Here is a 576,716-nt window from a genome sequence, read left to right as displayed (position 1 = left end):
GAGAGAGTCCCAGTGTGAGCCAAAATCTGTTGATGTAAATATTCATAATCCAGGTAAAACAAAGAAGTAACTAGGCATATGTGGAGTCTTCACCAGGTGTTTCCTCTGCTCTGTATAATTATCTAGTCCAGCTGCTCTAGGACCAGTAGTCTGACCCATTCATTTCTGATCTACATGATGGGCATTTCTTCTACCATCCCAGCTGGCAGGTGTGGTCCAGGTCCTCAGCAGTTCTGGAAGTGCTGAAGGATCCTATGAAACTGAAATACAGACTGAGGCTGCTTTGTAAGTCTGCCCATGGCACAACAAATTGAAGGAATTGCAAGGTATAGGCAATGCTTTAAAAATTGATGCAGTACTTTGCTGTCTAATTTTGTGTGCTTCTGCTATCCCCCATTCTTAAACAGAGAATTCACTCTCTGTAAGAGAGGCACTGTGATAATCCCAAGGTAATTATACAGCAAAGAAACTAATTTGCTGTTACAGTTTGGAATAGTAGATTGGTTACTGCAGGTGTTAGAAAAAGCTTGTAAATGGCGAGAACCCCAACCTGTAGTATATGATGTCTGTTCCTCATTTCCAAAGATTGCTAAATTAAGTCTTCAACATTCCTTGATTTTCTCTCTTTAGGGGCACTGCATTTTTCCTTTGAGCTTTGGCCATCTATTTGTCCCTTTTCTGTGGCCATCTTGTGCTCTTTCCTCACCCTTGCACACCTTTCTGGAGGCCCATAGGGAAAAAAATATGAATGTCAGGTATTTTCCAATTTGGAAAATGCTAAACAAACTGGAGCCTTATAGGCTTGTTACCCTATGAAGACAGCCTATCCTTTACATATGTAAACGTAGAACAAAATGATAATGGAATTGTGTAGGTTTGGCTCATGTGATTCATTAGTTTGGAGGCATATATTCTGGAAGCATACTATAGTTTCAGTGTCATCAGACATGAAATGACAGCGTGCTTAGAACTAATGCATTAGATTGGTACAGTGATAGAAAATCAGCTGAACACAACAAATGTAAAACAGAAGATGGGGGATCCACTAAATGAGAAGACATGAGATCCACTAATAGCCATCTGACACAGGGAGCCATGTGGATTGTCTTTCAGTGGAAACTGAACAGTGCCCTTTGTGTTGCTACAGTGTCCGGCTCTCTATTTCCTCACCTTTCTGTCATCCTTCTAGTCATCACTGCAATAAGTTTAGCTAGGGAGGACATTTCATATCTTCTTCTTAGTTGTGGTGATGGCTGGGACCTAATATTTAGCAGGATATATGAGCAAATATCTACCACACAGTCTATAACAGCACAAAGTGTATCTTAAGCAGAGACATCTCACGCATTTTACATGATCAATCAGCAGCATATAAACACCAGTATATAAATTCTATCTTATATACTTGAATGTATTGCCAAAAGCTGGCTTTAAAACTATTATTGTAATGCAAGTTTGGGTCCTAGTCCTGCAGCCTGATCATGGTACCCAGGAGTCTTGCATCTGTTCATGGTTGTATTCTTTTTTCTCAGTCACAGCAGCAGTTCAGTGGTCCACCTACACGGACCAGAATGTAAGACTGGGGCCCAAATTTATGCACCATCTGCCCTTGGTCATGCATGCCAACTTTTATAAAAATCAGTCACTTTTTCTTTCTGAAGAGCTCCCACATTAAAAATGCCCCCATTTAAGTTTGGAACTTACAATGCAGCATTTTTTTTTAAAATGATCTGTTTTTACAGGTTTTTGGGTTTTTTTTGCTTGTACTAATATTCAGTTTGACATTATTTTGGGTGGAAGATGGCAACTCAGCCTGAGGCATGACAAAATAGACAGAAACACACCACCTGCTGTGCTCTGTTGCTTTAATATTGTACTGTTTAATAAGAAAATGACCCCAAGTGCTTGGATGACAACTCCAAAATGGACCATAAATATTCTGTACATAAGGAAAAGCTGAAAGCTAAAGTACACTGCATAATATTGCTATGGTGCAAAAGGGAATAGGAATACATTCAATTTGCCTAAGTATCTAGTAGTGACAGCCACTAACATTTGTTTAGGAGAAACACCAAGTGGATGTCTGTTTGTTAATAAATGAATGAAAAGAAATATGGATTACTGTGCAAATGGACATTAGAGGAGCACAGATTTTGGTTTGATGTATAAGACACATAAAGAACCCAATTCTGGGCGCTGCTAAGTGATTCTTGCAAAATGCTGAGCCCCTGCTAATTTCAGTAGGAGTTGAGCAAACTCAGCACCTGGCAAGGATGGGTCTATCTATATTTAAATATGGAATGAACACTCATCCAAGTGGATTCGCTTATGATAAACTGATGCAGCCTAGAAATTACATGTTTGGTTAAATTGGGGTAATCACAAAGAGGGAGACGCTCAAATAAGCCGTGATAATTGGTACAACAATGTCTGTTTCCTCCTTCTGATCTTGGATCCTCCCTGAGGATTCTCTCCTAGCCTGCATTAATTAAGAGAAAGCATGTGACTTTTCTTGCAGCCTCTGACACCAGGATGACCTTTCCCTAGGTTGCTCGTGAACTCCTGCTACATCAAACATGCATTTTACTGTACAGGACCCTTTATCCACCAGACATGCATAAACAACACTGAATAATATTCCTAACCAATTATTAAAATGCACAAAAAAAAAGTTATGCTGTTATGACAGATGACTGAATAGTTCATAGGGAACAATTTGTCTGATGAACAGGAGCTTTTATTTTGGTGATCCAAACACTTTTTAAAAAAAGTACTCCTCCCTTGAAATTATGTGTTCATTTGCTGCAAATAAGGATTGGTTGTTAGGTTGTTCTCAAGGCTTCTGTCATGAGCGTGTGGCATTTAAACCTGCTGGACAGAAGGGCCAGGGGTCCTGGTTTTGCCTCCTGAGTGTATATGTGTAACTCTTTTGAATCTAGCTCATCATGTAAAAGTTGGTTCATTTTACTGTTCCTTCATACTTCCTAAGACTTTTAAAAAACGTTAAAAATAATAATTTCAGGCTCTGTTATGCTGTTAGGGAGCTTGTCTCCTAGAATATGAGAAGAAATTAAATACAGAAAGAGCACAGATGTAGTCAAGACAGATGGAACATTTATCTTTTTTCACAAGTATCTACAGAGCAGTTTCTGATGTGTTCACCTCTGTTTAATCAGTCACGTTCTCAACATTTTATTACTCCAAGAGTTTGAAACAGCATGATGTTGCACATCAGGAGATATTCCCAGAACTTTAAACCTCCACCAAAATTACAAGGGGAATTTCCATTATTTGACAAAAAAAACCCTCCAGCAGCTGACCAAAAGCAAGTATGTATGTAACTGCATACCTGAGTACTGCCTCTGTGTAGCCAGCAAACACGAGGTACTGGCATCTGCTGTGGGAACATGAGGTCTTAGCTTGGGCAAATTGGAACGGACCACGTGAGGCCGAAGTCCATGTTGCTTGTGCTGGTGACTCTCTGTGAGACACCTTGACTCCAGGTTATCTCTGAAAGGTACACATGCTGTTTGGCACATGTTCCCAGTATGCCAGAGATTAAAAAATAAAGTGTGGTGAGAGATGCATGAGAGAGACAACATTAAGCTACACTCAAGTATATCCTCTTTGCAAATATATGTTTTCTGGCTCTATGTAGAAAATGTCCTGCCCGGTAATGAGTGGCATCACAGACAGAAGCAACACTAAATATCTGTTGATAAAATAGGAATGAAAGCTGTCAGTTAAGACATTGCCACTTCTGCTTGACTTTGCTTTTCATTCTGTGCATGCTGGCCCCTGCAACAAACAGATTTCCATAAACTCTGGTTTATCCTGATGAAACTCCTCCTTACAGTGATTTGCAGTGCATTTGCAGGGCAATTATCCTTCCCAGTCATTCTTGTTAGTGCTAGCTGAGTGTGTGAAGCCAGTTTTAAGAACAGAGAGGAACATGGATAAGGCTGGGGTCAGCTCCAGTTCACAGGGATATTTCCTATATCCTCTGAGCTCTGCCTTGGAGCTGTCCTCAGTGTGGTTTCTGCAACGCTGTGGCACAGAGAGTCATTGTAAGACAACTTCATGCTATGCCATTGCAGGGAGGCGTAGGTACATTACAACTCTGCACAAATATGCAACTGTAGGAACATCCTGCTGTCAAAGGACAGAGGTCCCAGCTGTGACATGAGGTAGCCCTGTATCAGTGTGGACTCTTGCCCTCACAAGTAGTGCTGCTGAGGAAGGTGCATGAGTCTGTGTAGCTGTGGGGCCCCGGCTAGAGCAAGGGCATCCAAAACACCTACAGAAAATATCCCTTGTCATCAGTTCTACATGTGTTTGTTTAGTTTTTTTCCATGCCAGTATCTTTTCTAAAATCTTTTCCTGTTCACATTCTCTGATATTCGATTTTACATTGGTGGTACTGTAAATACTTTCTGGCATATCAGTTAGGCTGTTTGGGTGAGTCACTGTAACAAAATGGCTATGTTGCAGGGAACTGGATATCCCTCCTGCAGTGCCCTGCTGTTCCAGTGAATGCACCAGCAGCAGAAATTTGTGTGGGTGGTATCTGCATCGCCCTTTTACCTCTGTTTTCTCCTCTGTGGGCTTTGCTCCTGATCCACAGCATTCCAGATGTGGGCATCATTCTTCTGCATGTCTGCTTGCTTGAATGTAGCTGCTTTATTTTAGCATCATTTGTATGTACTTTTCCTTGCTTCCCATTCAGCTTGCCTTTAACTATTCCAATACCTGCAAACTCTTCTGTGTTGGTGCCTTTCATCCCAAACAACTCCACCTTCTTGTTTGTTGGTTTGTTTTTGGTTTGCTGGGGCTTTTTTCTCTCTTAGCAGGACATGGCAGTTCACTTGTGTTAGGGGAGAACTCCTCTACTTCCATCACTACACAGCATAAAGCCTGTTCAACAAGCCCTTTCTAGATTCGAACATTGATAGCTGGTATCGCCGTCTTTGCTGGAAATCAACTGACACAAACAAATTTTCAAAGGAAGATGTTAATGAGATTTGAGCTGAAAGGCTCTTCTATGGGCCTATGCACGTTTGTGGGTATGTATTGTCACAAAAGCTGTATGGTCACAAAGAGCCATTGATGAGCTTGGTACAGCCATTTGAGCACCTATTTTATTATTATCTTCACTCTCAGGGATTAAAAAAAAACATTGTCTTTGTCATTTTAAAATTACACAAGCACAAAAAAGTATATGCTGAGTGGTTTAAAAGCATTCTTTTTAAATCATATATAAATTAAAAGCTGCTTAATTTAAAAATGTATTTTTGGCTGAGGTACTTAACGTTGAAAAGTGGTTACTCAGCATGTAAAGTACCATAAGTACATTTCATAAGAATTTTTATGACATAACAAATTTTTTAAAACGGTTATTTACACAATAGTTCCTGATGGCTTGCCATTAGAGTTTATCAGATCAATAATCAATGTTCTTAAAAGTCACTTCATTCAAATTTATGTAATCTACACTATAAAAAGATCAGGTAATGTATATTTACATCAGAAAGCATAATAGCTCCATTAAAAGTGTTAAGGTCCTCTATTTGAAGTCTTGAGCGCTTCTGTGAAGGATTTTTCCATTATTTTAATCACTTAAGGCCCAAACAAATTAATGCCACCAAACTTCACTGAGGTAGTGACAGTCATCTCTGATGATAAGCACCTTTGGCAAGTTTTTGAATGGCGGAGGGGGCAGGGTGTGGCACAGATTTACCTTTAAGAATATGTCAGATTGAAAGATGTGGCTTTACAGCTTTTTTGGTTTCCTCTAACTCCTCTGGACTGGAATGATGGGTCACAGTGGCCGGGTTTTCTGTTGTATGGTTTCATGGATTGTGCTATGTTCGTCAATTGTATTTTAATTAATGGCAAGAATGCCTACTGCCCAGATAGGTATTCTTTGAAGTTTTAAATTAAAATACCTTAGATATTTGGCTTAATAACCGTTTAGTGCCTTAAAATTACATTCATGTTTATTCTACAAGCTCTGTCATGCTACAATTGAATATGCCCATTAGCATGAACGGAGCAGGATCTGACTTCAGGAGAGATTCTTTTCACACTAAGGGCTTGATCCTGAAATCTGCAGTCATGAGAGAGCAATCCCGTTTTATTTTAGTGGGTTTGAGTAGGTGACTAATGGTACTTGTGGGGACACTGAAGGGCCAGGTCTTGTTTTGGTTGCTGTTTAAATGTCAGCACTTGTCAACAGTTATCGCAGCAGGGACCTGTACTTCTTTTTCCTTACAAGAAGGATACTGTATATTACACAGGACGATGGTTAGCAAATGTTGACTTCTGCTCTATCCTTTGAAATGTTTATTGAGGTCTAAGACTGTAGGCACCTAACAGTTCATTTAAATGTGCAGCAGTCACAGCTGTGCCAATCTGATGTTTGCTAACATTGTGCTGTTGAATTTTTAAATGTACAAAAATGAAGAAGGAAAACCAGAAGAAAAGCACGATTTATTTTTCCCAGTAGCAACTGTAATTGCCACTGTGGACAAGTCTATAGTGAAGATGTTCGGGCATATACTGAGAAGCAGATCTTACACAGCCTCAGCATGGTTTTCTGTTCAATTTAAGTTGAAGCCAGCCATGCAGAAAGAGGAAGAGTTGCTTTGTGTCAGCCCAGGCCCTGTGTCCCCACAGTTCATGTGGCTCTAGGAATGCTTCAGCCACAAAATGAGTTTGATCAGCTGATCTGACTGCAAACTGATTATGGAAAGAGATGTGTGCAAATGGTGAGAGAAGGCAAAATTGGGAAACGCTTTTGTAACAGAGATGCCCCATTTGCGGACTGCTGAGAAAATGGAAGCAAGTTGTAAGAGCAGAGAGGACAGAAGAAAAAGAGAAGGGAACAGACACTGCTCGATCTATAGAGGAAGCTGAGTATAAGAAAGAGACCTTAACTTGCTGTTGATTCAAGTTCAAGGATTACTTCAGCAGAATTAAGAAATTTTATTGATAATGTGTACAAGTGCCTTATTTTTTATGTGTTTGTATGTTTCTTGAGTCAATTAAGGCAAACTGATGTAAGATACAATTGGAGTTTAGAACCCTTCAAAGGTCATACTTCTGTTTGTTTCTGTTGCCACATGTCCCAGAAGAATGGACTATAATCCTAGTTTACCCTGGGTAAATACAGTTGTGGAGGCTAAAAATATATGAGCTCTGTAGTCCAGTTCTTCTGCAGATGTTATAGGTCCTTACTAAGAATCACACCAAGGAAGTGAGGGTGAAAGAGAGTGAGGATGTAAAGAGAGGGTGAAAGAGAATGATGCCACCAAATCAGTTTAAAACTAGAGATAATCTGAATCCCTTGCTCTGAGAGCATAGGTGGGGGGTACCCCCCAGGGGAAATCTTTCCAGGAAAGTGACTGGAGCTTTAAGAGACAAAAAGAAAAAAAAATCCCTGGCGTCAGGAAAGCTGTCTCCAAGTAGTGTTCGACACTGCTTGGATCCCACACTCTATACAGAGCAACTGTTTCCCCATAGTAATTTATATAATTATAACCTTGCTTCTCCCTTCACCTTAAGAGTGGGAGGTTTTGTAATTTTTGCTAATTTCAGACAGATCTCCCACTGTTTCATGAGGAAAACTTTATATAACACAAGTATTTCTGTGTGGTTAATGTTTTTAAAGCTGTGTTTGAATTTTTCATGTATGATAGGTTATTTTCTTTCCTTCAGTGGTTGAAATTAAACCAACGAATTTGTGCTGCTCACAGTTTAAAAATTTGGCCATTTCAGGCAGCAGATGTGACAGGGTCTGGGTCTAGTGGGAACTTTACTGGTGGCTTTGTTTAAGTTGACATTGGCTGGGTGGTCAGTCCTCGAACCAGTGAATTATTAAGCAGACCTGAGTTCCAGCAAAGATAGTGGGACCTGAGGCAGGCACAGTGCATGCAGTGGTATGCAGCAGTTTAGTATAGTGATATCCAGGCTAGTTCAGATACCAGGAAAGTACAAGTGAATCAGCATGCTCCCCTGATTTTTCTGGGGTAATGCTCAGCTAAGATGCAAGAGGTGTCCACAGTACCTCAGGTATCTCTATGGACTGCATCATATAAACTTACCCTCAGGTTCAAGCAGGACCTGCTCAGCAAAGTCAGGTCATATGTGCGTATGTATGCTTTCACTGTAAAAACAAAGCAATAAGTGCCGATAGTCGCCCAGTTTTACTTCTTCATTACAGGCTGTGGTTTCTTGTCTAGTTCTTTCCTTCTCAAGCAACGCTTTAAATCTTTTGTTTGTCTTCCCTGCTTTGGCTGCACTTTATCAGTGTTTGAATGAGGATGACATCCAGGAAATCCTCCTCTTGTACTGCCAGTTTGCCAGGAGCTGAAACCAGCTGAAACCCAACCAGATATCAATAAAACCTGTAATTGGAGAAAAAGTACTGAAAATGACATTTATACACTTTGTGAACAAAAAAAGATATAAAGAGGTAGGCAGAAAATAGTCAAGTGCTCTATGAATCACTGCAGGGGTGCAAACAAAATTCCTTAATGACAGAGTTCTCACTGACAAATTCTGTTTGATTTTGCCTCTAGAGTTGTCTCTGCTAATGACAAGCAACTCTGCTTGGAACTTATTTGCCTGAAGTATTATACAGTGCACACTATGTATGAGTGGATGAGAGAAAGAAAGTGAGGCCACGCTGAGACTGCATCCCCACGACAACCCCATTTAATGAATTACTAAGAACGGAGAGAATATTGAACAAAATGTACCTTCCGGTAAAAGCTAGTGGAGCAGCAGTGTGGACATTGTCATGTGGCACTACTACAGTCAGCAGGGAAAAAAGATTTGAAGACAGACCCATGGACGGGTTTAGTCTGATTAGATGTAGTTACTTACCTCCAAGTTAATCAACTTTGGCTACACTTAGCAGTGGGAAAAACATGAGTCTTCATTTGGTCAGATGAAATTGCCATTAAAGAAAATTATAAGGGGAGCCTTTAGTAGTTGGTTCACATTTAAACATTTAGACTAGAGATACCTAAAGTAAGGCGAGATAAATGCCATCTTAGTCCCCACTGTATATTCTCCGCTATATTGGAAAAATAACTACCCAAAAATTCAAAGACAAAAAAAGCTGTTTTGAACAAAAACAGGTACAAAAAAGTGTCATATCATGTCAGTGGAATTGCTACACTAAAGCAGGTCCTCCTTTCCCTCAGACTGCTTGAAACCTAAGTGAGAAAAGTTCCACCACTGGAAAACATTGCATGTGAAGGTCCAGAAAATGGGCATATCTGTTTCTTTTTTACTAATTGGCTTGTCACTGATTAACAACCATCTGTGAATTGAGATGTATTTATTTAATGGCTTGATCATTTTATTCATTAATTTTACTTTATATTAGAAATCCAATTCAACATCCATGTTACACTTCAAACTCAGAAGTAACTGGCTGCAATGTTTTGTTCTAACACTTGTCAGGTCAGATTCCTCAAGACGTTTGTACAAGTAGCTCTATTGAGGCAGATGGGACTGCTGAAAATATTAGAAGCAAAGCTGGGCTTGGTATGTAGTTATTTAAATGACACTCGGTTGCTTAATGGATTGGTAGACTATGTCTAAACTGTGAGATGTGGAGCTCGCATCTTGCCATGTCTGGACTCCACATCAGGATGAAATCCAGGCATGCACCTTTCTCAGTCTGAATGGCAGCCTGGTGTCTGTTGGAAGAGGAGAGGGGAAGGAAGAAGCTGCGATGCTCTCTGACAGGTCCCTGGTATAAATTTCTTGGGATGGGGACAGAAAGATGCATCACCTTGCATATTTTATAGAGTTGTAGGAATCATACCTGTCGTGTTCAGTGTCCATTCATGGTCATGTGTTAATAATTAAGTTGTTTTCATTTGATATCTAAATATGTAAAAGTGGTTAGATTTAAAGTTGTGGGGTTTTTTTTCTCGGATAGGCTAGCATCTGTAGCACATGCATATACAAACAGATCACTGCAGCAACAGCATCTGAGAAGAGATGCAAGTATTTCATGAGTGATGAGTATTAATTTATCCTATAGACATGCCCTGTTTGGTCTGGAGAAGACTTGGAGTGCAGGAAGGGAGAAACTAAAGAAAAGTTTGTGCTGCTTGTGTGTTGCATGTTTAAAGGAAGCATCTTAGTATTCAGGACTCTCGAGCAGCCAGTTCCCTTAAATGCTAAGTTAATAAGAAAAGGTTTTTACTTTCTTTTTTAAAAGAGTAATATAAGCCAGTAAATTGCAGGGCAATAATTGGTCCACAATCAGCAGAATTTTTCAGTTGTACTAAATCTCTATCAGCATAAATCAAAACAAGTAACCATAAGCGTAATGCAAAGATTCCCCAACCTGGAGTTCATCCAGCATCTGCAAATGGAGTTCTGCATTTCCAGACCCCTCTTCCTTCAGTCCATCCAGTACCCCATCTTACAAGAGAGCTTGTCCCCTAAGCACCCATGTTGAGAGAGGGGAAAATGAAACTGGTATTAACCCCTCATATTCAAGGGATCAGGCAGTTTGTTCCTGTGCAACTAGTCTGGAAGCTATCATGCTGAAATACTGTTTATGAACTCTAAAGGAACTTATTTCAGTTGGATAAGGGTTAATTTACAGCCAGAGCTTAAAAGGGCAGAAGAAGAGAGCAGAACAATTGGGTTCAGTGCATGATGGGGAAAAATAAATATCTCACAGAAAGAGATATCTGAAATTCAGATCACATTGAGATGCAAAGAAAGATGTGAAAAGCAGTAGAAGAGTGATTGTATTCCAATTAGATTTCTTCTGCTCATATAAAACAGTCTTGGACTGAAAGTTAATCATCTGATTTATGGATCTTGGGAGCAGTGAAACCCTATGAGCTCCTGAACAATGAGAGGCAAATGAGGCAGAGGGGAAGAAAAATAGAATATTTCTGAGGCTGCGCTTCTGGGGAAAAATAAAGACAATGAAGACTAAACACGCTCTTGCCTTAAAAGTTTAGCTTAGTTATATTCTTTTAAACTTGTGTTCGTGCCATACAAACAAGTTGTCTTTCTTGGCCAAAGCAGTCAAAAGCAACTCGAGAGTCTGTGTGTCACAATGTTTTGGGCACTTGATAAATATATTTCTACAAGGTTTCTGCAAGACCTTCTGCAGTTGTGTTGCCATGGTGGGTTAGTTCATTTATATGATTGGTCATAAGCAATCTGACATCTGATCTGGTCTTGTAAAAGTGTATGTAAAAGCATATGTAAAAGCGTATCCGTTCCTTAGCTGAATCCTTTTAAAAGCATTCCATGCGCTAGTTATACAAAAATTGCTGTCAGCCAAAAGGGAACAGCAGGATTCAACAGCCCTGCTCAGTGACAGGGTTTGAAGCACTGTCAGGTCAGAGACAGGAGGACTGCCTGGCACCAGCTAGGACCCACTTATATACTCTTATTTTTCCTTCAATTAATCCATCAGTAGCTAGTCCTCAGAAATGCAACACCAGGGCATTTGTGGAATGACCAACAGAACAGATATAATGAATCATAGATGCCATTTCTTTCTGCCATTCTTGAGTTTCAGCCATCTGCCCAGACCTGCTGCTGGGACTGTTGCAGCAAAGCTGAGTGCAGGCAGGACAGAGGTAATATCAGTAGACAGAGGACAGTACTCTCAAAAATTTTCTTTTAGATGAAGACACATACCTACAACTGGTAAGTCATATCCATAGTTAGGCCGTTTATGTAAAAGTATCTACAGTAGTATTTTCTACCAAGTTAGGCAAAATACTTTTCTTCATCAGATTACACTAATTCTTCTATTTCAACCCAAAGCCAGGCTAGATTTTCTATCTCTAATCTAAACCCAGAGCCCCCTTTCCACTGCACTGCAGTCCCGTAGGTGTCAGCCTGATCATTTAATGCATTAGTTAGCTGGGTTACAACTCAGGATGAATGTCTGGCCTGAAGGCCCAGATGTTCAGGTCAAACCTCAAAGTTTGCAAGTTGATGCCTGGGCATCATTTATTAATACCTTTTACACCTTTAGTGGATGTGTTCCAACATGAAGTTTTTTACAGACTCCAGGTGGTGGGAAATGCTTTCTCTTTACCAGTGAAGGCTGCTTCTAGGACTTTTCCCCTAGTTTCTGTATTAGTTTACACAGGGTACTGAGACAAGGTCAAAATCTTGATCCTGATTTTCAATACATTTCCTGGTCTGCATACCAAAGAGCTGTTGACAATCTTCCATCTTAACCTTCAGACCCAGTGCAGCTTCCCACCTTTCAGTGGGAAAGGGCTTGCTATCTCTTTCACAGCCAGAAACACACACTGACATATGCGGTAACATTTTCTTCTGCTGCTCTGCTCCTGTGCAACAAGAAGCAGAGCTTAGTCCCTAATTGATTATTTCTATATTCTTAATAGGGACTATTTATAGTCAGAAATTGTCTTTAACAGCCATCTGTTCCTTATGCTGCTCCATACATGCCCTCATCCCTGACCTGAAGTAACCATCCTTTCTTCAAGGAAAGGAGATTTAAATATTCATGCTGCCTAGGTCTTGAATAAACTCTTAATTGGTATCACAATCTCCCACACAAAAGTGGTTTGTTCCTCCTTTAGACTTTCAGCATTTGAAATATTTACTACAGTCAATGAGGGCATGTCTCATCTCACAGGAGATAAAATCTACTTCTTGAAAAAAATTTCATGCGTTCAGGCTTGCATTTCTGAAGAACACTGAAACCTCCACCATTTGAAATGCAGAAAGTGACTTACCCAAGAAAGCGCTCTTAGCATGCTAGACTAATACTGCATTTCTTGTAACTGTGACTGTTTACATTGTGGTCACAACAGGGAAGGTTTAGTAATATCTTGGTGATGGGAAAGCTACAGTCACTCCTGTTTGGAATTCCTAAGGTTACTTAGTCATCCATTCTTTCAGATGACTGAGAACTGACAACTTGAATCAATAGCTCATGCACTGGCTTCCTGTACCATTTGAGATGCCCTAAGATAGGTATCCAGCCCGGGATTCAGCTGCCACTCTGTAAGACCACAAGTCTTTGGCCATATCTGCCAGCCTTACGAAGATGCTCCCAACACTCAAACTGAACTGAACCGTGAACCCTGAACCCTCCTCCCCCAGCTGCACCACCTCATCTCCCACTCCTTAAATGAAGCAACAGACACAAAGAGCTAAAATGTTGGTGCAATTCATGAGCTTCCTTCTTCAAAAGAAATTGTACACCCCACCACCTAGTCATAGCAATCTGCTGAACAAGCACCTAGTGTAGACCAATAAACGAAAGGAAACTGAGAGGTCAGTACAGGTCATTATTTTCACATACCTTTGAATAATGAGGGCATCACATGTCAGCCAGAGGAGAACAAAATGTCACATTCTCTAGCTAAAGGTCATCATCGGTCATAGGTCACAGAAGGGAGGCCAGGAAATAACCTATGAGGTTAGGATGAGTGCACAAAGAAAGGGCAACAAATGTCAATGAAAGCATGCAGCTGTTGTGAGATGAAACAACTGAGGCACCCTTTTGTGCTGACACAGGCTTAAAAAATGTCTTTGCTGACATTTTTTTTTAGTTGGCACTTTTATAGGACATTGACATTAATGTACCCAACCCTGAATTAGCCTTTTCTGAAAGCAACAGTTTGGAAGTTAAGTGCTGCATTTTCCAAAGAATCATAAGCATGACATTTTTATTTCAAGTGATTGATGTTACAGTGGACTTCTAGCACCAAATTGAAGTTTCATTCTCAATCATTGCATCTGTGCTGTGTGATAGCAATCAGAAACAAATGGAGGTGGCAGTCTGCATTGCAGTAGGGTCTGTTGCAAATTCTTCTCGCCTTTACCAACAGTCAGTTGTGTCATTTCATGTTTAATACACAGCATTGTATTTATCTGATTGTTTGTTTTAATTCATGGATTTCAGAAAGGTTGATTTCAGGGCTGCCCCTGCAGTGATGACAAGCACTTGCAGGGCAATCATACAGCAAAATGATAAAGAACAGTTTAGGAATATGTGGAAATATATCCAAACTGAGAGACACCTGCAATTTCTGATGAGTGAGCTGTGTACTTGACTTGTCTGTCTTTTGCTTTCTCTCCTGAACAGCAGAACAATACCATTTTCTCTTGTCAGGTATAAACCTGACAGTCTTACTTCATGGAATAACATGATGATGCCAGGAATGCTCCTTAGATGAACGACTGCTACATCTCCCCCACCTATCTTACTGGGCAACATGTACAAAGAGACTTTTAAAAAAAAAACCAAAAAAGCTTTGTGCTGATATCTGTGTGTGGTTGGGCAGCGTTGCAGGATGAAAGCTATCAAAAATGGCTTAACTCATGCTGAAATGACCATTGTGAAAGTATTGTATACCTACGTTACATTGCAGAAAACAGAAAGACTGTGATCCAGAGGTGGGAGAATGGTAAACTGGAATACAGGATTGTTCCCTCTTATTTTAAACTTTTCCAGTTGGTTATCATATGACATAAGGCTGAGATGAAGACCTTCTCTGTGCTTCAGTTCATCTTCCTGAACAAAGAACACTGACATCTGGTATGGACTGTTTGGGAATTCTCAGGTGATACTAACTTCCAAATTATTCCTGTTGCTGACTTGGCAGCCAAGTTTTTTTCAGAGATGATACGTGAATAATCAGTTGCCCAGTTCACTTTATGTACAAGAAATTGGTTAGAAATAAACAAGAAAACACCCAAGCTCAAGGGTTACAAGAAAGAACTAATTTTCTTCTTTTTACTCATCATTGGCTGCATATTTCTAATCTGAATTCCACCCCCATACTCCCTTTTTTTCTGGTAACTTTCCAAAAACTGTGGGGTTTTGTTGTTTTTTCCTATGAGATTGGCTTTAGTTTTGCAAAGGTGCAAACACCAGCTCAGATTTGCACACCCCTAATAGTCCTAGTGAAACCATAGATCCATATTGATGTACTCTTTCCAAAATCCTGAGGTCAATGTTTTTGTCTCTGTCTGTAGCAGGACAGGATTTTATCCTGTAAATTTCAGCAGAAGTAGAGTGCGTAAGAACCAAGCATCTCTGCAAAGCATAAGATGGGGCACAGGCTGCATAATCATTTCATCAGACCATATTCTGACTGGGCTTATTTACAAGCTGTATTTATTTTAATTATGTTTTCTATCAATTCACTTTTCCTTATTTTGGGTGTGTAACTGGCCACCTAAGAAAGACACCATTCTTTTGGCTGCCAGCTTGACTGCCTCATTTATAAGCAGGGAAAACACTTCTCAGGCAGGTTTGAAGTGTGTTTGCAAAAGTATTTGAGTTTAGAATACCCTTTCTCCAACATTCTTTTAAACAAAAGCCACTCTGATTAATGTTAGCGGAAAAGAGGCTGAAACCTGTTCGAATGTGGCTGAATTGGCATTTCAGAGTTCACAAACGCTCCCACAAAGAATTTTCCCATTACTCCTTCCATCTACGTGTATTTCTACTCTCAGTAAGCTCAAAGGTTCTAGGGATTTTTTATTCTGTTTATGTGCAAAGCAATGTCCAAGAAGTCTCCTTTCCCATCACAGTTCTGTGTTTTTGCTACTCTGTTTAAACAGGTCAGTTACATTACAAGAAAAATGAACTGGCTTTAGGGTTTTTGAATTAATAGTCTATGCATCAAAGATTTACATTTTTTCATTACTTAAGACCAAAATATATTAATTTTGGTTAGAAATGCTTTAGAAAAATATTCTTCAAATTCCAGAGAGTTCTTAATTCCTTTTTTTGGGGGGGAATAGGCTTTACAAAGCCTCATTCTGATTCAGCAGAATCAATAAATAAATAAGATTGCCTCTAAGTTGCAGAAAACTGCGATCAGCGTGCTGCTGTGACCCATCGAACAACCAAAGGGCACTGGCCAAGTCAGTCCCATTTCATTGTCATTACTGGTATTATGGTGACTCTGGGCGAAACCCAAGGAAGGTGAGTCAGAATTCTACAATAAATATTGTAGATCAAATGCTGAAGAGGCTTTGCCCTTACAAGTACATTATACAATACTAAACACATATACGCAAGTGCTGAGTTAAAAAGAAGTCAGTGACTTTAACATGCCGTATCTATATGGAGGTCATTGCACCTCCTTTGAAAAGTCATTTTTTTCTAATGCCATCTGCTTTTCTCATGATTTTTGCCCCCCTCAACCCATATAAAATGGATGTGTATTCAATCTTGAACTAAGCATGCTTGCAATGATTGAGAAATGTCTAAGGTCAGAGCTTACAAAAAATTCATAAGGGAAGCAGCAGGCATAAAAGAGAGAGGTTTTTTTTAACAGAGGGTTCATGAGCCTCTGTATGAATTGGGCATGACATATTCATGTTGCTGACTTCATTTATTTAATGTGGCTCCAAATAATTGATACCAGTACAGTGATAAAAGTACAGAGACTTCACTGCCGGAATTGCGATAATGAAGAGCCTCCCTGCTGATTTCATTCATGGGGCTGTTAGTCTGCTGGGAAAGACCTCTGATGAAAACTGGGCTGCAACAAATGCCATAAAATAATCAAAGGCACAAAGACCTTTACCTGAGGGGAGCGTGGTTAGGGAGTGATTCAGGGCGGCAGAGGGAAAAGAGGGAAAATTGCATTAGCTGAAAAGCCAGGTACAGCTTTTAAAAAAATCTGATCCAAACTGCAAGGACTGTGTTACATACAGAAATCTGCTGCATCTTTGGAACCGGTTCCAATTATGTGGCTCCAACAGCTAGTTAACTGGTATATCAACTGAGCTTCTTACCTTGCTGAATGTAGTTCAAACTTACTTTATCCTCATCTACCAGCCATTTGTTCTCTCTGCCTTAGACTATGAGCTCTCAGGAACAGCAGCTGTCTTTGTATTATATGCTTAGCACATGGGCTCCCTGTTTGGGCTATGGAAAATGATCATGTAGGCTCAAGACAGACATACAGGTGCTGAAACGCAGTTGATGTCGAGAGGCCTAGAGAGGAACTGAATATTAATATGAATTTAAAATCCTTCCCAAGCAAAAATCCCATTTGTCAACTCTGCTCATTTGTTTCACTTCCTGTAAGTGTGTCAACAGTTGATTAAAATTCATAAATGTGCAGCAGAGTTAGTGGATAAACGTTGAGTTATTATTTACATATCAGAGTGCACTGAAGGCAGGCACCTAGATGTGGAAAATTGTGTCAAGAGTAAAGGACCATGATATGAGTTACTGGCAGGACAGACTCACCAAAAAATCCACAATGTCCCTGTGTAAACTCTGCTAGTGATTAATCACCTGTTACAAAACATTAAAATAAATAAATAAAAATGCCTCTTTCTTACATCCCACATTTACCTAGCTTCAGCTTCCAGTGACTGCATGTCTTGATGATTTTTTCTCTACTAGGTAAAAGAGTTTCTGCTGTCAGAAATCCATTCCTCGTGTGGGTCATTGTGAATTATGATCAGATCACCTTAATTCCCCTTGCTGTGCCTTCTCTTCACTACATCTATGTTACCAAGCTGTCTTTATTGCATTGGTACTTCAGATTCAAAACCTGGTTCATAGCGTTTTGCATCCTTCTTCCAGTCCTGAAGTTACTATGAAGCATTTAAGGATAACTCCATCCCATGTCTTCAGCTACTCTTCCAAAGCTGCAGTGTCAGCAGCTCTAGTCACAACTTGTTATGAATAACGTCTTATTCATCTTAAAACAAAATGCACTTTGAGTGAGTTCACAGGCACCTACAACTCCTTCTTCTGCAAATTGATTGTTAGGAGGTGCCTGAAGAAGGCAAGGTCACAGCTGTAGTGCACAGTTATGGGTCACACATGTGGAATTGGATGAGGAATTAGAAAAGGCATTCTGCTAGTGGAGTTTAACTGGGTTTTTTAATCAGATACATTTGTTATGTAGCATTCTTTAAATTGGACAGACGAGCAATTGCTGAATAGCACTGTATCTATGCTTGCAACGGAGTCTGAAAATGGTGTGAAAAGGAGTAGCTGCTGGGATGAAAGAGATGGAGCTATTGCAAAAGTGGCTCAGAAATGCCACTGTTCTCTGAGAAAAGGGTACAGAAAGAGCTGTTTACAGCGCTGAACACAAGAAAATCTTAGTATGGGACAGAAATAGTGCAGCAAATATGGAGACATCTTCCCACTGCTGAATGAGAACAAAAACATCAGCACAAATAGGCAACAGTGAACATTGTGTGCCAAACAAACATTGCCACTAACACTGTGCTGGCTGCCTTTCTGTTGACAGAGCTTTCTAGTACAGGCAAAGCAAATTTGGGGAATAAAGGCACAGTGCGATGTGCATGTAGTGATACAGCTGCCCTCATCTCTATTCTTTAAGAGAAAAGGAAGAAACTTAGACACTTCTTCCCACTAATTAAATTGTCACACTTCCTAAGAGCTGGGCCTTGCCCAGATTACAGGATTTATACTGCTGAGTAAAAGAGGAGCAGCTAGCCACTAGCGTCCAGACTGGTGACACAGCTGAACTGTTAGTTCGCATCTGGCTCTCTCTGGGACCTCTCCAACAAAGCTCTGCCTGAGGCACAGTTTGGATTTGTTTTGGGAGGCAGCTCACACCAGCGATCCTGGCTAACAGATGGCAAGGACCACACTGCACTGAGTTTGACTTCTTCCATCCTACACAGTCCTCTTTTGTACCTTTACACACTCCCATGCGACAACCATGTGGCATGCAAAGCACCCTCCCAGCTCCAAGCTCAAGACAGCACTCTGGTAGTCTGAAGCACTATATAATATGCTTTGAACTAGTATCCTCAACGCCAAGTAGTAATAGGCATGAGAAGTACCTCACAGGGCATGAGACAGGGGACCAAGCACTGTGTAGTGATGGAACAGCCAGTCTGCTCTAGCGGGAAAATAGCCCTAATGAGCTCAGGAGCGAGCCAGTTGGTGCCACTCAACTTTTTGTGCCAGGTATTGTCCCCTGGCTCTCCTTTACTTGGGTGTGCAGAAGCATCCAAACTGTTTGAAGGCCAAACTCAGAAGTCCACTGCTATTCAGTGAGAAGACTGGTGTTAAATGAGTACAACTGGGGTTAGGCACTCACCAGATAGCAAGAATAATTTTAAAGAGAAGAAAATAGTCGTGTAATAATAGTTATACCTATTCCTATTCCTAATTTAGCCAGTAGAACTGTAATGGTTAATTTACAGTGACGTTAGAATAGGTGGAAAGTTTTCATTAAAGCTATTTTACATTGGCAAATTTCATTATGATGAATTATTTGAATAAATAATAAAAAATAAATGATGTTACTTGAATAAATAACAGCAATATAATGGTAACAATAACAACTGAAAAGAAACAAAACACCATAGCAAAGCAATGCTTTGGCTTTGACTTATTACGCACAGAAAGTTTTGCTTTATTTAAAAATCAGCTGCTATTTGAAATAGAAAATAAAAGGATCCAAGGAAGGATCTAAATGTCAACAACACATTTGGATTTAACCATTTTGGGCAAACTATTTTCAGAATTTAATTTTGTACAATGTTTGGATTATTTTTTGGGTTTGTCCCCGCTTAATTTAATATGAATACTTAATATGATCTTTTATATGTCAAAATTTTTCAATCCTGACATTTTTAATGGAATGGAAAATCCATTTGACAATTGACTTTAATTTGTATGCTTTTGAATTGTTGTATCAGCTTTTGGCTTCGTGTTCATAATGTCACTTAGCGGTGGCACTCTTCGTTCTTGAAAGAACAACTATTACAAATACACAATACTTTTAAAATACCAAAAGATAGATAAGCGCTGTCGGTGTTCCCTTAGATAAACCATCTGCAGAAATAGGATACAGGGAAGAAGAAAAACACCGACTCGAAGGCTTCTCCGTGGCAAGCCCTTGTCCATTTGCACTTGCTCTGCTCAGTTCTTGAGTAGTATCAGTTGACAGAAGTCGGCCTCCCAGGAAATTACTATCAGTGTCAGGCTGGCTAACATCAAACCAGTACAATACAGATTAAGAGCCTGATGCAATTTCATCTTGAAAATGACTAAGTCAGGACTTGGAGTGATTGCTCTGGAAAGCAGAGGTTCAGCTAAAACTAGCTACAGTTGCCAGTAATGTATTGATTTAGTATGCCAGCTATAGCATCGATTATCCTCTGTCTGATTCAGCCCTCTGATTTCTGTCTACTGGAAGTGCAGAAAAGTCTCTCATAAAAAATATTTTGGCTCTTCTGCATCCTCCCACCAAATAAGCCCCCTACAAGTTTAAGGAATGCTTCACCATAGACAGAGCCACTTCAGATGACCAGAGTTTAATGTTTCTGAAATAAGGTTTCCAGCAAGGGCTGCACATATTAATAAGGTCAATTGAGGGCACACCTGCAAATGCAAGGGTATTGACTACAGGCAAGTTAACCTCTCCGGGCATGATCTAACCCATCTAATCCACTGCCCTTTTCCCCCTTAGTAATAAGGCAGCTGGACTCCTAAAGGAATCTGGTTTAATTTCTTTTGCATTATGGACTTTTACCTCCTGATGTTACTATATGTTAGATTTGCTAAACATGAGCGTAGCAGTTAGATAATTTTTAAAAGCTAATTGTATTTCTTGTGCTAATGAATTATTCATAGTATAATCATATAAATCCACTCTCCACATTGATGCTTTATTTTGCATACTAATCTGGACATTCTGCATTTTCCAGGTTTTGATCTAGAGGTGATCTTTGATATTGACCTATTCACTAATACAGGGTTTATGTTGCCCTCAGAGTTCTGGTTTTTTTTAATGCAGCCAACTAGTGCATACATTCCATTAATATATGAGAGACAGGCTTTGACTCATGACTTCTTCTCTAACAAACCCTCCAGTTGGAACTGATCAAGGGCCTCTCGGAGATTTTCTAGGAACCAGTGTAGGTATCTCTGTAGGCTAGCTGTGACACCTGTGTACCCAGATTTCACACCCTAAATCCTCCTCTGAGTTTTCTCTACTAATATCAGTTCTTTTTGCTTCAAGAGCCAGAGCAATGCATCCAGAAGTCCCAGGAAAGTCATAGAAAGGGAAGGATGTTACCTTGATCTAAAAACCCAAAGTATTGGCAGTTGTATAATGCTAGGTGCATAATGAACATTGTCGCTATATTAAGGCAATGCATGTAATCATTATGTCCAAGATCTGGCCTCTTTTTTGCCAGAAATACTTTATGTTTTCAAAGTTCTCATCGGCTTCAATCAGCAATGGTTTAAAATTGAAATGGTGAAAAAAACCCCTGTTGTTTTAACTTTTTAATTTTTTTTTGAGGACTTAATATTACATGAAAGAAAGTGTGTGGTTAAAGTTGTGTTGAGAGTGAAAGAGGGAAGTAATTCTGTAGAAATTGACAAGCCAATTGTAAGATGCGACAGTTTTGTTATTTGCAAACCTCAGTCACAGCAAGCTTTGTTCACATCCATGAGGAATCCTTCTGGAACAAGTTAACATTATCAAGCTCATTGTTAAAAGATGCTCAGAAAATTACACCATAGCTTATATATTTGCATCACAATCTCATACCTTGTTGAAAGAAGAATATTTCTCAGTAATATTAGGATAAGATTTTTTACTAAGAAAAATTAATCTTGAAGAATAGTGAGACTACAGTCTAACAAGGCCTTACTGAGGGATTGAGATTACCTAAAGGAAATTTTCCATCATCCTCAGAAGCTGAGATGTATATTATCAATGAGATGGAGAAACAGAAGGGAAGCCTTCCCTGAAGTAACCTGTGAAATTTTGGCCTGGTGTTGTTGATAAGAGGCTGTTACTGTAGTCTCAAAATGAAAACCCGATTCACAGAATCACAGAATCACAGGTTGGAAGGGACCCCAGGGATCATCCAGTCCAACCCCTCCAGGAAGAGCAGAGTCTAAACAAGACGTCCCAGCACCCTGTCCAGACGACTCTTGCTTGAAGGTGTCCAACGTGGCCGAGTCAACCACTTCCCTGGGGAGATTATTCCAATGGTTGACTGTCCTCAGTATGAAAAATTTCCCTCTGGTAAGTATATTCAGTATAGGATGACAGGTTTCCTTCTTATGAAAGCATAATTAGCCAGGAAGGTACAAATTTTCAGGTGAATGTGAAGATTTGACAGACTTTCAGTCCAGTCATTTGAGACCTGACCATTTTCATGTCCAGCACCGAAGTTTCCCATGCCTCAAAAACACCAGGAAAGATTGTGCAGAGGTATAAAATCACTGCTACACAGCTGGCTAAATGAATATCTGATGCAACTTCTGCTAACATGCATGGATTTTATGATCATGCCTGCAACCAGAGGACTGAGGAGAAATGTTAACTAATCTGAAGGAAAAAATATTGCCAGAGGCCAGCTGCTGTCTGAATTGCTAGAACAGCTCCAGCCAGCAAGACTACTCTTAGCAGTTTTATCTCCCAGGTGCCTCAGGAGTACTTCAACTGTGATCAGGGAAAAGTGCAATTCCAATAACAACTTTCCTGGTTAAGAGGGTGGCTAGAGTAAGGGTCTCTCTGCAATGTGATTGTAAACTGGCTTGGGGTGTAGGCTTTGTTTTAGTGTTGCTACGAACTGTGTGCTATTATTAGCAAATACCCTATGAACTTTTACAACGGTTTGCAATTCAGTCCCAAACCCTTATTCATCATCCCTAGAAATAACAGGTGTTTAAAGAGAAAAGAGGGGATGCAGTAATGACAATAAGGCCACACCTCTGTAATGTAGAGGTCTGTTTTGCTTAAAGAACAGCCTCTGCAGAAGGTGACGTCTGAGAAGAGCCTAGGCTGACTTTCAGGTCCCTTGGGAGTACTGCTGAAGACATATATCTTGTCAGTGCAGTTTGTCATCATCCAGGCTGTTAATATAGTTGCTTGATTGCAAGTTTGAGTGTTTTCTTTCAACAAAGAGTCCAGTTCTAATTCCTAAAATTTTTGTTGTTAATTCTGCCCTTTAAGCAGTTGTGTCATATGCAGCACTAAACAATTGACTCACTATTGTAATAATACGGTCTCTAATCACTGAAACAAATGAACCGCAGTAACTTTCAATTTAATTTTGATCCTTATCTTTCAGCTTGCTTAAACTTTCTAATCCTGTGCCTTTCCAGCATTAACAGCTCTGCCCCTAAAGGAACTAAATTTCATAGACATATCTGGATTGGAGGAGCTTATCTCCTTAACATAATACCTGTCATATTAGTAAGCCTAAAGTTCTATCTACTCAGCTGAGTATATATTTTTACAGGCAAATTTTAAAACATTTGAAAGTTAATCAAATAATATATTTTTCTGATAACTTATCCCCTAATCTTATATGATGAACTGTTGGAAAGGGCTAAATATGTGGTAATTAGTCTAATATCTAATCTAATAGTGCAGCATTATTTCAATATGTGACAAGAGTTGCATGCTAAATTTTCTTCAGGCATTTCAGAGGGGCTTGTTTATAGGATTTACAGAAGGAGAATGAAAGGCCATGTAATCAATGGCTTTGTAGCTGAGACAGAGTCACCACGAGGTCACTGTTCGACAGATAAATGATGAATTTTTAAGGGTGATGCTTTATTCTGTAACCTTTTGACTTTAGAATTGCCCTTGTAACAGCCAGCCACGAGCTTCAGCAAATAAGTGAAATGTGAAAAACAGAAAACAAGGCTTATTATTTGTCCTACTTGTTAGGAAAAGCTTCTTTTGTGTGCACAGTGAGCCTAAGTAAATCCTTGAATTGGGATTGTTGTTTTCTAACTAGCATCTGAAAATAAAGCTTGCATCATGTCAAACTCATCCTAATGACTCGGATTCTTCATGTTCGTGTAAAAGATGCACAGTTTGACCAGGACCATGAGGTAATGTACAGTAAATAGAGGATGATGTTAGCGAAAAGATCTTGCTGACAGGAATAATGTGATTCAGCCTCTAATGACTCAGGGTTTTAAGAAGTGTTTTGGAGTAGACTTCAATTTACAGTTCTCCTTTGAATTGCACTTGCTTATCATTAAACCCTGCCAGCTGAAAGCCTCTCTCTTACACCTCAGAAAAGGATAGCGTCTTGCCAGGAAGAAATGTGGATAATGTTTTGCTTAGAGTAATAAATATTCACACACATATAGTAAGTCCCCAAATGCCAGAGATGGCCTCTCTTTTGTAGTGCCTCAAGCAACCCTAGGCCACCCAAGGTGATGGCCAGCCCCTCCTCCTATAGTCCTGCCAGGTGCTGCACCCCTCACATCCCTGGGACCGGGGTCCCTCCGGCTTTCTTTTACAGTTTGTAAATTTTGGTCATTTTCAAAAAACAGCCCCTGCTTTCAGTGTGTCCCCATTTTTTCATGCCCAGATCTGAGGGTTACTCCATCTCGAGTCTCTCATCTAGAAACAGGGAAGGCTGATAGCTACAAGGGAGGCTAACAGGGCTTCCCTGCTTTTGTCTTCAGTTCTCCAAGTCTCAGCATTTATATTCCCAGTGCAGCCCTGGGTTCCCTCTGGCCTCTCAGACCTGTCTTTCACACCAGTGTTATGTACACCTGAGAAGTGAAATAGGAATTCCTAGTGATTTCACTTGGTATTTTTGGTGTCCAGCATTTTTGGTGTCCAGTATTTTCAGAAGTCAGTCATTGCCCAGAGAAAGAAAGCAGGGGAGCCAAGATCTCCCTAAAGGCTGAGCAGCAACAGGGAAGAGCACCCTGAAATGGAACATTTCTGTTCTGCAAAGCAATTCCAGTATTTCAAAATTCTTTGTCCATCACTGGAAAAAGCGCTACACATGCTGAACTCCCCTGCAGAAAATGTATTTCCACCCCCTACAAATAATTAAGAAAAACTGAAGTATATGTTTCCTAACTAGCTAACAAAGTATTTCTGAACAATTGTTTCCCTTGCTTCTTACTGAGCTGCTCTTAGAATACCAAAAGCCTATCAAATTTAAGCTGAGCCTTTTCATTCTTCTAGATGTTAGCTAAACGTCTCCAAGCTTCTGGAAACTGGAGAATTGAGATATTGAAAACCTTCTGCTACAGCCTGGGTTTCTGGGCTCCCACACATGCTGCAGGAACCTTAAAACTTTGTGGGCTGCTAAGTCTGTGATAATCCATACAGAGGGACCGCTACAGAAATCTCAGCCCTAGAAATCTGGGTTCCTGTAGGCAGGAGGCAAAGCAGTTTCCAGTGGCCTCCTTTTTTTCAGCAGAGGCTCATCTAAAGTCATATATTTCTGCAAAACATTCTGCTATTGACAATTTGACCCACTTAATGGAACAGGAAACCAAACCCAATTTTGTTTGGAAATTCCCAGACTTCTTTATACTTTGCCTAGCTCAGGATGGAAAACAACTACCAATGCCTGCAAAATAAGAGACCAATTTTTGAAGTCTTCCTCATTATAATAATGCCTCAGTTTCCCTATCTGTAAATTACGGGTAAACATTCTTAGATTAATATTGTCTCTCTCAATCTCATTAAGATCTGAGGAGCATTTAAGAGTCACTAGACATGCAAAGAATTTATCTTCTCATGCCTTCAATGGGTGATGTGTTGTTTGTGATGCTCTGTGAATCTCCAAACCTCACTTGTCTGACTTAAGACTGTAGCTGGGCACTTTGATGTCTTAGAGAGATAGCCTAAACTCCCCAAAGTAGAAAATCAAGTTGAAACTTATTTCTTTCATGTGGTGTCTTATGAATAGGTGCTGTGGGTGTTACATTTAAGTATACAAGGCTTGTACTTTTGGAAAATACCTTTAACACAGTCTGTGTGGGAGAATGATTTCCCTGCAATCTTTGATTCTCTTCTTTTTCTCAACCACTTACGTTCTTCTAAGAAGGGACTGTGTCAATGGGCATGTGTGAAAGTTGGGAAAACTTTCTGTTCTGTGCTCAAGACGGATGTGATTCCTTCTCTTCTGTCCTTAAGGGTTAAGTGGTTACTCAGATAACCCAGATTCTGCAGGAAAAGACCTCCATTGCAATCAGTTTCCCCTCCATCAAAAAGTAAAATTTGCTAATCTGTCAACTGTGTTGATTCAAAGATCATGGTTTGCTGCTAAACTGTGTGAAGACAAAGAAGGGGGAAAAGCAGCACTCCTGTAACACTTCTAGTTACCAAATTCTCTGCAAATTCTCCAGTCTGTTAATTTCTTTAAATGTGATAGGAACAAGCTCTTCCTCTCTGCCTGTCTGTATCTTCAGGTTGTAAATGCAAGTGAAGGATTACACTTTTTTCTTTTCTGCAACCTCAGCTCCCCCTCAGTCCCTTCTGATGGAGGTCTTTGGGCAATAAGATATATAAATATTTATTGCTCTGCCATAGAAAAGAGTTTATTTCTCTTCCCAGGGGCATTGGCCCCATGAAACATAATGAGTTCTGAATATTTTACTGCATGGTAACTCCAATACCAGTTCCACATCTCTTCATTATACAGCAGCTGAACATTACGTTCCTCCTCAGGGATGCTGAAGTTTTCTCATATTTTCCTAGAGCATGTTTCTCTGGAGTCACACGAACTTTTTTTTACCAACTGGAGGATATAAACACTGAAGTGCAAACAGACTAAATGCCAAGTATCTGAATTGGACCAAAGTGAGCAAACCATCTTAAAAATCTGTTGTAATGAAGTTTGTAGTTATGCAGAGCTCTGTTTCACTTTACACTCAACCAAGTCGAACAGACTTAAAACAGAGAGACTTTTGCTTCAAGAACCAAAGGCTGCTTTCTCACTAAAGAAGAACTTTCATATAGCTGTTGGAGCCTCTGAGACTATTGAATGGTTCCAATTTCTTCTGGGTAGGAGGCAGTGGTGCTATACTCACCTTTGCAAGCTTGGGACAGTTTTACTGCAAGGAGGGCAATGAATGCTGTAGTCCTTGCTGCAGACTTGCTCAGATTCTATGGCTTTAAATAAACTCGGCGGGCCACTGTTTTCTGGCATGCCTCATAAATCTGCCTATATAAGTCTCAGTACATTCTGCCATCTATTACTCATGTCCATATTAGAGATAAAGTAATTCTCTTTGAACTTCCACTGCTGCCAAAAAGCAGAACATCATAATGCAGAACAAATACTTCTTCATGTTATATCCCCTTTATTTCTGTGTTTGACCCTTACATTATGTGGTGGGAAAAAGTTTGCAACTTCTTCTCTTGTTTTTGGAATGGCTTCCGCAAACTTTTTGAACCCAGGTGGAAAGGGAAGCAACTGACTTTGCAATGCTTCCTGAAGTGACTAATATGATTAGAATAATGTTTTGGAACAAGTCTTGCTCTTTTGTTATAAACCCTGGAGCAAATGTGTGGCCGATTAAAATCAATTAGCTGCATTTGTGGGTGAATTGAAAAAATGTGCTTGCTTACACAAGCTTTAAATGAGGCTTTACATCTTTGATACAAAACCTGCACTTCTCTAGAGACTTTGGAATAACCTTCCCATGAAAGTTCTTGTCTGGAAAGTTTCTTGCATAACTTCAGATTTCCTTTATTCCTCGCAGTTTGAGGACACCTCTCCTTTTCTCCAAGTCCAGCAGCCTCCAGAGTCTGCAGATGGACATAAGAAAGGCAGGAAGTGCTATTCAGGTACTGAAATTTGAATCTATTCACTGTTGGGATCCATTTTAGAGGACTAGGCAAAGCTTCAGACATTTCCCTTGCTTGGGCCAGTGTACTTTCTCTAATTAGAGAGGTAGGTTAAGTTATCTTCTCATTGCGGCAATTAACACTTGCAGTGACTGCCAGACAATTTTGTAATGATTCAGGAAGAGCATCCAACTTCAGCGAAAGCTGTAGTGTTCCAGTACTTCTTTGTCAGAGATGAAAGTTCACATTTCAGCTAGGAACAAGCTGCTCCAGAATGCCATTAGACCATCCTTGCACATAGTGCATAGTGTGCTGTATATTAATGTTCTTGCTATAAATAAAACATTAAGTTTATCCCATACATCTGATTTTCACATCTAAGTATACCCTATACAGCCTTGGATAACAGTTGGGCGTGTAGACAAAAAGCATCATAGCAAAGGCAGACAGGAGACTACTCCACCTAATTCTGTGTAACTGAATCTTTCCTGTAGCAGTTTGCTGCAGTGAAATTCACCCATTTGGCTGCCCTATAAACACTGAGACTGCATGTAGCAATGCTAATGAACAGTTTCAGACACTTATTTACAGAACCTGACCGGAAAAAAAATGCTTGTACCACTGTCGGTTTTGTTCTATTTGAATGCTAGACAGCCTCCTGCCTCCTGTAGTCTCAGGAGTGACTCTCAGAGTCAAGTAATAGGAGCAGAGGTGCATTGCTTCGACACCCTGGCATGCACGTGGCTGATAATCTGTTTGGTGTTCCAAGTTACTCTTCCTTTCAAGAGATTTTGAGGATAATCATTTCAGATACAGATAAAAGTTCTCCTGCTTCTCTATGGATCACTTTTTTTAGCTTTTACCTTTACTCACTGTATGTCAGAGCATACTTCATCTCAAGTGCTTCAACTTTTAGGAGAGGTATGAGCCATAATTAGGTGTATGTGGCAGTAGCCTGCTGTTATGCTGTGTTTACACATTACACTTTCAAAAATGCAAAGATGTAGCATAAATTTTATACCAAGACAATAGGCTGCATCACTTTTTCTTTTCATTTGTTTCAGTGCGGTTTAAGACTACCAGGAATCAGCCTGAACTAAATAAAGTAAAGCATATTTTCAACTTAAATAAATGTTTACATACGTACTTGTATTGGTTTATCTGGATTGTTTAAAAGTCTTACAGCTCTCCATCATGGTCAAGGCTTCCATTAATCCTGTACAATCCCACTGAACTCTGTAGACATAAGTGAGAGCAGAGTGTGGCCTATGACATTGTATTGGCAAAAACATCTATTTGAGAAAAGGATTGTTTCAAATAAATCCTACTGAAACTGAAACAAGTCATCTTTTAGTAGACAGTAGTTCTGGAAAACATTAGCCCCCAAAGTGAAGAGTAAGTAAAGGCAGGATTGTAATGGAGTCATAACCAATGCTGCTGAAACTTGGCAAATATATAACATTTAATAATATAAAGTGACAGCAATCTTGAAATTCTAATGATTTAAAGCTATCCACATTCAGAAATAGGTTGAAAAATAACAGAGCGAATTGATAGGATTCATGTGAAAATTCTACTGGTCTGTCTTGAAAGAGTGTCCTGTTAAATTAAATATCATTAAAAGCCTCTAGGTGGGAAGAAGCCGAGTGATACCCAGTGTCTAACCACCTTTTAAAAATAAATCCCGTACTTAGAATGGAAGTCAATGAATGTTGCTAATTCATGACTGTTGCACTGCATATTCCTAAACAGCTAGATTGTGTCCCTAATGCAAACAGTGGAGGGCATACAGAAGAGCTGCAGTAGTCAAGTCAGACAAGCAAAATATGGATTAAAGTTTTAGCAAGTGGGCTAGAAAGAGCATAGGTCTCAGCCCAGCTAGATTCCAAAGACAGTAGTAAGACACTTTAATTATGTGATTGATGTGGGCTTCAAAAGAAAGCACCACATCCACAGTGACCCCAAGGTCACAAGCATTATCTGAAGGATAAAAGAACTACCACAAATGGAAACTACCACAGATGACACCTGAGACCCCTGCGCCAGTGAACTAATCAATAGCAACTCAGTTTTGTCTGTGTTAAGTTTAACAAAATTTGAAGTTACCCGTGATTAAATATCACAGAAGCAATTACACAAAACATCAAACTTCTTTGTAGGCTCTGCAGGGACGGAGAGGATATCCGAATATCGTCTGCATACAAATGACACAGCAAACAGGGCGGCTGAATAATGTTAACTAAGGGAAGTGTATAAACAGAAACCAAAATTGAAACCATAAGAGAATCACAGCCTTCCTAAAGAATGAATTCCCTCCAGCAGAAGGGAATTTTGTCAATACGTATAAAACAGCGAAGACAAACTAGACCAAGCTCCCAAATGGAATTAAAGAAAGGCCTGACAAATGGTCACTGGAAAGTCAACATCTAGTAAAATATATGAGCTGTTAAGTAATTTGAATATTGTATTCACCTTCATTAATACTTCTGGAAGCAGGAAGTCCCAGTGAAGTCAGTGGCTGTATTTCATTTAAAAGGAATAGCTTAAGCTATGTAGATGTATTAGTGATGTGCTTGGCCTTTCTCCATAGGTATCAGCAGTATTATTGAATGGCAATAACGCACTGATATGGGAAGACAATTGCCAATCAATGATATTGTCTCTTGAAAGGCAGTGCTGCAACAACTTCCAACATCTCATCTACCCCTGGAATTAGGAAAAGGCCAGGCGCAGACAGAAGTCGAGCTAGGTCATTGTTAAAGAAGTAAGAGTAACTTTGTGTGTACTTTCAAGCCAGTTGGAAGCTCAACTTGACAGGGAAAACATCAGGGCAGGAGTAAGAAGAACAATCAAAGGTCCGCGAGGGGAGAATTTCCAGGCAAACTGCAGCAATAGCCAAAAAAATCTAGGCCGTTTCCAAAAATTAACATGGGGATTAATAATGATTTATGGCTGTAAAACCGACATTAATTCAAGTATGTTTAGCAGTATCCTTATCATTTAGGTTTGATGCTATTACAGTAGCTGGAAAGACCATACAAATTACCCAGAAAAGGACTTTTATCTCACCTATGAAGTATTTTTCTCTATCACGTTCACATTTCTTGATGTGTTAGTGCAGGATCTGGTCCAAAAGCAACCACAATGGGATATGGGTAGAGGATGAAAACTTACTAAATCCTAGAAGGGTTGCAAGGAAGGACAGTAGCAGAGCTCAACAGAAGGCAATGTCAGAGACTACAGCTTAAAATGCTCTCTGAAGTAAAAAAATTCAGAATATCAGCTACCTAAATAGAAACTTTTATAAAGGTTTGCCGGTTTTTTTCTGTGGGTGTTTGTTTGTCTTAAGAGATCTAACTGATCACAACTACCAAATACAGCAAATATAAATGCAAAGACAGTTGTTCCTAAAATCAATTCTTGGTTTCTAATAAGTCAGGACAGGGAGGAGGGATTAACTATGGACCATATGTTCCCTCCGCCACCTTGATTTAGTGGCAAAAATTGACCTTTGCTCTTCGGTTCAAAAGTCCGGGCCTTCTGTGAGCTTACATAATTAGATGTCAGCTGTATGGCAATAACATAATGAAACTCAGGTGTGGGTTTAGCAGGACGGCCGAGGGGAATGTGACCTCCTTCTCTCCCCCAGTTCCCCCCTCTCTCCTGCTCCACTTTATGCACGCTGTCTGCCGGTGGTCTGAGGCCCATCCCCATGATAGCACCAGGAATGGGGGCACCTGCTACTGCATCCGTGGAGTCCTGCTATGAGTCCTGTAAGGAGGCAAGAGTGGCCCAGACTCTGCGGGAGCAGCCACGATCCAGGGCTTATCTCTCCTGTTTAGATCAGGTAGTGCCTGCCCTTGAAACAATGCTATCAGCTCCTGGTGTCTATGGGGTTCAGGACTGAGACTAGGTGCAGGAATGGGCTCAGAGCGCCTGGTGGGACTCAGAAATACTTCCCAGCTCCAGGCACTCATTGCAGCCATGTTCCAAGTATTGAGGGCAAATGTTAAGTGTTTGTTTGCCATCGCTGCTCCCATGGCCTGATGCCCATAGGAAAGGAAACTCCAGACGGTGCCCAGGCTACATGGGGGCTCAGCTTGCTTAGATCAGGTCCCAGATCTGGACAATTGGTGCCTGCAAGAGATTCAGTCATGGTGTGATCCCACTTGATTAACAACAAGAATGAGTAACTCAATCAAAAATTATCTACATTTTGCATGTAAAATGGAATGGCTTGGACAGTAAAATCTGAGAGAAAACCCTCTTAGAAACTCCTGCACAGAAGAAGAAGATCCTAGTTCTACTACCTTCTTGCAATGGAAGCTAAACCTGCATCACCTCTAGACTGGGGAATACCCTAACTGCATGTGTACATGGTTAGAAATATATCCTTATTATAACTACTGTAACTAGTTACAAGAATGAACACTGCTTCCTTTAGTTTTTTATAGAATTCTTCCTTTGTTTTTAGTTTTGGGTTTGGAAGATTTGGGTTGGGGTTTTTTTTGCTTTTGTGTTGGTTTGGGTGGTGTTTTTTTTGTTTGCTTGTTTGGGTTTTTTTGGTAACAATATCAGAAATGCAATTACAATATTTCTGTCTGGGTTTTTAAAAGTATAACTTGGCTAGAAATTAATAATTTTAGATCCACAAAAAACTTAAGAGGAAAATTACCATGAAGCAAACAAAACCTATCAACAATCCAGACAGCTCTGAGCACAAGCAACAAAAAAGAAATTCTCCTGTTCACCTTGGCAGGGATTTTCTTAACTCCTTTGATTTTTCTTAAGTCTTGAGAAAAATAAGTCCTTTCTTTAAGTCCCCTGCTGGCTATGTGACATACAAAAATAGCTCTTAACTCTTTCCTGAAAGCTTTGCCAGGTCACTAACTCTTTTATAGCATCTTAGGCTTTCTACAAGACATAATATGTAAAGCAGGGGTTAGTGTTTCACATTGCCTCCTTACCAACAGTATTACAAGGATAAAACGCGTCATGGCCCTAGAATACCCTGCTCTGTAGTGCTACTTGGTGTTGCCCTGCTTTATGGTTAAATATTATTTAGATCAGAAATAAGACATACAAGCACTGGTATCCATACAACACTTCTAAATTTTTTGCACACCACTTTCACATCTCTAATTTTGGAATTTCCAGATATTTAGGCTTCAGAAAGTTGAGAATTAAGCTGCTATGTTTTGTAAATCTGGAACATATAGCCTCTGCTTGTTTTCAGCAATATTAATATACTTATATCCCTATTAATAATCTACATGTGTACCTTTGATTCTATGGTCAGAATTGATGAGCTGATTACTCTTCAGTGGGAGCAGTTGATTTGGAGCAGTTCTTTTTTCTCTTTTTTCTAGGTTTTCATATTTATGGGAACAAATCCATGTAAGAGAATCCTTAAAAAACTGTATTGCTTGAGCAGAAGTCATAGAGGTGACCTCTGCCAGATCTAGGTGCAGTGGTCTGAGACATAGCAGCCCAGCTGCACCCCCAGCCTGCAGACAACTTATCACTGCTAGAAAAGGATGCAAAAGCAAATATTCACAAGTTCTTCATTGCAGCAGTTCACAGTCCAACATATGGGAGGCAAGTGGTGTTGAGCACTGACAGCTCAATGACAGCTATGGTCCCCGTAAGCTATAATTTCAGTTTTAGGTTTTCTACTACCATATTAAAAATACAATAAAAGAAAGGACTTATCTCATACAAACTCCTCCTGGCAGGACTGGTGTGCTGAAAAGGCACTGGCCTGCTACCTTTCTCTGGCAGCATTGCCACAACAAGGTTGTAAGCTTCTTATCCCCTCTACCCTTATTCATTTTTCACCCAAAATTCTTGCCTACTCTTCAGTGCAGGCTCCAGAGCCCTGTAGCATCTCTTTCTTTTTGGACACTGGCATCAGACCTTGGCCATTATATCTACACGCAGCAAGTACAGCAGATGCCATTTCAGTCTAGCCAGAACCAAGCCCCAGGCCAAAACCAGATGTAGTGGACACATATACACATCGGCTCTGGCTGGAAAAGCTTAACATTTCCCTTCCTTGCCTTGGAGAAGTTCTTGCAGAACACACCTGTGTGTGCTGCAGCTATTTTGTTGGTCCGTGCTTCCAATTCTCTGGCTCTTGTCTCCTTTCTTCTCTACGCGGTCCACGGTGAACAGAAAGCTGATGCCAAGCCTCGATGCAGCCACATCATTTGCCCAGTCCTGCTAGGCATGGCAAGGATGGATATACGCTGTTGCTGCTATTTCTGGTGCTCAAGGGAGAGGCAAAAATAGCGCATGGTACTTATAATGCCAAGATTCCTGGGGCATTTTGGCCTGCTAGTGGCATGGTATTTTTTATGAAGCTATTTCCTGGGTCACCAGTTGACCTTGGAAATGAAAGCTGGCCCCGTCTAAGTGAGCTACCCCAAAATATTCCTGCTGTGCAGCAGGGCTGGTGTCCTGGTATACACAGGGCAGACAAGGAGGGAGCTGTCTAGGATACCAGTGACACGTGCTGGCAGAAAATCACCACTGCATGCTTTTGCTAATTTGGCTATGCCTCGTACTGATTTCTAAACTGGCTTCAATCTGCCTTGCCTGGTGATCCAGCAGGTTAAGGCTCTGACACCCATATCATGGAGCCATGGCTGTTAAGGGCTGCTGCAAGAGCTTGCAGGGGTTTCTCCTCCCAGCAGAACTGACACCCTGAGTTTTAGAAGCTTTCAATATTTTTTTCATAAGTGTAATATGTATACTAGGCTGCTATTCTTTCGTCAAGTAATGCAGGTATCTTTCACAGGACTATTACAGAGAAACTGGTATCCTCCCTAGCAGTTAGGTTAGTTAATAGTCTCCATGATAAAGGATTCTTGTGATTTTTCCATTACGAATCTCTCACAGCTTCACTATTTGCTGTAAGGCTTTGATATATTACAAAAGAAGCACCCTCAAGCTTCAGAAGTATCTTCTTTCTCTAAAACTCTCCTTTGCTACAGCTGAGCAAAGACTATTAAAGAAGTTCTTTTCTTGCACATGTACATCATATATACAAATTATAATTAATTTTAACCTTACCTTAAAATATTCTTAAGAAATAACACATCCAAATTATATAATTTCACTATAATTAAAATTGAAGCTGCAAAATAAAGTACTCACAAGTTGGAAAATTACACAGTAAAGTTTAGCTGTGCAATCACAGTTTGCCTCTCCAGTGCATATGCGTTCTGGCACTATTTCAAAAAGCTGTTTGAAATTGTTGATCTTCTGACAGCAAGATCCCATGCACCAGGTAGCTTACACATGATTGCTTGGGAAATAGTGATTCTATCATCTTGTAATCTTCAAGTCTGGTTCTGTAGGATTGGAGGGGATGGGACATTAAGAGAAGTAAGTTTTGAATTTTTGTTTGTTTGTTTTATACGTAATATTAATTACTCTGCTGGGGGATAGAATAATATTGCTTTGAAACATGTCAGTGCTATGGACCAACAAATTCCAATCTCAGCCACACTGACTTGCCTGCCCACAGGCTGTAAGCTCTGTCTTGACAGCTGCATACCATCCTTCAGGCAAAATTTTAAACCAAAAACCCCCCCAAATTCTAACCCTCAAGCCCTGTTTTCCCTGATCTTGGAAACCACATAAAAGTTCATTAGAAATTTTCCTGTGATCATTGGCCAAAGCATATCATCTTTAGTCAATATTTTTCTACCACTGACTACATGTATTGGTTATTTTCATTTAAAAGATTTGTATGCACCTACCATCACGGTATTTGGACGCATGACAGTACTATTCTCAGCTAGAAAAGAATCCAAATAGGACCAAAGGGAATATGATGGAGCAGCCAAGACAAATTTCTGTGTTTTAAATTTGTTACATTTGTAGATTTTTTGTTAGGATGACGGTCTTTTAAGCCAGGCTTGCTGGCAAAACACACGATAGCCATACAGATTGTAAAGCCCAGCAAAAGTGCTTCCAAATCACAGAGTTTGAAATCGACAGAAAATAAATGTAGATCACATTCAGATCCTTAAAACAGCTGCAGTCACAGAAACTAACCTGGGCATACCTTAAATCATAAGACTATCATTCTCATTAAACATTAAGGACTATGATTGCTCATTAGAAGATAATGGTGTACTGAATGCATTCTGAATGGCTTGGATTCATTACACCCATCAGGCCAACGTGAGAAACAAATCCAGGCCTTGTCATGTTTTCAGAATGCAAAAAATGGGTACCTCTGTGTTGACAGTTTCAGGCATATGAAAATTAGCCCACAAATGACAGCTTTTCAGAAAAACATAATAAGGAATGTCTGCAGCAGCTAACTTGGGACCTGACAGCAACATGTGCATGTTTCTCAGTGTGAAACATTTGTACTTTCTGCACTCAACTGGATATGCTTGTGCCATGAATTTCAGGCACCCACGGGCTCTGATTCCCATGACCTACTAACAGTCATGCAAAGCAAAGAACTTGTACAGCACAACAAATTCCTGTCTTTGTATTTCCCCCCTGACAGCAGGGCCAGGGAGTTAGAGCTCTTGTGCTGCTTTCAGGGCTCCTCATGCAGGAGTTATTCTCAAGGGGCTGTTTCCATAAAGTTTAAGATCCTTTTAGATAGAAGAGCGGTTGAAAAAAAAAGCCTTAGCATAACTGAGAATCATGTTTGTTGTGTACCTTGCAGAATGCTAAGACACCAAAGTATTTAAGAATTAAAGGTGGGAACAAATTTATGTATTAGATTTTCAGCATGGCTTTGTTCCAGGAACGAAAAATAAGTATTGTCAGAGTGAAAATAAAGTAATGGCCAATTAATAAAAAAAGATCAGGATGTCTCAGAAATTCTTGGCCAAATGCAATGTAATATGGATGGCTTCATTATGACAGATGATATGCAAGAATGTTGAGAAAATCTGCTCATTAGTCCAAATAGGAAAACCTTTAGTGTTTTGTAATTGATATCAAATGTTACTTAGCATTTGAACCTCTTCACTTGGGTTTCCAACAGGCACCAAGACAATTTAATACTAACCACATCAATTAGTGTCAGCTACTGCTTTATAACAAAAAAAAAACCACACCCCAGAACTGGTGCTGATATTGTAACTGATTTTGCTATTTCTATGGGTATGAAAAAAGATTCTCTTAGGTTTATATGCCAAAAAAAAAGGCAAAAATTTCCTCTATGATGCAAACAGCTTATGGCAAGTATCTGACAACAGATAATGTAGAAAAGGCAAGAGAGAACAAGGAAATTGTGCTAAGCAGTGGTCATAGCATATTAATAATCTAATGACTATCAAGATAATATTAATGGCAAGAGAGAGCTTAGATACGGACATGAAGTACAACAGTGGATATTAAATAGACAAGAATTATAGAAGTAGTGTGGCTGGATTTAGGAATGTATTGGCTGCGGTACTTATGAATTCCTAACAAAGTATCTCATGTCAGCATGAAGTGTGATCGTATGGAGACAAATCTGGCAGAAAAAAACATTAAGTGGTAAATAACTATAGCCATAAAGATACTGAGCAAAGGAGTTGCCAGTTTTGATCAGATAGATCAACTTGGTTTACTGGTAATGAAGAAAAAATCAGAACTGCAACCCTCTAATTCATGCAAGACCACTCTCGAGGTTAAAGAGTTTGGCTTTCCAGCCTGTACACGACACATCTGAGGGGGTCTGACATCAGCTGGGACCCTGTGAAGCTGCATGCATGAACCCTGTGGTTCCCTCTGGCAAGAAAAAGGCACTTGGTCAACACTGGATTTGAAAAGTCAGAAATGTACATCTATAAAATATCAGCAGGAAAACAGATTTTTGTGGTTGGAGATTCTTGGAAAGCAATATACTGAGAAAGAACTGGAAAGAACAATGTGGGACAAAGATTTTTTCAGTATGTCTTCAACAGGCTTAAAGATTTAAACAGTTGCTAAGTAGAAGCTTATTCAAAATGCTAAATGAGCCCATAGCAAGTTCCAGTTTTTGAGTACCATTTGTACACTACTGACTGACCTACAGGTCCTGGCCTTTTTTTTGCTTCTGGCTGTATTAAGGACAGCAACCATTCACACACGGGTGGATCTGAATGCATCTCAGCCACTCGGAACTTGCACTGAGTTTCACTGCAGGCTCCAATTAGCAGGCATGGGGCAAAGCAGCCTGGTGATAGGATCATCCACATGCATCCTGCAAATCCAGAAATATGAGACACGCCCCCAAGGAAAAGGCCATTAATGGTGAATAACCCACTCATTTCTCCCTCAAGCTGGACAAGGCCAGTTATGGAAGGCAAGAAAGAAATGAGAGATTGTGTAGCTAGATGTCTATGATTTAGTTTCACATGTTGGACCGATGCGCTTTGAAGTTGTCTTTGACATCGGTGAAGCCCACTCTTTCCTTGCCTTCACAATGCACAGCTTCTCAGTACAGGTACCCTGCATGAGTAGAGTATCATGAAGTAGTGCTAAACTTAGGACTTCCCTTTCCCAAAACTCCAGCCACATGAGCAATTTGAGTTTGCATTAGCCTCTTTGTGGCTACCTAGCATTTAAAGCTCACAATGCAGCGGCCTTTCAAAAGAGATTCTAGACTGATTGTTCTTTTTTTAGTACCATGTGGGACAGACAATAAATCTGGATAAAATAATGCAGGTCATCTATGTATCCCCATGCCTCCATTTCCTCAGTTTCTGGAAAACTCTTTAGGCTGAGGCCCACATTTTCCAGGTTCTTTCCTTTCTTCTCTCCCTCTTGCATGTGGCTCTCCTACAGCCTGTAGAATCTCCTCTCGTTCAGGAAACCAGCTTGTTATTCTTTCTCCTTCAGCTCTCTAAAATGGCTTCTCTGACTTTCTTTGATGGCTGTCAGCCTCTTTTTTTGTATTGGTAGGTTGTCTCCTGATCAGTTTTGTCGTATAAACATAGCTCCCTAGAAACTGATCCACAGACTAATAGCAAGCTCCCCTGAATTATTTTTATGGGCCAACACTTTTAAGGTAGTATTTCATACAAAATGGACATCTTTGAGGGAGAAAAGATAGAGAAAAGAGATGAAAGAGCATGGGTGTAGGGATGGAATAGGGAGTACCTGGTGAGAAGTAATAAGAGCAAGAAAAAGAGGAAAAAAACCTAAAGAAAATAAACATTGCTTTCCATTTACTGCATTGCATTTATTTATGGTTTATGTTCTTACATTGGTATTTTGGAAGAGAATGGATCTATGTGTTGTGATTAAGAGCACATTGAGCTGAAGAATTAGCAGCATCCCCACTAAGCAGCATCCTGTTGTGAAGGCGTAAACATGATGATGACAACGCATTGTACCATACCACAGCCTGGGGCTCTTGAGAGCTCCGGGGACCAGAAGAGGCTCTGTGTCAAGGTTTATGGGGATACCAGCAGCAGGTTATGACACATTTATTGCAAGGAGATTGACGTACATTCAATGTGAGTAACTTTCTGCTGCAGAACGGGCATGGCTGTGACTAGCTGGTGAAGCCGTGGATTCTGAGCGTGGTCTTAGGAAAAGTGCTTGTAGAAAAGAGGGCAGAGGAGAATCAGAAGGGAGACGGCATTAATCAGTATTTCTGTTTGCACTGAGGGGCATCTCCAGACAGTTAAAAGCTGGAAAACCTAGTCCTCTGCACCTCTTTCTTTGAGGCTGCATACTCCTATTAGTTACTAATTACTCATGCTAATGAAAAGAACGAAGATATTCTTCCAAGTATGATTAGAAAATCAGTGCTTGGGAGCTAACTCCATGGACCTGCAATGACTTCCCTGACTTCTTAGTAGGAAACAGGACACCTCTTGTCACTTTTTTATGGTATGCTTCTCAAGAATTTATGGGAGGTGAAATGGAATAAAATATTAACCTCATAGAGAAAAAAATGTTAGGGTTAAACAATCATATGAAAGATTTGTATGAACTGCCTGCTTTTATGTGGAAGCTTATTTCTAGAACTTGTGTTTATCTAGAGGTTTTAACCGCAATGCCTTTTATTTGCTCTATGAATCCTGAATAATATTTACTTGTTCCTCCTCTAAATGCAAGGAAGTAACAGAAAAGCTAGGGAAAATAAACAAAAAACACATAACTTCAGGAAAAGTGGCTGCAACTTATACTATGTTTACTGTTTTTACCGTATCCGATTACTACAGCCATTTTCCTTACCTCTTGAGAGAGGTGCCTATGTTAGGGATTAACTGCTTGCCCAGTGTTTCTTCTGTAGTCAACATTTGCTGTCTAGGGATTTCCAAAGAGGAACTGAGAAGCTGGACTAACTGCATGGCAGGAAAAGACCCTACAAAGAAGTTTGCTGTTTTGCATGTAGAAAGCGCTCTCAGCTTTCAGCCAGGCATGTTTCATGTGTGTAGCTGAATGGTGGGATGGCCACAGCCTTTCTCAGTCTGGTAGCACCTGGTGCAGTTCTGGCCAGAGGAAGGCAGCAGAGGGAATTCTTACTCATCACATTGTTTGGTCTGGCGCCCATGAAGAGAGGACATCAGAAATGGTGAGGTACTTGCTTTTAATGCTTGGCTACAAACCACACTTTAGTTGTTGAGATCTTTTTCTCACCCTTTTCTCCCTTCTGCTGCTTTTTTTCTGTTAAGGCTCTTAGATCACAGCTCTGAGACACAGGCAATCAGTTACAGTATATCTCTGCAATGTCTAATACAATGATATTCTGGCTATAGCCTAATATTTCATTTACTGATGTATAAATTATACTACTGTAACAAATTTTGTGACTATAAAGAAACATCCATTATTTCTGTGTTATCTCAGCTAAAATTCTTGTGCTGCATTATACCACGTTTCTCATCCCTGTTATTTACAATAATTCACAACAATGTGATGTGAAACTTCAGAGAAATCCCAAGCAATGCATTTTATGTTGGCTGGCAGCAAAGAACGGCATTAATTTTAACATGCAAATAACATAATCTGCTCTTAGTGCCTGTAAAGCTCAAACAAATGCTCCTCTTCATACAATTAAAAAAAAGAAAAAAAAGAAAAGGAAAAAAAAGAAGGTGGCTAGATCTTTTATTTTAACATGAAGGAGGGCTTACTGATCTAAAAAACTTCAGTCTTAGCATGTCTATGTTAACCATTTGCCCTTCCTGTAGAAGCAGTTGAGCTTGCTCTTCAGCAACATGCAAAGAGGCAAGCCATCAGTGTCTCAGTACACTGCAACATGGAGATGCCCTCTGCATGGACCAGAAGGTATGGCCAAGGTGATTAGCTCGGTAGTCAATGGAAACATTCTCACATCTCAGCAAAGGTCTCAGAGACCTGGACTGCCTTACCTGGCCCTCTACTGGGTGCGTTGGCCAATGCGTATGTTACTTGAAGAATTCAAGCTCACCCTCCACCATTCAACTACTAAGGGAAACGAGAAAATCTTGTGCTTGGATCATCTCTTTACATTTTTATAGTACTTACAAATACACACAGTGGGGTAATCCTGTCAAAACTAGGTATCACCGATGCAGGAAGAACAAATAACTAGAGCTACAGAAGAGTTAAGATTGTGCGTTCCTGTGCTTCATTGAAGTAGATGAAGTGTGGGTATCTCATAAAATATGCTCGTGTACTTTGTTTTTTTCATCCTGCACTCACTCCTCTGCAATCTGCTTACCATGACAAAAGTCACCAGAGACGCAAAGTGCCGTGATAATGAGAGAACTGTAGGTAACTTCCAATCAGTCCCCTGGGGCATATTTGGAGTTTACTACCCATAGGATATAACGGTTTCTTCATGCAATTGCAGCTGACTCCACATTTCTCCTTCAGTAAATATATGCAACCATTGAAAAATAAAATTCAGGTTTACCTTAAGAGAGTGCTGAGCACATCTCTCCTTGTATGCCTCATGTTTATCCATCTACAATCTTGCAATCTTGGGAAATCAGAGTATTGGCTTTTGTTATAGTAATCTCACTGTTGGAAGCAACTACCATTTGGCTATTGTACGTTTTATGTAATTAGTAATTTATGGCCCCTAATTTTCTCAGACACTTTCAGCAGCTGAAGCTGCAAATTACATTATGCCAAACATTAAACCTCTGGAGGTAGTGTGTGTAGCCTTTCAAAGTCCAAATTACACCTCTTCAGGAGGCTTAGTCCCCTAACAAATGTTTATTAAAAAAGATCTCTTTGTATGTAAAGTGCTGGCATAGTTTACGATATAGGAAATTTAATAATTAATGAGACCTATTTTCATTATATTGTTTTGATCACCATTATACTTTCATCAAATAATGAATGTGTTACTGAAGTAATAGCTTTACTCCTCATAAGATATGCATCTGAAATGACTTCATGGGGTAAAGTACACATGTAATTCCTTTTAAAAGCTGTGTTACAAGTTTCTTTTTTCAGCTGTTACTTGGAATTTGCCCAGGTTACCTCCAGTAACACTCAATGCAAGACACAGAGACACGAAACCCTTTCAGCCATCTCATAACATTAGCATTAAATTATCGTTCCAGATTTCAAGAGAAAGAGGAATGTGTTTAACATTTCCTTTCATTTTGTTCTGCTTTTAAATATCCCTAACGCTGTGCCAGAATTAAAGTCAAAAGTTAACACCATACTAATGGGGTTAATGTGTGGTCAAAGTCTGCATTTTTTTCTGCCAGAAGAGCATTTGACATTATTCTTGTTGAATAAAGACAGTCAACAGTGATATGTTACAAGCTCGCAGCCCTGAAAATGAAAACCAGGCTGTTTACACAAAACTGGACTGCTGTAATTTTTTGTCCTAAGCAGGTCATGTGCGAAGAGGTGCGTTGTATTGCTGCTCACAAGTGTGATGCTGCTGCTTTGCAGTGCAAGGAGCGCTTTCGATGTGCAAGGGCCTCAAGTATAAATATAACAATGTGACCGTTTATTCTCTACGTTGATCCACTGTAGCTCTATTCCAGATTCATCCCAGCTGATCTCCATGGTGTTATATTGCCCTCAGCCTGGCAGCAGCGCGGTGGTGAATCAGGCATTCTTTTCTCCAGTTTCTAGTGCACAACAGTGAATTTTCTAGTCAGCCTATTCAGAGACCTCTTGTTCCTTTACACTGTGAGACAGTTGAGGATGAATAGGAGCCAAAAGGAAAGGTAAAACCTCGGAGAGCCATCTGCCCTCTCTTCACCTCCTCATGGAAGTCTCCTGGCAGTGACATTGTGTGCTCCAGACACGGCTAGAAAGGGTTAGCTGAGTTTAAGAAGGAAACATTTTGCCATGCACGGTTCCCTCCTAAGAACCCAGTAGAAAAGGGAGTCAAAACTGATGCTATTCCTCCAGTTTGCTTTCTATCCTGGCTTCTGCCCAGAGGGAGAATTGGGAGAGTTGAAGGTGCAGACGTGGCACTGGAGTCAAGGAGAGGATCGATGTCTTTGGCCTCAAGGACATAAGGGTGGGGAGTCAGGGTACCCCTGCAGCTCCTAGGAAGTACCTATGACTCTAGGAAGTCCTAAGGCCAAATGCTTGGATTTTTGTTGCCTTCCAAAGGCTGGCTGGCAAGTGTCATTTACAGAACCGCTCACTGTTTTCAGCATGTGCTGAGACGCCTTCACAGGTCCTGCAATCAGACTCTTTTGCCCATTTTTACAGCAAACATCATTCACAGGGAATATTAGCTATAGAAGGGGTTTGAAGAAGTTAATGTTGTGTGCTTCTTAGCGTGTCAGCCTCAGTTTGTCCTTAAAGCAAAATTGATTACCTCTCACTCTGTGGGAGGCTTTGCCCTGGGGCTGTGGAGCTGGATCAGGAGGCAGCACCAGGGCATCTGGGCAAGACTGGGGGCTGTGGGACCACCAGCGTGGTGTGATGCCCTCCCTCCCTGCCCAGCCCCATCCTGGAGACCCCAGCAAGGCAAGATGGGCCCGGCTGGGTGCAGTGGCTGGGTTCAGCTACAGCCCGGCTATCCCCAGGCACTGTGGGGCCCAGCCCAGCCAGGAAGGCAGCCCCTGGGATGGCATGGGGACAGGATGGGGATGGGGTCAGGACAGTGCCTGGCTCAGCAGGGTCCAGGGCCACACAAGGACAAGGCTGCAGCACCTGGTCTGCATATCAAATAAGTTCTCATTACAAAATGAAACAGTATGTTTTGGTTAATCCAGTGGAGAAGGGGTACTTAATTAATCTCTACAGAGGTCTGCTGGGAAATTCTTCTAAGGTCTGTTAATTCTTACTGAGATCTGATCAGCAGGAAGCAATGTACTGGTTTCACTCTGCCTTCACGACTCGCAGCCGCATTCTGCGAGAGCAGGGTAATGGTAAGAAATACCAGATTGCCTGCAGATAAGGTGAGGTCTGCGTAAAATGTGCTCATGAGCTAGATGAGAGACTGCTATTCGAGTAGCAGCATAGTACTTTATCCTCAGAGCTGTAAATTAAAGTTACAGGTGACAGCACAAGTAAAAATGAATGGCTTGCTCCACATTATAATTTTTCCAGCAGAAAAGCCAGCTTAACAGGTTCCTAATCTTCCCCTTGTCCCATACCTGCTATGTCAATGACCACCACAATTTACCAGCCCCTCAGCTGAGCTGCTGCAACTCTTTGTGGCGACACTCTCCAAACTCAATCAGTGAAAGAATCCTTTTTTATTAAATAAATAGGAAAAAAAAGGGGAAGAATTTCAAGTGTAGCTACATATGGAGCATAACAAAGCACTTAAAAACCTGTGGCTCAGGGGAAGCAGAACAGAGTGAACAGCTGGAAAACCCTTCCATGAGCCTCACTCTCAGAGCAGTCTAGCATGGAAACACCCAAATGACCACCGCTCCCAACAGAAATTCCTCCAGATCATTGGGTCACCGTGGGTGCCACACGCTTTCCATTATAAACCCCAATGTTGTGTTGTTTTTCAATATTGCCAAGCTTCCACCAAGCAGGACCAGAACTGTTGATGCTGAAAGTATGTCTCTTCTGAGAGGATTAACCTAAAATAAGGCAGGTGTCTCCAAACACAAGGGCATGGGGGCACAGCAATGCCTTGCTTTAATCCTGTAAAACTGCCCTAGCAACCCTGTGTTTGAGGAGGGTTTTAAAATCAAAAGTCCCCTCTCTTACACAACTCTGATTCATGCCTCGCTCAGGTACCAGGGGCCAAGAAATTTAGGCAGATACATATATAGACAGCCATAGTAAGGTTATATGGACAACATCGATTCTGGTATTTCCTAGTTTTTGCATTTGCTTTTCCCTGAGTGAACTTCATCTACTTTCATGTGGGCTGCTGGAGGATTTTTGGCAACTATATACCTAAATCACCTAGTCTTTTTTGCCTCCTTATAACTTTTCTAGCTATGCCTGCCTGTTACAGAAATATCTAAAACAAAGCTGGTCATGTGAAGAGAAAGCAACCGCTTTAACTGGAAGTAAACTTTCTCCGACCCCATACAAGATTATCTACATGTAAGTTACGCACAAGAACTGCAGTTATCAATACAGCTAGTGATAACTGATTACGCTGCCAGTTTGGTTTGGTTTGGTTGCTTTCTTACAGGAGCCAGCCAGGAGCTAAACTAATCCTGCTAACATTGCTTGTACTTTTAATCTCACGCAAAAGCTGAATTTCAGACTTTTAAAAGTGAAAAACTAGCATATATCTACCAATGATACTACCTAACTGGTCATACTTAGTTTCTGTGGAAATAATAGCAGACGATACATTTAATTTCTAAGGCCGAACGATCAAGAACCATTACAGGAATATGGAAGACACGAGTAAAGCAATTAAGATAAGTGGAATGTCTTTCGTTGCTTGTATCAAACAAGTGAACTATCCAGGAAGATGGGCCAAGTTGGCGAACTTGCTCAAAATAAATGACCGATGCAACTTTTCATGTGTGCTTACTGTAACTCATACACTATGTCAGCTGGGTTGGCTAATTGTCAATGTACTGATGCGGCATAACTCTCAGTTCCTGTTTAAATAAGAATATTACTTGTTTTAAGTGAAATTAAAGATAAATTGACTGTTACAAATGAAAAGTAAATTACTAAATTTTGTTTGTAGAGAAAGCTGAATACTTATATGCCCCTGAGTTTGCAAACATACAAGGAAGAAGTGGCTTCTGATCAGTGGGACTGCTCAAACGTGGAAGTCACTCATTTGCTTCAGTGTCCACAAGATCAGATCACAACATCCAGAAACTCAGCTGCTACACCCAGATTATTTTCCTACAGCACACAGTTCTTAGTCACTGCTCTCCAGGGAGAGCAGACAGCATAGAGCAGAAGTCACTGTGGTCAGTGTATGGCCTATTTAGTAAAAGAATTCATCTTGCTCATTTTCCATGATTCATATTTCAAGACTGCATTATTAATTTCTGTCAGCTATGGGCACTAGATTTATACTAAATGAAAAGCTGAAGAAAGGCTTGTCACTTGCTCTTTACTGTGAGAACCCCGACCTACCCTGATATACAGGGTAACACTTAATTTGGGATCAATAGTATTAAGTTTATTAATTTTCAAATGTTACAAATGATTTGGGGTAGCTTCATCATAGGTATTCCTTCAGGCAGTCTGTTAGTCAAAAAGCATGCCCTTCTGAAAAGCCAGTGCCTCCCTGAGACCTCTGAGGAGTGTCTCCTGAGACCCCTCACTGCTTTGGAACATCTTTGCAAATCATTTTAGCTATCCTGCAAAGAAAAGGACCCGCTTAACCTGCTGCTGTTTGATACTGCTCATATGGTGCCTGCAGTGCTGTAGTCCTTTCAGAAGAGTGTGATAATTACATGGTTAGCTGTCATAATGTTTATTTAACCAGTAGTTAACCTACTGGTTGTGGACATTCTTATGACCAATATTCACCCAATTCATGGGCCTGAAAGAGAAGTAAAAGGTAGCTGAGAAAAGCCTGCGTATGAAGTCCCAGCAGATGACTTCAGAGGGAGTGGTCTTTCTCCCTGCTCATCTTCATCCAGAGGACCTTCCTGAACCCCCAGGCTCCTGGTAAGAACTGAGGGGAGAAGCAGTTCCTGCAGCTTACAGGAGCCACTGGCTTTGCAGAAAAGTGATGAGCTAACTTCATTAAACAATGCAAAATTTACACTAAAAACACACCAGGACAGCTGTAGAAATAATGCAGTAACATTTTTTTTTAAATACCCTTGTCATTTCATTCAAAAAATATACATTGGCAGGAGGAGGGAAAGTAGTTTAATAATTTTAATGGCCAACACTTAAGAAAAGATTAAAGGTCTAATACATTAAAAAGAAACTCTGCTGATGGTAATCAGTTTTGCTGCTTTTATGCACCATTTTGTTTGGTGTTTGCGTATGAAATGAGGTGTGTGGGGGTGGGAGGAATATGAAGATTTAGGGAGACTACTGCTTTCACGAGAGAGTTTTATTGCACTTCGGCAGTTCTGGATTTAACCAGAAAATCCAATTGTGGAAAAAGGATGAAACAATCTGTTTTTCCTCTAATCAATCACAAGGTTGCAGGACACATTAAAATAAATTTGCAACCAACATTCTTCTTCTTTCCCACTGCTGTCATAGCAAATGATGATCCAAAGGCTGATTGACACTTCACATATCAGCTCTGATGCCTGCCTCCCTCCTCCTTTTACCAATTCTTATGATTACAAATGAATAACTTCAGAGCTGTTAGAAGAACATGGAGAAAAGCCTTTGGGTAGATGAAGCATTTTAATAGGCGCTAAACCTAAGATATTGGCAAAATTACAATCAGTCACATGAAATAGTATGAAGAGAGTAACAAATACTTTACTGTAAAGTACTCCTCCTAGCTTTTGCCTACAGTCGCCTCTTATTCCTAAGCTAGTTGTTATTTCAGATATAGCAACTAGTGACCAAAATCAAAGGTAATGTTTTCAAATCAATACAGATTGCAGAATCAGTCCCTGCCATCGCAACAAATAATGGTAGCTTAAGCCACGATACTCCTGCACAGGGGTAGAATTTTACCCCTCTAAGTGTTCAAATTCAGAATATCAGAAATGTGTATCACATGTAGACTACTGGCAGGCTGCTTATGCTACCCAAGCAAGCTTGTTTCTGTGACTGCCATGTAAATATACACCAATGCTGGGATATAACTCATCTTACATTGTTAAAGGTAAGCATCTAGCCTTAGTTAGTATATTAGGATATAAGGGAGTGTTAAAGGCACTATGTCCAGTGAGATGTGCCATTGCTGAGGGAACCTTCCTCTCTGCTGAGCCCAGGAATAGAATAGATGGTTGATTTTTAGACAGTTAAATTTAGATTCATTCCAGCCAACACTGACTTTCAGGTGAAGCGGTTATTAGGGGAAGCTACTACTGTGCCACTGATCCAAGGTGAGACCTTTGTAAGCACTGACGTTTACAGCCTCTCAGTTCTATTGTACTGAGGCAATTAACACCATCTTTGGGCTGTAATTTACCTTATTTTCCTAATTCCTTCAATTGGATCCCCCCTGCCCACCCCAGACAGATCCCTGAACCCATTCATAGCAACAAAGAAAGGACCTCCCGCACATATTTTTTGCTGGGAACTGTTCCCTGATTCTGCCAAAACCTGTGGACTTGAACTCACTGCAGCATCAGAGCCCAGATATCACATCTGCACCTGGGCTGGACAGCTGTGACATGAATGAAACAAAATCCTTTGAAGGACTCCAGTAATAAAGAAACCCAGCCAAGCATATAAACAGCACCCATAGTCCAAGGCTCCATCCTATGGCCTTTTATTGCGCAAGAAGTCATTAGGATTCGTGAGGGCTAGTATCTATGTTTGTGAGCATTGATATTAGATGATACTGAGTGAATTTTTTTTGCTAAAGTTGTCCAGCTAGCAGTTAATTGGGAACAGCCGTGAAAAAAGTGAAAGCATTAATAGATACGGAAAGAAATTGCTGTGTTAAGTTCTGTGTGGCATTTGTTTTTTGCCACATTTTCTAGAGCTGCTTCTCATTCCTCTTTTCTCCGGTGTCTTTCACAGTGTTAAAAGTGGTGAACAAAGGTTAAATATTAATATAGAGCCTCTCATGCTTCACTGAAAGTACTAGGATGTCACACTGCCATTGCGTACAGTGGTTGAAAAAAAATCAACATGGAAATCAAGCGTGCTGAAGTGTAAGAAGACAGTTAAGCAAAATACTACAGCTACTCTTCAAAACAAAAGCAGCAATGGTCAGGAACATTTTCCTGACTAACATTTTAGCAAAAGAGAGGAAGAGAAACTGAAAAAGGAGCAGCAGAAAATACAGAGACAGCTTAAAGAAGCCCTGGGAACATGCTCTGTGGCCTTGAGAAAAGTCTTCAGAGAGCTTTCTGGGCTGAGAACTCAGTAGTAGAGGGCTGAGAACATAAAGAAATATCACTTGTTTGAATCCCCCCACATGCAAATGTATGCATATGGTGCATTCTTTGTGTAAAATATAGAAATAATAAATTATCACCAAGATAATAACTATACTGACCATTTCTAGTTCTAATTAAATAAAGTCACATCCTTGAAAATTAACTAAATTTTCAAAGGGGTAACATTATGCTATTACCTTCTAATAAATATGGCTTTATATGGGACAAAATTGTTCTATTTTTAATTCACTACAATTTTGTGCTTGTTTGCATCCTGCATAAAAAATAATAAAGATATCCCAAGTTTTGATCACACGGATATATATGGTGAATATATGTTACTTCTAAAGTGCTGACCGCATAAATATTTATATCATACATATTTTTCTGTGCAAGAACTGCATTTAACTTCATCAATTCAATTTCATTTTAAAAAGACTAAGCCAGCATATTGAACTGATTTCTGGCACAACGATAAGACTTTTTTTCTTTACTGTCATTTTAATTCATTATATTACTGTGCTATTTTTAAAAGGTCCCATTTATATTACACATTGAAGTTCCATAGATTAACAGTTGGAAACTAAAGATTAATTTACAGGAAATGCAAGGAAAGAATCAAAGCGTAGTGACAGGAGTTATCTTAAGAGTTATTTCGGATAATATACCACAAGATCTTTACCATGGCATATTCTATGCAGTTTAGATTTAAATTTTTAAAGACAGGGGCTAACTATTCTTGATGCTTCTGTGAAATTACATAAGTATACCATGTCATATGCTAAATTACATCTTCATTCTATTTTAACAAATATCTCGCACGCTAAATTATGCTTACAGTTTAAAAGAGGGAAATGAATTGTTATAAAATATCAGTAATAAAGCTCAGAGTAGAACATTACAATATTTCAGTTACCTACAATTACAAAAGTGAACCCAGTGCAGATGAACAGCGGCTGAAATTTATCACCACCTGATGGCTGTTCAGTGGACCATGAGAAGGGAATTAACTTGTCTGTCCAGTTTGGAGCTGAAAACTCTCCGTATTACAGAAACTGCCTCCAAAACTGGCACCTTCATTGGCAGAGGCCAAGGGTTAGGTGGGTGCTGGAGAAACAAGTATTGCTGTGCTTTTAACTGCTGACAGACTAAGTGCAGGACTTCATTTGTCAGAGGTGATGGCAAAACCATTCGGAAGTTTCAAACAAAACCCAGAAAGAAATTCTCTCTCCCACTAGATGGTTACAGCATTTGAACAAAATTGCCCAGTTCTTGTTTACTTGCAGTCATGGGACTGGGCACTGAAAGAGTCTGTCTCTAAAAGAACTGCGTTCACACAAGCAGGAGTTATGGTCTTGGGACAGAAAGTAATGGGGGAGGTTCTCTGGCCTGTGTGATACAAAAGGTCAGACAAAATGATCATGATGGCCCCTCTGGCCTTTTAAATCCATGAATCTGTGATCAGTAAATGGAAATCAAATTGTCTCCAAAATCAGGAAATGTCTCTTTTCATCTGTTCTACACAGGGGCATGTGCCTTTGACATTTTATGCTGTAAAATATAGAGAGGTTAATATGATATTCTGCACGTGTGTGGGCATTTTCCATTCCCACGGCAAGCTTTCTGCATCACAGGCTTGATCACATAAGCCATTTTAGATATCCTTCCACCGTCAGTATGGCATACAGCGCTTTATCACCTGAGTAGTGCAAGTGCTAGAGAAAGCAACATGGATCCGTCAGTGCTCTGTGCATTCTAGGCTTGCGCTTGAGGAGTACGTGAGTAAAGGCAAGGTTATTCAGCACCCACTCTGATCTAAGCACAACTGGGCTCTTTGCATGACTGGTAGAAGTAATAAGCAATTTCCCCACCATGACTATACATGTGTACAGAACTAGCCATTTTCCAACCATCCTCAACACGGTTCTGTTAAGTTTTCCAGTCCTCCCGACTGTTCTGCTGGTCATGATGGAGTGGCATCAAAAAGTGACTGACAGATTTAACTTGGGGAGGCTAGATTTTCTTTTACTAAGGCTTCAATTTTTTCAGATGAGAAAATTCCATAAAAAAAGCCATAATACTGTCAGTTGGATAGAAGATGGCATTGCAAACACAAAGCGATAGACTGGCTATCCAAGTGAAGCATACAATTAGTTCTGAATACCTTTCTTTCAAAATTATACTGATAATTGGCAATCTTATTCACTTGAGTTTGCATTTGGCTAAATGACAGAGACTTCTATTAACTGATGCAGTTTTTTTAAAAAGTTCATTTGCAAATAGCAGGATTTACTGTTTGCGAAATGCCAGTTTTCTTTCTATTAAAAAAAGAAAATTATTAAAGCAGTTCTGAAGGCATGATTCCAATTCCCAACACACAACATTTATCACCAGATTTAGGATTATGGAATAGGTTTAGGAGTCATACACAAGCTATAGGACAGCAACACCTCCCTGCATTTTCTTAGCCGCTTTCTTTTCTCATAGTTCCTGCTTATTTCTGCCTTGTGCCACAGTGTTCTGCCTCCTCCCTGTGTGCCAGCACCACCATATGTGGGGCCATGTTGTGAAGGAGCCCTGAGGATTGATAGGGCTTTAAAAAAACCAACCCCCCTCCAAAAAACCCAAACCCTACCCCCAAAGAAAAAAGGGGGAGGTGGGCGGGGGGAGAGATTTCTTTCTAAAATTCATTTTCCAGGATCTGGTTGATGGAGCTGTTCTGTCACAGCTGAGCAAGGCACTATGTGGGGCAGGGTGGGCAGGACTCCTGTGATCTGCTCCAAGCATCGTGTCCTCCTGGAAACAGGGCAGTTGGGCTCTCTTTAGGTTTGTTGAGTGACATCTGTAAGGAGATAATTTCAGCCTCTCTAGTTTTGCATGCCAGGTATTCACCCTTCTCCACACCTCAGTAGCTATGTCATTTTCCATTCACCCTAGCTATCCCATGACAGCTTCCACGAATAGATTCAGAAATTGACTGTCAAGTTATTCTTTATAACATACTTTAGTGCCATATATGAAAACTGCATTGACTTTCCTCCAAAACAGGAGGAAAGATCTGCACTGTGCGCTTGATGCTACTTCATAGAATCATAGAATTTTTAAGGTTGGAAACGACCCTTAAGATCATCGAGTCCAACCACTAACCTCTCACTGCCAAGTCCACCACTAAACCATATCCTCAAGCACCACATCTACCCTTCTTTTAAATACCTCCAGGGATGGAGACTCCACCACCTCCCTGGGCAGCCTGTTCCAATGCTTGACAGCCCTTTCGGTGAAGAATTTTTTCCGAATATCCAAGCTAAAGTTCCCCTGGCGCAGCTTGAGGCCATTTCCTCTCGTCCTATCGCTTGTTACTAGGGAGAAGAGACCGACCCCCACCTCGCTACAACCTCCTTTCAGGTAGTTGTAGAGAGTGATAAGGTCACCCCTCAGCCTCCTCTTCTCCAGGGAAAACAACCCCAGTTCCCTCAGCCGCCCCTCATAACACTTGTTCTCCAGACCCTTCATCAGCTTTGTTGCCCTTCTCTGGACACGCTCCAGCACCTCGATGTCCTTCTTGTGCTGAGGGGCCCAAAACTGCACACAGTACTCCAGGTGCAGCCTCACCAGTGCCGAGTACAGGGGCACGATCACCTCCCTGCTCCTGCTGGCCTACTTGCAGTGAAGCAGAGAATAAAACCCCCAGTAGAGGGAAGGACTGCCTATTACCTCTCCAAGCTCAGTTCCTTGTCTTATGCCAGTCTGGAAGGGAACAGGATAATGGGAAGTTTTGGTCTCAGTAGGATAGCATCTCTGAGGAACACTTTTTGGTGTCAGAAGCTCGGCTTCTTTTTCCCCTCCTAGACCACAGTTGCTACATACTTTCTGGAGGGGTGGGGGAAAAAGTTTTAAATCCTATTTTAATCCTTCCCCTCGTTGGCACCTCGTTGTTTTAGACTTGTAATGATAAATGTGATAATGAGTAATGACATCTATTCATGGAACGTGTGAAGGCAGCTCTGAAATATCAGGATTTGGCGTGAGGAAAATGTGTCTCCAGCAAGGTCAGCTGCATTGACTTACTTTAACCCATCCCTCATTAAAACACAGGCTGAATCTCTCATAAGTCTGGTCAGAGTACATTCTCCGTCTCTCTGTCTCCATCCCCCTGCGCCTGCAGTTTTTTTAGATGGTGCTCAAAGGCCAAATTATGGGAATTTTCAAACTCATTGTTCCCCATTAAAATGCTAATTCTGCCTGTGATTCCTATTGTTTAATCCCTGGTGTGCTTTAGGACATGCAAGACAGAGTATACATTATCTGAAAGAGCGCTCACCCTGTATGTTTCTCTGTCCCATTGTCAACAGCGGGGCAGGACAAATGGTGCGGCTTGGCAAGCGGACAAGGTGCTTTAGCAAGGTGCAGCAAACAAGCTGTACGCAGTTGTTACACTGATTGTGCTTCTGATGTTACGCGTGATGTGCCTTTTCTATTCTCTTCCACATAGACTTTTATAATGCCCTCATCACCATAGTGCCTGAGTGCTTTCTAATAGTGCATTAACCAAAACAGCTAACATCTGTCACTTCTTTCTCCTTTCATCCTGTCCCCAGGGAGAGGAGCCTGTGTTAGACAAAAACCTTTGGTAGAGGGATTTTTTCATGAGAGCAAGATAGGGAAGGAGGATTGCTTTTAAAGCGTTTATTAGTGTATACGTTGTTGTAAATTTATATGGGGTGAGGGGGAATGGTCAAAGAAAAGTACTTGGAGCAGAAGGTGATGAAGGGTTAGGATGGTTCACAGACTCGGGAATTTCACTCGACGGGCTTGGTGTGCTTTTCTGGAGAGTTTTCCTCTGATTGCCATTCTGCCAGAGACTTGCGGCTGCCAAGCACAGGTATATCGCATTGTTGTTTACATATCATAAGCCAAGGCCTGGGATGGCTATCAATGAGAAAGACCAAGATTTTGAATCTGACACCCAAAATTCTACCAGAGGTCATCACCGACAGCACCAAGCCGGCCCTGTGTGAGTAACTACTGTTAGATGACATGTTTGTGCTTTTCCATTGTTTTTGATTTGACCTTAAGACAGGTGAAACTAGACCTTTGCTTAAAAAGGAAAATGAAGATTTGAAACTTTCACCTAGAAACTGGGACCTTTCCACTTACCATAATCAGGAAAGAACTTCATCTGCCACCTATGCACGTGCCCAGCAGAAAGATGCCTTCATTGCAAGAAGGAAGAAGAAAGGAGTCACAGATGATGAATTAAAATCTTCATTACTTTATTTTCTGCAGGAATGTGTATTCTCCTTTTCATTCTGAAACCTATGACTGTAGAAGACATTTTTGTTCTACTTTGCAATATTTTGCTAAAACTGGACCAGTGTTGTTTACAACCATGGTGATCTAAGGATACGAGAGAGTAAAGGGAGAGGACGTATCATTTATTAAGTCAGCTAATATACTGGGAAGAACATTATGCTTTTGGATTTGGCATTAGGGATGCCAAGTCCAAAAGCATACCCATTTTATCCAACTTCATTGCTTTGTGTAAGAAAATATGTACTTTCTTCCAAAATACTGCCATTAAGCTCTACTTATATTTTTTTGTGACTATATCTAGCTTCTGAGGTTCCTGTTAAACCACTGATGGTTCTTCCTGCTCCTCTGATTTCAGTCATTACTTTATAGTTGCGGAACCCTTTGGTTTCTGTTCCATTATAAAACTATCATCCATACCTGGCAGACTTTGCCTGAGAAGGCTCTGCAAAGCTGAGTATATGCTATCTAGCTAGTTTTACAGTGTATTTTGACAATACTGAACAGCCTGTTATGTCTTTATAGTCTGCTTTATATTAGTTCATTCTGATTATTGCTGCCTTAATTTAACACTCAGGAATTTTGACTATTTCCACCAGTAGCCCAGCTAAAGTTACCACAAGAATTGTTTTGATTGGAGGTTGGGTTTGGTTTGGTTTTTGTTTTTCAGAACTTTTCATCATGGGCTGAATAGACATTACCTATGGTTATTACCATGGCAAGGTATGAAGCTTCAAAGCTAGGTAAAGAATTATTAATTAAACTTTGCCTTGAGTCACATAGCAAGAATCGATTCCGACATATCCCTGTGGTGGGCCTGTATTAGCAGTACACCGTGATGCCTCCTCTCCTTGTATTAGCTGAGCCCACCAGCAAATGGAATTTTATAGCACGGGTTTCCCCCTCTCCTTTTTACCTCATGCAGCACCATGCAGCAGACAAACAATCCAGATTAAAGTTCATGAGAGCCATCTCAAGTGCATATAAAAGGGTTTCCACACCCTTGCATGGGAACACGGCCCATATGTAGTCGAGGTCCTTGAGAGGCCTGTCTTGAAAAGAAATGGAGAATGTTAGCTTTAGATAACACAACCACCTGCTCATACAAAGGTAAGTAGATAAAAGAATTGCGTTTTCTTACCTGTAGTTCTTAGGTTTTAACCTCAAAGAGCCTTGCAATTGGATCGCATTGTTCTGTGGAAGTGTGCACTCTTTTATTCTGTAACTTTGTAGAATTTATCCATACGAGCATCCCTTTCTAAGCTGTGCCTATCATTTAACCCATACATGTCATCCAGCATCAAGTAACTAACACTAAGGTAATCAGTCTACCTTTTTAGAATGAAAGATAGCCTCTTCTTAAGTCCATCAAGGAGAAAGGCAATGTACTTAATCAGCATAGTACAGTCTAGGTACTAGTTTGCATTCTCTGGGTTTAGGTCTGCCTACTGAAAGTCTGATTGCTTTTGATCAGTATGTTTTAAAAGCAAGTACAAAATGCTCGAAAATCATGTTTAGTTGTAAATATTTTACACATTTTATTACGCTACTGGAGGATTAAACATTTGTAAAGTTGTTGTATACTAATATATCACCCCTGACAGACAAAAAATATACAGAATGTTAAACCATCATTTTTTTTGTTGCTGTTTCATAAGTTTTATTTTAATAATTATCATTCCTCTCTTATTCATTTCAGTTAGGGCATGGTAACAAATCTGTTAGACACAGGAAAAACATCAAATCATCACACCATATTTATGTCTTCCACATGTACTCTTAGTGAGAGAGAATCTGGCTTTTAACAGAAATGTAACATGTATGTAAGAATTCAAGTTATAACTTGGATATGTATCGTATACTTTGTCCAAGGAAGTCTCTGTTCTATTCAATAAGCACTATAGAGACTGTTTGCACAAATGGATGGATTCACAATATACTGTCATCATTATTTTCAATGACTGCGTCCCCTGAGTACTATAGTTTGTACCGCCATAGAGAACAGCCATGTGACTATAATGTTCATGAGGAGGAATTAAAAAAAAAAGTAAACCCAAGTTTACTTCCACATCTTCTATTGGTCTAATTCTCTCAGGCCACCTGTTCTGTAGCTGCATAAAACTAAGCAGCTGCGAACCCAGTGAACTCCAGGAAAGTGCATGAATCTAATATTACAGATCAGAAGCCAAGATGTGACCTAATTTCAGTTTCAGAAACAAAACAAATGAAAACCAAAGTGGTGTTTGCATGACATTTTTAGTGGCCTGAAAATCTGCGGTATCGTGTTGCACCTAATCTGGTGCAACTGTAAACTGTTGCTGAAAGCAACTCCTGCTCCTGCCTTTCCCTCCCAGCCAGCCCTCTGCCAGTGTGCAGGACCTCCAGCTCCCTTGCAGAGGACCTAGTGCTCTGCCTCCCTTTGCCTATCTGACTATTTTGGTGGGTTTGCTTTCTGTTGAGCCAGCTGATTAATCCAGCTCACCTTGCAGTTGCACAATCGTCAGGTCTGCTAGGGGAAAGGCAGAGGGAACGCGCAGCCAGGTATAAGCAGATTGATGGAGGACATTAGCCCTTTCATTAGCATTTCCCCATTAAATGGGGTGAATTTAACATGAAAATGGACTCTAAGAAAAAGCAACAATTTATTTCCCTGGCATTTCAATAGTTTATCTGAAGCACTAACATATTCCCACACTCACTAAAGTCAAAATAAAACAATGTGTCCTGATCATGGCTGAGAACCATGTTTGATAAATTTTTTTGTGTGAATGATAGGAAAAGGTGAAGATATTTTTGAGAGTTCAACAGTATGTATAAAATATTACGCATGTGTCAAAACAGAGTGAGATTTTCGCTTCAGTTCGCTCTCACAGCTTGGTTAATTGATTTGGACGCTGGCTCAAAAATCTTTTTCCATTTTAAGCTAAAGGCTGATCATCTGAGAGTTCACACAAGTCCCTCAGCGTTGACCACATTCACACATTTTTATAAACTAAGCACTCCAATAGCTAGGACCAAAGGACATGGTCCTGTATTCCTCATCTGAGAGCTGAGCGTGCCATTTAAAAGAGGAGAGAGTCCTCTAGCGGAGAATTCCGAGCTTTACTCTTAATGCAACATTTGAAGGGATTTGACTTTTAACTGGTTTTGTAATGCAGAAATACCCCGGCTTACAAGCGTGTACTGAAAGTACAGTACAGTCAGCATCTTAAGTCCTCCAAGTTCATGCTCATTGTCAGCTTCTTTGACAAAATTTTTGGCTCTTTTTACTCCCGCTTTTTTTTTTTTTTTAAGGACATTACAGCTTTTTAGGAATGAACAAATATATACATGCTTCAGTAATCTTACTCTTCTGCTATTAAAAAAAAGTGTCGTCTGATCAAGAAGGAAAAGGAATCACTTGTTTTAAGTGACTCTTCTAACAACATGAACGATCAAAAGGAGCACCTGCGAATTGCTCAAAGACTCTTGCGAACAACAAATGTGCTTCCAGGAACAAGAATCGGTTCACAAATAATGTACCAGTAGCAGAAACTTAAATTAGCAATGAGTATCAGTCACAATGAAGCACTCGACCAGCTCTTGATGTGACACAACTTGAAGGGACACAATGTACTTTGAAAGGGCACTGATGTAATAGGATGAGACACGGTGACCTTTGTATGGTTGCCTTATTTGCTACACAGGCAGCAATCAAGCAACTTTAAACAGCCCTGAGATTTTGTTCCTGACCTCTCCTGAACATTTTTCATTTAATAACTTGTCAGTGGCTTTTACTTTCTCCCTTCCTGTTCGGACTGCACAGAGATGGAGAAAAGAGAGATCGAGACAGATGGCAAAAGCCTGATCTGGTGGAAGAAGGCTCTCCCCCTGTGAAAGCCCTCTGTGAGTTATAGGATTCAGGAGGCAGAACGCATGCTTGCATCAATAAAAGGAGCCAAAGCACTTCAGTTCATCTACTCCCTTATTTTTCTCAGACATATTTCATCTCGGTCTGATATTCCTGTTACCAGCCTTCTATCTATCTTACACCTGATAGGGAATTTCCTGTGCAGGATGCAGCCTTTATTGTGCCAGATGTACTGCCAACTTGCAACTTTATCCCAAGCCTTGCAATTTCTGGAAGTATTCATAGAGACCAGCTGCTGGACCATAAAATTTCCAAAGAATGTCAGCTTTCATTGAAGAAAAAAATAAGAAAGAAACAAAAATAAGAAAGAAAAAACAAAGTGAAGTCTCCAAATCCAAAGCGTAAATGCAAAAAATACAGACTGTATTACTCTAAGTACGTTTCATACTTTTAAAGCCCCATGGCACTCTTTTGAGGTCTGAGCTGTGATTTCCGAATGTCTGGAGCTGGCAGTTCTGTGCCTGTGAAAATTTCTCACGTGGAGAGTTTATTCTCCACCATGCAGCTTTGGCCACTTCTGAGTTACAGGGCACAAAGTGAATTTGGCAGACAGCAAGATCTGTCTGTGTGCGTCAATCACACTTACTAAAATGTCACTCCTTATTCATTACATTCAAATGCTTTGTGAGTAAACCAAGACTGAATTGCAGCGTGGAGGATGTTTTAGCGGTTGGAGGGCACAGCTTGGCTAGAAAAATGGCGTAGGAAGATGTAATCTTCACAGCACTCTCTTTTCCTCCTCACCTCCAATGCTGAAGTTCTAGGAGACATTATGTTCAACAGCATTCCTACGTGTTTGCTTTCTAGTATTATACCTGTGCTATCTTCCCTTCATTTTCTTCCAGGCTGGCTATTTGCAATTGCTCATCTGAGCAGAAGTATCTGAAAACCTGAAAATGCAAAGACAAAATAAGTGTAAAATGGAATTTTTTCTACTAAAGATTAGGATCATTAAATAACATCAAATATAAGACCATGAAGTTATAAATACACTTTCACATGATTTTCCTTCCACGATATTCCTAATATTTTGCATTCTTTTTTTCCCATATATTCTAGCAGATGGCATCTCTGGGTGGGTGTGCAGAGGCATGGGGCTCTGGCAGTAACCTGGGTTCAGTCTCATTTGTTGTCATGAAAACTCTCATTAGGGTTAAATCCATCCAATGAGAAAATGGAAAACTACCTTAAATTACATAAGTCTTCTCAAATAAATTTTTAGTTGGCAACAAAGTACATTACCATCCCCATGCCTTCTCACTGGGTTTTTGACTCATGAGTTTTCTGTCCCTCAAGCATTTCCATAAATATTTTCTTCACACTAGCAGGCCTCATCTCCCCATTCCAAGTAGGAATAACAGCAATTCTTCACTGTCCCATCATTAGCTTAATATACTAAGCTTATGCCCATCTTAATACTTCATTAGGAATGGAAGTTATACCTAACTTAGGTGGGCAGAGAGGAAAAAAAATCTCAAATGCTTCGAATAAATTGTAGGAAATGTATCTAGAAATTCTGGAAGCCTAGTGAGGAATAATTGTGCTGTGCTTCTAAGAGACTTTGAGATCTTTTCCCACAGATTCTCTGAAGACCTGACCACTAAAAGGAAGGTAAATTAGATTACAGTATGAAGCGGAGCCTGCATTTGTTGCTTTGGGACTGCTTGTTACGTGGTGCCAGAGGTTTCAAGAAGAGGGAGCAAGCCATGAATCCAGCATTGCCACAGACAGCATTAGAAACACAGCCGACAGAGTTATCCAGAGAGCAGCAAGCTGCTCTCTGGTCTCTTTTCCAGTTTGTTAGTAAGGTTTACCCCAGCTGAAGGATAACCACAATCCCAGCTTTGACTGCTGACGCCCGAGAGGCAACCAATTCAGAAACCATTCCCTTTCCCTCTGTTTTCATCCATCGAAATGCTCTCACTATCATCTCCTGGAATAACAGCTTTTCTACAAATGCTCCTAGACTGAGGCCCAGAAAGGGAAAAATCAGTTTTCAGTATCAAGGAGAACTGGTTGTGGGACTGAGCTCTGGTGGGAGATTTGCTGATGACACTTGTGTGCCTCTCATCACTCCTATCGCAGTTTGCTTTCTCCTCAGAAACAGGGCAGGCTAATGTTGTCATTACCTTCTCTCAGAAGTCACAGTACTAGCCCATGGACGAGCAACCACTGAACTTGGAGAAGAACAGTCTATGTTATGGATGCCATCAAGACCACACAGTCCAAGTTCCAGAGGGCTTTGGATCAGGCCTTCCAAGAGACATTACATGTTAGAAATTAACCATGTGGTGCTTATGACTGGAGCACCCTTCAGCTGTTATCATGTCCTAGATAATCCTCTCAGTTCACATGCAATGAATCCTCACGCTTCTGCTGAGTAGTTTTATGTAGTTTTATGACACGTGGGTGTCAGTTTTCTTCTCCCCCAACACTATAAATGATAGCAGGATAAGGAATTTATGATGGTGTAGAAGAATTTTTAATATGTCAACTGATAGTCCAGTTGGAAGTTTGGGCTATTTCCAAGCTTGGATTTTGGCCGCATGAGGAAAATCAGGTAAGAAACTGATTTTGTTAAATCACTGCAGCACCCTGATGTAGACATATATTTAAGGAGGTTTCATAATGACTCTGTTTAAACTGGTAAGGAATCAGCTTAAGTTAAATTAACCCCATGCACCCTTACACAAAACACCAGCAAATGGCATAATGACACTAATGGTACTACATGCAGAAAGGGTTGTGCTGGTCTATGAGGTGTATTTCTAATCCTATTTGATTGCACTGCCTTGCACAGATGATGCTTGGGTATATGAGTGTTTGTATGGGTGTTCTCTGAAGAACACAGAACATTAGCCTTCTGTATCCATGCATGCTGCGAAATTCCGAGTGCTGGCAAAATGGTGGGAAATCCAGAGGAGGGCCACGAAGTTGGTGAATGATTTAGAGGAGAAACTGTATGAGGAGTGGCTGAAGTCACTTGGTTTGTTCAGCCTGGAGAAGAGGAGACTGAGGGGAGACCTCATCACAGTCTACCGCTTCCTCACAAGAGGAGGAGGAGGGGCAGGCGCTGATCTCTTTCTCTGGTGACCAATGACAGGACCCAAGGGAACGGCAGGGAGATGTGCCGGGGAGGTTTAGGCTGGGTATTAGGAAAAGGTTCTTCACCCAGAGGGTGGTGGAGCCCTGGAGCAGGCTCCCCAGGGAGGCAGTCACGGTGCCAAGCCTGACGCTGTTCAAGAAGCACTTGGACAACGCCCTCAGACACATGGTGTGAATTTTGGGGTTGTCCTGTGCAGGGGCAGGAGTTGGACTCGATGATCCTTGCAGTAGTCCCTTCCAGCTCAGGACATTCTGTGATTCTGTGAAATCTTGTGGTTAGGACTGAGAAGTGAAGGATGTTCTCTTTCTCTATGGAAAGGGCACCGGACTTCACTACTTAGAAAATGAACTATGAGACTTAATGTATCATAGTTGCAAACAATTCATCAATTCATATTATTCTCTAAATGTTAGGCTTTCAAAAGTGAGAGCTGAAAATACCAAAAAGCCTGAAGAAGGAATTGTGGAAATGGTGTCATTAGTCAGTCTTTAAGATAATGCCGAAGTACATTTCTAAAACAGAAGTAATCTGCAGGAGGTTAACCTGTTCAGAACTGCTTCACACACATATTTTTCTCCAGCCTTTCTTTTTTTTTTTTAACTTTTGCAGATCCTTTAAGTATTTGATCTAATATGCAAGAGTTATTAAAACCATATTTATCCCAATAGACCCATAAACTCAGAAAAAATATGTAAGGCACATAAAACTTCACGCTTAATGTAATTCCTAAAACCATGTAGTGTTTTATATCACAGCATTTGCAAAAAATTATACAGTGATAAAAGTTATTTTATTAGTAAGGCAGATTCCTAAGTAACATGTACCACCTCTTTATTCAGATTGCCCCTTCGACCATGCTAAACAGTGTCTTTCCTTGACACTTGCAGCCTATAATTATATCTGTATACAAGTCATTTTTGGTCAGTCACGTAAGTTTTAGTTGTTTTTGATCTTTCCTCATAAGGCAGTTCTACTTCAGTTGCTTAGAGCAGGTGCAAAAAAATACTGAATGGCTTGAACATTTTCTTCCAGACTCTGTGCTGGGAGGACTTGCTTTCTGGGGATCCTCATCCAGTAATTTATGTCCTTCTAAAAAGGAGTGGGATTATTCCAAACCAAGGTAGGTAGAACTGGGAGTAATATGGAAGATTGTCCCCTGACAGGTCTTAACGCTTTTGACTTGCAGCCCCTGCTGAGAAGATCTATAAAGATTATAGTTACAGAACATTTTCCTCTAGCTTTTAAGAAGCAGCAGCATGAGGTTTTTTGCAAAATAAACAGTGAAATCTGTTTGGCCTGAAGCACCAGATCACTGGTAATCATGCTGACCAGCTTTGTGTTTGTTCTTTGCTCTTGTTAGTCTGACTGCTCAAAAATATTTATAATTTACTTTTTGTATGAGACTGGGGAAGGAAATGCTTTTGTTTTGGTTGTTTTCTCATTAAACTGAATTCCAGTCTTCATATACAACAGGCTCCTGACATAGTACGGTAGTATTATTAGCAAATAATTAGTTATGGCGATGATGAAGTATATACAATGAGAAAAAAGTTAATGCATCAGACAACTCTGACATTATCAGATCATAATGTACATCAGCCACTTGCAATATGTGACGAAAATGAGTGCTCTACGAATGGGTTTCTGAAGATGCATCAACAATAGTTTGATTACTCAATTATTTTGTAAAGACACCAGAATCACAATGTTCTAAGATCATTTGCTGACAACTGACGGAAACTCAAAGTTCAGTCTCTGGCAACAAATGAGGAAATGTATCCTGTCCCATCCATCTGCCCCTACCCCTCCAGGCCCCCAGTTGATGAAAATCAAACTTCTGCAGCAGGCAAGGTGAACTTAATCACCTTCTTTTCTGCCTAGATAGTCTTGCTTAGTCACAGGGATGTGGAAAACTTCAATGGTATGAGTGCTCTGGGCAAAATATAAAAGCTTTGTCTTAAAAAAAAAGCTTCAAGAAATGCATAGGTAAGGAATCTGGGCTTGAAAAGTCTCACTGCAAAATGTCATCGGTCTTAAAGGTTATGAGCTAGAAACTATAGAAGGTGAGGTGTTTACAAAGCAAATAACCTCAGATGATCCCGTATGCAGTCAGTGTACAGGGGGACTTTTTAATCAGTTCAAAGGTGGCTTGGTATTTTTACATAAATAACTCATTTTCATTTCCAGCTAGCTGAGTGCTCCTGCTGCTGGGCACTGAAGGAATCTCAGCAAGGGCACAGATGTTGAGAACTATGTTAAGGTAACTTCAAATGATTTAATGTCTGTACTGTAAGAGAAGTTAATTTATCATATGAGAATGAATTCAGAAAAGAACTTCTTATTTCTGTTAATAAAATATCTTCTTGCTAGAAACTTAGTTTAGGTTCTTTATGCAGGCAGCAATTTTTATTAATCTCTACTATTTGACTGACACACATTTCAATTTTCAGATGATTTTTCTACAGTGCTGGAATAGTATATTAGCTGAAAAATACACTCTGGAATGTAAGTGTAAAGTATGCATCCATTATGCAGAAGCATCAAGGCAGAATTAGACTGCACTTTGAGACAAGATATAGTATCTGTCGCTCCTGTGAATGAGTCTTGATTAAATTAAATTCCCTACAGGGACAAAGGTTCAAAAGTTCCTGGTTTAATAAGACATATGGCAGAAAATGTGGGAAATAGTGGAGTATGTGAAGCTTTAGCACTGTAAATGGATCTATTTCCCAAGTATGTGCATTTTCTCTGTACACAGCTATTCCTTGTCAAAATAATTTTTTTTTTTAGAATAACGCTGTGCTTGCACTGTTCACACGATGTGTGTGAAATATCCCGCAGTGGGTATAGGTATAGCTCTGTGTCCACTTTGAAAGAACAGAAATTCCAAGAAAACATACTGCAAACTAGAAACTTCAGGGACTTTCATTTAATTAAAATACATGAAAAAAAACCCTATATAATATTAGTTTTGCTCTTCAGTTCAACACGTTATAACTGTACTCACATTTTCAGCCTTTAGAGAGCTCTTCTATTCTCTCAAATCTTTCATAGATAATGTTTGGAAGAAAAGCTGAACAATTGGTAGCTTGGGAAGATGATGGGAGGCAATTGTCAGCCTATGAGTTCTGTATGAGCATTTAATAGTCCTGAGCAAATAAAAAACCAGTTGGTCTCGGAATATATGAAAAACATCGGGGATAACCTAATGCTCAGAGACAGTACTGACAATTCTCATGCTATAAGAGTTGGATGCGTAAACTGAGGGAGATGACAGAGGTCTGCGTTTTCAACCATCTTACCTGGAACTGCGGCCAATTGCAGTGCGTGTTGTGGCACCTTTCCTGATTTTCCCATACTGAAGACCCAAACTGTTTGATAATGTCTTCTGGGAAAAAAGCAATCTTTATACAATTGTTTTGGTAAAAGAAATAGTACTGCAAGCTATACACAGGTCTCATGGACTGCTTTTTGAACATGTTCATGTATCTGAATTTGGAGTAAAGTCGTTCAAACAGACAAAAACCCAGAACACCAACAACAATAAAGAAGAACCTTCCACAGGCTGATGCTGAGACAGAACACCAGCAAACCCAAGAACTGAGTGCATGATTTTATACATCTTTTTAAAGTACATTTTCACAATTCTTTTTCCTTTCCATGACTGTAAGAGTGCAACTTAAAAGGAAAGCATAAAACCAGCACATGCATCTCCCCCAGAAAACAAGAGTATAACTGATCACCATATCCATTGTGAATACTGTCAGGATGCTGTCAGCACTAATAGGACTTAATTGTCCTGACCAGCCTCACCTGGGACCCCCACCTTGATTTCCCCTGCCCTGGTTTTCTGACAGGGCATCCCAGGTGGAGCCTCAGGTTCACATTGTCGCCTTGTCTCCTGTCTCATCTTCTGCTGCCCCTGGATGCACCTGGCCCTGTTTCACCCCCTCTCTTGTGACTGGGGCTGCTGACAGATGCCATTACCAGCCCCTGGCTCTGCTGGCCCTGCTTACGTGCTGCGTGCGAGGCTGCACCCTGGCTGGTGAGGGCATTGCCTGTGCTGGAGTCACCCTTGGCTCCTGGCTCATCCTCCCTTGGGGAGCAGCCCCACAGGCACTCTTCCCTTACAAACAGGACACAAGTTTATTGAAATTGCAGCAAGATAGATTTAGGATAACCGTTAAGAGAACTTGCCAACTATAACCTGTTCTTAAGGTCCCTTCCAGTCCTAATTTCCGTGAACCTGTGAGATGCCTGCAACAGCCAATGGCTGAAGTTAAGTTCACTGGTTTTAAAGCTCAAATACTTTTTTTTCTCTCCTGTGTGGCTCCAGGGTATATTTGCATGGTTCTTCACAATTACAGCTGATACCTCCTCTTCAAAACTCAGAATTGCTGCTCTGTGACAGACCTGTAACTGATCTTATACTAAAATTTCAGTTAGATGTCAACCTTGGCACCACTGGTGGTTCCACTAACCCAGCAGCTTCTCATGCAGAAGGACAACTGGATCTGCAGACAATCTGCTTTTGATGCCAGTTAAGTGCATCTTGAGACTTTTCTATCTGCCATTAAGGTATTTTCTGACCATTTTCAGAAAAAGTAGACTAGATAAGCCCATATGGGGTTCTTAAAATATCTGTAACATTCCAGAGTAACAGATTTTGCTATTTTGCAAAATACCACTGCAAGCTTTCCTGTACAATACATTTTGTATGAGGCATGAATAAATTCCCTTGATGCTGAGATGCCCAGCTGGGGTGTCTCAGGCTGCAGCTTGTGTGACACAGCACCATGGCATCAATATGACGGCTGCCTCCGGACAAACATGTTAAATTAAAATAATCATGAGTGCAAACTGGAAAATAAATGAGTTAGCTTTGTATTTGCAATGGAAATCAACTAGGGTACACGAGAGCTTTTGCTTTGATGTTCTAACAGATTTGTATAATAGCTGTTTTGATGTTTGCCTGAGACGTGCCTCCAGATTCTTCCAGTCATGTATTAGGAAGGTGAATGCAAAGTGTAACGGCTGCCTCTTTCTTTCTCCTCCCTCACTTGACTGTTAAGTCTTTCATCATATATTAGCACACGGAAAGTGACCCAAAAGATATATTACTTCAATTAAAGAAGTCATGTACAGGCAATATGATGGAGTAGGGGATAAGGACGACGCGTACGGTCAGAGGAACTATTCTGGCTAGAGTCGAGCTGAATCGGTATTTTATTGACACTACCACCCCCACACACAGAGCTGCTTGTTCTCCCCTTTACCTGCTGCCTCTGCCAGAGCGCCCTGCCATTGGGCTTGGGTTTTCTTAGTTTGTTTCATTTTTAATAGGCTATGTCAGCTCTAAATCAGTTCTGAGAAGTATCCCAACTGAAAAACTGTCTTTAGAAGAAAAGAGTTGTTTCAAGCTGGCTCAATCTATAGCCTAGAGGTCAACCAGGAAAACAATTAAATAGTACTGAGAGATGAAATCTCTACTGGGCTTGTGGTGTGGGTGGAAGAAGACATTGCCCTGCATCTGCTGCCTGCAGCACAGCTCATGTCACCATTCCATATGGTAAAAAGCATTAGCTAAAATACAGAAATGAGAATGAGATTATATTTATGGCACCCTTATTAGGTGTCTTGTTCTCAAATGACTGAAAGGACTGATTAAATCAGTTTTAGGTCACTGTAAATAGATGGGAGGTCTCCTATTAATGTGGGGTTTTTTCCCATCCAGGAAGTTGAATCAGACTGTGGTTAAATGAAGTTTTTTATGAAGTTGCTTTAGATGATGTTTATTATCAGGAATTTGATAGCTCTTGGTTTAGCCTCCCCACTGCGTAGTGACATTCTAGTCTTTTATACTTGTCATGAAAAATCCTTCTCATTTAAAAAAAAATCTGAAGAACTAACCCATCTCTAAATGAGTTCTAGGCTCTTCATCCTACTGCCTGCCTTCCATGTCTTGCTTGAATGGTTTTTCTGTAGCGTTCATAAATAATTGAAACTGTTGATGATTTTTGTTAAAATATTACACCTATCAAGGAATGGCAAAGATAAATTAGCATAGTATAGTTTCTTATCCAGAGGAGAAATAAAAAATTCCAATTCCTGAAGAAGCATGCCCCCATGGATAGATTTTTTATTATTATCACCTTCTTTTGTCTGCCTTCCTGTGGTTTTTGGTTCTTTTTAAACAGCGCTCAGGCAAGATCATTCCTGCTTATAAGCAAGGCAACACTTGGATTCTCCAGCACATTTTATATTTTGGCATTTGGAGAAATATAAAGTGCTAGAAAGGCTTCTTGCTAAATTTTTGCCACTAAACTGAAAGGAAGAAAGAGGTGAATTCCTAGCCTATTTTCCTGTCAAAGCAGAAAACTCACTTTTGTAAGGCATGACTTTGGGCTTCGTAAAAATGGGCGTGATTCTTTTAAGTTCCTGTCCTGGTTTCAGCTGGGATAGAGTTCCTTTTCTTTGTAGTAGCTAGTATGGGACTATGTTTTGGATTTGTGCTGGAAACAGTGATAATAGGGAGATGTTTTAGTTGTTGCTAAGTCGCGCTTACACTGGTCAAGGACTTTTTCAGCTCCCTGTGCTCTGCCGGGTGCACGAGAAGCTGGGAGGGGGCACAGCCAGGACAGCTGACCCCAACTGACCAACGGGATATCCCACACCATATGGCGTCATGCTCAGTGTATAAAGCTGGGGGAAGAAGAAGGAAGGTGGGGATATTTGGAGTGATGGTGTTTGTCTTCCCAAGTAACTGTTATGCTTGATGGAGCCCTGCTTTCCTGGGAATGGCTGAACACCTGCCTGCCCACGGGAAGGAGTGAGCGAATTCCTTGCCTTGGTTTGCTTGCACACGCAGCTTTTGCTTTCCCTATTAAACTGTCTATATCTGAACCCATGAGGTTTTTTTTTGCTTTTACTGTTCTGATTCTCTCCCCCATCCCACCAGGGGGGAGTGAGCGAGCAGCTGCGTGGTGCTTTGTTGCTGACTGGGGCTAAACCATGACAGTTTCCCAGGGAGGACACTTTCTTACCATTGGCCTGCTACGTACACACATGTATACACAAATACATAGACTCACTTCCCATTTCATCGCATGAATACCCTGCTATTCCCCACTAGCTGGGTTTGTTGGGTTTTTTTGCAGGACAAAATATAAATATTTCTAGCTTGGCCCTTGAAGGCAGTCTATTTCCTAAATGGTGTTGCTTCTTTCTTTAGTTAGGATTATACTGAACTAAATCCTTTCTTGTGACTGAATGGATGTCTAAAAATGAGGAGCCAATCTGTGTTGGTCCCAACAAGAGCTACACTAGCTGGTAAGTTTCATCACACCAATTCCAGGCACCACACACTAAGGGAAGAGGACAAGAGTTACAAGATTTGAACATTCAACAAGCTCACTGTAGTCTTAGATTTACCAGGAAATTTAACCTGGTCAGACAAAGACTATGTAACTTTTTGAGATCACCAGCTTTGCTCGAAAAAGAAACAATCTTCTGCGAGGTGTTAATCCCAGACCTACACTATGATTTAACTTTCAAAAAAAAAAAAACCCCACTACCTCTAGTAGTTGCTACCATCTCAGGGAAGAAGAGGGTTAAGAAGTTATTAAAGAAGATTGGGCACACCTGCAAGCTGTCTGTAATACTTTAAGTTAGGAATAAAAACCTGAATTCAGGTGGAGAGAAGTATATGTAGGTCGATGTGAGAAAAAGGACCTGGACTTTCTATACCAAGACTACAGGTAAGGTTTTAGATGAAAGGGACCTCTTCTGGAGCTAAATAGGTCTAGCATTATGAAAGGCAATCTTTTTTTTCTGGTCAGAAAGCTGAAAATTGACAGACAGTATGATTGTCCTGTGAACAGACAGGCAACCTCACTCCACTGTCCTAAGAAAGAGATGTTACTCAGGAGGTGATGAGGGGGTTCTTGCCTGCTTGTTTTGTTTCATTTTCTCTGCACCAGTGGTGAGATCGCAGTCAAATGCTATGTCCAGTTCTGACATCAGTACTTCAAAAAGGTGCTGAAAAATTTGGAAAGGCCTCAGAGAAGAGCCCTGAGGATGACTGTGGATCTGGAAAGGTCCAAGAAAGAAATTAAAAATTGTATCAGTGACTACATGCTGAGCTTGCACAGAGAACACTTTGCTGAAGTTGCATACAGATAAATGAAAACAAAAGTTTGTTTTGCTTGTCTTCACAGGAAGAAAAGCAGCTTACTCAGGATTTCCCATACCAAGAAAAAATTCAGTCCTTTCTAGTACCTGATGTTACTGCAAATGGAAACTGTGGTTTGGTGAAGAAATAACTGGGGTGAGACCCAAAGGATCAAAGTCCAGGGCCGCACTGCGGTGTGAATGGGTGGCTTGCGGTAGGTCATGCAGTTCACTGACTGGGTACAGCAGGACACCCAGGGCTTGCCTCTGTGCTGCAGCCATGCTGAAGGCAGGACTCTGGTTCCTAACACGTGGTGCCTGGGCCACACGTGGACACGAGCATAGCGGGTGTCATTAGACTGCTCCAGCCACAAGAAAAGGTTTCAGCTCTGTCTTCATTGCCTTCTCCCTCACCCCTCCTTGCCCCGTTACTGGCCGTGCTTGTCCCCAGTTGCTGAGCTGGGAAGAAGCCGCAGCCCGGCGGGAGGGCCCTTAGTAATGGCGGCCCCGTGTCAGGGCAGCAGGGCACTGACTGATCTGTTGCTCCGTTCTTCCCCTCAGGTTCAGGACATTTTCACCTGAAACGAGCTAATCAACGGTCACTTCTGCCTTCATGATCTGTAAGGCTGGTTGTAAATCTTACTTGATTTATGAAAGCCTTAAATCTGTGGTAGGAGGTATTTCCTTCACCTCTGGAATAGGTGGATTGACTTAGTGGAATTGACTATAAACATATTTGAGCCTCAAGGGTCTCAGTAATTTCCTGGAAAATATTACAGGGGGTGGCAGGTAGGTGAATGCTTTCCAAAAAACCCCAGCCATACGCTGGGTTGGATCACCAGTGGATCTTCTCTGTATGGGAGCATCTTAAATTTTCCTGACCTGACTGGAAGTGTAAAGGTACCAACGCAACCAGCCATTTCCCCAAGTTGTCTCCCTACTATATGAAAAATGGTGTAACTCCACTCTAGTAACTTGGCTGTCCCGAGTGACTGGATTTCCTCGGTGTGCTTTCCTAAAAAGCACCTTGCTCTGTGTCCCTGCCCAAGCAGAGGGGGTGGATGAGGTGATACCCAGAGGTCCCTTCCAACCCCCACCATTCTGTGATTCTGTGAAAAACGGACATTTCCCATGGCTGTGACCCGCCAGCAGCCAGGCCTGCGCCCCGCCCCGAGCTGACAGGCCGGCCCGGCGGAGGCGGCGGCCAGGCGGGACGCCACGTCCTGGCGCGGGGCCGGGTTTCCCCGGCAGGAAGGAGCAGTAGGAGGGCGGCGGGGAAGCCCTTCCCTCGGCCAAGCGTGCCGGGGAGCCCGGCGGCAGACCCGGTACCCCACAGAAGCCAGAGCGGGGCGGCAGAGGAGACCCCGGCTCCGCCGGGGGAACGGCCCCCGCTGCGGGCGGTACCGCCCGCGGACCCGCCTCAGCTCGGCCCGGCCCCGCCCGTGGCGGGGCGGCGCCTCCTGCGCGCCCAGCAGGTGGCGCCTCCGTGCCGTGCCGCGGGGCTGGGCCGTGCCGGGCCGCGGGTGGGCGGTGGGGCGGGCGGAGCAGGGTTTGCCTGACAGGGTACGCGAGAGGGGCCAGAGTGGCGCGGTGGGGATAACGTCGCCCGTGGGGCCGCCTGGGCCGGTGTGGCCGCCGTTCCCCTCTCACGGCCGCGGTGGGCGGCAGGGCTGCGGCGGCAGCTCCCTCTCGCGGGTGGGTGCCGGGGTGCTGCCGGCCGGGGGGGCTGGGCGGTGGCACTGCCCGTCGTCGGTTAAGAACCACGCGTGGGAGGCGAAACCGGTCACGCTGTCACGTCTTGATGTGAACCTTGCGGAGTGTTACCGAGTGGGGAGCAAATGCGGCCCGTTGTGCCGCCCCTGCTCTGCCTTGGCTGCAAGGTAGCCAAGCGCGGCGATGGAGCGTGCAGTACAAATTGGGTGCAATTAAAAAAAAAAAATAGGTGTAATTAAGAGCACCTATTTTAGAGCCCTCAGCGTGATCCTGGAGGAGGCCCTGAAGAATTCTGAAGGCTACAGAGATCTCAAAGGGAGTTGGCAGAGAAGAAACTGCAAGTAGTCTTTTCAGAAATCCACCCAGCCCCAGCAACAAAAACAACCAACCTCAAACAGAATAAAACCCAAAACCACCGCCAACAACAACAAAATAAATCCACAACCCCTCCACCCCCCAACCCCAAAATGTAGTCGGTTTGCGGTGGCTGCAAAGCCCAAGGTTTGACCTGACTGGGAACAGAGCTGAACCCGGCCTGAGGTGGGGACCTGGCCTGGACGGTGTCTGCACTCTCAGGGAAGTAAATCAAACGCTGGGAGAGGGCGGTGAGGCCTGGAGTGGGGTGTAGGGAGGCAGGCGCACCGTTCGCTTCCTTTTCTGGAGGAGCTGCGATGTTTCATCCACGCTTTGCCTCTGGTAAGATAAACACCGCTGGGGGGGAGGCACCCCTCTGGCCGGGCACCGCTGCGGGCCTGCCTGGGAGAAGCAGAGCTGACAGGGTTGGCTCGTTCGTATCGCTGTGGTAAGGTTGAGGTCAGCGATGCTTTTACTGTCTGCGGAAAGAGAGCAGACTTTTGGCCTGCTCGTGAAGGAATTTGAATGAAGACTTGACCGTAAGAAATTACAAGGAAAATGGACCTTCTGGCATCTGGGTGGTCAACAAAGATGATGCAGCACTGTTCTGGCCAGATTATAATCTGTTGTCTTTTGGATATCTAAACTATAGAAATAAAGTCATGAAAATGTCGATGGAGATTGTTGTTCCAAGTCAAGCTTTGGTCAGGTGGTTATTGACCTATAATTATCCTTTCTTTTTTTTAAATTATTCAGAAGATTGAAGACATCAGATTTGTGAGGCAATGCCCTGGTAATGCCGCATACTCTTGTGCTGTGTTGCCATTAGAATACTGCCTCAGGGAGATGCAAATGGAGAGAGCTAGCCTGTGTAAATTCTTCATGTTAATGTATTTAGCTGGATTAGTTCCCTTAAACAAATCTCCTCAGGCTTGAGTTTTAAATTAAGACACTGAGCAGTCCCGCTGAAGTTGTGGAAATTGAAAACCTGGTGTGAAGTTTAACTCTGTTGAATCAGGACCAGCACATCTATTCAACCTCTTTGGAGCATTTGCTCTTTTGAATGTGGGTGGAAAACACCTATACCTCTTTTACCTTCTTTGGGTTTTCCTCAATTACAGGATGACTGGTCAGCCTGCCAAAGTGCATGAAGAAAATAGTAAACTGCTAGTATGAGTCACAGTTCTCCTTCAACTTGAATTTAGGCATCTGTTGGCTTTATCAAAGTTCTGCTGAATACAACTGAAGGCCTGAAAGGGACAGAAATATTAATAATTTATTATAAACCTGTTACTGATTGTGAGGAAAACAAGCAGTCTAAAAATGAAGGCAAGCCCTGGTTCTTGTCTCAAGGATTTTATTACTCAAGCTGAGATAACAACAAAGCACTTTGAAGGTTAATTATGGACCATATGATGACAGCAACAGGTGAGACAAGGTAATCATGTAATCACCATAGATGCTTTATAGACTTATATTTTCTAAGGTATGTATTTAAAAGATGAAGAGAGATACTGCAAAACCTATAAAGTGGTGAGAGAAAAACCATGAAGAAAAACTCACCTAATGAGCCGTTAGAAGTGACTCTTGAGTCAGTGAAATACTGTTTTGCTTGTCTAGCATAGGACATTTTGTTTTAGCATGTAAAGGAATTCAGGTGTCAGAACCAGTTTATGAAACACTGATTAAACCAAAGCATTCACACTTCCTGTTGTTAAGGAGAATGTATGCTGATTTTTAGTGATAATTAAAAATTATCATATGATTTTGATGGCCTATATACAATTCTAGCCCCTTGTTGCTGGCCACAAATGTGCATTCAGAAGGTAATTTTAAAGTCAGTTTTCCTATGATGAGGGAAGTCTTGTCAGATGTTAGATGGAGCCTGACTAATTAAGAAAGTGTTTCAGGCTCTGCTAGAAGATCAGCGATTATTCTTGATTTGCATCTTAATAAGAAGTCATTGATGGTGTAAAGAGTTCCTTTGATTATTAAATTTGACATGAATATTGAAACCTTTTACAGGTAAGGACATGTTGATATGGAAGTGTCACAGAGAGGAAAAAGTCATTATACATTTTTCTTTTTTTAGTGTTTCCATTTCATACTGTCTCAGCAAATCAAATTAAGGGACTCCAGCATTCTTATTAAATTCACCGGTCGGGAGCTGAGAAACATTATTACGTGCTTGCATTTGCTGCTTAAAATATGGCAAGAAGCACAGATGTGTAAGACAGCAGTGAAGAGCAATTTTAGGCCTGGTACTTTCAAGCTCACCTTTTTAGATACTGTTACATGCCATTCCTAGTCCCTCTTCAGGTTCTTATTGTCAGGTGAAGTAAACACATAGAGCACAGGCAGAGTGGAATAAATAATAAGAGGAATGAGACTCATCTGTAGGGGAAGGCAGAGTAATAGTGAAATTTTATATAATGTTCTTTATCTTGAGTACTTCTTAAAGCTGAAGTTAAGGGTAACTGTAAACTAGCTGCTGTTTCTTTCACTAGCTTAGAAATCACTAAACTGTAGCACTGTTAGTTGCCATCTAGAGTATGGTATAAAAAAAAAGAAAAAAAAATCTGTCACTGGGGCCCTATGCATGTATTTTGCACTGTAGGTAATGTTAGTAAGAGGTTAGTCATACCATGCTCTCACATGATGTAATTAATACAGAGTAAATGACTCCGAAATTTAACACCAGCCAGAGCGTAGTAATTGTGGAATTGTCCCAAATCTCAAAGAATGTGTGAGTGGATGGTGTTAATAGTCTGATTATGTAGCAGCAAGGGTTTAAATATAGATTTGAGGCATATAATTTGATTCCTCAAGGGGCAATTAATTTGACAGCAACCATCTTGTAGTGGAAGCTGATTTTTTGGAAGAGCTGTGGAACTGGCCAGGTTTTATTTCAGGGAGCATGAGACCTGTTGGATGCTGCAAGTATTCATGTCTTATCTGCAGTACGTATGCACCCTGATTCACCAGAATGTCTCTACTCCTGCTCTTGCTTTATTTTAGGGTTTAGTGTTTTAGGAGCAAGTGCTACCGTGTTTATACTACTACCATGTCTACAGCCTATAGCAAGATTTGTGCCAGATCTCGCAGAAATCTCAGGTACCCAAAGTTTATGTTTCTGAGGAATGGTAGGTACTCAGCACTGGCAAAAATCATATCCAAAAACTTCACTGACCTTATGTGAGGTATGTTAAATGACCTGGATTAGAATCGAAGAAGAGTAAGCAGCAGTTGCATGCTCAGTTTTAACTGCACAAGAAAAACCGCAGCTGTACCTGTACACACAAGGAGTCTCAGAAGATGATTCTTAAAGTTTTATGTTTGTTAAAATGTTCTTTTCCAGTTGTTGATAATGTCTGATTTGGAAGGTTGTCATTTTTTATAACATAATTTGTGTTCAATGGCACTGCCTCAACTCTTGTCAGAGATTCTCAGAGTACAGTTGTGCTTAATGCTATAGAAACAGAATGATGTGACGATTATTCTTTCAGAGAAAGTGCAGATTTAGTTGGGCTGGACAGCTGGAAAAAAATTTAGATATCCCATGACTTTCAAATGGTTCTGAGATTTTTAAAAAATGTATTATCTGATAGCTACACAATAAACGTAATTATTCTAACACCAGGAATCAATAGAGATAATTTAAAAATATAAGGAGGCTGTATATATGCAAATATTATATGAGAAATTTCATAATAATCCCTTCAAAAAATGTGAGTCGCAACTTGAAAGACTGAATAATCTGATTTTCTTATAAGTGTATTTCAGATGCTTCTTGATTTGCAGCAGTTGATATCTCCTAATTTGGGGGACATTTTCAAGTCTGGACTTATCCCCGTTTTCCTTTTAAAAAGAGAGAATGTGTAGGAGTTGTTGCTGTGAAGATGCATAACCATCTTACAAACTATTGTTAAAAATTATTTAGCAATAATAAACTGGAGTTATCAATACTTGAACTAGCTTTAATTTAGCCAGTGAGGTAGCAGAAGTGGCCATACAAGAGTTTGATATGGAGTAATTGACTCTCAGCAGGTAAACTGGTTAACACTCAGTTCCTTGATGCCATGGATAGCCTTCTAATATCAACTTCTAATACGTGACCAGCCAGCTTAAAATTAACTTGGCTATCCCTCTGCAGTACTGCACTTTGTGTGATAACGCCTGTGACTTGCTGGCCTAAAATGGTTTCTGAATCCTCTGTTTTTCCTTTCTCCCTCATTCCAAAATAATAGTAATGCATGCTCATTCATATAGCAAGAAGTATTTTTCTTTTAGGGGGGTAGAATTTAATTTCTGTAGGCCAAGTCCATCTTGTATAAAAGTTCAATCCCATAACTTAAACCCCCGCCTTCTTTTCAGCTGACTGGAAGAGAGATTCGGATGTTTCATCCTTGAGATCACCACCTTGAGCCTCAATGTTGAAGATATGTAAAGACAGCAGAAGGGTTTCTTACTGTAGCAGGTGAAGTAGAACATGTTAAGCGTGGTGCCAAGGTAGATAACCTGTTTTAAGACATTTTTCTTATGTCAAAGGACCTTTAACATTATATTCAAGTAATAGTCATTCCTCAATTATCACTGTCAAGAGTGTTACCATACTGCAGTATGTAGTGGTTGCCATTCCATATGCTTAGAAAATAGGTCCAAAGACAGACATTCACATGAAAAATGTCCAGATTTTTATTGCTATGCCATCTGTGCTGAATAATTCTGTAACTTCTGGCTTAATGTTGACAGCATCGTGAAAACTGATGACAAAGCGTGGGGAAATAATAACAGTCTCATTCAAAAACTATTCCTGCAATAGCTGAAATCTATAGATTTTTCAGACTATATATATTTAAGCATTTGGCTTAAGGAAAGTTAACATTTTGAGCAATGGTATGTATGGAAGGGCGGGCTACAGATCTGGCTGAGAAGTGAATGGACCAATCTTAACTGTACTGTTCAGGTAGTATGATACCTATAGTATTCCCTCAGTGCTCGTCCCTCCTGTTTTTACATTCTTCATACATAATTTTCCTTCTCCTTTCAGTAGGAGTGAGGAAAAAAAATGCATATACGTGTATTGTGTGTGTGGCTAGAACAGCTTGGTAGAAACCTTAATCAAAGACCTGAGATTTTAGTGGGAGATTTCTCCTGTCTTTTGAATGTGATGAGATTTATAGTCATATGTTCTTGCAGAAGAGGCTTCCAAAATATGAACCCAGTTCTTGAAAAAGTTGTGTTTCCTGTCATGATCCTTCCTGTAGGAATGAAGCCATAATATATTTGTAGCTTTCTCTGAATTCAGAAAAGAGTTTACAGATACAGAATTGCAGTTATTTATAAAGACCTAAAATAATTTTGTATAGTTTGGGAAGGAAAGGCTAGGTCTTAAATAGTGTACAACAATTACTTTCAGTTTCAGCAACATGGAAATAAGGAGTTGTGTAAGCCTTAATTATACCTATTAATTGTATTTCTCAAAATAAGTAATAAAATTGAATGGCTGTTTAAGAAATTCCTGTGGCAGTTTGAAATGTCTGCTGTTCTCTCTGCAGTATTTTTTCTATAGGTACGTTACAGCAGTGGAGAAATTCTAAAAAATCAGATTTTACTGGGAAATTCATATTTCATTCCACCAACATGTTTACTGAAGTACATACGACTGTATTCTGTTTGTTGAAGATGTTGGTTTAGGTCTCTGACCTGGCAGGTGCTGCCTGTGCTAACTATAACCCCACAGTCGTGATCCTGGCGAGTGGCATCCATCAGGGCAAGTCCTTGGAAATACGCTGCTAAGTCTCTTCCTCGAGCTGCATGCCAGGTGGGCTCTAACAGGAGCCAGGCTTGGTGTCGCCTGCAGGTACAGGATGTGTGTACGCTTATGGGACCAGTGCTGTGTAACCCGGGGTGGTAGTAGCCCAGCGCAGGGAGAAGAGATTCTTGCAGAGAGGCTGCCTGATGTTGTTTAACAACCTAGATAGGAATCTTGTTTGTTTGTTGGTCTTCTGCACTGAGAGGTGGGAATTTGGATTTCTGGGTTGTTAATGATAGTGCTAATTATACGATAATTATCTGTAGAATGCTAGGTTTCAGGTTTTCTGATGTTTTTATTTTTCCATAAATACTGAATGGCTATGATGTTATGTTGCTGAGAAACTAAGAGCATAAATTTAAATTTAAAGAAGAGTATAAATTACTATACACTGCTTTAAAGATGAACCTGAACTATCCAGGGATGAATTACCCAGGCTGAATTGTGTGAAGCCAGAACCTGCAAAATCTCTTTTTATGTTGAAGGCAGGTGCTAACCCCAGACAGTTCCAGACACCTGGTTCCAGTGCTGCAAACTAGACAGATAATCTCTCATAGTAAAGTGCTTAGTGCTCTGGACTAAAAAGACTAGTGCTCCTGCAGAAGTCTCTCTCTTGTCATTCTGTAGCAACAGCTTGCTGGCTAGATACCATTTCTGGAGCACGAATGATGTACACCCTTCCTAAGAAACCTTGACATAACTCCACAATTTAAAAAACAAGGAGAATGCGTTTATGAAAGCTTTCAAAACTCTTGCATTTGATATATTATTCTACGCTAAGCTGTATCTCGAAACAAAAACTTTACAAAGGTAAATACTGCCTTTCTCAGTTCTAACACCATGGTTATAGAGGAGCCGGTCAACCGATGTTCTCTGCCCTCTCTCCCGTTCTAATTTTGCAGATGCATTCATTTTGGGAGAGGGAGGGGACAGAGAGAAAACGTCAGAAGAGAGAAGACGTATCTGCAATGTCCGACTGCTGGGAAATAAATATATCCCATTTTTTTCTCTATATGCCTTATTTCAGCAAGAAAATAATGTTTTTTCAGATGACTACTTTTTTGCTGTGTAAAGTGTTAATTAAAAAAGTTGTTGTTATAGAGGCAGTGAAGGCCCAGCCTTGCTGCTCACAGGGGAGTTCATACAGGTGGCAGGATTAGACATGGCTGATCTCAAACCTGTCCTGTGGCAGCTCTGACTCGTAACATCACCACCAACTTCAGAGGACAATGTGTAGGACTAGTGAGTGTCGTTGGCTGACTTGGCCCATGAGAAAGCTCAAGTCCTTATCAGTGCGTCCAGTTCTGTTCTTCCTTGTTTCATTTGTATGGGCTTTCTCCACAGTCTTCTGTTATAACCTTGAATCTTGCCGCAGTATTTCAGAAAGCCGCAACATATACTCTATTTTTCATATGAAAATAGTTTCTTCTAATTACAATAGCTTCTTGTTTGCTGCCAAGAAAATACCATCATCAGTGAATTGGATTATACAGAATATTACAGAATAAAGACAACAACAGAAATAGACTGTTATTTTTCCATCCTTATATCCTGCCTGTGACAGGAATCCCTCCCCCTGCTAAGTTCATTGGTTAGCAATAAACAAAGCTGCTTTCAACAACTGTCTCACTACAGCCCCTGTGGAGTGTAATACAGTAGAGCCATGAGAGTATTAAAAAACTGGCTTACCATGATAGTTTTGATTTCTTAGTAAACTTTATTTGACTTATAACCTCTCCTAAACAGAGATTATATCCTTTTCTTGCATCTGCATAGAATGGGACATCTACAATCCCAGTAATAAAGAATAGCATAAATATATTTTTTTAACTAAGTGTTTTATTAACAGCAGCAGAGAAAAATGTTCACTGTGAGAGGTACAGTGTCACCACAAACACTCCAGAAGTGATGAGAAGTTGTAGTTTACTCAGCCTGGGGATTCTGGTTGTTTGTATCTTTCATTCCTGTTAACAGAAGTTTTTGTCGCTCAACATTTTTGGAAATGATATATTTGGTTGAATCTCAAACACTGATTTATCAGAAAACTTTTAAAACCTTAAAAATCTGTCTACTTTGCCCAAAGGAAATGCCTTCAGGTAAGGATAAGGACTTCATACTTCCTAGCTTTAGGTGACTAATTTTGGTCAACAAAAATAAGACTTTAATTTCCAATTTCTCTCTGTAGTCAACATAGAGAAAGAGGATCTTCCAGGGGATTCCTGACAGTAAGTATAACTCAGTTATTCTGTGCTACCCTTCAGAGAAAGCTTGTGAGAGACACAAGACGACTGCCATAGATACCCTTGGCAGTATGTGAGGTGTGGACTTGCACTGGTGGTCCCGTTTTTTCAGTGCTGGAAGCTGGCTGCCAGGTCTGGGGCTCTCCTGACAGGGTGCCATGCACAGATGCGGAAGAAGGTACCAGTTTTCACCTGCTGTCATGGCCTGTCTCTTCCAGAACTGCTGCAGAAAAGGTGGTGAGTTGGGACCATCTTGTGTGCCCAATACCTGACTTGTGGGCCACCTATTCTTAGGAATATCAGCCCATCCTCTCCTTTTCCTTACAGTTTCTCTGCCATAGCTGGCTTTTGTTTTTCAAGAATATTGTAGATTATGTATCTGGCATTCTGGGGCAAGGTCTTCTTGCTCATGCTTACACTAGGCAAATTATATGACATTGAGTTCTGACTAATGCTTTGTTCTACCTGTGGTTGTCAGCTGTGGGTGATAACATCTGTATTCAGAAAGCACTGCCTGTGCATTTGCACTTGAAGAGTGGTCTCAGGAACAGGCGCAAGCACTGCAGGCCCTCTGACCTGCCACTTGCTCTCCCCACAGCTGTGTCTCAGGGTGACCACAAGGAGCCTGTGCAGTTGTATCTATGAGACTGCAGTTGCTCAGGCATTTGAAGTTGTGGGTGCACCTTCGCCCATATCTGGGATTGTCTTTCCAGCTCCACCATTTTGGATCTACCCAGAACTTACTTCAGAAAGGTCACCAACAGATTCCAAAGATAATGTGTGCACTGACTGATTTACTTTAGACAGTCCTCTAGGTGGGCACTGACCTCCTGCATCTTTGTGCTGGTCACTCTCTGTTAAGAAGTCCTTGAACTTGGCTGTCCTCTTTTGCACTGCACTGCTAAATCCTCTTATTTAGTTAGTATTAAACTTCTACTCAAACAGAAAGCTTTAAGTATCTGGATCTTGAAATTTGTTGCCAAATTCTTTAGTATTCATCCTTCTCATCGGATAAAAGTGCTCAGCTCTCCTACAGCTATTAAGACATAAAAACCTGAAACTTTGGTGGGTACAAAAGTCTGAAGGCTACTGGCTCTTCTGAGCATAATGGCTGTGCTATTTTGTTTGCTGTTATCAGTGTTTCTTTGTATTAACAGATACTATGTTTTTTTTTCTCATTTAGCCTGGTAGCCTAGCGTTTAAAGTAGGTAAGAATCCAATTTTACTTGCAGAACATTTCACTTATTTAAGGCTATTTGAAATTACTTGTTTAATGAAAGTACTGCAACTTAGTCGATGACCTCATCTTCCTTCTGTGCAATTACAGTTCTGCATAACAAGGAGTGGGCCATAGGTATCCCAGGGAGACCGAATCACTTAAGCAGAAAAAAGTCTGTCAAAATACTACATAAATGCTGTACATGCACCCTTTTTAGCTGAACCTGGTAAATTGAGATATTTCCAGTGTATTCTGAAAGTTTAGTCCCTGGACCAAGTCAAAAAATGATCTGCCCCTCCTCAAGGTAAAATACAAGTCACAAATCAAACAACTAGTCTTTTTAAGGAACGGTGAATACGTGTAAATTGATGATCGTTTTAGAGCTCCTTGGTTCGACTCACCTCATGAATTTAGTTTATCAATTAAGAAATTTGCTGCATCAAGAACTTCACTGCCACCCTCCTCACAGAGGTGGAAGCTAATTTACTGAAGTATAGGCTGACGTAAAAAGGGTTTGAAGTTTACAGTGCTAATCAGAGGTGTGGCTGTATCCAAGAGTAGCTCTTACAGTGCATTTGGCCTAGCACATGCAAAAGACCTTCGATATTTCTATTTTGTAATGACAGCTTTAAAAACCTCCTCTCCCAGGGAAAAGACTTGGAGGGAGGGGAAAAGCCTTCTTCATGTAGTGATTCCTTTCAGTGGTTCACAGCTCTGCAATGGCTCTCTAAACTGCTATGGATTTTAACATTCCCTCGAGCACAGCGGGGTACTTTTTTCCCTGGCATTTTTCATTCAGATACGAATAGGTACTAGAGCAATATTTTAATATTTTAAAAGAAATAACCACTGAAGCCATAAAAAGGGTCTTGAACTAAGGTCTTCCAGAATGACTGCCATCATTTTTATGCTTCTCTTCTGGGTGCACATGAGGCTGTCTAGGAACTGTAAACTTAGTGAAAGAAATAGAAAGGTGTATGCCAAATAGAGTAGATGGGATCTTTAGTGTAGCTTGTTCAGAGATTCTTTTTCTTAATGCAGCATTATTTCTGTCAAAAACGAAATGCTTTAAAAAATATGCTAAGTTGATGTTAATCAGAAGAAAAGGAAAATTAATAAAGCACTAAAAAAAAAGTCCAGGAAAGAACATTTTGACCATTTTTAGAAAATTTTCAAGTGTGAATTGTTTTATTTAAAACAATTCAAAGAAATTTGAACTCTGTATGAAATTTATTGCAACTACAGAAAAACCAGAATTTATTAGGTTGAAACAGGGAAAAAATTGGCAGTATGAAGTCTCCTGTGAAATGGAAAATCCAGTTCCTGGCCAGGTCTGTTTAGTGACAGTTTCCTAAATCTGTAAATACTTTTGACTGATTGTTTTAAAGAGAGAGAGAAAATTCTTGAATGTTAGCTGACAAATGCAAGTGGATTAAAATCTCCCTGCTTACTGTAGTGGGGATGGCTTGCACCTAATGTGGAAACCCTGTTCCACATATTCCTCAGAAAGGTGACTCAGTACTGAAGCTAGTCGTGCCCTTCTGTGAAAACTGGTTGAAGATATTTTCCCAAGCTGTAGATATTAATGGTCTCAGACTAATTATGCTTTTGTAAAGCCTAAGACTCTCAATTACCCGAAGTGTAGGTTGCTGTTCATTTGCTGGCTGCTGACAACTTGTGAGTTCAAGTTGACCTCTGTATATTTTAAATTTGGTGTTACCTTTGAAACAAAAAGAACATGTCAGATGAACTGTTACCACATCTCTCATGTCATCACAGAATGCCATGCCATAGGTCTCACTGGGATCTGGACAGTGACGGTGGAACAAAGCTGGGAAATTGTATTATTTTAAAGAACACCTTCATAAGTGGAAAAAGTGTTTGTGGTGACAAAGTGTCAAGGAAGCAGAGCCCATTCATTAGCTCTTCTTTCTATGTGGGAAATTGAAGGATGAAGTAAAAAAGGACTGGTTGCACTGTGCAACTAGTTGCTGTGCAGTGAGCATAGCACTGCTCTGTGAATATAACAACCACTGAATATGACAAACATTTAGTGGCCAGATTTCTTTTTTCTCCAGAGATTTTGATCCATTTCCTGTAGAAGCAAATTTTTTGTGTCATATCCATGCATTTCCCATCACATTATAAGCTGAAGAAGAAATCCAGTCTGCCAAAGTAATTAACTAGAATTCTCCTGTGCAGGAGACCACGTAGACCTTAGAGGAGTGTTTGTCACCAAATGAATGTGGCTGCGCCAGTTCAAAATGCCCTTCTAGCTATATCTGAAATATTTCTCTGTTGAAATTAGTTACTCCTGCTTGTGGGTGGAATGAAGAATCCTGTCCTTCATCTTAATTTGTATACACTAGGTTCATGACAGAGTAACTGAGTCATCTAAAAGAATGCAGATATCACCTCCCTTCTACACCATGCAAAGCTGTTGTGAGCCAAGGAGTTGTACAGCTGACAGACTAGTAAAACCAGGCCTGTGCTCTCTACCAAAACAATCAGGTTGCAAACTCTGCACAGTCAAGTTAAAAATCTAATTTGGCCATTTGTATGGGTTCTTAATCATACATGTACAAGGTCACATTAAAGTTAGACTTAATTACATCTCTCCACTCATCCACCTAAATGAACAACGCTTTGCTGAATGTAGCTTTGTTGTTTGTAAATATCCTCCCATTATATAGCAACTGAATACTCCTATTTTACCTTGGCTTTTGTGTGTGGGAGAGGCACTCTGAAAACTAAATACATCCAGTATTAATTAAACTATGTATCTAGGAAGGACAGCAGGACAATTCTTCATTATAGTTTTATAATGAGATTTGTCTGTACGTGAGAAAAACTCAGCCATTCAACATTTTTACTTCAATTTTAGATCCATCTTTACATCTGCAAGAGTGACCAACAATTGTCTCCTATATTTTACAACCTGGCACATGTGAAAAATTAGCTTTTGTGAAACAGAGTTTTATAAATACTCAGAAAATGGGAAGAAACTACGCACAGGGGAAAAGGGGAACAAAACATGGAGAAAACGATACAGATTTTTGGCGTCTAATGAAAAGGGAGTGAGAAATGCCTACAAAATAGGAATCTGAACAGGAAAGTCTTGCTGAATCCTAAAAATGACGTGCAGTGTGTTAGATCACAATTTTCTGTCTCTGTTACATCTCTCACCCTATTAATTCCCCTACATATACCACATTTGATGTGTTCTCTTTGTGTTTATCTTCCTTCCTGATATCCCATATGAGCTAGCAAACTTACCATGGCTTCCCTTGAAGCCCATGAGGCTGGGGAATCTGTTTCCTGCCACGAGCAATTTGCGGACGGTTACCACCAGTCTAGCTAGCGCAGTGTGGTACGGCCCCCTCTTGGCACTCGCACTAGCCAGTGTGCCTGTCGGCACTGTGCTGTCCTGAGGCCGTGATGCTGCCTGCAGTTCCCAGGCCTCTCTGCGCTGTGTAAACATGCCCACCGTCTTTAATGATCTCAGCTGGTGGCTCTGATGCAGAACCACAAAACTCACAGGCCTTCTTTTGCTCTTGGCTGTCTGCAGTAGCCATGGAAAGGTTTTACCTCCAGCCTGGATTCAGCAGAAGGCCACCAAACCTGAACGTGTTGTGAACTAAGTGCTTTGAACAAAATGAACCAGAGTTTTCCCACTGAAGTCTTCTGCTTGGAAATGGGTCACAGGTTTCATTCATCCATCACGCAGGTCCCCTGTTACGCGTAACACTTGTGTTTATTCCTTGAACAAAGCAGTTTACCCACTCTTTCAGTCCAGAGAGGAGGACAGAGACAGCCTGGCAAATTGCGCTGAGGTTGTGCAAGGCACGAACCCTCCAGCTGTCTGTCCCATCCCTGCTGCAGCTGGCCTGGGAGGGTGGAGCACCTGCACGTGTCTCAGCGCAAAGTCTACTGTCTTAGCACAAACCAGCTTTCGTCAGCTCTTTAAAGAAAATTGCTGGACATTGCATCTAAGGCACGTACGCACAGCCGCAGCCGGCTGCTTTTCTGTGGGGATGTTTTCCCCTGGCAAACAACTGGTAACAAATTGTGGAGGGCCTAGGAGCAGAAGAAAGAAATAGTGCCTTAAACCACCGTGCTATTGCAGAAATCAGTCCTTAGCTCCATTTAAATAATTACAACAGAAGGCTATTACAAACACTCTCAATCAGAAGAAAAAATATGTGGTATGCAAGCAACGAAGATTACAAATAAACATTTTGCAAAACTGCCTGTAATTATGCAAAGTAAATTTTATGCAAGGAGCGGCGCCACCTAAATGGCAACATAACGTATGCACACGTTCAGAAAAAGAGTCTTTTCAAACAAACTATTGCCACCATTCTGGAATAGCTTGAGTCTTCAATTAAAAGTTAATCTACCCTAGTAAAATGAATTCTTTGATGTTGGGAGTCGTTCTTGTATTTTTTACTAGTAACTGCATTCTTTCTACTATTCAGTGTTGAAACAGTGAAGTGGAGGTTTAGGAGAAGGTAGAATTACTGCCAGTATGAACACCATGTGTAGCAACATGACAGCAGTTCTGCTCCAGATTTGCTCATTGCAAGGTAAGAAATCCAAAGTTAGATGTCTCTCATGTTACCAAAGCTGGCTTATAGCTAGACTTTGTTAATTTCTCACTTTAAATTCAGGCCCAAGCAGTAGGTCTTGTACTAGCAACAATTGCGATACTTACAGTTTTCTACCAATTACCCTCTTTTCTGTTTCCTGATTTGTAGACCTCGTCATGTGGCACTGGACTGCGATGCTTTGCTGCACACCCAGAGGAAATAGGGCACTTCCAGCCACAGCAGTTAGTATCTGCTGCCTGCTCCGGTGCCACGACACATGCTTTTCACACAGCCTCTCCAGGGAGCTCGACTGAAGTTATAGCACTGTGGCTGAGAGCGCAACTGCCTTGGAGAAGGGGAGGAGGATACGAGTTTATAGGTTGCAAACTCGAAGCTCCCTTACCTAGTTGGTGCAATGGGCCACCTTCTAACTGCCTGCATTTTAAAAGTTGCAGAAAGTCCATGAAAGGGATATCTGATGTGTTGACGCTGCTGCAGTATATAGCTGTGTCAGAACCAGAAGGTGTTGCAACTTCCTAAGCAGTAATAATAGATGGGCTGATACCATCTACTTCCGTAGTTTGTCTTTTCCTGCTTTGTCATACGGGTGTCTGCCCAGTAGGGCTAGAAAAGGGAAGACACTTAAGGTCTGAAAGATTTGCAATTGTAAGCAGCTGGGAAGGAAATGAGTACTAACTCTCGTTATAGGCAGACAACTACCCTGAAGGCTCTGCTGTGCAGTGGAGCAGGCTGAGTGACAAGCTGTGGGTCCAAGCTCCACTACAGAGAAGGGAGAGTAGTGAGCTTGGGGGCGAGGGGAGTTTGAAAGGTAAGAATCTCAGCTGGCTGTTAGTAATTCTCCTGGTCATCTATGACAGTCTCTCAGGCATGTGCCTGTCAATAGACGCATGTGCTTCATGAATCTAAGTTTAGGTCACTCTAAAAGCCATAGCAGGCTTTAAGAAAAAAATTTAAATGGACGAGAAGAAGCAGCAATGTCGATTCTGAGAGAAGAGAAGCCTTCATCTAGGACCTCTCCAGATGAGTCCTCAAATCCATGAGTGCTTGTTCCAAACTTTACAGTCCGTACTACCTGGTCTTTAAGTATGAACCCTAGAGCCAAAGTTTTCCTTCCACTGAATTCCCCTAGTGAAGATCCAAACTCTCGTCATTACGTGAATTAATAGATACACACTTTGAATCAGAGAACCTTACACAAAGATGTTTAATTTGTGTATTACATTGATCCCTGTGTCTTATCTGTGGAGACTGGAATCCCCTAGAATCCTCTTTTATAATATATATGTAAGAAAACAACAACAAAAAAACCCCCCACACTGCGTAAGATGTGTTTACCTGAACTTCTCACCTTATTACAGATATACATTTGGTGGGATGGGGAATTCTGTGTCTCTTGTCCTGTTTGTCTTGCTCTGTCACCTTGTGCATGGAACTCATGTTTCCTGTACAACATTGTGAGGTCCCTTTGACATGCCATGAAGGTGGAGACACCGTGACGTAGCCACCTCCCAGGCCACATGCTGGAGAACTTCCACGCCAGTCACCTGGCCTGGTGCAGAGGGCTGGTTGCCCTCATACTGTGGGGTTTTTTTTTCCCTACAGTCCCTCCTTGCTATTGAGTATGTCTGTCTACAGTTAACATTTCACCATCCCTTAGTACTGTTAAGCTGTACCATCTCCCAGCCTTGGTTAAAAAAAATTGAGCGAGCCCTCAGAATTAATAGCTCTGCCCCCATTTTCTAGATGGACCACTAAACCAAATGTATGAGACTTCACCTACCTGTAATGCTGACCAGCTACTGTTAAAAAACCTTCTTATCATCAGGCTTACATAATCAGTCCCTATCCTGTTCATGTGATGAATTATTTTATTGTCTTCATTTTGTCCATTTTTATAATAAATACTTCCCTTAGGTTTTTGCCTTTGCAGTTTTTTTTTTTCTTCATTGATTGTCTGGAATATTATGTTGAGCTTGTTTTAAATCGCCAAGTATACGCAAGTGTAGCGTATCTCAATAAAGTGTGGATGAACTGCTGTTCAGAGAAGCTCTCGTCAATTGGTACGCGATGTTTCTGATGAGACTGCTGCGCCCAGGTTCCCCCAAAGCATTGTCTAACGTCACCATCTCAGTCCTGTCTCCATTTTAAGTCACGGACTCTCCCTCCCCTCCCCCAGATTAACCACTGCTCTAACTGTGCAGCAGGGAGTCCTAGCGAGTGCAGCACTCCCCCCATCTGCACAGATGTTGAGTTTCATGCCAGCAGAGCTTGCCCTGAGAATGGTTTTCCGTGGTAACGTGTACCAAATGTGCAATAGTCTGACAAGTTGAATAACGTTTTACCAATGCAATTCTAAAGACCATCAACGAAAGTCCCCACCGAGAAGTAAGTGCCACTGGAGATCATTTCTCAAACAGTGTGACTAATGCAATTTATGACCCCATCTCATCCCATGAGCCTCCCGTTTATCTAATGTGTCACCCTTTAAGTCTTATGTTTCACCCCAGCTGTCCACGTTTTAACATTTAAAGGCTTTGCGTCTGCTGTGCCTGATACTGTAGTAGTGAAGGTCACTAAGCTGACTTCACTCTTAGGTGGGTTTCATTTTTATATACCAAACGTGATGAGGAAGAGTCATAGTGAAGTCTGTTGACAAGATCAGCTTTAAATGCTGCACATATTAAATGACTTTGCTTTTGGTTGGTTGTCTCAGCACAAGCAGGACTGGAAATCTCATTAGAATAAATAAAGTGACAGATTTTGTGGTGCCAGCTGTACTCCTGGAGCCCAATATTGTCCTTCATGTGAATACACAGAGAGTATAGTCGCATATTTATTTGGAGGTTGTCCTACAGCTGTGTCTAGAGCACCCACTGACAACAGCCACACGCTACCTGCACGCTTCTCTGAGTGGGTTAATGGCAATGAGGAGGTTTTTAAAGCGACATTTTGGATTGATTAAAAACTTTCTTTTCCTTTCTTTCTGGTAGGTAACCTCCCCAGTCTTGATTATTAAAATGTTAACTTTTTAATCACCCAAATGAACACTGGGCTTAGGTAAAACAAGTCAAATATGGCAGAGATGTGAAATGGTCTGCAACTGTCAGCGTTCTGTGAAATTTAAGTGAAGCAGGCCTGTTGGTTAAAACCATGACAAGAAAAGAAAACAAATACTTTTTTGTTTTCTCGGATGCCTTCCGATTTACAAAACTGCTATTGTTGCAGTCAGTAAGTGTGGTGAAACGCCACAGGTCATTAAAGTAACACGGAGAATATATTATCTTCTGCCAAAAATATTTTAGAAAGAAGCATTTTCTACATACAGGGAAAAAAATACAAGATGGCATGAGTCTGACCATGCACATATGTCAGTGATGTTTCACATCTACTTGAATTTTTACATATAATTTCTTAACTGTCAGTAATACGATACAAACAAACAGATGCTTATTCAAGAAAATGAAGGACATGTGGTCCCATAACTGGATATAAGAAAGGGAAAACCTCTCAGACAACATAAAATAAGCAAGCATGCAGTTGATGCTGAAGAAATTACTACACCTACTACTCAGTAGTTTTGTGTGATCTGGACTGAGAAGTATTAATTTTGAAAACCTTTGGGCTGAGGGCATGAAAACTTCATGCTATACAGATCCTACAAGATCCTATTAAAAACCTAAAGGTCTGTTTCGTCCTCTTTGGTTTTTTCCCTTCTTGGAAAAAAAAAGCTGTAATCAAGTCCTGCCGTGGAGGCCACAGTCCTTTGTAAGGGATCGTCCAGTCTTTCCTTGATGTTTCTAAAGGCTGACTACCACAAACTTTGTGCTAGCGCCCACAATGTTCTATAGGAAGCAACCTGTCTACAGCTGGGTTGACTGAAAATAGACATGTAAGAGGAAAAAAAAAAACCAAAAACAAAAGGCAAAGTCCCACCTAAATTTTTAGATGAACAAATTTTCATGAGTAAAGTTTCCGAAGTGCTGGGGAAGCTGTCTTTCTGTATGTGTGCCTCTACCCCACCAGGGCTGAGTGCCTAGAAACATTCCCTAAAAGGGAAGCGGTGGTATTCCCCAGCTCATCTTCCCTGAGACCTCTTGCTAGCTATGCTTTGAGCACGCTGACGGGAATGAATCAACATGACACACAGCAGCCTTGGGTGCTTACATTTAAAAATACAGCCAGCGAGGGAGGCGGTAATGATGTTTATTCCTTATTTAATCTCCCTGTGCTTAGAGTACTTTCCCAGGAGATGGAAGATTTGGGTGCTGTGTCCTCCTACACCGTCAGGGGTTTGGTGTCGACATTCCCTTCATTCCAGAGAGGCCAGACAAGGAGGCTGTAGGCCATGGATAATGAGATAAAAAGATAAGGAAGTGGTGTGGTTGGATGTGAGCAAGAATCATTAAGCTCCAGTAGTGAAACATGAATCCTTATCTAAAGCAGCTTCCCACCTGTTCAAAAGTAGCTTCCCAGTCCATAGTAGGGGTAGGATATCAGGCACATGCCTCTCTCAGCAATTTAGCAAGTCAGAGGTTGCTGGATGTTGTAGATCCCAGCTTGCAGCATCCAAGTCCCTCTTCCATACCTGGGGCAGGGAGCTTAGGTAACTAGCTGAGGTGTTTTGACATTACCCTAAGAACTGACTACCTGAAACCTACGTGAAATAATGCACTTCAGTGGTCCAGATCCTTTCCTTTCTCTGTCTTGGAGTAGCAGATTATGGGTGACTGGACAGACATCAAAAAATGACAGAAGCAAAAAATGTTAATTTTCTACTAGTCCCATCAGCTTTGCTTTCTAGTTTTATTGGTGGATTACAGGATCCTGACGGAGAGCAAACTTGTTTATCCACATAGACCATCAGATGTAAGGCCACTGGCTAACGAAGCAATGGTCTGTCATTAATTAAGCAAGAGTGCGTGTATGTACATGACTGCATGTATGGGAAAGCTGTCCAGGAGGTATGATCGGCTGTCACCATGGTCAATGAGCATTAGCTTGAAGAGAAAGCAAGAAATGACTGAGAAGAAGACGGGAAGACAAGAACGTGACTTTTCACTTTGCAGAAAGCTCTGCCATTTGAAAAAATGTATTCCAAGTAAAAAACAAAACACACGCACAAATAATTTTCTGCAGAACTGGCTTAATTACTTTGTAATCCAAAATAAGTTGTTTAGACCTTGGATATCTGAGTGTTATGTAGTTGTGATGCTAAAAATTTTAAATGTTTCAAAATAAGCATTGGGAAGAATCATTAGGTGAAGTTTAAAATGGGGTGGTGGTGGTGGTGTTTAATTATTATTTCACCTAGAGGAGATTAATTGGAGACAGTAACGTGTTGTGAAAGTATTTTGGGGAAAAGTTCTGAAACTTTCTACCGCTTGATAAAGGGTGAGTAATGCCTATTGGAAGGACTAGTATTTATTGCTGAGCAATAAATTACCTTCAGCCACATAGGAAAAAAACCTTAATTGCCTCTCAGGAAAGCCGTGGGAAATATATGATCAATGCACAAGTGTGGTCAAGAAAGTAAGTAAAATGTGAAGATGGCTAAGGTTAAATGTAAGGCACTTGAACGAGGCTCTTGAAGAATCCATAATTTCCATGGAGTTCAGCTGCGGCTACATGGACTCAGTACTTTAAATCTCAGATTTTTCATTTTGAATGTAGCATCTGACTTCTACAAGGTATATGAATAGGCATCTACTGTCGGGAGGCATCTGGAAGGTGAGAGACCTTTAATTTAAGATATCTAAGCCGTGGAATATGTAGCTGTGTTTTGTGCAGTAACAAAAACTACATTCACATCATTTTAGTTTTACTTTTAAATTTTCAAAGGGCTTTCAGATAACGATCGCCCTCTTTGCTGAGTTACAACATTGGTTAGTCTTTGCTTCGGTTCCCTTGAGGAATAACAAGCACAGGATTTTGCAAGCGCAGGAGCACTGTTTGACACAGAGAGTAATTGTCAAATTATGATTTGAAAGGTGTTGTGCTTAAAAAGCTGCTTGAGTCACGGTGGTTTTGTTTCAGGTGGCTGAACTATTTACTGCAAAGCAAAAAGAGCTAAGTGAAAGTGCTCCGAAATGGGTTTTGTAAATGCGAATCCGGAGAAACTCTTCTCTGGGGTTAATTACAGAAGCGGTGCGTTTGTGGCGCTTACAGCGCTTTTCACAGCAGTGCTTTCTCATGGCCCATATGGCGGGTTACACATTTGGGAAAAGAAAACCAAGAAGTCCTGACTTGTACTTCCCCGGCTGTAACCAATGCAGCCACAATATAATTAAAGCCCTAAATAAATGATGCACTTAATTAAAGACAAAAACAAGCCTATTGAAAATGGAGGGAAATAATGAGCTATTTCTTGTTGTACATGATCTTTGTATACAATAAAACATGTGCTGAAGTGTTTTGTGGTTGGCTGGCGTTGCGTTTGCTCTTTCTGAAAACGGGAAGGAACCTAGCAAGCAGGAACATGGGTTTGTATCCAAGAGGCTGCTGCAGATCAGAAAGGTGCGATCACTTGCTGATTTAAGAAATAGGTGAACCAAAGCTCAACGGGTATCATCGCTGCGCTTGTGTCAGCCTCTCTTTTGGGCCAGCACAGCTGTTCATACAACCAGTCAGTGAACCATTTTGGGGAACTGAGCTCGCCAAAAAAACCCCAACCGGTTTGGGGGGGAGGGGAGGCTGTGGTTGTACTTCAGGTGGATCTCTTCTCCGGCACTGCTGGTGGGGAGGACATGCAAACAGGGGGTAGCCCTGCTGAGGGGAGCAAGCAGCTGGAGGCAGAGGTTGTGCAACACGTTGCCAAACATTTAACAACACAACCCTGTAATAGTATTAACAGGTGAGGAGTAACTAAGTGGAAATATGATAAACTTCTGGGAAAATATGTATAGCTACCCCGTATACTATTTAAGGTATTAAAGGTACGTTAAGGCACATTGCAGAACTTGTAACCAACGACATAAGCAACAGGAAGGGATAAAAAAGGAGACACAAATTTCAGCTCTTGAGACTCATAAGCAAATGGGATCACCTCTCTTTCTGTGCAGTAGTATCATCAATAATACTAGCAAGAAAATGCTTGCAGCTCTGGGAGTGTAACAGCTAAACGATCGCTGCAGACTAGCAACAGGAGCCCAGAAATTTAAGACCGTGGGCTCTTTCTTAAGGTAGCATGTCTCAGAAACAACACTTTACAGGTGGGAGATGAGATGATATTACGTAAGTGAAAAAGCAAGTCTCCTATATCGTTCTTTTTGTGCTGTCCCAGTGTAGCCTTTGGACCTTCAGTTATCATGCCGGATTCTCAGCTAGGCTCACATAAAATCCATCTGGGTTCCAGTCAACACGATTTGAAGGCAGAAGAGGGAGGAGAGGTGAAACCAAGCAATCTGCTTTTTTAATTTCTTCTGAAACTGTACTTCCTTAATATATTGTAGACACTAAGGAATACTAATACCATCAAGTTGAGAGCTCTTTCTAAATTGTGGCCCTGACAAAGTCGTCGGTGTTTTCTGATGAGGTACGAATTCCAGTCGTGCACTCAGCGTGGTTCGTATAGAGCTTGTGCTACAGATGGAACACGAAACCCTGTTCTGTCTGGTTTCCAGCAACACCATATGTATGGCAGAATCCTCCTAATTTGCATGGCTATGGCTCACATTATGACAGTATTTCAGTGATAAATCCCCTTCTCCGGAGTGGATTGCTCAGCCTTTTCTATTTTAAAGATAGAGAGGCAGGGGAGGAGCCCTTAAAAGCGATAGTTTGGCTGGGAAGAAGGGAAGGAATTTAATGGAAGATGAGTCTTTGTCATCCTGTCCTGATTTGAGGCAAAGTGGACAAACAGTAAAATTCCTTCGCAACACTTTCTTTTCCAACACATTCTATCTGTCAGGGAAGCTTTTGCATTGAGTTAAATGAAACAGAGAGAAGACTTGAAAAAATTATGGCAGGGCAAATGTATTTTTTTCAAAAAATGGCTGCATCGAAGCAAATATTTTCAAATATAAACAAAGAATAGCTTTGTTGAAAGTTATCCGAACACAGGGGTGAAACACAGGGTGTGAAAGCTGTAAAACTGTATGAGAAAAAGCACGGCTATATATTGGAAGAGAAGAGATGAATTTGTCTAGCACTGCAGCACAGCAGTGCAACAGAAAACTTTTCTTAAAAAAAACCCAACTACTCTTATCTTTCTTACAAGTTGCCGTCAGCCCGAGCAGAGATAATTTCTGCCCTTAGCCCCAGAAAAGGTATTTGCACGCCATTTCTGATCTCGTTATCTACATAGTTTCTTGTCTTTTGCACAATGAATTCTTTGGGAACGTTAATTTTAAAAATCACCTTGTATATTGCAGCATAAAAGGCAAAAACATTAAAACTGATACAATCTATGAGCAGCAAACCTTACAACAGCAAATATTGACCAAATCGCAACATCTCCTGCACAGAAGCTACAGCGAGGTAAGGCAGCATTTGCAGGTTGTCACGACCTGTGCAAAGTTGGTTTTTACTTAAATTCCAAGATCTTGCACGGCTGTTATTACCTGATGATCTCGGCTTTAAAAAGATTCATGCTCTGCTGTGTGTGTACGTGGAGGCGATTGGATTACAGAGCCGTACATACTACGGCTCTGCGTTACAGACGAGCAGTAGCCACAAGTCATGTCGTTGCACTGGGCTCCCAGCTCGTGATTTTTAGGCGCTTGGGGCTATCAGAACCGCGCTGCTCTCCTCAGCTTTTCCTACAGAGCAACCTCCACCAGCTTGAGAAACCTCACCGGGATGCAGCGACCGGTTATTGTGCCGGCATCCAGAAAGCGGGTGCCTTCCTCCGCCGCCCTGCGCCAGCTCCCGCTCCGGCGCGTTTCGGAGGGCCCAGCGCGCCCGGCGCGCGGCAAGGCGGCCTTTCCCGCGCTTGTGCCGCAGCCCGGCGCCGGGTCCTTCCCCGCCCTTTCCTCGACCTCGCACAGCGGCGGGCAGCGGGACGAGCCCTTTCCTAACGCCGTTTATGCGCGGTGCCGCCGCGCCCTGTGGGTTTGCCGGGACCCGAAACCCTCCCCGCACTTTAACCAAGAGTGAAACAGTTAAAGGCGTTCCCGTTTAATTTGAAGGCTGAAAGCGACCGGCACCACACAGCTCACCCTCGGCGGGCACGGGAAGGCTGCAACTTTAAGTGCCGTTTGGCGCTAAGGTTTGCCGTCGGTTCGAGCGGCCGGCGCACGAATCGGGCGGAAATTTCATGCAAAACCCCTGGAAAGCGCCGTGTTCCTGCAGCCCAAACACGCCGAGAGCCGTCTGTCCGGCGGTGCAGGCCAGCCGTAGCTCCCGCGCCCCAGGAGAGGCCCGCGGCCATCCCCGCGGCCCCAGGGCGGCTGCCGCTCCCGGCGGGGCCCGGGCGCTCTCCGTTCCGCCCCTGCCGAGACCAGACCGCGGCTCCCCCGGGCGGCCGCTGCCGCGAGGCTGAGAGGAGCCCGCGCCCGGCGTGGCACGCGGGGCCCTGCCCGCCGCAGCGGCCCGGGGCACCCAGGGGCTCGGTGGGGCCCGGCGGCTCCCGCTGGGGGCCGGCCCGGCGCTGTCCCGCGGGAGCGGCCACCGCCAAGATGGAGGCGGGCGGTGTAAATTCCGCGGAGAAGGGGCAGGGCAGCGGAGGAGGCCTGCCGGCGGCGGCGGCCGTGGGGCGGGGGGATCCGCCCGGGGCAGGTGCGCGGGGCGGCGCCGCTGGGAGCCGCTGCCGGGCCGGGCCTGGCGGAGGGCGGGGCCGGCGGCGCGCTCGGCGCTCCGGGCACGCTGGGCGGCGGCGGCCGCGCTGGGAGTGACAGCGGGGCCTGAGCGGATCCGCGCTGCCCCATGGCGGCCGCCCGCCTCAGCGGCCCGCCCGCCTGGCGGTGACTCGGGCTCCCCCTCCCGCCCCTTCTCCTCCTCCGCCTCCTCCTCCTCCTCCTCCGCCGCCGCCTCCTGCTCCGCTCGCCCAGCCCGGGCCCGGCCCAGCCGCCGCCGCCCGCCGAGCCCGGGGCGCAGCCGGGAGCCGCGCGGGGGCCATGACGGTGGAGCAGAACGTGCTGCAGCCCGGCGGCGCCGCCAAGGTGAGACACCGGCACGGCCCTGCGCCCCTCCGCCCCGCCGCTCCGCGCCGCGGGGCCCGCCCGCTGCGCCAGGGCCCGGCCTCGGAGCCGGCTGCGCGCCCCTCGCCGCCTCCCTGCCCGCCAGCCTCCGCCGGCCCCGGGGCCGCTCCTCTCTGCCGCGGTCCCGCCGACTGCCCCCGCAGCCAGCCCCCGCCCCGCCGGCAACTTTTCCCCCTTGTGACGGGGGCGCAGCCTCCCGGCCCCGCGGCAAGTCTTCCCCAGGCGCGGGGGGGGGGGGGGCCCGGCCGGCTCTCCGCGGGCCGCGGCCTCTCCCTGTCCCCGTCGCTTCAGCCCCGGGCTGGGGCTGAGTCCGGGGGCGCGGCCGGGCAGCGGGGGTGCCGCCGGCAGCCCGGGTCAGCCCCCCTCGCCGGGCCGCGTCCTGCCCCTGGCGCCCCGCCGCTCGGGGGAGCTCCTGGGGCCGCCGGGCGGGCCTGTTGCACTTGCGGAGCAGCAGGCCGGTGAGCAAGCTGGGGGCGGCGGGGTCCTGCCCGAGCCCCCGGCGGGAGGGCAGGCAGGCGGGAGGGGGATGCTGCCGGAGGCAGGGCGTGATCCCGGCCGCCGCCCCCGCGGAAGGGGAGCGCTATTTCCAGCCTGTGACACACGGCTCGCCCTGGCTGGAGTCAAAAAAGTCCTGGGTTGAGGGACTCGTGTTAACGCGCATCGTGACACGGGGTTAAGCGAATGGCAGCACTTACGAGTCTTCTGCTGCGCACCAGGAGTTGCTGGAAAATGTTGCTTTGCTAAAAAAATGGACACCTCTTGAAGCTCTCCTTTGCTTGAACTGGCAAGAGAAAAAGAAGCCCAAAATTAAATCACAGTCCTTTTAAATTTTTTTCATTTTTATCTTTTAAAGGTAACTGTTGCCGGGTAATGCAGCTGTTGCGGCTAGCGATGTGACCACCTCCTCGTCCCTGATATATATTTTTTTTTTAATGCCATGTGATACTTTTATCAGAGGATGAAGGTGTATTTGCTTTGGAACAGTCAGTGTGGAAGTTAAATGGCTCCAGCCATAAGAGCAGACAGTGGCAAAGCGGTGATTAAGGTATAATTGGTTAAAGTGCTACAACTTAGAGTCAAGAAGCTCTTTTGGAGGGAGAGGCATGTCTCGCTATCGTAGTTGGAAGTGGCGAGTGCTGATTTTGGCTGCTTCAGTAGGAAGGCAAGGGCTGAACGGACTAATTTTATCTCCTTGTTCTTCAGTCAGTGGTGTTTTAAATCGAGGTGTGCAAGCAGGCTCATGTAGCGGAGTTTTGCTGCCAAGTCCGGTGCTGTGTGTGTTTTCTGTGTTTAGCGACTTTGCTTGTTGCTGCTGTGCACCTGACAACTTTTGTGAGCAAGGCTACCTTTTACAAAACCTTGTGTTTTTGGTTTACTTAAATATCCCTTAATTATTGTGTCAGATACCCTCTTACCTAATACCTGGCAGACCCTGGACAGAGCTGCCTGGTTGCACTTTCTGTCAGTAATACTAAAGAAGAAACGTTAACCGTTTTCAGCTAGACTACTGCTTGTAGGTCAGTAGTTCAGGATTGCTTTAATTTCAAATCGAGGATAAGTTTAAAGGGTGGTTGGAGGCTGATTGTGGTAGATCACCTGGTAATCCATACTGCAGTAAAAATGAAGTTAGCAATAGTTTTAAAGTTGTAAACGACATCTATGGATGATGATTACTTGTCTCAGTATCTAGAGAAACTGTATAAAATAGTAGATTTTTTTCATGGCAGGGATTTTCTTTCTTATTTCTGTTGAATGATCTGATTATTATATTACCTGAAACTCCTTGTTACCTACTTTATCCCTAACTGTGTGTGGGGTGGGGGGGCTAATCTTGAGACTATTATGCAAAAGATATTATTTGACTCCAAAGCGAGTATCTCATTGCTTAGTGAGATGAATTAATAGCTAATTGGATGACAAACTTTAATGTTGTTCAGCTTATCTGAGTGTAGGAAGAGAGGTTGTGAAAGTACAGTGGGCTGATGTATGGTTGAAAGGTGGAGAGGCTACCATACCACTAACTCATCGTCTTCCCTCAGAAAAAGAGAATCCCATGCTCCCTGAATAATGAGAGTTTGTTCTGGAGACCTCAGTGTTTGTCATGATTGTTTTCTGTTAGTGTGAAGAAACCACATACAAGCAGAAATATATTGGATTTCCAAGAGATGCTTGAGTCATCAGCATACCTTATTCAGAACTGTGGTTTCCAGTGTTGTTCATCAGATGTTTTCTTACTGTCATGCAGGAAGTATGTGTTGAACTTCAGCAGTACTTGGAGATGTAGGTTTGTATTAATAAATGCTCTAACTACAAACAGCCCATTTCCCACTGAGGCTACCTTTAGTTTATTGTGTAGTAAAGCATCTGGATCGGGTCAAAAGAATTTTTTTCTTTCATGTTTACTGGTCATCTTGACTCCTAGTTAAAACTTGTAATTTATCTCCTGAAGCAAATAATTAATCATGGTACCCTTGTTGCTCGCAGCTCTTGTGTGTACCTCTGTTGTTTGGTGTCTGGTGGGTACCAGTAACGTTAATACTGAGACTAAAATGTGTGAATAAAGGTAAATGGCCTGGGAAGTTGGGAAAAAAAAAAGTAACTTCTGGTTTTGTCCTGTCTGTATTTCCGTACAGTAAAATACTTTGTCAGGCATTTTGCTGCTGTAAGGCATGTGTACTGCAGGATTCCCTGGACTCCTGGCATTCCTGCACTGCTGCTGTGGGGGCCACTTGCGCTGGGGCATGTGTATGTCGTTTGGTGGTTTTTTTTTTTTATTTTTGTATTTTTTTCTTCCTCCCAGAGGAAGACCATCCCAGGCTGCCCCCCATGCTGTGCAGACCCTTCCCTCAGCCAGTGTCCTTTACATGGCAGGTTCAGTGATGGGGTGGGTGAATGGTGATTTTTCTAGTAATTGAAAAAAAAAAAATGATGTGGAGAAGTTATACATGTTTCAGCAGTGTGCCAGCTCTAACTAGTAATTATCATGATGATCATCTCGGAACAACAGATTGAAGAAACTGGATTTTAAAGGGTGATATTTAGCTGGCCTCTCAGCAATGTGTATTATCAAGTTCTGCTTCTGGAGAGAGACTGAGTGTTGGTTGATACATGGATTTAAAGTTCCTTTTATCTGTCCTTTGGCTTCCCACACCCATTGTTATTTCAGACCTGTGATTCAGCAGTATATTGGCAGGGTAATCACAGGAATAGTAGAATACAGTTAGGTGTGTCAGCCAAGCCTATTTTTTTTTTTTTTTTTTTGTATTAAAGAAGCACAAACCTACGAGGATATTTACCGCTTGAAATCAAGCACGGTGTTAAGTAAAGTCTCTACTACCTCAAAAAAGAGCAAAGGAGAGGAAGTAAGTAGTATAAGAAAAAATCATCCTAGCACGTGTGTGTGCGCTTCTGCGTTGCTCATCCCATGTATTTGATGTAAATATTATTGAAAGATATTAGCTAATAATATGGTACTGACTGCCTTTCTTTCCTGAAAGCAATAGCAGTAGCCACTAACTTCTTAATATTGTGGTAGTTCATACAGAATATAATAGTCATATGTCTCCAACAATCGAAATATTGTATGTTGATGGAGTCCTGAATGGCAGAAGGTGACCGTATAGAATATCCACTCAGCACTTGGTTCACAAGGGAGGTATTTTGGGAGTTGTGTGCAGGTTTGTGTTTTTTTTTTTTTTTTTTTTCCTCTTCCCCTCCGTCTTGATAGGTGACCACCTTCCAAGGATACAACCATTAGAGTTCTTGTGTTTTGATCAGTTCAGTTCAGGGTGGCCTGACCAACCATTTGCCCAGTGCATCCAAGAGGCTGCTGGCTCCTGCTCTCATCAGGCAGCTGGGGCCATTCTTGCAGGTGTCCTCCCTACTCTGAGAAATGCACCCTGGGTCATCTAATGGTGGTGGGTTACATATCTGACCCAAATGGAGGGGAGGGTTATACCTGCTACTCCTGGTATATAAAGCTTTATTACCTCTTTTGGTGAGGAAGAGCAGAATGACTGGTTTACTGAAAGTGTTTGCACCAACTGCTAAGTAATTGGCAAGAATTATTTGAGGTACTATAGAGTTACGCTTTTAGATACACACATCTTATTTTAAAAAAAAAGTTCATTAAGAAAGTTGATATTACATGTAGTTACACCTTCTACATAGACTCCTGTTTATATTTTCTGGAAGCTGGAGCAAGGTGCAAAGGTCAGTGATCCAAAGTAATTTGGAAAGCTCTTGTCAGACTGATGTGCTGAATGCCTTCTGCTTTTGTGAATATTCTGGTAGGTTTTAGTGTGGGAATGTGTGTGGTTAGGTTTGGTTTAAGGTGTGTTGTATTTTTTTTTTCTTGATAGCTATGCAATCCTGCTGAATCTTGGAATTTTTTATTGGCATAAGATGCTATGAATATGCACCTTTCTGAAATCATTAATAGGAGTTTAAAACCTGTTGCGTTCTAGAAGACCTTTCACAAAAGTTCAGAAATGATTTTGATTGTGGTAGTAGGAGTTTACAACTATAGTACTATCGTTAGCATTTGTCCAAAATAATGTCTTTAAATTTCTTCTGGTTCACACCTTGAAAGAAAAATACTGCTTCAGAACATGAAAACATAAGGTTTATATATTTTTCTGTTAACCTTTTGTAATATTATTTTAAAATATCTTTAGTACTCCCTAAAAAAATACACTTTTAGGATAACTATCTGCAACAACTAGGAGCCGCAGCTACAAAAGATGACAAAACCCATCAGCTTCTATGAAAAGGTCAAAAAGCAAATTACCCATGTCTCAAAATAGAAAAATGTTTCACATTTTTAGAAGTGCTTTGTAAAGATAAGTGGGAGGATAATTGAACAGTTGCTTTTCTTGCACTCTTATGCCTGAAAAGATACATTAAGGCAGGAAGTAGCATCTCTCAAGTCCATGAACACCAACTGAATTCACAGGATTAATCTAACTAAAGATGAATGAAAGATATAATTTATATGCTGCTTTCAGCTAAATCTTCTTTTATTTCGTGGCTGAAGAACCGGCTCGAGTGGTAACAGTCCGATTATTTGGTCTGCAAGAAGCTGGCTCCATAACTGCAGTGATGTGAATGGTTGGGCTGAGGGACACCCTGGATGCTGGGGACCGGTGCAGTGGCTGAGTTGTTCAATCGACCTGGTGCCGCAGCTGACTTGGCTGCCTTTTTGAGCTGGGCCAAGATCTTTGCAGAACTGGCTGGGAGGTATTTAATCCTCACATGTCACCTGTGCCAGGAATTGTTTGGGGTGCTGCATCAGTCACTCCCTTACAGCTGTTGCCGGCAGTGCCAGTGATAGGGGGATTATCCAGGCGCCCAGGGGTGCTTCCAGGGTTCCTTCATGTTCTACTGCTTTGATTTCTGTAGTGAAGGTGCTGATTTGCAGTTCCTAGCTGGTCATCTGGCAAAAGCTAAAAGCCAAACGTGACATTCCTGATATTCCTTGGCATAAGTAGTAAACAAAAAGCTTAGAGCTTTACGTACACATTTTCCTGTAGGAATAAATTATTTTAAAAGCATGACTTTTTGGTTTTGTTTGTTCACGTTTTTTTTCTTTTGTTATTGACTTCTTGTACTTATTATGGAACAGAGCTCTTAAAATTGTGGGGGGGTCGTGGTGGTATTGCCAGGACCTGGATGGAGAGAAGGAGGTCTTTTTTACTTTCACTAAGTAGGGAAAAGCCACATGTGTGGGAGCAGCTTCTCTGGGAAATGAAAGTACCCTGAGCACTTTCACTTTCTAGTTTTCTTGTGATAACCAGTGTGTTATCACTTATGTAAGGACAGGGAAGGTTGCATTGAGTCATAACAAAGGCTTATGTGTGTGTTTGGTTTTGTTTCATGGTTTTGTTTTTTTTTTTTTTGTTTTGGTGGTGGTTTTTTTTTAATTCTCTCCTGATGGAATTGTTTAACTTCCTCATCAAAACCCAGTGGCTAAGTTACCAGTGTGGTGGTCTTTAGTCAGCAAATATACACCTGTGATTTGTGAGGATTCTGCTTCTCACCAGGGGGCTGTTGACTCATGCCTGGGGTGAATTAGGTGAATAATGTAGGAAAGAGTGTTGAGACAACATATTTCAAACTGATTTTCTGAATTCAGGGTAGACTTCCCCATTAGGAAGTAGAGACCGCTTCTGTTCACTGATGATTTACACTTCATCAGTTGGGATGTTGTTAAAGAAGTCAGTATCTGCCAAGAGTAGAAAATGCTTGCCTGGAGTGAATGTTAGTTTAACCAGATTCAGTGAAACGAATGTAACTCGCATGTAACTTCTGCCAGAGAGCTAAGCACGCAGTAGGTGGGGCAGTAATTCCTTCTGTTCACTTTGGGACTGTGATACGGGCAAAGTTCTGGTTAGGGGGTGGTCAAGTATCATTAACAGGGAAAGGCTAGTACTGTGAATCACAACAGTTAGTTGCATGTAAAACTATGTAAAGGTGAAACTTTCCTGACAAATTCGTCATATTTTTCATTATTTAAATAACAGTTGTAAAAATTTAATTGAATTTTTAAATTATTTTTTAAAAAAGGGAGAATATATGGTGATGAAGTAATTTAAAGCTGTGAGGCTGAAGTAAAGATGAGGTGGTGAGATGCTTTACTGCTGAACAGGATAGCAGGGGCATGCCTTGCATAATGGTACAAACTCAGGCTTTATGCCAAGTAAAAGGAAATACTTTTTCCCCTTTCCTGCATCAGGTTGGCAAATGGCATCTCGTGCTATTTTTCAGTGAGCACTTACAACTTTTAATTTGGCAACAATCCATTCTGAACAGCACGTCAGATTTTTAGTGTTACCTTACATTAATGCTGTGCTGAATATAAATGATATCAGAAGCTGTATCGGGCCAACACACCTCAGCCAAACTTGCAGGTAGAATGGAGAGCAGCTGTAGCATGTGCTATGGTTGGCTACAACTGCCATCTAAAACGTTGCTTTCTTACAGCATTAAAATTTCCACTCTCGCATTGTGTTGCAGGCTTTAGATCCCTCTGTCACTAGATTTCTTTAGCTCTTCAACACTTGCAGTACACTAAGGGCTCTACAGACCATTAATGGAAAATTTTAATGAAACTTCGTCTTGAGTAATCCTGCCTGTACCACCTTTCTGCTCTCTGTTACCATCTGAGTTTTCAGAAGTGAATAAAAGGAATGTAGGTCTGTCTCTGCTGCAGCAGGTTACCTCCCTGCCTGGATATTGGGATGAGTCTGTGATCTGGAGCGGCAGAGGTGCTGTGCTGCCTTCTGCCGATAGCTGCAGGGCTGTAGCTTCTGGTAGAGGGGTGGTTTTAATGTACTGAACTACGTAGTGGTTTTCCTGGTGAATGAAGTGCAGACTCTGTGGTTTTAGGCTTTAACAGGAATGAGATGTTAAGCAACATTTTGAGTCAGTATTGAGATTCCCGTGAAGTGCTAAGAGGGAAGAATTGGGTCCTAAGATGATGTAAAGGACAGATTGACACAAAATGTCGTGAATAGGATGCTGTGATAACTTCAGTTGTCTGTGTCAGGCTTTGAGTTCCTGTCTATTGAATTACAGACTGGTTTTCCATGTATTTAGTGACATCACTAATTCCAAGCGTTGGAAAATCACAGTGAAAGTATTTGATCTATTTAGACATAGACTCTTGCAATTTAAGAGGTCACTAATGATTTTTTTCAGTTAGGGGGTCATAGTTTTCATTCTTTTGAAAATGCCATTAGCTATATACTTTTGCTTTTCTTTGCCATAATGGATGAGATTCAGGAGCATGTTGAAAGCTATCAGCATGAGGGTTTTCCTGAAACATGTTGTTTCCTGATGATGGGACTTTTACAGAAAGAGCACTGTTGTGAGAGGTGGCAACACTGAATGTCCACAGTGTTAATGTAGCTCTCTGAAGTAAGGATGTTGGAGAGGTGGAATCCAAAGAACATGTAGAGCAGCTTGAAGGCCGGAGTGCAACTAAGTTACCTTAGGAAACATCACCTAACACAGAATTATGCGTGTAGAACAATTCTTTCTTTTTCTAAAGGCAGCAGAAATATTGGCATGCAAATTTTCGTAGTTTTTATTGAGATGCATAGCTTTGACGTGATGCTTTTGTTTATAGTAGGTTTCTGAATTATTTTAACTGGTGAATTCTTGCTGAAAAAAAAATAACCTGTGCAACATTTCTTTTAAAATGTTTCTGTTATCAACTAATTGGTAACAGTCAAGCTTATCAAAGTTTAAGTGTAAAGGAAACGCAGATTGTACTGACAATGAAAGCTTTTTTTAAGCTGTCAGGTGAAAGCATGTCTTTAAGCTTTACAAAAAGCACATGTAGACAGAATAATATATTTAATAAAAGCTTTTCAGAGAGGCATCAGTGTTTTCAAGGCATGATCCATAGCTGTTTAAATTTATTTAACCCTCATATCTTACCTTGGTCTAGATGGAATTGTGGAAATTAATGCATGTGATAAAATGGCATTATATGTCTCTGTGGCTCATTCCTACCGATTGACGTGTCATCATTTCACTCGTGTTGTACCCCATAATCCAGAGGGCTCTCTAATTAAAACAGGATGTTTGCTTGACATTAGGATCTGAATCTGAGATGTAGTGCTATCTATTACTTTTGGTGAATAGTAAATGCTAGGCTTGAGTTCGCACGAGGTTTCTGTGGTAGCTGTTGTTCTCACAGCTGTATGACTTCAAGAAACTGAAAATTTCTATTCTTATTCTCAAGTCAGAAATTACTCTTATTGAAATTCAATAAAGTTTCGATTAAAAAATTTGAAAAGTTGAATTTAGCTGTGTTTTTACTGGGATTAAGCCAGAAAAAAAGTGCTACATGGAAGCTGAAAACAGTATTTATTTACATTCAGGTGTATGCTTTGGCAGTGCTTTCAAGCAAGCAGCTGGAAAAGGCTGGGTATGCACAGGCACGTGGTATTCCTCATTCTTTTCAGAAGAAGAGGAAATAGCGAGAACAGACTCCTACTCTCCTTTTGTGTTCAGTTTCATTTTATTCCTCTGAAAGATAGCTGCTTTGAAAAAGTAGTTTCTCCTGGGACCACAGCTGTTGGAAATGTACTTTTTAAAACACTTTCCAAAGTGCCTAGCTATAAATGGCATGGTTAGAGGACCATATATTTCATTGTATCCTAGAAAACTTATGTTAAGCCTGAGAAAGTGTTTCTGTATTTTCCTTTGTTTTGGTACAGAATCATGGGAAAATATATAAGAGAAAGTTTTTAAGCTTGTAAATTCTTTTTTTTCAAAAGCTAAATAGCCTTTGGACAGCTTGTTGCAGAATTACGTTTCCCTTCTTGGCATTACTTACTTGTCTGTTTGACAGCTTCTTTTCTTCAAATTCGGGTCGTGTCTCATATGTAATTTCTCACCTGTTTGAGGACAGTGGTCTCTTCCTTTAGAGACCTTCCCCTTACTGTTTTCTTATATTAGAACTTTATAGTTATTTGGTGGTAGTAATTAGCAAGCTTTTTTGATTCAGGCATTTAAGTTTATAACTTCTTTTATTTTTAATGGGGTACTAGAATTAAGTCTTTCTTTGTGTGTTATTCCTTTACTTGTTTGGAAATTAAAAAATAACCAACATCTTACTGGCAACTTTTAAAAGTTCCCTGTAGTTTTGCATGGGTTTTATGGGACTTGGTGCTGAAAGCCACAGAAGATCTCTTGTGACAGTCCTGACTGGACCATAATTGTTCCCTTGCCTGAAGCTGACTGGGCTGCTTTTTTTGGGTACAGTCTGCTGGGTAAGCTCTGGATTTATTGATGGCAAAGATGGACAGATTTCCCCATCATCACCCATTCCAGCTCTTGCTGACTTGGCACGTTGCCTTGAAGCTTTTTTCTGGCACTGAATTAAAGACGACTGGTAAATGTGCCACCTACTTCCTAGTGCTGAGTGTGGGTGTGTGTGCAGTGTGCAGGCTCTGCTGCGTTGTTGTGAGCTAGGGAAGGAGTTTGCAGCTGCCTGCTGTCCCCAGCAAAGGTGCCCGAGACTCTGTTGCTTTGTGACCTTACTGAGGAGAAAAGGGTTGAAAATTTTGCTGTTGGAGTGTTTTATCTCTGTTGTTCGATGGGGAGGGTATTGGTGTAGGAAGGCACCACAGAATTTTCATTTTTTATGTTTCAAATTATTTTAAAAAAATGTGAACTCTTTACAGGAGTCTTTTGTACTCCTTTTACTCAAGTCAGGCTGTGGAGTTTCAGCTAGGTTTGCGGTGATGAAGGATAGCAGGAAGTCTCACTATTGATGATATCGCCACAACACCACTGAGGCAGGGGAGACCAATAGGGCTAAATTATAACAAGTAGCAGCTGTAACCAAAGTTGTCGTAAGTTTCTTGAGACCATAGCCTCACATTACAATATACCATGTTCAGCTTTCTGTGGGAGCTGAGGCAAATGTGCATTTCAAAATCAGATGATTCAAAGTCCATTAAACCCACTCCCTCAAAGTTTCTCAAGATTGCCTTTTTTCTTTCTCCCTGAAAGAAAAGGGCCTAGAAAACTTCAGTTGCTCTCTGTGGAGTGCACTGCTGAATTTACTATCTCTTTAACTGTGAGGTGGTAATATTACATGCTGATCCTCACTACAAATCTCATCTCAACACATGTTTAAATACTGTAGTGTCTCTGTGTTTCAGGCTCATTTTAATTCTAATGTCATCTGCATCCGTTGAGGTTATTACCTAATGAAAATGAAAGCTGCTTGCTGACCTTCACAGGCTGACAGCGGGTGGTGTGGCAGTGGCCTTTCTGCAGGGAGGCAGCCTGTGCCAGCAGCTTCTCAGCACTTGACCCAGGCAAGGCTGTCTTGCTGGAGAAGCTGGAGCTGCTGTCAGAAACCCATCCCCTTGCAGGCAACCTCTTAAATACTGCCCTGGATTTTAGGTGACTTAATGTTATCTGTAGCCTCGTTCTTCTGCAGAGTTTATTTATTATGATAGGATTTCTTTTAAAATTATTAATAGGGGGCAGGATAAGCTATTAAATAATTTTACTGAGTGCTGCAAATAATGGTGCCTGACTTTTCTGATGGAATTTTGTCATGTAATGCACCCTTGGGTTAAAAGCTGGGGTGGGGAGGTCTGTTGAGGCTGCAGGATGAGTTCACCTCTGGAAGACCTCGCTGCAGTGGGGCAGAGATGCTCCCCTCTGCTCCTTTTCCCCAGCCCCCGTGGCATCTCACCTCATTTCTTTTGGCCTGGGAAGTGGGCAGCAGCAGGCAGCATGGTCGGGAGCTGCATGCTGGTTGGCCGAGCTTCCAGCTGCAGTCCCTGGGTTCCCTGAAGGCCAGGGGGTGCTGCCGAGGGTGTCGGGCAGCCCCGGGCTCGGACCAAGCTGCTGGAGGTGGCCTTGGGCTGCCAGGGCTGCTGCTCTCCAGAGACAGGAGGGCAGGTGTGCTTGGGTACATGTGCACTCTGTGATCACAAGGCCTATTTCTTTAGGAAATCAGGTTGGTAAGTTTTTTTTTTTTTTTAATTGGACTAAATGGTAAAGCATTTATTGAAAGGCTTTCTCTTAAGCTTTTTTTCTTCCTATGCAAACCAGGCAGCTGAGCTCTTTGCCCAAATGTGTCCCTGCTGTTGAATACCATGGGCTCTTTGTAATAGAGACCTGTCTTAAAAAGCGCAATTTACCTTTTATCTAGGATTTGCATGCTGTACTATTCTGAACTTTGTGTGGAAGAGTTGTTTGTGAAATCTTCCCTGGTATCGGTTACCTATGGCCCATAGTGGAGTTGTTTGAGGGGAGGTGGGATCTTTGATGCTTGTGCCATTAACAGTTGCAGAAAATGAGACCTTTCTGGGTGTGAACACCTAAACCCGGGAGCGGAGAGCAGCGTATGTGGTTTCAGCCCATGCAGGATTGGGCCTGGGTGTGTGCATTCACTTCAGTGGTGCGCAGCTCTGACCATCGTGGAACACCAGGAGCACCAGATTCCTGCAAGCGCGCTGTTGTTGTATGAATGTCACCTCTTGTTGGAGTAAGCTTTCTGCAATAGTGCCTAAGTAGGACGAGGACTGCAGGAGGCTTTTTTCTCGGTTTCTCTTACAGGATAAAAAAAGAGTAAAATAAACTCAGAGAGGGACAATTCAGTCTCATAAGGCTGCTGCTCCACAACAGTTTAATCCAGTGGAAATAGGCTCAGCCTTGGTCTCGTCCTCTCCCTTGCCCCACCCCTGGCTCTCACTAAGTCAGCAGGAAGTTAGTTAAAAGCAAAGAGTGGCTTTCTGATGGTTTATTGAGAGCCCTGGATGGCTCGCCAGAGGTTCAGGCAAGTGGCAGTGCTGGCTCAAAGGGAGGAGCAGCTTATGGCCAGAGCGGGTGGCATCTGGCAACACCAGCCTAGGCCGGCTGATGTGGGCAGGAGCTAAAACCAGAGAGAGACAGCTGACTGTCAGAAGCAGCTTGTGGTCTGACAGTCCCTTTAAACTTCATTGTTTGCAAGTGTCGTAGTGACTGGGATCCCTCCGATCTGGGGACTTGCAGCTTCCAGAGTTGATTTGTTTTTTCCTAGAGTAGTTGTCCTCCTTATGGTAAGGGCAGAGCAAGGATAATGAAGGGCCTAGCTTGACTTCGTTTTCTTGGGAGCTCTTATGTATTGTGCAGAGTAGGGTGAGATTATCATGATGGCTATTTGGTCCGGGCAGTGGAGGGGGGGAAGCCATAAAAAAGCTAAACGCTTGAATGGGCTAGCAGGACTGCCCTCTTGAGTTGAGAGGTAGGTCTTAGCCTTTCAGTGTCAGATAATAAATGGGTGATGAAAGGACTGTGAATAGCCTCAAACATGAGCCAGAACAGCTTGTGTTTGGCATGATGGGTTACACTGTAATTGGGTTGCAAAGGAAAAATATCTCAAAGCGGGAAGTTAAAATGTGGATCTTTGCCGAATTGTTTTAGACCTCAGAAGGACAAGATTTAATGAATTGTTTAAAAAAATTCAAAAGGACATTTTTAATAGCCGCTGCAGTAAAATTATGATACCCTGGGCAACAGTCTTTCCTGTGAGGAGAAAGCCTGTGTCTTGGTGATAATACGTGGGCAGACACTGTAAAATTAATGTTTAGGCTTGATGGTCAATGTCTATGAGCGGAAGGAAAAAATTATGGAGGAAACTTTTACAACAAAAAGTAGCCAAGAGTGATTGGAAAATGTGTGTGTTAATTCTTTATATACACGCACAGTTAGCTGTATATCTGTCATCTTCCAGCCTCTTTTTCCTTTCTATCTGTATAATGTCACCTATCATTGAGCCCACTGATCTTAATTTGCTGTGGCTTGTGCACGCTGTTGGCAGCTCTCTTGATGCTGGGGTCCGAACATGTTGAGGTAGAAATGGGATGTGAACTGATGCTGGAGCGTGCCACCTGGACGTGGCACTGCTCAGCTGTTGCCCACATGTGGGCTCGCGGAGGAATCCTTTTAAATTTTATACATAATTTACAGTTAATGTGTGCTGGTGCTTTGAAACACCAATAACTCTAATCACCCATCAGATTTGGATCAGAATAGAGATATTTTTGCTGATTGCTGTAAAAGTTATTGGAGTGGGTAAGAATCAAAAGTGATTTTTGTGAAGCAAAATTTCCCATAGCTGTTCTAGGGACTACAACCTGGAGTTTAACTTGCATCTAGTTAAATGAGACTAAAGATCTCATTGGTTTTACATTAGTTAATTGATTTTTAGATCTTTTGCCATTACTGGTAACAGCAGTGTGACAAGAAGTAAAGACCTAGCTTGACATTGCTTTATTGGGAAGCTCTCTCTATTGTGCTGAGCAGGGTGTGAGAAATCATGATGGTTTAAAACACACAGACCTCAAAACTCTCAATAACTTTGTATTTCTGGCACCTTTTATGTTTTCAGTATGTACTAAGGCTACTGTCTTTTCTTGATTTTAAGCCTGTCACTGAAGTTCATTTAGGAACAGTTATCAGTGAGAACTAGAAATGTGGAACTAAGCAATTCTTCACATGCTGCACCATTGAAGAAACAACGTTCATTCATAAATCGGTTCATAAACCAATTTTAAGACACAACTTCAGTTACATTTCTATTGTTTGTTCCTCTTTTAGTTGGAGGATTGGTTTTAAACCATGTCGCTTTGGTGGAAGTCACAACATTTTGGAGTCAGTTCACACTTTGGTTGTGGTAGATCACACCACGTATTATTGTGTTGTTGTAAGTTAGTTTAAACGGCTTTGCTTCCTTCCTAGTGTTTACTCTGCTTTGTCTTTATAATGATCACTCATATTGCCTTCAGCCACTGTTTTCTTCTGTGTTGCTGTTTTTGTTTTGTTTCTTTTTCACTGAGGAAAACCGAATCTCTTGATAAAATAAACTGAGCATGATTAGTCGTAATCCAGGCAATAGACCTCCAGTACTTCTGTAGCATGAGGGGAAGATGAGACAAAATCCACTAAAAATGTTCAAGGAAGTGTGTTTCTGTTGCTTTCTGAATGCTCTTTGTGTTATCATATCTATGTACTCAGTAGTGCCTCTTCCAGCTGTATTATTACTCCAACTCTTTAGCTCTCCAGATTTTTCCTAGGAAGACCTATATAGTAATAAGGTGACGTTTCCCCTTTGCTTTTCACTTCCTCCTCCTGAGCTGTGTAAGAAATCTGGCTTTAGGGTCTCATTCCTTCCCTGTGCTGTCTGTGTGAACGTGGAAGAAGGGATGTGAAGCCACTTTGGCCTACAGGTGGAATAGCTTGGAAAGTCACTGAACTGACAGGGTTTCCTGCTCATTGCAAGAGTATTCCCCATGTAGGTGATTTGGCTCACATTTAACTTCTGGGTTTTTGTAAATGTGTATAACTGTCTGAGGTGGGTTTACCTTATACTTAGTGTCAGTAAATACAAACCAAACTCCGCAAGCCTGTCTTTAAAATCTCGTTTAAAAAAGTTTAAATATTAGCTTGAATTAAAATAAATGTGTTATATATTGAGAGTAAATGGGACTTTTTTTTGGGAGGGATGCACATATATGAGGCTCAGAATAGTGAGTGTTTACCTGACTGCATGCTCTCATGTTGTATAGAATACTTAGTATCAAGTCTTGAAATTTATTGAAAAGTCACTTGTTAAAGCATTTTCAATGGAAGCAGTACAGCTTTGTACATGGAAACCATAGAAATGTGGTGAGAGTATTCTGAGTGTTGCCTTACGGTGAATGTAGGTTATATAATGCTATGATTAAGTAGGACCCTTCCCTTAATTTTTCAGGGGGGACTGTGTGCACATCAGTAATGCACTCAAGCCTCTTCCCCATTAAACTTTTCTTTGGTTGGCTGTGGGTTACTGCCACAGAGTGTGTCCTTTTGCTTCCTTGAGGTATGTTTGCTCTCAGTCCAGTTGCAGGTGGGTAATTACCCACTTTGCACAAGCTGCTGGTGTAACCGGCAGGTTTTGGTAGTCCACTGAGAGCAGTCCCGGACTGAAAATCTGCAGTCCTGTGCATGTCTTTTGCTCTGCACAGGTGATTTTGTCTGAGCCAAAGCTGAGATGCATTTTGCATTTGTGTGTATAAAAATATCTTTACCTACTTTCTTAGGGGATAAATGTCATGTAAGAGGTTTCTCTTTTCATGACTGAACAAAAGGAAACTCAGCAGATACCAGGCAAGGGAACGGTCGTGGTTTAACCCCAGCGGGCAACCAAGCACCACACAGCTGCTTGTTCACTCCTCCCCCTGGTGGGATGGGGGAGAGGATGGGAAGAGTAAAAGTGAGAAAACTTGTGGGTTGAGATAAAGACAGTTTGATAAGTAAAGCAGAAGCCGCACATACAATCAAAGCAAAAAAATGTGAATTCATTCACTGCTTCCCATGGACAGGCAGGTGTTCAGCCATCTCCAGGAAAGCAGGGCTCCATCGCGTGTAACCGTTACTTGGGAAGACAAAATACCATCACTCTGAATGTGTGTGCCCCCTTCCTTATTCTTCCCCCAGCTTTATATTGCTGAGCATGACGCCATATGGTGTGGGACATCCCTTTGGTCATTTGGGGTCAGCTGTCCTGGCTGTGCCCCATCCCAGCTTCTTGTGCATCCCCAGCCCACTCGCTGGTGGGGTGAGAGGCAGAAAAGGCCTTGACTCTGTGTAAGCGCTGCTCAGCAGTAATGAAAACATCCCTGTGTTATCAACACTGTTTTTAGCATAAATCCAAAACACAGCTCCATACTAGCTGCTGTGAAGAAAATTAATTCTATCCCAGCCAAAACCAGCACAGGAATGTAATTCCTCTATGCTTTAGGAGGCACTGTAAGAATGAACACCTCAAAGATAGTGCAGAGATTTAACTTTACCTTTGCACTAGCGAAATAGTGCTTTTAAAATATATAGGTATGCATATACTGACTTTTAAATCTACTTATTTACATATGTAAGTTTATTCTGCACAAGTACATGCAGAAAAATCTTGAGGACAGAGATGATAAGAGCAAAGACATGCAACAAAGCCTTCTGGAGTTGCCTGTGTGTTTTCCCTGTGTTTCAACTTAGTATGTTCATGGAAGGAGTTAGTTTTTATTTGCCTATTTGGAACTGGACCAACAGTTTATTTAGAAGATGGTCAATACGTCTGTGTTGCTGGAAGCTACAATGCTCAACAGTGTATGTAGGCCTTTTAACTGTTCCTGGGAGATATGATTAATGTGGCAGAAAATGACATTCAAAGCAGTAATTGAGCGTCTTTAGTACGCTCGTCTTTGTACGTTAACTATTTTTTATTTGTTTGTAGCAGAAACTTAAACCCTTTTTATAGAGGATTACATTCCTCTAATCTCAGTGTTGTTCTCATTACAGCAACATCATATGAGGAAACTAGCTTATTAGCTACTTGTCTGCAAATGTACCATTAGCAGGTCCTCTGCAGCTCTGGTTAGATTAGAATTGTCTTTAAAATATTTTGTGCAACGTTATTTGGGTTTTCCTCCAACAAATAGCTCTGACAAATTGGTGTTGCACCGGAAAGTAAAATAAAGTATAGGCAGGTTTGGTGTGGCGGGCTGAGTCTAGATTCTGTTCTCAGCATTTGCATTTTCACTCTCTTTTTGTTTCTAGTACAAGTATTCATCCCTTTAAGGGATTCCAACAGTTCATTCTCATTTAAATGAACTGCATAGTGAGGCAGTAGGCCTCACTGGTAATTCTCCTGGTAATAGTTGGACCATCTCATTTATTACTAAATGTATGACTTTTTCTGTGCTTGGAACCTGAAGAGGGTTGTTTTATATTCTAAGGTTGAAAGTGCTTGTGTTGCAAATACAAATATTTGGATGTTGCCATGAATAAAGCCAAAGCTTACATGTAGTGCTTCAGAAGCTAGAGGTGAGAAAATAAACAGATCAAAAGGTGGCTAATTTTTCCCCCCAAATTTATCTGCAGTATAATTCAGAATTTGTCAACTTATGAGATTTACCTTGTCCAAAAAAGCATTTGTGTAATTTAGCTTTTTGCTCTGACTTTCAGAAGTTATCAAAGTTCACATTACTGTCATGGAACTAATTTGGGCGCAGCATTTCCCTACGCAGATAATAGTGTAGATCCTTTCTGCTTCACTAGTGCCGGCACAGCTACTGAATATGCTATTGTGTGAGGTTATAAACCAGATAATCTTAATTGGGCATTTCCTGAGAGGAAGGGAGGGACGGCTGAAAAAGGAAAGAATTAGAAATAAGGGAATGCATTCCTAATATACAAATTTGGCTTCCATCCAGGAAAATGGGAGAATTTCCTGTTAGTTAGTCTTCCAAAAGCTGAGAGCCTGGAGATACATACCACATACCTTGGGGAGCCAGAGGAAGGGAGAAGGCTGGGAATAGTTCATGCATGAAAGCCCTAGGGAACCATTTCCTACGTGATGTGGTGGGACTGAGGCGTGTGAGCAGCTGGATCTTACGGCAGCTGTAGCATCAGCGGACCATCTCCTTCGCCTGGCCAGGCATTTGGGTTGCCCTGCGGCGCTTGCACCAGCAGATACTGGTGTCATAGGCCAAGTCCTGGAGCCTTTTTAGAATTGAGTCAAACGCAGTTCAAGCTACATGGATTATGTGTGTATATGCGTTACATGTATCTGTGCATGTATAATATAACACATTTGGTGGTACATGTACACTGCAGGTAGACATGGAGCATTGACTTACCAAACTGGAGGATCTGTGCTATAAACTACGGAATCTGTCATGTAAATTTGAGGGAAGGGTGGCAGGCAGAAGCGGGTACGGGCAAATAAGCTCTGAAAGAACTGAAGTGGGTTTCTTTGCACCAGTAGTTGCACCTGGTTCTGTTGGAATAATCTCTTTGGATCTGCATTTGAAGAGAGAGGTTGGTTATTAAATTGAAGTGCAGTAATTATAATTCAGAATTTGAACCTCTACTCCTGCAAGGCTGGAAAATATAGGGAATCAGGGAAGAGCTGTGTTGAAAAAAGAAACAACTTGTTTGTGTTGGGACTGCTACTTGTGTTCTGAATCTCCTTCACTGACCTGAGTTAATTAACATATATTAGTGTAGATGCTTCAGACGTTTGTAAATACTTGTAGGCCACCTTCTTTATTTTTTAGCTTTGCTTTAGCATAGTGTGAGCTTTTTTGGGTATTTTTGGTAAGCCTTTGAGTTATGGTCATGATTGTTTAGAATAGCTACTTCAGTGTTCGTGGATGTTTGAGGGTTTATATGCTACGGTCACTTCAAGATAGCCCAAGTTCCAGGAAGAGTAAAGCTTCCTGAGTAGATGTAATCAAGTGGAGCATTAATAGGAGTAAGGGTGACTCGCTTTATGTGCAGATGTGTGTCCTAGGTATTCTGTTAAATATCAATTACAGTACAGAAAAGACTTAACTGCTTAGCAGTGGCACTAGAAATTGACCTCTGGACTTCAGTCCTGGGTAATGGTAAAATAAAATCTTTTTAAAAAATCTTCCTATATGGCACAATAGCATGTACTAAAAGAATATAATTCAAAACAAATAAGCTTCGCCCATTTTGACTTTGGCAGTCTAGTGTAGATGCACCAAATTAAAGTTACATCAAGAATGAAGTAATCTCAGCTCTCTGAATACAAAAACAATTGTGTTTCTTAAATTTAAGTGAATAGAAAAAGAAATGAATGAGGAAAGGGCTTGGTAGTAACTCCCTGAATTGTCACTTGTACTGAAAAGAATTACCTGTTTTAATACAGTTTAATGGGTGATAATGTATTGTCACTTTAATAGTAAAGGAGAATAATGGCAAAGTTAAATGTGCAGTTGCAAGAAAGGTTTGTACACTGTAAAGATGGTGCAGTTATGTCAAATTTGAGAGGATGAGGGGAGTGTGGTGAATACTTGGAAGAGAAGGCCACCAGTGTAATGCCGCATGCAGTAAGGAGTTTTTAGCTGCCATGTGCAGTTTTGGGATTGTTTCTGAAGGCTGTTAGTCTATTAGCAGATATTAAGAGAACACACTGATCGGGTGGAAACAAGTTACGCTTTTTTTTGTTGCTTTGTTTTTAACCTTTGTTCTCCTCCTTCTAGGAAGGGAAGTATATTGTCATTCTTTAACTTCTGTATTTATTTGAAATAAGTTAATTAGGGGTCAACAGCAACTTGTACACATTTATCTGAAAAGCCAGTAATGTCTAAATTGGATGTTTGTGGCCCCAAAGCAGTTTAGCTCCGTTTGAGGTATTCAGGATAACCGTTCAGTTTCCTCTCAATTTCTGTCACTCATAACTAGGATACTTATGGATTCTTTGTGTTGTTCACTTAATTACCAGTTAGAAATTTTGGAGCTGAATGTCTTAAACTCTTGGCCTTAAAAAAGTATGTTTAGGTACTTAATCTCTCGATGAGAAAGGAGCATCTCTGGCCTGGTTTTGATCTGTCAAATGTGTGTGTCCTTGGGAAGGGGGCCTTGAACCACAGCTTTACACAGGAATACTGAAATCTGGATATAAACTAAAGATGTATAGGTTTATAAGTCGCAGCTGTGCTCATAAATTAACAGCCAATATTTTGAACTGCTAAGAGATTGTTTGTTGGTAAACTATGTCTCTTCTGTCTTTTCTCAATCTCTGTGAACAACGAATATCCTCCAGTCAGCATTTCCCAGTGTTGTGTATATTGTGGAAGACACAGAAATCTGTTACAACTTTGTTATAATAATTTATAGTGAAACAGTTTTTCATTTTACTAACTGTCGTGTTGGTAGCAAATAAAAAAAGAAATCCATTTTGCTGCCATGCACTGCCCTTTAATTGCTCCTACCGCTTTTAATGCTGTTGTAATTACTTTTCCCAAATACTCTATGTCTTTTCTTCTTGCCAGACCCAGGGGCAGGAGAGCAACTTTAGAGGGGAAACAAATCCTGCTTTTGTACAGTGTTAAGAAATGCACAGAGTAAACAAATGAGGGGTGAGGGATGGGGATAGAGTGGGAGTTTGTTTTCCTGCATCACTTCACTTGTCCTGTGCCAATAGCAGGGCTTTTAAAAAGAAAAAGTGGGGGTAGGGGGGTGGGGGGAAGGCAAATTAGATTGTTAGCAGTGTCCCTTAGGATCATAAATGAAGGGAAGATTGTGTATGTAATTCATAAACATCCTGAACTATACGCCTTCCATTTCAACTTATTAGGGCATGAAGTAGTGCCTGCCAGGTTAATTTCACACTGAGGAATTCAGCATTCATGCAGTGCTTAATTTCCTCTTCTATACAAAGCTGCGATAAGGAGAGAATAAGGGTATTTGAATATTTGATTCCAAATAATTAATTTTAAAGAAAAGTATTTTAAAAGTAGCCGCAAGACAATTATAGTTTGTTTTTTTCTTATTGAATTTGGAGAGTAACATGAGAACATTTATTTGCCACTGATAGAAAATATGCTTTTTGTCTAGCAAACAAAATGCTGTGCTTCACAAAAATCTTGTCTTTTATAGATGAAATTATTGTTTTGAGTTCAGGATGTGGTAGGCAAACAATATAAAGAAGAAACACTTGCAAATACCCCCAAGCTTTTCTCCTTTTCCCATCTGTCAAAGGAAGAATAGAATTTGTTGGTATGGAACAATGGTCTGTCCTCTGTTTTTTTCATGGTTTTAATGGTTAAGATGGTTTTAATGGCTAACTGGAGTTCAAGGATTGTTCCAGCCTAGTGACTGCTTTTTGCTTCTGTGGTGTGATATCTAAGCATGAGCAAAGGGAGTAATCTCTTGGGTCTAAACAGGAGTGGGACCAGATTTTTATTAAGACAAAAAAAAAAAAACAGGGCCTGAAAATTGATTTGAATTGAATATTTAAGAGACCGGGAACTTCTTTTCTAACTCCAAGCATTACTTGAAACTCAGTTGTAGATGCTGACTGAGGTTGTGATTTGGGAGAGTTGGATTCAACTGCTCTAGGAAGGCAGTCAAGATTGTTTCCTAAGGTTTTGCTTTAGTCTCAAGAAACTCTGTTTTGTGTGGATATTTTTATAGGACTTCTCTTGAAACACCTAAATGATCAGTAAGGATTAATTTCATAGTTTTGAGGTTGGAATGGCTGGGAATTGTGTATATTAAGGAAATAGTGGGTTTGAGAATAATTAGGAGTTGAAGATGTTGGTTTTGATGGGAGTTCAGCCAACTATTTCCCCTCCTGCCTTTGAAGATCAAGCTATGGAGTTTTATTTGTTTAGGAAGGGCAATTGCGGCTTTAGGTTTCTTAAACCCATGTTACATAAGCTCACCCATCATCTGTGTTTTTTTTTTTTTTTTTTTTTTTTAAAAAAACCAAACACACCGAAACCCAAACCCAATCGAACAAAAACATTACACTGGGGTAATAATAGTGCCCAAGTTGCAGAAGCAAAGGCAAACTCGAGTAACAAAGGCTCTAACCCTTTGTTGTGCATAAAGCTTATATGGAGATACTTTTAATGTTTGTAAGTAATTGGTTTTGCAGTTATTTGGCTTTTATCTTATTTTGATGATCTGTTTTTGTTTTTAGCACCAGCAAACATTTTTAAATCAGCTGAGGGAGATAACTGGTATCAATGACATCCAGGTACTACAACAGGCACTGAAGGTAAGATGGATGTGTCTGACTTGTAGCTGAATGTGTACATCTTAACTGCCTGTGAAAGCCATAAACTCCACCCTTCCTTTCTCTCATCTCCCCTTTCTTCCCTTCCATTCCCAGCTTGAATATTTCTTAGATTTATTTCAGGGGGGAAGAGCTAATAATGATGCTTATTCACTTTAGAAGGAATCTTGATCTGTTTGGGTACTGTCATAAAAATCAATCTGGTGTTCAAAACAGAAAAGACAGGAATGGTCTGACTTGACTTTGACCTTTGGCTAAAGTGTTTTGAGATATCTTGGTGCTACTACAGCTGGTCAGCTCCTAAGGAGTTAAGTGTTGTTTTCTTGTCAAGACGTAGTTGTTTTCTGTCATGGACAGGTCCTGCTCAGTATGTAGCCTGAAGAACTCTCCTTGAACCTGCCACCTGTTGCTAATTTGCTATAGTTTCACTGGTTTTTTTTTCTTTCCCCCAACCATTATAAATTCTTCCACAGCACGGAAGAGCTCTTTGATGCAAGTAAAGAGTGGCAGGTCTCTCTGTGTTCTGTTTTCCCAAATATATATATATCTATAAAAAAATTAAAAAATGCCTTGTCTCCCTCAAGCAGAGCTTTTTAGCCATTTATACACGGTAAATGAGGATTTAGTGAATTTAAATTATATATATATTTATATATATATTTATATATATATATAAATTGTTGCTTCAGATTCAGCATAAATCATGTGTACAACCTCCCCTTGAAAGTCAGTATTTCTGGCTTTAAAAATGAAATGGTAGATTTTTCAGAAGAATTCAGCTGACTGCTGTTGAAGTCTGAGACTGCTGATTCTGCTTGTTGAGGGGCTGACCTACACTACAAGACCTTTAAATTTTTTCTGAAATAAGTGGAATTCTACCAAAGCAAATTTTTATAAGATATTTTATCTTTTTTTGGTTAAAAATAGTGAATATGCAGAATTATGTAAAGTTTGGAAACTTTCTTACCTAGTCAATATTTCACCTGAAAATACAGTGTGTCACTAATCTCATAAGTTGCTTGTAATGTTGTCCTTTGCTGTTAAGAAAAACTGGAAAATGTTGAGAGGACACTCACGTCTTGTTTTGTTGATACTTAAAGGACAGCAACGGTAATCTGGAGTTGGCCGTGGCTTTCCTCACCGCGAAGAATGCCAAGGTTCCCCAGCTAGAGGAGGCAACTTACTATCAAACCGCCCTTCCTGGAAATGACAGATACATCAGTGTGGGCAGCCAGGCAGACACCAGTAGGTATTTTTTCTTTTCGTAAGTTTAGTTTAAAGGCAAGAAACTAAAAATTTGCCTGTGAGATGACTGTTAATCTGCTGATAATTCATAATTAACAATTTTTAGATTATGTATTCTCTTGTTCCTTATTTCAGTGTGTTTTTTTTTTTTTCATTTGAGCTATCCTTAAGCATTAGTTTACATGTGTGTATGATAGTGATCAGAGAGTGAATAGCTGGGTTGGCAATCTCTTTTTTCTCTCCCCGCCCATTATAGAATTTATTTTGGGGTCATGCATAAATAATTAAAGGCAAAAGCTGAGTCCTCTTCTGTCAAAATAAAATTAGAGAAGAGTCTGTGAATGTCTGTCTTAATATGCTAAAGCTTAATATGCTTAAGAGTAGCTTCTTCCTGGCAGGGATGATTTTCCCAAAGGGAGAAGCGAGAGATTAGGTATGCATTTTGGAGCAAAAGTGGGCATTTCAGATGTGAAATTAACATTAAATATACTTAATTTTAAACCATTTTATTTAGATGATGCAGGAGGCCCCACAACCTGTATTTCTGAGCCTTGCAGGGTTCTATTCCTTTGCTTATGTGCATAGTTATTTTTATGGGGACGTGGGGGGAATTGTGTTAAATGCTAAATGTGTTAAACATGCTAAATGTGTTTTGCAAATAAATATGGGAAATAACATGAGAGAAAAAGTCAAAGGAAGTTTTGTAGTGGGATTGATTTCTGTAAAATAGTTTATTGATACTGTATTTACATTCCAACATTCTAAACATAGATGTGGAATATCTTAAATATTGATCCTTTGATCATATATGTAGTACATCTATGTAGCTTTTAAGTAGTGAGTAGAATTATTTCAGCTTCACCCACAGTATGATTCTTTTCCTCTTCATTTCACTAATATTGGGGTTGCTACGGTGGCACCTTTATAAAGAAGTTTGTTAGATCTCCTTGTCAATTGTACAGTTGCCTTTTTGTCTTTGGCACCTTGACATAAACATCGTGGTGTGCTGCTTTTTTTTCTTTTTCCAGTTAGGGATGAGGTTATTCACAACATCTCAGATCTGAAAACTGCATTTCAATTGTTGGTATTACTAGCAATCCTGTATAAAATGCCCTGAGTGCATTATAGGTAGTTGTATTAACCCCCCACTAAGTTTTGGGGTTTGTTTGGTTTTTTTCTCCTTTTTCTTTTTGCTTTTCTTTTTCCCTCCTTTGGAAAGAAAACACACACAAAATCCCACACGTATTTAATTTTCAATATCAGAAAATTGATATTGAGGAAATGGAGACTACTTTCAACAAACTTACCACTGTCGTCATAGTCTCCAGTACTGAAGATCTATTATGGCAGTGGAATAGTAAGCTAGATTCTCTTGCAGTCTGCGTTTAATTAGATCTATTAGCAGTCCCATTAACAGAAGAGTTTAGTTTTGCTGTCGCTTACTGTGCTGTGCAACCATATTGAAGATATGAGGTGACACGGGATATGAGAAGGCAGAGTCAAGCCTGCGGAGTCCACATTCTGATGATTAATGGTGAATCTGAAGAGAGTAAGTCTTGAGTTGCACTTTCCAAGCTTAATTTCAGGATTCTCTTTTTTTCTGGAGGGTTGAAGGCAGACCCAGATTCCTTACAGTTATATAGCACTATGAGTCAGTAATCAAGAAGCACCAACTTCTGTGGTAAAAACAGGCAGACTTTTTTTTTTTTTTTTACATCTTTAGTGTCTGGTCAGTTCCTCACTGGCAACAAAGATGAGAGCCCTTTGCCAGCCTTTTTTCTTTTAGTTAGACTGAAAACATGTTATGAGATAAAGGCATCTTGGCCAACTTTTCTTTTTGGAGGGCTTGTGGGGCACGAACTAAACACCCAGAGCAGAACAAAAGTCTAAACCAATCTCTGACCATAGAGCCCTCCTATCTGTAGAGATCTAGTGAAAGCTTCTTGCAGAACCCTACAATTGTGTTTGTTGGGATCTGCTTGTCTGTAACTATTTTGATTATGAATTTTGAAGATGCTGGACAAGGTTCAGGGCCCTGCACTGGTAAGTACTGTCATGTAAGGGAGTATGGTGAAAGACATGGGATGACCTGGGAGAAGAGGATGGAAGGGTGGGCACAGTTGGAAAACATATTCAGCAATGATAGCTCCAACCATCAACATTCTCTTCTACAAAGAATGCTATTAGCACCTCTCACTAACTATGCTGAGTTGCTGACAGTATCTTGCCTTTCAAATTTGACTCCCTTTTACTATCCCACATAAGTATAATTACACGAAGATAATTATAACTCACCCTTTCTGTTCCTTACTGCTTAACTGCCTCTATGCATTTGGAAGTTACGATGTTGTGAGTCACCGAGCTTTGCGGTCCCACCAAGTTAAGTCATCCAGACTGGGGATGAGGAGGAGTTACAGATAAATACCAGAACTGTCTTTTATGCTGCAGAAAACCTCCAGCCACTTACAAAAGCTTTTGAATATATGCCTTGCATAAAGGTATATCAAACATATTCTGTGACCTTGACTGGCTATGTTTCTTTCGAAAGGTTACTTAGTTAAGGGGTAAAATAAAAATGTTTGTAAGAGGAAGTCATACCTTAACAGTCAGCTGTTAGCCTGGATTGTGCACTGGCTCTACCAAAAGTGACAGTGGTTGTTCAACTGAGTGTTGCATTCTGTATGTTAGGAGGTATAAGGAAACCTCATTTCTCTTATTAGCGAATGCAGCATTTCAGCAGCTACAGAAATATTAATGAGTTTGCATTAAAATTTACTCCATCTTTAAAAGCAAAGGCTGACTTGCACAGTGTTATTCACGATGCTTGTCTTTTTGTCTGTTCAAAATGGTATGTGCAGGCACCTGCAAGTGTAGCTTTTTCATGTCAAGAGTGATGCATGCTTTATCTGATGCCTTTGCAAAGGTGTTTTTTCCTTTCCTTCCTGCACTTTGTTAGAGAGCAGAAAGTGCAGAAGTATTAGGGTTGCAATGTACAAGTGAACGCCTTTTAATCTAAGATCACTTTCGTGTTCTGCTTAGTAGCATAAATCCTAGGCACTGCACTTAAAGCAAAATAAAAGTAGTTGTTTAGTAGTACTTTCCAATATTTTCACTTTATTGATTTCTCTAGAAACTTTTTTTTCCATTTGCAGTAATTCAGTGTATTTTCATCTATGGCTGCACAGTAGAACTACTGCATTGCTAAGCATTTATCCATTTCCTTATTGTGTGAGAAACTTGCAGAACCCAGACTTAAAGGAACTAGCAGAATGAAGAGAAGACATTTTAGAAGATGTATTGTCTTCAAATGAAATAGCTGTCAAGACAAATTCTCTCCCTCCCTTCTTTCGAAAGCTCAAAATTCTTTTTCACAAAAACTGAATTATTAGTCTTTGCAGTTGCACATTCCACAGCCAAGGCAAAAGATTTTGAGTCCTTTGATAAGGACATAATACAATGTGACTATAAAATACCATGCACACCAACTTGGGGGCTGTAGACTTCATTTCTTCTGGTAACCTGGCTTTCATATCTTCCTGTTCCTAGATTTGAGCCTTTGCATAGGTTCCAAAAGTTATTCAGTCAACCTGTTTCAATTAGGTCGACTTAACTGCACCTAAAATCCCCCTAAGTGATATTTATATAATGTTTTTTTTTCTAAAAAACGCTTTTGTTCTAGAGACTCTGAAAAGTTTATAGAGTAATTTGTTTTGGTGCTTCACTGTCTTTACTTTTAGACTCCTAATGTCTTGTCTAAATCACCCTTGCTTCAGGTTAAGTCTCTTATTGTTTGTGCTATCCCCTGTGGGGATTATAGTACCCTTCATTCCACTTGTCTTGGATGAAGTGTTGCGTGCTTGAAGACAGTGTATCATAATGTCCCCTCTGAGTTTTCTCAGATCTAAACTAAACAGCCCAAATTCCTTCCAAGTCTTTGGATGCATTTCCTATACCCCATTGTCAGTTTTTTTTGTCTCTCTTCTGGACCTTTTCTAATAGTTCTGCCTTTTTCATGAACTGTGGCACTCCACGACTTCAGCTGAGTTCTTAAGAAAAATGGGTGACTCTCCATAAATACCTATGTAGTACTCTGACAATATACCTCAGTATAACACTTCATATTTTCTTCAACGCTGTGATGATGTGAATTGCAGGTCGGACATGAATCAGCTGTAGCTCCTAGATCCTTCTTGGCACAAGTCCTAGTCCTCATTCTATAGCTGTGCGTTTTATTGTTTCTGTGAGTAGAATTGGACTCTAGCTTCTTCTGTCACCATACCTACCTCAGATATTGCTATGTGTCTTCATGACATTTCCTTCTAGTTCAAGGATTATTTATGTCGTCTCCATCCAGGTTCCTGTGAGTGTCTCCAGCTTGGTATGGCAGGGTCGCTGCTTCAAAATGTCTTGAGTCTTGTACCTTGAGGTCCTCCTTTCATCTTATAGAGTCACTTGTGCCTTTGTTCCATGACTGCCTCTGTCCTTCCCATCCCTGCCAGTGTGAGAATCATCAGTTTAATGTGTTGTCATCCTGGGACAGTGTAAATGCAGCTGCAATGAGGAAGTTCCTGTAAGACAGTGGGGGCTAACATTTGCTAGCTCTTTCAACAGAGCTGTTTGGGTTACCTAAGCAGTTGCTGGGATGCTGTGTATTCTTTCCCCATCCAGTTTTAACCAAAATTGGCATATACAGCCAATTAAATTCCTTTAAATCTTCATGTAGGAACCCAATACCATCATGGCATTTAACGTCACAGGGTAGACTGTAGAATATAAGATTTTAGCTCTGCTTGTAATAAACAAAACTGATATAGTCTCAACTTTTTTTTTTCTTTTTATATTTTTGGTGTGTTGAAATTGGAGTTTTGCTGCTGGATTTTCATACTTGGCACCTGTCCATTGAACCCATCAGGCTGCCCCTTCATTTTCCTCTCCCTGTGTCAATGGTTGCATCACTGTGGTTGTTTATTGCCTGTCCCTGGGTTCAATTGCTACTTCGGATCTGTCCCTCATGCTGAGTTTCCCAGCCTACTTAAGTTTGAAGTTCCTACTCTCTGCCTCCTCCTGGTTTAAGTAACAAGTCAATAACACAGTAATTATTTTAATGACCTAAGCAATTGCCAAATAAGGACCAAATGGTGACAGAAAGTTCCTAAGTAAACAGATTGATAAGAAGCTTTTTAGAAAAGAAAGAAGATATATGGGGATAGATTGATAGATATAGTGTGTGCATTTACTATATATACACTAGTATGTTTGTCACAAATTTCAATATACAATTAAAATTGCTTTGTTAGAATTATGAACGATGTCAAACTCTTACGTACCAGTAGCACACATTATTATATAACAACGTTGTAAACCAAAAATACCTTTCTTAGTAAAACAGTTGAATAATTCTGCATGTTAATTTTAGCTTAATAAACGTCGTGAATGCAGTAAACCAGACTGTTCTGGTGAGCAGTTTCTTCATTCATAAAGATTTTTTTCAGAAGCGAACTTTTTGTTTATTTAGCAGCCATGGCTTAGTTAAGAACGTTTGCATTTTCTAAGGCTGCGTGATATACAGCAAGAAGTACCTTTATGAGGATGAGGCAGTGAGAACTAAAGCACTCTGTGGCTTAAATGAGAGCAGTAGTACAGAGTCGGCATATATAAATTAAATGCTCAAGCAGGGGGGTTGGACAAGATGATCTCCAGAGGTCCCTTCCAATCCCTACCATTCTGTCCTTCTGTGACAGTCAGGTAACTATAAATTTGGAGAAGTGGCATTATTTTTAATACCTTTATGAAATGCATCCTTCGGCCTATCAGAGGGAACGCATGTGTCTGATAGGTACTTTGGATAAAAGTCAGCTTTTTTTTTTTCCCCCCTTCAAACTCAGATCTTGAACACACAAATCAGTTGGTCAGATAGGAAACTTCCTTAGATCAGTTTCATGAATGAATTGTTAATTGCTATTACACTACTAATTGCTATAAAATAAACAGTCATTAACACTGTAAAATTGAGGCAAAGTAACTTTAAAACTAGGTTAATGTTGAATTCATTAATGATTGTGAGAAGGCAAAGTGATCATACTTGTAGAATAACTGCTTGAAAATCGGACATCTTTCCACTAAAAATAAAAAAAGAAGGAATACCCATGTAAGAGTTTACAAAACATGAAGATATTTTGAAACAAAGCCAAAAAACCCTACATGAATTTCGTGTAATATATTTACATTTGTATAATCTATAACTAACTGACGGGAATGCAAACTGTGCAGACAAGCTGATTTTTTTTTTTTTGAGAGGAGTTTAATCTCAGGCTGTTCCCCTTGTTATGACTTCTATTGAGATCTCCTCTTTATAATCCTGTGATTTAGGATTCAAGTCATACGTGAGCTGTTGCAGCTTAATGAGTTACTGTGTCAGCCGAGATGCTGAAAAAGACCTTGGACCTTCTCCAAGTACAGCAAACATGAGCTAAAATACATCAGCTTAAACCTCCCAAACATTTTTATTTTACATTTGCTACAAACTGAAAACTTGCATTGAGTAGGTTGCCATGTGTCAGCTGATATTTAGAAATGTATTTTTCTGAAGTAAGTTATGCTAGGTAAACCCCCTGTGACATAAATTCATTGCACCACTCACATGTGGTGGTAGTATCTGGCAGCATGCCTTCACTGCATTGTCTTTTTTCATGCAGATCAAGAACAATGTATATGTGGAAAAAAAACAATTTCTCAAGAGAATCCTGTGTTGTCTGCTCCAAAACTCTTGCATGCCAAAGGAAACCATTGTGTTGATCCACTTGAAAGTGGAAGTCAAGGATTTGGGGTTTTTAACATTAAAGTGATGTGATCACTGGTAATATGAATGGTAATAAACTTCTGAACACATAGCGGGGTGGTATAGATTAATAAACATTAAGGAGCTAGGGAGTTGCAAAGAAGTTGAATAATTTAATGAAAGTGTGAGTTGGAGTTGACCTTGATAGATTTTTGTTGTTGTTGTGGTTTGGCTTGGTTTCTTTTTTGTTTGTATAGCAGTTTTATTAACAACATAATTTTCAGCTAGGTTTGAGTTCTTTTCTGGAAAATACTGCCCACATAAAGGCATTTACTTCTTAATCAAACTTTCTTTTTTTGTTGTTGTATAAGAATTTCATCACTCTTAGCTGACTAGAAACTAGTTAAAGGAATAATCCCCTCTGTAAATAAGTGATCAGTGTAATCCCATACATCTCCCTCAGCATGTGTGGCTGCTGGATTGAGTCTTACTCCATCTTCAGTGGTGACCACTATTACTACTTTCAGAAAAACACCTTGTCTCCAGTGGAGATGAGGTGCTTGTGTGTGACTGCCTGCAAATGGGCAGTCATACGCACCACATCTTAGAGCATAAGAGGTAGTGTGTGTGGTCACAGGATCTTCTCATCGCTGTCAACCTTTCTAGCCTTTTTTCTGCTCTCAGGCTGTAGAACAGAGCCATGCCTGTCTGTGACCCAGGCTCTGAGGTATTATTTTAGCCAGAATTATATTGTTCTCAGCATGGCAGCTCATATATCAAAACTACTATGGGTGAGACTTCTGCTGGTGGTTCTCGTAACTGCTTTAATACTTCTGAAGTAGAATTTCAGCCATCTGAGTTGAAGTATCCTTTTGATATGCTCGAATATCTGAGCTGACTATAAAAGACATAAGAATAAAATCATGGAATGCTGCTTTTGGGGTCATAGCATCTTTCCATACTTGCAGATCATGCCAAATTGCCTCGTTTACTTTGCAGGTAAGAGCGCTTCCTTTAAAGGCTCACTAAATAAAATAGAAATTCAGCTATCTTTATTTGGGGGAAACAGGGCTAAGTTGAAAACTAGTTTTTGAAAATGCTGTTATTAACACAAAAGTTTCTTTCACAACTTCTCTTCAGTTTCAGCTTTGTGAGGACAAGTCATCCCATTTTCTGTTCATCCCCAGCTATAGCAATGATTTTTATATCATAAGTTCAGTGTTTTATTTTGATCCAATGAGAAATACCAGACAAGTAAGCCCAGGGAAATAGGGGAAGCTGTCTCTACAGAGAGTCAGCCCATCCAGGAGAAAAGGCAGAAGCTAGACAGAGAAGCTCTTTGGGTATGAGTAATTGAACTGGCCTGTGAAAGGAAAAATGCAGACAAGCTGCTCATCTCTCTTTGTGAGCAATCATCAGGTCTGAATCTGTACCTCTTTCTCCCAGAGTCTTTTTAGCTTCTAACGCCCAAATTCCAGGCTGGAGAGGAGTCCCTTTCATAGCTCTTCGGGTAAACTGTGGCCTTGGAGGGAGATGGAAACCAGTCAACGCTCCATGTGTGTCTAATATTGCACATAAAAGTCTCTTTTGCACTTTTCTCTCTCTTTCTGTCTGGCTGACTTGCAAAATGAGACTTTTGGCCCTCGAAATCATGATAACCAGGGAATTTGGGTTTTCTGAAGCTCTTGTGCAGTTGATGGACATTCCTGTTGGCCCTGGCTGCTCTGAAAGCATGGCTGTGCCTGACAGGAGGATGATTGGTGTCATGGTGTGATGTGGGTAGCGAAATCCCTCCTCACTCAGGGTGGGGAGTGTGGTTCCTACCCTCAGGAAACAGAGAGGTTTATGGGGTATGTTAGTATCTGATACTTCAGCTAATGGGAGATGGAGAGGAAGGCAGAAGGAGGGTTGTTTTCATCTGCAGTAGCTGGCGAGTAACCCATCCAGCATTCCCCACATGTACAAGTATGGATCCTCATTTGACTTCAGTATTTGTTTCCTTAATTCTCCTGTTGAGATGGGATACTTCCAGTAGACAGAAATCGGATTTAAATATGTTCAGAAAAGGAATGCACAGACAGGATAGGAAAGAATTAGGTTAATTAAGTAACTCTCCCACATGTTATGAAACTGTGTGAAAGTATTTGGCTCACCATCGCATAGAAATACTTGTAGAATTTGGGGCTGTATTGGGAAAACTCTGCACACGTTCCTCCATGAGAAAGGAAAAACAACTATGCTCTGTTAAGGTTTCCTTTTTAAGAGAGGGTTGTCTTCATGATGTGTTCCCTGGAAGCAGCTGATTATGGTAGCTGAAGTAATACATTTAAGTGTATTGCTTTAAGAGGGCTTTCAGAAACCATGGACTCCTAAATTTGTCCCATAGTTTTGTGAAACTTAAGATCATTAGGAGGAAGGAAGACTATTGCGCATCCCATGTTAGCAAGAGCAAGCTGCCGAGTTTTTTATCTGGCTTGGAGGTGGAAGGGAGTCGTTAGCAGGGTTAGTGGTTGAAAGAGCATAGGGCACAGGAGGGATGGACTGGAATGGCGCTCAGCAATCCATGTGGGCTCTCTCTCCTCTACAGTAAGACTTGCCTTTCATTCTGTTTCACTTTTAATTTTGAGAAAGATAGTTTTGCTTTTCAGATGTGATTGATCTCACTGGAGATGATAAAGATGATCTTCAGAGGGCAATTGCCTTGAGTTTGGAGGAATCAAACAGGGCATTCAGGGAGACTGGAATAACAGATGAGGAACAAGCCATTAGCAGGTAAACGAACAACTTATATATAGCAGAAATTAAATTAAAGAGTTGGAGATTGGCCTGTATTGCTTTTTTTAACTTTTAATTTAACAGAATAACGTGTTTACTTTCACTTGTGCTGCTGATATGCCTGGCTTCAGGATGTTGCTTTAATGTATTGTATGTTCTACATTGGAAAATAGTCTATTATGTGTGGGCTAGGATTTAATAGTATGTTTCATGTTGATGTATTTGTTTAAATATCGAGGAAGTGGATGGAGATAGAGGATATATGGTCATATTTAAATAGGATCTAAAACTAAAAGTTTCTCCTATCAGGTAAAAAAGCAATGAAAACAAAATATAATTAAGAAGCTAAAAAATTCTTTGTCCTGTTTTTTGCAGTGTTCATTTTACAATAACATTTTCTTACCTCTGTGCTAAGGCTGAGACTGAGGGAGGGGGTAGTAATGCTATGACTGGAGTATACTAAAAGCAGCTGCTGTATTTTAGCTGATAAGTATGTTATTAACCTATTTAACAAATAGGATTTATAAGCTTTGAGTGAAATTAACTTCTGGGTTTAAAGTTTTATGAACTTAACTTTCTCAACTTGGGTGTGATAAGAGTCTGTAAGTTACTTTTTGATCAGATTTTACAATAACTTCTTGTACAATGTGTGTTTATATGTAAATACAGATAAAATCATTAATTATTTGGGACTTGAACTAAGCCTGGGTGTAGGGTTGTGTGGGAGGGTTGTTGGGTTTTTTTCGTCTGTGGCTGGTCTTGGGAGGGATGTTGGGTTTTTTCATCTTTGGCCTTGTTCTAGGGGAAAGCTTTGATTTGATCCTTGTGTTAGAATGTTAGGTACTGCCTCTTTGTAGAAGACTAATTTTATAAAAAATTGATTTAGGTGGGGGAGATACATCACAATAATTCTTTTCCTCAGTTTACTGTATCTGACAGACTAAATGGCTTATCAGAAAAGTCCAACTCTGAGAATATGCAGTGTTACTTTATCCACAGTAATTTTCCTTTTCCTTTTCAAAAATAAATGTACTAATTGTGAGAATAAAGATACACCCACGCCCCCCACCCCCCACCCCCATTTGTGATAAAAGCCATCTTGTTGTATGAGTTCGGAGAGAAAGGTGGGATGGGAGGGACTTATATTCTCATTAATAATTGGAGGAAGATTTTAAGCGATTGTTTTTTTCCAGAAACCTCAGTATGTGTATGTATACAAGATTATGTGGAAGTTCCGTCCAGTTCTGGTTCAGAAGTTCTGCTCTGCATGTTCCTTTTCTAAGGACAGAATTGTCATAATTACAGAGTTGTGTCTTAGGCAGACACTCAGAAAGATGGACCTATTTCTGGATATTTTTTTTTCTCCCTGCCCCAGGCTTTGATTCCTTCTGCTGTGTTCACTTCTTGGGAGCCTTGAAGCTTTAGTTTTTTTCCTGTAGACTTAGAAGTGAAAATCACAGACTAAAAAGCCCTTTTTGGTCTTACCTGCTTAGCCCATAACTAAGTGTTATAAATACATTTGACTTAAATTATGGTGTAGTTTTTTTCATTGTGGAAAAAAACGAAGCATGCCCTTCTTTCCTGTATATACAAAGGCATGTAGACAGTCTGTTCAGAGACTGTATACAGAGAAAAATGTTGGTCTTCTGATGAAACAGAGATGTATATTTGATGGTAAAATTACGCACAATAGTATGTGCCAAATTAAGATGTTGCTACCAAGGGGGTTATGGCCAGCACACTGTACCACATCTTCTATACTTGCTGTAGTATTCTTTGGAGCATTTGTTGCGTGAATTCATCTCCCAAAACCGTACAAAAATATTCACAAAAAGATCCAGAGTGTATCATGGCACAAGAAAGGGAAATAGGACTCTGCTTGCAAACATAGGCAGAGAAAAGTGAGAATCTTTGGGGTTTTGGCAGCATTAGGCTATTAAATCAACTTGGTTACATGCCAAGATACACCCTGAGTTGATGGAAAGTTATGTCAGAGTTGTACAAATACAAGAAGCTCAGAATTCTTGATCTGAACTGCTCAATCAGTTTCCTTAAAGACAGGACTTCAGACTGGTTTGGGTTGGGTGTTTTGTTGTGGTGTGTGTTGGGTTTTTTGTGTGTTTTTCTTTTTTTTTTTTAAATTTAAAAATCACTTTGTAGTTACCACCCCTAGGAAGAATGTTGACATTCCAATAAAAGCAGAGTATCTGCAGGACTTCTCAAAACAAAAAGTAGAACACTGGCTGTAAACAAGTCATGCTGTACCCATTTACTTTTGTTTTTCTAGGTTAAATAAGAAGTAGAAATCAAATAGGAAGTCAATAACAAGCAAATTAACTATGGAAATACTTCATTTTTAATAATGTAGGATATGTGCATACTTTTATCTTTGGCATGGAGGATTATTTTTTTTCCAAAGGTATTCATAGTAGTTTGGAACCTAATTTGCACTGATTTTGTTAGGGTTTCCAAGGCAGCATTAATGGAATTTCTTGACTTAATGTTGTAATGCACGTAGAATTTGTCTTCCTGAATGTAATTTCCTTGTGCTACTTAATGAGGACAGACCTTATTACTATGTAGGTGTTGAGAGGAGTGCAGCTGAAATGTCCAAGTGACCAAGTTGAACATCTTGTACATGGCACATACAAAGTTTTTTTACTATTCCCTCTTTAAACCTCCCAGGGAAATGTGCTTGATCAGTGTATTTCCTAATATGAAAATTTTTCTCCTATTTATACTGCTTATCATGGATTGGAGGATAATGAGGCTAGCCATATAGGGCTTCACTGGAGAAGCTAGTAAGATACAACTGGAAGGAGAAGTATGCTGGCCTGTGTTGTGCCTAGGGTAGTAGCCATAGTAAAATGAGAGCCCGTACTGTAGATGCGTAAGGATATGCACAACCCCATGGCACCTTTTTTTGTTTGTTTTTTGTTTTGGTAATATAGTCATTGAAACTGCTGGGGCCTCTGCACTGTGGTTATCCACTGTATAGATTAAAGGTGAAACTGGGGAGGGATGTAGGGTTGGGGGTATTCCTGGATGTCCAGCTGTAAGACAGTCACAGTATAAAGACCATCCCTTGTTCTTGTAGATGAGTAGCCTGCCGGAGTGGGCAACCAAACCATTCTGTGGCAGAGCTTTTGTGCTGTGGGCTTACTTTGCCTGAGGCTTGTTGCATTGTCTGGCTAGCCCCATGCAAGCAGCTCTGCAAAGCTGCTTGTCTGTGCCCAGCTTGTTATGGAGGAAAATAAAACACTGCTTTCAAGTCCTATGCCAAGCCTGGCATTAACTAACCCTCACTCCAGAGTTTCCCTCCAAACAAGATTCCAGCACTTAGAGGTGGGGAAGCCTTCGTGCAGGGTATGGCATGTCTCAGCCTCACGGGACCATAGCTTGTGGTTCTGCTGCTAGCGACTGCTGCTGTGGTCTCAGAGGGTTGCTAAGAGGGTGTTTCAGCTGTGTAATTGCTAAATCCCTGTACCAACTTTCTGGAAAGATGCTCATTTTGTTGAGAGCAATGTGTGAGTAAGATGCTTTGTAAAGGGAGTCCCCCAAATCAGGACTGTATGAATATAATATAGTGAACATTATCGTATAAAATGTATACTCACTATGCTGGTAAATACATTTATTCATGTAGTTTTTGAGCTGATTGTTAGGTTCCTTCTCACTGTGCTAACTTTTTATTTCAGTTTGCATCACAGCTATCATTATGGCTGACAATGTATTTGGCACATAGGGTGTGCAGCTATTGCATGTGCTTTCTGAAGACAGATAATGTTATGAGTAAAAATAAGGAAAAAATATAATGAAGCTTTGAGAATCAGATACTTTGGAAACAGATTTGAGGTGGAGCTAGAGATGAGGAAATCCATCACCTGCTAAAGAAATAAAAAAACAAATACAAGGAAGAAGTTTTAGTAGGTAATTAAGTTGGTAAATGGTAATAATCTTGTGGTCAGGGAACTATTTTAGTTACAGAATTTATATTTTTCTGGACTAGAATCTTGAAATATCTTGAAATATTCTTGAGCTCAGAGGGGGGTGGGGAAGTTGGATTGTTTCCTTGAAACAAAAGTGGTATGGAATAGGTATTGTAGTCCTGTTACAACATTATTCTAAATTTATTCCAGTCTGTCAGTGTCTTCCTGTCAGTTTTAGGGGTCTTTTCAATTTAGTTGAAAAAAGAGTTTAGGTAGTTCTACCTGAATGAGAAATTATTTGAAATATGTATGACACTTGTTTTGAATTAATTTTTAATGCCCCCATCAAATAGCCGTTACTCTCAAATCAAAGATACACTGATTGTCTAACACTTTTGAAGGATTGTATCTGTGAGAATGGAAATGAATTTGACTGTTTCTTTATATTTTGGTGTTTGTTTAGGGCATAACATTATCATTGCTAGTGAAAAGTCTTTTACCACTGAAAAACCAGGTTCCATCCCTATGCATTGTTTGAGGAGATGTCAGAGCAGAAAGTCTTAGAGGATTATACACCTGTCCTTTCAGCGTCTTTTGAAAAAAGATGTGCTGTTTACAAGGTTATATGTAAAAAATGACACATCAGAGATTGATTAATCCTTAGGAAATCATAAGTTTTAGGTTCTTCCCAAGATGTATTGATACAAAAGTGGTATTTATACAACATGGGCTCTCAAATTCTGAATGCTTGCGTTTTCAAAATATGTAGCAATAACGAATCAGTATGTCCCCCAAAGCAGTTGACTACAGTAAATTCGTATAATCTTTCATAGTTTGTGTATATCTTGTAAGATACCTTTTCTTACTTCGCCAAGATCATATCTTGAAACAAAACTTACAGTTAGGGAACTGAGGGATTATGTCACATGGTGTCGTGTCGTCCCCCCCTCCCTGTTTTTTTTTGAAGGTGTTCAAACTTTGTCCTTCAGTAACTGCATTTACAGAACAGCCTAGACCTGCTTCTCTCTGATGCTTAGTGAGTCCAGAACCGAAGGGGCAACCCTTCAGGCTGCACAGCCTACTTCGATGCTTGTCATGCAGCTCCTGAAATCCTGTGCTTGGCAAACGTAGTAGTTCAATAGCAGCTCAGTCTTTTGCGTGGTAGTTGGACTAGACGGTTGGGGGATAGTAACTGTGTCAGTAACGCACGCGCCAAATTACCTTTAAGGTGTTCTTTGTCACCAGGCTAAGGATATGTGCTGATTTAGAAATACCGTGTTGAGTGAAGCTTGAGTTTGGGAGCATGACACACATCAGTTCTTGCTGTCATGTGAAATATGGACATTCAGCATAAATCACGTAGGAACAGTTTCCTGCAAAGGCTGTGGTCATTAAAATGTACAACGAACTTGTTGGCTGGCATTTATAAAATTGCAGGGAGATGTCGTTCCATGGCTCATAAAGTAAATATTTGCTGTATAAAGTAACAAATACAGCTGCATAAGTTGCAAAAATGGAAACTAAAAAGTGTTGTCCATTTTTGAAAGTTGCCTAGCTAGCTTTGGTTTCTTGTCAGTAAAACAAATATTGGTGACTTTGTGCTTTGCGTACCAATAAAAGCATTTGTAGATGAAAGCACTACACTAATAGTGCTGCCTAAAATTTCTTGTTGTCTATTCTATTTGAATCTGGTTCTTAAATAATTGATGATTTGCAGACCTGGCTCTAGAGCTCTCACAGGAGATTCACTCACTGATACTGTTTTCAAAAAGATAATGGAACTACTGTAACATACCTAAAAGTAAAATAGCGTCTTACTTTTGAAGACATTATTGCATATAAATTTAAACCAAGTTGAGCAATAGTAAGTTAGCAAATGGTTGTTTACTATGGTTTTTTTGTTTTGTTTTTTTGTTTTCCTTTTCTCACATTTTCCCCTCCCTTCTGTTCCCGAAGAGTTCTAGAAGCCAGTATTGCAGAAAATAAAGCCAGTTTAAAGAGGACACATCCAGAGGTATGGAGTGACTCTCCAAACCCTTATGATCGAAAGCGGCAAGACAACTGTCCAGTAGGATTAAAGAATGTTGGCAACACGTGCTGGTTTAGTGCTGTCATTCAGGTAAGCACCGTCTTTGTTTAGCTGTGTATACTCTCATTGTATTTAATGTCAGGTGAGTTATCTTCTTTTAAGTGGGTAACCTAGGGTATCTGTTTTCCTGGGAAGTTTAGGCCACTGCATGAGGTGTTTTTGAGCATTACTTTTTTTATTGCATCTCTTAAACTGTTCATCCATAAGTTTGAAGTGTAGAAAGTACTGTAGCGTAACTAAGTGAAGCTTCAAAATGTTTGTTATTAAAAAGTGTTGAAGGCAAGGAGTTGTCTCTGAAGTTCTTGGGTGTCTGCAGCTTGTGCTGACATCAGTTAAAATTGTGCATGCCTAAAAACACGTGAAAATTGGATTATAGATGAGGAACAGACTTTTTGTATTAAAAGAAAGATAGAAATTACTGAAGGGGGGTGGCTGACCATGGAGGTAGGTAGAGTAAATAAGACACCCTCAATCATGGACTGCTTATTGGAATAGCTACAAGGAAACAGGTGGGTGAGTAGGGTAAAAAAAAAAAAAGGAATAACTGATAGAGAAGGAAACTTGGAGGAGGAAAGTGAGGGTCTGATGTGGGTGCAGTTGTGCCTGTTTTGGGTTATTTTGCCTAATACAGCCACTATATGTAGTGTTAGTCTGTTTTTGTGTATATATCGCTGAATTAAAAGCTACGTTTTCTTTTTCTTTATTTAAAGGTAAGTCCAATGAGGGAATGTGTACAGATACTGCAGCTTTTCTAGTGAAATCTAATGTTCTATATCAGTAATTCATTGTACATAAACTTTGAGTCCGTCTTTTTAAGAGATTTTTTTAAGAAGTGATTGATGTATGTGTTCATGTAAATAATCTGTAGATATATTCATAAGCGTCCAAACCCATAGAAAACTGTGGGTGAAATTGGAATACAATAAGGAGAAACTTATTTTTAGTGCACAAGAAGCAAATTCAGCATGTTGTAACTTCTCATAGCCTGACATTTTGGGAGGAAACAAAATATTTAATACCCGTTTTTAACAAATTACTGTCAGGCTGAAGCACTTCAGATAAACCAATAATGTTACTTTCATAGTGATGGCTGTTAATCAATGTTCTGCCTAGCAATTTCTGCAAATGGTTGCTAACAGGAGTACAAACAGTATGCATGATACTGCTCTGTAAAACACTCGCAAGCCTCCAATGACTTTCACCTTGGGATTTTGTTGATCCTTTGCAGTTTGTTTAGTTGGTAATCCCCTGTGGACCTCTCTTATGTACTTGTCTCCCTTGAACCTTGCAAACTTCTTGCACACATAGGGTCCTTTGGGTAGGAGTTCCATAGTTGTGCTCCCTATCACATGAGGAACCACCTCGTTTTTACTTGTTTTTTGAACCTGGCTCCCACTGGTTTTGTCTGGTGGCCCCCATGTCTCCTGGTGGACAAGACGGTTAAAAAATGGTTGGCATTACAGCTCTGTGGACTTCTTCATACTCTCTTTCAGCAGGTTGGTGGTATCTTTTTCCAAGCTGACTGCTGAGCTGTTACTTATACAGAATCTGTTCTAGCCTCAGATTCGCCTTGTAGCTGTTCTCCAGACCTTTTCTAGCTCTAGTAGCATTCTGGTTGGGGGACCAGGAGAGTTCTGAAGGTATGAGTGTGCTATGAATTTATGAGGCGGTACAACGGACAGATATAGGCTTTTCAGGAAAGGCAAGTAGGGGTGACGAGGAAGGGCATTGTCTTCTTTGTGAAGGAGCAGCTCAAATGTGTGTGGTACTTGTGTGGGACAAGATGGTAGTTTAAGATGAGAGTTTGTGGGTTAGCATAATAGGATAGGCTGGTAAAGGTACCACCCAGGTCAGTCTGTTACAGACCACCCTCCTCAGGATGAGGGTGTTGACAAAGCTCTCTTTTTCAAGGTAAAGATGTCTCTGGATCACAGTCTATGGTTCCCATGGGGGACTTCAGTAAACATCCTGACACCTGCTTGGAATCCCACACAGCAGGACATGAGCAAAACAGATTTCTGGAGGGTATCAGGGACATCTTTTTGATACAAGTATGGATGGGCCAACTAGGGATGATGCACAGCTGGCTCTGGTGTTGCCTTGCCTAAAATGGAAGAACTTGTTAGAGACACAGTAATGTGGGTACTCTAGAGTGCAGTGACCATGAAATAGTGGAGTTCAAGATCCTGATGGGAGTGAGGAAGGAGTAACAGGATATAGACCCATATGAGAGTGGACTTTGGCTTCTTCAGGAAGTTGGTATCTGGTATCCCACAGGAGGCAGCTGTGAAGGGCAGAGGAGCTCAGAAAAGCTGGCAGCATCCACTAATTGCAAGAAGGGTCTATTTGCTGCTCAGGGAACTCATGGCCAGGCTCCAGTGCAGGCAGGCGGTGTGCAGGATCTGGAAGCAGATATGGGCTAGTGAGGAGTATGGGAATGTTGCCGAGGCATGAAGGGATGGCGTTAGGAGAGTGAATGCTAACCTAGAGTTGATGCCTCAAGGGATGTCTAGGGTAACAAGAGGAGGTTTGGATGCTACACTAGTCATAAAAGGCTGAGCAAGGAGAACATGGTTCTGTTGCTGAATAGAACAGGTGATCTAGTGACAGCAGGCTTAAGTAAGGCTGAGGTACTCAGTGCCTTGCTTTGCCACAGTCTTCACTGATAAGGTCTCCCAGACCACTGTGCTTAGTTGGGGGAGAGGAGCTCTGAGCAGTGGTTAAGGGTTGAGTCAGAGATTACTCAAGGAAACTTCACCCCTGTAAGTCCACAGGACCCACTGAGCTACATCCAGTGGTGCTGAGAGAACAGGGGAAAGTCTTAGAAAGGCCATTCTCTGTCATCTTTGAAAGGTCATGGAGAATCAAAGAGGTTTCTGATTAACTGCAGACAGGCCAAAAAGTCAACCTGGGAAACTGTGGGATGGTCTGCATTAGCTGACGTTTGAGAAGATGGAGCCAGGCTTTTCACAGCAGTGCATATTTGGAGGATGAGAGGCAACAGGTGTAAGTTGAGGTGGGAGAGATTCAGCGTGGATATAAGAAGCATTTTTCCCCATGAGGACAGGCAGGCATTGGAGGTGGTCCAGAGAGGCTGTGTAGGCTCTGTCAAATCTTGAAGGCTTTTAAGATGTGCATGGAAAAAGCCCTGAGCAGCCTGGTCTGATCTCACAGGTGACCTCCTGCTTTGGGCAGGAGATTCAACAAGAGACTTCCATCGGTCCCTTCTGAGCTAAATTACCCTATGATTCTATAGTAATGTTTTCTGTTTCATTCGGTCTTCCTTTCTTAATTATTTTATTCTGCTTTTGACTACTTCATGTGTTGAACTGATACTTTCATGGAACTATCTGTCATAAATTAGAAGTTTTGAATAATACTGTTAGCTTGGTGCCCATCATATTTTTATATTTTTATAAATTTTAGGGTTGCTTTCCACCATGTACCTCACTGTCCACTTATCTGCTTTCTTACTACATAGTCAGTCAGTCCCATATGGTCCTTCTGCTGGTTCATCTTTTACAGCTCTTGTTTTTACTACACTGCATATCTCTGTACTGAGCAAACTTGGTCATCTTGCCACTTGCGATCTTTTCTAGATGACTTCTGAATTTTGCTTACCAGTACAGACTCCAGCACAGACTGTGAATTTACAGTAATATCCCTTCAGGCTGGAACACATGGTTTGTTTGTGCCCTCTTTTTTTCTTTTTGATTGCCTCTTTGTCTGTGCCTGGACCTTCCATCTTGCCTCATCGTAAAAGCGTAGGTAAGGCGTAGGTAAAAGCGTTTGAATGACTTCTTTAGAAATTACTCTGAAATCCCAGTAGACTACTGCAGTTATCCATATTCTTTTTGACTTAGTGTTGTGTGGGACTTTTTTGTTTCTGGTGGATTGTCTCTTTTTTTATGGGCAGGATTTACTTACCTGCAGGAAATATTTAGGTAACGCTGTAGATAATAAAATGGAAAGACTTTTTTTGTACTACCGCCTCCTTTCCCATCTAAAGTTTTTATGTTCTTAAGCCTCTTTCCTTTCAGGATCTAGTAATCTATCAGGTATTTGAATTTTCTGTTTTCCTGAAATCTTTTGGTGTTTCCCTTGTTCCTTCTCTCTTCCTTTCCTTGTTCCTTCACATGCTTAGCTCTTTTTCCAATAGTAAAAACATTGCCTTGGGGCTAATATAGAGAAACATTTTATTTCTGTAAAGCACTTAGTCAAGCTAATACGACTTGGTGTTTTATGTTCTCTGTTGTGTCATCAGATTTTGCATTCCATAGTAGTCCCGAATCTCAAGATGACTGATTTTATGTGCATATGCATTTCTGTAAAAGAAATATTTATACATAGGATACTTCAAATGTTTAAATGTTTTTAATGAAACCACAGAGATAAGAGCAGAAGCTAGGAAATGTCAAAACCTATGCTAGAGCTATGATCTCATGTTGTTTATACCCGATGTGCAACTTTATACCTTGAAAATGGATTATAAAGAGGGCTAGCTAGTACTTGTGGTCACTACCCATGTTATGTAAAAATTTGTGGCATTTGAAATTATAATGGTTTGATCCTAAAAGGTAGTTTTAACTTCTGTATTTAGGTTCATTGAATGTAATTCAAGTAAACCACTGAAGGATTTATAACTTCAGTTGGTTGAAAATTTAGGTTATTGATATTGTCTGCCAGCCAGGAAGACTTATGTTTCACGCAACCATCCCAGGAAATTTAATGCATGTTAATTTAGAGCATTAGCTAATACCATATTTATTTATCCACAGGTCAGATTGACTCCTTGGGTTGCATTGATTATGTAGAAGTATTTTCAAGCTTTCTTTAGGAGTCTCTTGAAACCTGACACACCACATAGGTCAACAATATCTAAATGTTAACTACTGTCAGTCACAATGATGTATTGTGTAATATAATCTAAAACTGAATTGCAAAGAAAGAAAAATCTGTTTCCTTCTATTTAAGGGGTGCTTGTTAAGGAAAAAAAGAGCTTTTGATGTTTTGGCAGTTTTCTTACGCAATGTATGTTGTCTTTTATAGCCACCAATTAGCTGACTTAGCCAAATACAATCATCAATGGTTTGTTGTATTTGTATCAAAACCATGAGATTCCTTAAGATACGTTTGCAGTGAGTGGTAGCAAACCCTAAAAAATTTCAAACATTGCTAGAAATACTGCCTTTTAATCTATATTTATTTCTGCTTTGGAGAAATACGCACATATAGAGGTCATCCTCCTCTGTAGGGGAAGAGGGGAGTCTCTCTTCAGATGAAAGCTAAACTTTGTTTTGGAGCTAACAGTTACATTCAGTATGATTAGAATAAGCAGTGATATTTTTTCCACAGTGTAACTTATAAAAATTTGTCCTGCTGTTGAAGACGTTTTACTTGATAACAACTTCAATTTAAAACTGAGTCCTGAAGAAAATATGTCAAAACAAAACTGTATTAAAGCATGTTTGCTTCTTTCTTACCTGCCAAGAAACAAATCAAGTCCCTTGATGATTTTCCCACCTCCTCTTGAACTTGTAATAAACCTACATTTTTGACCGGAGTTCACCCATACGTGCTTTTGCTACTGCTTAGTTAAATTAACTTTTCTAGAAGGATCCCTAAATGCTGAGGTTTTAGAATATTTCTAGAAGGTTGGTTGTGTGGATTTTTTTCGCTAATTCTCATTATTGTAACTGCATGTATCTGCTCTTGAAATAGAACTTAAGATATCAAGTTCTTTAAAGAAACAAAACACAAATATAGTGCTACATGGCTTTACTTCCTTTTTTGCAGTAGATTTCAGTTGCTCCATTGTAAAAAGGTAACTTCACAATTTGCCTTGGTTTTAAGAGTTTATAGTCTGAAAATGGCTTATAAATAATACATTTATTGAGCCTGTGAAGTGGCTTCTTTGTGTCATGCTGAGCACAAGTTGAGTGTTTGCAGGATACAAGACGTAGAAAGCAGGCAACTCTCAGGACATGGATGCGCTATTGGTATCGTGTCTGTTGACTTGCTGCCTCTGCAAGTTGTCTCCCAGGTGTTTTGCTTTAAGACATTGCATAAGACTGTCTTCTGGAGTTCCAAGTAGGGTTTCAGTCATGTGTGAGAATTAATGCCCTGGCAGTACTTGCCCCTTGAAAAAGGTGTCATGGGAGATACTGAGTAGTTGGTCCTTTAGTGAATATCATCTACTCAGTGCACTAAGGCAAATTTCTGATGGAAGGAAGAAAGTGTGTCAGGTATCACATGAAAATTGTACTGTAGATGCTGCTCTATTTCCTCTCCCTGCCCAGTCCCATACCTAAAGTACAAGGTGTGGCATTTTCCTGGGACTCGTGACTTCCCAAGGGCCTGTCCAGATTGTAGCTCCTCCCTTTACCAAATGAGTTATCCCAACAGGACAGCTTGAGTTTGGCATCTCCACATTTTTTTCTCTGGGAGTCTGTCAGAGTCTGGTTAGTCATTCAAAATGAGACTTTTTTTTTCCCCAAAAGTGCATAACTTGCAGAACAAAGAATTAGCAAGCTACCATCTTACACGCATAAACCTCCATAGCTGCCCTTCAGCTTTTTTTCTTCAGGGTCCCTAACACCACTTCCGGCATTTTACTCTGTTGCATTGTGTTTAAGAGCACCCTTCTTGCAATCCTGATGTCAGTATATTTGGGGTTAAGATCTCATTTGATCCTAAGCTTTTAGTTCTGGGAAGAAGGAAGCCAGCTTGGTGTGTGAGTCAAGCAAGTCTTTTCTTCCCAGTTGGTGGCTTGGCTATCGTTCTTAACATCCTTGAAGCAGCCTACCAGAAGTATCCAATTTTTGCGTCGTTTTGTTTGTCCTGTTTGTCATTTTAAATGGAAAGGATTGTGATGGATGATGTAGTGCATTAATGCAAAAAAGCCTAGTATTATGAGTTGCATATATATACGTTGTACAGGACTCCCTTGCTTCCCTGGGCATGCAGTGGAAGGTTGCACACTAAAAAACACTCAGTGCACAATCCCCGTTTGAGTTAAAATGGTCTTTGATGGAATATTTTCTTTCCACTGTTTTCTCTGCCTGGGACAGGGTCGGGGGAATATGATATAAACTGTTCTGTAGAGTTTCACAGGCAGAGGAATAGCAGTGTTGGAAATCTAGTTTCTTGCTTTCTTTTTGTCTGTCGCTCCCCTGTTGAGTAAAGATTGACCTGTCACTTCTGAGTTCAGTCATCCTATGATATGTGCTGAGAGGATATTCCTTTCCCTGCTTTTGTTCTTCTCTATGGGCTCCAGTTCCCTCAGGTTGCTTGTGTGATGTTTTCAAATTCTTACCTTATATTTACTGGTATATAATATTGTAAAATTTCTGTTGTGAAGGGTTGGAAAGCTTTAACAGATGATGGCTTTAACTTTGACTCATAAATAGTTGTTCATTTAATTAAAATAAAGGATACAGAATACATGTTGAGTTGTGATTCTATGTATAGTTCCTAGGTTTAGAAGGGCATAAAGCCATTGCATTGTTTAGGTGTGTTTAAAGTTATACCACAAACTTATTTCACGTTGTGCTTTTAGGAAAGAAGTTGAAAACTGTAACCATGTAAGGAAATGTTAGCTGTTATTTCATGTCCTAACAGATTTTTTTTCTTGCTTTGAACATGTAATAGAGGAGTGGTTCAATGACATTTTTTAGTATGTGCCAAGACACAAGTATAAAGTGAATTCTTCTAGACACATCTCATATCATACTTATGTCTTCTGAATTGCTGTAATGTTCTGAGTTTGTTGCTATGAACAAGTAAATGTTCTCTGAATGCAGGCTGGTAATACCATGGTGAGCTGTTTGTTTAAAATGTTGACTTAACCCAAGTCTGCTAGAGGTCTTAAGTTAGTTAGCTTTCATACTGTTTGATGTAGAAAGTCACTTTTCCATCTTCTTCTATGTTACACCTCAGACTTTTGGAAAAGCAGAACATGACAGCTTAAAATTGCATTTTTTACCTTGGTTTTTAGCAGTTTTGAATGCTGATTATGAATAAAATGCTGTTTTTTAAATAAAAATGTCCCTTTTGAGATACTTCACAAAGCTTTTAAGATCTGAGATTGAAAATGCTAAATGTTTTCCTGACTGCTACTGGTGTACGTTTGCGTTTGTTCTGCTGAAGTTCAGCCACAAGATAGTTTCATATCTGTCTGTAGGAGTTTTGTTTCAGAGAGGGAGAGAGGGGGGAAAAAAAACCAAACTACTCTTCCTATACATTCACAAGTATAGGAACAGGAACCTTCTCAGGTTCCAGCTTTGAAGCCGTTTTCCTTTCTTCCCTTCCCTCTTCCTTACATGCAATTTTCTAAAGAATGTGAGGATTTTCAGGAGAGCTTTTGACTGTGCCAAATCCTCAGTGTATGGAGAGAAGCAATATCAGGAATATATTTTGGGTAGCTTCCTCATTTTCTTAAGGTTTTGATTTGTTACCCCCCTGATAGAAGACAATACACAGGGCTACTGTGTGCTTAAGAGAAAATATGTTTAAAATTCTCTGTACTCTTGTTAAAATAATTTTCTACATCGTGAGTAAAATGTGTTTAAACTAATTTGCATATATGTATAGAAGACAGCTTCCTTTTATTTTAAGCATTATAGGAAGAATTCTTGTTATATTTATGCTTGCTGACCTTTACTGCTATGCAATGCATGCATAGGCTCAAAGGTAGGCCTGACAACCACATTTAATGCCCATCATTAGTCTCTACTCTGGAAACAGGATTTACTGCTTACATAAATAAGACATGCCCAAGTGGAGTAGGAGGCATCCCCTGTGTGAGGCATAAGGAGGTGCTGGGTAGACTGGAGCGTAGCACAGGAGCAGAGCGGCCTCTGAGTGGCAACAGACACTTTTTAATTTTTTTTTTCCAAAATTCAAGTTAGTCATTGTATTTTTCTCCGGTTAAATCTCAAGATTTGGCACTAATTTGGACAAATTCCTAGCCAGTATTTGCGGCTGACACACAGGTATCATTATGCACACCTACACTAGTTGTGGCATCCTTGCCTGTTGTTAATCCCCTTCACTTTGGTAAAAGGGAGCCTACAAACTGGCCTGCCACAAGAATAGAAACTTCACAATTTTTCTTGCGCTGCTCTAAGAGAAATCAATGATGACTGCATTTCATAGTAAGCCAGGGGTGTTCCAGCTGCCTGCCAGTAGGTATGCTGCTTCTTTTTTTTTTTTTTTTTCTTACTTACCACCTTAAGTGGTAAGGAGAAGTTTAGGAGAAGTTTAGGAGTTAGGAGAAGTTTAGGTTTTCTGCAGTCATTACAGCACTAGTCAAATGTATTCATTCTACCTAAGCGTGCTAGATGAGTTTCTGCCAAATGAGAATGTTTTTGGCATCTTGCTGACTGGTTTAGGTTGAGTAGCCCAAATCGCTTTATGGATGCGATTATTTGAAAGTCCTTCCTTCCAGGCTTAATCTTTATGAATTGAAGGGGAAGATGGCTGTGTTCATAGTATTACAAAATTATGGTTTTCGTGTAAACTTGTAGAAAGGTGATCAATATTAAAGTTTCCCCAGTTCTTGCACAATATTTTTTGCTTTTTTGTTCCCAACAGTGGAAACAAATACAAAATTGCTAGTCAAAGAAAACAGAAGGTTTTCATATATTTGCTACTGAAACAGCTGGTTTTAGTGCAATGTGCTTACAGAACTTGTAAGAATCCACCAGAGAAAGCCTGTCTAAAGCTCTGTGCAACAGCTTGATAGGTCATCTTTTATCTAGATGCAGAAGTACTGTTTTCCTGTTCTCCAAGTACTGTTGGTGTCAGTACCCTTACTACTTTAGGACTCTGCTGGCAGCTTTTAACGATCTGTGTTACATTCCAAGCTTTTTATGTATTTAATATGCTGACTAATTTATATTCTTGCAGTATTAATGTAGCATCACAGTTCCTGAATGTTGAGAATTAATCCTTTACTCGGGCAACCTAAATTCTGCCAAGGTCCTTATGTTTGATAATCTTAGACATTAAGGCAGGAAAAAGATAGGGAGGGTGTTTTCGGTAAAACAAAGGCAGCTTGTATTCTGAAACTGTATTTGGACTCTATATAATAACAGTAGGTGTTACTTAGGGAAGTGAGGGCTTTTGATATCTTACAGTCTAGAAGCTACAAATCTACCTAGCTCTTTCTGGTATGACAGAAAATACGTCTGCATCGTCACCACCTACAGGAGGGGAAAGCCACAGTATGCCTGCTGTCATTCAGCAAGTTAGTTTGAACACCCTAAACTGACGCTGGATTTTTGTTCTTGTTCATTCTCATTTTCATTTGTTCTCTTGTTCAGTCCCCAAACTGACATAACAGGGATCAGGTATTCTGAAAATCTGTTAATTTTCATTATAATTTCAGTTCTTGTAACTTAGCCTTAGCTTGGTGAAGTTTCCAGGTGACAGCTTTTTAAATAGGTTTAAGTATGTTTAAATACACCGGGGTGGGTGGGAACAACAAATGCAAAATGCAAAATCTTCACCTTTTAGAGAATTTTTCTCACGTGCATAAGTTTTGCATACTTTACATTGCTAAATTTTAAGTATATTTGATCAAGGCCAGTAGATATGAAGTAACCACTTTTTAGATCCAGCCTGTTTTCTTTCACTGGGACTCCTGGCACCTTTCCATAGCTAAAGCCAAGTGGGTGAGAGATGAAGTGCTGCACTGTGCAATGTGTTTGGAAGGCCAGTGCTTTGGCCTGGGGCCAGCGGGTGGCACTTGGGCCAGGACAGTCTCTGCTGTGTCTCTTTGGAGGCTGCAGAAGAACAGCTTCTCCTCTGTGGCATTGCCTACCATGGGTGTAGGAAGCCTAGTCAACAGATGGCTCAGCAAATTGGGAATTGTTTTGCCTAGCCCTTTCCTGAAGCACTGGGGTGGATGGCCATGGGAGGTCTCTGCTGCAGTGAGGGCTTAGGTGAGCTCGTTTGTTCCCTTATCTCAGGAAGAACTGTAGGCTCATCCTTGAGGAGCTTGGGGCACAAAAATTGGTTGGTCTCAGGCACACTTATTGTATGCTTGTTTACACTTGCACTGGGAAATTATCTGCTGTTTTTTGTGAAGATAGAAGTTTCCTGAAGTTGATTTAGCTCAGTATAGAAGAGCTACAACATGATACTTTCCTGTTAGCGTTAGTGGTGTTGGCAGTAGATTAAGTGTGAGAGTTCTGCTGCATTTCAGTACAACCACTCAGTGTAAACTGTTTTGGAAAAAAGTTTAATAACTAGATATCTTGCATAAGAAATTTGGACTAGAACAAAGCTAAAGAAGAAAAGAGCATATCAGACCATCCTCTTCATTATTCTCATCAGCTTGCAGAAATAGGTAAAGCATGGAGTTACATGTTCACAGATTAGAGTTCTGGATTAAAGAAATACAGTTTTTGTGAAAAACCTGTGGATTGAAAGACAGGCAAAAATTCTAAACTTCAGTACAGTTTTCTGTACTTAATTCATGTGTGTGTGTATTATGAAACCGGCCAGCTCAGCTGCTTGGCACTTTGATGGCACTTGGATTAGTCATGGAGAGAAATCAGTCTTTGGACATCATATTTCAGCAGCTGGTTTATTTTGTATGTAAGGCATTGCTATGTTTTGCTTGTTGAAGAGCTCACCAGTGGAATGATGTTACATCATGAGACACAACTTCAATTAGTATCAACTTCTAGAATGACACTTGAATTAAATATTAATGTTTTCTGTGCTTTGATTAAGTAAACAAAGGACTCTGTGTTTAATCTCCCTTCTCTGCAAGGACTGATAAAAGGGGAACCTGTATTTTGAACAGCAAAACAGAAGGAAAAAATAAAAGCTTGAATACTCAATTGTCTGTGTTGATTTAGCAAGGTCAGAAAAGTCTTTCTTGTTTGGTCTCTAATTTTTTCTAATTATTTTTAAACCTAAAAAATGTTAGGCCTAAAAACTTTAGCCTTTTCATTTTGCTGGAGATGCTGTATACTGTGGGGTGTGGGAAGAGGTTAAACTTGCTACAGGCTCTTTCATGAGTAGAGTTGGGAACATTGCAACTTTTCACAAACATATTTCCCCCCCCCGCCCCCTTCCAACGTGTTCTAAATTATTAGAGTAAATGCAGTGCCTCCTCACAATTTGAATTTCACTTTCATGCCACTGTGGGGTTGAAGTCCTATTAAACCTGCTGTGGTCTGTGACTTAAGTCTTTACCTGTGTAGGACAAGTTTCGGATCAAAGCCTATTGCTAGGGTAGGCAAGCTCTGCCTCTCAAAATAAATAACAATATGTGTTGGGGTGGTGGGGGGAAAGAGTTAATTACAGATTGTAAAACCAAAGGGATGAATAGGAGGGCAAATCTTTCCTGTGCTTCTCTGATATTTTAGACCTTTTCTGCTACCCTTTCTTCATTAAGTAAAGCTCACTTCATTACCACAGACTAGTATTTTAAAGAGCTTTCTGTGTGTGCAGAAAAGCAATGGTGCAGTTAAGCAAGTACTGAGGACTTCAGTTCTCAGCTACTGCTTTGGACTTTTAGTTTTGCAACATGGAGTCATCTTATTCTTGTACTCTTGGCTCCAGGCTCTGTGTTATGCTGAGGGGTTCTTTGTTGGTGTGCCTGTAGACACCTGTTTTCATGTCTTGTCCATAAAATAAGAATGTGATCAGTTCCTGACCTGAAAAGATGTACAAGCCAGTTTCCTTACTCTAATGTACAGTATTCAGATCCTATAATAACGGGAGGAGTGGGCAGAATGTAAACGAGATAATTGCAAGTGGATTTACATTGCATATTCAAAGATGTACTCTCTCTGCGCTGAGGAGGTAGATGATAAAGGGGCTACAAGATGAATTTTACATGGCTAAACAGGCTTTAATTTTGATTAGAAAACTGACAGTTACAGAATTAATAAATTTCTTGTTGTAAAAACTACCTAGCATCTAAAATTATTGTTCCATTTATGTGATTAACTGTAAAGAAGTTTTTTTGATTATGCTGTTTTCTCAGCAAAAATAATTGTCTTCTGTTGAAAATATGCTTAGCAAATACTACAGCTTCTGAAATTAAACTTAGCATTTCATATGTTTGACATTTCATTTAGTTCGCTAAGGAACATTTGGAAGAATTTTGTATTGTTTACAGAAATGCTTAAACGTTTTTTAATTTTTTTCCCCTTTTCAGTCATTATTTAACCTACTGGAGTTTCGAAGACTAGTTTTGAATTTCAATCCTCCTGCAAATGCTCAAGACTTGCCCCGAAACCAAAAGGTAAAATTAGAAGCGAACTTCCCCTAGTGGCTGATAAGGGCATTTCTCGCTTGTAATTGAATTTTGCACTGTTCTTCAGCTCAAATTAGCACGGTTTTTATAGGTGCCAATTAACATTTCTCTGAGCTTCCTATTACGGGTATTGCGTAAAATACGTTAGCTTCTGAGCAGAGGATGGGGCAGGATGTTGAGAGAGGCAGAGTTTGCTTGGTGCACTGCTGCTTAGGTTCAGTGGAAGGGCTTCGCTGATACAGCCGTAGCAGCGCTGCCACTAGCGAGTGGAGCTTGTGTTAACAAAGAGACCCCTCGCACTGTGCAGCCGTGGGCATGCTTTTTGGTTACCTGCATGGTTTTGATCTGTGTAGCTGTGCGAGCAGCATTGTTGGTGTTGGCCCGGCCACTTCGTTGTTTTTTTGGGGATGTCAGTTACTTGTAACTCATGACCTGAGATCAAGCTTTTGGTTATTAGCTTGTCTCTTCTGGCCTTTTCATGAGGTGATTGTAAGCATAGGTTTTCCCATGTTTATTCTGGTACTCATACGAGGCTGGGAAGGGGGGGCCTTGGCTCAGGTTTCTTGAGACCTCAGACTAGGGAGGGAGGGGGAATGGTCACGGACTGAGGGACAAACACACCAGTTTTTCTCCCTTCATGGATGCCCTCTGAGGAGAGATACATGAGGGCACCTTGGTTTCTATGTTATGAAATAGAAAGGAAGAAATGAGATGGGGAAGTGGCTGTATGAAGCATGAAGGCACTTGATGCCCTGATTTTTAGCAAGGGTTTACAGAGCAGTGAATTTTTGCATATCCAGAAATTAGACTATTGCCTTTTACCCCTTTCTTTTGGATTTTAAAAAGGGAGTGTGTTGTTGGCCTGTTCTTAGTTATTTGGCATTTCAGGCTTGACTGGAATGTTCGCTAGCAAAAGTAAGAGCTGCAATTAAAAAAGCAAAAGAAAACAGACATAGAGAAGATAGTGTCCATTTTCTAAACCTCTAGCTATGTACCATAAAAGGGAAGTTGCATGTTCAGTTAGAACTGTACAATTTCTTCCCTGCCTCCCACCCTATTGAAAGTTGTAACTTTTTTTTTTTATAGGAAAAAGTATTTGCATTAGGTCATGAGATGGTGTGCAAATACTACATGGGTAGCATTGGGAACATGTCGCAAGATGGGACAGTGCATTTTAGTAAGAAAGACAGGATAAAGTCATACTTTACCAGAGAGTTGTGCTGAAATATATTTTTTTGTAATTTTCAAAATTGACTTTCTAACTGGTATTTCATTATTCATCATATAATTTGTTTTAGTAATATCCTCCAGTACTCAGAGTTCTTTACCTTCATGTAAAAAGCAGTTGGCATCTAGGAGGTGATATGAAATAGATAATAGTTAGTAGCTGTCTTTGAAAAATGTCGTGCCCAAGCATTGACACTAGCAGCTGAATGCCTTTAGCAATTCCAAAGTGCTATTTTTTAGAAATACTGACCATGACAGACAATATTAAGGCTGTGTGAAATGGTGTGACACCAGGCAAGTATATGGATTTGTGCAGAACCCTTGCTTTCTGCAAGCCTGCTGCTAAGAATCTCTGGCAGTAGTTTGTATCCTCTCCTTTTGTTAACTTAAATTCCAGAATGAAAAAACATTCTTAATTGATGTACTCGTCTGTCTTATCTACAGCTGAAAAAGGCTTGTCTTAGTGTTGAAATATGTTTTGGGAGAATTTAGGCAAAGAGATCGTTCCAGTAGTTGGAACTTAGACAAATAGAAGAAATAGGCATGCATGCCCCCAAATGTGGTGCTTTTATTTCTTTATAAGGTGAAGGCAAGTAGAGGCAAATTGGTTTGAAGTTGTAGTATAAGCTATCAGTTGACAAAAAAAGCCCTGGAATTTACTTCCATCTGCTTACTTGTTCTAAAACTATCTTGACTTAGTTTTATTTTAAATTTTAACCTAGTATTAAGTACTGTGTGTGACTGACATTCCCTAGGATCAAGTTTCCTTGCTAATAAAGACCAAGCTTTAATAATCCCAGATTTTCAAGACTTTGGTTTACATCCTGTTGTTGTTTCTGTTGGTGGAAAGTAGAGTTTAATGCTAGGGTCATGACAATATCTTGATTTAGAATTAAAGCACGTGGTTGTACTTCAGGGAGTCTTGCACAGTGGGGTGTGTTTGTTCTTTCCGATCAATATATTGAATCCAAATGCTATTAATAATTTGGCATGTAAAACATGTAATCCAGAAGTAATTGGTAGTAACCTTGACTTTAAAAACAAACAAAACCAATAAAACCAAACCAAAAAACCCCAAAACCAACAAAAGAAAAACCCCAAACAAAAAAAACCCACCCTGTTTTCCTCAGCTAATTGGACTTTGTTTTTCTGGATTGTAAACCTGGACATACACTTAAAATCTCCAATCTGTTTTTGTTTTTTAATTTGAAATTCATGTCGCTTCCTCGGTGTGTTCCTCAGCTTTCTTCTGTAGAACAAATATGGTACTCTGTAGTTACTGCAGCCTCTTTGCTCTCCAGTTCACTTACCTCTTGCTGTCATGTGAACAGATATTTTTTGCTGTACACAGTGAGGCCAGCTATGTATTTGGCCTCAATGATATCTTCAGGAAACACTTTATTATTGGAGGAAGTAGGTTACTGTGCTCCAGGTTAGCACATCCTTCCCCGTTTCAGCCTTATCATTTTGCCAGTGTCCTGGCCCACTGATTGACAATAATGAATGTTTGCTGTGTGTTAAACATGTGGGTTGCTTTAGAAGCATTTCTTAATCTTAAATTTTTCCAACATCAGTGTATTAAGAAGTCATTTATGCAGGCAGGATAGGTGCTACAATAGAGAATGTTTTAGATTATGAACTTCCTGTACAGTTTACTTAAACTGTATGAAAAGATTATTTTAATTTTAAAGTTTATTTTAATCTTCGTGTTGTTGCATCTACAGTGTGCTTTAAAATTGAGAGCCGTATGCTGTCCTGTGATTACTTTATTAGTTCTTTTGTTTTAATGTGCAAGTCCTTTATGGAACTGTATAGCTTGTCCTGGGGACTGGCTCATATCCTTTTGAAGATTTTAGGCTTTGTTTAGTCATAGTCATTGTTTATTGTGGTAATGCCTGCATAATCCAGTCAAGAATCATCCCTAATGCATTAAATTGAGCTTTCTCAAAACAACAAGGATCTTTCTAGTTTTAGAGAACTTTCATAGGCTTTACAGAGATATTTGTTCTGAGTAGTCCTACTGATATCAGTAGCCAGTTGTTCAGCCTAAGGCTACAAGTATGCTTAAAACTCAGCCAAATTAGTAGTGTAAATCTGGGTAAATAATGCAATAATACTCACTCACTGCCTATGTACTTCAGATTTAACGGGAGGTAGGTTAGACCTAGAGTATTCTGTGGTCAGTCAACTGTATTATGCATATAAATTATCACTGGTATTGAAGCATCTTCGTAAGATGTATCTGTAGCTAAGCTTGAAATCCTATTCATTTTTAATAGATCACTTTATGAAAATAGTATGAAAAAAATCACTTTCACAATTTGTTTCACTGTTTTGTTGTTACAAAGTGCTTTGACTATGTAAATGGGAGACTGATTTTTATTCTTAGATTATGATGATTAATGGTGAATTAGGGTGGCATTTGATGCAAGTCAAACCTTTTCTGTGAACAGTGTTTATAATTAGCAGGTGTTTTGCAAGGTGGACTAGAAGAGCGAGTAAAACTTGGGAATTTACATGACTAGAAGTATTTTTTTAGGTATTATGCAGAACATATCCCAGTGCACCACACAGTTTTTAAAGCTGAAATAAAACAGACCTTATGTACAAAAAGCTTTATGCATACTGGATTGACATAGGAATAACTAAACAAGTCTGCTGTTTGATGGACATGTGAAATAGCTTGTCATGAAGTAATTCCAGTTTGACCGGCATCTGGCATCTGTGCTGCCTTTCAGTGATACTTTGTGCTAAACACAAATGGATGTTACATGGGTTTTAATTTTGCGAGTATTTGTCAACTACCTGCTCAGGAGTTTGAGTGATACCATGCTCCACAGCATTTGTAACCTGTGGTTTAATCCATGGTACGATGGATTTGTGTTTCAGTTTACTTGCTTTTCATTATACAGACAGAAAGTATTTCTTCTGCTTCTCTCCCGGAAACCAGAAAAAGAACTCCATATTGCCCATGAACTGTACTTTAAAAAATAGGTAGAAAGGAAAGATGGCTATTTCTCTTCCTTCTGTCAAGAGAAATAATAATTTGTGTACACCTTAAATTTAGTCTTCAGTAAAAAAAAGAAAAACTTAAAAAGGTACGAGGCAGTGTGTAGGTTCACAAGAAATTCTGCTAGACATATAGAGGAATACTAATTTCAGTAAAATCAATGCGTATTGCTGCAGTGCATTATTTAAGGCTTTGTAAGTCTCGGGAAAAACAGTTCTGTCTTAAACACAACTAGGCTTGTCCACTGGTCCATTCAGCCCCATTTCAAGTCAAACCAGTACATCTAGATGTGGTTTCAGGGAGCTTTCAATTTCTGAAATATAATTTTCTTCTCAGGGAACTACATTATTTTGTAAAACTGACAAGTAAAAGGCATGCAATGGTAGTACAAGAAGTAAGCTTATATATTATTATGATGATTGGCTGGATATACGCTTCGTTCATTGGGTGCTACTCTGTAAAGCAGATTTTTGTTACCACTTTGTTAACTACTTCTAATTCTTCTTCAAATACAGGAACACAGGAATCTGCCTTTCATGCGTGAATTGAGGTACCTGTTTGCACTTCTAGTTGGTTCGAAGAGGAAGTATGTTGACCCATCAAGAGCGGTGGAGATCCTGAAAGATGCTTTTAAATCAAATGATTCCCAACAGGTGATTTCTGTGTGTTTTTATTCAAGCTTACACATGTTTTCTTACTGTCATCTGGCAATAGGGAAATACTTAAAATGGACAACAACAATTCAAAATGTCCACAGAAAAGAAACTTCTAATTATCACAATCTTTGAGCTATTTCTTTAATATTATATGCTCTCTAGTAATTTTAAGTAAAAAAAAAAATAAATTAAAAAAATCTGGGCAGCATGACTGTTTTATTTGGTATACTCTCTTCCTGTTAATTTAGAAACTAAATAATAGTTCCGCATCCTTGCTTTTAGGGTTTAGTTATAGCTGTGGTTTTTGAAAGAGCTTTACTCTCATCTAACAGTACCTCCAGGGCTGGTAGAGTCCTAGTGTACTATTTGCCTGTGTAGATACTGCTTTGGAGGATCCTAATATTCATATTCAGGATACCTGTCTTAATCATAGTGGGTATATTTTGATTTTTTTGAAGAAACAAAATGTTTTCAGGATACTTTATTTTTCCCACATGAGGTTACGTGGCTAAGGTGTTTAATTGCAACAGCGTGCTGAATTTAGTGCTCGATGAAAGTAATATTAGTCACCACTTGTTAGATACCAAAGGGCTTGAACAATGGGATTCATAAGATGCCTTTGGACTAGCATAGTATGAAAGCTGAACCCAAGTAATAAGGATCACAGGACAGTGTAGTGGCTGAGGAACATCAGAGCCTTAGTGTGCTCTAAGAGCCACCCATAAAAACAAAGAAACAAACAAAAAAATTCCAAAAACCAATCATGGCACAGTCTTGAACACAGTGTAATTTTTGGAGCTTGTGTTGGGGGGAATACTGCTATACTGTTCTTGTAAGGTGGGACTTCATTGTATTATGTTACATATGTGAACATGTACTGATCATTTTATATTTTTCAACAGCAAGATGTTAGTGAATTTACACATAAATTATTAGATTGGCTAGAAGATGCCTTCCAAATTAAAGCTGAAGAAGAGAGGTAAGAATTTTTTTTTTTTCCCTTGCTCCGTATCCGGTTGGATCTTTTTCAGCCTTTCAGTGGGAAGTACATTTTTCGTGGTTTAGTTTGCTTTTTCCCATCAAAATGTTCAATATAGTTATCTTCTCAGAAGAAAATACTCATCATTTGTGTAAGTGAGCATCTGTAAACTGTCTTTTGAATACATAACTGTTTCTAGAGTGTTTCAGGAAATAGTTTTTACAAGGGTTTTGTACAATTTAACCATTCATGAATAAAATCTGATTTAATGAACAGTAACTGAGTAAAATAGGCAGCATTTCCACAATGAATGCAGAATGTTCTGCTCATAGTTTTATAAAAGTTTGTAGCTTTTGCACTAATTTTGATTTTTGCACTAACATGCTTTCTGTTTTCAGGGATGGAGAGAAACCAAAGAACCCAATGGTGGAGTTATTTTATGGGCGATTTCTAGCAGTAGGTGTACTTGAAGGTATGCACCTGAATTTACTTGGACTTCTGTGCTTGCATCTGTTCAGTGCTTGTCTAAGTACACAGGTGAATGATCCAGTTATAGCATTTTAGGTACTTCTGCAGAAGCACACTTGGAGGATACACATTCGGTCTGTGACAAAAGGTTTTTCATGAGAATGAGACTGAAGGTAAACGTAGTGAGCTGCAGTGGTCCAGAAAAACTGTTTTCATAACTTTCAGGAGCTGAGTGTATGTACCTAAGTGCAGCAGAAGTTAGAGTGAGAAGCTGAGCAAAAATGCTTGCAAGGAAGTATTATCAGGGCACTTTTGCCGCTCACTAAGGGTATATGGAAAGCTCAGTACTGCATTTTGTTGAGCTAGTCTCTTGCACTCTGTACTTCATTTAATGCAACTTAAAACACAATAACTGAAATTTTCTTCTGCACAGTTTCTGGTATGAATAACTCACCCTCTTAAAAGTACAGTTCACTGAAAACAAGTCAGTGGAAACCAGCTCAAGGGCAGTGTTGGAGAGTACTGAGGGGGAAGAGACTGTACAACAAGGTTCCCTTTATCTTATCTGCATATAGTGAGTAGATCAGCAGAAATGCAGCATTCTTTATTCCCAGGAGGCCAGCAGTTGTGAAAGTGATTTTAATGTTGGTGATTCTGTCTCCCATCCCGAGAGTGAATGACTCCTGAGATGCATTTGAAAGAAGCACCTATAATATTTAAAGTGGCTTCCAGGTTGTTCCTTGGCCTGAAACAGTGTATCCAATACTTCTGCAGATTCCTTGCTACAAGCTAGCATTCTTCCTCCTTTGCATTGGGGTACTTTCATCCCTCACTTTCTCATCTTAACTGAGGAGATGTAAAAACCAAACCAATGGAAAGAAACTGGCAGATGTAAGACGACTTGTTAGCGACTTAGGATGAAATACATTGAAAGTGTAAACTGAAATTGTTGTCACCCGTATCTCTCCTCATGTTTGAGCTTACATCTTTATACAGTATTACCAAATCATGATCTTGTTTTCAGCACAGAAATCATGAATATCCTCTTTTGTGGTTTATATTTGCAAAACATAGTTATACAAAGGGCTGTTTCATACCAGCAATTCCTCTGACTTTGCTGATACAATGTAGGGTTGTTGTAGTAGTGAGCTGCTTTTTGCAGGAGGAGGACTTTGATTTATATGTGTAAAGCTTCCCATACATCTGTGGTGCCGAGCCATTTTTGGTTTTGCTTATTACCAGTAGTTGCAAAAGCAATATAAAAATGGGCTGAAGAGGAAAAGACAGTAATTTTCAATATTATGTTCAAGCAATTTGTTTTGATACATGTAATTGAATTGTTCAATAACAAAATGTGGGTGTTGTTCAGTAGGCTAGGTCAGGTGATCCAGGATGGTTAGGTTTTTTAAAGGTAAATGTTTGTTCCTAAAACCTTAACTGTTTAATTTCTTATGTGAAGGTAAAAAATTTGAAAACACAGAAATGTTTGGCCAGTATCCACTCCAGGTTAATGGCTTCAAAGATCTGCATGAGTGCCTAGAAGCTGCAATGATTGAAGGGGAAATCGAATCTCTCCATTCAGAAAACTCTGCAAAGTCTGGCCAGGAGGTGAGTTAAGTGCTCCCCTGGGCTTCTCTCAGGGTGTTGTTGTAGTGCTCTTTATTTTTTCATTGGGGTTCACAGTTGATTTTTATGTGACCTGCTGCTGTGCATGTTCTCATGTTTGGTATAATTGGATTGTTAATTTGGCATTTGTATCTTTTTTGGAGTATCTGGAGTATCATCTTTTTGTATTTTTTTGTAAGATATTATGTTCATGCTTATGAAAAGCTGGCACAGTTAAGTGCCTGCAGTGATTTGGCACAGGCTGGTTCCCACCTGTTGCTGCTATTTGATCTCCAGGGAGCTCACGGGTATAATGTCCTGTGGTAGCCAACCACTGCACTGACTGACTTGCCTCCCTGTGCCATGCCGTAAACAACATGTGCAAGCTGTGCGTTTGGCTATTGCTTTAGTGCATTTTTGTTATTGCTCTGTGCCTCTATCTTGTAATTCCTCAGCACCCTAGTCATCTTCCCCTCTCCCCTTTTTACTCATGTTTCCCAGCATCCTCTTTGCCCTCTACAGTGGGCAGTTCACCTCTTTGCTCGTGGTGGTGGACAGATAGTAATTGCTCTGTGGGCTGCTGCGCCTCCCAGGAGAGCTCTTGCTAGAGCAGGAAGCTGCCAAACGTCAGAGCATGCTGGAGGCATGGGTGGAGGGATTCAGATGGAGCCCCACTAAGTGGGCTATGCAGTGTATGGTGTTGGGTCGAGGTGATGGACAACATTTCTTGTGCAGAAGTCACAGGTTAGGGAAAAGAGGTAGTTGGACCAATGGTGGTTGTAGAACCAAGAGGGTGTGCTCTGAAACGTCCCCTCTTATTGCTGACATGCATGTACATAGCCAGCATTTTTTCTATAGCAGAGCACTCAGTCGTAATCTGTGGGTTATTGATGTGGAAATACAGGAATCCCCATTGCCTGTAAAGCTGAGCTACTTTCTCTTTACAGTTGTTCATGTTTCATCTCAGTTATTTTAAAGATGTGAAATCTTAGGGGGTTTCTTCTGTGTAAGGAAGAAGTTCAGGTATAGTTTCTTCCTTGATGTCAATCTTTTGCAGTAATGAAATTTTGCTTCCTTTAGTCATATCAACGTACACACAGGGTTTAATTACTAAGCCCAGTGATACACACTGAAATCATCTTCCAGTCTGAAGTTGTATTTCAAATTTTGTGTTATCAACAAAGGTTTTATAGCTTCCCTTTTGCAGTCCCTTTTTCTGGTCAGCTATTGTTGATCAAATATTGATCAACCAAATCAGATGTTAACAAGCATTCTTAAATGTATTTACACATCTTACTGGATGTGGTGCTCTTTCACAGGACGTTTCAATTTTTTTTTCTTCCAGCACTTATAAAAATGGCTTCTTACAATGAGCATGTTTCCTGAAATCTAATTAGAAGAAAAGAAAAATAAATTCTCATAAATATCTTGGTACAATTCAAAGTTCAATTTCTTTATGCAAGGTGAAATCTTGTATGTACCTACTACAAGAGCATGATTGTCCATCTTATGGACTGAGGGTTGTCTTGCAGTTAAAACCTGTGCGCGTTCATGCATAAAATGTCAGTTTGGTTATAAATGCTTGACTAGATATGTCAGACCAGGTTTTTTGGGTTTTGTTTTTGAGGGTTAAAACCTGTAATGTCAGGAAACTATGGGGAACAGAAGGATAGTCATGAACAGGTCTAGAGTGTTAAGCTTTGAGTTCTGTGAAACTGTCAGGATTTTAATCAGCTTGGCTTCATAGCATGTGGAAATGGAAGTGAAATAGTCATATGACAGATTGACAACAGTACCAAACAAGAAAGGTAATGTGTTAAGTCCTAATCTAGAAGAATATTACTACATTATTATCACAGCCAAGTAAATTGGTTATATTTCCCTAAACTGAAGTAATTGATTTATACTGGTTGCTGCTTTTAGTAATTATGCTTAAACGTAATGCCTCAAAGATGTTGCAGTGCATTGGAAGGTTTGGAAGTACTGACGGAAGCTGAATTTCTTGTAGTTTTAACAAAGTCTGTCTCCACTGAACAAAGACTTTGAGTAGCATTTGTCCAAGCTGGTAGATATCAAAGCTTAAAAAGAATATTAACAACATGGTAGTCACATGTGTTGAAAGACCCATTTTATCCTGAAAGTAACATTCTATATTTTAAACCTTGTTCCCACCATTACCTCTAACAGGGTATTTAGCTTGTTCATTATTATTAGTAGTAGTAGTATCATGATGCCTAAAAGCTTCAGTCATGGAGTTAGGGTGTCAACAAGCGAGCTAACCTCAGCATTGAAATTTACTGCCGTGTGAAGTTGCTGCAAGAGAGAAGTCATGATTGTCTCCTTTTGAACTGAAAAGGTGGTTAGTGGAGGCTGACATAGGCAAGAAAAGGGAAGGCAGCTCATTTTGCATGTAAACAGAGTGATGCTGAAGGCAACGAACTGGAAAATTCAGCAACATCCTCGAAATCTGTTGGTGTGACAAGGCTATGAATGCTAAGGCTGGGCAAAGGGAGGAGAGAGGAGACACTGCACTGAGATGTGGAGCGAGGAGAACCTAAACCTGAATTCTAGCTATGAGTACAGGAAGAAAAGGCTGTCTTGGAGGTATTGTATGAAGAGATTATTCAAGACATTTGGCTGAATAGGAGAACTTGAAGTGAGCCCTGAGTCAAATGCCACGTCTGGGCTGTGGGCATTGACGTCAGAAATGTGTGGCAATGATATCCGCAGCGATCAGGGAAGCTTGAGCTGAAGGTTATACATCCAAAACATATTAAACGGATCAACTGTGGGTTTTATGTTGCAAAGTGGGGAGAAAAAGAGACTCTAATGTTGGAATTGGAGCTGTTTTGTAGTTGAGAAGTGAAGTATGTAAGGAAAGAATTGGACAGTAAGTTGACCATGAGCCAGCACTGTGCCCTTGTGGCCAAGAAGGCCAGCGATATTCTGGGGTGCATTAAAAGGAGTGTGGCCAGCAGGTCGAGAGAGGTTATCCTCCCCCTCTACTCTGCCCTAGTGAGACCACATCTGGAGTGCTGCATCCAGTTCTGGGTTCCCCAGTTCAAGAAAGACAGGGAATTGCTTGAGCAAGTCCAGCAGAGAGGTACAAAGGTGATCAGGGGACTGGAAGTTCTCTCTTATGAGGAAAGGCTGAGAGACCTGGGTTTGTTCAGCCTGGAGAAGGGAAGACTGAGGGGGGATCTTATCAATGTTTATGAATATCTGAAGGGCAGGTGTCCAGAGAATGGGGCCAGGATCTTTTCAGTGGTGCCCAATGACAGGCCAAGGGGCGATGGGCACGAGGTGGAACACAGGAAGTTCCACTTGAATATGAGGAAAAACTTCTTTCCTGTGAGGGTGCCAGAGCAGGGGCACAGGCTGCCCAGGGAGGTTGTGGATTCTCCTTCCCTGGAGACATTCAAAACCCTCCTGGATGCGTTCCTGTGCCCCCTGCTCTGGGTGTCCTGCTCAAGCAGGGGGGTTGGACAAGACTATCTCCAGAGGTCTCTTCTAACCCCTGCCGTTCTGTGAAATGAGGACTGAGGATAGACCTCTACTGAATACTCAAAGTTGGGATAAGGTGATGATAACATGGGTTGGACCATAGAGGGATTAGCAGTGATTAGATACGTGAGCAGAAACTTCAGCAGAGGTTGTTGATATGGAGGAGATTTCAAGAAAAAGTATCAGTTTTACAGCGCTGAGACAGCTTGCCCGATGCAGCCCAAAATACTCGTTGATCTTGCTTCAGAGGAGGTCATTAGAAACTTTGAGTGATACCAGCTGAATGAAAAGGTCAGAAACTTGAGTTTGAGGCAGTTGTTGGGAAGAGCACTTGATACAGTATAAACAACTCCTTCAGTGGCCTTCAAGAGTTAAAGGAGAACAGGGCAGTTGGCAAGGCAGGTAAGTTCAAGCGTAGGCCGCTTTTAGTACAAGCGAGACAAATGTGAAAGGAAAAAGCCTTCCTGCCTGCTCTGCTTTAATGCAGATAGCGATAGATGAGTTGAAAAGCTCTGATGTGGCGTGAGTGACAAATGGTCTGTGTTTACAGTGAAGGTGAAAGATGGAAACTTGAGAAAGCTTATGACCACCCTAAAAAACCAGTTTCTCCCATAGCTATGTCAGTCTGCAGGTATTGTAACATTATTACTATAGTTCTGCTATTGGAAAGCATTCATTGTGGCGTTTTCTGTTTTTCTTTTGTTCAGCACTGGTTCACTGAGCTTCCTCCTGTCTTAACTTTTGAGCTATCAAGATTTGAGTTTAATCAGGCTTTGGGGAGACCAGAGAAGATACACAACAAATTAGAATTTCCTCCAATTTTGTATCTGGACAGGTACAGTATAATATTGTCAACAAAGTCCTAGTATGAATATTAATTGAGTCTCATGAATTTGGTAAAGCTGCTGGTGCATCTTATACTCACATAAATCAGAGTAGATCTCTGTTCTAGCTGGACAAGTTATAATTTTCATGGGTTTAATCTGTTTAAGAAAATACACATAGATAATAATTTAAGATGTACTGCTACTTTGTGCCAAAACCTGCTTATGCTTCAGTCTTTAAGTTATTGCTAGGTAGTTGTATACACAGGGAAAATACTCTGGAAAAAATCCCACTGTTTGTGAGTCCATTTGGGAAAGAGGTGAGTAGTTAGATATGTCGTGATGTTCCAGATAGGCCGCATGGATTGAGGAGGATTCACAACATCAGCGCACGCTGTTTATATGTAAAGGTGAAATACTTGGCTTTCAGTTAGATGCTGAATGTTACTTGTGAGCCTAAACAATGAAGCAGGAGTATTGCTACCTGGTTTCTACACAAACCACTTAATTTAGAAGCTTTCTAGTATGTGTTTGTATACATTTTTAAGACACATCCATGGTGTGAACAGAGCTTTTGACACTGGGGATAAAGCATCTTCTGAAAGTTGTGGAAAGGGGGTCTTAAAGGGGTTACCATTTTCTTTTCAGTTCTGTTTCACCGCTTAACACGTAGGTAAAACAGGCTTGAGAGAGGGTTGGTTTTTCATAGCATTAACCAGCATGCCTGATCAGTACAGACCTCAGTTTCAGTGTTGGAATACTACTATGGCTGACACTTCTTTCTAACTTTCATCTTTTACAGGTATATGCACAAAAACAGAGAAATAACAAGAATTAAACGGGATGAAATCAAGAGACTCAAAGAGTACCTCACGGTTTTACAGCAGAGATTAGAACGGTACTATAGATAACTGTTCCCAGTGTAAATGCAAGTAATATCATGGGCTACACAGAATAACTCCTTTCAACTATGCCCTTTGTGTGTAGTTATTTGCTCTAAATTTCCCTGCTGTATCTCTTTTCTTTTACCGTTTTCCTTGGAAACAGTGTATAAGCATAGTGGTTCTGGTGCATGAAACATGCTAGGAAAGGCTTGCTTTATTTAATTGCAGTCAACCAGAAAGAAAAAATCTTTTTTTTTTCTTTTCTTTTTTTTTGTTGTATATGTGAGTCATGGCATTAATACGTTTTATGGTTAACAGATATTTAAGCTATGGTTCTGGTCCTAAACGATTCCCCTTGGTAGATGTCCTGCAGTATGCCTTGGAGTTCGCCTCCAGCAAGCCGGTGTGCACGTCTCCTGTCGATGACCTGGGTGCTAGTGCCCCTGCCAGCGGCACGCTGCCAGCCCAGACATCACCCAGGTAAGGGCTGCCTCCTGCTCTCCTAAGGTGAGAGGCCAGTCATCCCCTCAGTGCAAACCCGGCCGCTGAGGGGGTAAGAATTTCACTGGATTAATACAACTAGGCATATCCTAGGCAGTACAACGTAAAGCTTCTGCTCTCTTTCTAGGAGTATTTTTTGGCACGACAGACTTAAATAAAGAAACCAAAATGTTAATAGTTTGTGTTTGTCTCATGCGCTTGTAAAAATGTCTTTAGGTGGAGAATTACCATTTCCAAAAAAAGCACAATTCCACCTAGAGTTCCAAGTGGCACAGTATCTAGTGAGGTCACTGCTTCCCAAGTGTGTTGTTTAAGAATCTGAATTTGGGCAGCATGTGTGTTCTGTGCAGCTTCAAGGTTTCTCGTATACAATTTATCTGTTAATTTTTACCTGGATGTTAAGCTCCTTTTCTGCTTTGCTGCTTATGTTTCTGACTGAGGTTGTCAGGAACCTAACAATCTGATTACTTAAATACAGACTAGCCAAAGTAACAACATTATTGGACCTTTATCTCCCTGATGTTCCCATTATTGAAGCTAGTAGTAACTATTAGTAACAGTTAATAGAGTATAACTTAGGATAGGGTTTGGCTAGGTGGACACTAACAGTTTATAACAACTTTTTATACCGCAATTGGAAAGTAGGGTTCTAGGTTCTGGTCCAGTCAAGATGGTTAACTTTTTTTACTTCAGAGACATTAAGTACATCAGTGTAAAAATCCCTCAAAAGATTTCAAACGTCTTGCTGATAGAATGCCAATAGAAACCATGATGATTGACAAGAGAAGACAAATTTTTAAGATACCATTGTATGCATGAAATGCAATATCAGAAGTACTATTCTTTGAACAAAGTCCTACACAGGAAGTTTGTTCTGTAAAAATGTAAGTATTACGGCTTTTTTGTCAATCTGTAAAAAACACAGCAGAAAGTTATGTGGAGTGACATTGTCAGATCTTAATATTCTCGGAACTTTCTAAAACTGAAGAATCCTCAGGTTGTATGCTCAGGTTGTATAGAGGTTGTATACAACCTGTTCCTCAGGTTGTATCATGATGATGCACAAAGTGAAAAAACAGTGGCTTACTAGAACTTCAGATTCCTTTGTGTGTATGATTTTAGATAGAGACATATATATATGTTCTCTATGGGAGGAGAAAAGTCTGTAACAGATGTTTGTTTTTAGTAGTCTGCTTCTCTTGTAGAATTGTCCTAAGTTGCCCACTTTGCTGTTTGAGTTACAAGACTCATTCGGAACAAGTTTAGATGGCTTGGTGCTAAATTTCCAGGGTACATGAATATTAGAAGTCCTTTCTCTGTTGCTGTTCAGTTAAGGTATAGGTAGATGATTGGAAAAAGAAAGTCTGGTAGACATAAGACATGAAGAAGCTATTAAACACAGAACTTGTATTTACTGGATTTTGTGGTCAATGGGCCGTATGACAAGCTGCTGCAATTTTTCTCTCTGCAGTTTGGCAGTAGACATTTCAAACAACAGCAATTACTTCTCTGACGTTATTTGAATAGCATTTCAAGTAAAGCAAACTGGCTTGACTGATCCAATTCCTTTATTGTTGGTAATGGCAACCAGGATTGTTATTGTGCTAACATATAACGTATGACAAAGTTTTCAGAAGTTATAGTAATTCCATATTGATGCTGTAGGTACCTTTCCTGGATTGCACTATAGGAAATTACTATCTTTAGAACTTTTTGTTTTCAGATGAAAAAGCTTATTTTTATGGTGTAGCTTTTAGTTTGTATACGTGATGATCCAATTTTTGATTTCATGTTTGGAACAAATGCAGCACAATAGAGCAACAGGGGCCTTCATCTTCAGATGTTCCAAGCACATCTCCTGTACAAAGATCAGTAATACATAAACCATTCACGCAATCACGAATTCCTCCTGATCTGCCCATGCACCCGGCACCAAGGCACATCACCGAGGAAGAGCTGTCTGTCCTAGAAGGCTGTTTACATCGCTGGAGGACTGAAGTAGAGAACGACACTAGAGGTAATGCCACAAGCTGGAGAATGCATTTGCCACTGGAAAGGATTTGTAGAAGCGGGGAAAATCACCTTAATGTCCGTGTGTGCCAAGTTGCTTGTTTCATACTTCCAAACTTATCTCTAGCACATAGGAAGGGAAGCCAGTTAGAGACTGTAGTAGAGTGGCGGTATATAAAGAGAAAATGCAAGCTGGTCATTGAGTGAAGTGTACGCGGGTGTTTCGATGCAGTTTTCTGTGTGTGGTGTTGAGGAGAGTAGAGGGAAACAGAGGTGGGATCTCTGCAGATGTGTCTGAGATGTCAGTGTGATAGTGGCTGGACCAATGCTGTGACTGGGTGCGCTGCAGGGGAGATTAGGGTAGAGTGACCCCTTCCACAAGGGAAAAATTCAGCAGATTTCTGAGCAAAGGGTATTTAGAGAGGGTAGAGCTTATGGTCTGTTCTGTTGCTCTGAGGGAAACCAGGGAAGTAATCGCTCCAGCAGGGGTGGGCTTGGTTGAGCTCTAAGAAACTAGCAGCAGCGTGTAATGAATCACACTCTCTGCTTTATCATCTGAGAATATTTAGTGTTTGGCATGTAGGGAGATAAACAGATGCACTAAATATGAAATGTACCCTTGTTTGGCTTTTAATGAGATAAAAGAAAGATGTAGCCATGTGCAATTATGCAGCCTCATGGAAAAGAGATTTTTTTATTTTTCTTTTAGATTTACAAGAAAGTATAGCTAGAATACATCGGACAATTGAACTGATGTACTCTGACAAAACAATGGTCCAAGTAAGTACAACTTCTACATGAGATAATTAAAAATAGATCCTTAGTGTCACTTAATAAAAGTTCTTAGATGCTTGAAGATAGAGCAAGTATACAACAATTATATATAGTGGTTTGAGAAATTTCACTAGAAAGTCATAATGGGTTTTGCAAACCTTTCAATTACGCACAGTCAGAAATGAAAGACAGCGTTACGGTATTTTACAGGTGACATACTTAAGTTTACGCAACTTTGTGATGAAAAGCCCAAATATGTTCTGTCTCTGATCCGCTTTTTCTATTTGAGTGCAGAACTTCACTTTTTGTATAACTCAGTAAAATTTTCTCACCCTGATTTGACCATATTGTTAGGTGATCTTATGGCTTTAAGGTGGTAAAGCACTGGACACAAGAAACTACTGTATTTAGACTTTGCTTATTGCCATTGTGTATTGCAACTTCCAGACTAATACTTGGGAACTCAAGGCTCCTGATTTTAATTTGCGGTTGATAACGCCAGTGGGTTTTGTTGTTGTTATGTTTTTTGTTGGGTTTTTAAAAACTCTGTCTAGATTTAGTATCAGTCACAACCTTGACTATTAGTCTAAGCTGCCTTTTAGGGAGATTCTCAAGCTGTGTAATCTGAACAGCATTTTTAGAACGCTTTACTACAGAGTCGTGGCTCCTCTGGTATTTCTTATGTTCGCATACTCATGTTCACTCACTTGGACAGGTTTTAAGGTTAAGGATTACTTCCTCTGTTACTTTCTGTTAGTAAAAAGAACTATTTTGCTTCCAAGTGAGATCTGTTCAGCTTACAGTTTTCCTTGAGGTGTTTTCATTTTGTACATGGCTTGTAAGAGTTCCTGGCAGCTGAACTCTGATGCTAAGGATTTCAGGCAGACTTGCCTAGATGTTTTTTCTTTAAGCTTGCTACTGGCAGGCATTTTTTTTTCCTTAATACTTGTGTTATAACTGGAAGGCTACAGGCTACATGTCATCTAACAGTAAAATGAAGTAGTCTGGTGATCTCGCATCCACATAGCCTACCTGTTAGGTGTCTATTATAGGAGGGAATACCTCTGGATGGCAAAGATTTTGGTCAGCAATCATTACAATGGGAAAAAGGGGATGACTTAGTGAAACACTTTGTCCTAGTGCAGATTTGTATAGTGCAGGCTAGATTTTTGCTTTGTTTTGTAACAGAATTCCAGAAATGGAGGAGGATGAAGATGGTATATAGATTTGTAGAGGGGGTTCCTGTGCCATGCCTGAAAGTAGTGGTGTCTGTTCAGTGATTGTTAGGGAACAAGTAGGTACTAAACCCATCTGAAATCACAGGCTGGAAGCGAAGGCTGCCCTTCTGCAGCTCAGCTGGTTTTGTCCCTGTGGGTGTTTTGGCACAATAGGAAGGAGACAGGTGCATATCGCTTTCTACTTTCTCTCTGCCTGCCTATGCATCTGCGCAACTGGATGGCTTAGTGTGGCCCCATTCTCAGGGCGCAGTTTCACAGTATCGATCTTTTCTTCTGAATGATACAACTATAGCACTGAAAGCTTTTCTCTTGTGAGTAGATAAGGTCTGGGCACATAAAACTAGACTTCTTAAGGAAAGAGTACTATTTGCAGGATACTTTCTACTGTTTGTATGAACTATTTAAGAAGCTCTTAATCTTCTCCTTGTGTCCCCTTTGATTCTAAGGAAACTACAGTTGTCCGTAAAACCCTTGTCAAACCATCATATGAAACATATTCCTGAAATTCTTATTTTGTCTTGTCCTCCTGAATGAATAGATTTCATCAGCTGCTTATTTGAGTATTTCCCTCCTTCTGTGAACTTGCTGTGAGGAAATGACACACTTGTTTTTCCTGTGGGAATTCATCTTTGATATATCAGCTTTGATAAATCTGTTCTGTAGCTAAATGTGATGAGGGTGGCGAAGCTCCATTTCTGTTTCATGAGTAATAAGTGTAAGCTAAGAAACTTAATGCCAACTGTTTACTTGTATTGCCCTGTACTGTTAATTGCTGTTGATACAATGGCTTATCGCAAGAGGCACCTCCCAGCACTGAACTCGCCTGTTCCCCAGTCACAGACCTCTGGGGAACCTTCCTGGAAGCTCAGCATGGATGACTTGAGAGCTGGTCTCCCAGAGCTGGAGCAAAGGGTAGGGGCCCTCAAGCTGACCCAGTTAGCATGGTCTTAAGTAAATGATTTAAATACACCTGGGATTTTAATGCCCTATTTTAAGGTGAGGAAATTTTATTGTCAAAAGTGACATCTCTTTCGACTATCTTTTTTTTTTTTTTAAATCAGAATCTGCATATGTTTATGTGCATACACATGGGCTTGCAATCATTTTAAGAAGGGTTTCACACTGGTTTCATAACAGGTGTTAAAAACCACAGAGCATTCAGATCTAAGGACTCACTAGCATTTCTTCTGTGTATACTTCTTGTTTGGGAGACTTACAGTGCGGTTTGGTCTCTGGGATGGCAGTCTGTCTGATTCCAGCTGCTGTGCAGTCAGCCAGTGTTACAGCTCAAGGGGAGTTGCAAAATATCGAGCATTTGCACGTAGCCTGGAAGAGAATGATCAGGTTAAAAATAACTTCAAGGAGTTTCTCAGGTCATAGTTTCATATGTATTTATGAATAGCACTAGCTATTGTAGTGCTCAAATGATATTTGCAACAAATATTTAGTACACTTAATGTTAAATAGACCATTTATCTCAGTCCAGACTGACACCAGTAAGAGATGGTTTCAGTTTTTTCATCCTAGCTAAGCTGCTGTGGTTCAGACATACTGTGCATAGCACAGATGATCAGTTTTCCCTTTTAGGTTGCATGTGCTGTTTCAGCAGGTTAAAATGAGCCAATCACAAAGATGCTTTTAAGAGACTTCTAAGTAAGGAAGCAGTCATTCATTCTGCTTCTGTCTCCTTCAGATTTCTAACTACTTACATATAAACTAAGTTTCCCATTCTTTTTACTTGTCAGTGAACACGTTTAACCTGGGATACTTTTACATTGATCCTAGAAACTGCTATTTTCTTTCTCTGCCTCAGGAGGAAGAGAGGACCTCTTCATATGTTCCATCCTTCTCTTAGCAATGCCTTTACTGATATATCTAAAATACTGGAAAACAGTTGTATTCCTATTCTACTGTAAGAATTTTACCTTTGGGTAATGGAAGTACTCAACTCCCAGATATTCCTTTAAATAAACTCTCTTGCTGGCACATAGAAAGCACAGAGTTTCTTACCTTGAACTTGCATATGCCTTTCCAGACTTCAGGATACATTTACCAGGTCAGAACTGGAGCAAATCATAGACACTCGAGACTCATATGTTTGAGGGTTTTTTGTAGGTACAAGGAAAAAGGGGATATTAAGGAATTAAGGAAAGAGGGTGCCTGGCAGTAAAGGCAGCAGAGTAGACATTTATGCTATAGACTCACTAATGTTTTTAACATCTCTTGTAACTAGCAGTGGTAAGTAAAATAGTTCAAAGTCATTTTGTTTAGTGGGCTGCTATTTTTACCTTTTGTTTTTCCTCTGTGTCGTGTTTTGATCCTGTTTAACTTTTTTTGTTACTTTTGTTTAACATAGCTATTATTGCCGGCAGGTAGTAGGAACTAAATGCTGGCAAGGAGAGTTTGACATTTTGGGTTTTTTGTTTCTTTTTTTTTTTTTTTTTTTTTTTCCTTTTCCCCAAGGTTCCTTATAGGTTGCATGCTGTGCTAGTTCATGAAGGTCAAGCTAATGCAGGACACTACTGGGCATATATTTATGACCACCACCAGAACAGATGGATGAAATACAATGATATTTCTGTGACAAAGTCTACTTGGGAAGAGTTGGAACGGGACTCTTTTGGTGGTTACAGGAATGCCAGTGCATATTGTTTAATGTATATCAATGATAAGGAACAGTACTTGATACAAGGTAATATTATGGATATTTTTTCTGCATGATATAGAATAGCTGAATATATTGATAAAGCAAGCTTCTTTCAGATGAATTTCCAGATTTTTAAAATGTTGTTAATAATGATTGAAAGCTCTATTTATGCTTATAACTGTTAGATTGTTTTTCTGGGTGAAACAATTGCTCTTCAACTTTTAGATTAATAAAGATAATGCCAGTGTGTCAACATTATTAGAGAACAAAATAAACTAAGTTTGCTAATTTGTAAAAATTTGCCCGGGTTATCACATGTTCAGAATTTTGGAAATGTTATCTCACTGAAGATTAGAACAGAAATAGGGAAATACATAAATGACCCTCTTTACGTGAAAATTCTTGTGGTTTTGGGTTTTTTTTTTTTCAAAGCTTCAGAATTCTGAACTTTACTGGAGCGTGGAACCTTGAAGCTTTATGCAGTATACTGAACTGTGAATAACTTAGCCCTACCAACCACACATTAAACCGAAGTAATACATGAACTGGGAAAATTTTTTTCAGGTCATGTAGTAGTATGTAACTGTAAGGCTTGTACGGAAGTGTTTGGAGAGGGGGCCAGGATCGCTTTGCATGAGTTCTGTGGGGCCTGATAATGGCAGCTAGGGAGCTGACTGTGCAAATGGCCAGATTTTCAGTAACAGGTGGTGGAAAACTTTTGTGTTTCTGGCTTTTCATAGGGCAGAAACCTAGAGTGTGCATTTGTTCAGTTCTTAAATGAGAAGTGATATTAACCTTGACATTTCTAGATTGCCAGATTAGTAGTGAATTTGCAGCCACAGGGTTTACATGCCCTGTAGGGTGGCTGTGCCACTCTGATTATGTCTGAGGCCTCCTTGCTGGGGGACAGGTACAGCTGATTGATCCCCCAGGATCTGAGATACTCTTGCAGAGGCCATTCTTGAAGCAAAAAAGGTTACTTCATGTAGCTTGTGTTATCAGTTGACTTTCCAAATCCCTGTAGGCCCCCCCTCCTTCCCTTTTTCTGCTGGGAAGTTGAGTTGTGGCCAACTCCATGTGGCAGTAATGCAGTTGAGCTATTCCGTGTTTTTTGTTACTTTTTTTTCCTGAATGTTCACAGCCATAGGGTGCTCACAGCCCAAAAGGCTCATCTTTCAAAATGGCAGTGGTGGTCTTGGGCATCATCAGATAAAATCCAAAGATAGCAAGAGCAGAAGAGCAGTAGCCATGCATCTCAGTAGCAGAGTGCCTGACAGATGATAAAACCAGTTAAAAGTAATATACTTTTCGGGTTTTGGTGCTGTACTGTATTTTTCCAGTAATTCACTTGAGGAAATTTGTTGAACATGCTCTCTTCTCCCCTATTCGTTTTTTTTTCTGAAATTTCTATTTCATGTTACCACAGATGAGTTTAACAAAGAAACGGGACAGATCCTTGTTGGAATGGACACGCTGCCTTCTGATCTAAGGGATTATGTCAAGGAAGACAATAAACGTTTTGAAAAAGAACTTGAAGAATGGGATGCAGAACTTGCTCAGAAAGCACAGCAGGAGAAGCTGTTATCTCAGATACCCAGGGCACCAGCACCCTCACCTGCTCCAGGTAAGCTGCTTCTGCCTCTTTGTAAAACGAGTAGAACCAAAAATCACTGGGTTTTGTATGTATAGTTTTGCAGCTTAAGAAAGGAAGGAAAAGTTAATTTGTGTAATCTTGAATCATAAGTATTTACCTGGCCAAGGTAACTGCAGTTGAGGTTTAGTCTGTTGGGGTTTTTTTGCATTTTATTTTTTATTAAAAAAAAAAAAAAAAAATTTGTTCTTCCGCCTTTTCCCTTCCAGTTGTGGTTATTTTTTACTAAATTTTTTTCCATAGAAACTTTGGCCTTTTAAGGTAAGTAATTATTAACAGGTCTCACCAGTCTGTTTTGAGACTTTATTAGTCCATAAGTGATGTATATTCTTTTATGCAGAGTGCTTGACCAGAAGACCTACCTTCTCATTTTAAATTAGGACAGAATTTAGATCTGAAGTGAAGTATAATTTATTTAGTGTGATGTATTGAATAGAGTTAGCAATAGTATGGCCCACTTAAGAAGTCATTACGTAAAAACAAGGGTGTTAAAACTGCGGAAGAGGCTGTGAACAGTAACAGTGAGGCCAATGCTGTTGAGAACCCAGCTAATAAAGACCACTGGCAATCTGACTATAAAACATATGCCTGCTTAGACACAGAAAAAAACCTGTCAGGCTTTAGGTTACATCCACCTTTTGTTCCATTACAGACGGCTGTATGTACGTTGTGGGAAAGGTGACATGGATTTGTGCAGTGAGACTGCTGCCCGGATGTTACCATTGTTGTATTTGAGTCATTAAGACTAAGCATATATTCTCATAACTATCTATGACAACAAACTGAATGTAAGAAGTGCAGTCATTTAATGACATTTCTCTTTTTGCAAACTCTATTGAGAGTGACTTCATCTTCTATATGTTTTGGCTTCATGAACACTTCAAAACTAGTTTTAGTTCTTTTGTTAGTAACAGAAAGTACTAAATGAATGTTTTATTTCTCTGCCAAAATTTCCTTTCATCATGTAAGGAGTTTAAGACACTACTTATACTAATCAATTTTATTGTCCTCAAGTGGGGGAGACTTTGAGATTTCCCTTAAGTCAGAAGAATATAATATGTAGTTTATTTTGTGAAGTAAAAATACATCGGGCACCCCAGTGGCTGTAGGTCATTCCATATGTTGGGTCTGTATTCCACAGAAAGTCCAAGTAGAATCTCACCTTTGTTCTCAGTCATCCCGTGTATGGTTGATGAATACCCCTCACTTAAGAGCCTTAATGGGCCTACAGACAGGACTGCTGATCCTAATATAAAATCGTGGGTCAATTTATATGAAAGAGTTCAAAATGACCTGATACACAGACTGGTGTAATGTTGTATTTGTGAACGGTATGACCTACCCTGCATTTTCTGTGTGGGTTACCTTATCTATGCGACAGCGATCCAAATGAAACTAATCAATTCAGAACTCATGCTTATGTTAATGTTATGTTATTTTATTTCTGTCACTAAGTTCAAGCAGGAGAACCAGAATATTTAGAGCAGCCATCAAGAACTGATCTTTCAAAGCACTTAAAAGAAGATTCTGTACAAGCAATCAATAAAGCTTTAGCTGAACAAGAAGATAGATGTCCAGAAGCTATAATGGATACGGTGAGGATATTTTGAAGCTTGAAATACTTCTTTTGCTTTTATTTTGCAAGTGAAAATTATATAATAGATGATAAAAAGCGGGTGTGTATGGAAAGTTTGAGCTGAAAATTGCTGTTTCTTCAAGGACTGTCCAACACTAAAGTCCATCCAGAAAGTATGTACTACAGTAATGGGTGTAAGAGAAGAAAAATACTAAAATAGATGTTCTCTGTGATTAAAGTACTTGTTGAGAGCACAGCATATTGTTCAAATGACAGTCGTGTTTGTACTCACCATCTTTTCAAAATCTTAGGTGGTTCAATTTATTTTTGAGTAAACATTGACATTCCATGTAAAAAAACTTGAAAAATATTGATTTAAACATTCAGGTTTTTATCTGAGAAACACAAGACAGTAACTGAGTTCCCTTGAAAGACCTATGGAAATTAAAGTGGCTTGCAAAAACGAAGGAGCTTTCAAAAATTTGTTTTTCAACAGTATTCTGTAGCTTTAATGCAAATTCACAACTTGGTAAAAAATATTTTTTTGTGATTCATCAGATTTATATATTAACTTGAAACGGTTATAAGAATTAGTGTTGGGTGATTCTGTTTTCACTTCATACAACAAATACTGAGAGGAATTGGAAATTAACTACTTAATGAGTTATTAATGAAACTAGTATTTAACAGTTTCTTCTTCCAGCAAATATTTTTTTGCTTTCCTGTAAGTGTATAGATCAATATACTTGCCACAAAAGCAAGTGCCTTAGATGCATGTATTGCTTTAGTCTTGGAACCGTATCTGTAAGGATAAAATGTACAAAAAGTACAGCATAGCTTTCTTAGGTGCCCCTAGTAACTGCTAGAGGTACGAACAATTTAGATTTGTGCAAAATTTCAAGCATGCTTCCTGAGTTCAGGTATGAATCCTCATTAAACAGAAGCAGTCTAGCCCCAGTTATCTTTGGGGCAAACAGGAAAGTCCTTTTAAAGCCTTCGAAACTGACATGACAAATCGTTGATACTTACACCTGACGTATTTTTCATCCCTCTCTCCTGTGGTGTCAGGAGAGCAGAGAAGCACGCTTTCTCTGCTAAGCTGAAATTAAAGTCAACCGGGAAGCTAATCTAACCCTGGATGAAAAGATGCTCTACCACTAATGCTTTAGGCTAATGCATATCTGACTCTTCTGAGTTCTCAGAACACAGAACGGCTTAGGGGGAGCCTGTTTAATACGAGGTACCTCCAGCTGAAGGGGTAGCTATTGAAGATATCAAACTCTCAGTAAAATGCCTTGCATGATGCCATCTTCCTACTAGGGTCTGTGGGATTCCATCCTGGTCAGATGCAGAAGAATCTGACAGACTTGATTCCATGGATCAAACGTGTTAGTTTATGCTAATGACACTTTGCACAGTGATCAGCCTTAGGACTTGACGAGACTGTGGTTGAGGAACCACACACGGGGAACATAATGATAGGCTTAATGAGGCAGACGCAGGTCATCTTGTTCCAATATTTTCACTGCATTGTTCTGCAATGGGGTGGATGGCTTATTTTGAAAAAAATATAAACAAACCCCCCCAGACCATGCAAACTCTTTTATTTAGAAGGAAATGTATTTCAGGTGTTAGAATCTAAAGCCAATTTCTAGCTTATCTGAAGATACTCTGTTAACGTTTAAAAGCTGCTCTCTGTATACCCAAATTTAACTTAGGCAGAATTGTCCGTCCTTCCCACTGTATCAGCATGCTTTTTAATTATTCTGCTTCTACATGCATTCCGACATGCAGGCATATATTCCTTTCCTCTGCTTTTTGTTTGTCCATTTTAAATAGAAGGAAACACAACATCAGAATATGTAGTAGACAGGGCTGTATGTTAGTCACCACCTGATCACTTGTGTCCGTTTTCTGCGCTTTTGTCCTTTTTTAAATTTATTTTTTCCTCTACCCTCTGCATGGTCTTCCTTAATATTTATACAGTGCTGGATGTAAATAGATGCTATGTGTGTTTCTGGAATCTTTCTTAAAAAATGAGACTATTGTAATAGTTGCAGAACAAATGGCATGGCACTCTGCAATTCCTTAGATTAGAGTCAAAGTTTAAGTTCTGCAAATGTTGTCAGCTGGGTGCTATACAATGACAGACCGTAGGAGCTGAGATTTGTCTCCATTGTTGTTTAAAACTTCCTTTAACATAGCAAGAACTTCAGTGACTAACATAATCTTGCCCTGATTTTCTAATTACTCTTCTAAAAAAACCAAACCTATTGAATGCAATGCACCTTTAAATATTCTTTCAAATATCTTAACTGCTAGAGGCTTTTATGTGGTGGTTTTGTTTGGGTTTTTTTTTTCCTCACAGCATCAGGAAATGTTAGCCTTTGGCTTGTTACCGTCCCTTAGTATGAACTCATCAGATAGGTCAGTTGTATTTAGTAACTTTTCCTGTGGAAGGTACGAAGAGAAGTGGTGGTTCACAGACTCATCCTTTAACAACTACCTTAAGTTTGTAATGGATGTTAGAGTTGCAATAGTGGCATACTAGCCTGTAGAGATGTAATTAGTGAATAAAGGACAAATTAAATCGCTCTAATAATGATGGCTTAATTTTAAAACGTACTGCCTAAAAAATTAAGAAACTGTAATTGGAGAAAAGTGATATCTATAATTTTTTTTCAGAACTTTAGCAGTGCACATCACTTTATTTGATCAGCCTGTCAGTTTGCATGTCTCTGTAATTTTTTTTTCTGATTATTATTTCCCCCACATACATACTGATAATGATTTTCTTCTGCAGAGCTCTGGTAATGCCCCAGCTCAACCAGCTCCTAACCAGCGAGTTGTAGAGGTGGCGATTCCTGATGTAGGGACTTTTGTGATTGAGTCAGAGGAGGGGGGTTATGACGATGAGGTACATTTGATTGCAATTGTGTGCACCGCTCCTCCTCGGTGCTTTCTTGTGCTGCCTGACAAGAATTTTTGGCATGTTTGCACATCGTGACACCTAACAGATTTCTGCAAAACTAAATGCTTAGCGATTTGTAACCTTAACAATGTCTTAATTTGTAATGAAATATGAAAGGAAAGCACTAGCTACTCTAATTGGGCACGCTTTGCATGGTGCATTTACACTGGAGGTATATTTGTCTTTTTAGCTGTGGAAGTTGAATGTTTGTCTTAGGCCAGAAGGCCTCTGGAATGCTGGTGATAGACTGCAGGCTACTATTATTTAGAAAGTGACAGGATAGTGAGTGATGTTCTTAATGTTTGTGCTTTCTTGTCAGTCCAAGAAAGCTAATGTTCAAGTTCAATCCCTTATTTGCCAAGGTTAAAGTTTTCACACTTCAAGGATTAAGTTATCCATGGAAGTAACCTGAAAGTGATCTGGCTGGTGGAGCTGACTCTTCCAAAGCTTAAGGAAGTAAAAAGAAAAACAAAACAAAGCACACACTCCCCTCCCCCCAGCCCCCCCCCCCCCCCCCCCCCCAAAAAAAAAAAAAACACAACAAAAAAACCACCACCAAAACACAAAACCAAAACAAACCCAATTATAAACCAAAAATCCCAAAATTCTTTTTTATTGATTCAGACCCTGGGTGGTGCGTGTACCTGGTACTACTTGAGGAACAGATGAGGGGCCCACATTTCCTGAGACACGTGATTTTTACTGCTAAAACGGGGCAGCAGAAAATAAACACTGCCAGGTCATCAAACTGTCCTGCATTGACACTGCCTACTCCATATTTGTTTTGGTTGGGAATAGCGTTGGTGCAGCCCATACTCTCGGGTGTCTGGTTATGTGTTCTTGGTGGGCTATGGGGAGCTTTTGCTTCCCTAGGCAAATGGGTATTTCAGGTCATTCTGCCCTGTAATTGTGATCAATTGTAACTGGGAGTATGGGATGGGGAATAAAATTATTTAATTTGACATAATCACACTGAGTTTGGCTTCTGACAGATGTGTGGTCTCCTCCTTTAAAGGCACAAGGATTTAGCCTCACCTAATTAATGACCTGCTTTTTTGGGTTTTTTCTTTTTTTCACTGTTGTCCCCATGCCATTCTCTTTCTAAAGGATAACTTTCTTCCTGATTTCCCTGTCCCTTTCGTAAGTGTATTCACTTTTTTTTTTTTAATGTTGTTATGAGTGGGAAACTCTTCCAGCGAGTTTAGGGCTTTTCATCTTTTGTTACTGTGCCCTTTGCTGTGCCAGCTATACCTTGGGCAGGGAGAGAGGGAGTGTTTTTCTTTGCTCACAGGTAACAAAGGGGAAGGGCTTTTCTGAGCAAACTAGATGTATCAAATTGTTCGTGTATAACCAATGTGAATAGCTGTGACCTGTGTCTACGTTTGGCTTTGTGTTTGTTAAATGTTTTGGATTTGATTTTTAAGAATTGGTCTGCAGATGCTTCAGGGACCAATTGCATTTGCAGCAATGGGTCCCTTATTTTGATGTTAAAATACACACGAAAAACAGACAGTGTAGCTTACTGTGTTTTTAGTATAGCAGATAAAGTGTGACTGGGTGATTTTTCTACTTGAAACTTTTCGGTTTTTTAAATCCTGTGGTGGCCATGGGTAGCACTCATTCAGTATGCAGTTTCTGACGGATACTAATGCTGAACAATGCATGTTCCTTTCCTGGGGAGTTTTGACCATTTAACTTTTAAATAGTATTTGACACAGTTCTTCAACTTTTTTTGTAAGCTTCCTTTAATCATACGTTGTTACAGTAAAAATATGTACACATGCCATGACTGATTTGCAGAATACGCACACTAGATTTGTATTGAAATTTGCCGTTTCAATGTATGCATGCATTAAGTTGCTTTTTATCTTGCATGAGACTACAAGCATATTGAATTTGGTCATTAAAATATTAATCATTCAAAACTTTTACCTTAAATCCCTGTGGCAGGTCATGCTGACCCCGAACATGCAAGGTATTATCATGGCTATAGGTAAAGCCAGGAATGTTTATGACAGGTGTGGGCCAGAAGCAGGGTTCTTTAAGGTACAACTAACATTTTCAACTTTTCCTCCTCCGACTTCTCTTGTCAGATATGCCTCCTTCCTCCACCCTTTGATGCATATTAAGACTGTTCCAGTGTTTATACATACTCTTCTATGATATCAGTCCTCCATTTAGATATTTCTCCTCTGAAAAATAGAGAGATGTTTCCCTGTTGATTCAACTGTACGCTGCCTTAATATCAGTGTCTTATATACCTTTCTGCATTTTAACTTTCTAATAATAGTAGCAAGTAACATGAAACCTGGATGTGTAATCAATAAGAATATGGGAACATGGTTGGGGTCCTGCCCCCCGCCCCCCCCCCAGTTAGTAACAAAAACCATGCCTTTGCTAGACAGTTTGGGACATAGTTCTTTTCACTGGGGGACATCAGTGTTCAGTCATTTGCTGTTTATTTCAAAGAGGTGTTCTTGTTTGGTACTCCTTGAAAGATTTTTAGTAAGACTAAATTACTTTCTTTTGTGTAACTACATGGATGTCAATACTATTTATTTATACAGTGGTTTATTACTGGGAATTAGGTATTAGGCTTTTTGTGGTTATTACTCTTCACAATGATACCAGATTTAAAAATATGTTGTGTTAAATACACAAAGTTCTGAGAATTTTTAGCTCATAATCTTTTGAATTTTCAGGGTATTAGAAATGGAATTATTTTGGCATGATGTAAAATCCTCTCAAAAGTGATTTGGAGGGGGGAAGAAGTTTCTTGCTTTTAGTTGAGCAGCAGTCTAGCTTCTTAATTGTTATGGTGTAGTTGCAATAAGAGAAATTGTAAAAATAAAAAGAAACAAAAACCAGCAAACAAAAACCAACCAAACAAAAAATTCTCTAACCCCTTAGTTAGGATTAGGAGATTCCTCACCCTTGGCAAGGACATTGAAATCTTATGGGTTGGTTTGTCTCTTTGTGTGGATTTTTGTAATGGATACTTAAAGAAGTGTTATGACCATAACACTTGTTTTCAGGGCTGTGTCTGTCAACCGTGCCTGCCCTCAGGGAATGGAGGCACACCTGCCATAGCCTCCGTTTAGTGAAACTGGTTTTGTTTGGGATTCAGTGCTGGCATTTTTTGTTGAGGGTGTTTGTTGGTTTTGGTTTGTTTTTTTTTCTCCAAACTTATGACTTAATAAAAAAGATTTACATCTTTTTATTTTTTTAAGCTGAAAAAAGACCCTCATTTGATCAAATCAAACTCTTTATCAGAAAGTTTAATTACACTGAATTCTTTTTTAAATATGAAGTGTGTTTTAGTAATTTTAACACAAATGCAGTTCAGAATAAAATCCCATTTAGTGCTTCAGAGTTATCAAAATGGTGCTCAGCAGAACTGTTTTGTGGTCTTTAATTTTGAATGCTTTACCATTTTCACTTCACGGGGGACAGAATTTGTCTTTGAGTGAGAAAACGTTCTGACACTAAATTGTTGGAGAGTAGAAAAGTGTCCTCATTTTCTGCTGGATCATGTTTGCAGTAACTTAGACGAGGTAGAACATGTCTCAGTTTTGAGGAATACATTAGTATGAAAGTATGCAGATGAAGTGGTCCTTAGTAACGAGATCCGTGTTTTGAAACGTATCAGATGAAATCTTAGGTTACTTCATAAACTCATTGTACAAGCTTCTATGATATTTTTAATACTATTACATTCTGGGTTTCTTCATGTGTTTGTTATAAAATGAGTGTTTACAGAAAACTGTGGGTTTTTTTTCTATGATGTCTTTGTTTTAGTGTAACCCAGGTAAAACCCATTTGACCTGGGTCATTGTTCTGCTAAGGTTTCACTCCCCTTTTAGGTCTCAGGCTTGAGATGTGACTAATACAAACCCATTAAGATATTTCTTGATCGATGATCTTTTCTAATAATTCTTCTTTAAACTTCATAGACAATTCCTTGCAGAATGCTTGCCTTAAGACCTTTATATAACATTCTCAGTGAGAAAATGAAAAGCATGTCATACTTTTCTCTACTGTCCCTTTTTCCTGTACTCTGTCTAATGAAATAGTGTGATTTTTCATTGTACATGGGATTTCTGAACCTGTAGTACACCATTTTATTTTATATGTGTATAAAAATACAGGGTTTGTGTTGTGTTTTTTTCCTTATTAAGTAATTCTCTGAAAAATTAATTGTTGAGTAGCCATTGCTTTTTGGCCTGCCCCAACAAACAGGGTTTAATTGCGTAGTTACCTATGTTGGTTTTCTAGTGGTAGAACTTCCGATGTAATATAATAGAAACTCTGTTTGTGGCTTTTGATATTTATAATTGGTTCTCCCAAACTTCCTTTTTAATGATAATGAATATGATCAGCATTTAAAAATATTGATGCAGGACATTCTCTTACGTCCTAAAGTTCTCTACAGGCTCTGTGTTTAAGTCTCTGTGAATAGTATCCTACCCACGTGTTTAGCCCTGAAAGAAAATGTGTATTAGTGGAGAACGGGAGCCCAAATTTCTGGTAGTTAAATGTCAAGAAGTTACCTGCTACTGCCAGGTATTTCAACATAAAGGGATTTGAAATATTAAATAGGGCATTCTTCTGCCTGCTTTGGAGCTTTATTTTGTGCATATGTTGTATTCAGACTTTGCTAACATGTGAAGCTACTGTGTTAAGTCATTTGTTTCAAGTCGACACTTAGTGTTAGCAAACAATCTGATCACCTCCCTGCTTTGAGTGATAAATTATGGAACATTTTAATGTTTTTCACCATTTTTCTAATTATTTTTCTTGTTGCTCTTGTTCATGCTGTATAGTTTCAGTGAATAAAATACAATGAACATAACAGATGATGTTCATTAAAATCTAATGCACGGGCAAATCTGGAAAAGTAAACACTTCTGAAGACCTCTGAAGTCGATATAAACTACTTAGTATGGACCCTGTCCTGCCCTATAGGAGACTAATATTATTTGTACTGAAGTATTATTTTCTTTAGAAATCTTACAATTTGATTTTTGTTGAAAAACATTTTCCGTTCTCATTTAGTGGTTCCAAAATCATACATGTTTATTAATCTTTCTGTAGAATTTGGTTCATTCGTGTATTTGCTTTTTAACCAATGTATTAAAGGTAGCTTTTTTTACCTTATGAGATTTTAGAAGATTCCTTTAAGTAAAGTCTGAAATCTTATACTGCTTTTGGACTGTAAATGCTTAGAGAGGCCTCTCTAGGGACTGGATAAAGCTTCTTTAAGGGAGATGTAGCACTGGATTGGGACTGCTTTTGAAGTAAAGGTCTACCTGGGATTTCGGCCGGCTTAGCTGGGGAGAGACAGGAACAATTTTACCATTTGTCTGTTTGGGTTTTGTGTGTCGGTTTGTTTTTTTTGTTTTTTTTTTTTTTTTTTTTTTTAAATGTAGTTCAGACTTGTTAGAAGGGTGGAATATGGAGTTGTTAAAAAATTATTTTGTAGGCAAAAGGCCATGGGACATGAATTATCCTGTTAGTTTCTGTGATGTTTAAGAGTTAAAAGCCAGAAAGAATAATGTATATTTTTAAACTATTTAGGCAATTAAATTGGAATACACGCGTCTGCTAAAATTAGCCCAGGAAGATCCACCACCTGAATGCGATTACCGTTTGCGTCATGCAATTGTTTACTTCATCCAAAACCAGGCACCAAAGAAGATAATTGAGAGAACATTACTGGAACAGTTTGGAGATCACAATCTTAGCTTTGATGAAAGGTAATAAGATCTGCATGTCTCACTTCCTGTGCTCACAAACGTTCTCTGATGGGTGGAGACGCCCCTTCGTATTCAGATAGTGCGTCTAATAGAGGGCAGGCTAGTGTGTGTGTTTGGCTTTATCTTCTAGTTAATAGCCTGCAAGTATATTTTGTAAAAAAGTACCATCTTTATTAAAAAAAAAAATCTCTATAAAAAGAGTAAAGAAGTTGGGTTTCTATTCTTAAGAAATAAGAGGAAATACTCAATGTTGCTCATAATTTTGCACAAAGATTTTTGTATCTTCATTCAAAACAGTGTGTAAGGCTCTGTAGTTTGCATTCCTCACTGCCCTGAAAGCCAGCAGTAGCCAGCAAAGCCTTACAAGCTATGTGGGAAACTTACTTGAATGCAAGACAATGTCTCTCTCCTACTTGAAATTCCATATATTTACTTATTTAAAGAAATAAATAAGTTGAAAGGTAGAGACCATTAGTCTGATTTCTGCATAGGGAATAATTCTCTAATGTTACTTTTGCAAAGTGAATATCAAGGAGTTTCAAGCCACCCGAACTTCACATTAAAAAGAGACTGAGCGATGTGGCAATTTAGCAAAATAAACCAAGAACTAATTCTTAAATTGTACAGGCCTCCATCACATGTACTTCTAAAGTATGCCCTCTCCTGCTGATTATACCGTGCATAATAAAAAGCACATTTTCCAGTGTGTTCATACTGTTTTGCATAAGGCTGTAGCTTATACTTTTTGAGGCTGCTGTCTTTGTATGGATAATACCCTTTGCAAATTTCCAGTAATCTTCCGTGATTTCTTGTTGCTTTTTGTGAGGTGCCGTAACATAATGAAGGTTGCTCAAGCTAAACTTGAAATGATAAAGCCAGATGAAGTAAACATGGAGGAATATGAGGTCAGTACTTCTTGTGCTTTAAGTTAAACCGTAACATGAAATAGCTACCAGTAAGTTGAATTTTATCTTCACAAATATCATCTTGTCTTACACTAAGAAGTTAAAACTGGTTATTGAGAGACCATTCCTCTGTAGGAATGCTGCTCTGATCAGGTGATCTAAAGCTGGCTTTTCCACACCTGCAATTACAATGACTTGAGCCCTAAATAAATGTCAGGTATGAGTCTGTCCTTACTTCTTAGGGTGTCTCGACGTCACTAACAGTATTTCATAGCTTATCACCATATGAGCCAACTGGCTTTCTCTAGTCAGAAACTGCTAGCAGTGAAGGAGTGAGAGTGGTCTAAGCCCAGCCTGACACATCTCGAGAACTGGGTCACAGGCACCGTCACATTTGTGCTCTTCCTCCGGCTGTCTCTGCAGCCATTCCCATTTTCTTATGAGCACCATACTCTTTGGTTTGCCGAGACCATACATAACCAGTTTATACATTTAATTTTTCCTCCCGCACTATTTAGAAAAACTTGGAAAGAAGAGCAAATCTCGGACATTAAATAATCATGACTAATATTTGCCAAAATAATTGATCTCATAGCTAAAGCTAAGTCTGTAGCTGGTTTTACAACATCAGTTTCAACTCTGCGTAATATTGTTCATTAAGGTCTCTTAAGAGGGGATATCTATGTCCTAGGCAGATTCCAGTGCACCACTTAAACTTCGTTGTTATGCTTGCAGGTCCAGCAGCTTGTTCAGGAGGACTATGGGAGTAATCTTCCCCTCAGCAAACCAAATGAAAAATATTTACTTGTCATTTCTCATTACCACATTTAGGACCTACATTAGATGCCGGCTTATATCAGTGTGCTGTCCCTGGCCTGTGAGGGGAAGGGACTCTTATAGCGGGATTTCTGTTGCATTTTTTAGGCTGTGCAAGGCTCAGAATCTTACCATTTTCTGAATGGCGTTGCACAGGAAGAATAAACAATTCTGGACTTAGCTTTAAGAGTGAGGGAGTGGGATATCTTCTAGTCCCCTGCAGACACATGCTGCTTTTTTAGCTCATAAAGCAGAGAGTTGGTGGTTTCTCCAAGGATCGTATGAGTATTTGTCCTGGGTAGTGAGCTAGTATTTCATGGGCCCTTTCTCATGCTTTCTGTGTTGAATCTGTAAGTGGCTATGTATTGCGGTATGCTGTCCCCTGTTTCATTTTAATAAGCAATTGAAAGCTGGCTACTAACCAACTGCAGTAAAAGCACCTCTCTCACTTTGAGCATTTACCTGTAAAGTGTACCAGTAGTCACTTTGTATAAATGGTAAAGCAGCAAGGTAAATGTTTTGCTTCAGTATAAATATCACCAGAGTCTGAACTGCATTTGGTTTTGGTTTTTGTTTGGTTTTTTTGGGGTCTGTGGGTTTGTTTTTGTTTTGGGTCACTTGCCATGTAATGTGTTTAGGCTTTTTCTATGTCATTCTTATATTGAAAGTTAAGCTTAATGTTTAGTGTGTGCAAAAGCTTTCTAACACTTTCTGAGTAAATAACCGAGTGTAGTGTAGGGAAGAAAAAAAGGCTATTACCTTCTCAGCTCTTTTTGAGAAGAAAAAGGGGATCTCAGGTAATTCTGACTGTGATTGTCCAAAGATGCTTTGTGTTCCTTTCACATGGTAATGCATTTAGTAAAAATAATCTCATTTACAAATATTTAAGGTATTTAAGACTTTTTTTTTTTATTGGGGGGGTGTGGGGGGTGCAGACGGACTTTTCCCACATGGGAGCTTACTAGGAGTCCTTAGCGCTTACTGTGAGTATTCAGCACAAGTGTATAAAAAGCAAAAAATAAAAAAAATTGTATTTCATGCTTGTGGATGAAATTCTATATACCCTTTCTTATATGCAGAGATGGCATCAAGACTATAGAAATTTCAGGGAAACAACCATGTTTCTCATGGTAGGATTGGAGTTTTTCCAAAAAAAGAGGTAAGTGGTAGTATAGAACTCAAATGTGGTAGAGCAATTTGAAGGCAAAATGTAATTTTGATAAGTAAAGCTATTTTTAAAATTAATAATTGTTTAATGTGCTCTTCATTTTATTCAAGCATTTATTTGGCCCATTAATGTCTTCAGTCTTGCATCTATTCAAAGCTTCCTACTCTTAATCTCCATTTTTTTCTTTCCTTTTTCAAGCCATGTACTCTTTTCAGAGCACCCTCTTGCGGACCTGTATTCACCCTTCTCTCTGAATCTAAGTGCTCTGGGTATCCCTCAGACATAAAAATCTTTCCCCTCTGGCACCACATGTGCACATACATTTACCTGCTTTCATCAGCAATCACAATTAGTTAAGTCCCCGTCTCATCCGTCGTTTTTAGTGAGTCTTCCCACAGAACCAATTTTGCCTTCTGCATTTGTCTGAGCCAAAATTCCGCCTGTGATGAGCGGAAAGGTTAGGAAAAAAGAACATATCTGCAGAAAACTGTCATGTGTAACTCTCCTAGTTGTAGCTGATTCTTTTTAGTTCTGTGAGGCAATGGTGATTCATTCCCTTCTCTTTCCCAACTAAGTCAGGAATTGTGGCTGTATAAAATCAGTGACATTTATGTGCTTCATGCACTACAGCTAAAACTTACACTCAGATCTACTACGTACAAAAGGACAGTGATTACAGTATCAATGCCTCAAAGCACTCTGCAGAAGAGAGTCTTTGAAACAGAATTGTTCAAAACTGCCGCTTCCTCCCATGCCCAGCCAAAGGAACAAAATGATTAGCTGCAAAATATCCAATGGCTGACATCTGTTGTGTGAAAATCGAGCTGTCACACGATAGATTTTTGACTATGAAAACAATTCTGCAGTCAATCACTGATTTTTTTTTTTTAATTTTTCTTTTTTCCCCTGTAAAACCCAGTAGGTAGGGAATGATAGTGGGAATCAAACTTAATTTCTTGTGTGTATGTTGTGTAATAAATTGCTTCATATTTCTCTTTCATGTCTTGTTTGGGAGCATACAAGAGAGGCCCCAAACAAAACAGGAAAATTGACTGGAAAAGACACTACCTTGTCCTTGTGACAAGCTACATCTTTGTATGTAGTGGCTAAAGCAATGAGCCCATCGTCCTGTTTTGTCTTCTGGTTGCTAGTGCGTAATAAATAGTACATTTGTTAATTATCTGAATTGCAATATGCTACTTTGTCAGTCTGGAACAGCTTACGTACAAAGGTTGGTCAGAAGATTGCCTGGCTTATTTGAAAAATAAACGCTCTGGTATTGATCTCTTAAGGAGGCACAAACGTCATGGGTATCGGTATGGTATACAGGAACCCTCCTTGTTACCCCCGGACTTCATGTATGCTTTAAGCATGCAGGCAGGAACGGAAGATCTTCAGGTTCCTTGGCACTGGGGCTCCAGGATGGCACCTTCCATTGCAAAATGACAGTGTTTTCACTAATCCACTTCTTATCATAATATAGTCTCGTTGTGCTAGGGGGAGGGAGGGAAGCACAGGTTTCTGCTCTGTGCTGAACAGGGTTTTTTTTTTGTAGTTTTCCATCATTTACATTACATTACTTTGCAAAATTAGGGTGAGGCATTTGTTACCAAACATATTTGTAATTTAGAAAACCCTTTAATGACCAGTCTTATTTCTGACCAATATCAGAGTGTAAATGCAAAGAGTGGAGCATTCATTCCCTTTGGCAAGAAATGCAATTTCATAAATGCTTCAAGAGGTATTTAATACAAAGACAGTAAGACTAGAGTTAAGCATGCTTAGAGAATGGGTGAGGATCTGGGTGTCCATTGACCCACTCTTAAAGGCATCTGTTGCAATTACCCACGTTTCAGCCACAGGTTCCGAAAGGACTGAGATATTTACTGAGGATTGCACCTTGTACACTCTAGAGGGCAGTACTTCCATCCTTATTCTGAAAATGGGACTAAATTGGTGAACTCTTCCAATGCCCTTATTAACACTGAAACAATGAAAATGTAACTTTAAAAATATTTATTAAAACATAGCCTTCTATAATTGAAGTGTGACCTTCATTAGCAGGACTGTTTTGAGACTTTTTTTACAGAAACCTATCTCCCTCAGTCAACCAACTTCCTTAGTTCAGTAACACTATTTGGTACTTAGCAGCACTCAATCTCTAGATGGAGCCAAAAATTGGCCTTTATCCAGGTAATCTCAGATTTCCTTAAGTAATTGTGCTGTGTTGAACAAACACAAAATCAACAGTAAAGAAGCAGTTTGCTGTATCTTTTTCTCCTCTATGGAGCTTACTTTTATAGGTCTTGGTGCTGAGAGAGTGGAACATGCAAGACTGCATTTGAAGGTGCAAAGGAAACAAGTTTCTTAGGGCTACTGAAAATCACCTTATGCTGAGCACTGGGAAGTCACGCCTACTTTGTGTTCACACGTGATCCTGTATGGTGGTAGGCAAGGCCCTTTTTTCACTGCAGGCGGAGAACTAAAGGGTCTTTCAGGCATATCTCGTCTGACTGTACTGTAGAGTAGGAACTTGCTATGGGTGAGATGAACGCGGCCAGCTAATGAACCTTGGCAGGAGTTTCACCTGTAGCTTGCTCTTGTGGTAGTAACTGAAAAGTGAACAAACCGTAGACCTTAGTAGTTGCCTTTTAAATTTCTTGGAAAGCACATACAGTTTCTCAGTTTTGACTGAAATGCATTTTTCAAAGCAGTGATAAAATTTACCCAACCTCTGCTTTCTGCGTCTTTTCCAAAGCCTGTACCCAGTGAGCTCTGTAATTCTGTGAGCAGCTGCTGTGATTTTAGGCTTAGGCAACATAGGCTGGAGCTTGTCTGCACTTCAGGTGTGAAAAGGCAGAATCTGTTTGCTAATTTACATTGTAATTGTATTCCCTAGACTCTTAAGATATATAAGGACCCTGAGCTTAGATGTAGAGTAACGATGATTTAAAATAGCTTAGCTTGCTGTTAGATGGCAATACGGTTGTTTCAGGGAAGGGTCAAACAACTCAGGGATGGAGAAGGAAGAAAGGGACTGGGAATAAGGTCACTGCCAGCAGCAAGTTTTTAATTCGGATCTGCTGAGTTGTTGACACTAATTGCAACCTGCAGTTTCACGAATAACTGAACTAAGAAAGGAAAGCGATATAAATATAAGGTCGTGCTCCTCTGGGTTTATATCCAGCAATTCCAGTTCTTTGCAGTCATCATCTCCCCTTTCCTCCCACATTAAGTTTCCTGCTGTCTGGTCAGTTGTGTTGGTGATCACTGGTGTGAAGAGTTTTCATGGGCAGGAGAAATGGACTTGAGGAGCAGGTAATAGGACTTCTTTTAATTAAAGCATAGTTCTGTACTTTGAGGACAAAACGGTGGAGAACAGTGACTGTACTTGTGGTTTAGCCCCAGTCAGCAACAAAGCACCACGCAGCTGCTCGCTCACTCCCCCCTGGTGGGACGGGGGAGAGAATCAGAACAGTAAAAGCAAGAAAACTCATGGGTTCAGATAAAGACAGTTTAATAGGGAAAGCAAAAGCTGCGTGTGCAAGCAAACCAAGGCAAGGAATTCGCTCACTCCTTCCCGTGGGCAGGCAGGTGTTCAGCCATTCCCAGGAAAGCAGGGCTCCATCAAGCATAACAGTTACTTAAGAAGACAAATGCCATCACTCCAAATATCCCCGCCTTCCTTCTTCTTGCCCCAGCTTTATACACTGAGCATGACGCCATATGGTGTGGGATATGCCTTTGGTCAGTTGGAGTCAGCTGTCCTGGCTGTGCCCCCTCCCAGCTTCTCGTGCACCCGGCAGAGCACGGGGAGCTGAAAAAGTCCTTGACCAGTGTAAGCGCGACTTAGCAACAACTAAAACATCTCCCTATTATCACTGTTTCCAGCACAAATCCAAAACATAGCCCCATACTAGCTACTACAAAGAAAATTAACTCTATTTATTGCTGTCCTGGTTTCAACTGGGATATAATTGCAAGGGACTATGAGCAGATATCACGGTGGAAGAAATAGCTTCACAGTAAATTTTGAAATTATGGTGTTGGGCTTCATCTTGTTTTTCTAAACAGGGATATTAAAAGGTAAAGCTTTAAGGAACCATTGCTATTTCAAGTAGCCTTTTCTTTTTATACTGTCTCATTGGGAGGCATTACTCTAAGTCTTGAGTTTGTCTACTTTGGGAAATTCTAGTATGTTTTTTCAGGTATGCCCTGTGTGTGCTCACACATAATTTTTAGACATTTTTAGTAGTTTGGTGGTTTGGTTTTGGTAGTTTAAACCTTAACCATGACTTCCTGTTCTCACTAGGAGTGAGTGCATGCATAAAGTACTGTTCCTCTTACCACTCTGTTAGGAAATTTGTCTTCCTAGATTTTTCTGGTTTGAATAAAAATGAAATTTCTAAATGCTTGTTTTTAGGGTAGCTGCCTGAACTGCTTTCAGTGGCTGTCTGTCTTAACTGGGTTTCTGTAAGTCAGAGAATTAACATTTTCAGGTGTTTGCTGGAAATGGTATGCAGTAGTGTGAGGGGAGATTGTTAATCTGCATGTGAAGGGATCTCTGTTGATTATTAACTGTTAGGTTCTTAGGTCCTCTGTTACTTGCCCTTTACCCATTGGGCATGTATTTATCTTCTGCATTTAGGTTGAAGACAGAAACATCTACAGTCTAGCAGCAGTTCTGCTTTTGAAATGCTGTTGTGGATTCTTCATCGCTCTAGACTTCAGTAGTTTGGAAGAACTTGCAGTTAGTGAGGATAAAAAAATCATGGCTTATATTTTAGAAATAAAGTGACAGCTTTAAATCTTATTTGCTAAGGTGTGGAATGCTACCAAGATATATATGGCAACAGAAGATGAAACCTCATGTGACATAAATGCACGCAGGAAAAATTAAGTTTTCATGTATATTCAAGGCTAATCCAAAGCTGTTTCTGAAGCGAGTGAACAGATATCCATTGGTTTCAATGAGCTTTGGATCAGACTTCATGTGCAAGTGATCTAACCTGATACTAAAATAAATTTCTCTAATGTGCATACAAGATGAAGTTGTGCTGTGGAAAAAACATCATGAAGAGATTGGTGGGGAGGGGTGGCCTTCCAGTGGAACGAGCGAGTGAAGTTACCTGTCCTTTGAAGAGCACAGTAGTTAGCTTGGAACAGGTGGTACCTGGATGTTGCATCTAATGTTTTTTGTGTCTTTACTTTACTTCAGCTACATGGAAGCCTTGCTCTACCTTATCTATGCTTACCAGAATAACAAAGAACTCTTGTCCAAAGGCCCGTACAGAGGGCACGATGAAGAGCTGATATCTCACTACAGACGAGAATGTTTGCTAGTAAGTGAAGGGTGAAATATGTTTCAAAAAGTTGATCTTGCTGCACAGCTTTAACAGAAGTAATTACTAGAAAAGTGTTGCCATCATGTAAAACAAACCCAACCAAAAACCTCCTCTCATTAACAAGTTAATACTTAGACCTATGTAGGGGGGAGAAAAAGCAAAAGGAGGAAAACATTATCTCCCCTCCCCACCCCCCTTTTTTTTTTTTTTAACTTTTGAATAATCAGTCATCATCTTTGTGGTTTTAAATAGCATACCGACTGCTGTCATTTCTGGGCTAGGTAAGAACAACAGTTGACAGTGTTGGTGAGCAAGACTCGCCCTGTTGCCACAGTTTGACGGGGAGACAAATATTGGAAAAGGCATCAGCAGGAAGCAAGGGTTTTTTTTCCTTATGCCATTTTTAGCAATAGTGAGAAAACAAAAGCAGGTGGTAGGACCTCAGCCTTAAAAAGAACAGCTGCAAAGGTTGAGTTGGCAGGTGTCAAACAAGGCGGCTTGAGGAATAGCACATGATCAAGTAGGTTAATGGAGTATATGCGTCATTGCTGTAAACATTAAAGCGCAACTGTGGTTAATACAGATTACCAGGTAGCTTTGTAGGGAGGCTGTGCTTTAAAACAAACAGAAACTGATGCATGGTAGAATGTGAAATGCTGTGTACTTAAAGGCTTTCCTCTTTTGTGGTGGTTTATGAAGAAACTAAATGAACATGCTGCAGCACTGTTTGAATCGGGAGATGATCAGGAGGTAAATAATGGCCTGATCATTATGAATGAGCTTATTGTCCCGTGTTTGCCATTACTACTGGTGGATGAAATGGAAGAAAAAGATATTGTTGCTGTGGAAGATATGAGAAACCGTTGGTGTTCCTATCTTGGACAAGAAATGGAACGTAAGTCATTTATTCATTAAGGTAAAAAGCCCTTGCGCACCTTTTTTTATAAACGTGGTGTTTTCGGTGTCTTGAATTGAGCCTATATCTTTTGTGCCTTGGTGATGTATTCTGAGCTGCCCTGATTTTTAAATAATCCCATACACATTTAAATAAACAGTTTTTCTAGACATTGCATTGGGGTTATTAGGCCTTAAAGGAACCATGCTTTTTGAATGGAAAAACATTTGTGGTGTTAGACCATCTGAAGGGGCATTTATATTAACATCTTACTGGGACTTGGTATGTCCTAGTTATTGCTGGCAGACCTGAAGAAAGTGGATTATTCCAAGTGAAACTCCTCCTCTTCCCACCCACCAATTAAAAAAAAAAAATCAATGTTGGGCAGAAAAAGGAGAATTCCACATGCAGATATAAATGCTTATGTTTGTTTTTCTTGGTTTTTTTTTCAGCTAACTTGCAAGAAAAGCTGACAGATTTCCTGCCAAAACTGCTAGATTGTTCTACAGAGATTAAAGGTTTCAATGACCCGCCAAAGTTACCCTCCTACTCCACACATGAACTGTGTGAAAGATATGCCCGAATCATGTTGTCGCTCAGTCGAACTCCAGCCGATGGAAGATAAATTCTGCAACCTTCCTAAGCACATTGTATAAACTTTTTTAGTTCTTAAACCTTGCCTTCCTGTCACAGGGTTTGCTTGTTGCTGCTATAGTTTTTAACTTTTTTATTTTAATAACCGCAAAAGAGAAATGACTGTACAAACTCTAGCCAGACTGCAAACACTTAATGCTGAGAATCGCATGGCGCTCAGTCGTTTCAACCAGAATTGATTCAACATGCAAGTCTGATCATTACGGCAAAACTGCTTTTTTTGCCACGTATCTGTTACAGTATTACTTTGCTTTTATCTTAAGATCCTTTACTTTATCAACAGCTGTCTGGATCATTTTGTGACTGCAACTACTTTAAGTGTCCAGTGCTGTGTAAATACATGGTACTTGGTAGCTTGTAAATGAAATGAAAGAATAAAGTTTTATTTATGGCTACTTCTGTGTTTGCAAGCAGATACCTTGTATAACAGTGTAAAATACGGGTATTTTCAGAAGAGATACAGTATATTGATGGGACACTCAATTTTATAGGCAAGGTTCTTTAGGATTTACGGCCAGTTACAGGTAGTCGGAGATCACTGTATGTGAATATACTGAAAAACTGTCACAGTATTATACACTATGGTTTTTTGTATATTCTTTACTGATCTGTATTATACTGCACCTGAACACTTTCGTGTGTGTGAGCATGGGCGGCCATGCCAAGTCTTTTCTGGTAGTAGGGACTGGCTTCTGAAGCTAAACAATAACGGCACCTTCCTTATAATCTTGGAAAAAAATTAGAAAGAAATTAAAAGTATTTTCAGTAGAAATATATTACACACTCTGAGCAAAATTTCTAGAAATTGATTTAAGTAGAAGAAATAAAAGTTTTTTAAAAAAAAAAGAATTTGTGAAGTTTAAGAGTTAATCTATTTTTTTCAGTTGGTATTTTAGTCATGTAAGTGACCAGAAATAAAACCTTGTATTAATTCCCGACTTGAAATGGGTTGCTATTTTTGCAACAAAATATCTCAGAAGTCTTTTATCTGTCCTAATTAAATTTCTACCGGAAGTGAAAGAAAAGATCTATAGGGCTTGTTTTGTAGAAATGAAATACTGTCTGCTTTTAATGAAGAAACTTAATTATTTTGTGGAAAAAGAAATTTCATGCGTCCTTAGGTAATCCTGTTACCTGACACTATTTTGATTCCTACTCTATAGAGAACTGTTTGTGTTAGAATAGTAAAATATGTGCATATTTGTTTGTATGTTTTTATTGGAGCGGCACTCAACTTTTTCATTACAGGCTTTCAAGTGGTGTTTATTCGAGTATCTACTCGAATGGAGGGAAGGAGCAATTAAGTTTGGACCACATAGAAATGTAGTGGGCAAAAATGTAAGCATCTCATATGCAAGAAGAGGCAGAATTCAATCTTAGTACTTGTCAGTCTTGCAAGTCATTCATTCTTGTGAGAGTGGATCACCGTATGCAGTAAATAGAGCACGGCCTTTCATTCAAAATCTTCTTAGAGATGTTTTCTGTTTTCAACAGTGGAATGCTTCGTATTTTAAATGGATAGTTTGATATTTTATATTTTTTTTTAAAAAGAATACTGAACGTTCACAAGTGCAGTCCTACTCAGGAGCCTTTTTTAGGCCTGAACCTATTGATGTGTGAAGTATCACTTTTCAAGCAAAAACGATACGCATGTTATGAAAAGGGTGAAGATGCATTTTGAAAGATTCCACATTTTGCATCTGTTGCACTTTGATTTGAAACTCAAGTATGTGCTTACTTAGCACTGTGTGTTTTTAAACAATGTTTTCAACAGATTAGACTTCTCGTTTGCCTTTTTCAATGATGGTAAAACCAACTAAAAGTGAAAGAGCAATTTTAATTCTTTGCTAACAGGTTTTGAATTTGAATGTTTGTGAAAACTTTTAAGGAAAGCTCCCCTCTAATGCTGCAGGAGCCAGTTATGTTCATCATCTGTGTCGTCTTCCATGACAAACACAGGGGAGAAGGCACTCTTTCTAAGGTAAAAGATGAAGAAAGTATTTCATTTGGGAAGAATATCTAAGATATTTAAATTAAAAGGAAGCAAGCAAGGATGAGATTAGTTGTTCTTTTTGTTTCAGGTTTTTTCTGTTTCTTAAAGTATGGAAATAATCCACTATAGTTTGTAGTACTGAAGATAAACATATATTCATTTGCAATGACTTGAATGTTTGTGTTGAATTGAGGTCTGTCTAGTAGAGCAGAAATAAATATGTATCCATTTTACTATTTTAACATCTTTTCAATATCCTGTATGAAATTTAAACCTTCAGTTATATCATTAAGGTACTATTTAATCTTAACCTCTCTTTTTTCAGTGCAATAAGATAGCTGAGAGCTTGGATTCACAATGCCTAGCAGAAAACCTATACAGGTAACTGTGTAAGGTAGTAAAGCATATAGAGCTTGTTTGGTACCTAATAATTTGTGACTGAATTACGCAGTGGATATTTCTCTTCAGTATGGAAATTGTGAGATTTTTATCAGGCTTTTTTTCAGTTTATAGAACACAAAAGAAGATTAAGGGAATTTAACCCAAATTCAGTTACTAAATCACCTGCACCATGAATTAAATGCAATAGGTTTTTTTCCAGATGTGCTTCATACTGTCGAGGACCCTGAAGGCACTGCAGTCTTTCAGTAATGTACCCAATATTAAACAGTAGCACACAGGAAACACTCTGATACTGTCCAACAAACGTAAAGGTCCATAAAGAGAGACAATGGTGGCTGTTTATATTCTTCATTTTGTGCTGTTCCCTTTTCTCAAAACCCAGTGAGTCCAAATGTCTGTGGGAGGCCGTCTATAAACACAAGTTAAGAATGCTGATGGAAAAAACGCACCACTCTAAGTGTATAATTAATCACCTAATCTATGCAGCGTTTTCCAATGTACACATGTACATTAATTTTTAAAATAAAATAGATTCTGGTTTTGTTTTGTGTCTAGAAGGATGCAAGAAAAATGGGTATGAGTCATGGCATTGAGAGGAAAGTGGTTGCATCTTTCCATTACTTGCTTCTGGAGAGGATATTAGTACAGATACAAAAAAGCTCTTATCTGAAGAGGTCTTTTAGCAAAATGCAGTAGGTGGATTTCAGAAGAGGATTGATTCCTTCAGGTGAAACAGAATTCTTTTTTGTGTGATTGATATCCACTTTTCCTTTACGTATTGTGTCCTTGAAGATCTTTTGAAATCCTGGGCTTGATGGATAAGCTTTTAACTGAAAGCACTCTTAATTCCCAAGGAGCATCTTTCTTTGTCAGCAAACTAGAAGTACTAGTATTCCCCTAGCTGAGTTTCCATCAGCAGAACATTCCTGCTTAGGTCAGCTCTTCTATTTCAGTTTTGATCCTTACGGGAGCAAAGCCACAATGCATTTGCAGACACCTGTATTTCTTATAGCTCCAGCCATCGCTACCATACACACGTGTGCCCCAATTTTATTGTCATGCCCTTAAAATCTTGGACTTGGTTACGAACTTGTCCTCACAAGGAATTTCAGGTCTTCACTGTAAGTAGCAGAAAGGCTCACACTTCTCAAACAGCTTCTTGAGACAGTGCTTTGAAAGAACAGCTGGACTTGCTTTCTGGTGGTATGGATCAACCCAAATACCCTTCTCACAGGCTGGGATGCGTATAGTGAGAAAGGCTTAGTTTCAGAATGACATTCACTGGATGGGTTCCTCATGAGTGTTAAGGATATGGTCATCCTTCATCTATCCCTTCAGATCTTAACTGAAGCACCTCAAATAAAAGTTTGGACTCCATGGTTTGGACTTTATTTTTTATTCCCCACCTGCCCTGTTCCCCATTTAAGTCACTCGAGTATCCGCTTTCTAGGCTTTCTAGTTTGTTTAGTTTTTGCTTCACCTTCAGCTGGTCTAACCAATCATACCTTCACTACCAGGTAGTGCTAGTGCTACGGAACCAGGATTCTTCTGCTTCCACCTGATTAGTGTGGGTTTCAGTTTTCACTGTGTCACGATCCACTGTTGGGCTGAACGGTTTGGCAGAGGTTAAAACCCCTTGCTTTCCAACCGACCTCAGAATAATTCTGGGAGGTTGGGGGTGGCTGGTCTTAACTTCTGATTAACTCCAATGTGTTATTGTGACCAGGTTCCTTTTACATTCTTAGAAACAGAATTAAGACTCAAAACGGAGTCAAGTGCCAGGTCACTTTATTTGGCCAAAAATAGATACACAAAAGAAAAGCAAAGAAAGAGAGTAAAGGTGAAAAAGGGAATGAGAGGGAGGGAACGAGCACGAGTATTGCAATAGCTATCACCACGGATCTGTGGCAGTCCGGGGTGGGGGGATCTGGGCGTCCAATGTATCTTTGAAGCCAGTGGAGGGGTGCATGTTCCAGAACACTCCCTCTTTGTCTCTGCTGGTTCCCCTTTTATAAGGTTGCTCTCTTCCATAGTCAATAACTGTTCTGCATACCCACGCTTCCCACTCGGTGGTGGGGCGCATGCCCAGTACCCCAACACTAGAGGGTGATTGAAAGTTCTAGAGTGTCCGAGGCCCCCCATATGTTGTCAGTCAACCCTGGGCCTGGGCGCATTGTCAGGTCTGCCTTGGTGATTAAACTGTCCCACTCAGTTGCTGTGGTGATCAGGCTTTGGTAGTTAAACTTGCCTGCCAACAATGTTGAGACAAGTTTCTAGTCTCTGACACACCTCTACAGGCTCCTGAGTGCTTTTCTTGGAACCGCTCTGGGGTGTGTGCTTGTGCAGGATCTGTGGGTCAAGTAACACCATCTACACACATGCTGTCTGGCAACTTGGTGTTTGAGAGCCTGAAATAGGAAAGCTATGGGCAGTTAGTTCAAGCTGTATCGTGTCTTGGCACGTTAAGGAGAAGGAAAAAAAAAAGTGAATAATTTGTTAGAGACTGACTTAACTGAGCACTCTCTGAACTGAGCACTTCAGAAGCGTGAGGGGTGTCTTGTGTACTGCATCTTAGCACTATCTTTCCCAGTTTATGAAGGGCTGTAGAGGCTGTTCCTGATGTTGAATAATCTTCAGTTCACTCTCATCCTGGTGCTTTGTCCTGAATTACTAAAATGGCAGTAAAACATGAATTCTGGCAAAAAGCTGCTCACTACGTCTTGCTGTGCTGCTTTAAGTTGGTATCTGTGCAGTCCCTACCCATATCTGTGTTCTGTGTCTACGTACTTCCTATCACTCCGTGGGGTTGTTTCTTCTTCAAGTTCTCTGAACCCATTTGTATTTCATGGACATGCAGGCAACAGGGAGAGAGCAGTAATTCCTGTAGATTTGCTTCAAGAAACGGAACTTCTGTCTGTGACCTTAATCTGTAACTGAAAGTTTTAATTCAGCTGTGGACTAAGGACTTGGAAAACCTGTGAGTGTTTGGGGAGGGGTCGCTTTTTTTATTATAGATAATACAGAACCATAAAGTGGTGGGAATTACTACATAAAGATAGTACACCTTTATATGGATTAGGGAAAAAACTTTTGTTTTCAAGGAAGAAGTTTTAAGCAAGAGAAGGCAGCATTAAGTAATGCAGTTTGGACGAAAAAACTTCATGCTTTCTTAGGGAAGAGGTTGGAGAGCTCGGATTTTCAGAGAAACCTTGATCTATGGAACTGAAACTCCTGTAACTTTCAATGGCTCAAGGTAATACGTTCTTGTAATCTGTTTATGAAGCTCTTTTGTTTGGAAAGATTCTTTTAAGCTTTGCGTCTCATGAAGCAGATTCTTTAAAAAAAGCAGAACCAAAATACCACTCCCTACAAAATCAAGTAACAAAACCTCCATTCCTTGAGGGAGATAATACTGTCCTGAGAAGTCCAAGTTGAGTTTGGATGCTCAAAGGACTTCTTACCTCCTCCTTCTCATGCTCATGGTCTATTTTGGACAACTGCATTCTGTTTTGGAATACCTACAATTTCCTTTTGAATTTCTGAAGGAAAATTTGTTACTTCCGATACCTCTGAACATGAGATTAAGATCTGTCATTGTATTTGGCACAGATGCTTGTTCCACTCTCAGCTGATGGTGATTTTAGTTCTGTGGTTGTTGCAAGGTGCTTGAACAGATGATTTCTCACTTCAGCATCCATCTGTAGGATGGAGTCCTCAGTATACTTTGCATACAGAGGTTTATACTGCTGTGTTTTAAGAATCGACTCCCCTTCCCCTTTGTCTTGGTACAGTTTAATCCTCTTATTCAAATGCCTTGCACTGGGCAAGTAAAACAGTACTGATTTTGTTTGCCATCATTCTTGTCTTTTCCACTGAAGACGGTGACATCTCTGTGTTATCTGGGCTTCTTAAGAGAATTTTGTAGTGCTTTGTGCTCTGTTAAATTGTTTAACTGAAATGGAAAGTGATGGGAGTTAATTACCTGCTGGTTGTAGTTGACAGAGAAGAACTCTATTTTCTAATTAGTAAAAAAATAAGTAATTTCTCCCGTGACACAGTGCCCCACAAGATTAGGAAAGCTGAGTATCTTTTCTAAGAAAAGAGAAGCCACTAGGTAAAATCTGGCAAGTGTTAAAACTGACCATAATCCCCTAGGGAGGGCAGTTGAGTGGATAGCGTTTGTTCTCCTGTCTTTGTTCTTGGAGGACGCATACGGCTAAAAATGCTGACTCAGTAGTATTTATGATGGAATTTTTATCTGCTCTGTAGCAATTTTATGGGCATTTTGCTTTCTGTATGTTTGCTTTAAAGAGGCTCATTTTGTTAATGCAGAATCTCAATTTTTGGTGATAAAGTATGATGATTTCAGCTGGCTGGTTTTTTTTGTCACAAGTTTGGTGAGGTTATGAAAATTTGCACTTATCCTCAATTATCTCTATCCCAGTAGCTGGCTAATTCCCCCTCACCCCCAGTCAAAATACTTCTGAAACTAATCGGTGGACTCAGCGCAGACTACAATTTCCTCTTATTTTAGTAAGCTCTGGCTAAGAGGGGCTTGCAATATAGCCAGTTTTAAACTAATGTATTTTATGCATTATTTCTGCTATGAAGACTGAATAATTTGGCTTTAAGTGGTGTGCTAAGTGTTACAAATGCTATTTACAAGCCCTCTATAAAAAGGGGCGGTGCAAAGAATGTCTAAGGGGAAGTGCTGGACTATGAGTAAATGTTGAGGCCTTCTGAGTACTGTAGTCTAACGCCTCTTTCCAGAGTGGAAGTCTTGTGGGGTTTGATCCCAGGAGAGATCAGAAAAGACATGAGAGGAGTTACCAACTGCAGAAATGCTTGGGGTATGAATGGACAGAGATGTTCCTTCAGGATTTCTGCAGATCGGGAGAGTGAAGGCTGCTGTGTTCCTTCATCTTGCATTCGATCAGCCTCTGACTCTGCCCGGAGGGGACTTGGCGCTTCTCAGCACGGGGCTCCCTTCTGCTGTGAAAGAGGGAGAGGAAATAGGCGTGTTTTGGACAGGAGCCCTAGGGAGGAGCCAGGCGTGCCATTTTGGGAAGCAGGAAGGATGGCAACAGTTGAGAGAAGCCCCCTCTTCTCCATAGGAGTCACTGTCTGCACACTGGCCGCTGCCATCCTTCCCCTTGTCATAGACAGGTCTGCAACTCCAGGCTCGTGCATTGGCAGAGCAGGCCCAGAGCTGCCAAGTCTGCCTGCCAGCAGCCAGCTTTGTTGGCCAAGTGCCTGCTCTACTACTCCTGTTTAGTGTCACACCTGCAAGCTCATTTTTACTTCTTTTTAAGCCCCTTCTGAGCCTCTCCTTTCTAGGGTACTAGACCTGTTGATAAGTGATGTTCTTCCTGCCTAAATAGTGAAGCAGAGGATCCTATACTAAACCGGTACTCAACTGCATCCAGCTCACTGAGTAATCTCAGCTACACTGTAATTGACTGACTCATGGCAATGTATAGCCTTCCTTCAAATTTTACAGTATTTTCAGATTTCATCAGTTATTGCTTTTATTTCAGCTCACTGGTGAAGAGATCTTTGCAGGACCTTTACTAGTAATGCTTCCCCTGGAGATGAGTTCCCAGTAAAAGAAACCCGTAGGTCATGAGTCCACAAAAACTTCTTCAGAATAGAACATAAACTTTTGTTCCTGCAGCTGCCTCGGCAGCCTTAAGAGCCATGAGATTGTAATGGGATAGCTTCTCTGGTAGCCTGTGGTCTCTCCTGGTAGGGAATGATGGAGCTCCCTGTACCACTTGGTGGAGTTAGACTTGGCAGTAGACTTTGACACCAGCACAGTGCGCTGTCGGTAAATTGTTTTTCGTTGTTCTCCAGAGTAATAGCGAACGCCCCAACAGCATGTGCAGAGCGTTGTGCAGGAGATTGTCAGGTTGCCTATGGGAAGCTACTTCTACGTGTTAGGTCCCAGAGTTATGAATTTCAGCAGCAGGCTTCCTACACCAGAGGGAGATAAACACACAGGTTAAAATGACGTCAGAGTGCAAATGGACACAGATATGCTGAAACTGAAGTATCTGTTTTCTGAAAACTCTTATGTGGTGACAGCCTAACAATGAGGAATACAGTTAATATACTCGAAGCTTCCTATTTGTTCATTTTTGAACTGTATTACAGTATTTTAAGTTTATATTTCATATCTTAAATGGCCCATCTCCCTAAACTAGGAAGCTGGAAGTTTTCACTGGAGTGCTCAGTGCCACTTCATGTACCATTCTTTTTTTTAAACGTTCCTTTTGAACTTTTCAGCTGACCTACATAGGAAATAGTTTAACATTAATGCACTAATTTGGATGGCCTTTCTCCTTTAAGTTTATGAAACGTATGTATTATTGACAGTGCTTTCATACTGCAGATTCTGCAGTGCCCTGTGGGTTTTGTCTAGTCGGGCGTTGGTTTGCTTTTATGCCCATCATAGTCTTCATGTTTTCTAGAGAGCCCAGTGGTGTAAGCGATCGCTTCAGAGGCTCTGGGGTCGTTCTGCCTCAGGGCAGGGAGAGGCCTCGGTAAGGCCCGCCGCATACACCTGCCGCGCCGCACTAACGTCAGCAACGCTTTCTGCAGCGACGCGGGCAGCTGCTCACCGGGGAAGGCCGCGGGCGTATAATCTCCAGCGGAAAAGGGCTCTGAAATATTCTAAAATCGTTCTGCCTGTGCAGGTTTACCGCGAGGAACCCAGCCTGGCGCTGGGGGACGAGGAGGGGCAGGGCGGCAGCTGGCGGCCGCCGGCACCCAGGGCGCCCCCGGGCGCGAGGCGCCCAGACTCGGGCGGCGGCACAGCCCCCTTCCCGCGCTTGGAGGCAAACTCCTCCCCAGCGGCAGGAGGCGGCCTCCGGGACCGGCCACCGCCAGGGGCGGGCGGGCCGGCCGTCCGTCCGTCCCACCGGCGCTCCGCCCACCCCCCGTCCCCCCGCCCCGGCCGACTGAGGCAGCGCGTGGGCGCCGGGAGGAGCGGGAGCGCCCCCTGCCGGCCGGCGGCCGCCTCCGCCTCTGCGGCTGCCGTTTGTGCCCCTCCGTGAGGCGGGAAGAGGGCTTTGTGCGGCCCTGCGCCGTCCCGGAGCGGGCGTCGGCGCTGTCGGGGTCACCGAAAAGCTCAGGGCGTCTTAAAACCCGTTTGGTTTTTGGATTTGCGGGGCGGGAGGGCGCGCCGGGGCCGGGGTCCCCCGCGGCCCTTCGTGCCCGTGGCTGGCTGCGGCGGGGGAGAGCAGTTCTGTGGTGCCGCTGGTGCCTTCACGTGGGGCAGCACAGCGCCTTCCCCTCCTTGCGCTGGGAACTGGTGCAGGTGTTACCGCAGAAAGGCTGGAGCGATCACCCGTTTCGTTAGGGTAGGCAGCTTCTTCCAGCAGTTTGTTCTAATGGCTGTAGTTAGTGTTGCTGCTCATCCTAAACAGCTTTCTGTTTTTAAAATGGCTAGTGATCAGTAGTGCGACGTTTCTAGCAACTGAAACTTTTTTGCTCTTTTTTTTTTTTTTTTTTTTTTCCCTCCGAGACTCACATTTTGCTCTGAAATCCCCTTTTGGATTGGTACCAATCCCATGGCTTTGGCAGGAGAAACCAGCTCCCAGGAGGTGCTCCTAGGAAGGTGATGGGGCTCACCGAGACCCTGGGGGTCCCGGCGAACAAGAGAATCAAGGATAGTTTTTTTTAGAAGATGTTTTAAAACAATGTGAAAGGCATGTAGACGTGGCACTTCAGGGCGCGGTTTAGGAGGCATGGTGGTGTTGGGTTGATGGTTGGACTTGATGATCCTAGAGGTCTTTTCCAACCTTAGTGATGCTATGATTCTATGATTATTGTGAATTTAATCTTTCTACCTTGAGCTTCTGTGCTAATGACAGACTCAGGACATCCATATGCTGGAAGTTTTCAGGAGCTTTTGTTGGAGGTTTTTGGTTTGGGGTTGGGTTTTTTAGTTTGATATATAATCATTTTTTAGTTTCTAGGAAAATAGTTATTTTGGATATTTTTAATAAGAAAGAATACTCTGTGAAATGATGGAGTGGTATTTCATTGGATGCCTAGAGCCAGTTACTTAGTTACAAATCCACTGACTAGTTAGTAACTAACAGGTTTCTTGTCTGTTTGGAAATGGGTACGTGTGAAGAAGCAATAGTGAAAACAAGATGATCTAACTTGGTCTAAGTCACAATAGAAAAAGTCCACAGAAGTACTTAGGTGAAGAAATAAAATTGCTGTCTATAATTTTAGGCACCGTGTTTTAACTGCTAGTGTTCCTAGCACACCAGATAATTTTGACCCAGTGTGCCACGCTAGCTGCTCCAAATACGGCAGTTTTGTCTCTATTCTGGCATGTATGGCAGTGTCCCCTACCTGCTTGATCAGCATCACAATACTTCAGTTGCTGATACTGGTGCATAAAGTCAGTGGCTTGAGCTTTTCAGCAGTGTTTGCACTTGCTCTGAAGAAGGCATCATCGCAGCACCTACCTGAAAGCAGAGGTGATCAAGGTCTCCAGCATCCTATTTGGTGCTTAAGCAGAAACAAAGAAAGAATTAATCTTTATTGTGTTCACCTAGTTTGAGATTTAGTAGGCAGACCAAAGATTACTTTAGCTAATTAGACTCTCTAATTGGATTTAAGAAGTTATTAACCTTTTAAATAGGCTCTTCAGAGTGGTATGTCAGCATGTACTGAGCTAATTTTCAGCCAGCTATTGGTTCCACTTGCAGGGCTGATGAGTGGAGGGCAGGCAAGGGTCGGGTTGCTTCTTGGTGAAGGGGGGCAGGAAAACATCTGTGGCCCTGCTCTGCCATGACCAGGGGTGCAGGAGAGGAAGGTGGTGCTCTGGCAGTGGGCGCACAAGTGCAGGTTCTCAGCATGTAGCGCTGGGCAGGCTACGTGCCCAAATAGGTTCTGCCTTACCTTCTGCATCGCTTACTGCTAATAAAACTAGCTGGGGTTTTACCAGGAGGCTGAATGAAGAAAACTCTTCCCAGTGAGAGTTTTTCTGTCCTTTGACTCCATCTTGCCGTAGTGTTTGCCTTTCCTGTGGCGCATATTACAACATTTCTTCATCCCCCAGACAGTAAGGAGTTCCATATTACAGAAAACCCTGAGATGTACAGAGTACCAAAAATGACTGGCCAAAGTTGCAGTGGCGACAAAAGCTACAAAGCAGCATAATATTTGCTGGACATATTGGAAGGTACGATAAATCTTTTACAATTTTTGAACTGGGACTGTTCATGACTCTTTCATTCTTGATGTAGTTAAGTGGTGCTCAGTGTTTGCTCCTCTGTGCCACTCAGTCCCATGTTTGCAAGGCCAAAACAGCACTATATGAAAATGTCAGAGAGAACCTGAAATATTTAGGCATACTCATGACTAAAATTGTGAAGATGGATGAAATTTGAGTCTGCTGTAGCACATCTGCAAGACCTTTCCTGGAAGTATTTCTCCTCACCCGATGTGCTTTAGGACTTCTGAAATTTTCTTTCTGCTCTTAAGAGAGTCTAGTAGTGTATGAAGTCCTATAGGCAGGAAAGAAGATACACGTTTATTTATTCAGACTTGCTATATTAAATAGAACCCAAATTTAGAGTACGAGATGTCTCAGGTATTCAGTTTTCGTATATCAACAAGAAGTTTAAAAACCCCAACTCCCAAGATACATTGCATTTTTCTTTCTTGCTGTAATAATTTCCACTGCTTGTAAGTTATAGCACTCTGTAAGAGCTGGAGAGCTGAGGCCAACACTAGGCCACTTGTGATGTCCATGGTGTCCATGCTAAAGAGCTGCTATTGATGGGTTTCATTAATGCAGCAGCTGCTCTGTGCTTCCTGCTTTCCTTCCTGTTTTCTTGACCAAAGATGATGATCTACCTGCTACACAGAGCTGTCTTACTGTCCTGGCTGTGTCACACTGTGGATTGCTGGCAGCATGTCATACAGCCATCAGCCTGGTGACGATGGACTTCTGTCACTGTGCAAATGGAAAGCTCGAGGGCTGAGAGCAGTCCTCAGCTGCCAGCCTGCTCTATCAAAATCCTGGCACCGAATAGAAGGCAATATGTCATGCTTCTGGTGCTGAGCTTTTTCCGTACTTCCACTTCCAAATCCTTTTCTGAAAATTAGCAGTAACTTTCTTCAGTTACATATCAAGCTCATTGCAAAATATTCAGAGAGAAGATTTGCCAGAAGTCAAGGATGGAGTTAGTGCATGCAGTAATAACACTCAGTTCTTTCATCACATGGATCTTTGTTCTTTTTATGCGAGTTTGCTGGGTTCAGCCTGAGTGAGCAACCTGTAGCTCTGGACTGCTAGACTGAGATATAGGATTTTTTTAAATGGAGTACCTACGGTGGTAGGAGAAGTAAAATTAAAACAGCAATTGCTTGGGTTTTGGTTTTTTTATTTTGTTTATAAACTCCAAACAAACAATACTTTACCTGCCCGTACATTATTACCAGCTATATGTTGCAGAAGAAAATGCAGTGAATTGGTTTTTTTAGTCATTATAGTCTTTGTTTTTGCTGTTGTTAAACTTTCTCTAGACTGTACTGGGAGATTTCTGAACTGATTCACTGTCCTGTGTGTTAAAACTGACATAGTGCAGCACTATCCCCTCTTCATGTATCACAGCTTGTAAGTCTTTTGTGTTGTTCTTCCAGCAAAGTTTACGCTGTAATGGAAACGTTCAGTGGGAGTATGTAGTTGTAACCTGTACGGTCTGAAATGACACACACTTGGAAAAATCTTAATGTGATATGTTGTAATGAGGGGTTATAAAAGTATGAAAAATAGATTCCTGCCCTATTCCTCCTCTGAAAGATTGATTATACACTTCTGGGAAATGTGCTTTCAATTTTGGACAACCGAGTAATGTCTGTCGTGGTTTATGAGCAGGTATCCCTGAGCAAATACAGCCCTTTGGCAGTTGGACCTGACACTCACTTGAGGCAGAGGGAGGAACACAAAACTTGGAGATGTGTAGTCTCATCATCACCTTCTGGTTTGTGTTAGAGTATATTCTTGAAACCCCAGCTGAGAGAAAAGTTCTGCTGTTAGTGTACTAAAATAATTAACAGTAAGAGTGAATACTGTTCTTGAACATCTTTTAATTTTAAAAGACAGAGTGGAGAAAGATATGTCCTCCCCAGTGTATGGAAAGGAAGCTGAGCAGAAATAAAAGGAAAATAAGGTTAGGCCATGTGTTTGAGGACTGCATTTCTGATCTGGGTATGGAACCTTACTTCTACAACCACAAGCTACTAGAGAAACTGGTTGAATGCTCCCTTTTCCCCACCCAAGAAAGCCTAAAATATGTTACAAACAAGTCTTGATTATGTACCATCAAGCCAGTCGTCATCTGTTCCTCCTATAGATTAGACCGAACAGTTGCTGGCTGTAGCGTGGGATGGGCACAAATGGTTTTTTTTTTGTGTGTGTGTTTATATATGCATGTGTTTGTGTGTGTATTCTGATTCTTCCTCCACAAAGGAGAAAATGGAATATGCTCTATGTTCAGAAAAAAAAACCTTCAGACTCACATTTTAACAAGTTCTGGATGGCTGTAGGTTGCCATGTGAGCAGATTGTTTGCAAGGGCTCGGTGGTTCTGTCTTGAAAGCTGATAATATTTTTGTTCAAAGCTACACAGACCTCTGCAAATATGCAACTTTAAAAATGATTGAAATATTTTTTGGTTTGATTTTTGAAAAATTAATGATTTTAAAAATCACTTTCAAAAGTAATGGAGCATATAAAAATATAAAAGAAACTGAAAAATCTATAGAGATAATAGGTCAAATACAAGTATGCAGGTTTTGGAGGGCTATGTAGAACAAACACTCTTTTCAGAATGTTAGCCCTCTGTGTCTGATCTGTTCACACTCCAAGTCTAAGCTGTGTTTCTTCTCTTGAATAACATTGTCACTTTACAGGTAATATGAACGACAATGTTATTTACAATATAGGTGAAAGCAGAATAACACTCATTTTAGAATAACTGTAATGTCAAAGTCAATTAAAATTCAGTTTTATTATGCTGATATTAAAACTATTTGGAGTGTGTGCACCATAGGGAATTATTCAGCTATTAGCTATTTCTGTGCTAAATGGAATTTCAGTTAAGCTATTTTGGGGGGTAAATACTGAAGATAAAAGTGGGATCTAAAACTGTCATTTTCAGCTCTAGTTTGTACCTTTTTTCCCTCTGTTAAAGCCTTTGTGTCCTGAGTGAACTGTAAGATTCCAGAGATCAGAAGTGTTGTGTACATGGCTTTTTGCATGGCTACCATGGGTCACTGTTTGCATAAACAGCACCAGCAACTTGGATACCAATGCAAAACAACCTTGTTGAAATGACCATTTAGTGGCAACTGGTCCTAGGACCCAGCTTTTAGCCCTTATTTAGTTGTACTTTTCTCCTGAAGGTGGGGGGTGGGGGGTGGAGGAGGGTCGAGTTTGCTGTCATCACTCCTGTCTGAATTAGCTGCTTTCCAGTCCTCTCGGTTGTAGTAGATCAAACTTCTGTGCAAACTCCTCTTGGGAGTAGGTGGCATAAATGCACTTAGGCAACTCCCCTGTGATCCCTGAAAAATTTAGAGGAAAGAGGACTGAATCTAGAGGCACTGCTGCCTTACTGATGGTGTCACAGAAACCAGACAGGTTCACAGTTGTTGTTGTCACGCAGTTGATGCTTCCTTGCAAAAATCTTTGGCACTGGGCTGTGAAATTGCTAGGTAGCACCCTAAGCCCATTGCCTTACCAGCACTCCTGTTGCGGTACTGACGTATAAGGAAGATGAGGCTTAGCTGTCTTTAGTCCTGTTAGTTTCTGGTCCTAAGTGCTTTTGGTACTCTTTTAAATATAATAATAGTAATGATGATAACAACCTCTCTGTCAATATTTTGCTTTACAAACTGGTGCTGAATCTACCTCTGTGATTTCTTCCTCCAATTCTCATAGGTAAATTCCCTTCTTGTTTTGGAAGTGCAGGATATGTGTAGTTTCGAATTCCAGTTTTGGAAATCCTGTTTTCTCTATAATCAAGGAAGGCAGAGCGCAACATTAGACATATATAAAACACGATTTTCTTTTCCTTCCTCTACCGCAGTCCCAACTGCTTTTTCAAAACATCCTATTCAACAATTTGAGGAAAAATTTTAACAGCCAGAGCAATTCAAGTATGAGTTAAAAAGTGTTTATAAAAGGAGTGTCAAAACTAGGAAAACATGTAACAGCGGCAATATGAAGCTTTATATTGCTGCTGTGTTTTCCATAACTGATATTCTGATACTGGTGGCATGTTGTGTAAGTAGTAGTATAATTTATTTTAAGAAAACAGCATTAGAAAAGAAATACTGTTATCTTAACATCAGAAGTGAATGAAGCAGTGGAGTCTTTAAATTTCATTGCTGCAAAAGAATCTGGTCATGCTGGTTTTTTTTGGTGGTTGGTGGTAGGGTGTTTTGGGGGTGTGTGTGGTGGTGGGTTTTTTGTGTGTTTTTTTTTTTTCTTTAAGCTCATTGTGTCCCGTGAAGTTCTACATGATCAGGGTGCTTTTGTTTGGCTTAAGTTCTGTGGGAAAAAAATGGGGAAGCATGGTGCAAGAGGGGGTACTAATGATGACTGTGCCTATGTCTATGCCTTTTACATTTGCTTTTTAATTTAGGGTGAGCTTTCAAAAAAGACACAACTACAGTAAACACCTTAGTATCATTGACATTGGGGGACAACACTGAATTACCTTCTTTGAAAATCCAAATACTTTCTAGGAGATGAAGAAATGTTTAAGCAATAGGATATATGAAAGCTATCTACTCTTCCTTCAAGAACGTGAACTATAAATACGTTCACAAATCTATTCCTCTTATGTAGATCTGCAAGGTTTGATGATACCTAAGCAATGTGTATACACTGCTTTGCAGTAGTCGTGTGAATTTACCCATCTTTCTAGCAATAATGAAGTGCAGAAGGTGTTATTAAATATTGACTTTTCAGAGCTTCAGTCAGTCTTTTAAGACACTGAGGAATTTTATTGTGTAGGCTTGGGAAGCATTGTACCCTTAACGTGTCTGCAGTACTGCGTCTTACTGTTCAAAAATCTGATAATCATATTCCTTAAAAAAGGTTATTTTTCATTTATTTTTGTGTTTTCAGAGAACTAAGAGGACACTCTAGGAATAATGGAGCTGTTCTAATGGGGGATAACTTGCTCTTCTGATGCAAGTATTTTGCTCATCTCATATGAAATGAGGGTTTGTTGACAGTGTAAGCAGCCAACTTGTGTTCTCGTGTGCTTCAGGGGTTTATTTGCTAATAGGAGGTGGAAGTGGGCACTCCTTTCCTGCTCCTAAGTATCACAGTGTTTCTGTTTTCCTGAGGCATCTGAGCTTTCCTGCCTGCCTCATTCTGTGACATGAGTTTTGGTGGAGGGTCCTCCATCACACCTTGGGATCTGTCCAGAAGGGTTAGGATGGAAAGCCACCCTGCACCTCTGTGGCCATTTTCTGCTCATTTCTGCAAGAGCAGATGCAGCTGTGCTGTCTTTCATGCTGTTTGCTGACCCTGTATCAACAAGTGAAAAACATTCCCTGTAAGGTGCTTGGGTAGGGGAAGAATAGAAAGTAGTTAAATTGAGAACCTTCTTTAGCCAGCTGTGCTTTGTAGTGCCTCTCAGTAGAAGGCATTTGTTGTATTTCTCCTGTCTAAACCAAGGGTGAAATTTAATTTAAATGTCCTCTAGCCATGCAGTACCCCTGGGAATGAATCTTATAAACCAGTCTGTATCAGGCCTGTACAAATTATAGACCTGTTTAGTCTGAATGAGCTCTAACTTCATTATGTTAGTACTGAATAATTAGCGAAAACCAAAATGCAATTTTGTCTAAAGAATGGCAGTTCTGGGGCTTTACCTCACCTATAGTCTTGTAAGGCTTTTAGTGTCCTGACAAGCAATCTGTCAGAGCAGGAATGTTGAGTGCATTCATTTTTTACTTCGGTTCTTTTCTTACAGGAGCTCAAATGACTCAACTGAAACTCTGGCATTTATCACAGACAAAATTAGGTCAGAAGAGAGCGCAGAGGTACTGAACTGAAAAGAGATAAATTCATCCTTAGAAGAAAAAAAAAAAGTCTCAAGCTGCAAACTTGGGTTTATCTCCTCCACATAAGGTAAGACTTTTCCTGAGGGATTTTCCAGCCAAGCTTACAGTATCTTTGATACAAATGTACTTTCAAGTTCTATAGGAAAAATATTAAATATTTTTTGTTGAATGATGCAACTTAGATAACTAAAGAACAGGTTTTTCTCTAAATGTAACCAAAAGCAGCCTAGGAAAGAATCTGTCCCAGTTTGGTCTTATGGTTGGCATCCAGTCATGGAAACTGCTGAACATGTTTAGGAAGAAGCAAGAGTGGTGAGATTTATTTGTTGTCATTATTTTGCGGGACCCTAGTACTTGCATTCTGGTTACTACCAGTCTGATGATAAAGCTGATATATAAAAACTGAGTATGTGTATGACTGACTACTGGTGTGACATTTTGCAATGTGAAAAATTATAACTTTCTAACAGACATTTAAGAAAACAAATATTAGCATCTTTACTATAGAACATGTTCCTTAACTGCATAAGCTGTTATCGTTTAGATAAAGTTTTGAATTTTTCACTAGGCCCAACTGAATATGTACATACAGAAATAGCACACTCTTAGGAAATAGTCTCGTGAAGAAGATGCCTGTGGTTTTACCTAAATATCTTTCAGAATGCATTGGTGTGTTTGCCACTTGCTCTTCATCTCATGTAAATCTGGTATTACTCAGACCCTTTTTACAGGGGTTCTTCTCTTCTAAAAGCTTTTGTAAGCAATGCATTTTTCTGTTGAATTCACCACCCAAAGCTCCATCACTATTAACTCTAACAATAAACTGGATAAGTCTGGGTAACTACTCCAGATCAATTGGTTATTTTTGATTTAAAAAAAAAAATAATAATTATTGTAAGTATTGAAAACTTTCTTACAAACAGCCTACAACTTTCTGCAAGAGGGGAATTATCTGGTTCACACCGAATAGCACTATGTCTTAACATTTAGTAGTCCCAGTGAATCAAAGTCTTGTTCAGCAGAGAGGATGTGGGGAAGAATACGGGAAAGAGCAGGCAGGATACAGGAGATGGTTTCTGAATATTTTTCTAGTGGCAGTAATGGACTACATCATGTACTGTATGCTGGTCCTATTATTTACTTATGTGATGTGACTGAATTTCTCAAGGCTACTCACATGTGCAATCTTGAGCATAGGTGTGTTCGCAGGGTTGGTGCCTTAGTCCGCAGGATGTGTGATCTACAGAGAGTCTTCTAAGAAGGAATTGGTAGCTGGGTGCAGGCTTCTGCAAGTGGAAAGTGAAGGCAGAAGCTGTTCAGGTGTTTCCTAATCAGGAGAAAGAACTTGACAGAGCTCTGGCCACTAGGCTGCGACTCTGACAGCGAACAGCCGAGGTGACTAGTGACCCATAAAGTATTTAAATACAGCATGAAGCAAGTCAGCAAAACACATGTGGTTCCAGATGTTCTGTGGTGTGTCAGATCAAGGTTATGAATAGAGTCCAAGTAGTCCAAATGTAAAATATCTGAATAGAAGCACCTCCAAAATCTGACATCTGCACCCTAATACCGAATCCTCGTAGTTGAGGCTAGGTTCAGCAGCATTGAGGAAAAACCCAGTCCTATCTTGAATGTAGAATACATACTAGTTAAAAAAGAATAAATCTAGCTGAATGAATATCTTGTTTTCCCTCACCTCTTAAGAAAACGTCATGTGGGAGTACTGCAGCTACACAAAGTCTATTTCACAAAACTAGTAGGTGTTTGTTTAAGAGCATCTCTTCACCAAGTGATTTCTAAAAAGAGCTTAGCTTTTGATACTTCCGATATGACAACTTATTTTTATAGGTATTTTTTAACAAATTGTAATATATTTAAGTAAAAGCATTTAGTGTATTTGCAGCTGTATCTTGGGGAGTTAGACACTGACTTTTTTTAGGTAATTTGTTTTAAGACGTAAAATTCTAATTTAGCTAATCAGATTCTGAAAGGTAAGCACGGACTTTTTATAAGGTTGGTATATCAAAGCTATTCTATTAAGATCCTCCTGTTATTGCTAGAACATATAATTAACCATCTTCTAAAGAATCACCACATCTGCATATGGGAAGAATAAATCACTGAGGTAGAAAGAACAAGACCTTCTTAATGTCCTTGTAAATAACATGGAAAACCTGAAGATTTGCCTGGGAGCTGATGTAAAGAAAAATCTAGTTTAATGTGCTGACCTGATTCTGTTCCTCTTGGTAACCTTGCTATAAAGTTTTAAATCAGATGGAGCATATTTGAGAACCTAACAGAAAGCAGTATGGAAAATGAAGTGTTTTAAATCAAATGCAGAAAAATATTGGTAATTCTGTATTTGGGTTGGGTTTTGGTTTTGTGGTGGTTTTCTTTTTTGCTTTATTTTCTTTCAAATATATATGGCAAACGATTCTAGAGCATAAATATATGTACACCAAAGCGTGTTTGTTTTGACATGCTGTCATTTCAATTTAAAAAAAGAAAAATCTATGCCTGTGTACATTCACATACATATGTATGTGTGTACACACACACATTTCAGTGAGATGCAAGATAATGATTGTTTTCTTAAGGATAACAGACTACATTGTAACACAAGCTTTAGGAACTTAATGATATTTTCAGCTATTACTACGCCAAATGGCTGCAGCTATTACTGTCTTCAGGTTTGTTGAAAAGAAATATATTGAAACACCTTTTCTGCATCTTAAGTATCAGCCATGTTGGGCACCACAGCTTAAAAACAAGACTTTGAAAATGAAGCTGTGTGTCTTGCTAAGCAGTAGCACATTGGCAAAGAAGATGATAATGGGAATTACAGTAGCTCAGACTAACTGCTTTCTCCGATACCAAATGCTAGAGCATTTCTTTTTGAAATGCTCCCAAAGCTGCTGTTGCTCAAGGGCTTTAAGGGGCAACCATTTGAGACAAGGACAAGTCAAATGTCTCTTTTGAAGTGCCAAATTCTATTTTTTTTCAGCAGTGTTCTCAAAATGGGAGATAAAGTTCAGAGTCTTTTGCAAGAGAGCTTCAGTGCAATCTGCACTTTGGAGAAAAGTCACTGTGGTTTAAGTGTGAGTGATAAGGACTTTTGCTGTTGTAAATGAAAGTGCAGGACTTCAAAGTTCAGTGTTTGACTTGCAACAATCGCCAGCTTCTGATATCTAAACTCAGAAGTAAGGTTGATCTTTGCTCTCAAAATTGCTAATTTTGTCTCTCAGAGGTTGAAATTGTCAGGGAGAAACCAGACCTCCCTAAAGCTGAATTCTGGTTTTCATTTCAACCGAGTGCTTCTAGGTAGGAGTTGCCAGGATACCTGCACAGCTTTTCATTTGCCCCGAGCCTGCCTTGTATGAATGGAGCCGATTGGGAATTTTCTAGTTAAAGAAATCTGATCGAATTTCAGTTAATTAGAAATCTTCCTGACAATGCTTTGGGTAGGTGGAAGGGGGGGGTGGAGAGAGAGAGAGAGAGAGAGAGAGAGAGAGAGAAGGGTTCTGTTGTCAAATAGCAAGTATAACACCACTGTGGAAGCCTCTGCCAGGAAGCTGAGGTTCAGGCTGAGATCACTGTCTCTCCTGCATGACTGGAGGGTGTCCCCCAGCCACCATCTGTCCAGGCAGGGCCTCTCGCTCTGTTTATACAAAGTGGAATAGCTCCAGCAGAGCTGGTGGTACCAAAATAGCTGGTGATCAAGTTACAGCTTTGGGATCTTGGAGACCAAGGTTCAAACCGTCTTTCTGAATCACTGAGAAGAATTAACTTTTGGAACAACCTGAACACAAAGGTTTCTCTGCCACGTAGAATCCCACTTCAAGCAAATCGGACGTGTGTCTGTATCTTGGATGGGCATGAGGCATGCCCTCAGAGCTAGGGTATTCTGAAGTGAATCTGGGTCTGTAATTGTGACTGAATGGCAAATCTTGAAAGCCCTTGGTTTCTGTCCTGGTATGGCTGCTGTTGTTTAAATCTTCCACAGGATTTTTCTGTTAGTTTGTAGGGCAACTTGTAATAATACCATAAGGGTATTATTGACAGGGTCAAATGGGCATATGACCATATGCCTCTCCCTTACCTCTACTCCTTGCAGAATACTTGCTGAATGCCATGCATTGCTCAGGACACCTGCAAGGAATGAATTAGGGTTGTGCAGCAAGTTACGCTGTCTGTGGGATCCCAGCTCTCCAGTGGAAGGTGTGTAGATAATGAGGGAGGGAACTAGAAGAGGAGGGAAGTGCAAAAGGAGGCAATGAATTACAGACAAGTTAAATGATACCCCAGGCACAGTGCATTAAAAGTACACTCTTTTACAAAATAAGTGTAGTTTCCACTAAATGAGCTACAAAATGGTTAGCTAAGAAAAGGATGGCTGTCCAGTAGTGCATTTCTGTGAACTGATTCTTATTTCAGTGTTTTTCATTCTCTTCATGAATAGGAGCCACTGTCCTGTTCTAGATCAACCTGTTTGGAGACATCCATGTAACTTCAGCCTTGTTCTCTTGTCTTTCATCATTTCCTCCTTCTTGCTTTTTTTCCCCTCACTGTCCACCCCAGGCCTGTCATCAAACTGCTGCCACTTGCTCCTTGCCTCCCTGTCTGTCCTTCCCATGGTGCTGGCTGGGAAGCAGTGGGAGAATCACACTAAACAAGATTTGCCCATGCTGTGCCCAGATGAGTGTGTTCAGGGCATGCTTCAGAAGGGAAGCCAGTTACCGAATCAAAATTAAAAGCTAAAAAATGCATTTTGAATTGCAGAGAATTTATAGACCAGTCAGGGTTGCTTGCTTGCTAAGGTAGACTCATTTTGAAAAGTTACCTCTAAATGCTGTCAAAATACACAACTAGGTGAAAGCATGTCCCTTACACTTAGATGAGCATGTCTTCCAAAGCATATTGGAAAAAACCTGATATAATAAATACAGCTCTTTGACATGAGAATAAAGGAAGAAGTGTTAACTGCATGTGTAGTGTTTGTGACACCAGGACTGTAACCAGTCCCAGTATTATTAGCGTGGCCCTGTGGGGTTGTAACACAACTCCATGTAGCCTAGTGTTAAATCTCTGACAATTGTCAGCAGTGGGTGCTTAAGGACGAGTGTGTGATGTATCAGCACACATTGATACTTCCCAAGAATATTTTCCTAACCTCCAGCAATTTGTAGTTCAGGAACTTTATGAACCGGGGTAGTGACTTTTCAGTGAAAACTGAATAGCTACCCACTTACTATTTGTAAAGAGGGAGTGAATGCTCATTTAGCAAATGTTATATGAGTACATAAAGACTCTGTGTTCAGCCTGTGCATACGAGTGAGATGGGGAATTAATTTCCCCATTTCCTGCTTTATGAATGTTTCACTTAAGGACATTTATACTATTTTTTTAGTTAAGTTCTAAAAACAAGGGGAGAGTCCCATGGTAAGGAGTGATTTGATAGGGGAAATCAAATAGTGATATTTAAAACAACATTAAGTAATGTTTTGGATGTTGTCAACATCGTTTCTTATTCCCATTGCAACTCTAGTCTTTAAAGGTAAGCAAGTTATTTAAATGCTGTGGCCTTGTCATTCATTTGATAGGTGAATTATTTTAGCATTACCAGAACGTTTAATCCGTCCTGTAATTCTATCATATGAAAGTGAGGATGGCCAATTATTTATCTTTTATGTAATTTCACTGTAGGCACTGATATACATCTCTGGAGAATATGTTCAGGTAGCGTGAACAGCTGTTCATGTAAAGTTTCCTCACATTCTGTCCCTAAGAATCTTCTGGCAAATAGATATCTATTTTTAGACCATCACTGTTCAAATTTTTATGTAAAAATACTCAACATAGAACTATTCTTTTTTTGTTGTTATTGCAGAGATCCAATAAAAAGCAATTAGAAAAGATGGAGTTTGTTCATTTTGGAGAGGAGGATTTAGAAAATACATGTAGTTTAATTCCTAATGCAAATCTTTGTGTATATTACAGTACATGATTACTTTTGAGATCCAGTTTTAGACTCTGGTCCTGCAAATTCAACCATATAAGATCATGGCATAAGAAGATTCTGTGAATCTGGTGCCCCCAGCTCTGAACCAAACCCTGGAAATGTGACCATAGGAAGTCCATTCAGGAAATCTTTTCTAGGATGTCTGGAGATCTCCCCTACTTAGCTTATCTGGAATCTGGATCTTATCTAGCAGGAAGGAGGTTTTGTTCCAGGCCTCACCATGGTGACTACTTTTACATTAGTCTACTTCTAAAAAGTAGAAATAATATTGGAGTTGAAATGAGGAACCATCTTACCTTTCCTTCCTGCATGGGAATGGCAAAAGGCCAGGTCCTCAAGTTCCCTCCAGATCCGTCAGATTTCATCTCCTGATTGTATACTAGTGCAGGATGGAAAGTGCTCCTGGTGTGCAGGGTGCTCACCTGAATTGCGAGAATAGCAGGGGGGTCTAGAACCCAATTTTTTCAATGCCTGAGAAAATGGTCTAAACATTGTACCCTTTCCATAACAGAAAGTTGCTGTCAGCTTCCACTTGTCTGAGTTGCACGGGTAGAGATTCAGGTGTCGCTGCAGATTTGTTCCTGGGTCAGCCTTCTGAACTTGTGTGCCTAAATTCTAGTTCCTGAGTTTTTCCCACTTTAGGTACCTAAATTGTCAGTAGATTTGGTCTTCAGTCTGCTATCATAAATCTTGTTCATAGACATAATGACAAAGATCTCCTCCTATCAGACTTTGGTGTCATCATGTGGACTAGTGTAGATGTGACTGATTTATTTTTAGTTCATATGATTAATTTCCTATTGCCAGAACCTCTCATGGTTACGTTATTTGTGGCTATTCAGTTTCTGTCAAGGAAAAATTTTAGACTGAGAGAGGAAAGCTATAACACTTAAAGACTAGTAAGGTGATTTGGATGGTCTGAGGCTGTAGCATTCACATTGCCACAGTTACTTGCCAATCAACCATCTTCTCTAATTGGAGTATAACAACCCTGGCCATTTATCATTAAGCATTGTAACATCAGTCTCTGGCCTTTTCCTGAACTCTTAAGAATTGTGACTCTTCTTTGAACTCTCAGCTTTTAGTTCCACTGACCCTATTGCCCATTTATAACTGGTGTGCCATTTATCACTCTTGGGTTTAGAAATATGGTTGGGGGAAAAGACTCAAGTGCGATCATTCACACCTATGGTCTCTTTGTATTTGGACCTCACGATTTCTGTGTAGTGTAACTGATAGGGAGAGATCAGTTACAAGACTGTAATTCCATTGAAGGATTGTGATAATACCATACTATAAACTGTATGTGATGCTCAAGAGGTTTGACATCATTAGGGTTCTGAGATTAAGTTACAGTATCTACTGTTAGTCTCTGTCAGTATGTTTTAGAAGAGGGGTTTTGTGTAACCCCAGTGTAAAATACAGGTTATTTTGTAAGTTAGGAAACTTGCTGTTGCATTAATCCTCTCAGAGTTGTGTTCATGGCTGAAGTATAGCATGACATAAACCAGATTTGGTACAAAAAGACAGAGATACTTATATGCTACAGAGAAATTCTCTGTACTGACTACTGACAAGGTCTTGGCATATCAGACTGAACTGGGACTGCTTTGGCATTTTAACAGTTTTGCGTTCTGAAATAAAAAAAGAAAGCAGTGTGTAAACCTATCAGAAAGAGTTACTGGTGAGCCTAGAGTATCATTCCAGGAAAAAAATCAGTGTGTATTTTAAAAGCAAACCAAACCTATTCCTTTCTCTCTCTTGCATTTCCTTTTCTCCATATAGTTTCTGCTATTTACACACATACATACTTTTCTTGTGCCCCTAGGAAACTCTAGCTTTCCCTTCTTTAAGCTGGTATTCGCACCTTTCTTTTATCTCATTTTTCTTCATCTCACTCTCTCCTGCCTTTTCTTGTAAATTTTTCTGTCACTTAAGTGAGAAACAGTTGAGTACCTTGTACTTTAATGTAATTTTGGCCAAGGAATGCTTATTTTTAAAGTGATTTGCCCTTATGTAGAAGAAATAAGGAATTGCTTCAAAACTCCATCAGAGTATGATGATGTTAATATGGGCAAGAGATGTTTTCACAATTCATATGAGGGAGATTAGGTAAGGGAACAGTTCAGAAAGCTGAACAGCTCAAGCTAAGACTTATGGAAGAACTCTTTTCTAAGAATAATTCTCCTGTTATGAGAAAAATAGGTCAAAGCTTAGAATTTCATGCTATCGAAATAAAAAAATATTTTCTTTGAAATCAGAAAAGTTTGGGGGTGTTTGTTCACTACATTATGAACCACTCCGGAAAACAATGATTAGAATATTTCACTTGGCATTCTCTAGTCAAAAACTCCAGTTTTTATACAAGATTCAACAAGCTTATTTGCCAAGGTTTGTTCAGCCTTGAGAAAAGGAGGCTCAGAGGGGATCTCATCACCATGTACCAGTACTTAAGGGGTAGCTATAAAGAAGATGGAGACTCCCTTTTTACATGGAGTCACATGGAGAGGACAAGGGGGAATGGACACAAGTTGCTGTTGGGGAGATTCCGATTGGACACGAGAGGGACATTTTTCACACTGAGGACAGTCACCCATTGGAATAATCTCCCCGGGGAAGTGGCTGACTCGGCCACATGGGACAATTTCAAGAGTTGGCTGGACAGGGTGCTGGGCCCTCTTGTCTAGACTGTGCTCTTCCTAGAAAGGTTGGACTAGATGATCCCTGAGGTCCCTTCCAGCCTGTGATTCAGTGATTCTGTGATTCATTCTTCCTTATGCTTCTTTTTGCCTCTTGTGTCCAGGCTTCCTGGTTGGACAGTGTCTCCTCCCATCCCATACCTCCATGATCCTAGCATTCCCATGCTGCGTTATGATGTAGGACGGACAGCTGCAGAGGTGCCTGAGCCCTTTTCCTAATGTCTGCTTTCAGAGTGCTTTTTTTAAGGATAGAGAAATACTAGGTTCCTATGAAGAATCCAATTTTTGCCTGCTAACTAATAAAGCAATGTCTCAAATTTCACAGTAAACATGTGCCAAAGCTTCTGACAACTTTCATTGCATTTACAAAACCACCTTGCCCTTTACTGTGAAACACAGTCCCCTCTCTGGTGTTAACTTGTTGTTGGTGAAAATTTTATGAAAATTTACAAACTCATTAGAAAGAAAAAAGTGCGTGATAAGAGACTAGCTATCTTAAGGAGCAATTAGCCAGAAAATCTCAAGCCACAAGAAGACACTCAGACAGGAGAAGGTGTGGATGTAATTTTTTTCAGCTTTGGATCCCCAGTACATATAGGCATTTTCTGAAATTCTGATTAAAATGCCTAATGTCCAGGTGAGGCATAAGACTGGAGAGCTGGGTTTTTTTCCTTCATTCTCAACATTTCCTATTACCTAGCTCTAAATAGTTACATGCCAACATTCAAACTTTGCCTCCTCAGTAAGGTGGTTGTCTTGAATTGTATACTGAAGTGCCTAACACTGGTGAGAAAGCCTTGTCCCCTCACAAACAGACCTGAATTTCAAGTATTGTTTGTAGATCTAGCCTTATGTTATGTTTTGCAGTAATTACCATTCAGAATAAAGAAATGTTGTGGTATCCCAATACAGCCATTGGTTAGGGTGCAATACCACTTATATTTAATTAGTAGATAATTAGTCATTAGTAATTGCAAATGTTGTATATGCTGCAAGCCTTTGTGACTAGCATTATTGTGTTGAAAGGGCTTCAATTTTCATTCATTCAGGATAAGGTACTTAAGCCACTTTGTTTCTGTATTCAAAGTTAGTAATCAAATGAAGCCCTGTAAATGTATGTTCCCCTCAGAGAGGGGAAAATGTAAATGACATGAACCAGTCACCATTAGATCTTTTAATGCTGGCCTGTTCAAGATGATGTAGTTTAAACAGTGTTTCATAAATCAGGTGTGGTTTAGTGTCATTTAAAATACTCCATTTGATTTTAAAACCAAGGCTGTAACTGGGGCAGAGATATATAAGAAAGGGGTGGTTATTCTGGCTGAAATGTAGGCAAACTGGTTAATTGTTTGATTCTTGCATTTTTTACTGGAAGGTTCTCTGGCATTTCCTTGCTCCCTAAAGCGTTGCTCAGCAGTTTTTAGTTCATATTATTTTAAAGTACTATTTCACAAATATTAAGACAAGCATTTCTGTGCAAGCTTCAATAGATTTATTTTGGAGCTTTTGTATCATGAGTAAAACAGGTTTAGTATTACTCCTCTTTTCCACAGAAAAAGACACCTTGGCCTCTTGTAAAAATAAAAAAAAAGAAGAAAATGAAGATGCTACTTCTAGAGATTGGGAAAGGGATCTTAGTTTCTTTTTGTGGATGATTGAGGATCTGATTTAGTTACATAAAAGGTGGCTCTCCACAAAAGAACTGATTTCATAACTCTGCCTAAAAAGTATGTGCATATATTTTAGAGCTACCTGGGTGAAGTGAGTTTTATTTTTATCTTAACAATTCAGAGATCCTTGAGAAGCAGTCTGTGTCTTATAGGGATATAACATCATACTCTTAAGATAGCCTCCACACATGCTCTCCTGTTTGTGGTTAGCATTAGCTTTTTGTTCCTGAGACGGTAAACCCCAGGGAATTGCCCTCCTGAGTGTGCAGAAGGAAAAATTGGGACAATTAAGTTTCTTGTCTTTTTAGTTAATTTTTTTTCTCAGTGGGTTATGAAAAATTAAATAATTAAAATTGGACTATAAATAATGTACTGAACTTGCTCAGCTGAGAAGTGCAATGTTGTCCTTCTCAGTAGGAGGACAATTTATACTGTAAATAAAATGAGTTCATTCTGTTGTCCAGGGACCGAAGGGGCAAGTGGGAAAGGAGGGACTAGCGCAAGCTGCACAGCGGTAAGACCCAACTTTAATTTATCAAACCTAGCCTTGCTTCTGCGGCTCCACACAATCGAAATAAGACTTATCTCGGCATGTACATGTGAATTTTATTGCATAAACTCCCTATGTGGTGATATGGGGCTTTTTCATATGGTTTATGTGTTCTGTAATAGACACTCTTATGCCTTTCCCTCAGATTTGAAAAAAATTGTAGCAGCTGCTGATGCTGTTTTTTAATGTGCTTGTATTTTAGTGACAGCAAAATGCCTACAGCTTAGATTCTCTGAAAAAGTGAAAATGCTTTGTGACATGAATGCAATTTACCCTCTTAACATTCTCCATACAGTGCTCTCTGATCTGTTTGCTTCCCGTGTACTTTCAACCCCATTGAAAATGCCTTAAGGTCCCACTTGAAAACACTCGTGAGCCAAAGTGTGCTGAACCTCTGCAAGATGATCAGAATGGTCTGCAAATTGATGCAGCTGAGTGCTCAGAAAGGGCTGGGAAAGATCGCTTTCTTCTAGACTTGCTTATAATTTCAGTTCTGATGATAGTTTCACTGCATGGAATTATGTGTACATATTAAGGATACATTTTTGGCAGATCTCTCCTTCTGAGGATTACAGAATGTGCAAATTCGGTCATGGAAGTACATTTTGAAAGGTGGAGTCTTGATTGATTTTTCCTTGAGTAAAGTTACTGTAGGAGAGCAAAAGGAAGAATGATAATGATGAAGTAAAAATGAATGTGCTGCTTTTATGGGAATCATGTGGGAAGTTGTGACAAGAGGATACAGCTTTAAGGAATTAAAACCCCAAAACCCAGTAATGGTGCACCTGAAGGTTTTGGCTTGGGTTGGGTTTTTTTTTTTTTCCATAGTTGCATAACTTGAAGTAAGATATGACTATGATTTTGACATATGCTTTTCTATATTTTTATGGAGAGCTCTTAGAAAGGTTGGATAATTTTCCTTTAGTCAAGTTCTACAATTAGAACTACATTTCTGTAGAACTTCCCTGTCCTAACTCCTCCTGAGGAGAAACAGATGCTCTAAATACAATAGCACATGTGTAAATATAATACATCAGGGAAGAGTGGCTAGTATGTGTGTAACAGCATTATATAGAAATAATAGGCAAGTCTGTCCACTTAAAGCTGACAATGCTTACAGTTTCAAGTTGCCCACAGATTTGTTCTTAGGACCATTTTATGCTTACCTTGAATGTCCTTATAGCTAATTATAGGCTCTATCCTCTGATCTATAGTGAAGTTCACACTGATTTCATGATTGAACCTATTGACCTTGAGTGTTTAAATTAGAGCTACAAAAGTGATCTAAACCATCTTGCAAAGGCAATGGCTTTGAAAGCCTCACAGCATTTCAGACTAGCCCAAAATGTGTTACCAGGCTGGAGGTCTGTATTTGCTCATGTATACCCTTTGGCCAAGTAACACTGCAAGCTCAGAGGCTGTGTTTCTTCTAGTCTCAACAATGCTGACAGTCATTGATACGTGGCTTTTTGTCACTAAGTCATAATTGCCAAGGAGTATAACATTTGTAATTAACTCACGTTTCTTCTGGAAGATTATATAGCTGTATCTAGAAAGCCTTTTTCCCCCCTCTAAAATACAGTTAAATGTATGGAGAACATTTTTGTCTATAGCATATATTCTCTAACCAGTTTAGAATTATTCATCTTTTGTGCTGAGATTGAAACAATTTATCAATTTCCACTGTCAAACATTCTGTTTTGTTATAAGCCTTACACAATTTCCTTCATATCTAGTAACTGTCTGTTAAGAAAGAGTAATATATAGGAAGGACTGGAGGGTTATTTTTATTATAGTTGTTCTTAAAAGCTCCAGTCAGAATTGTGATTCTGCTGTCTCACTTCTGTATGTCTGAAAAGAGACAAAACTTGAGCCTCTTGCAATCTAATTACACAACACTTTAAGGAAAAGAAGTAGTATTGTTTGTTCTTGCAGAGAGAGTAAAGTGTAGTGGAAAAAAAATTAACAATCAAATTTTCATTACTTTGACACAAGGAGTTTAAATGTTTAAAAGTTTACAATTTCAGCTGCTGTACAAGCAGACCTTAAGTGTCCCCATGGCAGTAGGGTGCCTATGGATGTCTACTCTATTTCACTCACCAAATGGATGCTTAACACTTTTGAAGATATAGGCTGAGGATTTTGAGTTCTGGATGTTGGGAAATCTGCTCCTGATCGATTTAACAGAAATAACGTAAGAAATCTTTGGCAGAGGTGGGAAGAATTGCACTGACTTTCAGTGTGGAGTTTAAGGCCTCTCTTCTCTGTTTTCCCTAGATTTTACGTGTAGTTTAAATCAATAGCATGATCAGTGAATCATCGGAAAATATTTGTTAATCTTGGGAGTCCTACCAGTAGAGGACCACTCTAGGACATAACCCTCATCTTATTTTAGCAGCTAGTATATTAAGAACTGTGGTTTGGCTTCCAGCTTTGGGTCTCATTGTTTTAACTTGAAAGAAACTTTTCATATTTAAATATGATACGCTATTCTTTTTTTCAAAAGTACTTGTATTACTTGTATTTAAAGTATAAGTAGCGCCGTTTCATTAAGCTGATCTGGTTTAGAACATTTATCTATACCTTGCCCAAACCTTACCGTTACAAAGGAAAATAACCAAAAAGCAACAACAACAACAAAACCGCACACAAACCCCCACCCTTGGAAATAAAAGGTATGACTTTGAATAAAATGCATGTTAGGCCTCAAAAGTCTTTATATTAATCTTTTTGCCATTAAATATGCATTTTGGCACTATAGCGGAAACAATTTTCATGTCAACCATAATTAGTAGCAGGAATTTTATTGGGTTCTGTATAGAGGAAAAAAAAAATGCATTACCACCTAATAATCTTTTCTTTTCCTTGTATGTCCTTCACTTCTGTAGAATTTTTATCTTACAGACTGTGAGAATCTTTGCTTCGTAATACCCTTGTGTAAGCAAATTAGTTGCATCAGGCTTATAAACAGAGACTGATGAAGCACAGTCTCTGAGTCTCTTGAGCTTCTGTCTACTAATATGACCCTTGGCCATGATTTCTCTTCCTTCGTATCACTTGATGACTTCTAAAACATTCCCATCAGATTTGTAAATTTTCAGAAACAGAGTTAAGATAAATTTGAAAATAGTTTTGGGGGTAAGCAATTTTGAAGATTAGAATAGTTCTTAAAACAATAATCTTCTAAACTATAATGTATTTTTGTTGTCACTGCATGCTTTTCTCTCATCTTAAATATCAGTGGTCCAAAGTAAGTACGGATTGAATGTACTGTTGGTCAAGCACCTTTTAAACTACCAGTTAATTTTTAGCTTCTTATTGACAACACAAATTTTTAAATGTTGTGCCTCTAAGCAATAGCGATTTGCAAGAGAACTCAGTATTTACATCTTCTTTAGAAATCCTATTGCTCTTCTGCAGTGGAGAAATTGTTTCAGTTCAAGAGCTGCTGTTCCTATTTTTCTTCATTGTAGAAGACTGACATTTCTGCAGGCTTGTTAAACTTGTTAAAATGTCTCACATTATAATCTTGAAGAGGTAAAAAGAGTCAAAAGCAAAGATGTGAATAATGTGCTTACTTTACCTTTCTTTTCCTGTATTCCAAAGTCTCTTCTGATTTACTTAATAAAATCAGATACTGTAGCTCATGCTAGGACTTCTGAATCTAGATATGCAGCCATGCTTTCTCTCTACACCTGAATTATTAAATAGAATTTAGTTCAATGGAACTGACAACTGTTGAAACTCAAAATCTCCCCTTATTCTAACAGGTCACTTCTATTTTCTTTCACGGAGGTTTTGTGAAAATACATCATCTGCTTTCTAGATGATAGCTAAGGAGCTGAGTTCATACAGGTTGCAGCAAGGTCAAGGCCTTAGAAAAGTCTGAACCTTACCTCCTTTTCTATTCAGAAAATGTGACTGTGAAGTATCACTGAGTATAAAAATGAATTAAGAAAGGGGGAAAAGGTGGTTTATTTACCAAAATGTAAATACTACAAATTCAGTCTGAGACTTGAAAGTGAACCTTTTTTTTTCCTTTCTTCTCTTGTTGTGCTGCACGCAGTAAAATTTTACTGTGGGTAGATTCTTGAGGTTCTTCGGCTCGCAGAGCCTGAAAAAGCACATGGATGCTTTGCCATAAAAGGTGGTCCCTCCCTTTATGATGATACTGGAATGTCAATCATGTGGGTACTTGGATAGACTTCAACCAATAAAGTGTGAAAGGCACCACTATAAACATGCTTGTTATTAAAAACACATGTATTTAACACCTGCTTATACTCCATTAGCAATTTTGTGCCTCAGCATAACAGTTGTGTGGTTGACTCACACCATACATGCCTCCCAGATGTCCCACCTCCCCAGCTGCCAGGCGTGTTACCTAGCACATCACCACACAAGTCCTTTGAGAAAGTTACGTGATGCTCCAAGTCACCTTGCATTTAGCATAGGGTGAAAAGCCTCTCTTCTTGCCTGGATTGGCAGCGAGTTGAGAGAAGAGTGAGACTGAGCCAGTGCTTCTGTTTTTGCCTTGAGGCTTTCTTGCTTGTGGCGGCAGAGGCTGTGTGTGTACATACACACCGCAGGGACGGTGGCTGTGGGTCTGTGGATGCATATGAGCTGTACATCAGGTGTCTGTTACTAGAGCCTGCAGTGCGATGCACAGAGCTGCTCCCAGACGTATCCTCCTCCTCATGGCAGTAATACCTGTTCGTTGTGCCCTCTGGAACATCTTGTGGCTCCGTGGAGAACCAGACACAGTGTCTCTGCTGCTTCCCTCACAAGCAAATATTTGGCTTTGTCTGTTTCCCAATGGGTTCCTACAGGAGTTGCTCCCTCTGGAGCACAAGGGGGGAGAGGCATGCAGACTAAGCTGTATCCTCAGTGGTACTGGGCTGTCTGTGGGTGGCTGAGGGCATAATTTGATGTAAGAAATATCTGTTGTGGATGAAACTAACAGATATAGATGGAACCAAGGGTGATGGCTTTTTCCCGGTTGCTTACCATTTGCGGGGCTGTTGGGTTTTCTCCCATTGCTAAATAATGTGACAATCAGCGAAACAAGGGTCTCTGACCCTCCCTTTCTGATGTTCCTATAATAACCCTTCAAAACTGAAATTGTATTATTTTAATGTAATAACCACTTCATTTTTCTATTTCACATCTTTTCCTATTCTTTCTTTTCAATTAGATCTAAAATAATTTAGATTTAGATTACGGTCCTGTAGGGTAGGAGTTTATTAAATACAACACAGAAGGACCATATATATTCTCCTAAGGCCACTATGAGGTAATCAAATACTATAATCCCTGGTTATGTGATGGAGAAATGGAGTCACAGACTTGTCCAAAACTGTAAAGTATTTGGCATGCTACAGAGTTGGAACACAGAAGCTTTCTTGGCCCTATGCCCCAGCCAACAATAAACAGGGCTGCTTCTCATTAGAGCTTAAATATAACTTGAGCTTTTGATCTAGTACTGAGGAAGAATCCTGCCCTTGATTTAAAGATGCATTTAGTAAGCTTGTGTTCTTCCATAACTGATTGATGTCAAGCAGATTTATCACCTTATGTTATGTAAGAAGGAAGCGGGCATGTGAGGTGCTCCATAGCTTGCAATGGCAGGAAGGATATCCCTCCACCCCCCAGGTTCAGCCTTCCTAGTGCTAGATATGCCTTTGGCAGAAACTGCAGTGTTTGGGTATGCACCAATATGAGCTCTTCCAAGTGTGTGCCATTGATATATTAAGTTACATGCAGTCATTCTGTTCTTTTAAAGTAACGCTCTTTTGAATGCTATTCTTGCCAAATGCCCCTATTTAGAAAGGTTTCTTGCTCTCTGCTGAAGCTTTGGTTTCTTCAGTTTCATTGCAGTAGCCCAAATTCTAGTTTTTCTGTCAACTCTATGTGCTTCTTTATACCAAGACTTGGTGTTGTTGCATAGTCAGAATGGCTTCAGGTGACTTTGAATAATAGTATGGGGAATAAACACTTTGCTGCGTAGTTTGGGACACTGGTTTCAGCTCCTCAGTATGTGTTTCAGTCCTACTGAATCTTCCCTTTGCTGTTCTTCACTTTCATCTACCTTTGCCTGTGACAGGACAAAGATTTAAAGGGGCATATTGTCTGGGAGGCCACTGTAAGTGGCCCCAATAAGAGTAATGTCTTAAGCAACACTTACTAAATAAAGTTCCTTATTATTTTATCCAAAAATCTATGTGAAGTCAGCAGATGCAAAGATAGTTGCTAAATGCAAAACTGTAAGACCTAGACATAGAGGTGTTTAAGCCTTCTCATATGCGTCCCTGGAGCTATAGTGGTTTGCATCAGCTGAGATCTCACCTAGCATATACTGATTTTGCAAGGGAAGTCCCAGCTGGGATGGCAAGCTCTCGCTTTCCACATGTCTGATACAAGCCGAGTAGAACAATTCTAAATTTGGTTCATCTTTAGCAATTACTGTTGCAAACACCAAAATTGCTCAAAGCATAGAACAATTTTATGAGCCTCTCACAGGCTTATTGTATAACTTTTATGTATTGAGAAAAGTAGTGAGCCTAAATACAACCATTCTAGGAGGTTTGATGTCACTTTTAATGTGTTAGTAAATTATATGGTTGGGTTGAAGCACACAACTACAAATTTCAACTGCAGTTTCCAAGCTGTAAGTTTTCTAACCTCTTTCTGGATTTGCCATAGCTGAATTGTGCAGCATTTGTGATTTCTGGTACGAACCTGGAAGGGTTAATCATTCCTTTATAAATACCTGAGATTTTAGCAGGAGATAATTGTCTTGATTTTATCTGAATGTCACTTTGAATTTCAGATTAATCTTCTAAATGCTAAGGGCTTTAGGAGCTCATGATATGATGTAAATGTTTGCACTTATTGTGACTCTAATGCCTAGACCCTTATATTTCGATTACCTTAATGGACATGCAAAAATTAATATGGATAAATGATCAGATTAAAAGCCAGTGCATCTACTAAGGTCTATATATAGTTGTAGAAGACAAAACCCTATACACAGCTGTAGAAGTGAGCATGTTGGAACACTGCAAAATATTTTTTGTTATGTCCTCTTTAGTTGCTGGTAGTATTGCAGCTCTCCACTACTGTTCCCTGTAGTACCTCGTAATTAATGTTGAAGAGATGCTGGGAAATACTCGTTACTTATCTAAATGATGTGTTGCTCTGGGTTTACTCGTGTTCCACGATTTCAGCCTGCAAATACTTAGGGTTTCCAGTAGAGGTCAGGATGACATTGTCAGATATTTTGTAAACGTGTTGACCTGAATAGGAACCTTCCAACACTTTCCTTATTACCACAGACAAAACGTTTGGGTGGATTTTGTTTGTTTTACTTTCTAATATGCAGATAAGGCATTGTCTAATTATTTTTGTTTCCCCTGGATTTCATCAGCAACTTTGTAAAGTTTAGTGACAAATAGGTCGAATTTCTTGAGAAACTGTGAAGGTTGGGAATAGAGGAAAAACAGTGGGAAGGAGATGACCCTGAAGAATTAAGGCTGCTATTGAGGTAAAGGTCTGTTACACTGCATGTTAGGACTAGAGGGTCTGGGAAATCAATGTAGAAATCTTTTAATTCTTTATATCAAGTGTGTGTATTTAAGTGTACACATACATGCATGTATATATACATATATATGTATGCATAGTGCACATATATCTACACACAGACATACGTATATACATGTGCATGCATATATTTTTATCTAAGACTGTGCTGCACAGACACAACAGCAATACTCATGCAGCCTTTGCTTTGGCCACTCATTTCTGCTTTGTCATCGTAGCTGCTGTGTCTTGGCTTAAGTAAAAGAACAGCTCTAGCTGAAAAAATAACCTTACGCAAGCTGGGAAAAAAATTTTTGTTTTAATTATTTTTTTCCCCCCAGCCGCACCAATTACTTGGTCAGTTTTGCAGCATAACCATGTAAATAAGCATATCAACACAATGCCCTGGGCCGCTCAGGGGATAAGGACTACCTAAGCTGTCATGGTGATCAAAAAATGCTAGGGACCAGACTATGTATTTTTAAAAATTAAATCAGCTTCTAGACTCTGGAACATAGTTTTCTGACTGGGGTAGGCTTTTGTGGCAGATTCTATAACGCGGAACCACAAAGTACGTGTAGCTTCATGTGCTGATGCTCTCACCTAATGCTGTGCATTTGCTAGTGCACATATACAGACAGATCACAGAACAGCTCACTGCATTTATTTTGCGCAGTCCAGTGGTGGCTGGCACTGGACTATATGTTTCTATTTTCAAGCTTACTTTGCATTAAGATCTCAAATACACACACACACATGCTACACACTAGAAGTTTTCCGTGGTTTATTATGTGCCTTCTTGCCATTACAAAATTGTTGCATACAGGCTCCATGTTATTACTGGCATGCCATTTAGTGGCACATCAGCAATTTACATGTATGGACACACAAAACTCTTGCAACAACGTGTGTTGTTCTTCTCTGGATGTGTGTACAACTGAACACTTGCAACCAAGCTTTCAGTGGGCATCAACCACTGGCACACTCATGTAATCACGCTATTCAGAGCCACTTCAGCATCTGTGTTCAAAAAGAGCTAGAGCAGCCTGTTGTTTACTGACCCCTAGACTAGCTACAAAATGGCTTACTCTGCTTTCAGCAAGTACTGACTACAAAATGCATGTAAAATTCAGCCCCTAAAATGCAATTTGGTTACCTAAATGGAGGAGATAATGTTCACCATCTCTGAGCACATAAAACGTTGTGGAGGAAGATAAATAACTGAGGGTGAGATGCAATAAGATGAAAATGAAATAAAATCTACTTTTCCTGATGTCTGTTCTAAATTATCTTGACAATAAAGGTTTTATCAGACCATGGCGTACTTTCCAAGGGGAAGTGGTGAAAGTTCATATTTTCGGTGACATTAATAGCTAGAATGGAAAAACCACTTTGAATGCTTATAGGGGACGAATCAAAAAGTTCAGTGAGGCATATGAAGTAGCTCAGTTGGTCTTTTTTGATCTATTTATTGTGACAAAATAAAATTAAATATTATGCTTTAATCTCTCCTGTTTTAGGAATTATTTTATACTCACATAGATGTTTCATCTTTTTATTGGCAACAAAGATGCTATGAAATCAAGCAGTTCTGGACTGAGAAGGCTGCAAATGAAATAAAGCAATACTCTCTCACATTTTGTGCTCCATAATTCATCACAGTAGACGAGGATAGTTTACAAATGATAAGGTCACCTTGCATTTTAGGTTAGGTTTTCTTACCAAAAAGGGGGTCTCTTTCCTTATAGTGATTCTTATCATTTAAGAAGTCTGCCTAACTAGGTGATGAATACATACTTACTTTCATGGAAATACTGAGAGAAGTCAATTGATACACTGGGCATGAGAGACAATTATTGGGTAAAGAAGGGGGCGGTATTTCTCTCACACTGAGGAATGTTGAGCCCATTAAGATTGAGCTCCTTCTGAGCTGAGAACTGTCTGGGTCCTTGAAATTCAGGTTTGTCTTCACTAATGAACCATGAAGAAAGTAATTCTGTAGCAGAGGTACATGGCAGGCCTTATTTATTTATTTTACTTCAGTGCATTTTTAGGAGAAGAGGTATTATTGGTAGGCAGTGCAGTGGCACTTGGGTTACTTGGGCTTTATAGACAGTTCTACCTGAGACATCTTTGGTGCTTTTAGCCCAGTTCCTTTTTAGTTCTGCTCTGTCTCTGCCCGGCGTTTACACCTGGTGTAGGAATATGAAGTGTTCTCAGGTTCTGCCAGCTTTTATACTGTTGGATTTAAGCAAGCTGCGTTCCTGCAGCGGCCCCCCCAGAAGACAGTCTCACAACTTCCCTGCTTCTCCTGCTAGCTGTTTTCTTTACCGGCCCAACTTTAACTCACCTTTCCCATAAATGGCAGACTTCCAGATGGTCTTGCACAATTGTGCTCATCCTGCCTTACCACAGACCCAGCTGGCTGTGAGCAAGGCAACACTGATGGTTACCAGTACTGTCTCAAATTGGGTGCCAATATTTGAGTCCTCCTTACATTTATTTTCTTGACTAGCTGCCTTCTGCTATGCTAGAGCATGTAGCCGTTTGTCTAACTAGAAAGCTATCACCCAAGCTTCACCAGTTGAAGGTCTTGATCTCTTCTACTATTCCGACTGAAACATTTTCCATTGTCACTGACACGGTGCACATTTCTGCAGCACCTAGCAGACCAGTGAGGAGGATGGATATCTGTTTCAACTTTGCCAGCTTCTAATCTTGCTGGCCAAATTCTCCTCCCTTCCTGACTCTTATTACATCTCTTATGTCTGCTTTGTCAAATATATTGGAAAAGGCTGGTGGGTTTTTTTGGTCCTTTTGTGCTACTAGGTAGACAACAGCTCATTGTAGCTCATTGTTTGGAATGTGTAAAAAGGATAAAGTCAAAGCATATATCTTCCTTACTGGTCAAAGCACAAAGTTAACACAATTAACAGAGAAAATATTAAAAAAATAAATCACAAAAATATTTGTAAAAGTCTGCTACTTCATTCTGGAAAATAATACCCACTTATTTCCGCAATACATGAAGTACCTGTTTTCCAGGATAGTGTTTTAGGAATGTGCTGTCCTGAGAAAAAGACCTACCGTAACTATAGTCATTGTAGTTATTGCTAGGTAGTAACTCAGTACTGTCTGGCTTCCAATTTAAATGCAAATATCTGATTTACACTTTATTTTTATTGCATATGTTACTTTTTTCCCCAGGCTTACTTCACTTTTTCTGATTCCTTTGCAGAGAGGTAAGAAACTCCACATTCTTATTAGTAATAGTTTGTTGTCTGAAGTTTAAATTGAAAATGGCGCAGAGCATCAAGGGAACAGGCTAAGCTCCTATCCTGTTCTCCTTTTTGCTCAGATCTCTTATCTGTAATTTGGAACGTGACCTTTCGTATTTCAGATCCACAAAGTGCTCACCTTTTTGACCTCTGATATCCAAATAGCCTCCGCTGAAGTATTTCTAAAGGCAAGTTTTTCTCTGTTTCTGAAATAATGTAGTGAATATGTGAAACAGTAGTCTCTTCTTATGTGCAGCCTGCTTTCACATTTAATTAATTTAATACCTCAAATATTTAATAACCAGAAAGTTATAAGTAAGTGTCACCATTTTGATAACAAGAATAGAGTGTTGATCACTATTCTCAGATCCTAGTTTGGACAACAAATACATGCTGTTTCTCCTATATCTTGAATGTTTATCTGATAACGTTTTCGTGGGAAATCTTATGAGTATAAAGATTTAATTCTGTTGTGTTTAAATCTGTGTTGAGCTCTGTCCTGTTGTGTTTACTGTTGCCCCATTCCATATGCTCCTTATTTATGTGCACCTGCCTCCCAATTAAATCTTCATTAACATGCACATCTGCAGAAGCTCTACTTGCTTTCTCATCCCGCTTGAAGCATTAGATGTTTTACACCGTAGACATTTCTAGCTTACTTTTCTTCTGAACTTCCAAAAGAAGCAGAGAGAGGTGAAAAAAACCCAATGTTAACAAAACTTTGGGACACAAAAGTCTTGTTAATTTTTGCTCTGGCTTCTGTTCTGTTTGTATTCATTTCTCATTTCTTTGTATTCACTGCAAATGTAAAAGTGTATGACAATTTTCATTATGCAATTTGGGACTGACTGACTGTTGTCTGGAATAGTTTATGTTCTTCCGAGAAAGCTCTTATTTAGCAAGAGGACCTCTTCAAAAGTCTCCAAATTGTGGGACTGATTACAATGGGAAGCAAGCGATCCACTTCACTGCAGCGCTCAAGGAAAATAAATTTACCCCTGCTGCCATTAACACCTTAAGTAAATCATGTGCTGTGCATATGTTGTGTACATGTTCAAATGAACTTGTGTTGAAAATCTGACTGTGTAAGATTTAACAAATGCCCACTGGTATAATGATTGGTCTCTGTTCAGTACTAGAAGTGCAGAACTAATGCCTAGAATACAGAAGCTGAATTACTTGTTACTCCTAAGAAGAAAAAAAATGAAATATAACCATTACTTCAGGTCACCACTGAGGTCACTGACAGCACAGCATGGGGGACTCAAGTATAGCTGCATGACTGCAGCTAGCTCATGGCTGTGAAAGAAACCTTTAGTCCCCATTGCTGCTATATGCTGAAATCGGGAGAAGCAAGAATGCATTCTTTTTTTATTTATTTACTTTTTGAAAAAGAAAAGAAAAATAAAACTGTAAAAATTAAAGTTGAAAGGAATCCTTATAAATATACATTCCTGTCAGTCCTGCTGTATACTGTTCCGTGAAGATGAATGATGTCTGTTAAATTAGTCAAATCAAGGGTGAGTGGGGTGGTGGGGAGACCCCTCTGCAATGCATGCACTGCTTGCTGTAATAATTAGATATGGTCCTGTTGTCAAACTGTAGTCCAGCTTTTATCATTCTTGGCAGACAGAGCAGAACAACACTCTGGCACTTGACCTGCCCATAAAAACTTGGACAGGAAACAGCAATAAATAATCCACTCAAAAGGCCCTTGAGAAAAGCATTACACTTGATTCCTTATAGGAGTTGCATGCTACTCCAGGGGGAGAGCGCAGGCTCTTTCAAAACACGGGCTTTGTATTGTTAGCATTTTTTTTCTTTTTTACAATTCAGTGTCTCAATTGTAGCTTGAAAGATAATTGTTTTGTATATAGCAGAGCTGAGAGAGGCTTCAGAATCATTTCCAGTTTTATTCCTTTTAATCAACGTAGAAATGAACTTACAGTATACACGTACACACCCAAACAGTGTCTCAAACAAACCAACTAACCCGCCCTCATATTCCTCCAGAGCTGGTCCTGTCTTCTTTCAGATGGGGAGCCTGATTCTTCTTCTGCTTTACATAGAAACCTTCATCCTTCTGCAGTGAAATTTGAGTTTGACCCCATAATCCCTTACCTTGGTTGGAACATCCCTGCTAACCTGGTGCCTGGGCATTGAAATGGGCATGAGGTGAAAAAACTGCTCCAGTTTCCCTGGAAATTTCTTCCCTCAGTTTCTGAGGGAAGTGGAAGAGTATTTCAGTCCTCTTTCTAGCCTGAAAGAGTAGACAGATTCTGTTGTTATTTTTGCAACATATTTACAGGCTCTGGCAATGCAGTCGCTTCCACAGACCTTTGCTTTAATCTCTGGCTTTTCTCATGAAGTGAATTAGAGAATTAAGAGCATAATTTGTAGTGGTTTTAGTCACTCAGCAGAGTAAGTTGTCTTTTCATGTGTGCACAATAATTTAATTTTTCATGGTCATTTCAGTGCCCTAAATGAATCTATACTAACCTGTGAGGAAAAGGAAAATCCTTAATATTTACCAAGAATAGTTTGAGAGAAAAAAAGCTTATACAGGCTACTCTCACACTTCTCACCTTTAGTAAATTAAAATGATTAGTAGTTCAATGCAGTGGTTGGGGTTTTTTTAATTTTCACTCATACAGTCTTTCTTTCCAGCTCTGCTGGTCTCTAACTAGATTAAGAAATTTTGGAAAAAAAAAAAAAATCCTTTTTCTTTTTTTAAGGTTTATTTTCAATAAGATTAAACTTAACTCATTTTTTCCAGTTTTTAGAATCCAAACTCCTAGATTTTTGGCTGGTCAGACAAGTCAGTTTTACTGAAATTATTCTCTTGGCTTGCTGAAGATACATGTATTTAATATCAGGGCAGTGACTGCTCAAAGCCAGAAATTCTGTGAAATATTTTCCAATTTGACAGGAATGCTGTTTTTCAGAAATAAACAGTATGCTACATGAAAAGCAGATTGATAAAGTTCTTCCTAATAGGTCTTAGTCATCTTACAGCTGGTCTGAGTTCAAATGTTGCAAACCCGAATGCTGGCATGACTTGAACATGAATTTTGTCTTAGAGAGATACAGAAACTCCCTTTGGTTGCACTTTTTCCCATTTATTCCTGCACTTCAGCCTCCCAAAAAGCACATTGAATAACTAATGCGGAAAGGTACTTGGGACCAGGTTAACAGTGTAGCGGCTAGAAGTAGCTGGATAAGTTGATTCATTTAGTCATTGTTATGATTTCTTATATGGCACATATTAAAGATATATTGATGACAATGAGGCTCATGTTGTAATGAGCTTTGAACCATCTCAGGTCTTCAGCTGGCAATGTGGTCCATGTTCTGACCTGTCCTTGCAGACCAGCTGAAAACAGATGCTCATTACCACTTGCATGTATTTGCCTGTTTTGCATAGGGGTAAGAAAGTTACCAAATATAAGGTAATTTTCGGTTGCCACTTGCACCCCTTAATGAGCAGTCTTGTCCCAGCCACACTCCTGCTGAGGTTTGCTGGTAGGGCTATCTCAGTACACTGGAATATTGCATTTATGTGCGTTACTGCTTGTTCTTTCTGTTTTTTCATAAGCACAATATTGTGAACATCTTGAATGCCATAATATTTTGGTAATTTGTATAGTTTTCAACCAGATTGGAATGCATGAGTGACTTGGTAGCAAGGACAGGTAAAACCATTGGATTCTGCCTAGCATATAACTGTTAAGCTGTTAGTAGTGTCTATTTAATTTTTCAAATTTTCTATTAAATGTTCAAAAAGGTCAAGCTAGTATTGTGTGGCTTTTGCAGACATCCACCCTGCATGTATACCTAAGATATTTTGTTGAGAAGTTTATCCTTATATTACGTATTTATTTGCCTACATGGTATTCATAGGTTGGTGGAGAACTCATTTATTTATTTACTAATTTTCTTGCTTATTGACTATGCAAAAGTTTCCACTAATGAGAATTCTTCCCTATTGTGAATTGTTAATACATTAAGTACACTTCAAATTCCTGCAGTAATGATACAATGAGAATTGCTTAGCTGATTGAAATGACACAGATGTAGTACTAATTATACATCTTAAATTGGCAACAAACACAATTAATTTGCTGATTATCTAAAACAAAAGTAAACTTTTTTATTACTGTAATTTACTATAATTTATTACACAGCCATTTTCTTTGTATAATATTTATGCATTTGACAAACCTACAAAGAGAGATGTAATTAGACCTGTTTCATCCATCACTGGCTGCCTTTTAACCAGAGGTCTTACGTGAACAGCTTACAAAGACACTACCAGATTAACCAAATCATAATGGTGGCATCTTTTAAATCAACAAATGGATTTTTTTCTAGTAATTTCTGTGGATTATTAAAATTGAATGGTTTTAATTTAACTTGCATTACTTGAAGGTATTTTACAGGGCTATTGTTGGACAGTGGCTTGATTGTCTGTAGTTTACCAGATCTGTCTGTGTATAGATTGCAAATTATCTGGGAAAATTTTTTTAAAAAAATATCATTTTTGAAGGGAAAAAAACCCCAAACAAAACCCAAGAAAATAAAGCTTCCCACCCTCAACCAGCAACAACCCCCTCTAAATGCTTTGTGCTCAGGGAAGTTTAGAATGATTTGTCCTGGATTCAGGAAATCAGTGTGAGGCCATTATAATATTTCATGTTCATTGAAGGCTAGATATTGGGTATTAAAAATCTGCAAGTGTCCGTATCAAGCCCGGTTACCAGGTCATTTATTTGCCTATTAAATACTGGCTTTAGAGAGTTTTATACTGGTGCCCATAGTGTCACTGAAATTTTCCAGATGTGCGGCATCATTAAACTAGTCTTCGAAGTCCATTTTAACACAGAATAGACAGGCACATCATGTAAGAGATTCTAATTATTGGCTCCAGTATAATTCTTTAAACTGACCATACCAGCAGAAATAAAAAAAAAAAAAAAATCAAGCCACAACCCAGCCTCTCCCTTCCCAGCCCCACCCCGAACCCCAAAACAACCAAAAACCCCCTCCCTCAGATGCTTATTCCATATTTTCAATGTCACTCGCACTTCCACAGGAAGCATGCATATTAATCATGTTTTCACAGATTAAAAGGCCTTTCAGTTTATTTAGAAACTATGTTCATTTTCAGTTAGTGGCACTGTTGTAGCCCCTATCGGCTAGGGAAGCAGATTTTGTCAGAACATGTAATTCCTTTGATCTGTGCCTTCCTCAAGCTTGAGGTTTCTCATTCTAGTTAAAAACTCAGTTTTGTTCTCCATTAAATGCTTCTAAGTCAGAAATATGGGCTCTCGCTTTTCCTAGGTCTATGCATGATGGGTGCAATAGGTATGCGATCTGAGTTGAAAAACGAAAAATCCTAGTCATCACGATTTTTTCTGCACTGGAAATTATTATTAATTCCCAAGAAATAATAATACAACTATGTGGAGAATGGGAACTTGTAAAGAGAATCCAGAATTTCATTTCCTTTGGCACTGTCAATAGCAGTGCCAGTGATGATGGGTACCAGTAGCAGAGTACTGGTCCTAGGGGATCACAGGTGCATTTGAAGGAGATGCACCTCCATTCCCACTTCTAGCATGTTCATTTCCCCTCATTGTCTCTCTGCAGCTAGAATGACAGCCAGATGCCAAGAACCACTCTTCCATCTGTGATCCCAAACCCCCAAAATGTTCTTTAAAAAACCCCCCCAAAACCCAACCCAAACTTGTATTATATTTCTTACAAGGAATTGCCTACTTATAAAACAAAAGCATTTTTTTCCGTTTTATAAAATCTTGCTGTTTTTTCTCTCTAATTTTCATTTGGTTTTCCTTCCTTATTTTTTACAGGGGGGAAGATGGCTAGTAGTGAGTGTGCAGGTATGGACATGCAGTTATTTGGGAACAATTAAGATTTCCTTTTAAAAGTAGAAAATAGCAATTTCATTATGTAATGTATTTTTAGTGTATTGTACCTTTAAAAAGAAATATGCAGTTGTTCTTGAACTATTAAACTATATGTGTCACCGATTTATCCTGTTACCAAAAGGATCTCATGTGTCACTTGGCAGAATGACAGCTTTTTTTCCAAGTCTATTGTATAATTGTGTTTTGTTAGCTGTTTTTGTTTTATAAATACTGTACTGAAGGGATCTCTGAAGATCAAGATTTTTGATGCAGTATTTTTCTTCGCTGTTCTTTGATGTTGACCTTCCCCCACGCCCATCACAGCAACAAGCACAGTATTTTGTTCTCAAAAAGTTACCAATACTATGTCAGGAAAAAAAGCGTTTATTTTTCATGTCAGAGATTTTGCAAGCAGGCTGACTCCATTCCAGCAGCTTTCTCACTGAAACTCTTCTGAGACAATTTTCCCGGGAAGACTAGGTTTGTGAAAATTTTTCTTTATTTGAAAATCTGCAAAGACACTCCAGTGCTATCATTCTTCATGTGTTTAACTATGGGAGCTTGCAGTACTAGCATTGCTATATGTTCTCTTTCCTTCTGACAATTTCCCCTTATAGCAGCAGCAGTGACACGGGCTCTCTCCTTGCCTGTACATGTAGAGTGAGAAGCTTCTCCTGCAATATTTAATTGAAATCCCTCTTATTGAAAAATAATTGAATAAGTTCTTATACTCTCTCTTGGTAGTTATAGAGAGAAATTATTTGTTGCCTGCTTTGGAACAAGTTCTACATATTAGAAGTCTGTTTTTAAGCCTGTCCTCCTGCTTAATGTTCTCTTCTTTTTACTAAACAAATGCAGTTCCTTTAACCTTTCTTCCCAGATCATGTTTGTGGAACATCTTGTCAGTCTTAAGGTTTCCCTTAGGGTTCTCTGCAGTTTCTCTGCCTTTCTCAAGGAGAAATGACCCAACTGAATAGGCTATTCCAGCTGAGTCTTCTCATTGCCAGGAGAGTGGAAAACTTACCTCCCGTGTCTTTTGCATGACACCTTAAAAAATATTTTTCAGATTGACATTTACCAGTTTTGCAACAGTGTTATCTTTTCAGCTTCTATACAGTTTGAGCTATTATAAAACATCAACTCTGCTTTAACTACTGCTGCTTAGCCAGGTAGCTCTCATTTTATATTGTGTTTTCTTTTAACATTTATTGAAGTGAAATATTTGATTTTTGCCTTCATCAGATTGAATCCTGTTGGTATTGTAACACTGCTACAATTTTTGAAATGAGTACGAAATCTAATCCTGCTCTCGAGGGTGCCTGCAACCCCTCCCAGCTCAGTGATAGCCATAAATGTTATAACTTATTTGCTATCCAGGTTGTTAATGAAAATATTTAAAACTTACCCGATTTTTGCCAAGACTTTGCATGATACAGCCCTCCAGTTTGACAGTGAACTTTTTCTTTGGGAACTGTTCTTCAGACTGTGATGGAAGATGTAACTGTTCTATTTGCTTAAAATTAAATGCATGTATATTCTACACTGTATTTCTTAAAAAGAGGTGCACCTGAGCAGCAGGGAGGAGGGCTTGGCTCCTGCCCATTAGGTGAGGTGCAAGCCTTGAAAGGGGGAGATGACGGCTGCTCTGGCAGTGCCTGAGCATGCTTAGCTGGAGGAAACTTCTGGAGTGTAGGGTTAAACAGGCAGGCAGCCTACAGCTTGAATGAGAGGGCGATCTCTGTGGAGCTCAGGAAGCAAGCACATAACAGTGCCTCAGAGGCTTATTATAGCAAGCCATTGTGTCCTTGCAGGAGAGACCATATTCTCCAGTCCTGTTTTCCAGTGTGACAACTTGCTGTGGTTTCGTGGGTTGCAAAAAAGTTTCTACCTGGGTCCCTAGGAAAGTGGCAGCTGGTGGGCTGGAGGTTGTCAGTGCTGACTATTGCTAATAGTTTGATTGTTGTACTTATACACCAAGATGAGCGGTAGTGAGTTTTAGAAATCAGATATATCGTAGAGAATGAAGTTGGTTTTTTGAGATTTTTTTTTTTTAAATGTGTCTGGCTATGTAAACCCTATATGTAGTCTTCTATTGAGAGATTCTCCAAAACTTGGATCAGCACCAGAGCCTGGTGTGGGATATAAAGTAGTGCGGAGTTAGGGGGAAACCGTTCCACAAAATTACTGCAGCCTGAAAGCATGCTCTGCATTGTATCATCCTGACTAGGCAAAGAGTCAGGAACGGAGCTGGAGAAGCAGTCATCATTCTCCAGCCTTCTTGCTTAGTGGAGACCAGTGGATGGCTTTGTCAGTCAGGAGGATTTTCTGTTATTGAGTTAATGTTTATACTATCTTTTAAGACATTGATGGTGAATCAGAATGTGAAATTATATTCTAATTACATTCTGCAAACACATGCAGCTGTCCCGGGGTCTTCAAGTTTATGACATTGGTCTCAAAGCACTCAATCAAAAATGCTTGACCTGGGGAGGGTTTATATGTTCTCTTAAATGAGCTATGATATATACAAGAATATCTTCTCTGTACATTTGAAAAATTAAAAAATCAAAACTTTCTAAGCATAGGAAATTTCTAGGCTGGCTCAGCTGTCACCTTCTGACATCTGGGTTCGCAACCTGATAGATTTTATAGCTCGGCCGACTAGCTGGTATAATGACATGGCCTTTTAGAATTGCCAGCTGAAAAACTAATTTTGGCAGGAGGAGCAGCCAGATGTACTCTTCACTGTCCTCGGTCTGAACTGGGTTAGCAGGGACTATAAAGAGCTTCATAAATATATATACTGTGTCTACATTTTGGTCTTGATATAAAAGATTGGCGGATAGACTGTTCAGATTCCTCGTGAGTAATAGCAAACAGGGTGAATAAAAAAATTACCCTTACTATAAATAAGTCAGTTTCCTCATACTTCTGTAACATCTCCTTTTTTTGGCTGACCAATGCTTGGTAGTATCAGCATCCCTCTCTTCTTCGTGTAGAGGCTGCTGCTGAAACAACGGCCACAAAGAAATGGCAGTTGCTGTTGACTTCAGCCAAGAAAAGACCTTTATCATGAGTGATTTTCTTGTCCATGTGGCTTTAACTTAAGAAGGAGGTGAACTACAGAAGTAGAGATGTTCAAACAAAACGGGAGTATTTTGCATTTGTTTCTTTTTATCTGCTGTTCTTATCAGGGACCTCTGTCCCACATTTAAATGCTAACTTTCAGCTGAAGATAGATGTGTCTATGTTCTCAATCCAAGTGCCTCCACCTATCTTTATTGACATTAATTTATTTATTAAACTTTGACACGTTGTCACCCAAGCTTATTCAATGTGTGCCACTTAACTTTATCTCAAAGGGTGTTATATAGCACCCTATATGGCCAGAAGTGAGACGAATCACAGCTTGGCTTTTGAATTTACGGTGGTTGAAGCCAGGATGTCTTTTCCCCCCAGTATTTAAGGAAGAAAATAGGGAAAAAAAAAAAAAAACAGCACACAAACAAATCTCCTTTTAATTCTGAATATTGATCCCATTTCCTTTTCTTTTTTTTTTTATTCTTTCAGAGAAGGCTAGCTTTCTCATGCTCATATGTATTTGTTTTAGGGAAATATAAGAGGTATTTTAATGCATTGTCACTAGAAAAATCTGCAGCAATGTGTGATACAGATCTCCTCATCTAAGTTTTGGCTATAGCAAACCTCAGCAGCATATACTCCTTTGACAAATTAGCAAAGCTTTATGCTAATTTTGAGGGTTTATTTTAGTAAAGAGAGCTTAAGCATGTTCTTAATATGTAATGAATGGGAAAATGCTCATCTATCAAATCCAGTCCTTAAGTTCCAATGTGCAGCTGTCTGTCCTTGTTATTGTTCAGAGCAAAGATGGGATCCATGGCAAGTACAGGCCACAAAATCTGATTTTATTTCATTCAAGTAATCATTTGGCTGTCCGATGTCTATAATCAGATGGATTAGTTTGGCTTGGCTTTGCTTCTTGAACTTGATAGAAAGCAAAGTCGTCTTGTTAAATAGATTCCTTGCCTGCTCTGTAATTCTTAGAGAAAGCCAAAACCCAGACAATTCTCTGCTTTCCCTCCCCACAGACTGCACTGGCACATATCAATCACAGGTGTGACGCTGGGACAAAAGTTATCCCACTTTTGTAACCTGTTTGAATGTCTTTGTTATGTGTTAAAAGCACTATCTTCCAGTAAAAACTATTGAGGGGGAGAGAGAGAGAAAGCATTTTGGGTCATGTTCGGTGAAACAGCTTACATACCATCGATGAATTGGAACCCTCCATAGTTTCTTATTTGAGTTTTTGTAGTTTCACTTGTTACAGATAATTGAGTTTCAAAGTAGGAACACCCAATATCCAGGGGCCTCTGATGGATGCCTTATACAGCTGAGTAGTAAATGTATTAAATTTTTAACTCTGTATGCATATGTTTTTCTTTCGAGCACTGTGATCAGGATTTCAAATGAAGGAAAATCCAACTTCTAAATTTCTTAGGGAAAATAAGATCTATATGGTTTTCTTTTTTAAAGACAGCCTTTTGTCACTCAGACCTGATTTTCTTTATGCTAGTTATTTTTCTTAATATTATGCCACTGAAGGAGGCTGATATCTTTGAACATAGCTGAACTAATCATGGAAAATAATACAGAATAATTACAAAAGTTTCACATCACTGAAAGTGAGTATTACCCTTTTTTGATAATCAGTCAACTAAAATATGTTGGTTAAAGCTTACTGTTTAAAAGCTTTGTTTTTCAGATTTGAGTAGTCTACCTTGAAGTGAACAGTGAAAAGAAATAAGACAGACACAGGTGTGGTTTTTGGTGCCTCATGTTGGTACAGGGGGCAATCACTTCAAGACCAACAGCAGGTATTAGACTGGAGATCATATGGATATTTCTTCTGTCAGGTTGCACTGGGAATAGGAGTGAAGAAGATGCTGTGATGGTCTGGAAGGTGTGTATCTGAATGTTTAGGTATTAAAGGTGTCTTAAAATTGGTTGGATCAGATATATACACATAAGAGAGGCAAATCTCCTGAAAGTACCTCTGAAGATTGCTTTGTTGGTTGGAAGCAGTGCCGTTTAAACTGTTTATTCCACCACTTCTGGGGCAATTCATGCGGTTGGGGGTGGAGAAGGAGGTTAAAGGATTTTTGCAGATGTCTTGTCTCAAACCTATGTTCTGTCAAACAATAGCTGAAACTTCTTTGCTGTTTTCCGTTGTTAAAAAGAGGCAAAGGGCTCTCTAACTGAGCAAGCTAAGCTTCATCTTCACAATGTCAGAGCTCAAAGTATACTAACTCTCATAGTTGTCTCCAAATATGTGCCAAGTGTCTCGGATGATAGAACTAAAGCAACAGATCTAGGCCTGCAATTTTTTCCCTCAAAAAATTTAAGTAGACCACAACATATATTTTGTACACACTGGAAAAATATATTTGTTTCATATAGGTTGATCTATGCACTGTTATCTCAAAGACAAACTCATCAGCTATCAAGAAACAGACCAATGTGTGTCTTACACTGTGATGACTGTTAGGTAGAGGAATAGGAGTGTCATGGTTTTAGCTGGGATAGAGTTAATTTTCTTCACTCTAGCTGGTATAGTGCTGTGCTTTGAAATTAGCATGGAAAAAAAACCCGTTGAGATAACACACAGATGTTTTGGGCTGTTGCTGGGCAGTGCTTGTACTAGTCAAGGACATTTCTAGCTTCCCATGCTCTGCCGGGTACACAAGAAGCCGGGAGGGGAGGGGGCCCAGCTAAGAGAGCGGATTCAAACTGGCCAAAGGGATATTCCATATCATGTAACGTCATGCCCAGTAGGTTAACTGGGAGGAGCTGGCGGGGGGAGGAAGGAAGCAATCGCGGCTCGCAGAGGGGCAGCGTCGGTCGGCGGGTGGTGAGCGGTTGTATCGTTCGTGTTTCTGTGGTTTTTTTTCCCTTTTTTTCCTTTCCCTTCCTTTTCCATTTTATTATATTAACATTATTTTCATTATTATCATAATCATTATTATTATTATCATTTTATTGTAATCATTAAACTGTGCTTATCTCAACCCACAAGTTCTTTTGCTCGTCCAATTCTCTTCCCCAACCCACAGGGGTGGGGGGGGGAGTGAGCGAGCGGCTGCGTGGTGTTCAGTTGCCAGCTGAGGCTGAACCACGACAAGGAGACACCTGCCTTTTCCATGAATCAGACTGATGATCAGCAGAGTTTTGTTACAGATTTAATTAGTATATTAAGTATTTCATACCCACACCAAAGGAAAAGTTTTCTATCAGGTACATCTAAGTACTACAAGCCTAGTAAAATGCTAACAAGAAGGACAAGTAATTCCTATGATGCTCAAGGGTGTACAGAAATGTCACTTACCTCTTGCTACTGCTTTATGATCAGAGTTGTACCACAACGAGATCGGAGGGAAAGGAAGTTGGAGGGAACCTTACTCTATCTTCTGTGATACTATAATTTTAAAATAAGTTATGGAAGTGTGGTCAACATTTGGAAATGAAAAAAGGGAGAGGTTGTCCTTATCCTTTCTGAAGAAGTTTTCAGCTTCTCATATTAGATCGGCATGTGTTGGTAAAGCACAAACTGGTGTCAGTTAGACTTTAATTCATTGGTAGTAACATACGTATTTCACATCTCTGGCATGAAGCAGTCAGTTTAATTTTGTAGAGTATTACTATTTCAGCACTGATCATTGCTCAGTTATCCTAAACCAAACCCTAATATGTTGAATGGTTACACAATTCTGGAAGTATTCGCTGTAGAGCACTTTTGACCTCAGAGCAGCTTTTAACACACTCAGTTGCTGTACTGCTGGCCCAGTGTGATGTGTGAGACTGTGTTGATAACAGGCATGTTCTTACCAGAAGATGGAAAAAATGCTTATCAATAGGGAGGATGCTCTTTTAGAAATACAATGTTGGACGACAGCCTTATGAAGGGTAAGATACAGTGTAGTTGAGGACTGCAACAGACTATTTTTATAGTTCCTGTTTGGAAAGCGTTTTAACAAAGAAAGAAAAATAAAGTGGTGCATAAACAGAAGTATGAATGAACATTATACGAAGAGTATGTCAGCAATGTAAATATCAGCTAGGGTCAGGTTATCCTTGTCCAGGTTATGTGTACTTGGTTTTCTGTTTTTTTTTTTTTGTTGTTTTTTTTTTTTAATTGGGTTTTTTGTTTGTTTGGTTTGTTATGTTTTTTGTTTTTCCAGAAATATATACAATTTGCTGGAATTACTGGTCCATTTGGAATCTACTTTGGATATAAACCCGAACATTTTCAAAACATGGATTTGATTTGTTGGGTTATGAAAAAGCAACTCTATTAAGCCTTTTCCAACACACAATGAGTAATGGAAGAAAAAAGGAGAGGGAACTGTGGGAACAAATGAGGGCTCACGGGTTCAAGTTTTGTGTTCAGTCCTAATAAGTACACAAGTGTGAAGCCCAAACAGTAATTTTTTAGCATTCCAGATATTCAGGGCCTTCTAGGCTCTTAAAATGACAAATCCATTGGAAAATGGTGATACCACAGTGACAGATATTATTTGGAGATAAGCTTAGGACATTTTTTTGTTTTTTTCAATTTATCTTCATTGCTTAACACAATAACAAAATTAAAAAAATCAGTTTTCTGAGGCAACGTAACTCTCCACCTGAGAAAAAACATAATTTGTCCTTCTTTAATTCTTTCTGCAGCATTACTTATAGGTTGATTCTCTCTCCTTGAACAAAACTTTGCTGATGGTATTGTTTTCCTTATAATACACTTCACAGGAGTATTTGATATTACTTTTGTCAGGTAAATTTGGCCTGAGTTCAGAATTGTGCTGCAGTCTTTAAACTGACCTAGCAGCAGAGGTATAAACCTCAATTGTGATGCACTTAACCAAAAGTCCAGCTTATGTTGGTTGTTGTTTAACCTTTTCCATTTCTTTCTATTTTCAGGGATTTGATTCTACCTTCTATTACTGTTTGGGTTGGTGGTTTGTTTTGGCTTTTTGTTTTGCTGTTTTGGTTTTTTGTTTTGGGGTTGTTTTTTGTTGTTTGGGTGTTTGTTTTTAAATTTCTGCAATATCTAGAGGAAAAGGTCCTGTTGCATGCAAGGTCCTGTAGAAACATATACTTGACTGTTAAACTTCCTGGAGGAAGAACTGTCTCTTTCTGAAGAGTCTGTTATACATGGATGGGAAAATGGGGTCAAAAAGGATAAAACAAGTGTGCATTTCCTTTGCCTGACGATTTCATTCACTTTTACCCCATTCTCTGGAAGACTGAATTCCATTCAGCTTTTCTTTGCACCTCGTCTCCCTTTTTCTTGTACATACTCTCCCTCACCGGACCCTGCTGTACCTGATGCTGGGCACAGAGTCAGCGAGCTGTATTTCCTTCCCTTTCTCGCTGAGACTTGCTCTCCTGGCTGGGTGCCTCTCTTCCTATCAAACCACCTTTTTCTCATTTTTGGCTCTGTCCAGAGGATTTGATTACCAGATGAGTGCACTTATTTTCGCTCATCTAGCTGCATTTATGGCTGTGTGGCTGTAACCTCTGCATGTTTTTAAATGAAATGTTCTTCTTGGGTAGTGGCAGGGGACAGGGAAGAGGGAGGAAGGATTGTTCATTTGCTCTGTCTCAAGAGCGCACAGAGTTACATGGGACAGAACAATCCCTCTCTTTGTGGTAACCTTACTAAATGGTTGGATATGTATCTTTATTAATATAATACCATGACAGGCAGGTACAACCATTTCCAGACAATATGGTTCATTCAGTACTTGAACATTTATTGTACACAGTGGCTGATATGAGTATCATGGTGGATAAAGGCAATTATTGTTGCAGCACAAGATGGATCTAGGTTAGGTTTTTTTTTTTCCCTTTCATCTTCATTTTAAGTGAAAGCATTTCTGGCTCCCTATTAGACCGGCCATGTCAGGAAAAGTTGAGCGTTACACCTTCTCATCTAGTTTCCAGGTTTGCTAGAGTGTTATAATGAAATCTCTCAGAAGTTAATGTAGCACTTGAAACTGTGACACTATTCAGGGTCCTAGAAAATAATAAAGAATCATGTTCCAGAGGGTGTCATCAGTTATCAACGGCACAGTAAAAATTTAACAACAAGAATAGCGACACTATCCATGTACCTTGCACTTTGCTTCAGCTGGTTTGAGTTACTTTCAACACTAATGTAAGAGATTTAATAGCTGAAAGCATTTTGCTGCTTGTGGCATCTGTTAGAAATGTAATCTGGACTGCTGCAATGGAGGAACACCTGATCAAATTTTCAGTGACAAGAGACTGACTCTTTCAGTTTTGAAGTCAGCCTCGACTTTTCAGCATGAGAAAACAAAGATTAAGTAATTCCTCATTCGGTGTTCACAAACAGCAGGGTGTAGCTTTCTGAACAGTATTGGAGCAATGGGATGTGGCACTTCAGAGCACATGGTTTGTGGCCACGTGAGATGTGCAGTGTTTTGAAGCTGGGCTATGTAATTTTCCACACCAAAAGACTGCAAAGCATTTTTTTCTGATACACACATAAGACGTCAGATGACATATATGTCATACATGTCTACTGACAATAATTAAGGGAACGTAGTCACTTTTTTCTGTCAAAGTTTTGCAAGATTTGACTGCTGTCCATTACTTTATTTGCATTTGTCATGTTTAGTTGCTCTATTTTCCTGTAAATGGCAAAAATGTATCACATAAAGGAACTTTCTTGCCTGGTTTTAGCCAGCCACACTTGCATTTGAAGTACAACTTGGTGGCTGGTACTACAAATTAAAAGCTATATCCAACATCGTCTTTCTCCTTTTTGCACACGAATAATTTCTGGTACATTGAGTGGAGTGTGTAGGAGGAAAGAAAACATAAAAGAGCCAGAGTACTTTCAGAAAAAAAACCAAATAGTTATTACTTCAAGTTTCAGAATTTTGGGGAGGGAGGGAATTTTCCTTGCATTTGGAATAGCACATGTGGGAACGATCATGTCTAAACATTTTTTTTTTTTTAATACAAGTGTTTCTGTAGCAAATCTTATCATTTACTGTCTCGGTGTCCATGCATAACGTGCACATGGGAAACCATGTACCTTTACCAGACAGCAATACTCACTGGAGGTTTTTCAGTCTAACTTTCATCTTTTCCTTGCACGTAAACAAGTGTGTTTCTTGTTGCTGTGGATAAATATTATCATTCTTGCTATTTTTATTTGGAAATACGTAACAGGTTAGTGGTAAAACAAAATATTTTGCATGATGCAAATGACTGGCAAGATCAGATAAATTCATGGAAATTATTAGTTTTGGTTTCCTGCCACAAAAAAAAAAAGTTCATGATGATGCATAAATCCTGTACTCCTCAGTGGGTTTAGCATTTATTATTAGTTGGAAAGTGTGTTCGTATGAATGCCTGCAGCACCTGTGGTAAACAAGAAACCTGAAATCAACAGCGGTATTAGTGTTCCTTATTTAACACTACTGATACAGCTTGTCAAAGGCCATGGGATGTACTGTTTGGATTAATGCAGGTTGGCATGTGGAACATTTGTATCAAGCAGGGTAAAATCTTCTCCCTTGTGGTTAGGGGGAATTGAGTTTTGTCATCCAAGTTATAGGGGCCAGAATCAGACCTCTGCAGCCTCCAAAAAGCACGGTAAAAATAGAAGAAAGGAAGCAGAGGGCCAGGTGGATCAGAGCCCTTGAGAATTTTATTTCCCTCCATTACAGGAGGGAGAACACAGACAAATCTATGTGACACATTTATGGAAAGAAAGTATATGCTGTGTTTCTCATCACCTTTATATTGTTACAAAATATGTATGGAAGACTTGTGTAGATTTGGGTGATAAGCTAAATCTTCTTTGACCATGAGACAGTTCTCATCATTGTTCTGCCAAACAGAGCAAGGCCCTTACACCTGATGGTCTCTTTCTTGGGCGATTATGCTGAAAAAATGGGAGGATATGTAATGTCTGTCTCCTGTAAGGGGTTTGCATAAACCCTCTTGTCTTCCTGAGCATTCATGGTGTTAACTGAATCCTTATTGCCGAATGGATTTTTTTTTCTGCTCTTTTCCAGCTACCTCCAGAATGACTAACGCTAAATATTTCTTGCATGTCACATATGTATTGAAAGTTGCTCCTTTTTGATTTTTTTAATAATAAATTGCAAAATATTGTTTAAGGTAGGGGTAGAAACAGAATTCTGAGCACAAAAACCCCTGTCATATAAGGCTTTTACCAAAGTCCTAGCTTAAAGCTAAATTACAGGGTGTTGAAAAGGATACAAGTAACATGAGTTTGTTCCTGAATTTTCTGAATTTTTGTAAGAGTCTTCATACTTTTTTTCCCTAAGAATTTAGAAAATCTGAATATTTTAACTGGTGTGAAATGGAACTAAAGCCAAACATGTTAAGTTCTGTAGTGTTTTTGCTCATTTGAATGTTCTGGGCGGGCTGACACTTGAAGTGCACAGTGCACATAATTCTGTGCCTGCATTTTACCCAGCTATACAGTGATGGCATGAAGTGACATGTCAAATAAGCTTGAGAGCCCAGCAGGACAGGCAGGGTTGCCATCATATCAGAACCTCTATCCTGCCCCTGCTTCTCTTTAAACCTTTTATTAACCTCCCTGGCCAGAGACACAGGGGTAAAGACAAATTCAGAGCAGTTATGTCCTCCTACCAACACTGAGATGCATGTTTTCAAAGCACTGTAGAGCTAAATCCCTAAACATCCCCCACTGATATTAATGGGAGTCCCACAGCGAAATCTCTGAGTGTTTCCTTGAGCATGTAGTCATTACAACTTCCTCTCCTGCCCTCTATCTCCCACCTCTGTTTTCAAATAGAGGGCCAAGAGGTCTTTTTTGAAGCAAAACAATTGAACAAGGAAGCAGTTAATACAGGCATTGTGTTCTGTGTGACCTGTCTATGTAATTATGAAAGTCCTTGTGGTATGTGGCATCTTTCATTTGATGTGGGAGGGTATATCTTAAAGAGCTATGGCAAAGCAAGCTAATGGTGTCAGGAGCGTTCCCCCCTTACAGCCATGGGAGGGGAGCAGTCTGTTCTTGTATCATGCCTCAAATCCAGAAGACAAGTATTACTCAGAGAAAAGCAAAAGGTATTTTATAGACTGTAGGGTTAGCCCTCCTTTCATATATAGTTTTAGTGATTGCATTAAATTAATTCCAATATTTTAAGAAAAAATGTGGATAATGGGAAACCTTATTGCAGAATAATATTTTGTCAGCTTGCTACGAGAGTTGCATGCTTACAAGGTTGGGGATTTAGATAATTTACCTACTCAAATTTTCCTCCTTTGCTTTCTCACTGGTACTTACTGCAGCTGCAGGTGAGATAACATCTGTACTTTTTTTTTTTAATACAAAATATGTTCCATGTATGTTGTATTGCATACAAGTATAACGAAAGCTAACAAAAATGTAAAGTGTTTTAAGTTGGGCTAACACTGAATAGCATTATTAAGAGCTATTTATCTAATTCTTATATAGTGTAGATCAGGCTGATTCCTCTTTTTGCTCTAGATCTATCCACAGAAAGAAGAATTTAGGAGATGAATGTTTCATTTCTAGCCACTACCTTTTTAGCTTCATATCTCTGTATTAAAGTCCTATCTGTAAAGTTACAAAGTTAACGGCCATACCTTTCATGAGTATTTTGATTATAACTGTATTAATACTGGTGTAATACTCAACAAATATATCAAGTTATATTATTTATATAAATTTTTTTTCTGACTGGTTCCTTTTGCTTAGGGTCCTTGGAAATGGCTCCCAAGACTTATTTGGCGAAGTAGGAATAGAATAATGTTTTGAGGAACATTCGCAATGTGTTTTCCTAATTCAGTGTTTGCTCTCAACTCTTAGTTTTTCTTTTGCATGAAGAACTATTTCATCAGTCAGAATGAAGAAAGCAGCTTTGTCTCAAAATGATTCATGCTGGCCATATGTAGTCGCTCTGCACTCTTATTTCAGTCTCCCTAGGCTTTATTTATTCTTAGGACAAGTTACTGATGCTCAGGAATAGCTAGATTGGAAATTGCTTTTGAAGTATGCCACTGCTTGCATACTGGTTTGCATACTGCTTGCACACTGGTCCAGTGTCCCTCTAGGCAGGTTCCTGACTGCAGTAAGTGGCTGCAGTAGATGGGTCCCAGAGCAGGGTGTTACTGATCACGGGCACAGATCTGGGTTTCTCATGCAGTCTACCAAGTGCAGAATCAGTTTCTGATAACACTGTTGTTCATCAGGAGCCTTGCAGATTGACCACGTGGGCTGTGAAACTAGGGTGATAACTGTTGAAAATACCTCAGGTGATTGGTCATCCTTTTGCATAACTAACCTGGCTGTAGCAGCTTAGTTTTTCTAGCTAAATCCTTCAGAAGAGCAAGTAATGCAAGGTTAATAAAGAAACTACGTAAGCATGGCCGCTTTACTCTCAGATAAGTTAAAACAAAGAAACAAACTGTTTACAGTGTGGGGAACAGCAGATCATCCTGATTTTTACAGCTCTTGTTGCTTGGGCCAGAAACTCTGATGAGGCAGAGATTCCTCTGACTTTCTGCGCAGTCCCGAGGGTACAGGGAAACCTGAGCCCTTTCAAAGCAATCCTTGACCTCTTCCATCAGCTAGACCAGGGTGAGAAACTCAGCCACGTGCCTCTAGACCAGGGATTTCCAAGCCCTGTGTATAGAAGCCTGCTCACTAGAAGAACTGGGCCAGCATCTGAAGAGCAGCATCCCTCTGCTGGGAAGGACAGTGGGAGCCACACAGAACTAGTATCCTAGTTTTGTGTTCCCTTGTGCATTTCTTAAGTTACATGCCTTGCGCATTACAACTGAGGATGTACCAATTTTATCAAGGATAGACTTATCAAAGATTTCAGCATCACCTGGGTGTGTTAAATCAAGGAGCAGGCTATGATACAGACTGTGGCAGTGAACGTTGCAGGAAAGGTTGGTATTGCATGGAGTGCACAGTTTGACTTGGGAACAGTCCAAATCCTTTCCCAGTTATCAATACATTTCAAACAGCAGCTTGTACTGAATACACGCATATTTATACTAGGAAACCTGTAATTTATTAATCCTAGCTATTAAAGTAATACATAGGGTTCTTTGATTGATGTCTGGCTCTGCTTCCTAAGAATTATGCAAAGAGGTAAGACCTAATGTAATAGATATGCAAGTTTTCTCCTTAGTAAAAAGGAAGTGTTTAGGTGTCCTCACCTGGATATTCCCATGGCTATGGATCTGGGGTTGAGTCAGTCAACCTTTTTTGTCCTTTTCTGGTCAAGGTAGGCATTATTTTAACTGTTGTTCCTTTCTTGAGCAACACACTTGTTTGGAGGACTTCAAAAGGCTGTGGAGCACTGTTATTACCTGTCCATGCTCGAACTTGTGGGCTTGGGTAGGGCAGTGGCCAGTGGTGAAAGCTGTTTCTGCTGTTTCTGCCCTCAAAGGGTGGGTTGTCCTGCTCCTGCATTACACATTCATAACTAGGGCTAGTAACCTCTTAGATCACCCCAGCAACTAGTTGCTGGAGAAGTCAGAGGTTTTAAGCAGTTCTTGTAAGTTTTTCCTTCTACATCTCCAGCTTTGTGGAGGCAATACAGCAGCAGGAGTTTCTTGTGTCTGTATGCAGAAGGAATTTAAGTATTGGACAGAAAATAGCCTTTATACATGTTTCGTCTTGAAGGCTGACTGAGGATACCTGTCCATGGAAAACTAAAGCACTCTGTAGAGAAACCTGAGCTTGGGGTGAAAAGCCATAAGCAGTGCAGCTACTTCACAGCAGTGCTTCACACAGGCAAACTGGTCTATTTATGTTCATTGAAACACATTATCAGTCAAGGAAAAATGTGTGTGTGAACTGTTGAAGTTTTTCAGTCAAGAAAGAAGCAACACTCTGTGTACACCGGGTGCCGGTGCCCAGGGTCTGGCAGGGGCTGCAGGGCGGCCTCTGTGAGGAGAGGCTGGGGCTGCCCCGTGCCGGGCACAGCCGGTTCCAGCCGGCTCCAGCCCACCCACCCCAGGGCACAGCTGAGCCCCGTGGCCACGGTGGATGGCGGCGCCTCGGGGAGAGCCTGGGTAGGAAAGGGCAAAGAGCTGGACAGTCAGGGAGAGGAAGGGGGGGGAAATGTGAGAAACAGCCCTGGGAGCCCTGAGGGGGAGGAGAGGAGGGGGAGGAGGTGCTCCAGGCGCCCAAGCAGGGATCCCCCACAGCCCCTGGAGAGACCATGGTGGAGCAGGTATCCTCACTGCAGCCTGTGGAGGACCCCACACTGGAGCAGGTGGGTATTTCCTGAAGGAAACTGCAGCCCATGGAGAGCCCACACAGGAGCAGGTTTATCCTGAAGGGCTGGAGCCTGTGCGAAAGACCCACACTGGAGTAAGGGAAGACTATGAGGAGGAAGGAGTGGCAGAAAGGAGTTGTTATGGACTGACCACAACCCTGGTTCTTCACCCATTCTGTGCCACTGGGGGATGGCAATGAGTTAAATTACTTTTCCCCAAGTTGAATCTGTTTTGCCAGTGATGGAAATTGGTGAGTGATCTCCCCGTCTTTATCTTGACCCATGAACTTTTCCATCTTACTCTCCTCTGCTGTCCTGTTGAGGAGGGGGAGTGAGGGAGTGGCTGTGTGGCATCTGGCAGCCAGCCCCAATATCAGCCCACTACAATATAAAATACTGTCATAATGATATTGTACTGCAAATGGTGCCGAAGACTGCGTATCTTACTGTGGCACTGCATTTAGCAGTGTAGGCATGCCCAAGAGGGATGCCAGACGCTTGCTGCTGAGAGGATTTTGTAGACCGTGACTTCCTAAGAGAGAAAAAAAGATTAGACTGCTTCAAGATTAGTTTTGTATGAAAGGTGAAGGTAAACTCTGAGGGTGGGATACAGTATTCTAAAGCTAGGCACTGAGTGCCATTTAAAACACCAGTAGAAATCCAAGGCATTTCCATATGTTGGGCAGCCACCACACAGGACTCATGGTCTGCGGTCCTGGGAGGCCAGGTGGCACTAACTTGTTCAATACTAAACACAGACCGCCAAATCCTGCCCTGACTGCTAACTTACAAGGTGCAGTGCAAGTGTTATTTACTAAAGGATAGAGGTTTTCTGTGTTTTAGTGGAAGTGGTGGAACTTTCTTATGTAACATGTCAGAAGTACCTGCCAGTAGCCATCCTTCGTTGCCTTGCTGCTTTCATCAGTGGCACCCAGTAGCCCAGACTGACATTGCCTTCCCGAGAGATTTCACATGTGGACTGAGGGGACTGTCATCTTGCTCTTGACATCTTGTACTTAGTATTTAGACATCTTGTGCTTAGAGGACTTTCTAACTTTGCATTTTCTTTCAAATACAGTGATTGTTTTCTGTACTTGTGAAGAGTTAACCTGAGGTTACAAAACAGTTGACAGATAAGTGGAGTTACAGCTGGGTAGGTTTTCTGCTTGGCTGCTGGCTGCATGGTGTGCTGAAATATTACCCAAAATAGGCTCCATTGAATGTAGGCTCTTATGTTCACTGCAGATTAAGAAACTCCAAGTGTGTCCTAGATGCATATTTTTAATACAAAAAAAATCCTTGATTGTATAGATGGTTCTGTTCAGTCCTATTCACAGCAATGGTACCTCATCCTGAATAAGGAGACTAATAAAGTTGAAAATTATTATCTTTGTCTCTGGGTCCTGGTAATTCAAACATTCAACAGTACCATAGCATTTACCTGCCTTCAGCTAGACCCACTTACTCCACCTTGAGAGAAAACATTTGAAGTAGATCCGTCATTTAGTATGCAGTTGCTTTTGTACTTGTATCAAGTGACAAAACCCAGAGTGTTTGCTGCCAGAGTGTTTGAGGTTTACTTAATGCATGTGCAAGAAAAAGAAGGAAAACTATGTTAAATCAGCAATTCCGTTAACTCAGTTACAGCAACAGCTTACAGTAGGCTATGAAGATACAACAGGTCAAATACTCACATCCCATGTGACTTCGCCCAGAGTATCCTGTTCCCAAGTAAATGAGAGACAGGTAAGTGAAATTAGGTTTATGGTGGGTGGGGTACTGCAAGGTAAAAGTGCTTACAGCACTATAGCTACTGTGGAAAAATAGGCACTTAATCATATGTTTACATGCCTGTACAATCAGTTTAATTAAATTACTGGCAAAAGCGTATAATTCAATTTTTCCTCTCTAGAAGGACTAAGTAGAGCCTGAGGAAAGGATGAATTCTGAGTAAGAGGAGGATGCAACTGAGTAGGAAATGAGGGTAAAAATAACCCTAAGATAAGTTTCTTCAAGGGGTAAATGAAAATGAGTTTTTCACTAGAACTGCACGTGCATTTAACTGGCAAAGACTTTAGGCAAATGTTTTTTTATGTATTCTTAAAACAGATTCATTAAAAATTTTCCTAAATATGACTCCTCAGTGACATTTAAAAGGGACAGGCAATTTTACTTCCATTATTTTAAGTAATACATATTAAATATTAAAAAGTGGGGGAAAAAATCGCCAAAGAATGTGTGAAACGTTACAGGTAAACAGGTTATGATTTTACCCCAAAATAATGCACCTTTTTCTGCTTTTATTAATCAGGCTTTTAAAAGTGTAGACTGTCTTTATTGGGTATGTAGCCCAACAAAATTTCCTGGTAAATCTGAATTTAAAAAGGGAGAAAAAGTACTTTGTCTCACTATTACCATGTAAGGTTGTTTGGCTGGATATTTTAATGGAAGATACAATGGTGGAAATCCTTCAGTGAATTTTAATCTGTGTGTGTCCGTTGATGCCATAATGCCAGAGTAGTTTACAACTGAGCTGTTTAGGCCCTGGGCCATGAATTTCCAAGTTTCTAGCACTTTTCCAGATACAGATATTAGATACGGAGATTATTAGTTGGTAACTAAACTTCTTTTTAGTGAAACATTTTTTACAGACCTGATACTTTACCTCAACCCAAATACTAATTTCGTGTTGCCACAAATTTAAGTAGTAATATTAAAGGTACATTTTTCACCTCTCAAGGCATTGCTGTTTTTCCATTGAAGGTAACAAGTGCAAGGCTAGAAAGCTCTATTCCATCATCACAGTATTTGGGATTGTAAGAGTTACTAAAATGAAAAAGATCAGGACAATATTTGCATCAGGTCCTTTATGAAGGCAAAGTGTTTGGCATCTGCATCATATTAAGGCAGTTCAGTTAACAGGAGCTCCTGTAGCGTATAATTGAGCTGCAGGTTTCTGGCACTTCTGAAAGTCAGACTACCTGATTATTTAGGATCTTAAATTTCAGTTATGTGGTAATTTTCTGGAATGAAGTTTATAGCGGGACCAGAGTTTAAACATGGATGCCAGACCCTGAGCATTGTTTGAAAATTCAGACCATAATTCAGAAGCTGAAGATGTAGGAAGTATTTATGCCAAATATCATCATAACTAATGCTATTGACATAGTGTGGTGTATTCTGGGAATTTATAAGAACTTGAATAAAGGGCTGAGGCTGATAGGACTACATTCTATAAAAATACAAAACAAAAGATGATAGTCTGTAAAGAAAACAGCATTTGAAATTAAAGAAGGGTGTAGAAAACTGATGTGGTACATGATGCAGTTCTAGAATTAGAAGCCTTACTCTCAACATAGATATATTTTTAACTATTGTCGCTTTCATGTGATGGCAGGTGTAACAAATCAGATAATCTTTTTGCTGAAATTTCTCAACTTATGCTATTGTTACAAACATTTACTCTGCTGGAATGAGTTAAATAAAAAAAAAACACAAACCGCGCAGTTTGGTAGGGATTATAACATAAGACAAAAATCTGCCCACGTTTAGAGGTATGTGATTTCATTTACTTCAACACAGTGCTGGAAATTTGTCAGGTTCATTGCTACAAACAAGAAACATATTAATTTTTCTCTGTCAACAAGCACAGAACACAAAATTACATATTTTCTTAACCGCAAAACTACCTCAAATTATTCCATGAATACTTGGAGTTTTCAGATGTTATCCTTTAACAAAAGCTTCAAATTAGCACTGAGGTACTTGATGTTATGGAGTGGGGTTCTTGAAAAGAGGCCATGCCAAGGTTTTCAAAAGGTTCATACCTTAGAAATTATAGTACCATTCTGCTCTCTAAAGGCTTCCCTTAAAGGAATGAAGCTAATTTTTGTGCTATATGATGTCATACCCAGACATTTAAGTTAAAGGGAAAAATAAATAATTAGGTCATAGATTTGGGTTCTCTGGAGTTTGAATTTTAGGTAGAGACAAACACAAAGAAAGTATTTGGCAGCTTATTGTTTTGACAGAGACAGTAACAGTGGTCTGGTTGAAGAAATATGCTTTACTTAATATTAAAGGTTTTAAATTATTTTTTACTGTTTATTTTGCTTTTGCAAAAAATGTCTACTTTAGAGAACCAAAAGCATTTTCTTGTGATTATTTTTGAATATACATTCAACATCTTTGGTTAAATTTATAATGGTATGTTATAAAAAGTCTATCACCTTTTAAAATATATTTTTATAATGTAATATATGATATAATTTCTGTAATTACAAAAAAATGTTACTGCATGACTGCATTGAAGGACTGTGATTCAAAGAAATGTATAATATGCAAATGTAAAGAAAGAAAAAAAAGCTCTTTTTTGTTCTTTTGTGGTAGTATTGAATACAATGTTTTGTGAAAACTGATATACAACAAGGCCTGTCAAACATATGGCTATTGCATTAAAATTTTTCATTTCCCACTGGAAAATTAAGTATTTCCACCTTGCTATCTGTAGTATTATCTTTACCAAATGTAGGAAAAAGCACACATCTTCAGGTAATGTTATCTGGCTATTATAAAGAAATTCGGGCTGTTTTGAGTGGCAGCTAGTAGATAGATAAACATTTAAAAATAATTATACTGAATGCATAGAAGGGACAAGGTTACAGTAAGCATAACGTGGTTTTTTTAATTTATTTATATGAAATTGTTACAAAAATCAACACGCACTGTGCTTACAACACCACCTGAATTATCTTTCCTCTGGTGATTTTTTATTTCTTGAAAAAAACAGTAGAACCTGGAAGTCACTCAGAGGATATATTTTATCAGATTTGGAAAACATGCAGTTCTAATAAGTTGGGGAAAAGGATACTTATGATAATGAAGAACACCAGCTTTCCTGGGAAAGATATAGTTCCCTTACTCAGAGCAGGCATTAGAATGTGAAATCAAGATTTTTAAACATCAGATGGAATTTCTATTCGTTTCTGATTCATTACTATATTTGTGCATTCCTGGATGAATATGTCCTAAGCATCCGTAAACTGAAAATGGTCTCTAATGCAAAGGCAAAACTTGCAGAACATTGGGCACCAACTGGAAAATTATTATATTCCAGCTACCAGTGGATGATTCCTAATAACACAGATTTACTTTGCCTTCGTGTTCAGAATACTTACAAGATTTTGTAAGCCATCTACCGAGAATTTATAAATAGGAAATAAAATAACCCTCAAAAGCCAAACAACTACTTCTCCTTGTCGCCATATGCTGCATCTTTTCCCCCTAGGTTTTGTATACTCTGTGTGCTGAAGAATGGTGTCTTTTCTTTTCATGTTGCTCTGTCGGCGGTCATAACAGCTATTCTCTTCATGAATATGTAAATCCCATGCATAAAATCAGAAAAATTAGCATGGCGATTCCCATTATAGAATGTGCCCAATTATGTCTGTCTAATACGTGAATAGTGATGATTTAATCTTTTGACTATATGAGCGGATTCAGGTACTGTTACAAGAGATGGTGTAATTACAGAATACCCAAACACACAAGCTGGATGCGTGCACATGCTGGGCGATCATCGGGCTTTTAATAAGAACTGGGCATCTGATGCGTGGCTGTGATGGAGTGCATGCAGATTCATTTACAGGCGCTTACTCTGATGGTTAGTGACAAGGGAGAAAAATGCCCTAGGTCTGCAATATCCTTGCCCTTACTAACTGAGATCCATTTGCATTTAAAATTTTTTTTTTAGTTCCTACTGAATGTTTGCAATTAGAATGGAACGAATAAAAGTTTGGCTAAATAAAGGGAGAAAATGGTGACCGTATTTGCTAGGCGTCCTTAACTCATTTGGTGTATCAGGAATGGGTGTTTGAGGGGGGAGGAAGGACATGCAGAAAACAAAAACAAAAAGGCACCACCAGCAATTGATGCATTTTTGTATTTAAATAAGCAGGCGTGCTCATGCATATTTATATGACGTGCATGCCTATGCGCCGCTCTGAGCAGTGGCACTGCGGCTCGGCTGCAGTAATTAGGCTGATGTAATTATAGCAAAACAAAGCAAGCTTAGGCTGATTTTTTTTTTTTTTCATACAGTGGGAACATTAAAGACATATGCGTAATCCAGTGTACAAAAAATGAACCTGAACCGCTGTCAGAGGCTAGGAGGACAGTGTGGCCAGTGCACCTATTGTGTCACTGCTGTAGAAAGCAGCTTAGCGATTGGCCACTGTCTGCGGCACATAATACTGACTGGTTATAAAGGACTTGTCTAGAGGAAAGCCTGTAGGTACTCCATTGTCTGGCAAAGTTGATATGACTGCATTCTTTTTGCAGGGGGTCAGACAGCTGAACTGTAAAAGCTGCACAGATTTTTTTTTTCTTCTTCCTCTCTGTCTCTCTCTCTCTCTCTCTCTCTGTCTCTCTCTCTCTGTCTCTTCCATACAGCATTTTTCTTTCATGCCCTGTCTCAGTTTGCATAGTTAAAGAGAATGCTAATTAAGATCCCTTGTCTTAACCTGAAAATAATGACTCGGATGTAAATAGAAAACTGGCGATAGTTTAAAGTATTCTTGCGTAGAACCAAGATATCAGTTACCGTTCTAGGGGAAAAAACGAAGAGGTTTTTTTTTTAACCAAGGTAAACAAAGAAGAGTTGTTGCTTCTCTTTCTTCATTTCTTTCATTCTTTTGTTTTGTTTTTTTTTTTTTTTTAAACCAATTGCTATTGCAGGTCAGATAATGTTTTATTTCAGAAAGTGTGCTAGCTACATAATTTGAAAGTCCACAAATCAGTTGCAATTTAGTGCTTATTAATCCTTCTTAGGATGTAATTCGGTGAAAGAACTGCTTTAAAAAAATTCTTTTCTGTATTATAGACGGATCTAACAACGCAGTCTGGGCTCCGTGCCAAAGGCTGGTATTTCACAGCAGCGACCGCCTTACAGATGAGCTGTGGGAAGCAGGAGGGAGACTCTCTTAGGGTGCCACTACTATGGAGACACAGCTGGGCTGAACAAGATTTGCTTCAAACGACAACAAGAGAGACAGAAAGTGTCTGGTTCGACCGCTGCCCAAGCAGGCAGTAACCAGAAGAGCTAGCAGCCAATCCGGCCATGCTGCACTGTTCGAAACCAGCTCTACATCCCAGCCAATCAGTGACATCACTGGTGAGAAACTCATTTACATCATGCAGTAATGAACTTTGTTTAACGTATCCTTTTTTCTTTTCTTTTTTTTTTTCCTCACAGAGATTAGGTCTTCCATTAATTATTCTGCCAGCATAATTTGAATTGCTATGCAAAACGGTGGCTACATTTTTCCTGATTTTTTTTTTTTAACTGTGTGCTGTCTCTGCAGGTAACCATGGGCATTGTTCCATCTCTTTTTTTTTTCTGTTGGCCCCATAAAACCTTTAAAAGAGTCTTTTATTGTTAATACTGTGCATATATTTTACTTTCATGTATGTTTGTCTCCTTGTAGTCCTTACCTAATGTGGTACTGCTTCCTCCATTTATAGTGTGAGATTACCTTTAACCATCTTGGAAGGTAAAAAGGGTGTTGCTGCAGCATCGAGTTTGCATCTTTAGCTGCCATCACAGTCTAAGTACTTATTCTAAGGCTTCAGAAATAATTTCGCTGTGGCCGTTTTACATATCTGGCTTTCTCTTAAGGTTCTTACATGCATCTTTTACAACTGAGTGAAGTTCAGTACTGTTACATTTCATTCTTCACCACTTTCAGCCAAGATGTCATTTTATTAATGAGTAGAACTGAGATCATTTCTGAACAAATTTCACCCCCTTCCTTCTACCTCAGCACAATGCACCTGATTTGCATCCATTTACCAGAATAATTGAATACAAGAGCCAGTATGAAAGGAAGTCAAGGGAGAGCTTGCATACTGCTTCAGGGTATGTTGCAGCAAAGCGAAATATAGAATTTTTGTTTAGTTATTTCTCTTTTTACTTAGGATTTGCTTAATCTACACAGAAAAGATTAGATCTTAGCTTGAAAAACTATTATCTAGCCAGCTTTTCATATTGGGGAATAGGTTTGGTGGTTGGTTGTTTGGTTTTTTTTAAAATAATAAATATGCACATTTTCTTGAGATGTGTTCAATTATAAATGGAAAACATTTGGGCAAGCCAACATTGTGTTGAACATTTGGATTTAGTTCTTTGTGGGTAAAGTGATTTGTTGTGCGAACAATTTAAAACCAGCCCAGAATACTGTGGAATGCAGAGATTTCAGACCGCATAATCTAATGAGGCAAGGTTTTCCTCTTCAGTATTCAAATAGCTGAACAGAATCAGATATGAGACAAATTCAATATTGTGTTATTAAATTAAAGCTCTGTCTATTGCTAGTGGGCTTCAAGAGGTCAACAGTCTTTGGCAAAGCAAAATTTTATTTAAAGAAGTGTTCTTAAATAGAATTTTTCTTACAACGTGATAACTTTCCCCTCCACGCATGCAATAATGTACAATTTGTTTATGGAGCTTCAGTTATATATTGATCCTTGTAGTCACTTTGAAAATACAGAGGATTTAAACACTAAACCATAGCTCTTTCAATGCATGATGCATTCCATCATCCCATCATCAGTATTCTGTGTGCGGCTGTCCTGATTCAGCCACTAGCTCCCCTGCTGCAGATCCTGTAATTTGAATCATGCGTAATAATATATTATCCTACTGGGGACCTTCTTTCAGTAGGAGAGTGGTTTTATACCTTCTGCTATAAGAGAACTGTTGGCTCCTTGCCATCTCGTAGCCATTATTCACGGAGGCAATCAAGATAGTCTTCTTTAAGGAATAACATCTGCACAACTGCATGTGCCAGAAATATGCAGCCTCCCCTCACGTTATAAATTTGGTTTTCTTGCAAGCAGGAATATTTGAGAAAACTGGAGCATAAGAACCGGACAGGAATTCATCAAAAGTGTGTTGAATGTACCATGTGCCGAAATCCAGGCTGTGAGGACATTTGGAGTGGCTAACCGGGGCAGACGAGAAGAAAATAGAAGCTGGTGGCTGTTTTGCGGCACTTGCTAAACTTTTTCAAACTCAGGTTATTGGCTTAGCTGGTGATTAGTCCTATATTAAAAATGTGACATTTTCCTTGCTGACAAGGTAATTTTCTAGCTAATATGCTGATGCTATGTTGTCAGTTGGGACTGGAGCTGCATTTCCCAAGTTGAGAATCTGACATTATTTGATGCATTCAACAGGATGCATTATCAGTTAGTAGTGAATGCAAAACAGATACAAAAAGGCTAAGGTTGTAGAAAATATGGAAGCTTCACAATGAAGTAGCAAATCTCAGAAATGCAGAATCTGAGAACACTCTGAAAATACAAGGTTGTGAATTGAATCTGCTGGTAAAAGCTTTGTAGGGCATCTGAAGGCTAGTGAAAACAGCAGAGAAACCCCAGATCTGTGCAACTCATATCGTCTATAGAATGTGCACAGCTGCCACGTGTAGCGTATCTACCAACACTGTGGCCTACTATTTTCTTTTCTTTCCTTCACATGAAAATCATCCCTAAACCACAAACAAAACCCTCCGAGATCTTATTTTTACAAATTTTCGTTTTCTGTAAGTATATAGAGGTGTGGATTTTTTTCTTATATACGAGTGGTTTGACAATTCCTGTTAGCGATAGCAGAGTTGTTACTTTTGATTTAGGGAAAAGAGAGGGGAAATATTGGGGGGAAAGGGAAGAAAAGTCTGATTTAGCATGTTTATCTCATCTTGGAGCTTACATATAATTCATTGAATATGAATAACATTGAACATATTGAATAACAACAATACAACTTTAGTAACTAATCCTACACAAGCTGTGTTTATTACACTACTGTTGAGATGTATAGAGGTGGGGAGGAGTCATCTTGTTGTCATCATCTCCTGTTTTACCTTCTAGAAGAGAGAAATAAGATCCATAACCTAGCTGAAAATCAAAAGTGCTAATATTTAGGAGCAGATGTTCTTCTGAGACTAGAGGAATGATAGTTAAATAGGTCTCATCTGGTAGCTGACATTTTGTATTGGGTCTGGCTGGGATGGAGTTCACCTTCCCTGTGGCAGCCCTCATAGTGCTGTGCTTTGTACTGGTAGCTGGAAAGGTGTTGATAACACATCAGTGTTTTGGCTACTGCTGAGCAGTGCTCCCACAGCATCAGGGCCGTCTCTCCAGCATTCCTTCCCCTCACTGGGAGGCAGGGGGTGGGCAAGATCTTGGGAGGGGTCACAGCCAGGACAGCTGACCCAAACCGACCAAAGGGATGTTCCATACTGTACGACATCTGCTCAGCAATAAGAGCTAAGAGAAAGGAGGAAGGTGGGGGGACGTTTGTCCAGAGCAATGGCTACACGTACTGTGGCCTTGCTTCCTGGGAAGTGGCTGGGCATCGCCTGCTGATGGGAAGTACAGAATAAATCTTTTGTTTTAATTTGCTTCTCTGTGAGGCCTTTGCATTTGCTTTATTAAACTGCCTTTATCGCGACCCATGAGGGTTTTTTTTTTTTCTATTTTCTCCCTGCCCTGTCCTGCTGAGGAGTGGAGTGATAGAGTGGCTTGATGGGCGTCTGGCATCCAGACAAGGTTAACCCACCACACATGTAAAGAATCTTTTTAGAGAGAAGACATGACCTCAGCACCTGAATAATCTGTCATATTCCAAATACTGTACAAAAAAGATTGACATTCTTTAAAGAAACAAGGGAAATCCAGTAATGTGGCCCAGAAATCAACTATAGCTTAGACAAACAGGTTGGTGGTTACTGCTTACTGCCTGACTCATGTGAAGCTAGCAGTGAGGAAGAAAGCTTCATAGGCCAGTGATGCTCTGTGGAAGAACATCCTCGGTATAGTCCTTGAGTCTTCAACGCTAGGGATCAATAGGAAAAACAATACAAAAGAACATAATGATCTGATGGATCACAGGGAGACAAATCATCCTTATGATAGCTGAACTCTACTTTGAAATGAGGAAACAGAATAAGTAGAGCATGGCATTTGTCATAGTTCATCCTATTTAAAAGGAGAGTTATATCATTCTGGAGGATGAGCCAGCAAATAACAGCCACTGTTTCTTTTCTACTTCTGTGAACAAATACATTGTACTTGATTCTGTTCTTTTGTGCTAAAATGTCTGCTTTCTGATGAAAGTCTTAAAAAAAAGTCCATTCAATGTATTTCTTCTAACAAAAGCCTATTATTTCAATATTTGATATTTCCAGGTAGGACACCTATATGAAGAGGGTATAGACACTGAAATTTGTTTCCTGCCATTATGTATCTATAGAATTTTTGTGGCTCATTTATAATGAAAACAATGAGATTGGATGGCAGAGGTGACGCTAATGTGAATTTTTGCATTTAAATTGTTATGCCATATATAATTTTTTACAGTTTAAGACAATGTTCCTGTTTCCTCAAATAGTCAATTTTTAGTCAGATTCATTTGATCGATTCTTAGAATTAAGGGTGACAGTACTGGGAAAACACACTAAGAAACCAATAACTTCTAAGTTCTTCCTCCAAAAATAAAAAAAGTGACTGTGAGAAAGACAAATGTTTTTTTTTTGTTGATGACCCTTCAGGCACTACCCTTTAAAAGGCCTGTACATCCTGTCTTTTTGCACATGCTAAACTGAATTGTTTTTAATCCTAATGCATAAATCAAGATTAGAATACCCTACATATGTTTACCTAAGGACAGAGGATATTGAGCTATTAAACACACTAGCTTCTTTTATAATCAACAGTGAAATGGTAGAAAGCTATAAATATCTGCCTTGCTGAGTTTGGTCTAAAAATCTAGAATAGTGCATACGTATATATTTCACGTGGGCATATAAATGTTCTTTGAGTACAGAATGTTTATTATTCTGGTTTTAGCCAGTACTGAGATACATACTTGTCTAACACTGGTGGAAAGAGCTTATTTATGGGATACTTTAATACTGAATCAAAACACAATCTTAGGTAACAAGGTCAGTTACTATTTTACTGTGACACTTTAGCTTTCCTCACTTTAAATTATGCAGTGGGAAGTGGAGTGCGATGGCTATTCTCTGTATGAGAAAAAGCCTGGAAGTGACTGAAAACTCTTTTCTAGAAGTAAGTATAGAAAGAACAGTGAATAATAGGTAAAAGGAGCCATCAGTTGTTCAAGGTCAGTCCTATAATGACTTAAGGGTGATACCAGAAAAGGGGCTCTTTCTTGGCCTGAAAGGCTGCACTGGAATTTCTTTGTTTTACTGGTGGCTAATGGCAGTTGAGCAGTGTGTGTTGGACTACGTCAGCCTGAAGGCCATCAGACAGGGGCTTTGGTGTGCAAGGTGGTAAACTGCTGACTTCTATGGTTGTGTTTTTATTTCTTCTTACAGTTGTTTTCATTTTTCATGTTAGAAGTCAATGTTGTATTGTGCTTAGTTAATATTTTGGAATCCTGATGTGTTTTGTTAAAGCATCTATAATTTTTTGGTTTATTCCTGCATTTAAATGAAAGAAAAAATATCCTGCTATTAGGAAATCCTTCACCCAATAAATTTAGGACAATTGTGTTCACTGAGAGAAACTGAGCTCTGTGTTACTATCCAGGATCTATAAAATTAGGTGCTGATACTTTGTTATAAAAACTGTCACTTAACATTGTTGGGAAGTGTCTTTAGGAGGATTAAAGAAGTCATACATTGGACTGAAAATTGTGAGAGAATACCATGATTTTATAACATCTTATGATTAGCTTATGACCTCATTTGAGTTCATTAAGAAATTAAAACTATCTCTGAAGGGCAAATTTAGAAAAATATCTTTGCCAAATTCTTAGGTTAGAAGGCTGGACTGGGGGTGGAGGGTGTTGGATTTCTTCTAACATGAATAAACTAGTCCAAAAGGCCCAATGACATAGACATTTTAAAAAGCCTTAGATTGGCAAGATAATTATTAAAGAATATTCAGATAATCTCAGGCAATGTATAACCATAAAAAGGGGTAGAAATAAACTAGGAGTAGCATGTGCAGAATGGTACAGTTCTGATTAGATATTAGCTGTAGCATGAACCAAGCTGTAGCGGAACAGGCTTGCTTTGTTAACAAGGTATGAGCTAATTTACCTTTGCATCTAGCCTAATTAGCTGAGATAGATCCCTAGTGTAGTTAAGATAAATTCATTTCACCAGATAGATGGCTCTGCATTATGCAATATATATCCAAAATGGCTAACTAGAAGGTCACAAAAGCCATGTGAGCCAAAATTAGCTTGAAAGTTGAGAACCAACCCTCATAGTTTCCAAGCTACCATCAAAGTGATTGGAACTGGAATGAACTTTCTTCATGAAAGGCCGTATTTCATAATTACTTTGTATGACATGCACAGACTTCCCATACTGGCTGGCAGTGTCCTTATTGTGGCAGAGTATAAATTTTTGTGCAGAACTGTACTTGTAAAAAGACAAGTGGAAGGCTTTAACTTTCAGGGCAGAAAGCTTGAAATTGAATCACTGGGGAGCTTGACCTTACTGCAAGAGGCTATGAGTGTAATGTCAGTGTTCTGAAATTTATTGCTAAACACATGAAAAGCTATTTTTACACTAGTTGAATCCCTACTGTTGAGTATTTTCACTCCTGGAAAGAAGTTTAATAAGTATGTATGGAGCTGGAAAAATTTTCAGATCACAACCTGCTCAGTATCAGACAAAGTGTAATCAAGTCTTCTTGTCCACTGCAAAGAGAAATGGGTATTTTTTGTCTCTAGAGCTGTTCATCTGTTGGTGGTTTGGACGACTCTGAGAGGGGCAGGAAGCTTTGGGCTGAGGCAGCAATATGAGGATGACTGACCTCTAATATAGGGGTTGTGTACCAAGGAAGCAAGGCTTGCCTGCTTCTGTTGTTAGTTAGCTGCTTCATCATTAGGATTTAACTTTGCCTGGACACTTAAGAAATCTAGGGGATTATTCTTTTATATTCATCATAAAGGAGATATAGATTTAGGGGCTGTCTGTTACTAGTTTTCTCAAAGGCTTTGAACAGAGGCCAAATGGCAATAAGAAACATATTTAAAACATTTTGGACTTTCCAGGGAAGGTGGAGTGGTGTTTGGTCCTGCTAGGGTTGATATGAAGAGAAGCCTATAAGGCCTGTCCTGAAAAACACACTGTAGCTAATTTATGACCGTTTTAGTGCATCTGATCTAGTGTGAAGAATCTGGAATGTTTTGCAGCTGGTAGAATGGGTTGGGAATTTATAATTGTGTTGGTTGCCCAGTGAAAATTACTGTTTCTGTAAAATCTGAGCTAGCTTTGCTAATGTTTGTTACTAAGAATTTTCAAGTTTAAAACAGATAATGAATGGAAAAATAATATTCCACTGCAGGTCAAGTCACTTCAAAACCAATAAAGATCACCTAATGAATAATTTGCTTTTGAGTTGGTCTGACAAAACTGCATGTAGCACATTCCACTTTAGCATGTCATCTTATCAGAATGGTAGTTGGGCTTCTTTTCTTTTTGATGGTTCCTGCTCAAAACAAACAACAGGAGATATCTTCATACACACACACAAGATGGTGCTACGGATTTCTTCACTGTGGGATGCTCCTGACTCAAAAAAATTACCTTTATTCAAAGAGCATTCAGTCAAATTAATGGATGAAAGATCCATAAAGAACTGTTGAACACATTGACTTTACCTCTAACTCACGAAATCCTTGAGATGTGAATTGTTGAAGGCTAGGAAGTTATAAAAGGAAAATATCTCTACGTGTTTGTGTGCCCTTACTCTTTTCTCTTAGGCATCTGCTATCAGAGACAGGATACTGGACTCTGATGTGTCATAGTACATGCATTACTAGGTTCCCTGAGGTGCTAAGTATAATGCCATTCAAATTTTCCTCAGTGCTGTGTACAGGAATCAATTGATTTTAGCTATAGTAAACAAAATATAGTTGAGCAGATGATATATGCACAAAAATGAAAACAGCAGGCCACTAAATTGTTTTTTTGAGGTATTACATTGTGATAACAAAAGATAGAGGAATTCTGATGGTGCGTGAAATACAGCATGTTGAAATTGACTGTAGTCAATTGAAACAAGATATTTTGATTTTTGGAATGTTCAGAGAGGTTTACCATTTCTCAGCAAAGTTGAAATATTTCTGAATTTTTAAATTCTTTTGGAATGTCCCATTCAACATAAAATTTTGAAATTGCTATACTTGGACCATCTTTGTGATGAACAGGAATCTCAAATGGTGAAACATCTTGCTACATGAAAATTTCATACTTTGGTAATTTCCAGCAAGCTGCTGTATTAGGCTGTAAGGCTGTGTTTCCCTTTCCTATTAACTGAAGGATGCTGTCCTGACCTGAAGCCTGCCCACAAACTACCTATGAAATAACCACTGTGTGTGTGGAATAGCTTCTTCTTAGATTCCTATTAATTTCTCACATGAAATTTATGTTCTGTGGCTGTTTCCTGTAAGTCACTTAAATTAGTCTACGATTTTTTGTGAGAGGCAGTTATAGTGGTTTGAATCTTTCAAGTTATTAGGATATGGTTCATGGTAGTACATACAACATCTTGAAAATTATGTAGATTTACTGTCCATGCAGAATGGGCTAAGTACATGTAAATGTACATATTTTCAGTAAAAGCACTCATTGTTAAACCAGCTGCTTTAATTTGTCTACAAAACTGAAATTATTTCCTTTTGTTTCTTGTCCTGCAAAATATGGACATAGAATTACGACTATGATAATGATGACTGCCATGCTGAAAATAAATATTTACATTGTAAATAGCACCCAAGCACTAGTTAAAGCTGAAAACAAGACTATAAGGAATTGACAATCTGTTGGTGTTTTGTAATAAAATATATTTCCGTTTGAGTCACTGAACAGCAACTGAGTGCTAAGCATTGTTTCTACAATTTTTAGAAAGTTACAATGATCACAAAGACCTGGAAAATTCTGGGGTTTAATGCTTCTGTGGAAATATTTCTAAGTAGTTAAGACAGTGTCACTGTAAAAAATTATAATAATTTCATTTGTAAGGTTTTTTGCGAGTTCTTTTTGAAGACACTGGGTGGTTCTGTTTTCAATTCAGATTTGTGAGCCAGCTTGGGAGCAACATCAACATGACTGTTGGTGTGAAAGCAAACCATTATGTTGACATAGTTGCATAATTTTAGTATACCTATTAATTTTCTGGCTTGTATGTGGAACTATATTTATGTATTTTCAAAAAGTTTTGGCTTAGCTGACTAGATAAAGACCCGTCCCACAGTTGCGTTTTCCTATGCCATTTTGATACGTATCTGAAATAGCCCGTGATCTTATTGCATTACCAGTCGTTTTCCCCATAGGGGGCTGCCATAATCACCTGTTCCTTATTGGCCTATATAGATGTTGTGAGCTATTTGGGGCAAAAGTTGCCTTGCTATGACATGTGCTGGTTCAGGGCCCAGTACAGGGAGGCCAGTGGAGCATCCAGGGATTCACACTGTGGCAGTCACAGCTGCGGTGTCAAAAGAAATGGGCATGCTAGGTGGAGAAATGTAGTAAAGAAGGCTATTTTCAAAAATCTGTCTGCTTTCTTTGGTGCTTCTGGCAGACGGCCTTTTAGAAACATGGCTATGATAGGCTGTGCAGAGACAGCCTGAAATGCCAGCCCCAACAAGGGCTGAACCATTATTTATACTCTGATACCTTCCCCTTGCCTGAAGTCAGAAGTCTGCAGTTACCCATGAACAAGCGATGGAGTAGGGTGGGTATGTATGTGAGACATCATGTCACTGGCAACTCTAGGTATGGGATAAACGACTAGTATTTACCTTCTTCCTTCACTTACCTGTTCAGTCTCCCTTTTGATTAGCATTGTTTCTTTTACAACAGTGTCTGTGGAAAACAGAAGTTTATGTCTTCATTAAAATGTATCTCTGAGAGAGACGTAGGTACAAATTTTGTGCACTGCGTAACCAGTCGCCTCATATTCCTAATAGTTAGGCTCTCATAACTGGTAGCTACATTATTTGTTTTCTCTCATTTCTTTTCACATTACCTGTATTGCTTATTATCAATGTGACTTATTAAAATTTTCCAAAGACGACTTGGTAGCTCCTCTTGTCTTCCTACCAGTGCAGTTATTATTTTAATCTTAATATTCATGATAACAATCAGAGCAATTTTTTGATGGCTCTGGAGGCCTAATCACAATCAGCAGCTGGTGTTACACAACAATTACAAGGACACAAATCCTGTCCAAATGACCAAAAAAAAAAAGAAAAGAAAAAGAAAGAAACAAAAGCAATGCAGTATAGCTTATATCAGAATAACATACAGTGGTCTTATTGTTTATTGTTGCTGCAAACTCTATCAGTTTCAGTACATAAATCCCACTTTATTTCTTTAAAATGTAGACATTCTTATGTTGTTCAACATTAGCATCATACAAGAACACATAGATTCTTCTACGCAATAGTGTTAATAAAAAGTATGTTGGCACCATGTTCAGATTATACATAACTAAAGTTGGTATCTCCCACTTGTCTCTGTAAGTGGTGTTATTTTGCTCTATTCAAGAATTTTTCTAAACAGAGTTAATCACGCATTGCCTAAGTGCAAGCATATAAATCAAGGATGTTTAGCTTTGGCTCGCAGTGCTGAAGGAGACAGAATCACCTGCCTGATCAGACATCTGCCTGTTCATTTGGACTCATATTTTCTGACCTGTGTCAGTAAGGTGTACTCTAAAAAGTGGTACAAATATATAACAAGCATCAGAGTACTTTGAAGACTTCAGTCAGTGACAAATAAACAAATGCATCCTGCACCATGTTTGGAAAAGGTAGAGTCATAGGAGGGAGTGAAAAATACAGAACTGATTTCTAAGGATTTAGCTGTTGAGATAATCCATTTATCAGTTCTTTTCCAACTTTTGTATATAGCTGGTGAATTAGACAATTTGCTCTCCCTCTGTTCTGCACTCAGCATATTTTAAACTTTGATAGCAGAAAGTTTATTTCACACTGTACTTAAAACGGTTTAGCCCATTGGTTCTGTCCTCCCTATTTTACTTGGTGGATAATTTCAGCAAGTCTCTCAGCGTGTGTTTTCACTTTGATCATGCCCTTTCCATCCAGTTCAAGGGAATTAGATGGGTTCTCAAGGGAGCTAAAGTAACTCTTCAGATTGGTTTTGTTGAGGTTATTCATTCATTGGTGAAAAAATGGAACACCAACCAAGAAATATAGGAGCATACTTGGATTCCTTTTCCACCAGGATAATCCTTGAAAACAAAGCTTTGTATGATGTATATTCATGCAGAATCACAGGACTAAGGGCACCTGGTAAGCAACAGGCAGCAAGTCATTTCAGCAAGAAGTTTATTTGCTATAGGCAGAGATCCTGTGAATTGCTTACTAAATACGAAGCAGTTTATTTAGCGGCCTCCAAGGAAATGTTTGAGAGAAAGAGGAGTTTGTCCCAAGTCAGTTAGAAAAGGTGTGATTTTTTTCATCTCTTTGACCTGACTGTCTGAAGCATCAGCAGCCTCTTCCAATATACACACAAACCTCAGTGTTAGATGTTTTCTCCAGCACCTGCATTAAGTTCTGTTGAGCTATTTCTCCCGTTAAACTTGCAAGGATTCACACTCCTCATGTTTACTGTACAGAAATGTGCTTCCAGCTTCTATAGCTTACCCTCTTTTGGTAGTTGAAATATTCCATGGTGCATAGACAATGTTAATGTTTGCTCTTCACTACTTAACCCTGACATGCATTTTAAGCTATTGTTTGTCCTGTGCATTTTTTGCCAGATGCTAAAAATCCTGATAAAATTGTATGTCTAGAATCTTTGAAAAATAATGAATGAAAGTGCAATTGTAGCGGTGTGCTTTCCCATTGTATGTAGATAAAACCATACGACTTAAAGGACTTACAAGGTTTCATTTGGTTGCACAGAATGCACTTGCATGATAAAGAACAAGCTTTGTGTTCACATTTATTAAAAGACGTAACATATATGTTATTCATTAATAGCCACTCCGTCTCCTGCTTCTCTGAATGATGAGTCAGTTGATCTGCACCCTTTCTGTCCAAGTTTGGGGCTTTTGGGGTCTTGGAGAATGAAACATTCTTTAGAGGAATTGCCTCAGTCTTGTTTTCAACTGCTTCCTTGTCAACCCTCTGCTTTGCAACGGTGTTTGAAAAAGTTGTTCCATTTGTGTGATAGCGTCAAATGTATTCAGTGACCATTTATTATAGCAATGTGTGACAGACATCTGTTAGAAAGAAGAAACTAGTGCATTTTGCTAAATTAGCTATTGAATTTGCCTGGTCCAATCAGACAGGAGGTTTCAATATCACTTGTGAGACTGCTGGGAAGTGCTATTTAGAAAAAAAAAAACACACTCATTTTCTCAGAGCATATGTGGCTATACGTTATCTTTATAACAGCACCTAAATGCATTAATGACTTTCACAGATGAGTTTAGGTCTCCAGTGTTATTACAAAAGATAATGCAGTTTGGTAGCTGTTCCCTGGTGGGTTTCCCTGTTCAGAGATGAATTTTGGAGATACCATCAGGTATTTCTACCTTCTATCACAGGAAGATTGCTGTTTTTGCTTGTGCTTCTTGCGTGTCTTGTGCGTTCTCTTTATTAATTTTGTGTTTTTATTGAATTTACTGTTATGGATAGTCGGTGAATAAGAGCTAACCTCTAACAGTGTTACAACTGTGTCTCCATGTAGGTTTTTATGGCTGCATAAAGAAATATATTGTGTATAGCTTATACGTTAAAAATTACAGTATATTGAAGAAGGATACTTGAAATATTATATTTTTTCTGTGTATGTGGTTTAAATAGTAATGTTTAATAATCTTTAAGAAAATAACAGGTGAAGCAGGATCTGGTGCTGAAGGTAGCAAATTTGCTAAAAGTAGTAGTTCTGTTGTGCATACAGGGTGAGGGTGTGTTGTTACGGGAATTAGTCAACAGTTCTGTGGGTTTGGGGTTTTTTTTGAGTGAATATAATCTAGGGAAGCAGTTTAAACTTGACTTGTGAGGAGGAACAAGGTACAAATGGATAGTGAGTGAAGACCTGCATTGGTACGGTACAAAAACCTAATCAGACTAATATGTGCCATGGATGCTTTGTATAAGTTTGATGTGATGCTAAGAAATTCTTAGCTTTCATTTCCTGATTTGCTTGGTAGTACATTGCACTGTCTTGAATTTTCTGTGAACATAGTCCTTGGAACCTTTCACACCAGCATTTTCCTGGGCTGTGTTGGCCTTGAAAGACTCCTTGAAATTTTCAGGAGCATTTGAAAATCTTCCAGCCTGAATGAAAACACTGTTATTTATAGACAGCTTATTGAAAAACTAAAAAAGTATGCACTATGATGAGCTACAAGAACTAGCTGAAAAAATGCTTAAAGAAAATAATAAAATATAAATGCCAGAACAATGCCTCTGTGCGACTTGCTCTGCTTTTCCCTTCCAAAAGGAAAGAATCAAATTAAAATCCTGCTCCAAAAGCTCTTCAACTTTTAATGACAATTTTTGGCCCTAATAAAAATGTTTAGTTATTTTATAGTTTTCAGGTAGAAAAGTAAAATGTATTTTTACTAGAGGTACACTTTAATTGTCATGTTTCTTATTTCAGCTTTTCTATTTTCAGTCAGAAGTGGAGTCCGAGTGTTTTGTCCAGCTCTGTTCTTTGGAGATTAAAATATGAAGGCAATTCTAGCACATATCAGAATTTTTTTGCATTGGGATGATATAGGAGATTTACTGCTACATAATATCTTGTCTTTGTGACTAGTATCTCAGTGTGAACTGGGGCTCAAAGTGATATATTCCTTCAGAAAAGGTGGGAAGTATTCCTCTGATGGTACTGTGCAATGTTTCAAGATGAAGCACGAATAATTATAATGGGTTATTGATCATAGAAATATTGGGAAAGGTGGCTGAGCCTATGTAAGCCTTTGCGTAGTCCTACAGAGTGTATGTGTGGCTGTGTAACTAAGGTTTTTCTGGGGGGTTGTTTCTAAGGTTAAACGCCTTTAGCAAGGTGGACCGGGGGGGTAACAGAACCCGTGTCCATGAGGCAGTTTCAGCTACAAAGGTATATAGAAAAGCACTGTAACAAAAGAGATGAACTCCAGGGCCTCCTCTACACATAGGTCTGTCACAGACAGACTTGTGAATTAAAGGATTGCTGTATGTGGAAGTAATGTCATTTTTATGGAAGAACTTTGACTCCTAGCTTCCTTGTTCTTCCCGTTTTACTGTTGAGTGGCCTGGGAAAACACAATGTTCACACTTACATTGAATCCCTTTTGGAAAGTTCAGCATAACTATAAAGCAGCTTTTGACTAGTGAAAACAAATTGTGTTTCTCATATAAGAGAGTGAAGCTCACAGAAGAGAATGAAGGTCAAAAGGTAAATTCAACTTCCTGCGGCAAATGTTTTTTGATCTGATTGCTGTTTAGGAGGCGAGCACAGCTTTCCCTTGCAGTGCATGTCGAAGCAAGAGATGCCATCTAGCTAAAAATATCCATAAAACCTTCACCAATATGCTTTTACTTTCTTACTATTTTTTGTGCTTTGTTTGTATTTGAAATTTTCTGTGAACGGATCACTTCTATATTGTACAGCAAAAAATGGAAAAGGGATGTGAAAAGAGAAATGAAGAAACATGATTTGACAGGAAAACTATTACTCAGTGACAAAGAAAAAGGGTTTGGGAAGAAGTTGAAAAGAAAAATATCCACCAGAAATCAGAGATACTAGCAAAGAAATAGTGTCAGAGTTGAAAGTAGTAAAATTATTAATTTCCATTGTTTTGAAAGTTGTTTCCATTGATTTAATCATAAGCTCTCCTAATGGATTTTGATTCTGCTGTTTTCACTACAGTCTCTGGCTCTAATTAAAACATGGAGATCTGATTGCAGAACCTGATTGTTACCTTGAAGCTGTTCTTCTGGACTCTGTTAATGGTTTGTCAAAACCTTTAGTATGCTGAACTTTGCAAGAAATCTAGGGAGAAGCAGTTTCTTGTTATGGGATTTTGGCATCTGTTTTTCATACTCAGGAGCAAAAAGTGCTGAGACCATGAAAAGAAGCTGGCAATCAGGTTAGGTAAATGGGAGGGAGACACATTTTTCTTATACAGCGAACATCCCTCTTTTCCCCTGTGCAAGACATGCAAATGTTACTGGCTATAAAATGTATGTTTCAGCAAAGCACCCATGGACTCCGTGTCTCTGGGGGCACAAAATTACCTTCTTTATGTTATACAGGTGGTTCCTTCATCAGTGTGAGTTCATATCATTCAGCAAGCAAATGTGGGAACTTTGAGCTGTCTGTGCTCTATTACTGCGTTGATGGAGAAAATACTCATCCTTCACAGACTATTAGAGTGAAACTAATTATTATTCTTAAAGGGTAATTTGGGGGAGTCTTTGTTTTGTTGTAGAGGGTCATGCCTCGGAAAAGACTTAACAGGAAAAAAAAAAGAAGAGAGAGAGAAAAAGGAACAGAAGAGGGAGGGAGATGAAGTGGTGGCTTTAGACCAAAAATGCTATTACTTTATCCTTTCTTCTCAAGATAAGTGACTGCATAAATACTATTTATTTTCCAGAATAGAAATCACAGAATGAATTGGCTCTTATTTTTTTTTCAGTGTGAATCTAACCACTTTAATGATACTGTGCCTTTCCTGGCTGTATCCAGAGTTGGTTTTAATTGCTATTACTGTTTTTAATTACTGATTCCACTTTTATTTGTTGAAGTCACAGATTTTTTGTATTTATCAATGAAAGGGTGCGTGAAGAGATCATGGCAGAATTAAGCAATTAAACTCCTAGTCTCAATTAAATGAAACAATGCACGTCTTGTCACTAAAACTGTTTCTTTTCTCCTCTTTAATTTGCTGTACCTAATTAATTATAAAGTACAGGCAATAAAAATCCCCAGCTTTTATTATTAAGCTTTGTTATTTAAGGCCTTACTCCGCCACTTCATTTCACTTTGAACAGTGCCTTTACATGCAAGTAATTCTACTGTTGCAGTGATTGGGATTACTTATATGGCAAGAAAGTACTCAGGGAATGAGGATGTTAGTCTCCAGACTTGAGTAATGAGATGAGGTGCTTTGAAAATGTTTAAGTAGGTGGGTAGGGTTGCAAAGATTTTACAGATGTATCGTGGAGAAGTTAAAGCACTCATTATGTGAAAAGCAAAAGATGAGTGCCTTCAGCTTAGAAAGGCAACGTGTTACCCATTCTTGAATGCTTCCAGCATTGGTCTTGCTCTGTTTGTTCTGAAGTGGAAATCCAGCTGATGATCACTGAAATCGAATAAGCTGTCCTTCTTTTCACAGTCATAGCATATTGAATACATTATGGAAAAACTGTTATGACAGTTGTATTCAACTGTTACATTTTTGGAAAACGGAACATCTCATTCTTCTGTCCTTTTTCATGTGTGCCCATAGGCAGACATGTCATTTCACTTACTTGAACTGCCTCATACTTCCGTTATCCATTCAAGTTTAACTGGCTGCCTGAAACTTTCACTGCTAATGATGGCTATTTGAAATGTGATGGACTGATAATTGGAGTTGTGCAGGCAATGTTCCCTTTTAAATCTAAGGCAAGCTTGGTCAAATTTTAGCAGTCTTCTGCCACACCTACTAGCTGTGTAAGGCTTTGATTTAGGCTCTGTCAGAGGTGGCTGAGTGTTTTCAGTTTGCTTTGGTTTCTTTCAGAGCCTTTGGCACAATTCTTGATTTCTTGGATTTTCCGTAGCACCATCTTTCTAAAAACACCTTAGTAGCTCTTGAAATATGTGCTCAGATTATTGTCCTTTCTAGCTTTGAATTTAATTTGTGGTGCAAAGTGGTAAAAATACAGACCATTATTGTTAAGATTTGATAGCAATGTAGAAATCTCTCCCAGATCTGTGGCAATTTAAGCTCAATCTATGGGGGTAATGTTGCTATTTTCACCAGGTTTCCTGGGGATTCGTTATAGGAAAAGAAATCCAACTTTATATGCAAGTCTGGTGATAGAATGACTTAAACATGTGCTGGAAAGGACTGTAACTAGTATGCCTGGAGGTATTCCCCTTGAGGTTCAGACTGCCCTACAGCTATCCTTGTTATTATATACCCTACCCTTAGGATTCCCATTTTCTTCTTTGGGTACAAAATCGAGTTAATTCATAGTCTTTCTGTTCACGCATAATCATGAAGTTTTGCAAATGAATTGTTACAAGGTGTGATAGGTCCTCAAAAAAGCACCGCATATATGAAAAGCAGTTTAGACATGCCTTCTTTAATTATATATGCAAGTAATACACATTGGAAGAACTGGCATCAAGTTCCTGATGGCATTTGAAGTGGCTCCTTCTATAGTCTCTTAAAGAATGGGAGAGTAAGATGGGTTTAAAATTGCATTAAAATTAGGGCTCACAGTTCCTAGCAGTCTCTGTCTTTAAAGAAATGGGCATATTGTATGTTTTTCTTGAAAACCAAAAGCAGGATATAGCAACTGTACTGTTAACACTTCCAAGAGAGTTGTTTAAAAAAAAAAAAAGGTAAGCAAAAGAATGAGCACATGCAATTTATTTTTTACAACAACGGGTGTGTGTGGTCCACTAAGAAAAAATAATATGCAAAATAATAAAACTAATAATAGTCAAGTTGGGTCTAGTGAAGGTATTGACATGTAGTCATCTTTCTACCTAACAGGGTGTTAGTAAGAGAAATTAATCTATGTTACTTTGACTTTTTCTAGTGTCACTGAAGGCTTTGTACGTAGGAATGTGTGCATATATCACATGGTTCTGTAACAGCTCCCTGTTGAATACCCAACCTTTTCAACAAACTGAATCCTTATATTCTAAAATTTTCTTTACATTGCAGTGACTGGGCCTCTTCCTTCTCTGAAAAAAATTCAGGTCAGGAGCTCTAAGCCTTTCACCTTTTTACAGGCTATGGAGGTGGTGTTGCTCTAGCTGAATAAACCAAGGTACCTGTACTTCACAACAACTAGGGTACCCTTTTTCTCAGCTTACAGGACAGTCTTAGTTTGAACTACCACATGTGGCTGAACCATAAATTAACAGGCAAGCAGACTTTTTTTTTTAATCACTTTTTATTTCAAACAATGTAAGAAATAGACTAAAGAAATAATTACATTTCCTCGCCTCGTTTCTTGACACCTCTCAGTGAAAAAGCCAGAGTTGCTTATGGCACCTAGAAGACTTCATTTCTCTTTATCAATGTCCTCTGGAATGCAGAGTTTCTCTTTTGTACCTGCAGTCATATTCCATCTGCTCTCTTTTTACGAAAAAGCAAATCATCGCTAAGCCTCGCTTTATAAATTCTAGTCATTTTTTGTTAGATGACCTTCTGACTGGTCTTATCAGATGATTAAAAAATCTGATGATTTTAATCAGATGATTAAAAAATTTTAATTTAAAAAATTAAAAACTCATCATCTAACACATTACTAGCTACCACTCTCGTGCAACAAGAATTGGGAATGCACACCATTACCCCTCATATCTCAAAGGATATTCAATAAATTATTCAAAGAAGCTTTTGTCCAAACAGCATTCACCAATATTTAATGTTCCTTAGCTTCCTACCCTGTCTTGTTTTTCCTGTGGATGGAAATCTTCTGTCGGTACGATGGGAAGTTCACAAAGACAACACAGAAGACAAATGTGTTCATTCCAAAAGGAGTTTGCAGTCAGATGCAGATACACAGAAATGATGTAGTCAGAAAAGTCAAGCTGTCATTAAGGAAACCTGTATGAGTATGTTGATCAGTAGATTTGGAGTACAGAGGAACTCAAGTATTTGAGTGAATTTTAATTTCTTCTGTTGCCAGCTCAGTCTGCGTACCAAAGAGCATCTTAAAGATGCCCAAATTTAGGGAGTAAACTCCTACAAACTGCCGTAGTTAACAGTTCCAAAGATTTCAGCCGTGACGAGCTCCATCGCAGTGTTCAGGTTGGTTTCTTTACCATTGAACTAGCAGCCCTTCTTGACACTGGTGTTCTGCAACGGTGAGGCTGCTTGTAAGCTCGTGTGGCCAGATGCACAGCAGTGGTGGGAGATCCCCTCCTGACAGTGCCATACAGATTGAGCAGACTGTGGAGCAGAGGCCACATCTGATGAATGAAGAACAACCTCTCCTTTTTCAGGTCAGAGGCTTGGGAAGATGCACAGTCTTGTAGCCTCACCTTGTTCTTACTGTAAAAAGATACGAACCTTAGCTCTTTTGGCATTGCAGGTAATATTCAAATGATCTGTGTAAAATATACCAACTAAATTGTGCTTTGAAATAACGAATAATGTGGATCAAATTAAATGAACTAGTCTAGAATAGGAGTTACTGCCAATGAATGTTCTCTGGCTTCTACATCTGATATTGAGACATAAATTGCAGTGAGTTTTTTTGGCAGTCGAGCCTTCCAATACATATATCTCAACCAGTCACTTTCCTGATTAACCTTCATTTGCTCAAGAGGAAGACTCCAACATTGCCCACCACTCAAACTGAATATTTCATATACTGATAGTAGAAGATATAACTACTAAATCTCTTCCACACTGACCATCAATCAGTGTCCTGGATAACTCTTGTCCTAAAACAATTACCCTTTTTATATACTACTCCTGTCTAAACAAGAACTCAAATGGAGAAGAATGTAATGCGCAATAAAGTCAGAAAGCTCGCAACACAATAAATCTGCTCTACAGATTATTTTCTGGCTTATTATGGAGTTGCACATGTGTCAAGGCATGACTTCTCACACAGTGCCGTCTAGAAAACTGAAGACTATTGTGATCTGTTTGAGACAGTTACATTTCTGTGATAACGTGTTTGTTGTTGTTTGAGTAAACGTCTGTAAATGTCAGGATTTAGGGTTTTTTGTAATTTCACTTTTCATCATTTCATTGTGTCTGTGTTCTTTAGATAAGAGAGTAGCTTTCCCAGTAGACCCAGAACTGAGGAAGCTCATGGTTTTGATACTGGCCATGAACCATGATAACACTACTATCCTCCCCCTCCACACCTTTTCCTTTGTTTTCCTGCACTTTTTTGCAGGTCTTGAACTTCGACAGCATTTGCTCCAGCACTTCTCATTTGGATCTGCATGACAGACTGTTTTTATTTCAATGCTGTTTTCTACTTCACTCAGCAGCTATGCACGTCCCCTTTCCAAGTCAGTGGATTGGAAAGGGCTTTCCATCAATGATTTATTTTCCAATTGCAACAATCCTGAAATGTGGAGAGATGAAACTGCATTTTCACATAATCTAGAAGGTTGCTAAAGAGACTGAAAGACTTTGCTCAGCATTCTCTTTTAAGCATATTTCTCTGTGATTGCTTCAGTCTTCCCCTGTTCACCGTGATAAGTTGCTTAACTCCATGTTGCTTATTAAGCATACTGCCACTTGTAATTTCTAGTTCTAAACACTAGAAATACAATCTAAACACTTTTTGAAATAGCTGCTCTTGCTTGTGCCTACTCTGGCATGATGCTATGAGTAACAAGTTATTTGTATTCCTAACTTCACAAGTAAAATTTCTGCCTGACCTTAAGAATCCATACTGAATTCCAATACTTCAGTAAAAATAGCAACTGCCGCTTGCAACATTGCTAATGCATGTGCCTTCCTTTTAGTTTCCCTTCCTATCTATCATCTATTTAGTATTCCACACAAAGTTGATCAAGACTAGATTTTTTCTTCTGGCTTCTGTGCCCATAAGTGAGCTTGCAATATGTCAGACAATTTGCCTCAAGTTAAGGTAGTCAGAAACAGGAAGTTAAAGCAAAGGATTCTGTTTGGTTTTGGAATAAAAAGTCAAATCGTGCTTCTGTGCAAAGAGAGAAGAATCACTTTTAAATAAAGAGAATATTTCCCTTTAGATTTCTCCAAACTAAAATGATCCTGAGCATATAGGATACAGGGTATCAGTTTACTCAGGACTTCTAAAGATCTGGTGTCCCTCAGTCCTATTGGACTGTCTGTGGACTGGTTTCAGATATCTATGAACCACTACTAAGCTGAACAGCTTTTGGCACTCCAGTGATGTGGTGATTAAACTCCTGAAAGTACGTAAGAAATTCCTGAGATCTGCTGGCACAGGAGGTAACTTTCAGCATTTCTAGTTTTTGTCCATATTAATAAATGAAATAGGAACAGGTCATTATTTTTAGTTCTAGTATGCAATTGTCCATGCTGTTTAATTGTTAGCATACTCCCTGACACAGTTTTGGCTTGTGGCTGAACATGTCTTAAGTGGTAGCGTGGGCCAAGTAATGTGATATGGCAGTATGGACGTGCATCCTATTTTTAGGAAACAGAATTAACTATGCAGTTGTGTGCCTTGCCATTCTGCCCTGTAGTCCAGAGGACAGGTTTTGTTTTCCCATTAAGATATAATAAAAAGTTTCCTTCGGTCTTTCAATGTCTCTCTTAAAGAGCTAACAGGCTAGGCTGTCAGAATAAAGGCCAGAGTTGAATTGTCTTCTAGGCTCTTCTTGCTCCACAGCATAGAGCCTCAAACCCTAGGACAGGTTACTGAAGCATGGCTTGCATAGAAGCCTTCCAGGGAATAATTGGAAATCACTTTGTGCTTCATCAGAAGTTTGCTTAAATTGCTAGTTTGGGGTTTGGTTTTTTTGTTTTTGTTTTTTTCCATTTACTCTACCTTGCTTTCATAATTTGGTTTTCAAAGCAATTTCTGCTTCATTTTGCAATTCCAAACAGCATCATTACTGATCTCCATGAGACTCATGCTAGGAGTGAGATGCTAGTGAAGTCTGTGCTCTTTAGGTTCTTGACTTTTGAATAGAGAGTGCCAGCAAACAGGTGACTTCACAAGGACTGTTTTCATACTGTGGATCTGAGACCACCAGCTATCTTGCCTGAGCCATGGGAAAGACCATGTGCTGGTAGAAAATAATTTCTGCCATTTTCTCGGCAAGATCAAGTGAGTGAGAAGAGGGAAGAGAATAAATTAGGCCTTGCTCTTCATTGTGGAGGTAAACCCATTTCCGGCACTAAAATCAGTACTGAATTCCAGCTTATTTAGGCTAACCCAATAGTATTGCTGTAGCACTGTATATGGCATTGTAACTGAACTGAATGTTTTTTCTGAAATGCCAGAAGACCTCAGTCAGTCTGTTTGCCAAAAAAGCATATGAATTTTACAGCTAAATATCTTCCCAAAGTACTGGGGAAAAGAAAAACATCCACCCTTCTTCTATGATCATCTCCTCCCTGGGAGAAAAGGATAAGAAATATCAGCATATGTTAAAAATAATAATAAAAAAAGAAAGTAAGAAAGCAAACAAATCCTCAAATCCACAAAAAGTTTCAAACATCAAGGTTTAAAGTTAGTCACAGACAGCTTAAATAAATGTTTGACTTTCAGAGATGCTGACCACCCACAGCTCCTAAAAGTTTTTAATCAGTACTTTGACTCAGAAATAGTGTCATTTCCACTTACTTTTTAAGTTTAAGCAGTACAGTTTTAAATGTGGTCTGTGAAATTTGATTAAAGTTCCCAAATTTTTATAAATATGCTTCCATAATGTGACAAGAATCTATATCCAAATGTTGATTATGTGCAGTAGCCTGTTAAAATGTCTACTGTAAAATACCTTACACAACACAGTGATACCATTAAAGCAATGTTTAAAGTTCCATAAACTTCATAAATGAAGACTAAACATTGTGAACATACATGACTCTGTGACCAGTAAACAAAGTCCTTTGCTTTGGAACTATAACGTATATATAAGCAATACTAAACTGAATGCGTGAAGAAAATTTGCCTCTGTTTTTCTAAACATGGATGCCAACCTGTCATGGTTTAACCATGGTGAGTTTTATTCTCACAACTGCCTATGTAAATATAAAATTAGGACCTCTGATGAATGCCATTTAATCTGGTGTATTCAAGAGCAGAATTATGCCCAGGAAATCTAATGTTTATGTTAGCTAACAGAATTGAAAAGACTTTGGTGTTTTGGTGTCCAGATCAAGCTGCCACAGGAAATAAGTTGGCAAATTTGATATAAATAGATCTGCGCTCATTTTCATTATGTTAGAATGTGACCCATTGCATTCTTTCTTTGTTCAGCTTGCTTCTTGTTACAGAATTTGTCCTCTAACTCATGTGGCTGTACTGAAAGTGCTTTTAGCTAAATTTTGATTTCAACTTTGCCCTGAAACAGACACTAAGTGCTCAAACGTGGGTTCCCCTTTTGGGAGGATGTGATCAGCGGTGGAGCCCGGAACTTTATTTCTATGTTGCAGCCTACATTCATGCAACATCGGTTAATTGTTCCTGTATGCACAACCCAAACATGTACCATGATGACCTGTGTGTAGCTGCAGGGTCTGTGCATTCAACTGACATGTCCACGCTAGATTTACGCATGACATCTCATCACAATTCTGTTTTTCTGATGTTACTTTTTGTCAGCAGTTAACTGCATCTGATTTGGCCAGCTTTCAACTATATTTCTTCACTTTGCTCTGTCTCATTCTCCATAATTCCTTACAACAGACATACTTCCCAGGAGTAATCTACAGATGCTCTGTTGGGGTATACTTCTGCAATGTTTTCTACGTGAAATGTCTTAGTGAGAAAGTAATGACCACGTTGGAAAGGGGGAGGATGAAGGGACCTATTTAGACTAGTTTCTTAAAGATCCAATAAAAACCAAAACAAACCGCTTGCAGATTTTGAAGATAGCCACTTGTGATTTCTGCCATCTTTTCTTTCCTGCTGCAATTGCACTCCACATACTTTTTTGTATGAGTGTTGTTTCAAATCAGAGATAATCTGTACCATATGGACCTATTTCTCCATAACCCCATCACTTCGCTTTTACCAGCAAGGGACCATTCTGCTCTTCATTTTACCTTAGTGAATTTTTGATTCTTAGGAAATATTTTTTGTCATGTTAAGGTCTATAAATGCTTTTCTCTAAAACAAACTAGATCTACTACAATTTTGAAGTGGTCCAATTTCTGCATTGCATTTTGAAATTCAGAGTAGAAACAATATTATGAGCTCTGTGTGTAACTATGTGGCATGACATACCAAGACTGGCTCTAAGATAATTTTAAAGGTAAATTAGAGGTGGCTCCGAGCCCTCCTAAACCTTGATTTCCATTCACAGCAACCTTGTCCACTTTTGGAGCTTGTCAATCTCCAGAAGAAGAAATGGATCCCACAAATTACAGTGATTTGGTTTTCCAGATCTGTTTCTACTTGCACTCACTTACTTTGTCTGAACCTCAACTTGGCTTCCTTGTCATTTTTGTTTAGAAATCTTCCTTCAGCTCATCCTTCTCTGGCTACTTTTGAAGTATCTTGTGTGGGTAACTCTTCTCCAGTCTTCTCCAGACAGTGTGTTTGCAATTCAGATTTAGAAATTGGATGTCTAGTTTATTGCCTGCCCCCCCCCCCCCCCGCTTTTTTTTTGTCCTCTTTTCTCTTTTTTCCCCTTTTGGGGGCCAGAGAATAGCGAACGTGCCGCAGAACATTCTACCTTCGCTATCTCACTCTTGAAACAGTTTGTATGTTTGATACTCAAGGACTTGTCTGTACATCTTAAGGTCTCTGGATAGTTCTGAAGAATTCATCCCACTCTGGAAGGAGAGTGAGTAACAGTAAAATTACCTAAAATTTCATTAGATTATTTTTCACTGCAAATAAATACAAAGATGCTGACACGTTTAGTCCAGATGAATTAACATATTGCCTAAAATCCTAAGTTGTATTACAGGTACAGTTGCATGAATTGAACTCATAGGATTATAAAGGACATTGCTCTTGAATTACTTGTTTCATCCAATAAGTCTGAAAAAGAATCTGAAAACAGAAAGTGAAGAAAATCTGTTCTATCACTTTAGAAAAAAATATAAAAGGGACTCACCAAAAGTCCATTGCAGCTGATGATATTTTTTTCACAGAAATATAATGTAATACAGCCAGAAAGGGACCTCCTGAGATCAGCTAGTCCAACCATCTGCTCAAAGTAGGGCTAAATCCTGCTTTTTAAAAAAATTTTAACAAAAATTAAAGACAATTTCAGAATCTTTCTACGAAAAATAATTTTTAACAGATTCAAAACGATTGCTGATAATGTTCTGCTACATTTCTAGGTTAGAATAAAAATTTTCAAATATGACCAGCCTCTTTTGTAATGAAGGGGTTCAAAACAACTGCATAGATTTGCGGGGTTTCTTGTGGTTGTGGTTTAAGTGAACACAATCCATTGTCACAGTCGAATCTACTGTTCATCTCTTGATAATAGCTGCCATTAAATAAGGTAGACTTTTTCAGCTGTAGTTTTATTTTAAAGTGCATTGTCTACTCTTGGGGACGGAATGATATTGCAGGTATATTAAAATGCAGAACAACCAGTGCTGGACTTGAGTACTGTCTTTATCCACACTGAGTGATGTTTTTCTCTTCAATAAGCTCATATTTACTCTGGAAGAACTATGGGTAAGCGAAGGTGTTTACACAGACATTTAGGCCTTCCTGGGTAGTGAAATGTCTTTATAGATTGCTTCGAACATTAAGGATAAGAGCATTTGGTGAAACACTGGCACAGGTTGCCCAGAGAAGCAGTAGATGCCCCATCCCTGGAAACATTCAAGGTCAGGTTGGACGGGGCTCTGGGCAACATGATCTAGTTGAAGATGTCCCTGCTCACTGCAGGAGGGTTGGACTAGATGGCCTCTAAAGGTCCCTTCCAACCCAAACCATTCTATGATTCTATGATTTGATTTCAGTCCAACAAAGCACTGAAGCTTTTGTGTGCTTAAGTGCTCTAGTTGTCTCTTTCAGGAGAAAATACATTATGAGCTGTCTCTGTTTCAGACAAAGTAGGCCTCAGAGCCACTCCACAATGTGACACCCTCGTAGGGTTTAGCATTGGTTTCATGAGACTAGAAAGAGGAGAAGCGTGCCTGTACCCAGGAGTCTGAATAAGAAATGACTGTCATATTTTTTGACTGTACATGGAGTAAATTATACCATTATGCACTTGTTAGTAGATAGAGGCTGTCTTATCTCCTCCTTTGCTATAGTTATAAAAGTTATACAAGGGTCGCTGAATAAATCCTTTTCCACTGACAGTGACCTGAATGTGCACTCTTGCATTGTTGATTTCAGTGTAATCCACAAAAAGTTTATTTATCTTCTTTTAGATATTCGCTCACTAGATCATTCAAAAGGAAGCAATACCTCTTGAAACTTTAACTCTTCGGGTTCCATTAAGTTCCTTTTGCTTTTAGTTTTAATTTTATTTATTTATTTTACAAAGGTTGGGTATGGTATCAAGGGCAAATAGAAAAGCAATGATATTTTTAAGATACTCGCTAGATGCAGTATAGAGCAACATACACATACACACTAATGTACAACAATTGCTGTTCAAGGGCAGCAGTTCTTTTTCAGTTAAGCCCATTAAGACTTCTGGAGTTGATGCCTGAACTTTTGCATGAGCTGTCTTTGCAGGCAAAAGATCTTTGATTTCTCAGGTAAAGCCAGTAGGCAGAAGATAATAAAACAAATTCATCTAATTCATCCAGTGGTACCAGTAGTTGTGAGATTTTGAAATATCTTTTCCTTTCAATAGGTGGCTCAGTTTTAATTAAATTGGCAAGACTTCAATTATCTTAAGTAACTAAATACATTATGTATTCATTTAGAGAGCCTCTACTGAGGCTTAGTACCAGTTGCACTCATTTTGACAAATTTTAGGCGGAAAATTTCTCAGGGGAGTCCTGCTTTCTGTCATTTAAAAAGCTTTTATAATCACTTAGTCCAAAATGGTGATGTAGGCCGAAGTTTGAATCCCTGGCATATTGCTATAATGCTGCATTAGCTTAATCCTTCATTTTCTTGTCAATTAAGGACTTATCTTTATTCACAGATTCACTTATCTGTTATTCTTAGTGTATTTTAATGCTAGTAGTTAAAATCCCTTTGTTTATGGCAATAAGGCACCATTCAGTTTGTGAACTTTATAAAACCAACCTCTGCCAATTTTGCTGTTTGAGAATTGCTGTAAAGAAGTGTTCCCACAGTAATTACTTATTCCGGGGATGTTCACTAAAGAATGAAGTAAGGGGAAAGTGTATAAAACAATTGTACACCAACTGAGGCAAGTTTTACCAAGCACCTTCCCAGCAACTACAGGGCATTAAAAAAAAATCCTTGCAAAACAGTACACAAAAATCTGTTGTCTTTAATGCAGTTGCATATACTGACTTTACAAATATTGGCAATTACTTCAGGTATTCACATTTAAATTAGATCTGGCCAAAAGGTTGGGAAAAAGTGAGGGAGGAGAAGCAGGGGGGGTTGGCAACAGCTTTTCAACATGGGGCTCAGCTGCCCATCATTACTTGCTTTCAATGGTTTGGGTCATGGGTAGTGTCACTCATTTTAATACCCACTTAGCCACATTGAAGTAGGAATGGCGATGCTGAGATAAAGAAATATGTGATAAACAAAAACCTTAGCAAAGTCTTTCCAGTTGGGTATTTCTTATGGCACACATGTTTTTTTATGTTGTTGTTTTCGAAAATGTATTTTAAGTTAAAGTGTGGGGTAGGAAGGAAGAGAGTGTGCTATTAATATTCAATAGTGATTGTGGAAAACATCCATGAGTTTGTACTTTGAACATTTTATTTTAGCAGTACTTGTAAAATGCGCTTAGACCAGCAAACCGTTGTGGAAAGCTTTGTGAAAACTTTAATGAGGCCAGGAGTTTACCCATGGCAACTGCCCCCGTCACTTGAAGCATCACTTCTGAGAAACAATTAGTAAATACGGAAGCTTCTGGTTTTATGCTACCTCAGCACATCTGATCAATGAGAACTATAAAACTGCTTTTTACTTTAAAATGGAGTAAATTCTGCCTTGGAGATCTCAGAGGAAATATGTCACCTTTAGTGTAACATAGGAAAGACAGAATGAAAAGAAATCAAGTGTGTTAATTTTTATTCACATCTGATTTTTAGTATTAATAATGTAAGAGTTAGACGTATTCTGCTGCTCAATCTTCAAAGGCCATATTTCTTCATGGGCAGTAAGGCAGGTTTTGGTTTAACAGAGAAGAGTTCTTAAAGAACATTTCTGCTTTCTAAGAAGAGAGATACGACCCATTTTTCAGATGCTAGACCTATTAGAAATCTAACACTATTTTCAGGTAGCTTCACCTGAATAGATGAGCTTTCCTTTGCACAGTGGTCTGATTTTGGATGCTAAGCAGGCTTTCTTTCCTGAAGACGAAGACCAGTTGAAATTGTCACATTTCTGGCCATGCATATGTACAAGTTGATGTTTGACTTACAAATGCAGAGATTTGGCTTCCTCTGAGGTCAGGCATGGATTGGTCAGGGAGAATTTGGGTAGTAACTGAAATCGGCCTGTGCTCAGTCATCCTACTGGTGCAGAGTGTCTCCAGCACCAGGCGATCACCATCCTCCCACAAGTAGAAACTTAAAAAAAATTCTAAATCTATTAAACTGTTAAAAAACTGTAAATCTCTCTCTAGCATTTAAAATAGTAATTTCATTCTTATTGTACAATATAAAGTATTTCTTGTTGACTTTAAAGGATACCTTCATTCCAATTTCTGTAACACAAATTAGTGAGTGATCTCGGTGGGGCTGGGAGTGTAATGCAGGAGTTACTGAATTCAGTGGGGAGTGATGAAAAAGCAACTGAAACTGAAATGTTGGTGTCTAATCCTTTAAGTTTTACCGTAATCAAGTAACAGCCATTAAATGAGGAGCTTGTATTTCAGACTCTGAGGTGATTCAGTCCTCTTGCTTTTACCTAAAAGAAGAAGAAAAGAAACAAAGGGAAAGTATGCCTGTTCTAGCAACTTTGTTCAGCTGAAAAAGTTGATGACGATATCTACTAATAAACTGCAACAGTCACTTTCAGGGTGTTTCTTACCTTTTCATTCATTATGGCTGCTTCAGGAGTAGAATAATTGACTAAGAAAAAAAAAAAATTACTTTGTAAATAGCCAAATATATCCTGAAGCCTTGCAAGAAAGAATTCAAAGATTCCTTTTCAACAGGAACTCTCTTCTTGGAAAAGCTTTGCATACTAGTTTTAAAGACCAAGATTAATAGCTGTCTTCTACTTTTAAAATTTTTTCAGAACTTGGTTAGTAATTGGACTTTAACCTAGAAAACTGGGTTCTCTCATTATTGGTTTTTGCAAATGATGAACCATTATTCTGCCATTCACTTTTTTGCCTACAGCCTAATGGCACAGGATGACCTGATGCTACATTTTCTGCAAGATGGCAATTGTCAGCAGAAAGATCACAATTTAAAACTGCTTCTTTGTATCTATCTGGTATGCTGCACTAGACTAAATTAGTATATTTTTTGAGAGTGCCTGGTTTTGAGAGCTGTTATATACCTGTCATACCAGACAGACAGGCGTTCTGTCTTTGTTGTGAACCACAGTGATCTCTCTAATCAATAGAGATTACTAAGAAAATGTATGACTGCTGGTTCCAACTGACCTGTATACTATGCCCTGAGCCCTGTACTCGTCTTCCTGGGTGAACTCTGACTCCGACTCTGCATTCCTCCTGTGTTATTTAAAACTGACATTTGCCTGCCAGAAGCACGGCAGGAACAGTAGCTGTAAGATGTTGCCTAAGGATGGAAACGCTACTTTCGAACTAAATGTTTCACAATTGGGTTAACTTTTCTCTTGCAAGGGAAATACTTTGCATAGCATTTGCTTGAAAACAAGCCCTGTGTGTTTCCATTGCCCTTGCCTGTTTTTTATTTTTAACTGCTTTTGTAAAACTTGGATTCATGTGAACTGTCCTCCTCCTTTTCTAATTATTGAATGTCTCAGTATGTGTATTACTTCACAGGTTTTAATCGCAAGCTTGTTTGTGAAGGCAATAGCGTACGTTTATTTAAGGTTACGTAATGCCAGTACTGAGTAAAAGCAGGTGATCTTGTACATACGCAGCTATATCATTACGCAGTATTTTCTGTGCCATTACTTCCATGGAATACTATGTTAAATGCTGTTCTAGTAATGAAAGTGTAGATTGTAAACTATAATCTCCTCAGCCATGTCGTGCTTCAGATTCCATTAAATGATCCCCATCTTATCTTCTAAACCGTCAGCACAGCAAATACTTAAGTCTAAACTTCTGGATAATTCAGTTGTCATAAACAATAATTTAGAAACTGATTCTTCTCCAGACTGCTGCCAGCTTGTGGATCAGTGAGCTCAGCTGTATCCTGCTATTAAGCTCTGTGCTGTAATCCAAATGATGGGACAGGAGACAGACTGAGCAAAACTTGATAAGTTAATTCACCAATAGTGCATCTGACCTTCCGGTATTAACAGCATTTTTTATTCCTTTATTGAATGATAAATGGTTAGTAAAAACAAGTTGCCCTTTAATGAAATTTCCTTTTGACAAGGTAAGCGGTGTATGTACTAAAAATTCATATTGATTAACAGTTAAATTACCCAAGAATCTGTATCACACATGGCAAAAGTCAAAAGAGCAATAATTGAACCTGGGTGCGGATGTCGGTGAGTGAGAAGATCGCTAATCAGTTTATGCAATGTAGTCAAAGAGCTGCTGTGTGAAAGGGGCAAGCATCAGGCCTTGGAACTTGACTCATGGGAGGATCTGCAGTTTGTAAGTCCTTCATTACTGAACAGTTTTCAGCAAGCTGTAGAAACTAGCCATGAATGAAACCTACCTGCCTGAAACTGTAAGGTGCATGCCTTCTTAGAATTGTAGTATCTGTTCCCTCAGATGGTATGGGCAAATCTGTCCGTGGAAGTAGGTAATAATTTTTCTTTCGCCACTCTGGATCTCACAAACTGAAATCTGTTGAGTGGGTGCAGCAGTTTTGGGAGTCCAGGCAAGAGCATCCAATGTATCCTATTTGTCTCTCATAACACCTATCTGCTAAGTAGTTTCCAAAAGATCTACTAGACTAAGTGAACCATTAAAAAAGCACCTAGTGATTTTAAATCTCGTATTAAAAAATAATTTTGGAGATACGGTCTGAACAATGTTCAGTGGAAAAGTGTAGAACCTGAATTTGAGAGGATGTTACTGATGCTTTGAAAAGCCCTTAAACACATACCCTTCAAACTCATAAATATGCTTTTCTATGCATCTCCTGACACCTGTGTGTTATGAGTTGTAAACAGCCACAAGGATAATATCCCTGATGAGGGCATCTAAAGGGCATTATTCCACCTCTTTTATATGTGCTTTCTGCAGACATAATTGTGAGCCACAGATGTCCATGGCTAGATCTTTTGACTTCATGCGAATGTGAGAAATGCAGTAGATTTCCTGTTTGTCTGTCTTTGTCAGACCTCAGTATACCTCACAAATGTAACGACGTTAGTTCTGATACAGGTAATGTCTTTGTCCAGTGCTTTACAGTTTGCAAATTTGAATTAACATCATGAAATGCAGACACATGTAGAGTGAATGTAATTCCTTGGTAGCATGTTAAAATAAAATTTTCTATATAAAGCACTTGCTCTGAAATGAAATAATTGTATAAAGTTTTTTTTTAATATTATTTTTACATTTTTAATTCATTACCATTTTTATTTCATCCATTTTATGACAATTGTCAGTAGTTTCTTGATCAAAGCTACTCTAACTTCACCTTCTGTTCCCTTGCAATACAAATTAACTTAGAGTATCTAGTTTTATTTTAATCAGTTTTAAAGGCATGCATATTGCTCTCCTGTTATCAAGGATGTGAGATTTGCCAGGTGCGATTGGCATAGTTCAGCCTGAACTACAACTGCAGAGCTTGGACTTTTCCTTCAGGTGTAATCTCGATGTGGACTTTGTTACACCTACATAAACATATCAGATATATGCAATAGAGTATCTAACCAATTGGTAAGATTATTCTTCTGAATAGAAAATAACACGGTAGCAAGTTTTTGTAGATTTCCCAAATTAGTAAAATTGCACTGCAAAAATTATGGATATTTTAACACATTATATTCGGAAAACATGCAGTGGTTTTGCAGGCTTTTGAAGAGTGTTTCCACTTCCCAAATATTTTAGTACATCTTTTACGAAAGTGTTTTGCTGCTTGTTTATTTAAACAGAATAATTTGAATGAGTTTTTTTGTTTGGGCCCAAGTCAAATTTGATATGTTGTATCTAAGGGAAAAAAACCCACCAAACAAACCAAACAAATGCTTGTAAGCCCTCTCTTATCCCTGATCTAGGTAAATATATGAAGATTATGCCATGTCCTCTACTGTGAAAGGCTTGTGATTGAACATCCCCCTGTGGTGAAGATAGGAGAACCTGCAGATGATCTGGCCCATCTAAAGGGGTGATTTAAGATGATGTTAGCCTTGTGAAGGCAGGGTCATAGTACATCAGTGAAAGCTAAGGTAATCTGGGGGCAGGGGGAGGTAGGTGTTCATTAACAAAGGCCAAGCTGTACAGCTTTCATTACTTTCAGTGAAGACACAGAACACTTATTTGCTGTTTAACAAAATTTCCAGTCACAGTACCTAGACCACAGCACACCTCTGCAGTCTTTAACAATCTGTAAACTGCTTTACTGAGTCAATTAAATACTGATATGTTTGGGAAAGTTTCTTCTGGTGTGAAGAATTGAAGCAGATGGGACATGAGATGGGACTGTATAACCTTCAGTATAATATCTACTCATGAAAAGGCTGAATTGGTTTGCTGTTAGTATTCATAGTACTGACTGTTTTCCGAGTAATTTACTATACAGGTGCTATTTTTTTGATTGCTGTTGCAGTATATGGGGTAAAATTTCCTACATCAAAGGCAATAGATGTGCACCATGTTTACTGTTTGTCTCGGCAGCAATAAAACATGCCAGCCTGTATGCTTGTATATACTCAGAAGGAACGCAAGTGCCTGTTCTCCTCCGTGAACGTTCCATTTATATGGTAAATTTTATGCTTTAAATTTTCCCTATTTCACCAGACCAGTATAAAATCATTAGCAAGTCTGTTACAGAGCAAAATGTTATTAAGCATCCTTTTATTAAAAGGGTGAGTTTGTCTAGTCTTTGTCAAACTTTGAGAAGGTAGATAATAGAATTTTATCTCCACTGATCTGAGGAAAAAACCAACCAACCAACCAAAAAAAGGCCACCCAGATGTTAATTTAAGGTATCTGTATTTTTACACTTGGATGATCACCTTTTGAAGGTATTTGATCCCTGCCTCTGAAAAGGTGTCAGTTTGTTTTCAGGGGGCTACTATGTTCACAACATGTTTATATGAACAAAAAGAAATAATAATATTTCAATGATCATTGACTGTGTTTGGTTTAATACTGGATTGCAGTCATAGCTAAGATGTCCTCTGCAGGTAATGGAGTAATGAATTACTCTTTCTGTGTGTAGGTTATTGCTTTGTGGGTTTTTTGTTTTTTAATTCTTGATCTGCTGGTTATGGTAGTGATGCTCCTGCTGTTCTTGTAGTGTTCTTAGTAGCAGTTACAAACCTCAGCTATGGAGGTTAAACTCCACTCTAGTAAAGGCCATATAAATTTCAGCTAGGAATCCTTTTCAAGGTTATATGATTTCTTAGTCTGTGTGGAGCTTGCAAGAAGTCTAATGAATAGTGCTTAGCTCTTCTCTGGTTAGCTGGCAAAGTCACAAAACAGACTTGAATTTAGAGCAGTTTTAACATCTTGAAAGACAATCCAAACCCGTCTTTGACCATCTGTGAACTTTTCCTGGGAGTATGATTATTTTGGCAGTGTTGTGTCATGCCTATCATGGTGACACTGCGAGTGCAGGCAGCTCAGAATTTACCTTTACTCTGGAGGCTCTCCCTGCAAGGCTAAGACAGCCTGCCTGGCTGTCGTGTCTGTGCAGCAGGCTCAAGAAAGACCAAGCTTCTGAGCACTCATCCTGAAAAGGAAAAGAAGTCAACAGTTGCTACTGAAACTTGGCCATGCAGTTTGGACTAATTTATGGCCAGCCAATTCTACCTTTCTTCCCTATACTCCTACAACCTTTGTTTAAATGTGGTGAATATAATTGCACATACCCCTCTCCAAGTCTTTTAAAGAACACAATTTTCAGTCTTTTTCTTACCTCCTCTATTTGCTCATCTGCAGAGTGGCCTGAATTTGAAACGTAACAATTTAGAACGTAAGTCTGAAAGTTTCAAAGCTCTTTCTGTCCTCACTCCTGCCTCCTTTTCTGCCCCCTCTCTTTTCTCATCTGGCTTCAGAGAATGTGTTGAGGACTGTGGGCTAGTGCAGAGCTTTCAACTGACAGTAACAAAGTTAACAGTGGATATTTGTGTTTTGAGGATAAAAAATACATTCTTCAAAGTTACAAGATTATTGTGAATGAAAATTGAAAGACAACTACATGTGAAAATGTGTTTTAGTATTTATTTTTCTCTTCATTTTAACTTATTCTCTTTGGTTCATTTATACTTGAAGGATTACTTCAGGGTATCAGTAGCATTTTAGAGTTTTAATAACTTGTTAAGAAACAACCTCTAAATGTATTTTTCAGCACACAAGTGTAAATAAGATAAAGCAATGGTTATAAAGGACTGTTCAGTTCCTCATTTCATTGCTGTGTGTATAGGATGATCATAGGACTACGTATGTGTAAGCTGTGTTTTTTTGGTGTCTCCATTTCTGCAAGTCTTACAAGTTCAGAATTGCAAGTTGAAATAGAAAGATAATGAGGAAATGTAAAATCTACCAGGTTAAAGTTAATGAGTAATTTAGAAAACAATAAATGCAAACACTTCTCTTCTTGGATTACTCTGGGATGCTGAAAGTGTATCACTGAATGTTGTAGCAGTTGGCAGGTTAAAAAGAATGCTGTGAACATTTGATGATTACAGCAGTACTAAGTATCACTAGTAAAGTATGTTGTATTCATGATGGGTAAAGTAGTTGGTAGGCTACAAACATAAGCTTACATGGAGAAGGCAAGTAAACCAAAACCTTAGAGTTCAAGAATGGAAAATGTGGGAAAACATGGAGAACAGGTCAAATAAATGATAATGCTTCCTCACTATATTCTCTCATCCTTTAGTGGATCAAGCAGTTGACTGTCCTAAGCCAGAGGTTGTATCTGTATCTTTGTGTTAATAGGCTATTATTTACCTTCTTGCATGTATTTTCAGGTTTGGGTTTTTTTTAAACATTTACACTTAATGAAGTTGTCTGTGTTCTCTGACAATGAGTTCCAGGATCTAGATACAAGTTGTGTGGAAACGTACTTCTCCTGTGTGTTTTAAAACTGTTGCCTGATAATTGTATTTGAGGCTGCCTAATGGGAAAGAGTGAATAATCATCACCCCTCACATTCTCTATCCTGTTAGTAATTTTATAGCTTTCACATTTTTCCTGGTGCAGAAATACTCTTACACATAGGTCATCCTCTTCGCTTTTCTCTTGTAGAGTTCTGGTACATCTTTTTTTGGCACGGTTGCCAGAATTGTGCCTGGGCTTAATCTTTGTCATAATGGCTTTATACCTTTTGTTTTCTATTCTTTTTTCTATTAATTTTCTAATACTCTGTTTGCCTATTTGACTCCCACTGAACATAAAATTGGTATTCTTATCGGGTTACAGGCAATAACCATCCTAAATTGTAATAGCCAATTAAGATTACATCATCGCGGTGTGTATGTATAATTAGATACATAGGGTATGTATACAGATATAGATCTGTGCAGATATATATGCATAAATATGTATGGATATTTGAGTCAATTTTTCTCAACTGCACTACTTTACGTTAATCAACAATCAATTTCACTTGCTATTTTACAAGCTGATGATTTGACATGACAAGATCTTCTGTAACTCTCCCTATGCTTTTGGCTGCACAGATGATTTTGTATTCATAACAGTGTCTTTTCACTATTCCTTCTGCTTTTATTATTTCCTATAACAAAAACTGTATCACAAACAAAACAAGACCTGACATAGGATTGCTAGGCTAGATTTCTCTTATTGTCAAAACCAAACGTTAATTTCCTAGTCTTTGTTCCTTGCTTTTAACCAGCTCATAATTGTTCTATTTTATCCAAAGAGCCATGATGGAAGCCAAAGTAACCAACACGAGAGGGCAAAGAGTGCTGATCTGTCCTCAGCTCTTTGTCTAATAAAAGCTCAAATTTTTCCTAATTTTGCCTTTCTCATGTCACAAACCTTTAAACCAACTTGAAAGCCTCAGGAGAGTTTTGTAGAACGTTGCAACATGGGAGAGCATAGTGTAAATGAATATAACCCTATTTTTCTGTGTAGCTGATTTGTAGCTATTGCTACTTAAATGCATAATTTGAATGACATTTGGCAATTTAAATGAAAGTTTTAAAATCAAAGCAAGAGAAAACAAAATGTTTTGGCATAGTTTCCTCATTAAGAAGAGCTACAAAGTCATTAGCTATTGAAACTTCAGCATCCACTTTGTACTGCTGATAAAACAAGTTATAACTTCTCATGTGTTGCTGAGTGATTTTCTCGGTATATTTATAGTAGCTGCATGTTTAGTAAGAGACTCCAGGTTTCTGTAGGTGTTTGACATATAAACCACAACAGGGCCGAAAAAAGTTAATTTTCCTATTTGTACACTGACTTCTTTAAGGACATCTGTATGTCACTTTGGTCCCAGTTTCTCTGCTGGATCAAACATTATAACTTGGTTGCTGAGTGTGACTTCCAGAAATCCTCAGAATTAGCTTATAGTTAAATATCATAGACAGCGACAGAAGAGTTTTGAATCGCCTTATCACCTGCCCATCATTTGTTTTTAATCAGACCTTGATTTACATTAGCCCAGCCAGGTTCCAGGTCAGTGAAAGAAACAGAGGGAGCAGAGCAATGCTTCGTCAGTCAGCCTTCGCTAATATTTTTACAGAAGTGTGAAAAAGAGAAAGGAATGGCAAAATTGTCACTTGCAAATATCTGTGCCAGGCCATGACCTGACTCGAAGCCTGACTGAAATTTAAGAATGTATATTTGGTCCCCCACTATGTTGTGTCTTTAACAGAAAGGTCTCTTGGTTTACTGTGCACTGAAATATAAAAGATGGTTTGTAAGACTACATCAGCAATGAATATGGTCTGTGCCATACGTTTAAAAATTAGTCACCAGGATTCCTTGATAGGAGCACAGGTTAAGTACCTGAAGGATAGTTGTCACTGCCAGAGCCATTTTGTCTGTTTTCCGTGAATTTTCTGTTGGCTCAACCTACAGCTGTGCGGCAAGCATACTGTCTCAACACACTGCACTTGGTGTGAGTCTTGTGGGTTTAGTGAACATTAGAAATACTTAAATTTCTTTGCCTACTTCTACTTGGTGATGGGTATGTTAGGGCTGGCACCTGTGGGCAGCAGAGCCTGGTTGAGACTGCTGGAGTGCAGGTTACGTATGTACCACTCACGGTGTCCAGGTCGTGGCTAATCCACAAAAACACATGGTGGCTTAGTCACTGGTCCAGGCATGGTGCTCTCCTGTCTCTAACTGCCTTCAGTCAGAAATGGAAGGAAACTGAGTCATATTTTCCTTTCATGTGAAGACAGGCAAATACAGTTTACTTTAAAACATGGCAAAGTTTCACTAAAATGGTCCTCAGTAGAAACCTAAGATAAATAAGCAAATTTTGTTTCAAAATATCACCCTTTAGGACATGACTAATTTTAAGCTTTGCCTGGAAGTCAAACATAGTGATTTCTATAAATATACTCTCTGCAATTGTCCATATTGCTGTCATACTTGTCAAAGTATGCTAAGGAATCAAAGGAGTCAAGGAAAGTATCAAAGGAAAAGAGAAAAGAGCACAACTGTGAGGCTGGGAGGCTCATGAGAGCCAGTGTCGCCACCAAACCCAGTGTGCTCTTGGTCGTGCTCTTCAACATATGAGTGTGTATGAGGTTTAACAAGGCCAAGTGCTGGGTCCTGCACTTGGGTCACAACAACCCCATGCAATGCTACAGGCTTGGGGAGGAGTGGCTGGAGAGCTGTGTGGTGGAGAAGGACCTGGGGGTGTTGGCTGGCAGCTGGCTGAACACGAGCCAGCAGTGTGCCCAGGTGGCCAAGAAGGCCAACGGCATCCTGGCTTGTATCAGGAATAGTGTGGCCAGCAGGAGCAGGGAGGTGATCGTGCCCCTGTACTCGGCACTGGTGAGGCCGCACCTCAAGTACTGTGTTCAGTTTTGGGCCCCTCCATAAAAGAAGGACATCGAGGTGCTGGAGCATGTCCAGAGAAGGGCAACAAAACTGATGAAGGGTCTGGAGAGCAGGTCTTATGAGGAGCGGCTGAGGGAGCTGGGGTTGTTTATCCTGGAGAAGAGGAGGCTGAGGGGAGACCTTATCTCTCTCTACGACTACCTGAAAGGAGGTTGTAGTGAGGTGGGTGTTGATCTCTTCTCGCAAGTCACCAGTGACAGGATGAAAGGAAATGGCCTCAAGTTGCATCAGAGGAGGTTTAGATTGAGTATTAGGAAAAAATTCTTTACTGAAAGAGCGGTCAGGAATTGGAACAGGCTGCCCAGAGAGGAGGTGGAGTCACCATCCCTGGAGGTGTTAAAAAAATGTGTAGAAGTGGCACTTCAGGACATGGTTTAGGAGGCCTGGGGGTGCTGGGTTCGCAGGCGGACTTGATGATCTTAGAGGTCTTTTCCAACCTTAATGATTCTATGATTCTCGTCCTGTAACTCTCGAGGTGGCCATTTGTGATCCCAGATGAAATCCTCATGGCCTGTAAGATATTAGGCACTTGTGCTTTGCTTTCTAGTTGCTTGACCTTGCTGTGTGATTTATGCCCTCACAAACTAATGTATGTTTTCAGCCAGGGTGTACCCACTGTAGGCTTTTTACTTGCCTTAATCCTAGATCATAATAATAGTGCAAAGAGCCAAACTTCAGTCCACATCTGTGCCAAAATCCATGAAGCTCCCAAGCAGTTAAATTGGGGAATTCTTACTGGGCAATTTTTTATTTTTAAATTTTTAACCACTATGAGATTGTTTTATAGGCTGGGGAAATGGCAAGTACATGTGATTCTGCGATTCTGTGACTGCTCTTTTTTCTTTCTTTCACGTTTGGCCCCTATTTTGCACGGTATGCTGACTAGAATCTAATGTGGCTGTTGTTTAAGTGAAGTGGCTACAAAATGAATGCGAATGTAACACACTTTGCGCAGTTTTATACACAGTTCCTACCTATGTCTCTTAGCACGTACCTCATCTTCGTTCTTACAGGACTTTAAAACTGGTTGGATTTGTGGGGTGTTTAGGTTTGGTTTGATTTGGATTTTTTGGGGGGTGGGGTGGGGGGGTAGTGGGGAGTCTTTTTTTGTTTTTGTTTTCTTCTGTTGTTGTTTTCTTACATGTCAAAACACTGCTGAGCTGGTTCCTTGATGATGAGGGTTTTCCAGAGCAGAGAGGGAAAGGTGTCTCTGTGCTACTCAGTGCCCAGAAGAGAACTGTCTCCCATTTAGTCCGACCTGAGGGCATAAATGAGACCGGGAACAATATCCTTCATCTTGTGAGTATCCTTTTGGCTTCTGGCCGTTTCCCTAAGTTGCAATTTCTCTCCGTCTTCCAGAAGATTCTTGGTTCTGGGGGACGCAGGGACTTCCCGTAGCTCCGGCCGCTAGAGGATGCTCCTGGGCCGGCGTTGGAGAGCAGCGTGCCTGGGGCCGGGCATCCCCCTCCCCGGCACAGCCCCCAGCCCAGCTCCCCGCGGGGGAGATCGCCCGTCAGGCTCTACCCGCATAGCCTGGGATATATAAATTGCAGCTTTGCGCTGGGGAGAGGCGGGATATTTTCCACTGTCTAAATGGAAAAGAAATTCCATCCAATTTAGGGATAAAAATGCAAAATGCTAATGACAATAAGAGAAATAAGTTGTAGGAATTTGAATGTGTTTCTTGTGGTCAAGTCCTTGGGCTTATTTAGGTGATACTTTTAATGGCATATTTGCAGTGTACCCCACAGTATCGGAGTCTTGCTGTGGTTGATCACACCTTGGTTATTCAGATGTTCAGCTAGCTTTCATTTTTCATCCAACCTTTTTAAGTGATCCAAATCTCAGTGCTTAATTGAGAGTTCAGTTTTATTCTTCAACAAATAGAATGGAAAATACATTCTTAATTAAATAAGGGACTATTTAGCATGTATAGTTTTTCACGAAAGGCACACACATTAAATTAGTTCCATATTTTAAATAAAAAACAACAACCACCCTCCAAAAAAAAACCAAAAAACCCAGAACCCAACAATGCCCTAAGTTAAAAAGCAAAGCATAAAGTTAAGAAAAAGTTATATATGGAAATATCCTCCTTCTAGTCCACTATTGCCCTTCTAAAATTCTATTGTAGCGTAAGCAATTTCTCTGACACACAGGGTGCAGGATTTCGTATGGCAATAGCATGAAAAAATAATATAGAAAGAGTATTTTCATGGTAGCGAAGTGGGGTACTCTAAAGTTATAAAATGGCAGATTTGAGGTAGTTTAGAAGAGCTCATTTGCTCATGTGCGTGAGAACATGGTCTTTAACTATGTAATCATGTACTGCCTCTTTCTCCCTCCCCATGTCCTCACCTCCTGTGGGATTTCTGCCTTATCCAGACTACAAGTTAGACCTGCCCAGAGATACATAGGCTTGTGCAGTGGAAGAGACCATTCATTTCTTGCAGTTGGATGGCATGTAGTAGATAAATCAGAGACTACAGGAAAGGAAATATATAAGTGAGAAGTTAGATAAGACTAAAAAACAGGACTGTAGTCTTGTCTCTGGCACCAATGTTTAGTGAAGTCAGTAAATTTTTCATATCATGCGTGTATTCCCCAGCTTCTGCGTCCTGACTGTGAGATCCTACACTCTGATTAATCAGAAGTGTTGAACACCCACATCTACTCCTGAAGTCACGAGAGAGTTGTGGTTTGAGTCTACAGAATAATGAATAGTGCTATCTACTATTCCAGCCCATGTGCCAGATGTCTCGGATTTTGCGTACCTGTATCTCTCTGACTGTAATCTCAGTGCACATCTTTTGTCATCTGTGGAAGACAGATGCAGACTTTTTCAAGGCTGCAGTAAAAATAATACATCTGAATCACTTGTATCCTCTAATGATGAGGACCAAACAAATGCCTGGACAAAGTAAATAAATTTGTCTTCAGAGTAGGTTTTGAACCACGTATAGGAAATAAACCCCACTACAAAGGATTATAATATGAGCAATGGAACAAAAGAAAATACTGCAGAGCGAGCTGCTCTCAAATTGAGCTTTGTCTATCTTGTGCGTTAAATAAAGCAACATTAGTGCTACATATTAAAAGACTGTATCATAAACTATTAATCATGCCTAGGTAAGCATTTGGGCTGACTGTAGATTGCACATTAATTCTGCAATTTCCTAACATGTATGTACTGGATTCTGTAACCTGACTGATATTGCTTAATGAGGGGGTGTGTGTAGAGTAAATAAAAAGGAAACAACCCAAGTACCCTCAGCAATAGCAGGCTAGCACTTCTTAGAAAGGAAGGCTATATAGCTACAGGTCAGCTTCTAAAATATGGTTTAATTCTGATTTTTTCCTCTTCTATTTAGTGCCTTGAATAAATTGTAGAAAAGTGAAATCCACCTCCTGCCACAAGGAGCAAGGAACTTAGCTGTTTGAGAGCAAAAATTAATGTACGAATGGGTCTGTTTTCTCTGGTTGGAGGTTCATATGCCTTCTACATTCACTATTCTTAACATGATCTCCCCTTTCCAATGAAGAATGGAGTTCCTGTGTTTCTGTCCCTTATTTCTGTGTTTCAGTGCACGTAAACAAAACAATTTTATGGCATATGCTGAGTGAGTTTGCTTCCTGATGCTCAGGAAGCGTCAGACTTACCACACATGCTTTGCAAAGCCCGACGGGGTGATGAGCTGTGTCTTTCCAGAAGCATTAGACTCAACAGCAAGTACACAATGATGCTATGTGGATAGCTACTCCACCTTTGCCCTTTTGCCTTTCTATGCAACTTGTTTTGTGTGCAGAATTTTGTGAGCTTGCAGTTAAGCAAATTGCTCTCTCAACTACTGAAAAGAGACACTGGAAGATTTGCAGATGGTGTTGCGTGGGTGTGATAAGCTAAGAAACCTCCTTTAGATCAGCCAGCAAACTCAGCTGCCTTCTTGCCTCTGCAACTTGTTTCCCTGCCTGTAAGATATTTAAACACCCAAATCCAGCAAAGTAACCCAGAAAAAAAGGTTGAAGATGTAATTCTTGAAACAGAATAATTAATCCCATTTGCATGTGTTAGGGAGCAATAGATGTCTATTATTGACTTTGTAATTTGGCCTGGAATATACTTGCAGGATACAGAAGAGAAGCCGTGATCTTTACCTGTAGCATCCCTTTTTTTCACTATTCAAACGTGGTTTGTTTTCTCCCTGGTATAGTTGTAACAGGAGTGTGAAAGAAGGGGAACCTCAGAAATATTAATTTTAAAATGTGTTCTGCAGTCATTGTTACAGCTGCTATCTTTTGCTATGAAAATATACCTTCAATCTAAATAGAGGTGGGGAGATAGATAAAAATGTTAGGAGAGGAAATGACCAAGAAGTTTAATCTATATTCTCAAGTGATTTAGGAACCATACTCTAATTTACTGCTCAAATTGTGTTTACAAAGATGCTTAGCTCCTAATTCACTCCCACATGTCAGGAAACCTTCCCAAGAGGGGTGAAAAAATGGTGGTGGCTGTGGAGGTTATTAAAGTATCGTTATTTAAGGTAATTTTGCAATAAATGATAGATTCTTTTCTTGAACTTTATCTTGGAATTCGAAAAATTGCTGGAGGCTTTCAAAATTTTGTATCACAGAGGAAAAAAAAAAGGAGGTTGCAGAGTAGAATAGATTCCCTAAATCAGGTTAAAAAATTTCCATCACTACCTAACACTTTGAAAATGACTAAGGTCGAAGTTACTTTTATTACTTTTGTGTTTTTCTGCAGTGATAGCGTTTTGTTACACTATTGAGTGAGTTACAGTGTGTTTTCCTGGTCTTTTATGTTTGGTTTGATTTCCATGTCTTGGCTTGAGGATGAATATCTCTTTAATAGTGTCTTTTTTAATATGCCAGTTTTTATGAGTTAAGGTATTTGAACAACCTTAATCCAGTGAAACTTTTAGTGAAAGAATATATAAAACTGAAATTTGGTCCTGTTTGTGGTCTGGGAGGTTGTGCTGTGCAAGGTAGCGAGGCAGGAGGGGATCCTAGAGCCTTGCTTGCACCCTGTAGGAACAGCGGCACGTTTCCAGGCTGTGCCCTCTGCTGGTGCTGCTGGCAGGGAAACCCATGCTGCCGTGGGCACCAAACTCTTGTAGCCACATCAGGCCCTGCCTGCCATGCCCTGACAGTATTCCTGATCCAAGGTGTCCTTGGTCTTTTCTTCCTGAAATCTCCTGTTTCCAGTGGGGTCAAATGCAGGTAGCCACCACCATCTTAAGCCTCCCAGATCATAAAGCAGTCCGGTGTTAGTGCTGGTGCTTTACAAACAAGTTGTCTGGGGAGCTTGGTCAAGGTGATTTCAAAGAGACAGGAGGATGGCTCCATCCTTATGGCAGATGAGCAGTGCGGATGGGCAGCCCACCTCGCCAGTCAGCAGATAGAAACACAATGGACTGACAAGCTGCTTGTCCACGCAGCAGTGGTGGCTGGTCTGGCAGAGGTGAGCGACTGCTGCTGGGGGCGGAGGCCTGGCTGGGGGGTTGGGAGCATCAGCTTGTCATGGTGATGTCTGCTGATAGGCAGTGGTGACACTGGGAACACTGTTTCCCCATTTTTTTTCTTGGTTAATTTCAGTGAAAACTCATTGGTCGGAATAGTCATGTTGGTAATTTATGATGTTACATGCAACCAAATATGCACTTTGGCCATTTTTCATGTGTTTTGTTAACGATGGGACACACAGTTTCACTGGAAGGCTTCAAAGATTAAAGCCATCAGAAAAGGCAGCCGTGGTGACTGATATTCTCTGACCCCACGACCTACCAAAGGCCATAGCACCACACTAAATAAAGCTGTCTCAAGCTCATCACTTCTGTTGGGCTTTAACACAGATTTTAAAAAGATGATCAGGCTTGACTTAAAAACTTTAAGGATTTATCTGCCATGTCCATAAATAGGCAGTTTTAATTAACATTTATTCTTTGTGTTAAAAATGCCATTCCTCTGATAGGAATATGTCCAGCTTCCTCTTACAAGTTATTTTCTATAAGTAGTCTCTTCCCACCTACGTACCAGAAGGTACTCGTTGACTTTTTAATTTATTTTGTAATAGATGCAGCTCTGGAGTATACATAGAATGTGATCTGGTAGCAAGAGGCCCCTCTTTGTTATGATATTGTTAAGTCCTCCTTGTAAAGTACAAATATCCAAGAACATAGGTGGGCTTCTCCAGCCCATGCAAGTAAAGACCAGTCCTGAAGTCTGCAACTTAGCATAACAATTGCTGTGTCTTCTTTCTGTATCAAAGGCATTGGAACAGCTCTCCTCAGCACAGTCTTGAAGAAACATGAAGATTAGAGAGAATCCTTTTGATTTTCATTCTTTGTTGTCTGATACCTTACTGTAGATGTTTGAACCTGAGCAAAGTAGAGGTAAAATGCTGGGATAGCAGCATGAGTCATCAGCAAAGTGGTTACGTTAGGTGCCACAAAGTGCAAACTCAGCTCCATTTGTAAGTCCAGGGCTCCCAGCAATCAGGTTGTGCTGAAATGGACATGATTGCAGCAAAGGTAGCAGTAGTTGTAGTTCTCATGTGTCCCTTTAGTTGTCTGTAACCTGGCTGTAAACAAGCAGGGAGCAGCTTCTGTTTTCACTTGGCTGTGGGGTGCTCTGAGTGCCGGGAGGAAAGGAAACACAAAAGTCCCCAACTGCTTTCTCATGCCCTTCTGCATGTGGCCCACACTACAGAAAACTGGTTTTTTTTTACTAGCTTAGCCAACGCAACTCTTCAATATAAAGCTTTACTGTATATCTGCTCTCCAGTAGGAGATCCACTGTGTTATGACTCTTCATACAATACACCATATATATTTAGCTCTGAAGATTGCACTTCTTGTCATGCTAGTTTTTTAATTTACTGTGTTTTTTGCTGCTAGCGCCTTTGAAATTGAGTGGAGCCCTGCGGGGCTGTCTCAGTCTCCTGTTTCCTGTCTCCTTTGAGCTATTGCATTACAATCATCTGTCAAAGATGAGCGGAGTCAAGGAAATGGAGCACCTCAAGTGGCTGACACTGCTGAGCAGATATCCTTCTATTTTTGTTGAGTGTTTACATACCTCCAGAGTACAGATGTGTCTGAGCTGGATTAGATACACAGAAAGTTTGTAACACCTTCATTTTTAATAACAGTAGCCCTTGTTGCATATAAAAATGATACAATTTTAGCAACTGCTGTGACCTGTAAATACAGTTCCTTTGCCATGGATGATGCAGTCATGATGTTGCCTTACGCCAGATATAATTGCACGTACATTGCAGTTGTACTCATTAAATGTTGTGGTTAAAAAAAAATCATTGCACCTCTTTCAAATTGGCTAAGGCAGTGAAGTTCTTGAAAGAAATCAGTCTGCGGTGGTGGAGCTTTGTTCATGTTTTTCTCCTTCTTAATGGCTCCAGACTGCACATGCTATCTGCATCCTGTTTCCATTCCACAGCAGTGTCAGGAATGAGAATATAGGGAAAAAAAAAACCGTCACAGGGGGGTTGTCTCCGTGGTAGTGGCTGGCACTGGAATAAACTACATAGGATCTGTAATAAGTATTTGGCAGAAGTTTAGTCAGTAAAATTGATGATTGCAGCTTGAGGTACATATGCATTGTTGTGCTACAGAATACGTTGTATGGTACTAACAGCAGTAAACGTTTAACTACTGCAGGTATCCTATGGCCTAAATTAATATGTACTTTCAAATAAGACTGTCCCACTCCTTTTTCTTACAGTTGTATAGAAGTGGGTTTGTTACAACAGAGTGTAGATGGCTTTATAATTGTGTGTTTTTCCCTCATTATAAAACAAAACACAAATTTCTCATTTGTGCCTTAAAAATTTTGAAGTGGCTAAATCTTTGTTGACTCCCTGGTTCTAAAACCAGCATTTTATTGGAGTCCCCAGTTAAGCCAATTTCTTCCATGATTCATTTCATTTAGCAACAGAAATGTAAGCTATGGCCTCTGGCCCTAATGAAATCCTTTAAATGCAGACTATGTAGCAAAAGGTTAAGAGGGCAAGGCACAGTTTAATTTCCCAATAACGCTTTATGGGAGACTTTGTAAATGTACTTGCTTCTGGAGTTTTCTAACACCCGTCTCTCTGAAAGTGTAGTCAATTTGCAGCCTAGAAGTTGCTATATTAAAATTACATACATGAGAGAGGTTGGAGGGCAGTGGGAGACAGGACCTTCCTGCTAAATTGCTAATCTAAATTGGGCCTTAGTCAATCTCTTACAAAGTTGTCAACATCCAGTGACCTACATGAAATGAGTTGGTAGCTTCAGTCCAGTTCCTAGAGAGGTGTGCACATCAGAAGAGCAATCAGCTGGCACTAATTGGCATCCTGGCTAGCAGCCTCAGCAGAGAGCCAAAGGTCTGTAGAGGAACCAAGACTGAAGTGCTCTCTCAACCTTGAAGATGGTCCCTCTGGGTCGGAGTTTAGGGCATGTTTGTAATGTCGTATGTGGAATTTTGCTGTGCATCTTGCAACGCGAGACCGGAGGTGTGGCTGGAGAACTGCACTCCTCAGGGCTTGTGTAGGGCGTTTCGAATGCCACAGGGCATTTTAAACTCTGAAATCACTTCAGGTTTCCTTCAGACAGAAGCACAAGGAGAATATTCACTAAGCAATAACCTGATATTCTGAGGTGTCTGATGACAAACAACCACTCCAGTTGAGGGACTGCACTGGAAAAGGGAAAGAGAGGGATTGTGTGGTCCTTAAAGACAAAACTTTCCCAGGTCCATGCCCAGTGTGCATAAGTATCTTTGCTCTGCCAATTTTTCACCTGTTGGGCTCAGAAATGGTATAAATTAGTGCTGCTTAAATATTAAAAATATATTGGTTTCTGAGTAGGTTTGTGAAGTTCTATTCACTATAAAAGCATAGTAACACATGGTCTTCCTACACTTGGAACTGTTCCCAGATCATAATTTCAGAAAGCTTATTATGGTTTATTATCTTCCTCAAAGCCTTGCATTTAGAGAAGTTTACTTCTTCTTTTGCTGCTCTGTTTGCAAAGTTTCAGTCATTCAGGCAGGGTAGAAATAATGTCATGAACTTGAAGCCATCAGCCCATTCAGCACAAACAGGGTCAGTGAGGTAGCACTAAATTAAGAAATGAGTAATGTGCCGACCTAGTATTTTAAACCAGGCAGTCAAAGGTGATAAAATATATTGTCCGAATTAGAAGTTGAGCAAATTTTCTTTACCTCCATTTACCCTTGAATATAAGAATGAATAACGAGCAGCAATGACAAATGTTTGGTTGTCTGTGGTTGTCTGTTCGGCAGAAAAAATAGGTTCATTTGATGGAGGTTAGTCTGTTTCACAAAACATTTGGTGTCTTCAGAGAGCAGTTTTTGTCCACCTGTGTATTGTCCTTACTGACAAAGATGAAATGAAGGTCCTGCATAGAGCATGTGTACTTCCAGAGGTGAGAGCATACTGTTTTTTTCTCCATAGCTTTGCATTACTGGAGTTACCAATGACCTGCTGCAATTTCCTCCCCCTCTAAATCAGATAAGAAAAGAAACCCAGATCACAGCCGTAACTGAGATGATGGGGTTCTGAAAGTAACACCCTTTTCTAGCCATAGAGCAGCCCCCTTTCACTGCTTCCATGCTCTCTCACCGGATGATGTGGTACACAATTATCTGACAGACTAAAACTGGAACAGCGCAGAAAGTAAGGCAATATTTGCATCCTTGGGTATGGGATCATCAGCTGCTGCGCAAAGTCAGGGAGTTTGGAGATAGACTCTGCTCTCAACATTACTATGACCCAATGCAAAAAAAAATCACCTTGAATAATGCCGTATGCTTGTGTTTTAACGGTGTGTACTGAATCACAGCGGTGCCCTAAATGTATAAAGTGTTACCATTTGCAAATTCCCACCTGTCATTTGTGTTTCCGGAAATAGTATCCCTCCCTGCAGTCTGGACATTGCCCCAGGTGGTGTCTGACTCTTAACCCAAATCAAACAGTAATTGTTCAGACACTGTCTGGCTCTCACGCAGTGGACAGGGAAAGCACAACAGCCTTCTAGTTACTTCTTTGTAAACCCGGGCAAGGAAGCCTGTTTTCCTCATAGGCCTTTAGGTTAAGGTTTTAGGGTCGCAGTCCTCATTGCCCTCCCTGTTGCTGTAGGGACCAGTACACTTGATGAGCAGCATGCACGCTGTGAAAGGGTGTGATGTAAGAGTGGTACTGCGAAGAGGACAAGCACAGGCTTTAATTTTTCGTTTTACTGGCAGTACTGTGGCAATGTAACTTAACCTAGGGGTGGCCAGGCGACAACTCTGGAGCTGTAAATGATTTGCCAGCAGTCGAGAAGTGGTTGTCAGTCCAGCTCTTAAGACCCCTGGCAGGATTCAGTTATTGCTTGGTAACTCAGATACCTGGCTGCTGAAAGAAAAAAGCCAGCAGATTCCTCTGAGGCTGCCAGCAGAATGGGTGCAGGTCCCAGCTGTTTGCTCCCCTCAGCTCACTCTGCAGCAGCATTCCTACAAGTTGTGATCGTACCCTGCTCACAAGCCGCCCCTGCAGCCCCCAGTCCCCTCAGTTCCTCGAGGTGTGGGGCATGGATTTAGCCTGGCTTGCAGAATCAGGAATTCTCCTCCAAAGGTATTAAAACAAAACAGTTAAATGCTGGTAATTCATTTGAGAACTGCTGGCTTAACTCCGGTAGCTCTGTGTCTAGGACTGCAGCTCCTGACACTGCAAGAGGTGACAGCCTCCATGCTTATAAAATTGGAGAGGTTCTAGCTCGGATACAAAGAAAAGACTAAAAATATGACACAGTGCTTGAAGGTGTATGCAGACAGTAACAAGCACTCTAGGCAGTATGGACTGCCCTGCTTGACTTATCCAAAATGTATCACTGCCTTCCAAGGGCAAGATGTGGTACGGGGTTTATGCCCAAGACCCCCATTTATCTGACCCTGACTTGAACCTATTTATTTGGCCTTTTAGCCTGAACTTGCTCTGTCGTCATCTTTGGACCCAATGAAACTAGCAACATATATATTGTGGACCTGAGCAACAACCAGTGCCTTCTGTGAAAGGGGGAGAGAAGTAACCGCCATTTAAAAAATAAATGAATGGCTCAGTGTTATAAAAACCAAAGAACAATAATGATTTTATGTTCAATGAAAAAACAGTTACAGTTATAACTAGTAATTTGATTAAGTGAAGGAAATATATGTTCATTTCGGAGAAAGAACTCTGGTGACGGTGTACTGTCTGGAAGAAGGAACCAGCTAACAAGAGAGATCTCTAATACCTGTAATTATGAATTGTTGCTCTCTTCTATAAGAGTTTACAGTCTTACTTTTGAATGCAAGAGAGGCTGTTCTAGTTCACTGTCCTGGGTGACTAAAAACAGCAATATAGCTTTGCACTTTCAGGTTTTTGTATGAACTCCGTGCCATCTCTGGAAACTCATGTTAATCCTAAGGAGGACCAAAAGAATCTACTAACATATGCACACTGCCAAAATAAATGATGGCTGGATTCCTGAGCTGATCTTTGCCTTTGATCTTGTGTATCAGAAAATTTATTTGGTAAAGGAGTGATGAAGAGATTTCTGACCATTCTGAAGTATCACTGCAAATGGCCTAGACTTTTTGATTTTCAAGATAAATCAGGATTTTTTTTTCCTCCCTTTCCAATCCTTGGTAATCTCCATAGAAAGCTTTATAATAAAGCAATTCAGAGAGTAGCAATAGCCGTTCTTTTTCTGGCACTTCTAACCTTGTGTGTGAAATTGTGTGTGAAACTGACACGTTGTATCAGTGTGTGGAAATCTGACTGTATTTTTACCTCTGAAAGTAACAGCAGAAAGAGAGGGCAACTTTTGTCTTACAGTTTTTCCTCATTGGCTCTGTTTTTTCCTTCTTTCCTTGATCTACGTAAAAGTTCACAATTCGTGGTCTTCCTGTGCTCGCAAAACATAACATAAAAGCATAGTAATGACACATGGTCATGTCTTTCTTGCAGTGGATCTCCAGCATGGTACTTGGTCTATTTTCTTCTACATTTTCACAAAAGAACCCTCAAATAGCACTGTTTTGTGCTCTGGTTATTACTTGTTTTGATGGTTCCCTTACTTGCCTTTTGTTGCATGGAACCTTCCTTTTTTATGGATTATCCATTCACTTTACATTTTCAGGTGTTTTTATAGTTTCATATTTTAACTGATTTATCATGGTTTTTTCAATACTGTAGAACATGCCCTTCCATTTTTAACACATAGGGATGTTTTGGTGTAACTCTGCACTGAAACGTGATCTTTGAGTCTGTTTTAAGTCCCATCTAAGGACTAGACTTCTAAGGACTTCTAAGTTGTTGCAGGGGGGGTGTTAGGTAAAATATAGCCTACGTTTTGCAAAACACCTACTTTACACTGAATAGCACTTTCTTTTTTCAGGACTTTCTGATGTTTACAGCCACGTGTGAGAACAAAACTTAAAGGCTTTTACTAGTTACTGCATAAAACCTATATGACAATCAAGTCCATGCTTGAAACAACGTATACTCAATGGAGATTTTACAGATCAGAAACTGGGGTACAGAAAAATTAAGTTGTCTCACTGAAGATTAAGGAGATCTCGGGTGGAGCTCTGTTCAAATCCTGAGCATGTTTCAGGACTTTCTTACAAGTGGAGACCATCATGGCCTCATCTGCTAGGGTAGGAAACACATCAAGTTGTCATTATACTGGTGGCATGGGAAGAAATCACTGTAACAGTTGTCACTGCTATATTATTCCTTTTGTTGGTATGTTCTGTCTCTGTCCTGTCTGTTTTGATCAGTGGTATCCAGGAGTGTGATATAGGCCTGAACTAAACCCACCAACCAGTCCCATCCCTTTCTCCAGATGTGGAGGAGTGACTGCAGACAGAATGGCCAGATGGGGAAGGTCGCCTTGCCTGCCCAGCCAGACCCTGTACCTTATCTTTGTGTGGTAGTGGGTGTGGAGACAGCTTCCAGTATGTCAGACTGCTGCTGGGTGGAGGCAGGGATGCCTTAGGAAGGCAGAGGGGTGTTAGCAGTTTCCACAGGTACCACAAGGCACAGAAGAAAAGGCAAGAACTTCCAGCTGTGGTTTCTAAACTTGCTGAGGCCTTGAGGGGAGAAAGAGAAAAGGGCATGCCTGCTGCACATCAGTAGCCAGCAATGGCTTGAGTTGTTTGTGCAGTTGTTACAGTTCGTGATGATGTCTCCAAGCTGGAAAACTGATTTCCTTGTCGCTGAGTGTTGATCACCTTCAAATTGCAAATCTCAGTTGATAGTCCCAAACTGCTGCTCATTGCCAAGCTGTATGGAGAAGGTATGTCTTTGCATACATTTGAACACAACATTAGTGAAAATCTTTTAAAAATTTAATAGCAATTAAAATATAATTAAGCATAATCAGTAATCGATTAATAAGGAATGGGTTCTTATTATTTCTCCTGTAGTAGTGTGCTTGATAGATATCAGGTGGATAAAATTTATCTGCTTGTGGTGTCTTTGTCCCCCTTCTAGTTTTTCGTTTAGCTCATGATTTTATTTAATGGAAGAGTCACTTCTCACATATTGGCTTGACAATTTACAAGCATTTGTTTGTGCTGAATTAAGCACATTTCTAAACTTTGTATGTTGCTGCTGACAGTTTGGGGATTGATTTTCATCCCTAGAGAGATGCCTTTTTGTCTTTAAGGCAAATTGAAGTTGACTGCTGGAGCATTCTATGGTAAGAGGGAGAATCTACTTTAGGGATATTTTTCTACTGAGAATTCGTTTTTAACTGAGAAGCTTCAGCAAGGTCATGTTTTTCATGACACCAAAAAAATAAGTTCACACAAATAGGAGCAAATATTACCAAGCTTTTTCCCCCTGTAGTTCTCTGTCAGGGAAGTGTGCCTAGATATGCAGTAAGCAACAATTTCCCAGACTTTTATTCTGAGAGCATGTGTTAAATGCTGATGTGGGCAATGGCAGAAAAAGATTTTACCCATCCATGTTTTTTCATGTACGTTATGAGTTTAAATTTTTAACCTTCTGTAACACTTTTTAGGACATCCAGATTCTTTCGAGAACAGATTCACTGCTTGTCCACATTGGCAACATGGGGCATGTTTGCATGTTTGCAGACATGAATGGGTTAATGTAATGAGCTGTGCGTGAGGATGCAGGATCTCCACCAAATAGGTGCTTTAGGAAATCTTCATTCACATAAAGTAGAGCTAGATACTCTCTTTTTTACACAAGGCTCTGTGGCTGGGCATGCAGGGCTAGTTACTTTCTAAACCTTCTCCAACCTATATCGACACATCCCTTGCTCCCTTCCCCCCAAGCTGGCATGGCCCAGTTTTTGGAATCAAACATTATATCATTGCTGTATTGACAGGGATGCTGGGATTCATTTATGTATCACTCCCTTCAAGGTCTTTTTGGCACTAAGTTTGTTTTATAGGAATATTTTTTACAAATATTAATACTGCTAAAATAGTCATGTCTATGAATATATATGGTCTTTTTTATATGGTCAAAATGTTACCTCACACCTGAACAACCAAGATCAATCCAACCATCCTGACCCATGGAAAAGTCTAGTGGGTTTTTTTTTGTGGTGGTACCTGGCAGGTTACTGGTGAGGTGATGGACAGACCTCATTAAATACTCATTTAATGCTTGTCTCTGGAATGACAGCATTCTCTTTAATCTCCATCTTTGTATTCACTCATACTTCTAAGACCCAAGTGTCTTAAGAAAAGGAAATAAATAACAACCTTAGTCCTTCAATGAGGTACCAGATGACAAACTCAAACCTGCTTGTTTTCATTTCCTTTAAATCACACCAGCTGAAGCAAGTTTTTCACCACAATGCACCTAAACAAGTTGTAAGAACCAGTTTCTTCAGGAAAGTGTTATCCTGCTGGTTATAAAATCTTCAAAGGAGCTGCAGGTCTCTGCAGTCTTCCTTTAAACCTTCTTTGGGATGTTCTCCGTGGATTTTTCACACATTGGAGTGCTAAAAATTTGAGATATCTCAGTATGCTGCTGGAGATCTGGCTATCAATTGCCAGAATTTTCATTTGCCTCTTTGATCTTTGTTTTCCCTTCTCAGATTCCTCCTGTAATGTTTGTGACAGTTCTCTCTAGTATCTACCTGACTAAGACATTTGGAAACTCCAGGAAATAAAACTCCAGGAAATAAAAAAATTTATCATACTAAAAAGAGGGGGGGAAAAAAAAGCAAAAGCACCCTCAAACTTGTTCAAGTGTCTTGTATATGCAAAAGAAAACCCTTGGCTGGTGTTTAGGATGGGGTAGGTGATGAATGAGAGGAAGCAGGGACTGAAATTGCTTGGTAGCAGCTGTTGAGCAACATCGCAGAGCTACCACGCTACTAGATCCATGGCGTAGCTCAAACAGCAAAGAACTCACATTTTTCTGCCATGTTCTAAATTCCACAGTTTTGTTAATTAGTTTTTACTCAACTTCACCTTGGAGCTCAGATCCTTGAAATGAAATTATCTTTAAATTAGATCATAGCATTTATTAATAGTATGGAAGTCCAAGTAATCATATGGTCTCACTTTCTCCTCCTACTTTTTGTTGCAACTAGGCCAGTTAGAAGTTCATTTTTGTGAACTGTACCTTTTCTACCTTAGTCAAGCTTGTTTCTGTTTCGTCCTTTTGCCTGAAGACTTCTGGTTTTTAGAATTAACTTTGTTCTCAGTCTTTCCCATTTTGTGTACAACTATGCACCTAATTAGAGGTAATTGTTTCCTTGTTCCTACAGCATCAGCCAAGCAAGGGGATCTCAGCTACATTGCCCGTATGGGGGGGGGGGGCTCCATCCTAGCAAAAGGGTAGCAAAGACTTTTGTGATTTAGTAGTTCTCTCTAGCTCTTTCATTGTTCTGTATCTGTAACAAACATGCCTGAGATGGTTTTTCTCCTGTACTTTGCTAAACTGTGGAAAATCATGGAAACCTGTGTGTTCTGAATGGTAGCATGAATGTTATAAAACTGTCACAAAGGTTTTCAATCAGGGTTTGTTGTTTGGGTTTTTTTTGAACAAGACTTTAAAACTTGTTAGATTTATATAGAGTTCTCTATTGGTTTTTATTTTTAATTAAGAATAAATGCATAATTTTACTGATTTTGCTGCCATTTTGAAACTGCAGAGCTGCAGGAATTAATGTTTATATATTATCCAGGACTCATAAAAGAGTATGCATCTAATAATGACAGAATGCAAATTTCTGTTAATTAAGTTTGTAATTGTGGAGCAGGAGGGAGAACAATTTATAGAGGCAGGGATAGGAGGAGAACTTTAAGTAGCAGTGCATGGTGAATGAGATGCACAGCTTCCATTATCAACAGGAGCTGCATGTCTAATCCACCAGACTCAGTACTGAAGAAAATGTACCCTGGGATGTCAGGTGTTAAGGGGAAGAATGGGCCTCTCACGTTCTTTGCACTTACAAGCTGGCTGTAACCTTTTGACTCCCTCCCTCTTTCTCTTCTTGAGTTTTGTTTCCTGAAAGGAAAAGGGGGTGGGGGAAGGCAGGGGAAGAAGGCTTAGAGTGGAAGATCTGTTTCAAAGTACTGTAGTGTATGTGCAAGCTTTTCTTTTTTTTTCTGGAATTAGTTTTGTTTTGGTTACTTAAAGAAGCAGTTGCTTTTAATGTAGAGTGTTTAGAGCACAACTTAAGATATGAATATCTTACTGAGCACCCCTATCAATAGTATAAACTTTACACATTCTACCACACGTGTTTTGTACATAGCATTTTAATCTTTCTAACTAAAATAACATAATTTCATTTAGGAGCATAACAGAGGAGGAGAGCTAGTTCTGTGAATTACTGTTGCAGGTATTGCTTATTATATTGACCAATATTATGGAGAAAAACAACCCCCCAGATAATAAGAAATCTCTTTTATTCTCAAAGGATTCCCTAACGTAGCATGATCATATACTGATCACATTGAACTTGGGTGTATTCCAGGCCTGAAGATTTGCATATGCAGAGAAGTTTGTCTAATACTTGCACGTTTCACCTCCTTGCTACCTCTGAGTTAGTAAGAGTGAAAATACCTCAGTGAAAGGAGGAAGATGTATGCACCCTAGGTGACAATTTACTTGTTAGTATGAAAGAACGTGAGTCAGAGATGAGGAGGAAAAAAAAAGTGGCTAATTAAGGTAGGTCTCCCCAAAATTCATTCCTTTTGAAGAGAAAGAGCAGAATGCGGAAAAAATATGTGAAGACTTACGTTATCCTTCCTTGAAATACAGTCTGTTTTGGGGTGATCCTTAGTAGATTAAAAATGGAAACACTAAGGTGGTGTTTACTTTCATTAATTAAAAAGAGTCTTGCTCATAGGAGAGCGCCCTGGGAATGCTAAAGGAGTTTTATATATTTCTGGGTACCATCTTTGTTATGAGGACCATGTCCCTCTTCTAGCTTTGCATCTTCCTTCATCAGAGATTATTTTGAAACGGCTCACATTGCCTTTGCTTGGCTGAAATGTGGTAGCAATGGAGTGGAGCCAATGGAGGGGTAATTTTACAGCCAGCAACCAGGAAAAGGAAGAGCCCTTAGCCAGGGGATTCAGCAGTGCCAGGAGGAGCCATTATTCTATTATTATTTCCAGTGTGGAAGCATTGTTTTAAGTTACATTAAAAACATCCTTTAAATTTCTTTGTTATTTGTGTTGTAAATTTTCCATATCAATCATTCCAAAAGAAAGGTGTGTGAATCTATAAGGTTTATCTAAATGTGGGATGTATCTTGCTTTAGAAAATGTAGAGTAAAGGGAAACCTGAAATTAACGGTAACTCCTCCAACTTATCTTGTAAGTTCACAGGGGTTGGCCAAACAGGGAGTGAGTTCTCCATTTCTTAACACTTGCTGGGACCAATTCTCGGGAGAGCCTGTCTCCAGACAGGCACTGTCTTCCCATTTTTTTCTACTGTTAGGGACTCCAGCCCCTTGTGATTTAAGAGCCCAACCCTGTAAGCTTTCCAGGAACCTTACATTTAGATGGCTAAAGGAGAGAGAATGAAGTGTATATTGTTATTTATGTGCGTGGATTTGCATTTATCTCTTGGAGATTGTGTGTGTGTTGAAGCCCATAATGGATTTGCATGATGTTTCAGATTTGATGTAGCTAGTTTCCCTCTTTTCAGTTACTCAGAAGTCCTCTGGCGGTAAATATTTTATATGCAATACTGCTTTAATTCCACTATGTAGAGCATGTGTTGTGAACCAGTATTGAAGGGATCCATATATTGAATATTAACTTTTTATTGATAGTCCTTGGGGAGGCAAAGGCCTAACATCTGTAAGGCAACTGATATTTGGCATAAATGCAGAAGATGAAACTATATCTCCCCAGTCATTTGGGGGGTCTGAGACACGAATGGGAACAGAACCCAAATATCCCAGATCCCAGTCCGGTGTCTTAATCCTGGGCCCATTTCTTTCATTCAAAATTAAAGTTTCCATGACTATTATTTCTACTGCCAGGGCTTTCCAAGGATTTAAATGTGACCTAATTTATTAAATGCTGTCTTATGTGCAAGACAGAAGCAAAATCCTTACCCCAGGGCATTTACTCAGTGGCCCTGATCCTGCAATCTGATCTCTGGAATGAATTTCTGAACAACACAAGCCATGCTGCCTGTTCAGAGAGTTTGACTGGGATTTTAATGGAGAAGAGGCACGTAGATTGCAGGTTGTCTACAACATCCTCAGTGAATTTCAGTACATTAACACTACTTTCCTATGTTATTATGTGTTTCCTTGAGTCCTCTATGAGTTTTTGTTTAGCTGTTGCTCAGTTACCTTAAGTAGACAGTGAAGTTTGGGACAAACTTTTTCTTAACACTATGTACAAGCCTTGATCTGTGGCACTTCTTAAAGATGCTTTGCAATGCACCTTGAGATTAAAGTGCATCGCCCCTGCAGTGCATTGATCTTGTCTGGCCCAGAAAGGGGTTGTCATAGATCTGCTTTTGAAATCAGGACTCCCTCATGGGTTTTTCCAGCGCATCATCTCCATGTCATTGGGTTGGCAGGATATGAAGCTGAGGGTCTTTTTGAAGATTTCCTTCACACCAAGGGGTGTATACTTGTTGTGTGGGAATGTTGGTAAGTTACACCCTCTTCTCCCTGTGTGTTCAGTGCAGGATAACTTACTGCAGTATTTAAATATTCCAGGACTTTTTAAAAAGTAAATTGTTTGGGTTTTTACGTTGGAGTATTAAAATGAAGAATGGAATCCGAATGCTCAGAACACGTTTCTTGCAGAGGACTGAAATACGTGGGCTGAACTTCGTGAATTAATTAAACAGTCGTATAAACATCTATTCCTTTGCAGCTACAGACAATAGTCTTATTTTAGGAAACACGATCATGTGCTTCATCAAATATCACTCATGCCGGTATTATTTAGTTTTTGCATAATTGTAAAGCAAATATCACTTTAGGGCCTGCTTGTGTATCTCACATTTCAATCTCTTTTTATTTTAAGTACAAAAATGTTAGTTTCCTGCATCAAATGATTTGTTATTGGAAAAGCAAAGTAACGCTTCTTTACTCAGAAGTTTTCTCCCTGCAAAACTGTGGTACATGGAAAATATTTTCCAGCTTTCGGAGTTTATTTGATTTTGAACACTTTTGGTTATGTAAGTTTTAATAAGTAGCTTTGGTGTACCCCTAAAGGCACACCCCACACACTTATGTTGTGTGACCTAGGGTCACAAGTAATGGCTGCAAGCTAATTGATTGAGAAAGGCTTGTCTGACTGGGCCCCTTTGAGTCCTCCCTTTACATTCCTAAATTTCTGTAAAGGAGGCACTGGCAGCTTCGCCTGGCGAGAGGAGGGGTTGGGGGAAAGGGAGGAAGTTTCTCAGTTTCTGATTATGCGCAGAGTTTCCTTGTACTGAGCTTATGTTCTCCACCCACTACTTAGTAAGAACTCCTTAACAACTTAAAGCTTTATCCCTGTGAGTACCAGAAAAGTGATTTGAGTATTTATTGAGCAGGGAGAACAAACTGCTTGCTCCAGGCAAGGAGAAAGCTTATGGAAATTATATTAGACCTTCAGCAAAGTGCACAGCTGCATCATACAGAAGCTGAGACTCAAACTGACAGGCAAATAAGCCAGATCACGGAAGGGGCCTCTGTGTGGCAGCTCTGAGCTACCAAGTGTTGGACAACTAGGCAAAAAGTGCAATGGAACAGGGCAGAAAATAACACACTAACTTCAGGCAACTGTTGCTTTTTCATGGTGAGTCCAGATTTGAAATGTTGTTTGAAATGTAGCTATTTTTGTTGTCTCTAAACCCCTTCCGTTTTACCACAGCAATCCTTTTGTGAAGCTCATTGTGTTACAGATTATTTGTCCGGATGTGCACTTCAATTCTGAACGATCCAGAAATGTACAGGGATAGTCCTTTCGTGCTGCTTGCTCTCTTTTGCTTTTGCTTGCTTCAGGAGACAGGTCCCATTTCTACAAGCACGCTGCATGGCTTCCGATTTGGAAAGAAATGATCTTGCAGCTAGCACTTAGCGTGCAGCTGCATATAGGTGAATAAGTGAACATAATTTCTATACACAGTCTTCTGCAGTTTGAGCTTTGTGGCACCTCTCCATTGCTCCTTATTTCGTGCTCCTTATCTTGAGAATGTATGGCACGGTCACTATGAAAAGAGCTTTGTGTTTGAATTCCTGGTGAGTCGAAGGGTCAGGGCCTATGAGTTATCTGCCTGCCAGCAAGACTCATTGCTGTGTCCCTTTATTTTTCAAGCTAAAATAGAAAAACATGTGTCCTCATCCCTTTTTTATAAATGTATTTTGAATTCAGGTTTTACATGCTGTTTGTGTGTGCTTTGTTCTTCTGACAAACTCGGGTTTTGGGGAGAAGCCAGTTTTATTCTATCCATATTTATTTTATTTACTCAAGCTTTCCTGCAGCTTTTTTGCATTCCTTTGTTGTGATGCACATAAATTTTTCTTAAAACAACACTCAGTGTTTCTGATTTCTGCTAAGAGAAAAAGGATTTATACTTGGAAACATTTCCAAAAATACCAGGGAGCTATCTAGATTTTAGGTAAGTTGCAAAATTATACAGAAGATAAGGCTTTTGTAACTTTCGTCTCACTTAAGGAGGGAAACACAATACTTCTGGGTAAGTTCTTGAACAGACTGTGTTAGATACACTAGTCATCTAGTGTAATGGTAATAAATATGATCTGAGCTATAATGTTATTTCAGTTACTGACTTAGTTTGAAAAAGCTGCTTTATTAGCACAGGAGAATTAAACACTGCATGTTGACAGTAACACTAGAAATATGTTTGCAAAAACTGCTGAGTGGGTGAAATTTAGAGCAATAAATCATCAAGGCATGTCAAAGTAACTCTGTACGTGATGTTTTAAGATGCCTGTGATTTGGAGGAGAAATGAGTCTGTTTTTCCTCCAGCAGAAGTGTGATTCTGTACAAAGTGATCTTCGTCGTATCTTTCTTTAAATAAATAGTTATCTTTTCAAAAAATAAAAACCCAAAGTCAGAAGGTGCAAGAAAAGTCTCAGAATTATGTAGCAGTGATTTGGAGATAACGGGAAAATGCTCACTTGATAAAATAATTCTACTATGCAACGTAAGAAGTTGGTTAGATGAACTTTACACAGAAGGTGTGTTACTACTTGTTTCATGACCTGTCTTTCTAAGTTTCTGTGCTCATCTGAAGCTTACTAACAATTAGCAAAGTGCCTGTTTTTTTAAAAAAGATGATGCTTCAGATCTGAATTGATCTGATGTTGCAGTCCCTTTCAAGTGCAGAAGTTCATGTTGTTCACCTATTCTGTCCATTCTTATTTGTCAGTCTGAGATCTTGAGTTTGCCCATCAATTTTGAAAATGGTTAAAAAAAAAAGGGGGGGGGAGTTTGTTTCAAAGAAATGTTAACAAATACGGAGTTGAAGTTGATGCTGCAGTTGACACTTCTTGTTTTCCTATTGTCAGTTGGATTCCTATCTATTGTGGCTTGGGCTAAACCTCAGACTTTCTACAAGAAAATTCTTGGCTGTATCCTTAATTCAGTTAAGGTTGTGCTTTTCTTTTAAGAGTTTCAGGGTTCACTTTGAGGGAAAGAGATGTGTCCTCTTACTGCATCATAAGCGTATGATTTTCTTCTTGGCTATGCTGTGATGGAGGAATACCTGCTGAAGTGCTCTTTACACCGTTAAAAACTGAAAGTAAAAGAAAGTTTGAGGAGTTGGTCTCCTTCCAGCTTTGGTGGCCTGGACCGCTGGGTCCTTGTGGTCACAAGGCACTTGGGGAGCAGGGGATGGTAGGTGCTCACATGCAGCCACCTCCTCCACAGGCACACAAGCAGAGGACCAGCCCTTTCTGTGTCGTGCGTTTTCCATTGGCAAAACAAGGCACCAGTGGTGTTGTGACACGAGATTAGAGGATTATGAAACATTTCTTCATGCTCTGATGAGCAGCCTGATGAAGGGGAAAGGGCTTAATGAGGAGGAGAAGAATTTGCTGAGGATTTTATGCCTATATCTGTCATTAAAAAGAGAAGATCTGCTCCTAGTAGCTGTGTTCTGTGATTCGTGGAAACCCCTACAATAATGATGTGAATGATGATTAAATATGGTGTTTTTACTGACCATCTGAGGACTGACACAATATAATGTGACTGGCAGGAAGTTTAAACATCAGTAATGTATCTCTAAAGACTACTGGTCTCTCTTAGAGAAAGTCAAAGAATCAGACTAAAATAATTATACTGGCTTTTTACACAGTCACTGACACCAGTTAGAGAAAAAAAGTAGTTTTGAAAACGTTAAAACACAATTGTGTTATAGCTTTCATTTCTTTGCAAGGTTTATATTTAACATCTTTAATGTTTTGTCAAGGAGAAACTAGATTTGTTTTGCAAATTACACAGAAAAGTGATTTTGGAGGTTCATTTTCTGGTTTGTTCTGTTGTTTGTGGAAGGAAAAACTTTATTTGCTAGACATGTTAATTTTATTGACAGCTGTACATTACAGAAACAGGTCTCCATGGTACCTATGGATATCTTTACTGTCACATGAGAAAGGATGGAAATTCAAGACTAACAGTTGATTTTTCTGTCAGAGAGAGGAACTAGTTTGTGCTGTCACAAGAAGGTGATACCTATATCGAGAGATGAAGGAAAATTGACAGGAACAGGAAAATTGTAGCACCCGTGGTGTCAGTGAATCACAGTGTTGGTACTACAAATTAAAAAGTAAAAAACCCCATCTATGTTATATCCTAGCAATTTTGAAAGAGTTTATTTTTTTAAGAATTTTAAAAACGAAAGACAAAGAAAAATTTCTTTCATCTTCTCAGTTACAACTCTTGATCACATCTTAAAGTTCTTTTGTGACTACAATTACTTGGGCCTTAAACTTCTTTGATCTCGAAGCTTTATGGATCCAGGAACCATAGGTCGGTTAAAAAAAAAAAAAGGGGGTGAGGGGGCAGAATTGCCAGCATTGCAGTTCAGTAAATATTTGAGGGAGTTGAGGGAGCAAGAAACAGAAGATGTACCCATGCTTGTCCATGAAATAGAAAGAAAGAGAGAGGAGACCTGATCTTTGGAATACCCAAGTTGAACTTTCAGCTCATTTTTACTCTCCTGCAGCATATTCAAACCACCAGCAGAAGACTGTCCCAAAAGGTGATGATGAAGGTGAAAGAAGAACAGATAAGAGGAGAAACATTTGTCTTGTGAAGTGATTTAAGTGTTTATAATATGTGGGTAAAAACAGATGGACACAAAGAACAAGCAGAAATAATCAGATATTAGGATAGGAGCAGTGATAAGGGAGGCAGGACTTTAAGGAGCAAAACAGAAGAGATCTAAAAGTAGGAGAAATGTGGCATGAGAGAGGAAACCCAGCCCATCTAAAATGGTCTCTCAGTCACAGATACGAGCCTGTGCCTTGTCAACTGACGTGAAGTCATCTGGCTTCAGTAAAGAAGGGACGAAACGCTGAGGAAAAAAAGTAGGAAAAACAAAGACAAAAGTGCTGTCTTTCTCCCGATTTGTTCAGAAGCGATTCCACTGCTGGCATTCAGTTTCATACATGAAGTAATAAGTTCACCCAAGAAGAAAGGCTCTTCCTTCCAAAATTATGGTCGCAGCATTTCAGAGAGGGAGAATGTGGGAGGAAACGAACCTCTCCTTTTTACCTAACATCCTCTTCTATTTACTTTGCTCTGTCTAGCAGCGAAGGTAGAGGTGAGGACAGATGGTTACATTTGTCGTGACAGGTTGTTTTTTTGAGCGCAGGCTAAGTCTCTTTTCTCAGCTCCAACAGGATTCCAGTAGCTTTTTAAAAATTCTTGCAAAACCCTTTGGAAGGTCTTTCGGCAATTCTGACTCTTGAGTCTGGGAAAGATAAAAGCCATTTGCAGCATGAAACATGAGACAGTAGAAAAAAGGAAATCAGTGGAGTGAAGGACAAGAGAAATGGCAATGGCTTTTCCTCTACCTCTCCTGTGACCAGACTATCCACTTCGATATACTTGTATCACTCAGGGCTTTATCTAGGACTCTGTCAAACATCCTAGTGACCTTGGTAGGGATTGGTTGAGGCCTTGTATTCAAATCACTCATCCATCAGTTCAAAATAGAATTCACAGTGATTTGCAGTGTAGGTATGTGACGCCCATAACTGTTAAAGATTTCTCAGTATTTACTGGAAATGATATCCATACTACATGACCAAGGTAGCACACCAAAGTGCCACCTACAGTTGCTGAAATACCTACCTCTCCTTTAGAGAAATGTCTGGTGATTCAAATAATAACTAGGTGAGTTTTCCAATTCCAATGTTACCTTTAAAGGCCAAAGATACTTTAGCATTTATTATGTAATTCCAGTTTATTTAGCAATATTATAAAAGTAGGTAAGAAACACAGCTTCAAGTACTGCAGAAAGCACCTTCTCCCTCTTTTAAGCCATTTTGAGTGAAAGTACTGCATTTATATCACCAACTCTCCACACCTCCTCTTAACCCAAAAAATGTCCTGTGGACCATAAATGTCCTGTGGAATACATGCAAGCCCTTTAGTTGGTCCTGTTTTGAACAGTTCATGCTTAATGGTGTTAAATGATAAAGCGAAATATAAATTAAAGAGAAGGCCCTACCCTGAAGTACATGTCCCATCACTGTTGGTAATTTTTGTTATTTCCAAAAAGCAGCACCAGCTAAAGGCATCCTTCCAAGAACAGTCCTTTGTGGCAATGCTGGTTGAAAGTACCCCAGTGCTCTTTCACTGCCTCTTCTTCCACTTCCCTGCTGCCTCTGAAATCTTTGGAAGACTACTTGAGAAATGGCCAGGAATTGACCCTGGCTAAAAATAATACTGAAAAAGAAGATTGTTTTTAACCTGGATTGATCTGGTTCACCTTATACCTCACTTGCATTTTTACTAGATCCAGGTCTGTACAAGCAAAAGACTAAAGCTGCAGGGAGGGAGACACATTAATTTCCTTCACTACTAACCAAAAATGTCTAAGTTATTATGGGCAGGCTAGTGGAAGTGCCTTCAAATAGCTATGGCTCCTACGGCAACTTGACTTCGCTGTGCCTGCAGAGTGAGGATCAGTGTCCTCTGAAAATATTGACTGTAGTTTTGGTGTATATTTTGTAAGTTACTCATGTTTATGACCTGGTTGCCACCCAGCATCTGTTATTTCAGCCTGTGTATTATAAATTTCTGAAATAAAAAATCTGTGCCCATAGTAGGGGAGAGTAAGTTATAAAGAATGAATGAGGAAAGTGCAGGAGAAAGTGATCAGCAAGGAACTTTATTCATAAAACATACAAAATGTGACACAGCAGAGTGACAGGATCAGTCTGTGTTGAAAATACCTTTGTATTTATGATGTGGAAATCAGACTGCACTGTGTGTTGGCCCCATAAAACTTCTTCCAGGCTCTAGCTGGAAATCGACAAGGGAAGATTTTCCAGCAGTATGCAGTGTAGGCCCAGCTATCCTTCCACTGAAATCAATGAGAATTACGTCAGTATAAAGCAAAAACTCTATAAATTTATAGTTTGTGCTAAAAAAAAAGTCGGACTCTTCAAATTCTTTCCTTTTGGTTTTGTTTTTTTTTTCCCCCGTTTCATTTACAATCTACTGCCAGTGTCTGGAAAAAAACAAGAAATTTGGCAGGATCTGATAACTTCAGCATGTGTTAAGTGATATTAAACTGTTTGCTTACTATCACTTTGCCATTTTTTTAACTGTATTTTTTGGCCTGAAATTTTCCATTGTGTAGTCCCAAACCACAGGTGATTGATTTTTTTTTTTTTTTGTTAAAGGAAATATGTTAAAATTATTTTAAGCAGCAGAAGTGGGAATAAATTATACTTTTCCTGTTAAAGCAAAGTAAACAAAACAAACTCAACAAAAGTCTTTGAACAACAATTTTCGAAACAATGTGATCAACAGGTGGTATGTGGACTATTTTTAAAGGCCTTGAGGTAAAAAAAGACCTAAATTGTTATATACTGAATGTTAAATTATAGCTATTTATTACATGTCTTTTGGCAGTAAGTGTTAGGGTACACACTGATATCTTTTCATTTGCTGTGAGGATCATAGGACAAATTGGGCATTGCATATGTATAGGTCTGAGTGTCCTGTCCTTAGACACCATGATGCTGAAAGAGCTTGGCGTGAGCACGTATCCAAGGTTAACTTAGCTGGGTGCTGAGAAGTAAAAGCACAGGGAGCAAGATTGCTATCTTGGGGCATCTCACATGGAGAAGGAATGAATCGTCTCTCCATCTTCCAGGTTCTTCAGGTATTATTAACACTCAGTTTTGATGTAGATGATTTATTTTAATGCTGCTGTTGGCTCTGTTTCTCTGTTTCCCAGGTTTTTTTTATTTCATTACTGAACCAGAAGTTAAAAATCACAATCAATTTTTACTAGAGGTTTTTTCACAAAAAGAAGGAATGCCACTATGACGTGTTCTGAGTGAACAGGGCTTAAGTTTCATATGGATGTTGCTATATATATTCATATGGTTAATAACACAAGGGGACACTTTTTTTTCATGAAGCCTTCCTAGATTATAATTTAAGCAGGAGCAGGCTGCATTAATTCAAAATCCTCAGATGTGTTGTGTTTTTCCCCCTATTTATCTCACACCCCATATAGATCATTGCAAGAATTCAACAACAACCACATCTGTCCAGGCATTACCACCAGGCAATCGACAGCAGTGCTATGACTAGTTGGTAGACACGACTCCACTAATTGGCTGTCTGGCTGCTCTCTGGCAGGACAGGCAGTGGCCACCTCTCCTGTCTTACCTCACAGCTAGCACTATTTTAAGTTTGTTTCTTTTATTCAGCTACTTATATTCAAAAACCCGTTATATTTTAATCAGCATCATGCCATATACTACTAGATTATGGAGTGTATTCACATTTTATTTCTGCCGTATCAGCAGGTCAGTATCAGGGAACACTGTGATAGTGACAAAAAGAATCTTGACTTCATTCCATCTATTACATCTTTTATTTTATATTATTAAGACCTCAGTCGTATTAAATATATTACATATTTTTTAATGGCATACTTAATTTCATGTATTGAATCCACAACACTTTTGCCTAAAATTTGGCCAAAACTGCCCCTGCTCCAATGTATGTCTTTCTGAAAGAGGGAAAAAAATTATGAGCAAAACAATACCTGACTATATTGTATGACATGACAGTCTATAGGGAAATACATGTGTTTTTAGGGGAAAGGGAATTTAACTACACTTACCTTATGTTATATTTAGTAATATCCATTGAACCAAGTGATGCTATTACTGTAAACATAATTTCTTTGTACCTCAATCTTCTCAGCAAGAAATTATATTAGTAAAAAATTTTATACATGGTCTGATATTGTGACTGCAAAGAACTCTTCAGTTGTTGTGGATGGACTCCAAAAGGGAAAATGTGACAGCAATTTTTCTAACCTGACCAAAACTGAAATATCAAAAACTTTATATGGAAATTTGACTCTTTTACCTGAACTGAGCAACACATGACATCTGTTCATAGTTGTACATCAGCCTGACTTTCAGGTGGGGGAACTTATTCTTCAGACAGTTATGAACTGTTGGAAAGAATTTCCAACCTAAGACATGAAGGCTGAACACCCTGATTTCAGTTTAAATATTTGAAAAGGTAACCATTTTTGGGGGGTTTAGAAACAGAAGTATAGTGAACAGTGGCATTGATACTGTGTCCATCTCTGTCATTCTGGTTTTACTCTGAGTTTACTACAGCATTAAGAAGTTCTAAAAATTTTAGTCTACATCTGGATTTAGAATTCTCAAGGTGTCATTTAACTTCTTTGTACCTTTGGACGTATCACTTTAAAAATATAATTTCTTACTGCTAGAATAGTTTTAGTATTTCTATTTAATTTATGAATGAACATGTATGTTTCTAGCTGCAAGTACATTAATTTGATAATATCTATATAGAGGGTGTTTTTTTTTTGTTTGGTGTTTTTTAACTTTGCAGGTCTAATTTCCTGTTCTGTGTGTAAATTTTACATCTGATTGGATGTGTTTGTAGGTGTTCATTGGTATGTCTAAAGTCAGGAAGTGAAAGTCCTGTATTTTAAAGTGCTAACTATGATGGTGCATGTCACACCTAACACGAGATGCTAGGTAGCTGCCATTTTGAAAGTAGGGTCACTCATCACAGTTCCTAAAAATGGATTTAAGAGCCTGATCTTAGAGTCTATTAAAAAACAAAACAAAACAACCCAAACCATGGCGTGGCATTTCAAAGAGCTGGTGAACTGTCACATTGCCTACAGAATTATTCTTAAATATTTGTTATTACTCTCACTTTCTAAGAAAGTGAGACTTCTACTAAGGTTTGTCTCTTTGCCTTTTTCCTTTCCCTCCTCCATGGGTTTTGTACTCTTTTGTCTCTCTCAGTTAAATTTGAAAGGTAAAATTCTCAATGAATATCATGTTTTATGAAAATCTGTGACTGTATGGAGGAAAGAAACCCAGATCGGTGCCAATTTTGAGAAAAAGGCAGGCAGAACATAGCTGTTATACATTCTGTTTGGCAGTGGCTCCGTGGCCAAACAAAATGTGTGCAGCCCCAGACTAGTCACAGCACAGTTTCTCCTGCCAGATAATAGGCAATGTGGAGAGATCTGGCCATTTGCAGTGAGAAGAAAGAATGTGGAGTTATAGAGCAAAGAGCATAAATCTGTAGGAAAGCAGGTTTCCTTCAATCTGGTGCTTACAGGACACCTTGGGTTTGCTATTGCAAAAGAATAGAGGACCAAATGCCAGAAGATCTTAAAAGGATGTAAATTGCTTGCTATAGGCAAACAAGAACATCTTGTTTGCCTTTTTTTTTTTTTTTTTTCCCTATTTACTGAGCATTTTATCCTGTATGGAAAAAATCATATACTATTTCAGTCATCACAAGCTGCACTGAACACATGAGATCCGTACTAATCTTTCATATGAGATGCCCAACTGCAGTTAAGTTCTGTGTAAATAAAAAGATAGGGATGCTGAGATACTAAATATGATAATGAAAGTTAATTTAGAGGAAACCTACTTTTTCCAGCTGGGAATTTATCCAGAACTTAATTCTTTTCTTGGCTCTGAAGTCAGCATAGACATGTTCAGATGAGGATAAAAGCTTGATTTTAAAGCAGTTCAGTATTTTCTGTTTGTTCACATTTAAAATGTCTGGGTATCCCATCTTGCCTCGGACAAATTGCCTGCTTCTGTAGACTTGGGATTACCTTTCTAAAGATGAGAATGATAATACTGAAAATACTAATGCTTGCCTATTCTTTTTATTTAAATATTATTTATAAAGAGCATTTTAAATCTCGGCTGAACAAGCTGCATCAATGGAAATTAAGCACTGTTGCCATTTATGATTTCACCGATTACATGGATATGGCTTTCTAAACTGTTAGAGCTAGTGTCTAAGATAACCTTCCTTCTCCTAAAGTCATTCAAGATAAGGAAAAACAGCAACTGATTTTCGTTAGTATGCTTTTGTTTTATAAGCTGAATGAGTGCCAGGTTATGATAATCAGCAACCAATCATTTATTTATTAGAGGAAAATAGAAACGTGTAACATTTGAGTATCAGTTGCCTTTTTACGGACTATTTTAGAAAGGTACTACTTCTAAATATTCTCCTGGGTATTTTTCAAGATAGGAATTTTACCACTACCGACTGGAAATCGTAATGACTTGGTCACTGCAGACAGAAGTCCATTCAGCAACAAGTTTTGGATGGAGTTTGTAGCTGAATTTAAAAAGTTATTAGCAATTAGTATGTACTCTATACTTTGAAATGCTGAATAACAGGGGGAACACTATATACATGCTTTTTAAAGCAAAAAGAAAAAAAAAGGTGAACTGTTAAAATCCTGCACGTCAGAAATAGTGCAGGTTTGTGCATGTTTAATGTAGGAAGAAGTTTATACCGGGCCCCTTTTTGCCCCAGTAGCCCTCTCCTTCTTATTCATTTTAAGTGATCTTGCGTGCAGTTATGATCCTGAAGGTTATCTAAGGACTTTGTTTTTAAGGAACTGTAGTTCTAGTTTGGTGTGATGTCTTCGTGGTAGGGGTAACAGACACAAAAGTTCATGGTTCTGTGTGATAGCTTTGGTTCTGTCTAGGAGCAAGTTTTGCAGAAGCCTCATTGTCGATCACAGAGTATGCTATGGGCACCAGCATGAAGAAAAAAACCAACCAACCAACCAAACAGAACAACCAACCAGAAATTAAAGCAAACAAAAACAGTCCAGCTGATCATGCTAATGATATTTTAAATTAATGATAAGCAGACAGAACAATAATGTGAGAACCAAAATGCAAAATTCTGTTTAGAAGATGGAAACTTTTATTTCATTCTTTTGAAGTAACATTTAACTATGTGTTTAGTTAGATTTCACAAGACGGAAGCACGTGCAAATGGGGATAGATTTTTCTTAACAGCTCAGTGGGATGGTTGACACTAAGGCACGCCATCGGATTTTAAAAAGTACCTGATCCTCTTTAATATACAGACAAATAATATATAAAATATGCTTTAAAATAGCTCTTACATTTTTTCATGGGAAGTGTTGAGGGCACAGTGCTTCCAAAAATGGCTGTTGCATAGGTGTCTGAGATTGCCATTTGGCAATACATCTGCAAGCTCTTGTGCATCTGAACCTAACTGCCAGTGAGAGACTTCTCTGGCACTTAGACACCGTGGCTGTTCTCTGATATCTGCTGTGCATACAAGTTCAGTGCTCAGGATACCAGTCTTTTCCCCTCTTCAGGGCATTTAGAGTTTGAGGACTTCCTTAGAGCAATCTTCCATTATTATAGCTGGTAGAGCAGAGCATAAAGGCTATAGTGCAAGTGGCATACGAAGGTCTTTTTGTGTATTTCTGAACACCCTTTTTGGTGCATAAACCATGGGGATTCTCTGAAGGAAAAGATTCTTCAGTACATGCAGTAGCAAATTATTGTTTCTAAGCAAGGGTTTTTTTACCTTCGTCAGGGCTTTCCCATTTCATGCCCGTTCAGTAACCAGGGACCAGACCAGTAGTGTGCTTTTTCTTTTAGCAGCATGTTGTGATGTTAGAACTTGCTGCAAAATCATGTGTTTCATATGGTTTTTATATTTTAATCACATTTTTTAAAGTGTTTCCAGATGTAAGCATATATTTGGTTACAGTTTACTGCACATGCTTACACACTGATAAACTGGTAAAGCCTGCATCCAACAGCCTTTAAATCAATGCTTGGCTTTCTATTGACTTCCAAAAGCTCTGGTTTGGGCTGTTGGACTCCTGTTGTTGGTATAGTCAGTGGATTCAGGTCGCCAGTTTTCTCAGAGGTGTTCAGTAACAGTACAATCGTTGCAATTACAGTAGCTTAGTAACGTGAGTCCTACTGCAAGAGGAAATGATCTTCCTTTTCCTTTCTCCTCCATGAATCAGACATCTACTCATGCTTCAGCTGGCTCTTTCCAAAGATACGCGGTGGGAGGTAGATGGAGCTGCTTATTTGCACAGAACCCCTCTTAAAAGTCTCCTGGTTTGGGGCGGGGTCCCTTGAGAGTCTAGTGTGCTAAACAAGACGAAAGCCATGGGATAGGTACCTAATTGCCACAGAACACATTTCCTGGAAGAACTGGAGGCTTTGGGACAGATAGAAGCTCTCAGCTCATAGGTAGAAAAATCAAAAACTTGGAAGCTTGTCGCCAAGGTAAAATAGAGTATTTTGTAAAGGCTCAGTGAGACAAAACTGAGACAAAGAAACTTTACTTCATATGGTTATTCACAGTCAACAATAAATTGGGAGAACTGGGAAGAGATTGATGCTGAAGTCTGTTCAGGTCGTGCCATGAAGGGGCATTTGTCAGTAGCCTGAGGAAAATCTTCAAGGAAAAGATTCTGCAAGGGAAGCACAGAAATGTTGATCATCTATGTGAACCGCTTCAAATGTGGTAAGGTGAACTCAGTCTTGGCTAAAAGGCTGGAATTTTACAAAAAGCAGATTTTATTTGGTTCACTTGGGACATCCCAAATGTTGATAAACTGGAAAGGACTGTGCCAGTACTTCTGTCATATGGTGACAGAGAAAAACATGTACAACAGAAATGTACTGTGCAATGAATCAAGTAACACAGTTTCTATTCAGATCACAGCCCTGCGGGTAGATTATATATATAGTAATTTTAGCCCTCTTAGAAGCGTGTTGCTAGAATTTCTCTATAAAGTGGAGAAATAACAGAAGCCTGGTAATTAAACACGCTGAATTAAAAAAAAATTGGAGGGAAAATATTTATTGCAATAAGATTGAAACACTTAGAATCTTTCCAGTTAGAGTCTCACACTAGCCTTTGTGCACCAGTGGCATTTAAATTAAAACCAGTACGTTTCCATAAATAGAAAAGTTGGTTTTGATGAATGGAGAAATTTATGAAAACAGCTTCCATTTGAAATCCCTGATTGCATCTATAAAGCAACTCCTTTGAACAGTATCCTGCTGGCATACTGCTGATGACAATAAAGCTAAATATAAGTACAGAGAGATATCTGCAAATGTGTGCGTGCATATATATATATTTATATATATAACTGCAAATTGGAACTAATTGGGAAACTCGGCTTATCTAATTCAAATGCAGATGCGATCTTATGATCCCGTTCCCCAAAATCTGGTCAGACAGATATAAATAGAGTTCCTTGACAATGTAGACAATAAGCAGCGCCCACTGTACCACCCCCATTATCACAGCATCACAGAATGGTAGGGGTTGGAAGGGACCTCTGGAGATCATCTCGTCCAACCCCCTGCTTGAGCAGGGACACCCAGAGCAGGGGGCACAGGAACGCGTCCAGGCAGGGTTTGAATGTCTCCAGGGAAGGGACTCCACAGCCTCCCTGGGCAGCCTGTGCCCCTGCTCTGGCACCCGCACAGGAAAGAAGTTTTTCCTCATATTGAGGTGGAACTTCCTGTGTTCCACCTTGTGCCCATTGCCCCTTGGCCTGTCGTTGGGCACCACTGAAAAGAGTCCAGTCCCATCCTTTTGACACCCACCCTTTAGATATTTATAAGTATTGATAAGATCCCCCTTCAGTCTTGCCTTCTCCAGGCTGATGATCAGATTATAAATGCAGCCCTGCCACAGTACACATGAACACCTAAACACAGCTGCTGAGAATGGACATGTTGGATGATATGTCGTGCTAACATAGTCTGGAAACCAAGGGGTAGAAATCTAAAATTTTTATAAGAGGTTATTTTTTAACCTTTTTTAACCTTTTTTGCTGTTTCTTGTAAAAAGGGTGTCTTGGAGTCATCGTTTCACACTACCTGCCTTTAAAAAAGAAACACTAATGCTACATTTTACTATCTATTTATTCACTACTTTAAATTTTATAATTATTCATATAATTAAGGTTAGGATGGGTTTGATGCATTGAATTATTCCTGCTGTATCTGTTTTTCAAATTCTACAGTGAGGAAGTAAAGTTGATCTGCTTACATGTGCGTTTAAAATGAATGCTGAAGCAATCTTCCATCAAAATACTTGTAATAAGGAAGGAACCATTGCTATATGAAACCTGATCCTTTTTTCAAGGTGAATTGTGGTAAAATAACAAAGACAAACATAAACTGCAAGTCTGAATCCATCACTGATGTTGCCTACTTATTTAGTATGTATTCAGAGGAACTGATAAGGTCCCTCTTTTAGTGCTTGCAGTCAGTGTAGTTGAAGGCAAGATTAGAGGCTTTGTTTTCAGGCCTTTTTTTTTTTTTTCATTATTCTGCTTTTGCTATCTTGTAGTTATGAACATAACTTATTGCGTATTCATAAGGAGAATTTTAGACCAGTGTATGATGTCTTTGGTAGAATCCATAGAGCATCTACTATTCTATAAAGGGGCTATATTCAGACTGAAAACAAGTATTTACTATTGACCATTTTGTATATTTTTAAGCATATTAATATTTTCTGTGCTTCTGAACTTGGAAGAAAAATATAACTTGGGACAAAGAAGTTTTGCTTACCTTTTATTTTCCTTACCTTTTAATCTCAATAGCAATAATTTTCTAGATCTTAAATACTTTGGTTATTAAGCAATATAGTTTTTTGCAAGTGATTTACTTATTGCAGCAAATGGCTAATGCTCTCCTGGAACAACACAACTGCAGGTGTACAGCGTGTGGGGAAAAAAAACCTGAAAGACCAGCACTAGGGATCACTGGATTTTTTAACACAGAGCTCTCTACTGCAAGGAACTTATAAAGGTACCACTGGCAACTTGGAGGGTGCATTGTGGTTTTAAAGTCCTGAGGTCATGAGATTAAGTAAAAATCTTAATATTCAGTAAAAAAAAAACCAAAAGGTGCATGTCCAAATTGTTATAGAAAGAACTATAAAAGATTACTTTAGTATGAATTCAAGTCATCAATACAAGGTAAAAAATCCACCATGAGTTTTGATTTCATTTAAATTTTTAATATCACAATCCTTTTAAGTCTTACTGTGAGTTTGTAGATGCCAGAGTTTTAGCTTCTGTAGAGGCATACAATATGCATGTGTATATATACGTATAGAAAAGCAAGACATTACCTCAAAATGTCATCTGTTTTCTCTGGTCCTTGCTAGCTGAAGGTAGCTGAACACATAACAAATGGAGCAGAAAACAGAGAGCAAAAAATGGTAATTGGCAATTTAATCGATAGATAGACCGCAGTGTAAACACCTGTTGACGTTTGTAGCGTCTGGGATAACGGGGAAAGGGTTCAGTGCTGCTTCTGCTTTGTAATGCTTTAGCAATGCTTGTAGGCATAAAGCTGCCTTAAAACCCCAATTAAACAGGGTTTATGACTGCTTTGTGTTAGTGATGTGATGCCACAGATCAATATGTATCAACGAAACTAGCCTATTGTTTTAATTTTTTTTAAAAAAAAACAAACCTGAATAACATAAAGTAATCCAAGTGCCTTGTGTCTGAATGCAACATGTTCCATATGTTGGATGGTCTCTCCCTCCCTGCAAATTAACCACAAAATAAGTTATTTGAATGAACTAATTGGTTATAGGCTGTTTGGCCCATAAGGTCGATTTGAATCATCTAGCAGCTGGAAGGCGTAGATGCTGGAGACTCAGACCACCGTCCTAGTCAGGGTGAGAAGTGGTGCACAGCTGGGGAAGGCCCTGGGCTGAGGGCTGGCAAGGGAGGTAGGCAGCAGCTGGAGGGTAGAAGCGTTGCGGACCTGACAGTGAAGATTTAGATGAGGAGAAAACCTGAAGCTGGGAACAGGTTTGTGAAGATTTACCTTTGTGGTAGCAGCTCCTACACAGAGCTTTTGCCCAAAAGCTTTTATCTGGTCACTTTTAAATCTTCTCATCCACCTCTTTTCCACACCTGTATATACCAATCTAAATTGTGCAGTGTATGCCATGTGTTGTATGCCATAATTTTACTATATATGTTATTTTTTGCTGTTCTGCTAATTTAATATATAAGGCAAAAAAAGGTATCTTTAATAAGTCACTCCCCAATATGGGAATCACAGCATATTAAAGAACCAGTATTTCCATGAACAATACTTGGCAACTGTGACTTCTCATCAGAGCTGTTAAGAATGTTCTACAAAGTCTATTGGATTACATAAGCCTAAATCATTGTTACATGTAGTGGGTGCTTGTAGATAAAAAAGAAAAAGCAGAATTAAAAAATTGTGATAATTCAGGCTAACCTTCTGTGTGTAATATGAATGAACTCCTATTTGAAGTATGATTTTCAGAACACAAGATCCAATCTTGATTTAAAAGTGTCAAGGACAGAGAACCTATCATCACCCTTGGGAAGGTGTTCCCATGGTGAAGTACTGTTCCCTGTGTATCTGCATCAAATATGTGATCTGAACTTGTCTGCTGGAGCTTGTTTGTAGTGTTGCCTGTCAGAGCCTGCAAGAGCCTCCTGTCAAAACTCTTTTAAACAATGATCAAGCCAGACATAATTTTCATAGGATAAATGGAACTGCATTAAAGAGTTTCTTCCAGTCGTTTATTTGTGAGGCTCTACAGTGAGTTTTTTGAATTGTACACACCAGAGATCAATACTGCCTTCCAACGCTAGATGCTTGAGTGCCACGTATGCAGTTAATCCAAGCTCTCCAGTCCTTCTTCCACAGAGGCCTCCAGGGATGTATTTTTCCCTTCAGCCCTGACAGCGCATCGGGAGCTCATGCTCGGCAGAGTCATGTCCACTCTTAGTGCTAAGTCTTTTTAAGCATCGTTGCCCCCAGCATAAACTGTCTTGCTCTGCCAAGAGGACCCTACTCTCTTGCTTAATTTATAGATATTTAAATTGGCTCTCAGAGTGAAGTGACTTCCCAGAGGCTCACAGTGGCAGAGGCTGGGAAGAACAAACTCCTAAATATCATGCCATGTCCTTGCCGATAGACTATTAATTTACTTGTTTCTTCCCCTGTACTTTACGTTCTGTATGACTGAATATTTTCCTGGTTTCCCTGCACAGGCTGAGGCTGAACATGCTCTTTCTTATTTATTTGGTCTAGTTTCATCTGATGAACAAAGTATATTTTAGGGATTATAAGGTGTTTAACCCCAGCTGGCAACTAAGCCCCACTCGCCACTCACCTACAACCCCCAGGTGGGATGGGGGAGAGAATCGGAAGAGCAAAAGTGAGAAAACTTGGGAGCTGAGATAAAGTCAGTTTAATAGGTAAAGCAAAAGCTGTGCACGTAAGCAAAGCATAACAAGGAATTCACTTACTGCTTCCCATGGGCAGGCAGGTGTTCAGCCATCTCCAGGAAAGTAGGGCTCCATCACGTGTAACAGTTACTTGGGGAGACAAATGCCATCACTCCGAACATCCCCCCCTTCCTTCTTCTTCCCCCAGCTTTATACACTGAGCATGATGTCACATGGTGTGGGATATCCCTTTGGTCAGCTGGGTCAACTGCCTTGGCTGTGACCTGTGCCCTCCCAGCTTCTTGTGTACCCAGCAGAACATGGGAAGCTGGAAAAGTCCTTGACTCCGTGAAGCACTGCTCAGCAATAACTAAAACATCTCTGTATTATCAATACTGTTTTCAGCACAAATCCAAAACACAGCCCCATACTAGCTACTGTGAAGAAAATTAACTCTATCCCAGCCAAAACCAGCACACCCTGCATGGGCTGAGGCTGTACATGCCCCTTCTTTTAGATTTGGTCTAGTTTCATCTGATGAACAGAGTATACTATAGGGATTACAAGGCAATAATGCTATTTCTAATCATGTTTATTATTATTTCTACAAAATCTTATCTATAGGGTTAATTATTTCCTCTAGTTGTGTGATGAATAAAATATTAATCTCAAGTATATTACGAAATGCCTCCCATCTCATTTAACTAAGGATTAAATTTCTTTCATTGCTACTGGGCCCTGTTCAGGGTGGTACTCTTCGCCTGCTTCCTCTGGACAGCTGATATCATGCTGGTTTGTAATATTCATTAGTAGTCCAACACTTTTTCCAGGGATAACCTCTGCTTATGCCCATTTCAAATGCTTCTGTTTTTAAAAAGTGCATCAAGTAGTTAATTATTTCAAGAAAAAGGAGCTTGAACTTGAAACCCATTTCATGGGCTGAATACAGAGAAGGTAGAGGGAGCCTCTGTCTTCCTGAAATGGATTAACATTACCGGCATGACACCCTTGCACTAGGGGCAGATGCTATCGTTTCCCTTCTCAGATGATAGAAGACTGTTCCCTGGTGCTAAGTGGAAGAGTAAGACTGCTTTTTTAGGAATATTCTGTCTTTAAATGCTTCCCTTTGAATGGAGGAGGTGCTTTATTGAAAAAAGCAAATCTCAATTCCTTAGGGTATCAAACAGTACATGAAAATAAAAATGAATCCCATGAAAAGCTGAACCAACTTGAAGTTAGCAGGTATTCTCAACAATTTCTTGAACGGTTGTTCATCTCCTTGCAATGAAGGTGGCATCTTCGTTCAGTTATCATTTTCTCTTGAAATTCTTTGTTAAAACAGTTTTCTGGTGTAAGTCATACAATTGTAGGTCTGCAGTCAAGCGCAGCTCTGCAGAGTCTGACCAAAGGCCCAGGCAGTGCAGCGAGCTGCCAGTGGTGGCAGAGAGCACTGCCTCCCTTGCGTCAGGGAGCCGTGTGGTTGATGCGATGTGGGTGGAGAGGGCAGTGGCTCCCCGTTTCTGGTCACCTGGCATCTGCGATGAACATTAACATCTCCCACTGCTGGAGGGGACACATTTTTGCCTGTGGTTACACACTGTCTGGCAGCAGGAAGGCTGAAACATCACCAGGGCTACCAGCTATCACCATGAAGGAGAATATCAGCACGGGCAGGGAGAGCTGCTGTGTCGAGGGGAACTAGACAGTACAGACAAGTCTTCAGGGATGTAAGGCTCCCGGGCCATCATGCAGTACCCTGGAGCAGTGTGGCATAGATGTCCATCATCAGGAGTTCAGATCATTATCTCTTTGTCCTTCAGGTGGTAACTGGCAGGGCAGGTGGAGAGGTGACAGTGCTGTCTTTGGGCTGAGGTACATGCCATACTGGGTCTGGAGGAGACCCCTGAGGCCAGGCCCAGTGCGTGCTGCTGCACCCCTGTGCTACATCCTCTCCAAGGGTGCCAGGCTTTGAGGGGTGGCGAGGCACCCCTCAGCCTTATGATAGGCATCAGGCTCACAGCACTGTGGACCAGACTGTAAGTGGCTTCAGCAGCCTCAGTGGTGGGCAGAGGTGGTCACAGCACATTCCAGCATGTGCCAGCTCTGCTTGGCCACAGTACAGGGAGCAGGAATGGGACTGGGTCTCCCTCTCCTCGCTGGAGTGCAGGGGGCCGAGTCCCCCATGCCCTTCCCCCTGCTCTGACCTGGACCCCCTCTCAAAGGGGGAACATGGTGACCAGCACAAGGTGTTTTAGGAAGAGCAAGACCAGCAGACAGACCTTTCCTCTTGTAAAATCTCTGTTTCTGGGCTGGCTGGTGTGAAATGACTTCTTGTGGCAGTTCTTGAATTAAAAAAGCAAATGGTATCTATGTGCTATGGTACAAGTGCATCAGAAGCACTTGGAGGATTAAAATAACGACTCGTTGCAGCAAAATAGGACAGGGAGATGAACGACCGAAGGAGACATCTTTAGCCAATACAAAGTTGTTGGCTTTTTGGAGGCATGTAGAAATGTATTTTACACTACACAGAAATGCTGATTTTTCAGAGTTGTAGACCTGCTCTCCAGTTTCTATGTTAAACTAAGTAAAAGACAACCTCAGTTATTTTTATACATTAGCTTTTAGTTTTGCTTTTCACCTACCAGGTAACGAGTCCTTATGAAATTAGAAAAGCAACATTTGTCTGGCTTGGGTAAATAGAAAGACTGGCTTGTCCTTAAGTGATTGATTGCTTTTAAATGACTGTGAAAGCTCCTTTTAAATGGGTCAATGTAAGTGACAAAGTAAGCAAAGCTACTCCTTTTCCCCTCTTTGTTGGGGTGGCTTTAAATTTTTTGGTATACACTTACGGTGGGGAGCTTAAGATAATGCACCTCAAACAGGCTTCCTAAATGAAACACAGTTACTACGATACATGTAATGAAGTTTAACAAGTTTTCCAATTTTCCTTTTAGATCCTTTTTTTTTCTGGCATTGTAACCTCTGTAAAGGTCAGAAACCAAAGTACTTTCTGCTTTAGGAAGTGTTTGGTTTTGGTTTTGGGTTTTTTTGTTTGGTTTTAGGGAGGAAAATAGATGATAATAATAGCATCTCCAATTCTGAGACAAGGGAGAAAAATACAGTACTTTAACAGCTTTATTTTTTTTTTTTACCCCCACTTTTTGAAGATTTCTGCAGCTAAAACAGCCAGGAAGAGATGAACCAATTTTGGCAGGGAATTCTGTAACGGTTCACAGAGAGGCTGGGTTTGATTTTAGTGCGTTCACTGTTAAGCATGGACAGTAAAGTTTAATACTAAGCATTCAAGCTGCTCGGTTAAGAAGTCTGCTGAGCATGCTCATACACTAACTTTAGCTGCATGTTGGAAAGCCAGAATTTGAGGTATCACTAGGAATTAGAAAGATAACTGGAAGGAGGCATCAGCAGATAATGCAAACCATACCAGGGCTCAGGTAAGGGTTTTGCTTTTTAAAACTGAGCATTGGTCTCCCCCCTGCAGTTTATCATAGAACAGTAAGTGGTCAGATTACGCTGCCTATCAGCAAGGTCCTAACTCCGCAAGACAGTCTATGTAGTGCCTTGATTTATGAAGCCAACATTTAATAGAACAGTCAAGTATATCTATTCATACAACCTACCTAAATTTGTTCACCATTTAACTATGTAACGTTCACATTTTGTAACTGAAATTTGCTGCTATGGAATAATTTACACCACTTAAAGTAAACTGTATAGTTAGCTGACCTTACGTCTAAGGAGAGCACAAAGTTTCTGTTTTAAAACTAAGGAAAAGTGTTTTACAGAATGAGTGTTCCAAGGTCTGTTTTCTGAGCCTGTGTGTGTTTGACTTCTGTCATAATGCCAGTGTCGTAGAGGAGCTAGGCCCACCATAGACCTCATCATACGAAAGCAAATTTTACTTTGCTGATGTACCATAAAAGTCTGATATCTTTGGAGAACTGTCTAACAAGTGTAATGTAATAAAAAATATACACGTACTGCCAATCGTCAGAAATGTGAGGGGAGGTAAAACTGCTGAGACTGAAAGAAAAATCAATACAGTTGGTTAACCTCACTGTAGGATTAGAAACCTTGTTCCTGTGCCATGTATGTCATTTCTTCTAAATAAATCCTAGTGCAACTTCCTCCCTGGTCTCCCACCAAGTCTCTCAGTTGTTCCTGTCCACCCTGTTTCTTGAGAAAAACAGGTGCCTAGTGGCATTTCTTCAGAATTGCTTCTTTGATCACCGGTGCTTCTACTCCAGAGCAACATCTGCTGAGTCCTGAGTTGTCCAGTATCTTCCCAGAAGAGAGGTACCATGACAGAAGGAATTTGTGTGTCTTCACTTGTTGCTGCAGAGGAGAGCTTAAATCCATGCTGTGGAAGCACTTACAAAGGGCATGGATGGGGACAACTCAGGCAAAAACTCAGAAGGGTGTTTGTCGGGACAGAAGAAAAATAAAACAGCTGCAGCTCATGTGGGCCTCCCAGAGGCAGCTGAGGCCTGACATCTTTGGCCCTGCAGCTTGCCAAAGAGCAGTTGGATGCAGAATGAGGATTTAGGAGAATGAATAAATATTTGGGAAGTGCAGGAGTGGAATGAGTCTACTTTACCATGTAACTTGTTTAAAGAACACAGTTTGGCAGCCAGAACTGTTTGCAGGTCAGTTGGATGCCCAGTGGGGAGTCCAGGGTACCCGTCAGTGCATTTAGTGGTTCTCTGCCTGGTTGAAATCCTAGGTCTGTTACAGATGTTTGGTATACAGCTACTTTTATAAATCACTAATATAAAGTGCAAGCTGTAATGCTGGCTAGCAGGAAAGAAATGGTTTTAAAATATGTTTGCAGAAAGCTAGGAAACCACTGAATATTAGTTTCAAAAATCTTGCATCTGTATGGTTTGACTCACATGTCAACTTTACAATGTCAAATATGTCATTCATTACCCGATGGTCTGAGGTTTTTTGTTCATATTCGTGTGGCTGATATTGCAGTGGACTGTGCCAGAAATGTGATGGCTGCCCACACTAAGAAGTACCACTGGATCCTGCTGACGGTTCAGGTCAAATCACCCCTGAGTAAACAGTAGTAAAGGTCCATTTGTTTGAACAGCTTATGTTTGCTTCATACGTCTGAAACCAAACTAAAGATTTGACACTACAATTCCTTTACATCTTTATAAGAAAAGCTGCACTATGCAGAAAGCTTATCAAGATCTTAAAACTTTAAATGTAGCTCTTCAGAGTTAATCACAATTATAATTTAATGCATCAGTTTGCATGTTTACATTAGCAAATATTAGAGTGCAATAGAAGCAAATCTGAAAAGCAAAACTTTTGGACCTGATGTCCACGCCTGGGGACACTTTTGGAGGTCTTACTTCACATTAGGTCCAGTCTGGCTCTGTAGACTGAGTGTTCATTTATGATCAGAGGGTATACTGTTATAAACAAGCAGCTCCACTCCTTTTTTAACCTCATTTTTATTTAATATGTGGGGTTTTTTTCTCTGGAAGGAGATACATATGATGTTCTGATATAGGTTTGGGGAATATGCCTGACATATAGTAAGTAGTCCAATGAAATGCAAATTAAACTTATTTTGATTCAAGAGGGTTTTAAAATGAGATTCTACTTTACAAATACTGCACATTTTGATGAGGTTTCACTACATATTTTACTGAAATTAATGTTTTAGGGCCTTGGAGATTGCAGGCTGAAACAGGTTGCAGGCCATCTGCTCAATATGTTTTCTGTGATGGCAGCCAGTTCCAGGTGCTTTGGAATTTAGAAGTCCCTATATTAGATGGCTGTGGAATAAAATAACCCCAGGGCAATGTCTTTGAGGTCCATATCATGTTCTCTGTTTGTTATATTACCTTAAGCAAAATATTTTGAAAACATTTTAGTCTGACAACAAATATGGCTTACTTTATACATACCAAGACATTGGCAATACAAAAGACCTCTCTATGTCTGAGCTTTAGGTACTGACAACTTACAGGCTTCACTACAATATCTTCAAATGGCTTAAAGCATACTCTACAGAGAGGACCTACAAGTTCTAAGTTTACTGAAATTATTTTCTAATTTCTATAGATCAGTTGAGTCAATTTTGAAGCCATCTTGTCTGATTAAAATACTTGTATTTTGTTAATGATGAAACAAGTTTCTGTTCATCGGAATTTTTTCATTTTGCACATAGACATGTCCCTCAGCAAGTTGAGCTGTTGGGCCCAAACTAGCTATGGAAACACAGTACCCATCCTTTACCTCCCAAAAGGGTCTCACATTTATAGATGTTAATAAAATAAAGATTTGCGTTCCATGCCTGACTAGAATTTGTGTAGCCTTTTGCAGTCATTCTGCATCAGTAGCTACCTTGAATCTTTTGGATTATGCTTTCTGAAGTTGCAGCTAGGGCATTTGAAATTAGTATTTAAATATTTGGGGGAAAAACCCTTCATATCTCCAGTGAGATGGGCTTGTAAGCAATTGCAGTGGTGGTGGTTTTCTATATTTTTTATTATATATAATATTTCTCAGTACAGTGAGATTTCCTGTATTTAAACATTATTTGTATACCTTCCTTTGCCACTGGCAACACTTTTTTCTGCTGTTCACTTCACCATGCATTTATGAACAAGCATATTTCGTTAGATTTCCCTTTGACATTTGTATATTTTTTAAAAACTATAAATGCAGTAACTTGTTGCTCAACCCCCTGCAGAAGACCTGGTTTTGCTCCATCTGTTCCTCCCAGGCTGATAGGGAAGGGCAGGATGGCTGGCTGCAGGGATTGCTTATGCAACCCAAGTTGGTGCTTACAAAACACGATGCCCAAGACAGTAGTGAAACTTTCCACTCGGACAACAGGGGTGCCATTTTAACTTTCTCCTCCTTCCTCTGCGTTGTGAGAGCATTGGACAGCATTCACAGCTCACTTATCTGTTGACAGGGAAGAGCTGTGGAAAATAAAGCAGCTGGTGTTTTGGAAGCCTTTTCTTTTTTCGTGAAAATGGGGCTGAATGCAAAGAATTTATATTTTGTTGTGAGTATGCTATATAAACCAGAATGAAGCTGAAAGTTGTGTGTATGGCAGAACTGCCCACATATCCACCCATCTTCCTGTTCCTATTCTCCAAGCTCAACATGAGAACATCCTGAAAAAATCTAGTTCTACCCAAACCTTACATTTTTGTATTCTGTTCGAGTCTAGTTGATGTTTGGGCCTTCAATAAAATACTCTGCAGGTCATCTAGCTGGGCCAGTTGTTTCCTTGATCTGTATTCCTTCCCACTCTTCTCCCAGTAAGTACCCTCAGACTCTCCTGAAGCTGTTTTAAACTTTATCTTGCTCAGAAAATCATTCCAGTAGTTCTTATTTCAATAATATTAACAAAGCTGTCTTTGATGAAAGGCAAAACCTGTAATAAGGAGCAGTGCCAGGAGTCTTGCTAGTTCCAGTACTGAAACCAATGTGAAAATGAAATTACTTTTCACTTTACTGTGGGACAAGACGAAGGAATAATTTTTTGCAGTGTGAATACTTAAGTAAAATGTGTGGGAGATATACCATTTTGTTCAATTTAACAAATAAACCAAAAAGCTCCACCTTCTTGTCGAGTGACTATTTCAACAACTTTTATTTTGAAATTCAAGACAGTGGATTTTTATTCATGTCTCTTTTACTAAGCATGTATATTTTGAATTCTCAAAAGCAGTAATACAAAGGTGAGAAATTAATAGCATGCTTTGGGACCTTTGCTGTGGGTTTCTTGCAGTGGATCTTGATTTCTTTTTGATATATTCAGGAATGGTAGGAGGCAGTAATTGGTAGAGAGAGACTTGAGCAGAGTCAAGAGGACCTCTCCTGTCCCTTCCACAAACTTTTAGCCTGCTTCTCTTTGGGAGCAGATAGTTCATTCATGCCCATGTCATGTACTGTCTAATGCTGAGCTTATGACCCTTACTGCCTCTACATGCTCCCTTTTAAGGAGACTGCACTTCTTAAGGGCAGCGTTGAATTGGAAACAACTTTATGGACTTGCTTTTTGTTATGCGAATTAACTACTTGAATTACTTGTCTTTCTACTGTGTTTATGGACTTGCCCGTTTCTTATATGAACCAGTTTAATTAGCTGTGTCAGTTCCAGTGCTTGCAGAAAGATTTACAATGGTTGATCTTTGCTGATATTTCCACTCCACAGTCTCCGTTATATGTAGCATTAGCTCTCCACAAGGGAACATACGTAAGTGGAGACCGTGCTGTGATGATTTCTTAAGGATTCTGGCATTTGTGTGCATGTGTGTTGGTGTGTGTGTCTTCCATCTGTAAGTACTATAGCTATATAAGAAGTACTATAGCTATATTGGAAGTGATGATATTTCTGATTAATTCCCCTTCGATATTTGGCTTTAGTTATTGGTTTACGTAGCTTCTTACTTAGTGGGAATACTGTCTGCTGAATATCGTAAGAAAAATGCTGATTTAAGAAATACATAGAATATTTTGAAATATTAGATGGTACAGCTATTGCTTTAACAATCTTTTATGTTTCTAGCAATATTAAAAGTCCAGATTGCTGTTTAAAATCTCTTACAGAATATTTGAAATATACCCTCAGTTTAAAAAATCAAACAGAAGCACTGGGTTTGTACAATGTTTTCTATCAGAATTATAAATATTTTTCTCACTTTTGTTTTTTCTTCCTCTTTGGCCTTTTGTATGCCCCTAGTGCCAGCTTTCCTGCTGAGTGTCCCAAAACAAAGAGTTTTGTTTTTGAAGGTACTTGAGGAAAAATATTGCAGCTTCTTATTTTGGAGTCGTATTTCTCTGCATTCTGCAAGACTCGTTACCTTAGACTACGAATTGGTTGAAAGAGATGCTCTGATACGTAACTAAAGAGATGTCATGATCAGAATCTGTAATGGAGACAATCTTCATCATTATTTCAAGGGATAATATAAGTATTGTTCTCCTTAGTGTAAAGTAATAATTTTGGGAATTTTTCAATATCAAATTAGGCAAGACCTTAAACGACATGGACTTTTAAAACTGGTTTTTTTTGCACTGAGGAGAAAGTTGTTTTTCTTCTGACCTGTCGTAACTGCTGTTAATTTTGGTGTAGCACGTATCACCTACTTTGACATGTAAGTTTACAAAAAGAAATATGAGGAGTTGGTGTGTTAACTGACCAAGTAGATATGGGATATTTTAATATTCAAATTAATTTTTCTCCAGAAGCCTTAGAACTATCTGTGCTATAAGAAGGAAAATGGATAAATAAATGCAAAGGAGAGTTATCAGTGTCTTCTCAAAAAGAGGGATTTTGAAGCAATGTGGAAATGCCTCCTTCCTAAATAACATGGTCAGGTGAGTTCGGCCCAATGACTTGACGGTAGCTATGAACACAACATTTGGCATGTGACTTAATGATTTAAAGTTGCCAAGTTAGCCTTTATTGGCACAATAGTGTTGAAAATTCAGAAGGCTTTAATTCCAGCATCATTTAAATTAGCCTTCCACTGCTGTGTTCAGCTAGATTGCAAAACAGAAATCATACAAAGTTAACAGACATCCAGTCAAAATTAGCAAAAGACGTGCTTTTCTAACTGCCTTTTATTGCCTTCCTTTTCTAGGTCTTTAGGGATTTTACACTGCATATCTGGAAAAACAAGTCACCGTTTAAACACTAAGTCTACAGCTTGAATGGTAAGGGATAGCTGCATTACTGTGTTGTTACTACTCCATTAGTGTGAAGCTGATGAGTTGGATAAAGGAAGTGCAATTCCAGTTTCTTTGCTTGGAACTTTCATGCTTTAAGTCAATGTACACCTGAAAGAACTATTTTTTTGAAACTCAGATAAGTAAAGCACACAATTTTTAATCACTTGCACACTTAAAACGATGCACTTGCATAGAGTTGAGGAGACTCTTAAGCTCCAGTTGACCTCACTGCTATTCCTTGGACTTTGTACATAGGCCTTCTGTTGTATAGATTTGTATTTTTTAACAAATTTAATGTTTTAAAATATTCACTATATGGTTGCTTAGAACTCCTGTTTTGCATTGTCCAGGATTACAGGTTTTGCCTTCAGGCTGGCAAGAGTAATCTATGAATGGTGCCTGGCATTTTCCACTCTAAGATCCCGCTTTCAATTTCTGGCAAACTGTAATTTTTGAAGTTAAAATTATCCATCATCTTCACTCTTCCCCTTCCCCTCCTGCCAAAGGATTCAGAAATCTAGAGGAAACCCTTCCTTGCACTAATAATCAGGCAACCTCATCCAGATAGAAAGTGTCTTCTGCCCTTCAGTTAATGTAGCAGGACAGAAGGGAAGGTGCATTTGTACTACAAAAATTGCTCAAATCTGGCCGTGTTGCAAGCTTTCAGAATGCTTCAGTGTTTACATGCTCAGTGGAGAGCTCTAGACCTTCACAGCTGAAGAGTTGTATTCTTTCCACATTGAATAAACGCCAGTTTAGGACTGAGCAGAATGCTACTGGCTGTTTCAATCAGGAGCTGCTTCGGGCAAATTTGGATTTTGGTATAGAAGCCCCAAACAAAAAGCAGGTTGACTGTATCTTTCTTGGGCTCTCAGTGACTGTGCTTCTGGGTCTGACTCAAGTGCAAACTGGACACAGAAGGAAGTTAATTAGGTTGGTATCCTTTGAGAGATATTTATACATGGAAAGAACTGGGCGTGTGTTTAAGAACCAGACAAGAACAAGAGTGCACTGAAGGAAAAGTAGTCCCTGGATTTCCAAGGGGGTCTGCTCCAGTGCTTCAAAAATGTGCTCTATGATTCTATGATTTCACATTTCAGTACGTCTCACAAGGGCTCAGTTGGTCTCTTTTAGGTTTCAGTGGGTTTCTGAAGACTTCAGAGACACTGGCGTTTTTCATATCCACCTTTTGGCCTGAACACCCTAATGGTGAACTCTGACACCAGTTCTCCAATGCTTCTGGTGTACCCACTATACCAGTCAGGAGAAAACTGAAGAAACAAGGTTCAGAACCCTCAACTATTTGTTCAACTTATGCCTAAGTGAAAGGATAAGCAAAAGATAGAATAGAAAGAATAGCAAAGATGATAGGCAATGGCAAAATCGGTTGCATAAGGGATTACAGTCAATTTATTCACATCTGTTACTGCATAAATTAGCAGCACGAGGGACCATATTAGAGGTTTAGAGTGAAATGAATCAAATGAAAAAAATTCACAAAATTATCCTAAAAATCTTGTTAAACATTCATAGATAGTAGATGCTTTTGATTGATTTTTAAGAATAAAAATCTGACCTTCTCCTCTGAGTGCTTGTATATGAAGCCTCTGGCAACCCAATTTATCTTTGGATCCTGTTTCAGGACAAGCTGGCCCTTTCAAAGCAGGCTTCGGAGATATTAAGATAGTCTGAAACATGCAATTTCCTAGGGAAGTAGCCTGGGAATACAAGTCCAGCAGAAAGCAAACAAGCAAGGCTGGAAATTAATCTTTTGGAGGAAAAGCCCAGTAGGAAAGAATGAAGATGCCCATCTTAACTCCCTACTAAAAGACATGCAGGATGATGCCTGCAAGGGATTGCTAGGCAGGGGAAAGCACATGGATGACATTTGGAATGTATTTCTCTGAAACAAAAAATGTAACCTAAAACTCATGCCCTGAAGAAAATTAACTTAACTCCTATAGCTCATACAAACTCTCTGAAACACTAACCAGTGAATTAAACCTCTGATTTAGAGGTTTCTCGGGTAGCTAAAAAATATATGAAATCTTCAGTGCAGGGAAGCCTTTTTTAATACATTTGTACGACATCAAGCACAGTGCCAAGAAGTGCTGGTTCCACTTACGCCGGTAGGAGTGTAGTATGAAAACTACTTTGGAACTCTGTAGCCCAATTTCCTTTTAGGGTCATTTCTACTAAAAAATGTTTTATTATATAATTGGTTGCTTTTTAAAAAATTTTTTATGTGGTTGCGGCCCTCGAATTTGTTCGTGAAAGTGCATGATGGTAACACCAAAGTACCAGTTCATACAGCATCTGGAATCCAATGGAAAGAGATACAGCATTTCTGTCTAGCTGGCACCAAGAGCACAATGGTTCAGTAAAGAGTTAAAAATCCCTTTTGTGTGGGAGAGTGTTCATTGGCAATACTTCTCTAGGGAAAGGACCTGGAACAGACAAGGGATATAGAAGAGGATTCAAGGAATGGTGAACTTCAAGGAAAAATAGGGAAGCATGTGAATCTATTTTCAGACCTGTTTGCTCCATTGTTTTGTCTCCTGTAAACAAATAGCAGAGCACTCTGAGGGGTTTGTTCTAGTCACTGACTGTTCTGTCATCAGTCCTGGTGGGAGCAAACCTGAACCTAACTGGAACCAGTTGAGGTACTTGTGGGGACAGTAACCCACAGTCTGGTCTGAGGGGAAGAGGTCCAAGCATGTCCAGCCAGAGGTAGATGTAAATTTAAGGCCCAAATCCTGGGGTTGCAGGGCCTGTCTGTACTGTTGAATTGGTTAAGGGGCAAAGGAGGCACTGCTGCCGGTATATTATCCACGCAGCACAGTGCTGTGCAGGCTTCCTAGCGTGCTTGTGGGAGAAGGGAAACTGTTCATATAGTGCCAAGGCTGAAGGGAGGAAGGCTTTTCGTGCTTTGGCATTATATGTATGAACAAAGCCGTAGCACATCAACAGCTGAGCTAATTTCAAATGTCTGCCCAGCACATCCCCTCACCCTTTGCTGATGGTGGCCAGCACGGGGCTATACCTACTGGTGTTGGTATGCTTACGCAGAACAAATGTTAGAAGTGTAGTGCAATGTCCAGCTTTATCTTCTGCCATGCCACCACCACAAACACACATGTGTCTGCTAAAAACTTTCAGGATTCTTGTCTGGCATTAATACCTTTTTTGTTTTGGCTTGGTCTGGTTTGCTTTGTTGACGTGGGTTCTCCTAATATTACTGATGTATCTTGTAGTACATCCAAGAACCGTCATCAGGAGTTAGATAAGACTTAGTTCTGTACAAATATCTGTGAGAAGAAAACCCTGTTGTCTTGACAGGGTAACAATCAAAGGTATAAATGACAAGTGACTTCAGAAGTGAAAAGCTTGGCATTGGATTTGTGTGTTTTGTTATCTACTTAATAAAATAAATATAAAGTAAGTGTCAGTTATGTAAATCTTCCAAACCAGTCTCTGATGACAAAGGTAACTTCTTGCTTCTAGTTCTGCAGAGGAGTAACCAGTTTGAAAGAGGAGAGGTTCATTGTATTTTATGGCATGCATTTTTTAATTCTTTTAAGTTTCATCAAGAAAAATGCAGTTACAAGCACCTGTGTGTACTCCATATATTTATGTTTGTAAAGTTGCCTAGAAGTTACATTCTTAGTCTTTCTGCAATCATGGTGATCACAGCATCACAGTATAAATGAGGCGGGAAGGGACCTCTAGAGGTCTCTAGTCCAACACCCTACTCAGAACAGATCTAATTAGATCTGGTTGCCCAGAGTTGTGTCCAGTTGTGTCTTGAATTTCTCCATAAGGAGATTCCACATCCTGTCTGGCCACCCTGTACCAGTGTTTGACCACTCTCTTGGTAAAACAAGCAAACAAATAAAAGCCCTGGTATCTAATCAGAATTTCCCATGCTCTGACTTATGTTCGTTGCTTTTTGTAGTTCCCCTGTGAGGCTCCAAGAAGAATCTGGCTCTGTCTTCTCTGTATCCTCTGTTCAGGCAGTTGGAGACAGCAATAAGGTCTCCCCTGAGCCTTCTCGCCTGTGGGCTGAACCGGTCCAGATCCCTCAGCCCCTCCTCCTGCCTCGTGGGCACCAGCCCTTCGGCAGCTTGGTGGCTTCTGCTGGATTGGCTCCAGTATGTGATTCAGATCAGAAGTCTACTTTCATTTCTGTATATATACTTTTTTTTATGGATGAGCCAAGTCCATCTTCACTTTACAGCTTTTTCTTGTAGCTATGTATCCACTCACCTAACTCCAAATTGGTTTTGATTTCTTTTTTTCTCCAGCCTGGGTAAGTTAATAGAAATAGTTCTGGTGGCTAGAAGGAGTGAACATGCAACTGTGTTGTGTTTTTACCTTGAAGTTTATCATAGTGCCTAACATACAGAATCAGAGACTGGCTAAGGCAGGAAGGCATCTCTGGAGACCACCTGATCCAACCCCCTGCTCAGAGCAGGGTCAGCCAGACCAGGTTGCTCAGGACCGTGTCCAGTGGGGTTTTGAATGTTTCCAAGGATGAGGACTCCACAACCTTTGTGGACAACCTGTTCCACTGTTCAACCACCCTCACAATAAGAAAGTGTTTTCTTACATTAAATGAAATTTCCTGTATTTCAGCTTGTACCCATTGCCTGTCATCCTGTCAAGAAGATTCTGTCTCCATCTTCTTTACTCCCCCCATGAGGTATTTATACACATTGATAAGATGCCCCTGGCCTTCCCTGATCCAGGCTGAACAGTTCCAGCTCACTCAGTATCTGCTCAGAAGACGGATGCTCCAGTCCCTTAATCATCTTTGTGGCCCTCTGCTAGACTTGCTCCAGTACGTCCCTGTCTCTCTTGTACTGGGGGGCCCAGCATGGGACCCAGCACTCCAGGTGTGTCTCACCAGGGCTTTGCAGAAGGGAAGGATCACCTCCCTCGACCTGCTAGCAATGCTTATCCTAATGCATCCCAGGATGTCAACGTGTTGCAAGGGCACGTTGGTGGCTCATGATCAGCTTGGTGTCCATCAGGACCCAAGGTCCTTTTCTGCAGAGCCACTTACAAGCCGGGCATGTATTGGTGCCTGGGGTTATTTCTCCCTGAGTTCAGGACATTTCCCATTGTCAAACTTCATAAGGCTCCTGTTGGCCCATTTCTCTGGCCTGTAGAAGTCCCTCTGAATGGCACAGCTCTCTGGCATATCAGCCTCTCCTCTCAGTTTTGCATGATCAGCAAACTCACTCAGTGTGCATTCTGTCCCATCACCTGTGTCCTTGAGGAAGATGATTAAAAAACATTATCCTTGGTATCTACCCCACGGCAGACCACTAGGGACTGGCCTCCAGCTGGACTCTGTGCTGATCACAACCCTTTGAGCCTGGCAGTTCAGCTAGTTTTTAATCCACCTCACTGTCCACTTATCTAGTCCATGTTTCATTACTTTGTCTATAAGGATGTTATGGGAGGCCATGTAAAACGTCTGAAACCAAGAAAAACGCTCACTGCTCATTTCATCATAGAAGGCTCTCGGTCTGGTCCAGCACGCCTTTTCCTCTGCAGTCCCTATGCGGACTACTCCTGGCATTTCCTTGTCTTTAACGTGTTTGGAGTGTTTTTCTGGAGGATTTGTCCCAACTCCTTTCCAGGGACTGAGGTGAGGCTGACTGGCCTGCAGTTCCCTGGATCCTCCTTCTGGCCCTTCCTGAAGATGGGAGTGACACTTTCCTTCTTCCAGTCCTCAGCAACCTGTCCCAGTCACCACAAACTTTCAGAGACTATTGAGAGTGGCCTTGCAGGGATATCAGCCCACTCCCTCAGCACTCATGGGTAGATCCTGTCAGGTCTCAAGGACTTGTTCATGTCTACTTCAGTTCGTTTAAAAGTTCACCAACTTGATCCTCCTCCACCGAGGCTAAGAATTCCTCGCTCCAGATTTGCCCTCATATCTCAGGGGCCTGGGATTCCTATCTTACCAGTGAAGCCAGAGGTGAAGAAGGCATTGAGCACCTTGGTGTTTTCCATGTCCCCAGTCACCATGTCCCCTGTTCCATTTCCACAGCAGGCCCACATTTTCCCTTTTCTTTGCTGCTGAAATATCTGTAGGAGCCCTTCTTGTTGCCGTTCACATTCTTCACCAGATTCAACTCCAGGCAGGTTTAGGCATTCCCAACCCTGTCTCTGCACACTCAGTTTCTCTACATATATCTTCAATCAGAAAATATAAACATGGACTGTCAGGAATATATGATATGAACAGATTATTAGGTTAAAAATAAGCACCCCAAAAACCCTCAATAACATAAATTTGCAACACAACAAAAATAACAGTAATGACTGTGATCTAGAAACAAAAGGTATTTTCCCAGCAAAAAATTTATATAAGTGGTTTTTCTGTTCTGTGTGAAACATGCCTGACTTGCCAGTGATAGGCAGCATATTTTGTTTGTTACATATTTGCCTTTGCTTCCTTCTTTGTCCTACTGAGTTGATAAAGATAAGATTAACTTACAATCCATAGCTCCTTAAGTAAAGTTTCTAGCTTTCCTTGATTATTAACACTTAACATTTTTTAGTCATGTGTTATTTAAACAGGGGCCAGATATTGGAGTAGGTACTAAGTGCACTTCCTTATTTCTTAAATATATTTGAACCACGTACAAATAGTCCTACCACATTTTTTTGTTTGATAAATAAAAACCTCCTTTCTAGCCCCAGACTTTGTAGGCAAAAATATAACCCCGATCACCTTTGGAAAAGGCTTTATCTTACTTTTCTCAAGTATAAGTATATGCTAAGAAGTGTATCCCAGGTGTACTGAAGTAGCCTCAAGTTTACAGCTATCTTTATCTGGCCTGCTTATATAAACACAAGTTGAAACATAGGTAGGTCTCTTGGTGGTCCTTCTGTAAGTGACAGAAGCTTTTAATCTTTATCTTAGTTTAATTTGTGTCCAGTATTCTGCATGGTTGTTTGATATTGTCAGCCCAATGCTGATGTTAAAGGTAGGTAATTCTTGTTTACTCATTATCCTCTTGAATGGTCTTAAGTGAATGTGGTTTCACTGTACTTACGGAGAGGATCAATTAAGATAATCTTGGATTAATCCCATTACACTCTTTGGTCTTGTTTATAGCCTTCTTTGTCATCAAATTCATACAAACTGTGAAAAGACAGTATTCTGTTTGTGGTACTGTCATTATCATTCATTAAAGACTTTCTTCCCCCGTAAAAAAGTAAATGTATCCTTCAGTGAATCCTGCTGCTCACCGGTACGCGAAACACAGACATACCAAAGATTTTGTATTACGTAGCTTTAAAAATACTGTCTTTTAGGTACTGCTCTTAGACATATTAATATGCATTGGGTCACCTTGATGCACCGTGTGAAATTTGTGGTGCTGCTAATAAAACTAACTTTAGTTTCACACTTGTGCTTTAGGAAGCTCAAGACTTTTAGTGGGGCATCTAATTTAAAACTTCACTAGTAGTGGAGGTTAAAAAAATGGGGCTTTTACTCATTAGCTACTAGAGAGCTCATGAAATGAGTCTATGCAAAGGAGCCCGACATAGGGTGCATTTACCTTTCTCAGTTGAAAACTGTTAGTGCAACATTTATGGGATCATGAAAAATACTTCTTGTTGAAGGAGTGCTTTGATGAGCAAGCCTGCTAAAACCATAGAGGAGTATGGTACACACTGTAGTTTCAAGCTGAGCCGTAATCATGTTTCTGATGTGTCAATATGTAGGGAAGTAATCTGTTCCATTCAAAGAAAAAGTGAGTCTGATTCATTTTCCCTGGGTCAATTGCTGTCGCTAATCCAGAGTCTTTGTCAGTTTGCAGGCTTTCTTGTGTGTTGTGTTTTTTACACTTTTGCTTAAAAGGCAGGTAAGATGATACTGTTAGCACTTTCTGCTCTTGTTTTTTTTACTTGGAACAATAATGTGATAGACTTTTAAAATAGCTGCTTTTAGCAAATTCTATTTTTCGCATCTGTATTTATGGGGAGACAGATGGCTGGAGAAGGGTAGAATGACTTTGATTTATTTACATTAACCTTTTTTTTTCCTGTTTATAGTGTTGCCTTTAGTGTCACACAATGAATAAGTCTAAAAATTATTTCATGAAATAAGAACTTTGATATTCCTAGAGAAAAAAAAAAGTTGTGCTCTTCAAAGCATGGTACAAATGTTAAAGAAATGTAGTTTATTGTGCCGAGGTTTGAAGGAAAAAAAATGCAACTTTGTGCTCTCTGAATATTTAACGAAAGGAAAATGTCTCAGGACTGTGTCATGTCCACAGTATGATCTCATCTCCTGCGTTTTATACTTGGCTTGCAGGAATAATTCTCTCTCCCAACTAGTGGAGTTTCTTTGCTGTATTCCTCCTTACTCATATCACTTATTTTTAAATTTTGCATTCTAGTTCCCACTAGTTTAGACCAGTATTTTTTGTTGATATTTCTTAGCAAAATTTCATACAGAGTGAAGTAATGAGTCTGTGGTTGTGAGCAGGTATGTTGTCCTGGGCTACGCAGGGAGTGCGTACTGTTGAGGGGCTCAGGCTTGCAGCGAGTCCCCGTCTAAGAGAGATTGACAGAAGTACCTGGCACGCAGGAATATTTCAGGATTGGGTCCTGCAGGCAGGCAGCACGGTAAAGAGCGTTAATTCCAGTAAAAGAACATACACAGGAGGACTAAGAGCTTTGGAAGTTGTGTACTGTGTGTGCGGGTATAAACACATTATAATGACTTTATTTCCTAGGTTTTCTGTTCAGTGTTTCAAACTACTGGTGCGGTGGGAATAGTTTTGCGAATTCTAACCACTGTATATGAAATAGGTGAAGTCCTCAGAGAACTGCTATTGCAGAGTCTGTAGACTCTGGCACGGCTTTTTTTTTTTTTGTAGACAGAATGTTTTTAAAGTAATTAAAGCACTCTTTTTCTTCATTTGGTAAGAAGGTTTTGATGTTTTTGTGAAGCCTGTATTTTGACAAAGATGCAAACCCCAAATTGTACATTGCTCTTGAAGGGATTGAAATAAAAGCGTCGTGTGAAGAGAAACTCAGTCTGATCCCACGGAAAAAAAAAAAAAATAAAAACAAACCCAAACCACCCGAAACCCAATCAGCCAACAACCAAGAGATGTTTTTCCCTCCTCCTCCTCCTCCTCCTCCTCCTCCTCCTCCCTCTCCCGCAGAGCAAACCGACGCGCTCCCTCCCCCGACTGCCCCGGCCTCTCTCTTGGGCGCCGGGGCCGCAGAACACGCTGCGCTTGGCGCTCCTTGGGAGACGCGGCCACCGAATGGCCCGGGGCCGGCGACCGTGCTTCCTCCCTGCCCGGCCCGGCCCTGCCGTGCCCGGCCGTGCCGGGCCCTGTCAGGCCGGTCCCGGCCTGGCCCTACCCCTCGCCGCCGCCGCAGCCCCCCGCGGGTCCCGCCCGGGCCTGGCCCCGGGGGAGAGGCCCCTGCTCCGTCCCGCCCCGCCCAGCCCCGCCCCGCCCCGCCCCGCCCCGCCCGCTGCGGCCCCTCCGCGCTCCCGGTGCCGGTTCCACAGGGCGGCGGCGGCGGCGGCCCCTGCGCGCAGCCGGCGGGGGCCGGGTTTTGTCCTCCCTCGCTCGCCTTTCTCGGCAGCGCACGGGGGACTGGAAAATCGGAAATGATCTTAATTAAATCTTTTTTATACAGAAACAACCGGGCCCTTTCTGTGCGAAGCGAAGGCAGCAGACCTTATCACAAAAGACAAAGGCAAATATTTATCAGGGAACAAAAGATGTCCACGGTTGCTTGCAACGAGGTGGGGGAGTGAGGGGGGGAGGACATTTTTCTCTCTCTGCTGGTGAAGATGTTTAACAGTGTAAGATGTTTATCGGGACTCCTTGTTGAAATTCTTTGTTTCCCTGTAAGATCTACAAATGAAACTGCTTTTTCTTTCTGTGAAGCACACAATGAAATCCAGGAGTTAAACGGCAGAGAATGCAAACACCTGCTTGTCCCTCTGTTGACTTGGCGTTTGGAGATCCTTTCTGTTTCACATGATAATGGTTTGGGGGCTTGGTTTTGTTTGCGTTTTTTTATTCTGTGAGGAGAGAAATGGTCATCTCGCCTGCCTTCCCGTTATGTCGCTTCTGATGCAGCGTTTGCCTCCGTTAAAGGAATACCAGGTTGTTAAATAAAAAGATTCCTTCTCCCGCTGAATGCTCGGTGTCATCCAGCGGACGAGCTATTAGGTTTTACCACGTTGCCTGGCTGGCGGCTGCTTATTTTTGTGTGCTTATTTTTTCAAATGCTCTGGTTGATAAGTGGCGTGTTTGACAACTGTACGTTTTAAGCTATGAACGAGGGGGAGGAAACGTTAGAATCTGTGTAACGCTCCACGACGTTTTTGCCTGTTCCCCTTAGCTATTTCATACGTGGGGACACACTGTTTCAGACGTACTTGAACGCTGGTTAGTGATTTCACATACGTGTAACCTTAATACAAAATTATTTTAATTGGTATTTGAGATGTACAAACACTTACTTTTGTGAGTATTCATCCCCAAACCCTAGGTCATCAGTTACCTACAAAATCTTGTCTAAAAGTTTAAGATTTTATAATACAAAAAACTACTTTCTCTAAGTTATGAAGAGGCTAGCTGTGATTAAATTTAGTCATATGGCAAACGTCCAGCCTCATAATCGGTATTATAAGCTGGCGGTATTGCACAGATTCCTGGCACTGAACAACATAATTCATAGCAGTGCTTGTGATCCCGTATTTGCGTTTTTATTGTAGTTTGCAGGATTTGAGAAATATTTTATAATATTTTTCCGTGGAAATTTACAACAGAGCTTTACAATGATGTAGGCTTTTAAGTACAGTGCTGTAGAGTACATACTGTGTCATAACAGAGGTGTTATACAGAGTCAGGGCTTGTCCGCTCTTCTAATATATTTCATAAATATTTGGGAAGGGAGATGGGTGTCTGGTTCTTCAAATGACCGTACTTGTAAATAGTCCTGCTTATCTAAGAAAATATATTCAAGGTGGTGGGACTCCTGGGAGCAAGCACTTGCAGAATCAACGCCTATCTATTTCATATGCATCATTAAATTTTAAATTAATAATGTAAAATAAAGCTTTGTAATGGGACACAGATTGAAGTCTTGCTTGTTGTTTCTTCATTCATGACAGTAATATTTTTCTCAAACTTTTCCACCTCTGAAACTTCACTGAACTGCCTGCTTTTGAAGAACACTTCCTGGGTGTGTTTGTAAATTATTTGCCTTTGTACAGAACTTAAAGGTATCAGCTTTAATCAAATCAAATTATTTTAGTTCAAATTCAACAGAAGAGTTCTAAGATAATGATGCTGGAAGATTCTTTGTTTTCATGTGTCTGGTTTTATTCTGATTGTAGAGTTTGCATTCTGTTTTTCTTGAATTACTGAGTCCAGACAGCTTGGCACAGTTTCTCTTTCCTTAAAGGTGTATAGAGAAGCAGTAAATTAGGTGGTCTCAGGGTGTTCTTAAAACAGATAAAACGACCCTTTTTATTTTTGCTTGGCTTTCTCAATTCAGAGTTTTTTTCTTTACTTTCCCACAGGTAAAACTTGTTCTATGATAACGTGCAGAATTGCTCTCTTATACAAAAGCTTTTTGTATTTCTGATACTGTTAGAGTGCATGTCAGGAAACTAACACATAAATACAACAAAGTATATAGTATTATGATTTTTCCATTTAATTTAATAAAGTGATTATCTAGGCTACCTTGGCTTGAACTACTATCATTTTCTCAGGCTTTCTGACAAGACACAAGTACTCTAGTAGAGAGAGATCGATTCTTCCGAAACAGAGAGTGTATTCTGTGGAAATATATTCTGTAAAATATTAAATGGCATATACTTTTGGACCGCTTTTGCCCTCAGGATAAGTTTTCTGCTTAAAAAACAAACTGGGGCTGCTTCAACTTTCTTTGCTAGCAGCAGATGCATTATTTGAGGATTTTATTATTTTGAGTTTTATAAATACTGTAGTGAATTAGTTTTACCACAGAAGCAAGAGGGTGAAAAAGAAGGGGGGAAAAAAGCAAGAGGAAAAAACTCTGACATGCCCAAGTTCATAGAAAAAGCTCATCCTTTAAGATAACTTACCTTCCTGTTTACTTCTATCTGATAGCATATTCATAATATTTCTTTTATCTACATATTAAAAAATTCATAAAGGTTAACATGGTCAACAACTCAAGCATAATGAAATCTGTACTGCTGTTGAAATGAATTCGCTCTGATGTTAGGAAGTAGTTTGTAATACATGAAGGCATTGTTTCTTGTGATAGCAATGCTGACCATTCGATAGGGTGGGTGGTGGTGAAGAACCAGCTTTTTAAATGTATTTTTTAATGCAAGCGAAGTATTTAGAGATCAAAGGGAAAGATATGAAAATACTCATATTTTGGATAAAATTTTGTACAGGTGGGACTGTAGTTGGTGACATGGGAATAGTATATATACTGACATAAATATTTGAAATGCTAATTCATTTTTGCTTCAGTTTTCCAACTGCCAGCTGTAATTATGGATCTCATTTAACAGATGCTAACACAGGGAATAGCTTCACTCCTGGAGTAATCCCACCGAGACGTGGAAGTAAAGTTAAGGCTCAAGTACTTACGCGTTGGTGTAGATACAGTTCTAGGAATTTGCTGGATGCTGCTATTAATGACGTTCTGTACCTGGGTTATAAACCTTTGGCATTTTGCATATATTTTGTTACACATAAGCTAGGTTATCACGGATTATCAAGGTCAATGGAAGCCTTTAGATCGAAATTTACCACTGTTTACAATCCCTAAAATGTCATTATTTTTTGAGAGAGGGAGATTAATCTGAAAACTTTCCTAGCTCCGCAGAGCTCTCGTAAAATTTGAGAATTGTAGGTAAAATGTTTTATGAAACCATTTCAATTAGTTTTATATTATTTTCCAATGGGATATATTATGTACAGAAAAGTGTTCTAATAACGGTAATAATGTCTCTAAAATGCCTCAAATATACTTCTTGAATTTTTTTGAAACATCTGAATAAAACATCTGTTTAAAATAAGTTCTAGACAAGCTAGGGTTCAATTGGCAGAATGAACTGAAATAATAACTTAAGGCTTCCGTCAGCATCTTCCTTCTGTGAAAATGATACAAACCCATTAAAAAGAGAGTCTGGTTTAGCATATCTTTATTTGTTGTTAAAATATAAAATCAACTACATGGAATAAAGTTGGGTTTTTTCTTTAATCAATATTTAAGTATATGTACCATTTATAATTCCATTTTAATTTAATTGAAGAATTGCATTTCACTTCAGTGAGAAACCCTATATTTTTCAATTCAGTTTGGAAACTTATTGTTGAACTTTCAGGTCAAATGAAATGTCTTTGTAATTGTAAAATTAAATATTATTAATATCCTGAATGACTTCTTCAGTCCCACAGGACTTTTCTACAAGGATGTAGTAGGAACGGATCAAAAAATGTTCTTTATTACAATAACAATGGAAATGACTTTAAATTCTTTGTCGTGTAACAGGAAATATGTTCCTTTTGAAGCATTTTGTGGGTGTTGAACAATTCTATAAGATTTTCTAATAGAGATGCGATTTTGTTTTAGCTTCAGAAATTCTAGGACAGGGTAATATTTTTCCCCCCTGTAAGGACAGAAAATCCTTACAGGACAAAGAAAAAAGCAGGAAGGAATGAACTGCACAGTAGAACGAATTTTCTCAATTCCTGAAAAGGAAACTAAGCTTATTATCTTGTTTTGGGGTTTGTTTGTTTATTTTTTTTAAATTATTATTTTCTTTCCTTTTTTCCCCAAGTGATTTTAAGGTGATTTAAAAGTTAATGAGAAAACAGAAAGCACATTTTGAAGCAACTTCTGAATGCTTCAGAATAAATGAAAGAACAGGCTGATTCTATGCTTCCCTTTGAAATTTAAACTTAGGCAAAAATATTTCTGCATTTCTTCAGGTGCCTTTTTTTCTACTTGATTTGAAAGCACTCTAATTGAGCAGTGATTTGTTTTGATAAGAAAACAAATACACTAATATAAGTGTAATTATAAAAGGGTGAGTAGAGAGGACAAAAGATTGCATTGTTTCAGATTCTCTATAATATTGAATCATTGTTTTCTTTATGTTTATGCTATCCTTATGTCAACGCAAAAAATGAGGAAGTGATTAATGAATTACTCTGGGAGGTAAAGGTGAAGATTGAGGCTGGATTCAAAAGCAATAAAAAGTGTAACAGGAAACTTCATATTGTTTCACGTTAATGTTCAGGGCCAGACTATAACTGCTGGAAGGATGGGAGAGTGTGAAGTCATTTGCTATCTGGGTTTATATGAACTTGTCTAAAATGGCATCTAGGTGGAAGGAATGAACGCCGTACAATCTATGGGTTTACATATTCAAAGCAAAGCAAAACAAAACAAAAACCAAACCCCAAAGACTTTATTAATCTCATTAGTTAGACCAGCATAGCAAAAATGTGCTCGGTACTGTACAAACAGATGCTACCAATGTTGGCTTTCTGCTGGGAAGCAGTTGAATACATGTTTCTTTCCATTTACAGGAATAATTTGATTCTCGTAAGGTACTGTCCATGAATCAGCAAGATCAAGCAAGATCATGAATTAGCAAAATCAAGAGTGCGTGATTTGGTTAAACTTAACTACATAAAGCAAGGAACGTACCATATGTTCATTAAATCTGTAAAACACAGAATGACTGCCCAATAGTATTGCTGTCTTAATTAGTAGGTGTCTGGTCAGTTTTTTGAAAGTACCATGGAAGAAACAACATACAATTTTTTAAGGAGTTAATAGAGATTGATTTGAGAAGAAAAAAAAAAAAAAAGGCTCCTCAATTTGTCAACCAATGTGATTTTTTTTGCTTTATTTTTTTGATGTATTTTTCAAGATTGTTTTCTGTGCAAATTCAGAGATGGAGATGGGAACTGAGGTGGCTAATTATTCATACAGTTTTATGGAAGATAGAAGAACCTGATTATCAACCTTTTGTCCCTTACATCTCTTACTATTGCATGTTCTTATTTTGATACTTAGTCATTACAGCCATACAAATACATGAGAGGTCTCCATCTTGCCACGGATGTACTGTGCTTTACTTTATAGAGTCATGTTTGTTTTCTTGATGTGAGTGGAAGGTGGCAGCAGTTTAATCAAATGAGTGTATGATGGGCTCTGAGAGGTTTTGACCTTTCACTTATTCCTTGAAGAGGTACCATTCCCATGCCTGTGCAATGCATGAAGTGGTTACTGCAGTCCCTGCAGCGAGTATGCTGTGCCTACGACGTCTGGAGGCTTGCTGGAGTAGAGTGATTTTTTTTTTTTGTCAGGCTTATCATTAACTTAACAGAATAAAAGAAGCACAATAGCTATATGTACAAAGCACGTGTATGATGGAGCGTGATAACATTTAAAAATAACAAGTGAGACATTAATAAAGCATATACGTGTGTGTCTATATATATACACTCACACGTATGTATGAATGTGCCAACTGCAAGGTTAAAAAGCTGTTAAAAATCAGACTGTAATTCTGTTTTCCATTACAATTAATGCCTAAGGAGCCAGGCTGTGTTGAACAATTTTACTTAGTGATGAGCAGCATAGCTGCCTTTTTTAATGGCAAAGCTAAGACTTTGAGCTATGCAACCTTCTGCCAGCGGAATAGTATTTCCCTATGGCATAATATTAGAGTGCTGGGCATGCTAGGGTGTGGTCGGTCATTTGGTGGGGTAGTAGGAAAAAGTGTCAAACTGTCTAGGAAGCAGCTCCCTGGGACACAGAGTGAAAAAGGTCTTTTACATGGAAGGAGAAGATGAGTGAGACCTGTTCTGCATCTCCTTCCTGGGCTGCCCTGTGCCAGGCGGTGCAGACTGCCTCTCAGCTACCTTCAGCCACTTTCAACAACTCTCTGTCTCCCTCTTCCTTTCCACCTCATATCTGCAGCGTCTGGGTACAAAATGCAAGAGAATATACATCTTTTTTTGTGCAATTTCAAACCAGTCTCAACTTATTTAGGCAGGAAGGGAAGAGGTTCTGTAAGCGGAGCCTTGGTGTGACCTTAAAACTGCAGGTGAGAGAGAGGATGGTTTTGATGAATAGGCAAGAAACCAGGCAGGAGAAATTCCAAGGTGTCTGCCTAGATGTGAGGTGTACTTTGTTTTTAACATGGGAATGAGGCAACAAAAGAGGAAGTGGTCAGGCATTCATTTTCTCTGTAGTCTGAGTAGTACCAGAAAGGTGTTCATGTTTTGTGTACAACATCAGGAACAGAATAAATGTACTAGGTTTAAGGATGTCGCTAGTATCTCTGTTTTAGCAAAAGATGTTTGTTAAAAAGCTGCATGTTTTCGATAAAATTAGTTTTAAATTGATTTGTTTTCAAATTGGTTTAGCCGTTTGGGTTCAATATCGTCTAAGACATTGAGGGGTTTCTAGACAATTCTTTCCTGAAAATCACTATGGAGCTTTTTGGCATTATACCCAAATTAACAGCATGCTGTGTCATTAAAAAATAAAAGAGCTGCAATTTTTTCTTGGCGTAGATCTCTGCAAAGCGATAAAAGACTCCCTATGTTGATTACAAATATTTTAAAATGTTTACTTTGCTCTATAAACTTGGGGCATTTCATGCTTGGATATATTATATGTTGCCTCTTAAGACCTTCTCAGTTTTTCTGCTTGTAACTTGTTTGACCAGAGTTTCAGTTCTCATGTGCAGGAGAGATTTTTTGAAGGACAAAACCAATGTGTCCTGCAGAGAAAGTAAAGGCAACGAAGGCAGTTGTAGGCAGGTTACGCATTAGTTAGGAATCTTGGGTTTAGTTAACGACTACTCTTTTACTGACAGAAAGCTGCACATTTTCCCAGTGCCCTCATTTCTCCATATTTAAAACAGGAATAAAATTGACCTGACATGCAAACAAGTAATGCTGTTCTTTATTTCTGCATTGAAATACTAGAATTTTTTTGCAATTAGATATTTGTTCGTTATTAGACCAAACACAAGTTTCTCTTTCTTCGGTTCTAATACTTACACAGGGAAATCCCCGAGCCTCAAAGATTGTAGATGTTCCCAACTCTTGAAAGCATCAACTGAAGAGCCACATGCGACTTCCCCATGAGGTCTGTGCACCCCAGATCTCTTCCTGCATAATCCCATACGAGCACAAACCCTTCCCAACCAGAAAGTGCAGTTGCCAGATTTTATGGATTGTAAAAGAGAATTACAGCTGGCCAAAAGCTTCTCAGAAGTGTTGATAAAATTGCTTTTTGCTGTGTCTGTAATAGTCAAGGATGGGCTACTTTTGCCTTGGGCAGGAGAGGAGCTGGCATTGGACTTGTTCTGTGGGACAGTGCAGGGACTCATTTCTCAAGTATTAGACTTAGCTACTCATGTGATTGCAGGTCACATCCTAACCCCTAGAGCTGGATGAAAGCTAGGGATCTAGCTTCATAAAATAGTTTTGTGTTGTTTAATTTTGCTTTTGCATTTCATTGCAACAGCAGCATGGCTTTTTATGCCTTTTGGTGTAGCACATGGATAAAGGGACTAAGAGAACCCATCCTGAAATAGCTGGTGGACTGGAATCCCAAATGCCTCTCTCCTATGATGTCTATGTCTGTCTATGCTTGCTGTCCTTGAACAGAACAGAGATACAAATCTGAGTCTCCAACTTTTTCTGTTCTGAAAATAGAGAAGTTCTACTTTATAAAATATGTTCATATGAAAGGTTCATATTTTCACTTGTTTAGCTAAAATTTTTGCTGGTTCATTGTTGGTAGCATTGGGTGGATTGCTTTTAAGCCGTAGCCTAGTGCTATGCAGGATTATTTTCCAGATATCTTTCATGTCGAATAACACACAATGTCAGATGGAATTGACATTTATGAAAAATAGAAATCTGAGTGCTAATGTTCCTACTGTGAAATTCTGGAGGCAGTTAGTACGAAATTTTAATCAGCCATTAAATAATCAATGGTTACGAGTTCACAGAAGGTTTTTCAAAATTTTAATTTCTTTGGTTTCAGGATATTGGAAGTTACAGATATAATTTTCAACAGGCCTTAAGGAGTTAGAAGTCTGACTCCTATTGAATTTAAAAGTAATTTGATCATTTTATTACCTCAGGCTTCCTTGAAAATCCCAGCATGTGTGGGTTGGATCAATTGTTCCTTTACTACTGAAAGCAGTGAATTGTGGATTCTAAATATCTAGTCCTTGAGAATTGTATGGATCTGGATAAGGAGAAATGAAACGTTCTCAGTTAAACTTTGAATTCTTAGAAGACTTTGTAGAGGGTCTTTTAAATACCTTGTAATGAGTAAATTCAGTTTCATTTTTCATTTTGTTCACCTTTAGGGCCCATCTAATACTGTGAAAAGACCGTGGGTTCTCAAAGATTTCATAACCTATATGAAAGTTTTTGTTAGTTGCATGATATAGATAAGAAAACTCCTCTGTACTGGGAAGATTTGTGGTGCGAAGACTGTTTCCTTTCCTGAAAAGCACTTTTATTTTTTTTCTATTCATGGTGCCAACAGAAAAAAAATACTTGCCATCTCTGTCTCTCTCTAGATGTCTAAATTTATCTTTGGGCTGTTATCTTGAATTGCTCCAGAAAATATTCAGACTAACTTACTAGCCAGTTACTCTTTAGTTGTTTTTTATAGTTTTTGGAGGAAATTTTTTAGGTAAATAAGCTTTTCAGAGTATACTTGTTACCTTCTCTTTTAGTATCCTCTGTTCAATAATTCAGCTACCCGTCTTATCTCCTCGGCTCCTACTGCTTCTAGGTTATATATAGTCTCCATTAACTTCAGAAGCAAATCATATGGATGCATGCGAAAGAGACTTGCAGAAGAAATAATCTCTGTTTATTGTTCAACGGGTCTTAGAGCACACGAACCAGTTTTGTTTCAGATGAAGCTAATGTGGGAGATGCTCTCCAGTCGGGCATGCAAATTGCAGAAGCAAACTAGAGTTGAAATGTTCATAGCGTGGACATTAGGTCCTCAGTACTGAGATGTAGCCAGAATCACCTGTAGCCTGGGAGTTATGGCATTTTCTTGAAAAGGGGCGTGTGTGTATTGACCCTTTCATGCACAGAAAAGAAATGGCTCAGCTTTCATACAGTCTGAGCAACTGGTCTAAAAATTATATTTCTGTGTTTAAAATAAGAAAAAAAGTTGGAGGAACTAGCCAACAGCATTGCCTTTCCTCTTCCATGGTTGGCATGACTTTTAAAGAAAAAAAGGTAAGCTGGAAGGAAACGCTGCTGAAATCTAGTGTCAAGAGAGATCTCTCTCTACAGTCATCACCTCATCGATAAAGGTGCCCTCCTACAGTTCTGAATAAAACATGTGAGAAGTGGGATTAAGTCCTGTCCTTAGTATTCCCTGTTGCCTAACTTGAGACAGTGGTTTGATAAGCATGCCAAGGAGTTTTGTACTGTCTTCTGTATTGTCACCTTCCCTCCCTCCCTCCCTCCTTCCCTTCTTCCCTTTACTTCAGTTTAGGGCAGAGCTAAACGACAGAAAGAAGAAGGAAGAGGAGTCCTCCTCCTTCTCCTTGGGCTGATACAATCTGTTCCATCCCTGGACTTGGGAGCATTTGAGCTAGGGGCTACCACTTGCTGTACAGTGGCCTCCCAGCTCCGGCTTGCTTGGCCTCCCATGAGTCCCAGTGACAGGTGTGAGTTAGCCCAGCCTGCTGTGCCAGGAGGAGACCTGAGATTTCAGGATGATAGTGCTGGGTGGCTCCTACAGATCGAGTGGGAGGAGAATTGAAGCTCAAACGCCAGGTTTAGAAATGCATAGTCCTAGGCTGGACCTAGCCTTGGTCTCTGTAGGGTATAAAGGCTCCTGACTAATGGTAAAATAAGAGCAGCCCATTATTACCAGGCAGTAGGATGAGATCTGCATTTTTTTCCACTTCAGAAGCGTAGGATGTGTTGAGCTGAATTGCTGCAGTAAACCACATGTTCCCATGCTAGATTCTATCATGTAGCCTCTTAAAGAGTTGCTAAATGTCCTCTCTTCCTTTTGTTCTGCTCCACAGTTCAAACTAAAACATGCTGTAGAAGGCTGTCCATTTTGTCAGAAGTTGGCATTTTTAAAAGCAAAAAGAGGCAACATAAGTGTGATTCATCTCTGAAGACGCATTTCCTTTTGATAGTTATCTAACTATCAAAACAGTAGAATAATGGAGCTTTTTCAAAGTATTTATGCAAAGCAGCATATTATTAAGCCACAAATATAGTCTAAATTCAAAAGGCACAATTAGGGTGCTTTAACTTCCTCAGTTTGTAGTCTGTTTTGTATATCACAAGAAGAAAGCTGTGGATCAGAAGACAGACATACTCCTGGCAAGCGATGGGTATATGTGAGCAAGAACTTCCTGTGAAATATTGACCTGGTCACAGTCAGCTGCTCTGAAATTTGTTAAGTAATCTATCTAATATGTCTAAGGAGTAGCATATCAGAATCAATCCATCCAAATGCCTTTGGAAGATCAATAAAAGGATAATAAATCCGATAATTCTCTGTGATCTGCTCCAGTGTGAGCTACTGGGAAAGCCTTATACAGTATGAAGATTAATTCTAGTACACATTTGTTAGGGTGACAAATGCTCTGCACCAGAACTGTGGCTTGTGCAAAATTCAGTTCAAATTCATTTTCAAACTTCATTTTCTGCAATAATCTGCTGTCTTGAAACTGAATGTCAACAAATGTCAATTACTAGAGGACATTTTCAAAAGGGAAATGGAGCCAAAGTTTACAGAAGGAGCTTTCCAGCCTTTTTTTTTTGCTTTTTGTGAATCTCCCACTTAATTTCTGTTCAGCAAAAGCAATAGCTCTCTTTGATATTGTTCTAATTTTTAAACCATAGTAATTATAACAATAAACCATTTTTAAAGTATAATACAGTAAATACAAAGGCTGAAGGGGTAATAAATGTATTTAGATAGTTAATATCCTTACCAGATTAGGAACATTAGTTATCAGTCCTTTATGAGAAGAGAAACTGCTCCCCACCCCCCGCCACTGTTCAGGCACAGTCCTGGGAGTCAATAATATTTTTGTTTCATTAGACTATGGTAGGTGTAGAATCAAGTACATAATCTAGAAACAAAGCCACATGTAGTTTGTTCATTATTTTTCCGGTTGTCACACTGGCTCAAACACCTTTAGGAAAGAACCCTAGCATTTCTGCTTCTGACTGAATGACACGAGAGAAGTGACCTTTCTCAGGGCAAACTGGCACATCTAGGAAATCTTTTCAAATGTTTGAAAGCCTCAGAATTCTATTTGTGAGCTGCATTCTAAAATTTTTCAAAGATTTGGGGACTAGCTGCATCTTTTCAAATAAACTCCAGAGGCTTTGAAGATCAAGAAGAGTACTTTAGCCATCTAGATCTTGGTCAGTGAAATAAATTTGTATTTATTTGAAAATAAAGACCAGAAAGGAGGAGTTAATGTTTCAATTTACATAAAAGCGGAGCAACTATTAATTCACCTAAAAGGCGATTTCTACAGTCTGAGCCTGCTAAATCGCAGCATTTGAATTACAGACTTTTTAAAACTTCGTAGATTGTGATTTTTTTCCACAATCTTAAATTTTTGCTCACAAAAATCTGACCATGCCTTAAAATCAGGCAGAGTACTCTTTGTTCTCTCTGTTCATGTCACCATACCATCATAGCATCTGCCTTTCATGAATCTAGATAAGGAAAAAATTTTGTTGAAAGCAAAGTAGGTGATGGAATCCAAGCACCCACTTACCCCCCCCCATCAGTGAAGTCTTGTTCCTCAGAAATACAGGCTCTGCTGATGTCAGCTCAAAGGGCTTGTTGCACTGTCATAACTTCAAGTCAACGACATCTCGTCTTGGTGGATGCCAGTTCTGGGATGCATCTCTGAAGAAGAGAATTCAGCCCTACTTTAAATGTCATCTTTAGCTGTTGTCACTTAGTGTTGCATCCTTTCTGCTCCAATTAGTGGTATTTCAGTGAAGCTAATAGGTATAATTTCATTAAGCCTTTGCCTTCAGGCTTCTTGATGTCTAATGGAAGTCAGCTCAAAGGTTGAGGTGGACAGTTTCACTAGGTACAGGTATCCTTAAGCAAGTTCAGCAATATAACACATTCTGGATGAAACCAAAATGGATTTCAGGCAGTAATACTGGTGAGGTAAGGAAGTAAAGAAATCTTTATAAGCTTAGTGACTTGCTTAATGGGTTAGCCAGTAGTTATATTCTCAGAGTTGTCTTCAGAAACACTGAAATGGCACTACCCAAGTAATTTTGCAGTTTGCATTGGAGCACTGTAACGTTTTTTATTACAAAAATGTCAGGACTAGGGAGGAAGTGTCTCAGGTTCTGGTTTCAAGGGTTTCTTACTGTTGGGAACGAAAAAAAAAACAAACACAGTGGTAAAATAATGCATGAAAAAGAGAAGTTAGGACCTAGCCTGAGAAGGGGGAAGACAACACCTTAGTTCACTTTCTGTATTTCATAAGCACTCAGCTCTTGTTTGCTCCCTTACTTTCATCACCAGACTGTAAATTATCTGCTGTCAAGACACTGAATTCTGAAGGAGTATTTTAGCAAAATGATACATCAAGGAGGCTGTAATGGTGCCACAAAAGAAAGGACAGGAGCATTTCCTTTCATCCACCGAAGAGATACTGGTTTAAGATGGTCAAACTATTAGCATAGCTACTTTTGGAAATAACCAAAGATGGCTCATAAAATATTTTCTTAGTTTGTCAACAGCAAATTCAGATGTTGTGTGTTTATTTTAGCATGTGGAACAAAGCTAGCATAAAACCACGTTCAGACTAGTGCAGTAGGAACTTTTTTGCCTGCTGTGCTTTTATTAGGCCACAGATTCATTAAGGTCATTAGAGTTTAACTTATCTATACAAGTCTCTTCGAATAAGGTGAGATAACACTAATGCAAATTAAAATCAGCTGTTTATGGCAGTGTAGAAAAACAAATTATTTCTGATTAGTGGCACAATTAGTGTTTCATTGCCCTCTCTGTGAGAGTTACTTCCTAACGGGAACAGACAAATTCAGCTGCTGGGTTGCATCACATGAAATATAATGCAACATGGAAATGATACATTTCAGGGCTCATGCTTGTAGGCAATATGTTTTTAATGCTTATAGAAAATACCAATAGATAAATAAATAAGCAAATAGATAATGAGGCCAAAAGAAGAAAGGAAGGGTGGTGGTTTTACCCCAAGTGGGCAAAATTCAGGGATCAAGCAGACTAAGTGAATGTTGTAATTTTCTGTCAACTCCTTCTGAAGCTGGAATGGGAAACCACTGCAATGTAATGGAGTATTGAAAGTCCAAGGTGCATTAATAGCACATAAAGCTTCCAGACTGCTTATGAAGAAAAAAGCTAATTTCTACTTTTAACAGATATTGTTTTTTCTTCTTCTTTTCTGAGTAGACTCCCTTCTGCTGAATTTTTTTAGTGCCAAAGCATTTATAATTAATAGTCATGAAGGACTGCAGCTTGTACTCTCATTTTACGTTATTTTGAGATAATAATCGAAGCGACAATGTTCTTAGTTGTAAATGTCATAAAATCAATCACCTTTGCTCAAGTAGTTTTGAACGTTATCATTCTTCGTAGTCATCTGTTGGGTCTTTCACACCAATTCTTGGAAAAGGGGAAGAGCACTATAATGTCTATTCAGCCAGTGATGACTGTTCAGAACTGTACAGAAAGTACAGGAAGTATTTTTCAGAATATCCACTTTGCCTGTTTGTACCATTTTCTTTTTTTTTTGGACAGACCCGTAGTCTTCTGTTCTTTTCTTCACACTTTGGAAAAAGATGACTAACCTCTAGTTCCTCAGGTGCTGCTCTGGTTATTGGCTGAGAAGATGCAGCCCTGAGAGTGCTGTTGAGGTTTCCCTTCTGAAAGAGAAGAAATAATACAAGGCTGGGTAACTAGCTTGTTTGAATTTAGGGCTTAGCTGTGAGCAGAAACTAGTTGCATCTTTCCTTTAGAAAATGGTTCAATCCATAGAATTCTTAGGCAGGGCTTGAAGATTTTATTTAACTGTTTATATTTTACTCTTTTACCTTAATGTGGAAGGCAGCAGGACATTGATATTTCGTGGCAGTTTGTTCCTATTACACTTACTGTAAATAAGAGGTTATTCTCATTCCCTATCCAAAACAACTGTGATGGCATTTAGCATATAATATCTCAGTATCATAAGAATTTTTTAAAAATTATTTTTCCTCTCCCACAAGTGCTGTTGTCTTTCACAGAGTTTGGTTTTGTTTTGCATTAGGAACAAAAATTTTTATTTCTGCTCTACTTCTGACCCTCCACAAAATGTTGATTTGAGATAGGTGTGCACTTTATAATTCTGAACTTACTTTAGTATTTCTTATTCTATGGACTTCGATATTTTTTCTTCCTCATTTTTATATTAAATGCCAAGTTCGCTCAGCTACGAAGTAAAGAGTGCTGGTGGGACCTGATTTCAGCATATTTAAAGTGGATCTGACCAGAGTTCCTTGACACAGATTAATTTGTATCAAGCATTCTGTGTAAATATTTATCCCCTGAAAGCTCTGATTTTCTTTAATGTTTCATGTTATTCTCCTATGCCTGTTACTAAGATTGACTATCACTGTGAAAGTTACTAGTAATATATATGCAAATATATGCAAAATAGTTGTAGAGATATTCAGTATGTGGTTTTTTTCCTTTGCGGTACATAGTTAGATACCCTTTTCTCCTCAGACTGGAACTATGTGAAGTGAAGGAGAATGTCATTCTGTGGAACAACTGTTGAGTTTTGTGGTTGCCAGTTGAGGGAGTGAAATTTCAATTTATTCCGTAAGCTGCATAACAAAACAACATCAGTGCCTGAATGTATTAAAATCTGTATTTTAAGGGTTAACAATGTTATGCAAAAAGCAGCTGAAGCCCAGTAATTTTACCTGTGCATAGCTTTGCCTGTGGGGATTTCTGTGTATGCTAATAAAGAAAACCAATTAGAAGCATGCCAGGCTTGTTTTCTTCTTTAGAATTACTCGTCTACAGTATATACGTGGCTGACATTTTGAACCATGGGTCTCTTGAGGTTTAGTCTTGTAATCATATATGTATCCATAAAAGTAGATACCCAGACATGATAAACACATAGATATAATTCAGGACTTGAGGTTAGTGAAAGGGATGTATACTATATTGGGATCCATTGCTTTGTATTTTTGCGTACCTAAAATATGTATTGCTTTGAATAAAAAAAAAGAAATTTGCCTTGGAGAAATTTTTTAATTATTGGCTACATCAGTAATTAGGAAAATATTTTATTTGTATTCTGCAGGTAGGCACTTGGTTTACAAGCTTCTTAGAACAAAATATTGAAAATATTTATTTTCTGTCTTCAGTCACTGAAAGAACTTCAAACTCAGAAAGGCACTTTGTTAAAAGACATTTTCTTCTTGCCGTAAAATTACATAATCTATGGTCCACGTACCTTTAGTTAAAACAGAGTGCTTGTGGGGTTCTGCTACTCCAAACAAAGAGGGTAAGGGATATATAAAGTCATTGGTATTTTGTACAATAAAGGATTAAATTAGTCTCTTGTAAACTTGATTGCCACAGTCATGCAAGTTTACAAAATATTTTGAATTCGGCTCGAAATCCTGTGAAGTCTGTGAGAAGAGAATGCCTGAAAATAATGTTTATAAATTTTATGTATTTTTTGATGGGGCTTGTATTCTTTATGGTTCCAGCTTGTTCTTTAATAGTCAACTCTTCCTGCTTCACTTCCCCTTTCTGTGTGTATTCATATTGGTTGTATACAAGTCCATGTGGACTTAGCAGCAGAAGTCAGTTTCCACTTTGGTTAATTCATTATCAGAAAAAAACAATGAAATTCCAATAATATGACCTTCAATTTGACATAGATAGACCTCTTTAGTTTACTTATGCCTAATTCTACAATGCTTATCTTCACAATTCTACAATTACTGCATATCTTGAAACTGTTAACATGGTATTCAACATTCTATTGTATACTGGATACTTGGCAGATACAAGAAAGCTCATAAACCAAAGTAACAATGTCTTTACTTCTAAATGGAAAAAATCAGTTTTTCAAAGAAAGGCACTTTATTATATTTAGAAACTGGATCAAGTTTACTGATAACCATGCAAAACACATAAAAACATAGCTTGAGCTCTAGATGTTGAGTTTGCAAGGTCGAGAGTGGTGAGGTCTTCCCCCGCACCCATTATAAAACATCAGACTTAATAGGGATGAATTGAACAACCATCTTGGAATTACACGGTGCAATGTTTTTATAGAGCCATTGTTTCTGAAAGAACTCTGCATCGTCTTTATGTTACAGGCCTGGAAAGTAACATTTTCTGTAGATGTCAGCTTCTGTCTGGTGTGATGCCCCATTCTTCTGGTGATGACACATGCCACTACTGAGTAGTACTGGCAAATGGAAGAGGCCTCTTGGAATAAGGTAGGTTTCTTTCTTTTCCACAAAGGCACAGCTTGATAAAGTTCTTAATAATTACTCTTCTGTTTAAAATAAATGAAGTCGAACAGGCATTTTAAGTCTTCTAAACTTTGCAGAGATGCTACTGATCTCATAGATATTGCTGCTATTACTTGGTTGTACCTCTACAATTATCAGCAGAAGGTATTTTCAAGGTGTCACCACTGCACTGCAGCAAAAACTGCCATTCACGATCAGCAACAGAAACTAGGAAATATAAGGATTTATTTTAATTCCTATCATTGGTTGCCAGAAAAAAACAGTGTCTGTAATATAAATGATTTCTATAATGGGGAAAATTCATTGCTTGTAGATTTAAAGACTATTGAAATAGCAGCAGAAGAACCAAGTGCATATGGTCTTTCTTCAACACGGTGCTGTAAAAAATGGCAAATTGGAGCTAGGGGAGCAAAAAAGGATGTATGAAAAGCTTAGAACTGGGGGAACTGGGAAAGGTACTTTTGCTTGGAGAGGACCCTTTGATTAGCAAACCCTGAAGAAGTGCTATACGGTAATTGTAGAAGTAAGACAAAGGAGGGGGCAGCTGTGAAAACAGAGTATTGTGCTGGATCCATGTTTCACTTCACCTTGACTTGTCATTGGTTTTGGTGGCTTCCTCTGTGTTGCTATCTACCAAACAGAGCTATTAATGCATCCGTATGGGGCTAGATTATTCTATGAGCTTTTGTTAGTGTCACTGTTTTGTTCCAAAGCATTCTTGGGATGTTGTGACTGTTACCTGTGGCTACAAGTATACTCTGTAGTCCCTGTGCACGTGTTGTCAGAAATAGCGTATCTTAATTACCACTCTGTAGCTGAGGTTATTTGCTAGTAAAATGGTTTAATGAAAGTGATTTTGAGAAATGTTTGCATATTATATATGCACATCATCTCTGGTCAAAGTGCAGCGCAATGAATAGATACTGTCTTCTAGTGGCATTGGTTCCAGTTTACTATTTTCTCACTGGTAAAAGATGTATTGAGGTGAGAGTTTGTTACTTAAACGTGGGACTGGTAAAAATGACACAAAACCTGCAATAGACCCACAACCACCTGGAATAGCAGCTGAGCCCTTGGCAGGACACCATAGGGTATGCAAAATGTACTAGTTGCCTATGCTTAGCAGTCCTATCCTATATATTAGATTTCTATTGCAAAGAACCGTACAACCTGACCTGATTCAGTGGATTGTGACAGGTTGTAATCCCATATTCAGATGTGATGTTGTAAGTGGGGTACATGGAGACCTGCAAGGAAAGGAGGGTTGAAATGAAGCAACTAAGGCAACCACTAGGAAGATGTAAGACAGTAGGGGGACTTAATTTATCTTCTTTTCCACTGATTGCTTTTCCTACTTCTACTCTTTGTGGGCTAGCAACTCACCACTTTCAAGTGAGCGACATCTTTGCTGAGTTGTTCTGTCATGCATTATTTCACAAAAAGAAATGTATTAATTGCTCTGTGCTGCACTGCATCCCCTCATTGTGTACCAAGTGTAAGGGAAAATATTACGGTTGGTATCTGACATGTGGAACTAATTTGCCTCCCGTGGAGTTCAGGGAGAGGTCTTGGCTATTACAGTGGAAGAAAACATTATGAATTATAGACACCTCACTTCATGATGCTTCATTTGTAGTTTCCATTTGTGATGATATACTATGAATAAAATATGGGGACAATATCCTTGCCCCATTGAAATTAGTAGGAGTTTTTCTCTTAACTTCAGCTAGGCCGTGACCCTGGGAGTCTCTGTTGGCTCCTGGTGTAGGATTTGTTCTGTTCATGCCTCTAACTAGACCTCCTCTGAGGACTTAGTTTTTAATATTACTACAAAATCTACTTCTTAGGTAATAATTCTCTCTTATTGAGGTTTATTTGTACTTGATTTGGGGAATCCTATGCTCAAAGAAAAACACGTTGCTATACTTATGTTGTTCTATCGTTATATTATATGGCAGTATTTTAGGGGTAGTTCTAGACTGACTCTCAGGAAATCCTATCTGACAAAAAGAGACAAAGGACTTCAGAATAATTTCCCAAAGGATGGGGTGGCAATCCTACAGGAAAGATATGATATAAAACTGTTCTGCTTGTTGAAGGCTATAAAATGGACTGCACGAAACAAGGCTTAACTCTGAAAGACTAGATTGCTTAATAGCTCTTTAATATCACTGGTTTCTATGATCACAAACTCTTTACTTGAGCATATTGTGGATTTTCCTTTACCAGCTGTTTTGATTTGATAAGCCTATTTTTGTCCTTGGGTGAAAAGTTGTTCTTAAGTATTATTTTTACTTTAGTAATGGACTCTTTCACACTCCTTCGGCTGGAGCATGTATTGCCCACAGGTCATTCGTATCTTACAAAACCTCCTACTCATTGTATAGAGCAAGCATAAGAGTATATTAGAATTGGTGTACGACATATGTAGCTAAATTTTGATTGTCAAAAACATGAATGCTACATCAAAGCTTTTTCTGACTCTGGGATATTTTCTTAATGCAAGTATTAACTGCTTGGAAAAAAAGGACGGTTGTAAAATGCTGAGTATGCTCTCATCTGATATCTTATTTGATTTCTCTATTTCAGTATCTCAGGTTCATTAAACTCATTCATCAGCTCCTATTGGAGGTTCCATTGTATTGGTGGATGTTGGTTTAGGAAACTTACAATGTTTTTAATTAAAAAGGCCTCCCGGTTTGGGCTCAGTCTTTAGAATTACAGCCATAAAAGTTTGTGCAGTGTATGTGCACATATGCATATGTATGCACACGTGTCTGTTTATGTTGAGGGTTTGAAGCTGATTGGTAGAGGTATTTAAAAAATCTTCTCTTCTGCATGTTCAGGCCCAAGTGTCCATAAGAATGCTCTTGTTAAGCTTTGTTATGCAAAGTTATGCTAGGAGGGAAGGCCATGAAGGTATTAAGCTATTTATTGCCTAGTCCTGTGGTGCTAATTTACCATTTTATGCTCCCTGCATTTTGCTTCATTCATTCAAAACTATGTATAAATGGTATTTTCCAGCTTGAAATCCCTTGCTGAGCCATTAGTCCCGTAGATAAGTATCCTTGCATTGGCACTTCCTCTTGACTAAGAAGGTTAGCATTGCAGAGGGTGTGGCGGCGTAAGATTATTTTCACCAGGGAGGAAACATGATATCTGCCTACCATGGGTATTGCTGCATTTAATTCTGCCTGCTCTTCCTGGTGTCACAGTTTGTTAACTTCTCCACTGAGTTGTTAGAGATCTTTAGGACAGTGATATTGCATGCATGTGTATTATATAAGTAATAAACCAAAATATTTAATCTTGCTAGTTCCTGTTACTTTTTGATCAACACACTGAATCAGTATTAAGCCTTTGCTTTGTTACTTAACTTGCCAAAGCCTACTGCTTATTCAACTGGAAGAGTACCAAGAAAACAAGACCCTAGTGTTCTTCTCGTCACAGTTGTCCCAGATTTTCAAAGTGTTTGAAGTACCCTGGAGGTAGATAATCTTAAAGCAATTTGTCAAGGAGCCAATATAAATAAATCTATTTTTATACAAGATTTCATGGTGATAAGAATGTTTGATGGAGGGAAAATGATTCAGTGCAATTTGTAACTTGGAGAACGCAATACATTTGACTCCTTTTCCTGTATAATACAAAGAGTTCATATGTTGCACAATGTTCATTTTTAATTAAACATTTCATCATCGCACAGCCTTTTATTGACATTCCTCATAATAGAGCTGATAAGATCCTGACCTACTCTTCAATAAAGCAATGTATAACTCAATATTCTGGCACACGCTGTTCCCTTCAGAGTTAAACACATGATTTTCTGATTTAATTTTAAAATCTTATGTACTTTTATTCACATTTATTTACTTTAACTTCTCAGATTTATGCCCTTGTTTGACTTATGCAATTTGGATGCGACCATTTCTTGGGCTATTACTCCTGTTTGCTTGAGCTTTTATCTAGCTGGACCATTTTATTGAATTTTTCCTCCTTTCTTTCTTTTCCTTTTTAAAATTTGTAATAAAAAATGATTTATCACCTAATCTTGTTTCGTACTGTACCTTTTGAGTCCAATTTTGATTAGTTGCACTAACTTCACTACTGCCTTAATCGTAGGTTTATAGTGTTTCTGCTATCACAGAAATTCCTTCAGATAATCCGTGAGAAGAAATTCCTGAAGATGTTCCCAAAGAAGAATTGCAAAGTTGATCCCTGTCAGTAATCTTAAAGAGCCCTGTGATATAAAGCTGCTGAGGATCATGCATTTAGCCATACTGATAAGCATCCCTGTAGCTTAGCAGAATTTTCTCACCTCCAGCGGAGCTGCAGCAAGGGAGCAGGAACTGATCCCTTCGGCTGGTAGTGGCTGCTGTGGTGCCTGCTGACCCAGCTGGAGACAAATGAGAAGTTGGCCGTAGAACAGCATCCGGAGGAAATAAGCCTAAGTCTTTTTTGCAGGGTCTGCTGTCTCCTGTGTTAGGTTTATTATGTCAGAAATGGTAGTACTCCTCTACATGTGAAAACCAGGATTCTCTAGCATTTTGCTGCAGCAAGTCACCACTTACGAGTTGAGCACCTACCATACTCACCTAAATATGTGTTATATGTAGAAACTGACATCTGCCTACTTGCTGCCCATCATGTGTTGCAGGACCCACTTTCTCAGTATTCTCCTAACCTCTTGCTGTATCAGCTGTCTCAGGCGATAACCAGTCAACTACCCTGAGCTTCTCGTTCATACTTTGGAAAGCCAGCTCTGGGCATTTGCTGTTCATCCTTATCCCTGTATCCCAGATTGGTCACTCTTGACCGTAAAAGTATATTGATTTTAGCTGATAATTTTGAGATAAAGATATTTTGAGATAAAGATATTTTCAAGTTAAATTCTGTAATGTATCACAGAAAATGCAGAACTGCCTTGCACTTTGGAGTTTTAAAAGCTGGGTAACACTAAGCTCAGCTACTGAGGATGTATTCCTTACACCCTCAGAGATTTCCAGTCTTGCTTTGTCAGCATAACAAAAGTTAAAAATCACACAGGGCCTCTGAGAGTAGCAAGTTACCATGTGCCAGATGTGTATCTTTCAAAATCAAACCTTTCAAGCTTTTTTGTCATCAACAAAGTCCAGATGCTCAAGGATAAATAGATATGTAATATATTGAACTAAGTAGGTATTAGATGCTTGAACTAAACATAGATGTCTGATTTTGATCTGATTTTATTTTCTTTGGGATGTTCTGCCCCCCAAACCTCCAGGAAAATATACTGCCATGTTATTGAAAATGTAGGGGTTCGTATCCAGATTCTTTAGTTGTTGGTACACGGAGGAATTGGAGAGTCAGGAGAGTGTGAAAGTGTGTGACTTGAAAGAAACAGTGTATTGTGTTTTGTTAATTATTCTAGAAGGTCATTTTTTTAGAAAAAGGAGTATATCTAACAGCCTGTGCAGCAGATTCATGGCTAGTATCAAGGGAAAAAAGATGAAGGTGTGCCTGGGGTACCTAGGAAGCTGTCAGCACAGGTGCCAAAAGCTATGCCTCTCTGTCTTTTCTTCCATTGCCATCTGCACTTGCTAGATTAAACTAAATCAGGTAAATGCCAGCAGAAGCTTATGCCGTTGTTTGCTGTGCAAGCATATGATTGATAAATTACAGGTGCAAGGCCTCACCATCCCCAGCAGAGGAGGTAGAAAGACGTGAGAAAATGAATAAGCTGATAAAGTTGTTAGTCATATCCATTCCTGAAAGCTCAGTTGTTAAACCAGACCTAAGTCGTATCAGATGACTTAGAGATGACATTAGAGATACTGGACATCACCACTGAAATAAAGATACCCAATTTTAATCAGAGTGTTGGAGGAGAGAGACTCAATTTATGCATAGGAGGACTCTGCTCTTCAGAGGCAGTGATGAGAGTGCTCATGAACAGACTGACTTGCTCTCCGTCTCTCCTCCCACCCTGGGCAGTCCTGCAGCTGACATGAAGAATAGGAAGGAGTAACATGGGTATTTTGCTTGCTTGCTTTGGGATTGTTTTTGGTTTTCTTGGTTTATACCTCTGCAACTTTGGGCTGTCTGGCAGTGTTTGAGCTAGCTGAAGAGACTGTGCAAGCTGGGATGGTGATTGGCATCTTCACAGATGCATTGGTATTGGCTTCCCCCCAGTTTCTCACCACAGCCTGTTCTCTAGGTCTTTTAAAGGGCTTCTAGAATTAATAAAATAAGATCCTGGGTTTTAAACATACTTAAAACATGTTAGGAAAAAAAAGTTATGTTGTATTTGCTGTTGAACATTTGTCTAAATGCCCCCTTGTATGTAGGGGACTAATACGAAGATCTTTTTTTTTTCCATCTTTAGGCAGAAAGTAAAGTAGAATATTTACAGAAGAATGAAAAACCATAAAATCCAATTCTAATGTCATCAGTGTAAATTTTTATAAGTGTTTTAAAATGCACCATGTAGTGTGTAGGAGTTTGTTTTCATGAGCACCACTTTAAAAGCAAAAGTCAGACTGTGTTTTTGCTGACAGAACTCAAAGAAAAGCGGATGTTATTTCTCCATTGAGAAATATTTTATAGTGGTTAATTAAATAAAAAAAAAGCTTGTGCAGCTGTGGTTTTGATATTCAAAGATACCCCCTTGCCAGAGGGAAGGTGAAAGTGTGGTTTAACTAAGTCTGTAATCTCATTTCAAAAGATCTGTGTTCATATTTATGGAAATTAGTGTTTTAAATCCACTTCCTCCATCACATTGTTTACATTATACGTACAGCATATAATCTGGCAGTTAGCAAGCCCATGTAAGTACAAGTCAGCAATGGGCCACACCAGTTAAGATCAGGATGACCCAGATATGCAGTTCTGGCTTTGCTGCATGCTGAATTACCAGCTTTGTGAAACTCATGACAATTCACAACCACTTCATATAGAGTCGTATTTGCTTCTGTATCCACTTGACACAGGAAAAAAGTGTGCTTTAGGAAGAGAGGAGTTATGTAGCATTGTTGTTTCTGTCTATATTTGTTTAGTGCTTTAGATTTTGTTGAAAAGGAAGTCTGTTGACTAAGTGCTTTAGTTACATTCAGTTCCTTAAAAATGGATGTGTTTTGTTTTTCAGCTTATTACCTGATGAAATATTAGTTAATGTTAAGTTTAGAAAATATTATTGGAATACTGTAAGTGCATTATTTAAAATGAGTGAACAACTATTATCTTGTTGATGTCTTATTGGGTATAACCATTGCAAATCTCACTATTTTATAGAAAACAGTTTAATGATCCGTGAAGTGCCAACGTTAATTGCTGATATACTGTTATCACACTCTTATAAAGTAAAAAAAATATTAACGCTAATAATTTAATTCTATTACATTATTTATATTGATATTTAAGGTGTTTTACTAAATTAAAAAGAAATTTAAAAAAAGAACAAAACCACCTCAGTATTTGGAACATTTTAAATTCATTGACTGTCATGTACAGAATGCATACCATGCCTAAAACATGTATAAATAAGGCAAAGTAGAAAATCACAGAATCACAGAATGGTAGGGGTTGGAAGGGACCTCTGGAGATCATCTCGTCCAACCCCCCTGCTTGAGCAGGCACACCCAGAGCAGGGGGCACAGGGGCATGTCCAGGTGGGTTTTGAATGTCTCCAGGGAAGGGACTCCACACCCTCCCTGGGCAGCCTGTGCCCCTGCTCTGGCACCCGCACAGGAAAGAAGCTTTTTCCTCATATTCAGGTGGAACTTCCTGTGTTCCACCTTGTGCCCATTGCCCCTTGGCCTGTCGTTGGGCACCACTGAAAAGAGCCTGGTCCCATCGTCCTGACACCCACCCTTTAGATATTCATAAACATTGATAAGATCCCCCCTCAGTCTTTCCTTCTCCAGGCTGAACAAACCCAGGTCTCTCAGCCTTTCCTCATAAGAGAGAACTTCCAGTCCCCTGATCACCTTTGTACCTCTCTGCTGGACTTGCTCAAGCAATTCCCTGTCTTTCTTGAACTGGGGAGCCCAGAACTGGATGCAGCACTCCAGATGTGGTCTCACTAGGGCAGAGTAGAGGGGGAGGATAACCTCCCTCGACCTGCTGGCCACACTCCTTTTAATGCACCCCAGGATATCGCTGGCCTTCTTGGCCACGAGGGCACAGCGCTGGCTCAGGGTGAGCTTGTTGTCCACCAGCACTCCCAGGGCCTTCTTAGCAGAGCCGCTTTCCAGTAGTTCAGCCCCCAGCCTGTACCGGTGCATGGGGTTGTTCCTCCCCAGGTGCAGGACCTCGCAGTGGCTCTTGTTGAATTTCATGAGGTTCCCCTCGGCCCAGCTCTCCAGCCTGTCCAGGCCTCGCTGGATGGCAGCACAGCCTTCTGGTGTATCGGCCGCTCCTCCCAGCTTGGTCTCATCAGCAAACTTGCTGAGGCTACACTCTGTCCCTTTGCCCAGTTCACTGATGACTATGTTGAACAGGACTGGACCCAGCACAGACCCCTGGGGAACACCACTAGTTACACGTCTCCAACCAGACTCTGTGCCGCTGATCATGACCCTCTGAGCTCAGTTGTTCAGCCAGTTCTGGACCCACCTCACTGCCCACTCATCCAACCCACACTTCCTGAGCTTCCCTGTGAGGATGCTATGGGAGACACTGTCACAAGCCTTGCTGAAGTCAAGGTAAACAACACCCACTGCTCTCCCTTCATTGACCCAGCCAGTCATGCCATCACAGAAGGCTATCAGGTTGGTCAAACATGATCTTCCCTTCGTGGATCCATGTTGACCACTTCTGATAACCTTCCTGTCCTCTGCGTGCCTGGAGATGACCTCCAGGATGAACTGCCCCATCACCTTTCTAGGGATGGAGGTGAGGCTGACTGGCCTATAGTTCCCCAGGTCCTCCTTCTTGCCCTTTTTGAAGGCTGGAGTGACATTGGCTTCCCTCCAGCCCTCAAGCACCTCTCCTGTCCTCCACGACCTTTCAGAGATGATGGAGAGTGGCTTAGCAACAGCATCCACCAGCTCCCTCAGCACTCGTCGGTGCATCCCATTGGGACCCATGGATCTGTGGGGATCCAGATTGCCTAGGTGATCTCTGACCCAGTCCTTCTCAACAGATGGTAAGTCTTCCTTTCTCCCAGTTTGTCCTCTCTTCTCTGGGGGCTGAGATGCCTGAGGGCCAGCCTTAGCAGTAAAGACCAATGCAAAGAAGGCATTCAGTAACTCCGCCTTCTCTGCATCCTGCATTGCCAGGGCCCCTTCCTTGTTCAGCAGCGGGCCCACTGTATCCCCAGTCTTCCTTTTACTGCTGATGTATTTAAAGAAGCCCTTCTTGTTGTCTTTGACATGTCTTGCCAGATTTAATTCCAAGTGGGCCTTGGCCTTCCTTGTCGCATCTCTGCTTTCCCTGACAACATTCCTGTATTCTTGCCAAGTGGCCAGTCCCTTTTTCCACATACTGTGAACCTCCCTCTTCCTTTTGAGTTTCTCTAGAAGCTCTTTGCTCATCCATGCAGGTCTCCTGGCCCCTTTGCCTGACTTCTTCCTCCTGGGGATGCACTGATCTTAAGCTCGGAGTAAGAGGTCCTTGAATACTGTCCAGCTCTCTTGGACCCCTCTGCCTTCCAGAGCCCATGGGATTGCTTCTAGCAGGTCTTTGAAATGGTCAAAGTTGGCCCTCTTGAAGTCCAAGGCTGTAACCCGACTCATAGCCCTGCTTCTACCATGCAGTATCCTGAAGTTGATCATCTCATGGCCACTGCAGCCAAGGCTACCCCCAACTCTCACATCCTGAACCAGCCCTTCCTTGTTTGTTAGGATAAGGTTGAGCAGCACATCTTGGCTCTTTGGCTCCTCCACCACCTGCATCAAAAAGTTGTCCTTGATGCTCTAGGTAGATAGGTAGGTATTGAGGAAAACTTTTTAGTTAAGGCATTTGGCTAGAACTTGGAAGGTACAAGTTTAGTTGCTGAATTTAACCATGCTTTTTCTTGATCTGCCATGCCATGTGCATGCTTTAATCTCCTAGGAAAAAATAAGTGAGAATTTTACCAGATCATTTGGAGGGTCCTGTATTTTAATTCAGCTTTTTATAGGCTGAAGTTAATTTTCTACCATTTTTTCGTCTCCTTTTCTCTTAGCTTTATTTTTATGGCACAAGCCTATTAGAACTGTTTAAATTTGTTACTTCAATTTGGATAAAGACAACAGATTTTAGCCCTCCCATTCTTTTGGGGGTATAATGAAGAGAGTATTAAAAAAAATATTAAAGTACTTATATTTATTGATGGGATTTCACATTCTTGGCTAGTTCCAAGTTTATATATTATATGTAGGAAAGAATTGTCGTAAAATTCCAGGTATTTTTGACTAAAAAAAAAAACTAATGAGAGGACTGTCTACTACTTTCACTACACTATTTCCATTGGTCTTGATAGAGGTTCCCACAGAGTACAAAAGATTAAGCTGAGGTTACAGCTGGCACGTATTGTAAATGGATGCAGATAAAGAAAAATCCAGAGACACGTAGTTTACATTGTACTGAGGTGTGTGCATGTACAGATATATATGTGTGATACTTAATTTTTCTGCAACTTACTGCTGGAATGTTCTCCTCCCCCCTGTATCCACATGCGCACTGAATTGCAGTTCTGGTCTGGCTTTAATGAAAGGGCATTCTTCTGCTCTGCAGTTGCCCTCAGTTGTTGTATTTAGTGCTCTGAGATGGCAGCTTTCACTGTATCTATAAAATATGAGTAAGCATCAATAAGCCATCCAAGAGAAAAGAGTTTTAAGGAGGTATTTGAATGAGGAGAGGATGACTGTACAAAAAAGGGAGTGGAGTTCTCTGAGTTTATACTCAGGCGCTGGGGAGAAAAGCAGGTCATTTGGGCAAGAAAGCCTGTAAGCATCTCTCACAGGGTTAGATGATATGCTGAAATTGTAAATTCCACGTGGCAATCAGTGTCGTGTGTGCGTGTGCACATATTGTTGTAGTGAAGGTATCCACTCATCCTCTGCTCCCTCTGCAGCTCTCCAGGTATTCATAGTGTGAAGTCCAAGCCATGTTCACCAGTCACAGATTCTGTGGGGAAAAAACCCAACCTGCAACAAGTATTTGCAAGAACAGTTGCACGGGAAGTCCCATTTGAACAAAGCATTTTAACTGATGTGAAAGTAGATTCCTTAGGCAGTTGCAAACATTTGTGGAGAATTAGCAAACAGGAGAGGCCTTCTTGTCACATAGCTTGGGCCACCCAATCAGGAAAAGCGCACAGTTTTGTGAATTAAGTAAGTGACCAGTCACGCATCGTGAATAACGAATAGTGATTGTTCATATCGGTCAGTTAAAAATTGTGTCATAGGGTCAAATATGTTTGCATACACTGCTCAAGGACTTGTGACTAACGAAGTAATTAGTAACACCCATGGCCTATTTGCAGACACCTGGTGAACAGATTTAAGGGCTCAATCCATTGGTTATGTTTCCCAAGGAGCAATTCCACCAGCTTTAGCTAAAAATGTGTAAAATCAAGACTAGAACAGAAACAGTTTCATCATGTACTAGCAATGTCCATCCTCAACATCTGCTGTGATATATCCTTTATTGATATGAATATAACATAAGATGGATTCTGTACCCAGTTATGTGATCCCCCTCAGACCAAACCAGCAGACCCCCAGGCATCCAGAACCCTCAAATACCTGTACTATTTTTTAATTAGCTTTCACGTATGAGATATTGTCACAATAATGATATTCTTCTACTAATGATATTCAGTAATGATTTAGCCAAGCCCTGCTCAGAGACAGGCAACGGTCTAATCTGCTTTTCCAGGAGTTTGTACTTACTGCAAGGAGCAAGTCCTTTGAGGTCACCGGGCAGAAGAGGAAGCCTTGGTAAGTGAAGTGCTGGGCGGAGTGGAGTGCTGGGCAGGATTGGTCCCAGAGACGCAGCTTCCATAAAGCTTTTCTCATTCCAGTGACTACGGCGAACAGAAACATCTTCCCAGTCGAGGAGGAGGGAGCAGAGGCCAGGGCTGGGAGCATGCAAAACTCAGAACCATAAGGTTTTAAATTCCGTTGTATGTTTAGTGCAGTTATTGTTTGTCCAGGGCTGATGTGCAACTCTAAAGGGCAAGTGAAAACTGCAGCAATCTCTTCGAGTCGTTGCATTTCACACAGGTCTTACTCCAATACTGTATTCTACTTTACCCCTACCAAAAAAAAGATGTTTTTGAGGAAGGAGTAGAGGGGAGTACTTTGGTTAGAAGACAGGGTGCAAACTGTAAGACATCTAGCTTGTAAAATCTTTAGTCTCCCTTTTTATTCTGTAATTGATTACTAGCACCCCCTTTAACCCACCTTAAAGGGCAAGCAGGAAATTCATGTTTTCGTTCATCAGCCCATCCCTCTGAAAACCGTTCAATATTAAAACAGTTTGCGAGGAGCAAAGGCAGAAGAAACAAGAGGCCCAGTTAGACCGTGGCAAGGTTAGGAGATGCATGTCTGATGCCTGCAGCAAATATCGGCTCTTGCTCCTGTACAATTTTTGCATTGGGAGACCAAGTTGCTTGGGGTATGGCTCTGTTCTTTCCTTTATGTGTGACCTTTTATTATCTCTATGGCCCTGTAGTTCATGCAGTGTCATAAAGCTGTGGGAAAGTCTTGCAGCTAGTGTTATCAGCTGTTGGAAATTAACTTAAAAAATGAAATATCTATGTTTCCTTTTGCCTGAAGGTGTCCGGGAGTCTGTAAACTGCTACGAAGGTGCAATTACTGTGCTTGTGATTTTGCTGTAGCCGAGTGTTGCTTGTGTGTCTTTTCCCCTTCTTTCTCTCCCCTTCTTCCCCCCCTTCCTTTTTAGGGCAAGCTGTGGGCTGGCAATCAGGTGTTGTGCCGGGGGAGGGGGTTACTTTAGGAGGGGGGTTACATGGCATAATTCCCACGAATGTAGGAGGAGGATGAAAAAGATAAAGAAATTTTGTTTTTCTGAGCTAGAGGATTCTCTGCATGACTTCCCCACTGATGGGATCATGTGCTTTCAGGCTGAGATTTTATTAACAATTCAAATGGAAATTGAGGGCACAGGAGGAGCAGATTCTCACATAAACTTGATCTGTCCATGAATGCAGTTCTCTGTTTGCCCTGACCCTGCATGGCTTAAGACACTGCCTGTGAGGCCTGAGTGCCAGACACAAAGACCGAAATGAAAAGCAAGCACATTCCAGTAGTCTGCACAAAGGCAATGGAGCAGTTTCTAGCCGTCTCCCCAGGGAGAGATCTTATCTTCTTGCGGCTAAAACCCTTTAGAGTGTTTATTTGTACTCTAGCACCCGAGGTTTATGAATTGATATGGATGCCGATTAAATGCTGTACGTTTCCTCAACGAGTCTTTTTGGGGGACACGGAGGTGTTCTGCGTGTGTTTTCTTTCCCAAATACGTATTGATATTTATCGAAAGGTTGCTCCAGTTTCCTGATGAGCGAACGCAGGCAAGTGCCGAGGGAGAAGGCACTCCAGAAAGTACACTCATTGCTAAAAGTCATCGCCAGCCTTAGGAGAGTTCCGCAAAACTTTGGCTTTAGGACACGTCACCTGTTTTTAATGTTTAAAACATTAGCACAGACTGTCACCGGTGCCGGACACACGGGCTTGCCAGCAGTCAGGAAGGTTGCTCCTGAGTAGCTGTACCGATTAAATATTGTGTATACTTGGCTGACCTTGCGCTAGGAAGCCAGCGGCGCGCAGCACTGGGGCAGAGGGGGGACGCGTGAGGCGAGGCTGCTGTGGCCACGTCTGTACAGCCTTTGCTTTCTGCCAATGGCAGTCAGTGGGTGATGCTGCCTGTCAGGGAAATTCTGCCAGGGACGAGAGCTGGGGGGTGAATGACGGGGGGTTGCTGGTGGTTCTTGTCGTTTTCTTGAGACTGGAGGTGGGAAAGGCTAGGAACATATCCCGGTGCAAAACCGTAATTCATGTTCCCTGTCACTGCCTGATGTTAATATTGGCAGTGTCGGTAAATGCTGGAGATTCCTTAATCAAACTATTAAACATTTGTATTCCTGGCTAATCGGGCTTCCTTTTACGAAAGCTCTAAAACGGTAGGAAAAATGTAAGTAAACAAATGTTTGGACTGTGGTAATTCCAGAGTTACAATTTTAATCACCCTAGTTTTCCTTATTTTTGGCCAAAAAAAAAAAAAAAAAAAAAAAAAGAGGGAAAAAAGCCCCAAACCAAAAGCCGGCAACTTTTAGGTAGGAAATCATAACCATATGTTTTTCCATTTTTCGTAAGGCGTTTAAAGGTTTCAAAACTTTTGATACTCCTTAAAGTAGTTAAATTAGTGGAAAGAGACTAGCAAAGGATATTGATTCAAATAGTTTTGTTCCCTTAATTTTATGGGGGTTATATTATCCAAAATTAATGGTTGTACTTAGGCAAATTGTCAGTAATTGGTGACAAAATTGCTTTATTGCTTTTCTTTCATTTGATGCTAATTAATGGTCCTACATTATTAAGTTCAAGCCTCTTCTGCATTTCTGCTTCTCCACAAGTATTCTGAGAGATAATGTGTCAGAGTAAACTTTTTTCTTCAGTGTATGCAATAATTGCTGTATAGAAATTTGATAATAAACAGATTTCTGGTATAATTTTTCCTGAAATACTGTAGATGTTATTTGTTCAAGAGCTTCAAGTCATTTTGATATGAAGGAATACCTTAGTAACATAATGCGTTAGTTGATTCATATGATAAAACATTAGTTTTTCATATTAAAGTACTCCTTAGCAACTTACAGAGCAGTTACTTTACGAAATCTAGCCTTTGTTTTGTTTTACCTGTTAAAACCCCCTACCTTCTCTCCTACTATTTTACAGTGTGTTTGATGAAACAGTTCTATTTCAGTGGACTAGAATAACACCTAGAATTTGTTATCATATTTTCTACGTATTTGGTACAGAGCAGTGTTTACCCATGTTTACCAAATTATATTATTTAATGCTATGTAAATATTTTAAAGTCTAGAATAAATGCATTAAGTAAAAGCCACTTCTAGTTTTTCATACAAGCACAATGGAAGAACCAGCTTTTGTGTGTTGCTTGTTTGTTTGTTTGTTTCCTAAGAATTTTTTTAAAAAAGGGTAATGAATATATGTCACAAAATTTGATGTATTGAACAGAACACCATATACCAAAGTAGAATAGAGGGGGAAGGAGCTCAGTATTGAATGACTATTAAAAGGGTGTTTTGATGGCCTTTTAAGAATAAATTAGTAAAACAAAAAAATTACTGAGAGCCAAGATGACTTCAAGATATAGAAGGAAATATTTTGCAAGCTGTTATAGTTTCACAAATGATACTTATTTTCCCTGTTGTTTAATCCTGTCCTACAAAACTCAGAGAACTGTATCTTTCATTTCACTGGTAGAGGATTTCACCAGTGACGAACTATTGTCTCTGCGATTGTTGCCCAAGTTCTGTTTATTTTCAATCGTAGTTATTCTCAGGAAGTCTACAAAATTATGATTTTTTATTCCTTGAAGTGCTGTTTTCATCTTTTATCATGAGTTAGGTTTAAAAATTAATTTTAAAATGAAGTGTATAAATTTATAATAATTTCAATCATTGTAAGGTGGTATGTTATTACTAAATAGATCTAGAATTACTAAATTTTATAAGTAAATTCATACCTCTCTTTGACGTGATTTTTTAAAAAATTTTGTTCCCCCTTAAAAGCAGTTTTTGAGAAAAAGGAAAGAGAAAAGTGACATTTGGAGTTAGAAATTTTTGGTGTTATGTAAGTGTTTTTTCTTGGATTAAAGAAAAATAGCAACGTAAGAGTCTTGGCAAGTTGAATTATTTTAAAATTTGTTGAAGTAATTTTACTTTATTTTTTTAAAGCATGCTTCAGTTATGAAAACTTTGACTTTGTAGCAGGGTCACAATGTGCCAGTAATTCTGAACTCTGTCCCATCCCCGATTTCCACCGAGGGCCCCGTACCTCCATGTGTTTGGAATGAAATACGTGTAAATGTCTGTATTTTGAAGGCAGCTAAGAGAAGCTGTAGGTCTTTAGTGCACCAGCAAAGAATGATACTTTGCAAAACAGCTTCAGCTGGTTTCAGTGAAGTATTTGTAGGTGAAAACTGCCCCAGCAAAAGACAGGAGGTTAGCGCTTCCCTGTGTTTCCACTGCAACTCTTCGCTGGTATAGTTGCGCATATCCTATTTCTTTGTCCTTCTTTCACCTTTGTGTACTGTTAAGATCTTTGCTCTGCTTGTAACTATAACTGTCAGTGTATATGAGGAGAGGTGTTCAGACCTGCTCACTCATCACTTCAGGCTGTGCCGCATGCTCCTCTTAATCTGTAGAGGTACAGCCGCACCATCTCAGATCCCACAGTGCGAAGGCTCTTATCTTATTGCCAGTGAGCCTGGCGTGGCTTCAGGCATGGCAAGGCGCTGGACCCTCACAGGCATTGGAGGGCACCTGTGGCAGAGGAGTATTAAACCACTACTGCGACTCAGATTCACATGGTTGAATGTGAGATAGGTAGGAGCTGGTCCAGTGCCTCACCAGCTGCTCCCTGCCACAGAGTCTGTGTGCCCCAATCCTGTGGTGACCTTGCAGGGAAAGGGGTTGGAGTGCTGGCCTTCTGCCAAATTGTCTCCTGGATGCCTGTTGAAGTGAACTGCATGGCTCTCACCTACAGTAATGTAACTGAAAGGTGCTATCCCACAGCTTCATGCCATATACACTCGAAATTCATTTGACCTGCGTGTGTGTGTATGTGTGCATGTATGAAGTCCGAAGTCTTTCACACAGTAGCAGAGATCCCTTGCCTTTGTTTCTGCATTTGCTGAGAGTTTGTGCCACTTGAAATGTGGGAGGTTTCCACTGTGAGGGAGTTTGCAGACCTGGGGAGATTCCTCTCACCTGGACATCGGGGGATGCCCACCATCCAGGCAGCCCTGCTTTCCCTACTCCTAACATTCCTTGGTGTTTAAACACGTCTGAGGAAGAACTTGGTACCTGTCATCTCTGGTGGTTTTCTCATCTGCATGTGTGTGTGCATGCTTTAGTTTTGCTTGAATGTGACGATGATGGTATTGCTGGACTTCAAACATCTATCTAGTTTATGTGCTCCGAATTTGACCTCTGGGGGGAGGTACGTACTTCCTTGCAGTGCCTACACAGAGAATTTAGGTCCTAAACTTTGGTATTTAGAGTTTTATCATAGATGCATAAGTTAACCTCAGGTAAACAGTGTTAAGTCCCCTCACAAGTATATGAAAGGAGAGGAGAATAATTAGAATCACTAGAATTAGGCAAATAAGTGGCAGTCTGTGTTGTAAAAATGTGATTTTAATCTTGTCAGAGAATCTGAGTCCACAGCATTCACTTCTTGGTGCCTGAAGTAACGTAGACTTTCACAGACTGGTGTTCTAGCAGCCATTTATGCTTTGCAGAATTAAACACAATGAAAACCAACCAAAGAGGAAGGGATAATTGTTTAAGACAGGGACGGTCTGTAAGATCAGCTTTCCCTGACAAAGGAGACCTTGGAATGACAGAGTTGGGAACTCATTCCTGTAGGTTATTAGGAAGCAAAAACCAGACCTCTCTAAGTTTATGTTAATGAGGGATTAAACGAAAAGTTTCAATAAAAAGTTGTGGTAAAATGCAGACTGAGTTGATAGAAATTTTTTTTGTAAACCACTGAGAAATTTACCACGTGGCTGGAATTGGTTGAGGAGAAGGCTCTGTCTTCATATGGAAACCTGATGAAATTTGCAAATGTTCTTGGAAATCCCAAATCCTCTAAATGTAATTTAAAGTAAAAGTGAAGCAAATACTTGCACTTAGAATTGCCTTTTATTTCTTTTAGCATCGTCAAGTGACACATATTGCACTTTCATAAATGTCATACAGTGTGTACTTGGTGTGTTTCTTCAGCTTTTGTCTATAGTTCTCATCCACTGGTGTGAGCAGGGATGAGAAGGAAAAGAAGCCTATTGCACTCAGCCCCCAGCTTGCGCTGTCACTTTCATATGTGGAAAATGTTATGTTTTCCCTAGCTTCACAAAGTGGGCACCAGAATAAAATCAGTGCTGCCAGCTCTCTTTACTCTTTGTAGCAATGCAAGCACTTCCAGAGGGGCATTCACACCATCCCACTTCAGTTACCCAAGTTGGGGACCTAAACTGGGCAGCTAGTCTCTGTATGCTTCCTCTGTTGTTGACAGAGAAGCTTTCCCCAAAGACAGTCTGAGCATCCTTCTTTCAACTTTCCCTTTTAGAGTAGTCTCTTTTTCTCATTGACTGTGTAGGCACCCTGAAGTCGGGGTATGATGACTTCCCTGAAACTGTGGCATTAAGGCTTTGCAGCTTACCTCCCTTCAATGAATGTCGCCAGCTTTTCTGCCAGCATATATGATGGTGACGTCTAGTATTTAATACTGGCCATGTTCTACTAAAGCATTATCTGCAGTAGGTGTAAGATATTTCATCTCTGATTTCTGTGAATGGAAGGTTTCAATGATACCCTAGTTATTTCCTGCTTTTCAGCAGGAATTTTATAAAGCAAATGGATTTATCTTAACAAGTTCTGATTGGTCTGGGTGAGTCTTACATGAGGAGACAGACATCAGACCACAAAACCCCTTTTATTTTAATTTTTCTATTGATAACTCAGGATTAGGTACTATTTTCAAAGGTAAGAATATACAAAACATTTTCAGTATTCTTTCAATAATACCGCCTACTTGGTGATCATTAGTGTAACGTAATTTTGTGTACTTGCTGTAGCTTTGGTATTTTGACACTAGTTCCTTTTGGGTCTGCTGTGTAAATGTACTTCCTTAAAAAAGCAGTATCAACAGAAACTAAAGTTGTTACATGCTTAAATTTGCTAAATAATGATGAAGTGAGGAATCCTTCTGATTTGAGAAGCCATGAGTGTCTCAGCCTCGTACCTCCAGCCAAGTTATATTTGATTGTTGGTACAGGAAACAAAGATGAGAAAAAAAAAGCTGCTCTAAGACTAAGCATGAACATAATAATGAAGAAACAATGCAGCATAGTCACCCAGGCATGAAGAATTATCTACTGAAGCTAAGAGGCCAAGTGTCTCATCAGTTGGATTTTAATAATGCCTGGCAGAAGTGCTTGTACTTGTACAGCAATTGTTTTAATATCTAATCAAGTTTCAAGCTGAAATATGACAGTCTGTCTTTAAACATGAAGAGAACATTTGCTGTGATGCAGTATCTAAGCATTTCTTTACGTCCTAAACTGAGACTAGAAAATTGGTAATACTTGTGTTTTCAGATTCCAGGAATCTTTTAATTATGCACAACTAAAGTTGTATCCTGTGCAGGTTTACTATTGTTAACTCTCTCTTCTTCCTGTCCTTGAAATTAATTTTGTTTACCATATTCACTCAATGCAGCTTTTTTTCTTTTTTTTTCTTTTTTTTTTTTTTTTTTTTCCTTTGAAATACTGTTAGCTTTTTTGCATTGGGCACTTCCATTTGCCCTAGTTCTGCTTGGGGAGTCTAGCTACAACAGCAATGTAGATTTTAAACATAAATGTGACTCCAAAGCTGACATACTAATTATGCTCCCGATAATCTAGCATTACCCTTACATGGTCAGGAGTACAAGATCATCATAATTGAAGGTCAGAAAAAAAAGAAGAGTTTGAAGAAAGCTTAAATTTTTGCTTAGCATGCATACTGAAATGGATGCAGTACACAAAACGTAGCCTTGCTTTGAAAGGGACTTATTTTCATTTTATTTCTCATGATCGATTGGTATGTGAAGCTGGAGCTTTTCAGGAAAAGTCTGGGATTATGAGTGCGTCAGCCTCTGCTTTCAGCACAGCAGTGAGGTTATCAATAATGCATTGGAGATCTCAGAATCCTTGAACATAGGGAAATCACAGCTGGTCTGGGTTTATTGTCGAAATTGCAGATTTGCGCCAAGAGGTCACGACAACTGCATGTCAGACGGTCACACACACACGCACACAGACATGTCTTGGGGGAATGAGCGGAATAATATCTGAAGAATTGCTGCTGCCTGTGTTATTTAGAAACTCTTCATATGTTTCTATAGTACAGCTTTGAAAGCAGCGTATTTAATGCTGCTTGCAGCGGCCTTTTGACATTTTGGCCTTTCCCAGTATTATAAGTTTTATTGTTTTCCTGACAAGTTTATTCATATACTAACAGCTTGCTTGGCAGCAATGTTCAAACTCAATACTTAGGCTTTCTGGTCACGGTGATGGCTGGCAGTAATAGAGAGGGAGAATAAGTGAGTGTGGAAATGCAAAGCTGTCTCTTGTTACATTTTATCGATCTCATTCTGGTGTCATTCAATTAAGACAGAAATGTGATGGATAGTGTCTGCATAGATTCCTACTTTGCTTTCCAGCCACTCTATATAAAGCTTTTTTTTGGGGGGGGGAGGAGGGAAGGGAGGGCAAGAGGAGGAGGGGGTAGCAAATCAAAGATACAGTGTGATTTGAATTACAGATCAAACTTACCTTTAAAAAAATCATTATTCTAAAGCTATGTTGAAAAGCAATATTAGCAGAGCTAGCATTCTGTGTTGTCTTGCTAAGAAGTATCTGTAAATGTCCGGCCCATTGTTCGTTGTAGAAGTGGGGTTTTTTTGTTCAGATCTTGTCTGTGATTTATGAATAAACACTTGATTCTTCTGAATTTAGTACGCAGACAGAAAGGGCCCAAGAAATGAAAGGACTTACTTGCCTAAGAGACTTGCCAGCATGCTGTGGGGCAGTAATTCCAGATAAACATCTGAAGATAAGAGTTGTTCATTTCAGTCTGTTGTTTACTTTAAATAAAGCAAAAAAAAAAAAAAATATTGAGCAGTTCTGTCAATGTAATACAAAAATGCAGAGGTTAGCTCCATAGGCTTAAGAAGACCCACATCAATACACAGCAACTGAGCCTCCCGCCCAGTCTTCAGACTGTGGTAATTTCAGAACTAATAAATTACTTTCAATCTAACCCACAGTTTTCTGCCCAAAATGTGAACGAGACAGTCCTAGAATGCATTGGTGATTTCCAGAAGCATCTTTTGTCATCAGACCCGGGACAGGCTCCTTGGTCAGACAGAAGTGCCCTGGGAGAAAAGCCTTGATAACTCTCACCTTCTGATTTTCCTTCCCATCTTGTGGACTTAGAGGCAGCAGGGCTGTATGTCCAGATCTCCCAGGGAACTTACAGAGGGGAGGGTTTGCAACTCAAAGGGCAATGTCCAGGGCAGGTTTGGGATTCTTTGCTGAAATGAGGTTACCTGGGAAAAAGCCGGTTTGCCGGAAACAGAGTACTTCATAGATGTATTTTGGCTATTATAACTATCATAAACCAAAAACCAGCCAACCAACTAAAAACCCCAAAACAAATAGATTCCCACCAGCTGGCTCGATGAGCTTCTGGGAAACCTGGATTTCCAAGGTCTGCAGCTGTGCCACATGCAGTATGTAGGGTTGGTACTCCCTTTCTTTTCAGGCTCCTGACTTGGTGCCTGGTGACGATGTTCCACCCTTTGCAGCTTGGCTGTGGCTCCCAGTCTCTTTTCCTGCACTGGGGAACACAGGAGCCCTAGGAGCTACCTTTTAACCAAGAGCCTTGGGGCTTTGATACTTAGGGCTGTATTTTCCTTGCAACTGCTGTTAGTGAATCCGCAGTTACAGCTTTGGGAGGCATTAGTTACTCTGAGAGGTAATTAAGTTTTAAAATTTTTAGGTTTTAAGGTAATTAAAGTCACATGCTAAATGTGATGAGGCTAAGATTTTAGAAACTTAAGAGCACATTTCTAGTCCTGTTGCTCATTCAGGTAAATATTCTGAGTGCTCATTTGTGATTGCTGTGTGTCTCAGGTTAGCAGTAGTTACTTTGTGCTCTGTAGAGCCTACAACAGAGTTATGGGCCTGAGCAACAGATTCATGAGCCTGGAGATCAAATGTCAACGGAGTTTTCAGAACTGCAGAATTTCAGATGAGAGGTTGGGACTGAGATGAACAGAGATCTCTCAGAATAGTTTGATCTTACTTGTGCTATATAATTAGACGCTTCTGCTAAATTGATCAGCAACATTTATACTGCTATAAGTACAAAGTATCTTCCTTTTGTGCAGGAGTTCTAGAAGGGATCTGTAACTTGTCTTCTGAGGACTCTTGGAAAGGCCATATAAGCAAGGTATGGCCTCCCAGACATAGAATCATAGAATCGTTAAGGTTGGAAAAGACCCTTAAGATCATCGAGTCCAACCGCTAACCTCTCACTGCCAAGTCCACCACTAAACCATATCCTCAAGCACCACGTCTACCCTTCTTTTAAATATCTCCAGGGATGGAGACTCCACCACCTCCCTGGGCAGCCTGTTCCAATGCCTGAAAACCCTTTCAGTGAATAAGTTTTTCCTAATATCCAACCTAAAGTTCCCCTGGCGCAGCTTGAGACCATTTCCTCCCGTCCTATCTCTTGTTACTAGGGAGAAGAGACCGACCCCCGCCTCGCTACAACCCCCTTCCAGGTAGTTGTAGAGAGCAATAAGGTCTCCCCTCAGCCTCCTCTTCTCCAGGATAAACAACCCCAGCTCCCTCAGCTGCTCCCAATAGGACTTGTTCTCTAGACCCTTCACCAACCTCGTTGCCCTTCTCTGGACACGCTCCAGCACCTCGATGTCCTTCTTTTATGGAGGGGCCCAAAACTGAACACAGTACTTGAGGTGCGGCCTCACCAGTGCTGAGTACAGGGGGACGATCACCTCCCTGCTCCTGCTGGCCACACTATTCCTGATACAAGCCAGGATGCTGTTGGCCTTCTTCGCCACCTGAGCACACTGCTGGCTCATGTTCAGCTGGCTGCCAACCAACACCCCCAGGTCCTTCTCCACCACACAGCTCTCCAGCCACTCCTCCCCAAGCCTGTAGCATTGCATGGGGTGGTTGTGACCCGAGTGCAGGACCCGGCACTTGGCCTTGTTGAATCTCATACCGTTGGCTCCGGCCCAGCAATCCAGCCTGTCCGGGTCCCTCTGTAGGGCCTTCCTGCCCTCCAGCAGATCAACACTTCCACCCAGCTTGGTGTCATCTGCAAACTTACTGGGGGTGCACTCAATCCCCTCATCCAGATCATCAGTGAAGATGTTGAACAGGACCGGCCCCAACACTGAGCCCTGGGGAACACCACTCGTGACTGGCTGCCAACCAGCTTTGACTCCGTTCACCACCACTCTCTGGGCTCGGCCGTCCAGCCAGTTTTTAACCCAGCGCAGAGTGCCCTTGTCCAAGCCATGAGCAGCCAGCTTCTCCAGGAGAATGCTGGGGGAGACAGTGTCAAAGGCCTTACTAAAGTCCGGGTAGACAATATCCACAGCCTTCCCCTCATCCACTAAGTGGGTCACCTTACCATAGAAGATGACCAGGTTAGTGAGGCAGGACCTCCCTTTCATAAACCCATGCTGGCTGAGCCCGATCCCCTGGGTGTCCCACATGTACTGCGTAATGGTATTCAAGATGATCTGCTCCATGGCCTTTCCTGGCACCGAGGTCAGGCTGACAGGCCTGTAGTTCCCTGGATCCTCCTTCCGACCCTTCTTGTAGAGGGGTGTCACATTCGCTAGTTTCCAGTCATCTGGGACCTCCCCGGTTGACCAGGACTGCTGATAAATGATGGACAGTGGCCTGGCGAGCTCCTCTGCCAGATCCCTCAGTATCCTCGGGTGGATCCCATCTGGCCCCATGGACTTGTGAACATCCAGGTGAAGGAGCAGGTCGGTGACTGCCACCCCTTCAACAACTGGGACTCATTCTGCATGCTAGCTCCATCTCCCAGCACAGGGGCCTGACAACCCTGAGGGTGACCACTCTGACTATTAAAGACTGAGGCAAAGAAAGCATTAAGTACCTCAGCCTTCTCCTCATTTTTCCTGGCAAGGTTACCTTCCCGCATCCAACAAAGGAGGGAGATTCTCCCTGGCCCTTCTTTTGTCACTGATGTATTTATAAAAACATTTTTTGTTATATTTAACGGTGGTGGCCAGTTTAAGTTCCAGCTGGGCCTTCGCCTTCCTAATCTTTTCCCTGCATAACCGCACAACATCCTTGTAGTCCTCCTGAGTCACCTGCCCCTTCTTCCAAAGGCAGTAAGCTCTCCTTTTTTTCTTGAGTTCCAGCCAAAGCTCCCTATTCACATAAGGTTGCAAGAAGGACCTCGGGCAGTTCCAGTAATTCCTGTGTTTTTTGGGGGGTGTTGGTTTGGTTTTTTTTTTTACCTAGTAGCAAAGCTAGGTACATTGAATTACTGCTGTAGCTGCTCTTTATGGACTGGTCTAGAATAGGGAGGCTGCTTAGGTGAATAATAGCTATTTAATTCCTACTCCGTTATATGCAGTTCTTGGAGTCTCAGAGGCACTAAGTATATACAGCCTGAATACTTCCTCCATTATCAGTATCTTTGGAAATAACTTTTAATAAAAGACAGTGGAGTGGCCTCTTATATCCCTATCCCTCAAAAACGTCATTGTTTTTATTGCTAAAGTTATGCCGTGGTATAACATGTTGTAGCAAGGACAGCATTATTTGCACAACATCCCCTCATTGTTGAGGAGATTTGCTGTGCTGGACCATTTGATAAATCATCCCTTCTGCATTTGCCACTCAGATATGAAATTAAAAAGGTTAGTACGCATATAAGACAGACAGTGTTCCACAGATTATATGGGCAGTCACACAGCAAGCGGTTTGGGTGCCAGTGCTGTTGGTATAGCTTCTTAAAGTAAAGCAGTTAAAGTTATTTCCTCGTTTAACATCCTGAATAGGCATAGGTTTGTTTTTTGATGCACTCCAAAGAGAAGGCTTGCATTGCTTCTTCCTGGCTTTGCAGGCTGATGCAATGTAACATATAGAATCATTTTGCATTTTTAAATAGTGTTCATTTCACTGCAGGAAGGAAAACATTTGTGGCATAAAAAAGAAGAAAATATTTTTTAAAACTATGTGACTTTGAGGGAGGAGATTAAGGGGCCTTGCTGTGGCCACGTGAAGAATTTATAACCGATGTAAAAGTTTACCATGATTTGTTCTGGAATTTTTTTTTTCAATGGTACTTTTAAGTACAGGAGGTTCCAATAGCCATACATAAACTAACATTAGGAAAAAGAAAACCAACCAGTCTCCAAATTCAGCACTATTTAATAAGCTCTACAGGGCAGCTTTGAATATTATTTCTCCACCACACACTTTGTTTTCCCTGACCTGATGGAAGTTCGTTGAGGTGTACTTTTGGATAAATCCAGCTCTCCTACAACTAACCCTTGAGCTGAAACTGAACAGACATTAAGTTTGTAAAAGTTCAGTTAGATGGTTTTGTGTTAATTTCACACTTTCTGTAGATGCCTGCTTTTCATAGTGCCAGAAGTAGCACCGCAACAACAAGTTGTTTTATACAGTATTTTAATCTCAGAAGGGAGCAGCTATGGCAGCACAATACAAACTTGCTGTCTTTAGATATCCACTTGGATTTCCAGTTTTTCTTCCAGATTTTAGAAATTCACAGAAGGTTGGGGAGGGGAGGGTGGGGGGGTGGGAGGAAGGGGTTCCTAAGCATAAGCACATAAGTGGTTATGGCCTATTGTACATTTTTTAGAATTGAAATATTTCAATATCTTGAAAAGGAGCCAGACAGCCTGTGTATTATGAACAGGGAAGAAAAAAAAGATAAAAATAAATAAAGAGCAGCTGTAGTTCCGTTAGCAGTGCAACAGAGTTAAAAGGGACCTGAAAAATTATAGCCGACATTATGTATACAAATCTAGGAGAAAAGAACCCTAAAGTATATCAAATCTTGTCATATTCTGTTCTGTTCTGAAGAATTAGGGTTCAGTGTTTAATTTATAAGCAACAATTTTTTCCCTCTTTCAAGTGCTTATGGAGAATTAGGATTAAATATGTAAGACAAACAAGGCAGAGCTTTAAACAGGCTTGCCTTAAAACAGAAAAAAATAAGTCTCTCAATATCTGAGTTATTTATGTTTTTGTCTATTAGCAGATGTAGCAAGAATTTACCAGTTACCCAGGGACTGTCTAGCAGAATTAGGGTAGAAAATAATAGTGTTATTTAAGAAAAAATTTTGGCATTATTTTTGGGCTTCTCAAATTCCTGGGTTTTACTTCGTGATATTTAACTGTAGGTGGATTCATAGACAAACACGTTGTTCCCATGTGGACTTCACCTTTATTACTTCAGTATGCAAAGAATGTCTAAAGTATTTTCACATTATTTGGTAATTAGAGGTCTTCCAATGAGAAAAAGAGATAAATGGTCAGGATCTGCTTGAATTTTAGAGACATTCGGTTCCAGAGTATGGCGAACATTCATTCAATCTCTGTGTGAAGGTGAAAGAATAAATACTATTTTTCTTCATTGCACTTTATCCAACAAAATCAAGCAAGTAGCGTAGCTCTGCTTTTGTCTTTTGATTTTTCCGTATTAAGTGTTCTTCCTCATGAATCAGAAACTGGGCAGTCTTTCATAAAAAATGTTCCAGCTGAAGAGGACTCAGTGGTGTTTGTACTTTCATTCCACCTGGAGTTCAGTATTTAACTCATGTTCTAATTCTGGTTGTCAGCAAATGTCAGATGGTAGATATAAAAAGAAGCGTAAGCTAGAGAAGAGTAAACTGAGTTTCATCTAGGAAAGCATCAATAGATAAAAGTGGAATGCATTATGAATTTAGTCATCATAATGATTAGATGTGGTAATGATGATTACCAAGATTTTTGAAGTCAGGAATACAGTCGTGTTAACATATAGCGAGACAAACTAAGACCTCCTGTTCATTGCATCATCTCTTTCTGGGTTGGAGCAGTTGAACAAAACTCTTCACACCTGCTCTTGTAGGAGTAGCGGAGCAAGTCATATTAGCAATGTGGACATTGATAGGGATTTTGGAAAATACAGCCATGACCAATTTCCCAGTTCTGTATCTTTACGTTTTAAAAGGAAAAAAAAGCGCCTTTTTATTTGTATTTTAATATAGCGTCTCTAATTCTCAGTGATCAGTGTGTGTTTCTACACTGTACTGCAAGTGCTGGAAAATAAAAGGGGGTGGGAGTCTATGTGGTGGTGCCTTTGTCCTGCAAAATGGTAGTTCCCTGCTTGTGCTGAGCTCCTGCAGGTGCTGCTGTGATAAGCAAACAGGCCTGCACAAAGGCAGGTAACTCTCCGTTTTGCAGGATAGCGGCTCCTGCTGTCGCCCACCCTACCTCACTTGCTGGAGCCCCCTAAACAAGGAGCACGCTGCTGATGCACCGAAGCTGGAAAAAAACAGTGTTTTGTCTCTGTGCGAGGCTCTTCCTTACTTGTGGTGTGCAGAATGTAACATTTGTCGACAAACACGACAGTGTGGCATTATTTTGATTAAAGGTGGTGTCCACTTTGAAAACTACTGTAAATATCTCTTTCTTTTAAAAAGGGAGGACAGACGTTTTTAGGCTCTCCCTTTGTTGGTAGCTTTCTTCTAGCACTAGGGATTCCAAAAACCTGAATTGCATCTTCCCAGGAAATGTCAGATGCAGAGGGTGCATTTGAAAATAAGATTTTTATCTTTATAGATAAATAAAGTCAAGTTTCTACTAAAATGGAAAAACTTTCAAGACTACCTGCCCCAAATGTGCTTAACTACATATATTTCTTCTTACAATATATGGAAGCTCTTTAAGCTTTTTATAGTTTGTGCAGCTTGGGGTGGCTCTAATGATCAGCTTCATGTATGTTTCCCAGAAAGAACGTCTGAATTTCAGTTCTGTAAGTCAGTCCTTTAAGCACTATTTTTAAGTGGAGTTACTGGGCAGCTGATTAGTGATTGTATATACTGAAAACACTTGTAGAGGAACCACAAATGAAAAATAAAATTTAGAAAAAGTACCATAAAAATAAAACCTTTTCTGACTGGCAAATATCTTGTTTTTTCTTGGAGGAGACAAAGAGATGAAGGTTTATTTGTCTTGCCAGAGAAAGACCAAATATTCCTTTAATTTTCTTTCAGAGAAGAGAACTTTCAACTGACTTTTTCTGAATTCGTAGCAGTCTCTATAGAACGTTTCATGACGTTCTTGCATGAACCTTGCTTGGTGTACTTAATCTTCCTTGCCATGCTGCATTCTCTTATATTGTGTAATGTCAGTCTCTTTGGAGCACAGAGTAACTGCAAGTACAAGAATAGTGTTAGGTAGTTTTGGAGAGGTGGCCAGAATTATCAGGAAGTTTTGTTCATGCCTTTTATGATTGCCCGATTCACAGAAATGCAGATGCTTTAGAATAAAAGTGTGGGCAGCCTTGATGGCTGTTCCTCAAGAGGACTGCATTTCATTTTCCCAGCAGCACTGCTGTCTCCTAAATAGCTTCTTGACTTCCCCACCGTAAGACATACAAGATCTGCAATGGTGCAGCCAGGCTGCGTTCTCCTATATATTTACCATTTCAGAGTATAGAGAATACACAGCCAGCAGAAGGGCAACTGGAACCTCACCAAGTCCTGCTGAAATGAGGGAGTGTTGTCTGTGGGCAGGAGTTGGGGCTAAGTGCTGGAAGGAAACTACTGCTGTTTCCTAGCTGTTGTCAAGAATGAGCTGTTTAGTCAGAGGCTTTTCTGGGGAGGAGATGAGAGAGGGATTTTTTTTTTTTCCCTATTTAATTTAATTTTCTGCTACTCTGGCCTGGTTTCTGTCATTGCCTGCTAGGTGGCCTGTCTGTAAACTGGCATGATGCTTCTGTCATTTGCAGTGTGTTTTGGCATGCTCTTCTTAATTGGTTTGCTTTCCTAAAACTTAGGCTGTGTTTTGAAGATTTTGTCTCCATGAATAGTGTCATCTTCCCACAATGAAATAAGTTATTCTTGCTAGTTTCATAGTGGTAGGAAAAAATAAAATCAATGATCTTTTACTTTTCCTGCTTTCCTGTTTGGCTACGCTACAAGCAACATCCAAGGAATCCAAAATCATCTTCCGAGAATTAAAAAGAAAAAAACATTGTGTTTTTAATGTTCATCTCATATTTGGAATGCTTTGCTTGAAATTGCTGAGAGTAGAGATTTAAGTTGCTTTTAAAAATAAGATTCTGTCAAACTGCTAAGCTCGGTAGCCAAATACATTACTGAAAACCTCCCATTTTGGTCCTGGAGTGAAGGAGTTTCTTTTGTCTCTGAGTATTTGTTCTAAGTACTTCTAAGGAAACCTGGACAGCGTACCAAAGTACTAAGGACCGTGCCTTTTCAAAGAAAGGAAAGCATGAAATGAAAACAGTAGTTCTTTGTGCTCCCTTAACTTACACGTTGCTTGGACTGTGTACATTAGGTTTCTTGCAAATATCTGAGATTGGTGGACAGATGGATGGATGGATAGATGGGTGTACCTGCAGATACAAAAATGTGTGTATAGTATCATAGTCAATATTTGTGGTCATGATCATAATACTATTTCACATTTGCATATTATCTATATCTGTTTCTGTTTTACTCAGGGAAAAAATTAATATGCAAAACTCAGTATTAGAAAAGCAGTCATGAATTTGTCTCATTATGTGTATGAGATTGTATTAATTCCCTCAAATTAATGAAATACTTGAAGTTTATTTGACAGAAAGATTCACATTGGTAAAGCTACAGGGATGACAAAGGTTCTGTGGACTATCTCCACATAAAGGAGACCATGGGTGAATTAATTTCCATCATTACATAAACCAATATTCAGTCTCCTTAGGCCTTTCTCATTGTTTTATTTTCTTTATATACTTCAGGTGGTCATACCTAATTGACAATGGACCTTCTCTATTGTCAAATTAGAAAATCCTGAACTGGTTGTATTTAGATGTAAAGAGATGGGATGAAAAATCTCTTACAGAACGGTTGATCTATAGCACTCACACTCAAACCCTGTTTATTCTAGTCCTTGGGAAAAGGGGAGTTTTGAGTTCTGTCTAACAATGGAATAAAATTCCTGGTTGTTCCAGAATGTTGACAGTGGAATGAGAATACCTCCAAACGACATGGATATCAGAGCTCTGGTCCCCTGGTCCAGTGAAGGCAAATTTAAATCTGAGATCCTTAAGTGTTGATCCATGTTGTTTCTTTTGTTGACTTGTTCTATTTTCTTGTTTAATTTCATGTATGAAACAGATCTTGAGTCCCAGTATAAGTCCAAAAAATAAGAATGAAAAAAGGTAGGAGTTTTCTAGATTATCGTGATTTAATATCCTTTAATATTTGTGGTCCAGGAATGTAATACCTTATCACTGAGTTTAATCACATGAATATTGGTAATTCATTTCCTCAAAAATATTTCCCCCTTGTGTGGAGTTTTGAAATGGCTATATGCAATCAAAGAGCATTAATGTATCGTTAAGAAACCAAATAATCCTGGAAAGTAAATAGTAAATGGCAGACAGAATATTACTTGCCTAATAAGTGTACAATACTGTCTTTAAGAGTCTAAGAAAATAGCGTATGAATAGATGAGATCAGGACAGCAGTTTAAAGGACCCAGGGTTCTGGCAAGTGACTATCTTTGTGGATTTCCATCTGAATTCAGAGTTGGCTCAGTGAACGTAGGAATATTCAATTGGATAATGCCCTACAGCTCCTCTGTTTAGGGGACTCAAGAGTGTATCTTTTCTGACTTCAAGTGGGCAGTAAATTATTTTCAGTAATTCTGGCTCCAGTTTTTTCCATAGGTAGTAGAGGAGAAGTTTGTAGTTGTTCGATTGATTTTTACCTGCTTATGTAAGCCATTGATCACTGACCGGTGTTACATGACTTTTCATCAAATACAAAAGTAAAGTGGACTTTAACATCTTTGTGGTGGTGGTGTTTAGACATCTGTGAATTCGCAGCTGAACAGAAATGTCTTTTTGCAAGGAGGCATGCTTTTCAATTGTTGGATGTGGTAGAGGTCAGAGAAGGGGATTTCTTCTACTGTGGTAGTTTTATGGCTGCTCTTTTTTCTGATGCTCCAGTTGCATGTGCATACTTATACTGCTGGTTTTGTTCTGGAGTATTTTAACAAACTTATTGATGTTAAGGGTATAATGAAAAAAAAGATGATTTCATAGAAGGGACTTTTGGACTGTTTCTATAATGTTGAACCATCAAAATAAAGTAGAAATTTATAAACTGTTAATTATTTACTTTGAGGATTAATATGTATCAGTCTTGCTGCCTGTTGATATGTGCTTTGTTGTCTTACCTCAACAAGTTTTCCTAGAATATGGACTGTATTCTGCTACAAATGAGTTACTTGCTATGTATAAAGAGAAAGAGCTGTAATGATTTGAACATGGTTTCTAACCTGGAAGGATAACTAATGGATGTAGAATAGAATGGAACGTGCTTTCACATTTATTTTTAAAATACTTCAGAGTGCATTAGAATAATGAGCTAGTTACTGGTAATGGAAAGAGAATAAACAAGGCCTGTTTGTATGGTACAGCAAATTAGACGTCAATTATGTGGCAACGCAGCACTGAAGGATGTAGCAGACTGGGAATTAAGCTGTAGTGTTAATTGATTATGAAATCATTTGATAGCCTTTGGTTTTATTGAAATGATTCTCAGAGTGCATCGTAAACTTAAAATCCATTATAGGAGAAGCATAGTGTTCTGTACTGAGGGTAACCTCAGTAGTGGGCCAAACTCTGACAACAGTGAAAATCTTAGTGCAGTTTTTGCAGCTATTTTGCCCAATGTTAGTACAGGATTGTGCATCTTTCTGACCATAACTACGAGTAGAATTTGGATCCTGTAGTTTTGCAACATGAATATCTTTGCTTCAGCCATTGGTATAACTAGTTAAATGACAAATGTGCTCTTAATCTTCTATGTATATATGTTTTTCTCCCTTAAATTAGAGACAAGTGTACCAAGTGCTTCTACGTGAAGAGGCAAGGTGCTACAGCTTTAGCTGATTAATACTGTCCAGCCTCTGTGCAAGGTGACAGCTCCCAGTTCCTTGTGAATTTGGAGAATGCTGTAGTTTTGGTCTGGTTTTATACCCTTCCCAGGGTTTTTGCCCTTGGTGTCTGTGGGAGATCACCAGATGGCAAGACGGGCCACTGGCAGCATACTGTGCCTCTGGATGTTTTAAAATCTGTGCTTACGCCAAATTTGGTGCCTGCCTTGCCAGGCTACCGACTCCTCTTTTTGTACTGTGTTTTGGTGGGTCTCACTTTGTCCTCTGCTCCAGTTCAGCCTCCTAAACTCGCTGCACTTTTTTAATTCTGGAGTTACAGCAATTGCCATTCTAAGTGGTTTATAACCTTCTAATACCTTTCTCAGTTACTGCTCTTAGTGCAGGACTCCCTGCCTTTTTTTAAGAGAAGGTCTCGGCAGTTTGGCAGCCATACTCATTTTGACTGCCTCTCTTCTGCCTTGGACATGATCTCTTTTTGCTGCTTCCCACTTTCTTCTTCTAAGGGCAGGGGACCCATATCTGTAGAGAAGCCAGAGCGTAAAGATAAAAAGAAGATGAAACGGGGAAACAGAATAGTATGAAGTACAAAAAGCATAAAGGGGCAGACTATAAATCTGTGGCACAGGTTGGGGAAGACACAGGTGTATTAAGTGGCCATTCAGGATACCTGCACAGCTGTGCTCTGTGCAGTCAGGGTTTTGCTGTCCCTGGTGACCTTTGACATTCAGTTTTATTTCTTTCTGAGAACAAATGTCCTAGACACTAGAAATAACCTCCATTTTGCTGGGATGTATCAAGAGGTTTTAAGCTCTGCTCAGACAGCTGCTGGAGTTTGGCAGAAGGGATCTCATTTTAATGACTGACTTGGAGAAAAAAAAGAAAGAAACACAGCAAAAAACCCACCACCAGAAACTTTTGTCCCCTATAATTCCACTGAATAACGTTACCTTTGCATATGAACTTGTACTGAGTAATAAGACTTCTGAGTATGGGATGAGATGGAAGGCAATTGAGCCAGTCTGACATTATTTGGTTACTAGTGCATATAAATACTGTTCTAGTGCCACTTATACATAGGTACCATACATATCTTTAATGGTATTTAATTGAGATTAAAGAAGCTGTTGGAGTAGATGCTGTGAATGCATATTAGGAATATTACTTAAAACCATAAGTCTTGATATGATAAACCATAACAAGTCTGAAGGACTCATAATGGCTTATCACGTCAATAAAATGCACTTAAAAATCCCCAAGTGATTAGAAGGAGCCATTTCAGTCTATTATATCAACGGTTATATGCTGAGAGCATAAGAGATTTATTTTTCTTTTCCATCCTCTGTTTAGAAAAAAGAAAGGAGGAAATTAAATCATAATAAGCTATGTTCAAATAGAATCAAGGTACTAAAATAAACCCACAGAAGGAGATTTACAAATTAAGGCAGGCAGTGAAAAGTTCTCTCCAAGCAGAGAATATTCTCATGTTACACGTGTTTTCTCATTCCTGAGCATCACAAGGTGGTTAAAGGGTGGAGTGTGTACTTGCACCAATGCTGTTCCTGTTGAACTGTCAGGAAGCGTGGATTTAACATTTTGTGGCAAGAAATCAGAATGATTTTGGCCATTGTACCAGTGATGACCTCCAGCACTTGCACACAGGGAAAATTGAATTGCCTTTACTCCCCCATGTGGTAGTAAATGCTCAGCAAGGACTCCAGCAGAAGAGAGGGTGGTGATGTTTTCCTGTCCTGGTACTTTTCCTCACTGATTTTTCCAAGCAGCATCTTCGGGGGACAGGCAAAGGGTAAAGATATAGCACCCAAACTCTTAGGGGTGTCAGGGGCCCTGGTGTTTGTTGGTTTTGGGGTCCATCAGTGCTTGTCACTTTTTAAGTACCACCTCCTAAAAGCACAGAGGCAGGCAGTCCCAAAGTGTAGGAAGCAAAGGAGGCAAGGCAAAAGGCCGGCTTGGCTGATCAGGGATATTCTTCTAGAAATAAGGAGAAAAAAGAAAGTATATGACCAGTGGAAGCAAGGTCAGGCAACATGGGAGCACTATAGGGATGCTGTTCGCCACAGAAATACACACAGCCAAAGCTCAATTAGGGTTGAAGCTGGCCAGTACCGTGAAGGACAATAAGAAGAGCTTTTTAAAATACATTAATGGCAAAAGGCAGGCCAGAAATAACATTGGCCTGCTGCTTGATGAGCATGGTCGCCTCACAAGCGGGGACATAGACAAGGCAGAGACATTTAATGCTTCCTTTGCCTCGGTCTTCAACACCTGGGCTAGAGAACCGTGGCTGTGGGAACGACAAACTCCCAGTCAACACCAAACTTGTGCAGGACTTGCTGCTCCAGCTGCATCCCTGTAAGTGGATGGGCCCTGATGATACTCATCGGAGGATACTTAAAGAGCTGGCTGATGTCATAGCAAGACCTCTCTCAATGATCTTTCAATGCTCTTGGGGATCTGGAGAGGTCCCAGCTGACTGGAAGCTGGCAAATGTCCCAGTCTTCAAGAAGGGCAGCGGGGATGACCCTGGTAACTACAGACCTGTCAGTCTCACTTCTCTGCCTGGCAAAATTATGGAGATTATTCTGGGAGTTATTGAAAAACACCTGAAAGACAAGGCAGTCATTGGTCCCAGCCAGCACAGGTTAACAAGGGGAAAGTCCTGCTTAACAAACTTAACTTCCTTCTATGACAAGGTTACCCATCTAGTTGATCAAGGGAAGCCAGCTGATGTAATCTTTCTGGATTTCAGTAAAGCTTTTGATACTGTCTCTCACAGTATCGTCCTGGACAAAATGTCCCTTATTCAGCTGGATAAAGACGTAATGCAGTGGGTGAGCAATGGGCTGATGGGTCACGCTCAAAGGGTCATAGTAAATGGGGTTACATTGGGCCAGTCACTAATGGGGTTCCACAGGGATCCATCTTTGGGCTAGTGCTCTTTAATCTCTTTGTTAATGACTTGGATGCAGGACTTGAAGGAATACTAATTAAGTTTGCAGATGACACAAAATTGGGAGGAGCTTTTGACACTCCTGAGGGCAGAGAGGCCCTGCAGAGGGATCTGGACAGACTGCAGAGCTGGGCAATCACCAACTGTATGAAGTTTAACAAGGGCAAGTGCCAGTTTTTACAGCTGGGGCACGGCAACCCTGGATGTACAGACAGGCTGGGGAATGAGAGGCTGGAGAGCAGCTCTGCAGAGAGGGACCTGGGGGTTCTGGTCGATGGCAGGTTGAACATGAGCCAATAGTGTGTCCTGGGGTGCATCAAGCCCTGCATTGCAGCCGGTCGAGGGAGGGGATTGTCCCGCTCTGCCCTGGTGCAGCCTCACCTCGAGTGCTGTGGACAGTGTTGGGCGCCACAGTACATTAAGGATATAAAGCTACTAGAGAGTGTCTAGAGGAGGGCCAGGAAGTTGGTGAAGGATTGAGAGAAGAAACTATACGAGTAGCGGCAGACCTCATGGCAGTCTGCAGCTTCCTCACAAGGGGAGGAGGAGGGGCAGGCGCTCATCTCTTCTCCCTGGTGACCAATGACAGGACCTGAGGGAATGGCAGGGAGATGTGCCAGGGGAGGGTTAGGCTGGGTATTAGGAAAAGGTTCTTCACCCAGAGGGTGGTGGAGCCCTGGAGCAGGCTCCCCAGGGAGGCAGTCACGGTGCCAAGCCTGACGCTGTTCGAGAAGCATTTGGACAATGCCCTCAGACACATGGTGTGTATTTGGGGTTGTCCTGTGCAGGGACAGGAGTTGGACTCGATGAGCCTTGTGCGTCCCTTCCAACTCAGGAGATTCTGTGATTCTATAATGACACTGACACAGTTTCAACCATGGGCAACTGCTCTAAAGCAGCTGTTTGATGATATGTTTCTATACTGGAGGCGGTCTGTTGGCCTGTGTTATCTCTATGTGTGACTCTGCCTGTTCTCTGTTTGCTTTTTGTCACCTTGACTGGCCTGTGAGGCTCATGCAGATCCAGCAGGCTTTGGGAGATGGCAGGAGGGGCTGCCACGAAAGATGTCCTTTGGTGTGAGGGAGGAGCTAATTTTGGAGGTGATTACAGTCCTGGTCCAGTGTGCATTTTAGCCAGGGGAAAACCTGGTTTGTTATTTTACACAACTGAGTCACATTTGGAATTGTTTTCCGCTAATACTAAAGATACTATGTTTTCCTGCTGCAAGGAAAGGGAACTCTTCTCTAAAAAGTGGACTTTTACTGATAAATTGTTTAACTGAACTGGCATCCCACATTTTTGGCTTCCTTGCTGCCACCAAAATTCATGCAGGGGTGAGGAGCCAGTGTGGATCCCTTATATCATTTATTTGTGGGCTCTGAACTGGATTACATAGCCGGTCTGTAGCATTTCAAACAGATCTGAGCCGTCTGTCTGGGGCCAGCTTTGCAGATGGGTCTGGTACAGTCTTAAAATAGCCCCTGGGGGAAGATTGCTGGTAAAATTGGTGTTGCGGCTCCTCAGACTGGTGCGGTAGTTAGAGAGAGAGGCGAGGGCTGCCTGCGTAGCTCCGTGTCCTGCTCTCAGCTGGCAAAGCTTAACCTCTGCGGCGCCCACGTTTCAGCTGTTTAATGTCTGAATAGATGGAGGGTATTCTGGGAAAGTGACTTTTTCTCTCTCAACTGAATCCCTGCTATCTCACTTGCAGATATTATGTCTTAGATTTAATGCAATCCTTCCAGATAGTACAGCTTCATCTTCTCAAGGTCTGAGTCATGCCTACTCCTGCCCATATGGAATTAACCTGTTAATTCTTGCGCCCCGTTCACACGCTCAGGGTGCCCCTGGCATGGGAAGGCATGGAGCTGCAGCTTTTGGGGGATTCTTCAGCGCCGCTGCTGGCAGACAGGCAGGAGAGAGAAAATAAACAGGTTCAGAGGTGGGATAAAATGAGCTGGTGGAAGCCAGGGGAGGGAAGCAGTGGCAAGTAAACACAGCTGAACAAGAGGAAAAAGTTGTTTATGTGCGCTTATTTAAGGTTTGCAGCGGGAATAAATGCAAGCCTGTCAGGACAGTTTCTTTCCTCACAGTGCTGTGAACCCTTTGTCTATTTACATGCTGCTATATGTGAGTAAGAAATTTGGTGTTATGCAAGTTTCTTTATGACTGGAATGCATACAGTGAGGTTTGGCAGAGGTAAATTTAACTGGTGCATGAGAGCCCCAGTTTGAGACTCAGCTGAAATAACAAGCCAGAATATGCACGTTCACATACGTACACATACACATATGTACGTGCATGTGTGCACGCCGTCCTGTTACCCAAGAGAGGATGCTGCTAATTGGTTGACCACTTGGCAGAAACAACAACATAAGAGTGACTTAAAAACATACACCAGATTAAAAAGGAGATGGTACCCTAAGAAACACCCAGGGATTTCATATCAGTGCCATCTCAAATTATCAAACCTGGGGATAGCAGGGACATCGAAACACAGCCTCAGCACTGGTAGCAGACATCTGACTGCATGTTCTGGAGCACTGTTCCAAGATTCATTTTTCATTTTCTCTGATATGTTGGGGGGGGGAGATACGTTGTTGAACAAAATGATCAATACAAGAACAAATAAGGAACAAAGACTAAGAATATCAAAGATAAGGTTTTTACTTGAAAATCACAGGCAGCTTTATTCTACAGAAATCTCTGAACAGAACATTTTTCAGTCTATTCTGTTCATTTACAGCGATATTCATTTGACATGCTTAGGTTTCAGGCAGGCAGAAGGAAAAATAATATTAAAAAACCCCTACAAATACTAAAATGCAGGAGAAAATAAGTTGAGAAAATAGGTGGGGAACAAAACCAAACCAGCAAAATAAACCTTTGTAAACCTACCATAAATAAAAGTACAGTTTGGAGTTTTACAGTTTTAGAATCTGAAATTATGCCTTGATTTTAATATGCTGAGCTAGGACTGCAAAAGTAATTATGAACATTTTAAATATTTATAAAAAATGCCTAAATTACACCTGTCCAAATGATCATACCAAATTCTTTGAGTGTGCATGGAGAGACATTGATAATATTTTGCAGTTTTTAAATACCTTGGCTTTGTGTCCCTTAGGAACCTCAGAATAGCATTATGAGGAACAGAAGAATGAGGGGAGTATTTACAAGTATTTGTAGGTTGATAAAATATAATCTTTTAAGACAGACTGCTTAAATACATTATCTACATTCATCATGTGAGTCTGCATGTGTATATTGCATACGGTTTATCCAGCATGTAGTTCTGTCTTATTATAGCTGTAGAAATAATTGTGACTCAGTGTGGCTTAGACACTTTCCTCCATAAAATTGTTCTTTAATAGATGACCTGTGTTGTTTACTGAAGAGCGATACTTACGCATCAGTGCTAGTATCAGTAAATTAGTGTATTCTTTTTTTTTTTTTTTTTGTATGCTTTGAGCTAAAAACAGGCAAAGCCGGGATAAGTTTTTCTGTGAAAGCTTGTTGCATACTAATGAGAAGAAAAATCATGCCAGTCATACTGAATAAATTCTGTAGATAGTACGAAGGATTTTCAGCGATCCATATTGTCCTTGGACTTGGCTGTTGCATTGTACTTTAAATGGAATTGATTGTGTGGTTGTAATGAAAGTAACAGATTGATTTCTATACAGAGTTACACAGAGTAAATAGAAAAATGTTCTTGTCTTGACCTGCATTCATAAACTAAAAATCAGTGGCTTCTGACCTAATCCTTAATAAAAAATGTAAATGTAATATGGGAAATCGGAAGGTTTCTTTAATTCTTAGAAAATTTACTGTTTATTGGGTTTTGTGGGCCTGCTTCCTTGGATTTTAATTGATTTTGTTTAGGAATTCTAATAACTGTATTGCATTTTCTCTTCGAGGAACTTGTACTTTTTGCTATTTGCATCTTTTGGGAAAACATACTGTTTTCTTTCTTCTTATTCCTTGTGCCTTGACTACATAGCATTTTCCTTTATCTAGGTAGAATATTTATTACTTTCAGTACCTTTGCTGCTAAACATTGTTAGCATAACATCTTTGCAAGTGTATGACCTGTACATTTTTGGGTGCTACTGTCACTTTCATAGATTATTTCTGAAAGATAGTGTTTTCTGAACTGAATATGCGGATTAATAGCTTTATCTTGTAATAAAAGGAGGAAAGCTGCTGATTGAAATAAGGCGCAACATTCTTTCTATTTGAACAAACACCAATGAATGTTTATGTTATTGCAACTATTATCTCAGTAAAAGGCCACAGAGATATTTATGAGCAACATTTATTCCTGTGGTTTTTGTACGGGTAAGACTGTGGTTCAGGCCCCGGTAAAAGGAGCAATCTAGCTAGTGAATTCTCTCATCGAGCTGTAAACTGGCACTGCGATAAGAAAGGTCAGAGTTACCGCATTCATCAGTTTCTCAGTGAATTTTGTGACTTTATTTTTGGTGTTCAGAGTTTAATTTCTCGCTGAAGTAAAGCAGAGCATTGTAACGACGCACAAACAAGAAGACCAAAACAATAGAAACCCTAACGCACCGTCGGCCACCGCTTCTCCATTCTAGCTTCCAAAGGCACTCTATTCTTCCCAGCCCACTTGATATCCTGCAGGTTGTGGCAGTACAATTCACAGGAAAAGCTTAGACATTGAGCTTGCACGCTTCTTGACTCCATTTTAAACCCTTTGTTCACACTGGGGTGGCATTTTTTCACACCACATGTGGCAGCTTTGACTCCTATCCAGCTTGTCGTATAGAATCAAAGTCTGTGTTTTCTTACATTCCCAGTGTTGTCTCCTGAGCCGCTGTATTCTTTGTAGCTCCCAAAATATTACAAACCTTAATTTCATTCACAGTTTTTTAACACTTTGTAGGGTATGGGACAAGGCAACTATACCTGCACACTGAGATTTAGTTAAAATCAAAGCTGTTCACACGGGAGGGGGGAGAGCTCTTTCTTCCTCCTTCTTCTGTCTTAAAAAAACCTCAAGACTGGCTACTAAAAATGATGTAGTGAACCTGAGATATATTCAGTCAGCCTGATGTATGCTTCACAGAAAAGAATTAAAATAACACACAATACTAATATTTTTAGATTTGTAAAGGATATGAGTGCTCGTAGTTCAACTCAGAATTAAAACGTTGTTTGTTCATCTTAAAAGATGTGTACTTTTATTGTTGTGTGCAAGCAGGATCTGAGCTGCTCTCTTTTCCCTACTTTTCCAAAGACAACCTTCATCTGCGATTTTGCTGAAAGTTTTATGTGCCATAATGTCAATAATAAATTCTACTTCAAACTATTTTTAAAGAGAACAAAAACATTCCACCAATATGAATACCCCTAAAATATACACTGTTTGAAAGTTTATTAGTGGAAGATACATTGCTTAAATTAATGTCGTTCAGTGTAGCAAAAATGCCACTTGACTCCTTAAACAAATCCTTAAGTATGTATTTCTTCCTGAGAAACTTCACGATGGATGGCAAGTGCAGTGTGACATGGCAACAATAACATTTGGATAAAAATTGTCACGGGAATTAAAGTAACTTGTATTTTACACTTTTTGATACATTTTTAAATGATCGGTGAAAATTAAGTGGTGGTATGATTTGAAGGAAACATTGTCAGTACTATATATATTTATAAATCTTTATGTCTATTGTTACTACTTCACTCAGCGGAAGATAATAGAGTAATTTCTCCTTAGCACATATGCTAGCCTGTACACTGACATGACACCCTAATAAATATTTTGACTCGAGAGCTGTTGTTTGTTGCTATTTGTCAGGTGGTTAAAATGGTCTTTTGGCTGCTGCTCCCTTTGCGAGCTAAAATATTAAAATGTATGCTTTCAATCTAGCAGTTTTTGATTGTATTTTGATACATTTTCTGACTGTTCGTTCTTCCTTTAAGAGTACAGTACCGAGGTGTGCTTAATGCATACTGCTTATTCACCAAAATCTAATTGCTTACGGTGTTTATGAAATGCTTGTGTTGGTTTTACGCTTCCTTTGAAGAATGGCATGGAGTCATATTATATAAGATATAAGATAAGATATTATATAGTTCAGTAACAAAGCTTATAGAAAGACCAAATTTCAGAGTTTTTTGTTGCTTTAGAAAATAATTAATAGTAATTTCATGTGCACAGCTTAATGCCATTTCCTTGCCATTTATTTATGTAAGATTTGGTGTTGTTGAATCGTTCTAGCTGGTCTGATATATAGCAGCACTTGAATAACAGAAAGTCTGTTCCAATTAATCTTTATTTTGTATTTCAGTCCGCAATCTGAAAGGTATGAACTAACCTCTAGTAATAAATTATTTTCAATTAGCAGCACAGTTTTACTAGCTCTGACTGCTAAGCAGTTTTTGTGTAATTAAAAAGTACAGAATATACGAAAGCAATCATTTAACACATGGTTGTTTGGGTTTTTTTTGTCTGTGATTTTCAAATGAGAGGAATACTTGGAAAACACATTTAGAATCTGTATCTAAAAATGGTTTTATTTTGCATACTAAATTATACAAAATGTGCAGAAATGTTATTTGAGAAGATCAATGATTACTTTATTAACACTTGCATGAAAATGGATTTTTAAAAAGTTACCTACTGCTTAAAAAAGTGATTAACCTAAACTAACATTTTTATAGACAACATGAGATACTGTTTACTCCTTTTGCCAAGTACCTTAGCAGTTTCTGAAGCTTAACTAGCTACACATGGCCAGACATTCTGAATGCAATTTTAGATCATAAAAAAATCAGTTGTTATATGAAAACTGAAACAGTAGAAAGATAAATCCTTTCAGAATGTAATATAGTAATTTGTGCTAAGCAAGTCTTTTCCAAAGCACACTATAAGGAAACAAACATATGAAATACACATGCAAGCTTACCTATTTACTGTTTAAATATTAAAACAGTGATTCAGAAAAGCAATATACACATGTTTAGCAGAAAGTTATTTTACTGTCACAGTTATCTACATCTAAACTTAATATCATACAGCATTTTTAGAAGACTCAAGTATAAATTTCTCTGAAGCAATACAAGTTCAGTAAGTGAATCAAAATTAGTTTACCTACTTTCACAGCGCATATTTACTGAAGAAATGGCATGATCTTATTTCATTTAAGTGTCATGAAGCAGAAATATAGAATAATCATTTATCAATATCCATTCCAGGAAAGCCCCACTTTTATTTCTCGGCATTTCTTACTTTTCCCCATGTTTCTTCAGACCCTCTTCACGTTAACATTTCTTCTACTTCCAGAAGGGAGGGGGGGTGTGGAAAAACCCACAACAAAACCCCCCAAACAATCAGCAAAAGCATAATTGGTTTACATTGCCTTTCAGCTTGTGGCCTGTCCTCATATTATTAAATCAGATCATACATACTCCCCTAAAATTCAGCTTGGAGTAATCCTCTGCTACTTAAGGCTGGATGAAAAGAGTACTCATTGTGAATTATGTTTCATCTGTCACAATAACCTTCTTTATTCTTTAGTGCACCTCCCCTTTGCCTGCGGCAATTAGACAAAATAGGTATGCCTTGAAGTATGAGATAGTGGTATCTCAAAAATATATATACTGATGTCATATACAGACAACACTGGGTAAGCAACACCCTGAAGAATATATAAGCCCTTTTTGATGCGATCCGAATTTTATTAGAACAGAGTAGAGGCAAGCATATTTTACAATGAGTAGGTGCTGATGGCTGTCACTAGGTTATTGTTTTTTGACAGGCAGTGGTCAGAGAGTTTGCCATTCTGTTAAAAGAAGAGTAAAAACTTGCTTACCGACTCGTTTCAAGAATGTAGCATTTTCCATGTTAGCTACAGTTCTGTCTTTTTTATTCGAAGGTGTTAGAGCATCTTTTTCTTCTCTCCCCCCTGAAATTCCTAGAGTTCTGTTCAACTCTTCGACTGAACACTTCAGCTATGTTTTCTCAGTGGCTTAGCATAATTTTCATAATCTCTTGCTATGGCTTGGACATTTGTCTATATGGTTTTTTAAATGAAATATATCTTAAAAAGCATAAGCTGGCCAGTGAAAATTGAAAATGTTTGTGCAATAGTACAGAAGAGTAAAAAGTATTTTAGAGCTCCCATGTTATCAGATGTTAGATTTCCAAATTATTTGTCTTTGTATATCAAGGGAAAAAGGAGGTAGGGTTCTTTGATGTTTTTAGTCACCACTGCCAGGTTATTTTATGTATTACAATATCTGTCTTTCCGTGCCACTATCTACTTTATTTATATTTAACAAAAAAAGAAAAAAAAAAAGGGCCATATTTGCTGGATTTTTTACTTTTTGAATTTACCTCGGAAGCTTTCCAAGTTCACTTTTTCCCCTCTGTGTTATTTTTAAAGCCTTGTGGTAGCAAAACTCCAGTCAGTATCTTTTCTGAAACGCCTCATGATTCTGGGCTATTCGTACCGATTCAAAATCAGCCTCCCTTGCGCTTTAAGAGGGCTGATGTTCAACTGGGAATGACTAAAAGAGAATGCACCTTTAAAAAAAAAATTAAGTGCTAAATCAAGCAGATTACAACAAAGAGATTCTGTTGTGAGGCCAGTCTAACATTAGGACACCGTTATTAAAGTACCTAAGAAATTACTATACTACAAAAAACAATAATACTTGTGAATAAAGGAAGAGAGTTTGGCCCACTGCACAGGTTTGGGCACAAAAGTGCTTGCTAAGCTATCTATTTCACACATGCAACGACAGAAGGTTCGATATTCATTCGATCGATGACTGAAAAGGCACAATGGCAAAATCGGACGGACTTCTTTTCAGATACAGATCTCCGATGTCCCCCTACAGTCTACAGTCGCACGGCTGGTGGTGTGGCACAGACGGAGCAAGGGTTACATCAAGGCTGTTCTCTGGACCGTGCAAACAGTCTAGACCAATGACCTGCAGCATCATGCCCTTTGAAGAAGAGGCAAGTTCGGTCACAACGAAGAAAAATCAAGGCGTACCCCTTTTAACAATAGGGAGCAGCTCGTGGCTGCAAAGAGGTAAGCAGGGGTAAGCAAAAAAGGCATCTGCTTCCATGGTTACAGGCCAAGCATGGGAACCTTGCTTTTGAAGAGGGACGGTTCTCAGGCTCCCTCACAGGCTATGTCATGCATTATAAGCAAAGGCAGGTTGAGCTGAAATCCGCAGAGTTATTTCAGAGTAAAATGATACGCGAGCACATGGCTGTTAGCAAAAAAAAAGTCACATGACTGTTTAGAAGCAGGCTTGCACTGTTTCCGAATCGAGCCTTTCGTTTGGGGCATTTTCTTCTTCTTCTTTCCTTTTTGTTCTTTTTTTCTCCGCTTTTGCAGCAAACTAAGAAAATTGGGAGAATGTTTATACAAAACAAACATTTGTTTGATACACAAGATTCTGGCTGTTCTCCTTCCCTAAACTGAAAAAAGGTCAAGGGTCAATGTTTTTTCGTGACAGGGCCACAAATCCTTTTGTTAGCGTAGCTTTAGCAAATGCCATTTAAAATAAGACTTTGCTTTTCTTTCTAAGTGCATATTATTATAAGTTTGACAGAGCATGAAAGTAATGAATTTCTGTCTCTCTGCAGTAACTTTTTTGTTCCAGTATTTTGCCAGTTATTTTTCTTCCTTTTTTGGCTCTACAATCCTAATTTTCGAGATTTGCACTCCTAGGCAAGACAATTAAAAATGCACACAAAAGTCAGCATGTAATAGTCTTACCTTCTTCAGGAGAAAAAAAATTATTATCTGCAGGCTATAGGTAGTAAAAATATGATCAGTGAATATAAGTGTGGTGGTGTAGTGGTGTAACCATTGACCTTTGAGAATCGTTATGCTTGTACTTTGTTTCTTTTTGCTTTTTTTATTCCTTTAGCTGCAGCGTATTACATTTCTTCATGGAAAATTAAAATGCATAGTGTATTTGCTCCGGCATAACTGTGCCTGTTCTATTAATTGTATTTATTAAATCCGTTCTGTGAAATTTTAACTGTTTATAGTAGTTTTGTAGTAGTAAATTTTGATGGCTTACTATTTTTATTAGATTTTTACTATTAAAAGGGTTGCTTTAGGACCAGTAGCATCTATTATGTATTTTCTGTAGGTTGTTCTGTTTTATTACAAGCTACAGCATTTGTGTTCTTATTGTCAGTATGAGATTTATGTTATTCCAACTATTCTTGTTAAAATTGAGGCGGGGGGGGCAAATATCTGGCGAACTGTTCAACAGAGTTTGAAGTTTCAGGAACACTAAGAATTACTCTGGTCATTTCTGTCAGTATTTTTTGCTGCTCTTTAATAACTGCAGGGTCCTGTGGTACTTGGCAGAATTTGTATTGCTATCCTATAAATGTAATTAATATTTATGAGTGTATCAAGGGGAGTAGTTTCTCAGGGTGTATTCTGAAGTTCTGTTGATCTATAGGATGGTTTGAGTTAACTTTAGACTGGGGACTGCATATTCAAAATGAAAGTATGTATGTATGTGAACCAACTGTAAGTTTCCTCTAAATAGTGATAGGCTTTTTTGAAAGAAATCGTTGGCCTACCCTGCACATTTATGAGCCAAAATGATCTGAGAAAACAACAAAGAATGCCTAGGACAATATAAACATGCAATATAAGCAATTAAATATTAATAGCAAAAGAAGGGAGCCCATTATCTTAAAATGGTTGTGATCTGGATTCGTTGGATTCATTCTGGATAACTTATATCCTGCATATTAATTTAGTTTTCAGATAGTCTTTGACATGATTGCAAATTGTACCTTTTCTCCAGAAGGTCCATTAACTAGTCCCATTAGCTTAAGAGAAAAATCTATTTGGTGGTCTTTTGTGTAGGCTGTTACACGTAATATGACATTTTGGTATTCCTGCTGAACTATGGATGCAAGTTAATGATGACAAACACGTTAATATACTGACTGCAGTTAAGAAATTCATACACCGTGTGTTGTGCCTTAAGCTTTATTTAAACTATGTGAGATTGTCTTAATTTTTGTTACCTTCAGTAATAAATTAAAAGAACAAGTACTCAATCTCACATGTATGCCATAAACAGTGCAAAAGTCAGTGTTGTTGTACTTGGTATCCAAATGCTGCTTGAAATTCAGCAATGCAGTGGCAGTAGGCACTTATTTTCATGCTAATAAAACATTTGGTTTTCATAAAAATTAAAAAAGGAGAGGGAGGGAGAGAGGTTTGCTCCTGGAAAGAAGTTTTTTAAAGAAAAGGCCTCCTACTTGTTCATTTTACTGTAATTGATAAGCAAGTCATCTCTAGATTCACAGCAGTCTGCACAGTGTACCAAGGGGAGGATCTGATATTAATTATGTTCACGATCATTTCTTGAAATAATTAGTCTTCTCCTGTAAGGAGCTGAGGAAAGAGCATTGCAATGAAAGCTGTATAAGTTTTGATGTTGAAGGGAAAAGATGCATCTTTATTAGCAATGGAAATATGATTGTGAAACCATTAAGTTTTATTTCTGGTGTTGTTTTTGTAAAGTAGATTTTACCATGTGTTGATGTGTTGCAAAGTACATACACTCCTGGACCTCTTCTGTTGTTGACACTGAAGTTCTGAAAAAAACATTGGGCTATGCTGGGCTCTTGCTTGAGTGAGGTGCCAGCTTTGTACCTAGTTAGTTCAAGCTAAAGTTCAGGCTGCCAGTTGGAGGCATTTTACTCTGTTAAAGCCAGTGATGACTATTAGACTGATGCTTCTCTTTACTTTTCCCCTTTGAGCTGTTCACTTAGATGAAGGAGCAAACCACCTAAACGTTTTATTCCCCTTCTTGAATACCAGGGCTCTAAGGGCCTCAAGAAGCAATGCTATGTTCTAACCTCCATTGCGTTATAGAAGCCAGTTTGGCTTCTCTGAACAAAGGAAATACATCACGAGTTCTGAGAAGAGGGAGGAGGAGGGCTTTTTTTGTACTGGAGATGCTCCTGGATGTTGTGAAGTTTTGTGGCTTGCATAGCAAGGATTACCTGATGCAATTCCCTTCCTAATCGATGTAATTCATGCCCCTGTTGTCTTCAGAACTAACTCCTTCGTTTTCACAACAGAGGTGGACAAAGATTTAACACAGTATGCTGTAGACAAGGTTCACTGTGTCATGAGTTTATTTTAGAGGAACTTTAGACTGAATTGCTCACTTGAATTAAGGGAGGTACCAATCCTACCTAACATGGTTTATCTACCCTTTTTTTCCTCCATTTTTTCTTCCCTGAAGAAATACAAAGAATTATGTAAATCTGTTAAGGTAGCTGAACCAATGTGGAACATCTAGCCTATGAAAACTTCAGCGATTGAGAAAAGCTTTTATAACAGAGTTACTTATTTCACCAAAAGTCTCTTAATTTGAGTCACCCAGGTAAGGCTTTCTGAAAAAAAGTGACAGCTCTATCATAGCATACTGGACCAAAACAAAGCAATACCCTGAAGAGGCCATGATCTTCTTGCTCAGTGAAGATAAGGGTTCTACACTTTGGTACTGTCTTTGAGCAATTTGTAAACAGGCACTTTATTATGATATGCAACAATGTTTTAAGCCCTTATTTCGAGGACAGGGGTTTATCATGTTGCACATCATGATAATCTACTGGATAAAGTAAAGGCAGCAAAAACCAGAAGAGAGCCCAGGTTTAGGCCTGGTGGTACAAGAGGAATTATAGTTATCTGAAATTTGAGTGAGAAGATACCTTTTTAATTCAAGGTTTCTAAATGTGCTATTGGCTTTAATCCCCACTAAAAATCCTTTGTTTTTCTTCTCCAGGGTCATCCTTTTCTACATGTCGTTAACGGCAGAGAATATTTAAGCTTGACTGCGGGCTTGCTAAGAGCAAGGGCTTGGAGAAGCCCATCTAGCAAAGAACCATCCAAGTTTAAAACTGTGTTGCTTGAATTTTGGTAGTATGTGAAAGCCTCTAGGCTTTTCCTGTCAAACCCAAGGTACCTGATAGATGAGTTAAGCCAGTAATAGTTACAGATATTTGCTTTAGGACCTCTTTGTGGATTTGATTGGGATTGATTCACTGCATCAGCTTCAACTTAAGATACAAAACAAATTAAGTCTCTGTGACCCTCGAATATTCTTCCTGGTCTATAATCACCACCACAAAAAGCCTTAGAAAGTCTACTTAAGTCTTTGCTCCTTATTGTAGTCTGTTTCCAAATGTTTTGAATAGGAATGACAGATAAAGGACGAAGCCTTGAGTCAAATGACCAGAAAGACATGTTTTCTCACTCAACGGCATAGTCCAATGATATTTTGTCCTTGAAGTGGAAGTTAGTTTGATTCCAGGAGCATCTGGAGAATATGAAGTTCATTTCAGTACTGTCATTTTATGTGCCTCTAATATTGATAAGCAGAAGTCCCTTTAATGCTTATGTTTATAGAAATGCTGTTTATAGAACAGGAAGCTTTAGCATTACTGAAATAATGTTGATCCAAAATAACCTATTAGTTCTTGTAACTTTTTAACAGAGATATGCAGAACAACAGCAATAACAGCTTTGTTCCTGTGCAAACCCTGACTAATTTAAGATCACAATCTTCATGATATGATCCCATGGCAAAAATATTTCCTGTAAAGAGCTCGTCATACCAAACAGTCATAGAATTGTACAATCATAGAATAGTTTGGGTTGGAAAGGGCCTTTAAAGTTTATCTAGTCCAACTCCTCTGCCATGGGCAGAGATAGCTTCCACTAGATCAGGTTGCTCAAAGCCCCATCCAATCTGACCTTAAACGCTTCCAGGGAGGGGGCATCCACAACTTCTCTGGGCAACCTCTTCCAGTGTCTCACCACCCTCATTGCAAAAAAAATCTTCCTTATATCTAGTCTAAATCTAGCCCCTTTCAGTTTAAAACCATTACTCCTTGTCCTATCACTACAGGCCCTGGTGAAAAGTGTTTTTCTTACAAACCCCTTCAAGTGTTGAAAGGCCACAATAAGGTGTCCCTGCAGTTTTCTCTTCTCCCCAGCTCTCTCATAGGAGAGGTATTGCAGTACGCTGATCATTTTTGTGGCCCTCTTCTGGACTCTAACAGGTCTATGTCTTTCTCGTCCTGGGGGCCCCAGAGCTGAACGCAGCACTCCAGGTGGGATCTTGCAAGAGCTGAGTAGAGGGAAAGAGTCACCTCCCTCGACCTGCTTGCCATGCATCTTTTTATGCAGCCCAGGATATGATTGGCTTTCTGGGCTGCAAGAAGGTGCATCGTCCTAATGTAGAAAACACGTTTTTCTAAAAAATGGTTGCTTTTGCCTTTCTAATATTTTCAGAAGAGCATCACGGAGATCAGTCTTATGCAAAACAAGCCTTCTCACCATTAGCCTCCTCCTGCTACATAATGGCTTTATGGAAAATGAAACAGGACTGATGAGGGACCAGAGTGTGTCTAAGCTGCTGTTGGTCTTGGTTTTAAAAGATTGTGCTGCCTGGAGAATGACTACATTTTTTTTCTTATGTGATTTCTTCCAAAGAGACGATCATGGAAGAGGGAGTTCTCAGGATAAGAGCTGGCTATTTTATATACAGATATGCCTTTGGTAGAATTATTACATTCTGTTTCAGAAATGGGTGGGAATTTCCCCTGTGTTTGTATCTGTTGAAGAGCTCTGGAAGTTTTACATTACTGACAAGAAAGAATTCTAAAGGAACCTTGTAATAGTTGTATGCTCATGAGTAAAGAACCTTGCAAACTAGGGCAAGCATGCAAAGTTTACACTTAGCAGTATGTGAAAGAATACATAGCAGAATGCAAAATTAGAACAGTAGTTTCAAAAAAGAGAAACACTGAAAAGGTCAGCATGTATGCTCAACAAATGCCACTGTCAAGGACATATTTATGAGAGCTCTGGCCTTAGAAAATAGAATTTTTGTAGAGAATGGAAAATCTGATGATTTTTGGTTTATGAGGGGCATGATGGCTGATAGTTTGACATTAAAAAGAGTCTGAAATTACATCCAGAACAAAATCTTTCATATTTCTGTGAAACAACACACCTTTGATTCTACTGTGACTGGGATTTTGGGTCTGGATGTGTGCTGTGTGAGAACGCCAATGGTATTTCTTCACTCATTAGTTCTGACTAGGTGATCTCACTTTTAGGCCACGGCGTTCAAAAAAATTTAAACAAATATCTTTTTCTCACAATTTTATTTGAGTTTCCTCAAGGTGATACTGAAGTCTATCTGGATTTTATTCATGGAACAAGATAAATCAAGAAGTGCTTTTGTGGGCCAGACTAATAGTCCATCTATCCTGGTGCTTATTCGATGACAGTGGCAACATGACGTGCAATTTAGGGAGCACACGTGGGCCTCTCTGCTCTCTGTGGTCTGGTTCCCAGGTACTCCTCTGGCATCCATATTTTTTGGATTTGTGATGTTAGAGGGGACATCCCTGCCTGTACCCTTCAGTATCTGTTTACAGACCTTCTGTCCATTAATTTATCCTTGAGCCTGAATTATCTGGAAGTTAATCCTTTTGGTATTATGGTTCAGGGAATGAAGTTGTTAGGTGTTTGCATTTCTGCAAGTTATTCTGAGCTTTGGTTTCTGAGCACCAAGTAGCATGGAAAGTATTCATAATGAATTCTGCTAAGGTAAATAACTCTGTTTTGAATTGTTCATGTTTGCATGTTTGGTAATCTTCTGAATATTCTCTAATTTGTATTTATCTTGGGATTGAAGTGGTTTGGATAAAAACTTTCCCCAGTTATCCCCTGTTGTAAGGACTTTTATCCAAGCACTTGTGTCACATGAAGAGTTGTTCAAATACTTGTATGTAAACAGGATTGGTGAGATGTGAAGAAAATGTTCATGACTATGTATTGGCCAGAAGCAAAACTCCTGAGATATTCAGTCCAGCCTGTTGCTTGCTGCAAAACCTTTGGGATGAACCCATTTATCTGTACTAGCATTTCCCTCACAAAACAAAGAAACACTGGTGTAGTGGTAAGGCTTTTTCCATTGTATAGCTCATATTTGGAGGATTTAAGGTAAATTATTAAGATTCAGCAGTTGTCAATTTTAAAGTATTAAACCACTGTGATACTATACAGTATGGTAAGGTAACTACATTGATTTGTCGATGGAGGGGAGGGAGGGTATTGACTTCCTTCTGATTTTAATTTGTTCTTTTTGAAGCAAAATTCTGTAGTTGTTCCATTGGAGAAGATGGTAGAAATAGACATTTGTGCTTTTTTGTTTGATTTTAATGTTTATCTTTTACTATTAAAATGTTTCAAGCTTCTTGCCTAGACGATGTAGTTAAGGAGCTTTGATAGATTGCCAAAAAGCATCCTGCCTACTTCCCCAAGTCTACATCCTTTAAATTGTGATTGATCAAAGTTCAGCATCTTGTTTTCACTTCTGAATGTTACGACAATCAGATTTCCAAAAATACCTGTTGCTTTTTCTCAGGTTTTAGTCTAGAATATCAATTGTCAAGCTGTAATCCTGTCAAATTATTACACAAGCATTTGATGTTTGAAGGTAAATTGTGCTACCTCTAGTTACTGTGAGTTTTAAAGGTGTGCTAGAAGAGCCATTTTCAGTAGGCAGTTCAAAAGTACTGTCAGTTTGGAATAATCCAGAGAAAACTTTACAACCCAGAGACTGTGAGGAATAGAAACAAGATTGAAGTCTGAAAACATAAAGTTATATCTCTGGTTATGCTTATTTCTGCTATTATCTGATATCTTGTGATTTTTAAAAAGGAAATGAAGGAGCTGGTTATATTAATAAACCACAAAATAAGGTGTTCAGTTGATCCAGTATAGATCTCTCCAACTGAAGTATTTGTTTAGACATGGTCAGTGAAGACTATTTCTAGGGCACAACAGATTTCATCCAGTAAGAATCTCTAAAAATAGATCAGATGAATCATGCTGTAAAGTGTATCTCTAATTATAAAAGGGGCCCGCAGTGACTAGCTCAGAGGTGCTGCTTAAAACTAGGTAAAATGAACTTAATCCAAAATGACTGAGACACCAGTGTGGTATGTCCATAAACCAGGTTTATATTATTTTAAAAATTATTTTAAAAATGTATCAAGTCAGACCTTTAGTGAACTAAAATTATTAACGCCTCCATGTGAGGCACTGCCACAGCTTCTGCAGGAATACTGCCTAGCTTTCAGAGCACCCAGGTGTACGAAGCATGAACTTAGTTGTAACAGAGAAGGGCTAGTGAAATGAGTAGTGGGAAGGGAGAAATCATTGTGAGGATACTAAAAGTTTATTTCTCTTCAAATTAATAAAGGCCAAGAGAAAAGGTACGTTGTGGGGAGAGGAGAATTGCAAGCGAAGGAGAACAATCATTTAGTCTGAAGAATAGAGCTGGGACAGAAATAACTGGCAGAAAGTCAGACTGAAAGTTAGAAGATTTCTAGCCATCAAAGCAGTAGCGTTCTGGAGAAGCCTCCCAGTCAGGTGGTCAGGTTTTGTCTTTCCACACACGTCGAACTGTTTGCAAGGTGGAAAATGATACATTTATGAAAGGGAATGTGAAACACGGTTGCCTCTGATAGCAGGAGCCTGGACTTGATATGCCACCACTTTGATCCTAGAAGGGGATGTGTATGCATGACTGCACTTATTGAAGTGACAGTAATTATGCTGTAGATATGCCTATACTATCAATGTGAATATGTTGTGGTGCTTCTTTAAACTTGTAATTAATACTAATTGAGCTCTCAGAAACTAAATGGTTCCTCATTTAAAAGCCCTGTGCATTTGCTGAATGTAACAATAGTTTATTAATTTATCCCACTTCTTGAAAAACACCATGTTAATGAAAGGAAGGCACTATATGTGGTCTTTTGATAACAAACAGCTCAGAGGATTTCTTACTGCATAAACTAAACATCTTTTGCCAGAAGAATGCTTCTGCTACATGTGTTTTCCCTTGGTATTGTATTTATTGCACTAGAAATATGATTGGAGATTAATACTTTTCCTAATAAATTCTACTAAACACAACTTTGTGTTTGCTGTAAAGTTGTTAGTACAAATGAGAAAAATTATAGGGTTTGTGCATAAATTCAAGCTATACATTTTCTAGCAATCTACAAAGAGGAAAAAGATTTTTCAGGTGCTAAAATTGAGTCTAATAGTGGAATTGGTTGCCACTTTATAAAAATAATAAAATAATGGCTTTATTTGCATACGTAACTCAGCACGCAATTGAATGTGCTGCCAGCAAGAGTGTGTCCCCAGTTTGTTATGTGACGAACGTCTGTAGAGGGCTTGCGAGAGAGAAGATGCTGGGGCAGTAGAATCATTTACCTTCTCTATGGCCTGCTCCTTGCCCGTGTCCGCCGCAGCCCCTGGAAAAGCAGGGTCTGAGGGCAGGCCCCGTGCTGGTCTGCTGTTCGGAGGGGCCAAAGCGGGTGAGTGAGGGTTCAGGCACTCTGCCTTATGGTACCAGCTTATTTTGTTGCTTAAGCTGCCAATATATGACAATTCCCGTAAATTTGTTAACCTGGTGAAGTTTGTCAAGGCTTGAAAAAAAAAAAAAAGGTTCCTCTTTTTGGTCTCTATATTGTTTAAGTATGGGATATAGCATTATGTCTTTCTTTGAAATGGGGTTGGTTTTAAAATAACCAGGTGGAACTCTGAGACTCAGCTAGTTTATTGCACGAGTCCCATATCCTTGTTTTGATGCGCTGCCTCTCTTTCAGGTGAACAGCTGCCTTTCCGTTTTGCAGCGGGACCGTGTCTGCTGCTGCACAAGCCGCAGGTAAGCCTTGAGACCGTCACCCAAAGCTTCAGTTGCCAAGTCACCATAAACAACCTCTGGTGTGTGGCGCCACAGGCAGCGCTGCTGCTCTCCATCCCACAGCAGGTTTCTTGGGACAGCATTAGGAGACGCTCCCTCTGCATTCAAAATGGCTCCCAAGGAGCGCAGTCATGGCGCTTACCCTCATGGCATGTGGCTGCCCGGGTGCGGGGCCGGCCGTGGCTGGCAGCTGGGACAGCCCTGCACCAGCACTGGGCCAGGCTGGGTGGGACTCTGTCAGGCCGGTGCCCAGACCCTGGGCCGTGCAGCAAGGCCAGGCTGCGCCCTGCTGTGAGGGAGGCAGGGCCAGGCCTGCTGCAGTAGCCGCCAGCCATGGCCCCAGCCCGGCTGGGATGGTGCAACAGGGCCCTGAGGCTCCTCCCAGTGGGCATGTAGCTCAGCACCAGCAGCACCAGAACTGGGTCTAAAATCTCAGCGCCATCAGTTTTGGTGGGAGTTTTGTCATTGTCGTCTTCACTCGGATGAAAATTCCCCTGTGAGTTTCTAAGGAAGGTTAGATGGCAGCCCTCTCACTTGTGGGAAGGCTGGGATTGCTTTGATGTGATTAAAAATATTTTTCCTTACAGATGTGACTAATTACCTCATTCCTTTCATGGAAAGTGATAGCGTTTTAAATCTGAATGTGCCATTGGAGCATTTGTTTAAACTCTTTAAAGTTTTTATATTTTGTGCCGTTACTCCCTTGTACTTTGAAGCAGGGAAGGGTTTATTTTTTATTTAATCTACTCTTTATCTTCATAGCAAGACTGATTAATTCCTGAAACAAACTGTCAAAAATTGTGCCTTTTACCTGATTTAAATCTGACTGGCTTCAGCTTTGAACCATTGTTTTCTGCTGGCACTTATAGATGGTAGTTGTTTTCCTATAATCACTGCTACATGTTTGTTCAAGTCAGCTAAAATAGATCTGATATCTCTTAAGACTTTCACTGTAACACATATTCTCCAGTATTCAGTTTTTTGTTGCTCTTCCTTCACCTCTGTCTATTTTTTTCCATATCCTTTTCAGAATATACAGGAATTTCTAAACTTTACTGTGGGATTACTGCTGATACTGCAGCTGGAGGAAAAAGCAGTTGTCTGTAACTCCTGCTCTACTGGCCCTTTGAACATCACAGGGTTCTGCTAAAGTGTCTATGCTGGGCCCTTATGTTGAACGGTGGATCCCTGTGCTTATTCTGTCCACTTCAACAACAATGACTCATTCAGTTTATCTTTCTGATCTAAGGATGGATTTTGAGTGCATGGTTATTCACACAGGTTTGCATTCTCCACTTAAAGCCATTTTGGCTAGGTTCATACTAAAAATTCCTTGTTACTTTTACTTCTCCTCTTCTGTCAGATGTTAGGAATAACTTACTTTTATGGTGGATTCTGCTCATACTTCCAGCTGGTGTGAGTGTGCAGTCTCAGAAGTGCCATAATGAAAATATTACGAAAAGGTCTTTTGAATTATACTATATCTAGAGATCGTCTTCAGTTCAAATGACATTGATTTGGTATGCCAGGCATCTAGTACACATCCATGTAAACTGGACTTACATTTTTGGTTTATGTAGAGGAGATGGTTATGAAAAATGAAATATTCATGAATAGCAACCATAGGTGTGAAGGACAAGTATGGCTGGCTTCTTAATGTTGAATTAGTAGAAAGTAGCCAGATCACTGTATTCCTGAAAAGCAGTAACTCACCAGCGTATTTCAACTGGAGCAGGTAACAGAGGCCTAACTTTTCTATGAAATAAATTGAGCTTCCTTGCAATGGCACTCCTAAAGCCAGGCTTGATGGCAACACTCTTCGGCTTTCCTTCACTTTCCTTCTCTCTCTTCCCACACACTTCACAATCACATTTTCTTTCCTTCATGTGTATGTTTCCTTCTTTTTCTGTGAATCTTTTGTTAGGTCTTGGTTCCTTTAATTTTTTCTGTGTCTGAGATCAATTTCTTTTCCACTGTCCTTGTTTTCTCTCAAACTTCTGCTTGTCCATAAAATCCAGGTAATTTTATTTTGCTTTATTTTTATGGTCTTTTCTTTCCATCACTGTATATATTTCTTCTGTATATCTGGAGAAAATTTTGCCCTATTTTTGTCTTTCTACATAAAAACTAAAAATCATGAAACAAAAAAGGATCTGAATCTGTGCTTCTAGGATAATGGAAGCCAACTGTCCAAACAGACTGTGTATTCGGTCATAAATTTATTGAAAGATGAGAGTGTTTTATTAATAACAATGTGCACTTTTGATATTTTTTTGCAGTCAGCATAGAGCTGAATATAAACCCACTTATTCGTTCTGAATACTAATATTAGTAGAATAGGAGTGAAGTCCTGTTTTAATAATATATGACACTTTCTTTTGGAAAATTTCTTTCAAAAATAGGAGAATCTAAAGAAATAAAAGGCAAACAATAATCTTTTGGCTGGAATCTATGGATGAGTCACTCCTAAAGCTAGATATCCTATAGAGCCATCCCCACCCACCAGTTTACATTATTTTTACAGTGCCTGGACTATGCTGACAAAGACTTTCCTACTCTTCCCAGTAGAAGCAATAGTTAGCTCCCACATTAAAGACAATTTACCCTTACTGCTAAGGCTGGCCCTCAGGCATCTCAGCCCCCAGAGAAGAGAGGACAAACTGGGAGAAAGGAAGACTTACCATCTGTTGAGAAGGACTGGGTCAGAGATCACCTAGGCAATCTGGATCCCCACAGATCCATGGGTCCCAATGGGATGCACCGACGAGTGCTGAGGGAGCTGGTGGATGCTGTTGCTAAGCCACTCTCCATCATCTCTGAAAGGTCGTGGAGGACAGGAGAGGTGCTTGAGGGCTGGAGGGAAGCCAATGTCACTCCAGCCTTCAAAAAGGGCAAGAAGGAGGACCTGGGGAACTATAGGCCAGTCAGCCTCACCTCCATCCCTAGAAAGGTGATGGGGCAGTTCATCCTGGAGGTCATCTCCAGGCACGCAGAGGACAGGAAGGTTATCAGAAGTGGTCAACATGGATCCACGAAGGGAAGATCATGTTTGACCAACCTGATAGCCTTCTGTGATGGCATGACTGGCTGGGTCAATGAAGGGAGAGCAGTGGGTGTTGTTTACCTTGACTTCAGCAAGGCTTGTGACAGTGTCTCCCATAGCATCCTCACAGGGAAGCTCAGGAAGTGTGGGTTGGATGAGTGGGCAGTGAGGTGGGTCCAGAACTGGCTGAACAACTGAGCTCAGAGGGTCATGATCAGCGGCGCAGAGTCTGGTTGGAGACGTGTAACTAGTGGTGTTCCCCAGGGGTCTGTGCTGGGTCCAGTCCTGTTCAACATAGTCATCAGTGAACTGGGCAAAGGGACAGAGTGTAGCCTCAGCAAGTTTGCTGATGAGACCAAGCTGGGAGGAGCGGCCGATACACCAGAAGGCTGTGCTGCCATCCAGCGAGGCCTGGACAGGCTGGAGAGCTGGGCCGAGGGGAACCTCATGAAATTCAACAAGAGCCACTGCGAGGTCCTGCACCTGGGGAGGAACAACCCCATGCACCGGTACAGGCTGGGGGCTGAACTACTGGAAAGCAGTTCTGCTAAGAAGGCCCTGGGAGTGCTGGTGGACAACAAGCTCACCCTGAGCCAGCGCTGTGCCCTCGTGGCCAAGAAGGCCAGCGATATCCTGGGGTGCATTAAAAGGAGTGTGGCCAGCAGGTCGAGGGAGGTTATCCTCCCCCTCTACTCTGCCCTAGTGAGACCACATCTGGAGTGCTGCATCCAGTTCTGGGCTCCCCAGTTCAAGAAAGACAGGGAATTGCTTGAGCAAGTCCAGCAGAGAGGTACAAAGGTGATCAGGGGACTGGAAGTTCTCTCTTATGAGGAAAGGCTGAGAGACCTGGGTTTGTTCAGCCTGGAGAAGGGAAGACTGAGGGGGGATCTTATCAATGTTTATGAATATCTAAAGGGTGGGTGTCAGGACGATGGGACCAGGCTCTTTTCAGTGGTGCCCAACGACAGGCCAAGGGGCAATGGGCACAAGGTGGAACACAGGAAGTTCCACCTGAATATGAGGAAAAAGCTTCTTTCCTGTGCGGGTGCCAGAGCAGGGGCACAGGCTGCCCAGGGAGGGTGTGGAGTCCCTTCCCTGGAGACATTCAAAACCCGCCTGGACGCGTTCCTGTGCCCCCTGCTCTGGGTGAGCCTGCTCAAGCAGGGGGGTTGGACGAGATAATCTCCAGAGGTCCCTTCCAACCCCTGCCGTTCTGTGATGTTGTGATATGTAATATAGCACATGCTGCCTGCAATATTTTTGCTGTAGATGATACCCTGAATTATTCTTAAGTCAGGAAATCTGCACCCTATGTATTTTTGTCAAACAATTATGCACAAGATGTTTTCCATTTTTTCCGCTTCTTTGGAGTCCTTTAGTGATTTTAATTATTAGCATATATTGTAAAAGTTTAAGTTTATTATGCAATTAAAAGTTACCCAGTCATTTCTGCTTGGGAAGTATTCTTGGAAAAAGACAATGACTGGAAATAGCTCCCATATTTCTCAAATTTGATGAAGTTACAGTGTACTGAAAAAATAACTATATGGGATGATACACATTTTAAAAAAACAAGAAACATGTAGGATACAGTGATCAAAGTTGAGCTTATCTGTTAGTAGGAAACTTTATCCTCCAATTTGTCATTAAGTAGAAGGAAACTGGAATAGGTCTCTCCATGTTGAAAAAAAAAACCCCAGCATTACCCTCTTACAATAAAACCCAAATACAAGGAATGCCATTGTTCGCTGCACATGTGGCAACCGGTCTGGTTTATATTAAGTTGAAGTTACTGCCATCTGGTGGGGAAAATAATATTGTATCACTGCGGCTGGAAGCAATTCCGGTAGGGTTACTTTCTCTGTGTGTATGTGAATATTGTGTGTGCCTCTGCACGTGTGTGTATATACACGCATAACTATATAGAGGTAGCTGTAGGTATATATCTATATTATATTAGTATTTAGGGCTGATTTTAAAAGAATTTGAAAATACTCAATGACACAGAATTGCCTGCTGAATCAGAGATTAGTCAAGGGTATGAAAATGTGTGAAAGAAATTAAGGAAAACATAAGAGATAGAGCAGATAGACATGCAAAATGTATGCTGTGGTGCTGTCGGTGCACCCACACTTCTGGCCTTGATTAACATACATAATAACGTACAAAACTTGTCCCCAGAAGATTCCTTTGTACTTTGCACAGCTGGAGGTTTTACATTTTGTGCAGTGTTTTGTGTAGCACTTCCTATGTTAGAGATGACCACTAATTATTGCTGCAAAAACATCTGGGCTAGGTCTGCCTTAGTGCTCCATTCTTTACTTAGATTTTCTCTCTGGTGCAGGAAGTTTGCTCCTCCGTGAGTCTTGACGTATTATTGTGTTTAACTATTATCTGAGTCTTGAAGGATCAGCCCAATAGGATGGGATTTGTATGAGTAGTGCATCAGGGGAGTCTGTGGGGCATCCTGCACATATAAAATTAATAGGTTGTTTTCTCAAGGAGCTAACACTCTTATGTTAGATGTAACAGCACAGTGAATGATAGGCAAAGTGCTAATAGAAGAAGACAGATTCAGTTGTGGGAGACAGTGTCAGATACCTATCTTTATAATGAATTGGTCAGTTACCATATGAGAATGATAACTAGTATCCAGAACAGGTTCTTATTTTGTTGTTATAGTTTCTGAAGACTCCAAAGAAGATTAGGTCTGCTTTATGTATGAATACTAAATATACTTTGTCCTTGTCATATGCTGTGTTTTCTTCTGGTAGAGAACAGTAGAAATGGTCCTTTGTTCTGAATCTGCAGAATAAATTGCCGTTTTCTCTACTAAGAAGGTATGTATTATTAGGCTTGTATTAAAAGTGTGTCTTTAACTGACATCTCCTCATGCTAAGAGTGAAAGAAAAGTCAGGGGGATCCAAGAGTCTCATGGGGTGCATAGTGGCGCGGTCAAATTCCCAGGACTGCTGTGTTGTCTGAAGGTCTCCGGCTGTGTGCTTAGCCTCTGATGGCAGTCCATCTTTTATCAGTGTGCAAGTGCTGAGGTTGGGAGAGGTAAGGTTAAAGGAGGCATACATGGCTTCAGTGTTGCTCAGGCTCGGCTGCTTCTAGGCCCTCAGTGGTACCTGGTTAATCGTGAATACTAAGCACAGAACTTGAGTGGAGTTGAGGCCCCTGGACTCTGTGTCCTGCTAATTTCAGCTCACTGAGGACGCTTCAGGCCCTTGTGAACATCATACCTTATGCTGAGCTGGACAAGCAGAAATCAGCGGCAGAGCAACATTAGATTCCTCTTTAAAGGGATAACTAAATGCTGTCATCCTGTAGTTTCTTACAGTAGGTATATTATTCTGATGACATTCTCTCCATTGTCTTTTTTTTTTTTCCGTTTTTGGGGGTGGGGGGAATTTTTCTTCTGTGTGAATCTTGCTTTGGTCCCACTTTTTAATGCTGTGGTCTATAGCAACATTTTGTTTCTTTGGCTGATTACCGGCCTCAACAGTGACTTCCCAAAGAGGCCTGCCGAATGCTTGCCTGATTGCATGTTACATTCCTGTAGACCAGCTAGCTTGATTGCAGGAGATCACTTGGTTGATAATATTTGGTGTTATGCTTCCTATATAGGTGGAATTTCCATTCCTGTCCTATACAGGGCAGCTTATGAGATTCTTGGTTTATGCCTTTACAAAGTGCTTGGTCAAGTCAGGTTTGTGTGGAAGCCATGTTCTTCTTGCTCTCATAGTCATGAAAACTCTGTTTTCAAAGCAGGTGAAGGCGCCCTACAATTCTGTGAATTCCTTCATCCTTGAATCCAATTAAGCAAAAAACCTAATGATACTGACTCTCTGTACATCTCTTAGAGGTTACTGAATGGGTTAAGTGTCGTTGCAGAAAAAGCTATTTCGCATATCTCATCATTCTTGTTTATTGTGTTTAGAATTCTTTTTCACTTGGTTGGTTTTTGCTGCCTGTTGTAGTTTTTTGTTTGTATTTTGTCTTTTTCCTTTTTCTGAACTCTCTAGGAGTCGGAATCCTGCCCAGATAACATCTTTCAAAAGGAAAACCATTGACCTTGTAATCCTGTCATTCTGCTTTTAAGACTACATTGCACATGCAGGTGTCTGATTTCTTCATAGGTTTTAGAGGAAGTACTTTTTCATGACTTTGCAATGTAATTGCTTAATTGTTTTTCAAGGAGAGAGACACTTTTCTCACAGTAAGAATCTTACTGGAAAGGTTTAACAGTAAGAGTTAGAGCACTGGGTGGTGCATGACCACATATTAAGGAAGCGCCTCATACTCAAGCCTACAGCTTGAACCATCCAGTGCAATAGAGCTCTCTCTGACTCACTCTAGTTTGCACAAGACAGAAGAATGGAACAGCTTTCAGAAGGAAAATAATCCCTGGTTCCCTATTCCAGCCTTCAACTCTCAACATGAAGTTTATTTTGTGCTGTATGACAGAAGTACTAAAGTTGATTAGCTCTTGATTACGAAAATGGCTGCTTTTTCTTTTCAATACTGCTGATAAAATGACCAGCAGTTAACTGTCCTTTGAAATCCTGGTGGCAAGCTTTCTGGAATATTTTTTCCTTTTTGTCTGTCTGTGTGTCTTCCCCCCCGCCTCCTCTTCCCCCTCTTCCCCCCACCTCCCATATAGCTTCACATATTTATTTATAATCCCCTGGGATTAATAAGCAGTTTGATAGCTAGAAGGTAATTGCTTTCTGTGCTTAGGATAACTGAACTGTATGAGAGCTTTTGTAGTGAAAGATGACATATGCAAGACAAGGTTAGAAGGATGTATCTTCTGAACGAAAAATGACCATCTTCTAGACAGTCTGTTAAGATGGGATAGAGTTTAATGTTATATGATATGAATTATACATTAGAATATGGGATACATTGAAGTCTTTCAAATTTCAACTCTTTAAATCAAAATTAATTATAGACATGTACTTTCTCAATGAGAAGCTGATACAGAAAGGAGTGAGTCCAGCTCTTTGACCTCGTTATGCAGGAAATCAGAACAGAGCATCATAGTGATCCCAGCTAGCTTTGAAAACCTATGAGACCGTGGATGGTCCTTTCCAGGAACACTCTTCTAGATGTGGTATTTGTAATTGATATTTGAATCTCATCCTTGGAAGTGTTCAGGACTTGACTAGACAATATGCTGAGGAACCTGCTCTTAGACCTGCTTTGAGCAGGAGGTCTGATTAGATGACCTCTACACGTCCCTTCCAAGCTCATTTATTCTGTGATTCCATGACATGAAATCTAGGCTTCTAAAAACAAGGTGTTCCCAAAGAATAGAGATATCAGTAAAAGTTCCTACTTCTTATCTTGAAGGTGATGAGTGGCTGAAGTTACTTTTTAAAAATTGCTTTAATTTTGAGGTAGAAAATTACTATATTGAACTCAGTTTATACACACTGGAACTTTTTATTGCCTTTTTAAAGCTTGTCTCCTCAGCCTTTCTGAGGACTGTTCAGGGTAGTGGGAGCCACTTCCTATGGAAATTCAAGTGCAAGGCACAGTTCTTTTATGTGGCTTTGTCTGACACAAACATAGAAGTATGTGTATGCATTTATTAAAGCGATAAAATAAAAGAAAGCTTATCAAAACATTATATTTTACACTTAATTTCCTCCTTAGGGAAAGAGGAAATGAACCAGCTATGACAAACACTACTGCTAGCTCTTAATGAACTACTGAAGGTACTTTGATAACCTGGTGCTACATGCAGTAAAAAAACTGTACGTCTAATAGAATACTAAATATTTTAATGGTGTTTTATTTGTGTTTTAAAGAAAATAATTTAAATATTTTATAACTTGCACACTGCCAGTACTGTATCTTAAAATTCTGTGTGTTATCAGTCTGAAGATCAGTAAAATGCAAACAATACTTTCTGAAATGCTTGTGCCGTCATCTCTGGTTTAGAGGGAACACCCTCTCCCTGGGGTAGAAAAGTAATTTAGTCTAAGACACTAAGCAATTTTGGCTGCTCTTGAACAAATATCTCAAGTAAAACAAACTTTTATGAACTTCATGCCGTTATTATTCTTATATACTGGGGGACTTTAAAACTCAAGTTATTCAGAAGCATTGGCTAGTTGAATTCAAGGAACACTTTGCAAGTTGACAGAATGTTTGCTACAGATGTGGTTAGATCACGTTTTGGGAAAAATCAGTTTTAATAACGTGCCACCATGTTGATATTTCTTTTCCTGGTGTGTTGTCCTTCCATTTAGAAAGGGATGCACAACTGATCCACAAGAAAGGAGACCCATCATATTTTTGCATTTCGACTCGACTGATAATAATCAAGGAAACACCAATGAGCTGTGCAGTGCTTAATTTATGTATAACATAATTTGATCAGCTTCAATACAAATATCTTTTGCAGCAGGTAGCCAAGGTAGATGGACAACTGGGCTACAGTTATTCAGTATTTTGTTGTCATTCAGGTTTTGGATTAATCATGCCTCAAATACAGAGCCAGTTTGTGTCCATGTTTTTATACCTCAGGTCTCAGTGCTGTATTAACATGGTTGTATCAATTATAAAAAAGTCCACAAACAGATTAGCTACTTTCATGCTGTGTAGAGCTCTAACTAGTGAACCCTGTATGAACCCAATGGGCTCCATGCAGACCTAACTTGAATGTCTCTACATCACTTTTCCTGGATGAGGAACACCGAAAATGTATGTAGAAGCAAGCCCAACAGGTATTATCGGTTTGGACTCAATGCCAGCTGCCCCAAACCCACAGTGAATCTCTTTGCAGCTGCCAGCTCTTCCTCCTGCTCCATTTCCAAAAGGTCTTACTAGGTCAGGTGTAGCAAACATGCAAGCACTGAGAGGCGGCACTGGGCTACAGCTGGTAAACTCCAAGAGATCAAGACTTCATTGTAATGCCTTTTCCCTGCATTCCCCAAACAACACAAGAGTGCTCAGTAACTTGAGCACAGCACTGAACCCATGCTGGCAGAGACTGTTTGAACTGTATGGTGCCTGGCCCTCCAGGAAGCAAAGGCTCAGAGCAGCGCTGTACTGTGATGGATGCAGAGATTTGCTGCGTCACAGCCAGCTGTGTGGAGCTACATCTCGCCCTTCGCATTCTCGCTGAAACTATCTGTATTACCTCTCCACCATTCCCAGTCCCTCCTCTTCCTCTCCAGCCTCCCAATCCCCCCAGTTTCTGGGGAATCCAGGCTCCTGTTACCTTGGACAACGGAGAACTGATGATGCTGCAGTGAGGAGGTAACTAAGTGGCTATAGTAGTGCAGCATAATAATAAAATCCCTATGTTTTTAATATCTATTATTGTTAAAGAATTGGCTTAAATTTTGACTGATTTTTCGTTTTCTATCTTAATCTAGAATGGTCTTTATGCTTCATTTCAGTGCTTCATTTATGTACTCCTTCAAAATTGCTGAACAGAAGATATAGGATTGCTCGTAACATCTTTTACACAGGTTATATTACAGCAGGGCCTACACTATCATTTTTCTGGGTTTACTTCCCTTCAGATTACTTAACTGCTTAGGGGTGTTTAGAATGAGAATTACCTTGAGAAACATTTAGAATATGCAAGCTCTACTTTTCCTTATGTTTTGTGTTGCTTTGTTAAGGAGTTTTTAAATCTTCTTCCCCCGTGTTGGAGCAAATGTAGTAGTACTCTGGAATGGAGTTTCAAAAAAATCAAAGGGAGTTAGACACCTTGTTTGGAGTGTGTCTGATGTGTTGGATTCATAGCTGCATGTGCATCTACTCAGGACAGAGCTGGGGGCCAGGGCAGGGCCTGTGAATCCCTCAGCACCAGCTGCTGCTTCACATTTGAGATCCCCATGGCATGCCAGGATATCTCCCTTGCTTCGATCAGCCCTCTACTTATCCCCCAAGAGGAAATTAATCTGTTTTTAGAATGAGTGACTGGTGCCCTGGAGAGCTGGGCCCTCTTTCTGCCTTCCTTCCTTGCCACACCACTCATGTCACATATATACTGTGTATATATATACTCCTGCTCAGATGGACCCCTAGCATTTGTTCCTTATTTGCAGAGTACTTAGGGGAGTACTTCCAGTGCAGCACCTGGAAACTCTCACAACTCCAGCAAAAGACAAGTGGGGAGGTGTGTCCTGAACGTACAGAAACAGGTACTCTGGAAAACATCAGTCTGTAAGAAGTTTGGTTTGGTACCCAAAATAAACTTGGTAATTTTCTGCCCACTAAACTGAAACAGTGCTAATTGCAATTTTTCACACAATGGTCTAAAGTACGTATGTGTTGTGTTCTTTTAGCTAAAGTGACGAAGGTTTGTGGAGTGCTTGGACGATATAGTATTTGCCAAAGAAACAACCTTTCAGAAATTAATAATGTCATGTTAAGTTTTAGGGGATCTGAAAAGTACCTTCATTAAAGGAGAGAAAACATTGAATAATGAGACCAAAAATATGTGCTGAAAAAGGCTGCTTAGACAATGACAATTGTTCTTTCTGAGCATTGAATGATGTCTGTTCAGATAATAAATTATGTATTGTCCTATAGACTGCTTTTTAATGAGAACATAAGCCAAGATTTACTGTTTAGGATAGGTTTTTTTTGGTTTAATGTGCTTTGATAGTAAAATATAAGTATATATTAATGCATGTACATACCGAATAACAAAACCTCATATTTTGAAGCTACTTTGAGATTACAAGGTTGAGCACCAAAAGATAGCCTATAAATACATGCATATACACATCTGGAATTAATATGTAATATTTTTTTCTCTAATATATTGAATGTTTCAATGCAAGACAATTTTTCTTCTCATGGGTACTATATTGGCACTCAAACTTGGATACACTTTCTAAATGTTCTGTGTACATAAATATTGTTCCATTATCCTTTGGAGTCAGTGGTTTTGATGAACTTTGCCAAGCAGGCTTCATTTTGAGAATCTTTTTAGAGAAATGATGGTTGAATATGATGTCATATTCAAAGATGAAAATTTGGGAGAAAACAAGTTTGTTTGTTAGTTCATTTAGAGCTCTCATGTCTTACAGGAAGGTTATGTGCCCTACTGAATGGTTTAGTATTTTCATTTCTGAATAATACTTCATTTTTGTGACTTAATTGAACTCAGCTTAGTTGTAGCGGAATGGATGTCAGTAGAATAGCATAGTGAAAAACATTATTAATTTCATTTTAAAGTGGTGTTTTCAAAGTCAACATGGTTATGCATATATATGCTGTAACATCAGCACACTATTAAGTCTCTACAAGTAAATGCCTCATCGCTTTTTATTGTGTATTATGCCTCATCCACTAGTATATACCAGAGATATCATTGTCTTATTCGAGAATGATCTGTGTAATTATTTTTGACATGGCGTTCCAACTTTACAAAACCAAAACAGAGACTGACACACAAAGTAGGTCATGAAGAAAAATGAGGAACCACTAACAGAGTTGGACATTAGGTGAAAAATTGAGAAATTTTATGACCAAAGTGAGGTGAAAATTGCTAACCGGCTGTGTAACTGATGTGCCAAAGCATGTGAATTATTGATCTTTTCCTCCTCCATTTCATTCACAAAAAGGACATAGTGCAGAAAGAACAGGACATCCTGATTGTTTGTCTAATTTTGCTGAAAAACTGTTTTCATGGAAGACAACTGAATTTACAAATATGAAGGCATACAGGCTTAAATGTAATCTAAATAAGAATTAAATGTAGATGGCAGAGGACATACAGCTGACTGTGGGTTAGCACTACAGGCAGTCTGAGATTCCAGTTGGCACAGCTATTCTTACGTTACTAGTAGTTATGTCAAATAAAAATTTTGAAGAAAAAACAGCCATTTTGCTGAGAGGGGCTGTGGTGGGAGGCTGTGAAAGTGATAGCAGACCAAAACATCACATAGTTACAGGTGTGTTTACCCTTGTTACTCCCTAGCACGATGGGAAGCATGGGAAGGAACACAGTAATGCTTGTTCCGAAGTGTACTGATGCAGACTGTCAGCGTAGACCACTCTGGAGATCCACATCAGTGAGATCTGGCCCTAGGGCGTGACCAGGGAGCTAAAAAGAAGGACAGCATGGACTCTTGGGCTGGGAATATTATCTTTGCAGCAAAAAGCTTGTTTGGATTTGAGCATATAGGTTTGTCAAAGCCATAGAAGAATACTGTGACATAATTGAGAAGTGGTATTTTGGGAACATAGGAGAGGCATTTGATTCAGGATGTAGGTGGAAAAGGACATACATACGGCTGATGCCATAAAGAAAGAATATCCTTGCTATGAAGGCAAAGAAGGAAATTCATGGGTCCTATCAGGGAAGGCCAGATATTAAAGGTTTTAGAAAGATTGAAAAGTGTTTTATGGAAGGGACTTTTGTCAAAGTCTCAAAATTTTGTTTTGGCTGTACCCAGCTTGAATGGATGGCCAGATGTCCATAGAGAGATAACAGAAAGATAGTATGAGTTTAATTTGGATGAGAGGCATGCTACTTCTAAAAGATTAAATAGAATGGGGGATGGCAATGAGCATGTGAGTTGTAAGCTGGCTGTCTCCATGTATGCTCTACAGTGATGAAGTGTTGTGTATGTTTGCTTTTTCACTGTTGTGAGTGACATCTAGTTCATTTTTGATTGATCTGCTTGGAAGCCAGGTGGAGTTTGAGAGACATCTAATAAAAAATGGATTCATCAATACTTGTTGTATACGCTAAGAAGTATTTGCACTGACTAAAAAAAATCCCTTCCTTAATGTGAGGAAGACTAGACAAGACCATTTGAGTAAAACTGTCTCCTTGAGGAGTAGCTGCTATTACAAAAGAAATTCTGAATAACTGCTAATGAGAAAAGACATGAGATAGTTTGTTTTTAAACCTTACGGTATTTTTCCATTTCACTTTGCAATCATCTTCATTCAGAGCTGTTGGGGAATGGTACAGACAGTGAGATGTGGGTCAGTACTCGGTGGCAGTTTGAAGGAAGAACAGAGCAGGTAAGTAGCGATCTGATTAACAAGTAATTTTGTGTTTTCATGTAGATAGCCAGTCCTGGTCAGAATGGGAGAATTGCCTGGTACTGACATTTATTCAGCCCTTTCAAATGAAGTACAAAATATTGCTGGGTTTTTTCCAGACGATGTTAGTGTAAATGTTAGAGAAGGGTTGCTTGTCTATTTTCAGCAAAACTGATTTTCCAGATCTGAGCTCTGTTGGCTCCAGTTATTGGAAGTGCATACCAGGTAACCACAAAAAGCGCAAGAATTCGGTGTTTTATAAGAAATCAGTATTCATTTAACTGCATTTGGTTTCATTTAACTATATTTGAAAACTTTGAAGCTGAGGCTGATAGACCAGTACCAAACTTTGAATCTTGTTCATCTGTATTAAACATATATAAACTATATCTAAACGATTGGGCTTACTTTATTTTTTTAAAAAATTTATTTATTTTCTTTCCCCTCTTACCCCCCACCCAATAATGATGGCAAAATATCCGGTCTTGGCAAGAATGCAAAGATTACTTTGTTCCTTGTTATTGCATGGCTATCCAATTCATTCTCAACATCTAACCAAGTATGATATTCCACTGCAGCAATGCAAAATAGCAGTCTCAGCTGCTTCACTGGTGCTTTTGTGTTCCTTATGTTTAAACGCATTTTTGGTATAGTACCTTAGAAATAACTGGACATAATTTATGCATGTATCCTCATGTGACTGTTCAGAAAGTAACTGAAGTAACTAAGACTATGAACTGCTTTTATAGCCTCCGATTGGTTTACAGAGGTCTGTTTAAAGCAGTGGGCAGTGCCAGCCAGGATACTCTCTGAACTCAGTAATTATGGGGAGGTTGGCTCTCTAAGGGAAATAGTATAAAGACCATGTTGAAGAGACAAGACAAACTGTGAAGAGTCAATATAATATGTCAATTGTACATAAAACCTTGTTCAATTTGTTGTGTCACTGTGCTGTGATATGATGTACAATTTAGTGGGATCACTTGCATCCTAGAGACCAGTCTTGGCATTCGTCATTGCAGGAGTCAGCCAGCTGCAGTCACCTGCAGTGAGAAGGAGGAAAAGATTACTGGCTGTTCTGCTTGTGGGCATTAAGGACATAAATACAGAGACTGACTGACTGAGTGGCAGATGTATTCTGGACCACTGCATTTTATGAACATTGTGTTGTTCCAGTTTTAGTTTTCATCTGTTCCCCATCCTCTGCCTCCTCAACTTTTTTCATATATGTAGATGACAAATGTTGTCCAGAGGGGCTTTGGAAACATATGTCATCTTTGAACTCTGTTGAGTACAACATGGTCATCTGAAGCTGAGTGCATTAAAGCTTTGAGGATACAGTGTTTAAAAAGCATAGGTAGGAAGAGCGCTGAAGAGGCAGCACTAAAATAGAAAATATGATACTTTACTCAAATCAAACATAGTGAAAACTTGAAACAGCAATAATGACAATCATGGGAAAACTGCTGTTCGGAAATGAATAACATCAGCCTGGGTAACCAGGAGCAGAAATTAGAAATTGAAATGTAGAAACTGCATGAGGCTAGGATCAAAAACCCAGCCCCCCCTTTTTTTTAAGTCCTTGGTATATAATTGATGGGATACAGCTGGAGATCATACAGAGCACTGGTGACTGACAAGACCGTTCTTGAGGAAAAAGGTAGACCTGAGGTAGAAATTCCTTGTAATGAGGAAAATAAGAGAGACAGACTGTCAATTCTTGATACAAGTGTTTTTAAAGGCTTCTCTGTGCTCCATCTTCCAGACTTTCAGTGCAGATTGAGGGTTGCGTATTTTGCATTACTTAGCTATTTGTGGATTTTCCCCCCCTCTATTTACACTAATTTATAGGACAGAATTACTAGTCCCATTTTATTGATGTACAGAAAAGGCAGAGAAAGAGAGAGACCAAGGCCAAGATCTTCAAAAGTACCCAAATTCCATCAGGAAAGTTCTTGGTACCTTGCTATTTTTGTGGATCCGTGGCCCAGGGTTCAGCTCATAGCTGATGAAGTGATCTGGGCTGGAATGAGGGATTCGATCTACATCTGCCATTTCAAGGCTGGTACCCTAACCATTAAGACCTCTTTTTGAGTTTTTGTTGGGTTGATCATATAAACTTCCTTTAAAATTCATTTAAAAGTGTTGTAGGTAGTGTGCCATGATTGTAGCCATTTGATTTGACAATTGTTTTCTAAATGTATTTCAGTAACAGGTGTAGCAGAAATTTTTGCCTAAATAATTACTTAAAGAATATGTCCAAACACGAATACAGAAAAAATTCCAAATGGAGAGAATCTGTTTTCCAAAAGCACACTCTGATCTTTTCATGTTCCTAACACTGTCCACCTCAAATTATTATTGTTTTACAAGACAGTGTAATGTTACTGATGATGAAACAGCAATAACCACCTGACATTTCAATAGAGTTGTATAATGTAGCCAGCTTTTTCTACTGTTTTGGGGAGTAAGGAACAGCTTTGCCACACCTTTATTGTCTGTGCAAAACACATTGTTAATCTGTTAGATGAACACCTGAATCTACTTTAAATTCAGCATGGACCCCTTTACAATAATGATGCCTTAATATTTTAAGTTTCCTAGGGCAATTTCTCCTGAAGTGTGATCATTATAGATAATAGTGATAATTATGAAATTTATTACATTTGAAACACTGACTTGTTGAACGTAATGGTTATTAAAATATCCTCTGTAGTGTACGTGAATTGTAAGGATGAGTGACCTAACACTCCTAACAGCTAGTGAGCTCACTTCCTAAATAAGAGATGTAACCATCTGAAAAGGAATTGCAGAATTCTTTGTCCATAAAGTTTGTTTCCTAGAGCAAGACAGCAGAATTACTACAGTTAGTTGTATTGATGCTGTACTACATTCCAGTTAGTCTGCCTTTAATGGGGAGAAAAGGAAGGACTGAGGTAGTGTGATGAGACTTACTGTGCAGCAGACAATATTAACTTCTGAGGCCTTTATCTAATACTTTTTTTTCATTCTCCAGCCCGAAGCCTGCATAGCCATCTGTGGATTGCAGTGTTTCAACTAGGTATCTGAACTGCAAGCCGTCTTCCAAATATTTTAGTGCAGAGCCAAAGATAGGTGCAATTAAATCAAATGCATACTTTTACTTAAAATGCACATTTCTGAAAATTTACAGCACAGACTGTGGTAAGTGTACATACTTTAGTGTGTAACATCTGTAACAAAATAACATATTATACAATGTCTGTATGTCTGCACTGTGCAGCAGATAGTCTTTTGCTTTCAGATGTGTGCGTTTGGCTTATCTAATGTAAGAAAACTCTTCTCAGGATGAATGTGCCACTACTTGCTGTTTGAAAAATACTCACCGAAGGCATGAAGGGTACAGAGAATGTTTTCCCAGCACAAACGAATTTCATTACATAACTTCCTTGGCTTGAAAAATCAAGCAAGCTGTTTGGTTCTATACTGGGATTTTGAACCTGCCAACTCTGACAGCTTCACATAATCATTTAACTGTTGTTTGGTGGTATTACAGCAAACCGCTCTGCTTAGTTTACTTTAATCTTGTCCTCCAGGTGAGACTCAAACAATGCTTCCTCTTCAAAGGTGTATCTGTCAGAAATTAATGTGAAAGTCAGATTGTCTATGCTCCAATGGAACTAGTTAAATATATTTTTTGTTCCAAGTGAGAACTAGGTGGGATTTTGAGATTATGCATACAGAGACCAAAAGGAAAAGAGTATTTCAGGCTCTTCTGTGTAGAGATTTGTGAGGCTTTGTTTTGACAATATAGCAGATAATTATGTTACTGAGAACTACTTAAGAATTTTACAATTGTTTGTGAGTGAATTCAGATATTTTTCTGCTGATTACTCTAAATGTTTTGGTTTGTGTTTTGAAGAACGGAGTTCAAATCAGAGTTTCATTAACATACTGCTTATGTGTGCCACTGGGTGGGTGAAGGAGGGACTTTTTAATGTGGCAAAATTTCCTTTTTTTTTTTTTTTTTTACTTTTATATTTAAAAGGTGCTGTAAACAGCATTTTATTTGCAATTGTGTCGTATACAATAATAAAAATATTCTAGGCAGCCTTCTATAGATTTTGGATAAATGTTTCCTTATTTATATGTATTTTATGACACCCTGACGTGCGATTTATTTTCAGCTCTTTTGAACACTAAAGAAATAAGCATGCTAATCATAAATCTCAGTGTCATTGTTTTAACTTTTCCCATTGTGTAGTTAACATCTTTAAGCTCTTCTCCATAATTATACTTCTAGATCATTTTATAAAACTGTTGGTCAGTATCCCCATCAGCATTGTTTAGTATCTCTGATATGTAAAATAATTGGAGACCAAGCCCTTAGACTTACTATACCATAAACACAGAGAAAAATCCTCATCAGCCAAAAGCTGTTTTTAGGTTGGGGTTTTTTTTTGATTTGTTTTGGTTTGGTTTTTTCCCCCCAGATTTAAACTGACCAGGCTCTTCCCACATGGGTGTGCCTCTAAATCCCTTCCAAATTAAGCACGGAGATGTAAAAACAGTATGTAAATAATAGCAGTTTACATCTTATGCAAAGTGCATCTTTTTTATCCCTTCTTGCTTTTTACTCAGGAGAATCCTTAAGTGTGGCCTTCAAATCTTCTGTGAGAAAGAAGTATGCTTAGATGCACAGCCTGCTTTCTCAGTCACCTGGATTAATTACAGTTTTAACTGTAATCATTTAACAATAGAACAGTGGTTCCTAGTCTTCCTTGAAGATGTCATCTTTGAAGGGAGCCTGATGAGAAGCATATTTTATGCCATCAGTTTGTTCCCCCAGTTCTGAGGAAAAACTGTAAATTGTAATTCAGCCTGCTTTTAGAACTTTTGATCTCTAAACACATGTAGTTGTATAGCTTTTTCCCATGCTCCAAACTGGTCCTTTAAAACCTGTTCCTCACCTATCCAGTGATTATGTTGCCTATCCTATAATTATGTTTTAAAATAAAAATAATTCTCTCATAATGATGATAGGAATGAAAAGAAGACTCATTCCGAGCCATACAGATCAGAACACATAGTTTCTTGTGTATAAAACTCATCCATGAAATTGTTAATTAACTTTAGGAGTATTAGTTTAATCTAACTAATTTCTCATTGCAACTACCATCAAAGGCATGAAATTGGTTGTAGTATTAGTCCAGTGTATTTATACTTGTGTGTATTTATCTATAGGCATACTTACATGGCAACTGAAGGTTTCCACAGCTTGAATTACTGCTGTTTGGTTTTTTCCCTCCTCTAATGTGATATGATCAGATCTGTAATATTGAAGAACAGCAGTGAGAAGGAGAAGCCTTAGAAAATGTTGATGAGCGTGTAACAGAACAGGCAAGATTTCCTTCCTTACCATGTCCACAATGATTTCCCAGGCTGGAAATCATGGAAGTGGAGTTTTGGAAGACTGTTGAACAGTTGCTACTAGTTAAGAATAAAAGCACTCAAGATGCAGAATAGTCTCAAATATTATTCTAAACCCTTCAAATGGTGTAGCATTAGCCACAGTATGCTGGAAGGAGAAGGTGAATGTGCATTATATTATTGCAACTTTTTAACAGAAAGTGCCTAGAGCTGACAAAACAGATTGGTGTTTTTTAATGAAAGTGAATACAGTTAATCTGTGTATACTTTCATTGACAAGGTTCTGCACTTAGGAGTACAGCACAGATGGTATAAGCAATGAATACTTATGCCTGACTGTAATTGATCCTATCAACAATGACATACCTTTAACTGGGTTGTATCACTTTACGTCACATATGGTTAATTAAGTAAGAAGGGCCCAAATACACTAAGGAGATTTTTATGTTTATACTTAGGAAAACAGTCTAGACAGGTGTTAATGTAAATGAAGTTAGTACTTGTCAAAGGTGAAATTCTCCATATGTAGCCCTGCTTCAGTCTCCAAATAAATGTAGTTTGGCTATGTCTACATTAGCAAGTAGCGAGGAGCAATAGGACCTGATCTGCAGAGTGAAACAGTTAGTGCTGAGGATCCCCACTTCCCCACTGTAAGGATCTGGGGGATCAGGAAGGTTGCTTCAGACTGGCTCTGTTCTGGTCCCACTGACTGAATGCCCAGAATTGACTGACTGGAGGGCACTACTAGGTGTGGTCTTGGAGGGCATCACTCAGTTCAGCTTCATTCCTTGTATTTAGTACCTTGCTGTGTATTTTGGGGAGCTACTCTTTTCTTAACCATAAAACAAAGCTTGCCCTTCATTTCTACCATCCTTCAACCTCAATTACAAGAGATTTGCTTCCTTAGATAATCCCTCCTACCATGCTTCCTGATTAGCCATCACAGTCATTGTCTTTCACTGTATGTTGATGTCTGCCCATGGCAGTGGAGTAGAGTATCATGTAGTGGTGTTTGTGTTAAATTATTTTTATGCATGTGCATGTATTTGGATTGGCTCTTAGTTGGGGCATCTGTCTCTTGTAAAAATACTGTTGAAAATGTGCATGCCCTAAATTTTTTCCTTTTATGGGCTTTTATGGGCTGTACTTTCCATTGCGAAGCGTGGGGGAACGGTATGACAAAACAGAACTTGATGTGGTTCCAGTTTTGGCCCTGGAGGTCTCCATAGGTATGAATTCTTTATTGTGGCTCCAATCTCAGTATTCTACCTTACCTTTTACTGTACTTTTGAAAAAGTTCCCGCAATAGCTTTACATTCAAGTCACTGAATGTGTAGTTCTACTTATATATCAGAACACAGTGGCCACCAGTGGATGTTCCAGAATATATAATATCAAAAGCATGATAATTTAGGACACACAAGACTATTGTGTAACTTGGGATCTTGTGTATATAAGACAATATTAAACAATAACTGAATTAAAAAACAAACTCCTCCCATGCTTTAAGAAACTGACATCAAGTCATTATGATAATTAGTCTTGTCATAAAGGTTTTTCCCCAAGATAATTTTTTTTAAAGCTAAACTAATATGTTGAAAAGTAGTTGGATGTTTACTTCTCTTTAATTTAAAAACTAGCTTAATGTCACAGAATATTTGCATATGATTTAGAAATAAAAGAAGTAAGCCTGACAAATGCTGTAGGCACCTAAAGGCACATTTTGGCTCCTGCTTATTGCAGACTGTTTTAGACTTAACTCTTTTCTTTCCATTTGTATTTTTATCCTTAAAATTAATGCAAAATTTCTGTTTTTCTATTTCTCTGTAAATATATCTGGCATTTTGTAAAAGTTTGTTTTATTGTTACTTAGACATAGTAAAAAAATAACAAGCGTAGCAACCTAAAAAAAAAGGGACTGATGTAAATATAGTAACAGCATTAATTTCCAGGTTTAGTGGGATGTTTTGATATATTGTTCAGATATTTTTCAGATAGCTTCTACTCAAATTTCAGTTGGACTACTCACATACTATAAAATATGTACTTAATTATCTTGCTAAATCAGAGCTTAAATTAAAAGGTTTGGGAAGCTTGTTAGTAAGTCCTGGGCTCCAAGTATTTCAAAACAACAACAACAATGTCTTATATTCTGGAAAACACTTTGTTTATGTTGTGTTACTGTAGGGCAATCTTGCTGCGCTTTGTTCCCATTGAAGAAGCAGTGTGTATGTTTCCAGATAACTTAAGCAACGATATCAGCCAGTACCCTCAATATAGTGTAACATTATTTCTGAAGGAAAGGTTTATATATAATCATAAGAGATGGGGGAAAAAAAGGGGGGGGGGAAGAGATAAAATTATTCTGTTATCAGTTTTATTCCCTGGGAAATACTTTTTCCCCCCCTCCTTAAAGATGGCCACTTAATTTACAAATTCTTGTGAGTTATGATCTTTGGTACAAGAAATTAGTTTGTAGATAGACTCAGAGCAACAGAGACACATGGGACAAGTTTCACATTTATATTAAAAGATCACTATTCTGTAAAATATTTTGTTATTCATGAGTAGCAAATTTACTCTCCATGCACATTTTGTCAGATAGGACAAAGAAACTAAGAGAATGTTATCAAATTTGAAACCAAGTATCACTGATGCCAACCATACTACAAGATTTTCTTCACAGTGCTATTGAAGATACAAATGGTGAAATACACTGCAAAGAACATTCTGGAACAAGAGCAGCCAGCAGCTTCTAAGTGAAAAGCTAAGTCTGGGGAGGTCATTAACAACTAGAAGAAAAACAGCTAGCATATTTGTCTATTAAGCATATATTATGATTTATTTGATGCAATTTGATACTTGTGTTTCTTTGGCTCAAGTTAGAAAGAAGGGAAATCTGGGAATTACATCAATTTTTGAAAGAAAAAAAAAAGTTGGATCAAGCAGTCTGGCTAATCTTAAATACTCTTCCGTGTATCTGTTAAAGATGTAGTCAATCTGAAGTTTATAAAACCATGACTTTTGCTTTGTCATATTTTCTGGCTTTGCCCATTCTGTTTCAGTAAAGATAGAAATATCTTCCCAGTATCATATGTATGTGTTAACAAGTAGATAACTGATAGCAAAATAGGGGAAGATTTTTACATATTCTCATAAAATTGCATGTACAGTTCACTTTTATTTATTTTTGTATAAAAAAATCTCCCACCTAATTATTAAGGGATTCACATTGGTCAAAGTGAGAAGATTCTTTAAAGAACAGAAAAAGAAAAGAAACAAGTGAATAGAAACAACATTAAGAAGAAGTAGCTGAAGGATATCTAATATTTGTAGTTATTGCTCATCAGTTCTTCTAGAAAAGAGAGAAACAGCATGTGGAAATCAAACAACTTAGTTAAGTATTAAATATTAACTACTTAGCAAGCCAAGAGAAGGGCAACATAAAGCTTCAAAGCTAAAATAATATTTGCAAGCATCTCATCCTTATTCCACAAACAAATATTTTTAAAAGTATTTTTAATGTCAATTTAAAAAACAAAAAAAAACACCAAACCCAAACCAAAAACCCCAAACACACACAAAAAAATCTGATAAACAGTAACTGGTTAGGTTTAAATAAGATATTCTCAGTCCTTTAACATGGAATTTCATCATTTTTAGGAAAGAAATTTTTGTAAAAATTGACATCTCAATTCTCAGGCTCCTCATTAATAAGCTTCTTCATGATTCCAGCATATCTTCACCCTGAGTCATTGTAACTTGCTTACATTTCCCACCTTGTTGCTGCATATATCATGGCACCTTTTTGCTCTGCCAGTGCGTTCTGCTCCCTGCCTAACTCCCTTCCATTAACAAGAATGCTAGTCCTGTTCAGCAAGAACCTACAATCTCTTCTTTGAAATATGTTTAAACTCACCTATTGTGCAGCCCCCACCAAAATACATAGGCTCATTGCAAATATTGAACTGCTATTTACTGCAATGTTTGACAATTCTTTGAGCTATTATTTCTGAAGTAGTCAGTTTCATAGCTTTGTGATTCACTGGGAATAAAATTAAATTGCACAAGGAAACTGAAGAGCCAAGCCAACAAAACTTTTCTGTTTCTCTGTTTCACCACAAAAATTTGAAATTATTTTATTTAATTATGACCTGGTGACTGTAATCAGCTGTTGAGCCTACTTGACTGTGGTCTACAGCAATGGTCCTCCAGGTTCTTCATTATTAGGCTTTCCAGGAAAACTTCAGTGTGTCTGCCACTGTGCTGAAAGAGTACATCTTCTGAGGAGTAATAAACTCTCAACTCCTGTTTAGAAGACTTAGTTGGGAATCCATCAGTCCTGGTAAGGCTGCTTGTATATTTTCCAAACAGTGAACTTATGAAATTTGGCCTACAGCAATGAAAAAGGAGTTCTGTTAAAGGGAATACTGAGGTAGATGCTCCTTAATAAATAAGCCACCCCTCCTCTGCCAGCTGCTTTCTAGTTTGAGAAGTAGTTGGAGAAAGAGCTGGTTCACGGACTCTAGCAGAAAAAAAGCAGTACATAAATCATGTACAGTTGACTAAATCACTAAGGTTGCAGCCTAAGCACTTTTTTATTTTTGTATGAAGAGAAGTAATTTCTGCTGTAATGCTAGTATTTCAGTCATATGTGAATCTTATTCTTTAAGTTCAATTGAAATAACTTTTTTTCAGACTACCATAGCCATCTCTTTTTAAAGTATCAAAATGAAGACTAATATAATGCAGTACTTAGTATAGGAAAGAACACAGTAATGTTACATTTGGAAACAGAACTTACAGTTGTTTCTTTTTGTCCAGTTCCCTTCCTTCCTCCCTATTCAGCCCCCAGTTCCAGTTATAGTAAACTGTTTATTATTAGGTATAAAATAATTTAGTGTTTATGGCTTAAATATAAATTTGAATGAGATACAACATCAATGAAAGTTGAGAAATTCACACAAATATATTAGGGTTTACATAAAACCTGAAAAAAATTGTATTTTCAAGATACTCTTGGAAGAATGATTGCAGAACCGTTTGGTATTGTTATCTTTGTATTGTTGAATCCTGTTTGATAAAACTTCCGGAGAACTATTTTTTTTTTTAATGTTGTTTCTTTTCATGTAAAGTGGTTTTGATGGAGAAATGGCAGGAAATACTTTTTTTTTCTTCAGTTTTCTAGAAACTCCTAAGACATTTACCTAATTTTAAAACTCAAGTACAGTTGAGCCATTGAGATGGCTCCACATGAATTTTGTGACTCGCAAAACTGAGAAATGTACAACTAGGTTTAGAACTACAACATTGTTTCTGTTTGTGATTCTGCATTTAGTGGACTTTCTGTTTCAGCTTCCATTAGAAACCATATTTGTAGAGGTTTAAGAACTTGATTGAAAAAAATTTGCTTTGTGTGTAAAACTAACATTAAAGGTCTAGTGCTTGGAAGTAAGTTGCCTTTTCTCTCCAAATTTTGAAAAAGAAAACTTCGTGGCATTAATTCTGTATTAGCTCAGGATGTTTAATGTTTCAGCAACTCAAAAAGATATTTATGAACATTGATTTTTTGTTTGTTTTACTCCTTGAAGGACTTCTTCCTCTTTCAATCAGTATGTTGAATAATCATTGGTGGCAGTGGAAGTTCCAGTCGTAAATCAAGAGAATGACAGATTTGAGTCTTAAGGAGCTGCCTAGCTGTTAGAAGACTGGAATAACAGTTGTCTTTGCTTCACTAGATACATGTTTGGTACTGGGAACAAATGTTTTCTAGACAATCAAGGCTAGAATATCATCCTCACAGGGCTGTCTTTGCAGGTGCATTATTGCAATATGTTATTGACCAATGCTCTTGATATGCTAAGCAGTCATTATATATTAGGGATGATCTCTTTTTCAAACCAGTGTAAAAATGTCTGAAGTTGGGTTTAGTCATATTTGGACATATTGGGAGGCAAAGGCAGGTCCTAATTGGTTGCTTGCATACAAGCACAGGGATCTAGCCCTTCTCCTTGTTCAGCTGGAACAGTTAGTCTGGAGTTGCTCTCCAGGCTGAAGTGCAAACAGATGAGTAAGGCAGGAAAGGAAGAGAAAGGCAGCTTTTAAACTTGACCTGTATCCTTCCGTGAACTACTTTCCTTCCTCTCTTAATTTCATTTGGCTGTCCTTGATGACCAAAGAATGTGGATCATCCTACTGGCAGGAAATATGAACTGCTTTTATAGTTATATACTACAGAAATGGTATTATGCTGGTAATACTAGTGTCGTATACTTTTATTAAATCAGTGCCCATGAACTCTTTCTTAGTAAATTCGCATGGAATTCTTTTAGTTTGTTTCTTCCCAGAGAAATTAACCATGAGTTATCTTTGGAGGGTTATATGCTAGAATGAATATCAAATTCATAACAGATGTTAAAAATGTTTCATATATTGATTTTAAAGGAATAACCTTTATAGCAACACTTTTGAAGTTTAAAATTCATGATTGTTATGGGTTTACTTATTGATTTGATTGCTGACCTTCAAAATATCATTAAAAAGAGTTGTATTAAGAGGGTAATATTCTGCAGTAATCAAGGTGTCATTTGGGTTGGCTTTTTACTGTTATTGAGGTTTTTTGTTTAACTTCGCAGTCTAATCTTTTTATACATGACGCTGCCATCAAGTGGCTATTGAGTAAAACCTCTGTGTTATCCATCTTTAATTTAAATGTTAGTCTTGTTTTTAATTAACAGCTTGGTTTGGAAGGAGGAAATATCCTATACTTGCTAACTGACAGAAACAAATGCAGTTTATCACTCTCTGGACCAGATTTGTAGAGGGAGCTGCTCAAAGATGCTTTGAAAGATGCTTTAAAAGTATGGGATTTCAGTGACATCAAATTGTGTTGGCACTGATTTTTACATCAGCTTCAACAGGCATTAGAAACCTCTCTGGTCACCTTGTGAACTATTCTGAGTGTCCACTTGCATTTTCAGGCACCTTAATATGCAGGTACGTGTTCCCTTTCAATGTCCCATTTTAATCCATTTGCCCAGAACTCCACAATATAGATGTAGACTGTAGACTTGGGCAAAGATTTTAAGACACTGAATCCAAGAGGCCAGAACTGACATGGATCTGAAACTTCAAGACATTTTTCCCTCAAATCAAGAAGCTGATGAATAAGTAAAACCATTATCTTTTGACAGCCCAACAATTGTGTCTCTTAAAGTAGACAAAATCTTAAGATTTTCAGTTTTTGGGGAGGTAAAGCCAACACCCCAGTGCCAAATGACCTTTTGCCGTTCCTCACAACCCAAATATTGGCATTCATCGACAATTCTCAGTTCACTTCCAGCAGTATGGGGCTGTTAACCAATTTTAGGCAAATAACGATAAACACCCCCATTCTCCTGAAGATTATTTGCCTTCTTTCACCCTCTAGAAATGATAATAGAAAATCATGTGCACATTTGCATTTGTATTTACTGTGTTTGAATTAAAGCTGCAAACAGCTCTGATTCACTAATAACTGATGAAAGCGTCTCATTATTGAGCTACAAAACCTTCAACAAATTAATGGAAATTGCAAATCACCTTGAAAATTGCAGGCTCTTTAGTCCTGTGTTGAGTGCTGAAAAAACTGCATAAATAGCCTTGTTGCTTAACTCTGTCTTTAGAAAAAATAGCTTTCTTATTACATTTTTTTTAAAGTATGGCTTACTAATTAAGGTATGGCTAAGCAACATCATTTTTTTTGCTGTTTTTGTTTTCGGTACGTGAACATTAAACAGCGTGTTACTATTTTTTGTTCCTTCTCTTTTATGTAATATTTACAATCATAGACTGTCTGCCTCTGATGCTAAGCAAATAGTTTGGGCACTTTTCTCTCATGCCTCAAATTACAGTACAAGATTTAGCATGTGTTGGTTCTTTTCTGTAGTGAGATAATGAATTTTTAAATATATACACCCATGAAGTTTTCCTCCAAAAATATAACTTAATTAGAAGAAAATACCTCACGAAAAGAAAAAAGACCCATACTATGCAATTGTTTGTTAATTTTTTTTTTTTTTACTGTTTCTGCATAACTCTGAATCCAAAATTATTGCATGTCACTTGTCATGAAGAAAGATGTATGGGAGCTGATCTCCAGCTGGTATAAAATTTCATAGCCTCATTGTCATGGAAATCCACTCTAGCAGAGTATCAGATGCGTTTCTCTAAAAGGTAGAGTGATTTCTACAAAGTGCTAGATTCTCTTATATCCCACAATTCCACATTACAGCTCCATCTCTGAGGTAGACCTGATTGATTTAAAGGAACATGTTTCAGGTTAACATAGATTCAAAATAAAAATCAATGGTTTGTAATTTTGTCCATTTTTGCTAATCTTAGAGTCATCATTAAGCTCCTGATGAGTAATTTATTAGTTTTCTTCATTCAATAGATTTTTTTAAAAAAGGCACAGCAGACAATCTTTTTACACGTAAAACTTCATATAACATTTGTGCTAGTGCAGCGTAACTATGGAGGAACAGAATTTGCACTCTGACATTTTTCTACTATATTTGAAGTCACTTTGCTTATAGGGATACTAAAAGCATTTGTGTGCTGATATTATTATTAAGAGAAATTACAAAATGTAATGATATCTATGAATCTCTAGTGACACAACTGCTGCTATTATTTGACAGGTGCCTTTTACTAGAAAAGCTTTTCTATGATTTTCCAAATTGGTTTCTTTCTAGGGCTGAATAGCCTGTGAGATGTCCATCATTAGTTCTGTCCAACAATGGAACTTGAAATAGCAAAGAATTGAAGTTTCTGTTTGTCCTGCACCATGGGTACAGGCTCATGAGCAAGGGGGAAAAAAAGTCCCTTTCATTTTCTCTTCCTCTTTTTTATTCGTCCTAACCAACCACCTTCTGTTTTACTTTTCATACTTTCTTGGTATCATTATTAATGTATCACACACACAATTCTTGCTCGTCATTTTCATTCCACTCCACCACCCCAATTTAGGTCCTTTTACCCATGAGCACTGCACTGATGTTTGATAGCGGTTTGCTATTCTTTCACACCAAATGATGAAAGATTAAGTGTTACTCCTTTTCATTTCAGTTTCTTCATGTACAGACTATGGCGACTCAAATACTCCGCCAAAGAGCTATGAAAACACTAAAATTCTTCTGTCTGAAGCCCAGAAAACAGTTTTATTCCCTTCTGTTTCTTTGTCCTCTCTGCTATGTTCTCTCTGCTGCTCAGTCAGTCGAGCAGTGGATACTTAATGCTTTTAAAACAGTGTTTAACTGAAGAAAATGAATGAGCTTGCTGTCCAGCTCTTTGCATGGACTTGTCACAGTTCTGAAGTACTGTTTGTCAAATAACCTAAGCATATGTAGAAACCACATGCACCTGGAGGTACTATCATTTTCAGCATCAAGTTGAATGCAGGTGAATTCAAACTGATCATAGCCTGCTATCTTCTCTTCTTACTCTGTTTCGTTAGAGAACACATTGTTTGAGAATGTTTTGGCATGCACTGAAGTTCGTTGAACTCATTCCTCAAATATTTGCTCCTTAAATATTGTGATGTTGTAGGGATTATTACATAGCAAGATTCTACATTAAAAATGTACACAGAGTAATAAACAAAAACTATATGCTTGATTGTTCATGATACTTGATTGCTCATGAAACTAAGGTAATAAGCATGGGTTCCCCATCAGTACTTGCATACAGCTCTCTAATGCTAGTGGAAACTATATGTACTAAGCAGATGTGACAGACCATACTCACAACTAGAAAAGGTTTCTGCTTTGCAAGGCCTTCTTGATAAGTGAATTTCAGTTTTCTGGATTTCATGTTGGAACGGTAATTTAAATTCATATAGTGTAAATGTAAACCAACTTGTGATGATGTGACTAACTGAAAATTACTTTTCATAGCTGCTACTTTTTCAGCTGGGATGCAGAAGTTGCCTTAGATTAAACTTGAAACTTCTCCAGTGACAGTAAAGTGCTGTCTAAAATAACTAATAAAATACAGCTGGGAGTGGAATAAAAGCTGGTTTTAGACATAAGGAGGCATTTTATCAAAAAGGTAGTCTCTATGCAGAGGTTAACATTTGTATGAGTAACTGAAAGGCAATGACTAGGATCAATCTAATTTAATCTATGCAAGATACTGTATTTCTGGAACTTTCACTTGACAGTGGCAGTCATGAAAATTTAGGACAGCAAAATAGTATGACAAAACTTTTAAAGTACATTTTCTAACATAGTATTTTTTGTTGTTTTGGTGAAAAAAAAATGTTGCTTTCCTCTACTTTGTGTTCTTGTAAAATCTACTCTCCTATACCGCAGACACCTAGCCAAAACCATGTAATGTTATGATTTTTTACCCAACGTAGTCAAGAGGCTGTAGCTGATGGTCTTTTCACTTGGGCCTTCACAGATGTGCAATAACAGCAGATAATGTCTAAAATTCATTATCTATTGCTCCTTTGTTTAGGTAGCTGTTTGACTGGCAAAGAATAAAGGAACCTAAAAATGATTCTGTGATTCTTTTGTGTCTTGTATTGGGTTTGAAAGGAGAAAACTCTAGACAGCCAGTTTTGCATGAAGAATACAATAACAGTATTGTATATGTTATTTATGTTGCATGTTATGTTTTGTCTATAGGCAGTTTATAGGTGGATTTATAATATGCAGATAAAGGCTTTCATTTCCAAACCTTCTGGTGTAATAGTTTGGAAACCCAGCTATTTTGGTATAGGATGTAGGTCTGAAGAATTACTCCCATACTGCCAGGTTTGGTTTAGGTTGTGTCTAAGTGTATAGCAATGGAAATGGCTGCTGAGCAGGATTTTGAAGTTATCAATGTATGTAAATCCCACCTGCCTCTTGTTTCCTCTTCAGAGCTTTGAATAGAACCCAAGGCACAGATTTTTAGTGTCCTGGTGTAGCTGGTAGGCTCTTCTGCTTCACATTAATAGTCAATACCACCATGATTCCTAAACGAGGCAATTTCAATTGCAAGTCGTTAAAAGGTTGGTAAACAAGTTCTCCTCCAGACAAGAGTAATGCATGCATCTGTGCTGTGTCAGCTGTACTTAAACTGGTGAGACTGAAAAAACAGAAAGTAGTAACTTCTCTCCATTTTGGTTGTGTAGGGTCCTTGTTCTCTAAGAGAGATTTTTGTCTGAAAAGTTTATATTTAAATGTGAAAATATTTAAAGAGTCAACACAGCACTGACTTAAAGGCATATGCATTGGCAGAGTGATTGGTTATTTAAGCTTTGCAGTGAAGCAGGTAGTTTAAAATGCTAGACGTTAGTGCTTAGGACTATCTTTGTGAAGCATGCAGTGAAAACCTGAATCTGATGCCCTGTCTCTCCAATTAACATAAAAAAAGCACTTCAACCAACCATGGATTTTTTCTGGATGTTTAATAAAGACTTGTTTAGTGTTTATTTCTACTGTAGATGAACATTACAAGCAATCAGAAACTGTAGCTCAGTTTACATTAATTTGTGATTAAGTGCTTTCTTTGAGTCTTCCCCCATTGCTGCAAAGGTGGATCTCAAACCATTTGGCAAGAATTAATAGTGTTCATGTTGATACACTATTAATTGCTTAAAAATTAATAGGAATATTATCTGCCTCACTTTTAGAGAAACTAGGATGTAGAGGACCGAAGGTTTGGCTGTGCAGGTCCTTTCACATGCCTTTTGATCTCTGTGAACTTATATTGGCTGAAATCTGGGACAGAGGAGATTAAGTTATACACCCAAGGTTACCCTGCTAGGACCAGGGCCAGAAATAAATGCCAAGAATCCTGATTTCTAGTCACCTTAAACTGCTGTATCACATTCTTTCCTAGACTTGCTAGCATCTCGGTAGTATGTAATACTGTAAATAAAATAAGTTTGCTGTCCATCTCATTTTTAGATTTAGTGCTAAGTATGAAACAGTTGTTAATGTCTGCTTAATGTTAGGAGGGGTGCCTTACCAACAATCGTCTTCCTTATTTTCTTTTTCTTTTTTTTTTTTTCTTTCCTTATCTTCTTTAACCTCTTGTTAAAGGAAATAATAGGAAGTAAATCCGTAGAAGATATTTACCCACAGCGGGAAAACTGGACTAAATCTCCCTTCTTCCATAGTCAGAACTACAAAAGAGATTATGGTGGTGGGACAAGAGAGCTAACCTTGTGTATAAGCTCAGGGAAGGGATCTTATGTACCAAGGTTGAATTTGACTGACAAAATAGTAGGATGATGTTTGAGTCAAGAACTACCTTTTTGTTTGGCAACATAATAGGATCCTCTTCCTTGATGGATTCTCAGCACTAGTCAGTATAATAACATGGTAATTGGTCCCAAAGATGGAATGAGTAAGAATGGATGGTGGTCTTTGGGGGCCCAGTTGTGTTATATCTAATCTAATTATGTTTGATACTGACTTTTTAATACATATGGTAGCTATTTCCTTGGCTTGGAAGTTGGGTGTATATGCAAGCTTGATGTTTGCTTGGTCTCTGTTCTAAAAGCACACAAATTTATTCTTAGGAGAAACCCCAGCTATATCTGTCTCATGTCATGCCGTATTCTAATTCAAAACTAAAACTGATTTGTTCCAGAAGATGTCTTGAAGCATAAATATGTTGTGGCTTGTGGAAATGTGGGAGGTGTGATGGAAAGAGCAAATGTCTATAGACTGTACTTCAAAAAAACACTGCAACTCGCTACAGAAAAGACATAGTAAGTTATTGCTGCCTTGGAGCAACAATCCACAGCAGGCATTCACCCCTTTGCATGGGACAATATAAACATTTTAGTGGATTTATGAGTATAAAGGAGCATCTGGAGATGATGAGATTGTGTAAGACTAATTTTAGAGTCTGAATTAAACTAATTCCATAGCTACAAAAGTGACTGCCATGTTCTATGCTCTTGTTTAAAAGATGTCTATGGACTATGGTAATACTCGATTTTCTCAACCAAATGGAACAGAAAGGTCTAATACACTACTGTTGGTAGCGGTGTGGTGGGCACTGCCTTACTCAGAGAATTATGAAAATCCTTCATGAAAGATGTTTCTGCAATCAAGTTTCTGAGGCAAGTTTCTTCTCAGCTGCTAGCATCTGGGTTCCATTTCACCGTGAATAGGTGACTGTCTCTTGAATTTATTTATGTTTCTCACTTTTTAATAGAAAGTATGCTATTTATTCCTTGTTGTGTGGGGGGAAAGGGGGTTGGTTTGATTGGGTTATTTTTCTTTTCTTTTTCTCCCTTGTGTTTCACCATTGTCTTCCTGCTTAAAATAAGCATCTAACTTGCTCCCCTGAAGTATCTGAAATACGGAAATGCATATTTAGTTCTATGTTTGATTTCTTTTTTTTTGTCTTTCCCCTGGTGATTCCTACTGATGAAAAGCGTTCAGCCTAGCAGTGGTAGTTACTGAAAGTTCAGACAGGAGAAGGCTCAGTAGGTGAACAAATACCCAGCATTGTAGGAGCTCAGAGGCTCCAATGCCAGAGTGGCACGTAAGACTTGCAATGTTATGTCATAGTTTTGGCCATTGTCTTTTCCAGAAGTGGCTGATGCACAAGTGAAAGCTGAAAGTTATTAATCACCTCACAGTGCTAGCTGCACTGTGCTCTGCATGCCTAATTTTCTGGGACCCTCTGGCAATATGCTCTTATGGCTTGGGGATGAAAAGGATAAAATCGTGATTCCTTTGAAATCAATTAGATCTTTACAATTGACTTGAAGTGAGGAATCATTTGGTCATAAAGTAGTGGGCCAAAATTATGGTACTACACATAGAAGAAATGAGGGCAACAAGAAGTCACTCTAATTGAATATTTGAAACTAACAAGCAAAACAAACAGACAAAGAAAGCCTTTGGACGTCCAGTATGCCTTCTACCAGCTCCCATGACCAGTGAAGCCACCTTTCCTATGGATTAATTTCTTGAGGTTAATTGAACTTTGATACTTAAAACAGTGTGTTGGTGTGGTGGAAGTTTTTGCTGTGAAGTAATGAAACAATTAGAAGGTCTTTTTCTTCTACAGACGTTTCCATATTTGCTTATGGGAATGCCAACTAAATTTCTCTCCTTTATTCATTTGACCTATATTTGATGTGGGATGGAGATCTCAAAGCTACAGAGTTTCTCAGGAAAACACCTGAGACCTCTGATCTTAAATGCGATCAATATCGGCCAATGATTTTAAGAGATTTTAGATGGTGTAGATGCACGCAGGATAATCACATACACACTCAGCTCCCTAACCTTGAAATCAAGGTAAAAAGAATGAATGTGTTATTTCTAACAGAGAACCCTTTTAGGAGCAACCAGAGATTTTCTACAACAGGAACTGCAAATATGCTTAGCTGTACTAATGCTTAATTTATAAGATAATAAGAATTCTAAACAGTTTTATAGAAGGAAAGAAATCTGTATTTGTCAGCAAAGCTCTACTAGTTGCCTATTCCAGTGCTTCCCTATGTTTCTTCATGCATTGCCCAAGGCTGACAAAAGTTTTTGTTTAAAAGCGAAACAAATGCCAGATACCACCTCCCTCTCCTTCAGCCACCCTGGAGCAATTATGACAAGAGCAGTTAACTTACAAATCAAAATGATGCTAAGAGGACCCACCCTCACAAACCGAAACAGGAATAAATTTGCAATTAGCTTTCCAAGAAGGAGAAGGTTGCATGAGCTTTCTGCTAATTATACTGTATTTGAATGAAAAGCCTTTGTGTTCCGCTTTTAAGTGTGTAGTCTTGTCTTTTTAATGTCAGTATTTTAAGTGCCTATCCACCATGGTTTATGCGCATCCTCATCTTGTCCTGTCTTGGATAAGTTCCTTGCTGGCTTCACTGAGAACATCGTTCCCTTCCTGTCATTCTCAAATTTTGTTACTAAATTCTTTGTCTGGTGGTCTGGCCATATTACCTTCTTTTCTGCCTCAAGGAGCTGGCAAAGCTTCACTCCAGCCTATATTTCACTTCTTATCTTGTACTTTTGTTCTTTTCCAGCCATGCTATGTTCAGTGTTGTTAATGTCTTTCTAGATCTATCGCTGCAGTATTGCCTTTCTTGTCTGGTGCAACGTGAGGTGTGAATTCACAGGGCACTTGCTCTTCTTGCTGAGGAGTTGTATTTTCTTTAGGGGGCCTGCAAATTCATCTCATGGTAAATGCTCGCTGTGCTCCTTAGAAAAGAGAGGGACTGTAAAAACTGTTGGTTTTGTCTCATCCGTCTGCCATTTTAAGATTTCAGACTTTGCAGGTGTAGGTAACTGCCTTTCTTGTAACTTCCTCCTTAGTGTAAATGTAATTGCAGGTTCTTTCTTGGCATTTCAGACGTAATGCAGGTCTCCCTTTCCATTTCAGTTCTTATGTTAGATAGGAACATTGGGCATTTGTTGTGCTAGCCATTACTCGTTCCATTTGTAATCCTTATTCATTTTATGGTGGATTATTTAAGATCTTTTCCAGGATCTTTTCTTAAACTGTTAATACACTTGAGGACCAGTGAGAGAGGCAGGTAGTTAGCGAGATTTGGGCTTCCACTGGTTTCTGGTAGCAGGCTGTTGAACAGCTCATGGAAATCAGCCGATGCACAGCAGCCTGAGACAGAGGAACAGGCTCAGCTTTCACGGTTTAGATTTTTTTGGTTTTGTTTTATTTTGTTTTCTATTTCTGGTTTGTTGGGGTTTTTTTCGCCATTATCTCTCTTGGGTATACATATTGAGATACCCAGCAGTGCTTACTGAAGGCATTCAGATGTCGGGAGCCAGACTTTCCCCTTGTCCTTTACTCCATATTAAGATAAGTCACACACCTTTAGATTAAATTAAAAGGGTTGGGTTCCCCCTCTGTGGCTTTTGGGTTTAAGAGGAGATTGCTTCTGATTTTTTTTACTGAAGAGGGAAACTCTCATGACATGCAGTTTTTGGGAGCAGCCAGCAGCCCTCCATGGCAGGGTGAGAGGAAACAAAGTTTTGGCTTAAGCAGTGTGGCTGAGTTTAGATGCAAATGCTGCAAAACCGTAGGTGCTGTGTTGGACTGTGCTGCATGCCCGGTACTTCAGAAGCCTCCGTTGGATTTTAACATGTGTCTGTGCTTTGTTTCTGTTGCTGCAACTCTTCTTTGACTTCTTTTAAATTAGAAGACGTGCCAGCCTCCATGCTGTATGCCTATTATTAATAATGCTTATGTATTTTTTCACTCTCGTATACTTTTGTGTGTAAATTGGCTATCGAATTCCACCCTCAGTTTTAACCTGTAATAACTTCATGGCTTACAGTGCAATTTACACTGCTGTAATTTAGATCAGAATCTGGGTGCATATGCAAATGTGTGCATGTATGCACACAGGTAATGCCTGCTTTCTCACATATATACAGGCATATATATGTACACGCACACTTTTGTTTTACAGTTAAAAATGAGTGAGAGGAAGAATCTGCTGATTATTTTTATGCTAAACAATTTTAGAGCAACTAGCAAGGGGAAAATAAATAATTTCATGTTGTAGATGGATTTTGGAGTCATGCATGCACGTGCACATGCGCACCTTTACAACGTATTCTGGTTCTTGTCAGTCCCCAGCAGTAACTTTTCTCCTTTCACCTGACTTGCAATGCTGAATTTTCTGCGTGCCTCAGATCTCATTTTTATTTCACTTTGGGGAAAATGGAGGCAGGGATGTTTGGAAAAAAAAAAAAAGAAAATAACAAAAAGAGGAAGAAAGAATCCCCCAAACCAGCAGCCCCCCCAGCCCCTGCTTCTATACCACCAGTCCAAACGTGGAACACATTTTAGCAGAAGTGCCCCAGCTCTATCGTATGTGCTGTGCAGAGTCATCATGGCCATGGTGCATAGCTGAGAGCCGGAAAGCAAACAGCTGCTGTAGCCTGATTTGAGTTAAAATAGTGTCAGTGTTTAGTCTGGCGCAGTGCTTCAGGAGAGATTGGCAGCTGGGTCAAACAAAGTCATTCCATTGGCTCCCTTCCCAGTAAGCTTCTGCTAGTATTTAGGTACTAGTGCAGCCTAGGCCCCTTTTCTCAGGGATAGCCTAACATCTGACCGCACCCTCTTTGCTTTTTAAAAAATGCCTTTTCACTCTTTAAGATAAATCCACTATTATACAATCTGCCACTAATTGTGTAATAAGACTGTTTTTTCTCTTGAAAGCTGACGCATCCTGCTCTCAACGTGGTGTAGAAAGCAGGCTGTTACAGTGCTGGATTAATAAAAGGGGCCTTTATGGTTTGTGAAAGAATATCTCTGTGCTTAGGCAGGAAACTTTTTGATCCACAGAAAAGCCAGACGACATCTAGGTAAGGCCGGGTATCAAATCTGCTTTTATGGGATAGTGGTGCAGCGAGCGCTGTTAATTGCGATTGCTTAATATTTGCATGCCCATTTTGATAAGCTTTTTAGAAAGTTTAGGAAATAGCTGCTCCCGCGTATTGAGCTCTTTCTCTCCTCCCCCTCCTCACTCCTCCTATGCCTTTAACGCTTGCAAAATCTTGTAATGATCTGCTTAGTTTTCGCCGAAAGACGCGCGGGCGCCTCGCTTCTTTTTGGAGAGGGGTTTCTTGCAGAGGCGCACAGCAGAAAGTTCTGCTGTCGGACCCAAATGCTGTTAAAAGTAGGGTGGCTGGGGAGAATTTACAGGGAAAGCTCTCAACTGTTACTGACTGCCTGTGCAATCATTTAAAAGTAGTTGACAACTGCTTTGAACTAACAAGGGTTTAATTACGGAAAAGTTTAATGTGGCGATGGAAGGAATATTAAGTAAGTTGTCTTTGTCTCATACTTTTTAATTTTAGTTGTTGCTTTAGCCTGTTGGGTCACATTTTTTGTCAGCGCTGAAGGCTGCCATGAATTGGTAATGAGGGCCCCTTTTGCACATGATTTTGGCACTTGGCCAAAATCAACTTCCCAACGGCAAGCTTTCTCTAAAAGAACCTGAAGCATTTTTTCTGTGATTAGGAATCATGTCTGAAAGCTGCCACAACCAGTTGTGTAGGCACGTCAAAATGACTTTATACAGTATATCTGAAGCATTTGGGGGGTGGGGGGGTGCCTGTTTTTTCCTCATGTACCAAATTGTTGCTATTATCATTCTAAATTTCCGGAGCTTACACACCTCCAAAAACCAGGCTACAGGGAGCTAAGGCATAACGAGGATCATTTGTGCCTTTATATTTTTCAACATGCCAAAGCAGCCCTAATTGTCACCTTTAAACAGGATACAGTATTGGGGGTTGCTTAAAACACTTGTGGACATAAAGCAGATGAATCTTTAAACTTTTAAGCTCAGTAAATTATGCTCACTGAACAGTAAGTAATGACATTTTCAAGAAGTTTCTTTGTTTGAATTGTGCGAGTGAAGCTTTTTGATATCCCTATTTTAAAAAATAAATGCCTGGATCCACTGGAGGGAAATTTGCAAGGAAAATCTCGGATGTGCCTTTGGATTTATCCCAAATTTATTTATTTGAAATCTGGGTATGGGTCTGATCTGTGAGACAGGGAGCAGGAGCTGTGTTGCCCTTTGTTGTTAAAAAGGGGGAAAGGGAGTTAGTCTAAACATCAATAAGGAGCTGCGAAAGTTCACGTTTCAAGTGTGCTCAGAGTTTCAAAACTTGGGGAGATCATCAGTGCAATAAATGGGTGATTGTTCCTCACTGATATTATATAAACAAGCCTGGCACTGTAAGTGAATACATTATTATTGTACACTTGAACGTTCTGTGAATTTAATCTGTATTTAACAAAGCAACCCAGCAATTGGAAATTAAGGACCTCCTTTTACACGCTGCGTATACTCTACCCCAGCGTCTCTTCCGTGTGCATTCAATGTAGAGACAAAATGTGTTAGGCAGCATTTTTGTTAGGCATTCTTATTTTACATAACAGCACTTGTGGCTAGAGCTGAGGAGTTGCTCATTTCTTCCTCTGTGTCTTGTTTACTTATAAGCAATACCATACTTCAGCAGCAATATCGATGTGGGACAGCCTTTTCGCACCTTCCCCTGCCCCCCGCCCCCCCAGCCTTGCTCCCTTTTACAGTAGTTCCTGCTGTTAAAATGGGCTTTGCAGGTATTGTCTTTCTTCCGTTAAACAGTACATTTTCTGCAAGGTGTTTGTGTGTGTGTGTATATGTTTCCTTTATTACATAATGCAAGACATAGCTAGATTGGGAAAAAACCTCAAGCTTTATAGGCTCTTCAGTATCTGTACTTTCATACAACTTGCCTGGGAGAGTTTGTTCATTGTTATGTTGCAGGAGACTGAGTTACAATACTCAAAAGTCTCCTACGAGTTTAACTATAACATGCTGTATTTACAATGAGAGAAAGCAGACAAGATTAACATGTTGAAAAAAATAGATGGAGAACAGTAGTAGAATAAAATGGATAGGACTTAATTGCAGATTTCTGGGATTTTTAAAAAGCTTTACAACAGAGAAAAATACATTGCAGCTGAATCCCACTTCAATGTAAAGCATTGCCAGAAAATGACCATACTGGATGCAAAAGTAAATCTGATAGTAGACTTTTCGCAAATCGTTATGGAATTTATTTGCTGGTGCGTGGAAGTAATTCCTCCTGAGTTACTAAATTAGCTACAATTAGTATAAAATATGCATATACACATCTGGTTACTGCAAAACTAACTTTAAAATGTTTTACTGTGATATTCCTAGTTTTACCTAGAAGGTTTTACTGTGAAATAATAAACACGTGCTAGTGCGCTACTTCTAGAGGTTTCATTTCTGTTTTGGTTGGTGAAGGGTTGTGTTATAAATCACAGCATGCTAAGCTCCAAAAACTTTGTGAGCAGTTTCTAAATCCAGAGTCAAATTTTGTCCGATAGAGTGCCTGAAGTGTAAAACCTAATATATGAAGTAATAGAGAGTTTTGCTTAAGAACTTAAAACATTATAAATTTGGCTTTCGATTGCAGACACTCCATTAATGTTTTCCCTCGTCAAGAAATGTATTGTCTGGATGAGCATACAAAGAAGTCATGTTTCCATCACATAAATCAGCATTCTGTATTAATAAGTATTGAGTTTTAAATGCATGGATAGTGTATTCTCTTTTTAAATCCCAAACTGGTAGATCAGTGTTTCTTCTTTATAGTTAGGTTTGATAAATAACTGGTTAGTTACTTCTTCTGAGACTACAAAAGGTGAAGGATATTAAGTATTCTCCGTTATGCCATTTTTATTTTTAACAGCCCTCAGGAATAACGTCTCTAATCTTCCTACTTGGAGGGCTTTATATTTTCTATTTGTTTGCAAACATAGCATGAAAGAGTGCAATTATAAAGCTTAACTTTGTTGTCATTTTGTATCTTAGATTTTACTCCATAGAGCTGTTGAACTCCCAGTTACCCATTTCAGTGCAGTAAAGCAATTTATTCTCCATTCAAAATACAAATTCTTGCTTTGTAGTTGGCATTTTTAATGACCGTTAGACATTAATATTTCATGTTTTAGTAGTGCAGTGTAGGTGGTACGTATTGTTACACATTTGAATGAAAGTTACAAATGTATTTGTAAAATCCTTTCACTTATATATAAAAAAAAAAAACCAAACCCCTAAACATATTGTCGAACACTTTCAGTTTATCAGGAGAGCATGAGGTCTTGTAAAAATAGCTTTATTCCACAATAGATTCTACTGTGTGTTTTAAGACTTTAGAAATTAAATGGGGCTGTTTTGTTTTGTCTTGTGGGGGGTTTTTTAGCAAGCATTTAATTCATATAAACTAAGCACTTTATTTTATATGTTCTGAACTCCAGCAATGAGATAAATAAATTGCTGCATTGGATGGAACATAATTATTGAATTTTGGCAGAACTTCAGTGAACTCTGCCATGAAAGATTAATGTGCACAGTGCGCTCTTAGATTCTAAAGTAACAGAATAAGATAAGGGGAGTGCATAACAGGCTCCAACCTTTGTGGTTTAGAGAAAATAGAAAACGATGGGCAAATGTTAACTTTTGGTATAAACTGCTAATGATAATATTTTGTCATCTGGGTGATAAAAACTACAGGAGGAGACAAGAAAATCCAATTTAACACAAATTCTCTCAATTTCTTTCTTGCTCGGCTTCCCATTTTTCTGTATTAGAATAGCCACGATTGCTCTGTATTCTTACGAAAAGGAGAACGTAGCAGGCAGGCTACTTGCAGTATCCAGTAATGGAATGTGCTAATGAAATCCCTCCATATCAGCATGTCGTATGTGGTTTTTAACTACAATTATGATTTTGGTTTGTGATTATGCTACGGTGATTTCAGAATACAAGTAAAATTGCACTGGCTGGATGAAGGCTACTTATAGTACTGTTTGTTATTACTCCCTCTTCTTTCTCTACCAAACCTTGATGGTTTAAAGCATTTGCTTCAATTGACAAATTGTGGTTATAATAATAAAATCACATTCTTCTTGGATTTTAAATAATTGTTGTGCCCAAATAATGTTTTTAGTTGAGAACAAAGATGCATTGTCCGGCCAGTCAAGCTTCCTGGGCGGGACCAATAGGGCTGCGAAGACTTTTTAGTATTTTCAGTCAGTTAGCTGTAGGAGAGAACAGGCACGACATCAACCCTGCGTTGGGGAAAACGGCTGCGGCTTTGTCGGCGGTACCCTGCTCCCGGGAGTAATCTCCCTGCCTGCTCAGCCTCCCCGACACCCTGTACCTAAGCCCAGGTGTTTTCCCTTTCACAGATGCGTGCAGCCCTGAGCACCAGCCCCTTGCCCTGGAGCTCGTTTCCAGCGGGCCCCGGGGGCGCGGCACGATGGGCAGCCTCTGGTGTGGCTGCAGGCGTACGGTCTGCCTGCTGGCTGGTTATGGGGGTGCGGCTCCAGTGCACCCAAAATGTCTGGAATCAGAGGGAGTTAGGCAGGGAGGAGGCATCCATGGCGTTTTTTTTTTTTCCTCTGTTTGTTTGCTCCTTGCTTCCAGACTGTTAACCTGAGGCTAAGGCCGAGTGCGTTCAGCTCAGTGTTTTAAAATGGCAGGTATCCAGGATCTTGGATATAATTCATGACTTCAAAGACATTTCTGCTCTCCTTCCCAGTCACATCCTTAAGCACATGATGACAGCGTTATGAGTGGGATAGTTAAAGATGTATAAGGGCAAGGAGCTGATCGAGGGCCCGTTGCAATCAGCAGAGAGAATCCCCTGACTTCGTGGATCTTTGGATTCGGCACCCTGTGACCTGGCTGTGCCAGGATGCCAAAAGCTGCATCGTCCCCCTTAGTTCCTGATGGCACTAGCGTGACTGGCATTTCCGTCTTCCTCAAGCAGCTTTGCTGTCTTCATTGGCACTCCTCGAAGAGGAAGGCTTACTGAGTAAAAAAGGCTTGAACATGCCTTCCTTGTGTTGTAAAAAAGCAGACATCCGCGTGCTTATTTTGCCCATTTGCAGTCTTTTCCCTCATCGTTCTCCCCTTCTGAAAATTACTGTTGTGGCTGACCTTGATTATATCAATTCACTTCACTATTTCAAGCAGAGTTCAGAAAGTGCAACTCCCTGTCTTCTAGTGCTTCCCTATTTAAATGCTGCATTAGATATTGTATGTCCAAGATGAAATGAATTTACATTCTGGGTCTATTATTTTGATAATTAGACATAATTTTGTTTTAGGAAGGTTGATTTCAGGATACCTTCATCTTCATACAAAAAAAAAAAGCATATTTTTATCTTTTGTAGAGTACCGTAGAGTGCTTCAGTCTCTGTTTGCCCTGCAAGTGTATGTTGTTGGAAAACCTTTAACAAGTTATATTCAGAATGTGCCTGTATTTTGAAGTAGACCATGATCTTTTTTTTTCTTTTAGGTTTAAGCAATTCACAGAAATGAACATTTTTATTTTTTTTAGCCATCTAAAATTAGTACCACAGATTATAGAACAGGAGAAGGAATATTATACCTTCTTTGCATGGATAATAAATGTATTTGCAATGTGAAATCAGGTTATGCTTTTACAGCAGCGGGGTTATGGACTGTTAACATGTTCAATCTCTTAAATATTATGAATGTTTTTGAAAAAGTTATGTGTACGACCCAGTGAACACCCCCTACATTATTTCAATGCATAATACTTGGGTGAACGTTTAAATGCCTGCCAGGTGTCACATGGGAGGCTCTGAGTTGACAAAAAAGGGTACACTGAAGCAAATCCTGCTGTTCCCTCTCTGCTGACCCTGAGAGTCCTGCCGGCTGCAGAAGCAGCAGCTCTCCTGGGTGGTGTGAGGCAGCGGCACCGGGACGCTTCCACGCCTCGGTGCGGCTGTGCGTGGCGGCGGGGGGAGAGCGGCGGGAGGGCAGGAGCGAAGCCGAGGTACTTGCGACTGTACAGATCAGTTGTTGTTCTGCCTAGTAGAGAGGGAGCGCGGCAGCTGTCTCGGGATCCTGGGCTGAGGTCTGCCTCGAGTCTTTCTCAAAGCGGGACAAGTTTCTTTCAGCTGTAGTCCCAGAGTCCTTGGCAGCATGCGGTGAAGTTACACGGGCAGCGCACTGGCAGAGGGCTCAGTCCCGTGAGGGATCCTCTGTGGCTTCATGAGTTACTGCAAAACTTAAGTCCTGAATTAAAGGCAGAAAATACGAGACAGGTGAATGTAGGTTTTTAGGTGTATAACAGTGTGGAAACTTTTCCTTCAAGCACAGTAACTGATAAGCAGATTAAATTATGCTGAAGTGATGTTTGGGGTTTTTTAGTTAACTGCACATTGTGCGGGTCAGCATAGCAAATTATCCTAAAATATAGTCTGTAAACTGTGCATGTTACATTTTGCCAAGTTACACATGCTGGTGTCCGTTTCTGACGAGTCTGTCCCCGGGCATGCTAGCTCTCCCAAGGGCTGAGCGTTAAAAATGCTCAACCTTTCTCTTCCACTATGATACACAAAATTTTGTGTGTCAACTTTATACTCTTCCAAAATATTGAAAGTGTGTTGTAAAGAAGAAAAGGATTCCACCGACGTCTGAAACATTTCTTTCTTTTTTTTTTTTTTTTTTGTCAGAAATGAGGAACAGTGATGTAAAAAAGCTGTTACATTTGAGTGGGGTAGGGGGGAGTAGGGGAGGAAGGTTAAGTTTAGAAAACCCAACCTAGTCATGTAACTCACAATGTTTGCAACCTATGAAAATATTTATGACAGAATTGAAATACCCTTAGGCTGACAGATCACAGTTGAAATTGCTTTTTGTGATCTCAGAGCATGGCTGAAGGAACAAGTATGTTACTATAATACTCCTGTATTAATAGTAGGAAAGAAACAAATATTGGAAAGGAGTTCCAAATACTTACAAGGTATCTCATCTGGGGGCATACGTTAGTTTGTTAAATTCCAGTTCCCAGACTGGTAATCATGATTGTTAATGTGTATCTTTTATGACTTTCAGAGCAAGAGAAGCCAACTTTAGGAGCATTCATATTGTGGTATCCTCAGCGGTAAGTACCCTAACTGCAATCAAGTTTATTACATTTTTGTAGAGTAGAGGCCTTTTCGAGACCACACTTGCTGCAGCTTAGTCACACAACAGCTTCAAATGTCGTTCTGGAATAATAGGGTAGTAATGTGATATACTCTATAATGAAAATCAGAGTAAAGCACAGGTGGTTGCTAGCATTTGTGTGGTCAGATATAAAAGCTTCACTATGGGTACAAGCTACTGCTTTCCCACTTGAGGAAAGTATAATTAAAAGTGGTTTCCAGATGTGCTGGCACACATCTGCCGTTTTTAAAAGTGAATTTTACAAATACAAATTGAACTGTGTTGCATTCATCATTATAAAGCTGTTGATGGGTTTTCAGGTAGTAAAAAGGTTGGAGGCATCAACACTCCCACTGTAAAACTGAGGTGTCTTTAGACGACAGACAGTAGTGTTTTATGTTCACATTGCGTTCTTAGGATTTTCTGTGAGTAGTTCGTAGCTGACCTGAGGCAAATATGCAAAATCTATCTGGGCAAAAATTAACATTTACTTAATGAAAACATGAGAGGTGATTCCTTGCTAGTGATTTTATTTGCTATCAAATAGATGCAGCGAGTTTGGGCTTTTTTTTTTTTTTGTTTATTTTCAGTGCAGTGAAATAAAAGCTACCCTAAAGCATTAGATTTCTGTTCCTTTATCCTAATTTTCAAGATGTGTAAATGGTCACAAAACAAGAAAAACATAATGTGCTGAAAATCGACCTTTAATTTGTCTCAGAACAGAAAACAGAAGAAACTCTGTACTTATAGGCTTACATAATGATCCTTATTTGAACTATATGGAAAAAAATTAGAGCAAAATTCAGAAAAGGTGTTAGGCTTTAAAATATTGTTGAGAAGAGATTACAGATCTTTTGATTAGCTAAACATAGATTTTTAGGACAAACTGTCCTCATAACCAGTTAATTTCATTAGAACTAGTATTTCCCCTGGAAATGCTATTAAAATAAAATCCCTGTTTCAGAAGAAAGTTTTTGCAGCTCCAGAAGTTTTAGTTACTGCTGCTGCTTGGAACAAGCACAACGGAAGAATGCCTTGCCTGCCATCTTCTTAATGATGTTTCTTCCAGCACTGTGCGAATTACTGATACCTATGTCTTCCAGTTAATTTTGAAAAAAATGAAGGCTGGGACCTATGAGCCTGAGGGTCAGGCTGCTAAATAATAAGAGAAGATTTTTTAAGATGCTATATGTAATATTGCCTGACCGTTGCATATATTTCCTTTTCTTACTTCTGCAGATGTGACTTGTAGCATTCCTTGTCAAGCGAGAGTCTAATCCTTAATATTTCATTTTAGGGAAATACTGTCACTGAGTAACTTAAATGTTTTCTGGATGTTTCCTCTTAGTTGGACTTTTCCGCATAGAAGTTACTTTTTCCATTTAAGTCTCTCTTTCTTGACTAAGCAGAATTGAAACCCTCTTTTGAAGTGTGAAAATATTGGAACACTTTGCAGAAAATTGAGTTAGTCAGAAAAACAGCTGCGCAGATCAAATAATTTTTAATATAAAACGTAAGATGTAGTCCGTACTTAAGTTTTTGGGTTAACTTCTCTGTATGAAGCATTGTAAGTGGTTACAAAGGCATTGACAGATTTAGTGAGGGATTCAACATGCAACCTTGGTAGTAAAGGTAGCAAACTGTCCTATGTGTTCTTCTTTTCTGTAATAACATAATAATGCGGTAAGGTCCTAGTGCTGGTACATGAGAGTGTCTGGCTTGAATATTTTCATGTCTCTGAGACAGAGGGTCCAGCTCAGCGCATGGCATCTGATCTGTGCCTGGGGCATCTTGAGAATACAATGAGACAGATGATAATCAATAATCAGGATATTAATAACTTCAGAGTGAAAATGCTGATTTCAGCAATGTTGGCTGCTAGTACAGCAGACCACTTTTTTTACGTTGTATTGACCGTATACATTATAAATGTTCTATCTTGATATAAAGACTTCAAATTTGTGCTACCAGTAACTCTTTACAAGTATGTATTTACTAACACATGCACCTACATTTAATATTAAATCTCATTTAAATCACTGTTTGCCCAGAAGGTAGGATTTTAGCACCCAACTGTTATAAGTTTTTGTTTTTTTTTCTTCCCCCTGGCAAAATGCCGTTTGACATCAAACCTAGAAATGGCTACAAAAATACATTCAGATGTGAAGATGTGCAAAATGAACACTACCTAGGCACTTAACTCACAGTCTGTTGCAATTAAGACTTGTTTGTGGTCACTCCCCTGAACTGGCTATTCATGTCAGAGACCAGCCCCAGCCAGACCCACAACCTGGCTCGAAATTTTGTACATAACCTTTTTGCATAAAAGGTCAATTTTCATCAAAGCTCAGATGGGTTAGACAAAATAAGTAGCTTACTGATTACTTAAATATCGGGGGGTTTATATCCTTGGTAACTGCAGAATTTTGAGTGCTTGTTGATTAACTGTATTCTTATTAGTTGTAAAATAAAATGCTGTCCTGACTGGGGGAGGTGTCAAAAAGTATTTTGGGGTTGTGCATCGCGGGGCATAAAGAAGGCAGCTTACTGGATGGCAAAGATCTTGCCTTGACCAATAGATGCAGAAGACAACCCACCAGGGACATATCTCCCCACAAGTGCACCTAAGGTCCAGTGTACCTAAAAAAGCTGAGGCAATACTCTTCTGTGGTCTAAACCTCTACCAGACACTGAATAAGATTTTATAAGAGGCCAGTGAGTTGATGACTGAGAGTGGAGAAACTGTTATGTATATATGATACTGTTGCTGCTATTTATTGCCAATTTTGCAAGGACATCCTTTTCTGAACATCTGTATCCTTGGTTTTGGTAGTATTCCAGAGTTCAACAAGTGCAATGCACCCAATTTCATCCAGAAGAAATTTGAAAATCTCTGCTTTTTATTGCATTTTATCTGTATTTAGAACTTTTTTTGCCTTGGGCCTTGAGTTTTTGATTTTAATATTTTTTTCGTATATCAGGATCGTTGCCAGCATTTCTTACGTCTTCCAGATACCTATTCTTCACCTTAAGTTAAAGACTTCTCTCTGTGGCTTTGCAATTTGTTGCTGTAAGAAAATAGTCTATAATGTTAGAAATCATTGAGTAAGGCTTTGGAAAAAGTAAGCCACAGAAAAAGAAGGACTCTCTAATATTAAGAGTGTTTTTAACAAAATAAATCCCTAATGATGAAAAAATTAATAGAGGGTAAAGAAAGATACATTCAAAACATTTCTAAAAAATTATTCTTCAAAAATTTTCATGACATGACTTTACAGAACTTGGAGAAGGATCAGAAATAATTATCCTGTGTGTCAAGATTTTTTTTGAAATTTCAGAACCTTCTCCTCTCTGAAATAGTAAAAAAAGATAAAATATCAATTATTTTATAAATAAAGGTCAGAGGGAAGGTGAATCAGATGAACTTACATATTTAATATCAGTAATTTTGAAGTATTTAATTTTGGTTTGGTTTTCTACATATCTGTTAGTCTTTGGGGGAACAAAAAAAAAACACTAAAAAAAAAAAAGGAGGTACTTTTGAATTTTAAACCAGCACTTTTTCATCTTGAAAATATCTAAATGGAATATTGGAGCAATTTCAGTATACCCTCCCTTTTTTTAAATGGCAAATGAATCGACACATTTCCTTGCAAATAACTTTGCTTTTAATGAACCAACCTTTTCTAAGGGAAAATTCTCTAAAGTATTTCCTGCTAACTGTATCATGTGACAAACATATAATATGTTTTGTACTTCTTTAATCTTTGTGCTTGTGGTTTTGTACAACGTGAAACATTAACAAATTATCAATTTAAGCCATAAGTTTTCCTGTTCCTTCTTAGAGAGAATGAAGTAGATGATAACAGAAATATATGGAAAATCTAGTTCAAAGACACTGGCTGTGGATAAGCCTCATTTACTTATGTAAATAAGACCACTGAAACCACCAAAAGTTGTGTGCTTAGTGATTTACTCAAAGTCAGTATGTGTTACACCATGGTAAATATACCTTATATGAGACCTGCACACAGGTCATAATGCTGCCAGTAAGCTTGAATACAGCCACGCACTAAGTTGCAGCCCTGAGCGTTCATCTCCTTTCGGTTTTGCCCCAGCTCCTGGGAAACCTGTGCAGTACCCACCTGTAGCCAAAGCAGCGTTACCTACTGCAGCGTGACTACCAGCAAGACGGAGTCCTTGGGAAACCAGAGGTGGTCTCCACAGAGGCGCCATATCCTACTGTCCGGCTGCGTGACTCTAGGAACTTGTCTTCTCCCAGCATCAGCCCTCCATTTAACTAGGCTGAAATTCCATGGTATTGTGCTGTTTCCTAATATCATGGTGTTGAAATGCTTCAGCATAGTTTAAGGAAACCTTAAAGACACAGCTCTTCAGAGGGTTGTCATTCAAACTGATGATACCATTGCTTTTTAAATATCTTATGAGGAATATCTGCTCTCAGCCAGAAAGGTGGGCACCGTGCCTTCTATTCTTGTGCAGGGTTGCCAGTTGTGGCACTGAAGATGTATATATCCCCTCCCCACCTGTTTTGCTAAGACCATTTCTATATTCTTTGCTAATCAAATGCTTCAGGATTGAGATTACTTCTGATCAGTGCTGATTCAACTACTAGAGACACTGAAGAACAAATGTGTTCTAAGTATTTATTATTTGAATTTTCTGTGATGCAACTGAGGGAGCTTTTTATTTTGAGCTATCCAGCCTCTGGTAAGAACTGGCTTCCAAGTTCAGATGATTAAAGGGATATTGTATATCTCTGAGAAATGAGCTTTAGCCATTTAGGAACAGGGTATAAGTTTCTCTCTCTGCCAGTAATTCAGTTTAAATGGACGTCTGCACCGTGAGTGCAATTGCTATTGACACCCCCTGCTTAGTTGTGAGTGTGTTGGTAGTTTGGAGTGCAATATCCCCCTTTGGGCACTGTACAGCAAAAAGGAGGGAGAGTACAATGATGGTAATCAGAGGTCTTGAAGATCTGATTTACAAGGAAGGTTTGAATGAAGTGTAGTCATTAGCCAAATGTGTTAGGAAAGACAAGAATAACTGGTGCTGCCTTGTGGAAATGGAAGATGATCCATTGTGTTCTCTTCAGCCTATCTTCCCATTCTCTCCATCATTTCCCCTGTTCAGCTATTACTTCACCCCCACCCACCCCCAGCACACACAGTTTTTTAATGTTTAAGGGAGAGTTTGTGCACACAGCTTCTCATTGTTAAGCCTGTAAAGGGTTGGTCGGAAAAATTTAACTTCTTTCATTATAATAATATTTCCTGCCTGGCCTGATTTGTAAGGCAAGAGCTACTTTAGTGGATGACATTTGGGAAAAGAAGTCTCTTCAGCCTTTATCATGGCTCCTTTTTGCAGTTGTATTTCTTAGTACAGTGCCTCAATACCTGCATTGCTTTCTGAAATGAGGAGAAACAACCCCCCTGGAGCTCTTAGTCCAGGAGCAAATTCTCTGTGCTCTGTTTTTTCTCCATCCATAGGGCAATTATACCATTGCATCTGAAATGTGCCACTGAAGATTCAATGAGAAAGCTCCACTTCAGTATAGCTTAAATAAAAGGGAGTACTTACTAGTGAATTGTGGATAGGTAAAAACAAACAAACAAACAAATAAAACCCACAAACAACCCAAAACCTGAAACCCAAAACCCTAACAAATTATAAGTTATTTCAGCTTCAGGACGGCAGCTTCCTAAACGGCTAAGAAAGTGCCTATGGGAAGATCCTGTACTTATAGAATAGTTGAAAATAAATTGGGGTTTGAACACTGTGATAATTTTGTTTAGATTTTACTTTAGCCACTAAAAGAAACAGACATGTACAATGCTGAGAATGTGTGTCTACTGCCAAATAAACCCTTTTGCACATACAAAAGGTGAGTGCATGCAGTCTGTGTTTTGCCAATGGATTCAGTAACATACGATGAATAAGCTTGGAGAACATGCAAATGACAAACTCTTCATAAAAAATGGTAAACTGCAAAATCTTGTTATGCTAGCTAGAGCTGCAGTAGTCTACCGTATCTTCTTGTAAAAGATGATGGATGTTGGACACTGACAAATGCATCAAATACCATCAAAGTTATGTGGGTGGATAGGTAATTTCTTGTCAAAAGTGTTCAAAGTAATGTTCAGATTCTTACCTTTGATGTGAGCTGGGGATTTTGTAGGGCAGAATGTGTCTCATAACATGGTGAAAAACATTGGTCTGTTTCCTCCTGAGCAACCAGGTATCTTACTCATTAAGTGCTGACTGTTTGCCTCAATGCTCTACAAGGTAAACTTACAGCCCCTGTCTGCCAGGAAGCTCTCACACTGGAAAGCAAACACAGGCAGGAGACAAAATATACTGGGACATCCAAAACAAGACTGTTAGAGCAAATAGAAAACATCAACAAAAATAGATGGAGTAAGGGAGCAGAAGGTGTGTTGGAGATGTTTGTTGTCTTTGAAGAAAATGAAAAAAATTGCAATTTGTGGTGTTCTGCATATGAGTGAAAAAACGAAAAAGAAAACCCAAGCGTGTGGAACACAGGGAAGAAGGTGCTAATGTAAAACAAGAATATAATTAATGATGGAGTAAAAACCTTGTGGTCTAAAAACATAGCAAGGATGTGGGCAAGGTAAGGATTCTACAAAGCAAATTTAGGTGGAAGCAGGTTTCCATAATACATCCCAAAATACTAGGAACTGTGAGGATACTAAGTAAAAGGCGTGCACTCAAATCTTACATATTAAATCATGTTTTCAAAGGCATATGGAGCTCTTTGCAGTTAAAGATGCAGCTAGATAACATTAAAAGATGACCAACTGATCGCCATGGTTCCTGGTCTGTAGTTAGAGTTAAGTTTCGTAAAATTAATCTCTCTGCAAATTTATAGTAGTCCCACAGTATGTCAAGAAGAATCTTGGAAAAAATATTTTCTAGCCAGCTTATTTTTTAGCAGTGTAACCCCCTGAGTGGTGTGGACTTTGAAAATCCACTCTTCTTTTTGTCTTCTCAGGTAGAAAAGTTTCTCTTCCCTTGGGTTTGGTTAAAAAAAACCAACCGATGCACAACAACAACAACAACAACAAAAACAAAGGAAGAAAGAAAAAGAAAAAACCCCAAAACACAAATCTTTGCATGCATTAGAAACAGACCAACTTCTCTTTTTACAGCGTTTATCCCATCCGCTTTTAAGTTGTAGAGGAGACCATAGTTCCCTGTTTACTTTCATAAACTGTTTCATCCCTTGTCAGTCACAGTCTTCCCAAGTTTTTCCAGGGTGTACCCTCAGCTTTTCACTACTGAATTCAACACACTTTTTTACAGGTTTTAGACGATGCATTTGATGTTGTCTGTACCATGATCTTTTCCAGGGTGTGGTTGGTCTGCTGAGGTGCTGAAGAACGTCTATTTGAACACCTCAAAGACGGTAAACAAGGTTGAAATTATGAGAGGGCCAATGTAGGAATTAAGCAGTATCTGGCCTTTCTGCTGCCTTACCATGCTGGGCTTTTCACTCAGAGTATTATTATTCTTCTGAGCACAAAACAACTGATTTTTGTGGTAAACAGTTATTTTTATATTTTTTTAAAAAATTAAGCAAGTGGAGAGAATTGTTATTGCCAAAAATCCCAGAGAGGATCAGTATCAAAGGAATCAGAATGTAGAAATCTGAGCTTGCAGTGGGAATAGCAGGAAACTTCACCAGAGTATCTCTACAGTAGATGTCAGACTTGTGATGAGATTGTGGAAATCAGGGAGCAGAAAAGTAAACAAATAGGGGTCTGTTGTGATCTGCAGTTATGAAAAAGGAAGGAGGAAGGGACACTACAAGGAGGTGGATAATCTGGGTAAGATTTCAAAGTTTTCAGATGATACCCGGATCAAATCTCTGTGGTCTTTGGCATTTTGCCTGCTACAAAAAAAAAGCGCAATATTCCAGCTGAGAAATATATGTTGAAAAAACTGTTTTAAGCTGAAATAATTTGGTAGAATGTGTCCATGAGTAATGAGCCAGTAAGCAGTGAGGAATCTATGACGCAGTCTAGAAAGTGAACTCACAGTTTTACGGCAGCGTGGGAGACTGCCAATGTACAACTGTCAGACCAGAATAACTGACGGGTGAAATAAGAAGTGAGACTGCTGCTTTACTACATCTGTGAGGTGGCATTTCTGGAAAACAACATCAAACAAGATTTTTGGTGCTAATAACCCCAAATAGGCTTTTTTCCCCAAATCTCAATTTGGGAATTTTAAAAATGTTCTGGAGTGAACCATGTGTCATCTCCCAGAACATCTTCCGGCCAGACCGAAGTCGCTTTCTTCCTTATACACAACATGGGTAATGAGGCATGACTGGGAACAGGAAAACCCAGCTTTCAATGGGATATATAGGAAATACTTGAAGAAAGATTTCCAAAACAGAAGGGGAAATGGCCTTTGAGAAGGAGACGCATCAGGGCCCATTATCCTAGAATTACAGTACTAGTTCAGCAGTTTTCTACTTATTTTCCAGTCACGTACACTCATTTCTGTTTTTCTTCTTGATAGCTGTACATACTCAAAGCCTCACAGTTAAGACAAGGAAACGGACCCTGAATTTTTTGCTCTGTTGATTCTGTAACAACTGATCTCTTCTCAGCAGTTTAATGTGATATTGCAAAAGTTAGCAAAATGGACTGTATAAGTTTGTGTGCACTATATCCTGATGAAAAATATACCAGAATAAAGTTCAAAGGATTTATTTCCAACACATTCATTGAGAATAAATTAGGAAAGAATAGTGGTCTTGTTACACAGATGTCTTTTCATTTATTTGGGTCCACTGATGGTGAAACACTTCAGTCTTTACCTCTGAGAACGCCAAAGTGGTGACAAAGTGATTTTCACCACCTTATTAACAGCAAGCAGACAAAAATTCTAACTGAAGTTCAAATGGACTTCGGCCTGAAATGAAGAATTCAATTTTGAAATCAAAGCTTTCCATGTGGGTTTCCCATGCGATTTTTTTTTCTGTTTTCCTCTGTCACTCACTAGTACAACTACTGCACTTTCTTCTTTTACGTTTTTCCTTAGAGCTCTTCCTTCAAAAGGGCAGGGTGCTCAAAATGCTGCAATATGAGCCTGTTGCACTAGAAAGCTGTACAGGTATCACACACAGGTATTCCATTGGCTACCTCTTCATTTTGAAGTCCAGTCAGGAAGTTGCTTTTCTGGATTTTGAGACTCTCCAGTGCTCACTGTAATATCACTTTGGGGCAGCTCAGTTTTGTCCCAGAGTCACTCCTGCTTTCACCTTGCTCAGCCCCTTCCTATTGCTCATTTCCAGCGTTGCTCCTGGCTCTTTCTGCTTGTTGGAAACACACGGTAACCTTTGCATCACGCGTTTGCTGGACACCTGTCTGTTTGTTTACCAGCCCTTGGTCGTTGCTTTTGTAAAGCTAATACTGGTTGCGAGGCGTAGTGTTTAAAAAAAGAAAACAATGAAGAGGTGGCATAATGTCATAAAGTTCTTCTGTTCAATTAAGTTATTCCAAATTTATGTTTATGCAGGTGATTAAATGAGTTCTGCATGTGCTTTTCTTACAGTGCAGTGCTTTAGCTCAGCTGGGTCTGCCTTTACCGACGCAGCACAGTATTTCCTAACAGTTTGCATTAATTTCTTGCTCTTGTAGTTCACTTGTAGCTTCTGAAGAATTTCCTGTGGTTTCTAGGATAGAGGTAGAGTCCGCTTACTGTGCCTTCAGTGGAGGCAGACAGAAGTAGAAATTAATAATCATTCACTGGAATCCTTTGATTTTGTGATATCGTTCTCAGGCATCCATTCTGGGAGAGTTTGGGGGCTATTTCCATCATGTAATATAAAAAGACAGTTCAGAAAAAAAGGCAGCTGGAATTTCCCTCTGGAAAAGCCTCTCTCTCTCCATCCATGGGCATGGAAACATGTTGTCTTAGCTGTGGTAAGTGAAGTACCACAAGTTGAGCAACAGGAAAATCATTGCCCTTTGTTTTAAGCTCTTGTAGTGTGGGTTATTAAGCTTGAGGAAAATTAGAGGAAGATTCTCATAACTAGTCTGAAGCAAACTTCAAAATTCCCACCTCACTCTCTTCTGCAAGGTTTGAAGTAGTGCCCTGTCTTCTTATGCTTTGAGATCTGCAACACTTTTTCATTATGGACAGTGCTATGTGACTCTAAACAATGATCCTTCTCCTGTATTTTAAGCTGGGAAGAACAAGTTCTCTGTCACAGAGACCATATTGCCCTATGATATTTGCTGAAAGTTTGTATGTTGCAAAATTCTCTCTTATGTATCTGGAGATATATTTTAGTCAGTTTTATGCCTCGAGATCAACTCTTAAATCGTTATAGCTTTGATTATAAATTTAAGAAAATGTCAATATGTTATTTGAAAGACAAAGCTAAGTATAGAAGTTGGCTGGTGCCTTTCCACAGAGCAGTGCTCATCATAAGAAGGGTGCAAAAGCTGCCATTTCTGTGGGAGTTTGTTTCAAAACCTAACCTGAGCATAGGAAATAAGAGAATTGAAAAGGAGATTGTACTCAAAGGATTGTCCTTTGCTTTTCGCACAGTACTTAAAGTTCATTCCTGCTTTTTTTGTGCTCATTATGAATACACAAACGGCATCCTGCAAAACCTACTGCGACGCATTATTCTAAATGCCAGTCAGATAATATATGAAGAAATCTATTACATATCAGAGAGTAGGACTGGAGCTGAAAAAGAGACATGGTCTGAAATGCCCTTGTGTAGCTGAAGAATGGCATTTCACAGCAAGTTGGTGTCATCAGAAGCTGTGAGCACAAGTATTTACAATATCTTTAGACAGCATCTCTCTCTAGATATAATGATTCTCTGTTTCTTTGAAACAAGCTGTCGTATTACCTGAAAAGAATTATTTAGTATTTCATTAGTGTGATACAAAAAATTTATTTAAAGAGGCAATTTTTCTTTAGGTCTGCAGGTGGAAGGTGAAGCCAAACAGAACTCTGACAGGTGCAGGTTGGGGTAAATAATGCCTTATAAACTACAATTGCAAAATGATAAAGCAAACCGTATAAAAATGTGGAACTGGCAGGTAAACTATATTGTTGGAAAATTATTGAGCCAGTGAGGTCTAGAAATATGTTGCTTCAGCAACGTTTCCTCAATTTTGTCTCATAAAAGTCAGTGTTTTTGAGTTAGTTTAAAATAATGGATATCCTGAGCTGCTTATATGGACTGTCTGTTGGAAATAAAATCAGCACACATTTTGGGAATTGGATTTTTACATTACAATGTCATGCCCTGTAAGATGACTTTCAAGTTGTGCAGAGCTTATATTCGCAGGTCCAGTAACTGCATGACGGGGCAGTAGATGGAGCTTGGAGCTGTACTAGACTAAGTTTTAATAAATCCTACAGCAATAATGAAAACTGATCTGCTCTTTCATGGCTAAACAGGGTTCTGGGATTTCAGTATGTTGAGAAGTATTGGCTTCACAAGCAGCCATGTGTTTTTAATTCAGCAGTCTTAATTACAGGAAATTTAATGATAATGAATAGTAACAAAGAATAAAATAAAAAGAAAAAAAAGTCAAAATAGAACTTAGTTTCCGTCCAAAGGAAAGAAGCATTTTGGTAATAAATTGGTGCCTTTACATTGGAAAATTCATTTGTTGTACTTAAAGCGTATATGCTAACTGTTAGCAGTTGTCCTTTATTTCATTTTTGCTTTCCTTTTTATTTCTTCTTTGGTTTCCCTTTGATGGCTACAAATATCTATTTAATAATTGGGAAAACATTATGTTAATGCATGATCCTAAACAGGAAGACAGCTGGTGTCTAAAGAGTTTGGTAATAGGATATCAGATTTTGTCACTCCTATAAATCCAGTAATAAACTTAAGCAACATTTTGGCCCTGTTGAACAAGAGTTTTGCCATTGACTTCAGTAGAATCAGAATTTCATTGCTGGGGTGTGATAAGTAAAAGCCTGAGCCAGAGTCTGCGGCAAGCAGAGGAAAGCTGCCTGTTGGTTTGCCTTGGTGGAGGCCTGAAGGCACCTCCTGACAACCGCTCAGCTGCCCATGTTTAGACTGAAATGTTCATAGTCCCTGTGTCTGTATCGTAGATGGATCCAACCTCTGCAGCTCCTACCATACTCAGTAGACTATCTGATGACAGAACAGGCAGAAAGGTACATAGTCTTTTGGTTTGTTTGCTTTTGCTTTCCAGAAGTGCTGGAAAGGCAGTTTGGAGGAGTTCCTGATGCTGTGCCCTCTCTGCTTTAACTTTTAGTAAATAAGACTTCAGTCTCCCAGTTTTGTAAGACGTCAAAGAATGAAATAACCAGGAAACAAATGTTCAGCACTTGGCACCAAATTAAACGTAAGGATGATAAAGTGTAGAATCCTAAGCCTGGAAAGCTGGCCAGTTAAAATACCAAATGATCCAGTTACAAATAAAAGACAAATTCGTATTACTGTTGGGGAACCGTTGAGGTCCTTTGTTCATAGTGATTCATTGAGTGAAGGAGTTTAATGGACAACAGCAACAGCAGCTTACATTAGACATATTTTGTTCAAAATTATTTTTGATCTAGACTATAATCAGTTAACTATAGTGCTCCTCATGTCAAATGTTATAGCTAAATTAATAGCTTTACCTAACTGTTGGTAGATTTATTTATGGGCTGCATATCGCAACAACATACATAGATTTATGATGTTAATAAAAAGATGAACTGCCTAGTGATGCAGCTTGTCCAGTAACCATTATTTTGCATATAGAGTCAATCAAATTTCAAAAATACAAATTTGCAAAAGCCTGCAAATTCCAAGTAATGATTGACAGTGTCATTCTTAATTTTCCGCACCTTTATTAAAAATACCTATTGAATTAATTTTGAAATGGACTGAAACTTCCTTTTAACTTCAGTGTAATTATGCTTTCACTTTAAGAGGTGTTTCTTCATAGCCCTTCTTATGAAAAGTTCGGTAGCAGCAAAGATGATGTTAGAAACTTAAAATATTTATTTACTTTTTACTCTCAATGCAGTAAAACTTCAAAACCTATTTTGTAGCCCACTGCATTGTTTAAAGAACAAACAAAAAACTAAAGGGGTTGCTTTTCACACCTGATGCCTTAGGTTTTAAAGTAATCTCCGTGCTTAATTTCCTTTTGAAATTAAACAAAAAAATGTGCAGTATTTTTAAACCTTGAAGATTTACACTGAATCTCACCCAGTCATTTCTGGTTTCTCTGTACATACTTACGAGTAAAGGTCAGGACACTAAGATAATAAGGATTTCTGCCGTCTTTTCTTTATGTTAGTACATCTTAATTAGTTTCCTCATTTTGTTGTTCTTGGTGTCATGCCCTCAGCTACGTGCTAAAAATTTACTGGAAAGATGGGAAGGCGTGTTTATAAAATAAAGAACTTTAGCCATTTGAATTTCTTATGTTTAAATATAACACATTATGTGCATGATGTGTTTACAGGCCTGATGTGATGCAGTACAGAAGATGGAGCCGTACTCTTCTCAGTGGTGCTCATTGAAAAGCCAAGAGGCAATTGCATTTAAAAATAATTTTTAAAACCCAGCTTTTTACTGTGGGGGTGGTCAACACTGAAACAGGTTGCTCAGAGAGGCTCTGCAGTTTCCATCCTTAGAGCTATTTAAAACCCAACTGGACATGGCCGTGAGCAGCCTGCTCTGGCTGACCCTGCTCTGAGCAGAGTTGACCCAGGCAATCTGCTGAGGTGCCTTCCTGCCTCAGTCTTGTGTGTGAGTCTATAACATGGTCTTGGCCAATGTAAGAACTTCAATAATGTAGGTTACTTTAAACTAATAATCTAACAGATACACAAATTAAACAGATTCTGAATTTGTATTATTTGCACTTCCATGATGTAAAATATGTAGATAATATGTATTTAGGGTAGCATTTGAAACCATTCTTAAACTAGAAGTTGGTGACTCTGTTACTAAATTAAAAATCAAAGGTTTGGGTTATTTTTTAATTGTCATTATAAACCAGTGGTTTCTGAAGGGTAAAATCACAGAAGTTGAAAAAGCAGAAAATTCACAATGTTAATACCATGTTTAAAAACATGTCCTGGAGGCAGACATGAACTAGCTGAAAAATATGGAAATTAGGAGCTCTTAAAATGCTGAGTTGCACAAATCATTCGTAAGATCTCTGGATGCTGGCTTTCCACTCTGTTTTTGTTTTCACTTCTACTAAAAGCGTGTGTTCCCCTTGAAGTTGGCCCAGTCTTTTAGGAACTTTGCTCTGCCCCGATTCTGAAAACTCTACAGTGCATATTTACATGCATCTTAGTTAGCTGAAGACTTCAGTGGGGTTTAGCGTGCAGTATGGTGATGTGGCTAACGTATTTATTTCTTGTACTGTCGTGGTACTCACGGGCTGAGCCCAGAGCCCCTCACTGTGCTAGGGGCTATGCAGTACACAGCTGGAGATGGTGCCTGCCTGGGGAGCCTCTTCCCAAACAGAGTGAACTGCGCAATAGTCCCCGCCTATGATATTTGTACCCTCCACCTTCCCCCAGCTTTCTAAGGGGTATCTTGGGGGATATCTTTCCTTGTTTTAATTATGATTTTGTAGGGAAACAGATCTTGAAAGTAAAAGGGACACAGAAGAGAGGAGAACAAATTGAGGAAGTGGTGGTATGGCAACATGGAATATCAGAATGAGCAGGTGGAGAAGTGTGGCTGATGTCTAAAATTTGCATGCCAAAAACTGTTTTAAAAAAGATTAATAGTTGTTACCTGCTTGCAGTAGTTGATAATGCAAAAGTACAGCTTCTTTCTTTTTTTTTTTTTCTTTTTTTGTAATTTGTGGGCAGTGTATGCCAAGAGTTGTGTGAAGAGATCTGGCTTCTAATATGGTGCCCTTTTGGCTGCATCATTACCTAATGTCCTCTTCAGTAAACAAAGAAAAAACAAATTTATAAGCAGGTTTTTTACCTTTAAATTAGCATTGCATTTTTAGTATTTGTTTGTTTACCTTTAGAAAAAATTATTTTTTTTTCCCTGAATGATAGTTTAAAGCAATAAACTGAAACTTTGACTAACATGCATTGACGTGCTTTAATATATTCAGAGTGATCAAAATACAGTACAGAAATCACATATGCTGCTCTGCTGCAACTTTCAAGGTTCAATCCATCATTCTGGAACCCAGGGGGCTGAGATTTGACATCCTGCCTAGAAACCATACTTCAGATTGGCTGGAACTGTGCCATCTAATGTTCAGGTTAAAAGAGCAGCTGTAATTTGTCTGGCTAGCACTTTAACTATGCACAGCAAATCATAAAACCCATTTTCAGTAATAAACTTGAAGATAAAATAGGTACATTTGCTTCATTTCCTGATCCATAGAAGATTTTCATCATTTTGATACAATACCACTTGGAGTTTGATCTTATAATGATGTAGACTTCTGTAACAATCTTTCTCAGATTAGCAGTTTTATTTAGCATATATATACTATGTAGGAGATTTCTTTTTGGCATTTAGTGGAAGTCTTTTTCTATTGTTCTTTGAAACTGAAAATATGAGAATAATTTCATAGTAGGAGTTAAGTTTATATGTGATTGCCACAATAAATAAAACCTGATTGTAGTCTTTTTCAATTGTAAATACCAGATGTGAAAATATCCTGTTCTTTTTTTCCCCCTTTTATGTCTTAGTGTAGCTTGCTTGCAAGGGAGTAGCAAATGCAAATATTACCAACAACTGAGTGAAGAGGTTTTAAGAAGATGTATAAAAATACGATTTTTATTTATGGTTTTGGATTGTGATGACTTTAGTTTTCAATCTTTTCTGTGCACCATTGCTTGCAAGTGTGACTTTGCCTGAGCAGCAAGATCCTTGGGAGGGTAAAATTTCTGCATAACTTAGTAGCCCAAGGGAGCTCCTAGGATGGACTTTCCTTAAGGGGATGTGCCATCAAGTCCAGCTGTGAGGAGCCTGATCAGAGGCAGCCACACTCACCCGTATGTGGAGGCTGTAGGCTTCATTTTAACTCCTTTTATATGTTGTACAATTTGGGTTTCAGCGTTGGGTTTATTCTGATACAAGTCTGCAGAAGTTTTGTGTGAAATCAGGCCTGTACACTGTCAGAAACAACTTAAAATATCATTCTAGTCCAGTAGACACCTAATGGCTTGACCATTAAATAGACTCGCCAGCCCCACTGAGTCCTTCAGTGCATTTACTTCATTAGCCTTCTGCCAAGTGCCAGATCTCTGTTTTTTCTTTTTCACAGAGCCATTTCTCTATCTGTGTTTCTACTAGGACCTCTCTCTTTCAGCTCCACAGGCCTCTCCCTTTTTTTGGTATGTTTTCAACTCCTGAAGTTTGCTAAGCCAAAAGGAAAACCCCATGTTACCCATTCCTAACCCCCATCCCCCATTTTGAGTTCAGGAGTTACATTTGCAATATACATCTGGTGCCCCTGTGTGCTGCCACAATCTGTGCCCCTCTGTGTATCACCACGGTAGCTAGCACAAGGTGCTTTTTCTTACCCTTTCCTCAATACCATGGGGCGCTTTGCCACTGTTGGCAACACAGGTTGTCTGTGTTCTTATATTGTTGTAGCTCAGCCTACACTACTGAAAATATATTCTTTCAAGGTATTTCTTTCCTTCAAATGATTTAGCCCTTTGAAAATGCCCCTGGATTAAGAATTTATGGGAGTATCATATAATCATATTAGACATGTACTTTACTGGGGCAGCCCAGCTAGGGAAAATGAAATGTGTTTCTGTATATTCCATCTTCCCCTACTGTAGCTGAGCGAGAGCAGGCTGCAGGATAGCATTGTGCATCTTGGTGGCCACACAAGCACTTTGTATTCACTGGAGACTTGGAGGTACGACAGCTGCATATAAATATGCATAGTTGGAGAGATTCATGATTGTGCCTCATACTAGGGCTGATTGGCTGTAGTGCTGCCACTGCAAATCAATGAGCGTTTTCCTCATCTATCAGCTGCTTGCTTGCTTGAAAGCAGACAAAGTGGTTAAAACACCAACAGCCCACAGAGGGCTCCTGAGTGAGTGAGACTTGTTTGCTACAGCACTCAAAACATTTCCCTGAATCTACAGTAGCTCTCAGTAGATGAATTTAGCACTCAGCAGATTAATTTAGCTCCCAGTGTGCTGGATTTAGAAAGAAAAACTAATATAGATGAATACATTCTGTTCAGCCAGCATATTTTGTTTTGCAACAATACACATGTCTTATTTGAACTGCAATCTGGTTGGAAAGCATTTTGCGAATGGTGCATTGGTCATAAAAATGAGTCATGCTTGCTCATTTTTTAAAAAGCTCTCGTCTAGTGCAGATTAAGGAAAAAGGTATTGAGCAATTCACTGGATAAAGCATTGGAATTTTAGCCATCTCTGATGAGCTTTGGGCAGTTTTTTAAGGTAGACTTTGACATTGCGTTGCAAAAAAAGTAGCAGCTGCTTTTCACCTTGTAACCCGCATAGCCTACTAGGTGGTGTGTGCCACCCTGCTCATGGTTACTTTGCTCATTTGCCTCATAGGCAGGATTTAGGCACAGTTTCCTTGGAAGGATTTGCAGGCTGGAAGCTGAGGTATGTCTAACAGCAGGTGGGAAGAGCTCTTGACGAGTTAAAATTCAGGATACAAAATCCATTGTTTTGTGACTTTGGTATAAGCTTTACCTTTCTTCCTTAACCTGGAAAATGTTGCAAGGGAAGAGGGACCAGATTGCTTATGCATGGTGGCAGAGTGACTAGCTTGCTTATGAAAACAGTAATGCTTTTTATTTCAGGAGATGGGAAACTGAATAAAAAGATAAAATATAACATAAAGATATCAAACTCTAGGAGCTGAGGAGATCATTTGACTGGCTTTATTTAGACCTAAAATGGTCAAGGAAATGAAAAGAAAAATGCTGTGAAATGGCAAACTGGCTTTCTGAAGTAGTATCCTCAGCAAATGAGTCTCTCATATGAAAGACTAACTCCCAACACATCTTCCAGAGCACTTCTTGATAAAGTATTTCCAATACCAGCAGCAGGATGATTGTTATAAAACATTCTTTCAGTCTCTCAACAATTTTTTTTTTAAACATTAAAGAATAGGTTGAAGAGGAAATAGCTCCTTTCAATTGAGTCGGTGCTGTGCAGTGCAGATCTAATTTACTCAGGAAGAGCTCAGCTGCTACAGTGATGGGTGCTTTATTGTAGCGATTCCCAATCCTATTTAATCAAAGGACTACTGAACCTTTTGGAGAACATAAACAAGCTGAAGACCTTCGTCTTCCATAATAGTGCAGTGGTTTTTATTTACCAATAGATAAAAGTGAAGCAAAACTTTGGATGTTCTTTTATGAGGTTTGTTTCTCCACTTGTTTGTGTACTGGCTTGCATGTGCAGGGATGTGTGTATGTTGTCTTCTTTCTCAGTTTTTAAATCCTACAATATATTTTGAGATTATCTTGTAATATCTTATAGGCTACCAGCAGCTTTTAGTCGGTAGATCAAGAAGCACTGCTATGAAGACCATGGAAGGCTGGAGGCCTGGTTCGCATGCTGGCTTGGAGTCTTGCACATGAATCCTTAAAGTGGTCTGCGCACAGTTGCCCTCTTCCTTTTAGATGGCAAATGTTAGTTTTAGTAAGAGAGTGTGAAGTGGAAATCTCTCAGGCATCATGTGGGATTTTACCCATTCTCCTGTGTGGAGGATAAGGCAAAACGGTGCGGCTGGAAGGGCACTGCGGGGAGGCAGTGGTGACTCACCATCCCTTCTGGCTCCTCTTTTCCAGAAGGAGTGGGAATTTGTAATGTGTAAATCCTCCTGCGCAAAGAGGAATGTGAATCACCACTGTCCCACATGGACTCGGCGGGGCTGGCCAGGCCATGGAGGCAATGAAGCCACCGCTGTGATTATTCGCTGCCGGCATATTCAGAAGAGCAGTAGTATGTGGTGCATATGTATCTATGAGTACAAATTATACATGCCAGGGCCCTGAGCACATCCCTTCCCCTCCTCCACTTCATGTTTGGCTGCCTTGGCTTGGGGCACAGGTGCCCAGTCTTAAAGAGACCTGTGAAAAACTTCAGTGGGGCTCATCCTCCTCTTCAAAGCTGGATTTAAGCCCTGGCCCCGACACACCACACCCCTGCCCAGTCCTGGGCCCCGCTGAGCCAGGCACCGGCCTGACCCCAACCCTGGCCCACCCCACCTTGGGGGCTGCCTTCCCAGCCAGGCCCAGGGCCTGCGGCGGTGACTGGGGATGGCTGGGCTGTTGCCAACCCTGGTTGCTGTCCCCAGCCTGTCCCAGCTCATGGGAAGGGGCTGGTGGGAGAGGAGAGGTACCACACCACCCTGGCAGCCCCATGGCCCTGGCCTTGCCCCTGCAGTCTTACATCTCCAGTGGAGCAGGGACAGAGATGAAGACAGTTCTTTGTTGCAGCCCTGAGCGACATTTACTCCATACTGGAAGCAAGGCAAGGTTTCTGCTAACTGAGATCCAGCTTTTTATTGGTGCTAGTTTTGAGTCAGCCAATCTCTTCCTTGGCTATGTTAAGATGGATTTGTCGGTAGATAAGAGTCTGGGAAACCTAATGCTAACTCACAAAGAAGCAAGCTCTGCTGCTAGAAGGTCTTTGTGGATGTTGCAAGGTTGAGCACCCTAAGAGCTTTAGCATCCACAAAGATGTCGGGTCATAGGGTTTTTTGGTAGTCAAGCTTTACTTTTGGTAGCCTGAGCTTTTGACGTTGTAGAAGGAAATCCATCTTCAGTGTTTTCTCCACTGCTGTTGGAGGATACCATAGCATCCTCCTGCTGCTGCTGCGAATCCTTACCTTCCACAGCCTGCCTCATGCATCTCCTCCTCCTCCTTTCAAGGTTTTCTTGCGTTCTTGGCAACAGCTACAGAGGAAATGAAAGGCTTTATTTCCAGACTCGCTTCAGATGTCACAAATATGGAGGCCAGTTTCTGAAAATCCAGTTCTAAAAACTTCAGTGTTTATTGTTGTCTATGCTTTCCTGCCAAGATCTTCTCCCTGCTGTGGCAAAATACTGCCATCTGTAAGATATATCAAGCTAAATGTTAGCATGTTGGTACTTGTGAATGCCATACGCTCATTCACGGCCTTGTTATGGTTGAAGATTGTGCCAAACTTCATGGCATGCAGGGCCTTGTTTTGAATGTCTTTTTCTTTTTCCTTTTAATTTGGTCTGGCCCACTTTAAAAATTCCAGCTTGGGACACATCCATAAGTTGGGCTAATTTCATGTAGATGTTCTCTTATACATAAATGGATGTTGATACTTTAATATGTGAATGGAAAAAAGGGATAATATATACTGGTAGAATTGACTTGCCTGTGCATTGTAACATTATAGCATGTCCACAGCAGTGTAGCAGGAGTGCTCCTATAACTTCTCATGTAGAATATTTGCTGTTATAAGATTTACAGAAGTTAATTGATCTCAAATATTTCTTTTACTTGATCATTACGGTAATATTTATATCTTTATATAAAAATAGTTTCATGATTGTATTAAATGAGTTAGGAACACAATGGGCTATTTCTTTCCAGGAGCACAATTGGCCATTTCTTCCCATTCCTGTGACTTAAATTTAGGCTGCTATTCTCAACAGTCATGACATTGGTTAGTAGTTTGTAAATAGTAAAGTGAACTAGGTAACAGATGTTCAGATTTCTACCTGTGCACAAACTATACTTCATCATAGGGACAGGACCAAACAAGCAATATAAGTGCAGTCTAAGCTGTTTAAATTGACTTTGCATTGTCAGGTGTTCTTTCCATCTTCCCTTGAGAAACTTAAAGACTATAAACAACAGACTTAGGTTGACTTGATCAATTAATGGGCTGTGGAAAGTTTGAAGCAGATAGCCTGCCTGATAAATATGCTGCTATTTAGAAAGAATATTTGGATTGTTTTGAAATTCCCAGAAACATGGATCTAGAGGTTGTACAGTTTTAGTCCTAGGAAGCAGTAATCTTCTTTAATGAGGGACAAAAACATTTTAGCTCCCAAAGTTCTACCTGTCCACTGGAAGTAATTTTTATTTATGATTTTTTATCTGCATTAGGCACATGTTTTACAGCAATGTTCCTCTTCATGACCTTTTCCTCTTCTTTCATGTGTCCCTGCCCCCCATTTCAGCAGACTTACCTGTCTGATACAGACAATAACTTGTAATAACTTTGTCTCTGAGGAGTTGTACGGGCAAAGTCATAGTGGCTACCTCTGACTGCTATCTCTGTGTAAGCAGCGTTTCTTCATGATATAGTAGAGCCGTCTCTTCAAAATAGGTAACAGACTCTAGAATAGTTTGCTGGGGAAAATCTCAGTCTTCAGTAAAGTCTTAAGGTTGAAGAAGTGGATATCATTGTCTTGAATAGAACAAAGCTTAGAAATTATTTTTTTTTTCTCTGTATTTGATGAAAGCTTTGGCAAAGGATGTTGAGCACTATGGGGCTTGAATGATTACATCAGCTGCCCGGAGGAAGTCCAAAGGTACAAGATGAGAATGTCTGAAGGAACATGCTGGAGGAAGCTTTCTGAAAAGAAACAAACATTTCTAGATACTCTAAAGTGTTGGTATACCGTATACCATGGATTCGTTTTGGCCTAAGTCCACTGCAGGATCTGTAGTTCATTTAATGTAACTCTGCTAGCATAATGCAAATGTGTGCTGGGTTTTTATAAACATATAAACAAATAAAGACAGGCCAACATCCTCCACATTTCCAAATAAAAATCTGAGTTCAGAGAGATGAGTAGAGTGCAAATATTTTAGTAAGTAAAAATTAATGGAAAGATAGATGATAGAAAACGAATAATCCTTTTTCACATAAAAATAAACCACAGAGCTATAACCAGTACAGAAGACATTCAGAATTAGATGAAAAAAGATGGTACTGGAAATAGCAAAGATTTTGAAGTTGCTTTGGAATTCTGTACAGAAACCACACATAATGCATCCCTTTCTTCTCCTTCTTCTGTTGTTTTTTTCTTTAACTGCATCTGGTAATAGCTATAGGGACATCAATTATTATTGTATCGAAGACTAAAATTAGAAGTGCTGCACACAGCAGAATACAAATGGCTAAACAGTTTCTGGCTAAAGGTGTATAGGGGAAGGAAAAGACACCCCATTTCTTTGCCTGGAACGCAGCCAAAATAACTCATCTCTGTGTAGATCACTCCAAGGGCAGCAGGGGAAAAAACCTACATACATAAGATTTGCTGAACCCTTATCATTTAGGAAGTAGGAGGACTGGCCTGTAGATTAGCATTCTAGTCTGGGTTATCAGAGGCTTAGCTTTGGTTCCTGAGTTATCACAGATGTCCTGCAGTTAAGTAGCATAAGTAGTTTTCCTATGCCTCAGTTCACCATCAGGTAAAAATAGGGGTCTCTTGCAGGGCTGTTGTGGGATAAATACCTAAAGCTTGTTAAGTGCTCGGATTATTCACTAACGAAGCTTGTCTAAGTACCTCAAAGCACAGTTTAGTCTGGAATGTGTATGTGCTGTCTCCATGCGCCAAGGGCTTTCTTAATAACCGGCTCCACTTGGCTTAGAAGACAGCAGAACCAATGCACCTAAGAGGACCAAAAGATCAGCGGTGTACTGAAATGCGCTTGTGTCGGAAACAAGAGATGCTTCTTGGCGGAAGACAGTTCTTTGTGCTGTGGCTGGACATGACCTAAGTAGAAAACAATCAAGATGCTTGGTCCAAGGAGATGCCAGGGAGCAAGTAAAAGCTGCCTTGTTAAATTCTCCATTGAGAGAGGAGGTAGTGGAGGAGCAACACAAGCAAATACTTTAGAAGAGGGAATATTTCTAGAATTGACACTTCTTCATGGAGGTCAGATATACAGGGACAGGAGCAAAAAATGAAAGAAAAATGAGGCATAGAAAATAATAACAGAAGGATTTTTTTTCTCGGTAGATTATATAGCTCCAGACATAACTGGGGAGTTGGAGAGGGAGAATATGTTGGAGAACAGAAGTGAGAAAGAGTGCCAGTAGCAACTACTGGAACAGAGATGTCAATTTATTGTATTTGACTAATGAAAGACTAGTGTCGTGGTTGAAGTTGTGCAGACAGGGAGATCACAGAAGAATAAAAAATCAGAAGATTTATAGTTTGCAGCTAAGAAAAACATTTTATGTGGGAAAGTTTCTGTATTAGAATAATCAGAGGAATAATAATTATTGAAATGCTTCTCTCCAGCTGAAAAACCTCTGAAAGTAATCTGTCTGTGTTACCAGAGAAAAGAAGGGTGCTATAGAGATAACATAGCTTTTTCAAGGTTAAAGGCAGAGGTCATGGTGGTGCTGTAAATTCCACTAGCTTCAGTTGTCTGCATCTGGCCCCAGGAGGAGACCTCAGGCTGGCTGCGTGCAGTGAGCCAGGCTCGCACATGGGCGATGAAACCACGGCTTTTTTCTTAGTCGTGATAGTGAAAAGTGCACTGTAGGTAAGTGTTTGGCTGTGTAGGCAACAGGTTCCTGATGTAAAAATAGTTATGGGTGGGAGATGTGGCTTGTGTGGAAAAATACTTAGGGATGAGATAGTCAACAGAAGGTAAAGCAGTGGGAATACTGAAGCTGTACTTGGGAAGGATGAACTGGAATTTATCTAGGAACAGATACCAACGTTTTAAGGTAGACAATGTTCTCTAGGATGAGGTGTAAGCATAAAGAGTTTCATACTGAATTTGGAAGATGAAATATTCATAGACGACTGTCCTTAAGAATCCCAGGGATTGGAGTTTTTACTTTGTTTTGTGCTTTTATTTTCTTGACTTTGCTAAAACCATGCAGCTTCATAGGGAAAAAACAAAGAACAAAGCGACATGTCATCTCATCTCACCTCCCATACAGCCCTATATTTGGATAGGTCTGTTAGCTGAGGTTTTGGTTTGGTTTCTTTGAGGGGGAAAGCAGCAAACAGAATATAATTTTCTCCTGTTTAGTCACACTAGTTAAAAAAAATGAGCAATTTGGTGTTTAGCTGTCAGGTCTATGTACTTTTCCTGTGCAAACCTTGTTTAATAAGAATTTAAGTAAATACAAATGAAGTATTGAAAGCATAAAGCATCTGGAACATTTTAAAGATGCACTGAAATATAATGGGATTAATTTATATTGTGCTAATTATGCCTATTATGAGTTAAAACGGATTGCACTTTGCAGCCATTGTTACGTAACTTGTGGCTTTGCAGTTCTTTGAAATGCAGTTTTCCATTCATGTGGTATATTAAAAAATGTTACAAGGCAAATTACAAAGCTAAACTGAAATAGTGCCAAAAATCTTAAACAAGTTATTCTACTAGAGAAATAACTAGTATGCTTACTGTTTTGTTGTTTTGTTTTGGTTTTTTTTTAATCAAAAATAAATGGTATTGTAATGAGCCAGGGCTGAGCAGGATGTGGTTTTTTCCTGTTTTATGATTTAATGGAGTTGCTTTGCACCTATAGTGAGGTATCTAAGATCAGTTTGTGACCTATTACTCCTGTGTAGTATTTCGTATTCAACACTGCGTTCAGCTTTATGCTGCATGGTTTGTAAATGTAGCAGATTGCTGAGTTTGAATGCCCTAGCATATAAGACAGCTTATAACAGGGATGAGTGTCATGGTAAGTTTTTTACAAACAACAGCATTCACAGTCACTCGGCAAAACAGAAGGTGATGCACCATGTTGTACTTGTCCCTAAGTGTGCGTCTGGAAGAGGTACGTGGGATGTCTTTGCCTATTGTGAGCCTTTAGATGTGGATGTGGGGTTTTGTCTCCACAGGGAGACACTTTGGACCCTGGCAGCAAAGTGGCAGGGAGCAATAGGAAAGCAGAAACCTGCTGGCTGCCTATTGAAAGGGAGTAAAGAGGCTTCTTGCGTGACTCCCAGGATAGTCGCCCTGCTGTAGATCTACTCCAGGTGCCCCACAAAGTAGTTGTCATGGGGAGCGAGCTGCAGGGGACAGTGGCTGTGTAGGAGTTGTGGATGTGCCTTCTGATCCTCCTCCAGATGCAGTGGAGGTTTTACTTCTCTCTTTTTTCTGCTATATTGGGCTAATGGTGCAATCCACCCCCTAGTAAATATATAAAAACTAATCCTGTTTTAAGTACTTTAGGTGAAAAAAAGACCAAAGAGACTTTATACTTTTTTTTAGCAGTGAGTGAAACTATTACTAATAAAATTAAAATAGTTATGTAAGCTTTTTTTGATAAATTGGTCATTGCATGTGTATTGTAGGAATCTGACTACAATTAGCAGAGCCAATATTTGAGTCTAATTTTACCCCTAATTTGAGAAATGAAGTGAACTGAAACCTTACAAAGTAGAATAGATCTCGCTGGGGAAAGAAGTGTGAAATTTTCACCCCCAAATCAGTCAACATTTGCAAGAACCTTGAAGAAGTTAAATTAATTTAATAAAGCGTTTGCTTCATCTTTTATACTCTCTTTCTGAGACAGAACTGTCCACAAAATAAAGATTAAAAAAACCCTAAAAAATCCATATCAAGAAAATCTCTCTAAATAGTTTGTGTTTGTTCACTCAAACACATAAGAAAGAAAGAGTTTTGGTTCTAGTTGCACTTATGTACTTACTTTAAATGCAGAAAATACCATGAATGCCTTTGTTCCCAGTTCAGTTTTAGTGGTATCTGAGCTACCGGGAGATAACTTCTTCAGGGCTTTTTTTTTGCATTAAGTATGACTTCTCAGTCTTTTCAGATTAACCCTGTTCAGCTGGAAATACTCATTACAATAAAGGGATTTTTAAAAAACATTATATTTCAAAGAATGGCAACATTTTCAATGAAATTTAGAGGATCCTGTTGGCTATTTATGCATGCATTTATTACTCACTGTCTCCAATATTAGTAGTCTTTTCCTCCTGAAATATATCATTTGTTTTTTAAAATATTGGAAATAATTTTAACATTTTTTTAGATTACTTTATACTGTCAAGTTCTGTGCCATGTAATACAACTTTTGTTTTGTTTTAGCTGCATAATGGGGTCAGAATCAGTCTTATTTAACAAACATGCAGTCATTCAGTTGTGAGGGTGGGAGTGCGTCCTGCTGAATAGTGCAAGCTCTTGCACCTTTGTTGCATTACTTCTATTGTAAACAGTGTAAATAAGTCCACTGGAGCCTTGCCCACTGAGTGAAATTAATCCATTTCAATAGGACTTCTGTGCTGGGGTGGTGGTGGTCTCTCCTAGGCACTCAGGTGCTGCCACAGTGAGGGATGTCGCCACAGCCACCTGGCCGGAGTCTCCTCTCACTGTTGGTAGTGTTCAGCTCCAGCCCTACCCCAGTCATTGCAAGGTCCAAGCATTCTCCACTTTATTCAGCAATGTTTCTATTTCACAGGAGCATTAATCAGAACAGCTAGTCTAAGGTCCATCTGAAACTGCAGATCTTTCCTTCAGACTTGGCAGTGTCTGTACAGGCAGCTGTCCTGCCCAGGAGGTCTCAACTGGAGAAACCAGTATCTCTGCCTGGTGTCACTGCATGCTGAGTAGGGCCATCAGTGTCCTAGGAGCACTGGGGTCGCCCTGGGAACCCTTGTTTGGCTCAACTGGTTGCTTTCTAGGAAAGTGTTAGATATAAAAACTGAGAAGATAGATAAACATCTCCACCCTGCAAGAGTGATATATCATGGTATATCCGAATCCACCTTGAGAACGGAAACCTGATTCCAAGCCAGAGCGCTGTGTGTAGCTGACATGGGAGTAAAAGCAGTTGCACACTGGAAGGCAGGAATTTGCAGCTCTCAAAGTTCACTGGACACATTCATCATTGTGTTTGTAACCAGCCAAGTATTTTACCGCTGGAAGAAGGTGTATGAAGCCCGTCACAGCACTATACTTTAAAAGGCCATAAAACCACCATGCAATGAAATATATACTGCCCTAAAATGCCTTGATGCTATCACAAAGCTATTCAGCTGTGATTCTCCCTGTCTCCCCAACTTTTTCAGTGCCTCTTAGGCAGGCGTGGAGACTGAGAGATCTCTTTTATCTGTTGACTTTACATTATTAGCTGGAGGATTTACAGTGCTATTTTTAATGGAAAAACTTGAGTCTATAATAATAATAAAATAAAACTGCTCTTAGTACTTAGAAAAAAAATCCTTACTTTCATTAGCCAGTGTCCATTTCTGTTGGCCCTCAGTTCTTTTTTTTCTTTTTTTTTTTTTTTTTCTTTTTTTTTTTTTTTTCTTTTTCACAAAAATAGGTGTGGAATTGGAGGGAAGAAGTTTAGGCATTACAATATGTATTCCAGCATTATTTGTGCTGACCTGACTTTAATGTCTACAGGACTAGGGTGAGAAAAGCCAGTTTAATTATCTGCAAACATCCAAGAGCTATAGACAAGAACCCCAGTCTGTTGCTTTTAGCTGTTGATAGGGCTAACCCAAGCACCGGTGATAGTGTTGCAAAATAAAGATCCCCCAGAAACCCAGTTAATGGCATCTTTATTCCTAACCTGTGACTTTGCAGAAGTCCTAATACTTCAGGTTTTAAAAATTAATAATGTAGAGCTGAAGTGAAAATAATACTTTGGAAGTGGGGATGAAACAAACTCTTCCCTTTTCATCTTTCCCCAGTGATTTGCAGGCAAACACAACCCCAGGCAACTTCCGAGCTTCCATAATTGCACTGAATTCCTTGTTAATTGGGATATTCTCTTGCTATTGAGCTCCTTCTTGAATAATGTCTGCCTTATCATGATTTGTGTGCAGACAATATATGTAGACATTTAATAGGGTGAAGGCTGCGGTTCCATATAAAGATATTTAGCCCTTAACTCCCATTGAAATCAATACCTTTGCAAATCTTGTTATAAGTGACTTAAAATTAACACACATAAAATAGGATTACTATTAAATGTTTAAAGGATAAAAAGAGAATAACAGTACTGTTCTCCTCTGAGAAGTGACTGTAAAAATTGTGTCTTGAGAGCTGCATGATAATGGTCCCAGTACCTTGATGCTTTTTATATCATATCATAAGTGCTCGGTTTGAAAATAAGAAGTTGGTGACTGTGTCTGCAGACTCTGCAAACTGGAAGGGAAACTTGCTTCATTTCCTTCTTGGACTTTATCACAGGTAAAAAAGTCCTGCCTTCCCCCATCAGACTCTTCATGATGCCTGTTCGTCCAGTGAGGGTGGGGATAACTGGGATTCACTAGAAGGTAAAGAATCCAAGTTACTTTCTCTTAGCAATAGAGAGATAAGTGGACTAAGGAGGGGTGAGCGATATTTTTTGTTCTGAAAGAGGCTGTGACTTAATTAATGAACGAAGAGGAGCTGCTGATGCAAAACGTGCCTTTTTTTCCCAGAGCAGAGTCATGTGTTCAGAGCTTTTGGCTGGTACAGGAATGCTGGCAGCAATGCCTGCATCAGCAGGGATGGGTGTCCATCCCAGCTTTGAGATGTGGCCAAAATAAACAAATTGCATCCGATCTGTTATTAACCCACTTACTCTTGCTAGTTTTCATGCATAACATGTTGTTACTGAAAGGCTAACCAAAAGTCTAACAGGGAAAGATAGTTTGCTCTCCAATGCTAAACAAGTGTAATCATCAGGACCATCTCTGATGTGCTTGGTTCTGGAGTCTAACCATGAGTGACTGAGGATGGTGGGATATAAGTGGTGTGGCTGGAGCTCAAATCCAAAGCTTCCCTTGCAACACTGTCAGGAAAAGGTATATGAACCGTCATCAGCGAGACTGTTGGCTTTAAGTGCACAAAGTGGTAGTCTTTCTCAGGCGAACATGGCTTCAGTTAAAAATGGAGACACAGGTATTTTCCTGAATTTCTCACTGTTCTGAACACATTTGGACTGTTTGTTCAGTTGATTGCATGGCAGTACAGGTTCTGCTTACGTTTTCTCTTCGGCATATTTTTTTTTCTTTTTTTTCCCCTAGTAAAACTCATTCCACTTTTGTTCTGTGTAGAACCTCAGAATAAAAGGATTATGTACAGCAAATCTTACAAAAGCATGGTGACCACTGTTCACTTTTTCCTTTCTCCTATCGTCAGTCATCTTTTCACTGGTTTTGCATTTGCTCAAACTCTCTTGCTGTTAAACTGCTGAAAACTTTCCCGCTATTAGATCTGAGCAGAGAGACAGTTTTATCTACGGTGACCTGCACAGTTGCATCAGTCCAGTGCTGCAAACCCAGTAACAGGACTGTAGTTTGGACTAGGAAGATAAGCCCCATAATAAATCTTTCAGAAATGAGACAGAAGTTCTCAAAAGTCACAAACAGGCAGGCAGCTAAGGAAATGGTGAGGGTATGACCCTTTCAGCTCCAAGTTGCTTGACCCAAATCCCAGTTTTTAAATTAAGATAAACTAGTCTGGCTACATCAGAAGGATTCTAATGTAACCAAAAGGAAACTATATTTTATTGCCATCATGCTCTTTAGGATTTGCTGATAATTGGACTGAGCTGACAGGGTTTGCAGTTTGTCTGTACCCTTCCTCATTGCTGTTTATCTGTCCATTCCAAAATTCTGAGCATCGTGGTCACTATCTCCCCTTCTAGTGAAAAATGCAAGGCGCATTGGCCAATACTCATATATGGAATGATGTTCCATATGCCAGAAGGTGCTGTCTCAGAAGAATGGAAGAGAGGTGATAGAGAGGTGCCTTTCTGTTACTGTAGACTTTTTCAAGAGTCTTTCATTGACATCATATGACACACCATTATAAGATTTTGTTTCCAGAGTCCAGGATTGAAACTGTGTTTCTTTAGTCTTTTTCCTTGTGGTCAACAAGTATTTAGTGAAACACTACCAAATGACCCTTCCATCATAGCACTTTGCAGAAAGGACAGTATGCTGTCAGTTATTCCCTGTCCTCAGGGAGGACCCTCTAAATGTTCCCACACTGGAGTTGGTGGTTGTGATGTGCAGTAATCATGCTTCCTAACAGAATTTCTGAAGATTGTATGCATTCTCAACACCTTGAATAGACACTTATCAAGAAAACCTGTGTTATAACATTATTGAAGTGGTGAAAGGGTAAAGTCAAACAGTACTAGCATAGGCTTGTGCAGCTTAATGTAACCATCCTCTGCAAATGTGCTGTGGGAATCTTTCCTTACTTGGTAACACACTTCTTTTTCATACGGTCCTCGATCCAGACAGTGAGCAGATGGGCTATCTCTGAGGGTGAATTTGGTTTGTAGCAAGGGAGACTTTTGTTCAGAAACAGAAAGTGTAAAGTATCTGGTGACTGAGACCATCTCAGGACAAGAAAAAGGAGTATCATAGCAAGGTTGATTAAAGCCCTGGAGAATAAAATTCAATCCTCTGCTTTACTGCAGAATTCACAGATCAAGGTCTGATGTGCATTGCACCAAGTTTTTAGAAATGGTCAGCTATTCCATATTCCCCATTTTTGTAACCTCAGTTTGTCAGGTAATTTTCAACGTGCTTTGTACTTACGTCTCCCACTGAAGTCGTTGTGAGCAGTACCTTGAATGAATAAAATGCTGTGTAATGCTGAGTCCTCTGAAAAAACAGTGACCCAGATTAAGTCTTCACTTTTCAGCTTGATCTCTTAGCACCAAGGAACTCACCTGGGACAATGTTACTCCTCCAAAAGAATTTGCTGAACTTGAGTTGTGCAGCGCTTACAACACAGTCAAAGTAATCATGATTAGAGTGTATGGACCATAGCAAGATGCTGCAGTTTTTCTATCAAGATTTGAATAGTACTCCATGAATGTCTCTCCAGTCCACATGTTAAGCAATGAAATTGACAAAAAATATCAGTGCTTGAACTTTTTGAATGTCTGTTTGTACAAGCAATGAAGAAGAGTTCCCACAGAAGAGTACTACGCGACTAAGCAGTTAGCAACTGTAGTGTATTCCATACTCATTGAAGAAATAAACGTTTCACAGGCAGTCTAACATTTGGCCTTTTCTGATATTTATATTAATCACATTACAGTCTTAAACACCGTATGAAAAGAACATTATTATGGGAAATGCTATAGAAAGTAAATGAACTCTGTGTATTCAAGTGCCCTGAAGAACACTTAATGAGAAACACATGCTTTTTTTTACCAGATGGATATACTATACATCTGAGTATCCTTTAAGGAAATAGTGGTAGTTATACATTTGTATTTGAATAAAAAGACACAAAAGTTGATACCAACTACATAGCAGATACCTTTAATCCTTTTTGAATAGCATGGTATAGCATGTCTGTTGGTTTTAGTACTAGTGTTTATAAATGTAATCCTGCCACACAGTCAGGACTCTTTTGGGAAAACAGTGACTTAACAGATTTTAAGAAGTTTTTGGTTAGTATGATTTTGCTGCTTGCTTCTTCTATATAGTAGTAACCACTCACTATTACTAATTGGTCGTAAAAATATGAGAGGGAGAAATAAATTATAATTAACTTTATTTTTTCTTTTACAGATTTTTTTTACAACACATTCTGCTCAGGCCAGTGAATTTTTTTTTACTGACCAGGTAAGCAAATATGCATAGTCACAGTTTTTTTGTAAAAATGGTTTCCAGGCATTAGGCAACTAATTCTGAGAGATTGGTGTTCTGCATTGTTGGAGAAAATTTACAAAATCTATTATAAATATGTTCAAAACACTGTTGTCGGCTTCTATTTTTAAAAATCTGTTGAAATTTCCAGTTCTTTAATTTGCAGCTAGAAAAGGACTTTATTTTCTAGATGTACTTAATTTAATTCTTTCTCTCCCTTCTTCTATTCTCTCATTGTCCAGCTTCCTCATGCTTTGTGTTCATATTTGTTTTTTCAAAGCCTTGCAAGCTGAGCTTTTCTTGATGGGTGCTCTCAGTCTCCCTCTACCTATCAGGATATCAGCACTGCAAACAGGATTGTCTGATGAGAACTCCAGAGATGGTGTTTTAACACCACAGGAATAGCACAGCAACACTAGAGTGGCTGTTTGGAAGTGGAGATGGCTTTGGAAATTTATAAACACATTTCTGTAGATGTGAAATCAATAAAATGCAATCATGAAATGAATGAAATTGCAATTAATTATCTGGTTTGCTGGATATCAAAAAATCAAGGCGAAGCACCACTGTACAATCTTACTGTGCATTGGTTGGTAGGCTGCCTTGTATGCTTTACCTGTAGAATTCCAGTTTGATTGGCTGTTGTTGTATGCTCTAGGTACAGTGTGCAGAAAACACTTTTTGGCCATCTCTTTTATTTTTATGGGTTTTAGTGAGGGAGTTGGGCAGTATAATTTGCATGCAGTAGAGCTTTAACATTGCCTACACCCAGTTCGATAATTTTTTTTTTTGATGTTTCTTATAGAGTGATGTGATACCTTGTTGGGGGAGAAAAAGGTGGACAAAATGAATTAGAGATACCATTTTGTATGGACTATTTTGTTCACAGTGTACAGATATGGTTTGCCTTAGATTTAAAGTTCCTGTGCTTTTCAATAGTCTCATCTTAGCCCTGGTTAAAATAACTAAATACAGACAAAATAGTAAATAAGAACATGGTGTTCCTATGTCAGTCTTTTTCTTGTTCCATGTTGAAGTGTTCCATAGCGCTAACACTTTATTAGTACTGTTAACCTTATCTTTATTTTGGATGAGGTGGTCTCTTATCTTCTCATCGTTCTAACTACTTATCATTGGGTTTTTCTGTGGTGCTCCAACAACTAGAAAGCTTTCTTGATCTCAGCTCACCAAAGAGAAATTTCTTCCCTTTGGGTGTTCTCCTGAAAATGCGTTTCAAACCCACTGTTCCCAATAGCTTTATTTCCTTTAAAAAACAGATGTAGACTTCAGCTAGTGCTGTCTTTTGGGTTCCTCTAGTTTGATATTCCTGGATTTTGTCTGCAAATTAGTCTGCAATCAGTCTTGCAAGCAAGGAGAGAAATCTTGGATTAAAAAACACGTAGCGATTTCAAATGTTAATCTTGAGGACTTCTCAAAAGCATTTCATATTAAAAGATTGGTGACAAGGGTCAAATGATCAAGGAACAAAAGTTGCCTCCCCCCCCTCCCAAATCTGGACCCTCTTTTTCTGGATCTCCGACACGTCCAAATCAGTCATTCTTTCAAGGTTCATTGCTCAGGCTTGAAATTCTTTGATGGTATTTTGTTCAAAACATTGTAAGGTGTAATTGTCAATGATAAATAAATCTGTTAATAACAGAATTTTAACAGCTTTGGCAAAAAGATGGCTGTTGACAATATCTATTCTTCTTCCTACATCAAGGTTTCTCCAGAAGAGCTTGTCATGTCACTTGCTTTTCAGATATAAATTGTAATGAAATTGTAACACTTAGATTGATTTGGAATAATAATTGGTTTATTCATCCATATGAGAAATCTGAGAAAATAAATCATAGTGGATCAAATAACAAATTTAATTTCATTTTTTAAGTCTTTGTTTAAGTATCATTCATCATTTTTCTGAAACAAAAATCAATATAATTCAGTAAGATTTCTCCAAACCTATTTTTAACAGAACAAATAATTTTCTTTTATTGGAAGAATGAAGTCAAATTCATCTGGATCATCTAAATTGCAGTTTAGTGAATAAATTATTTTCTCCCACCTCTTCCCTGTACATTCCATACCGTCTTACTCCGGCCCCCCACTCCCAAACATTGCCTAGTCTATGTTTCTGGATAAAATATGTCTGTCAGTAATGACATTGATTAAGAAAAACAGTCTAAAGGCAGAGATTAGACCCCCAAAATAAGTTTCGTAGTTACAAACTGTTTGCTCTCATTACTGGCTTAATTTACAGTCTTTTTTGTCGCTGATGGTGATGATTGTAGCCTTCATAAAGTAGGAAAAACGAGCTACAGGAGATCTGTCTGCTCCATGGACATAATATGTCTTTGTATATGTTCTGCACATTTCCATTAAATAATTGGATCCCAGTTTATGAACATGTCTGTGATGGGGTAAGGGATTTGGCTGAATGCATGTGATGACAAGCAGCTCAACATGGAGGACGGTGCTGATCTTTTCTGCTGGTAATTAAATGGCACCTCTCACATCTCCCTACCAACTTAAAACATGAATCAAAGTATTTTGAAGATTATTCGTGTTTTTGATGAGCCCCCTATTCTGTTGGTATTTGCAGGGTAGGATGCTGTGAGCCTGAATGATTGCCTAGTGACTGTGGCATTGAGTTGCTCTTGCAATACTGTGCAATAATGGAATTTTCTGTAGATATGGTCAACAACAATTCTTAGAATAATTAGCTCTGACAAAAAGCCATATTTTAAATTTTGCAAGCCTACTGGTATTCTCACAGGCATTGAAAGGCTGCTAAAAGTATAGGTTTACTACTAGTATACTGTTTCTGTACAGTACACAGGTTGTGGACCAGAAATTTTCTATATACATAGAAAATGGAACATGAAAATAATAATTTTTAATTCTTTCATTTTAGATCTACATTTCATGCACTTTTGAGCTACTGGTGGCACCGTATATTTTTACTGCAAGGAGTGAATTTGAAGTCTATATGAAATATTAAAAACTCTAAATATCTATTTTTTTGGAAAAAAAAAATCTATAAAGTATATGCCAGAAGAGCTCTGGCATGAAAGTTCATTCAGAATTTTTTTGTACTCCAACAGTGCGTGAGCCTCGTTGAAATGTTCAGAAATTTCAACAAGTTAGGACTATTCTAGCACATCAAATTACTGTCAGACACAGAACACATTATAAGGATCAGTCATTGGAAGTGAAAATTGGATTCACAGTTTTCACACAGGAAATCCGGTTGCCAGCGTTATGCTTAAACAAAACCATGGGATTCAGCGAATCACTCTACACTCAGGTTTCGGATACATACAGAGATATGTTCACTAACAAACTATAAACTGAAAGGTGTACAAGCTATAATAAAATAAACCAATGACTGTCTATTAATTTTGTCTCACTCAAACTTCCTGTGGAAATACTGGTCCTGCCTCTCTCAGAGACCCAGTACTGGACATACTGGCCTTAGGGTTCATCCCGCAGAGCAGTTCCTATATTGTTGTTACTTTGAAGTTTGTATGGTATAAAACTGTGTGCTTGTTCCTGTGCACAGGAGTGAGTTTCATACAGAATCAATACAGATTAAACCTTTTCAGTTTGCCCCTGAATAATTAACAACCAAAAGAAAAATGAAAGCAGATTCTCGGCTAAGTGGTGGGCTTTGCCTGCATCCGTACTGAGAATTCCATGTATCTCTGGGCAAGTGCAAAATGTCCTTTAAAAGGCAGTATTGTTGTTAAAAAAAGCGCCATTTCATTCATGTACTAATAGTTTTCACTATTGAAAATAATTTAATTCAGATATATTTCTCATAATGCCCAGCAGTAAATAATTGCTTTTCTAGGCCCTTTATTTTAATCGATGACAAAAACACACAAATGTGTACACTTTGAGAGAGGCCTTAAATGAAGGCATTTGTTAGAAGGGCTGTTTCTTTTTCAGCTTGGATGTGCAAGAATATGAAGGAGTTTAGTACAAGTAATGATAAAAAGATTGCTTGTGGATCTCCCAGTAAATAACATGGCATGTTAGTTTGCTAAGAGGGTGTTTCTCTTCAGTTTATGTCAGCAATTGGAAGGCCCCAGAACTCCCGTTAAGTTCATCTATAAATTTTCATTTGCAGTATTTTTATTTAACTAGTCCTGAATTCACTCTCATTTCCCTTTCTTATGTGGTAATAGCTACTGGTCAGCTATGCTAAATCCTGTGGGTGACTTGGATGGCAAATCTCTCCAAGGGTTTTTCTACTCTGGACTGACTTTATTCTGGGTGATAGCACATATATCTGCCTTCTCCCAGCAGGAGGTTATCATCAAAAATTTTCCCTTACTTATACATTTTGTGCATGCTGGGTGAGATGCTGCGCCCACACAGGTAAAACGCAACTTTAGTAATAGTGGATCAAGGCCTTCCTACACATATCTCATCTTGGCAGGGAGAGGAGCTGCCCCTGAAGAATAAAAGCAGTGTGCCGCAGTCATTGAGAGAGCTGATTAGAGAAGGGAAATCCAGCCTTCATTAGTGGATCAGGACTGTGGTCCTGGCCAACTGTATATATTCAAGAAGTCAGGTTCCAAAACCCTGTCTCCTTTCAAGTAGTTCTGCCATTAAGCATTCTCTTTGTCTTTCTTAAAGGAAAATGTGATTTTTTTTTTTTTTTTTTTGTGATCTTTTGAGATGAAATACAAGCCTTGGAACAGTAGGTTCTTATGTATGTGGAATATGCAGCATTGCTTTTTGTGCTATGTCTGTAGATCTAGGAAAGCCTCAAGCCAACTAATCAATTAAAACATTTTTAATACCTTTTGTGCAAAGCTCACATACTAAGTTAGCATATACATATATAGGCTCCAGTCCTGGAGCCACATCCAGACAGAGAAAGCCCTTGTTTTCAGTCAAGACAGATTCTGACAGATCTTCGTACTAGCTCAGGAGGCCACTTGCAGGGTCAGGCTCTCAGCAAACTTGGCAACTCTTTTCTCCTGCCATCCATCTTGCAAAGTTTGATAATTTTGTTAATGCTTGAACTGTTGTATCTAAGTATGAAAGAACTCCTCCTTTCACGCTCCCTTTAACTTCGGAGCCTTAGTAGTTACAGAGGACGTTTTCAAAGACTCGTTCTAATTTCAGACTCTTGGGTGTTTCTAACAGTGTTTATGAAAGCAAGAATATCCAAGACATGAAAGTAAGAACCAAGTCTTTTTTTCTTCCTTAAATCTCATAAGTTATGCTATATTCTTACAAGGAGAAGGAAGCCAGAAAAATAGTTTCATACCTAATTATTCTAAATTTAAACAATTTTAAAGCAAGTATTTAAAGCAATTGCCTATCATGCCTTTGTTCTTCATTCTTCATTTTCATGTTTTCATAAGGAAATGCCAAATGAAACATAAATTATCAGTCATCTGAAGTAGACTATTGAGTATTTCAGAATAAATATCTCACCAGTTTGATTCTGTAGAAGTTCAAATTTACTTATAAAAATCGGTCAGACACGTAAGACACATAAGAATAGGATAGTGTATGTAAAACATTTTTTCTCAGATACCTCCACACAGTAGTATGTCAGAAGTTACAGGAGCTGTGAACTACAAGCCTCATCTTGGAACGGTAGAGCTATAACTTTTGTGGCTTTGGCATTTTCTCAAAATGAATAACTGGATGAGACACTAACTTGCTTTGTGTTTTACGGTTTCTTAAAAACTGTCGTATGTCCAAAGGCTTAGTTTTAAGTAGTTTTTCCTGGAACATTTAAGGGAAATTTCATCTAAATGTACCAGCAGTATTATTTTGTAGTTTCAACTGATATCTTCAGGAGGTTACTTTTATTACTGCATCTTTTACGTCTGAAGTGATTTGCTTAATTTTCCTCGTATATAACAAAAATGAGCAGCTGTTCTACAATTGTCTTGTGATTTCTCAACAGTTTCATTTTTTCTAACCCTCTCTGGGGATAGTTTTTACACATTATTGACAGCTTTGTTTTCTGATGTACTGGGATGCAACTAAGCAAATAATCAGGAAGAAAACTGTAGAAAGGATGAGGAGGAAAGGTTTGCTAAAAATGAGTTAAAATATTTTCCAACCTTTTTACAGCTGCCCTGCTGGAAACACCAGCAGCTATAATAAATTAAAGAAGTTAAGTTATAGAGCTCTGTGTGCCAATTTTATTTTGACAGTAATATGTCCTAAAGTTTTGTACCCTATTAACTCACGATGGTTTTAAAACAAAACAAAACAAAATGAAAATCTTTTTAGCAAGCACATCTAATTCTTCTTGAATAGAAGCTACACTATAAAGAAATTATGTTCCGAGGAAGTTACTTACGTTACAAAGTGAAACATATGAAAGCTAGGAAACGGCAGATTTACAGGTCTAAATCAGTTCCCCATGTACCGCTCTGAAGACTAAATGTGGCAGGGGCCTGCTAGAAAATGGCAGTGCTTGGATGCGTACTTGTAGGTGTGTCTTAGTTTCTTTGAGAGTCAGTGATTGTAATGTTTTCTTCATGCTTTTAAGAGTAAGCAGAATAGAAAACTTAACTGTTGCAAGGTGTTGTTGCCTTTAATGGTGTCTCGTGTTATACAAGAAAAACATCACGTATTTGTCAGCCTGGGCTCACAGGTTCTGTGGTACAATTCCTGCTTTCCACTGCAGACGGGCTTCAAACTAAATTCCAAAATGCCACCATCTAATGGAAAAGACTTGCTTCACATTGATAATGAGACCAGACACATGCAGCTTTTGGCTTTTTTTGATCTATTTCTATTGAATAAGAAGCATAATCTTTTTAAAACAAACAAAAAAACATTGCAGCCAGCATTTCACATGTATCTAATGATGTACTTCTTAAGGAAAAGTGGGGAGTGCAGAATGGAAGGTGTAAAAAATGTGCTAGGAGCTATGTAACACCAAGGACTAAGGACATATATGGAGCATATGCTTTGCTTCATAATTCTTCATCACTGAGGTTTTTTTGTTTGTTTTTAAACTCTTCAGTCCTATTTCTAAATTGCTCTGTATGCCTTTCTTTCTCAGCTCTTTTGCAGGTTGTTCATAGACTCTTAGCATGTGTGTATTTACGTATGGACTTCTAGTATGTATAAAACAGGCATTATCCAGTGGAAGAATAACGTAAGAAAGAATATGTGTGGGGAGAGGATGCAGAGTGCCTTGGAGCATCCCTTCACATTCCAGGGCACTGTTTCTTATGACATGATTGTTTGGGCCTTTCCGTTTTTCTCCACAAACTGATGTTTTTTCACATCTGTCTGGGTTGTCTTGCTTTTGAGTCACTTCCTCAACTGAGGCTCCCAATGTCTGTGACAGAGAGATGCAAGTGTGCTAGACTGGGCCCATTGAATGTACAGATGCCAGACGTATTGGGAGTGACACTGTAAAATTAATATGTACACACTGCAATTTAAAGGATAATATTATGCAAATATTCCTAAGCACAACACGTTAAAAGGTAGTTACATTGTAGACATATCCGTTAATACTTTGCCTTGAATATCAAGTACTTCTTCCCACCTGCCATCTCTTCCATGTTTTCGCTTGCTCTGATCGTTAGATGTCATAAAGCTGTCATAACGCTGTGACTAGGCTTTTTGGTTAGTAGAACCTTGCACGATCTGCATTTATACAGTGCTCCACATTTTAAAAACAGATTATACATTTCAAACTGTACCAAAAAGACATATTTTTAATAAGTATTTCTTCCTGTGGGACAGATTCTGAATTGTTTTTGCTGTTTCTACCATACAGTGTTACTATGTTTTGCCCCTAAGCAGTATATATAAAAAAGGCTTAATGGCTACTACTGAGCTCTGCTTGCACTCCCACTTCAGACTTACATTTATGCATAGGATGGTGTCACTCACTTTGGAAAAGAGGTAGCCATTCTAGGTGTTCAGGGTTTGATGGTGGTGATATTTAGCTCACAAGTCACCTAAACCACCATTTTAATAGTTAAACAAGAACGGTATATTTCTTCCTCCCTGGAATTTTGTCAGTGAGTTAGTTCATACTCCCATAATCACTTGCAGTGCATCTTTAAAACTTTAGATCTGCTGTTTCATATTGGAAAAAAAAGTAACGACGGTAATTTAAAAAGTGTTGAGCATAGTTAGGCCATACCCTCCTACTCCCCACCCTGCCTGTCTCACACAAATACATACTTTCTGTTCATCTTCGTTTGTGAACTAACATTTTCAGTTCTTAATACCTGGATTTAAATGCCAGAATTCCACACTTGACAACTAAACAAGCAGATGAATTGCCAAACAGACACAGCTCTTGTTGAATCCTGGCAGCATTTGGAAGTCAATATTCTATTTTTCTGATCATGGCTGTCCGTTAATACCACTGTACCTGTGCCCTTAAGTACTATGAGTTCTTTTCCCCTGTCTGAAGAAATGACTGAAAAAAAACTTTTTTGAAGAAAGCCTTTGGCAACTTGGTTTCTTCTTGATGTTGCTTAGATGGTGCAGAGGCCTGGTGATTTCTTTATAGGGAAACAGCTACTTATTTTGTTTCCAAGTCTTACTGAAGATTTGAAAACCTGCTCCTATTAGAATGCCAGCCTTGCCTTTTTGGGTGGGTAGTAACAGGAAAGTCATGATCTCTATGAGCATCTCTTAGCTGCAAAGGATGGGAGAGGCACATGAAGATCCATTTTTAATGTGCTTCACCAAACAGTTCCCTCCTTTCCTGCCATCCTTCACAAGGTCTGAGCACCATTTCCGAATTTTACCAGTGAAGGTACTTATTCATAGGGTAGTCCCATTATTTTCCTAAATATAAATTAAGAATTTAGATTTGTTTTATTATAAAGTACTGTGTATTATTCTTTGTGTTCTATTCACATGTACGGAAACCGCCCTTCTAGGCTGCAATTCATGTGCATTCATTTAGACAAATCATATAAAAACAGTTATGGTCTAAAAACACAACATTGACAAAAAGTGCCAACTTAGGAAATCTACTGGCAGTGAAGGTCAGAAGGGTTGCTCGAAGACTTAATAAATTAACCAATCAACTTGGCTATAAGCCTGTACTAATAATGCATGTAGTTGTAATGGCAACATTATGAAAATATCATTAGCAACATCATAGTTAGGTATGTTAGCATTTGCAGTTTAAGCGGGGTTAATATCCTCTTACACACTGGAAATGTTTGAATTTTATCTCTAAACTGAACAAAACTTATTTTATGGAGCATTGCATTTTCTAATGTCTCTCCATCCAAATTTGTTTCAAACGTACTGCTGATGATCCTGCTTATTCCTCTAGAAAAAAAACAAAAAAAATCACAAGCTACATTGGAAAAAGCACAATTCTGAATGAAACAGAATAAAAATTTTCTTTTACAAACAATTATAAATACTTTTCTAAGATTATTGCATTTATGTAAAAAAGTTAATAGAAATATACATGTAGGCTATCGATAAAAGATTATAACTTATGAAAATACTTTATCATCTGATACCTTGTTTCAGCAAAATGCAAATGTTTTTTATTATACATCTGCTGAGGTTTCCATGTTTGTACTCCAGTTAGGAAGTAAGGCTCTTTAGGGACTGATATCAGGAGAAGTTAAAAATTGATAGAAATCTTGACAATTAGTACATTTGACATTTTGAAGAGAGAACAACGAAAAGGAGTGAGAAGTGTTTAGATTAGATTATATTCCATCAGGAAAAGGTAAACTGAAGTAAGAAGGAGCAAATGGATGGGTCTAATCCAAATAAAACATTTTGGTGATGAGAAATTATGAAATACAGATGACATGGATTATCGAGTAATTTTTTTTCGCAAACAGCATTTTAGCAGTAACAAGAAGATTAATTAAATCTTATCTTAAAATAAACATAAGGTATCTCTGTAGTTAGGTACTTAAATGGCAATTGAATATTCCTAAAAGCTGTACAATATTATCAGTGTAATAGACTCGATTATACACAGTAAAAGAATTTGTGTTAACCATGCTGTCATTTAAATAGTATGTGAAGGTTGTACCCCTGGGAAATAAGTTCCATCAAAGCACAGAAATCCAAATTGGGAGAGAAGATAAAATGAACAATGAAAACACTTTATTCCATATACTGTTTTTATCATCCTAATATCTGATTACTTTCTGGTGGTGCATCAAACTATGGGATTAGCATATGTTGCTTTGCGCTCTGCTATTGCATGATGATCCCAGTAGACTTGGGTGAAGGAGGAATAGGGAAGCTGTGAAAATTTCCTTAAATGTTAACAAACTCTGCATGTGGAAATGTTAAATAAAAGAGGAGAGAACAGTAATGATGAAAATGATATCCGATTAGGTGAAGAGAACACATTTACATGTCTTGGCTGACACTGCAAAGACTTCTGGAAGTTAAGGCTAGTAAAAGGGTTGCCATTTGATCCATGGAGTGTGGTATCTACTTCAAGAGTAGTTCAGAAATGTCTGACAGACTGTTGAAAGGTATAACAACCTATAAAAAAAGCCAGAATTTTTGACTACTGGATTTTAATCAATCCAATATTTATTTTGGAAAGGAACAATGTTTCCAAAATATAGTATCTTTATAACTCTTCTGTGAGACTATCCCCAGGGCAGAAGGAGTTTTAGAGAACCCTCCCTTTGGTAAATGCTGGTGTGCCCAACAAGGATTGCTGGTACCTGGGCAACCTGTGACCTTGTATTCTAATTAAGTGATGCTGGAGACATACCTAGAAAACTTGCATTCAGACTATATTCCAAGTGAGTATTATAGGGAAAATAGGCAAATGCAATCAAGCTAAAAAATAAAACTGGGTTCAGTACACAGAAAAAGCAAAAAGCTGAAAATATATGTATACAGTCAAGGGCTGAGAGGCCTCTAAAAAAAATCAAACATAAGCTAGAAGATTATGGAGTAAAAAAATATCAAAGAATAATTGAAGGGACTCTTTCTATCAAATATAAAAGGAATTTTCTGGTATTTCAAAAGCCTCTGAGATTCTGATGTGTTTTTGTGTCAGTTTCTGCAGGAAGGTCTAGGAAAATTCTGTTTTTCAAGTAACTGTTTAAACAAACAAGAGTTTCTGAAGAAAATCTCAACACATCTATATATATATTTAAAATATTTGTGCACAGTATGCATTAAAGAAATGACCAATTAATTAAATGGATAATTCTTCATTGATACCAGGCTTTAAAATTTCTTCATAATTTAGTTTGAATCCATATCTAACTACTTACAATTCTGTTATTTGCAAAAACGGGACTGAAGCATGTTGAGAACAGGTTCTCCTTGCATTGTTTTTATTTTGTGTCAGGTTATTTTGTAAATGTTGCAACTGTCTTTCTATTGGCCATTACACAGTTCTGAACTATGTTAAATAATAAATAGGTGTTTCATTTTGCAACTTTTTTTTGTGCTGGGTTTTTACCTAAATCAGTTTATGCCAAATAATCTTGCTTCCACAAATCCTGGAAAGGCAAAACTATGTATTTTCCTAGTTGTAATAGGCGTTATTTACTGCTTTGAGTGACATGAGATGTTTAAGAGTTCAAATAAGCAATTTGTAACTTTTAGGGGAAAAAAAATGATGGTCCATCTTGACTCAGACCATAGGTGCCTCCAGGCATGTTATCAACAGGCAGATGCCTCTGTTAAGCATCATATGTGAATAGTACCTCCAGGAACTCACAGGATGACCTTACCTGAAACGTGTGTGGTTGCTGCCTAAACATTTTTGCAAACTTTATGATTTACATTGCACAACTTGACATCAGGAGCAGAATCTGCTTTCTTGAAGACCAGAGCTCTTAATCTGCAGCAACTTATCAATTACCCTTCCAATCCAGAAGTGAGTATTCTGTCGGTAGCAGTTTTTTACAGTACCGTGGGGACAATGTCACAAGCAGAAAAAATGATTACTTATCTGCTAAATAACTCTTTTTCTAACACCCACAGATCCATACTAGTCTTTCTTATGTCCTCTGCTCCAGAACCTAATTCCAAGGCGGGCTTCATGAGACAGAGAAAGGGTGTGCAGGATGTGAAGCATTTACTCTGTCATACACCGTACTCAAGAGAGTAATACATTCATTTCACTGCTGAGCAGTATTTTCACAAAGGTTCTTTGATGACATATGTGTCCGTGCATGTACACGCACTATAGTATCTACAGAGAGGCTCAGGATGGGTCATACCCCTCTAGAATAGCGGTTACTGTTGGTAAGTAACTCCCTAATATCAAAAGTAAATAGGGGGCTTGGTCACATCACACTGACTTTTTGGGAGGAGTTGCCAAAATAAAGAAATCAAGTAGTCTGTTATAAATGAGTTTGAGATGCCCGATTTTTCTCTCACAGAAAAAAAAGAATTTTCAGAATGAAAATCACATAAGGAGGTTTGAATGAAATAGTGCTGTGGTAGAAAGTCTTGGCACAAAAATGTTATTTCCTATCATAAATTTGGTTTACAAATACTTAGTGATTAGGATTTACATTATGAATGACAATGTTTACAAATACTATATTAATTTTCTTTTTCATTTTTAGGTACTTCTAGTATGTTGCCATATCTTTTGAGAGCAAAGCAGTACTTACGCTTATTTATTTAGATTGTAGGGACATCCCAGGCTCTTCATCAGGCGTAGAGACATCCATATATGTCCTGAACAGGAAAGATCATTGATACCATTGAAGATAGATGAAAGTGGACAAATCGGGAGGAAGTTCAGGGAAATGAGTAGGCACTATTCATGGTGAAAGCAAGTTTTGCTAAGTGGACAAGGAGGTAGTTTATTAGGAGATCCCCCCGCATACATATCAGAGGAGCCAGTTGGCTGTTTCGTTTGAGACTGCCACAAGTTGTCGGTAGATATCAGCATAAGATAATGGTCTGAGGAGGAGGATGACATATTGATGGATGTTTTTGTTCATCTTAATGTTATGTTACTGTTTATCTCAAAAGACCTCAATAAAGTATAGGAGTTTTACTGCACTAGTTTTTGTGTTTACATAATTAAAACAAACATCTGCTATAGGTGGCTTTGTTTTCAAGGTGCCCGTACTCAAAAAAGTTCTGCATGCTCTCATATTGTTATGGATGGTTCTCCTAATTTCAGTGAGAAGACTAATTGTACTAAACATTAATATAAGAGTTTGCATGATAAAGGCCTGGAGACGTTATATAGATCCATTCCTCTCCCAGCGCATGGAAGTAAAAAGTTCGTCACCGGACACACTGGGTTAAGGACGTGGTTACTGCAAGCTTTGTGCATGTTGCATTCTATCAAGTGCACATTGTTCAAATTCATATAGGAAATTGGCATTCCTTGTGAAAGGTTATTTCTCTTACATTCACAATCCCATGGCTGTTATTAATCCTGTGAGGACAGAACTAGATTCTGTTTGCAGAACTTAACTGCATTTTAACTAAGAAGCAGACTGTTTTCTACATGTTGCATTCTGCTTCTCTCCTGCTCAATAAAAGCCATCGAGAAACACATTCCACAAATCTGGTTGCTTGGTTTCATTGCTCTGCAAGCACTGGTTACCATAGTGTTTTAGAAAAATACCTTTTCAGGAAGCAGATACGTAATCAAATATAGTCCGCTGAAGTTGTGCTGAATGAACCATCTGTTAACAAATTGAAAGTAACGTATTTGTAGATCAAATGATTAGTAACCTTTAATTTCCTGTTACAGTCAGAGAAATATAAAAAAGAGGGCATGAGAATATTTTCAGAAGCATCCCTTTACGTACCCTGAAGCTGCCTACCCTTTGAATGCACCTCCTTATGGATGTCTTGCCACAGTGTTACAAACTGACCCTCTTCAACAACCAGATCTTTCTGGAAAGCAAGCCAGTTGCCTCCACCTAGACTGTGCACATTTCTGTAGCTACTCTATCTCTGAGCCACTGGCACAATTAATGCCTCCTAGTTATTAAGCCAGGATGCACCCAGTACCGATCAAAAAGCATTATATTCATATTGGATCACTCTTACTTAAACGCTGCTTTACATGTTGCTGTTGTAATAAAAAAAATGCAAATTCTTGTCTTTGATACCAAAGAACTAGGCACTATACAAATTTAAAGTAAAATCCCTTTAATGTCCTTAAGTCCATACAGCCTATGTAAACATTTACTATTAATTCAGAATTCCGGGAAGATGTTGAAGCAGGACTGAAGTACTCTTGTCGCAATTTGAAATAAGAAATAAAGGCCTTCTGCTTATTACTAGGAAAGATAAAAACACCTTCTAGGTACATGACCCTTGTTGGTCCTCTGAAATCTCCTTTGTGCTGTTCAGGCATTCGGTATGGAGAATTTCAAAGCAGCAACTAACAAACTGTGCTATCTGCCTTTGTTTAATAGTTCAGCATATATCAGATTTTCCAATAAGTGTTCTGTGCTTATTTATAATATGTCACCCTTTGTCCAAGTCTGAAGCTTTGGCTGTCAAGTGTGAACCAGAAGCATATCTTAAGTTCAAGTGTGTTTTTGGCTACACTATGGTAATATTGGCTGTGCTGCAGCCCCTGTCTCCCCATCAGAAAAACAATTTGATATTAACAGGAAATTCATAGTGTTATATATTCACTGGGGTAGCAGATACATGTAATATCATGAAATTCAATGAGCTGTGAAGTCACAAATCCTATGAATTCATATATCATTACTAAATCTCTGCATTGGTGAATTAATTTATTGAATATGTACACATAACATTTGGTATTTGTTTTTGATGTAGCTGTTCATGATTTTCTGAGAAAAAGTTCGTAACTGATTTGCCAAATCAAAACTTTGGGGCAATAATTCTCTCTTTTTAGGAAAATTTTAATTGCAAATGTTTTCTCCAGTACAGAACTTAATTCTGATAAAGTTGAATAATGACCAATTAACCAAGGATCCGGTAGCTAAGATACTAAACCAATTGCATGGAAGCTCGTCTCAGTGCTGAGCTGAGTGCTCTGTGCGGGACAGCTGTGAAAAGTCTCATGGAAAGAAGTCTGGTTGTACACAGGAATATTACCAAAATGTGTAGGACAAAAACTAAAGAAATGCCCTTATGTGACTGCGCAATGTGAATTTCACATAGATAGTGTGGAACTGTAATTTGATAAAGATTTTGAGTTATATGTGCTCTAAATCTTCTGAAAAGCAAGCTAATATAATTAGTAGTGCTTTACTCAGAATGCAAGTTTGCTGTTATTCCTGTGAGTTATCACTTCCAAACACCACAATATGTCTTCTGTGATGACACCAACCAGCCATAGTGGGCCTTTTTCTTTGTTTGATTTTGTCAGAAAATGACAATTCATTGAAAAGAAAGCTGCTTGCACTAGCACCATTTCCTTTTGGAAAAAAGTATTGGAAATGTGAAAGATCCTGCCTAGCCATTTTCAACAAAGTTCATTTTTTTCTATATTTTAAATAACTTTTCAGGCCTGTAACCTGTATTTAATGTTTAAATAGTTCTCCTCCCCACAATTCAATAACCTGTAAATTATACATGTATAGTGGAAGCAGGAGTTAAGATCCAGAGTCCTCTCTGCCCTGCCTTTGATCACTCATAGCCTGCTCAATCTTCCAAGAAGGCTCCATGCCTTTGATCTCCTCTGCCTCCGTCTCTATGTTGTTCAGGTTATCTGAGGATGTTAATTATTTTGAAGCACAAGATTATGTCAACTCAAACTAAAATAATTGAAAGAGTAGCCATTTGTGCTAAAAATATTGAAGAAGTCAAAATCTAGAATGAATATTTAAAATATTTAAATGTACAAAGTGTTAATTGCTCCAACGTAAAAGTACTCAAAAATCTAGATTTGAAGGTTTGTGCTGTTTGGTGTGAGATTATTTTGCAGATGTAAAAATTCACAGTAGGGAAATTGAAAAGTGGGATATAGAAAACTGTTTTCTATTCAGTTTTAATAATTTTTGCTTCAAAACTAATTGATCCTTTAGTCTGCTGAATCAAAAACACTCCTTACATTGGGCTATAATGCACATGTTCTTTCTTTTCAACTTAGAGTTATGACCTGACCGGGTGGGGTTTTTGGCTAACAGAACTCAACCTGCTAAGAATGTAACCCAGCAAAATGCATGCACAGGCCCCATATTTTTGTAATTAAATTACCAAAATGTGTGGAGTGTGTTTGGATAGGTGTACATATATACTTGCCTGCAAAACATTCTGATGTTTTGGAAAGTTCTGTCCAGATTTTAGGAATATAAGAACCTAAAGACATATGTAACTTCCTTCCTGAAATAATTAAGAATGTTTCAAAAATACTTATTTTCTCTCTGCCCATGAGCAGTGAGTTGCGCCATATTGAGGTGTGAGACTGTGGTCAGTTATAGCAGCCAGGGGATAGGTGACATACAGCACATGTTCTACTGAAGGTACAGAAGGCTACTTTTTGCTCAAGGCAGCTAAGCAACATGCTCTTCTTGAATAACATTGCGTAAGGTTTTAAGTTCTGAGCAGCCAGGGTTCGTGCAGGGCCTTATGGGGAAATGCGCAGTAAAAACATAAAAACTGTTTATGACTGATTGAGAAATCTATGGTACGAAGAATGCTCTTGTGGCATCCTTTTTATTCCCAGTTTATATTCAGGTCAAGAATGAGTCCTACGAGAAATAAGTGGCGCTGGAGGACCCTTGCTGCACAACCTGCGGGACATTAGGGGTTAGGAAGCCATCTGTGCTTTCTGCTGAGTTACATCTGTGTGATACCAGACCCTTGAGGAATTTTCATTCTGAAGTTTGGGGGAGGATTGCTGCTGTGAATGTGTTCCCTATAGGTAGGCGTGCAACTCAGCTAAGCACTGCGGCGGTTTTTGAAGGGAAGCACCTGGGTGGGAGTTTCACTGGGGCAGGTCTAGGCACTAAGCGTGCTGCTAAATCAGTTTCTGGCTTCAGTTCTGGCTATACTTGTCTTGAAGAGGCACTAGGGAAAGAAGTTAACATTGCTTTAGTTAGCACAAGTAGAAGGTGTGTAAGGAGTTATTTGTTGTTTACTCTCTTTGCTAGCTAATTCTCTGTGTTTACTGTCCGCCTACTCTAGTGATGAGCAACTAGATCAAGGTATCTTCAGATTTCTTCTCAAAGGTAGTGGTCAAGTTGGTGCAAATTGTGTAGGTTGTACGTAGAAATTATCTAATTCAAGGTAGTACTTATGATTCAGTGCAGTGTACTTAACACTGAGCAATGTCAGGTATTCTACACTTTATACAGTAATGATAACTTGTTTATGAAAACACATTCATCTTTGGTACCTTTGGCTCTAGAACTGGAAAAAACGTCTAACTGCCATGCTGCTTAGGCATTTTGAAGAGTGACATGCTAAAAGCTTTCAAATTTGGGAAAAAATAGATGTTTCAGTTATTATCTGATGAATGGTGATGATAATGCTCAGTTGTATTTGCACTTAGACCTGCGAGAGACAAATGAGGTAAAGGGAATTTAGAAAGTGTTTTTCTATGTCCAAGACTTAGTGTATGTGGAGGAATTGAATGTTGTACCTCTTGCTCTGAACTTATTTAATGTTTATGGAGCGGCAGTGGTGAAATAAATGGGGGCTGAAGCAAGTATGTTGAAGAAAATGTCTGTGGCAAAGCTCTTCCTATCATCACGTTTGGTTTGATATTTTGTAATACCACAGCATTTTTACCTGTCTTAGGTACTGTCTCACTGTTTGTGAAGACAGTGTCATATCTTTTTGTGCCTGAACGATCACCCATAAAAGCCTAAGTTTTTTAAAGACACGGGGAATAGCAGTAGAGCCTGGCTTTTGCTTGGACCTCGCTATGGGCTCCGCTCAGAACCAGCCCTCCTCTGGCATGGCAGCCGTGGTTCTTATTCTACCACAACTGCGCTTCCCCGTGAAGAACAGAAGGGAGGCTCATGTTTGCAGTGGGCGATTTCTTTATACTGTAGAATAGTTATTGGCAAAGGCTCATCTGAATTTTCAGTAGGTGTTTCAATTAATTATATTTGCACCCATTGATATTTATGAATATTTGCACTCTTAAGGGAATAACTTATCTTCTTAAAACATCTGTGAAGAAGGCTTTTCTTGTGTAAGCAAGAGTATTGGCTGTGCATTACTCAGCTTTTGTTGCTATTTATTTTTAAAGATTTTCTTTCTCTGGTAGCAAAGCAGAAAGAAGGTTGTGAAGTTCAGGTACCCAGCCATACAGCCAAAGTGGCCAAAAGTGAAATTGGTTGCATATAACACAGTGAAAAGTTTAGAGGAGAAGGAACTTAAAGCAAGATTGTTCATGAAAATTTCACAAAGGGGAAAATTACAGTTAAATTTATGATGAATGACATATCTGGCTCTTACCATAGAGTATCTTGCTTAAGTCTCTTAATTCAGTGCAGTTAACCTTAAGGCATTAAAAAAGAGAAGGCACAGTGCCATTTGAAGATAAAGTGAAAGTAGCAAGCAGATGATAACTTTTCATTTGCATGCATTTTACAAATCATTTTTGTCACCTCTATATACTAGGGCCTTTGAGAATGTGGTCTGCAGAGCATTTTATTGTGAAGTGTTACACCATGCAGTACAGTACATTAAAGTTACCCAGTAATGGGTAATATATCCAGCACTTGCATGTCAAATTTTAACTTGTAATAACTACAGTGGCGTACTCGCTAGTTTCGTTTTTGTGTTCAAGAACAACCATGCGAAAGAGCAGAGATTCCCTTCCTCCCTCTCCCTCTCCCTTCACTTTGAGACCGTTGCTGTGTTTCTCCCATTCTCCCTCAGCTTTTCTCTCATGTCTTGTGCAGCTTGCCATTGCCCAGGGAAAGCTCCAGTTTTTCTTTTCCAGTTAGTTTGCAAACTGCCCGTTAAGCTAAGAAGGTTGGGGTGCCGGTTGTCCTGTGGGACCTGAGTGCATACACAGAAACCATATTTGGCTGTAAGCAGAAACCCTCAGCCCAGCCCAAGTTTCCTGTCCTCTTTGTCTTCCCCTTCCTACCTCCCGGGTGGACGAAGGGTCGGTGCCCTCTTGTCCCGTGGAGAGGTCAGTCCTGTGCAGCCTCCCTCCACCTGGCCTCGTTGCCTCCTCCAGCTGCGGATGAACAGGGCCAGGCGCTCCCACAGACGCGTCTTTTTGGTTCCCTTTGTGTTGCCCTAGTATTAGTTCATAGCCAAAGCACTCTGAGATTCATCTACTTCTCTAATTGTTGCTGGGCACATATGCAAGTGATTTTTTTAACAGCTTTTTAACATCCTTCTTGAATATTGGTGAAGTGAATACTCGTATTGAGGGCTAGCCACATGTTGAAGTGTTTTTCCACACAGGAAAATAAAAATGACTATGTAGGATTCTGCGCCTGTTGTCCCTCAAAAGCTGCTGCTCAGATTTGCCCAGCTCAGACTGCCTATTATTTGTCATTAGTGGCAAACACCCTTCTGAGATGTGAAAGTGAGGCTGTTCCCTTGTCCTTTTCACATACCATAATTGATAAAAGTAGTAGTAAATTTGAACAGGATATGAATTCATTGTTGTTTATCTGGAAGTTTCTACTCAATTCTAATGAAACCATTATTTTTCACTATGGTTCAAGATGCACCTGGGTTTGTAGGTTGCATCCTTGTGAGTGGTTCATTTGAAGACACTAATGTATTGTGGCCTAACTATTTTTATGGTAACAGTAAAACATAAGGTGGAATGAACTGAGCTTGAGTCCCATGTACCCTGTTAGGAAAAAAAAAACCCCAGTAATTCTATTTTGATCTGATGGCTACTAAAATGATAAAAATGGAATCTCAAGTTTCTGTTTCTATGTAATTGTTAATTAAAGACATTTGAATTGCCTTTCTGAGTTTTATGAGCCTGGAGAAATGAATTTAGTTTTAAATAATCTCAAAGATCTTTATAGGAGAATCCACCCATATGTCATTTTTATGGCTGAGGCATAACGACCCACAGAGTTTGCTCGTGGTCCCTGGAAGTCAGTGCGATCCCTGTGGTCCAAGCTGTGGGACTATTGTGGCAAGTAGCTGGAGTGACAAGCAGTATTTCCACTTAGTGGTGGCGCCTAGGCAGCCATCTTTAGCTCACAAGGAAAAGAAAAGGGTCTCTGGATTCAAAACCATGCACACGGCATCCCTTTCAGAAAGACCATTTGAGAGAGCTTACACCATGTCACTGCATCAGAGGGCTTTCCTCTGGCTGCTGGCCCTTGAAAAGCTCCAGATCTGGAAAAAGGAGGAACTAAGCCATGGACTGATTTACTGGGGCAGCAGCAACTTTCTCTTCTACCAGACAGCTCCCACTGGTTGAGCAGAGCAGCGCCTATCCCAGGTGCACTGGCTCGGCAGGCAGAGCAGGGTGGCTTCCATCCCCGGATGTTGTACCCAGCACCTCCTCCCGGCCACTCGCTGCTGCTGGGCTGGGGTGGCTGCTCCTTCTCCAGGTCCTCTAGGCCCCACCAGCATCACCGTTCATGACCTGGAGAAGCTGTCTCGAGCGCTCTTCTCCTCCCAGCCACGCCTGCCTCCCCAAAACCCGGGTGGAGGCCTCTGGGGTGTGCCAGGAGCAAGGCAGGGGCTGCCCCAGGCCGCCAGCCTGCCACCTGCACTGCCCCAGTCCCAGCCAGGAGTGCAGCCAGCCCCCGCAGCCCTTCTGTTGGTGGGCATCCCTGGGACCTCCCTCTGAGGCCTGCGCTGCCATCGTAACCGTCTTCCTCCACTTCAAAGCCCCCGTTCTCACGCTTCCTTCCTTTGGTAATGAACCTTCAGTTTCCTCCAGGTAAATAAAGTGAAACTGGAAAGAACTGTAAAACAAAACATAAAAGTAGCCGAGCTGGAGAGTTACTGCCTGCAGTGTCCCTGGGAATGGTTTTTCCTGTCCTCCTGCTGAGGTTTCTAGCCTGTTGTCTCCCACTTTGTTTGCCCTTCCTTACCAGTTTTTAGCTTATAAGCTCTTTAGCATGCAACCTCCTCTTCACGGGAGCATTTGTATGAGTGCTAATAGGTAGAGAGGCTCCTCCCATGGCTCCGTTTTTATTAATGGGAGGATCAGAGAAATTGCCACATATTTAACATCTCTTTTGCGGTAGCTTCGTGGTGTAGAAACAGTGAGTGGATTCTTGTTCATTTGTTCCCAACACTGAGCTCCGAGAAATTCTTCTGTACAAGGTTCTTAGGTGCTGGGAGAGCGTGTGCAGGTTATGTGGTATTTTCATTTGGAAGTGACATTTTACATGACATTTTACTTTAGAACAATAGATGGGCAAAATCAAAATTTCAGGTCTGTAGCAGAAGAGTTATGTCTATTACTTAGTCTGTTTCGTCACATCTTTATAAATTCTGCCTGATTGCATCTCTTTTCACAAAATCCATATTAAATGCATTTTGAAGAAGGAGGGTGCTGGCTGCTCTCAAATGTGCTGGTTTGAAAACTTGCAGACCAGCTGTCCTACTCACTAGTAAAGATAGGAGGGCTCAGGTGGAGGGGTTTGTGCTGCTGGAAACACAACCAGCTTTCTCAGGAGACTGCTTTGAGGGAGATTGCAGCAATATTGCATCCCCACTGTTACTAGTGGGTATCGCCACACACATGTATAATTTGTGCTAGATAAAATCAGGAGGTAATAAAGACAGGTAAAAGCAAGAGATAGAGATCTGCTGTGTAGTTTTTTATTCCTTTAATTTTTCCTTAGGGTGCAAAAATGTCCAGGGGATACCACATTAACTCGGGGAAAAGCGAGTGCTGCTTTAAATCAGAAAACTTGTGTTATACCAAGTGCTTTGTTTTGGGAAACATTTCGGTATGTTATGAGGGAAAGTTGCAGACTAGGCATGTTTACTAGACCTTTAATTGCTACATTTAGGAGAAAGGCGCTTCTTTTTTTTTCTTTCTCTCTCTTCCCCCCCCCAACCCCCCCCCCGCCCCCTAACGACAAGAAGCCAGAGTTTGCTGTGCAAATGAAGCAGGCTTTGCAAGAATCAGATTCACTTTGGACGACTCTTCACATTCCTAGTCATCATTACATTAGGCAGCACAATTCCATCTCTGGTTGATGGGCAGAAAAAGTGGGCAGCCTGCCAGGTAGACGTTTCCATGGCTCCCAACCCCCAAAGGTGATGCGTTTTTCAGCTAATTCAATGAAGAGTGGGCTGAACTTTGGGTATAAACTAGACAATAGCTGCCTTCGCAGTATCAGCAGAATGGTTTATGGGAATGCACTCCACATTTGGCAGAGCATCATGTGACCTTACGGCTGAGATTTTGTGATGGTGCCAACGGAGACTTGGAAAGCAGCGCCCGTTCTGACTTTTTTCCTCTTTTCTTACATGGCTCAGAAAATGGTGGATCTTAATACTTGACTTTAGCCAGACTCAGCAAGCGATTGAGCTTTGAAGCACAACTTTGCCTTTATTCTGGCTTTTTTGGCACACCACCAGGAGGCTGTCCCTTTCACGCCTGATAAATTCTGCTTCTTATCTCCAAATAGAAAAAAGAAAGAAAGAAAATATAAGCAGAATATTTATACTTCATAACTGCATTTTAAAACTACCTGTTTTATATTTTTATTGGTGATCTGTAGTTTAGAACAGCCCTCCTGAATGTCTGAAGAATAAAAGTTGTTTTTTTATTTTTCTGGTGGTTTTTTCTTTTTTTTTTTTTTTCTTCCTTCCTCCTGTTTAGTGAACAGGCATTTGAACTGGGCAAACGGGGCGACAGCATTGAACATGAGATCATTGCAGCATAGTGTAGCAAACTGGCACCCTGCCTTTTCACCCCTTTGCTCCGGCAGATTTGTGCAATCCCCATTTATAAAACCAGCGCAGGGGCGAGGTGAATTTTCTGGTCTCTCCCCACCTCTAGTCCTGTGCAGGCAGTTGCGGCAAGGATTGGTGCAGCTTTTGCGCAGTGCTTTGTGCCTGGAATTCCGAGAAGAGCGAGAGAGAGAAGACAGGCATCCTGGTCTTCTTCCGAGAAAGAACAGGAGCCCTAAGAAGAAGAAACAAATCTGAGTTTGTCCTACATACAAGAGTGCAGAAAAAAAAAAAGTGACTCTCCTGCTTCCAAAAAAAAAAATCTGGCATGTTTCACTACAGAGACATCAGGATGTGTTAGTCTTCTTAAAACAGTGTAACAAAATGAGCCTAGGAGATTGATTCTTTCAGTAAAAAAAGAAAACAAAAAAAAAAGAAAGAAGGAATGAATTTTTTGTTCGGTTGTTTTTTTTTTTTCCACTATTGCTCATATAGCAGTATTTGGCACTGGGTGAAAACGTACCTTTCATATCAGGTATAGCTTCTTTTTCTTTTTTTCCTCTTTTTCTTTTTTTAAGCCGTTTTAAACATGTTGTTTTGAAACTGAGTCCTTGTATATTAATTTTAACATAGTCAGCTGTTCACACGTTTTAAAACTAACTTTTTTTGGGGGGGCTTGATCTAATACTGCTAAAAATAGAAAGTAAACAAAAAATCGAGGGTCTATAGAAATAAGCGGTTAGGCACATTTTGTCTTAGCTAAGCACTGGAGATATGCAAGGACCTTAATGTTACATTTATTCAGTCTAAGCTTTGGTTATCTCTAAGAAAGTTGTGGGTATTTAGATCTGGTTGCTAAGGAAAGTAAATTCTTTTTTTATAGCGTGACTCATACTTTCAGTTTCTAAAGAGGGGAAGAGAAAAAAAAAAAGTTAAACTGTAGGATAAACTGTAGGAAAGGATCGCTCTTGTAGCCACTATATTAAAGTTATTATTGAGTTAATTCATATATGAGTTTCTTACAATTTGTATCTAAATCCGTGACAAAGAGATCAGTGTAATAAGCACTGGAATAAAAGGCACATTATTGGGACATTCATGAAGTAAGCCTGGTTTGCAGCTAGTAACAGTGACTATTTTAAGATGTTCGGTAAAGCAGCACTTGTCTGGGAATAGCTTAAAACAGTATTTAAGATATCCATTCAGAATGTTTGTGATAAGTGCATGCAGAGTTAAAGTAAGTTTTGAGCATATGACGCTGTAGTAGAGCCTTTTTCTTAAAGCATTTGTCTGTCTGTTGTAACATATTACTAGGCAATTAGAAGAGCGTGTAACAAAATTCATCCTGACTGACAGATTTTGAAAAGCTCAGACAAATCAGTGTTTTATGTATTTTGGATTTTTAAAAAATATTTTCCTAGCCTTTTAAATTTATGTTAAGAGCACAGATGTCCTCAGCTCGAAATTACTTTGAAACTCGCAGTGTCTTTTTCATCAGAAACTCTGATTTTTTAAAACATATTCATGGCAGGTGCTTGTCTAATAAAAAGCTTTATAAATACAGTATGACTTTACAAAACAGAATCATTTTAACGCGTGCTTCACTTTTTATACTTTACGGATTAGACAGTAACTTCTAAGATTATGCTAATTTTGCTACCTTATATTTTTGTTGTTCTGCAATGAATTCTGGGAAATTGCTGAATGGGGACCTTATGTATATGACACATATACCTCCATTCACCCATTTGGTACCAGAAAGCGTTTCTTAGATTTATGGTGAACTGCCCTCCCCAATAGTTTTGTTAGAATAATTACGTATGTCATTAGTACTTAAGTCCGTTGAGAAACCAAAGCTTGCATTAGCTTAAAAAACCTTTTAAAATTTCTATATCTGATCACAGTAATCACATCTTTTTATCTTTTTTTTTTGCTGTAAAGTTTTGCAAACGTTTCTTGATTTAAGCCATTTAGTCTATGCCAGTATTTTTATGAAGTTCCATACCAAATTATCTCATCGTATGCACTATTTGATAAAAACTATTTATTTTTGTTAAGCATGCTCCTTCCCTTCTGAAATTCTTCATAAAAATAAATTTGCGGGGTGGAAAAAAGCTAGGAAATACTAAATGAAATAGTCCCTTTGCCAAAGTGTGCTTGTTCACAGCATGTCTTCCCATGGCCCTGAGAGGGGCGTCAGCAGTGTGTTGGTTGTATATCTTAAAAGGATAATTACTAATTTTGTGTATGTTTCATGTTGTTCTGAAAACACTTTACATAAACAGATATTTCAAAATCTTTCTCTCACTTTTCTTTTGTTCTAGTGAAAGAAAAAAAATAAAATGAAAAAGGAAACTGAAGAACTTAATTATACCAGAATTCAGCGAAGGTAATACAGTGACCTTAATTTTTTTTTTTGTTAAAAAATAAAGTTAATGTTAAGAACATGAAGCAGGTTTTCTTTAAAAGGATTTCGTTCCTTAAGAGAGCCTGCCAATGTAATTTCACCTATATCTATTAAACTTTTGTTCTGATTGCTTTCTGTGGGAATATTGCAGTTTGGGTAGACTTTATACTGTATGTTTCCATTAAGCTTTAGAATGAAGTGAAAGATCAATACATAATTTGTTCTTTTGCTATGCCTAGTAAATAGATATAGCACATATCTATTTACTAGGATATTTATATTACTAGTATGTTTATAGTACATATATCTATTTGCTAGTATATAACTATAATACCGGGATCAATTATTTTTGAAATGTGAAATATCTCTACTATTCAAAAAAAATAAAAAGAAAGACTATTGGAGAAGCAATTTTATAGCACTTATTACAATCATTCACTAAATATGTGCAGTCTGCATTCTTATTTCTGATATTAAGATAACTATTCTAGTTTCAGTGCTTGTCTTACATATTCTCTCTCCTCGGTGTCAGCAGAAAACAATGATAAAAATATCATTCATTCTGAATGCTGAAGTGTTCTATACAAAGTAAAAGCAGGTTTAAAACAGACTGTTCTAGAAAATAAATTAACATTATTTTAAAATGCAAAAGGGTACGCTTGAACGTGTAAGATTCAATCCACTAAATTCCAAAAGAAAAGAAAACAATAAGGTCATTTTAGAATGCTCAGCTCTCATTACTGAACTAGAAATACATGTTGCAGTCTGCAAGAAAATGAAACATCGCCCTGATTCAAAAACTTGGTTAATGGCAACACTCAGTCCCTTGAAAGGAGTTTTGCCCAACTAACAATGACAGAATCAGGCTTTCAGTGGGAACTGGTGGAGGGCAGGCGTTAAAATCTTACTCGGATACGGATTTCAGTAACCCACTAAAATCACAAGAGACCTTTCTATAGCACCTGGTTTTAAAATTATACCTGCTTCTTATGCCTGTATTTTACAAATATATTTGTGGTTATATCGTTACAATTTATTCTGATATGTCAGATACTATGCTTAAAGATGCCATATTTATCAATGCTTTAATTTAGAATATGTAAGTTATAAAACTGTATCTGTGTCTCATCTTTCTGAATTATTGGTTATTGCCTCAAAGGACCTGTTTTCAGTCTGTTGCGTAGAACACCCTACATTCAGTGCGTTATAATTTGTATTGTACTGCTTGCTGGTCACAAGAAGGTGGTGGTGTAGGAGTTAACCCTGATGTTTTGGAAGATTGTGTCTCTACTTGCATTGTTATTATTATGGAATAGCATTGATGGGATGATTAGCGAATAAAGTATACAAATTAACTTCTTTGCTTTGATTAATAGGTGTTGTTTGATCAACAAGTTGTTGTCAAGCAGTACTTAGATGCATTGTAATAAGAAGAAATAGCTAAGCAGTCTTTATAATATTGTACAGGAGCTGCGCTCCAGTGTGCCTCTTTGCTTTTCAGATTTGGTGGGGTGATTTTTATTTTGGGTTGTAGTACATGATATGAGCTCAGACACAAAGGGCAAACCTATATTGTTCACTTCCGTGTCACGTTCAATTATGGATTCCAGTCTTGCCTGCTGTGTGCATGCTCTAGTCAGGTGCGAGTTGTTGGGAGATGAGAGTTCAAGAGTAAGGCAAAGCGTGTGCAAAAGGACATTAATTCCTGATGAAGACAAAACAATGTTGCGCCGTCCATCTGTAAAAAGAGTGTTTTTTCTTCCTTCTTCAAAAAACAAACTAGTTACAGGTCTTTGGCTTGTTCGGTAGATCCACCATTTATGCAGTTAAGTTTGAAGTAGCTGCCTTTGCAATAGATGGTAATATTTTTACGCTTCAATACTTGTTCTTACATTGCTTCGTATGTTTGTTTGTTTAAAGTCTTCTGCGTCTCACTTCAAAAGGAAAATGCTAATCAACGATGCCAATTGGCATAAACCCGTAGATCCGATCTTGTGTTGAAACGTACTGCACAAGCTCGCTTCTATGGGTCTGTGTCAGTATGGTGATCTGGCAAAAGTTTATGTAGCATGCAATGCAGTGGTGTTTGACAACAAGCCCAAGTGAGTGTACAATACTATATATTGTTTTTGGAATGCTTCTCTTGTCCGTTGCCTTATCTTCAGACTTGGTTAAGTGATTTGTTCTTTTATCGGTTGCTTTAAGCCCCTTTGGCTTAATATCTTATTAAAATTTACAAAGAGATGGTAGGGAATTGTAGGGTTTCCAATGAGGGAGAGTAGGCTATACCATTTGCTGGTTTTATTAAATACACCATTGCATGGTATTACATTCAAAAACTGTAGAAAAAACAAGAAGATATTAATATTTTATTTTTATTGTAAAATAAGACTAAATGGTCATTTCTTTCCAGAAACGTAGTTGGACTTGCATCATTCCTATCAAATATGTTTGTATATATATACACACATATAAAATTCACATGTATATATCTTTATACATATGTAATCAGGATAGAACAGATTCTACCTTTGCAGTAGAAAATCTATCTAAGAATATGCCTTATCGTCTGAAAAGTGGGGAATAACTGCAGTTGAAAGCCTACCCCCTTGGGAATTTTATAAGCCTGTGGCTGCTGTCACATTTCAAAGAAAGGCTGAAGAAGTAAAGAAGACTTTATGGTCACCGTCGGAAGCTGTGTGCATCCGGGTTGAGGTAGTAGGTTGTATGGTTTAGAGTTACACCCTGGGAGTTAACTGTACAACCTTCTAGCTTTCCTTGGAGCACACTTGAGCCATCGAGGAATTCATCACCACTTTAATCTGATCAGGGAAAGTATGCAAAAAGGTATTGTGTCATGGCTGTACATGATAATCACTCTGAGGCTTTATTGATGTTGAAATAGTCCTGATTACTTGATTATTTCATTTACATCCTGTTATGAACAATGCTAACACATTGTCTTAATGGACTGTGACTATGTACTGCAGACACTTAAGGGAAGACTGATGATGATTTTAATTCCATTAACAGGACAGCTTTAAAAGTTTATTTTGATTTATAAATTCAGAAAAATATCAAATATTTCATGCTTTATCCTTTTTTCATAGAAATAGCATATCCTACACAGTTGATTTTTGTTGCTCCAGTTATATAGTTGCACATTCTTTTTAAAGGGAAAAGAACAAATTTTTCTAGCCTTGTAATACTTTCCAAAAACTATTGCACACTGCTGTTTGCATAGAGGCGGGCAGCGTCACAAAATGATCCTGATCTTCCTTGGATTTATGATATTCTTTCTTTGTGCCTGCACAACTCAGTGTTATGAACACAGATCCAAATGACCTGCAGCCCTGCCTGTGTTTCCACTGCGTTGTGGGTCATGTGCCACTCAGCCTAATCCCCCTCTGGGGTGTCAGCATCCATGTCCTTGCACATCGTGTCAGCCTGACCCTGACCCACAATGCCCTTCTCAATTTTGGCTCTGACTGAAGTTCTGACGCATCTTCCTAACTCAGCAGATCTTGGAGAAGTCACATTCCCTATGTGAGTGATTCCCAAAGCACCGCGAACCACTGGCAGCAGCAGGTCCCAGCACCCAGTGCTCCATCCATGCAGGTCGGGTGCCATGGACAGAATTAGCCCTCCTCAGCCACTGCATCGCCTGTATATCTGACATGCCTTTTTAAGAAAAGCAATACCAGAATGCACCGAGACAAAAAAAAAAGTGTATTTGATCCTAATCTGAATAGGGAGATGAAGATGTGCTTGTGGAAGTTTATGCCCCAAATTGTGCAATCCTATTTCTTGTTCAGTTTCAGTCTTCCTTATTTTGGAAAAACAAAACAATTCCCTTGAGATGTGTACACCCCGTAAGCACTTACCTTATCAAAGAGAGAAAAAACAGTGACTGTTTTCACAGTTTAGCCGTTCCCAGAAACAGCTATGAAACAAGACTAAAAAGGACTCTGTGTGTATATGTACCATGATTTTTTAAGTGAGGCCTGCTTCTGAAAATGATGAGGTCTCCTCAGTGCGATGGAAGGCATACTGTCAAAGTAGGAGCATCTGGACCAGATGGTGACGCTCATTCCAGAATGTTTGGGGAAACCTGATACTGTCTTTTTCCACACACTTTTCCATTAAAAGTGAAAAGGAGTAGAACTTAATAATTTATACTTAATAATCATAGTAGTGATAACTTTGCCATAAAATGATGTAAGTTTTGTTGATATAAAGCAAAAGAGCCAAGCCATGCCCCTGTGGTACTGTGGTGGGGGGCTACCACTGATGAGAGCAGTGGGCAAGCCAGACTCCTGTGAGATGAGGAGAGGGTAAAACACGGCTGTCCCACACAGGGCCGGGGGCTGCGGTCCTAGAGCTCCCAAGTTAACTGCAAATACATCTTTCTCTAGGGTATCTTGAACCCCTGCATGTCTTGCTTTACTTTTATTGCAGGTGACCTTAACAAAATATTTGTCATTTCCGATATTTAATTTTATTAAGTCTTGCATCAATAAGGAAAGATAAGACTGTTTATTTTAAGTGGACTTGATGCTTGTTTGTGTTTTGGTTATTGTTTTCCTTTCAGTTCTGCCTGTTCAAAGAATCACTTGCTTACAGGTCCCTATGTTTGAGTCTTTCTACCTCAACTTAAGCCTTGCCTAACCAGTTTCCTAGACAAGGAATAGAAAGAGGAGATGAAAATGGATTTAATCTCTCTTTTTAATAGCATTTATTTTCAGTGATTAATGTTTGTAATAGGAAATTGGTAAAGTGGATCTGCATGACAGTTAGGTGGATGTACAATGGACCTTAAGCCTGTCTTAAAGTGTGTGGGAAAGAGGAGAGAGGAGGTTGAGTGAATCAGAGCTACTTCAAGCTAATGGAAAATGATTACAGGGGCAGTGGCTAAATGGGGGGATAGAGAGGAGATCTCCATCAACCGATGAAGCTTAACAGGGACCACTCACAATCTAAATAAAAACTGTAATAGCCATTGTGGATTCAAAAGAACTCTGGTCATAAGTATGTTTTCTTCATTTTCTATTTTAAAATTTTTCTTTCGTAGTTTAAGTCCACTGGAAAGAAACATTGTAATTGCTTTTTTCTGCCAACACAGCAACAGGTGTTCGATCCTTTTATATTAATTCTTCAATTAGTTGCAAAATAAGGGGGTTTGTTTATACTAAGCTGACCAAATAGAAATGACTGATGCAGAAAATCTGGGAATGTTTCATCTGTCCTTCAAATGCATGATAAATTTGTAATTCTGTCAGGCATAGTTGCAGGTCGCTATGCAAATTTTCTCTGGAGCATCACCAGCTTTAATGAACATACATTTTCTGTATTTCTTTCTCTGTTTTTTAATTTAGGTTTTTTGCCCTGTAATGTGCAATACATTGTTTTGGTAAGAGTTATCAAGTTACAAGCAAAAATGAATGAGACTGTGAGGTAATTTTGAAGCGGATTAAGGTAGGGAATGAAAAACAAAGGGGAAAAAAAGCTCTATTAAGAACAGCTGGATGGAGTTAGGTCTTCTGTGATTTCATTTTAAAGTCATAAAACATATTGTCTCTTTTAGGCGAAGTCTGGCATTTTTTACCTTTACAGCGCAGTTGGAATACGAGTCAGTCACGTAGTACTCAGCATTATATTGCTATGTTGCTTCTGTAGGAAATACATGCACTTTGTAACACATGGATGTGTTCCAGTCCAGGACCCATCTAACAGTGTTTGTTCTATAAGTAAGCCATAATGTTGTCATCCTTGTGCCTTTACTTTGCTTCTTGCATATTGAAGAAATATCCATTCGGATATTTTGGGACAAATCCTAAGATCCAACCAATCTGCAGCTCCCAGTAATTTCTTTGGGAGACACAGGTCTTTAGTGTTTCACAAGTTTGGTCCTACAGAAAAACTGGCAGCAGAGACACGGATCTGCCCAACACCCTTTTGCTTGCCACAATTTCCTTGGTAAAGATTAAGCACGATCCAAGGCCTTAACCCTGGTTCCCAACACAGAAACTTACAGCACAGCAAAAAACCACTCTAATGCCAGATCCTATTTGGCGTAAGAGCTAAGTTGCTTCAGAGAGTTGGGGAGAGTTTGGATTTCCTTGTGCAGCCCCCAGTGCCTGTGTCCAGAGGCATGCCCAAAGAAAACAGTTAAAGGGACATTTCTGAGTTAATAACCGTGGGTCAGATGCGCTAACAGAGCTTGGGTGTTTTGGGCCCAGCCATTTTGAGACCTTGTTGTGGAATAAAGCTGCCATTAATCCAGTTTCCCAGAGTAGGTAAAGCAAGTTTTTAGTAATTTTGTGCTGTTGAAATAGCAAAAAACAGTCAAAAATATATGAGTTGGATATGGGTCAATATAGTTGATAAGGCATAGTTTAAGCTGTTATAATTAATCCTATAGATTTACATTTTGAAAGTTGATATAAAATGCCTTTCTATCCATAGCTGATGTACTTTCTGCTTTTGCCATTCCACTTCAACAACAGAAAATGCTGTTTCACTTGGTCTTATGCTTCATAAAATCATAGAATCATAGAAAGTCCTGAGTTGGAAAGGACCTGCAAGAATCATCAAGTCCAACTCCTGTCCCTGCACAGGACAACCGCAAAATTCACACCATGTGTCTGAGGGCGTTGTCCAAATGCTTCTTGAGCAGCGTCAGGCTTGGCACCGTGACTGCCTCCCTGGGGAGCCTGTTCCAGGGCTCCACCACCCTCTGGGGGAAGAACCTTTTCCTAATACCCAGCCTAAACCTCCCCTGGCACATCTCCCTGCCATTCCCTCTTTTAACTTCCTCTTGTATTCAAATAAGTTTAAGTTCTTTAGAGATTTTTAGGTAAAGAATGTGGTAAAATATTTAAAAGCAATCCCAGGAAAGGTTTTTGTTGCAAATCTGCCCTTTAAAAATGACAAACAGCTTTTAGTAATCTCTAAAACTTGTTTATTGAAATTCTTCAGCAAGAGACCTGTGATAGGTTGCTTAACTGATAAAGTTGGAATAGAAGTGCACTTGCAATTTTTCAGATTTTTTGGATGTGGTTTCATATGACATTCATTTATCTATTAAGAGCAGCTCCTGGTATTTTTAATAAAACTAAAATTAAATACGTCTGGCAGGCCCTGTTTAAATGCGAGTATTGCTTTTATAGCACAGTTAAATACAAGATTGAAAAGCTAATACTTTTGCATTACATAGTACAGAAGAATTAAATTGTTTCAGCTTTGTTTTTCTCACATAGTAAAAATATTTACATCGGAGTGATTTTTTTGGTAGAGTTTAATTTTGTACAAGGCTTCTGGATATTTCAGATGTGTTTTATTGTAAATGATGTAATTTATATTGAAATTTCTGGCAAATTCTTATTTTGTTTCGTTCCCTCCACCTCTTCTTTCATGCTACTTCTAGACACAGGAAGAGCAAGCCTCACATTGATGAAGTCTTCCTAAGAATACTTGCAAATTCTGAATAAAAAGTCAAAGATCATGCCTCTTTTTTTCTAGCATGACACTCTCATTTGTTCAGAAATATGTGGCTCCTGTCCCTTATTCCTTCTTTTGCAAATGTGATCAACATGTTACTTGATCTTACTACAGAAAAATACGCATGGATCCCATTGCTCTCTACTGCCTTTGTTGCACCTCCTTTTGAATAGAAAATCTCATCCGTAAACAACTGTACTTTGAGGCTTCCTGACTAATGTAGTTGTCTGGCTTGAGTAAGACTGGTGCTGATATGGTCCAACCATTGCACTAAGAGCCTCAGCAAAAAAAGATACAGATACAGAATAGCAGCCTAATAATTTTTCTTAAGAGTTAGAAAGCCTTGTGTACTGCCTGCTTTGCTTTTGTGGTTGAGTGAAAAGTGTGGTGGGGTACGTTTTGTATTTTCTTGTATGTAGATAACATACATATATTATGCATATATTGCCTTTAAGTGAATGTTATGAGTCTCCTTGACTAAAGCTTTATTTCCATGGTTGAGAGAGTTTTATCTGGGTTTATCTGTGGTTTATCTGGGAAACGCAGGACCCCTCATTTTTCTTGTTCTGCCTCCGTATACTTTTGGTTTATACACATTCCTCCACTGGTCCTTTTTTGAATCTTCTTTTCTTGACATCATGATAGTCATGGCAGAGAATGTAGAGCATTGCAGATATACTGGCAACAGGGATGGCAGGGAATACCCTGATGGCTTGAGAGAAGAGTGGTGTCACCGTCATGTTTATAAGCTTATCAGGAAGCAAAAGCTTACTGAAACCAAATCCCCCATTAGGCTTCTTTGTTATGACTCTCCAACTTAGTAAGGAGAATAAGCAGTTTGGTACCACCACCTTTGTAGGCTTGGCTTGAGACTGTGGGACTGACATTACTCAAGCTTTGTGTGATGGTAATTTTTTTCAAGCAAAGTCACGGGGCACTAAAAGCACTATAAGCCTTCCATTTCCCTAACATGCACCCAGCCTTGTGGTGACTGCAGTATCAAAGCAGATTTACATGTCTGAGAACAGGCAACTGTCAGTCTCAGAAATGTTTTATGAGTATGTTTAGGTATGTGTACTGTTGGGTGTTTTCACATGCCACTACAAGGATATGAAAAAAAAAAAATAATACAAGCCCAAAATTCTCAATCTCATTTATTGCAATTCATTTGCTGAGACAAACTTGTTAACTCTCTATGTTGGGAAGAAGTCATCACATGGAAACTTTCCCATGATAGCTTCACCATCGCTTGAAAGAACTTCCCCTTGAGACTAGGGGTAGCATTTTGGAGTGTGCTAAATCCCTGTGAATAGTTCGTTTCCTGGAAAGTTGCCCAAGGAAGACCTTCAGTCTGGGCCTGGAAGTAGATTCCACAATAGCCTGCGACCAGGAAAGCTGGAGGCGTGGCTTGAGTGTGCGCCTAGTATTCAAGCGTCATCGATTGAGGATCCTTGACTGCTATTCTATAGCATAGCTTGTCCCATGAATCTTGCACTTTTTGAGGGTATTTCCATCTCCAGCCTCTCTGCCTCTTCAAAAAGCCCAAACACACTTAATTTCCATAGCCGAAGGGGATTTAATCTGGAAGTTCAAATTTGAACCCCCAGATTAGTCTGTGTCAGTTGACCATTTTATGGGGAGGAGGATTTTTGGGGTGTAGAATTTTTATTAAAGTATGATTTATACTATGTTGAACTAAATTGTAACTGAGCTGCTGAAAAGGTCGTCTTTTCACAGCAGAGCACAGGCCTGTACAGTAGGACCCACGGCAGTTTTCAGATCATTGTGCCAAGGTCACCCATCTGAGTGGCAAAGCTAGTTCGAGCAGCAGCTATTACTCCAGACCCTTGTGTTTGAGGGCTGCTGCTGAAGCTTGGTGTCACTGTGTGAGGACGTCTTCGAGAGCTGTATACTGGGAGCAGTGGACCAGTGTAGCTACTCAGCTCTATGCTAAGTAACATGCTTTGCTCCTTTGTCAAAATGATAACAACTTTTGATATGTAGTTAGGCTATATTATTCCAACAGTATGTATCTTACCATATTCACTTCTAATTTCTTCCACCCTACTGCCCAAATATTTATTTCCAGCTTGTGAATTGTAAAAATCTAAGCTCAGACAACCTAATTCACATATTGCCCTTGTGCCTCACCACTGGCTGTATAGGAAGGCAGTATCTGAACACTCTCAGTAGTAGTCAGCCTGTATTGATTATGACCCACACAAACGTGGAGACGAGACTGCATGCTCTAAGTCCATCCGAAGTGCCACAGCTGGCAGTCTGGCTACAGCCACAGGGAGGTTTTTGCTAAAAACATATTTTTGACTTTAGATGGCACTTACTCAGGATGTGACTTATGAAGTGTATGATTCCTGTGGTGCTAAAGGGCATTTTGAAAGTCGTTATTATAAAATACTGTAAAGTATATTGTTCTTCTGAAGCATTTAGCTTCTGATACGAGAAGAATTTAGAGGCATCTTTATTGTTATTTCGATTTTGAGGTATAACTGTACCAGAATGGCCAAAACGTAAATTTTAGGGACTAGTCTAAGAACCTAACTCATACTTAATGTAACATTTTGAAGCAATCCTACCTTTTTCCCAAAATGTTTTGGGCATTTAGGAGCCTGTATCCTGTTGATTTACAACACGTGGGCAAGGTTTGAAAGAGAAACCTCAGGTGCAAAGGCATTTTTACAGCTTTTTCACCCTAAGCTTCATAACGAGTGACCCAGTTGCAAGATGTTAAATATATAAACTGGTTTAGTGCAGCCTCTAGGTTGTGCTTCTGAATGTGAGACACTTACCTACACATGGAGTGCCAATATATTCTTAGCCACTTTTATGAGAAAATAGTGACCTAATTTCTTTCTTCTTACTGTTGTAAAGCAAGACAATATAAACAATGTAGTTAGAGACAGCATGTGCAGCTTTGAAAAATTCAAGTGTTTAGTAAAATTTAGTAAAATTAAAATTCGGTTTAAAGCTTTATGCTGTGTCTGGACTGAGGCCAACAACTTAAACAGAAAGCAAGCTGCACACCTGATGCGCCTATTGATGCTGCTACCAGCAATGCAGGTGCTTGAATGGGGTATGTGACTCCTTCCCTCCTCCTTCCCTGCACTGCAGGGGGAGCTGGCTGCGGTGGGAGACTGTGTTGGCCCCAGCCTCCTGTTGTAAAAGCAAGCGCTGGCAGGGAGCACTGCCTGGGCACTTATGCCTCTGCCCTTAGCACCAGCAGGCACTGTCATACCAGGCGCACCCGGGAGCCCTTATGCACTGTTGGGACAGGGGTGGCTCTTGCAGGCACGGGGGCTGCTGCTGCCCCACAGTCCCACCAAGGGCAGGTACAGGCAGTATTGTGCCCAAAAGGAAGGAGTCGATCACAGCTATGAGTCAGGTTGGGGGTATTTGGCTAAAAAAGTACAAGTATTGGTCTATGGAAGTGAACATGCAGCCTGCATAATGAGTGCATTATTTATTAGCTGTGTGAGCTGCTGGAAATACCTAAGCAGATAAAGGCTGTAATTCAAGGCCGTGGGGCTGGGCCCGCACAGGTCCCTAAGCCGGGAGCCAAGGAAGTGGGAATCCTCACCAGGGCAGGACCCTGGAAGTCTGGAACAAACATCGGGCTGCTTGCATCTTCGGGCAGGTGGAGGTTTGTGTTAAGGATACCTTCTCATACATGAGAAGCGTCTGTTGTGTGTTATTGTGTAATTTGATTTGACTCTAATTTAATGACAGTTCTTAGTAGGCAACATGATTTGCAAGGCTGATTTCCAGTTTTATTGATTTGGCCTTTAATTTATTTGAACTTGCACTCAGAAGCTTCGTTGGAGATTTAATGCAAGTCTGTAAAACCAGCTTGGTAAGGAATTTTTTGACGGAACTTGAACTCAAATGCTTCAACAAGTCAGTGAGGTATGCTGTGAAAATATTTTAACAAAGAAAATTCTTCGTTAAACTTTACTTTTTAAATAATGGATTGCTTTTCCTTTCTTGAGGTTTTTTTTCCCAAACTCTCATACTCAGTGTCTATTCAAAAGTAAATTGGAGATCTAATTCTCTGAGTTTTATGGAATGGGCTTTTAAAGGGGAGATCTCAGGGATTATCACAGCAAAACTTTCACTGAAAATAAGTAACTTGTAACTTCTGGAAATCTATGATTTTATTCATTAGTAAGAAATTTACCAAATACAGAACAAATACTGCAGAACTAGGTGCCACAGTCTCCTAGTTATTTTCAAACTGTATGTTTTATTCAAAGCAAAGATTGCAAGGCATGAAAAATGCCTTTTTATAATTTTTGATACCAGGTTTTGAAGTCTCTTAGTTATTTTATAAAGACAAATTTTTTTTTTTTAATATTTAGCAGAATATGTTAATAGATTTTAGAAATGAATGGTCCAAACAGGGAGGAGCTAGCAAGGAATTGATTAACGGTAATTTTTCATTACCTTTTCCAAACCCAAACCTTTGCACCTGAACTAATCAATGAAGAAAGCAGCAAGAGATAGAGTGTATCTGTGTGGGAGGAAGGAAGGAACACGGAGGATGAATTATTATGTGATAAGAAGCATAAGCGGATGTAAGAGGAGGAAGGAAATTGAAGAGGCACGCAGCATGAGAGAGGATACAGAGGAATGGGACTGTACTGGGTGTGCATTTGTACTTAGAGAAGGGACTCTGAGCATGTAGGCAGAGTCCAGGAAGGTGGAAGAAACAAAGGGAACTTGAAAGATGTGGGGAAAGGGCATGAGGATGTTGTAGCTTCACATTGTTTTTCTTCATGCACCTTGGTACATTTTGGTAACTCTATTAACTTTTGTGCATTGGACCATAGAAGTTAAATTTATTTTAGAAGGAAAGAAGGAAGGAAAAAAGGGAAGAAAGAAGGGAAGAACAAAGGGAAGAAAAAGAAAGAGGAAAGGAAGGGAGGGAGGGAGGAAGGAAGGGAGGAAGGGAGGAAGGGAGGAAGGGAGGAAGGGAGGAAGGAAGGGAGGAAGGGAGGGAGGGAGGAAGGAAGGAAGGAAGGAAGGAAGGAAGGAAGGAAAGGAAGGAAGGAAGGAAGGAAGGAAGGAAGGAAGGAAGGAAGGAAGGAAGGAAGGAAGGAAGGAAGGAAGGAAGGAAGGAAGGAAGGAAGGAAGGAAGGAAGGAAGGAAGAGACTTACAGGCAAAACTTCATATTTGTAAATAAACAGAAGGCCTCATGGGAATAAGTTTTTCTATTGCGAGTTCAATTTCTGTTTTTTTATAAGCAGAAAACCCACTCTAAGTCTAAATTAGAAGGGTGGTAAGTCTGAAGAGTAGTAGTTGAGGGTAGCACACGTTCCAGACGTATTGAAACCATCTCAAAATTATCACATATTCTTGAGCATTAGGAACCCACAAAATGCAAAGCTAAAGGTCAACCGCAAATCCACTTTTGGGGCACACAGATAACCATAACTCTGCCTAGTACTGACAGGGTTAGGTGATGTATCTAATGATGCTTGTTAGTTCAGTCTAGTCTAAGACAACAAACGTTAAATGATTCTATTATAAGCCTATTATTACTGCACAGTGTCATCATAAGGGAGAATTTAGCTCATCCGTTGCTTCTGCTCAGTTTCTTTACGTAAATAAGAAATGTAAAACACTCAAAAGCCTGAATCAAAAAGAATAAGATAACCCCAGATTTTTTATGAACGGTAATTAATCTGCAGCCTGTTACCACAAAACTTAATTTGGGGAAATTCCTAGTTAGAATCAAGAATGTTAAACATTTGTGTGCATAAGAACAGCATGTGCAGTGGCGCTAGAAGTAGCAATATTTCTGATTCAAACCATGCACTGAAAAGTTGTTGAGGTTACAGGACTTCTTCCCTTTTAAAATTAAGTGCTTTATGAGAGAATGAAGTTATTGACTGCTGATCACTTCCAGACACAGAATGGTGGTCTAGTGGTCCCTTCCAGACTGTAACAGCAGTTCCACATGACGATTATTAATGGAATATCTCATTAATTCCCTAAATATCACTAAACTGGACAAGTCATTATAAGTTTCCATCTCCTTAAAGAAAATCTAGCTGCCTTACATTTTTCAGCTCTGTAGAACATGGAATCTGTTAAAACAGCAGCATCTACATTGTAAGGTACCAAGATCTTAACCTTAGCTATTTTTGTTATTGAGGTCAGCCTATTCAGCATCCAAATGGAGTTAGAAGATTTACATCCAGATTCTTGTTTTGAGGAGAATTTGTGTATCTCTGTTCTATACATGAACACTTCTACCCCATAAACAACAGAAAATATTTATATTTATGGTATGAGTTATCAAATAATGTTGTTATGTATTGTCAAAATTACAGTTTTGTGTTATGAGGTTATTTGCTTGTTAACTTAAATGACTTAAGAGCAAAACAGACTGTTGCTATTGTTATGAAACAGTGATTTTCTTCTTTGCCTTGATCTTCATGCAAAGTATCCTCAAAGCTTTTGTTTTACAGAGTAGTGTTAACACAAAGTGAAATGAATCATACTCATAGGCAATTTTGAGAGGGAAAATAAAAATATTTTAAAATAATATTTTTTTTAAGAGGCAATCCTAATTTGCCAGATACTAATTTCTTATCAGAATGAATTGCAAATATTTTCAACATTTATAAAATTGTGTTACAGGAATCTACTGACTAGTCTGACCATTATCAGATGTTTCCCTTATTTCCATTTAAAGGAACTGTACTTATACCAGTCAGCCCCCAATTTACAGTTGCTTTCTGTCAATGCCTTTTCTGTACTGCATCTCTTAAACATAACTTCCCAAATGTGATGTTACATTTTTAAGGCCTGATAGTACATTTGTCACTGGGTGAAGTCTGAGTGAAGACTTATTTCAGAACTGGTATTAATGAAAACAGAATCTGTGCTTAAAGCAAAGTAAGTGCTCACTACTGTAAGTCTATATTTCAATTAATATAGGTGAAACTAGGAAATACTGAGAACACAGAATTCCTGAAAATGTATTAGGGACATTACTTTTATTAATGTCATTTTCCACTCACAGCTACACAGTCAATACAAGCAAACTCAACTTTTCATTTCAAATGTGAGTGGATCTAAATACTGGAAAAGTACAAAACCTGCCTATAAGAAGAAATAAATAAAATCCTTAATGAAGTAAGTTAAAATATTCAAATAAAATTCTGGTCCAGTCATCATTTATCAGTAGTGTCCATAGCATGGTACTTGGAATACTGGAAATGTAGCTATCTTCCTTAAATGCAAGAATGTTTGAAAATACTTGCTGTTCTAAAAACTGCTGTATGGCCTCAGAGCTGCTGAGGACTTCAGCAGCTTTAAATCTGCTTTAAACTTTAAATCTGTGGATTGAAGTAAATGTGTGTAAATATATTTGACAAATACTTAAGAACATTCCTTAACGGGTGCATGCACATTCAATTCTAATTCTGTGGAATGTGAGAGTGCCAGAATATTACCTAATATCTGCTTTTCCCCCCCCCAAACTTTGTCTCCATATATGTGGCTTTCATTCATCTTGAAGATCTGTGGAAGAATCTTAAAAAAAAAAAAAAGTTGTGGTAAGAGATGTAAACTTAGAGGGTTTTTTTTGCGTGTTGGTTACAAGGATGCAAATTCATGTAATTTATATTATATTGTAGATTATTAATGTTTCTTAAGAATTTAAAGCTATTTCACAAAAAAAAAAAAAATTTCTTTGTTCCAGGGTGAAATTTTCATGAATGTAGTTTCATTACTTTGGCAGTATAAAAGGTTCTACATCTATTCTCAAAGAACTGCAAGGCAAATGATGAATTATTGAGGGAACATGGTGAGTTTGTGAGTTCTTGTCCCTTCTTAAACTATAAGAGCTTTTCTAATAACTTGGACCTAGGAGTTCACCCAGCTAACAAGAAACCATGTAGCCAGACAGTAAAGCTAAATAAAGACCAGTATAGAGGACACATGAAAGTATAGAAAGGGTACAAATGAAGTCTTAAAAAAGTCAAGTTCTTCCAGGGACAAAATAATTGTTTAATTTAAAAAAAAGAGAAAAATGGAAAAAAGTGTTTAAAAAAAAACAGGCTGCCAAGAGAAATGGGCCTTGTTGCTAGCAGTAGGAATGGTCAAGGCCAAAGGAGAAATGACTCATTAACGAGCATCTATCAGACAAAGAAAATTATCCTACAATATTTGACTCGGTAATCCTAAAAGTCCTTGTACTTACATGTCTTAGCATCTTCTGAATAACTCAATCCAATAAATGTAAATATTAGTGTTCAGTCTGAAACTGCACAACAATAGTTCAAAGTTAACAAAAGATCATGAAGGAAAAGTGAATAATTATAAAATGAAAAGGGTAATGTAAGGGTTTTTTATAATTTCTCACCAAATAATGTTTCCAAACTAGCTGTCTGAACTGTTGCCTTTTTGCTAACCTGTATCGTTTGTTGGATAAAATCTATTACCTAAAGATAAGTCAGCTTTATATACAGTTCAATGGCATCCACTTACAAATATTACTGTCATCAGTATATGGAAGAAAAGTAAAACTATTCCTTACCAGGACTACAGTTCACAGCTTTTTGAAAAATTCACTGGACATTTCAGTAGAGTAAGTGTGATATACTTTTAAGCAAGATACATCCATGTATAAGGCTTTACAAATGCATTCATCAAGCATTAGGGTACAGTTAGAAAAACATAGAAATACACAAACTTTCAGAAGTCTATTGTCTTCCCTCGTAACCTCACTGTGGTCTTTAAAGGGCATTTGTACTCAGGAAAACATTCAGATTTGTTACTCTGAAAAGAAATGTCCTTGTGGTCTTTCTCCTTCTATATACCTGTATTTAATACTTTTCCACAGACAGCTTCTAACGTATAGAATGTACCTAGGAGTCTGGCATCCTTTTGTAGCATGACGAGCATGGTGAAAAGCAGGAGCTCCGGACAATTAAATGGTTTGTCCGGAGCTCATGGTAGATGTCATTATCATCACTGGGTTCAAGAGACGAGCTGTCTAACTTGCCAAGACCATGGCTAGTCCAAAATATATATTTATGAGAGTTTTTTCTGGGCAGTACATTAAAGGTCTAGCCTCTGTGCTCTGAATTAAAAAGCACTAGCTCACAGTTTGAAGGCTATGTATTGCATTGGAATGTGTTTTCTTTATCAGTGTGATGTTTTCATACTGTATTTTGTAATGTAGTAATTACGCAGCTTGCCCCACAGTTCTTGAAATTAATGCATATCTTATATTTAATAATAACATACCTTTAGTAATACTATTTAATTGTCATAAATATTAAAAGCTACATAATGCATGCACATATAAAGACTGCAGTAATGAAGGTGTTTTAAATAAACAACACTGAAATTCGAGTGCTGAAGCTCAATGGATCCTGGAAGTAAAACTGACTGTACAAATAAAACTAAAATTGCCTTTGTTTATTTTCATTGTCTAAGAAGAGAGGAATATGGCATATGAACAAGGAGGGTGAACGGTGTTGAAAAAGTTTGAACTTTTTTCTTGAAATAATTTGCAGCATTGACTTTCCATTAAGGAAGGTGAAGAAGTGCACTTGCTGAATGCATGTAACCTCCCCTGTTCTTTATCCTCACCTGCGCCCTGGCCCCTTTTCTATGGCAAGAACCACCAGACCTGCCAGACATGGCCCTACGATCTCAGAGCACGCCTGGAGGAGAGCTCTCTTGTGGCGTGAAGCGAGGAAATGGCCATTAGGCTGTTTCCGGGCAAGGCCTGGGGAGGGCACACTCTGAGTGTGCCAGGGCACAGCTGGAGGAACCCCAGCCGACCATACCAGGGAGGTGCCAGGCATTACTGGAGCTCATGGGCAGCTGACCACTCGCTCCCTGCTAGGGTCTAGGCAGACCCAAAGAGACAACTAAATTATGTGAGGAGATGCAAAGCAGCCCAGGATGAAGAGGGCTCAAAATTTACATAAACCCATTTTACTCCCACTTGCCGCAAGCTGTGGATTGTATGTTCTGCACCTTAGAAATGACAAATTTAAAGTGTTTATGGGAGCAGTGCTCTCTTAACTCTTTAAAGAATGTGTCAAAAGGCTAGGTAATCTCAAATTGCAATATTCAGATATAAATTTCAATAATACCACAGCTGTGGGGGTAATGTTTGACACGAGTGGGAAAGGGTTCAGACATAAAATTTACAGAACATAAAAGCAGAAGTTCAGAAGGGTTAAAATCAAAAAGTGTCCAGGTCTGTGGTTTTCAATTCTGCTTAGAGTTGCTCAGTTGTTTTGCTTGTTATATGTGGATACTAATGTAATTGAAAAGTCTTGATCTCTGTAATCTGCGATAGGGACAGTACTGCACAGTTCTTGCATAAAACAGAATTTCTTTTGGAATAATGTGATAAAAGCATTTAAGTATTTCTTATTTAGACATGGCCATGTTTTAGTTTCTGTACTGACAAATCCAATAGTAGCAATTCTTCAGTACTGAAGAATTTAATAGGACTGTGACACATTTTTGGAAAGTGTTTCAGATTATTCCAGTGAAGTATATTTCTGGGCAATAGAAAGAAATAGAAAGAGACTAGGAGGCTCTGTGTAGAGTAAGATCATAAAATGCTAACACAAATATGGTAGCTACCAGGGCTTCTTCTGCAAAAGAAATTAATTCCTCACTATTCTATTAGCTCTTTCTTTGCACCTTTTTTTTTTTTTTTTTAACCAACCATTAAAAAAGAAGGAAAAAAAAAGAATCAGCCAACATAAGTTTTTTGGACTTCAGAAAGCTTTCTCCACAGGAGCAGCTGTTAGGGAAGATAAGTAGTCACTGGGGGAGAGGGAAATACTTGACATGGAGTAAAAATGGCTAGATGGCAAAGTTTAAAGTAAAAATATATAGTCATCCTCCTCTATGGCTGAAAGATTACAGTGGGCTGCTCCACTGCCTCATGCTAGGATGATTGTTATTTCATAAGTGTATTAATGAATTGAAAAGAAAGTTAGGCAGTGAGATGGCAACATCTGCAAATGGCACAATTAGCTAGGTTACTCAAGTCCAAAACACACTATGTGGGGAACTTCAAAAGGGAACCCTCAGAACTACAGCAGTGGATGACACAATGTCAAATGAAATTCAGCAGTGATGTATGAAAGCTAGCAGGCATTGAAAGAAGTAATTTGAACTACTTATGACCTCTGTTGGGTTCTAAATGAATTCAAAAATACCAGGAAAAGTGATCAAGTCATTGTGGATGGGTCAATAAAACCTATGATCTCCGTTAAGGTTTCAGTGGCCTTTCCCCTCCCCTTATAAATCCTTCAGATAAAAGAAACCCCTCACCACAAAATAAGAAGCGATGGCAACAGGATCCTATCTGTGCAATACTAATCTACGTACAGTACAGATGATAGCATGTAATGCAGCATCATCTCTTATTCCGACTGCTGTGTTAGTGGAGAAATGAACAAAAGGAGGGAAGAAAACAATCTATTTCCAAGTAAATATGTTGTGCCTCTTTCCACAGTACAACAGTAAATGAAGATTCTGTGAAAGCGAGGAGATACAGATTTTACGTATATAAAAAGAATATAAAAAGTATATAGAAAGAAAAATATTCTACGTATATAAAAAGAATATATTTTCTTCATTAAATAAGTATCTAAGTGCTAGTCACTGCAAACTTGTAGGTGCTTTCATTTGAGAGGAAAATTTATATGTGTAAAGCCAAACTGAAATCAAAGTGCATGTCGGATCAACCATTACAGGGTGCTGAGTATCCCATACAGATTCATCTTCTGGCTCAGAAATCCAGAGAGGGGAGGTATCAGTGAATGTCTTAGTGAGTCCTTCTGTCCTGCTCTATGGCACAAGGTTTACCCTGTCTGTGCTGCTGTTGAAACAGCTGAGTGGTTTCTGTGGATAGTCCTTGTTCCTTGCTCATACTTTTGTTATTACTTAGCACAGCTAAGATTTACAGGGTTGCACCTGTAGTTAGCCAGACTGTTGCTCTTCTGCATCTGCTAGGCACATGCTACATGTGTCTCCCTACAGTTTAAAGGTAAAGATAACAGTAAATCATATACGGTATAAACAAATGAACTACACGACTGTATAAAAAAAATGTACGATTCTTACCATGAACAGACACACAATCACAGCAGTGATCTTTGCTTGTATACCTCCAAGTGGAATGCAAGAGACGAGAATAAGGAAATTGTAAAATATGTATCTTTTTTTAGTATTATGTACAAAACTCATTAAAAGAGATTTCAAGGAGAAAAGAGCATTATGCACTTGCTCAAACAACTTTACTTTTCAAAATGTTTGAAAAAGCGAATTTGTGGAAATCCATTAAAAGGCGTTCATTAAAGGGGCCATGATTCAGTCTCTTGATGGAATTTCTTGTGCAGAGACTTTTGTAGGGAAGGGAGGTAAGAGGTCTGACATCCTCATTTCTTAAATTAGTTTGAACTTGGTACAGGTGGAACGTACTCACATACATCTATTGTTCAGCATAAAGAAAAGGTCTAGATTTTGCCTAAACATACATTGCTGTCTCATCTTCTGCCAGGCTGTTCCATATCATAATTACAGCAGAGAATCTCAGAAAAACCCCAAACCAAAGAAATGAGTTGAAACCTTGTAATAGTTACTCTGCACTCCAAGGCAAGTCCGTGGCACCATTCTACTCTTTGCCTTCTTTGCTTCTTTCTGGAAATTGTGTCTTGCCCTGCGTCCTTTGATATACTTGCAAACTGCCTGTAAATTCCTAAATTCCCTGTTTTCATGATGGAAATTTTTTCATCATTCTTTTGTCATTAAATAGTCCTCTTAATCCCTAAATACTTCCTGATCTCTTCTACATTTTCAAATATTTTCATATTCTCATAAAAACCTCTGTTCCCTGGATGGGGAGGTTGCAGAATTCTCACTGTGGTGTTGCTATTGCTATGTCCTTTCAATCCCTATCAAGACAGGTGAAACTATTTTCCCTTGAACTGCTGCTGTGCTCTGAGGTCCCTCCTCTCCATTGATGCTTAGCACTGATGTGGTTCTTTGACTTCCTTATTTTTATATGAAAGTACATATGAACTAGAGGTAAAAATGATCCATTATATTTACTGAGCCAGTGAAGGACTAGTCCTTATTCATGTTTGGTATAAGCCAGTTCTGTAGAAGTTAGCCTTTATCTTGAAATAATGTTTCATTGGGAAAAAGAATTCCTTGTTACACAAGTGGAAATTCTTATTCTGATTTCCATCTATGACTCTGTATGGAAAAACTCTGTGCTTTTGCTGTGAAGATAATGCCCAACAAATACTTGCAGGCTGTAAATATTATGTATTTACCTCTCTTGATGGTTCTTGTCCAGTCAATGTTGACAGCTTCCTGATCATACCTCTTGTCTTTCTGTGAAACCCCTCCAGATTATCAAAGTGTTTCTGATAACAGGCTGGCCGGAATTCCATGAGCTAGCAAAAGTTCATTTGACTGATACATCTCATTTTAGGCGAATTTTGGCTAATTTTGGCTATACCTTAGTAGCCAAATAAGAAATTATTCTCTTTGTTTGTATATAGGTCTCAATGAACCAAATTTATATAGAAAAAAATGTGTAGAGCAAGCTTTCTCACTCAAGTCTTCCTGAGTATGCTACACAGTACTTTACTATTATATCAAAATGGAAGTACAAATGTTTTTTGTAACCTAAGATGTCTCCTTCAGAATTGCCTTTTCCGTGTATTTTCTGGATCCTGTCCCTGCGTTGTAGGTTATTCCCAGCAAAATGTAAAATTAACTTGTTATCCAAAATTAAGTTCAAATATTCTTTATCTGCAGGTAGACATGTTCAGACCATGTTTGTATACCCAAACATGAAGTAGAATTGTGACAATCAGGACCCCACCAATTAATTTACTTTGTGTTAGTTCCCGATCAGTGTTGTGTCTTCCGCATTTACTCTGTAAAGTGCATACTGGTACTGCTCACCAAGCTGGTACTGATACCTGTCACTCTGCTTTTCCCATTGATCTCCTTTCAGAGCTGCTAAGAGCATGGTGGTCATTTATGCATTGATTGCACTTCAGTGCAGACTGCTTATGTACATACTTAAATTCAGAAAACAAGTTTTGTACGACTATGAAAGACTCTTCAAAGTTTGAATTTCATATACAGTCTGCATATGTTCATTTTAAAAATTACTACATTTAAAAAATTACTAGTTACAGTCACTTAAATTATTACCAGTTTTACTCAACTTGATTATTCTTCTATAAAACAATGGATGATGTTTTTATTTCCATGCTTCTGCTGACAATCTGGATTCTGATTATTTCAATGCTGATTTTAAACCATTGCTCAGGACTGCTTTAGCATAAAAGTAAGATTCATTGATCTTACGTTAAGGACACTACAACATCTCCTTTCACTAACCTACAGCGGTCCTCAGTAAATGTCAGCATTTATCCACGCTTACCATGCTCGAGTGTCATCTCAAGTACTCCTAATTTCTACTGTGGGTACAGGGAAATAGCACTGACATCCAATGCCAATTTTGGTAAATTCGGACGGTAGCCCTGAAAGAGAGAAGCGAGTAGACCTTAATGAATGACATAACTGGGTTTGCACAGATAAATCCTTTGCTTGAGATCACTTCAGCTGATTTATTTTGAAGTGAAAAGGTGGTCTGTGAAAGAAACGCTATTGCTCCATCAAGTCTATTTATCCCTTTGGGAAATAAACTGAAATATACATAGGTAGGGTGGATTTTACTCTCACACCTATTAACATCATATTTGAAGCTCTTACAGATTAAAAGAAAAATCCTGTCTTCAGATTAGACAATGAGTCAATTAATTTTTGCCTCTTAAGAGTAGAATACAACCTGGAGGAATTTAGAGTGAGAGGATTCCGGGACACGCAATCATGAGCACTAATAATTGTACCAAGACTCTGGATGAATGAATGTGGAGTGCCACTTGATACTTTATGGTCTTTCCTTGCTTCTTCTTTTCTTTTCTTTTTTTTTTTTTTCCTCTCCACATGGATGTTGGTTTTAAAGGAATGCAAAATAATGTGTTTTTCTTTTTCAAAAAATGGTTGAAAAAATGGTAAGAAATGAGATTAATAATGAGCAGAATATGTTTAGCGCTCATTTACCCCACTCTAATCTGGGAATACATGAGTATGAATACTAAGACAGTTGAAGTACTTTTTCCTGGCATTAAAGGGAAACTTCATGTCGATGTAATGTAATTTGCTGCGCATTTATGGAGGGGTGAATGCCTGGTATTTAAAATTGAAAGCTGCTGCTATGAGGTCATTAGCTAAAGTAGTGACAAGAGTGCAGAAGACAATGTTAAAATGATTGAAACCTGTAAGAATTGATGGAGAGGTAGAAGTTATAAACCTGTCCACATATATTGTTTGCCTCATGCTTTCTGATACTGCTTACTGAATAATGAAAATGCTTGTTGACTCATTTGCTGAATTTTAAGAATGAAAAAAGTGTAATGGCACCGTTTGGCAGGAGGAAGAAGTACTGTGCTTCGACATGCTTTTGAAAAATTCTAACATCATCAAGGCTTAATAGTGCCACTTTTTGATGGAAAAGGGTCACATGACACTTCTCTTGCAGGTGGATTTAGCAAAGCAGTCTAGCACTTCTGCGTTGGATTGAACCACTTAATAAACCTGGGGACTTACACATTTGGCTAGATCAGAGTTTGTTTGCAATACAGGACTGTGCTTATGGTGTCTGTACCCTGTACAGGGGTATTATGTTTCCGTCTAATAAAGGAAAAACTATAAAAATCCCTCAGTTGTTGTCTTACGGCTTTACAAAGGTAATGCTCCAGTAGTATGATATAGTAGTATATTTACTTAGCTTCCTGTATATTTTATTAGTGGAATAATTCTCTCTTTAAAATAGTCAGTTATGTATTTTATTACATGTACAGCATAACAGCTTTTAACTATGTTTTATCAGACTCACCTAGAGAAAATCTCATCAAACCGCTTTCTAAACTTCCCAGACGCAGTTGAAATAACCAATTTTGTCATTAGGACTTGTATTTATAACTTTTCCTTCTCTGCAGAGCTCCCGAGATGGATCTCAAAAGGTCTCTCCAGGATGGAGAGAGAAACCAAAAGTAATTAAAAACCACATTACTATTGGCTAGCTGTTACTGTTGTTGGGTTTTGTTGGCTTTGCTTCTTTGTGTTCTGGGGTACCTGCGCTCAGCAAACTTAGGGGCTGACTGTACGAAGTAGTTCACATATTGGTAACGAGAGATCCCTTGCACCAGACAACTTGTGTTCAAAGGCAGTGTGGTTACCACTGCTCATGGTGAACATAGAATGGAATTTGAAACAATTACAAAGAAGCTTTGAAATCACTGTAATAATATCCAGGGTAAACAGAGAGGAGCTGAGAAATGGAAGGTTTAGTGAGTGTAGGAGAACAGCATGTTATACCATTACCTGTTCTATGTACCCTTTGTCCTCCTTTGATTACCAAAAACATGCTAGTATAATTCCGTGCTGTTTCATTTTTCCCACCTGGCAACACTCTTAATCATATCCAAACCAGTTCTCCTTCCTTATAACTACCTCATAGTCTTTTGTCAGAGGGGTCATCTGTGCTTATCTAATTCAAAGGAAGACCTTTGGCATCCATTTATATACAGTGTTGAAGACAGGATATTGAGCAAGGAGGCCTTTTGATCATTATGGCCATTTTTATGCTACATGCAGGACTAAAATTTACATTCCTCATATTGTTGGTTATCCTACAGGCATCTCTTCTACTGGCATGGAAGCATATTTTTTAAAGTGTAGTGCATATTTCACTTCTTCATGGAGAAAAGAGGTGTATTAAGAAAAATTTACTCAATTTCCTTCTGTTGCTGTCCTAAGATGCAGTTTTGGACCCTGGGAAGGCAAGGCCAAGGCTCATACAGTAGGATTTCACACAGGAAACTGTGCCTTTTGAGGTGCCATTGAAACCTAAAAATTGAAGATGAAGAAAAGATGCCTTTATTCTCTGATACCTGCATCTCCTCAGGACCATGCTCAAGGCCATATCCTCTAAAGGATGTGCAAATGAAGTTCTTTAAGCTAACATTTTATGTCAAATTTACTTCATTAAAAAGGAAGTTATGTTTTGGGGGCTATTTCAAAGGTAAATTAGTGTGGACTTGGGAAGGCTTTTTTCCTGGATGTGCAATAATTCTTTAAGCTGCCCAGCTGCACACGTTGCTGGTCTCTTTCAGCCAGCTGATGGGTTCCCAGGGAGAGTCTGTCACATGCATGCATCACGTGGATTTCCGATGCGCTTGCAAATACTGTGATCCCTAGAGAGGCATGGTCCTTTTTGGGCTGAAATTGCTCAGTCATCATGATGAGATGTTCTGCTTAGGAATTCAGGGCACAACGTAGACCTAGCTGTGGATCGTGCCATTCCACCTTTTTTTTTTTTCATAAGTAATGGATGTGATATGTTTCACAATGATATGTTTTGTCTTATGTTGTTGCTCTCAGATTGCACGTGTGAGAACACAGCATCTCGAAAATGATTTACAAACACGGATGCGGTGTCTGATGGCACTTTATTTGTGAAGGAAAAGGCATATGTTTGCCTTGTGGTGTGTGCCTGTAGATCAAAATCCAATGAAAAGTGTACTGACTACATCAGCGATAGGCACGTTACAAAAAAAAAAGAAGCAAAATGCTGAATACTGTATGGAGATAACTTACAATTTATTGATCCTCTCTATATGGTTTATGGCTATAATGGACTTTATGAAGACCCTAAGCCAGTCTATTTCATCTTTGTAAATAATTGACTGAGAACACTGCTCTGAATTGGATAAGTGGAATGAGATACATGCAAGGAGAAGACTGTACAAGTAATTATCTGTATATGGTACATTTAAGCCCTTTTTGGCAAAGTTCAAATAAAATTCTTCATAGTGCTGGAAAATCAGAGATCTAATTTTGGTTTTAAGTCTGTTGTCACAACTATCCTTAGCTTGGTAGTAATTTGCATTTCAAGTGTACTAGAATCTCTCAGCACCTCCTTTGTGTGTTGTATAATTACTGTTAATACCTGATTTCACAGTTATTTATAGCCTTGGTGTATTGCTTGACTGTTGCTAATATCTCATTTACTATTCTGACCACCTTGAACAGCCTTCTACATGGTACTTCCTGGAGCGTCTAGTCTTTTATCCTCTGGCTGTATCTTCTAATTTCTCTCTGGCTGTAACAGAGTCTCATATCTTTGCTTCAGACAGTATTTTTAATTTTGTATTGCAGGGTTCAACATGCATGCCAGGGAGTGTAGTAAGGCTAGTGCACAGACAGAAGATGATGGACCCATAGTGTCCTAAAGACTTTGAGAGGTCATGGTTCACACGGCTCCTGGTTCCAACTAGGTGTAGGGCCACTTCTATTCTGCCTAAGTTCAGGTTGCTACTGAAAGCCGAACTCCATCCTCTTGCCAGTGGCACTCGTTTCCACCTGGCCTTTTGTGCTGGCACTTAAGTTTATGTGGCTGTTTAACGAGCCAGATCAAGGATTGATCCAGCTGCAAACTAATCTTGTATTTCTTCTGGTTTGCTTTTTGGGTCAGTTCCCTAATCTGCTTTACGACGCAGCTGTGAGATGCAAGTGTCAGTACAAACAAGGTGGAGGAACAAATGACTGAGGTCAGGAGGGAGGGCAGAAAGGACCTCCTCTTTTGGCATATGTCCTGATTTATGCTACGGGTTGAAGGTCCTGGGCTGCACACTCACTGACAACTGGCAAATGGGAATTGCTGCCTTGCACTGGAGCAAGAGTCTGCCAAAACGGTGATTGGCAACATCACTCATCTTTAAATGGCAGCAGCTTCTGGCTTCCTGTTCAGTTTCTATTGACAAGCTCTGTCTTTAATACAGGAGATGTATGTGGAGTCTGGCACTCCAGCCTTAGCAAGTTGTTCATCCCTGCTGCAGAGCACCCAGTGGTACAGGTTACGTAAAGGACTCTCTGCAATGTAAACTGGCATAACAAAATGCCTTACAGAAGATAAGCATAATTACCCAAACCCCTAGGTAGAAGCACCCATAACATTTGCCAAACAGATATACAGATAATTGGAAGATCTGGCTTAGCACATTCTGAAATTGGCGTGTCAGATCTAAAAATCTCTGATTCAGTCTTTCTAGCTCAGTGAGTTGGATTTCCAGTTGGGAGATTCATTCAGCAGGGCTTAGGTTTTAAACCAGATATATGAAAAACACCAAAGCCTTTGCCTCAGGGTCTGCCATGGGAGTTACATTCCTGGATAAATCAGAATACCATCTGTACTGCCAACTGTGATGTGAGAGAGTTAAGTGAGGTTTTCTAAGCAACCAAAGGCACCTAACAAATGTACATAATACCTCTTTCCAGGTTACAATATTTTTCTAGACTCTCCCAGGCCTCTGAATTGTGTATTTCAGATTATGACTCAAAGTTACCCAGATCTAACTTACCTGAAACCCAAGGCAGACAGGCAGGCAGATAATGTTACATAATGGGCCATAGGTGATGTCTGAATTGGACAAGAAATCCTAATCTGTTCATTAAAAATGGAGGCAAATAGTTTTGACAAGACAGTCTGAACTACGGAGGGCTGTGCGTGGTGAAGCGAAAGAACTGTGGTGAATGGATGGTAAATGAAGTTTATACTGTTGAATTGCGCTGATCATTTGGGCAAGGTTCGTCATGGGAGACACTGCGGGAGCTCAATTGCTGGGCAGTGGCAGCTTATGTTCCGTCAAAATTCACTCCCTTTTGTGATACTTACATTAGTTGTCAGGCAAAAACTCAACCATAGGTAAGGGTAAATACACATCAGGAACTGAAGGGAGAAGGCTTTCCAGAAACATTGTAATTAAGTACAAACTCACTAGATACTTTTAATTTTAGAATGTTTACGTAAATCTATACATGTTAATGGACAGAAATGCATGTCTCAATACCCTGAAGTTTGCCCCGGAGTGATGTAGTAATTATCCCGTTATGAGTTGTGCATGTTAATTTTTGCAGATGAGTTATCTGGTTTATCTGGCTTTTAAAGACATGACATTTTCCTTCTTTTTTATTTTTACTTTTTTAATGCTTCTATTTTCACAACAGAGCACAGATAGCATATTTAACAGTGCATTCCTATAATTATGAGTGAAGGGGGTAAGCGCAGGCAAGAGTAGACAACAAGAAGGAAGAGCTGAAGGTGAGGTAGCTACTCAGTTAATCTCTGAGGAGGAGATAACGGGCAATAACACAAAGCCAGCACAGGGACGTGGCCAGAGAGGCAAGCAGAAAGGATACTTTTATCAGCGTTGTTTCAAACCAGCTATAACAGTAAGTATTAAAAAAGGAAACGAAGCAATTACAGTAGCGAACCCTAACTGAATTTTGAAATACCTTTTACCAATGTGCAGTAAAGCAACTGCATCTTTACCAAAGCAATGGGGGCATGCTCTGGATGTGTCCTGCTTACCTGCTTGAAGAGAAACACACATCCGACGACAAATTTTGGTTTATTTTGCAATCAAGAGGGCGTGTTTATGCATTTGCAGATAAGACCTAGCACAGGGATTTTCAATGTTGCAAGTATTTTTGATAGTGGGGCCTGGGCTAGGCACAACCCCCCTCCATTGTAAATGTATCTGAGCATCTGTTTTGTCTAAAAAGTAATCAAAGATACAGATTATATGAGCCTTCAATATTCATTGTTATTTACCTCTGAAAGATTCAGCTGGTTTGCTTTGTGATTGCTTTTCTAAAGGAAATGATGCATTGTAATCAATTTACTGTGTGCAGTTTTAAATGTCAGGGACATTCTTGTTGCTTAACTAACAGACTCATGCAGTAAGGGATGATGCAGACTTTTGAAGTAAGGCTGTTTTAAGGATTAACTTCTAAGAGATTTTGGGTTCAGCATATCTAAGTACAGCAATGCTTTCTTATTGTTTGCTTCTTTTTAATTTAAAGTCGAGCAGCATTTCAGGCAACAGCTAAGATGCATGAATTGATGTATATTTTTGATATTTTATTTCATTCCATCACTATTTTTCTGATGATCCTTTTAAATGTGGTAAGTGCACACTATTAATGGTGATCACTTTTGAGTATCGACACTGTGTTTGAAAGTTCTTGGGAAATAGTAAATGTTTCTTTGCTATCAAAATACATATTTGAGTGTACAATTCAATTAAAATGTCATAATCATGAAATGCTTGAAGAAGCAAACCGCTCTATGTGTTAATTTGAAAAAAAGAACTTTTTTAATGGAAGTCCATGTAGCTTTTGTAGATACTTAGGCCTCTCTTCACTGTTGGTTGAGTTTATTTAAAGAGCTTTTCTAGTCACCTTTGAACCCAAATGATTTCTCCAGATGTACAGAAGTGAACAATGTAAAAATCTTGCTGCTTCAGCAGAACAGGATCCAGCTGGCAGGGAACTGGATCTGCAAGTCATTGGTTACAGCTGTGTTTCGATTTATGTGATGGTTGAAAAAATAAATTACTGGATTAAATGGCTAGAAAGAGGACTCTTTGTTTAGCCCTTGTGTGGGGACTGAAAGTGTTTATGGTGCTGTTTTCTACAGAGCCTTTGCAAAGTAAACCGGACAAATAGACTTATTCAAAACTTCTCTGAAATGTTGCGCATTCAGCTTTATTTCTTTACAGAAGAAACTATGTTTTTGTGTAGTGCTGTCAGCCAGCAACCGTTTTTAGGGTCTCTTGGCCTTTGAGAGTGGCAGTAGCACTTCAGCAATGTCTTTTAGGCATTGCAGTGTATCACTGGAAGGCAGTTTTCTTTAGTTAAAGGTTTTAAAATGCATTTCTTGGCATGCACACAAATACATATAGGGACTCTGTCAAACTCATACCTTTCTAATGGGTTTAATATTTCAGCTTAGTATACCACTTACCTTCGCTTTACATAATAATGCTGACGTAATAGTAAATCGGGTGCACAATAATTAACAGAGCAGGCACAATGAAATCGGAAACTAGCCCCAGTTGTTTGGATTATCGTATATCTTATTCTAATGTTCTAACGATGTAGATGAATAATGAATAATTTTCTCAAGACAGTGGTTATGTCTTATTAACTGATATCCTCATTCTGCAAAGATTTACATGCTTAATTTTACTGAACAGTTCCACTGTCTTTGCTGGGGCTGCATGATGCATAGAGTTCATCACAGCTTTGCAAGCTATTTTGCTAAGAAATGGGTTAAATTTTTAAAATTCTTTTTAAGAGTATGGTCCGGTGATACCCCATGACCTGGCTTTCCTACTGAAGGTAGCTTGGGTTGAAGGAGTTGAGATGTAACTTCTTGCAGTGAAGTTCCGACTCCACTGAAGTCACTGGGCATTTTGCCACTGACTTCTCTCAATTTCACCTTTAGAACTGGATTTTAATGCTTTTACTTATAACAAATATCACAAGACCCACAAGTGAGTTCTCTGAAGTAGTGCAACTGCTTGTGAAGTGAGAGGCTACCTAATGTGAACAAAATATTTGATATCAGACCAACTGTAGTTTTAACGGCTTCTTGCAGATGCTACAGAAAGATAAATAATAACATACAACTTTCAATCACAACAGGCAGTGAGCGCATAGGGCAATTCCTAAAGCTTTAGCTGGCTTTTGGCATAATAGTTTGCAAAGCCAGGAGCTTTTCAGCCCTTATATCTGTTTATTCAGCAATATTTCCTAGCAATTATTTTAGGCTGACCATTTAGTTTCATTTTACGGTCATAAAGCAGTCGGTAGCTGTAGCCGGGTATCAGTTACATTCTATTTATTAAAACATTTCTAAAACAGTGTATAAACATGGAAAATTATGTCTGTGTTTAGATCATAATTGTTGTCCTATCAAGATCTAATTACTTTTCTAAAAACAACTTGCACAAATCGTGTTCAAAGGACCTCCTTATAAAATCCTACAAAATACTGACCAATGAGAGCTAAATACCAGAACAGGACTTCTTTTTCAAGGCAAAAATGAAATCAAACATGTTGGCCAAGTTCCATCATAAGCCACCTTCAGAAATACCAGAGAGGCTTAAAATATTTTAAGTAGAATATTTCCCCTCCCCCCTTTTTTATTGTCATCCCTGAGCAGCATTATTACATTAAGAGCCATGCGACAGAAAGTCATGGTGATGCAGAATAAATAATCATAATGTATCAAAAGCAGACAAAGGTGTGATTGATCTGTCTGGAATTGGCAGACTCTTTCGCTGTGTCAGGCTGTTTCTTTGATCAATGAAGGTATAGCCTCTGACCCTTAAAAAAAAATCAATGAGATTGATTGAAAGGAGAGAGAGAACTATGAGAATGCAGGATAGCTTTAACCTTCACTGTCTAGAAAATTTAAAATATTCTGGTTTTGCAGGCATTGAACGTGTTATTTTGTATTTTCTTATTAAAATGCTTTGCTTTTCCCTAGCCTACTTTTGAAACCTCTTAAAACAAGGCTGTAGAAATGGTTTGTCTGAATGTTTCTCAAAAATGTTTATCTTCAAATCATATTGTTAATAAGGTTTCTTCTGTAGCAGAATCCTCTACATTCTGTTGCTGTTTGCAGTATGTACAGAATGCCTTTATTTTCCTTTTTTAAAGTCTGATTCTTATTTGACACATACGTATCCAAAATAGGTGCTCAGAAAAATAGTTCGGATCCTTTCAGAGACACTTTCCATCTGAATAAAGTTACTTGAATTCCCCTATTTGCAGGATCAGCCCCACTGATGACTGCAACGATAGTGTGAAACCAGCATGGAGGGGTGCCTTCTGGGAGTAAACATATTTTGGCAATCTTGTTCCACGTAATCTTGGGGTTTTATCAATTTTATATATATCTCTATATACATATAAATATAATTAGTAAGGAAAAAGTAAAAATGTCATACTGGAAAATTTATGAAGCGGGATTTTTAAAATAGTGCTTAGCACTTTACATCTTTCTTACTGAACAGACTGCAAATGCAGACTTGAGTGTTCAGTCAAAAACAGTTTTATGAACAGTTGGAATTTCATTCTAGTACCAGTCCCTTTTTTTACATTGTGGTGATGATGTATTAAGCAGTAACGCAAAGCAATTAGTGAATTAAGTACAAAAAGTGTTCATAAATAGAAAAGTTATTTCATTCATTATTTCATGCTTTTGAAGCTCAAGAAAACATAGGTCAAGAAAGAATAAATATCATAGTGCTTAGTTTTCACAAATAATTATTTTTTTAATTGAAAATGTCAGTGAAATCAAGGTCTATTGAACAGTATTCGTATACTTTCAAAGTAATTCAGACTGCAATAATTTCTGCTGTCATATGTCTGTGTTTTAATAAAGGGCAGGTAAATTGACAAGTCAGGAAGGAGGCGGTATAACGGCATTTCTTGCGTAAGAAGGAGCTTGTGCAGGGAGAGAAGGATATTGCTGTTCCCTGTATTTTTATTTTTGTGATATCCTTTCTGTAATAGCTTGTGTAGGCTATATATATAGAGAGAGTACTTCACAATGAGGTGGGAATTTCAGCCAAGTTACAAAAGGCACTGTTACTAAAAAATAAGACAGTCTGGGTGTAGAATTTCTAAACAAGAAATTAAGAGGGTAGATTTTTGTGGTAGGTCTGGGACTAAGTAGCTGTAGGATTTTTCTGAAGCCTTTATCCCCTTGTTCTTCATCAGAGAGGTGAAAAGGTGTCATGGACAATCATACAAAACTATGGCATATGTTTAGACACAGGTCATGCTAACAGTTTCATTCTTCTAAGTTGTTTAAGTGCTGCATTAAAGGAAGCTAAACCTTTTATTTTTAAGGGCATCCCTTTCACTTGCACTGTGATGAAGAAACCTTTGCTCCTAGAAAAAGAAGAGGGATGAGGGGTTACCCCCCAGCTGGAGCACAATGAGAGTATGAAGATGAGAACTGTAAAATCAGAATAATATTTGATACTAGTGCATTTCTCCCTTTGCGTTAGATGCATTCTGATTTTGCTCCAGTACTATCTAATTCTTGTAATTGCATTCTCTTAACACTATTATTTGTTATTGCAGAGAATTCTTATCTTTCACACAAAGTTTGCATTAATATTGCAATGTACGTTACTCTGCTGTCTAAGAAACAAAAGGCTCATCCTCCACTTGAATGGGTTTTGACGTCTGACATCCACGTCTAGCCTCACCTCTCGTCTCTCACTGTCCATAACTCATAATCCAGGAAGCGCCTTTTTTTTCTTTTTTTTTTCTTTTTTTTTTTTTTTTAATTTTTGGGTGGTTTCAGCAATGGCTGCTGCTCTGATTCTGTTCTTCATGTACACAAACTGCATCTTTCTAGTGTGGATGTGAATGCTGTCCCCTTGTGGATGGTGCTTACAGTCTTAACTGCTGCCTGCAAAACTGAGCGGTATCCTTCATCCAGTTTAAGGTGGTATCTGGTGAATTGCATTCATTTAGCATTACTGAAGGACAGAATTAAAGTTCTTTTTGTATGTCGTCCCACTGTCAGCTAAATCTTTCCCAGAAAATATGCAAAGCGGAGGTTATTGTTTTCCATCTGTGAGGAGTCAGTTACTGCAACAAAGTCGCTTCAAGCTGCCTCTTAAAAAGCACCTATGCTAGCAGCTGTATAATTTTCTAGACCAATTTTTTACATTTGTAGTAATGAAAACAGCTGGGTCATTAAATCCAGCAATCGATCTCCATTTATAATCTGTCTTGGATAGTGCGGCACCCTGCCGCAGCAGGTGCCCTCCCCGCAGCCAGACCCCCGGCCTCAGCCTCTGCCTCTGCCGTGAAACACCTATTTTCTGCCCCTTTCCCATATCCACTCCTAGCACCTCTAGGAGCGCAAATTCCTCCCCAAAATGTCATTGCTATGGCACAGGCTCTAATTCTGCTATTCGGCATTCACAGGGCTGCGGGGACTCAGGCTGCGCGTTCGGTGTCTCCAGCTGAAAAGCAGATGGTTAAAAAAGGTGTGGTTCTGCTTGGAAACAGAGGCAGTGTGTACAGACAGTGATGTAACTGTAAATGTAATGGGGTTTTCTTTCACTATTATTATTTCAATCTATCAGCAGAATAAATCAAATTTAAGAGACCAATATTCTGGATACCTGCTACCTGGATTCTTTATTTGCTCCTGAGAAACCGAGAGAAGGATATGTGACAACTGCGGGAGCATTTTTATGCAGAGCTTTTCAATCTTTTCAGGACCTGCACAGGAATAAAAAAAAGTTAAATGGATTACATTTAATCTTCATACAGCAATCAGTAATTACAGGCAAGATTTTAAAGTGGCTCTGCTGGTATTCAAACCCGATGGTTCTTTTCTTCTTGCATCGCATGGGGATTTACCGTACTGTGGATGCAAAATGTAAATGATTGGGCAATTCCGTGAAATTCAGACATGCATACAAAAATGCCTTTCCAACTTTTTCACACTAACCCTGAAACTGAAAATGGATTTTCCTAGTGTTTGATTAACCAGAAATGAGGTGTTCCTAACTAGGTTGGGGGGAGAGAAGTTCTATAATATTGGATTAGTGAAAGGAGTGAACGGCTTCAGTTTAATTCAACTAGTCTTCTATTTTTAATCTCCAAGGAAACAGCTGAGTTGAATGTTAATTAAACAGCAGTCTTTGATCCACCCAGCCACTCCCGGAGGCATAATAATAACATGTAAGCGCACACGCAGCAAATATATAATAGGTACATTTAAAGGAGTGCATCTCACCTTGCCATGTTCACATTGAAAACGTTTCTTGCTGACCCATTCTTATATTATTTGAATAGGGAAAGGGAAAAAGAGGGAAAAATGCTAAGTTAAACTTTGATGGTCTGAAAGGTAGGGCAGCAGAGCAAGTGTGAGTTCCGATTTTGAGGATGTATAAGGGTTAATGATTAGAAGAGTGGAATCAGGAAAGACCTTAAGCCCAGATCTATGACAGTGGTAATTGAGCTGATTGATTACAACATCTCGTTTCAGACGACTATTGATTTAATCTAGTCTGCAGTCCCATTGGCCCCAGAGGTGCTCCCGAGTGAGGCTCAGCACTTGAACCTGGGTACTCTTCCCTACTCACCGTCTGGATATAAATTTCCAGAATCTGCAGCCATTTATAATTTTCACTCATCATTATGCTTTTATTCAAAAGCTTCTAATTTCAGCAGGCTAATGTTTTTAACCATTGAGCGGGGCAGACGCAGGGAATATGAGACAGCACAGACTGAAAAGGGTGGGTTTTTAAAAAAAAAAAAAAGCAAGACAGAGAGCTGGGGCTATGTGGCTAGTATTTGCATCTGTTGTTTCTGATTCGCAGAGCTAGCAAAGGCTGCATTTGGAGGCAGTCCACAAAGCTGGGCTATCAGTAGGCAGTTTGCTGTACGCGCACGTTCAATTATTAAAATAGTAGACTTTTTTTCTGTCTGATAGCCATAGCGAGGTCATGACATTAATTTATCCAGGGTATTGTGGGTAACTATACAGAAAAAAAGCATAAAGGGCAGAGATGCTGGAGCAGCAAAAAATGGATGGGTCTGAGCAAAAGGAGATTAAGAGGCAATGACCAATCTAATGTACGTATAGCAGTAAGAAGCCGGCACCCGTCACAGACTATTGATGGCAATAAGTATTTTAAGCCATGCTGTGCATGTGTTAATTTTTTTTTTAATATATACCTCAGAAAATGCTAAGCTGAATGCCGTAATCCTGTATTTTTTCAGTTTCCCAAATCTGATTTCGGTCTTGTTTTTGTTGTCTCATGCTTGGCGTTCTCTGCTTGCTCTCTGTCTCTGTCTGTGGGTGTGTGTCTGTCTCCATCTCTCTCTTTCTCTGAGATTACAAACTTAACTGTTTCCTAATTGTCTACTTTCCTCCGTCCTTTACCTAAGAAATTTAATTACCATCACAACAACAGGTCATAAGCGCGTACGAACCGGGCTTAAGGCGTGTACCCCGGCGTCTTGGCTTCCTTTCTTTACTTCGGGGCTGCGCAGTGTTTGCTTTTGGACCTTTCCTGTGAGTGGGTGCCCTTCACGTTTGCTGCCACCGTAAGGTTGCCAAACGGCTACCTGAGCCGGGACTGCGGTGTAGCACTGCATCCTGGGACCTGCCTGTCCGGCTACGCCGAGAGTTTCTACGGCACCAGGCAGCTTTGAGAATTGGCTGGCGAATTGCGTATCACCTGTCCCCCCCCCCCCGGTAAATAATTTTTATACTGCGAATCACAGTGGTGTGGTATTGTCTGGAAAAATAATTCCCAAATACTGTTGGCATAAAAAGGGAAAAGCCGAAAGATTGTCAACACCGTAAGTCATTAAAGTCCCTTGCCTTAAGAACAAAGGAACAAGGTAAAAATGCACACAATAATTATGCTCAGTGGATTTTCATAGCCTGTCAGACAACTTCTGCCTGTGTTTCAGTTAACAGCCTGTGTGCTTTGTTTTGTGTTGTGTATTTTATACCCGTGTCTTGAGCTTCTCTGTGTGTGTGTGAGTATGTATTCGATGTATGTGTATGTGCGCAGACTGCTCTACCAACACGGAGCAAATACCATGCAGATAAATACACAAGTGTAGCTCAAACATGCGTTTTCAGTACTTGGTGTGGTGGTGCGGGTGTATTGCCATTGTTGTCTCGCAGTGCTCCCTCTGACTCAAGCAGCTTCTATTTTTTAATTTTATTTATAATTAAGAAGTCTAAAATTAAAAGAGAAAGAGAAAAAAAATTACTGAGTCCTGTTAAATACCGACTGAAGTCCAGAAACTCACGATTTCAGCACAGTGAATGGTTATTCAGACCCTGGCAGTGTTTTGGCTATGAGACAATTCCTACTTATAAAGAGCACAATGGGGGGGGAGGGGGGGGAAAGAGATAGCATTAATTTTGAGGAAGATTAATATTAGTCTTTTTAATTTTCATTATTTTCTGAAGAAATGAATCCTTGTAGCTTTTGAGAGCTAGCGTGTCCTTCCCACTGGTATTTATTCAAGCAAAGGAAAAAAATGAAGAAGGCGTAGAATAAACTCCTAAGACTGTTCAAGAATTACTGGCATTATTTCTTTCTACATCACGTGTGAGCCTGGGTTGCCTGCTATTCCTGAGGCAGAGGATCGAGGATGAAAGTCTGTGTGTCAGAGCCTGTTTTCACAACTGCATTTGGAGATCTGTCTTATTGATTAGGAAAAAAAGGGGGTGGGAATAGGAGTGTGAGGTGAGGGGAGGACCGACTGACTACTGGCTTATTGCAGCTCAAGACATTTTCTTCCGGAAAGATGTCAAACAACTGAGACACAGCAACAGAGGAAGTAGAAAGGTGGAAAAATAAGAAGAGGGACCCTTTGGAAGAAATGAAGGCATTCCTTATGAGAGCCTTGAGGCTTTTTTTTCTTCTAACATCTGACCCACAAGGGCTAGAGTGACAGCGTCATGCAAATGCTGCAGTCCAGCAGGTCTGAGAGAGGGTGGATGCTAGAGAGTGAGTTAATGTTAATGATGAGTGCAGTGAAAATACCAGCCGATACCACCCCCTCCACACACAACTGCTCTGAGTCAGCATCCGCTGCTTTGCCTTGCCTTTTTGTGCGTGTGTGTGTGTGTGTGCATGTGCGCGCGCATGTGTATGTGTGTGTGTGCGCGTGTGTGTGCTAGTGACTGTGTGTGTGCATGGAAGGTAAAGCCAGTCAGTCAGTGAGAAGCAAAGGTACGTTTGAGAGCAACTAAAATCTGACTGATTTCCATCTTCAGAGCATCAGATGTATTCCCTAAAGAGGATGGGTCTATGCGATGGGGGTGGTATAATTATGTTAATGTCATATTTATAGAGGGGAGAGATTTTTCATTCTAATTATTGATTTGAAAGCTGTGGTCAAAATTGTTTGTTAAATCATGATCAGCTTTAAAAAAAAGAAATTGAATGAAATCTAGGGGCTGCTATACATATATATATATCTCATAGATATATTTTGTTTCGTTTAACTATTTTGTGTCTGAGGCATAACTGATTGAATGGTGCACAGTGACAAAGAAACGGCTCTTATATAATGTTGCATTATATCATCAGCTGAAATAATATTTTAAATAATCCAAAATGTTCTGAAATCTGAAGTATCATTCTGGAGGGGAGGGTGAAGGGCAGGGGTGGGGGTGGGGGGCACTGGCAAATCTTTTCTTCAGCAGAGCGCTCTGTACAGCTTTCTTGTAAATGGATGATTCACCTGTTCGACCAGCAGAGATTCTAATTCTTCCCCCCCTCTTCTCTTTTTTTCCTTTTTAAAGCTGAACGGCTTCCCGAAGAGCACTGAGTTTTCTATGCCAGATTCTGCTCCAGTGGCTAGGACCTTTATGGCTGCTGTTTCTTTTGCTCTGGGCTCTGATGGAGGAAAAAAAAAAAAAAAAAGCCACGGTGGATCCCGTCCCTAAAGTAGAAATTTTCTTTTTCGTTCTGCATACAAGGCTAAAGATCGGAGGAGAATGAATGCGAAAGTAATTCGGGATCGTGGTCGTGCCATTAAAAGTGTTCGGCTTCAGAACGAAATTATTCGGGAAATCTGAGCATTTCTTCTTACTGTACCGACAGTATTTGAAAGTTACGTGTGCTTTGAGCAATCTGGTTCAAGTGACAACAATCTCTGCATGTCAATGTTTTCTACAGCTTATGGAGCGAAAGCTAGTTTTGCCATTGGAAAGGAAGAAGCTTTTGCTAGCAGTCTGTAGAAGGATTAAATGTTGAGCTTGGGGAAGAGGCAAAAAGTGAATACACGCCCAAAGGTTATCCTTGCATCGTGAATGGGTTTAAAGTACTCTGTAACCCAGGGCCCACCTGAACAGTAGGACTAAAAGTAGAATGAGGAAATATTTCAATTAGAAGCCCCTTAACAAGCATTTAATCCTTCTTTCAGGCATTAAGGGAAAAAGAGTAAAATTGTTACTGTACAAATCTGCTGGAAGCAGATTTTAACCCATTTTTAGACGCTTCCCTCTGGTGCATTATAATATGGCTACTTGCGAGACGAGGCAGTGAAGATTTTTTTCCTGTGTTCTTTGTTTTTTCTTTTCAAAAGTTAAGGACTATAATGTAAGAAAAGTCTGTTCAGTCAGCTGATACATTGTTTGAATGTATGTATGTGTCTTGCCTGCTTATTTGATCTTTTCTGCCCCCTACTTGAAACTGTGGTTTGTTGATTTGGGGGGGAAGGAGGGGTTGTTGATTTGGGGGGGGGACACATTGTTTTTTGGGTTTGTTTTGTTTTTGTCTTTAACAATAGCAGTGAAAGTTTTACTGACAGCAATTCAGTTTATTGGAAGACGAATTCTACTGGATCATATCGGACTTTTCCTAGTCCCTGAGACCCTAACTTGTGAGGTTTTTTAGCAACAATCACAAGTCAGGCTCTTGGGACCTAGGCGGAGGGGAACCAGCAGCTTTGGACTGTGATTGTTTCTCTGCAGAATTTAGAGAACCAAAGGAGATTTCCTTGCCTGGAAGGGGAAAAAGGAAAATATACCTATTTCAAATGTTAAGCAGCAGATCTGTTCCTAACAGAAAAAAAACCCTGTTATCCATTGTGCAACATTAGGATGTTACATATTTGTATGTTTAGAAAACTGGACTGGATGCCATGTAGCATTTAGAATTAAGATTTAAGCTGAATGCCAGTGTGCACCTCCAAAAAACCCACAACTCAAAACAGATACTAAAATATACAAAAGGCTTTCAACCATAATATTATTATTGTTATAGACAATTCTGATAGATAGTTACCACAAAGTATATTTTCAGCTGTATTGTTACAGCATTAATTAACTTTTAAAACATAAAGCATAAACACTGATGTTTGAGGCCTAGAAAACATTCATTCTATTGTTGTTTGAATAATGATTCCAGGCTACAGGAAAACTGTTGCTTGGCTTTTCCTGTATCAGGGGACAAGATTTTTTTTTAGTTAGTTGCCATCATTTTTCTTTGTCTAAATGAGAACAAATATCGCATTGAAAATATACTCTCATTTAAATTACATTTTATTCTGATGGAGAATATTGGTGCACAAATCATACTACAGCATTAAAATCACTTTGCACACAGAATCACGTTTCTCATACCTGTTCAATTTAAACTGAACCAGTGACACTCTAAGCACCGGACTCAACCTCTAGCCTCTCCATCCCTTTTTGCATTTTTCCCCCTCCTGACAAAAAAACAGAGAGAGCTTTCGGTTGTCCCTTGTGTGTTAAGTACTTCACTGACTTTGCATAAGAAGATTCACAAGCACCCAAGTTATTCTGCACTGTTCATTAGTCTTGAACTTCCGATCTACAACACATAATTTGATTTGTATTTCTTAATATTTTGTAGGTGGGGTAGTTCTGAGTCATTTTTCTCTGTTTCCTGTGTCTAACCCAAGATGCTGCAGGACCTTGTTGATACATCAGACTTCACTGAGACAAAGGCTTCACACAGATCAGGCATCTAAACTATTTGTTCATTTCAGAAGTGGTATTTTGGCTGCAGTATATTTTTTCCACTTGTGTGGGAGGAATTGTGTTTTATTGTAAACATCGATACTATTGTTAAAATAAATTGTTCTTATCTGTTAGTATAATACTTTTTCGTGTTGTCTTGTTTTCTTAAGAGACAGAAACTATGCGCTGTACGTAGTTTTCAAGTTGCTCAAGATATAATTAGTCTTTAAATAGTCATAAAAATATTGCCTTAGCAATTACAATGATGATACAGTTCCTGCAAATATGCAATCTTTTCTTCGTAAACTGTCCGTCCCACATGCTAAGAACACTCAGAAGAGCTACTTGCAAATATTCAGACACAGAGGTAATTTTTGAACACAGATGCGTTATTCAACATTGACTTCTGTTTAGGCAATATTAGAAAAGTAGATCTGAGTCTGTATAGAAAAGACGAACATGCCCAGCTAGGTGCTACACTCATGAAGCACTTTGGTAGCAACTGACACGAATTATGTACATTAGTTTTCAGTACTGAAAACAGGCTATTTAAGATACCGATCAGGTGAACAAGTATTCTGGTCATTCGAGCTATGTAATGAGATAAAACTATATTGTGTGTAGGTATATACATGTCAGTACGCAATTTAAATTCTGCATAGTATTTATCAAAATAAAAATCCTTATAGGTTTAATCAGATATACAGTGCACATATTAAAGATTTTCATTTATTTTTCAATCGGCAAAATTTTACTTGACTGTGCATGGTTCACATTCAGCACTCTGAATTCATTTTGCATTTAATACTGTACATACAATGAAGGTGAAACTATAGTGTGAAACGTCTGTCTCTGTCAGTCTGAAGATTTCAAGTATGCTCTGCTCTGCAGTGAGAGTGAGAAGAAAATGAATCGTTAGAAGCCCCTACCTGGCTTATTTGGTGCTACAGCAAAAGCCGTAAATATGCAGTACTGCCTCTGCATTACTGCTCGAACTGGGAAACTCCAGTGGCTCGTCTCTTGCCCATCATACTCAGTGCTGCCCCTCACCATAGAGATGGGAAAGTTGGTACACTGCCTTGCTTTTTCCCTCCCCCCTCTTCTTCCCCAGTTTCAACACAGCAAAACCAACCTCTGGTACACATTGGGGCAGAGATGGATGGAGGGGAGGGAGAATCCTGGTCTTCGCTCGGGCAGAATTCTCCCCAAGATCAACAAGATGTTTCCCTGTCCTGGGACTATGTGACAATGCCTACAAACACCATGCAGAAAGCAGTCTTATTTACACATTGGCAGTACGTGAAAGCTGTCTCTATTAGCACAAATAAATAGAACGCATCATCTTCGCTATGCCATGCTTAGATATATGTACAGAATTTCAATATATTCTCATTTCTATATGACTTTACGCTGTTTTCGTCAAAAACGCTTTTAAATGCTATTTAATATGTGATTTCAGAGTAATCAGCTTGTGCTACAACAAAAACAAAAAGCCAAAACACAAGCTCTTGCAAAGGGGGAGGAAGAGAGAGAGAGAGAGAGTGAAAATGATGTGTGGTGCATACAAAAAAGGAATGATATTAACAATTCGATGAATTCCTAGTTGGTAGACCAGACTGAGCCAGACGCATATATTAACGGCTGTCTGCTGCTGATGTGAGCCTGCTCAATGCGGTGGAAATGAAGGATCACCTAGTCTCTGACACCAGCTTATTTGTACGTTTTAATTTTAAAAAGGAAAATCACTGTTTTACATAAACATCTTAACCCCTGCATGATTTTCTTTCTTTTTTCCTCCCTCATATTGTTTGCTAATTTACTGTCAACTTAAAGTGCTGTTTAGCTACAGCCCAACAAAACATCAGTCAAAAAGCAGAGGGAAGTATTAGCTTCTCTTTTGTCTGCCATGTACAATTGGGTTATTAGTACAATAATTGTCTACTTTAATTTTTAGTCTTCATGGGAGATGCAACGATTTTCCAGAGCCTCATTTTTGAAGCATTTTAAGTTTCAACAAGGTACCGTTTCATTTTAAACCTAAACCCCCAAAAATGCTTACAGCTCAAGCTGGGGTGATTTGATCAATTCTTTTCATTAACCTGAAAGTCTTTAGCACCTTAATATAATATTAAATATATGGGACAGGGTTTCTTTTCAAACCATACAAACACAGTAGGATCCATTAATACAGTGCTGAAGACTGTTACATGAGTCAGGGGAATTCCAATCCAAGTTAATTACTGTTGGAATTAGAGGAAAGAATATTTTACTCGAAGTTGTATAACAAGAATCTACAATTATCACATTTCGGGGCATTGCTCTATTCATTTGATGAAAAATGTCAATGAAGTTTAACAGAAGATGTTACGCATTTCCATGGGTAATGAAAATCGGCACATTCACGATTAGCTAACACAATATTTTCAGTGTGTTAATATGCAGTGCAGCAAAAATTTCTGTAGGCAGTAAATGTAACCATCATTTTGATTTGCCCGTATGATGATTATGCTCAATTCCTGACTGGGTACTTAATTTCACACTCAAAAGCAGTCATCTCCTCTTAGGAACCGGCTGTAGCCTACCAAAAAAAAATAAAAAAAGAAAGACCGACTGCTGCCTGAGGTCTATAGCTAGCTAGGTAGTCAGATAGATGTATGTAATAGGAAAAAAACATCTGGGATCCTATAAAAATACCAGCTGAAACTGTGTCACTCAATTAAAAGTACATTTATTCTGTTATGTTCATTTAAAGTATTTTTGTCCAAACAATGTATCTGAGACATTCATCACCTTGTTAAATTTTTCCATTGTTTGATGATTGCAGTAGTCATCGTCAGAGTTTGTTGGATGCTGCGTCGTCCCATTCCTTGGCAACACTAGAGTTATTCTTATTTGGTGAGTTATATTCCGACCAGAATTTGGCTATATTAATTTGTGCGCAAAGCTGTGTTTTACTTCCAGTGCCTGAGTAGCAACAAGTGGATGGACTATGGAAGATTTAGAGAGTAAGCGAACATAAGATTATTAAGATCAACACCGATAAAATTATTTCATCTTTATAAACATCTTTAACCTATTAAGTAGGATTTAAAATTAATCACAGAACCATCCAGTCGCTTATAGACTAAAATTATCTGGTAGGCTTTCAGGATTGGAATCTTTACTCCTGTTCATGCTTATTTAGGAGTTAAGGATTAGTCATAATTGTACGATAAACTGGATATGGTAGTGATAGTTCGAACAACATGAGTATCCTATAGGGAAAAAGGCGGATAATGTTCTGTACTTCTACTTGTTAGCTATTACAACGGGGCTGTGATTCTCTACAAAGAGCATATTTGTTTATTGAGATGGCCAAGCAAATCAACAAGGTATTGCTGAGTAGTTTAGGGCTGGTAATTTTGGTTTTGGTTTTGGGTGGTTTTCTTCCACCACCACCCTCCTCCTCCTCCCCCCCTCCCCCCACCCCCCTCAACTTCTTTTCTTGGATGTGTGCATGTCATGCATGGGAAGGTATGAAGGAAAAACAGCTATTCATCAGAGCCACGTCCCACCCCTTTAATTAAGCTTTTCCTGGACTATGTAAAAACACTGGCAATGTGTAAATTCCATTTGTGTTTTTTTATTTTAGCAGATTCCTAAGTATTATATTAAGATACCTCAGTGATGAAATACATATGGAAATAGTTGCGCTAGCAAGTCACTGGATACTGAAAGGGTTGGATGGCACTGGCACAGAGCCAAGTGGAAGAATGTTGGTTTTTTTTTTCATTTAATTCCTTTCACCTAGTAGGCTCCTTAAGCATTAGGCAGAACCCAGTATGTGGCTAAGTTATTGCTCTAGTGATCATCACACAAAAAGCACAGTCTTAGCATTTGTAAATTTTCTTCAGGGAGGTTTCTAATCTAGACAGCATTTGCGTTTGGGGATTACACCACAGTCTGTTCCCCACCACCTCCCCCTCTAACATGTAGCCCTTTCAACTTCTTCAAAGAAGTGGGGAAAAGTAGGTTCTTTTATTAATAGCAGAAAACAAACCGACTGCTGGACTTCCGTGGCAGAGCTCACATAATGCGGCAGGGTGGGAACTGTAACAAAGAATGCTTGAATGCACTAAACGTATAGTGAAACCCCATTTACATTCACTGATGGAGCTTAAAGTACAATAAGTGAGAAGTTTAAAGTAGAAATAAGCAGGGCCATGAAAAGACTTCAGTGAAGGTAGATACTTCTTGAAAAGTTTAGCACAGGATTTAATTTCAAACTCAAGTCCTTCCTAGCAGAACGCGTTTCTTCATAATACATCCCTTTACGCAAAGCATCTCCATCAGATGAAGGTAAATCAGATGAAGAGCGTATCTTCAATGCATAAAGTAGTAGATTCTGTTTATCCGATTTATACACTGATTTTCATACAAGTGAGACAGTTCGCAGTGGAAAACTCTTCGTGGTTCCCTGTCTGTTCGTCTGCACTCTCTCTCCTCTACAAACTGCCTTCGATGTGAAACAACCAACTCTGAGTCTAGAAATAAGTTTGATTGTGGGGTCCGGGGTGATTTCTAGTTCTACTTCTAAAATTTATGTGTACATGTTGGTGTAGGTACGCCAGAGAATTGGGCGAATTAGTTGTTTTCTCTGCTGAAGTTTATTCTGTGAAATAGAATCACAATATTGCTAATGAGTAGCTGGCACCTCTCACCTTCTCTTCTCTTCCACCATAGTAACCATCTCTTTGCCTCAGCCCCTTCCACAGCCCCACTGTAGCACCCTACGAGATGCCACCTTCATTCTCCTAGGAGTCTGAATTAGCTTGCTTCCACTTTTTGCATTTGTCTCCATGATGGTTCTTCATCCTGAACGTGAAGGACATATAAATTGGCCTTACCTGTAACTTTTTGCAGAATCTGCATCCCTTCCCTCGGCCTGTTTGGAAACCAGAGGTTATATATAAGGTTGCTAGTTGCAGTTTTCCAGATAAAGTTTTTCTTCTTGTTAATTTTCTTCTTTCAGTGGCATGGTAGCCCTGATCGCCGCACAGTTGGAACAGAGGATCATTTGTGGAACATCAGATTTAATAACTGTGATTTTGGGGGTGGGGTGCGGGGTGGTATGGAATGACTTTCTGCTGCTTTCTTCAGCAGAGGTAGTTTCTGCTAGTGATGGGCATGAAATATTTGCTACCAGCATTTAGTTGGATTCACATTTCCAGAAGTTTTGACGATCGGTCCTCATCCTCGAGGAGCATAGTTCTGCTTTGGGCATACAACAGGCAGGCAGGCAGTTCTGCTCTGGAGACCCTCGCAGCAGGCTCGCGGTGCCTGCCCTCACGCAGGCAGCCGGCACGAGCCTAATCTGTGCGCAGCACCGGCCGCGCACAGCACCTCGCCCTCCGTATCCGTGTGGGGGCCCAATGGCACGGGCATCAGCTTTTAGCAAGCCTGGTGTGTGAAATGGCTGGTGCAGCCATTTTGTGGTGGGATTTACGGCTTTTCACTGCAAGCGGAGGGTTCACTTCTCTGTTGGGAAGTTTTCTCACAAGACTGAGGATACACAGTGCTTATAGCTCCTGCTCATGTACTTATATACACACACTGGAGTATCCAGGGAGTTAGATTTACTGTTACATTTTTAAAAAAACCTAGGAGACTGTGCTTTTCTGGTATTTATTATGTCAGCCTATTATTTTGGATATTTATTCTCAAACTTTCTGAAATAGATGAGTATGGTCAAAATATTGATGTGTTAGGAGTCATTGGGGCACCCAGTTCTGAAACAATGGCTAGATGTTTAAAAGTGAAGCAGGTTACCAATACAGTGTTGGAAACCTCTCCCGACTGACTCAGAGGGATAGATTTCTTGTGGGTGTTGCCGGTATATGAGAATTGAGCTTTGGTAGGCTTTTATGAGTTAATAAATTCCAAAGGCTGCAGTTTGGCTTTCAGAAATTTGGTAATCATTCCCTAAATGCTAGTGGGAAATCAAAATTACTACATGTAATAACTAACACTTTTTAAAACCCTTCAGATGTTTCCAAACCACCGCCTACGTGCTCTTCTTTCCTGCATCAATGACTAAAGATTTAGGGTCGCTTCCTGGCACCCAACATGAACACAGACAATTCCCTTGAGCTCCCTTTCAGTGAGTCAACCTTTATTTTCCTTCCCCGACACTTGCCCTGTGTTGCCCAGGCAGACCGTGGGCTCTCTCACATGGGGACCGCCGCTCACTAACTGGGAGCACGGTAACTAGGACGGTGGGACCTTGGCTTTGGTTAGAGCTCTGAGGCACAGTATAATACAAATAATAGCAAAGAATTCAGTGGTCAGTAGGAGGTCACGATTTACTGTGGTGGTGTGTGGGGACATTTTATACATGTCTTTTACAGCGCTCCTTCTGCTGTTTGTTCTTCAGGTGTCCGCGGTAACTTACTGCTGTGGCTGGGAAGAGAGAGGAAAACATCTGAATAAGCTATGAGATCTCACATCTCAGTGTTCACCTACTCTCCATCGAGACTAGTCAACTTCGTTTGGGCTTCCACAATTAGTTTTTTTAGATTAATATTTTTAATGGTCCTAATGATCTTCTGCAATAGCTAGTAACAAAAAAAACATGATAAGGGGTAGCTCCAAAAAGAGTCCCTGGGGTCAGCATTTTTCTGTAAAGCAGTCTTTTGTATGTCTCAGTACTGCATGCTTTTACTGTGGCCAAAATATCCTTCAGCTGGCATCCAGCTCAGAATGTGAAGTGACAGCAGAACTTAATATCTGCAGTAGTCTTCTCAGAGGACTTGCAGACTCTCCTGTCCTGTGGTAAAAGCTATGGCTGAATGCCGTCCTATACCCTCTCTGCTTCTACATACCACCTGCAGTTTACTGAACTAGGAAACATGGTACCACACAAGGTTTGCACCTTACATGCACCAGGCAAGGAAGACAGCCAGACATTTTCCTCCTTTCCTTCCCTCCTTTTCCCCTCCCGCTTACGTCCTCCCTTGCCCTCCTTCCTTGTGTCTCCCACACACAGCAGAAGTATCACATGTCCGCTGCCAAGGCAAACTCGATCATCTAGTCTGACTTCCTCCATAAAACATGCCAAAGCATTCACCAAGCAACTCCCACATCAACACCAACAATTTCTGTTTGGTTAGTGTGTATATTTAGGATTTGGGATGGCAGAGAATCCATAATAACCCCAGGAGCTGTGTCCCAGTAGTCTATTACATCACTATTAAAAACATAGGCTTTAGTTCTAACTGGAATTTGTTTAGCATCAGCTTCCAGCTACTGAAACTTTTCCTGGCAATTTAAATGGCCATTTGCTTTCACCTCCTAGCATTTTCATTGAAAAACTAATTAGATTGTCTTCATTGTCTTACTGTAAGTTATGTTTTGGAGAAGATCGGATCACGTTGCTTATTTGAACCCTTCCCATTTTGTCAATATCCTCTGCAAATACTAATACCAGAACGAGCGATCTGATGTCAGCAACAGGTTTATTAGTTGTGCTAGGAGTTCCTCTTTTCTTTTGTTTGACTTACTCATGTACCTTGTTTATTCTCTCCTTCACTCCACTGTACTAAGACCACAAGCATAGCTGAAGGAATAAAGAGTGAAAGAGATTTGAAAAAGACTTGTCTGAGATACTTGAAGGTGCCTAAGTCCAGCTAAAATTAGTAGGAGTTTAGCACCTAAACTGTTAAGTACTTCTGTTGCCTTTATTCAAGCAAAACTTCATGTCAGTGGGAGAACTAACAGAATTAGCTTATTGGTGTTTGGTTAAATATTAGCCGGGTAATTTTTAACCTCCGTTAATCTATTTATTGAATAAATTTTGTTTAATTTCAGAAGGAAATGACAGCAGCTGTATTATTCTTACTATTTAAAAACTTACTTGGTCTCAGCATTTTCTGTGCTTCTAGTATACTCGAGTTACAGAAATAGATCCTACAGATGGATTAAAACGTACCCATGTGTTGAAACCATGCAATCAGTCTCACATTTTACAGGTATTCATCCAAACAGCTAGGATACAGCTAGCTAAGGGATTATTTTTAATGTGTTTCTCCAAAGTTCTGTAACCTACTCCCTCCCCAAGGCTTATTTGTCTGATCTCAGTAAATCTTCAAACCTATATGTTTTATCATTTTTCTATCAAGGTTTTGGGGAGGAGGGGTGTGGGAAGACTGATCTTAGATAAGCAATGCAAGTTGGTTAAGAAGGGAGATGGCTGTCATCTGTAGTCTTTCCAGACACAGCAGTACAATTCCAGACAGTCACCTGAGTATTATCGCTTTGTCTCAACTATAAATCACAGTCTGGTAATGGCCAAGGCTGACACCCTGACATTTTCAAGAAGAGTAAAAGACCTGATTTGAATGGAAATCAATTTCATTTCACAAATCTTGGGATACTAATCCAAACCTGGTCTTGTTCTTTTTTGCATCTTATTCAGAATTTCCATGATCTTGATAAAGGATTGGTTGTGTTATACAATGACTTTCATTTCCTACATACAGTTTAAAATTACAGAAATGTGCGTGTGTAAGCAATGCATCACGGGATCTGGTTCCACACAGGCGTGGGAAAGAAGCTCCCTTTTCTGACGGCCTGTTGAAGGTGATGGGCACAGCTCCTTCGGCTGACAGTGCAACTTTAACTACCTTACCTTTTTACCACCTCCACAGGCAGTAGCTAGCCTGCACTGGAAGGAAGGAAAGACACGGCTCAGAGTGTGTGATCTCGCAGCCCTGCTCCCCTGGATGTGAATGCCCGTGGGGTGCTCCGAAGGCGTGGCAGTGCTGATGCACCAGGACTTCCCATTGCACAATAACTTTTCATGCCTGTAACTGCCTCTCTGAACTCAAAACGGCCCAGAATTTGTAAAAATACCCAATGTACTTTTCATTATTTGACTACAGAAAAAGGAACCCCATGAGAATGGAATTAAAGCTGGTTTTTTTTTCTTTTGCCTGATCTGCAAGACCATACTGTACAGGCAAGATATTCCCCATTCAAGGAAGGAGGGGAGTGAGCTTAGCAATTGTAGTATCCACAGTACTGTTGCACTAACGAGTGTCAGTAAATACAATTCAAAACTTGCTGTCTGATTTGTAACACAGCAGCCTTTTTGGAGGACGGCTGCCTGTGGGAGCAGCTCCCTCGTGTCGCGGATGAGGTAGCGTGGGTAGCCACTGCCCCAGCTGAAGGCTTTGAGGTGGCATCAGACCTTCAGTGACTGAAGGTCAAAATATGACCTTCTTGCCAATTGTTGCATGAGGAGCTATGACACTCTGCAAAAATTCAGTTTCTTACCTGGCAAAACAAAACAATCTGGAGGACACTTTGGTTAAAAAAGCCGGGGGAAAGGTGGCATAATGTAATGCATATATGAGAATCTAAGCCAAATGAGTGAGCTGTGCCTAAATTTTCCAACAGATACATTGCTGTGTGAAGCTGCAAAAGGAAAAATATCCTTGGTGTTCAGAGGATTAAAAATGTCTGGTGGTCAGTCCATGTTTAAGCCCCTTAAACAGGATGGTGTGAAACATGTAGCGGTGTCTATAGCAACAGGTGTGAAATCAAAGGTAAGGATTATTCTCTCTTTCTGTCTTTCTTGCCTGCTGCACAATACTCCTGAAACACCTGTGAGAACCTCATTAAAACCATACATGTACAACACAGCCCTGGTGCACCAAATTACTTTCAAAGGCCATAGCTCTGTGCCGCTAGACGCTGTCCGTAGGCTTTATCACAGCACATCTTAAGAAGCAACAAGAGACAGGGTGCTGGTGTAGAAAGAAATGCTAGCGAACTAGCCAATTGCTAGCATCTAGCCCAGAATCTTTTCTCTCTGACAATAGCTACGAGCACATGCCCAGTGAAAAGGATAAGATCAGGACAAATACAGCGACACTTCTCTGTTGTGTTTTCCTGTCTCCCGCAGACTGCAGTGCAGTGATTAATAGGTGGTACCAACCTGTTTAAGGACCCTTGGCAAAATTTTTTCCTTTCTTCTGTGCATTAGTTGAATTACTTCTGCTTTAATTGTATGAAGCCTCTTGGTATCATAAAAAAGGTGTCTTTTCTTGGTTACAAATATTTCCATGTTCTGCATATCCATTTGTGACTGCGGAGGACTGAGAAAATGTTGAGGCCCTGTTTAAGTGGTTTGCACGGACTTTCAAGGTGCAACACCTCTAATGCAACCTGCATCATTATGCTCACTTAATTTGTTTTCTCTAAGTCTTTTCTTGACAGGTAGAATTTGTAAGGTGCAGTTATATGACAGGTTTTACCTGGGGCCAATGGTGTTATTTATTACATACAGCTTATTGGCAAACTTTTCCAGCCACACACTGTTCTGTACAAAGGAGAGATTTTAAGGTGGATTAGATCAGAACTGTGACATTTGGCACTGTGATGTTCTCGTGACTGTTTTTGTCAGTGCAAATCATGCCCTGGAATACAGAGGCATCTTTCAGCCTTTTAGTTTCCATAAAGGAATGCTTTGGCCTTGTTAAAGTCAAGGGGAGCTTTTTTTGTCATTGGCTTCAGCTGCTAAGAGGTCATCATCAAATTTAAACGTTTTGAGGAGTGTCCACTACCCTTACAAAACACTTACTTAAACTATTTCTCCTCCCAAAAAGCTCTATACTATGATCTCGATCCTTTTGTGCTTAACATATGCCCAGATTACATGGGGGACAGTGTAATGCACACTGGAAGGCATTTCTCACCATAGCAGCCCTTGTCAGAACATCTTACCCGCTGAGTCATGGGCTTCAAGAACAAGATGAAAAATTTACATTGAAGACTGAATCAAAGTAGAATAGTAGCTCCAGAAAAGGATTTTAAATCACCTACATTAAAAGACTGAAAGGTTCTGTTTAGATTTAAGCCAAGAAATATAATATTTAGCTAGTTTGCTCAGGATCTAAAAACCTCAACAAAAATAGAAACAAATCAAGTGGCCTCACTATGTATCATTTAACATGATGCAAAACTATCCTGGCATATTTTTAATGGAACATGAGTTTATATATTAACTGTTTAATTTAAACAGAGATTTTATCTTTTAATATAGCAGCTTTATTGGATGATTCATATAGGGTGTACGTGCGCTTTTTAAAGTACCTATAACATCACAATTTGTAAATTGTATGATTTTGCTAAAGACTCCATCTGAAGTAATTCACAGTCATTGAGTTCTTATTTCATAACCAGAATTTAACGTCTAATAATAAGAAGTGCCGATTTTAGGAGGATTAGATCAAGTAAAGCTACTCTGCTGTATAATGCCAGTTTATTAGGACGCAATACCACACGGTTGATGAGGTCGATCAAAATGGATTCGTATGGTTACTCGGTATTTCTTTCAGACCTGACTGCATAGCAGGAATCTTTGAATTTGATGTTAGTTGTTCAGCACAGTGGTGACCAATTTACGTAAAAAAATCCAGTTCACCCAGTACGACCAGGTCAAATTAGGTGACAACTCCATTGCTATCCCCTTTGCCTAGTCATTTAAACTGTATAGAATAAGCGTGGCAGCACTTTTCCCCTAGTTCATACTGGGATGTATAACTACACAACACAGTGGAAAAGCAAGCTGTCTGATTTATAGTCAGCTCAGAAAATGAATAAGCTTTTGGTCTAGGTAACAATTGTGCCCAGTGCATATTTCTAACCTGGCTTTGCTGTGGGGTGGTTAGTGCAGCACCAAGCCCAGGCTACTAAACCCTCTGGAGAGGCATGGGGCATCAGTCCACTCAGCCCTGCAAGCATCCTTGGAGTGCAGGGGCTCAACCATCTCTGCCTTTGTCTGCGGGACACCTCCCCTGGGGCTCACCCATAGTTTTTGTAGAGTCATGTGCTAGAACCAGTAAAATTTACTTGTCCTAGTGATAGTGACTGCTAAATTTAGTACTTGGGACCTCAGAGGAGCAGTAAGGCATTAGAAATGTTAAGAAAATGTAGAGGAGCTATTGATGTCTCATGCCATTTGCCTTAGGGCATCCTACTGGTGCCACTCCAAAAGACTGCAAGTCCGTAGGGACAGTGTGACATATCTGCCAGCCTCATATAGATGTGTCAGGTACTCCAAGGCATCACAAAGGGCAGCAGACATCTACACGTAGGAAACCGAGTCCTGTATTACCTGTCCCATTCCACTAGACTCTCACGAACTTCACAAACTCTATTTTGTTCAGAAAGGTGCATCTCTCAAAATATTCCAGTGTGACTATCACAGTCACTTTCATTTTTGCAGTTTATGTTTTCAGGGGGAAGTTGGCTAAAAGCACAGTGTAGTGACATACGTCAGTGGATACTTGTGTCGTAGCTCAGGTTTATGTAAGCCGGAGTTTCATACACAGACACAAGCCAGCATTTGACTACTGTTACTGCTACAATGGTCAGATCATGATTTCTCTTTTTTTAATTCCTTCTTTATTTTTTTCAATTTTGATGTTAAAAGATAGACTCTTTAATCACTAGCTGTCTCTAATGTTTCTGCCATGACAAAATGGTACTCTCATTTTTCATTAATTGTTCTTTTCCTACTGTTTTCTACAAATGTCAGAAGATTAACCGAGGCACACGTTTGGATTTCAGCTGTGTAAACATATACTATGTCAGTACTCTGGTTCAGCCTTTTCATAACTGCAATGAGCAGTTTAAAGTGTACAGTCTAGGATCCGTTAGTGATAAATGCACCGCTAACGTCACAGGTGAGGG

At 39.5% G+C, this 576,716-nt stretch overlaps 1 protein-coding gene and 1 long non-coding RNA gene across 11 annotated transcripts; both read left to right on the top strand.

Moving 5' to 3' along the window:
• Positions 1–95,203: 95,203 nt before the first annotated feature.
• Positions 95,204–190,163, top strand: USP25 (ubiquitin specific peptidase 25). 6 transcript variants are annotated; one of them, XM_075101796.1, is made up of 26 exons: positions 95,204–95,468; positions 117,514–117,591; positions 118,710–118,854; positions 128,281–128,404; positions 134,293–134,455; positions 147,606–147,692; positions 152,457–152,594; positions 153,500–153,576; positions 153,975–154,048; positions 155,504–155,652; positions 159,861–159,988; positions 160,780–160,875; positions 161,180–161,341; positions 163,171–163,379; positions 164,082–164,152; positions 167,848–168,076; positions 169,458–169,655; positions 171,138–171,277; positions 174,062–174,175; positions 176,180–176,275; positions 179,807–179,985; positions 180,812–180,890; positions 182,786–182,865; positions 188,093–188,216; positions 188,919–189,114; positions 189,567–190,163. In XM_075101796.1, the coding sequence occupies exons 1-26, from the start codon at positions 95,424–95,426 to the stop codon at positions 189,737–189,739; spliced, it is 3,354 nt and encodes a 1,117-aa protein (XP_074957897.1). In that variant the 5' UTR covers positions 95,204–95,423; the 3' UTR covers positions 189,740–190,163. The 6 variants fall into 6 exon arrangements, with proteins under 6 accessions (XP_074957897.1, XP_074957869.1, XP_074957878.1 ...); XM_075101768.1 differs by lacking the exon at positions 147,606–147,692 and having other exon boundaries at positions 95,306–95,468; XM_075101805.1 differs by lacking the exon at positions 128,281–128,404 and having other exon boundaries at positions 95,400–95,468.
• A 125,546-nt stretch (positions 190,164–315,709) lies between these two features.
• Positions 315,710–564,121, top strand: LOC142061119 (uncharacterized). 5 transcript variants are annotated; one of them, XR_012662067.1, is made up of 9 exons: positions 315,710–316,040; positions 342,694–342,766; positions 369,244–369,366; positions 423,111–423,169; positions 437,191–437,264; positions 467,134–467,182; positions 498,750–498,803; positions 523,892–523,956; positions 561,798–564,121. It is a non-coding gene; the product is annotated as an uncharacterized LOC142061119 (long non-coding RNA). The 5 variants fall into 5 exon arrangements; XR_012662065.1 differs by lacking the exon at positions 437,191–437,264; XR_012662064.1 differs by lacking the exon at positions 342,694–342,766 and having other exon boundaries at positions 315,747–316,040.
• Positions 564,122–576,716: the final 12,595 nt, after the last annotated feature.

Source organism: Phalacrocorax aristotelis, chromosome 1 (assembly GCF_949628215.1).
Source record: "Phalacrocorax aristotelis chromosome 1, bGulAri2.1, whole genome shotgun sequence".
NCBI classification, from domain to species: domain Eukaryota; kingdom Metazoa; phylum Chordata; class Aves; order Suliformes; family Phalacrocoracidae; genus Phalacrocorax; species Phalacrocorax aristotelis.
Note: the sequence above shows the minus strand (reverse complement) of the source record. Positions and strands in the feature narration are given on the sequence as shown.

Coding starts and splice junctions, on each gene's coding strand:
- USP25 (XM_075101796.1), top strand. CDS start 95,424: ATGACGGTGGAGCAGAACGTGCTGCAGCCCGGCGGCGCCGCCAAG. Junction 117,592..118,709: donor TACTACAACAGGCACTGAAG/GTAAGATGGATG, acceptor TGATACTTAAAG/GACAGCAACGGTAATCTGGA. Junction 164,153..167,847: donor CTGACAAAACAATGGTCCAA/GTAAGTACAACT, acceptor CTTTTCCCCAAG/GTTCCTTATAGGTTGCATGC.